Source organism: Mustela putorius, unplaced genomic scaffold, assembly GCF_011764305.1.
Source record: "Mustela putorius furo isolate JIRA1106 unplaced genomic scaffold, ASM1176430v1.1 tig00000585_pilon_pilon_pilon, whole genome shotgun sequence".
Lineage (NCBI taxonomy): Eukaryota > Metazoa > Chordata > Mammalia > Carnivora > Mustelidae > Mustela > Mustela putorius.
In genome coordinates, this window is record NW_025421424.1 from 3,741,592 (window position 1) to 4,318,307 (window position 576,716).

The 576,716-nt window shown below is 40.2% G+C and overlaps 3 protein-coding genes and 1 non-coding gene across 11 annotated transcripts; 3 read left to right on the forward strand and 1 right to left on the reverse strand.

The window, feature by feature from the left end:
- The first annotated feature begins 81,316 nt into the window (after positions 1-81,316).
- On the forward strand, positions 81,317-304,180 carry SPAG17 (sperm associated antigen 17). Of its 4 annotated transcripts, none has more exons than XM_045081852.1 (49): positions 81,324-81,510; positions 119,629-119,769; positions 120,387-120,470; positions 151,640-151,771; positions 163,033-163,219; positions 164,769-164,963; positions 168,150-168,331; positions 171,936-172,097; positions 173,264-173,336; positions 173,540-173,652; positions 178,200-178,337; positions 178,426-178,539; positions 179,122-179,272; positions 185,180-185,407; positions 185,503-185,721; positions 192,076-192,137; positions 192,721-192,834; positions 199,979-200,133; positions 204,018-204,196; positions 204,862-204,953; positions 207,902-208,141; positions 209,135-209,246; positions 212,332-212,490; positions 213,643-213,756; positions 220,246-220,421; positions 222,492-222,609; positions 224,465-224,643; positions 226,630-226,789; positions 232,926-233,143; positions 236,885-237,029; positions 238,596-238,750; positions 251,448-251,636; positions 253,837-253,982; positions 254,290-254,420; positions 256,496-256,623; positions 258,626-258,808; positions 260,037-260,150; positions 260,895-260,940; positions 262,786-262,885; positions 263,104-263,151; positions 265,719-265,818; positions 266,572-266,674; positions 268,744-268,872; positions 275,935-276,071; positions 277,357-277,541; positions 279,483-279,543; positions 282,168-282,312; positions 285,067-285,211; positions 303,927-304,180. In XM_045081852.1, exons 1-48 carry the CDS (start codon positions 81,424-81,426, stop codon positions 285,204-285,206), a joined length of 6,669 nt encoding a protein of 2,222 aa, XP_044937787.1. In that variant the 5' UTR covers positions 81,324-81,423; the 3' UTR covers positions 285,207-285,211; positions 303,927-304,180. The 4 variants fall into 4 exon arrangements, 3 of the variants coding, with proteins under 3 accessions (XP_044937787.1, XP_044937786.1, XP_044937788.1); XM_045081851.1 differs by lacking the exon at positions 303,927-304,180 and adding an exon at positions 303,694-303,886; XM_045081853.1 differs by lacking the exon at positions 303,927-304,180 and adding an exon at positions 303,694-303,886 and having other exon boundaries at positions 258,626-258,694.
- On the forward strand, positions 287,751-287,936 carry LOC123392557. Its single transcript, XR_006607308.1, has one exon. It is a non-coding gene; the product is annotated as a U2 spliceosomal RNA (small nuclear RNA).
- WDR3 (WD repeat domain 3) lies at positions 297,315-327,370 on the reverse strand. Of its 2 annotated transcripts, none has more exons than XM_004771053.3 (27): positions 327,267-327,370; positions 324,219-324,420; positions 322,977-323,186; positions 320,910-321,028; positions 319,026-319,104; positions 317,873-317,968; positions 316,841-316,951; positions 316,545-316,646; positions 315,994-316,091; positions 315,025-315,132; positions 314,298-314,528; positions 312,024-312,117; positions 309,989-310,090; positions 308,244-308,329; positions 307,934-308,069; positions 307,267-307,323; positions 305,713-305,813; positions 305,400-305,511; positions 305,122-305,256; positions 304,808-304,858; positions 304,245-304,310; positions 303,644-303,736; positions 303,163-303,210; positions 302,234-302,277; positions 300,494-300,622; positions 298,672-298,765; positions 297,315-298,063 (listed from the first exon to the last, which is right to left on the reverse strand). In XM_004771053.3, exons 2-27 carry the CDS (start codon positions 324,387-324,389, stop codon positions 297,908-297,910), a joined length of 2,829 nt encoding a protein of 942 aa, XP_004771110.1. In that variant the 5' UTR covers positions 324,390-324,420; positions 327,267-327,370; the 3' UTR covers positions 297,315-297,907. The 2 variants fall into 2 exon arrangements, with proteins under 2 accessions (XP_004771110.1, XP_004771111.1); XM_004771054.3 differs by having other exon boundaries at positions 327,186-327,325.
- Positions 327,371-327,458: 88 nt separating this feature from the next.
- GDAP2 (ganglioside induced differentiation associated protein 2) lies at positions 327,459-395,462 on the forward strand. Of its 4 annotated transcripts, none has more exons than XM_013045047.2 (15): positions 327,459-327,597; positions 327,760-327,890; positions 334,015-334,242; positions 335,546-335,685; positions 353,851-354,004; positions 354,409-354,497; positions 359,954-360,030; positions 361,393-361,552; positions 362,584-362,740; positions 375,720-375,796; positions 376,582-376,658; positions 379,289-379,428; positions 380,101-380,155; positions 390,414-390,557; positions 394,991-395,462. In XM_013045047.2, exons 3-15 carry the CDS (start codon positions 334,067-334,069, stop codon positions 395,036-395,038), a joined length of 1,494 nt encoding a protein of 497 aa, XP_012900501.1. In that variant the 5' UTR covers positions 327,459-327,597; positions 327,760-327,890; positions 334,015-334,066; the 3' UTR covers positions 395,039-395,462. The 4 variants fall into 4 exon arrangements, with proteins under 4 accessions (XP_012900501.1, XP_004771113.1, XP_004771114.1 ...); XM_004771057.3 differs by lacking the exon at positions 327,760-327,890 and adding an exon at positions 332,457-332,524 and having other exon boundaries at positions 327,462-327,597; XM_004771056.3 differs by lacking the exon at positions 327,760-327,890.
- The last annotated feature ends 181,254 nt before the right edge of the window (positions 395,463-576,716 follow it).

Below are 576,716 nucleotides of genomic sequence, written 5' to 3' on the forward strand. Positions count from 1 at the left end.
TTCTTTGCAGAAATGTCTGTTCATGTCTTCTGCCCATTTCTTGATTGGATTATTTGTTCTTTGGGTGTTGAGTTTGCTAAGTTCTTTATAGATTCTGGACACTAGTCCTTTATCTGATATGTCGTTTGCAAATATCTTCTCCCATTCTGTCAGTTGTCTTTTGATTTTGTTAACTGTTTCCTTTGCTGTGCAAAAGCTTTTGATCTTGATGAAATCCCAGTAGTTCATTTTTTCCCTTGCTTCCCTTGCCTTTTGCGTTGTTCCTAGGAAGATGTTGCTGCGGCAGAGGTCGAAGAGGTTGCTGCCCGTGTTCTCAAGGATTTTGATGGATTCCTTTCGTACATTGAGGTCCTTCATCCATTTTGAGTCTATTTTTGTGTGTGGTGTAAGGAAATGGTCCAATTTCATTTTTCTGCATGTGGCTGTCCAATTTTCCCAGCACCATTTATTGAAAAGGCTGTCTTTTTTTCCATTGGACATTCTTTCCTGCTTTGTCGAAGATTAGTTGACCATAGATTTGAGGGTCTATTTCTGGGCTCTCTATTCTGTTCCATTGATCTATGTGTCTGTTTTTGTGCCAGTACCATGCTGTCTTGATGATGACAGCTTTGTAATAGAGCTTGAAGTCCGGAATTTTGATGCCACCAACGTTGGCTTTCTTTTTCAATATCCCTTTGGCTATTCGAGGTCTTTTCTGGTTCCATATAAATTTTAGAATTATTTGTTCCATTTCTTTGAAAAAGATGGATGGTACTTTGATAGGAATTGCATTAAATGTGTAGATTGCTTTAGGTAGCATAGACATTTTCACAATATTTATTCTTCCAATCCAGGAGCATGGAACATTTTTCCATTTCTTTGTGTCTTCCTCAATTTCTTTCATGAGTACTTTATAGTTTTCTGAGTATAGATTCTGTGTCTCTTTGGTTAGGTTTATTCCTAGGTATCTTATGGTTTTGGATGCAATTGTAAATGGGATTGACTCCTTAATATCTCTTTCTTCTGTCTTGCTGTTGGTGTAGAGAAATGCAACTGATTTCTGTGCATTGATTTTATATCCTGACACTTTACTGAATTCCTGTATAAGTTCTAGCAGTTTTGGAGTGCATTCTTTTGGGTTTTCCACATATAGTATCATATCATCTGCGAAGAGTGATAATTTGACTTCTTCTTTGCCGATTTGGATGCCTTTAATTTCCTTTTGTTGTCTGATTGCTGAGGCTAGGACCTCTAGTACGATGTTGAATAGCAGTGGTGATAATGGACATCCCTGCCGTGTTCCTGACCTTAGCGGAAAAGCTTTCAGTTTTTCTCCATTGAGAATGATATTTGCGGTGGGTTTTTCATAGATGGCTTTGATGATATTGAGGTATGTGCCCTCTATCCCTACACTTTGAAGAGTTTTGATCAGGAAGGGATGTTGTACTTTGTCAAATGCTTTTTCAGCATCTATTGAGAGTATCATATGGTTCTTGTTCTTACTTTTATTGATGTGTTGTATCACATTGACTGATTTGCGGATGTTGAACCAACCTTGCAGCCCTGGAATAAATCCCACTTGGTCGTGGTGAATAATCTTTTTAATGTACTGTTGAATCCTATTGGCTAGTATTTTGTTGAGTATTTTCGCATCTGTGTTCATCAAGGATATCGGTCTATAGCTCTCTTTTTTGGTGGGATCCTTGTCTGGTTTTGGGATCAAGGTGATGCTGGCCTCATAAAATGAGTTTGGAAGTTTTCCTTCCATTTCTATTTTTTGGAACAGTTTCAGGAGAATAGGAATTAGTTCTTCTTTAAATGTTTGGTAGAATTCCCCCGGGAAGCCGTCTGGCCCTGGGCTTTTGTTTGTTTGGAGATTTTTAATGACTGTTTCAATCTCCTTACTGGTTATGGGTCTGTTCAGGCTTTCTATTTCTTCCTGGTTCAGTTGTGGTAGTTTATATGTTTCTAGGAATGCATCCATTTCTTCCAGATTGTCAAATTTATTGCCGTAGAGTTGCTCATAGTATGTTCTTATAATAGTTTGTATTTCTTTGGTGTTAGTTGTGATCTCTCCTCTTTCATTCATGATTTTATTTATTTGGGTCCTTTCTCTTTTCTTTTTGATAAGTCGGGCCAGGGGTTTATCAATTTTATTAATTCTTTCAAAGAACCAGCTCCTAGTTTCGTTGATTTGTTCTATTGTTTTTTTGGTTTCTATTTCATTGATTTCTGCTCTGATCTTTATGATTTCTCTTCTCCTGCTGGGCTTAGGGTTTTTTTCTTTCTTGTTCTTTCTCCAGCTCCTTTAGGTGTAGGGTTAGGTTGTGTACCTGAGACCTTTCTTTGTTTCTTGAGAAAGGCTTGTACCGCTATATATTTTCCTCTCAGGACTGCCTTTGTTGTGTCCCACAGATTTTGAACCGTTGTATTTTCATTATCATTTGTTTCCATGATTTTTTTTCAATTCTTCTTTAATTTCCCGGTTGACCCATTCATTCTTTAGAAGGATACTGTTTAGTCTCCATGTATTTGGGTTCTTTCCAAACTTCCTTTTGTGGTTGAGTTCTAGCTTTAGAGCATTGTGGTCTGAAAATATGCAGGGAATGATCCCAATCTTTTGATACCGGTTGAGTCCTGATTTAGGACCGAGGATGTGATCTATTCTGGAGAATGTTCCATGTGCACTAGAGAAGAATGTGTATTCTGTTGCTTTGGGATGAAATATTCTGAATATATCTGTGATGTCCATCTGGTCCAGTGTGTCATTTAAGGCCTTTATATCCTTGCTGATCTTTTGCTTGGATGACCTGTCCATTTCAGTGAGGGGAGTGTTAAAGTACCCTACTATCATTGTATTATTGTTGATGTGTTTCTTTGATTTTGTTATTAATTGGTTTATATAGTTGGCTGCTCCCACATTGGGGGCATAGATATTTAAAATTGTTAAATATTCTTGTTGGACAGACCCTTTGAGTATGATATAGTGTCCTTCCTCATCTCTTATTATAGTCTTTGGCTTAAAATCTAATTGATCTGATATAAGGATTGCCACTCCTGCTTTCTTCTGATGTCCATTAGCATGGTAAATTCTTTTCCACCCCCTCACTTTAAATCTGGAGGTGTCTTCGGGCTTAAAATGTGTTTCTTGGAGGCAACATATAGATGGGTTTTGTTTTTTTTTATCCATTCTGATACCCTGTGTCTTTTGACAGGGGCATTTAGCCCATTCACATTCAGGGTAACTATTGAGAGATATGAATTTAGTGCCATTGTATTGCCTGTAAGGTGACTGTTACTGTATATGGTCTCTGTTCCTTTCTGATCTACCACTTGTAGGCTCTCTCTTTGCTTAGAGGACCCCTTTCAAGATTTCCTGTAGAGCTGGTTTGGTATTTGCAAATTCTTTCAGTTGTTGTTTGTCCTGGAAGCTTTTAATCTCTCCTTCTATTTTCAATGATAGCCTAGCTGGATATAGTATTCTTGGCTGCATGTTTTTCTCGTTTAGTGCTCTGAAAATATCATGCCAGCTCTTTCTGGCCTGCCAGGTCTCTGTGGATAAGTCAGCTGCCAATCTAATATTTTTACCATTGTATGTTACAGACTTCTTTTCCCGGGCTGCTTTCAGGATTTTCTCTTTGTCATTGAGACTTGTAAATTTTACTATTAGGTGACGGGGGTGTGGGCCTATTCTTATTGATTTTGAGGGGCATTCTCTGAACCTCCTGAATTTTGATGCTCGTTCCCTTTGCCATATTGGGGAAATTCTCCCCAATAATTCTCTCCAGTATACCTTCTGCTCCCCTCTCACTTTCTTCTTCTTCTGGAAGCCCAATTATTCTAATGTTGTTTCGTCTTATGGTGTCACTTATCTCTCGAATTCTCCCCTCGTGGTCCAGTAGCTGTTTGTCCCTCTTTTGATCAGCTTCTTTATTCTCTGTCATTTGGTCTTCTATATCACTAATTCTTTCTTCTGCCTCATTTATCCTAGCAGCGAGAGCCTCCATTTTTGATTGCACCTCATTAATAGCTTTTTTGATTTCAACTTGGTTAGATTTTAGTTCTTTTATTTCTCCAGAGAGGGCTTTTATATCTCTCGAGAGGGTTTCTCTAATATCTTCCATGCCTTTTTCGAGCCCGGCTAGAACCTTGAGAATTGTCATTCTGAACTCTAGATCTGACATATTACCGATGTCTGTATTGATTAGGTCCCTAGCCTTCGGTACTGCCTCTTGTTCTTTTTTTTGTGTTGAATTTTTACGTCTTGTCATTTTGTCCAGATAAGAGTAAATGAAGGGGCAAGTAAAATACTAAAAGGGTGGCAACAACCCCAGGAAAATATGCTTTAACCAAATTAGAAGAGATCCAAAATCGTGAGTGGGGAGAAAGGGGATAAAAAGAGGTTCAAAAAGGAAGAGAGAAAAAAAAAAAAAAAAAAAAAAAAAAAAAAAAGAAAAGAAAAGAAAAGAATTTTTAAAAAAGAAAACACCTAAGAAAAATGTAAAAAATATATATATATATATTAGATAAACTAGTAAAAAATCGTTAAAAAAGAAAAAGGTAACAGTTAAAAAAAAAAAAATTTTACCCGAAGGCGAGAAAAAAAAAAAATGAAAAAGAAAAAATTAAATTAACTGCAAGACTAAAAAAAATCACAGGAAAAAAGCCATGAGTTCCGTGCTTGGCTTTCTCCTCCTCTGGAATTCTGCTGCTCTCCTTGGTATTGAAACCGCACTCCTTGGTAGGTGAACTTGGTCTCGGCTGGATTTCTTGTTGATCTTCTGGGGGAGGGGCCTGTTGTAGTGATTCCCAAATGTCTTTGCTCCAGGCGGAATTACACCGCCCTTACCCGGGGCCGGGGTGAGTAATCCGCTCGGGTTTGCTTTCAGGAGCTTTTGTTCCCTGAGCGCTTTTCGTAGAGTTCCGGAGGACGGGAATACAAATGGCGGCCTCCTGGTCTCCGGCCCGGAGGAGCCGAGAGCCCGGGGCCCCACTCCTCAGTGCGCCCTCAGAGAACAGCGCCCAGTTACTCCCGTCTGCCTGACCTCCGGCCGCGCTCCGAGCTCACCGAGCCTGCGACCGGTTCAAGGTAACACGGAGCTGCGAGCTCACTGTCAGCTCTGTCTCTGTAGCCGGCTTTCCCGTTCCAATACCCGCAAGCTCTGCGACACTCAGACACCCCCGATCCTTCTGTGACCCTGCGGGACCTGAGGCCACGCTGACCCCGCGTGGGCTTCGCCCCGGTTTAGCCTCTGGAGCGATGTCCCTCAGCGGAACAGACTTTTAAAAGTCCTGATTTTGTGCGCGGTTGCTCCGCCGCTTGCCGGGAGCCGGCCCCTCCCCCCGGGGTCTATCTTCCCGTCGCTTTGGATTCACTTCTCCGCCGGTCCTACCTTTCAGAAAGTGGTTGTTTTTCTGTTTCCAGAATTGCTATTCTTCTTCTCTTCGATCTGCCGATGGATTTTCAGGTGTTTGCAATCTTTAGATAAGCTATCTAGCTGATCTCCGGCTAGCTGAAGCAGTCTCAGCTTGCTACTTCTCCGCCATCTTGACTCCTCCCCATATCCAACCATTTAATCCAAGGTAGTAAGGCATCTTCAGCATGGAGATTGAATTTATAGGAATAATGACAGAAGATAAGGTGGAGAAGAAAATGCAATCTCTCCATTAATAAGCTTCCAGATTTATATGCAGATATAAATTATGACTCTGACAGTGAAGGCTTGTTAAAATTGGTAAAGACTGGAGTTCTGTAGAAATTCCATCAGTCTGTGTGGAGAAGTAGCCCATGTGTACAGAAAGTATAGTTAGTTGACCATTATTTAATATTTTCTTTAGTGCCTCCTGTTTGGTGTGGAGGCAAGGAGAGCTTTGGAGTTACTATCGAAGGCTGTGATAGAAGCAGAGGCCTGTAAGTTTCAGTTGCTCTTGAATGCCTGGAAAACTAATAGATTGATGTTTAAAAGAAATCAAACCATGCCCTGGCTGACCCATGAAATTTGAACATCAGGTGAATGAGATAACCAGACTTCAAACTGTGTATTAGCCATCTTACCTGTAAACTTGGATCATCCATCCAACCATTTATTGCTCTGTGATTGCCCATCACAGAGGGTTTGTAAAATAATGTTATGTACTCATCTGGGGTCAATTAAATCATGGTGTACCATAGGTATGGTAAGTTATATTTCCGGTTAAGTAATATCAATGATACATACTAAAACTTCAGCTTATCTGCTGTACTTCTAAAATTTTAAAAGGCACAGAGGAGCCAAGATGATCAGTTTGATGTGCATATTGCCTGATAAAAGAGGAATTTTATACTCTGAATAATGTCACATTGTATTTGTCATCAGAATTGGTCCCAGAGAAAAGCATACCAGAATGTGTCAGCACCCCATGCAAGAGGACTGCCAGCTGCCCAGAATGAAGAGAGAGGATGAAAATTTCTTTAAGAATAGTGCTTTACACCTTCTTTGGCATTTCCATCTGGAAAATCTCAAAACATTTAACTAATTTAATTATATATCTATAATTATGTTTTGCAGTATATTTCTTAGAGAGAAGGAAATGAACATTTATTGAGCACTTACCTCATGCCAAACATTGTGGTAGCTGTTTGACAAGTGTAACAGGATGCTAAAATAGAACTTGACACCCTTGAGTTGATGGTGTCCCAAGCCAGACTAGTCTGACCTCTCATGATAACTATATTTGCCAGGCTATTTCCCTGATTCAGGCTTTCTGAAAAGAATCATTTAGAAGTTAGGTCATCATCTGGACCTCCTTCTTTTGGCTTCTTTCTTTTTATTTTTTCAAGATTGTATTTATTTATTTCAGAGAGAGAGAGAGACAGAGACCACAAGCCTGAATGCGGGATTGGGGGAGAAGGAGAAGCTGAGGAGATGCAGGGCTGGATCCTGGGACCCTGGGATCATGACCTGAGTCGGAGGCAGATGCTTAAAATGACTGAGCCAGCCAGGTGCTCCAACTTCTAATTTCTTTTAACACTACCACCATTTTCTCATTCTTCCAGACTGAAAAGTTTGGAATTATCTTGGGCTCATCTATGTATCTCATTATTTAACCCTGTGATTGCCACAGCTGGTATATTCTACTCATTCTATCCAGAATGAAATGCAGAGAGAAAAAAAGGTTTAACAAATGAATAGAATATCAGTGATCTGTAGGATAAAATTCTTCTTCAAATGGATTCACACAGAAAGAGAAAGAGGTAACATTGGAAACTGTGAGACTGATGGCTGTGTTCATGCTCTAGATTGCAGTGGTTTTCAGGGGTTTTATACATATACCAAAGTTTTTAAAAATGAACATTTTAAATATGTGCATCTTATTATGTTAGCTGTACCTCAATAAAGCTGAAAAATTGGGAAAAAAAGAATATATTTAAAGGTACATTCAACACTAACTCCTCTGTCATCTTCTTTCCCTACCCTATAATCTCTCCCTCAGGTATCTTTTTCTCTAGGATTGCCAGTCCAGTCTGAGCTGTGTGCAAGCTCTCTTCCCAGCCATTTTCATGGCAAAGAACCCCTTAATATACCCTAGCTCCCTCTGGCTACAGCATTAGGGACAGGGACGGGAACTAATTGAAGAGTCCCTGAAAGCTGCTTTAAATGCAAAATAAAAATCAGTAAAAACATTTTCACAGAAATCTTCAAAAGCTGTTATTAATTATGATACACATTATAAATAGTTTTTTTTGTAAAGACAAGTAAATCTAGTTAATTAGCAATTCTGTGAATTAGTCATTTGGCAAATTGGTTTTCAGAGAATCGTCTTTTGGCAGATTGACAAAGAGCAGCCTGCCTGACATCAATGTTCTTCCTTTATAGAGGGAAAAAGATTACTAAAAAAGAGTATTGTTTTTACATAATGTACCATAAGAATCTTGTGTCCCTTGGCCGGAGGAGAAGAGAATATATCATTTTTTGGCAACATTCTCTTGCTTCTGAAATTATGCTTTCTTGATTTTTAAGGTTTCTGTCTTTAAAGTTACGACTGGAGGGCTGAAGTACAAGACCTCATGATTCAGTGGAATGATACTAGAGTTTTGGTCATATCTAAATGTAAAGACATTAAAATGTCTTAGGAATTATGAACAAAACTGGTTGAAAAAATGAAAAGAATGCAGAATTCAAGTGTACTTTAAAGAAGTAAATTAATTAGAAACAGTCTGGGTAGGGTTTTTGGAATTCTAGTTACCTAAATTGGGTAATAAACTTTGAGTATGGTTGCAAAGGAATTACAGAGAAGAATAAATTGAACCTAGAGATACAAGATGTGAAATCTGTCTCATCTAAAGATGAGTCTCTCTTGACTTGGGGTCCATAAAAAAGGCCCAACAGCCTATCAGAGCCTGTGGTACTATCATTTTGCATGAAGTAGTATAGAGATTCTATGTCCCAGTCTCATTTCTGCCTAAAATGTAAATATCACTTGGTCTTATATATTTTCATGCAATCACTTTCAGTCTCCCAAGGTGGTAAAACTGTCTTGTAATCTGTTCTTGATCATGTGTGGCAGTAGTAGAATCATAGACATTTACTGCTCCAGATCCTGTATTTTGTCTTGGATCTTTCCCAGATATGAAGGCTCAGCTTGCTTAAGACAGAACGACTATTCCTCATCATAATAAAAGTACTCTCTCAATCCTGGGAATGGTTACAATTTAGCGCAGAAATGGTGAAGCAAACCAACACATAATATAGTATTTTAAATGATGTTTAGGGATAAGATGATATATGTTTGTTATTTAATATGTCACTAATGTTCAGGAAAATCTGACATATTAGTCAAACAAAAATCTAACTACATGATAAAGTAGTAGCACTTTTAATAGTAACTGTCCACACTGCTATAGACAGTTTGTAAAAGCAAATGCAGGTCTTATTTAACTTTTGATGGAATGGTAGATTAAAGATGAACTAAGCTATGCTATTGCTTTATTCTTCTGCCAAGAATCTCAGGGTCTCATACAGCTAACAATATAGTGAATCTAATTGAGGAAATAGTTGTAGATTGGGAAAATATCATGCAATTTTCATTGACAATGGAGTGAAGCAATTTAGTAGTCACAAGCATGTTTTATTCTTACCCTTCAACAAGGTGTTCAGAAAGAAATTTCAACATAGAATAGCCTAACAGAACCACAGACTGACCCAGAAGGACAGTGGGCCACTGTTACCAGCCATTTGATTTGATAAGTACTTTTCTATATTAAAAAAAAAAATGTTGAAATAAAATGGGCCAGCTAGTGTAAGTTAAAAGTTTTTTTCCAAGAACAACAACAACAAAAGCCTGAGCTTTGTAATTTTTAAATGATAATATTTATATAGCATAACTTAGTAAGTACAACAGCTGCTTAAAGTAGTTTGCTGGAGCCTATTGCAAAGTGGTCAATGTTGAAGGTTCAGTATTTCGTGAGTCACGTGGTACAGAGCCTCCTATTACTCAACTATTGCTATGATTTTTTTTCTCTTTTTTAAAATTTTTTAATTTCTTTTCAGTGTTCCAGAATTCATTGTTTATGCACCACACCCAGTGCTCCATTGCTATGGTTTTGACACTTGTATGCAGGCAAAGAATGCAGGTATAGATGAAAAAGGCAGAATCAATTTAGTTATGTTGAAATCCAATTACACAGCTCCACTGCTCTATTAATAGACCAAAAGAAAAATATCTCAAACAATCAGAAAAAATAGTGATTACAAAAGAAGTAGAAATAAAATTATAAATGAAAAGAAAAAAAAGTCTACTTCTGAAAATATTCAGAATGCATCTTCAAACAGTACACAAAACTTCAGCTGGGGATTGCTTCAAAAGAATATCTAAAAAACTTACAAACAAGGAAGGAAACCATTAATAAAACAAAAGGTATCCTACTGAGTGGAAGAAGATATTTGCAAATCATATATCCAGTAAGGGGTTAATATCCAAAATATATAAAGAATTCATAAAATTCAACAGCAAATAATAATAATAATAACCATAATCCTATTAGAAATGGGTAAAGGACCTCTAGATATTTTCTTAAAGAAGACATGCAGATGGCCAGCAGACACATGATAAGATGCTCAACATCACTAATCATCAGGGAAATGCAAATCAAAACCACAATGAGATATCATCTCACCCCAGTCAGAATAGATAATATCAACAAGACAAGAAATAATAAGTGTTGGCAAGGCTATGAAGGAAAGGAAACCCTCATGCACTGTTAGAATGTAAATTAGTGCAGGCACTATGGAAAACAGTATGGAGCGTTCCCAAAAAATTAAAAGTAGAAATACCATATGACCCAGTAAATCCATTGCTGGGTTTTAACCCAAAGAAAACAAAAATGTTAATTTGAAAAGATATGCCTCTCTGTAGTCACTGCAGCATTATTTATAATAGCCAAGATATGGAAGCAATCTTAGTGTCCATTGATAGATGAATGGATAAAGAAGATGTGGTATATAGAGAGAGAATGGAATATTACCCACCCATAAAAAAGAATGAAATATTATCTTTTGTGACAACATGGATGGCCTTAGAGGGTATCACGCTAGTGAAATGAGTCCAACAGAGAAAGACAAATAACACTTGTGATTTCACTTATATGTGAAATCTAAAAAACAAAACATGCACACAAATAAAAAAAATAAGTAAACAAAAATAGAAATAGACTCATAAATACAGAGAACAAACCATTTGTTGTCCTAGGGGAGAGGGGCAGGAGATTAGCAAAATAGGTGAGGAAGATTAAGAGTCACAAACTTCTAGTCATAAAATAAATAAGTCTCTGGGATGAAAAGTAAAGCATGGGGAATGTAACCAATAATATTGCAATAATGTATGGTGACAGATGGGAACTATATTTGTTGACAAACTATTTTGTACACCTGGGACTAATATAACATTGTATGTTAACTATCCATTAATGCAAAAAAAAAAAAAAAAACAACTATGTCATAATCATTGGCCAAATCTCCCAAGTCCAGAAGATAATGAAAAAAATAAATTTTTATATTAGTTACTATTAAAAAGATAGAAAATCTTTCTAACAACAGCTTGCCAAAAATTGTTTTGTTTTTCCACTGACCTTAGTTAATAGCAGGTATCTATATAGTATCACAAATGGGAGTGATCTAATAGCTAACACATCCAAGAATGGATTGTTCTTATATTATAATGTCAGACTTTTAAATTTAACTACTAACACTTTTATTGCCATTTCAAATGTTTATTTATACTTATTAAAATCAATTTTAGAGAAATTTACACATTGTTTTATCACAATCACACTTATGTATGTGAAAAGGAAAATATAAGCAAAACAAATTATCACCCATGACGTTGAGCCAAATTCTTCTGAATCACTTTTTTGTCTGCATTTTTCCAGACAGTGTCATCTTCTGTGCTATCAAAAGTGTATATAAAAGAATGGTCAATGGTGCTCTTCAGTTTAATCAGTATGAAGTACCTGACAATTTGGTGTTTGATAGCTTAGTGAAGCCCTGATCTGTGCATGAGATGGTTATACCATCCATTACCTTGTTGCTTTGATTTTCTCTCATCTACTCCAAGGATTTGGAGACTACTTCTGCTTCCATTCCACTACCTGAGGAGTGAGAGGTAATCCTTCTGCACTTACCTTTCTAACAAATGTAATATTCCCTTCATCTTGTGGGTATGAACCAACAATGTTATGAATAATAATTTTTAAAACGAATTTTTTTGCCTTCTTTCTTTAAATTTCACAATAAGTTTTTAAAAATTTTTTCAATTAATTTATCCTTATCCCAAAAGTCAGTTTCATAATGGCAACAATTGACTCAAGCCTCGATTTTAGCTGGATATTTGTTTTAACTCCTGACCATTTGGCATTCTGTCAGAATGTGTATTGGGTACAGCTCTGCCTTTTATGCCTCTTGTTTGCCATTTCAGCATTCATTTTCCCTACTCTCTTTTCTTTATTCCTAAAAAACATATCCCTAGGTTGAGGTCTTTCCCTCTCCCATGGTGCTCATAAGACTAAGAAGAGGCAGTTCCTACCCTCAGCTTCAAAGATGTACCTTATAGGTCTTAGGGAAATCCCACCCTTCTTGCTAATGATGGAGTCAGGAATTAACATATTACCAAATTCTAACCAAAAAGATGTGAGGGGGGATTTATCTGAAGGTATGGTGAAATTTTTATTTCTTCTGTTTTAAGAGAAAGCCAGTGGAGGGGCACCTGGGTGACTCAGTGGGTTAAGCCTCTGCCTTCGGCTCAGGTCATGATCTCAGGGTCTTGAGATCAAGCCCCACATCAGGCTCTCTGCTCAGCTGGGAGCCTGCTTCCCCCTCTCTCTCTGCCTGTCTCTCAGCCTACTTGTGATCTCTCTGTCAAATAAATAAGTAAAAACTTAAAAAAAAAAAAAGAGAGAGAGAGAGAGAGAAAGCCGGTAAAGGTCTTTCTTCCATTAGATGCAAAAAGGAAAAGAGACCCAGCTATTACCAGGCAGCATCCCATTGGCATGGAAGAAACTTGACGTAAGGTGAAATTGACAGGGCTGATAAATAGTTCAGCAGAAGAGAAAGCCCAGAATTCTGAAGGTCACCATTGAGCCACTGGGTGAACCAACTCAGACCTGCTCTATCATTGGTCTTCCATGCATGTGAGCTAATGTTCTTCCTTAAACAATACACAGACATTAAGATACTTATGGCTGAACACATTCTGTTTGATAGAAACCCATATTTTTGGCTGGTCAAAATGAAATTTTGGACTGAGTCCCATCATTCATTCCTATACATCCAAACATAGGAAATTATCAGCAAGAAAAATAAAAAATGTATCTGATGCTTTCTCTGGTTTTAGCAAGATGGGATCTAGCAGACATCTGGATTGCTGGAATCTGCCAGCAGAATTTAATCTTGGTCTCGACAATTAGATGATCTGATTCAACAGAGCAAATTAGTCACTCAGTCAGGGTGATAGGCTTGGCCTAAAGGTGATTTGAGTTTCAGAAGTTTACTTTATCTTCACCTTGGTGAAACCATTGTTTGCACTATGGTGCAAGTTATTGTGGCTCTGATTCCAGTGATGTCTTTGTGTAACTTAAATAGTTGTATGAGGGGATGCTGACTTATCTACTTTCAGATCCAATAACATTATGTCTTTTCTTACAATACATGCAAAATCAGCCTTTACTTTCTGATTAAGTTGGAGTAAACATTTTTATGATTGAAAGAAATTTGGGTTCTTCTGTTTCTTTTCCTATTTTTCCCCCTCTCTGTAGTTTATTTCATAAAGCAAACAGTTACTGATTTTCTGCTGTGTCAGGCATTCAGTGGGTGAAGGAATTTCACTATGAATATGACCCATAACCAGAGGAAAGTCAGGCATGAATGTGAAAGCACAGTGAAGGGGTATAAGCCACATGCTGCAGAGGAGAGAGCAGCATCCCTGACCTCATGGGATGCACTTTCCATAAGTCCCTTCATTCCTGATTTAAGATCTTTTTTTATTTTGACTGCGGTTTTACTTAAACACTGTCCATCTTCCCAATCCATAGCCATTAAACTGAGCTTGGTTTCTTTTAGACAATATCAAAAGTAAGGACACCTGGGTAGCTAGGTCAGTTTAGCGTCCAACTCTTGATTTCAAGTCAGGTCACAATCAGGGTTGTTGAAACCTAGCCCACATAGATAGCAACTGGGCATGGAATCTCCTTAAGATTCTGTCTCTCTCCCCCTCTGACCCTCCCCCATCCTAGTTCTCTCTCACTCTCTCTCTCTCCAAAAAAAAAAAAATAGACTCCTACAAAAATGGCACGAACAAGACTGAGGGTTGCTGGGGGGAGGGTGGGTAAGGAGAGGGTGGTTGGGTTATGGACATTAGGGAGGGTATGTGATATGGTGAGTGCTGTGAAATGTGTAAGACTGACGATTCACAGACCTTACCCCTGGGGCAAATAATACATTATATTTTAATAAAAATAGTTAATAAAAAATGGCATGAACACTTAATAAAGATTGCGATTGTATCTTGAAAAAGAAGACCTTCCTTGCTCCCTCTGGCCTTCTTCCAGAAGTTGGGGATTGTGGGGGTTTGTAGGAGAGTAGAAAGTGGTCTGAGAACTGTGAAACCATGAATCCTTTGTGTTTCCTGGACCAGACTCAGAAATGTCCCTCTCTGCTTTATGCACATGTTCACGTTCCATCCCTTTTCTCCTTCTTGAAGATGAAAACTGTGAGAGGCCAGTCTATTCTCCTCTAAATACAGGTAAAACCAGTGTCTGATTTTCTTCTGTCCTGTCTTCAAAGATTCTGCCACTGAAATAATAAAGATAGAGCATCTCACTTTCTGCTTTATGTGAAAGAACATGAAAATAAATTACTTTTCCTGGTAAAATCCTATCCTGATAATCTTAATGGAGTGATGAGTTTAATTTTAAAAAGGACCATATATCTTGTCCTAGTAAATGGCCTGGCCTTCAGAGTCCTTTGAAATTTAACCTTAACTCATTCTTACTAGCTCTTATTTAAAATGAGTTCTGTGCTGTAGGATGTTGCTTCACTTTCTGTTATGTGTACCTGTCCTTAATTGCAGTATCATTTTTCTAGCCACCTTACCCAGGAATGACCAGTCTCCCCAGTACATGAGCTTTGCTAGTCAGTAGTGTTGGTACCCACCTCACAAGATGGGATCCTTTCCCTTGTCTGGAAAGGTGTGATGGTCTGGTGATCAGGCATAAGCAAGCATATACCAGGCAGGAAGGAGTGACCATGGGTTGCAAATTGCTCTGGTGGATCCAGAAGACCAGATCAGGGGATCTGGATGCTGGAGAGGGTATCATACTTTCTGACCTCCCAGGACTAAGATGACCTTCTGAACGATAAACAAATCATGAACTCCCCTAACTGCATAGAGGAAGAGAAGGAAAAAAAGAACACAATAATATTAATGAATCGTGCGCTTTGTAACAAGCACAATGGTAGCCATTTTCATGTATTTATTAATCTTCAAGAGCTGCAAGGGCATTAAAATGCCTCCTACCTACTGACTGGCAGAGCTGCGAATTGGACCCAGAACCCTCTGACACCAAATTTAACTATAAATTGGCCTTCGTAAAGCACTTCTCTCTGTGTTTATCCTCTTCTTGAACCTCAGGCAGCAATGTTTATCCAGACCCTGCAAGTGTAAAATTGATGACATAATCATGTGATGGTGTCTATGGGACTATTACAGGAGGATTAGGCTATTATCAACAAATCGAGGACTAGGATGGTTTTATCAGAATGAGAGTGTTTTCAATTAATTTGTAATTAAATAAAGGAAGCAATTGACTGGGTCTTGGAGAAGTCAGGGCTGGGGAAGTCTTATCTCATCAGTCTCAGCTGTGCATTCCTCCTGCGCCGCCTCATTGTTTAGATCACAGCAGTGATACATGATCTGACCTATAGGAGTAATTCAATAAAACATCAATATTTTCCTTCCTCCTTAACCCATGGTGCTACAGCAACTGGAGAAATCTGCCTAGAATGGCCTCCACCATGAGCCCATCAAGAGATATACCTTTGTCCTACTATTCTCTCAGCTATTCCTGCCAACAGCCTGACCTTGTCAGAAATGACCACACTCATTTTGTCTAGGTGGGAGACAAGTGGACTTCATGGGTTCAAAAGTATTTTAAATGTCTTTGCATCTACATTTTCTGGGCACTCTGTTGACCTTTTTACAACTATGGTCTGATATAATCCCCTCGTAATCCTCTTGCGGAGTGGGTACTATTATCTCCATTTTATTGGATGAGTAGATTTAGGTTAATATGTGGCTGAGCCAGGAAAAGTATCTAGTTCTGCAGCATTTGCAGGGCCCAGAGCTTTTCCATCCACACCGCTCAGCCCAGGTTTATGTAAACCGTGAAAGGTGAAAATGTGGCTGGTCCTTCCACATAGCCAGAGGATACTGTCGTCATTTCTTTATAAGTTTTCCTTTTATTCATGGTATCCTTTTTTTTTTTTAAGTTTCTTTTTTTAAAAAAAATTCCAGTTTGTTAACTTACACTGTAATATTAGTTTCAGGTGTACAATATAGTGATTCAACACTTCATACAATATCCCATGCTCATCACAGGTGCATTACTGAATCCTCATCACGTATTTGACCCATCCTCCTACTCACCTCCCCTCTGGTAACCATCAGTTTGTTCTCTATAGTTAAAAGTCTGTTTCTTGGTTTGCCTTTCTCTCTCTCTTTTCTTTCCCTTTGTTCATTTGTTTTGTTTCTTAAATTCTACATGTCTTTTTCAGAATGACTTACTTCACTTAGCATAATACTGTCCAGTTCCATCCATTTGTTGCAAATGGCAAGATTTCATTCTTTTTTATGGCTGGGTAATATTCCATTGTGTGTGTATAAATACACATGTACACATTCATATATATTTGCAACCACATCTTCCTTATCCATTCATGGACAGTTGGGCTATTTTCATAATTTGGCTATTATAGATAATATGCTAAAATATCAGGGTGCATGTTTTCCTTTGAATTAACATTTTTGTATTCTTTGGGCAAATACCTAGTACTGCAATAGCTGAATTATAAAATAGTTCTATTTTTTAGTTTCTTGAGGAGCCTCCCTACTCTTTTCCAGAGTGGCTGCACCAGTTTGCATTCCCACCAGTAGTGCAAGGGTGTTCTCCTTTCTCTACATCCTTGCCAACACTTATTTCTTGTGTTGATTTAAGACATTCTGACAGGTGTGAGGAGATATCTCATTGTAGTTTTGGTTTGCATTTCCTGATGATAGGTGATGTTGACCATTTTTGCATGTGCCAGTTATCCATCTGCATGTCTTCTTTGGAAGAATGTCTATTTATGTTTTCTGCCCATTTTTTAATTGGATTATTCATTTTCTCAGTGAGTTTTAGAAGTTCTTTATGTATTTTGGATACTCTCCCTTTATCAGATATGTCATTTGCAAATATCTTCTCCCATTCCAAAGGTTGCCTTTTAGTTTTGTTCATTGTTTCCTTCATTGTGCAGAACCTTTCTTAAAAAAATTTTTTTATTGTTTTATCTTAGTCACCATATAACACATCATTAGTTTTTGATGTATTGTTCCAAGATTCATTGTTTACTTAAAACACCCAATGCCCCATGCAATACATGCCCTCCTTAATACCCACTTTTTTATTTTGATGTAGTCCCAATAGTTTATTTTTGCTTATTTCCCTTCCCTCCAGAGACATATCTAGAAAGGTATTGCTACAGTTGATGTCAAAGAAGCCACTACCTGTGTTCTCTTCTAGGATTTTTATAGTTTCAGGACTCACATTTAGGTCTTTAACCAATTTTGAATTTATTTTTGTGTATGGTGTAAGAAAGTGGCTGAGTTTCATTCTTCTGCATGTTACTGTCTAGTTTTCCAACACCATTTGTTGGAGACACTTGTCTTTTTCCCATTGGATATTTTTTCTGGCAGATGAAATGATACTCTATATATAAAACCCAAAAGACTCTACCAAAAAACTGCTAGAACTGATAAAGGAATTCAGTAAAGTCCCAGGATACAAAATCAACATACAGAAATCTGTTGCATCTCTATACACCTATAATGAAGCAGCAGAAAGAGAAAGTAAGGCAACAGTCCCATTTACAGTTACACCAAAAACAGTAAGATTCCTAGGAATAAACCTAACCAAAAAGGTGAAAGACCTGTACTCTGAAAACCATGAAAACCACAAAACACTGGTGAAAGAAATTGAAAATGACACAAAGAAATAGAAAGACATGGATTGGAAGAACAAATATTGTTAAAAGGTATATACTATCCAAAGCAATCTACATTTAATGCAATCCCTATGAAAATACCATCAGCATTTTTTCACAGAGGTAGAACAAACAATCCTAAAATTTGTATGGAACCACAAATGACTCTAAATAACCAAAGCAACCTTAAAAATGTAAAACAAAGCTGGAGGCATCACAATTCCATACTTCAAGTTACATTACAAAGCTGTAGTAAACAAAACAGCATGGTACTGGCACAAAAATAGACACATAGATGAATGGAATGGAATAGAAAATCTAGAAATGAACCCACAACTCTGTGGTCAACTAATCTTCAACAAAGCAGTAAAGAATATCCAATGGGAAAGACTGTCTCTTCATGGTATCTTAATCATCAGCCAAAAATCTGTTGGCACAAAAACCTTAGGACTTGGCACAGATATTTCAGTAAGCATATGCTAAATAACAATAATGATTATTGTAACAGCAACCAGATGAACAAATACAAACCCGACTGCTTACCAGGTTTTAGGGACCCTTCTCAATGCTTAACTCATTAAAGCCGCATAAAAATGCTAATGGGATAGATGCCTATTATTATTCCTGTGTTACAAGTGAAGAAACATAGTGAATTACTTATTATTTATCACTAAATATTTATCCTTTTATTATTAAATAACTGTTATTTATCTTTTAAATTCTCACTAATAGTTAAGATATTTTTTTATATTGGCACTTATAGTTCCAGTACTGCTTTTGATGTGTGAAAGTTTTACCCTAACCAGCCAATCCTCCAACACCAGCAGGGTATCCTACAATTGAAGTAATTGTCACACTGTCTGCCTGGAGGTAGAAACAGAATCCACAGGTTAAGGGCTCAGTTCTACAAGACTATCCCGCCAGACTTATCATTTTTGCTTCTGACCCACCAGTTGCAAAGTGGAGGCTCCAAAGACCCCCTCCTTATGTTTGATTAATTTACTAAAGTGAGTCACAGAACTCAGAGACTCTTTGTACTCACAAGATTCTTGGGTTTCTTATAAAAAGGGTATAACTCATGAAGATGGAAAATATACATAGAACAAGATATGAGGGAAGGGGCATGGGCTTCTGTGTTCTCTCTGGGCCCCACTCTCCCAGTTCCTCCACATATTCACCAGTCCTGAAGCTCTTCCAAACCCTGGCCTTTGCAGTTTTCATGGAGGCCCATGTTTGCAGTAAGGTAAACATGTAAGGAGGTTACATGCAGTTTTCATGTTTACAGAAACATGATTGATTAAATCTACTGGCTCTTGGTGATTGAACTCTGTCTCTATCTAGCTCCCTTCCCCTCCCCAGGAAGTCAGAGTGTAGGACTAAAATTTCCACCCCTATAATCACAAGAGTTGGCTCGAGGGGCAACCAGCGCCCATTCTTAGGTGCTTTCCAAAGGTTACCATTAACATAGCAAAAGACACTTTATTGCTCTCATCACAGGGAATTCCAAGGATTTAAGAGTTCTTGGTCTGGAGAAGGGACAAAGATCAAATACATATTTCTTAATATAAACCACAATGTCACAGCACCCTTGCTTGACCTAAATATCTGGTAGACACATTTACTATGCAAGAAAAGCTAAGGATGAGAGTCTCTTAACTATAGGAAACAAACTGAGGGTTGATGGAGGGATGGTGGGTGGGTAGATGGGGTACTTGGGTGACTGGCATTAAGGAGGGCACATGATGTGATGGGCACTGGGTGTTACAAGCAACTGATGAATTTCTGAACTCTACATCTGAAATATGTTGGCTAATTGAATTTAAATAAAATTTTTTAAAAAAGAAATGCTAAGGAAAAAGTGGAAATCCCACATATACAACTGGGGTGGGGGTGACTATTATTCTCACTGCGTACTTTGCTTGGGTCTGATTTAGTTCCATGTACAGATTATAATGTCTATATTGATCTCACTTAGCTCTCTACCACAGTGCTATAAATTTCACTTGTAAATCGATGTTAAATTGTCATCTTTGGGTACAGTCTTAAAATAACAACAGACTTTGAAGGTAGATGCTGGTGCTTCTTAAGCAGATTTGTGTTTTATGGTTCTCATGGGTTGCCATCCCCCATGGTGGAGAGTAAATATTTATAAACTGTTTTGCAAGTTCTATTTTATCATCATTTGTCTTGAAAAACAAATTCAGTTTTAATATTTCATTAAACTCGCACTTCCATTTTTAAATGTAAGTGCTATTGATGGGTTTAGTACAAAATAAGAAAGTATTGCCAAACAATAAAATAGTTGTAGACTTCTGCAAACTGTAGATTATTGTAAATAATCAATAGTTGTAGACTACTGTAAATAACAAAACCACTATAACAAGAGAACTCAGACAGCTCTCTCTACTGTATGACAAGACTCTCAGGCCTGTATTTCTTGCACATATTTCAGGTTCATGTACTCATTATTTCCCATGTTTCTACTGACCTCATTCAAGATGACTTTCTGTCATTTTCTAATAGTCTTGAGCATCTCTTAAGTCATGGCAAAGGGCGGTAGGGTCTATCAGCCAACACCTTGTATGCTGTCCTAAGAAAAGGGAGTGTTAGTTACATTGTACAAAGGAGAATTGGGGAAAGAAAGATAGGTCATCACTAGTGTCTTTTAGATTGTAATATGTAGTAAGGTGAGACCTCTGTTTTTTAACTATGTTTCTCACGTATCACTAAATGAGACCAGATGTAGGAAGAAAAGACATGGAAAAATCTAGGAATAAGAAGTGGAGGTCTACCAAACTCATCCTAGCTTACTTTTATAAAATAACTAAATGTCATTGAAAAAAAAAAAAAACAATCTGGAATAAATACTAACCCATACAGGATGCCGGAACAATAGGTGTCAATTGGGACTGTTCTGTGCAACCCAGGTGAATAGTCAGATTCCCTTTAAAGCCCCTTATGATCTCGGGTGCTCCAGTATGATGCTAAATGAGTCAGACAACTGCTCACCTCACTGTAATTTTAAGACCTGATGTCTAGAGTGGTTGAGTCCTGAAATGACTAGAGTCTTCCTCATTAATAGTCAACTTCCATTTGTTCTTTCAGTATTTATTAAGCCCCTGATAAATAAGAGATTATTGAACTAATTCCTTGCCTTCAAGGAACTCATAGCATTGCAGGAGAATCAGGAAAAAAAAAATCCAATGATTAGAGTGCTGCTCACTGTTGAGACCTGTCACCATTTATTAGCAGGTTGTTCTCTCTCTCTCTCTCTCTCTCTATATATATATATATATATCACTGGCAGAGTCTTTGTCCCATTACTTTTGATGAATGTAGGACCCAGCCAAGTACCTGGTGTCAATTTAAGAATTGAATGAAGTGCTGCATTAAAGATAAACCTGGGTGACTTGGGATCACAGCGGATAGGCATAAATGGGATAGGAGATCAAGATGGTTCCTCAAGTAGGAACAAATGAGCTGAACTCGAAGGGCAAGGAGGATTCAGCAAGTTGGGAAGGGCAGGAAGGTGCCTTCCACACAGACAGAATGACATGCACGAATGCACAGATACAGGAGATAGCAGATACTTGGGGAAGTTAATTCTGGATGATGAGGCAACAGGGTGGAGGCATGGCAGGAAATGAGGCTGTGGGTGGGGCTGGCTAAAGCTTGGGAATCTGGATCAACCCTAGTCAGGAGGAAATACAGTTGTTGTGGAATCCCACTCAGATTTAAATTGCTTTTCTGAGGATCTGAAGCTCCAGTTACACCCAAGTGTCCCCGGTCCTAAAGAACAGTGATGTAGTCAAGAGAGGAGTCCAGATTCAACTTGGCTATTAACTCTCGGAAAGAGAAGGATCAGCCCCTTCAATGGTAGCAGACCTTTTATAGGAGTCCAAAGGCTCATTCATCTCAGGGCTGCTGTTACATTTGGGTCAGTGATGGTGGAGAGCCTGCTTTCACGCACTCAGCCTCTCCCTATAAAGAAGTAAATAATTGAAGTAATTAACTACTTAAATCAAAAAGTAATAAAAATGGGTCTAAACTCTTTAGATTTTCTTTTCCAACATATTCCCTGCAAATTGCCTTGACTTTCCAGTATACTTTGGATATGTCCGTCCCTCCCAAGGAAGAAAGTTTGGCAGGCTGGAAACAGCTAGCTTCACTGGTGATTACAAGCAGTGGGGATTTCTTATGACTTTGTGTGAAAGAGTATATTGGTGTGGAAGAGATAGGGAGGAGATAGCATAAAGCAAAGACTGAGAACATCTGTCTTTCTGACAGTGGCTTATTTTGTCCACACTACTTCTGAAATACCTAACATTTTTCTCCTGGTGTTATCTCTTGCTGAGACTATTATGGCAGTTCCCCTGTTAGAATTTCCATCTCTGGTGTCTAACCATTGTTAGGGGGTCAATTCCCATAAACTACAATCTCACTACTTTTTTTAAAGATTTTATTTATTTATTTGAGAGAGAGTGAGATCCAGGGAGATTACAGAGGCAGAAGGAGAAACAGACTCACTGTTGAACAGGGAGCTCCATGTGGGGCTCAATCCTAGGACCCTGGGATCATGACCTGAGCCGAAGGCAGATGCTTAACCGACTGAGCCACCCAGGTGCCCCTACAATCTCGCTATTAATGACACTTCAGCCTCATCTCCCACTCCTTCTTACCTTCACTCAACTTCCCCCAAGCCAGACTGAGCCAATTATTATTTTCCCAACATATCCTGTACTTAACCACTTCTATATCTTTGCTCTTACAGTTCTCTCTGTCTGCAGTGCAGACTTCAGGTTACAGTTTAAACTCTTTGAAAGTCTTCCTGATCTTTTAGCTAAAAGGAACTCTTCCTTCTTCTCAACTCTCATAGTAGTTGACCTGTGCTTCCTTTTGGTGCTTAACACTTTCACCTTATATTAGGGCTATTTATATACCAAGCTTATTTTGTTGACCTTTCCTTGAAGTCTGTGCCTCACCCATGTTTGTATTCCTTAGACTTCTATCACAATGCCTGATTCATGGTGGGAAGCCAATGAATGAATGAATGAACACACAGTGTGTGGGGACCTCACTCTACCAAAGAGGTGTGTAAAACTGATGGCATTTCTGAGCAGAGACAGTCACACTACAGGGCCTCTCCCTCCCCAGCTGCTGGCTTATGGGGTACTAAAGTCCCCAGCTGCAGACAGCTGTACCAGTTGGGACCAGCTGAACTTCTAGCTGCATCCCCAGAACGAAAACACTCATACAAGGGTGAGACTTGTCTTACTGATGACGAAGTTTGTCTTAAGTAGTTGTGTCCCTGGGAAGTCTATCCACATTTCTCAGGCTTCTTTCAGGGTGGGCTTCAGGACATTAGTACCACTTGTTAGCTACAGTCTGCTTAAGTGCTTTGGTCTTATTTCTTTGTTCCCTCAGTAAGGGAAGTCCTGCATTTCTAGTCCCTTGGATTTTTCGGATTCTCTGGAGACAGTGGCTGGTGTTGTGATGAGCCTAGTAGGAACACCTGTTACAGCAAAGGATTATTATTTACTTTAACTCTGCCTTTTACAAAAAGAACTTTAGGAAGATTACAAAAAAAAAAAAAACATAGCAAAAGATGTTTTTTAAAGTGAAAAAAGTTAATGCAAAGGAAGAAGAGACATAGAACAATTAAGATAATTAATGATTAATATAGAAAATGATTGATATAGAACATGAAGGCCATAAGGCCCTGTATGTGTATTATAGGTTTATTGCAAATCAGACTCTAAGCTTCCTAGAAACTAGAAAAAAAAAAAAAAAGGAAAAAGAAAAAAAGAGAGGGAAAGATATTCAATGACAGGAATCACAGTGTCTATAAGATAAGAATAAACCAAATCTTCAAGTGGGGCTTCTCTCTCCCTCTGCCCTAAGAAATGTTATTCTGCACATTCTGTGGAAAAGTGTCTTTCACGATGCACTGATACAGATACAGTTGTTAAATGTCTTTAAGAACATTGAAACAGAGAGGCAGAGTCTGAGCCTGACATAAATCTGATGATGGGCAGAACTTCTGTAGAGACCTGTGATCTCCTTCTGCTCCTTACAACAAATATATCCAACAAATATATTTTTTAAATTTTATTTATTTATCAGAGAGAGAGGGGGGAGAGAGCGAGCACAGGCAGACAGAATGGCAGGCAGAGGCAGAGGGAGAAGCAGGCTCCCCGCCAAGCAAGGAGCCCGATGTGGGACTCGATCCCAGGACGCTGGGATCATGACCTGAGCCGAAGGCAGCTGCTTAACCAACTGAGCCACCCAGGCGTCCCCAACAAATATTTCTATTTGAAATTGAATAGCTGCTACTCAGGGTCATCCAGGGAAAGTGTTTCAAGGAACCAGACTATAGCAGAACATACTAAAACCCAGCAAGGCCACAGAGGCCATTGTCCCTCTGATACCAAAAGAGGAGGGAAGCTTAGTCGAAAGCTTGGTTAATATCACTGGAACGAGGAAGGCAGTGAAATCCAAATGCACAACTTGAACAGATGAGGGGGCAAGTCTTAATAATAGCTAATTCTTAATCTCCTACAGTCAAGGCAGCCATCACTCTTGTTAGTGCTGAATCTCTTACAGTTATCCTGGGAACCCAAAACTACTACCTCAACAAAGTACTCTGGCCTTTTTTCCAGACAGAGGTATATTCTTGTCACATAGAGAGAAAGAGTTACCATGTTAGTGTAGTAGAAATAAACTGGCAATGGCTGTTATTCTTTGAGCCACATTCAGTAGTCTCCAAACGATAGGATCCAGAATTAGGAAAGGCTCTTATTAAAAGGAAATTATTTTATGAATTATCTTCCCACAGAGAAATGATAGTTTTCCTTAATGATTATGAGAATGGAGACCACCATGTGGGAAAAAAATATCATTATTTGTGTATTTAGTATGTACTAGCACCTATGCAAAGGGTAGGTTGCATAAGCTAAGAAATGAATTATTCTAAACAGTAGGACTAGAACCATGAGTGGCAGGAAGTAGGTCTAGGTTAGTATAAGGGGTACTTTTAAACATAACTCAAGCCGTCAGGGAGCTGCTTTAGAAAGAGGGGATGTCTGAGTACAGGCTGACCAGGAAATTATGATTTGCCAGGAAATTATGCATCAGTTAAAAAAATAAAGAACACACACCTGTTTTGTGTGTGTTGAGTTTGAGGAGTTCTTTATAGGTCTTGGATATCAATCCTTTGTCTGTAGTGTCATTTGTGTGTATCTTCTCCCATTCCATTGCCTCTTTGTTTTGTTGACTGTTCCTTTGCTGTGCATTAGCTTTTGGTCTTGATGAAGTCCCAAAAGTTCATTTTAGTTTTTGTTTCCTTTGCCTTTGGAGACATGTCTTGAAAGAAGTTGTTGTGGCCAGTGTCAAAGAGGTTACTGCGTATGTTTTCCTCTAGGATTCAAGTTGAGGTCTTTTATCCATTTCAAGTTATATTTGTATGCGGTGTAAGAGCATGGTCAAGTTTCATTCTTCTATACATAACTGTCTAATTTTCCCAGCACCTTTATTGAAGAGACTGTCTTTTTTTCCACTGGATATTTTTTCCTGCTTTGTTGAAGATTGTTTAACCATAGAGTTGTGGGTCCATATCTGGGCTCCCTACTCTTACCAAAGCAGCTCCTTGACAGCTTGAATTATGTTTAAAAGTACCACTTATCCTAACCTAGACCTACTTCCTGCCACTCATGGTTCTAGTCCTACTGTTTAGAATAATTCATTTCTTAGCTTATGCAACCTACCCTGGTCTTTGTGTCTGTTTTTGTGCCAGTACCATGCCTGGGGGACTCAGTTCGTTAAACGTCTGACTCTTGGTTTCTGCTCAGGTCATGATCTCAGGGTCACAAGATAGAGCCAGAATGGAGCCCTGAGTCAAGCGTCAGGTTGAGCTCATGCTCAGCATGGAGTCGCTTGAGATTCTCTCCCTCCCCTTCTGCTCCTCCCCGCCTCAAACAAATAATAAAGTCTTAAAAAAGAAAAAAAAAAAAAAAAAGGTGGAGAGGAGCCCTGGGCTAGTGGGGGTGGGTGGTCAATATCCAGAGGAAAGGAAGATGGAAAGCCTGGCCTTGAGCAGGAGAACCAGAGAGACAAGAAAGATGATGTGGTAAAGGCCCATAACAGAACTCTTGGGGATAGGCAGACAAAATAGGATTTTATGAAGCTTTGTCAGGTAGTCTGTGATGTTTACCTTCTTCCCTGCCACCACGCCTGTCAAATCTTTACCTGTACAACCTTTACAATTGTACAACAATCCTTACCTGTACAATGGGGTCTGTTCTGGAGATGCAGTGACTTACCAAACTGTGCAGTGAGGGGGCACAGAGACAGACCCATCACCTCTGGTTTGCACCATCATCATCTCATTCAAGCTAACAGCAACTTAACGGGGCTTGCCAACTTCGCCACCCAAGGCCATCCTGCTCTCCTCCGCTCTCTCTCCTGTGTGAACCCCTTGTGGCTTTTACGGAATCTGTGTGGTAATTTTATTTATTGCCTCGGCATTTTCTAGGCAGAGAATCTGGAATTAGAGTGACCTTTCGCCCACAGCAGCTGCTGATTTATCACAGAATCTGTTCGAGGCTTGTCCAGATGTTCCTGACATGAAGTTATTTAATTTGAAATTGGCTCAGCTGGAAAATTAGGTTAAGGGTTTTTATAGTCACAATACAAGGCAGAAATTTTACCCTTCTTTTATAAACCCAAGGTGCTGGTGGTACAAACCACATTTCAAAGAAGTTAAAATTCCGGACCAGGCAATATTACATCGTACCTGGAGAAAGACAAAAAGTGGGAGGAAAATTCAGTTGTTCTTGCCAGGGGACTCCCCTCTGGGGCCTCAAGAATGGCTGCCAGAAGCCGTAAAGAGACGACAGATGTGTGGGAGCTTCAGCAGAGCCCACGTGAGAAAAGGGGCAATCCCCTGACACAAAGAGGGAGCATGTTCTTTTGCTCCTCACCTCCGCCCTTAGCAGCAGAATCGCTGCTATTGATTCTGCCTGCTAGGTCAGACTTTCCATCATTAGGTGGTCCAGGGTACCTGTTAGAGTCCTTGACCCATTTAGCGGTGTGTAAAAGTTTCAGAGCCCTCACCTTGTCCTGGAACCCTGCCAGGAGAAGGTGGGTGGTAGTTGCCGCCGCTGGGAGAAGCAGTTTGCTGTGTTAGGAGGAGGCATGAGTCGAGTCTCTACTCATTGTCAGAAAATCGGGCCTCTGAAGTGAAGATGACGCAGAGGTAAAGCAGAGCCTAGGGTAGAAGCCATCTCAATCTGGCCTCGCCCAGGCAGAAGCTGAAGCTGGGGAGGGGCGGGGAGCATCAAGGAAGCATGGCCTTCCTTGAATCTAGTGCTTTAAGAGAAACAAACTGGGACACATCTGGGGAAGAACCTCAGACCTTATGACAGGAAGGAAGAAGTGGCTAGAGAAGAGAAGTCTTGGCTGAAATATCGGGACAAGTGGGATAGGACAAATTATTTCAAATACAAGAAGACAGCCTGACTTGTTCTGTGGGGGCAAGGAGGAAGTCAGGGTTTGGCAAACGGAAATCACAGAGAGGTAGATTCTAAGGTTAATGTAAAAAAAAAAAAAAAAGAATAAGGTCATTCCCTCTCTCCAGAGCTACTTGGATAACCACTCAACAAATGTGTTAAATGGGGATCAGGATGAGGATTTTCCTTAAAAGACCTTTCAAGTCCCTCAAATCTATAATTCTAGACTCTTAAAATATTTTCTACCTTTTATGTGAAACTGCCCACCTCACTCTAGTTATTTGATGAGTTAAAATAACAAAAACTCTTCACTGGAACATTGAGAGAGTATACAAGGCGCCATGTGTTTAGTATTTCAAAACTTTCAGAATGACAATTAGTGCAAAATATGTGTTTTTCATTTAATTATATTGAGGGGCGAGTTAGGCAAATTATGCAAACTGAATGAATTGGACAGTGTGGATATTTTGAAATATTTACCACAATTCTGTAGCCAAGGAAGATTCCAGTTCCTGATTCTTATTCCCTTGAACTTTTTGCATCTGGATTTATTTATGCCGAGAATGATACCCACTTCCTAACCCACAATTCTTCATGGTAACAAACCCATCACATTCACCTAGGACAAATGACTGCACCCCAACCTTGGTCAAGCTAGTGAGTCAGAGGTTCTTTTCACACAGGGGTTGAATCTACCAGAAACTACCATTCTTTACAGAGTGCATACAACTAAGCTGTGTCTTTATTAATTAAAGCAGTAAGATGAAAATGTGGACTGTAGGGGGAATCATTCATTATCCAGAGTATTGTCTGTACTTGCCAAACATCTGGATTTGGTGGAGAAACATATGAGTGGTTCAACTGAATTTTTCTTTCTCATTTGGATGTTTGGTATCATGTAGGCCCAACCTCGGTCAAGACTTGGAGGAAAAACTTGGCAGAAAAAAAGCCAGAATGACTTACTGATAGCATAACAGTCTAAAAAGAATAGAGATTTTTTTGTTGATGATCCCTATGATGCGAGAAGACACTGGGAAAAAAACTCTTCTAAATAACTCAGTGAATAATGACCAGGCAACAGAAAATAATGAACTAAGCTTTTAGACCTCTTACAGAACTCGGGTGAATGATTGGTCAATTAGGAAGCCATGAAAATGGTACAATGTACAACGAACTGTGAATTATTTTAGCAGATATTCTTGGAAATCCTGAATCACCAAGATTAACAGAAAATAATAAACCCATGTTATGGAGCATGAAAAACTGTATGGAATCAACCACTTATCTTTCTGAAGGCTGATGAAGACCAGAGAAGACTCCCAGGAATCTAGCTAATAATAAATACCATAAGACCAAGAAAGGGATTTCAAATAGTATTTTTTATTAGAACATGGCTCCTTAGTTATTGAGGATAGGAGAGCCCTGCCTCCTCGCAGGCCTCTTAGGGGCTCGTGGAAAGGGAAAGGGTATAGGTTGTGTGTGGTAAATGCATCTCAGGGCAAATGAGACTCTTAAGGCATGACAATTTAATTGACACCAGAGTTGTGCAGCTCTGCTCAGAGCAAGGAAGTCTATAACATTATTATCCCCTTTTCATTTCTCCCCTCTCCTGGTCTTTCCTACACCACCCCCAGGTTAGTGAGGTTCTTAGGTACCCTCTCCACTCCTGGTCTGGAAGTTGGGAACCTTAAGTGTTGGTTTCTGCCATACCCCACCCTGAGAAACTGTACACTTAACATCTCTGGGCCTGTTTTCTTCTTCTGTAAAATGGGAGTATTCGATAATATTACCTTCATGACTGCATCCAACTGTAGGATGTTAAATTCCACAAGAACTAAGCAATTATTAGATAAGCAGCATTTGGAATGTTTAAATGCATTCACAAAGTGATGTTTCTTACTAAGCACTAGGATCTGTGCCATCCTTAAGATCAGACATTGGGCTGTGAGGTAATAGGAAAAGAGACACAGGGAGAAGTACTAGATGCACTATTCTTTAGAAAAGATTAATAGAGCATGCAAATGGTACCAGGCTAGAAGAAGCAGATCCCAGTGTGGGCAAGCATTAAACACATGAATGATATTAAGAGATTATAGAAGTATGGGTGGAAAAGAATGAAACAGGATTCAACTTGGAAAAATGCAAAGTAATGCATTTGGGAGCAAGTAACCAAAAACATATGAGCTTACAATGTTTTGTGGCAACAGAACTAGCTGGAGACATAATCATCATACCAGTGAATAGAAGATGGATGATTTCTGCACCCCTAGGGAAGGCCACACTTGGAATTCTGAGTTCAAATCTCTCCCTTGGAAAGTAAGGGATGAGAAAGAAAAATGAGGTCAGGAAAGTGCAAAAGCAATAATAGGTAGTTAAAGGTGGTTGATTTGAGGTGAGGTTTTTACAATCTCACAGAATGTGCTGGCTGCTCTCAGGTTCTGGTAGAAACATAGAGCATTGAGAATCGCAGTTTATCTGTCATGGGATCAGAGACTATTAGATAAGAAGGTGGTCTTAGAAACCTACTCCATCCCTCCTCCATTTTGCAAATGAAAAGGCTCAAATAGGGTGCCTGGGTGGCTCAGTGGGTTGAGCCTCTGCCTTCGGCTCAGGTCATGATCTCAGGGTCTTGGGATCGAGCACCTCATCGGGCTCTCTGCTCAGTGAGGAGTCTGCTTCCTCCTCCCCCTCTGCCTGCCTCTCTGCCTACTTGTGATACATCTCTCTGTCAAATAAATAAATAAAATCTTAAAAAAAAAAAGACTCACATAGTTCAAGAAAGAGAATAGTTGATTAAAGTGTTGTCTCAAGCAATCGAAGCAAATATGAAACCTCTGGGCCTCTTGGTTATTAAGCCCCTAACTGGATCATCTCTAACTGTGGCATCACTTTTGTGTCTTCTTGTTCGTGAGCACATAATGCATTCTTTCTTCTGGCACCTTTCCCTCAGGTCCTTCTCCTTGGTCTGCCCTTCTCTAATGAATACCTCCTCCCCATTTATGTTTCCCTGTAAATAAGTATCCCTTCTTCATCCTACAGGGGAATCTGAGAGGAAACCACCTTTTCCTTCAGAAACCTCTCTACTTCGGTCAGAATTATTCATTTTCCCTCCTGCCTGTTCTCTTGGGTCTTGGATTTTTAAACTTCCATGAGGACAGTGATCACAATGCATTGTAACCCTGTGTGCAAGCAGCCTTCTCAGGACGTAATCAAGCTGAATCTCCCCCCACCCCCAGTAATTGTCATCCCACGTGAACTCTGGGTTCTACAAAATGAGTCCAGCCTCTTATAGTATATGAACTCTTTATTTGAAAACAGCTCAAATTCTTCCCAAAGCCTCTTTTCTCTGAATCCTCCAATTATTCCACTGCTCTTCAAATGACAAAGTTGAAAATTCTTTTACCCTCTTGATGGTTGGCCTCTGAAACACCTTGGGGTTTCTATGTTCTCATTAAGTTTGGGTCTTGGGAGTAATCCGGCCGCCTGATATGATTCAGCCCACACTAAAAACAGCAAACTATCACCTCTCTAGAGACACATTGGATTTGAGGAGCTTTATTTGTGTGCTTGTTTGGGGGTATCCATACAGTGCCATTGGCCCATGTTTGGCTAAATAATAACTAAATCTCTACAAAGCACGGGTTTGCAGAATATTTCATGAGACCCTTTTATAAGTGACAGAAACAATAAGCAAAGACTGCCCTCAACTACAAATGTCCCCACTTGGGCAAATCTGCAGGTGTTGCATGGGCCGGCCATTTCCTCCCTCCTGTGAACCATCTTCACTGTTGTGATGCTTCATCAGCCAGCTAGCTTGCAGCTATTCTCGGCCTTCTCAGAAGGTAATCACAGGTAATCACAGGAAGGTACCAGGGACAGCCCATGAAGTATGCTTCAGCAAGAGGAACTTCTTTAGTTGATGATCCCATTGAATTAATATTAGCAGCAGGGTGGGAGAGAAGATGAGAGAAAGGAAGGAGCGATTTTTTCAATTATGAATTAGCTTATACAGATACAGAGGGACATGTGTACAGCCAAACAGACACTTGAAAACAAAACTCTCACATTCCATTAGAACCACTTAGCACAGAAGAGCAGACCACAAGTGCTCTATCACCTGGATCGAGCGGTCAGGCCTTGTCTTGAATGGGAATTTCCTCACTTGACAGATGTGGATTGAGTGTCTGTTAGCTAACATTTTTCCTCTAATTACTAATTACACCAGAGAAAGGGGCTTTATGGCCAGAGTCCTGGAAATGTGAAATGTGATCAGTAGAGCTTTGCAGTAAAGATGGAAGATTGATGTGTGACGTCAGACAGCTGGCTAGGAGGCCCATGGGCCAGGAGGCCAGCAGCTGCTCATAGCGGATTTGAGAGGGTGGGGGAAGGATCCGGGGAAGGGAGGGGTCAGAAAAGGATCTGGGAGAGGAGAGATAAGGAGAACGATGTTAACAATTTCGTTTCCCCCTCCTCCTCTTCCTGTCATTTCAGATAAGGACATATTAACCCTCCAAATTTGAGGCTAGAGCCAACAGGTGGCAAGGCCCATCCCTACAGAGAAAGCAGCTGCTGGAAGTGAGAATGGGTGCCAGGAAGAGGGAACTTCAGGTGGGAATCTGCCCAGAGCAGTTAACCTTCACCCTAAAACACACCCCACCCTTCTCCCACCACTCACAAAGGAGACCATGACCCTGGGGGGTTACACACTTAGAACATTTCCGAGAGCCGTGGGGCTAGATGAATCCTCCAGAGGCCAGCTGTAGTGGAATCTGCTGAGCTTTTGGTTAACAACAGAGATCCCTGGACCCCAACCCAGGCCTCCAGAGTCTGAAGGTAGGGTAGTTCAGCTCCCTAGTCTCTCTCTCAACCAAAATCCCATTGATTTTCTCCTTTGCACGTAAATCTTTATCTGAAAATATAACATCCATTTTATTTATTTCCTGTCTTCCCCATATTCCCATACGTTCCAAAGGAATAGGGACTCCTTGCTCAAAACGGTACCTAGCATTTGGGAGGTGCTCAATAAATATCTCTTGGATGAAAAGGTGAGTTGAAGGGAGACAGGGAAGGAAAAGGAGGTTCAGAATGCCTGTCCTGGTGAATAACTTAGCCAAGCTGAGACCAGTTCCTATGTTTTAGGATCCTCAGGCAGCATGAGTTGGGGTAGCAGACAGGAAAGAAGGAGGTCGTTCTGCATTTGGGTTAAAAACACAATGGAGGGGCGCCTGGGTGGCTCAGTGGTTTGGGCTGCTGCCTTCGGCTCGGGTCATGATCTCGGGGTCCTGGGATCGAGCCCCGCATCGGGCTCTCTGCTCCACAGGAAGCCTGCTTCCCTCTTAAATTAAAAAAAAAAAAAAAAAAAAAAAAAAAAAACACCACAATGGAAGACTGAGGGTCTTACATAAGCACTAAGCCCTGAATGCACTCACACGGGTCTCACACAGGGAAACATGTCACCACGGCCAAACACGTAGACCCCACCAGCACTTTGGCTGCGAGCAGGGGCCACCTTGAGGTAAGAGGGACCTCTTACCTCAAGAAAGACTTTAACACACACCTGTCATTATTCTTAAATTGACTCTGTGACTAGCATTGCTAGCCCTAATTTGAGAGACACAGAAATTAAGGCCCTAAAAACAATGACAATGTGGTATAGGTCGCAAAACAAAAAGAGGGAGAGAAAGGCTAACACCTGGCCATCCAGCCTCAGAAACCAACTCTATGTCCCTACCCAGCTGCTTCCTGTGTTTTCTTTGATGTTTATTCTTGAAGTCACTGTGGTTTTTGTAATGGGCGAGAAGGAGGATCACACCATTTTGAATAATACACATTGTACTTAACCTACTTAGGACTCTTTTTTCTATTTTTATACAATGAAGTTGTTAGTATTGATGCTACTATCTCTGAAGATGACAAGAGTATTCACAAATACAGCATAGTAAATGTAACACCTATCTTATTATATAATACTTTCTTAGAAACACGTATTATTAAATCACTTTTTAAATTCCCCACTCCCATAAAATAAGCACAGTCTCCTGGTCTGAGAGTGAGAGTCTTACATACATTTGATCAGAGGATCACAGGCTATCAGATCTAGCTGCAAAGAGCCATAGAATCTAAATTCTGCCCTCTTAATAACTTTGAACACTAAGGCAGGGCTGAGCTGGCATTAGCTGATATTTGTCCTTTTCCCTAGACACAAAATCCCTATAACTCTGGGGCTTTGGGCATGTCTGCCTGTTCTTTTGCCCTTCAGGGCAGCTCTGCTATACAGAGGCAATGAGTCTGTTGGTGGCTATAAGCTCACAGGGATATAAGGAGACTCTTACTTGTAAGACTTCTGAGAGCTAACTGAGCAGCTGAGCTCATGTCTCCGAGTAGGAAAGGCCTACCACAGAAATGGTGACACAAGGAAGACCCCAGCCTTGCTCCAGGGTGAGGACACTCACTCCCTGGACATTGTACTGGTCTCTCCCACAGCAGCTCTGAGAGCCATCATTGCTACACGCTGTGCAGTCCTGGCATCAGTGTAAGCCAGGATGGGATAAAGAAACCAGCTGTGAGCGGGTCTTCTCCTTTCCTTTGCCAAGGGAAAAAAGATTAACAAGCATTCCCTGGCATGGGGTGGAGAAGTCATCAGAAGTTCTAAGACTAATGTGGCATCATTTTCTGGTGGGGCTTCTATGCTCCAGCATTCACAGAGGAGATGGACTCGCAAGTCTACCATGTTTTATGTATCTGTTCTCAATATATTTCTGAGAGCTAAGTAGGATGAAAGATTATACTTTTTAAAGGATTGAACAACTAGGTGTGTCTTTTCTCCTTCTCTACCCATGGAATTCTTCATCCCCCCAAAGTCGACTCATTGCTAACTACCTTTAGAATGCCTTGTCAAACCCCTACATAATCTCCCGGGAGCAGTGAGTCTCTTTCCTGTGTGCTCTCACAGCACCCTACACACCCCTCCATAACAGTCCTGTTTGGTGGTGCTCTAATCATTGGCTTTAAAAGTCTGTTTCCTCAGTAGACTGTGCTCTTCTCACAGCAGGGGTAGGTTTTCTTTATCTCTGTTGACCCTTCCCCTTCGTATCTATCTTCTCTCTACCCTATTCTAGATCCAGTTTCAAAGACTGGCCCATCAAAGATACTGGAAGAACACAAAAGGAAAAAAAGGAAAGGAGGAAACTTAGTGGCTTGCCCAAAGTCACACAATTCAGCATCATAGTTCCATATTCAGTGCACACTCAATTTGAAACTAGGCTGTCATCATGCCTGTTTGTCTACAAAGAGTGACTTATTTTTAAGAATAATTTTACTACTAAGGAAAGGAAGAACACATAGCCCAGGCCAGATAATTCTTAAGTATGATTAGACAATGGCTTAGGGACCCCATCTATGTTTTAAATCAGGATCATTTTCAGGTCTAATGGAAATTACATGGTGGCTTTGGCTTCACAGGGAAGGAACTTCAAGCTAATCAGCTTTGGGAATGCCACCATCTGAGATGCCAAGGCAAAAACAAAGGAATGCAATCGATTAAGTCTCCCTTCAAGAACGTTCCAAAACTGCAAGGCTGCTGAGATGAGATGGGACTGGAATCCTACCCACAGGCTTAATCACTTTGCAAGAGGCCACAGCTGTTGTTGCAGGAAAGAGCAGGGTAAAATTCTGTGTTCTTACTTTCAACTTTCTGCTGACCTTGTCTGAGATTATTTCTGACCTGCCCGATGCCCATGCATATCTCAAGAGGCTCTTTATGTAGTGTCCTGTGTCTTATCTTTGCTATTCATTATATCCCTAGCAGTTAACATAGTGCCTGCTACTAGCTCAGTAACTATCTGTTTGATAATAACTAAGCCTCCAAAAGTAGAACTTTAAGAGAAAATGGCCATTCTCTGGTACACAAGAGAGCAATCCCTTCACTCTTCCAACCAACATTTTCCTTGGCCCTTTTGCCAAGAAGACAGGAACATGAAGAAAGAAGTAGTGTGATAATCATTTTTTTGTCCAGCTTGTAACTATGTCTATCCCAATTCTCCTATGCACATTCCATGACCAAATCAACTTTTGAGGGGCCTGTTTTGTTTTGGGCTTTTTGCTTCCATAATGACAACCAATTCCTGAAAAAGTAATGACTTGTCACACATTTACAACCTCTTCTGCCTTTGAAATAGCTAAAGTGACCTGTGGACTAGCAGAAGAGAAGCCTGGTTGGTCTTTGCCAGAAGTGGGGCCCATGGGGTAAGATCTAGAGAGTTATTGGCTTAAGTGGTGTTAAGCAGTGCCTGTGATTGGAAAATAGAAGGAAATAGAATCCCCTCAGAGAATCAAGAATATCCAGGCCTCATCCTAAAATAAATAGGCCAAATAAACATGGGTGGCAACAGCTTAACCCTCAAACCTGTTCTCCCCCTTTTATTTCACGTAAGTTTCCAAATATTTGTGTCTGTCTTCTTTCTGTAGCCTCAGACCCAAGCATGTTTTAAGACTTTATGCAACGTAGGCTTGTCACTTTCCTTGATCTTTCACGAAGAAATGTATATTCTGTCTGTACTTTATGAGTATTAGTGATGAAAAAGCCCAGGGAGTTAATCCCATGACTAACCACCTTCAGCCCTTCTTGTTACCATCCACCAAATTAAAATCCCTTCCAGTGACCACTTATTCTCCCAAGTCGAAACCCTAGGGTTACATGTGCTTTTTTTTGTTAACATTCTACTTTACTACAGCCAAGGGGTTGTTTTATTTTAGGAATATTCTAGGTCCTTTCCATGTTCTATGTATTGTTTTCCTTTCCATTTGTGAACCTTGGATCATTTGAAAGGATCAGTGTCTCTGACTCATTTATACTTAACTCATAAGTCACTCAATAAGTACAAGTTGATGTCCACTGAGCCATTTTATATATCTCATTAAGAGGGATTGGCTCTTTTGCCAAGGATATGCAAATCAGAATACCAGAAGGTTTGATATTCAAAACGTGTAACATCTGAATGGGTTCCAAACTCTGCAAAACTTCTCTCCTGATCCTCTTTCTTTTCCCCTCCCCCACACTTGCAGTAATACCTTAGAATTATGAGGCTGCTTATTTTGTGCCACCTACCCCTGAGTCACAAAATGGGAGTGATATTTGAGCCCTAAAACCACCATTCAGAACCCAGAGCTAAGCCACCACTGTCAGTGGGTATCTACCAGGTGTTCTGGAAAATGCATCTGCTCCTTGCCTCAGGCAAGTTCTTTCACAGTGAGGAGAAAAGAGTTGGTTCCACAAAACAGCCCAGGGAAGTAAAGATGAAATTGATTGAAGGAAATTACTCTGAAAGCCTTGCTTCTCCACTCCTTTGAAGATAGGAGTCAGTTTGCTTTCCTGCATCCATGTGGTCCTCAGATGTCCTAAGTGAGAATGGGATTTTCCCAAGTCTCCCCTGGCCAGTCGTTCAGGGTCTCCCATCTCCACACTGTGTGTATGTGTGTGTGTGTGTGTGTGTGTGTGTGTGTGTGTGTGTGCCGCCATCCACCCAATGGCAACGACAGGGGCACACAGGCAGTATGGAAGCTCAGTTCCTTTCCCCTGGTTGGAAATAGGCCAAGACTGTGAATGTTAATCACCCAATTCCTGTAAAAGGTACCATGGGGCCTTTAATAAGCACAAATGGCTGGAGTCTCAGTTTTACACTTCATCTGTGAGACTTTGTCAGGGGAGGTGGCAGTTCTCAACGAATATTTATACAATCGCTCAAACTAGAAGTAGAAAGAGCCTTGCAGTTGTTGATTTCAGAGACTAGAAACTCGGTGAAAGACGGGCTTTGAGGAATGGTTTTCCACTGCTTCTGAGGTCAGGTCTAAAAATCTGACATTTCAGGGAGCAAATACCTGTCTTTAAATGTCTTCTCTGCCCAACTTCATATACTCTCACATATGTTGCTGCCACCCCAGGATTTGGAGTTCCCATCTAGGATGCTGGTGTCAGGAATACAGGCTTTCTCCTCCCTCCACTTCCTGCCTACCCTGAAAACAGTGATGGCAGCTCATGTTTACGTCTTCTATCTCCTTAAATTACTTTATTATTGATGGGGAAGTTAAAGGGGTACCGACTCTACTGATAAACAGAATAAGGATGGACTTCAACTTTGTCCTGCTTAGTTGCACCTTGTTCAACTTAAATATTGTGATCTATAAAGTGTATCTAAGCCACACATTACATAATTATTAATAGGATTAATTGATAAAAAGTTAATGATGAGCTTTATAAATTATGAACTTATATATGGATGTAAGCCATTTGTTATTATATTATTATAGCTATTTATGATTATTCTTTGCTCTGCAGAAGATTTCTAAGAGAGTATATTTTTAAGGAATATATTTCTTTTCTCCAAGTTTCTCGTGTTATTACTACAACCAAGGAGGAGTTTGGGACTACTACAGTTCCTGCAGTGCTCAGAGGAACCAGGTAAAACTAGTCATTTTCTTTGATCCAGTAGAGCATTTAGAGGAAGAGATAGAAAATATCTTCGTATTGTTGGTGAAGTGATGGAGAAAACATTATTTATGCATTATAATAAAAATATTAAAAGCTTGTTATTCACAAGGAAAAGATGCCTTCAAATTTCAAATTTTCAAAGTGGCATAAATCTTTTAACAACAAAGAACATGCAACCCTAGATTTTTTTCATGTTAAATACAGCCTTATTGAAGTATAATTGATATACAAAAAATCATACATATTTAATATACAATTTGATGTGCTTGGACATGTGTGTACAACTTTAAGAAATAAATGCTCACTAGAAGAGAGTTCAATTTGGTTTTGCAGTAAAAGGACAGTAACAATGACTGATGGTGGTTGACTCCCTGGGCTTTTTTTATTTATTTGAGAGGAGGGGGGAGACTGTAAGGGGGTGGTGGAGAAGAGGGGAAGGGAAAGGGAGAATCCTCGAGCTGTCTCCCCACTGAGCAGAGCCCCACCAGGACCCTGAAACCATGACTTGAGTTGAAACTAAGAGTTGGTAGCTTTACCAACTGAGCTACCCAGACACCCCTCCCTGGGTTTTTCATCACCAATATTTATGAAATACATACGGAATGCACATTTCTTTTTTAAAGCTGATAAATCTATATTGATTATTTTCATTAACAGTAGTTTTTGAGAGTTGCCTCTTAGAAAATTATGTCTAATTTCTTCAACAAGTATTTTCCTCCTTTACTTAATAATTTCTTCATCTTATTATCAACTCCCTGATTTAAAATGTTCTTGGGCCTCCCTGGGTGACCCAATTGGTTAAGCAACCGACTCTTGCTTTCATCTCAGGTCACGATCTTATGGGTCATGGGATTGAGGCACCAGGTCATGGGATCGAGCCGCACTCATCAGGGAGTCTGCTCGAAGATTCTCTCCCCCTCAAATAAATATTTTTAAAAATAAAATAAAATATTCTTGGAAGTCTGCTTTGCAGAGAGATTTCACCATGCCTGCAAAAAATGATGTTCACACCACTGATTTTGTTTTGGCTATGCTTACATTCAGCTCTGTCACTTCCTCTTATTACTACTACCAATTTCTACTGCTGTTTCCACTTTTTAAAAAATTGAGAATCTAATAAAAGCAAGCATCCATCCATCAAACATTCCCTATAATCATAGATTATAGATTCATAGTAAAATAAATCCACAAATAACTAGGAAGTAGCATAGAAAACTTTGAGCAGCAGGTTAATGTCTAGAAGACATTAACTGATATATTCCCTTTTCACTATAGAATAAATAGAAGTCTAAATATTTTCAGTTGTTTCCTGAACGTCATTAGGTTTAGCCTGATTTCTCTAAGAACATATGCCTTTTTAGGGTGCCTGGGTGTCTCAGTTGGTTAAGCCTCTGCCTTCAGCTCAGGTCATGATCTCAGGGTCCTGGGATTGAATCCTGCATCGGGCTCTCTGATCGGCAGGGAGCTTGCTTCCCCCTCTCTCTTTGCCTGCCTCTCTGCCTTCTTGTGATCTCTCTCTCTCTCTCTGTCAATTAAATAAATAAAATCTTTTAAAAAAAAGATTCTATCTCTCCCTTTAAAACAAAACAAAACAAAACATAACCCTTTTTTATTTGTATTCTTTGCCCTGAAGGTGGTGTTAAGTATTTAGGAGTTTCCTCATAAAGAAGGGGCTGTGTCCCCTTTATATTTCAAAATAATGTTTTTACCAAAGTTGAGGACTATATCAAAGGCCATTTTTCTAAGCAACAAAATTCTTTTTTTTTTTTAAAGAATTTATTTATTTATTTGACAGACAGAGATCACAAGTAGGCAGAGAGGCAGGCAAAGAGAGAGAGGAGGAAGCAGGCTCCCCACCGAGCAGAGAGCCCAATGCAGGGCTCGATCCCAGGACTCTGAGATCATGACCTGAGCTGAAGGCAGAGGCTTTAACCCACTGAGCCACCCAGGTGCCCCAGAAACAATTTTTTTTTTTTTAAGATTTTTATTTATTTATTTGACAGACAGAGATCACAAGTAGGCAGAGAGGCAGGCAGAGGGAAAGCTGGGGAAAACAGGCTCCCTGCTGAGCAGAGAGCCCGATGCGGGACTCCATCCCAGGACCCTGGGATCATGACCTGAGCTGAAGGCAGAGGCTTTAACCCACTGAGCCACCCAGGCGCCCCTCCAGCAACAAAATTTTTGACCATCATTCAGGGAAATGAAATTGCAAGAAAATATTCTTTTTTTTTTTTAAATAAAACCATCTGAAACATACCAAAGTTCTTTGTGCACATATCTATAGTTTTCATATCATCCATTGAACAAATACAAATATAAAAAGAGGATGATGGGCCCTGTGAAGACAAAGCAGAGTTGGGGGGGTGCGAAGGCAGGGGAGAAGGTAGAGAGGAGGGAGGAACAACTGGAGACACAGAGCACAGGGAAGATCTTTTCTAAGAAGACAGCTGAGGAACAAAGACCTGAAAAACAGGAGAGAAAGAACAATGAAGATAATTCCTGAAGGAGCATGAGTGAGAGAGGGAGTGGCACCTGCCAAAGGCCTGAGGCAAGAGGGCATATGGCATGTTGTAGGAACTGAGAGAGGCCTGGGCAAGAGGGCAGATTCAGCAGGGGAAGCATGGGAGACAGAGAGGTCAGAGAGGTGTCAGGGGGCTAGATCACATCACCCCTTTAGGTTACGGTAAAGATTGGAGATTTTCTCTGAGTGAGATGGGATGCTAGTTAAGGTTATGTGGGCATCAGAGAAGACATGGATTGACAAGTTTGAAAATTATCATTTTGGCCACAGTATTGATATTCAGGGCAAGGATAAAAGAAGCAAGCTGCTAGATGGCTATTGCACTAGTCCAAGGGTGAGAGGATGATGGCTTGGACCCGAGGGGATGCCATGAAGGTGCTGAGGTGTGACCGAATTCTAGCTGTATTGAAGGAAGAACTGTCAGGGGACTGCTTTGAATTGGGCATGAGCTGTGCTTGAAAGAGAAGGGATAACCTTGACTCCAAAGGTTTACCCTGAGAAACTGGAACAAGATTTATGAAATGAGAAAGAATATAGGAGGAGCAAGTTTGGAAGGTCAGTTCAAAAATTAAGAGCTGGGTTTTGAGCAAGTCAAGCTCAAAACTTTATTGACATGCAAATAAAGAAGTCTATAGTTAAGGGGAGAATCAAAATTAAAGCTACGAATTTGGGAGTTGTCAGTATAGAGATTGTTTTCAAGGCCAGGACACAAGAATGAGATTACCTAAGTGAGTGTAGTCAGAGAAGAAGTCTAAGGACTGAGCCCTGGAAACCCCGCCATCAAAAGAGGTAGCAAAAATTAGGAGAAATAAGCAAAAAATAGAAAAGGAGTGGCCAGACAGAGATCAGAGTAACCAAACCAAAAAGAGGAAGCCCAGAAACCAAGAGGTCTTTCGGCAGAAACCAAATCAGATATACGGAGTAAGATGAGCACTGAGAAAAGCCCACTTTTGTGAGGTCACTGCTGAATTTAGAAAAGACTGTTTGGGGGGCACCTGGGTGGCTCAGTTTGGTTAAGCATCTGCCTTCAGCTCAGATCATGAGCTGAAGCTGAGGAGTAGGGGGAGGGGTAGGAGGGAGAGGGGGAGGGGAAGGGGGAGGAGGGTAAAGCAGGGGGGAGGGGAGACGGGAGAGGCGATGGAGGAGGAAGAGGAGAAAAAGAGGAAAAAGAAAAAGAGAAGGTTGTTTTGATGGAGTGGTGATGCTGAAGGCCTCACTAGGGTTGACTGAGAGGCTCTGAAAGGAGAATAAATAGAGACAGGGACTAGAGACCACTGCATTGAGGGGGAGTTTTCTTGTAAAGGGAGTAGAGCTAGAAGGCATTCTGAGGCCAAGGCAGAGTTTTATTTTATTTTAACAGTGGAATACAGTCGGTAAATAGCATGTTTGTATGGCTACCTCAGTAGTTCAGCTGAAAGGAAAAATTGGGTGAAAAGGTTTGAGGAACGAAGCTGTATTAGTTTGCCGGGGTTGCCATAACAAAGTGCCACAGCCTCGGTGGCTAAAACAACAGAACTGTGTTATGTGTTCTGGAGGCTAGAAGGCGGCCTCCATTCAGTTGTATCCTTGTGTCAGCAGGGTTACTCCTGCTGAGGACCTCTCTTCTTGGCTTGTAGATGGCTGTCTTCTGTCTTCCTGTGACCTCCTTTGTGTGCCTCCCTGTGTCCTGACCTTCTCCTCTTATAAGGACACCAGTCATACAGCATTAGAGCCCATCCGTACTACATTATTTAATCCCAATTGCATCTTTAAAGACCTTATTTCCAGTGTGTAGGACCACAACGGAAGGTTTGGGAAAACTGAATGGGAAGAAATCAGAGAGGGAGACAAACCATGAGAGACTCTGGACTCTGAGAATCAAACTGAGGGTTACAGAAGGGGGAGGGGTGGGAGAATGGGGTGACCAGATGAAGGGAATTAAGGAGGGCATATGTGGTGATGAGCACTGGGTCTTATATGCAACTAATGAAGCATTGAACACTATGTCAAAAACTAATGAGGTACTATATGCTGGCTAATTGAGCATAGTAAAGAATAGACCTTATTTCCAAAAACAGTTGCATTCTGAGGTACTGGGGGTTAGCAGTTCAACATATGAACTTTGGAGGGACACTGTTCATCCCATAAGAGATGCCCTGGGATAGAAGCAGGGGACAAGCTCAAGTGCATAGGTTTTAGCCTATCTATAATAATGGGACCAAAAAAGCAAAACGTGGAAACAAATGTACATATTTTCCTAGGTTTTGTGTTTTCTTCATGAAGTAAACATCCAGGCAATGGCTAAAAGGGAAATTGGAGGAGATCCCGGAGGTTTCAGAAGAATGGAGAAGAGGCGGCACGGTCATGGGGGAGGGGGTGGAGTGCATGTTAAAGGAAAATGGACTATAGACTTGTTGGGCAGCACTGGGGCCCACCTGCAGCCTGTGCCCATGCCTTAAATGTGACAACAGCTCATATGGCTGCATGGTTTTCTCCCAGCTATGTTCAGCTTTTGGGGATTGATATGGAGTAGAGAGTTTTAGTTTAATTAGGGTTGTAGTTCTGCTGGATGAGTACTATAGAGGGAGAGAGTAACCAGTGAGTTCAGTGTGTATATAGATGAGGTTTATAATGATGAACCACAGAATCCAAGGCAGTAGGCAAAGTGGAGATAAGAAAAGATGACTGACAGTGAAAATGGAGTATAACCAATAGCTTGTAGCTTCCTGTGGAGTTGGGGACTGTTGGGAGACAGGAGACCAGCTGCAATAAGTTAAATAGATGGGAAGTGTCAGTTACCAGGAGAATTGAGATCTGGAGGAGCTGCAGTTACTGGTAGTGACTAAGCTGGGGTAGAACTATAAGAATGAGTGTTAGGGGCACCTGGGTGGCTCAGTTGGTTAAATGTCTGCCTTCAGCTCTGGTCATGATCACTGGCCCTGCAATGGGCTCCCTGTTAGCAGGAAGTCTGCTTCTTGTTCTGCCCCTCACCCCACTCATGATCTCTCTCTCTCTCTCTCTCTCTCAAATAAATAAATAAATAAAATCTTAAAAAAAATGAATGAGTGGTTTGGTAGGAGTAGGAGGAATCAAAGAATAGATTGTTGAGGACATTAATTGCCCCGAAGGATTTGAAAATGTCATGAATTATTATAGGAGTGGGGCATCAGCAAGATGCTAAAATATTCAAGGGATAAAGGGAGTGACCTAGAGGTCTGTAGCTGACTACAACAGGAAACAGTAGTAGATGTCAGAGCCAAGAGCATGAACTTCCAATGAGCTGGACGGGGGATGGGGAGAAGGGGGAAAAGGAGAATGGTCCAGAAGAGCCCATGAAGGGTTATGAATGAAGAGTGAGGAGACCATCTCAGGCACCCTGACTTTAGGAAAGGAAACACACACTTCTGAGAGAGCTATGGAAAAGTGTCCTCCAAGAAGAGCCAAGTTTGGGTTAAAATAAGAGGATGGAGGGGAGAGGATCAGAGGACAGGTGAACATGCCAGGGATTGAAGGGACCTGTGCCTCCAGGTCAGTTTGGGGGAGGAGAGTCAGGTGGCAAGGAATGAGCTGGGAGACTTCCTGACTGCCTGAGATACAGTGGTGTGGGGAGAGAAGGGTAAATCCTGATACTTTCTAATGCCCCAGGTTGGGGTGGCTATGTTTGAGGTGGGAGATAGTAGCCTTCTATGGGGACAGGCTGTTCAGGAGGCTAAAGGTGATGTGGCAATTGGCACCCAGCTGCTTTCCTAATGACAGTGCCAACTTGGGAGAAGGGGTGAGGGTGGCTGAGTCAGGTGCTGGAGATTCAAAGAAAGTCTGCCATTAAGGGCCAGAGAACCTATGGCAGAGGAGGGGGAGGGGGGGAATGTTCTATCCTAATCCTCATGGAACCACTGTATTCGGTGCATAAACAGGGAACTGCAATCCTCCTGAACATAGACAGCTTCTCCGAAGTGTCAGCTGAGTGTGTGTAGAAGGTGACAATATTGTGGTGAGGATAATTTTAATGTGCCTTGTTTGATCAATCATATTTTACGGGCATCCTTTGTCTGATGTTTAAGTTTAGCTTACCAGGAAATCATACCCAAGAAAGTTTACCAGGCAACCATACCCAAGACAAACCTATGGGCATTTAGGACGATGTGGGAGAAGAAACATGAGATTTATTGTAAAAAGTACCTGTGCTCAAGGTCAGGATTTGTCCCTATCCCCCGTCAGGCATACAGCAAGCTATCTAAATACTCTGAGCTCCAGTTTACTATTCTGGAAAATAGAGCTAGTGGTATCATCACAACAGGGTAAATTGTGAGGATTAATTCATATCATGGGTATCAAAATACTAAGTATTAAGTACTGTTACTAAAGTGACGTTTTAAAGAAAGATAATAGATGAATGAGCTTTCAGCTTGGAAATTGACACGATAGGGGACCCTGGGTGGCTCCGTCAGTTAAGCAGCCGACTCCTGATTTCAGCTCAGGTGATGATCTAAGGATCCTAAGATAGAGCCCTGTGTTAGGCTCCACACTCAGCATGGAGTTTGCTTAAGTATTTTCACTCTCCTTCTCTTGTCCCTCCGCTACTTTCATGCTCTCTCTCTCAAATAAATAAATAATTTTTTTAATGAAATGGACATAATAATGGGAACTTTAAACCTCACTTTGCTGGGCCTGGAAACCCATTTCTGAGTCCCCCAGTGGGGGACCCTTCCAAGACTAGTTGGATCTGCCTCCATCTAGGAAGGGGCCGTCATGAGGTGTACACATGAAGTACCTTGGAATTTATTAAGATGAGAATTTAAGCTTTTCTATCACATCTTCCAAGAGAGGTCTCTGCTAAGAACTAACCCATCTCTGGACTTCTTGCTGTGTGTGCTAACGAACGCCTTTTTTTTTTTTTTTTAAAGGTAACATCAACCAGGTGCTTTCCTATAATTGAATCCCTCAAATAGGACCACCTTAGGAATTTGTTGTGCATGTGTGTGCACATGCGTGTGTTTGCATGTAACATACATACATACGACTCTGGCTCAAGCAGCCCCACTAGGACTGGGAACTCATAAATGACAGCATGTCTCTAAGAAGCACATCTCAGGGAAATGATGGTAAATGATGATAATTTAGCCTTTGCCTCACCTTAAATCATCAGCACAGCGCAGTGTTATTTCCAGAAAGAGCTGGTTTTGTAATGATTACTATCCACCTTTTTGATATTCTACTTGGTATTTTTCTCCTATATCTGGGAACTGGGGAAAACTTCGATTTTCTTGTAACATTAAAACAAGCCTCTTTGAATGTAGCTCTCTCATGCAAGTCTCCTAGGCATCCAATCCTTCTTCCCCAAAAGGGGGAGTGATTCATTGATTTAGATGATTATTTTGTGTTCTTGGATATCCTGCTAAAATATAAATTCATTGAAAGCAAAAGAGACTCAGTGTTGCTCAGACTCCCACAGGGAATGCTTAACAAATATTTCTGTCATTTAATTCACTTTAAAATGTGATCTATTAATAGAGAATCATTTCTGATCTCTCCCTAAAGAAGGGAGTGCAAATCTTTTGAGCTAAAAATGGACCAAACCAAGGGTTAATTCCTCACCAACCTCTGGCTCCGATAGATACTCTAGAATCTGCTCTTGAAAAAACTATGACTATGAGGCATGAATATACAATGAATATGCGTGCTTTTTATGCCCTCAAACCCTGGGAAACAGAGTCCTAGGACAAGCTCACTCACTAGGGGTCCCTGTGCGTCCCTAGAACTCACTGAAAATCTCTAATTGCGTCAGAATTGAGACAGCTATGGGCCGTGGTTATTTAGCCACCAATAAGGCTGGCTCCTCTGTGCCTCACCTCATGCCTGTCCTGACAGGTGCTGTGCAGGTGTCTTTGTCAGCAACTCTTTTTGGGGTGCTGCTGTCTGCCTGAGCAAGGGGCAGAAATCCTACCCTCTTCCTCCTAGCAAGCCGACCCTGTCCCTCCTAACAGTTGGTATGGGGCTGCCCCCTGGAGGTCTAAGAAAGCCTGTTTCCGTAAAGGCAGGCCAGAGGTTCTAACCAGAGGCATTGATTGAATCTGAGGGATAGTGAGGCCTCAACATTGCAACAGAATCAACCCGCACAGACGCAGTTCTTTTCAGAGAGTTGGAATAGCAATGCCAGACAGGAAATTCCTCACCGGGGAACTTCCTGCAGCTTGAACCTGGGAAAAAATGGCTTTATGTTTATCAGTATCAATATTCAGGTAGATCATGTCTTGAAGGCACTAATTGCACACTTACTGTGGATAAGACAATGAGCTTAGCATTAGCCACTAGTCATTTGCTAACCTGTTAATCTCAACATGACTGCATTCTGGAAATAAATGATCTGAAGTAGCTTCTCAACTTTCTGATGCTAAGACAATGATTGTGTTTAAAAGCAGTAATGCTCTGACCTCTCTTCAAGCAGGCAAATGCTGGTGTCCCCAAGTGACAGACTGTGCTTTTCTGTGCCTCGACATAATTAGTTTCAATCCATTATCCCTGGCTTCCCTCTGATTCTACACTCTGGAGTCAAACCAGGTGTGTTCCTGGCTGGACTGGGTATTTGCTGAATATGTAGGAATGAGTGTGTGAAGCTGAGTGAGTAAATGTTGATTGCGTGGACCACCCTGGATCATCTCATTGTATTTGGAAGTCTGTGCAGTTTGGGGGCATTGCCTTACAGCTTCCTTCTCTTGATACAGTAAGTCAACTAAATGTGATATAAAGAGGTGGTCATGATATGTCATTAATTAGGGGGAAAGCAGATCACAAAGCCATCTGATAATAGTTGAGAAGATAAAACTATGTGTTTATGCCTAGAAAAGCAGGCATGTTGGGAGACTAGTGATATCTCTGGTAGGATAATGATTGATTTGTAATTCCTCTGAGAAAATCAATTAAGAATAACAAAAGAAAAAGAAAGTACAGTACTTATTGGAGTCCAAGGACTCTCAATTCATGGTCTGCAATCAAAACAAGCATAAAAGCTAGGGGGAAAAGAGGTGTGGGCCTATAATTGGTGCATGTGAGATTCCTGCTTCCCTACAGAGAAAAAAAAAAAAAGATTAAAGATTTGTTATCATTTCTTTTCTAAGCAACAAGCATACTCTTGAAGCAGTTTTGAAATAGCTAGAATTTTGTGTTTTTTAAGATGTAAGTTGTTGGCTTCTATTTCATATTGACTAAGCTGAAAGTTGTCCAGACGCCTTTGAATAAGAGATTTAAAGATGAGGGCCATCCCACTTTCAGAGGGAGATTTCCCTGCTCAGTGGAGCTAAGTGGTATTTTTAAAATATCTGGCTGGATCTTAAAAGTCATTCATGACAGGTGATAATTGATTACACATTGAATTTTGCCAGAAACTCTAATGTCATTGGCATATAGAGACACAGCATTACCACAGCGTGTATGTGCAGAGGACTGGAACATAAATAGAGGGGTTCATAAATTAAATTTAATGTTTCGTGGCTCTTCTTTAAACAAAGTAGGTGTGGAAATTATTTTAAGTTAAAATTTATTTCTGTGCAAAATAAAATCCAGTCTCTGGGTGTCAATGTGGGGTAAGGAAGCAGAATTTAAGATTGTGTATAGAGCTAATTGAACATTAAAAGAAAGGAGAGAGATTTTCATATCAAGGAAAAAGTCAAATATTATAATTTCAAATACTTTCAAATATGGGCTATGAACAAAATAAGGACAACAGTGACAACAATTACCACACACACACATACCACTGAATGGGAAAGGTGTCAGTAGGTAGCTTTTAATTGGATAAACGGATCTGTGTATCTCATTTTAAATCTCATATAGCCATTTCAATTTTATTAAGAGGTCCAGTTCTTTCAATTACTGCTAATATGCTTGAAGAGAGAAGACATTGAAGCTAAATGAGGAAACTCAGTGACTTCAAGTGAAATTCAACCCTCATATTTAAGACATTTGCAACTTGTTTAAAACTTTTTGATTTAGTGTCCGACGCTCTAGAGTAGAAGTGACAGACCAACAGTTTTTCCTTCTCTCACCTTCCAAGGAGAATCCTGTGCTTCATGGCCCGATGGTTGAGCCCTTATAGGCCCAAGCATAGTCACGGGCCTAGATGCAGAACTTAAGAAGCAGAGAGAATGCTGTAGGTCATGCTGCATGAGAAAAAGCATTATTATAGCCACAGAATGCAAGAAAAGATTCAGAAAGTGGGGAAAAGAGAGTGAGAAAGGGGCCAGCAATGAATTAAATGGTTCTAGAGTTTTGTAGAGGGAAATTTCAGGAAGTTTTCTTATTTAAAAAAAGAAAAAAAATCCTCTTTTGCAAATGGTTCAGGAGAATGTCATAAAAGCTTTTCATGATATTTCAGTGCTTTAGGGAGTCATATTTGTGACATTTAGGGATACTGCACAGTGCCTTTAGGCATCCAGACTTACTTGGATTACAATATTATTTAATATGTTTTAGGACTACACTTAGTCTTCCCAGAATGTGACATTTGAAAAGGTGTTTTGGACTATTTTTGTTAAATTCATGATCCTCAGCTGGTTTTCTGTTGTTGTTGTTGTTTATTTATTTATTTGAGAGAGAGAGAGAGCTTGAGAGTGGATAGCAGCAGGGGTGGGGGGGTGGAGAAATTGAGGGAGTGAGGGGCAGGGAGAGGGACACGTAGACTCCACCAAGTGCAGAGCCCAATGTGGCTCAATCTCAGGACCCTGAGATCTTGACCTGAGCCCAATCAGATGCTTAAAAGAACTGAGCCACCAAGTGCCCCTGTTTTTTTGGTTTTACACTAGTGAAGATTCACTGCATTTGAAGGTAATTTTCAACCTACCCAAAGTTCAGGGTTTGGTCCTTTAAAATCATCAGAAGAAAGATATCATACCTACATACCTGTTGCAGAACTGGCCTGTGAGGATTTCAGACAAAAACTATAAGTCATCCAAAATACAGCATCCATTCCTGATTTAAACTCTTCCAAGTATAGGGATAAAGGGAGCATTCCTCAACTTCATAAAATCCATCTATGAAAAACCCATGGCAAATATCATTCTCAATGGGGAAAAGCTGACAGCCTTCCCTTTGAGATCAAGAACATGACAGGGATGCCCACTCTCACCACTGCTGTTCAACACAGTACTAGAAGTCCTAACAACAGCAATCAAACAACAAAAAGAAATAAAAGGTATTCAAATTGGCAAAGAAGAAGTCAAACTCTCTCCCTTCCCAGATGACATGAATAAAATGACATGAATAAAATGTCTATTGCCCAGAGCAATCTACACCTTCGGTGCCACACCAATCAAAATTCCACTGGTGTTATTCAAAGTGCTGGAACAAATAATCCTAAAATTTGTATGGAACCAGAAAAGACCCCAAATTGCTAAGGAAATGTTGAAAAAGAAAAACAAAACTGGAGGCATCACGTTGCCAGATTTCAAACTTTATTACAAAGCTGTGATCACCAAGACAGAATGGTAATGGCACAAAAACAGACACATAGACCAGTGGAACAGAGTAGAGAACCCAGATATGAACCCACAACTCTATGGTCAAATAATCTTCAACAAAACAGGAAAAAATATACATTGGAAAAAAGACAGTGTCTTCAATAAATGGTGCTGGGAAAATTGGACAGCTATGTATAGAAGAATGAAACTCAACCATTCTCTTACACCATACACAAAGATAAACTCAACATGGATAAAAGACCTGAATGTGAGGCAGGAATCTATCAAAATTTCTTATACACTAGAGAACACAGGCAGTAACCTCTTTGACATCGGCCACAGCAATTTCTTTCAAAATATGTCTCCAAAGGCAAAGGAAACAAAAGCAAAAATGAACTTTTGGGACTTCATCAAGATCAAAAGCTTCTGACAGCAAAGGAAACAGTCAACAAAACAAAGAGGCAACCCATGGGATGGGAGAAGATATTTGCAAATGACACTATAGACAAAGGACTGATATCTAAAATCTATAAAAAACTCCTCAAACTCAACACACACAAAACAGATAATCATGTCAAAAAGTAGGCAGAAGACATGAATAGACTCTTTTCCAAAGAAGACATGCAAATGGCTAATAGACACATGAAAAAGTGTTCACCATCATTAGCCATCAGGGAAATTCAAATGAAAACCACATTGAGGCGGGGGGGAAAAACACACTGAACCCTTACACCAGTTAGAATGGCCAAAATAAACAAGACAAGAAACAAGTGTTGGAGAGGATGTGGAGAAAGGGGAACCCTCTTACACTGTTATGGGAATGCAAGTTGGTGCAAACACTTTGGAAAACAGTATGGAGATTCCTTAAGAAATTAAAAATAGAGTTACCCTATGACCCTGCAATTGCACTACTGGGATTTTACTCCAAGGATACAAGTGCAGTGAAAAGAAGGGCCACTTGTACCTCAGTGTTCATAGAAGCAATGGCTACAATCTCCAAACTGTGGAAAGAGCCAAGATGCCCTTCAACAGATGAATGAGTAAAGAAGATATGGTTCATATACACAATGGAATATTACACCTCCTTCAGAAAGGATGAATAACCAACTTTTCTATCAACATAGATGGGTCTAGAGATTATGCTGAGTGAAGTAAGTCAAGCAGAGTAAGTTAATTATCTTATGGTTTCACTTGTGGAGTGTGAGGAATAACATGGAGGACATTAGGAGAAGGAAAAGAAAAGTGAATTGGGGGAAATCAGAGGGGGAGACGAAGCATGAGGGACTGTGAACTTTGAGAAACAAACTGAGGGTTTTGGAAGGGAGGGGGATGGGAGGTTGGGTGAGCCTGGTGGTGGGTATTAAGGAGGGCATATATTGCATGGAGCACTGGGTGTGGTGTGTAAACAATGAATCTCGGAACACTGAAAAAATAAAACTACATTTTAAAAAAAGTAATATGAAATCTTTAACAAATAATAATTTTACACTGTATAGTTCGTCGATAAAATCAGTTATGGAGAATTATGTAATAAATTTATAAAAGAATCTAAAAGTCATCAATAAGATATTAGAGAAATTACTTGCAGCAGCAGGCACACTACCCTTTTCTGTCTTGTGCTATGTCAAAGGAAACTAATATATTTGGATTTATTACCAATAAATCTAAAGTCCTGCTATTTTTCTGCCCAATTCTTGACCTCGAACTTGAAGGTCTGTAACTATAACTTACATGACATCAGACAGAATCATTCTGGGAATAAGGCCTTTTCACTGTTCCCTGCATTAAAAATGTCATATCACATGATCATTCCAACTCTGCAGTCCCATGAGCACAGAGTTGTGAGTACACATTAGTGTCAATTCATCACCACATCTAACCTATCGGTTCAGGAACAATGATCTCTCCACTGTGTATAATGCTGTGTAAGAAAATTGCAGAGACATGTTCTTATCTCCACATTTAAGGAAACAATTCTCCAGTAAACAGAGCCAAACACTTGGTATTCTGTGTCTTAAGTCCCTCATCTATTGGTTCCTTTTATCCACATGAGCATTAACTATATACATTGCAAGGATCTATTGTTTAATATCTCTTATTTTCAGGATACTTTTTTTATGTGCACTGACACCTCTGGCAATTAATTTTCATTTTTATAAGTTGTTTATATTATGCAGCACTAGGCAGTCACCAGGATAATAATGCACATTTCTTTGATGTACCTCAGTCTGCACATCTGCTTCAGCTCCTCTACCAGATGTTCACATTTATTTATATTCTTTGCTTAAGTTTTCAAGATACTTCTTCTCTGGGGAAAGACATATTAGTATAATAAACTGTATTATACAGAATGTCAAGACAGTGTGGTCACCAGAATTAAACATAATTACCTCAGTCAACCAGAAGTGATGTGATTCTAGAATTTTCTTGAATGCACACTTATAATGAACTCTAAAATCTTTCTTAATTCATATTTTAGATCTTAGGATTACTGAAGTTTCTACTGGCACAATGCAAAGTAATCTTAATTGTTTCTTTTCTGAAAAATGCCTAATATAACCAACTCAATCATGTCTATTTGTGATCATTTGGTACCTGTAATTATAATCACCTCTAAAATTATTTCCATAGCAAATAATCCCAATAGTTTATAGGTATTGAGCATTTAACTATGCGTCAGGCACATGCTACCTACTTTGCAAACATCTTATTGAATCCTCACAACAACCCCATGAGACAATTGCCATTATAATCCCCCATCTTTCAGATGAGGAAACTGAGGCTCCGTGAGATTTTATTTTTAGTTTGGGAGAGCAAGAAATACAACCTAGAACTGCTTTGTCTTCTCCTAACATCTGTGCTATCACATCAAATAGAATTATTTTATCTACAAATCGTATATATATTAATAGCAACACAATCAGAAAATAAATACCTTGCCACACCTCCATGTAGGAACTTGCTTTGGGTTAATTTGTAGAATTTGAGGTGGAGGGAGGCCCGCTGATGGTGACTTGGATAGCATCGTGGACTTGTTCTCCAGTGCCCAGTTCTAAGCTTATGAAACATACTTTTGGGATAAAGCAGTGCATCTTTCTGGAACATTCATCTTTCCCTCAATGATAGTGTTTTAAAAGAATAATTTTTATTAAAACGATGGGTATATTATGGAACAAATCAAGAAAAATGTGCTTGAATTTTCCAATTAAAAGTGAGATTTTCAGAAGCTTCCTTTCCTGGAAGAAGTGCTCCAGGTCTCCTGGGAGTCAGCTAGTTCCTCCCTCTGCATTCAGGGTGTATAGACTCACTGCTGTAAGAGCAGGGATGCCCTTAAAAAGTCTGAATCAGGTTCTGGGATGCATTTCATTCTAGTGATAGTTTGGAAGATAGATAGGAAGGAAGCAAGACCAGAAGCAGAGGAAAAGTGAGAGAGCCTGAATATAAGGGCAAAACACAAATAAAGGATAAAAGGCAACATACTTGGCCATCTCTCGCTCTCTCTCTCTCACACTCACACACACACAGCTTGCAAAATGAAGATGTAAAAGATTTAAAGGGCACATGTCCAAATATCTCATTCAATAGCCCCCCTACCCCTCTCTCATCCCCTTCACACCAAACCTCGGCCACATCTGTGTGTGCTTGGCCTGGTTTGCTCATTTAACCTGCCTTACACAGCAGAGCCCCTCCAGCAATGACCCTAACTAAACATTTTCACACTCTGGGCAGTTTGCCATGGTCATTTGGTCACAGCCAATTATGTTTCTGGGCAAGGCCTGAAGAAGCCCGAGTTGTCTGCATAATGGGGCTCTCTATAGTCCGATAGGGACACATGTTAGGAGAAAGAGCATTTCATGGAGGGAAAGAATGTTTTATTTTTTCTTTGTCTTATTTTTTTCTCCTTTTTAGCTGATGATTGTTGTTTCAGGATGTAGTGACTTCCATTGGTGAGAGATTTATTACTTACTTCCTGGAAAAAGCAATTTTCTCTCAAGTGTGAACACTGGGACAGGGGCATCCAAAAAAGTCACTGATTTTTTTACTTTTGTAGCTTAGAGGGAAAGAGAAATTTAAATCTGCCCAATTTTCCCCTCTCCTCAGGAATGAGCACTGATACACGCTCCAAAACCACAAGGAAGAGAGGGCCCCTGTGCTCCTTCTCTGCAGAGTCCAGAGTCACCAGCTGCAGCAAACAGACTCTGTAACCACAGACTAACACAAGTTCTTTAGTGACCTGGAAATCCACTGCCGCAAAGGCAGGGCAACACAACTGTTCACTATCCTAGCGCCTATCGCATCCCAGTGTTGGCTCCAAAGATGTGCTTTTTTTCTTATCATGACTTTACTGAAGAGTGACAGGGGCTCCCAGGGTCCCCTGGGCCTTCTTTTGTCATTGTCCCTCCCCCCCAGTCAATTTCATCAATTCCCATTCTATCACTTACAGGGAAGATGGCCTGACTGGCCCCATCCATAACCACACCATGTCTCTCTGCAGAGCACCAATCCATGCAGCAGCAGCCATCTAACAGACCTCTCCCCTCAGAGTTTACTAGCTGCAAGTCAGAGCCTGAGCTCATTGCCTCCCCTCTCAACCATGTTCAGTCTGGAGGGTTCCATATTTCAGGGACTAGCACCATTTTCCACTCACTTTCTCAAATCAGTCCTGAGCATCCTCGTTCTCTCTTAACACCCAACTTATTCAAGGAGTCACCTGTGCTAGGTTGTTCTGACTCTTCAACATTTCTAGAGGCTGTTGGGTTCACTTCTCCCCATCACTATTTCCACCACCACCCCACTGATCTGTCGGCCCCCAGCCTCTTTCTCTATCTAATTCCCTATTTCTACCTCCACATGGCTGCCAGAGGTAATATTCTAAAAATCATGTCTAGTCATACCGCTCCCTTTTCAAGAAAAAATAATCCCTAATGGAAACCTGTTAGCCTAAGGAGCAAGTTCAAAGACTTTATTTTATAAGATATTTCATGAACTGGCCCTATTCACCTCTCGTCTTTCATATCTGTGACCTTAACTCCGCTCCCAAATTTAGACACACTAAGGCACTTGAAGGTTCCTAAAGTTCTGGATCTTGCCCTTAGGCCTTTGCACCTGCTCTTCTCTTTGCCTAGAATGGTTTCAATTGTCTTCCTTATGGCTAACTTCAAACCTATTCCCAGATTACACACTCATGGTCCAGGAAAAGGGTGAGTCTCTGGGCACAGCCCAGCACACCCCTGCTTTTATTCAGCCCCTCTCGCTCCACCTCATTTCAGCCCTACAGATGCTTCATATCTTTCTTCTTGAGCCCTGTTATCTTTATTCCTCAAAAATGGGTTAGGTGCTTATCCCCTGTCCTTCATTTGTACCCACAGTCCACCCCCCCCCCACTCCACTGTAGCATTTATTTTGGTGTATTGTAGTTGCCTTTTTAATTGTTTATCTTTCCTGTGAAACAATAAGTTCTTTGAGGGCAGGGACCTTATATTTACTGTCCTTGTCATAGTGCTTGATATGTAGTAGGCAATTAATGGGTATTGCATAAATGAGTATATGGTGATATATCCATAGGAAATTGACTTGGGAGGGACCCCATAAATCAATGGGCCAAAACCTTCATTTTACAAATGAAGAAATTGAGGTCAAGAAGGCCAGAGTAAGACCATTTCTCAGAATGACATAAGCTGGAAAAGCATCCTAGTATCTTATTTTTAGCAGATATCAGTTGCCAGTGCAATGAAACATAAGCTTTTCACCAATGATATTTAATATTCAAGCCAAATAATGTAATATGTCAACCAAAACGACTTTATAACTCCTTATAAAATAAAGTAAGTCAAGTTTTTATGAGATATTTTTCTTAAGTCAGTATGTAAGCACCTCCCCTCCCATACCACCCATATTTCACAGTGGAAACACCTGGGGAAATGCCAGAATGAACAAGTAGAAATGCAACTAGGAAGAAGAGCGGCTACTAATTTGTGATACGATGTAGCTAAGCAAGGCCTCTCTTTCAACTTGTGGAGAAGCGGGGACAGATGGCATTTCTAGTCTCTTGGAAATTTATCCTCTGTGACGTTTCTAGAGCTTGTGACTATTGGGAGAAGTGGGGATCGTCATGAGTGTGCAGTCAATGCGAAGAGTTTCTTATAGATGGTACTTATTTCTGTATGTGGAAATATAAGTAATATATTAAGGAATTAAATCCTTCAAATTGGGGGCCCTCAGACAATGGTACTAAATATCATTCAATAAAATGGTAATTCATTAGGCTTTTAAATTTAATATCCTACTCCTAGCAAATCAACTTTGAATCTCTTGGCTTTGTATTCATGAAGAAGAGTGGTGAGAAAGGGGAAAGAAATACGTGGAAAATATTCTTTAAAAAATAAAACGGGCTCTTGGATGCCCCGTTGGTTAGGCACCTGGGTTTGCGCCGGTCCAGCCCCAAGTCTGGCTCTCTGCTCAGCTGGGAGCCTGCTTCTCCCTCTCCCTCTGCTTCTCCCTCTGCCTGCCACTCTGCCTTCTTGTGCTCTCTCTCGCTCTCTCTCAATATCAAATAAATAAATAAAATCTTTAAAAACAATCAAAATTAAAGAAATAGTAAAAGAATTTGGGGGAAGGGGAGAAAAGAATGCTGAATTGAGTACCTTCCCTCGGTTACAAGCCAGCAAGTAGCAAAGTCAGAATAAAAGCTTCCTTATCAGCAGCTCCCTTAAAAATCTGAAAGGCAAAGAGGCCTGTGAGGTGTGGTGGATTAATGGTTGAAGATGCCTCTGGCATTCCTATCCTGTGCAAAGGTAACAGCTAAGATAAAATGAGCTCTGAATTCTTGTTTAGGGGATACTGTCAAAACATTATTTTACCGCTTTATTATATGATTTAGAGAAAACCTTATCTAGCAGAGTGTCTCTCTACCCAATTTTCTCCTCAAGGAAAATGGGAAAGAATTAGGGCTCTAAGGAGTTCTTATTTACTAAAGGTCCTCCTTTCCCATGTCCTACTCCCCACCTTCAATCTCTCTGCAGAGACTTGAAACCAGGGGCATGCTGGTAAACAGTTAGCCGGTTTGCCAGGGCTGAGGGGAAATGACACAATGATCAGACTTAGCCAGTTTCTGCAGAGTGAATACCCCCACCAGATAGAACCACAAGTTGCCAAGGCAATGTCACTGAACGCAAAGTGGGGGAAAGGTGCGTACAATCACTGGTCCAAAGTTGCCCTGAGCCCACTCCAGCACACCGCTGCTTGAAGGCCTGGGACTGACCAGAGTAGCTCCTGCCGGAGCCAGTTTTCCGACTTCCTTGCTTCAAGCCCAAATTCTTTGGTATTAGTCATGATTAGCTAGTTTATGTCACATAACAAATTAGCGGTGAAATCTCAGTGGCTTAAAACAGCCCGGGTTTGCACTTCATACCATGGTATGTGTCCATCATGGGTCCATTGTGGGATGGTACTTTGCTTATCAAAATTATTCAGGTCTTTGATTGCTGGGGGCTTCACCATTTGGAACGTGCTGGCGGCAGTGAGGTCCAGCCTGGAGATTTGTATATGGGCTTCTCAATTTCATTAGTCAGAACTAGTCCCATTCCCCCCCCCCCAATGCAAGGGATTTGGCAAAGGCGTGGGGGCAGATGGAATGCTGGGTGAGTACCACTGTCCCATCAGAGCCGCGATGATTTCAGCGGGCAACCTTGGTTCTGGTGGTTCAGGACACTCCATAGTGAGGGGGATCCAGCCAGCTGAAGAAGAAATGAAGGACCTGACTGAATACCTTGGAAACATCAGAAACTCAGCAAGAATCTTCAAAGGATGATACATATACATTTATTTTTACTGCTAATAAATACATATGTCAAACCAGTTGTTCTTTGGGAAAGAGACTTCCAACTCAACAAGAGCCCCAGGCAGTCTTTACTCTGGACCTCTTTTACACTGGAGAGATGCAGCACATTATTATGAATTTGCTTCTCTAAACAATAAAGTAGCAATTTGAGGTTTTGCTGCCTAAGTCTAAAGCCCAGGGCCCATTTCCAGCAGCACAGAGCATTCCTGGGAGGAGGCGGCTCCTCAGAGTCCCAGTCTCTTCCACACAGAGAGTGTCTAAGACTGGGTGTGGGAGGGTTCTGGGCTCCCAGGGACTCCTGCCTGAAACCACAGCATTTCATTGTAATTCAACAGATGTGTATTTTGCACCCAGTGAGGACCAGGTGTAGAGGCTTCCTCTAAGGCTCCTACAGAAGACAGGGCATCAGGTTCCTCAAATTCTCCCACTGCTTCTTGGAACCCCCAGGCGATTAGACACAACACCACTGCAACGACCTCTCTTCTGAAAGCAAACAGCTATGAGCGGGAGGCTAGGAAAATGCACTGAAGATAGGTACCAGAGGAATGTGACTTCTTTCAGTTTTCACACTTTCTCTGGGAAGCCCCTTCATGCACGGAGCTGCATGAGCAGAGAGAAGCTTGCGGGACAGGCCTCACAACCCCATTCTGACTTCCAACCAGGACCGATTTTTAAAAATTATTATTATTTTAGAGCTGATTTGGGGTCTTGTTTTTCAAAGGGGTTGTCATTGCTCCATGCGGGTTCTTAAGTAGATGTTTCTGATACTATGTTTTAAGTTTAAAAAGCACTGGACTAATTGGGAGTGCAGGAGAGCACTGGGAGAATTAACATGACTGACACTTGTGTCCCAGTTAGCAGGGCTGCCCTGTGGTTCTTGTGGTACTCTGCTGGGAGGCTTCCCTTCCCCTGCAGCCCGCCAGCCAAGCTTCCAGTTCTTCCACACTTGCACTGCCCAGGCCTCTAGGACTGCAGAGGGAATCAAGCCTCTCACTCTGACCCTGGCAGCACGCTACAGAGAGGCTCAGACCAAGTCAGCCACATGCACAGAGAGGAAGGGGCAGTGGGACTTCCCCCAAGTGAAGGTAGACGACCTCAGCCCGCGCAGAGAGCGTGTGGTTTGGACTGTTGCCACGGAATATTAAATCATACAAGAATTTTCACTCATCTTCATCTTGGAGGTCACACCACGACTTGCCTCTAATGAATTCTTTACATTGGCAGCCCCTCTGTTTTGCTGCCTTCCTCCACCGGTTCCTCACTTCCGCCTGTCCCCTCCTCCCTCGCTCTGAGCGGCTTTCGCACCGCTGCTCTCTGTGTGGGAACATGTGGAAATACTTTTCCTTGAATTAGGCCTGGAATTCAGGCTACACCTGTGTAGGTCCTTAAGTAATGGCCCAGCAGGCGATTCGGCAAGGTCGTGTTCCCCAAGTGCTCTGCGCGCGTACTCGCGCTCAATGCCTTGCAGGTCCGCCCGCCCTGCGCCTTCCTCTCGCCAGGTGTGCAGGCACCTCCAGATGTGCCCCCCCAGGCTGGTTTACTTTTCAGGGTTCCAGGGATTACTCCTGGGGTGCTCTTCTTCATAAAGAAGAAGGTTCACTTCCAAGAGCCTGCAGCGTCCGAAGGAAAAGAACAGAGACCTTTTGTTGGGTAAGCACTCTCCTGACCTATGCTTGTGAAGTCCTTGTTTGCTCAGAGGAGTCCAGGAACCTGCTCAAGGTCACAGAGCCAGGAAGTGGCAGAATGGAGATTAAAAGACAGACCTTATTTCAGGTTCAACATTTTCCCTGGCTACCAAGCCATAGTTATTTGTTTTTTGGAGATAATCCACCATACCATCACTAAAAATCCAGGTTCCTTACTAGGTGCCCTCTAGACACCATCTCCTTTATACAATAGCCCAGCAAGGTGGGTTCTAGTTTAGTCAGCGTAAAGATTTTATGGAAATGGGGCTCATAAAGGTCGTGTTGCCCAAAATCACATAACCAAATGCAAAAATGATCTTAATGCTTTCTGCCCCAAATCTCACTTTCTACAATTTTCAAGAATAAAAAGCTGCTCAGAGCTTTCATGCTTTCAGAATAAAAGCAAATCCTCATCTTAACTAACACGAGGCTCATCACAATCTGGTTTTTGCCCACCTTTCATTCTGCTCCCCCACTGACACTGAACTTTCCTATCTTAAGGAGCACTTTTTGGTTCCTCAGACTACTAACAACCCTGTATGCATCATATGTGCTGTCTCTGCTTCTATTTTCATCTACCTTTAACTTGCTGCCACTCAGCTCATCGACCCTTCCCTGAGAAGCACTCCACTCCCACATGCTCACTACCAACAACTTTGTCACCAAATCAGGTGTGGGGAATGTTCCTGTTGCTCTTGCAGGATCTTGGGACTGTCTAAAACAAAACACTGACTACATACACCATGGTGTCATCTATCATGTCATCCCCTCCCCAAGACCCCTGCCCTTGTTGAAGATATGGAACCTGTCCTCTGTAACCCTCACCCAAAACTTACAAAATACCTACTACAAAATAGAGTTAAAGAAGGTTTGTTGAATGAATGAAAAATGGAAAGGAACGGGGAGGAGGTAAGAAGAGGGGAGGGGAGAGGGAGGGTAACCACAGGAGATGTTAAGGACTGAACGCAGGTCTTTCTGATTTTCTGATTCTGAAGCAGACAGCACTTCTACCATCTTATGCTCAACCCAAGATGCTCCCTACTCTATCAGGGATGTGAGTCTCTGCTCATTCTCCCTTCTTCTTCTTAAAAACAAACAAAACAAAACAAAATTCAGTCCCAAGATCCTAATTCTCTGCTCTCATTCGCAATCCATGTGTCTCTGCACCAGAGTTCTCCATAAGACTTCTCTCTGTATATTTGTCTGTTTGAATCTTTGTAAGTTCATGGAGTTTGCCTCATAAAAGAGTCTGGTATTACTTAAGGACAATAGCCTGCAATACCCTCTCCATGTACATATTTAGGGTTGACCAGGATTTTGGATCCGGAAAAATGGCCTAATAGAACTTTTTGCACTTCAGATTAATTTATTTATAGGATATATTTTTATACAGTCTCTAGAGCCCTGCTTATAAAAAGCAAAGCCCAGAGTTCTGTATTTTAATCATCTGCCCACTGAAATCATTTTCACTATGTTTTCAAATTATAAAGGTATTGTGCATTTATTGTAGAAATTTTATAGGTATAAATATACAAAATGAAGAAAGTAAAAGTAACCTGTAATCATACCAGACAAAGACGATCACTCTTGTTTGGATATGTATCTTTCCCTTTTATCTAGGTATATATAATTATGAATGAATAGTTGATATCAACTCCATAAATGCTGTGAGCTGTTGTATGCTCTCTGTGGATTAATTTTAACCCTCAGAACAGTCTCATGAGATTGACAAAATTACTTCATTAATATGAGATTACTCCATTAATATGAGGAAACTGAGGCATGGAGGGACATGGAGACTTGCCCAGGGCCACACACATATTAAGTGGTAGAGCTGGCATTTGAATCAAAGCAGCCCAACTCCTGAGAATGTGCTTTTAGCCCCTAAGACACATTGCTTCTCATGCACGTATACATGGGAGCAGACTATACAAAACCAACCATGTTAGTAACTTGCTTTTTTTATAGTTAAAATACCTTGAAGAGTTTTTCATGTAATTTAATATTCTTCTGAAACATCATTTTTATCAGTGCATAATATTTCATCATATTAATGAAATTGATGAAATAAATCTATTTCCTTTGGATAAAAATGTAGATTATCTTCCAATCTGCTATAAACATACTGTGATAAACTGCATCATAACGAATTTTTTGTTTACAGCTTAAATTGAAATCACTGGGTCAAAAGAGAAGTTATTTGCACTTATCCACCATCCATACCCTCCAGTGTGGCTCCACATGAAGGGAATATACCTCAATAGTTGATCATTAGAAATGCTAAGTAGAACAACTTTCCCTCTGGGGTTTTCTGCCAAGTTCTTCCCTATTCTTAAAGCTGGTCATAACAAATGAAGGAAAAAAAATCCTAATCCAGGCATGTGCTGTTGTCAAAGATTATCCAGATACTTCTCCTTGGATCAGTGCCACCACCTGCCTCTCGGGTGCATGGCTCCCTCAGCCTTTCTCCTCTGTCAACACCACATCAGAATGAGTTATCATTTGCACATCAGCAGTTGGCCTCACCAACATGGGGGCCCTTCCCATTTGGTATTCCTGACAATGACAGCAGGAAAGAGGAGGCGCAGAAAGTTGCTGGAGGAGACGTGTGAGGGGGATCCCTAACAGCTAACCTGCCCCAGTAACAGACATAGCATCTCCATGTAGGATTCTAGAAAGGGGAAAATCAAAGGATCTCCTTAGAAGGTGGTTAACCCCACTAAGGGTAGCCCAAGTAAGAAATGACCATGTAAAATGGCCCAAATGAGAAAAAAATAAACAGTGAAGTATGTGGTACATGTTTATTAAGATGGTAAGGGTAGCTGGAAAACCTTTTATAAGCTAATTAAAATGAAGAAAATTTAGAAAATAACACATCAAGGAAGACCTTTAAAAGAGCACCGTAAATACAGATGAGATGGCTGGTGTCTTGTGAGTTTTCTCACAAACCATTTTGTCAGAAATTTCAGAGCCTCCTCATCTGGACACCACACGTGCAAGATGGATAATTCTCTGACATGTTCATTCAAGTAAGTTTTACTGAGACCCTAAAACTACCCAATATTTACCAAGCACTTTATAGTTTATAAAACTCTTCATACACATTACCACATCTTGTCTTCCTCTGAACCCTATGAGGCAGTTACTATTATTATTTATTATTTGTGAGTTAACTGAGGCTAACATACTTACACAGCTTACTCAAAATTGTACAGTGTGATGATTAATTTTATGTCTACTTGATTAGGTCATAGTTGCCCAGATATTTGGTTAGACATTATTTCTGGAAGTGTCTGTGAGGGTGTTTTTTTTAAAAAGTTAGACTTTGAATTGGTAGACTGAGTAAACCAGATTCTATCCTACTGGTTCTCTTTCTCTGGAGAACGTTAACTAATACACATAGCTATAGCCAGAATTTGAACATGACCCTCTTGCCACTGGCGTCTACTAAGTGCTTCCAAGCAAACAAGGCAGATAGGAGATACCAGAGCCCTTAGACTGGACATGAAAGTCAAGTGGGGAATAAACTGCCTTTTCTGTGCTTGGGACCAAGGCCTCCAGCAATCAATAACCAGACTGCAAGCCCAGAGGTCTACTATGTGACTCCTGTTGACCTAGGCATGGTGGAAACAAAAAGAGACATAAAACATGTCTGAGGAATCCCTTCCCTAAGCTTGTACCCTATTAAGACACATAAAACAATTATGAAAAAAATGAAGTTGTTAGTGTTGACAAGAATAATGAATGAAGCTTTCCTAAAGGATGCAGGGCTTGATCTCAGAAAAACTTACAGAGGAGAAGGGATGATTTAGTGGCTGATCATAATAAGCAAAGGCATGGAAATAGTGGTAGTCATGATGTTTTAGGGGGGAAAAGGGAAAGTGGAAAGAGCTATTCAAAGGCAAGTTTAAATGTAATATAATGTGTGGGTTAAGAAGAAGATGGGGTGGGGCTGGTAGAAAGAGACCAGATTATAGTGGAAGACTTAGAAAACAAACAAAATCCATCTTTTTAACAAAAACTTTTCTAGTGCCAATTCTAGGCACAAATAAATAGGAACAAAGCCTGCTATCTTTTCTTCAGAAGTAAGTCACTCTCAGTCTTAGGAACTTGGATTCCATATTGGAAGTGATAAGGAGTTGTGAAAGGTTCTTTAGTAGAGGATGACAAAAGGAAAATTTCTCTCCGCATTGCTATAATCTCTCAACCAGCAGAGAAGCAAAGAGGCTACAGAAATGTTACAGACCCACCCATTATTAGGATAGTCTATAGGGCAGGTTATAAGTGTTCTTTTCAGGAAGAATCTGTTTGAATCTGAAGGAGTTCTGGTGTGAGTGACAGGAGCTAGTTTTCATGAGAAGAAACCAATGTATACAGAGATAATAGGGAGTAGGAGTAAGGGGATAAAACGGAAAGGGGCAGGAGGAGCTAAACAGGGAAGAAGGATCCCAGTACAAGAGGAAGGCACTGTTTTCTAGAATCTGGACAAGGTAAGACCCCAGGAATGGGGTACCAAGATAGAAACCCAAACACTAAGATCATGGCACAGGGGCAGGCCTCAGACCCAGAAATAAAACAAAAGCTTGGTGATTAAATCAGAATACAAAATCATTCTAGTCCCCAAAACATGACTGTCTTCTCTTGACCTGGGTTAGGGCTGAGCCTATAGATGGAGATTAGGTTGACCTACCGGAAAACCCAATCAGCTTTAAGACCCAGGAGTCAAATTCATCACAATGTGCATCACTGAAATTTTAAGGAAAAAAAAAAAAAGATTTATTTATTTATTTATTTATTTATATTTATTTATTTATTATTTGACAGAGAGCATGTGCACACAAATGGAAAGGGGAGAGAGGGAGACAATCCCAAGCAGAACCCATGCTGAGCAGGGAGCCAGACAGGAGGCTGATCCCAAGACCCATGAGTTCATGACCTGAGCCAAAATCATGAGTCAGTTACTTAACCAACTGAGCCACCCAGGCACCCCAATCTCTGAAATTTTCTGAGGGGAGCCTCTATAATCTGACTTTATACTAGATATAACCTTCTATCCTGCCTATCTTTATTTTAGCACACTCTTGATTCCAGTCATCCTGGTCCCATCATTGTACCCCCCCAACCCACCGCAACTGATCAACACATCATGCACATACACACACACACACACACACACACACACACTTTTGTTGTGGTTGAGGTTTTGCCTATACCAGCTTTCTTACCTGTAATGTTCCCTTTCCTCACCCAAGTCCTTTTCAGCTCTTCTCTGAAATTGCCATGTTTTGGGGGCTCCTTTCTCTGAGTCAGAGAACTCAGTCCTCTCATTGATTAGCTTCTTTATTGTCATGGCATGGGGATATTTTATAGGTCTGAATGTCACTTACTCATTTTGGTTTCTTCCCCTTAGACTTTATTTCTAGGGGAAATTCATTCAGTTATTCAACTTAGGGAGATTTGGAAAATATTCAACCCTTCCCTTTTCCTGGGCTGAAGAAGGGACAGAATTCTGTTTCCTAACATTGAGACAGCATCAGCAGCAGAAATATAAGATAAAGATTCCACTGGGAATTAGAGGTCAGGTGAGGAAATAGATTGTGGGAAGTTCCTATCTAATATGGCAGCTAAACCAGAGGTGTTAGTGGCCAGAATAAAATAAAAGAGAAAAAAAAAATGGGTGTTTTATATATGTGAGCTGGTATCTGTTTATCAGAGACTGTCAGCACAAACAGGTTATGTTACTGGTATATTTATATACCTATAACGTATTTATAAGTTACAAATATTGTGTTTATAATACTTATAAAACCTATTTATAAGGTCAATAATAAAAATTAAATCCATAATAGCTATAATTTATTGATGTTTATGTGTACCAAATGTTGATTTTTTTTTTTTTGGAGGCTTTTTAAATTCTGCTGCTAATGCCATGGAGTACATGATATTTTTCAGAATATTTGTAAGAGTAATTACAGAAGCAAGGATCAATAATTTTATCTCCTTTTCAATGATGGCATTTCTTTGTAAACTTACATAAAAGTCTTCTCATTATAATACCAACCATGATCAGACTTATTATTTTAATTAGGATTATGGTGACAATATACAATGCATGGGAAAGAGATGATTAACTCTTGATTTCAGAGGCACAACATTCTGGATTAGACATTTGAGCTTAGGTTCGGTATACTGAATTTCTGCCAAGCAAAGTTTCAGCACTCATATTTACCTCAGCTTGAATTCCAATCAGCAAGGATTAGGTTATGTAAAATACATGTCCTCTTTTCAGACAAATGGCTATATTAAGCCTTCAATGAGAATGAAAGAAGTAAGTAAAGTAAAAAAACATATTCTACTTCATGTGACACTGGAAACAATCTGAATTTTAGCTTGGAGGTTTGGAAGATACCTGTCTCTTCTCTTTTCCTGGGTTGCTAAATAGAATGTAGTTAAGTATAAAGCTAGTCTTATTATGGTTATGGTTTTAAGATACATTCATTTTAGAGCAGATCCTTTTATACCAGCATTTCAGAGTTGGAAATGCAACTTATTTAGACAAATCAGGCATTTTTTATTTAAGGAAGCTTAACAGGAAGTTGAACATAAAAATCTTCCATTTTTCCATATTGTCACTGGATATAAATGTGTGTGTGTGGCGGGCGGGGGCTGGGGAGGAGCTGTAATTATGAAGAGGTTCTGAATCCAGCCCAAACCAGTCTTCCTTATTGAACCAGAGAATATTGAAACAAGCTCCCCAGACCTCTCTCCATCTGGTTGCCACAGCTAGCCTTTCTGTTCTGCAAACTTAAGCCCCCATACCTTCCTCCTCTTGTTCATGCTTTTCTCTTCTGCTCTCTCCCACTTCAAAATGTTGAAGAAATGCGATTCACAGAGTCTCTATACTGCCAGCAGCCCACTCCATCTGTTTCCACCCACCGAGTTCCTCCTTAATATTTCTTAGTGCATTGTTCATTTCCCAAGGGCAACATAGGGCCCCGTACATCAGGAAAAAGGAGTAAATCCAGGGTGTGGTTTCATTCAAATCTGCATTTTATATCTATGCTGTTCCCCCAGTAAGTGATTTTGTACAGTTTGTTGCCTATTAACGTGTGACCTTTGACTAGAGGATTTCCTATTCACTGCATATGTGCTCAGTATCCCTCTCTTGTGGTAGATAATGTCTTTGATTACAATGACAGTTACTCCATGCTTGGAAGATTTATTTAGTCTCACTCTCGGAAGATCCTTCTGTTGCATTTTTGGCTTACACTCATTTTCAAAGTTTTTAGGGAGCATTAGAATAAAAGACATTACATTTGACTCTTCCGGAGAATATTCCTATGGTCATAATATATATATTTTTAGGGATTTTACCACCTCACATAGGTTCTCTCCCTCACATTCAAGTGTTTCTATCATTGAACATATTTACTTCATTTTCAGTATTATATAAAGCAAAGAACAAATATCAGTTTCAGGGAAATAAATTCATAAACCTTATTCACACACACACACAAAATGATTCTTCCTAAAAGACAGAAATACACGGGAAGCTGTATATATGGAAGAAGAATTACTGGATATCTACCAACTGGTCAGACAGGAATTCTTAAATGTGGGGATCATCTATTTAAAATGTAAACCTTATTAGGTTTACCTATTGTGCCATCATTTTGTTCTTTTAATTTGAAAGCTGCATTGTCTAGGTTGGACATTAGTTGAAAAAAATAACATAATACTTATGTTTCTGACAGTATGATACACGAAATACAATGAACAACTTTCTCCTTACAAAAATCTTTAATATTCTGAATAAACTTATATTTGAAAAAATACTATATTATTGAGAAGACAGGAATATAAGGAGAATCTCAGGGGCCAAAGACCAAGTAAATTCAGAAACCAGAAAAGTAAAGAGACACCAAAGTGACCATGAACTTTCATTCTATCAGTTCTGCCAGGAGTGGAGAGGCTAGAACAAAGGAGGTCTTTGGTAGGGACCCCTACATAAAACTGAAACTACAGAGCAGTACACTTTTGGTGAAAGAGAGAGCCTAAATGTAGACATATGAATCCCACTCCAGAAAAAGTGATGGCAAAGAAACTTGCTTGCCAAAGCCTGAGTAGTGGATAAAAAATGAATCTCTCCTGAGACTGCAAAACTACAGGCCCACTCTCGTAGGTTTGAAGGTTTGTGACCACAAAACTTCAAGTCTAGAATTAGCATACATGGACCTATGAGAGAAAGACACTTTCAATTCAGGCCTTAAGTATTTCATTAATATAAATTCAGTGAAAAGAAAAGAAGAATAATAAAAATGGTCAAAAAAAACAAAACAAAACACTGTTCCATGAGTAAAACCAGAAACAGCAAAGATATATTCAGTCACACTTAAGATTTCAAATGATAGAACTATCAAGTAAGAATATAAAATAAGTATGTTTACTATGTTAATAGAAAAAATGGAAATATCGGGCACCTGGGTGGCTCAGTAGGTTAAGCATCTATCTGCCTTTGGCTCAGATCATGATCCCCAGGTCCTGGAATTGAGGCCCACATCAGGATCCTTGCTCAGTGGGGAGCAGGCTTCTCTCTCTGCCCCTCCCCCTACTCCCATGCTCTCTGTCACTCTCTCTCTCTCAAATAAGTAAATAAATAAAAACCTTTAGAAAAAAACAAGAATATCAAGTAAGTCAAGGAATAAGACACTCAGACAGAAGGAAGAGAAAGGAAAGAGAGAAAGAAAGAAGAAAAGAAAAGAAGAAAGAAAATGACCGACCAGGCAGATATGAAAAAAAATCACATAGACATACTAGGACTGAAATTAAATGGAAAGAAAGAAATGTTAAACAGCAAGTTAGTCATAGAAAAAGAGGGAATTAATGAATTAGAAGATAAATCTGAATGAATTACAGAAAACTCAATACAGAGAAACAAAGATATGGAAAACAGAATGGATAAATGTTAGGACTAGAGTAAGAAGATCAAACATACATGTCGAAGTTTCAAATAAAAACAATAGAAAAAAATGAAAGACCATATATGTGAAGACACAAATGCTGAGAAAATTCTCAGAATTTATTCAAGATATTAATTGGCAGATACAGGAAGCAACAGGAATCGCAAGCTGGTAAACAGAAAGCAATCCATAACTAGGTACATCATAGTGAAACTATTGAAAACCAAATGTGAAGAGAAGATCCTGATAAAAGCAGAGAAAACATAATGGCTACATAAAAAAAAACAACAAATTAATTTATTGCTGTATTGTCAGCAACCGTGGAAGCCAAAAAATTGGAAAATAATTTCTTCAACATTCTGAAAGAAAGCAATTATCAGCTGAGAATTGTATGCAAAATAAAATTACCTTTTAACAGCTTAGTAACATGAACACTTTTTCATACACATGAAATCTACAGTACTTAATCACCAACAGATTATCATTAAAATAAATCAGAAGGGTTGAACTGCACAAGGAAGGGAAATTATACAGGAGGAAAGGTGTGAGATAAAAGAAGAAATGATGGGTAAAGAATAACCCAAATTGTGGCCAAATCTAAGCAAACATGGACTATCTTTTTGGGGAGAGGACAAAACTGAATGAAGTGCTTGCCAATGGTACAAATGGTACAATGTGCAAATGGCAAGGGGTTGGTGGAATTTAAAGTGGTCCAAAGTTCTTTTTCTGTTTGGGCAGAGACTTTGACAATTTAAGGATGTATGTTAAAATTTCTAAGGTAAATAAAAGAATGTGCATGGAGTGTCTAATTTGTATCTACTATAGGATATAAATGAAGTACTAAACAAAGCCTCAGCAAATAAAAAAATAATAATAAAATGACAAGAAAGGAGCCAAAACACAGATAGCTAGAAAAGCAGAACAAAAAGAAAGTACAAAATAATACAGTAGAAATAAATTCAGATCAGTTTCCAGCCATAGTAATTGGTATATAAAAATAATAGACCTTAAGGCAAAAACCATTCTTTAGAAGCAACAGAATCACTACACAATGACAGAAAATTGCATATTACTAATAAGACACGATAATTCTAAACTTGTATGAAGCAAATGACACAGCTTCAGCAGGTACAGAACAATATAGAAATTTGATAAATTTCAAGGATGAATTTAAAAATCTACTTTTAAGGAAAGAGATTTTAACACCTTTCTAAATAACTGATAACTAACCAGACAATAAATCAGTAGGAATATTGGGGAAAGAATGAATAATATGAACTCAGTCTTAGCTCTTTACAGACCCCACTACTTTCATCAATAAGGAAAACTCATTCATTTTAAGGACACATAAAACATTTACAAAAATTGGACATAGATGTGTTCATAAGATATACATCATAAGATGTCAATAAGTTTCAAAGAATAAACATCATTCAGAATAAATTAATATAATTAAGTCAAAAATGAATATTAAAAGGATAACTGGGAAAAAATCCCCACATTCAGAAACATAGACTTGCATTTCTAGTAACTTATGGATCAAAAAGAAATTATAATGAAAATTAGAAAATATAAAGCAATAATACAATAGTACTTACCAAAACTTGTGCTAGAAAGCTAAAATAGTACTTACCAGAAAACACTCGGTCTTAAATGATTATATTAGCAAAAAGAAAAAAATAATAATAACAAAACACTAAAATTAACATAGTAAACAACAACCTTTATAAATTTGAAAATAATAGAATACAATGTAGTAAGTAAAAGGGAATAATAAAGAAGTAAAAAATTATAAAATAAGAAACATACAATAGAGAGAATCAAAAAGCCTAAAGTTGTTTTTATTTTTTGTTTTATTTTTTAGAAACAGAGATTAGGCAGGGAGGTAGAGGGAAAGAGGGAGAACGAATTCCAAGCAGACTCCACACGCATTGCGGAGCCAGACTCATGACCCTGAAATCATGACCTGAGCCAAATCAAGTGTTGGACACTTAACCGACTAAGCCACCCAAGCACCTCCCAAAGTTGTTTTTAGAAAAGTCTAATAAATTAGCAAATCTCTGGAAAGATTACTCAAGAAAAAAGAAAAACCCACATACACAACCTTCCGATTGAAGGAAGAGATACAGTTACGTACCAAAATAATGGAAGAATACTATAACTTCAAACGATTAACTTTAAAACAAAAATGTAAATTTTTTAAGAAAAGTGTAACTGCTTTAAAGTAACTCAAGGGGCACCTGGGTGGCTCAGTGGGTTAAAGCCTCTGCCTTTGCTTCAGGTCATGATCCCAGGTCCTGGGATTGAGCCCCGCATTGGACTCTCTGTTCAGCTGGGAACCTGCTTCCTCCTCTCTCTCTTCCTGCCTCTCTGCCTACTTATGATCTCTGTCAAATAAATAAATAAAATCTTTAAAAAACTCTTTAACTCAAGAATAATGAAGAAACCTAAATAATGTTAAAACTGTTAAGGAACACAAAATTTAATTAATATCAAACTGGATGTTAAATATTTTTTTCAAAGAACAAACAAACAGGAGCATCTGGGTAGCTCAGTCTGTTAAGCATCTGCCTTCAGTTCCCTTTGTTTCATGATCTTGGAGTCCTGGGATCAAGTTGGGCATTGGGCTCTCTCTCTGCTCAGTGGAAAGCCTGCTTCTCCCACTTCCTCTGCTTTTCCTGTACCCCACCTCATGCTGACTCTCTCTTGGGCTGTCTCTAGCTCTCCCCCCCCCCTCAAATAAATGCAAATCTTTAAAACAAACAAACAAGCAAAACCAGAAAACCTCACCATACCCATACAGTTTTGTAGATGACCTTTTCCAAAAAATCTGGGAACTGATAATTCTAATTTTATTCAAACTCTTCAGCAAACAGAAAAAGAAGAAAAACTTCCCAGTCCATTTGATAGACTAATATAATTTTGTTATCAAAACAAAACTAGGACAGTATAAAAAAGAGAATTACAAGTGAATTCCCTTTGTGGACAGAGATAATTTTAATTCTCCTCAAACAATAAGAAGGATTGGGTTGAATTTAACTTAAAAGAATTAAAATATTGACTCAACGTAACAATATATGAAAATGCCAAGAAATTTTCTTTTCAGCCAGCAGAAAACAAGAACACTAAGTTTGGAGACCCTAGAGGTTTGCATCAGTAGACATTATTCTCTGTTTCGTGACAGAATAACTCACGGCCTTCAATTCCTGATAGCAGGAGTCAGGTGAATGAATAGACCACGTGGGACCTCTAATGATGGATCTCATACAAATCCTTTCATGTCTGTAGCAATCATAAGATGCCACCAAGGACAAACACCTTCATAATAACCTCATCACTCTTTTTTTTTTTTTTAATAGTAAAATGGGTTTTTATTTTCTATATATTTACTTTTAAATTTTTTAAGTTCAAATTAGTTAACATAGTATATTATTAGTAGAATAATTAGAATTAGTGTATTATTAGTAGAATCTAGTGATCCATCATTGCATAGAACATCCGGTGCTCCTTACATCAAGTGCCCCCCTTAATGTCCATCACCCAGTTAAGCCATCCTCCCACCAACCTCCCCTCCATCAACCTTCAGTTTGTTTCCTAGAGGTAAGAGTCTCTTACAGCTTGTCTACCTTTCTGATTTCCTCATATTTTATTTTTCCATCCCTTCCCCTATGTTCTTGGTTTTTGTTTCTTAGATTCTACATATGAGTGAAATTGTATGGTGTTTGTCTTTCTCTGACTGATTTATTTCACTTTCCATAATAGGCTCTAGCTCCATCCACTTCACTGCAAATGGCAAGATTTCATTCTTTTATGACTGACTAATATTCTTCTCTCTCTCTCTCTCTCTGTGTGTGTGTGTGTGTATCACATCTTCTTTATCCATTTATCAGTCAATGGACATCTGGGCTCTTTCCATATTTTGGCTATTGTGGACATTGCTGCTGTCAACATTGGGGTGCATGTGCCCCTTCAAATCAGTAGTTTTATATCCTTCAGGTAAATACCTAGTAATGCAATTGCTGGGTCTTAGGGTAGTTCTATTTAACTTTTTGAAAATTAAAAGAAACTCCGTACTGTTTTCCAGAGTAGCTACACCAGTGTGTATTCCCATCAACAGTTTAAAAGGGTTCTCCTTTCTCCAAGCTTTGCCAAAACCTGTTGTTTCCTGAGTTGCTAATTTTAGCCATTCTGACAAGTATGTGGTGATATCTCATGTGGGTTTGATTTGTATTTCCCTAATGCCAAGTAATGTTGAACATTTTTTCATGTGTCTGTTGGCCATTTATATATCTAAATGTCTGTTCATGTCTTCTGCCCATTTCTTGACTGGATGATTTTTGCTTTTGTTTTTTTGGGTGTTTGATAAGCTATACATTTTGGATGCTAGCCCTTTATCTAATATGTCATTTGCGAATATCCTCTATTCAGTAGGTTGTCTTTTAGCTTTGTTGACTATTTCCTTTGCTGTGCAAAAGATTTTATCCTGATAAAGTCCCAATAGTTCATTTTTGCTTTTGTTTCCTTTGCCTCTGGAGACACATAGTAATAACCTGATCATTCTTTAAAGAACTCTGTAGTCAAAATGAGATGTGAAAGAGGTTAAGAATACGCCACACAAACAGGAAGTAGTAAATTGCTTATCAAGTGTCCCAGTCACTTTTATGCTGGAGTGTGTTTTAAAGAGAGATTTAAACAAACAAACAAACAAACAAAAAAAAAAACCCAGAGGACAAAGAGTTGAAGGAAGAGAAATGAGGGTGGAGAGGGAAATGGATCATCAGTAGAGATAATACAGTTTTGAAAGTGGGGGAATGGAGTATGGTGGGAGAAAAACATGTGAAAATAAACTATAGTGAGTGTGAGTGGTATCAGCCCTTGAGAGTACTAAAACACTAAAGTAAAAATTTAAGTTAGTAACTGAGTTCTAAGCCACATGAGAGTAGGGAGAGCATCCATCATGTTCTGAGCATAGGTCCTGGCATATAATATAGACACTCAACGTGAATGAATGACTGAATGGATGCATAGCTAATAAACTATTAGCAGGGTAAAAGGAACCATGTGGTATTGGATTAGAGTGATAAATATTAGTATGAATTTGTGTTACCCAAATTGGTATATAGAGAGATAATTATGTACATATAAGTGTATATTCATAGGTTATTTCTTAATTCTACCTAGTGAAAACACCTAGAAACAAACAACACTCTGGTAGTTACAAGCATTCTTAGCACCTAGATCTGGGTTTTTCATTCCATTCTCTAATAAAAAGAACCAGGGCTCTTTGGAGAAATGGCTGATTCTAGGGTTGGGGCAGAGAATATGCAATATGAGCCTGGGACGTTTGATAGTACCAGAAGGGGTTAAATAAAGAGAGAGAGAGAGAGAGAGAAAACAATGAGGGAAGAATGTGTCAAAGAGACCCAGAAGCCAACTGAAAGAACTCCCTGTGGTCAAAGCTAGAACAATTAAGCTAAGCACCAAATACATAAAGTAGTACTGGATTATAACCTGAAGAATAAATTAAATATTTATGAACCCTTACTGATAGAAATAAACAATTGTATAAATAAATGGTAGTGAGTAAAAGATTTCCGATATAGAATTTCAAATACTTATGTAGACACTGGCTCCCTCAGGGAGGTGGAGCGTAACTCCCCATATCTGAAGAGTGGGCTGTCCATAGGTCCATAGTGGTTTTCTTTCAAACAGTATTATTATTTTTATTAGAGAATGGAATGAAAAACCCAGATCTAGGTGCTAAGAATAATTGGTGGTGGAGAGTGCTACTTTTTAGTGGAGAACCCTACCAACCACTACCTTAGCTAGGTGTTCAAGGTTAACATCCTCAGTGAGCCATGTTGACAGCATGTACCTTGGTATCATGCTGATAATTAGCACTTTGTGTCTTCACTTACTCCCTAATCCTATAACCCCAGTCTACACATAAGAGAAACATCAGACCAAAATCGAGGGACATTCTGTAAAGTATCTTAGCATTTCAAACTGTCGAAGTCCTGGAAAAGCAAGGAAGTTTGAGAAATTATCAGATTAGAGGAACCTAAGGAGATAGAGTATCTAAATTAAATGCAATATCCTGGATCTTGGAACAGAAAAGGGACATTAGGTAAGAACTATTAGTTAATAATAGCATATCAATATTGGTTCATTAGTTGTAACATACTAATTTAAGAGTTAATAATAGGAGAAACTGGAGTAAAATGGGATTCAGGCACTATCTTTACAACTTTTCTGTAAATCTGAAACTACTCTAAGAACTTTCTCAAAAAAATATTAAGTAACTATTATTGAGGACATAGTATATGCCAACTCCTAAGCAGTTACATCTACTAAGTACTGTAATCTTCACAACAACCCTATAATGCAAACATGATTATCCCATTTCATAAGGAAACTGAAGTAAAAAGGGGCAAATTAATTTGCCCAAGGTTGTTACATAGCCAGGAAGGGCTGGAGCAGGGAATGGAGCCTAAGAGAAATAATTTTTCCCTTCTTATAGAAGATGATCTCAAGAAGTGTCTCTTAACATCATGATTTGATTCTCTGATTTTTAATAGATCTGTTGTGTTGAGGATGGAGCTTATGGAAAGTTAAAAAGCTAATATTGAGGCATTTTGGAAACTATGGTAACAAATAGATTAACAGGGTTTCAAACTCCCACTAGAGCGATCGGGGTGGGAGAGAGATTATGGGTATAAATGTGAGTAACTTAAGCTTTATAAAAACAATTTCAATAAAATGAGGAATTTACTTAGTGGGATAAATTGGCAGTGGTTATTACCCAAAAGTATAGTAGGGAAAATGGCCATACTCTAAAGGATTAAGACAGCTGGCTCAGGTAGAGTGCATACCATTATGCGAAAATAATCATAAAAGTTTTAAAACGTGGATAATTGTCAAATTGTGTAACTTGATTGTGAACAAAATTAGAAGCCTAAAGATTACAGTCAGCTGAAGGGGGGAAAAATCTTTAGGAGCATAAAGAAGGCACTGCTATGCATAAGAGAAAAAGTGAAGTGCAACAATCAAAGCATAACAAAGAATGAGGTTTGGTTTTGTTTAATATAGTAGAGAATTGAAATCTAAGAAAGAGTCAATGAAGCCATTATTTTGGTAGGCAAACCTAGAAATGGTTGGCTCCCGTAAAGGAAATGGTGGAAGACCTGAATAGATTCATTCAGAAATAGTGTGAGGCAGAGAAAGCAGCCTCTAATATAACCTTCAGCAATACGATTGACTTGTGCATTGGCTGAAATTATTTTATGTTTGAATGAGTCTTTTCTTATAATCTTCCTTTTCTTCCTAGTGCTGGACTTGGACTTTCTTTTTCTTCATATTGTTTCCTTATTTCCATTTATATCAGCCATAAGGCAGAGCCTTCATTAGATGTTTTCTGAGAATGTGTGTTCAGAAAGGGACAGAAATAGAGTAGGAAATTTTCCTTAATATAAGCAAATCTCTTCTCTTTTTTCAGGCTGACATCTTCACAAAACAGAAAGTAGATTTCAGTAAGGTTTCCTTCCTATTATATTGTTACCAGAAAGACTCTACATTTCAATGAAATCTCCTCTTAAATTTCTTAAAAACATAAAAGATGTCAGTACTATGAATATTACTTTATACTTCACATAGAAGCCAATGATTATCAATATCTGAAAAAAAAAGATGTCAAATAAAATACATATAATAAAAACTATGTGTTGTAATAAAGGTGATTTTTCAAAGAATTCACCACATATTAGACTACAGGAAATGTAATTTTTTAAAAATGCACTCTTGGGGCACCTGGGTGGCTTAGTCAGTTAAGTGCCGACTCTTGATTTCAGCTCAGCTCATGATCTCATGGGTCATGACATGGAGCCCCAAGTCAGGCTCCACACTCAGCGGGGAGTCTGTTTGAGATTCTCTTTCTTCCTCTCCCTCTGCACCCCCTCCCCCTCACGCATGCTCTCTTTCTCTCTCTCTAAAATAAATAAAGTGCAGTCTTGGAAGACCAGTGTATTTAGTAAGTGCTCTCCAGAGAAACATAAGCAAGAGAATATATAGATATAGGTACAAATATGGACACAGATAGACATATAACATCTTTTCTTCCTAAAAGATCGTTCCGTGGTCTGGCACATGATTTAGTGAAGGCTCACCTCAACCACAGGTTTTGAACTTTGTACACAGTAAAAAGAAAGTTATTATTTAACATAGCACAAATTTGTAAGTGACAGACATCTGACAAAACATTAAGAAATCAAACATTTAGCTAAGCATTTAGAGAAATGACTTACCATGAGTTATGGATTTTAAAACCGTCCCCAAAGGATTTACAGCAAATCCCTTCACTGAAGACATTTAAAATTAGATTCAAAGAAAAACTTGAGTGAGAGCATACTGGAGTGAAAACTCCCACACTAACAAATATGAAACAGATGAATTTTAGCTTTTTCTATTTTTAATATCTACAACTGTTATTTTTCTGATTCATTAAAAAAGAGATTTGGTATTCTAAACTCTTGGCCACAAAAAACATGGAATAAAATAAAAATTAAATCAGCATCATTTAATTACGGTTCCAGAGACCTATAGATATATGACAAGACATTCCAGGCCAAAACCGTAAACTTTGAATATTGTTTTTATCATTCACAGAAACAGAGGGTTCTTAGGGAAGTTCTTCTTTAGAAAATGATCTACTCCCAAGCTTCCCACAATCCACTGGGGATTCTGACTTGCGAGCTCTGCAGCTGATTTTAATTGCCACGATGATGCATAGAGAGAGATGTGATATCTGGAATAACTGACTTCTAAACAATGAGGGGCTTTAAAGATTAAAGTCAACACTTTAAATTGCACTCACAACTGAATAGGAAGCAAATGCTGACCATAGAATGCAGGTGTAACATTCTCCATATGTTTTGAAACTTGTAGCTGAAAGAGATCAAGCCCTCTGCATCACACGCAATAAAAACTCAAGGACAGTGCATTACAACATTCTGTTTTGAAGGTCAGAGGCGTGAGGCTCATGATGGTAAATAGAACAAACATATTGTGAGAAGTGTTCTTAGACATAGGATGCCAGTCTGAAAAGTCAGCACACATCTGTGAGAACTTCCCAGCAAAGGCAAGCAGAGTGTTCTAGCTAAATATTCCCTGAGTGCCTGAAATGTTGGCCTGGAAATGAATGGGTCCATGGATCCTGATGTTACCTGACAACAGTTAAGAACACTAGATGCGTGAGGAGCTGGCTAGATCCTTTCAGGTATGAGAAATAATGCTTGACTTCATGCCTAAATAAGAGTTCTCTGAACACTATAAAATTGAAGTATAAAGCCTTTAAAAATAACTTATTCCATAATCATAATATCCTTAAGAAACAGTACATCCCTAAAAGTAGACAGTCTTTGGTGAACAAAACAGTATTAAATGCAAAAATTAAGTGAAACAAGCCAGGAGTAACCCTGCCAAAGAGAAAGAAAATCCTCCAAATAGTCTAGTTTTGTTTTAGCCACTGACATATGGGAAAATTTATGTAGTAAAGTATATGCTTATAAAGTTTCAACTTATATTTAGTTGGGGAAACAATTTATTATACCAAAAAAGCATAAATGTGTGACAGATGGCAATGCTTTTTTTTTTTTTCTTTTCTTTTTCTCTTCTTGGCAGGGTCCCTTTTTTGGGGGAATGGCTTTCACTTCTTAAAACTATGACCATTGTCATTCACACCTATTTTCTGAAATTAAACAGACCAGTTCTATGATGAAACCTCCTATAAATTTGGTTACTGTAAAATGTCTTCCCCTTTTGTATCATAAATTATCTACAGTGCCACTTTCCCTAGAATAATGAAATAGGCCAAAAGTAGGCAAAAGGCATAGAACTTTCGTTTCAAATTCTCTAAATCTGTTTCAAAGAAGTCTACATAAAAGTCTTCTACAAAATCTTTTATTCTTTTAGGACTTTAATGAAGGAGACTATAAAAGATCATATCGGAAGTACATCCTTCCGTCCTGAAATCTCTATTTTTCACATTTAAAACGTTCAATTCCTCTAAATCATTTGCTAGATCATAATTTATGTTCACAGATGTCTTAGTGAAGGGTCACGGTTTGCTTTCTGAAAAATGAGCAAAAATCTCCATAGGTGTATGTGACATAAGCAGACGAATTTATTGTATTGCTCTAATATGCAAACCCTGCTTTAAGGAATCTATTAACGTGATAAAGAAGTGAAGGAATGTACTGTAGAAGCAGGTGGAGGGCAGGGTAAAGGGTGGAAAGAGGGTGGATACCACTGACTATAGTCACCAGAAGGTCAAGGATTGGACATTTTACCCTCCACAGTGGCCAGCCCTGCATGTTTTCTCAGCCCAAGCTTGTTTTCTCAGGCCGATGGGGGAAGGCCAGCTACTGTTAGATTTATTAAAAGCTGACTCTCAAATGAAAATTATCAGAAATGTTAGAGTAGTTAGGGTAACTCTAGCTGCTATAACCAATGCCAATATTTCAGTAGCTTCAGAAAATAAAAGTCTATTTTTCATGCACTTAGTGGTCCCAAGCAATGCCTTTGGTGGAGAAAACAAGGTAGCACTCAGGAGTAAGGGAGACTTTGGTACCTCTGTGTCACAATGATCATTCAGAAATGCAGGGCTTTCTGTGTCACCCCAATATCTGGGCAGATCAAGGAAGGGCATGAATAATGCTTGCAAGATATTTTTAAGGGCCAGACTTGGATGCGCCCATATATCATTCTGCTCATGTACCCTGGCTAGAACTCAGTCACATGTTCCCATCAAAGGATAAGAAAGACTGAAAAATGTCTTCCGACTCTCACAGCAGGAGGAAAAAGAATGAAATGTTTGATGAATAGCTAGTCAGTTTTTACCACAGTATATGTCACAAAATTTTGTTGCTGCAAAAACTGGAGTTAGACAGCTGTCACTTATAAGACGAAGCTAGTGACACTTTCTCTGCAGTTTTAAAAAAACAATCTTACTTTTTTGTCCTCATTCCATTTTTTCCGTTCATTCCTCTTTCTTATCTGCAACCCATCTTATTAATCATCTGCTAGCAATTTGGCTGAACCAATTGTCCATAATGTTTTATATTGAAATATGCATTCACATTCAAGAAGAAAGAAAATTAGTAACATAGTATGACACACATAAACATCTAGTTAAATTTTTTATAAAATCTAACTGGAAGCCCAACAAACTTTTTACTGCTTCTCTAGTAAAAATGAAAGACCTTTTTCCCAGACGGTTTAAACCCATGTGAAGAGTTATGATCAAAATGAAGAATGATGTAATCAATGAATATATATATATATATATATATATATATATATATATCTGAAAGTGATTGGTCTTTATATTCAAACTGCAACCCAAAGAACAGTTTTCACCTAATAAAGAAAAATTTAATGATGAACAAAATTTTGGAGAAATTTCTATGATAATGTATCAGTGGCAGCCTAGGTGGTTGCAGAAACCCTCAGGAAAATCTCTTTCTGCATGATTCCTCTGGGCTCACTACGCATCAGACATTTTATTCTCATAACAAGAGAGGGCCTAGAGGTATGACTTGCTACTAGGCTGCATGGATCTAGTCCCTCCCAGAAGACAAATAACATATTTAGACACAATGCAACATTTAGACACATTGTAATAAGACATATTGCAGCAAGAAAGGAAAAGTGGATGTTTTTTGTAAATTTCCTATGAAAAGACTATTTCTAGAAATTGTGCTTTCTCTTTAATAATCTGTATTAAACAACTGAGGCAGGAGGAGAAATTTTCCCTTCATTGGGCCAAATTATGAATAGGAGTTGGGAAGCAGCAGCATCTTTAAACCCATTCCACCTCCCCAAAACGAAGTGAGATAGTGGCTGGATATCACCATGACCATCACACATAATTTATTCCTCAAAGAAAGCAACAAAAAGCATTAGAACATCTTCCCCTGTAGAAGGTCAGCTGGCAGGTTGTGCTGAATGAAATTAAGCCGCAGGTCACATGGGTCACCTTAGCCATCCCTGGTCCATTGGGATCATTGAAGCATCTCACCTCTGGGCAAGTTCCAGGTTCAGGGGAATAGTTAGACATTGCATTTTACAGGTACTGAAAGCAAAACACCTTCGATTGAGTTTTGCCCTGTCTGACCTTAAATCAGTTTTATTGTAATAAAAAAATAAACAAAAGTAAGCCTAGGCCCCCAAATGGTGGCATCTCTCATTTTGGCAGTCCTAAAACTGTTGTAGAGGTTAATTAAATGCACTGGATTTGTGAACCCGGACAATCCCAGATTCTAACCCTGGTGCCGTCAGTCACACACTGTGAGACTTGCAAGAAGGTGGTTGTAAGAATTAAATGATAGAACTATATACAGGATATAGCAGTGATCGTGAAACAGGAGCTGTTGTTATTATGATTACTATTATTACTGTCATTATTATTTGGGGGAATCTGACCACCATCTTTAGGATCTTTAGGTAGTGGTGAGCGTGAGGGAGGCAGGGGGTGGAGGGGAAGAAACACTGCTTACCGGTGGGGGGACAGCTTGAGAGAACTGGCTCTGATTAGGCAGAGAAGACAACCTAGAAAGACCTTAATCCCCAACTACAGTTTTATAAAGGATCTCTTAGAGAAGTGCTCCCACTTGTTTAGGAAGTCCCTGGGAGGAGGACCCACCCAAGGCTGAAGCTAAGGATGGAGGTCAGGGTGATAAATTTGCATATAAGGAAGCAGTCCGAGCCGATTAGTATGAGTGAGGAAATGGCATGGGATGTCTCTTAAGGAAATCAGCTCTCCATTCTAGGTTGCCCAGGGTCGAAAAAATCTTGGTGTCCAAGTCTTGGGTGGGATTCCAGGGATTTTGAGTTTCTAGACAATGCCTTGGGCCAGAGAGGCTCCAAGAAGCAGCAGAGGGGCCAAGCGAGTAAAAGGAAGTAAGCAGACCAGTTCCAGGCCAGCCTCGGCCTGACCTCTCCCATTTGCACAGTTGTGCCGCTGGAAAATCCTAAAATTTAATCAAGGAGTCTAGGAGTCCGGCCTGAGGGTTGCCGCGCACGCTGGTTGCTATGGAGACGGAAGCGGTTGGCCTGTGGATTAAGAGCAGGTTTGGGGGAGGGGAACCGAAATCGTTCAGAAACTGGGCGTGGCTTCGGTTGCTATGGCAGCAGGGACGCTTATTCCAGGCCTGAGCCCAGTTTAGACCGTCCATGCTCCTCCCGTCTTTTGCATGGCACCCAAGAAAGAGAAAGGCGGGACTGTGAGCAACAGTTCTAAGATATGGGAACCCTCGCTCATCGGTGCACACTTCAATCAGGTGAGCTCCGAGCCCCGGAAATCCTTTCCGACCCCCGCAGTGCCAGAGCTCCGCCAGAGCCTCCAGACGGCGCTGCCAGGCGCGCCCTCTCTTCCCGACGCCCCGTCGCCCCTGCCGAAAACAGTTCTTGATCCCGCTCTCCCCAGAAGGATCGCTCCTCCCACGAAAGACCCGGGGTCCCATCAACGGAGAATGAGCGTTGAGGGCAGAAGGAAGGGGACACCGGGTGAATCAGTGCGATTTCAAAGTGTGGAGAAAGCTGAGTGGTGGGGAACAGACATGACACCTCAGGATCCTTTTCGGCCGAGTCGCCCAGACGGCACTCCAAATTACACTGGAGCCGTCTTTAAGAACTTTTCTCTTCCTCCTGACTTCTCCTGGAGGACAGGAATCCTGCTGATTCACCCGTAGCCTGGCCTATAGTAGGGCTTCACTGAATGCTGTAGGAAAAGAGACATGCAGCAGCTAAGATATCAATGTATTTCATACAAGTGAGCTTTCTGCGGGTAGGAAAAGATGAAATTCTTATGCAATGCCCTGATACCATGATATCAAACTTTTGAAATATTTTGAAGGTACTGTAAGATATCAGAGTACTGATGGATTGGCTGCTAGAAGCATCCGTAGGGTAGCAAAAAAGAACCAGGCAGTCTGTAACCGACCTGCCAGAGGACTTCAAATTGCACAGCACCCCCAACGGACTCGCTCCCTACCCCACTCACACCCACCAACATTTAGTTCACTGGGGAGGCCAATAGCTCCTCTCACCTGTTGCTGGGAATCCACTTCCACACTTAGTTGTTTCTGAGTCCAAGATAACATTTAGATGGAGAAAGGCTGATTCTGGGAATTGCAGTCTGCCATTCCAATGTATTTTAAAAACTGAAAAAAAATCTTTTTTCATCTTCTGTGTGTGTGGATAATGCACTAGAAAATCATCACTTAAGGGAAAAACATATCCAAAGTCTCATTTGTCCTTATTTTCTACTGTACTGCTTTTTTCTCTAAGAAAGGTAATTCTGTCTGATATGGAATTCTACCTGATGAAGAATTTCATGAAAGTGGTTAAGATTCTGCTGATGCTGACATGACGTCATGGAATTTGGGGTTATTTCTTTAACTTTAAGAATGAAGGATGTCAGCTCAGTAATTCTCAGTTACGTCCTCAGATTCTGAAAGATGTTTTTCAAAATAGTCTGTATAAGCACCCTCTCTTTTGCTTTTGTAAGTCAGCCCTAGCCAAAATAGCTTTTTCTCCATTTGCTTTGGGATTGTGAAGGCCAAGTTTGGGCTTGGAGTGAAACTTTCTGCTTGAATTATAAACTGCTGAACAACAGAATTTGATGGAGGTGCTGACACTGCATTAGCTTTAGTGTTGCAAATATGAAGCTATAATTTTCCTAGTTGAATGGAAAACCTAAAGGCACTATTTTTCCTTATGGCTTGAAAACCTGAAATAATACTCAGCTTTCTCAGTTCTGCTCAGAAAGTATAATTTCAATAAATCTTACATATTAAAAGAAAGAATTTGAACTCAAAATAATACATAGTCTTAACTACAAAGGATGAACTTCTTCAGTTTGTTGAATACATGTTTTTTAATAGCAGGAGAAGACAACTGCCCACTGTCTCCTCTCATATATCTTTTTTTCTCAGTTTGATTTCATGTCTGCTCCAAGAGGAAAATTCCTGGATTAACCCAGCAGTCCAATGCCCAGAGGCATGCCTTAACCACCAATGTAACAGACTCTGAATTTGCGTTAAAGCTGACTCTAGAGGTGTGAATTCCTTATTCTCAGGGTTTAGCCAAGTGCACATAGTGGGTACTCAAAAACTGTTTTGCCTTGGCACCCAAAGTTTCCTTCTGTACAGTTGCTATTCATGGAAATATTGCATTCCAGTATGTGCAGTTGTGTGTATGTGTGTGCGTGCATGCGCTGGGGGTTGAGAGAAAAGGAAGACTCTCAGTCTTCCATAAGCCAGTTTTTAGAATTAGCTGATTAAAGAATTCACATCAGTAGTGTATAGAACTCATGTTCACAGGGAGCTGCACTAGACTTAAAAGAGAACCAACAAATTTACAATTTGGTTTCAATGAATCTACCTTGTATCTGTATTTTGGTAACTAACTTCTAGTCTCTATCTAGTCATTTAGTGCTTAGTAACAGACTGTCTTGTATTATTTGCTATCATTTCGTGTTTTAGGACCAACTAACATGTACTAAAAAAGGAGCAATTCTGGGGTCTGGATGGCTCGGTCTGTTGAGTGTCTGATTCTTGTTTTCTGCCAACATCATGACCAGGTTGGGCTCTACACTCAGCATAGAGTCTGCTTGAGATTCTTTTCTCTCTCTCTGCTTCTCCCCACCAATAAACAAAAAAAGAAACAAACAAATAAATACTGTCTTTAAAAAAATTAGCAAATAACCCAACATGACCTTGCGGAAAACAAGAATCAGACACTCAACAGACGGAGCCATCCAGACCCCAGAATTCCTCCTTTTTTAGTACATGTTAGTTGGTCCTAAAACACGAAATGATAGCAAATAATACAAGACAGTCTGTTACTAAGCACTAAATGACTAGATAGAGACTAGAAGTTAGATGAATGTGGGCTGGGATTGTCAGGGAATGTTTTGTAAAATAACTTGCCTTTAGCTAGGCCCTAAAGAATGGGGAGAATTCGAGTAGGTAAAATGAAGGAGAGTGATTATTTTGGGTAAGGAGGCCATGCTTTAAATAAATCTGGAACATTTAAATTGAGAAAGAGAGATATGGATTAGACTGCTTCTGGTAAATATTGCTCCTGCATTAAGCCCACCAAATAGTCATTTACTAACTTGCTATCTGTATATATAAAACATTTGTCTTATTAATATACATGAAATATCACACCTCAAATTAGATAAAAAAAATATTTAGGCATAGTGGCAATAAGATTTTAAAAACACATCTTAATGTGGACTTGTACATGACAAAGACATTATATTTAAGATCTCCAGCAGCATTAAGGAGTTAAAGATTTTTTTTCAAAGATAAATAAAATATTTTCATTTATATTTTCATATATATTTCAATTATTTCAAATATTTCAATAGAGGCTGTCTTGTAGAGGCTGTCAAGGCAGCCTCTATCGGTCACATGAGAGGAAAATGTGTTTAACGTAAGCACTTGGTGACTGAAGGTGCTATCTGGAGACAGCCTGGTCTAAGATATTTTTATTTGTATTTTGGGGAAGTGTAAAATATAATAACATGAAATTTGCCATTTCAACCATTTTTTTAAATTTATTTTTTAAAAGATTTTATATATTTATTTGACAGAGAGAGGCGGGTAGCATAAATAGGCAGAGTGGTAGGCAGAGAGAGAGGGAGAAGCAGGCTCTCTTCTGGCCAGAGACCCTAATTCAAGGCTGAATCCCAGGACCCTGGGATCATGATCTAAACCAAAGGCAGGTGCTTTACCAACTGAGCCACCTAAGCACCCCATTTCAACCATTTTTAAATGTACTATTTGGCGAAATTGAGTACATTCCTATTGTTCAACCATCATCATCAATTATCTCCAGAACTGCTTCATCTTCCCTGATTGAAAATGTACCCTTTAGTAACGCCTGGGTGGCTCAGTTGGTTAAGCGTCTGCCTTCAGCTCAGGTCATGATCCCAAGGTCCTGGAATTGAGTCTTGCATGGGGCTCCTTGCTCAGCAGGGAGCCTGCTTCTCCCTCTGCCTTCCACTCCCCCAGCTTGTGCTCTCTCTCTTTTTCTCTGACAAATAAATAAATAAAATCTTAGAAGAAACTACACGCTTTAATGAATTCCCTATGCCCCTCTTCCCCCAGCTCCAGTCAACCACCATTCTATCTTATGTCTCCATGAATTTAACTAGTTTAGGTATTTCATGTAAATATAATCATCCAGTACTTGTCTTTTTGTGACTGGCTTATTTCACTTAGACATATATATATGTCCTCAAGGTTCATTCATGTTGTAGCATGAATTAAGATTGGCTTGTCTTTTTTTTTTTTTAAGATTTTATTTATTTATTTGACAGACAGAGATCACAAGCAGGCAGAGAGGCAGGCAGAGAGAGAGGAGGAAGCAGGCTCCCTGCTAAGCAGAGAGCCCGATGTGGGACTCGATCCCAGGACCCTGAGATCATGACCTGAGCCGAAGGCAGCGGCTTAACCCACTGAGCCACCCAGGCGCCCCAAGATTGGCTTGTTTTTAAGGCTGAATAATACTCCATTGTATGTACAGAGTACATTTTATTTATCTAGTCATCCATTGACGGTCACTTGGTTTGCTTCTAATTCTTGGCTACTATGAATTATGTTGCTATTAATATGACTGTACACATTTTACAAAAAAATTACAAGTGTACAAAATCTATTTGAGTCCCTATTCCTACTTACAGTTTTTTTTTTTTTTTTAGTATATATCTAGAAGTAGGAATTGCTGAATAGTGCGATAATTCTATGTTTAATTTTTTGATGAACTGCCATAATATTTTTCACAGTAGCTGTACCATTTTATATTCCCCCCAGCAAGGCATCAAGTGTTCCAAAGTTTCCACATCCTCACCAATACTTTAAAATTCATATATATATATGCCATCCTAATGAATGCAAAGTGCGATTTCATTATAGTTTTAATTTGCATTTCCCTAATAATTAGTGATATCAAGCATCTTTTTAGGTACTTTTGGCCAATTCTGTATCTTTTTTTTGTTAATATTTTATTTATTTATTTGAGAGAGAGAGAGAGAAAGCAAGTGTGAAGTGGGGGAAGGGATGAAGGAGAGAATCTCAAGCAGACTCCAAGCTGAGTGTGGAGCCCCACGTGGGGCTCAGTCCCAGAGCACTGAGATCATGCATGACCTGAACCAAAACCAAAAGTCAGGCACTCAACTAGCTGAGCCACCCAGGCACCCCAAATTGTATATCTTCTTTTGCCCATATATTCTTTTAAGATTTTACTTATTTATTTATTTGAGAGAGAGCATGCACACACGAGTGCTGGGGAGGAGCAGAAGGAGAGGGAGAAGCAGACTCCTCAGTAAGTGGGGAACCCAACATGGGGCTCAATCCCAGGACCCCAAGATCATGATCTGAACCAAAGTCAGAGCTGCCAAACTGACTGAGCTGCCCAGGTGCCCCCTGTTGCCCATGTTTTTAGTGGAGATTTTCTGTTTTTTGTTTTTTACTGTGGAATTATAGGACTAATTTATATATTCTGGATATTAAACCTTTATGAGATGTTATGATTTGCAAATATTTTCTTCTCTTCCTTGGTTTCCTCTTCAGTCTGTTGATGGTGTCTTTGACGCACAAAGTTTTTAATTCTGATGATCAATTTATCTGATTTTGCTTTTGTTGCAATTGGTGTCAGATCCAAGAAATCTCTACCAAATCCAGTGTCATGAAGGTTTTCCCCCATGTTTTCCTCTCAGATTTTTATAGTTATAATCTTGAATTTAGATATGTGATCCATTTTGAGTTAATTTTTGTAGATGGTGTAAGATAAGCATCCAACCTAGTAATATTTTTGCATGGGATATTCAGTTTTCCCAGCACCAATTGTTGAAAAGGCTATTCCTTCTCCTGGAGAAAGGATGGGGCAAGGAAGAGCACAAGTGCCATGAAATTTCCTACCATTTTGAATGGGACTTTTTCTTGGTTGCGCGTTCACTTGGTTACTTTAGATCGTTGACTGGTTTCAGAGCTCCTATAAAATGATTTTAGTCAGTCCGTAGTTGTTCTTCTAATGTTTCCCGTGAGTACAGAGGACCTGTAACTGCCTAGTCTGCCATTTTGTTGATATCACTGTGGTCTAAGAGAATTTGTAGTCAGTTCCAATCTTTCCATTTCTTCCAAGCTTATTATATGACAGGTGATGCTGAGAAAGTGGATATTAATAGGGGCTTTGTTCATGACAATTTAGGAAAATTTTCTACAATTATTCAAACAATGGAGCCATTCCCTTTAGGAGCTTACTGATTACACAAGGCCTGTTTCTGGGTAATGTCACATAGCTTCAAAATGACTGAGCTACATGTTTCAATTGGAATTTTGTATTATGGTCAGAACTTTTGTGTCAACACGGTGTAAAAGAACATCGCAGTGTTTTCTATGATAAGTGACAGCATGATAACACTATGGAAAATATTCAGAAGACGGATGCAAATCCTTTTTTTTTTTTTTCTTTAAGATATTATGGACTTTTGCCTCAAATATGTTCTTCACAATTCCAGGTTCCCCAAAAGTTTGTGTTGATTTAGATATCTCACAGGTAGAGTTCTGGGTATTTTCCTAATTTTATTAAATCCTTTCATATTTTCAGAATACCTGAGGGTTTTTTTTTTTTTCATTTGTTCCTGGTTTTAGGCCTCATTTTTATGTGTAGCAAAAAAGCAGCCATAACTCATGAGACCATCTTTAGGCATAACAACTATTCCATTTGCTTGCTGTGATCCACCACAAAGAAACATTAAAAACAACAACAACAACAAAAAAGTTTAATCCACATACCCCTTAACCCAACCAGCTTCACTATTCTAATTCACTGATTTCATTTTATAATTATGATTTTTGTTCCCTAATACCCAGCATAAGGGACTGAACACTTAATGTCATTTGCTTTATAATTTATCACTAAGATTTTACTTCTTGATTAAGACTTCAGTTCTTCTTAAATATAAATATCTATATAATTAAAAATATTTGAGAACATCTACCATAACATATTGAGATTCTTAATGACAGTCAGGAGGTCTTGCTTCCAATTTTTATATTTTCATTTTAAATGTATGTTTTTATACATTGAAATGTATGATACTTTTCAAGTAACTAATAATATTTGCATCAAAGACACAAATTGCTGCTATACATGGTAATGCCCTCTTTTTCTATGCTTACGATTTAACTTCCCTCACTTTGGCCCTAGGCTTTCTCTTATAACTCAGTACTTAGTTACAGAATGCCTTGAATTATGTGCTGTCAATTTATGTTTTATAGAGCACAAGTATAATGTGAGCTGCTTCCTAGAAAATAACATATTTATACCCCTTGTACCTACCCCACAATGACTAGCATGGTTGTGGGCACAAGGTATCACACTCAAACTATATTAATGGAATGAATTCCCTGATTTACTTTGAAACATGAAGAAATATATATTGTGGAAACCAGGATAGTTAGTACATGTTGGAGGTGTGTTCTGAGAGAAAAGGAAGGGACAGAAAACAGCTACATAAAAAGCATCACCACAGATACATAACACAATTATGACAATGCCTAGAAAACAACTTTGCAATCATACTGTTTCACTTCTCAGATATGTCTTCTGCCAGCCAGGAGGCATTCAAGGGGAAGTTCTTCAGAAAATTTAGTTAGTAGTCTTTCCTTACTCTACTTCAGTTGAGGAACAATATTTTTCTCTTATTAAATGTAGCTTAGTGACAATAGCTGAGTTGTGCATATCTGAAAAATAGTAATAGAGTTCCTTAAAATCTTGGACAAAGTTGTAATTCTTGAAAAGATTTATTAAGGTGGATATGGATCAAGATATGTATTGCTGAAATGTTAATATCCCAGACCTGTCAAACAAACAAAACTATTAAACATGTAGATATTATGATGATAATAAACTGAGTTTAAGTCAGTTTTTTCGGGGAGAAAATGTTCAATTAAAATGAGCTATTTGATCATTACAAATATATTTTATCAAAAAGGGAAATACATTTTATTGGACAGAATCCTTAAACCATATTTGAGAGGCAGTGAAGGCTTTTTCAACTTTTTTGATCTTAAACAGTGAGCTATTTCTCATGTTAATGTGTACTTAAGACTTACTGGAAATACTCATAATATGAGCTGAAGACTGATGTCTGGCAGCAAGCATATTTCTGAAATTGGGTTGGTTTTTATTACTGCATTTTCTGAAATATGCTTTCATTGATATTTACAAAACAAATTGCCAGTTCACACAAAGGTTGTTTTAATAAAAGCCAATGAAAACAACTGAGTTGCTAGGAAGAATGTTAAGAGGGAAATGGACTTTTCATAACCTCACATTATAATTTCTCCTTTTTGGACAAAAATGTATTATTTGAATGAGTTGGGAACCAAAAGGAATAAGCATGTCAAAATATCTATCTAGATGTTATATGTGATCACTTTTATTGCAAATGAAAAATATCAAATATAAGTAAAATATAAGTGTTGCCAATCTGAGTTTGGCAACCCTCCAGGAAAATGTTAGTTAAGAAATGCTGAATGTTGACCATGTTTCAGCTCTAGCCTTAGAAACCATCATTGGCTCCTAGTTACCTATGGGATAAAATCCAAGATGCTCTGCCTGGCTTTCACAGCCCTGCCTAATTTGGCCCTCCTCTGCCCATCCATCTCTTTCTTTCTCTACTCCAGCTGAATGGTCTCCGTGGTATCCCCAGGTACATACTGACTATACCATGCAGGTTTCTGGCCTGAAAACCATCCAACACCTTCTCATTAAAATCTTCCTTCATATCTTCCAGAAAGGAGCTCAAGTCACACACAGTTCTATCCCTCACTGACTTTTTTCCTTATACTAAATTACTCCAGTGATTGTTATCTTTACTGCTATCTTATTTTGAGCTGTTGTCCAACAATTTCAGTGTCATCTACTATATCTACATTTCCTTTTAACAGTGCAAATTCCTGGAAGGTAGCAAAAAGTTAACATATTTAAATATTTCCTTCCTGGTCACAGCACCTGAGTGATAAGTAAGTACATAGTGACCTTCAAGAAATACTTTTGATATGGACATTGGGGAGGGTATGTGCTTTGGTGAGTGCTGTGAAGTGTGTAAACCTGGTAATTCACAGACCTGTACCCCTGGGGATAAAAATATATGTTTATAAAAAATAAAAAATTAAAAAAAAAAAGAAATACTTTTGAATTAAATACATTGAGTATATTATACTGTCTCAGCCTGCTGGCTGAGCTCTAGGATTAGTCCCAATCCATTGGTTATAAGAACTTAAATTGAAGAAAATCTCAAAGCCTTAGTTTTTGCAACTATAAAACAGGGACAATGGTCATACCTCCCTTGAAGATATTAGACTGACTGTTGAAATGATTTAAAGACATCTAGCACATAGTATCTCAGACTTCACAGGTCCAGACCCAAACCCTAAGATTGTCCCCCCTCAAACCTGCTCTTCACCTTCTCTTTGAGGCGTCTCACCATTCACCCAGTGAGTCAATAGTGCCAAAAATCTTGCATAAGTTTTCTTTCCCTCTTATGTACCCCATAATTAACTTTTAGTAAATTCTATTGGTTCTACCCTGGAACTTCAGAACTTGGTCTCTTTCTCCCATTCTTGCTGACCTAGAGTCTTGTAACCATACAGAGCTAAAGTGGTTCTTTTAAGATGTAAGACTTAGAGTAAAATCCAAATATTCTACCATGGCCTTAAAAGACCCTGTGTGTGTGTGTCCTCTGCCAACTACTTTGACTTGATCTCAAATCTTCTGTGACTCACCCCTTCACTTAGTCTGTGGTAACCACACTGGTCTTTTTGGTGATCTTCAGATCTATCAAAAAGCATATTGCCATCTTTACCCTTGCTGTGCCCTCTGCTGAGAATGACCCCTCCCAAGAAAATCATGTGAATCACTCTTTCCCTTCCTTCAGGATTCTCTTCAAGTACCTCCTTCTCTGACCATCCTATTTCAACTACACCATCACGTTCCATCCTCTTAACCCTGACTCTGTCCTGACTTTCTACTTTACATATATTTCATTATCGTCAGTCTTCCTCCATAAGAAGGTCAGCTCCATGAAGGCAGGGATTTATCCTGCTGACAGACAGAAGGGCTCAGATAACTCTGCTAAATGGAGGAATAGTAGGGGCTCAGTAAGGAGCTTCTAGTAATAATCTTGTATTACTATATTTACTAGAGTGGTATGAAAATCAAATAAAGAATCTGAAAGAATATGGAACACTAGCCCAATATAAATATTTATAAAGATTATATAAGATAATAATTATTATTGTTATTACTTTTTATATATTTTCATATGGATGTTACACATGTTCTTCAAACTCAGTATGTTCAAAACTGATATTACCCTGTTCGTTGAAGTCAGAAACACCCTAGCACCTCCTCTTCTAATATCAAATTGGTCAACAAGTCCTATTACTCTTACTTCTTTATTTCATGTCTTTCTTTTTTACCCTTGTAACTTCCAACATTATTACAATAACCTTCTAAACTTCCTTCTTGCCTGCCTTCATTCAGGGGTGCAAATTTAAAAATACGTTAATTTTCACAAGTATATGTGAATCAACATATAAATTTTAAAAATTAAAAATCACTTTTTATTCTCTATGAAAACTAAGCTATGTGTACCTTATGAAACTCCTTGCCAGATGGTATCATTTTTAGTACTTATCAGTCATCACATTTTTCTAATGATTTAAAAATCATTTGTTGGTTTTCAGAAGTATTGGTACAGCCTTTGGTTGATGGGGCTCACATCCTTAAAGTTGTCTTCATCTGAGTCATGAGGTGACATGAAGAATGTACATAGGCTTTTCCTATAACTTTCCTTTTACATTGCTAGTCATTATGTAATTTGTAGTTCTCTGTATGTAGAGAATGTCTCTCAATATCAACAATATCATTCATCATACTAAAAGTAATCAATTATACTTTTGAACTTTTTATAATTCCAACTTTTGAACTTTTAATTATTATGTTGAAATTTTTTTCTAGCCTTCATAATACTGTCTGGGTTTTTACATATTTCATTTATTTATTACCAATTAAGTCACAAAAACCATTTCTTGGACTGTCATATTTAATCAGGTGGCTTAATTTTATAAGGTTTTTTTTTAATTTTTTTAAAAATTTATTTGATAGAGATCACACGTAGGCAGAGAGGTAGGCAGAGAGAGAGAGAAAGAGGAGAAGCAGGCTCCCTGCTGAGCAGAGAGCCCAATGTGGGGCTTGATCCCAGGACCCTGAGATCACCACCTGAGTTGAAGGCAGAGGCTTAACCCACTGAACCACCCAAGCACCCCAATTTTGTAAGTTTTTGATCACCCTAAACCTACTTGGTTAGCATACATAATGTGACTAAAGTTTAGGATTAAATAAATTGAAAGAGGTTATTAATTCATCATACTTTTCATTTTTGTCATAAAATAATAAGCCCATTTCTGTGTCATTTGTTAGACAATATGATAGTTTTTCTCTTATAATTATTTTGTTTTGTTTCAAATTATACCCTTTGTTCATTTGTTTCTCTATAGTTTGCTTTATTAATTTTATATGGACAACATATTTTCATTTCTGTCTTATTAAAGCTAAAGAATGTATTAAAATTTCCAGTAGAATATTTCATTAAAACCAAATCCCTAGAAGTTAATTGCACTTTTCAAATGTTCAACTACTCCCTCTTCATGATTTGCATTAAACCAACACACAAGCTTGGCATGATTTCATCTCAGTGGTTGCAGGTCTAGCTCTATTGGGGTCCTAGTATTTCTCTAACATCCAGTCCTGAGCTCTCTTCAGATATATTATGTAATTATCTCTGGTATTTGTGTAATGTATGGCAGTAAATAGAAAATTCACAAAGAATATACTAATACTGATTTATTTGATATACATCTTTCACTGCATCAGCTGAATATATTGAATATATTGAGTTGAGATTAAAACAAAACATATGGAACTTTCTTTTAAATTTCTTTTAAATTTAAATTTAAGTCCAGACATTTCCCATATTCCCATTCTGGCACATTTGTCATGTGAATACTTCTCAGTGAAACCATTCTTCTTGGTACCCATTGAAATAGTTTGAGATATCACAGATGCTTTCCCATCTTGTTCCACCAGATTGACAAAAAATACCTAACCACCTTCAGCACCTTGAATTTTGTTTACTAGGTACTATCAAAACCCTTTTACATGAAACTCTTTAATTTATTTATTTTCAGCATAACAGTATTCATTATTTTTGCACCACACCCAGTGCTCCATGCAATCCGTGCCCTCTATAATACCCACCACCTGGTACCCCAACCTCCCACCCCCCTGCCCCTTCAACCCCTCAGATTGTTTTTCAGAGTCCATAGTCTCTCTACATGAAACTCTTAAAGCTCTACTGACATTGATCAAAATTTTACTGGTTTGATTTCTGTGTTTCCCAAAAGGTTCCTTTATCTTTTCAGTAGATAAGTGCTTTGGCACAGTCTAGATCATCAGTCTTCATTGCTGTTATATACCCATAGAAATTGTTTTTCAAATTTCGACCAAGTATTTCATGTCTCAAAACATTCACTTATGTTTAACTACATAATAGAGTGTGTTCAAAGTTCTGATGATATGTTTAAAAATGTTTTGACACATTTTGATTAAAAAAATTTTTTATTGTAAGTGCATTAGTGCATGAAACTGACTTAATGTGTTCTTTAAAATTTCCTCCATTAATCATTGCAAATTTTCTTTATTGGAATCATGACATTTAACAAAATGTGATAGGTAGTTTGATTTTTTTTTTTTTTTGGTAGTTTGATTTTTAAAAAGTGCTTCGCCTGTTCAACTTTTAACAGCAGAATCTTTGAGCTCTATTTCCATCCAACATTTATATCACTTGCAATAATAAGTTAATCAGATTTTTATGTTGAAAGAATCAAGTTGTTTTCATTTGTGACATACAAACATTTTTAATGTTGTAATGATTTTTGCACAATATCAGAACATGGCTCAGGTTGTGGTTGATTACTGGTTTCTTCTTTGATCTTATGAAAACCCAGAATATTTACCTGTTTGTGATATTTAAAACAAATTTTAGAAACATATCCAGCCTTTGAAGTTTCTTCATTGTGGATTTCAACTTAAAATATTTATCATAAATGTATACGTTATATCAAAAACTCCACACACAGAATTGCATTGCACTATAATCAAAATAAAGGTAAAAACTGGGGTGCCTGGGTGGCTCAGTCAGTTGAGTGTCTGAGTCTTGACCGCAGAGTTGTAAGTTCAAGCCCCATGTTGGGTGTGGAGCCTGCTTAAAAAAAATAATAATAAAAATTTTAAAAATTAAAAAATAAAATAAAAGTAAAAACTAAACAAGTCAGAAACAATAGTTTGAAGTTGAGGGTGATGATTAACTGGGATCCTCTGGAAGCCCAGAATGCTTACTAAAAGTTGCACAACTTTGCCTTGCTGCCTACCATGACACATCTCAGATCCACAGACCCTGCTGCAGAAGTTCCGTTGATGTCACAATGCCAGCAAGCCCAGTTATCAATGATCATAGCAACATCTTATAATGATCAATTTATACTAACAGGTTATTAGATTTTTGCATTTTACCACTTAGCACAATTAATTTTATTCTGTCTACCAGCAGACATGCATTTCAGTTCAACCACTAAGTTAGCTTATCTGTGCGTGTTCAGTGACTATTGGCACCGCCTCCTCCTCTCCCCGCTATGCACCCTCTGCAGCTCTGTGGTTCTTTCCTAACACTAATATCACCATGTCACTTCCTGCTTCAGTCCTAATTGCTTACAGGCCCACAATCTTCCTAGCTCTATTCCAGCCTCATCTTCCTTCCCCTATCCAGATGCCCCGTCATGCCTGGCAACTAGACAACTCACACCTGCTGGGTGATTTTGTGCTTTCATATATGTAGGATCTTTAAAATTACCCTTCCTTCCCGTATACCACTTGTTGAGCTTCTTCCCTTTCTTAAAGTCATAACTCAAATGTCTGACTGACTTAGTTCATTTAGCATAATATCCTCTAGTTGCATCCATGTCATTTCAAATGGCAAAGTTTCATTATTTTTTGATGGCTGAGTAATACAATATTCCATTGTATGTATATTCCACATCTTCTTTATCCATTCATCAGTCAATGGACATGTGGGCTCGTTGCATATTTTGGCTATTGTGAACATTGCTGCTATAAACATTGGGGTGTAGGTGCCCCTTCGAATCACTATGTTAGTATTGTTTGGATAAATACCCAGTAATGCATTTGCTGGGTCATAGGGTAACTCTATTTTTAACTTTCTTTTTTATTAACATATAATGTATTATCTGTTTCAGGGATAAATGTCTGTGATTCATCAGTCTTATGCAATTCATAGCACTCACCATAGCACATACCCTCCCCGATGTCCATCACCCAGCCACCTTATCCTTCCCACCCTCCTCCACTCCAGCAAACCTCAGCTTGTTTCCGGAGATTAGGAGTCTCTTATGGTTTGTCTCCCTCTCTGGTTTCATCTTGTTTCATTTTTCCCTCCCTTCCTCTATGATTCTCTGTCTTGTTTCTCAAATTCCTCATATCAGTGAGGTCATATGATAATTTTTTCTCTGATTGACATTTCATTTAACATAATACACTCTAGTTCCATCCATGCCACTGCAAATGGCAGGATTTCAGGGCTTTTTGATGGCTGGAATAGATATAGATATAGATATAGATCTCACACATCTTCTTTATCCATTCATCTGTTGATGGACATCTAGGTTCTTTCCATCATTTGGCTACTGTAGACATTGCTGATATAAACATTTGGGTGCAGGTGCCCCTTCAGATCACTAGATTTGTATCTTTAGGGTAAATATTCAGTAGTGCAGTTGCTAGGTCATAGGGTTGCTCTATTTTCAACTTTTTGAGGAACCTCCATACTGTTTTCCAGAGGGACTGCATCAGTTTGCATCTCACCAAGAGTGGAAGAGGGTTCCCTTTTCTCCACATCCTTGCCAACATCTGTTGTTTCCTGAGTTGTTTATTTTATCCATGCATCTGTTCTCTCACATGACTGAATTTTTCAAGGACAAGAAGTGAGTCATATTTTCTTTCCTCTCTGAACATAGTACATGGATCATACTCAGTCAATCTGAATTGGAGAAATGACAAAACAAACACAGTAGTCTTTCCTGTTATTTGTACTAAAACTACCCTCCTTTAAATCACATTCTTCCCAAGCTCCCATCATTTTTTTTTTATTGCCAGAAAACAAGCTAACAGTAATATTAAGTGTGCAGCCCAGTACGTACTGACATATGTATACACCCCTGTAATCCACCAGCGAGGTGAAGATATAGAACATGACCAGCCCTACAGCTGGTTTCCTCAAGCCTTCTCTTGTCAGTACTTACACCCCAGGGTGATAACATTACTCTGACTTCTGTCATCATTAGTTGTTTTGCTTTTATATAATTTTGTATAAATGAACTAGTTTTATATAAGTGAACTTTATATAAATTTTATAGAAATGAACTAATACACAATATACCCTTTTTTTCAATATAATGTCTGTGAAATTCAAACATACAGTTGCAATATAAATAGTGCATTCTTTTTTGTGGCATTGTAGTATTCCACTGTGTAACTATGCCATGATTTATTTATGTACTCTCCTGCTGATTGACATTTGGGTCATCCCTAATTTGAAAAATACAAACAATGCAGCTATAAATGTCTTGACCAATTTTTTCTTTGGACATATGTATTCATTTCTCTTGGGCATATATATACTTAGGAATGGAAATGCTGGATCATAGGATCAACGTGGGTTTAGCTTTAGTAGCCACTACCATAGAGTTTTCTAAAGGGTTTACAACAGTTTACACCCCCATCAGTAATATATGAGAGTACAAGCCACATATAAGTCTTTTTCATTCCATTATTTCTTTAACCATGCCTTGTTTTCCCCACCCCCAAAGTCATGTGCTTAAACCCAATCCCTAATGTGATGGTATTTGGAGGTAAGGCCTTAGGTGGTAATTAGGTCATGATTAGGGATCAGTTCCCTAATTAGAGAGATCCCTTATCCCTCTGCCATATGAGGTCTTAGTAAGAAGACAAACACCTATAAACCAAAAGTGAGTTCTCATCGGACACTGAATCTTCAGCTTCCTTAATCTTGGACTTCTCAGACTCTGGAACTATAAGAAATAAATGTCTATTAATTATAAGCCATCAAGTCTGTGATAGCCATTATAGCAGCCTGAAAAGACTAAGACTTACTCTATATTTTCCTCCCTAAGTTTGTTTTAGTCAGTCCTCCCACTGAAAGTCCCTCCCTTCTCATGACTAGTTTATTTGCCATTCTGTGGATCTTTCCAGATGTTCAATCCTTTTTTAGGTTTTATGCCAAAACTCAACGCAGCTTTCCATGAATAAAGACACTGGTTTTGTGCAATGGTAGGATAATGTTTTCTAATTAATTCCTACCATTTTTCCCAGATATGATAAGCAAAGAAGGGCCTTTCAGTAGACCTGTAGCACATTTTATGGGAAGCATTACATATCGACACACTTCCTATAATTGATCATCAAAACCTCTACACTTGTGGCTAATCTATATTTTCATCAAAGCATTCACTTGGACTTCTCACACTGAATCTCATTGGACATAGGTGCTTGCTCAGCTCAGAGAGCTTTGTGAAATCTACCAGCAGTGCTTAATGGCACCATGTCATTGTCCCATCTAATAATGAAGGCAAGACAGGGTGGCAGAGGAGGGCCCATTGTCTGGAAATCAGAACATGCTTCTTGCTTCTGTGTCACCTTGACCAAGATGTCACAGATTTTCCTTTCTCTCTGCAAAATAATGGAATTAGACTAAATGGCAAGGAAGGAACTCTCCCAGCATTGCACTGCACAATTTTAGATTTCATTGTAATCTATTTTCATATCTTGTATAAAAGCAGTTAAATAAGACCTTTCCAAGAATGATCCCTAGGGCTCCCCACTGTTAATATTGCTTCATCCAGAGAAGGGTCTGCTTAACCTTACCTTTGTTTTTAAGCCAGTTCCCTAACCATGACAAAAGATTTCCTCTACTTCATAGTAACCCAATATTTGGGGTATGAAAACTTGTGAAGTGCATTCTAAAATTAAATAAGTTCTGTTTCCTGGCCTCTCCTTATCCTCACTCCTCACAATCATTATTCTTTGTGTTGTTCTTATTGTGTCTTCTGGTAAATATGGTTCTCATGTGTGGCCCTGGGTGGCACAAGCAAATATAACAGTTTCTCAGACAGCATAGATTGAATAGAAATGGGGAAGGAACCTCCAAAATTATATAAACACCAATGAAAAAAACACATGATCTCTGAAAATGCACAGGACTCCATATATGCATATAAAATTTGAGTTTGGTTTAAACTAGTTTAGGGTTAGGAATATTGAGTTCAACCACTTCTATCTTCACATCAGATATTTAGACGGAAGAGCAAGAATAAAAATGGTTTCTTTATTTACACTTTTTATTGTAATTTAAAGCAAAACATTAAAGAATGTCTGTTGTTTATCTTGTCTTGTATATCTTATACATTTAGCACCAACCTAGGAAAATGTTTGTGGGAAAATGGTTTTTATGACCATATTTTCAACCTCTGCTATGGAAATCTATAGATTTATTACACTGTATTACTTTTTGTGATGAAGATGACACTTCAGGTCAGAATGGTATAAGCTTTAAATTATATTTAAAGTTATGATGACCTGTTTTGCTTCAGAAGGCTTTTGCTTAGTCCCTCTTGTGTTCAATAATGAGCAATCTTGGGGCACCTGGGTAGCTCAGTGGTTAAGCATCTGCCTTCAGCTCAGGTCATGGTTCCAGGGTCCTGGGATCGAGCCCTGCATGGGGCTCTCTGCTTGGTGGGAAGCCTGCTTTTCCTTCTCCCACTTCCCCTGCTTGTCTTCCCTCTCTCGCCTTGTCTCTCTCTGTCAAATAAATAAACAAAAATTTTAAATAATAATAATAATAAACAATCTTGTCTGGAGACCAAAGGTTTGGCCATGTGGAGCATAATTTCTGGTCATGTGAAGTCCATATAGGAAGTAGAACTGGACCTCTGATTATAGCCTCTTTAGCACCACCACCATAACAGCTGAAGAAACCAGCTCATCCTCCATGGCATAAACCACAAAGAGTCATTTTACCAATTGCAGTTTCATGGAAAGTTTGCTTTCAGCTTCTTGAGGATTCTTCCTATTACCTTATCTGTTGGCCTCATCACCATCTCTTAATTATTCTTGTATCATAGAAGCCAGTGTTCAGCAAAAGTGAGACTAAAAGTTTCCTCTCTACTACTGTAACTACTAAAACAGTCTTTAAAATCATCCAACTTAATTTGGTCAATGAATGTTTTTAGCCAAACAAATTAAATGTATAGAAACAGAGTGGTTGTGTCTGACGTTTTGTTTTAAATTAATTCAGCAAGAAATACTGTATACCTTAGCTTGGGCTGGAAAAGGTGGGATTGAAACAAAGCCAAGTTAGGCAAAGTGGACGCTTTTCCAAATCTTTCTATGTCAGTCTTTTAGACCTTGCTCACCAGTCTGTTCTAAACATTGAAAATGTCAGCTATGGAGCAGGAGCCTCTTAACATAATATGCTTTCAGCCCGGAAGTAGCTGAGATGCAGTGGGGAGAGTAAGCCATTATTAAGTGGTCCAAATTTGGGGCCAGAATTACCCTTTCATTATCTTCTGAAAGTTTCCCCCATTTTCATTTCTTATCCTATTTTGCTATTGACACCTTCTACTTAACCCTCCTTCCTCCATCCATCCTCTGTTTTAGAGAAGGTGGGGAGTGGTCCTTGACACAGAAGCATCTCTTCATGGGGACACTTACTCAGAGCATTATGAATTTCCAGAATGTAAGATAGGCCCATCCCAAAATATAATTTTTAAAATGCATTCCAGAGGAAGATATAAATATTTTCTCTCTCTCTCTCTCTCTCTCTCTCTCTTTTCTTTTTTTAGAGAGAGGAAGAGAGAGAGATAGAGCAGAGGGAGGAGAGAGTGAATCTTAAGCAGGCTTCACACCCAGCATGCAGCCTGTCTTGGGGCTCAGTCTCACAACCCTGAGATCATGACCTGGGCCAAAATCAAGAGTCAGATGCTTAACTGACAAAGCCATCCAGGCATCCTTAATTTTCCTTTTTTTAATTTCTGGAGTTGTTTTTTTTTTTTAATTAACATACTATGTATTATTTGTTTCAGGGGTACAGGTCTGTGAATCATCAGTCTTACACAATTCACAGCATTCACCATAACACATACCCTCCCCAATGTCCCATCACCCAGCCACCCTGCCTCCACCCTGCCGCCAGCAACCTTCACTTTATTTCCTGAGATTAGGAGTTTCTTATGGTTTGTCTCCCTCCCTGGTCCCATCTTGTTTCATTTGGTCCCTCACTATCCTCCACGACCCACCACCCTGCTTCTCAAATTCCTCATATGTGAGGTATCATATGGGAATTGTCTTTCTCTGATTATTTCACTTAGCATAATACCCTCTAGTTCCATCCACGTCATTGCAAATGGCAAGACTTCAGGTTTTTTGATGGCTGCATAGTAGTCATTGTATATATATGCCACATCTTCTTTATCCATTCATCTGTTGATGGACATCTAGGTTCTTTCCATTGTTTGGCTATTGTGGACATTGCTGCTATAAACATTTGGGTGCACATGCCCCTTCAGATCACTACATTTGTATCTTTAGGGTAAATACCCAGTAGTGCAGTTGCTAGGTTGTAGGGTAGTTCTCTATTTTCAACTTTTTGAGGAACTTCCATACTGTTTTCCAGTGTGGCTACACCAGCCTACATTCCCACCAACAGTGTAGGAGGGTTCCCCTCTCCACATCCTCGCCCATATCTTTCGTTTCCTGACCAGTTAATTTTAGCCATTCTGACTGGTATGAAGTGATATCTCACTGTGGTTTTGATTTGTATCTCCCTGATGCTGAGTGATATTAAGCACTTTCTCATGTGTCTGTTGGCCACTTGGTTGTCTTCTTTGCAGAAATGTCTGTCCATGCCTTCTCCCCTTTTCTTGATTGGATTATTTGTTCTTTGGATGTTGAGTATGATAAGTTCTTTATAGATTTTTGGATACTAGCCCTTTATCTTATATCTCATTTGCAATTATCTTCTCCCATTCTGTTGGTTGTCTTTTGGTTTTGTTGACTGTTTCCTTTGCTGCGCAAAAGCTTTTGATCTTGATGAAGTCCCAATAGTTAATTTTTGCCCTTGCTTCCCTTGCTTTTCGAGAAGTTTCTATGAAGAATTTGCTGCAGCTGAGGTCGAAGAGGTTGCTGCCTGTGTTCTCCTCAAGGATTTTGATGGATTCCTGTCTCACATTGAGGCCTTTCATCCATTTCATCTATTCTCATGTGTGGTATAAGGAAATCGTACAGTTTCATTCTTCTGCATGTGGCTGTCCAATTTTCCCAACACCATTTGTTAAAGAGACTGTCTTTTTTCCATTTGACATTCTTTCTTGCTTTGTCAAAGATTAGTTGACCATAGAGTTGAGGGTCTATTTCTGGGCTCTCTATTCTGTTCCACTGATCAACCTCTCTGTTTTTATGCCAGTACCATACCGTCTTGATGATGACAGCTTTGGAATAGAGCTTGAAGTCTGGAATTGTGATACCACCAACTTTGGTTTTCTTTTTCAACATTCTTCTGGCTATTCAGGGTCTTTTCTGGTTCCATATAAATTTAAGGATAATTTGTTCCATTTCTTTGAAAAAAATTGATGGTATTTTGATAGGGATTGCATTACATGCATAGATTGCTTTAGGTAGCATAGATGTTTTCACAATATTTTTTCTTCCAATCCATGAGTATGGAATGTTTTTCCATTCTGAGTACTTTAATTCCTTTCTGAGTACTTTATTGTTTACCTGAGTAAAGATTCTTTGCCTCTTTTGTTAGGTTTACTCCTAGGTATCTTATGGTTTTGGGTGCAATTGTAAATGGGATTAACTCCTTCTTAATTTCTCTTTTTTCTGTCTTACTCTTAGTGTATAGAAATGCAACTGATTTCTGTGCATTCATTTTATATCCTGACAATTTACTGAATTCCTGTATGAGTTCTAGCAGTTCTAGAGTGGAATCTTTTGGGCTTTCCCACATAAAGTATCATATCATCTGCAAAGAGTGAGAGTTTGACTTCTTTGTGATGCATTTTATTTCTTTTTGTTGTCTGATTGTTGAGGCTTGGACTTCCAGTACTGTGTTGAATAGCAGTGGTGATAGTGGACAGCCCTGCCATGTTCCTGACCTTAGGGGAAAAGTTTTCAGTTTTTCCCTATTGAGAATGATATTTAATATGAGTTTTCCATTGATGGCTTTGATGATATTAAGGTTTGTACCCTCTATCCCTACACAGTGAAGAGTTTTGATCAAGAAAGGATGCTGTACTTTGTCAGATGCCTTTTCAGCATCTATTGAGAGTATTAGCTAGTTCTTGTTCTTTCTTTTATTACTGTATTGTATCACATTGATTGATTTGCAAATGTTGAACCAACCTTGCAGCACCAGAATAAATCCCACTTGGTTGTGGTTAATAATCCTTTTAATATACTGTTGGATCCTATTAGCTAATATTTTGGTGAGAATTTTTGCATCTGTGTTCATCAAAGATATTGATCTGTAATTCTCCTTTTTAATGGGGTCTTTATCTGGTTTTGGGTTCAAGGTAATGCTGGCCTCATAAAATGGGTTTGGAAGTTTTCCTTTCCTTTCCTTCCATTTCTATTTTTTTGAACAGTTTCAAGAGAATAGGTATTAATTCTTCTTTAAATGTTTGATGGAATTCCCTTGGGAAGCCGTCTGGCCCTGGGCTCTTGTTTGTAGGGAGATTTTTTACTACCTCAATCTCCTTACTGGTTATGGGTTATGGGTCTGTTATGGGTCCTTACTGGTTATGGGTTTTCTATTTCTTCCTGGTTCAGTTTTGGTAGTTTCTATATCTCTAGGAATGCATCCATTTCTTCCAGATTGCCTAATTTGCCGGTGTATAGTTGCTCATAATCTGTTCTTATAATTGTTTGTATTTCTTTGGTGTTGGTTGTGATCTCTCCTCTTTCATTCATGATTTTATTAATTTAGGTACTTCCTCTTATCTTTTTGATAAGTCTGGCCAGGGGTGTATCAATCTTATCAATTCTTTAATAGAAGCAACTCCTAGTTTCATTGATTTGTTCTATTCTTTTGGTTTCTATTTCATTGATTTCTGTTCTGATCTTTATGATTTCTCTTCTCCTGGGTTTAGGCTTTCTTTGCTGTTCATTCTCCAGCTCTTTTAGGTGTAGGGTTAGGTTGTGTACTTGAGAGCTTTCTTGTTTCTTGAGAAAGGCTTGTATTGCTATATACTTTCCTCTTGGGACTACCTTTGCTGTGTGCCAAAGATTTTGAACAGTAATGTTTTCATTTTCAGTTGTTTCCATGGATTTTTTCAATTCTTCTTTAATTTCCTGGTTGACCCATTAATTCTTTAGTAGGATTCTCTGTAGGCTCCATGCATTTGAGTTCTTTCCTACTTTCCTCTTGTGATTGAGTTTAAGCTTCAGAGCATTGTGGTCTGAAGCAGGGAATGATCCCAGTCTTTTGGTATAGGTTGAGACCTGATTTGTGACCCAGGATGTGATCTATTCTGGAGAATGTTCCATGTACACTTGAGAAGAATGTGTTATCCTGTTGCTTTGGGATAGAATGTTCTGAATATATGTGTGAGGTCCATCTGGTCCAGTGTATCATTTACAGCCTTTATTTCCTTGCTGATCTTTTGCTTGGATGATTTGTCCATTTCAGTGAGGGAGTGTTAAAGTCCCCTACTATTATTGTATTATTGTCGATGTGTTTCTTTGATTTTGTTATTAATTGGTTTATATAATTGGCTGTTCCCATGTTAGGGGATATTTAAAATTATTAGATCTTCCTGTTGGACAGATCCTTTAAGTATGATATAGTGTCCTTCCTCATCTATTATTATAGTCTTTGGCTTAAAATCCAATTTATCTGCTATAAGGATTGCCACCCCAGCTTTCTTTTGATGTCCATTAGCATGGTAAATTGTTTTCCAGCCCCTCACTTTATTATTTTTTAATTATTTTTTTCAGCGTTCCAAAATTCATTGTATATACACCACACCCAGTGCTCCATGCAATATGTGCCCTCCTTATTACCCATTACCAGGATCTCTCAACCCCCCAACCTCCTCCTCTCCAAAATCCTCAGTTTCTTTCTCAGAATCCACAGTCTCTCATGGTTTGGCGTAATCTCCAGTTTTGTCCACATTGATACAAAAGTTGTCCACACCCTCACTTTAAATCTGGAGGTATCTTTGGGTTTAAAATGAGTTTTTTGCAAACAGCATATCGATGGGTCTTGTTTTTTTATCCATTCTGATACCCTGTGTCTTTTGATTGGGGCATTTAGCTCATTTACATTCAGGGTAACTATTGAAAGAAATGAATATAGTGCCATTGTATTAGACAAGCTGACTGTTACTGTATATTGTCTCTGTTCCTTTCTGGTCTGTTACTTTTAGGCTCTCTCTTTGCTTGGAGGACCCCTTTCAATATTTCCTGTAAGCCTGGTTTGGTGTTTGCAAATTCTTTTCGTTTTTGCTTTTCTTGGAAGCTTTTTATTTCTCCTTCTATTTTCAATGACAGCCTTGGCTGCATTTTTTTCTTGTTTAGTGCTCTGAATATATCATGCCAGTCCTTTCTGGTCTTCCAGGTCTCTGTGGATAGGTCTGCTGCCAATCTAATATTTCTACCATTGTGTGTTAAAGAGCTCTTGTCCCGAGCTGCTTTAAGGATTTTCTCTTTGTCACTGTGACTTGTAAGTTTTACCATTAGATGATGGGGTGTTGACATATTTTTTAAATTCCTGGAGTTCTTATACCTCTTCACTAACATGAAGAATTGAGGCTTGTCTCCTTGTATTTATATCAATGGGTTTTTTCAAGTAAATAGTGTGTTGTTCACCTGCCATTCACTAAGTCATTCCCTTTCAGTAGATTTTTAAATATTGGAAATGGTTTAAGACTGATTACACCAGCTAGTGAATATGGAGTTTGCGTTAAATTCAGTTGAAAAACATTTGTTTCTTCCATTTTAAACTACTGTCTTATGTACTAACTGGAAAATATAGAAAGGGGAGGGTGAGTCAGTGGAAAAAAGAATAATATGGGTTCCTGTTACACAGGATCTTACAATCTGAAAATATGCAGACACCAGTTATTCTAAAAGTGTGATCACATTGGGATACCTAGATTGCTCAGTTGGTTAAGTGACCAAATCTTGCTTTTGGCTCAGGTCATGATCTCAGGCTTGTGAGACCAAACCCCACAATGGACTCTGTGCTGATCATAGAGCTTGCTTAAGATTCTCTCTCTTTTCCTTTGCCTCTCCCCACCCACCAAAATATTAAGTAAAAATATGATCCCTAACCCTAACTTTAAGAAATACAGATTCTCGGGTCCCACCTTAGACTTACGGAATCAGAAATTTGGGGTGGAGTCCAGTAATCTGTGCTTTATCAAGCATGTGTCTGATGCACATTAATGTTTAAGACATACACTAATACAGTGATCACAATGTCTGTAACTATATTACTAGCATAGTACTAAATAGTACTGACAGTGATTTTTCAAAGGCAGACAGAGCACATAATGATCATTGTTAGGCTGGGACAAATGAAGCATTCCCTGGAAGGAAGGCATTCTGTATAAAAGGACCAGGTGAGCAGAGAATTGAGACAACAAATGGCATATTTGTGATATATAGTTAATCGCCAATGAGACACTGTATTAGGTTCTTTACACATATCATCCTGGTTAATCCTCACAAAACCCCTGAAAACATTCTTCCTAATTACATAAGAAAATTGAAGCTCATGAATTTCTTCAGAACAATTTGCCTGAACTGTGAGAGTTTAGAAAAGTAATTGTTGGTATGGTATTAAAAATATCTGAGGAAGGCAATGTAAAGAGCTTTGAGTTCCAGTCCCTGGAGTCTAAGGCTATATCATATCCCATTAGAGTCCAAGATTTAGACAATTAAAACACATTCTGTGAAGGAAGAATGAAATGATGAATTTGATGTCTTAGGAAAATAAATAGGTTGGAGTTAGAAGAAGTTAAGGGGCTTGAATAGACCCTGTAGAAGGTGTATTCAATAGTCCAGATTCAGTTATAGATTGAACTGGGGGAATAGCCATGAGGAAGGGGCAGATTCAAGAAACTCTGGGAAGAAAATAACAGTGGTAGCCTATCCAAGAGGATAATGGGAGAGGATTTGAAGTTATGATGACTAGGAGAAGTGAAAAGTCTCAGAAACAGACAAATATAGCAAAATGATCTTAGATGATTTTTACTGGTTGTGATAGGGGAGATTTTGTTTGTTTTGTTTTTAGGATATAAAGAGGCAAAGAGCTCAGCTTTTAGACATGCTGAGTTTGATATAATAGTATAACATCAAAGTAGAAATGTTTATCAGGAAGTTAAAAATAGGCTCACAGCCCATGTTAGAAACATAAACTTAAGGGGTGTCAGTAGAGAAGTGCTGGTGGATGCCATGGAAGCAGCTAAAATATTCAACAGAGAGTATGTGCCAGGAGAAGAACAGGATAAGAACAGAATTCTCTGGAATATCTAAAAGATCTTCATGTATGAAACAGAAAGAATGGGGCACCTGGGTGGCTCAGTGGGTTAAGCCGCTGCCTTCGGCTCAGGTCATGATCCCAGGGTCCTGGGATCGAGTCCCACATCGGGCTCTCTGCTCAGCAGAGAGCCTGCTTTCTACCCTCCCCCTGACCCGTCTGCCTCTCTGCCTACTTGTGATCTCTGTCTGTCAGATAAATAAATAAAAGTCTTAAAAAAAAAAAAAAAACAGAAAGAAAAGAGTGAGCCTGATGGTTGGAGTTGGAACATCCAAAGGAGGAAAGAGAATGAGGACAGGATGGAGTCCTGAAAGTTAGATCAGGGAGAAGGGTAAATTCTCCCACCTATGGAGACATTGGGAGAATAGGGTAAGACAACCATATTTAGTGATGAGGACATCATTGGTGATCTTCAAAGACCCAATTTCAATAGGGTGGGTGGTGTTGGTAATGGTAGTCAGGGAGGAGTTGGAATCAGGACTACAGGATTTAAGAACATGAGGGCTTATCAGGATATGGGAGCCTCAAGTATAGGTCACATGTTCTAGGGAGTTCAGTTATGAAGAAAAGAAGATCAGATGGGAAATGGTTAGTAGGAATACTGGAATTAGGTAAAATAATTATCTATGTGTGAAATACCATAAAAAGGAAAGGGGAGGAAGGGCTGGAAAACTGGAGAGGGAGAAATGGGAGAATTGAAGGAACAAAGTTATAGACAAGGTCAAAGGAAAATGAGTCACTGGCTCTAGAACAGTAGAGAAGGGATCAGTCTTCCTCAGCCCAAGCAAAAGGAGCAAATTCTTGAGACTCAAGAAGGATGTATTGAGATGAAATGTGAACAAGGGAGGAAAACAAAGCAAGAAAGTCTTGCTTCTCTGAGGCAGTGAAGTGAGACCACTGTGTAGACACAAAGTAGATAAGCAGGAGACGTAGTCAATTCCTTCCACTGTTTCTTCAAGTAGCATCTGCCCATGAAACTAATTCTAAGACACAGGGAGAGATGTGGTCTAGTGAAATGCATATCACCTTATAATGTGACTTTCATACATCTGTCTCCCCTACTAGACTGTGGGTCATTTGAGAGCAGACTTCTTTCCAGACTTTATAAAAGGAAGACCTCTCGAAGTATAATATAACAAGAATATTTGTACTGTGAAAAACTGTATCTTGAAAAACTGACAACAGCTAGTTTGCTAGTTCCTTTTTTTTTTAAGTAAACACTGAAAAAAAACCCTAGATACCTTGTCCTTATGGCCAACCCCTATCCCATCCCTTTCTCTCTCTTCCCAGAAACAAACAGTATCACGAATTTGATGTATATCCTCTCAGCCTACCTGTGTACCTATTTATCTGTATCCATGAATAATACATATTATTTCTTACTGTATATTACTGCTTACTGTATATTACTGTATGAGGACTATTTTTTTAATTTCCATTTTTTGTTTACCAATCCTACCATTTTTTACCGCACATGGTGTATTGAAGTCTACCATGTGGAGATATACAGATTTCATTCATTTATTTTGATTGCTCTTACTCATTTTTGTATCCTCCATTTCCAGGGCAGCACATGCAACATAGTTACCCACAGAGTAAATGTTAATTATTAGGGAATAAATTGGGGTGAATAATATAGTAATTAAAATGAATATATAGTAGAGTGCTTTATAGCTATGAAACACTTTGATAAATACTTTGGCATTTGTGTATTGCCTTTCCTAGGCTGATGTGGTTTAAGGATGGTGATTTTGCCCTATGCCCATGCATTCTCTTCCTGATGCCCATTTCAATGTTTGGCACTTAGTAACTCCTCAGTGAATATTGGTTGAATGAATGAATGACTCTGTACTATAAACATTATATTACAACAGTCCAGATTCTGAGTACCTGAGTGTTTTTCCAAGCCCATGTGGTTGGAATCAGGACTAATAACGAGGTTTTCTGATACTAAAACCAGTGCTCTTTTTATTACACCATTGAAAGAGCTATTGTAAGGACTATATTAGGGAATCAATAAGAGAGGAATAATTATAATGAATTACTGCCCTGATGTAACCAATAAATAGACTCCATGTACCTGTGTAATTGGAGAAAATTAATAACCATATCCAGATCGAGGGCTTGAAATTTATCATAATCATTAACTTGGAATATTTAGTCACATGGTCCTTACACGAGGTTCATATGGTAAAGGAGATATGTGAATTATGAGGGTGTATGGTGTTTCAGGAATGAAGGAATGAGCAGGAAGCAGTTTCACTTAAATAAAACTGCTCTTGCTAAGGTCACTGGTAACCTTCTAATTGCCTTTGACGACATATACCACTCCTCCCCTGACTTCAGTGATGCCTTCCCTCCTGACTTTCCTCCACCCCACTTTCTTGTCAACCTCCCAAGAAACTCTTCCCTAAAACAGTGGCAGCTGTGTGAGGATCTGAAGAAAATCATAAGCGTTCTAGGAAAAAGATCCAAAGAACTGCCTCAGGCAGCTACCCATTCTCTAATCTGCCCTCCCACCAGAACTGATTGATACTGCTAAATTCTTTTTACCCTTTGTCAGTTTGGTGGTCTTACCCCAGTTTTCTCAGCAGAGACAGATCTCTACCACCTCTTACCTTCCTTGAGAAAATCCTGATTCCTGGTAGGCTGGGAAGGTCAGGATTATTACATAATGCCAGCTCTGTAAATCTGCAAATCTTAACTCCCTTGATGGACTCATCAGAGCAACTGGTGTCATTAAGTAGCCTGAACAAAGAAAAATCTCTGAAGAAACTTATTGTGGTGGTGCCTGGGTGGCTCAGTTAGTTAAACCACTGCCTTCAGTTCAGGTCATGATCCCAGAGTCCCAGAATCGGTCTGCATTGGGCTCCTTGCTCTGCAGGCAGTCTGCTTCTCCCCCTGACCCTCTCCCTTCTCCTGCTCTCTCACTCTCTCTCTCTCTCTCTCTCTCTCTCTAATAAATAAATAAAATCCTTAAAAAAATAGAAACTTATTGTGAAACATCAACATTGTTTGCTTACTTTTTAATCTCCTATTTTAGTCATTTTTGTGTAACTTACATTTTGTATAGCTTAAGTCATTTTGTATAATCAACATTGTTTGCTTACTTTTCAAAGTCCTATCTTAGTCATTTTTGTGTAACTGCATTTCTTACATCAGAGACATGTAATCACACTAATTCAATAAATGTGTGTTGAGTGGAATTGCTGCTCATGTCTTGCTGAATTAAGGCAGAGCCCAGATTCCCAAGCAGGCTATTGCTCAAGGTGCCCCCTCATAGCTTTTCTGAGACAACTTCTGGGAGTTTTCAGATTGACCCATCATCACCTAGGAGCATGACTGACTGTGGGTAGCTAGAAAATCTGGCATTGCCCCAGGACCACCTTGGAGCCCTTTCTTCCCCACATCATAATTTGGTGGCCAAAATATTGGTATTTCTCAGATATTTCATTGAATTGGAGGGAGAATAAGGTAGAGTGTTTATAATCAAGACAGTCTTGTTTGTATCTTTGCAGTTGTCAGAAGTGTCCTTGGGGTTCTTTACTCACTCTAGATGGATGTAGAAATTAAACTCCATCAGTGGCTTAAAATAAATAAATAAATAAATAAATAAAGACCAAAACCAAACAAAACCAAAAGAAAACAAACAAAAAAACTCCATTCATGGCTATGTAGTCAACAAATGGTAAATGAGGACACTTGAATTAACTGCAAGGAAATGAGTTGTCCATGACACGTAATTAACTGAAAAGCAGCCATGGGGCAGAGATGATTCATTAGAAAGAGTATTGGCTGGTTATTTGTTTCCTCTAAGTAGTTCTAGTGCCAAGGTTATACAAATTTATAGAACATACCACAATGGTCAGTGGATAAATGACATTTAAAATAGAGAAATGAAGGTGGGAAAAAAACAAAAACCAAAGAGAAGGACTACAATAGGGTAATAATGAGCTAATGTTGAGCCTTGAAAATGTCTTCATTTTTAATGTGGGAGATAGTGACTCAACACTGAAGAGACTTCAGGGAGGGGCAAGAGGGTCTCATGTCTGAGGATAGAGTTGATGAAAGGTTGTAGCCTTTAATATCTGATGATGAAAAGAGATATCCTTTCTTTGGGGTGAGTCCCTGATTTCAATTTTACATTCGTGGAGCAATTAGCAGGACTCCTCTTAGCTTTGCTTGGTCTCCTCTGTTATAAGAATGCCTCTGATATGTAATATTTGTTTGAAAACCCAAAGAAGTTTGTTTCCTTTTGAGGTTTGCCTTACTTTTTATGCTCTGAAGTTCATTTCGGACCTCAGATTTTGCTCCAAGCAATAAAACTGGTTGGATTGTACGAACATAATGGAGCCGTAATTTTAGCCAACTGTTGGGGGTGGGGAGATGGTTAAGGTGTGTAGTGGTTTCTGTGGTTTCTCTGTGGAGTAGAATTCCCTGCAAAGCTTTTCCATGTGGTGTTTTAATAGCTGTCTTAAAACTCTCTGATGTATGGAGCAAAACCGAATTAGGCTCATGTGCTAGATTGGTGGGATGGGCCAAGGGCTCTGAGAAATGAAAGAAAAACAATCCAACAGCCAAGCTCTGAGGCTAAACCATCCAAAGAAGATCCGCAGGATCTATCCAAATTCAAAATCGAAGAAGGGATTACTGCTTTTAACCCATTTTTGCAGAACTTTCTGAGGGAAATAAGATTTCCCTTGCATACATCAACATTTTACCTTTGTGCAGTACTTTACAGTGTACAAAATGATCCTAGGCGTATTTGTTTATTAGAGCCCTGCAAAAACCTTTGGAAGATCATATTATTAAATCCATTTTTACAAGTGAGAAACTGAGTCACAAAGGTAGGCCCAAGGTCATTTGTCTAAGAAGCCACAGAGGCAGAATTTGATTCTATTTCAGAGCATTGTGTCTTCTGCACCAAAATGTCAATAATTTTAATTAGTGATCACATTTAATATTTATGAAGACAAGGAAAACCAGCCAGATAGCATGTGCATGCACAGGAAAGATGTTTCTGAACTGCTGGGTTCTTTTCAGCGAATAGAAGACATTACAGTGTTGTCTGTGTCTCAAAGGAATATGCCCATCCTTTAACTTAAATGCTCAGTCGCTCAGAGGCATAGTTCCTTCCAAAGTGCTGAGTGTACTTGATAAAATGTCACATACTTAGTTGTCATTCCCATACTAAATGTGTGTAAAAATTCTCTTTAAGGTGTGGCTTTGGCTGCTAACTTCAAGACACATTTATTGAATGCTATACTATATGCCACGCCCATGGGCAAAGCAGGAAATTGTCTAGGTGGTATGATCCTAGGGGAGCCTTTTCCACTGGACACTGCTAACATGACCCTGTTAGCAAGGCATCTCTTTGACTTAGTCCAGTAGTTCCTATGTAGATAGCATGGAGGAAAAAAAAAAAATACATCAAGATAGCCCCAGTCACTTATGCTGTAGGTATGTTAATTTATCTAGTTAATAAATCAAGTATTAAGGCCCTGAGCTGAATAGGAGGTGATGTGAATAAATTGTATTCTATCCAGGAGAAAGGGATGCTGAATTCTAGAGTGTCCTATAAGGGGCCCAGGGAAGCCAGAATACAGCAACAGGCCAGGGAGCCTGTCTGATCTGGAGAAAGAGGTGACCAAACACTCTGGACCAAAAATAAACTTTACTCGCTTTGCTTTTGTTTTTAAGAATAAGCCCTGCCTGATATCTGTGTTTAACTTCTGCATCCATAAAATTAATCAGGTTGATATTTGTAAGTTGGATACCAAGCATGTGATCCATTGTTCTTATTTTTTTAAGCCAGTGAGCTGGGTTTTGGTCTCTAATAAGAATTAGTGCAGTGCAGCTGTCCTCCCCCAGCCCTCTGTGTGGCTGCCTTGGAACTCACTGTCTCCTTAGTCAGCTCCACACTTTTTTCCCAAGCCATGCCTCTTTCACTGTTGGAGATGGGTCGGTGTCTCTGGCCTCTACCGAGCACAAAATCACTTTTGGCTCCCTTTTGCCACGCTCTCACATTTTTTTTTTCCCCATAGCTCTGAAGATTATATACCTTTGGAATTTTAAACATAGTATGTTCATGACTTTTGCCCTCTCTTTCAAGCACCTATATATTTTAGAAATGTAATGTGTCAGTTAATAAGTTTATCACTATCAAACAGCAAATTATTCTACAAATTGTCATTCAAATGAAGACTTTCTTTTTCGTGATACAAATGTTGGTATTCTGTTTGATTTTTCCTTCCTGATTCACTCGTAAGTTCTCCACACTTGGAACAAAATGTATCGAGTAACCATTTTTGTTTTAACAAGTACCAAGAGCCAAAGATCCCCCACATGCACACAACAACAACAAAAAAATAATATCCATGATGGCTGTGATCACTCTTAGGTGCTATGCTCAGAAGGGCTTTCTATAGGTTTTCTCATTCCATCTTCACAACAGTGAGGCAGGTACTGTCATTATCCCCATGTATACGTGAGGCACAGAGAAGTTAAATGACTTGCCCAAGGACACACAGATGGTACACTGAAATTTGAATCCAGGAAGTCAGCCTCCTGGGCCCACGCTCTTAATCTTCATGCCACAATGACCTTCTCCAAGGGGTCATGGAAGTATGAAGTAGTCCCACCATCTGTGGGTGAGAGGTGCTTGGGGAACGCCCATCCTACCCGGGGCAGTGGTTCCCTGCCCTGATGTGACTCATGCCTGATATGTTCAGGAGGAAAGGAGAGCCTTGGAGTGGGTTGGCCCTGCTCCTCCCATAGTGGCCTCTCTGTCCTTGTCACCTGCTTTGCTTGGAGTCCATTTTGAAGGAGAGTGAGGCTGGGTCCCACCTGAAGCAGTGTCTGTCGGCAGACAGTGTCACTCCACACAGCGTACACTGCAGAACGTGCACTGGGTGGGAAATGTGGCAGGTGGAGAGAATCCACTTTGCCCTCAGTGTTTTCCCAGAGATAGTCTTCAACCATTTCAATCAAAATCATTTCTAAGTCAGGCTTAGATACACAGGCCTTCCCAGGAAGGGAGCATGACGTGCTGCTAAATGTTTTAACAACCCGTTCTCCAGGGCAAAGCTCAGATTCATGGCACTTGGCATTGCTGTAGTTTCCACACTTCTGCCATGGTGATTTCACGGTCTCAATGCAAGCTCACTGGACAGAGTCAGGAAGAGTGAGGGCGACCAGATCCAGCACACTCCTGATGGAGGGGATGATTAGGGTGGATGAGGCAATGACGTTACTGCAGGAGGCAAGTGTCAGGTTCAAATTCTGCACATCTGGCGGATTCTGGATCCAGACCCCTGATAGCATGTGTAGCGTCGGTCTTTCCTCTCTCCCCACCCCACCCTGATATGCTCTCACCATAAAGTTTGACTCATAAGAATTTCAGAGGCACCTAGAAGGAGAAAGGAATAATAGAACTTGCAGTCTGTAGGTGGTTAGGTGGAGGGGAAGAAGGCCACCGAGGTGCCTGTCTTTGGGTGACGGGATACAGTAGGAAAGAAAGAGAAGGAGGCATGGTTTTATAGCCAACGCATGTTTGTGTGTGAGTCTTGGGCTTTCCCCTCTTATCTGAAAGAGCTGCCTCCTTTTCCTACCACCCGGCTGCTTCTCTGAGCCACTCCCAGGAAACCTGTCTTGGCAGAGGAACGGCTGCTTCTCTGAGCCACTCCCAGGAAACCTGTCTTGGCAGAGGAACGGCTGTAGGGCTAACTCCTTACACCTTGTCACTGACGCTTGGCAGAAAACATGTTGGATCAAGGACAGCCCATTTTCCTCCCAAAAGATTTCAGGGCTCTGGACCCTGTATATGCTGCATGACCTTCTAGACATTTATGATTCTCAGGGTCAAAATCCTCAGTGTCCAAGCACATCCTCTGTTCCTTTAAAGTACCAATCAACAGTTATTTATAAAGAGAGCCCCATTTGATTCCCCATTGCTCTGCTGGGCACCATGAGGTACAAAAGCGACAAAATGGAATTTCTAACGTAAAGAGCTTCTAATCTAGTTGAGAAAATGTGACAGCCACGTGAACCGATTCCTAAATAAGGAGCAGTTCTAATAGTATGATGACAGTGCGTCAAGCTGTAGTATTTATAATAAATTGTGAGGAATCTATCATTAGAGAAGAATCTGTAATAAGAATTTGTTTAGTAGAGGCATTCAAAGGAGTTAGATGACTGTACATCCTGGGTGGTTGTGTTGTTCCTGTTTATTAAATGAATCATTTGTAATCTCTATTCCCAACTTATTTTATAGTTATAACCCCTTTTTAACAAATATGATTATAGCAGCCAGTTCTGTGTAATAAAAATATTTCTTCTGCTGGCCAATAGCCCACACTAACACTCTTTGCCTGATGGAGATCCAAGACCCCTTTTGAAGGGAAAACCTGGTATGAGAGAGACAGTCACAAATCCCTCTCCATTTTTCAGTAAATCTACTTGACAAGAAGATCATCCTTGCAGCAGAATATCAACGTAAAGTATAGGTTTGCATATTGGAACAGTTGTTAAATAACTCTGCACAGAATTTTACTTTGGGGGCTTGTATACATCTTCTTCGACTAAAAGTGGTGACCCCTGTTGGTTCATCGAGTTCCTTGGGAGCTGATCAGCTCTGGGAAGTGGACTGTGGGAATCTCATTTCAGGTCTTCGAGGGCAGCAGCTCCTCCCCCACCCCACCACATGCCAGCAAAGGCAGCAGAAGATAGCACGGGTGTCCTGCCCTTCCCCTCCCCGCTGATGCCTTGTGCTAATGGAAGGAAGCAATCACCTTCCCATTGTCCAAAAGCTGCATTTCACTTGTCTTAAAGCGCTTTTGTAATTATCTTAGAATACAGAAGTGCCTAAGTGAAATCTGGAGAGTTTGCAGTCTGTGAAGGAATGGAATCCTAAGTCTACCCCGTGTCTCTGTGACCATAGGCATGTGGGAGACAGCCCGGGTCTCTGCATTTACATGAATACTTTCTTGATTTGGAAGACTAGTATGTCTGTGTTTGGATTAAGACGCCCTCCTGCCAAGCTTCAATTAGGTGAGGCTGGTAAAGTAAATAAAAGGTAATGGATTGTGTCCATACATGACTTCATTCCACCCTTTGAATGACTTTATCAATAACTGCTAGAAAGTGAGACTCAGAAAAACTGTGTCCAGCATGTGCCTCCAGCCAGCGGAGAGCCAACTTCATTTCCTAAGGCTTTTGAGGTGTGCCTCTACCATTGGATGTATCCAGTGTAGTTTTTCTAAAATGATTAATGTTTTCTTCGTCTAGGCTTATGTTAAGAGTCAGCCCAAGGTTCTTGAGCTATGTGAAACTCACCCACAGGTAGCAAGCACCTCGGGGCTCACAAGCGGGATGACTCAAATACACACATTGTAGGTTCATTTCTCACCGATTGTCTACATTTATTTTCTCTATACTCATTTTCCCCGGCTGCCCTGTGAACCCAAATTTAAGGACTGTGTTTAACTGCATGTCGGGGCAGGATATATGGCGGAGGGATGTTCTGAATCGTTTTGTATCAAATCTAATTTTTGTCCCAGTTTTTCCGAAACAATTTCCTATTTTTAAAACTGCTGCCAGTAGTGGTAATTCAGAATCTACAGTTATCCTGGAGTAGTAAGAGAAAGATTCAGATATTATATTTGCAGAGCCTTGTTCCTTTAACGATTCTCCCTAATTAGACCCCAGGGCAATGACTTACTCTTCATTAGTTGAATAGTCTGCATTTCCTGACATCTCGCTGCCCCCTAGTGCAGCACTCTAGTGAGTGCATCTTTCTCTGCAGACATTCTTGATTTGCATTATTTCTGCCTGATAGTCCGTCTTATGCTTACCTGGCTTCTGGCAGCATGACTTGACCCTAATCCATGACTCTGACAAAGTCCATCGTGGGTCCTGTTTTGCCAGGTAGATCCTCTTCTGGGAAGCAGGAGTTTGGGGAGCTAGCGAGTACAGGTGGGAAATGGAGTCTCGGCTGGACTATACTCTCCAGACCCCTTCCAGTAGAGAAATGGGGCCCAGAATTTTCAGCATAGGACCAGTAATCAGAGGAACAGAGCTTGCACTAAGGTGCATCTGACCAAAGTAACAAGAACACCGGCTTGGAGAGAGACAAGCTTGGGAAATTTCCTTAATGTCTTTGAGCCTTTGTCAAACAATCATTGATTAAAAAATAAACTAAAATAAACTTAAGATGTCCTAAGCATTTACTACAATATCTATTTTTGAAGGTTTTTTACACTTTGACATGTGATACAGATCTTCATCTATTGTGTTTCTTATGAATGAAGTAGCCATTAGCTGCAATTTAGGCCTTTTGGAAAGGCGTTGTGACCCAAAGACTTGCTCGCAAAACTGTTCTAAAATGATCTCAAAATTGTAAGCCACGTATGTGGTCTGCATGATGTTCTGCCAAGATGACCTCGAACAAGTTGTTTGACTTCATTGGACCTCTGTCTTTCCATCTATAAAGTATTAGTGCACCTATTTAAAGGGATTACTCAGGGATTCAGTGAGATAACATATGCCTGGCACATGGCAGATTTCAAGAATTGTTAGTTCCTGCCTCCTCCTCCCTTATTTTTGTCCGGTCTGAAATAGTCAACACCTGCCTTTGACACCCGATACAACTGGGTAGGTGGTGGACTACTACAATGCCCTTGTTCTGATTTATCCCCCAAGGAGTGGAGAGGCAGCCCTTCCTTTTCACTGTTAGCTTTCAAATACTGGCAAGGACAGTGCAGCGGGGAGGGGGTGAGGTAGAGGTGCTCATTAAAATCTTCAGTGTGGGAAAGTGTAACTGATGGGAAGCTTGGGGTATTGCCTGTTTAGGATCCATGTGTACTGTATTGTGAGAATATAAGAGATTTTCGTCTTTCAATGATTATAGTTGAGGTTTTGACTGTGGGAGTAGACAAGAGAAAACCAAAGGCATCCCATGTGGGAAAGGTCGTTTTGTGATAGTGGAATTTTTTCCCAAAAGCATAAATTATAAATGTCATACTAACTTTTCAGAGTCAGAATATTAAAACAAAACAAAGCAAAAAGAAAGAACAGATGCTCAGTCTTCCTATGGTGTATTAGCAAACAAACAAAAAAGGTCTTAAACTCAGTGTAACAGAGGGAAACACATTGAACCACACTAACATGTCCATACACACACGCACACACACGCACACACACACACACACACACACACACATATTTTGTAGGTAAGATTCACATTTTTATGCTTTCATGTGTGGTTTTTGTTTTGGATTGACAGTTGGGCAGGTTTTGTTAGGTAGCTAGTAAGTTTCCATGGAAAGAAATAAGAGACTTTTAAGGATACTAATTATTTGATGGTAAGGAGGAATTTGCACTAAGGTCTTTTCTCCCACCTATGCCCTAGTTCTGTCATCACCCTGACCATGGACTGGACAGAAACCAGAGAGAACCACAGAAAATTATGCATTTCATTACGTTTGTGTAAAATCTCTTCACGTCATCTTAGACGTTGTTTCAGAATCCACTGACAGGAGGGGTTACTCTATTTGAATCAGATCTCTAGAGGGATGTTAGGTTTTGCCCTGTCCAACCCCTTTATGCTATAAATGGGGTTGGTAAGGCCTGGAGAGGTCACATGGCCGGGGTGCTCTCCTTTATTATTTATTTCTCTTTCCAAATGTCTTTATCACATTTGCTTATTTCATTTCCCCATAAGATTGTTAATGTAAGGAAGCCATAGACGTGGTAGGCATGATGAGTTTGACTCTCAGCACCACACAGTGGATAATTCAATAAATTCCATTCTTAATCTTCAGGGAACTGCTTCTTCCCAAGAGAAATTACAATAGAGAAAGGGATTACTGAATAAGAATATTGTCTTTAGTAACATTTTTAAAAAATTATTTGATGCAGCATTTCATGTCCAAGTGTTATTTTTTAGCCTAAGTCCTGGGAAGGGAAAGGACTCGTTTGTGAATTAGCAATGAGATTCTTGTGTTACACGAAGAGGAAAAGATGTGTTCTAGTTCTGTGCTTTACAACAACTTCAGGGATTACATTTTGAACCCATATAAAGGCCCATTTGGCAACTCATTCACTATTACCCAACATTCAACAAGTATTGATCAAGCTCCTCCTATGCCTCTAGCACTATTTAGAGTCTTAGAATGTATTGGGGGAAAAAAACAAAGATTTCTGCTTTCAAGATTATATCTTAATATATATTTGTAACATATGAATGAACCATTTCTTCCAAATACCAAATTTTTCTTGGACAGCATTCTAGTGAAAGCATGTCATTTTTAAACACTGTCTTCCTTAAAATGAAAGGTCTAATTTCACAAGAAAATGGTTGTTTGTTTTTTTGGTGGGTTGGTTTTTGTTTTTTTTTTTTTTTTTTGGTCTAGTTGCATGAAATTTGGCACAACACTGCCGCCTTGTGGCTACTTGAGTCAGGAACTTACGCTATGTGGTCAGCTCTTGTCTTTTTAAGGTGACATTTAAACGGAAAACTATCTTGTTTTAGTGGAACTCTTCGACACAAAATTACCTATCTACCCAGGATTTAGAATTTAATTCCTTCTGGTTTTTTGGTTTGTTTGTTTGTTTGTTTTAACAGAATGATTGGAAGGCCTCTGTCGCTTTTATAGTTGGAAACCGGAGTGAGGACGATCTTCTCATCAGAGCTCTTACCCTTGCTGTCCAGGTGCCTCAGCGGAAATTGTTCAGTATTGTGTCCTGGCAAGACATTCTCCAGCAGGTATCTGTCTCTTCCCACCGCTAGGCCCCGTGAGGACTTTTGTGCTTAAAATAATAGAATAAGATAATAAAATAAGTACAACTATCAGATTCTTGGGCTTTTCAGTAAATCGGGGTGGATTATTTTAAACAAAGCTTAGCTAGAATAAACTTGCATTGTTTAACTGGGAAGAATTATTTTGACCCATTATTTAGGCCCATTTAGTCCCTTTCGGCACTCATTCATTTGACAAAGCTCCTCTGGCCATACCAGGCTCCATGCTAGGCTCTCTGAAGAATTGTTTATTCAATAAAAGACTTAATAATAACAAAAGACTAAAATATTTACTATTCCAGGGAAGTCAATAGCAAGAGAAATTAAGACTACAGAGAAACCTAGCTGTCAGAGGACAGAGAGGAATGACCACACAGAAAAGTCCTGTCAGGTGGCCCATACTTACGTGATTACTAACAGCTTACCAAAGTGACTATAAATATTTTGCCTAGTTAGTGAATATCTCTTCCTTACTAGGTTTTTCAACCCTAAAAGCCACCTAGGTAATTGAAAGTTACATATACCTAAGTATGCTTTAAGTATGTCTTTCTTTTTCACTGTGGATGAATTTAATTTTCTTACAGATCAATGAATCAAATGCATTTCTTGGAACTCCATCTAAAAAGGCAAAGAAACCTCTAGGCGGTAGTGCTCCCTTATATCATGAGGTAGGTGGATGTCTTTACTGAAGATATGTTTGTAATTTTTAGAAAATGAGAATTGAAGTAATAATCTTAAACTCACATTACAAAATTTTTTTTAAATTCATTCTTTGAAAGCAAATTCTTGCTCCTCATTGGAACTATCCGATGGTAGGCACTTAAGAAAATCTGCCTCTCTTCTGAAAAAAATCCCTTTCTAGGAATAAAATTGTCCTAGATTGTCTACACCACCACTGTATCCAAGTAAGGACTATAAATCAGAAATTTTTATATACAAAAGAGTTGGGTCAGACTTTTTCCTGGTAATTATTAAGTGTGTGATGGTATTAAAGGGAGCTGTATGATTAGTGTATTACAAAGTGTTATTTTCACCAAAGGAACAATGTAAAAATGGCTCAGAAAGTGTTTCCTGTACGAGACTAAGACACAGCTGTTATAATTTTCCACGAGTCAGCGAGATTTGGGCACATTTTCTATCCTATTTTAACCGACATGAAATTAATGACAATTTTTAGGTTAATGGTCTATTCTGCATTTCTAGCAGATGCTTAACACAAAAGTCTGGCCTGGCTGACCATTGGGTTTATGGAAGGACTTAGAACTCATGCTCAGTGCAGGGCGATTGCCTCTCATGCTGCCTTGTTAATATCTAACTTACAGCTCACAAGAAGCTATAAAAATTCAGTGATTAATTAGAATATCACTTAAAATTTGTCAGGCACTGTTTTATGGCTCTTCAGACTGAAAGCGTAAGGATTTTGGATCTTTCTAAGACAAACTTGTTTGCACTTTATTTCAGTGATCTAATAAAGTTTTTTATGTGTCTCAGGTCTTGGATGATTTCCTAATGGGCTCTTTAGTATTGCCTGAGTACTATCGGAACAAGTTTCATTGGATTTATTTACACTTGACAATAGTGTGGATTTTATAGCATTAACTCTTGCTACACTACTCTCACCACCAGGAAAAATTGATTCTGTGCTCTTTGAGTCAAATAAAATACCTTCTACCTTTTGTTACGATGTTCTCAGTGTGCGTGCTCCAGTTGAAACATTATGTGATACTTAAAATATTGGAAATTTTCTTCTGAAGTAGCCATAGAAATCCCTGTCCAATTCTCAGGCCTGGGACCAATTAGCCCCCCAAAGGACTCTTTCTTCTTCAAAGATTCTCAGTAAAAATCAGAGATGATAACAGGCCAGTTTTGATGTCTAATCTGGACAGACATTTTGACTTGGATGTGGGATAGCACAATGTTACAAATCCAGAGTTCAGTTAGAAAGCCGTTCCTCTCCAATATGTGCTGTGACTCTGGATTGTGAATCCTTCACTCAGGGGAGGTCCATTTCACATCTGGCTCTACCACATTCTTCCAGTGGAGCATTTGGGCCGTGAGCCTCCCACACCTACTCACATACCCTTTCCTGAATGGTTCCAGAAGAAAAGGGAAGGCGCGATGAGCACCACAGAGATTGGATCTTGGGTATACCACACATGCATCAACATCAATTTGCTTTGGTAAAGAGAGATATAGAACATAAAACCAACTCGGTCTCCTGATCAGCATCAGTCAACGACAGAAAGCACATCTGCAGAAGAGGGCACATTTCCAGTCTTAGACCCTTCACACTTAGGACCTGTTTGGGAACTCTGTCACTTGGGACCTCATCCCAAGTGAGTTGAAAGCTGCTGGCAGTGCCTACTGAGAACCCCCAAGGTGGTTGTGATAGTGAATGGTGACCTTGAGAGAGGCCCAGACCCAAACCCTTCTGGGACTTGTGAACTTTTAAGACTCACGAGTCTGTTTCTGCCTGAAGCCTGGCACAGTCTGTAGCAGCTAGGACACTGGCCACAGTTAAACTCCTCAAGAGCCTCTTTGCAAGGTCTTATATTTTCTTTCTCCTCCTTGGAGAAGAAAAGGTCATCTAAGAAATTTGTTTAGCCTGCATGCAACATTGGTAGAGTTCTGTGTCTTCCAGTTTGGAGGGGAAAGCTCAAGAGCCAGGAACTCTGAAGGCCATACCCTCACATTTACGTCCATTTGTAGGCCACTCTCACTGGCCTTAACTCGGAGCCTCGTCGTTCTCACTTTAAACATAGTTCTAACCAGTTCGGCTTTCTGGATTCCTTGCCTGCAGTCAATTAGGAGCAGCAAATTAAAGTGAAATGTCACCATAGTGCAGTTCATCCATGAGTAGTAAAATAGCGTCAGAACCACATTACGTATTTGCAATAACGACTTGAAATGTCTGGGCTAGCAAAGACCACATTCCTAAGTGATTTGCTCAGGCTTTCACTTGGATGGCTTGGTGTTGTGTACACACAGCCTCATTCTGAAATTGTGTAATTTCCCGCTGAAACTTTAGAGTTCATGTAGCCATAGGATTGTATATATGAGAGAGAGTCTTTATTTATAAACCACAGTTCTTTGAAAATGTGCTTAGATTTGTGCTAATGTGATTCCACAGAGACTCGGCTACAGCTCATTTGTTCATTCACCTTCTCTTTTTGGAAACCCTGGTCTACTCTAGCAGGAACTACTCTAAGGACCCATACGGAATGGGAAGAGAATGTTCTCCTTTGTGCATGGTCTCAGGGATGTTAGCTATTCCTTTATTATATTATTAGTAGTAGTTGTAGTATTTAATAACAAGGGTGAAAATTATGATGATCCCATTCACTGGCCTTACATATGAACATAATTTCCAGCTTGTAATCCTATTTGAGGCTGTGGACTTATATGAAAATGGATATACAGATATTGTCTGCATTATACAGTCACCAGCTTTTACCAGATAGTGGTACTTTATCAAATACCAAACAATTAACAAGTACATTCTTGTTCAACACTAGGGGGATTACACACTATATAGACAATGGAGGAGAGATGAATATTATAAAGACTCTAACCTCAAGAAGCTTAAGGATTAGTTGGGGGGGGAGGAAAAAATGTATCCTAACACATAGTAAATGGTCAAAAAATGTTTGTTAAAGAAATGAAGGGGTTCTTGGGTGGCTCAGTTGGTTAAGTGTCTGCCTTCAACTCAGGTCATGATCCCAGGGTCCTAGGATAGGGCCCTGCATTGAGCTCCCTGCTCAGTGGGGAGAAGAGCTCCCTTTCCCTCTGCCCTTACCTCTGCTTGTGCTCTCTCTTTCTCAAATAAATTAAGTCCTAAAAGAAGAAGAAGTAGAAGAAAAAGAAGAAGAGTAATAATAATAATAATAATAATAATAACATAACTGCATTGAAGCCCACGAGGGACAGATGAAGTGTTATGGGCATTCAAAGGAAGATGAAATTGCCGTGAGAGTGGGGTTATGAGTGGGATCTAGAGAAGCCTTGTGGAGTAGATGGCATAGGGAGAAAAAGGAAGGGTAGCTAATTTTGATCTTTTATATATTATTGCAGGAATGCCTCGGTGGCTCAGTTGGTTGAACACCCGACTCTTGATTTTGGCTCAGGTCATGATCTCAGAGTCGTAGGATTTGGCCCCATGTTGGGCTCCATGGTGCTCAGTAGGGAGACTGCTTAGGATTCTTTCTCTCTTTCTCTGCCCCTCCCCAACTCACACTTTCTCTCTCTCTCTCTCTCTAGTAAATAAATGAATAAATAATTCCGAATAACCCACATCACAATTCTTAAAGGAGATATAAATATTGCCATTTTACATGTAGGGAGATGGAGACATGGAGGAGGTAGGAAGTTTATTAACTAGAATATTGAAGAACTTGGGTTTAGCCATCGTCAAATCCATAGACTCAAGATGTTCTTCTTTACCACAAACCCAGGATTTTTCCACTGGGCTCTAAGCTGTCCACCCTTGGATGAGTAGGTCTTGGCAGTCTTGACATTCAAATGTGGGAGAGGGCCTTCCAAGAAAAAGGAAAGCTCAAGCAAAGGCATAGTTGTGGGAGAAGAGTGAATAGTACTAAATTTATTATTGCCTGATATAAGATATATGCTCAGTGGGAAGCGTAAATTCTATACATGCTTTAATTGAATCTTTAAAATCCTGAAGATGAATATCTATGAGAAAATATTTCAAGTACACAATAAAATCCATGCTTTAAGATCAACTCCCAAACTTAAATTTATTTGCTAAATATGCACAAATATTTGGCAAGTGTCACTCACTTCGATGGCCCACAGAGAGAACCTGATTTGTTCATTTGCAGGTTTCTTCAGTCATGTCCAAAATCAAAAAGGAAAATAGTAGGAATCATTCAAAGCTGATTGAAATGTTCCCTATGTGACAGGTCTACATGTTCCATACATGCAAAGATTCTGCCACCTGTGTTTAATCTGATACACAGTATGTGTGCATTATTAAGAGATATACAAATTTTAGAGTTTGTGACTTTGAAGAATTAGAAAGAAAAAACTACCCATTGGACAGGGGTTTGTTAATTCAGCTTCTCTGAAGTCAGGGTCAACAGTTTTAAAGTTTTAGACTCCACTCTATGTTTGGCTTTGTTTCACGATGGTGATCATCCTACCTTCCAACCCAGAAATCAGCAACCTGGATGGTCATCCAGACATGGGCCGTAGTTTGCCCGCCTATGATTTATTCAGAAAAGACGAGTTAGATCACCGCAAAAAAAAACTTTGAAAAACACAAAAGCTTGCTGAAACAAAAAACATCTATAAAGAATAAAAGTTTGTATGCCCTAGTTGGTGACTCACTTATCTTAAAAATTAATCAATTCTATGCAACAACCAACCAAGACAGTCTGAAAGATGATGTGATACAGTGTAGTTTTATGAATACGAATAATTGTGAATTTTCCTCTTTACTCCTACCAGTTAAAAAAAAAAAAAAAGATGTTATTTTTTAACTGACATATTTTAACTAAAATATTTCTGTGGGCTTTTTTATTGGGAGATGATTAAATATGGAAAGATTCTTCTGATGTTGGATTTGAAAGTAATGAATCAAATGCAGCTTAAAAAGAGACAGGTTGCAAATTTTATATATAAAGATCTAATTAGTTTCATCACGTTCTTAAGATACTTGGCAGGTACATTGGATTAGTATCCCCAGATGTAATCATTTCATTTTGTTGGTTCCTATTCCTATGCATGTAGATACATTCTTTAGCTCCTTCCCCAACATGTATTCATAATAACTCACAAGTAAAACCACAGACTTAATTGCGATCTAGTTGCTTCCCTAGTCCACATTTCTAATATGAAACTCGTTTTTTTAACAGTGCCTCACATTAACAGTCTATTCCATGGAATTGTGAGCCCTTGTTTGGGGTGAGGAGCGGGGAGGCTTGTCAAAATGAAAAATGGAAAACTCATGCTTCAGAGATAGAAACAAATAATATGTGAAAACTTTTAAGAGGTTTGAAGTTATTAAAATGGCAGATCTACTGGGACCAGAAAGCAGTATGTCATGAGAGGAACGAAGGAAAGGGGAGACAGGAAGCATTCTCTGGCCTTTTCAATCCTGCGTTTTAAAACAAAACAAAAAAATTTCAGGAAGAATTGGAAGGTAGCCAACATAATGCCGTTATTTCATAGAGCTTAGGGACACACCAGGAAATTACAGGCCAGTTCGTTTAACTTCACTTGTAGGGAAAGTATTGAAAACTGCTGCAGGAGATCAAGTAAAAGGATGCTTAGAAAAGCACAGCTTGATTAAGGCAAGCCTGGCCAGCGTGGTTTTCGGAAAGGGAAGGTCATGTCTTAGGAACTTGTTGAAATTCTTTGAAGCTATTATGGCCAGTACAGTCTTCAAAGAACACAGCAAGGCCCAAGATCTGCGTATCTTTTCCGTTCCCCACCAGTCCTTGAGGGATGCTTGCAGAACATGGCCCACATCAGGCCTTGGTGTTCCGGGTTTCGAAACCACTATCAAAATAGCAGAAAATAACCTCGGATGGAACATTTTTAAAGCTGGAACCAATTAATACAACCTGATATTTATAAACGTTAAATAAAGACTTGGAACAAAATTTAGGAATATGGAGCTGTAACAAAGAAGTACTACACGGGGACTATAAAAACAATCTGGGAGTTATTGTGCCAAAATCTGGGCTTTTGGAGGCATTTCTCACCCAAGGAAGGGAAAATGAGGAGAAATTACAGTGCCAGAAATGGTCGTAGACTAAAGAGTTATGAAGAGTTGCAACCGAATGAATTTTGTCAAGATGGGAAACGGAGCAGTCAGATGTGTTAACAAGCCTGGGCCTCTCTGGTCCTGGAGAAGGACAGAGAAGCCCGGCAGAGAAAGTTGAGTCCAGGCGTGTCCATGAGAGAGGTGGAAGGTCAGAGCTCCATTGCTTTAGGAATGGGCTCCTAGGGAGCAAATATGTTTGCCTCTCAGATCAGAAATCTGGAGTTCTGTTTTCAAAGAAAAGCATAACTCAAGCAAAGACATTGAAAAACATCCAAATCATGCCCCCCAGCTCTTTCCCACCCTGGGGCACAGACAGCTGGCCAAGCCCATGCGTTTCAGGAGGAGGCAAGGGATCACTGGCGAGGAGTGGAATCAGAAGCCGAGGCCCCTGGAATTCAGTCCCAGGAAACCATACCACCCAAGCGCTGGTGATGGGGTTGCTGATGGGAGAACTGCTAGACAGGACAAGAACCTAGTCAAGAATCCCAGGACAAAGCTATAAGCGGAGGAGAAGCCACAAGAATGAAGCAAGGTTCAGCTGGTGAAGAGCAGCCATCACAGTCTTGGCAGGGTGGGTCCTGGAGCTTCTCCAACATTGTACACTCCACACCCACTATGACTGGAAGAATGTCAGAGAAGGAATCAGGAAGACTGTATCGTTCTATTTTTCTATCTAGGACTCTGAATAAGCTGCCTTTATTACCCTATTACCAGGGTAATAATAAGAGTTATGATTTATTGACTACTTCATTTATTGCAAGTCTTGTGTGCGTGGTGCTTCATATATATTAGCTAATATAATCTTCTCAACAGTCTGCCAAGAGATACTTACAAACAATGAAAACTGGAGCCTCAGACATGTTAAGTAACTCCATGACTCAGAAGCCTCTCTTCCTTCTGCTTGCATCACATAAAAACTGAGGGTCAATAGTTGGAATTCTGCAAGTAGTTGTTGTGGTTTAACATTTCTTGAATACAAGCTACTGCTAGTAATCAGAATTAAGTCTTAAACCTATCAGTAGTTCTGTGATACGTTTATTGCTTTTCCTACTGCTCTGGCAAAGCCAATGGTGTATCTGTACATGAGGGAGGTGCCAAACAGTCTTGGTCCTATTCTTGAGCCACCTTGATGAGGGGCTTCTGCCCCAATGTTCGGATCACCTGGAACTTTTAATTCTAACGGTTTAGGTTTACATGGTTAAGGTAATTAAGTCTTTGGGAGAGGGAAGAGGGAAGGATGGGAAATGAGAGAGAAGTTAATACATATGCATTAGAGATGACGGTGTGGAAAGAAAGAGACCTAAGCGAATTAGTGAGAGTGAATTTCTAGAGCCTTCTGCTAGTTTGGTGAGACATACCCTTAGCAATTAGATGCACAGATCCAAATGAGTCTGGCTGGACTCCTGCTGTGATTCTACTGCCTACTAGCCGTGTGACCTCAGGCACGTTCGGTAACTCTGTTGTATCTGCCTCATCAAGCTGTTGTGATGATTAAATGAGATAGTAAATACAAGACAGTTAGCATAGTCCCTGTCGTACAGTGAGTGTCCATTAAAGTTTGGCTATTATAGTTGACCATTATGTTGTAAGTTTCTCTTCTCAGTCATAATGAATGTTAGCATTTTGTACTTTAGGATGTGTGAAAGAACTAGAAACATCTATAAGCAGGATATTTTATTTTTAATTTTTTATTATAGTAAAAAACCCATAACATCGTATTTACCATTTTCATTATTTCCAAGTATATCATCTAGTAGGCTAAATATATTTGCATTGTTGCACAACCAGTCTCTACAACTTTTGATCTTATAAAACTGAAACTTTATATCCAGTAAACAACTGCCCATTTCCCCCTCCTCTAGGCCCTGAGGACCATCATTCTACTCTTTTATTTTCCTTACGAATTGGAAAGGAAATTCCAATTTCCTAGATACATCATAGAAGTGGAATCATACAGTATTTGTCTTTTTGTGACTGGCTTATTTCATGTAACATAATGTCTTCAGAGCCCATCCATACTGTAGTATATGTCAGAATTGCCTTCCTTTTCAAGCTGAATAACATTCCATGGTACATACGTGTAACCTTTTACTTATCTGTTCAACCACTGATGAAGCTTTTGGGTTGCTTCCATCTCTTGGCTATTGTGAATTATGCTGTTATGAACATTGGTATGCAGATTATGAGTAGGTTTTCCACCAAGTGGAATACAACTAATGAAAGATAAGTTAATTGCTAGTTAAGAGGAAAAAAGGCAATCTGATGGTATTTGGGATATTTTATACTAGTCCTCATTGCCATGATGGAAACTAATATACATTCTTCTTCTTTGTTATGTCATGGAAGGGATAAATATGACTGAACACCCTAAGGAATAAACAAAAGTAGTACCATTTCTCAAATAATAATAATAATAAAATCTTACATTTAGGTAAAAAAGAAGGATTTTGCAACCATTATCTCATTATGTCTTCACAACTACATATGAGCCGAGCTGAAATCTGGTAGTGTCTCTGTAGCATAAACAGGAAAATGGAAACCTAGGAACCTCAAATGATTTGTTCCCTGTCACCAGCCAGAGTTAAAATGAATGTCAGTCTTCCTAACTCATAGCCCAGGGGTTCTACTCTTCACCTAACAGAAAGCATGCCTCACTCATTAAGAATTTCTTATTTATTCTTGCATTTCCCACAAGATAATTTTAGACAGTTTATAGATACAAAATTTATATTTTGTTAAACACATATTTTAATGTGCATTTTAAAAATAAAAACGTAATACGAACTGGCAGTGTCCCAACTTCATGGCTTAGGATCGAGCTAGAGAAAAATATTAGCTGCATAGTACAGGAGGTACACAGTTTTGGCTAAATCATCAAGGGGTGTTCAATGACTAAGGGTTAAGAAATGCTTCATTTTCATGCATCCTACAAATATTTGAGCGTCTACTATATACCAAACCTATGATTGAGTTTATTTTGGTGAATAAAACAGATATAATTCCCTGCCCTTGCAGAGTTTACATCTGAATAGGGAAGGCAGGCATTACGCAAAGATCAAACAAACCAACACATGTATACATAATTATGAATTGGGATAACTGTCTTAGATCAGACAGAATGCTTTAGACTGAGTGGAGATGAGCTGAATGACAAATAGGAGACAACTGAAAAGAGCAGGGGAGAATATTCAGGCAGAGGGAACAGCGGGTGCAAAGAACATGAGGCGGGAAGGGAAAGATGTGGGCCTGTTAGAGGAATCAGAGGCCACCGAGCCTGGAACGCAGAAATCGAGGTAGAGAGGGGTGAGGCCAGACCTACCAACTGGGTCCTTGTTAGGAAAGGGTTTGCGTTTTTGCTTCATAGGAAATGGGAAGCCATAAAACCCTTTAAAGGGGAGAGTAACACAATCTGAGTTCTTGTTTTAAATGTTCTCGCTGCTAAGTGAAGCCCAAATCAGGATAGAGTAGGAGGCACACGTGGGAGTGAGTGCACCAGTTAGGAGGCTCCAGGAGAATCCCCGGGCAAAAAGAGTGCTGACAGATACGAGTGTATTTAAAGGGAAGACTCAGCAGAACGGTGCCAATGTGAGATGTGAGGGGTAGGGGAGATGTAGGCATAAGGAGAGACTCCCAAGTGGCGTGAGAAACTGAGCAAAAGTATCTTCTGATATAGAGAAAATCAGAGTTTAAATTTGGGGGAAGTTTGAAAGTACACTTTGGGATAGGGTAACTCTGATATGCCTGACTCAGTGCTGGTGCATAGTAAGCACGGAAGAGGTGCTTGTTGTCTAAAAGACCTCACTTATTAATGCAGGGCTAGTGAGGGTCCCTGGTGGAGGCAGCAGGGAGTAAAGCGCATGGCTTCCTTCCTTCAGCCATAGTGGCTCGGCGGCACTTCCCAGGTTCTAGCAGCTCCAGGCCCTCCCATCTCCCCTTGGTGGGCTGCATGTCCTCCACAGCGGGTTCCTGACTGCAGCTGATCACCCTGTGGTCCACAAAGACATTTAGTTAGCTGCAGCCGTGTTTGTATGTGTATGATTTGTGATTTAAGTATTTGTTTGCTATAAATACAGGTCCAAGAAAGTTTTCAAAACCACAGCCCAGAATCCTCTCAATCCATCCCTCTTCCTCTTGAATATTCCTCTCTCAGTCTCTCACGTAGCCCTGTGCTAATGGATATAGCAGATCCTCAGCCCAGGCCTCTCCTTACTCAGCAGACGTTGACTGAATTTCTGTTGTACGCCAGGTAATGGGCACAAGACTGAATTGAACCCCGTCTCTGACCTCACAAGCTCATAGTGGATAATTTTGTAAACAGCGGACTTGTTTCCTGCGATTTCATTTTAATACCGTGCAGCAAGTCTGATGGGAGAGTTACAGATTTAATCCCCAGTTACAATGGCGTCTGCTCTTCATTGAGCCTGCAGCCGACCTCACTTATTGTTCACAACTTCTAGCAAGACGGGTAATGGTCCCCAGACAGGGTGTGTTGGAAAGAGGAGAGCAAGAGGGCAGGACACACCGAAACAGCCAAAGATGCAACAAACATACAGAAAACCTGCTTCCTTAGAGGGAGAAGAAGTATTGCTGGAATTGAAGTATGGTAACAATTTTCATGCTTCTACATGTTTTTAATACAACGTCTATTTCTGAAATTCTAATTCTTTCTTCGATCTTTGGTAGCAAGGAAAGGAAGAAGAAATGCCAAAATCGAGGTGAAAGAATGGACTATTAGAAATTCATTTGTATTTATTGAAAAGCTACTGTGCGCATTAAACACTCCATGAATATTAATTTGAATGAATGAGTTTCAGATAGATATTTTTATACAAAAAATGCATCCATTCTTCTGTTTCACAAACATGATGGGCCAAAAACAACCTGCAAACACTGTTAAGGAGAAAGATAATGTAAGCTAGTTAAAATACGGTCTCTACGTTGCATCAGGAAATGTATAAAATGCATGTAATTATGGATTTAGTATGTTCACACATAGGAAACCAATCCTACAAAAACTCCTACTGAGAAAAAGTGAAATTGTTTAACAAAGCCCTGCCTTTAAATTTTCATATTTCAGCTCAGACTTATTTGCATTATAATGTACATAACCATTTGAAATCTACAGGACTCTGATGGTGAGTGAGGCCAACAGAATGCCCCACATAGTGTCCTGTACTACCCCAGACACTCCCAAACTAGTCAGTTTATCGTTATCTTAATTAGCCTTTATCAAGAATTTATGTGGAAAAGACAGACTCAATCTGGCCTCACTCATTCACCAAGAAATCTTCAGTTAGATTATCCTATTAGTCAGGAGGAATAGCTAATTATTTAGTTATTCAAAGTCTTATGATATTATCCTTTTATTTATCTCTGGAGCTACAGGGAAGCAAAGCAGAGTCTAATAACATGTGACATGTGACCACCACTGGGTCTTACATCCTTTATGAGGAGCTAGTCTTACACTGCATTCTCAAAGATTCATTTTAGGACTATCACTGAGAAAAAGAAAAGGGCAGATCCTATCTTGACTTAATACAATGGGCTAATATATTACTTTTCGTAACTAATAAAATTTCAAGACTGACAGCAAATTTCTGACTTGCTTTTCCCCCAGTAAAATATCTGCTTTGAATTATACAGAAAGAATTCTTCCTCCTGCCAACTTGTTTCAATTCCCTGTACAAAACCATGCATAGAACATTGTCAGGGGTCTCCTATAGAAGTTCATTTCAGGATTCCTCAATCATTGGAGAAACACACACACACACACACCACTTCTTTTCCCCCTTTCTTGGAGCAAGAAAAGGAAAATGTATTGCACTGGTAAGCTCTGTGTAGGGTGCTTTCCCTTTCTGAAAGCAGAGACAAGGATTAGTCATCAGATGAGGGAAAGAGTTTTTGGGTCTCACCCACGGCCAGCGTCCTGTTTCATGTATGCAGACCCGCCCTGTGTGTAGGTGGAGTACGCAATTGCTGTGTGATGTGATTTAAGAGGTGCTGGAAGTCCTGCTTGTCCAAAAATAGCCCCCACAGCCGCCTGTGGAGTTCACACAGTGTCCATAAAACCCTGGTTTAAATGAAATGAAACTGCATTTTCAGAATGTTAACCCATCGTATCCATTACCCTGTTAGCATGACTTTACTTATCAGAGATAAAAGCTGGACCCCAGGAGAATGTCCTTTGTATGGGGGGGGGGAGGGGTCAGCAAGGTCCAACCCTGTGGGCCATGGCACAAGTCACCATCACCAGAAACAATTTCTACCTGACCATGAGCAAACTTGCTGGAACTAAATCTGTTACACCTTCATCAGCCAGACAGCCAGTCCTTCTGGAACCACTGAGAAGATGGCATTTTCTCTTGCAGCCAATGCTCTTAACTGGGACCCTAAGGAAGATAGGAGTAATACCCACAGCTCACATTTGGAAATTGCCCCTTTGAGGACAAAATACTTGCCTACCTAATGTCAGATTTGATCCCAACCACAGCCTCATACATCTTACTATTCTCAGGTGACAGATGGGGAGAGTCTCGAAGATGATAAGTGATTTGCCCTGCCCCAACCAGCGGCTAATCATGGCAGAGCCCCATGTTGGAACCCAAACCTTCTGACTCCAAACTTCATGCTGGTACTTCCAGGAGACACAGTCCCTACAGTCAAGAAGCTGATGGTTCCGTTTAACCCACTTAGTGATTCACCTAAGCAAAAGAGCAAGCGCCAGGAGGTTTTTCTAGTGCTATCACTGAGGAAATGTTTCCCCTTGTCTTCAACTTTCTAAAAGAATGGGGCCAAACACAGGCAGGCCTTGGCAGGCACAAATTCACAGCATTCCCCAGGCAAGAAACATCCCCCACTTAGAGAGGACTGACCACTTTGCACAAATTAGATAGGCAAAATAAAAACACGAATTGGTGGAAATGAACTTAGGACTTCTCTAGAAGCCCCTGGGATCCAGGGGTATTTTGAGACTAGATACAAAGTGGGGTATCATTATGACGTGACTGTGAAACCTAGGATTTCTACCTGGCCCCGTAACGGAACTCACATGGCTCCATTTCTTTACAGTTTTGAACGAACTCTGGCTCATCCCTTTTCCATCATTTACAACACACAATTCATTTCATACTCCTTCACTGCTAAGTGCAAAGTGCACTGAGTTGAAGAGAATTATGTACAGATTAGACTTAGATGTTTCTATTTACCAGCCAAATAACCCTGTTCGGATGTCATCTCTTGTACGAAACCTTCTTGGGATTCTCCCAGGCAAAATTCATTTTACCCTGTTATATTGTGATGGTTTGTTTGTCAGTGAATCCCCTACTCCGTAGTGAATGCCGTGAGCATTAGAAAGCATGTGTTACTCATCACGAAAACCCCAGTGCTCTAGGCTAGCAATCCTAAACCATTGTGATCAAGTATCCCATCAGTTAAAAAATAATTGAGCATTTATTCATGTACATTGTGTGTGTGTGTACAGAGAGAGCGAGACAAAAAATGTATAAGAATACAAACATATTAAAAAAAAAAAAAGAATACAAACATATGACACGGGCTCCTGGGTGGCAGAGTCAGTTAAGCATCTGACTCTTCGTTTAGGCACAGTTCATGACCTCGGGGTGCTGAGATCGAGCCCCCAGTTGGGATCCACTGAGTGTGAAGTTTTTTTGATTTTTTTTTTTAAGATTTTATTTATTTATTTGACAGACAGAGATTACAAGGTAGGCAGAGAGGCAGACAGAGAGAGAGGTAGAAGCAGACTTCCCGCTGGGCAGAGAGCCCGATGTGGGGCTCGATCCCAGGACCCCAGTATAAGGTCCTGAGCCGAAGGCAGAGGCTTTAACACACTGAGCCACCCAGGCACCCCTCCACTGTGTGTGAAGTTTGCTTGAGATTCTCTCTCCCTCTCCCTCTGCCCCTCCCATTTGTGCTCTCTCTCTCTCTCTCTCTCTCTCTCTCTCTTTCTCTAAAATAAATAAATAATCTTAAAAAAAATAAAACAATTAGCAACCTAGCACCATTTGCTTTCCCAGGCTTTGAGCACACTGGCTTGGTGAGAGAAGGTCTGGCTTGGTGTTCATCTACACTCACTCATTGCAGGGGGCCCTTTCACAAGGTACAACCTGCACAATGTTTGCGAAGGTCTGTGTGATTTGCATGCCCGTTCTCTCAGCACGTGCTGCTTTGGTTGATAACCACATGCCAATCACAAAGCTACTTCCAGTCTTCAACCTGGAAAACAGAAACAGAAATGAGCAATTCTATTCCCTTATGATGATGAAGAAGTTTTAAAAGGTGCAAGGAGTGCACAGAACAATGCCTAAATCTTCCTAAAGTTCTGAGGGAAAGGCTTTAGGGGAAAAAAGCTTAAGAGCTGAATGGAGCTTTTACAAAGTAACGAAGGGGTGGAAATTCTAGGCAAAAGAATCAGCTCATTAAAAATCATGCCGGCCTGGGACGCCTGGGTGGCTCAGTTGGTTGGACGACTGCCTTCGGCTCAGGTCATGAAGTTCCGGAATCGATTGCTGCATCGGGCTCCCAGCTCCACGGGGAGTCTGCTTCTCTCTCTGACCTTCTCCTCGCTCATACTCTCTCTCACTGTCTCTCTCTCAAATAAATAAATAAAATCATATATATATATATATATATATATATATATATATATATATATATATATAATGCAGGCCTAAGATGGCGTGGCATGCCCAAGGAACTAGAAATGACATGGAAGGAGGAGCCAGGAGTGAGACTGGACACATGGGTCAAGACCAGGTCATAAAGGGCTTGGCCTGCCCTGAAGAGAAGTGTACAGTTTATCTCAGAGGTGTGAGGGCCACTGAGGGATTTGAAGCTGAGAAGCAATATGAGAGGTAGAGATGCTGGGATCAGTGTGCAGGAAGGAGCCTTCTGTGGGAGGTGGGTGTATAGCATTTACATCGTATATGTAATTTATTAGCTGTTTTATTATGAAAGCAATGCACTTTAATTGTAGAAAATGTGGAGAATGTAGGAAAAGCATAGTTCATATAGCAATAGCAAGAAAGTACTGGAAGTCAGAAGTATGTGTAGACTATTCCATCGTTCAGAGATGTGTGCTTCTTTTTAAAAATGGAAATGATATTATGTGTGCCTTATCTATGTGTGTGTGTGTGTGTGTGTGTGTGTGCCACAAACGATGACATTAGCCTTTCTAGATCCGTATTCAGTGTCTATATAATAGAAAGCATATCTCTAGTTAGTAATTCACTTAACCACGCCCCCTTTTGCTAAATTTAGACTGTTTACTGATAGTTATGACCCTGATTGTTTCCTTACGAAAAATTTCAAGAAGAGGAATAACTGAGACAAAATATGTAAGTCTTTTTAAAGCTCTTGACACATATTGTCAAAATGCATTCGAGACAATCTGTGCCAATTTACATTCCTTCTAACAGTTCCAATTTAACCACACCCTCTTCGACATTAATTTTTTTTTTTAATCTCAGTCAATTCGATAAGAAAAGTTGTAAGGTTGAACATTTCATCGCATTTTTATTGACTGTATTTTATGAGTATGGAATTCATTAAAGTGAAATGATTATGGAATTCCATTTTCGGATTTCTTCTGATAATGGGAGGGGATCCTGGTGTTGTAAATTCAAACGGGGAATGTTTGCTTTAAGTGATTTCCAAACAGATTTTCGGTGCCGTGAGGCATGAAACGGAGAAGCCGTCACCCACACAAGCTGAACAGTGCCCCATAGGAGAAGGACACATAATGCAAGAATGCTGAGAGAGGCACAGGAGGGGCCTCCACAGAAACTAGACTGAGGGCAGGGGCAGGGGGACCCAGGGAGAGTGATCTCCGATAAGGAGTCTGGGAAGAGTTGATGGAGGAGGCTCTTTGGTGTGAGCTAATCCAGTTTCCACCTTCTTCTTGTCTCCTTGCGTCAGTGGTGCTCAAAGTGGCATGCCTCAAAATCACCCAGAGAATTCATTAAAAATGTCACTTCCAGATCCCGGCTGTGGTCATGGAGATACGGGGGTATCTTCAGGCAAGTCCAGGAACACATTTTCTGTGCTAGAACCTAGGCACTTCTGAGCCTACAGTTGGAGAAATCAGCCTCCCTGTGTCCATATGCCACCCAGAGGGCTGAGAAAGGGCCATTCTTCTCCACGAGGGGCTCTCCATCTTACTCCGGAAGCCCCTTGCCAACCACCCAGAACCTGACTATGGCTCCACTTCTTCTCAATCCTCCTCACATTCTCCACTGCTCCGAGCCGCCTTCATCCTATCCATTCTTTCTTTCATTCTGAGCACTTGTGCCAGTGCTGTTCTGGAAGCTGGAGGAACAAAGGAACGTGCCATCAGAGGCTCTCGCCTTTGTAAGCATCCAAAGGTCAAGATATCCAAAGGGAAACCTTTTGGGTTTGGTGAAAGGAGCTGACCTGAGAAGGGCCGGAAAGTGTTCAGGCTTCACCCATTGCTCTTTAAGGTCAGTGGTGCCACCACTTGCCCACAGCTTTGTCTATAGTTTCTGGGCAAATTAGAATACCTCTAGTAAACATATATGCTTCTAGCACTAGGAGCAGAGAACAGTCAAAGCTGGAAGGGAAAAGTATAGAATATAAACTCTGAGATACACCCTCAAGCATTTTGAAGTGTGCCGTGTGTTACCAAGACCTCCCATAAGCCTCGGTTTTTTGACCATATAAGCAGGCACTGAAGATAAAATCCTGAGACCCAAAAAGAGACATTTATACATCTGATCACGTCTCTCAGCTGCTTAAAAATCTCTGGGTCTCCTTACTTTGAGGATAAAATCTAAATTCCATTAATGTGTCATTCAAGACCCTGGTGTCCTCACCCCTGGGGGGCCTCTCGAATGTCCATGTTCCTTCAGTCCTTCCCCCATTCCCCCCCCCGCCATCTTTGTCCTCCAGTCACCTGTACCACACCCCCCAACCACTTTCCGGTTTCCTGAATACGCCTCTGTCTCTGGCTTCAGTCCTTCTGCCTGAGATCCTGTCCCTCCTCCCATCACCCACCACCCAACCTCAGTCACAATCATCCCACGGATCCTTCAAGACTCCCTCGGGGATGACACCCGCAGGAAACCTTTGCTGCCCCTCTGAGTTTGGAGGAGGTGGCCTCCCGTGGCCATCACAACCCGTTCCCCTCCCTCACTGGGCAGGGCACGAGATACCATAAGGCATGCGCATAGGCCGTGCACACTGTGGTCAGCCTCCCCATCTCGACTGAGAGCTTATCATGGGCAGAGGCTGCAGCCTTTATCTCTAGATCTCCAGTATGTGGAAGGTATTGGGTGCTCTGTAAAATATCAGATGAACGACAAGATGGATCCTTACAGTGCAAGCCAAGCTAGTTAACTCATAACCAAGAATGGCGCCATCTCAACAGTTGGATGGTGAAAAAAGGAACATCACCAGGATTGCACCACAAGAACAATCTGTCTCTAGAAAAAGTCTCTGAGGAAGAGTAAACAGCATTGACGGTACACCCACCAGAAGGCCCCAGTTAACTCAGATATATCCAGGCCAACAGGGAAATCCAAGCATGGGTGAATCATGAGAGTAGGCCTCCAGATAGTGGTGAAATTTGCAATTAAGCATTTTCAAACATGGTTCACAGTGACCATTTGATTCAATTGGTCCAGTAATTATTTAGTAAGCATTTTTTATGTCCTGGGCTTTGAATTCAAATCAGTGGGGAAGGAATAAATAAAAACCAATGCCTTTACAGCAAAGAGAAATAATAGAGAAGATAAAGTGTGTATTATATTAAATGGTAATAAATGCTATGGAGGAAAAGAAGCACAGAGTGTTGGGATTGTGAGCAGTAGGGGGTGGGATTCTCATTTAAATATGGTGATCAGAGAGGGTAAACTTGAGAAGGAAACATCTTCATAAAAACCTGAGGGAGGTGATGGAGTTATGAGGCTATCTGAGGAAAATCCTCCCAGGTAGGAGAAGGCTGTGTGTAAGAAGGCTCTGGAGTATATTTGCTGGATACCCAAGAAGATAGTGTGTGCGAAAGAAGTCCCAGGAAAGGAAAGCAACATGGCATGGGTTCAGATCATGGAAAACTGATCTGGAGCTACTGAGAGGATCCACCAGGCAGTAGGAGTATGGGGTTCACAGTCTGAGCCTAAGGAATGAAAATCTTAAGGGAGTGTCTAAACTGGTGGTCTGGCTCATAACTTCTTGGTGTTGCATTTCAGACTCTTCTGGAGTTCACAGAAGAAAATCCTAGCCAATTCTAGAAGTTAGCAGCAGATATCACACTGCTTAGAAGGTGTTATATTTAACCATCAGTACCACCGTTTAACCCCAGTGCCCATGGGCAAGTTACTACATCCCAGGGGCCCATGAATATTTATTGGTAGGTTACTGGATCCTGACTCTGAGATGAATAACCATGTTAAATGATACTGCCAGAGAGGAGAATCAATACCCTTGCTGCCTCAAATAGACTGACTCAGGATTTGGGGCGAACAGGAGGCTCTGAGAAGGCCATTGGTTGATGAGCTGAGACGGGGAAAGCAGATCGAAGGAGAAAGAGAGACTCTGACCCTCTAACGCTACAGCAGATAGTCTCAGGATGGCACACCTTGAACTTGCTTTCTCAGGCTGACCTACCATCCTGCCTGCCAGGGGCTTTTTGTTTTAGCTCTGAAAATACCACACCCTAGTGAACTCCTCTGTTGGCCATTCTAGTATTAATATATAAATTACCTTTGTCCTAGTTCTTAAACTCCAGGGTCTTTAGGAATCCCTAGAAGGCTTGTTACAAGTTCATACTCTCAGGCCCTCACCTCCAGGGGTTGATTTGGTAGTCTGGGGGTTAGATCCTGGGTCATCTGTATCTTTAATGATGGCCCCAGCGATTCTGGGCCGGGTGGTCCACAGGGCACAGCAGAGGAACACTAATGGGAACTGATGTGGCATCCATCTGCTCATAAAGGTCATTGTTGGTGGACAGCCAGGAGACACCCATATTTTATATGCCTCCTTTCTAAGTAATGAGTCAAGGAGTTGAAGAAGGGACAGGAGAACTGGAAAATGAGCCTGAGCCCTGTCTATGGGACAAGTTCGGGATCAGTTTAAAGCTGGGGGCAACTCCACCATTCATGATCAAGTTAGAGAAACACTACAACTTTCCCATAATGGTGGAAGAACAAAGTACACTGGGGAAAAAGCAGAGAGTGCTGACACATTGAAAACATTCTTCACCCAGCAGGACATTAGCAGAAATCCCACGGCAGGCTGTCTTCTGACATGGGCAATGTGGTGACTCTATATATATATTTTTTTTTTTTTTTTAATTTTTTGAGGCAATAACTTAGAGTTAGCAAGGAATTCTGGATGAAACAGGCAGCATGTGGGTTCAGTGCACTAGCATGAAAGGCCACAAAGGAAACCAGGTACGAGGCAGTGGCTCCCAAAACTGAGGTATGTCCAAATCACCAGAGAGCTTGTTTTGCAGAGCTTGAGACAGAGTGGGAGCCCCAGAGTGGCAACTTCGGTAGGTCTGGGGTAGATCCCACGTATCTGTATGTCCCAGTGGGTTCCCAGGTGATGCTGGCGCTGCTGATCTGGGAAACACACCTGGATTATTTCTGTCTGTGGTGGGGTTTTTTGTTTTGGTTTGGTTTTTGGTTTTTTTTTAAGGTCTCCATTAATTTGAAAGTATGAATCTCACCATATCGATATCAACTTGGTCACCTTACTTCTACCTTCTAACATGAGCAAGTAAAACTAACACTGCCTTAAGCCAAAGAGAACATACTGGCTTGTATAAGAAGAAGCCCAGGCAAGGCTCGGGATAAGCATAGACCATGGTTCCAGCCCCGCTTCCTCTAGGCTTCGACCCTCCTTTATCTGTGAGGTGGCTGAGGGAGATGACATGGCGACAGCAACATTTCCTGATGCCTTTTCCCAGAGCTTTGTCATGACAAATCTAGAAACCCCAGAATACCTCTCCTCCCATCCCACTGGCTTGAACTAGATTGTGGGCTTATCCTGAACCAATCCTGGATGGGGTGGCAGAGGGCCTAGGATCATTTCCAGTACAAACAGGTCTGCCCGTGGAGCCATGGTTGCGCACATGGGGCCAAATAGGAGAGGGGGCAAATGCCTGAAAAAAAGTCAGATTCTCCTAGAGAGAAAGAAAGGACGATGGGTATGCACCCATCACCTCTGGTCTGGGAGGTGGAAAGTGGTATCCAAGCCAAATGGCAAAGGATGCTTCTAATGCTCTGGTGTCAGGGGCCAGATATGCAGGGAGCAGCCATGTTTAGACAGCTAGATCTCCGATGACTAGCAGGGTCTCGGGTATAGGACTCAGACTGAGGCAGGATTTCAGGAGAATGACTTGGGATCTGAGGAGGAGGAGGCTAGAAAATGGAGGCAGCTGCCAGCCTGAGTTTCTCCATTTCTAAGTTAGTACCCGGCCCTGGGACAAGACACAAAGGGAGCCTTAGGGAAGGTAACTGTCAAGGTTTACCCTCTTGGAGTTTTTTCTAGCTGAGCCTGACAATTAGATTGGCATTGGTCAGACGAGCAGGAGAAAAAACACACACACTGCCGTAAGTTTTATGTGATGAGGGGACCCTCCTAAGGAAATGAAGATCCTCAAAAAAACAAAACAAACAAACAAAACACAACAACCCTGCAGGTCTTTATATTAAGTTGAACAGAGAGACAATGTGGAAAAGTCGGTAAACTCTATGGGGAGGCCATAAGAATTATTTTAACAAGGCCTGTTTTTATAGAATTCTGTCTCAACTGCTCATCCTTGATAATGATAATATTTAATTTCTTCTGGTGTAGGGAGGGCATCTTTCACATGGAAGCTTTTATCTACTGTTTTCGTTAAGAAAAAGGGGGAGACCAGAAGGCCCGTCGTGTGCCTGCTGTGTAAGTGTTTTAGTTCAAAATAATCCTCATGCCAAAGTGGCATATTTGGGGATGGTATATTCTGCCCTCCTCCATAGCCATTAGAATCAAGAGTTCTGAGTCTCAGGTTCCCACTAGGTGTCAGTGGAAAAAAACAAAAAACAAAACAAAACAAAAACCCAGCTTAGCTGCTCAGATTGGAGGAGCCAGGTTAGGGCCAAATGAGTAAGAGTATCAAAAGTATTTAAACATTAAATATTGGTCCAAGAAGCCCTTCAGGGTCACATGAGTGGCTCAGTTGGTTAAGTATCTGACTCCTAGTTTTAGCTCAGGTCATGATCTCAGGGCTGTGAGATCGAGCCCCATATCGGACTCCGTGCTTGGTGTACAGTCTGCTTGAGATTCTCTGTCTTCTTCTCCCTCTGCCCCCTGCTCGCTCGCTCGCTCTCACTCTCTCTCTTTCTCTCTCTCACTGTCAAATAAATCTTAAAAACAAAAATGAGAAGCCCTTCATCCCTCCTGCCAAGATGAGGAGTGGGTGTGGAGACTGGGGAGGGGCTGAGGCCTGAGATGGGAGCCCAGCAGCCCCAGCTAAGGGATGAGAAGCCCCCTGTAAAGCCACAGATATGGGGACAGGGAGCAGGACTGGAGCAAGATCATCTGGCTTCTAATCCCAGCTCTACTACTTGCTGTGTGATCACCAGGCCTCACTTTCTTTATCCATAAAATGGGATGACAAGCATATCCACTCGAAAGGAAAGGCGAGAGAGAATTCAATGAGTTAGAATACCTGAAGTCCAGTCCTCAGATTAAAATAAAAACAGCGTGGTTGTTAGAACAGCCCTTGCCCTTTATGTAGTGAATGCTATGTGACCATCTGTGATTGAGAACAGACTTACAATCTATTCCTACAGCTTTATAATCATAGCTAAAAACATTTGAAAATAATAATTCGGAAGACAGCATCCTCACTCTGATTGAGTGAACATACTACACGCCTACACCCCTACATATTCTGTGAGGGATTTGGAAAAGATGAGTTAGGTAAGGTTAAGGATCTGACCTGGGAGCTCCTAGAGGAGACAAACCCTGGATGCCAATAATTCCAGTACAAAAGAGCTAACTCCCTTAGGAAAGATTCAAAAACGTGGTAGGATTATTCAGTTGTAGCTTCCAGGACAAGCTGAAAGAAATAAGAATGACTTCAGGGGGAGTGGCGGTACTGGGGACTAAAGAAAAGATCTTGATCTACCAAAAAAAAAAGGGGAAAAAAAAAGGTTGCCATGATTATGGAACCATGTGTTACTCTTACACACCTAGAGCTAATGTGCATATGAACTTTCTCTATCATTCTCCCATATATTATCATACGCAGCTTCATGTGCCTTTCCATGTCTTGTAGAAATACAGAAACTGAAACACTCCTTAATAAAAAGAGGGAAGCTTTGCATTATCCTTCTTGGGAAGAGTAATCCCAGCAAACTTTTCTGAAACAGAGTTGTGCGCTTTTTTGACATGTGCATATTAGATGTTGGACATGCACATCTCCTTTGGGAAATCTGTCACATTTCAAATTCTACATGGCCGTGAAAGCAAAGATCGGTTCTACCTTCCATGTATTTGTTATTGCTGCTTCTGAAACTTCCTTAGAGCCCCAGAGAAGTCTTAATCCCTGTCAAATGTTATTATGTTACTGACTTTTATGTAGTCTTGAAAGGGGTTGTTTATTTAGTTTCAGTGACTTCTTGTTACTGCCAAATATTATTTCATTTCAGCACAGATGTAAGGGGTCCAGTGACTGGAATTACTTTACAGCCCTGACGCTGTCGGGAGATGGATACCAGTTTAATTACGGACAGCTGAAACTGATCTGGGAGTCACCTGCTATGGGTATTTATCATCATTATGAACTTCTCACCAAGCTGCGGTCTGAGCACCTTCCCAACGTTCCATTTGCATTAGACAGGCAGTGCGATCCCTGCGGAGCCTACCTCTTCTGTCACCTTTAAACCTATGTATGGATAGTTTAGTATTGCTTGATTATTTTCTTTTCCTCGGCTCAAAGCGAGAAAATAAGTTTCAGTCATTCCCATTCTTTCCCTTTCCTCTTTTTCTGTCTCTCTCCGCCACCTCCTCTCGCCGCAACCCTTACCCTTCCAGCTGTTTTTCCAATTATGTTTCATTGGAAATTATTCATTACTTAAGGAATGCGAATTGGGTAGACAAGATGTGTAGAGGATCAAGTAATGCAGCTGACTGCAGTATAGCTGGGCACTCAGTAAGCACAGGAGGGATGGAGGAGGGACAGGAGCCAGGGGAGGAGGAGAGAGGCACCGCTAGACAGCGGCAGAACACTCTTCACTGTAGGACTCCTCCAGCTCACATTTTAAGAGAAATTAAGAACAGCAAACCTTCTTCTTCCTTCCTTCCCCCCGCCATTGTATACTGCGCCACAACAAGATACGTTTTCACACCTTCTCTATCTCTGCTTTCCCTAGATGGATCTTGGTGTGTTTTTATGACTAGAGAAAGGGTTAAATGAAAGTTGAAACCAGTTTACCACCACCTAACGATAAATTTAAGGTCACTGTCTATCCACCAGCCTAAATGTGCTTCACCCCATTCCTTTCCTCTTTTTCCCAGATGGGCTGTAAAGCCTTCAAGAATTCCAATTTTTCCCCCCCTTGGAGATAAGAATAATTACAGCAAGAGCTGAGTTTAGTGAGGGTTTACCATGTGTCTGTCGCTCACCATACCATGTCTTTTTAGGCGTCATTTCATTCAATTCTAGTTATGTTTTATTTCTGTAAATCAGTGGTTCTCAACCAGGGATGGTTTAGTCCCCGAGGGAACATTTAGCAATGTCTGGAGAGACCTCTGATTGTTGCAGCTGGGTAGAAGCCAGGATTGTACCAAAACCTCCTGCAAGGCACAGGAAAACCTCTGACAACAAAGAATTACCTGGTGCCAAATGTCAACGTGCCACTGTTGGGAAACCCTGCTGCAGATTAAAAAGCTGAGATTTAAGGGGAATTCGGTTGCTTGCCCAGGGCCACCCAGTGGTGTCCAAGAAGACCGGAATGCAGGTGCAACCTGGGCTTTCTCTTTACGTTGCACAGAAGTCACGATAACTTCTGGCACCTGGTTTCTCAGCCTTTGTACCACAGGAGCTGAAATTCCCAATAGGATTGTTCCATGTGAGGGCATCTCCAAATAAGTGGACCTTGTCATTCATTTGCAAATCTCTTGTTTGTCCATCCTTTTCATCAAATGTGCAGAATCAGGCCCATTTAATCATGGGAAGTTTTGTAAAACACACACACATGCACATGCACACACATGCCCACATTTGTGTGCATACACACACTAGGGGAGTAATTCCTCTGACTGTTTAGTGTTATAAGCAGATACAACATACAAGAGTAAAGCAGAATACATAAGCAAATAATGATGCTACCAAGCAGCAAATTTTGAAGATGGCACATACAGTTACACAGTCCGCTTTGATGAGCAAGTTATACTTCTTTAATCTGACATATAGAGCATCTTAATCATCTTGATCATCCCCAAGGCAGCTGTGCACATAAACATACATAGTCTTGTGCACACTTGCACACAGATACGTGTGTGCACAGACACACACGTGCAGACACACGCACACACAGACCAGTCCCTGGTCTTATTCCGGGAGCTGTTTCCTTTGTCTTTATTCTTCACCGTGGTACCCAGCTGCCCCCTGACTCTTTTTCTGCCCCACCCACCCACTCATTCGCCCTCTCAGATGCTCCTCTGACCCTGATCCGAAGGAGATTTCCATTTTCCCTTCAGATCCTTTCCTCTGTAGGACCTAGTCCTGGAATCTATCAGCAACACCAAGCAATGAACCCCAGGGGCTGGTGCTTGGGAAACCTGTCAAAGCTTCAAGGCTGCTGTCACTCCAGGCCTCCCCCGCACACCCCCCCTTCCAGGACCAGGAGCACAGAACCCGGATTTTCCTTCGAGCCAGGCTTAGGCACTGCAAGCTTTCAGGTTGGCGAAAACAGCTGCCTGCCACTCTAAATTCTAAACAGCCACACCTATTACATATTGTTTGAAATTATTTCACAGTTTCTAATCCTTTTCTTCCTGTAACTGTGGGATAAAATCTTAAAATACACCTAACCCGCTGGTATGAATGAAGTTCATTCAAAGTTACCAAGTGAAAACTTTTCTATTTTAGTAGCAAGAGAGATTTGGAAGGCAGAAAGGCATCGGGTTCTTGGAGGAGGAATGCAGCAGAGGAGAAAAGGGTAATAAAAGAAGCCAGAAGCAAACTGTATCTTTCCCATTTTTGCCCCATGCCAACCCTGTTCATCTTCACTTTCCTGGGGCAAATTTCCCTGGTGGCCAGAAACAAACACCTTAGCCTGGGAGTCATGGGTTTCCATTGCCTTTCATCCTGAGCCCTCTGTAAATCTGAATATACCATTATTATTTAATAAGTGTATTTAAGCATTGCCTACATTAATAAAATTTGGAAAGATGGTGCCAGATAGGATATTTTTGCTCTCAGTTTTGGGGTAAAAGGACAGAGTGATGGGATAATTAAACATAATTTAAATGAAATACTATTTCTTCCACCTTTTGCTTTCACACAGATCTGCTCTGACCAAAACAGCAACCACTAGCTACCTGTGGCTATTTAAAATTCAATTTTAATCAACTAAAAAATAAAATGAAAAATTCAGTTCCTCGGACAAGCAATATTCAAGTGCTTGATAACCACATGTGGCTGGTGGCTACTATTTTGTACAGCCCACAGAACATTCCAGCATCACAGAAAGATCTGTCGGCAAGAATCTAGACAAGAGAGAGAGAGGCTGGAGAATACTCAGTGTTAAGGAGTTGGGGGGTGGGGGGGATACATCCCTTCACAGAGTGGTGGGGGGAAGAAAAATGCTTTTCTTTTTCAAATGCCGATTTGGAAGAAGCTATAAATATTTAAAAGACATATGCACTTCATAGAAGGAAAAACCTGAAATTGCCAACATGTCCATCATTAGGAAACTGGTAAAATAAATGTCCAAATGTCCATACAATAGGAGACTGTGAAAATAATTTGAAAATATAAGCATAAGCGATACATGTCGGCACAGAAAGCTGTCGTATAACTTTGTGTAAAAACACAAGTCATTTGACCATGGGAAAGCATAATCCCAATGGTATTAAAACATACAGGATAGACACATGTATGTTTATTAATGTACAGGAAATTACATAAGGATACACAAGGATTTTCTTCTGTATAGAGGGGATGGTGAAGCGGGTTGAGGACGCATTTTTTCATTGGACACCCTTCTGGTACTGTTTCAACTTCTGACAGTGATGGTGAACTATCACACTTAATCAGTCATATATATTAAGGAAATGAGCTACTCAAAGTAATGTGATACCGAATGAACAAAAGAATACATACATACCTATAAGCGTTAGATCTTCTGTGTGTCAAAATCGTTTGTGCAACCCTGTGTTAGTTGGATAGAGCCAAGGTACTGGACTGTGTTCTGTTTGCCAGGGTCTTTGCTTATCCAAACCAACCCTAAGTCATTGACTGAAGGATAATGGGTTCGATGTGAAATCATACCCCTGTGCATTATTTCAACTGCTGTAACAAACATCATGGACCCCTAAGGAGGGCCCTGAAGTGAAAAGGGTTTTTGTGTTTGTTTGTTTGTTTGTTTGTTTGTTTGTTTTTAGGAACACTGGTGGCTGCTTGGAGTTCCTAGAGGGCTGTCTTACCTCTGTTCATCCCTCTCCCATCACCCCGCCCTCCTCTGCCCCTCACAACCACACTTTTCCCTCCCCTCCACCACCTTCTTCTGTGGGCGGCTCCAAGCAGGAGAAATGTAGATCCAAAATCTTTACCTTTGCTCAGAACTCTCCTGCATTGAGTATGACCATGTTGGCAAAGATTCAAGCTGCTCCGTATGTCTCCTTGTAAGCTCACCAGGGAAACCAGGCAGCAGGCCTCATGATGTCCTATCTATCTGTTTATCATCTGTCATATATATGTACACATGCATGTATGCATATGTGTTTGTATGTGCACACACTTGCACACACGCCTACATTTGGTTTCCATGGGAATCTGCGAAGCAGTTCTAACTGTTGTCCCAGCAGATGCTGTGCTTACTGCCCACAGAGAGGAGGGCTGGGAGAGGGAAAGGGAGGGCACTAGTGTCTGTGGGTGAGCCTGATCCCCAGGCAAGGAAAGAATTTGGCTTATCTGATATATCTTTGTTGGACCAGCTCATTAGATAGTAAATATGACATAAATCTTTGAGCCAGGCCAGCGATAAAGAAGGAAATGCTTTTGTTTCTTAGTATGCACAGAATCACAAATTTCCTAACAAAGGGCATGTACCCTCAAAATAAGATCTTCACAGATGTGAGAAACCCCACGTGTCTTCTTCCCTCAAGCTGCACTCCCAAGCTAAGTTTCCCCTTACACCAGGCTTTCCCAGAACCAGACACCTTTGGTAGATTGGCCCAGGCTTCCCCCTCCAGCCCTGGCAGCCCCAAAGTCCTGGCCTGAATAGATCCAGGAGACGCAGACAGGCCTTGCCTGGCAATAGTTCTACCCCATTTTAATGAGTCTCATTTGCCCATGAGACTTTAAGTTTCTGGTTCATGCCAGGCTCATTTATTTGGTATTTCGGCTTGACGAGTACCCAGGTTTTAAACCACTTCAGGACTGTTTTTCTGCCTCATTCTGGAAGCTCTGGTTTTTGCCTGATTATTCCCCAACCCTGACCAGCTCATTGCTCCCATTTTCTCTTGACTTGTGTCCCTTATCATCCCTATACCTACCACAGGTCAGTCTGTCTTCCCAGCATGCATGCACACACCAACTCACGTTGAGTAGATAACGGACGGTTGGTTGAAGGTCCAGTGATGGAAGGTTGAAGGCTTGATTGTTATGTCAATTACTTCAGGTAAGGTGAGGAAGGAAAGTCTGTCTGGAATGTTCCATGAAGAGTTGCATTTCCCTCTAAATGTAGTTATTTCTTCTTTTTTCAAAGACTCATCCTTCAAACAAAGACCCTCTAAGGATTTGTTTTTCATCTGAGACCAAACCACTGACTCCTAATGGGGTAGAATTGTGAATCGTGGAGTGTGAGAAGAAAGCCTTTTCAGTAGAAATGAATCTGTAAACATTTTTCTTTCTCTGCCTCTTTTGGGAGTGACCCACAAACCATAAAAAATTTCAGTCTCAGATTTTGAGTTCAGCAGAGACTTCCATTTTCATGAATTATCCCAAGGATTGGGGCACCTGGACGGCTCAGTCAGTTAAGCATCTGCCTTCGGCTCAGGTCATGATCCCAGCATCCTGGGATTGAGACCCACATCGGGCTCCCCGCTGGGCAGAGAGACTGCTTCTCCCTCTCCTCTGCACTTGTGCTCTCACTACCTCTGTCTCACTCTCAAATAGATAAATAAAGCCCTTTAAAAAAAAATTATTCCAAGGATTCATACCATCATTCCCTTTGGGGGAAAGCACACAGGGAAAATGGAGTTGAATATCCTCTGAGCAGCCCTGGGGAAGGACAGGTATGCCCGGTTTCTGCCCCTGCTCCTGGTGCCACCCACATGTACTTCTGTGCCTTGTTGGCATGGAGCCTGCCTCCGTGGGCTGCCCCAAGGGAGGACGGAAAGTCCATCGAGCCCTCCTCGGTGCTGCCTTGCCCTGCCACTTCTCTGACTCCCTGTGTGTTCATGCATCAGAAGAACATGGGTACCCAGTGATTCCAGTGACACCTCCTGTCTCTAATTTCCCCATTTCACAGTAGGATATCACAGTTATTTTGATGCCATGCCAGATTTTGGTGGTTTTCTTTTTGTTTTGTTTTGTTTTGTTTTAAAGATTTTATTTATTTATTTGACACAGAGAGAGATCACAAGTAGGCAGAGAGGCAGGAAGAGAGAGAAAGGGAAGCAGGCTCCCTGCTGAGCAGAGAGCCCCATTTGGGGCTTGATCCCAGGACTCTGGGATCATGACCTGAGCTGAAGGCAGAGGCTTAACCCACTGAGCCACCCAGGCACCCCCATTTTTGTTTTAAAACAAGCTCTGTATAGATAGTTTCAGATGGACTGCAAAATACCTTTCTCTCGGGACATTTTGTTGTGCTTTGATTACATTTTAACACAGTGAGGTAACATTCGTAGACTCACAGAGACACAGGATTAGAAAGCAATCCCAGAGACATCTCATCCATCGCCATGACACCAGGCAGGCTTCACCCAAACCCTCCCAGACAGAGGTAAATATCCTGTGTTCACAGGTCATCAGGAAAAGAGCCTCCCCACCACTCTTGGGGAACCCATTCCAGTGCTGACTTCCCTTCAACACTGTCATTATATTTGTATTACGGGGCAACGCCCCATACGAGACTGCTGTGAGTTTCTTCAAAGCCAAATTTGTGTATTTTGAACCAGATGTCCCAAAACAGCCGGACTGTCAGCACACTGTTGAACTGGTATTGAAAAATGTCATTTCCCTTGGGGTTGGACCCGATTGGACAGCTTTCATTTAACGTGTGACCATCTGTCCCCTTAGGACTCCCTTCACTCTTGAATCTGCTCTTCATTAAATGGAGAGGCTCTGCAGGTGTACCCTCATGCTTTCCTGCTCCCAGAAATCACAGCCGTCAGGTCCCTTTCCCTAAATTGTGGTAGCAGGAGCAGAGCTGCCATAAAAAGCAAAGCACTCTGTTCCATGATGGGTGTTTGCTTAGACACACGCTAAGCTTTCTGACACTTAGTTTGTTCCTTTGGTTTTTCAGCTTTAAAGGAGTCCTTTTCCCTGGCCCTTCCCCTTCTGCGAAGCAATAGGTCTCTAAGAGGTCCAATTACATTTTGGCTTGGAATAATCCGCAGGGCCTTCTGCAGTTAGAAGCAAAATAGTCATCTCCCCTTCTTTCTGCTATTTCCTTTGGCAAAGGGGAAAGTCATCAGGAACCAGATCGGTCAGGAAAGCCCTGACCAAGAGCTGGTATGAACTTCAGACAAGACGCAGCCTGATGAGATGCCGTGTGCACAGTCATTGTCTGAGACAGAGGGTCTGAAATTGACACCATATGCGCCTGGAGGAGTAATTGCTCTGAAGGCAGGAGAAAAGCAACATGTCAGAACATTTTAGTAACACCTAATTCATCTCGAGGTTATAAATAAATCTTAATGCTTGCCTAAAAACAAAAGTCAAAAAATACTTTGACCAGATTACTTTTGTGACAGTGCTTCCGGCAGAGGTGAACTTTATTAGGGAGGCAACACGAATAAAGAGAAATGCCTAACAACATTTTATGGTATATTTTACATGATTTTATTTTTTTGCAGTAAATAAAGTGGTTATAGGGCTCCAAGGAAAAGGGCCCAGATGTTAGAGAGTTGTGTGAAATTTAGGGGAAACAAGCTGTAAAAAGTGCAGTCATAAAACAGGCTGTCAGTGCCACACATCTGGACAATACAGCTGTATGTTCCTAGTGGCTGTCGTCACCCAAAGAAAACTCAATAACCTCATTTCACCCCAATTAGGCAGCATACCAACAGGATCAACATTAAATTGCAAGGGGGTAGGGAAGAAACATTCCTATGGCACCTCTGTGTCAAGCAGTTTTTATCTTTCATTTGAATTCGGTCACCAAGAAGTAAAAGATTGCTAATATAGCTATTTCCATTATTATAAAACCCTATTTAATTTATACTGTTGTAATAAGTCAAAGTTTGACAGCTTAGATGACTGGCTATGCCAAACAATAGACTTTCTGTAGCACGAAACTGACCTATCAGTCCTCCTGAAGGGAGCCCCTGCGTATCTTTCCTCTACCCCTTTTCTGGGAGTCTGAGTCTAGCACCACTGTGGGAAGCACTTTCTGCCTCTTTGGAAAAATAAGTTCATTTTCAGATGACCCAATTTCTGTAAAGTAGAAGATAAATGCCCCTCTCTATGGCAATGGGGAATTTTTCTCTAATGCTTTGGGCCAGCAGTGAGACACCTTTGCAATCGGATGAATATTATAAAACTGAAATACCATTTCATCTTTTCCTCACCACCAAACTGAGCCAAAGGTTACAAAATGCCAATTTTCCTATTAATTGTGTGCTTCTTCATAGGTGTTAATAGCAGCAAAAGCAATTATGGACAGCGGAGAGAAATTAACTCTACCACTGATAGGGAAACTCTTGAAATTTCAGCTTCTCCAAGTTAAAATGAAGGACCAGCAGCGACGGGAAAATGAAAAGAAGGTACTGTGTGATGGTGGGTCTTCTAAAGAGGGCAAAGGGGGGAAAATGGAGCCAGGTTTCTCCAGGTCACTTCCTCTCTTCGTAAGCCTTCCATTAAGTGTTACCTGGCACATTCAGCTGTCGCCGCCTCCACAACAGGGAAAAGGCCATCCAAAGAACCATCGGAGGAACTCTTATTTTCTCAAAAGCAGACCCATTAAAAATAAATTCCCTGGGCGCCTGGGTGGCTCCCCCTCAGTGGGTTAAAGCCTCTGCCTTCGGCTCAGGTCATGATCCCAGTGTCCTGGGATCGAGCCCCCGCATCAGGCTCTCTGCTCAGTGGGGAGCCTGCTTCCTCCTCTCTCACTCTGCCTGCCTCTCTGCCTACTTGTGATCTCTGTCTGTCAAATAAATAAGAAATCTTTAAAAAAATAAAAAATTTCCCCTGGGCAGAAATAGGACAACAGTCAGAGCAAGCGCCTGAGGTTGTTTTCCTAGTAGTCTATTTCCATGCTGGTAGCAAAGAAGAGAATCAAGAAGAGACGGAGTCAGGAGAAGTAAATGTCATGTGAAAAAACCCGCAAACCCGAACTATTTAAAATATTTTATCTGATATTCAGTAGGAGTTCCTATTGAACTAATGGGCTACATCTGTACCTTCCTCAGAATCTGAGTATTTCAGCAGCCATCCATCACTTCTACTCCCATATCACACACCTGATTATTTCTTCACATGTAGATTTTTCATTTGCTCGTGGAAATCAATCTGTGTGCTTTCCGAAGATTCATATTTTCATCTGAAAAAACAAAAATAGTTCAAAATACCTTTAGCAAAACGATGTCAGGTTCAAACTCATTTGTTATTATCATTACTCAAAATAAGAGAGGTTTTTCTTATTTTCCCAGTCATGCTGAAATATTTTTGGAAAGCCAAATGTTTCTGTGTGTACATGTGTGATATGTATGTGCACATGTGTATATGAAATGGATTTCCATGTAAGCTGTTTCTTTGTGCCCCTTGGTGGAAGAGGCAAAATCAGTTCGTGGAAGAAAAAAAGGGAAAAGGGAGTATGTTCCAATAATACCTTCCTCACCTTTGCAAGACCCCCAAATCTAGGTTTCCTACTTGAATTGGACTCTTGACAGGATAATTATAGGACAAAATAATAATGCCACCTTAGATTTGTGATAGAGGGCTTTATGTTTTTCAAAGAGATTCCCCATATGGCATTTTATTAGGGGTGGTGCATATTATTTCCTGGGGAAAATTATATTCATGCGAACACAAATGATGGACTAGTTTTCCATCCATCTTTACATCATGTGTGGGAGCTTGGTACCTTAAGAAATACTCGGGGACATTAAGGCTTGGCAGAAGAAAAATGGGAAAACTTGAAACTAGTATAGAAACATCTTTCCTTGCCTTTTTAAATTCCAATGTTACATGGAAATCTGGATTATAAAAAATAGACCGTGAGTCCTGTGAAAACCTCTGTGCCTTCTGTTTGCTCTGTGCAAGGAAACCTAACATGCTACAGAGTATCAGTTTACTTGTTTGCCAACTACTTTAAATCAGCAATTGTTTGTAATAGAAAAAAGTTTTAGATTTCAGTGCACGAATTTTAAGTAACAGTACTTGGAATATCCTGGCAGCTCCCAAAAAGTTTTTAAAGCTCATGACAATGTAAAAATATTTCTGCAGTGATTTTTCTCAACATATCTTTGAAAAGTGAACTATAATAATACAGTTCTGGGATTCTGAAGATACAGAAACAATCTTACTTTATTTTTTGAAAATTCCAAGTCCAAAGGAATTGGGGCTTGAATTTTAGATTGACATGTATGTGCGTATATATGTAATCAGTGCCTAAAAGAACTCTGAGCAATCAAGAGCCAACAATTACATAGGTTAATTTGATGTCTTCCTTAGATTGGGCTCCCCCAACACCAGCCCTAAATCTCTCAGTTGCAACCACAAGAGTAAGTGCTAAGTAAATGGATGAAAACTGATTGGAATGGAGTCCTGTCCAGAAAATACTCCTGGTAAAGGCAAGAGGAAGAGAGTTGTTTGAGGGATGATCTAATCTCTGTTCATTTCAACACCACCACCCAACCAGTCAGTTAGAACAATTGAGGTTAATGCTCGTCAGCCAGGGAGTTTGGAAGAAAATAAAGTAAGTATGAAGTACGGAAAACTGACCCATGCTGTGGATTAGAAAACACAAAAAAGAAAAGAGGACTTGACCCAGATTCTTCATCTTTCCTGAACCCCAGGATGGAATTCTGAGATTCCTACAAGGGGAGTGACTATCCCTTCAGCTTTTTAACAGCAAGCCTAAATGTATGTAGATGTTTTCTTTCCAATGCTAATTTTGTTGCTGACCACTGTGCGACCCAAATCGTGCTTTGCATCTCCTTTCCTGAAGTTTCAGAATTGTATTTTTTTTTTTAATGAATGCTTAAAAAGTATCCGTAACAGGTAATTACCGAAAAGACTTAGGGAGAAGATTTGGACAAAAATAACTAATATAATTAGGTCCAGGTTCTTTGTCCCCAGTGAAACAAATAGACCATTCTATGTTCGGTCTTGTTTTAATCGGCCAAAGTTTTTCTTAAAAATGTGGCGAAAAAGAAAGATAAGTAGTGAATAATATAGCTCCAGTTGCCAAATACAGTAAAAATGTCATTATTTTAGATTCCACTGATTTTAAAAATCTGTAGCACTTCCCTGTGGGCCCTGCTTACCGTTACATTTGCTTTGTCCTTGAAGAAAGTTTGCTGGCTAATTAATATTATAAAAAATAATGCAAGCAAAGATTTTTTTAAAGAACAGTTTTGAAGACTTTAGCACATGAATTTCTGAAAGGCCAATGCCTGCCTCTAATTGCAATTAAGTCGAAAATATTTGAAAACTCTGATCTATTTGGAAACACCTTATTGGTTCTTTCCAAATATACATGAAGAAAACATTCTATTGCTATAAATATGTTTTAGAATTTCAGAAAATCTGATTCTTTCATACCATTACTCTCAAAATGGATTTTGTTATATCTTAAAATCTGAATGAGAGTGCTTTGTTTAGAAATGACTTTTCCTTGCACACATCATTATCTCAACACTTATTTATGTTTAGTTCTAGCAGTATTAGTCTGTTGTTAATTATTAACTTAACAAACATTTATTGAAATAAGTATTTAGAGGAACAACATACTAAGCACACCCTATGTTCATAATGTCCATTATAATTTTAAAATAAATTACATGGTTTCTATTCTGATCCATGTTTTAATGTAGTCATTATCTGAATATTACAACATTGTTCACATTTTTACTTCTGTTTCTCTCCAACATCCACATTAGATATTAATCTAAACATATATTTAAAGCTAAAGCACTTTATTGGGAATATATTTAAAATATATTGAGAATTCAACGAAAAGGAGACACTTAATCATTGAAAAAAGAGATGCAAAATGACTATAATACAAAAAAAAAAAAACATTTAAATAATCGGCTAAACTAAATCTAGTCTTCCTGTGCCTCTGTGTCCAGTTCAGAAAATTTGCATATTTTAGGTTTTAGGAAAACATCCAAATGTGCTTATATTTTTTTTAAAGATTTTATTTATTTATTTGACAGAGAGAGAGATCACAAGTAGGCAGAGAGAGAGGGGGAAGCAGGCTCCCCACTAAGAGCAGTGCCCGATGCAGGGCTCCATCCCAGGACCCCAAGATCATGACCTGAGCTGAAGGCAGAGGCTTTAACCCACTGAGCCACCCTGGTGCCCCAAACCATGCTTTTAATTTGTGAATTCAAATAACCAGTCCATAGCTTCTTGGATATTTTTATATCTTTCATGTAAAAGCAGAACAGTGCTGTCTCTTTCTGGCTCGTATACTTAGTACACGTTGCCTTATTTTCCAAAGTACTAGAAATGGAAAAGAGGGAGGTCCGCAGTCAAGAACTATGCAGAGATGGTTTGGGTAAATTTTCTTAAAACAGCCCCAAATTAAAAGTACGTGAATGTGGTAAGACGTCATGATGAAGCCACAAACAACCCAGAGCTTGCTCCGAAGGAAGGACAAAGAAAAATTAGGGTCACTTTCACAGACGTTTTTAGACCTTACTCCAGTTGAAACCCCAAAATACTGGAAACCTGCCAACGTAATGCCATTTTTTGTGTGTGTTTTGTTTTAAAGAAAGGCCATAGGGACATACCAGGAAATTACAGGCTGGTTAGTTTTGATTCAGTTGTGGTTAAAATCTTCAAAAACTGTTTTAAGAAATCAAACAGAGGAAGAGCAGGAACTCAGTTTAGAGGGACCCGTGTGGTTTCAGGAAAGGAATAACTTGCCTCACTAACTGGATGGAATTCTTTGAAGCTGGATTATCAAAATGAGGATACTACCAACAAAACCGTTGGAGCTAAAGAGCTATAAAATTCAGCAATTCAGGGTAAATAATCGGTGACTCCCTCCCAAATTGATCTGTAGAAGAGAAGAAGTGTTTTCCTAATTGGGATGCTTTTCATTAATGAAAATTTCTTCACGGACTTCAGGGGAAAAAATAAACACCCCCAAAATACTCTTAAAATAGAGTAGTATTTTAAAAAACAAACAGCTATAATTCCAACAGCGAAGGATAATATTCAGCTACCCGTTATTGGCTCTTTGGCATTAGACTAAGCTCTTTACACATATTATATCATTTAATCTTCCAAATGATTTTATGAGGTACAGAGTATTATTTTTGATTTGCAGATGGGGAAACTAAAGGTGTGAATAGCTACTCAGAGGTGTAGCTGGGAATCACATCCAAAACCGCCAGACACTTAAGATCATGTCCTCAGCCCCAACACAGACACCTTCCGAATGTGTCCCAATCATGCACAAAGGCACTCTCGGCTCACCGTCTATAGAGTGCCTGCCCAGAGATGTTTCCCTGCAAGAGGTATGGCTTTGCTCAGTGATCTGCCATCAGCCATCTGGTCCCACTAATTACACTGCCTATAATATCCTGATGGAAAGTGTGGAGACAAGTCAAGGAAAGGAACAGAGCTCTCCAAAGACAAAGTCGACAGAACTAAGCAACCACTGGTTCCCAGGGGAGTTCTGACTTTATTTCTGGTTCTGTCCCCCTGCCCAGAAATCACATGGTCTTTGGGGACATCTCCTAGAACTAGACTCTCTGAGATTACTCCGAACAGCCTTACCCCCTCTCTGCCCTTCTGAATGTGGAGGTAGGGCTACAACTGGCTGATTCACTGCCAAAGCCTCTGAGTCACATAGAATCCTGCAAGAGAGAGACAGCAGGTAGACATCAGACCCTCACTATCACCAACCACAGTCATGGCCATGTTTTGATTCAGTGGATTAGGAACAGCACCTGAAGATCGCAATATGGCACCCTAGGATGTTCTGCAGGAGGTACCCAAAGAAATGACCCAAAGATTCCATCACTGGGTCAAGAGAGCCCACAACATGCCTAGACTTACATTTTCTACACCACAGCATCTATCTAGAAGAGCAGGCTCCTAACTCAACCACATGCATTATATTTTCTGTTTGGCAGGGCAACAGAGAGGAGAGCAGAGGGGAAAGAATAAATAGGAAACGGGTGCCTGGGTGGCTCAGTTGGTTAAGCAACTGCCTTTGGCTCAGGTCACAGTCCCGGATGTCCCGGGGTCGAGTCCCACATCAGGCTCCCAGCTCCATGGGGAGTCTGCTTCTCCCTCTGACCTTCTTATGTCTCATGCTCTCTCTCACTGTCTCTCTCTCAAATAAAGAAATAATATCTTTAAAAAAAAAAAGTTGTTTTAAAAATAGAATAAATAGAAAATACAGAAAAGGAGAAACAACATGTTCATAATGCCATAATGCCATTGCAATTAATGTTAACACTCTGATGTGTTTCCTTTTTTTGTTCTGTGAATTTTTTTCTTTATATAATTACTGTAATTAAAATACATAATTTTACTCATTACCTCAGCATCCACATCTATCATTATTGTTGGCTGTAGGATATTCTATGACTACCATAATTATCTGAACCACTTCTCTATTGTTAAATGTTTCAGTTATTTCCGTAATTTTTTATAATAGACAATGTTGTTATCAACACCTCTATAGTATAGAATTCTTCATACTTTGGATAATTTCCCTAGCATTGGTTATAGAAATGGATTCATTGGGCCTCAGAATGTTCCCATAACTTGTGTTTCCAGAGTAGGTTCTGGAAGTCTTTAGACCCAGTTCTTTTTTTTTTTTCTTTTTTCTTTTTTTTTCTTTTCATCATAACAGAATTCCTTGTTTATGCACCACACCCAGTGCTCCATGCAATACGTGCCCTCCATAATAGATCCAGTTCTTAATTTAAAAAAGAAAGAAAGAAAGAAAGAAAGAAAGAAAGTCCCCTCCCCCAGTCAGATGAACTTGGAAACCACTCTGTATTATGCACAACTCTTGGGAGATTTAACAACACATTAGCTTATTAAAGATGGAGGGATTTCATGAAAATACATGTGTTTAATCCTGTTTAAGCTACTGTTTCTCAACCATATTTGACACATACACGTCTTTCAGCCTAACTATTGTCTTCTTATCTTCTGTGACCATAAGAATGGCTTGTTTGTGAATCACAGTAATCTCTTGAAAGACAACTAAAGTAACATTCAGAAAACAGACCTAGTTTTTCATAAGCCACATAATAAAGGAGTTACTTAGTTACTTAACCACCATGAACATGTTTTCTTATCTATATCCTTAATAATATTGTTGTGGGAATCTTATGATAGAACACATGTGAAATCACAGAGTACTACACAAATATGTAGATGCACTGTTATCTATAAGAAAAAGATGTAGGAGAGTTATTTACCCACAGTTCCACTGACTTTTACTATTCGTCTCCCTTTTATTGGATAACGTAGCAAACACCTGTCAAGGTTTTTGAAGGTATTTGAAGGCATTTGAATGTTGGCATCGAGAGCCATTTACAAAATAAAATACAATCTAGAATCTTTGAGAGTGTCAAATAACTAGGTTGCCTGTTAGAAGGAGAATTTTTTATATTTCCCTTTTTAAAAAAAGTGAGAATAACAAGACTGAGGATTCTAGGTAAGTGTTGCTTGATTCTCAGCTAAGTATGTGACATGCTAATACTTCTTTAGTTTGTAGCTAAAACAAGAGCCCCACATCTGCTATGTAGCTTAACTGGGTAAGAAATCTCTGTTCCTAGCCACAGCCTTCTCACAGTAGGGGGCATCCAGATGTTTTTTGTATGCAGTGCATTTTAAAGAAAATGTACTCTATAAGGAACTTGCCTCCACCTTCATATGCTGGGGAACATGTGTTCCCTAAACATGGTGGAAAGAGGGGCCTTTTGGATATACCCTTCCTAAATTTTTGTCTTGAATTGGCAAGGTCCCCCTGAGTTAAGTTTTGTGCAGATGACCATAGAATGGGAACATTCGTGCTATGCTCCCCAGAAGCAGGGAAAGCCAGAAGAAAAGTTAGTGTGAACTAATTTTAGTTTATGACTTAGGAAGGGGCCAAATTTGGTGAATGCTCAGCTAATCTGGTTCACTCCCTAGAATCCCCCATCTCCAAATCTCAAGACATAAACTCATAGGGGGAGGGGCTGATTCTGGATATGAGAGAACAGACAGGAGGGAAGACCAGGGTCATTTTGCTATGATTGGGGTTTGGTAAAAAAGGAGGTGTCACTTTTTGACCAAAATAGAATTCTAGGGTCCAGTCATCATCAAGAACCTCAGGGACAAAGGGACTGTCCTGGTTCAGTTCAAGTGTGGAGGCTTGGAGGCATGGGGAGCAGGTGAATATGTGAGGGAGAAGTGGGGAACCACAACTAGAGTCAGACATGGGAGACCAAAAGGGACTGGGTAGGACAGCGTGTTCAGAAATCCACCAAGAACTTCTCTGCCTGGATCCGGCACCCCAAATAACCTAGGTACTTCCATTGGCTTCTGTTCTCTACTGTATGATATGTCTGCACCAGGAAAATACATACATAGTCACTCTACCTAGGAAATTCTTTACATAGATTACTGTGTAATCTTCTTGAAATTCCATCCACTGAAGAAAACATTATTGTTAAACAGAAGATGCAAAACACTAAATTGTGTAGTGAGAACAGTAACGATGTTAAAATGGTGGGTAAACATAATTTGAAAGAACTCACTAAATATCTTCTTCATTCATCTTCTCTGGTGGTTTTTTGTCAGCTCTCTGTATTTCAGATTTCCCAATCATGACTATTATTTTTATAATTAAAAAAAAAAGTTACTTAAATGAATCAGGATTTATGGACATCTTTAAGATACTTTCATGAAAGGAGGGAGGTAGATATTGATCATTTCAGTGCCAATGGAAATGTGTTTCTCCAGGCAACCAAGCTTTGCCTTGTTAAGGGAATGCAAAAGCAAAAAGAAAGAAAAAGAATAGACCACGCAACAGAAGGAGTAGGTGAGGAAGGTAAAGCTATGGAGAAACAAAAGCGCATCCAACAAATAGTGTTATTTAGCCCCTGGAAAGACAGAGTAGAAGGAGGGCGGAAGGCCTGGCAAAGAAGGTGGGAAGATATCAAAGACTGAGACTTACAGGACCAGAGAAATAAAATGACTTTAGGCGTTGAGGTCAAACCCGCCTGTGTCTCTATCGTAGTGGTATGTCTGGGGACAAACTGTGTGTCGCCATTTATACAGCGTGAACAAAACTACCCATCTCACAGGTTGCATTTGGAGAACAAATGGAAGATGATGGTGTCTAGAAAGCACCTGTCACACTCCAGAGCTGAGTCTCTGTAATTTATTGCTAATTTTACATTTTGGTTGTGATCTACCCTGCTCTCTCTGGGCTCCCAAGAAAACTTACAGAATAAAGGACTCAGGGAGTTCCTTACCTTAGAGAACCCCAACCTTGCCAAAGAAGCTCCAAAGCGATGGGAGCTGTGTGGCCGCCATGTGCTCATAACCCCACCTAGGAGAGCCAGCGGGGTGAAAGGGACCTTATACCATCATATCAGGAAAAGGATAAAGAAACTAGTTTTAAACTTCCTCTGTACTCAGCAGTATTTTTTGGAAAGATAGACTAAGTAAATGGGTGTATGAAATACCCATGTTTATTCTTCTGGGTATACTTGAGAATAATTTAATCTGTAATGGTTTCTCCCTTTCAATTCTAAAGGTCACTTTGAGATTTTATTTAAAATCACAGTTGTGGAAGTTTCTTGAAGCTTTTGATGGCAGAGTTAGGACTTCTCTGTGGCAAGGCTAGCTGTCCACCAAGGAGCTACATGGGAGTGTTCCACTTCAGTGGATTTACCATGATCCAAGTGCGGCTGCCTGAGCGCCTGTATGAGTCTTGCCAATGCCTCCGAGCTAACTGGACTCAGGGGCATTGATTTGTACTCTGGTTTCATTTTAAATTAACAATCTCAAAATTTCCAGTAAGCTCTCGACACTGGCAGAGAGTTCTACCACATTTTTTCACTGAGCTTGCACTCCCACACTCTGACATGACTCCCATTACCATCCCTGTTCAAAACCTCTTACCTCGTACCTGCCTGTCCTTGGCCAATAACTGTGCCTCAGTCCTTCACTTGAAAAAAATTGAAACATTCCCTTACCACCAGGAAGACCTCTCTCTTTTTTAAACCCACACCCAGACACCCCCCTCCTCTTGCTCCTCTTACTAAACTGAGAAATGGCCTTTCCTCCTAGCAAAGGAAATGGACACATTCTCTAGATCTGTGCCCAACTTACCTCCTTAAGGGCTTTAGTCCCCTTGAAGCCATCTCCCAAGATGTGGGTCATGTCTTGCCTCCCCCACCTAAGCTTGGTCTACTCTTTCTTTGCCCACTCTTCTGCTATCCTCACTCTTGAACATACCTCTCTCTCCTTTATGACTCAGGGCCTTTGTGCCACACTTTGTCTTTTCCTTGCTTCTCCCATGGATGATTCTTCATCTTCCAGGTCTTCACTCAAATGTCACCTCCTCAGAGAAGCCCTCTATCACTAAATTATTAGAGAGGTTTCCTCAGTTGTGTGCCTCTCATTGGGTTTTAGCCTTCATAAAAGTCATGTATTTTTGCTTGTTTGGGATGTGCTTTTTGCCTCTTTCTTCCCCAGTAGGCTAGGAGCTCAAGGGGATAAGCCCAGCTGTAGTTTATGCATGAGTTCATGTCTGGTGCAGAAAGAAATGCTGGGGCTTATCCAACCTTTGCACCTTACTTTGTGCACTCCTTGCTGCCTCCACCCGAGGCTAGTAATGACATCGGCAGCCTTCCCCTGATGCTTTCTGCTGGGGCAGTGGAGACAGAGTTTCCCCACCCCAGGCGCTAGGCCCTCGTGGATAATCCATAGTTACCTCTGACACTTGTAGGTGGCAAAGCCAAAGCCAAACTCTTTCTGGAGCCCTCAACATCCAGAAGATACATGGAGTAGAGGATTGTCTCTCTCCTCTTCTGTGCTTCATTCTGTTAGCTTGGTGTCAAAGCAACATATCTTCTACTCTTGTCTTTAATGTATTATAATGTAATTTTTCAAATTTGATTTCTTGATCTCTGGAAAACACAGAGCCCAGATGTTACTACAATATATTTTTAATTTTGTTGTTCCAATTGTGGGATTTTTCTATCTTTGCATAGTTTGGCTATTGTGGACACTGCTGCTATAAATGCTGGGGTGCTTGTGCCCCTTTGAATCACTATGTTTGTATCCTTTGGGTAAATACTTCCTAGTGTAATTGCTGGGTTGTGGGGTAGCTCTATTTTTAACTTTTTGAAGAACCTCCATACTGTTTTCAAGAGTGTCTGCACCATTTTTTTTTTTTTAACCTTTGTTTTGTTTTTAATGGAAAAGCCAACCTCTCTCTTAGACTCATACGAGACTCCTCAGGGTTAGGCTGCAAGCTAAACCCAAGTTCCTGCCATCACGAGGTACTCAGAATCTCCCACTCACCCTGCTCCCCCCAGTTGAGGTAATTTATAGGCCTAGGCTTGACTCTCCCTTTGGATGAATTTTCTTCTAGAAAGCCGCTTGTGTAAAAAGTCTCCTATCATGTACCCCACAGTCCTCATGTGTAGATGTGCCATATGACAAGTCAGGCCCAACCTGGGATCTCCACTATCCTGGCTTGAAGAATGACTACCCTCAAAATAAATGAGTAAACAAGCAATTGAATGAAATAATTAATTTGCCGACAGTAGAAAAGCTATTGTTTGCTCACCATATGATTTGGAGAAAAAGTATTCTTTCTTTCCAGGTAATAGAAGATAGAGTCAAGATAGAAAAGGATAAAGGGAAAGCAAAACCTCCCAAGGAGAAGAAGACCTCAGGTGTGAAGGTTGCCAAAGGAAAGGGAAAAGATCAGCCTGAGGCAAACACAACAGTGAAAAAGACCACGCAGTTAAAACGGAGGGGAGAAGACGATGACACTAAACACTACATCGGTCAGTGACATGCTCCTCCTGTCGGTCACCTTTCACTTCCTGCTTTCCAATCTACGAAGTAACTTGAGAAAACATTCCAATAATGATGCTTACTCTTTCCCAGGCTTTTCCCTTTCGCTCTTTCTAAAACCAGAAATCACGTATCACTCATGATATCCTGATAGGAAAATATTACTTTTTGCAGTTCCTTTATGTTTTCAGTAAATACACATTTAGCTTGTGTCTTGCTGTGGGGATGTTTAAATAATGCAAATGAAGTAAAAAATCAAGAGCTGACTGTGCCACCAGGCATCTTACCACCTTGTTCAGGACATTTTAAAAAGTCAGGCATAATTAGGAGGCCAACTAGAAAATGGTTATTGTAATGAGTGAAATACAGTGGTGATAAAATGAGACCAGTTAATGTGGGACTCACACAGGGCACACCGCTTCCTGACCTGACCTCAACTTCTCCCACTATTAGCTTCTCTTAGAGCAACTGGAGTTTCCTTTCATTTTTGATTAGTGATATAAAACTGGTTTGACCTGTACCACCTGTGAGTAATTCATTGCCACCTACCCTTGAACCCAAATGGAGCTTCCTATTATTATTTGGATCCCACTTAAATGAGATGGCAGGCCTTCACACCCCTCATCGCTTGAACTCCCCTGCCGTAGCTCCACTCTAAAGCCACAAGACTTAGAAGCCATGATATTATGGTTTCCAATATCAACATTCCCAATATCAACACAGATTTGTTTAGGGATAGAAGAAAAATTATCACTTAAAAATGAAAAGTTTGTGCATATTGCCTTATTTGTCAATTCATCTTAATGGGCTATTATGGAATTTAATGTTTTCACGTATTACCCAGCATGACTATGAAAGTACAATTATTTTTACCTCTCGGAATCTCAGAGTCTAGGAGAAAGTCCTGTTTTAACATTAGTAAAAACTGTAGCCAGGGCTAAGCAGAGGGGGAAAAAATGTTAGGAAAGTACACAATATATATCTTAAAAATTTTAATGCAAGAACTGTATCTCTGCTCTGTAACCCACACTCAGCATTCACACCTCTTGACGTAAATACAAAGAATACTCTGGTAGGGGGCACGCCCATACTTGATACTTCCCTCTCCTGTAAACACCTCTACTTATAAAATACCGCAAAAAGCTGCAGCTACTCGTAATTCGGGAGTAAAGCCATATGTGACTCAAAAGAGACTGAACCAAAAAAAATATATATATATATCTCCAAAGCCTTTTTCTTTTTACAAAAACCCAAGTACACATTTTCCATGAGTGCGGGCCCCATGTATGTTTGTCCTTCTATCATGACTATCTCATTTACAAAAGTGATTTAATATTTTGTAAAATGGGCACAGCCTTCTTACTGGAAGGCTAGTAATGGAAAACAGCCCACAGACCTGCACTGCAGCCAACTGGACTGTGTCTGGTGAGCCAGAGGCATTATAAACGCATGCATAATGTATGTAGCCATCGAACTGGTTGAGTGCAACCTGTTCTCTTTTAAAATGACGACCGCTCTCCTTTATGGCATTTTGAACAGACGATGAGCCAGATGATGGTGCCCAGCATTACATTATAGTTGTGGGCTTCAACAATCCTCAGCTATTCGCGATTATGACTGAGCTTGGCGTTCCCATAAGCAGCGTGATTAAAATATCTTCAGAGAATTATGAACCTCTGCAGACACACCTGGCAGCACTTAGCCAGCAGCAGGAAGTTCTTCTTCAGCCAGAAGGTATGCAGTCTGCTACACAACTCACTGAATCCTTCAGTATTCTCCACTGTCTGTAAAGTACAAATAGAATTTTCTGTCCAAAAAAGAGTCCTACAATACCTTCGTTATTAAATCCTTTTAAGACTTTGATTTGCTCTTTATTCTGCTTGTGCTAGCCAGGTGCTGTAAATTCTGCAAATTAAAATCATACTCTGTTTATATCCCTGTGTAGCCCCAGAGAACACGGACTGTGAGTCACAAGACTTGGTTATCTGACTACCTTTCTCAGGAACATTTAACCAATAGCTTTTACCTAATGTGTAGGCTGGATAGATCAACGGTAGATAATGTGTTCTTCCAGAAGTCACCACATGGACCAAGGGAGGTCATAGCCTTGGATTCTTGCTCTGCTCGGCTTCTGGCTTCTTGTGATAAATCAGAGAGGGCATTCTATCTTCTGAGCTTTACACTAGGACGTTGTGGGGTGAAGCCCCATCCACGCTACGATTCAACCATTCAGGGCTTCATCTAAGGGAGTTATGCTAGAATGCCACTGTGGGAGGGGAACTAAAAGTTATTGTATACTTTAGGTGACACAACAAGGATTTGGTGTAAGCCTGTGTGACCTGCAAGTCCAAGATTTTCTGCTGTATGCTGTTCCTTTCATTGTTACTTATTAATGTCATTTGCACAGTGTTTTGTAATCTACACAACCACATGCCAATGTCTAAAACACTGCCTTTTAAGAACTTGCTGTTCCTGGGGGTACCTGGGTAACTCAGTCGGTTAAGCACCAGCCTTTGGCTCAGGTCATGATCCCAGGGTCCTGGGATCGAGCCCACTCGGGTTCTCGGCTCAGCCAGGAGTCTGCTTCTCCTTCTGCTCCTTCCCCTACTCATGCTCTATCTCTTGCCCCCTCTCTCTCAAAGAAAATCTTTTTTAAAAAATTTGCTCTTCCAAGTTAGAAATTACTCCCACTCATGACAGTAAAAACTACCATTTACTGGGCAGATGCCTTGGACTAGGCTTAGTGCTAAGGGCTCTAAGTGCATCAGTTTATGTAGTCTCCACTACTACCCCCGGAAGTGTGTTTTATTACAGACGGTCCCCAACTCATGATGGTTGGACTTCGCTCTCCGACTTTGGTGTGAAACAAATACGCGTTCAGTAAAAACAATACTTCGAAGTTTGAATTTTGCTTTTTTCCTCAGACTAATAACCTGCTCACCTGCAGTACTGGCTGGTGGCAGCTCCCAGCCATCCACGTGATCCCGAGGGAAAACTACCAATACACCAGCACATTCTGTACCCCTACAGCCACTGTGTTGTTCACTTTTAGTACAGTGTTTGAAAACTACAGGAGATAGGCAACCCTTTATTATAAAACGGGCTTTGTGTTAGATGATTCTGCCCAACTGCAGGCTAAGTTAAGTCTTCTGAGCATGTTTAAGGTAGGCTAGGTTAGGTGTATTATGTCACTTTCAAAAGTCCCATTCACAATGCATTTATTGGGATAACTCTATCCCCACTCTTAAGTCAAGGAAGATCTGTTTCTTCCATTTTACCAAAAGGACTCTCAGCCTAGAGGCAGTTAGTAAGTAAAAACAGTCGAGATCCAGACCCAGCTGCTCCCGACTATCTCAAAGGATAGCTGTAACATTAAATATCTTACTGTTGAAGCCAGTGAGAAAATGTTCCGTAAGTGCATAGCCTCTCTGTAAAAAAGTGCATACCCTCTCTGTAGAAACCTTGCCATTTGGGACAACGACTGGATGGAACTAGAGGGTATTATGCTAAGCGAAATAAGTCAATCAGAGAAAGATAATTGTCATACGATCTCCCTGATATGAGGAAGTTGAGAGGCACCATGGGGGTTTTGGGGGGTAGCAAAAGGATAAATGAAAAGATGGGATTGGGAGGGAGACAAACCCTAAGAGACTCTTAGTCTCACAAAACAAACTGAGGGTTGCTGGGGGAGAGGGGGAGGGAGACAGTGGTGGGGTTATGGACATTGGGGAAACTGTGTGCTATGGTGAGTGCTGTGAAGTGTGTAAACCTGGCCATTCACAAACCTGTACCGCTGGGGCTAATAATACATTATATGTTAATTAAAAATTTTCAAAAACAAAAAAACGCCAAACTCAGAGGAAAAAAGCTCAGACATGTGGTTATCAGAGGTAGAGGGTGAGGGAAGAGAAAATTGGAGGGAGGTAGTCAAAAAATACAAATTTCTAGTTATATTATAAATAATTACTAGGGATGTAATGTATAACATGATGACTATGGTTAACACTGCTGTATGATATATAAGGAAGTTGTTAAGAAGGTAATTCCTAAGAGTTTTTATCACAAAGAGAAATTTCTTTTTTTTTCTTTCTTTTCATTCTATCTATATGAAATGTGGGTTTTTGCTGAACCTATTATGATAATCGTTTCACAATATATGTGAATCAAACCATCATGCTATATGCCTTAAACTTATACAGTAATGTTTGTTGGTTAATTCTCAATAAAACTGGAATAGAACATCAAAAGAAATATTTAATATATAGAAATAAAAGCACAGAAAAATAGACTTTGTAATAGAATCCTGAGGTGTTAGTAGTAGAACCAACCCATTTTGTTATAGACATAATAAACACTAATATCTTAGGCAAAATTTCATGTGTACATTTATGGGGAACTGTCATGATTTTATTCAGAGCACAAATGTCCAGAGAAGTCTGTAGCTATCCAAATGTGACCCAAGGTTGACTAAAGCATCAGTCATTGATCCGGTCTATTTCTCGCCATGGGGGAAGGAGAACTGGATCAACAGCATTTCTAACCAGTTATGAAGCAAACACACTGAGATGGCCAAAAAGCTGTCTGGCAGAAGAACTGCTCCCACATAGATGCCATCGAAAGATGATGGAAATATCAGACACGTTAAGCTCTGCAAGTGTGTGACCATATCATAACGTTTCTGGTCTTCAAGTGTAAAAGGAAGGCGTGAAATAAGCTCATGTTTGATAATCAATTCTGGAAGAAAAATCCTCCAGTCTCATAATTGTATAACCCAAGTTCAAACCTTCTCAAAATTATGTTTCTTTACTTGCCTTTTCTGGTACTGCGCAGGTATCTTACAATGCCTATACCTCACCATGTCCACTTACAGTGGGAAGAATTCAACATTCTCATTATGTTTTATTAACATGTTATAATTAGACATAGAGGCTGAGAAACTGAAGAAAGAGAAGGCCATAAAAGAACTTGAAATTTTCTGGAAGTACCTGGAACCAATCCTGAATAATGAGAAACCTGAAACAAATCTCTGTGATGTTGCTCGTCTTGAATACATGGTCAAGGCAGATAACTTTCCTTCTGACTGGGCAGACAACGAGATGATGGTTAGTACATGGTCTTGTGAGAGTGGTTGGGACTTGTGGTAGTGTGGTCCATTTATCATTTATCATCTTCATTCTTCCCACAGACATTCATTAAGCACTGACTATATACATAGCTTTGTGCTAGACTCCTTTTCTTCAAGACAGTGATAACACTGAATGCCCAGTGATGGTTATAGCCTGGTTCTTTAGCTTTTAATGTAAGAACTAACGGCAAAAAATGAGGTGGAGATGGAAACAAAGGATGGTAATTCTTTTATTTGGTGCATGTGGCTTTGATTCATACTTCATATTCTTGGCAGTAGTCTTAATATATTGTTAATTATGAAAACATAAATTTTACAGTTTTTCCAATTACATTGTCTTTCTCTGTTTAATATATCAGTTCAAAATATTGTTTTTCTGGGTCCTTAATTTTATTGCTAAAATTGCATTGTTAATGTATTTGGTCGACAAGGTCTATCTAATAGGATGACTTGGCCCCACCCCAACAATTAACAGGCATTTTCTGAGAACATTTACTGATCTCTGCTACTGTGGATCTTACAGAGAGACATGACTAAAGCCATGAAACAGAGAAGCGATGTGGAAGGTGCCATACACCTATGTGCTCAGTTATGTGAAACACACTCTAAATTTCCTACTAATTCAGAAAAAGAAGAAATGGGATGCATCACAAAGTAATAGCAAATGTTTGATACATGAGGGTGTTTTTAAAAAGAAGGTTGAGTGGCAGTTCCTCATGGGTGTTATGGTAGATATCCAGGCATTCCCTGTTACACAGAACTTCTCAGGTCTCTTTCTGCTTGACGCCCCCTGTTCCAACAACCAGAGGCCCCGGAGTGAGAGCATGAACATTTCTCATGATCAGAGCCCCTGACTGGATGACCTTGAGGTGGATGTGCACATGGCGAAGTAAGGAAAACTCTGAGGAGAGGGAGACCCAGATTTGAACTTTGAAGGATGGGCCGGATTTGAATAAGTAACAATATACAGATCACTTCGAGTTATTAAGACTGTCAACATAAAGCATTAGATGTCACTATGTAGAAACAGAACACTGAAGCCTGATGCCTTGCCAATAGTAAGAATAAATACTGGCCTTGACCTATACGTGGAAAAGAAACCAAACATGAAGCCGTGGTCCAAGGCAGAGCTTGTTCTAAGCAAAACTGGTTACTCCAAACTCCCTTGGCTTGGCCTCTTTCCACCCTTTCATCTGGATATCTTCATCTTCCCTGCTTTGTCTTTCACTCTTCTGCCTCCTAAGCCTGAGTTCAGTAAAGAAGGCACTACCTTTTGTCCTTTTTTGGTTCAATAGAGCATAAGAGATCGCAGCCATATAATTCCTGAGCCATCATTTAGAGGAAGAAATAAAGAGTCTTTGAAGGCACTGTCAGGCCATGTATCTTTTTCTCTTGCACTAGCTAGGGCTCTCTTCTTTGTATTTTATTTACTGCTCTCCCAACCACCTCCCTGCAAGGCATGGACTGACAAGAGCTGAAATGTGGTGGGCCCAAGGTACAGTACATTCCATTGCACCTTCAGTACATAGATGTCATAACATCAAGGCACAGATCACAGCTTCAAAAGACCCAGCACCATTCCCAGCATCCTGCTTCCTCCTCCAGAACCCACAATTTTGTGTTCTTTGAAAGATTTTAATCACTCCTTTTTAAAAGAAAGTGTATTGACTATTTTACTTTTTTAAAATATAGAGTAGAAGAATTTAAATGGCAATTAAAGTTCAGAAAATTTTATGTTGAAAAAATTTTGTCATCTCAGTTGAAATACTAGGTATGGTATAGAACATTCCTGACCTCCAAACTAAAAAGTTACCATCAAGGGCATCTAGTTGGGCCATAAAAGTAACAGGCAGGAATGAAAACATTCAGTCATCTGGGGAGCCATTTATAGCTGTGCTGCCCAGCTGGACACACTGATCTTCTATCAATCAATTTGCAAGTATTTATCGAATATCTTCTTCATGCTAGAGCTGTGGTCTGGGTCCAATTGCAGTAATTTTTTTTTAGAGCCTAAGCATGCCTCTCTAAGGTATGCATTGTGGATGAACCACCCAGAATTGAGAACGACAGGGAAAGAGAGCCTTGCAAACAGTTCAGTCATGGAGTTGGGTTTGCAAAGAAAGGCCATTGGATTTCATATTGAGGAACAAAGTTCACCTTGAAGTTTAGATCACCTGAGAAACATAAAAGTAATAAATCTACTTTTCATAGAAATAGACTAAATATGTGGTGTGGATACATGATGTCACACACTCAGCTGTACTTCGAAGTTGGTAATGGCCTCATATCCAAAGCAGAAGCCAGCCAAGGAGTCCTCTTACTCTCTGGAAGAAGGAAAGCATTAGTACCTTTGTCTGCAGACAAGCAGGCTATATTTCTGCTGAACCAAGGTAACGAAAGCTTTACATCAAATAAATGCCCATCAAGAAGTGCTAACTGCTCATGTAAGACATCTGCAACATCTCAAGTTAAGATCTTGGTTGCTGAAATAATTTTCTGGCTTTTAGCATGTGATTTGCTCTTTGATTTAAAAATGAATAAACTAGTTAAGCTAAGGGATCAAAAGGAGCAGAAGTCCTACCATATTTCTTATAAATACAAACAAAAACTTGTTTCTGTGCCGGAAATTAGGCAGACGACTAGCAGGTTGAAGATTAACTGAAGAATACTCAGTCCTAGGGTAGGCACGTGAAGCCCAGACTGGCAGCTGTGCCTTGAAGGTGGGCAGAGCTCAGCACCTCCCTGGACTCCTGCCAGACTGTGATTCACTGGCCCCCCAAGAAGCTATCTAATCCTACCTTACCTCGGTAGCACAGATCTAAGATAAGCCTACTTAACCCTTCCTTGCTTTCAGGCAGAGAAACCTAGTGATAGCAGTACTTTTCCAGTTCTGGAAATGAAAGCCCAGGTAATAAGGATATCTGATCTACAACTTGCTTGCTAGACAGTAAAACTTGTGGATATTAGATACAAAAGCAGTAGACTTATTTCTTAGTTTTTTTTTCCTCTGATGGCACAGAAGAGGTATTGAAGTTACCTAATATGTTGTTTTAGAAACTGAGACATCAGGGGCACCTGGGTGGCTCAGTGGGTTAAGCCGCTGCCTTCGGCTCGGGTCATGATCTCAGGGTCCTGGGATCGAGCCCCGCATCGGGCTCCCTGCTCCGCAGGAAGCCTGCTTCCCTCTCTCTCTCTCTCTGCCTGCCTCTCTGCCTACTTGTGATCTCTGTCTGTCAAATAAATAAATAAAATCTTAAAAAAAAAAAAAAAAGAAACAGACATCAGAATATAGGCCATGTTGCTGAAATTTGTGGACAGGGTGTTCTTCACTTAGTTGAAGCATTCATTAGACTCTAAGAGTATAATGCAGCCCTAGGACCCTCCAAAGGGAGCAGTCTGCATTGTGGTGAACAAGATGGTCAAGAAGGGTTCGATAAATGAAGATTCACTCCCCATGGCTGGGATTCCGTGATTTGGTGAAGCGCTTGGTTGGTTCATCTGTTAAGAGAGAAATGAACCATACATCTGATTCCAGCAACAAAACACTAATAACTAACTGTTATTAATTCTCTCCCCTATAGCTGGAATTGGGTACTGATATTTTTGAAAATATTGCCTGTTTGATGTATGACACCCTGGACTGGAAAAGGCAGCACCAACACTATTTGGAAAGCATGCAGCTTATCAATATCCCACAAGTGGTTAATGAGAAACCTATCTTGGAGGCCACATCAATTACTGAGGTAGGCACACTCTGCAATGTCTCCAGTGGGCTGCATGACCAACTGAACAAAGTGATTTTCACATTTGTAAAACACACGAAGGAAAAAACTACATAAATACTTGTAGAAAGGAAATACTTCCTGCTGGAATTTAAGTGGTGAGGGTGGGAACAGGGAGAGGCCACCAGTCACAGCATTAAAAGACACCCAAGTGGTCCTTTAGGGGGCTTTATGAAGCCCCCTAACTATTTGCCATATGGAGAGCTGATGCTGGAAGCCACTTTCAGCCCATGACACAATAAATAACACCTGGAACAAGGGGCGGGCTATTGATAAATTAACCATGGTGTTTATTTAGCACCTACCATGTGCTAGCCTTGCACAAGGTGCTGCCAATGATGAACAAGTCTCCCCCTCCCCGTGCCCTTCATTGAGGTTAACTTTTAAAGAGGATGGCAGTCAGGTCAACAGTGGTTTCAGCATAGCATGGTGAGAAGAGTCAGCTCAGGCTGCAGTAGAAACACTAAAACATGGCATCTAACCTGGCCTGGAGAGGAGCAGCGGGAGAGAGGGAGGAGTCAGGAGAGCCTCACCCAGCAGGGTAAATGATGTGGTGAAGGCTGGGTGTGAACTGCCTACCGGAATGCCTAGTGGACAAAGGGTCAGAAGGACATCCTCAAGAAACGGGCAAAGATGACATACACAGACATGGGGTCAAAGGAGAGAAGTGTTAGGGCACAAGCCAGGACTACAGGATAAGTCTGTGCTCCAGGCGGTAGTACAAAATGAAGAAAAACAACACTGGAGAACGGAAGCAGATGTGCTTTGGTGCTGCGTTAAAGAGTTTGGGTGGTACCTGGAAAGTGATGGGGAACCACTGAAGGACTCGAAGAGGGGGAATGGTGGGATTCTGAGTCACCCAGGGACCAGTGCTCCATTTCCCCATCCCTTTCCTGGCAATTGCTCAATGGACTCTGTTAGGGAAAACTAAAAACTGTCTATACCCATTAATTTCTTCCCTTTGTCAGACAAAACCCTTTTGTTTGTTCCTAATATTAGCCAATGATTTTGTGGTGTGAACATCATACAATCTCAGAATCCTGTCAGACCCCGTCATACCAGCATCTGACGAAAGCATCTCTCAGCTGAATATCTCAGTCGTCTCTTTTGAATTCTTCTACTTTTAGGCACCACAACCTGTTGCTCCAACCCCAGGCAAGAAGAAAGCACAGAATGAGGAACCACAAGCGCCCCCATCAGGCAAGTATGAAACCCGAAAACCAACACCGAGAGCTGGTGCGTCAAGGACTACTGACTGTCTTCCAACTTGCCTTCAGACATGCCTCTACCTACACATCCCACTTTTTAGTGCACAGTGACATTTTGAATTTGTGGATAAAGTTTTGGTGGAAGAAATGGAGAACACATCTTAACTGAGCAGTGATATATTGTATATTTTACAGTGACTTTTGTCTTAACAACTGAAGTAGACATGAGATATTACAATGACTTGCTGAATCAGATTCCAGAAGAATTCATCTCTGTGCCCCTGATACTGCATTGTATGCTGGAACAGGTAGGTGGGTACATGCCGTGGTGCCTTTCCCAGCTGGGTAACCTTGAATTCGTCATTTCATCTCTCTTTGCTTTTGGTGTTACCTATTTTAAACTACACACAAAATCCCTGAGTGTATTTTCCTTTACAAAGATTATAGAATACTTCAAGTAAAACCAAAGTTTACTTTGATCATTTACTTTAATTGTCTTTCTTTTGCTATGCTCTTTCTTTTGCTACTGCTCTCATATTCCCTGAAGTTTCGGGAGATGTATCCTTTAAACTATCCGTGTCTAGTGTCATTTTTTTTTTTACTTTTAATTTTTTTATTTTTTATAAACATATATTTTGATCCCCAGGGGTACAGGTCTGTGAATCATCAGGTTTACACATTTCACAGCACTCATCAAAGCACATACCCTCCCCAATGTCCATAATCCCACCCCCTTCTCCCAACCCCTCTCCCCCCAGCAACCCTCAGTTTGTTTTGTGAGATTAAGAGTCACTTATGGTTTGTCTCCCTCCCAATCCCATCTTGTTTCATTTATTCTTCTCCTACCCACTTAAGCCCCCATGTTGCATCACCACTTCCTCATATCAGGGAGATCATATGATAGTTGTCTTTCTCTGCTTGACTTATTTCGCTAAGCATGATACGCTCTAGTTCCATCCATGTTGTCGCAAATGGCAAGATTTCATTTCTTTTGATGGCTGCATAGTATTCCATTGTGTATATATACCACATCTTCCTTATCCATTCATCTGTTGATGGACATCTAGGTTCTTTCCATAGTTTGTCTAGTGTCATTTTAATGGACAAGAAAGAGGAGGTAGACAAGCGGATGGGTGGTTAATAGTCTTTTTCTTTAAAATTTCCTTGTCTATGGCCATACCACTCTGAACGTGCCCGATCTCATCTGATAAAATTTCCTTTATGGTTGTAGGTTTAATCAGATTTTTCTCTTTCTGAGGTCAATTTTAGTCATTAGTATTTTTTAATAAATATGGCCATTTTATTTGTGTTTTCAATATCATATAAAGTTCTTTATTCACTTACTTGCCTTTTTAAATTTGTTTGGCATCTAATTACGCTCCTTCTCTATGACTGATGTTACTTATTTGTTCCCTCTCTCTCCTTGATCATGGCTGTCAATGGTACATCTACCGTATCAGTCTTTTCAAAGAACTAGCATTATGCTTCATTGATCAACACTTTCTACTTTATGCTTAACTAATTTTCTCATTTATCTTTATTATTTCCTTCTTTCTGATTTCTCTGAGTTCATTTTGCATTTTATTTGAATTCAGAAGCTTACCTCATTTACTTTCAGGCTTTTTGCTTAAGGCTATACATTTCCTTTTGAGTATTTCTTTGGCTGCATCCTGATGCTTTCAGTTCTAAATCTTTTATTTTTATTTCTATTGTTTATTGTCAGTTCCTAGTTTTATTGTATTATGGTCAGTAAACATGGTCTTCATAAATTTATTGAACTTTCCATGGGACCTGAGGTATGTGGTCAATTCTCATGAGTTTTCTGGATGTGTTTGAGAAGAGTTGTTATAAACTAATTCATTTAATCCTTAGGACAACACTATGATGCAGAAACTATTTTTGTCCCCTCTTTTACAAATAAGGAAAATGAGGCATAAAAAGATTAAGTAACTTGTCTGAGTAGTGAGTGTCAGAAACTGCCTTAGAACCTAGTCAGTCTTAAGTGAAAAAGTATTTCGAAGGCATTGCTTTTTTGTCTTCTTTCTTCTAATGTTGCTGAGAAATCTCATGTCAATCTGACACTTTTATCTTTGCAGATAATCTGTTTTTTTCTTTCTGGAAGCTATTAGAATTTTCTCTTTATAATTCATAACACAAGGCTATGTCCAGGTAGGGCTTTGTTTTATCATTGTCACTAGCAATCTAAAGGATTATAATCTGGTTTCCAATTACATTCTGAATAAAATCAAAATTCCTTACATTGGAGGACCCTAAAAATATGGGTCTGGGCTGATCTGTCAATCTATCATCTCATCTCCTGCCCCCCTCAATACACACACACACACACAAAATACACACTTACTACTCTTAATCTACACAGGCTTTCTGGGTTTTCCTCAACTACACTACTTAATTCCACTGTAGCTTTTTACTCCAACTTCTTTTCCTAGAAAAATTTTCACCCCCATGTCTGCCTGGAGGATACTCCTTTTCATTCAGTGCCCAATGGAAATGGTATTCCTTAGCCTTTCTCCCACCTGATCCAAAGGAAACCCTTGACAACCCAGAGTTTTCTTTACCATATCACTTGGTTTTATTTTCTTATCAACAACCACTCCTCTTTTTTTTTTTTAAGATTTTATTTATTTATTTGACAGAGAGAAATCACAAGTAGTCAGAGAGGCAGGCAGAGAGAGAGAGGGAAGCAGGCTCCCTGCTGAGCAGAGAGCCCGATGCGGGACTCGATCCCAGGACCCTGAGATCATGACCTGAGCCGAAGGCAGCGGCTTAACCCACTGAGCCACCCAGGCGCCCAACAACCACTCCTCTTAAAATAATTTATTTGCTTTGTGTCTTACCTTCCCCTTCTCATTAGAACAGAAGCTCCATGCAAGTAGGGACTTAATCCTAAACTTTTCACTGCAGTATGCCCAGCACACCATAACCACATGTAACCCACCGCGGACACTGAAGCTGTATTTGCTGAATTAAACATAGCCTCAAACATTATTTTTTTTCTGTTGATTTATCCTTTTATTAGATGGATGGTGGAACTTCTGGTTTTTCCTCCTTGTCTTTTACATTTTCTATCAATTTTATCTTTGGGGGAATTCCAGCTTAACTCCCAATTAATCCATTCTTCTCTGGAGTCCAGTCTGCTAGTGAAGTTTTTTCTCAAAAATAGATTGTATTTATTTTATGAATTCTCCAATTTCTTTTTACAACTGCCTGTCATTGTCCTCATTGCATGAATATAACATATTCCTTATGTCTCTGAATTTTCAAATGTTTGTTTTAAAGTCCTGTTCAGACTCTATCATCACTTTTACCTTCACTATACATTTTTATGTCTGCTTTAGTTTTCTAACTGATTAGATAAGCACACTCACAGTTACCTTTCATTATCACATAAGGTTTTGAGGAGGCCAGTAGTTTTATTATATCAATAAATTCATAAAAGCTGAAAAGTCCTGTAGAGCTTGCGGTATCATTTTATCTTGGTCTTTACTATTTTATTCAACTCAATTCAAAGCAACAAATGCTTATTAATCACCTGCTGTATTACAACCATCAGCTGGTAACCTTATTGCCTGACCCATAGAAGGCAAATCTATAGTAGATCATGTTGATTGAAAAAATGCTTAATAATGGGAAGGAAAAAAATTAAAATATAAGGGGAATGAGATAGGTTTTTTTTCAAGACAGGCTATTAGATTTTGACATTTCAGAGGTAGAACAGTTTTGAGCGGTCTTTTGTGATTGGAGTGGGTCCAAGAGATGATCGGAGATAGTGGAGATATGAGTGGCTCTTTTGAAAGTAAGGAGTTGACAAAGGGTAAAGTATGGGAGACTCTTTTGTTAGCCATCTATAGAAGTAGTTTTCAATAGCAGCTGATTTTTCCTCCCAGGAAACATCTGGCAATGTCTGGGTATATTTTAGCTTGACACAATTGGAGGGGAGATGCTGGTATGAAATGGTTTGAGGTCAGGGATACTGCTAAAGATTCTCCATTGCACAGAAAAGAACCCACAACATATAACTGTCTAATTCAAAATGTCTTAAGTTCTAAGGTTGAGAAACCCTGTAAAAGGATATGAAATCACAGAGAATGATTGCAGGACTTGAAGTGAAGGGAAAAGCTATAAATTAGGTGTCTACCTTGATTACATTTCAACTTCTTTTGTTTGCCAGGTAAAATTGAACAAGCCATGTAATCTTTCTAGACCTCTGTTTCCCCATATAAAGGAGACTTATTGCCCCTTACTGATCTCACCATCTATCACTCCCTTGAAGAAAGAATGAGGACTTGACCTGAACCCCACTCAGTAGCCTTGGACTTGCACCAGTCACTAACTTCAGTCACCCTAACTCTTCCCCTGTAAAATTAAGATAATATCTACACCATAATGTTGCTCTACTGCTTAAATGAGGTAATGTATTAAAAGATGCCTCATACAGTGCTTGGCATATGATAGGCACTTAATAAATACTTACTGAATCCAAAGGTATAAGTGGTTTCCAGTGCTTTAAGAGAAAGAGCAAATCAGTAAGAAAAAAAAAATTATCATATTGGTATTTTGATTTCTGTTATAATGAATTTTCCTGTTGACCATTTGTGTTTTGTGTTATCTATTCTAATGTACACATTAAAATTATATCTACTTTAATGGATGCATTGTAAACATATCCTTTTTTATTTTGATAATCACTGCCACTTTATGTAATCATTGGATGTTATTGGTAGAAACCGCCTTGTTTTTAGTAAGAGCAATGGAAATCCATGAGTATCAGTAAGTATTTATTTAGTATTTAGCTGACCACTAAACTGACTCTCTCACCTGCTTATTTGAACAGGTTGTGGCAACTGAAGAAGACCTTGTCCCGCCCAGTCTGGCGCAGCCTCCTCCAAGAGCAGATGGGCTGGACCACAGAATTGCAGCTCACATTGTGTCCATCCTGCCCTCTCTCTGTCTCACAGAGAGGGAGAAAAAGGTCAGATGGCATGAGATATCCAAAGAGCTTGCATGCTTTGAAAAAGTATGGATTCTCTTTTTAAGTCACTATATTTCAATTTGAATAGAATCTCCATGAAATATTCTTATCTGAAGAAGAAAATGAAAGCAAAGCAGTGCCCAAAGGTCCTCTCCTATTGGACTATCATGATGCACATGCCCACAAGAAGTATGCTCTAAAGGTAATAATAATTGGGCCACCCCAAGGAGAAGTGATCCAAGAAAGCCCATTTGTAATTATCCATTGAAGAAATTATGGTTAGATAGTTTTACCTTTGGCATTAAAAATAATATTCAAAATGGATCCCTGCTTTCAAAGTGAGACCTCAGGAAATAGAGGTGTATGCGGGAGCAAAGAAAACTTGTCTAATTATAGAGGTCCAGTTAACTGTTTGATTGTCAGTGCACCAAATTTGCATTAACATCTTATAGTTATTTGCTTTCTATATCCACCAATGTGAAAAACTAGTGGAGGCCAAAGAGGAATCTCAGAAGGGAGAGATGAATATATATGAAACTTTGGCAGTTTGTCATAGCTAATGAAGAATCTATCATTTCTGTGCACAGGGGACACCCCTGGCAAAGTGAGAACGAGCTTTTTTGACCTTCAGCAAAATACCAACAGTTTGTCTTCCCCAATTACCATTGATTTCCCCTGTTTCCAAATAATGAGAGTGAAGGTATCAGGTTTTGCCTTCTCCATATGCATTAGGCACTTGACAGCTTACTCTAATGTCTTCTGTCATGTTGCTCTTTTTCATCAGGGCCAAAAGAATTTTGACCCAGTTCAAATTGAGCAGGAGATGCAGTCCAAGTTGCCACTGTGGGAATTCCTTAAATTCCCTCTGCCCCCACCATGGAACAGCACTAAACGTCTAGCTACAATTCATGAGCTCATGCACTTCTGTACAAATGGTGAGTACATTTTTTGCCTTGGCTTAAACTCATTCATTTATGGTCACATGTGCTTCTTAAGATGACACCCCTATTTGTAAAAAGTATTTTGATTATTGAAAGAGCTTTCAGAAGCTGAGGTGGGTATTTTGATTCTCTCATCTTGAGTAACATCATTAGCAATATTATGACAACTATTATGCATAACAGCCTTCAATTTAATGCACTGAGTTTTCTTTTCCACTGTGTTTCCATGATGAGCATAATCTGCTTCTTCCTTTCTTCTCCCTGCTCCCCACCCCCACATCCCTTCCTTGACATCATTGCAGAAACCATGGTGATCCCTATCCCAGGTAAGAGCACAGAGTAAAGAGCCCCTGGCCATGTGGTGCCAAGGGTGTGTTGATTCAAGTTCACCTCTTCTCACAGAAGGGGTCATTTTCTGCTGTTTCTTTTTTTTTTAAGCAATTTTTTTTTAATTATGTTATGTTAGTCACCAAATAGTATGTCATTAGTTTTTGTTTGTCCTGGAAGCTTTTAATTTCTCCTATTTTCAATGACAGCCTAGCTGGATGTAGTATTCTTGGCTGTATACTTTTCTTGTTTAGTGCTCTGAATATATCATGCCAGTCCTTTCTATCCTGCCAGGTCTCTGTGGATAGGTCTGCTGCCAATCTAATATTTCTACCACTGTAGGCTCCAGACCTCTTATCCCAAGCTGCTTTCAGGATTTTCTCTTTGTCTCTGATACTTGTAAGTTTTACTATTAGATGATGGGGTATGGACCTATTTTATTGATTTTGAAGGGGGGTTCTCTGTGCCTCCTGGATTTTGATGCTTGTTCCCTTCACCAAATTAGGGAAATCCTCTGCTGTAATTTGGTCCAATATACCTTCTTCCCTTCCCTTTCTTCTTCTTCTGAGATCCCAATGATTCTAATATTGTTTCATCTTATGGTATCACTTATCTCTCAGATTCTCCCCTCATGGTCCAGTAACTGTCTGTCTCTCTTTTTCTCAACTTCTTTATTCTTCATCACTTGGTCTTCTGTATCACTGATTCTCTCCTCTGCCTCATTTATTCTAGCAGGAACAACCTCCATTTTTTATTGCACCTCATTAATAGCTTTTTAAATTTCAACTTGGTTAGATTTTAATTCTTTTAGTTCTCCAGAAAGGGATTCTCTAGTATCTTCTATGCTTTTATCAAGCTAGGATCTTGATAATCATCCTTCTGAGCTCTAGTTCTGACATCTTACTAATGTCCATATTGATTAGGTCCCTAGCCATTGGTATTGCCTCTTGTTCTTTTTTTTTTTTTTTTTTTTAAGGTGAGTTTTTCTGCCTTGTAGTTTGTCCAGAGAAGAATAGATGAATGAGAGAACAAAATGCTAAAAGGGTTAACAACAACCCTGGGAAAATATACACTCACCAAATCAGAAGAGACCCGAAATGGGGGAGAGAAGAAAGGGGGGGGATATATATATATACACACACATGTACACACATATATAAAAATAAGGGTAAACATGATCAAGGGATGGAACATGACTGTAAAGATGAAAACTTAAGAAGATTCTTAAAAAGGAATTGATAAGATAAGCAGTTGGTTGAAAAAAGAAAAAAGAGACAATGTGATCAGGCTGGAGACTAGAACAAAGCCATATGCTAGATTTAGGGTATATTTTGGTCTGTTAGTAGAAACTATATCCCAAAATTTTAAAGAAAGGAAAACTTACATGTATACAGAAAATTAGTTTAAATACAATGAAGGGATAGACTATCACTATAACAATGAATATTTTAAAAGATTTTTTTAAAGGTATTGATAAGATAAAATAGTTAAATGACATTAAAATAGGAAAGGGGAAAAATTTAAAAAGAATAGAGTAAGAAAAAAATGAAATTAAAAAAAAATTAACTTTGAAAAACTAAAGAATCATGGGGGGAAAGCCACGAATTCTATATGCTGTGTTCCTGTAGCTCTGGAATTCCACTGTTCTCATTAATCGGTGAACTTGGTCTTGGCTGGTGGTTCTTGCTGATCTTCTGGGGAAGGGACCTGTTGCAGTGATTCTCAAATGTCTTTGCCTGAGGCAGAATTGCACCACTCTTGCCAGGGGCCAGGCTAAGTAATCTGCTTGGGTTCACTCTCGGGGCTGTTGTTCCCTGAACGATTTCCGTAGAGCTTTGGAGAATGGGAATGAAGATGGCGGCCTCCCAATCTCCAACCCAGAGGAGCCGAGAGCTCGGGGCTCCAATCCTCAGTGCACCCTCAGAGAAAAGCATTCAATCCCTCCTGGCTCCCTGGTCTCTGGCTGCGCTCTGAGCTCACCCAGCTTGTGACAGAGCATTTCTATCTCTGGCGCATGGGCCGGTTTGGAGTCTCCAAACTCAGCTGATTCCTTCAGCATGCTCCCATGCTACTCCTCCCCACGGAGGAAAGTGAGTCTTCCTGAATCTGCCGCTTGTGGGGTCCCTACTGAAAGAGCAGTAGCCCAGCTGTGCCTTGGATCACGGTTTAAGGTAACCGTGAGCTGAGAGCCCCCTCCTCAGCTCTGTCTCTGTAGCTGGCTTCCCTGCTCAGATACCTGGGAGCTCTGACACACTTAGGCACCCCCAGTGTTTCTGCAGGTCCTGAGACCACACTGTCCCTGCGAGGGCTCCATCTGCCACTTTGCCTCTGGAACAATGTCCCTCAGTGGGGCAGACTTCTAAAAGTTTCGATTTTGTGCTCTGCTGCTCTACCGCTTGCCAGAAGCCAGTCCCTCCCCCACGGCCTCTCTTTCCATATATAGCCTCGGATTCACTTTTCTGCATGTCCTACCTTCCAGAAAGTGGTCGCTTGTCTGTTCCTAGAATTGGTGTTCTTTTTCTCTTCAATCTCCAGTTGAGTTTATAGGTGTTCAGAATGGTTTGATTACTATCTAACTGAATTCCTGGGACCAGATGAAATTCAGGTCTCCTACTCCTCCACCATCTTGCTCCTACCGTCGTCATTAGCTTTTGACGTAGCGTTCCATGGGCCATTGTTTCCATATAACACCCAATGCTCCATGTAATACATGCCCTCCTTGATACCCATCACCTGGCTCACACACACCCCCGACCTCCTCCCCTCTAAAACCCAGTTTAATCCTGGAGGACTGAGGAAAGAGAGGTAATTTTGAGAATCTAAAATCAGCTTCTCATTGCAGAGTTCACTGGGATTTTAGAAACAGTCATTTCCTTCAAAAACTGTATTTTCAGAGGTACCTGGGTGGCTTAGTCAGGTAAGTGTCTGACTTAGGCTGAGATCATGATCTGGGGGTCCTGGGATTGAACCCTGCATAGGTCTCTCTGCTCAGTGGGGAGTCTGCCCCTCCCCCTGCTTATGCTCTCTCTTTCTCCTTCTCTCTCAAATATATAAAATCTTAAAAAAAAAAAAAACAACTTTATTTCCACTTGAGGCAATCAGCAGATACATTCCTACTTTTAAGAGGGAATATGAAATTATAGATATCTTTATTTGACAAGAAAGCATTTGCCCTAAGAAAGAGAAAAGCACCTCGTTTCATTTCTCACTTTAAGCAAATCATGAAATACTTTATTCATGATTTCCTCTTTGATATTTAAGTAGGCAAAATGGTAAAGAAACAACAAAATCTTTTGAATACATACCATTACCTCATGGAAAAGCAGGGTGGAGCCTACCTACCTGGGTGTGTGGAGAACTTTGTTTACATAACCACCCGGTTCTGGTGTTCCTGAGAATGTCTGTTCCTTGCCTATATCCTGCCGCACTCCGCCTCTCCTTCTGTCTGTGGTATGACTCCACGCTCTCTCCAACTTGTCCTAAACACAGCAACAGGATTCTTGTCTCTGTTGCTACTGCTGCCACATCACACATATCCTGCTTATGTGTTCCCTCCAAAACCCTTGCTCCTCCTCTTCTCTCCTCTTCTCACCTATCAACACTTCAAACCTAACAGATCCAAAACCAAGCTCTTGACTTCCCAAAATTTGTCCCTTCACAGTCAGTCCTTCTTATTTCAGTAAATGGCAGCCATTCTCTTCCCAAACCTTGGAGTCATCCCTGATTCATTTTTGTTTCTTTTGCTCCATAACCAGTCCCCCCACATCCCTCACTGCCATGGCATCCCAGGCCACCATCACCTCTCACTTGGACCATTTCAGTAGCTTTCCAGTTGGTTAACAGGCTTTCACCTTTTCACCCAGTCTTTTCTTCATGCAATTACTGGAATCATCCTTTCAAAATGTTAGTATACAATATACCCTCTTAATATAGAATTCTCTAATGGACACCCATGTCACTCAAAGAATAATCTAAACTGTTCTACCACCCACTTTTTGAGCTCATCGCCTGTCAAGCACTCATCATTCCACTCCACTGGATCTACATTGGCCGTGCTGTGATTCCTTGAACCTGTTGGTCAGTCCCTTGCCTCAGGACCTTTGCACTTGCTATTTCACCTACCTCCATCCCTTTTCTTCCAGATATTCACAGGACTTGCCCTCCAACTTCCTTCACATTTTTGCTTAATTGTTCAGAGGGTTTTTTCTCTGACTACCTTATATAAAAAAGAAGCCCCTCCCTAACCACTACCACTTTTTACCCCTTCATCTGGCTTTATCCTTCTTATCATCTCTGATATGGCATACACTTATCTGTTTTCCCTCTTTCCAGCCACCAGAATGGATACTCTAGAAGATCCAGGGTTCACTGCTAACTCCACTGCTGTGGTCCCAGCTTTTACTATAATCCTTAACAATTAATACGTGCTCAAAAGATGTTTGCAAAATGAATGACTGAGCAAACTTTCCTTAACTCTTAATTCTTAATTCTGTAACCTTTACCTTTTCCCTATCTCCCTTCTGTATTTCCTCATGTATTTTTTCCTCAAAAGAACCCTCCCTATGCCCTCATTTCTATTGGAGAAAAAGTGGACGTTACCCCAGAATCATTGATCTGCCACAATCATTTTACTTTTCCTCATGGAATCCTGTGATTATTTTTAATACCTACCTCCCACCCCTCTACCTTGAACTTCTAAAACACAAGGAGCAAATCCTTTCTTTGAATTTCAGAGACCTATGACAAAGCCTGATATATAGAAAACAAAAACAAGTGAGCAAGCCGGGGCGGGGGGGAGTATGGGTGAAAGGACAAAAAATGCTGTAAGAGAATAAATGCACAAATGAATAGGACCAGTTGAAAGCTGATAACCTTTGAAGAGCAATTATGGAAAGTACTACACCAGTTCAAGTGGGAGAAAAGAGGCCTTTTCTGAACCCTAAGGAACAATAGAACCTACTGAATATAACAGTGCATATCAGACACAAGTAATTTATTTTTTTACTTCAAATTAAACAGCAGTAAAGGTGCTTTTGCTTAGAAATGATCAGTTTTTTTAATTTTATTTATTTATCTTACAGACAGAGATCACAAGTAGGCAGAGAGGCAGAGAGAGAGGAGGAAGCAGGCTCCCTGCTGAGCAGAGAGCCCGATGTGGGGCTCGATCCCAGGACCCTGAGATCATGACCTGAGCTGAAGGCAGAGGCTTTAACCCACCGAGCCACCCAGGCGCCCCAGAAATGATCAGTTTTAAACATATTCAACAAATATGGTACCCTGAAGAGTCCATGTGAATTAATATTAACACACCTAATATTGATTAAGCTGTGAAGCAATTTGTGAGCATTTTCTTGATAGATTATATCTTGATTGATTGTGCAGCTTTCTTATTATTAGGTACTATCCATATTTGTTGCAAAATTGCAGAGCCTATGTTTAAAGTCAGGTCAACACCCAGCATGACATGACTCCCTTGTGATTGCAGTGGACAGACCCCCTGAGGGCCCCTCTGTCAGCCCTGTACCATGTGGTAATAAGAGCATTCCTAGCAGCATAGTTCCTGCTTTCTTACAGAAGCCTTGAGCTGGACTGAAGTAGAACGAGCCTTCAAAGTGTTTACTTTTGAGAGCCTGAAACTCTCTGAGGTTAATGAAGAAGGAAAGCTAATGCCTTCTGAGATGATGTATGGGACAGCTTCTGAGATGTTCAATATACCATGGGACAACCCTGCGAGATTTGCTAAACAGATCAGGCAGCAATACATCATGAAAATGAATGCGCAAGAGGCCGAACACCAAACAGGTACACTACATGGAGGGAATCAAAGGAATTCTTATGTTTTATGACTGTCAGTTTTTCTAGCATTGTATCTAACAGATTCTCTTTAAACTGGCTAGATACTGAAACTAAAGACAGAATTTTATTTGTGGATCAGAATTGGTCAACATCTGTGCAAGAGGATGAGATCACTAAAGAACCTTCAGATGCTCCTCAGTCTGATTCTAATAACATGAAGCATTCTGACCCAAACAGTAAGGAACCCATAGACCCTGATAATATACAGCTGTCAGAGAAGGAGATCAGCCTGAAGGCTCAGGTCCAGTCTGGGCCTTCAGGTGAGTAAACGTGTATGTGTGTTGTGTGAGTGTGTGTGCACAATGATAAGATGCATTAACCCCCCAAATGATTCAGGAAACATTATCTAAATTTAAATGCCTCCCTATTTCAACTGAAATACTGTTTAATATCTAAGTTAAAATTAAACTTTGCTACTGAGTGTTATTTAGTTCTTCTTATTTTAACCCTTGTTTTTAAAACTATCCTAAGGCCTGTTAGTCTGCTTTAACCCTAGTAAATATAGTAAGGTGAACATAAATAAAACTTTTTCATCAATATTTCATAGGGTTATTATGCTTATATGAAAAAAAATTAGAAATGAATACACTTTTTAAAAGAAAGCAAAAAATAAATTAGCTAAACATAGACCTCAAGTTGTTAGATAAAGATGAGCAAAATAAATCCAAATAAAGTAAAGGGGAAAAAAAATAAGAGTAAATTATTGACAGAAAAAAATATAGATGTGTGGGTGCCTACGTGGCTCAGTTGGTTAAGCATTTGCAATTAGTGAACTGACCACACAGAGCTTGATACAAAATAAATGCTCAATGAAGAACAAGGATTCTCTTTCTCTCTTCTTTATAGCTCAGGTAATCACTCTTACTCTAGAATATATCATCATAAATATTGTTATATTAGGAGGTATATAAGTATAGGAGACTTTTAGGCTAAATTTATTGAGCTATCTTATGCACAACTGTCAGATTAATCACCTAAAATCCAGCGTTCCTTTCCTGCTTACAACCTTCAGTGGCTCCTACTAACAGAACCGTCTCTTTGGCCTGCTATGCATGCTTCTCCAGTAGGACCAAAATACTTTTCCAAAATCCTTCCGCTTTCCCTTTTGCTCACTCATCCCATGCTCTAGCCAAACAGAATTAGGCTCTATTTCCTCTACACGGTCTGCTATTTTCATTCTCTGTGGCTTTTCTCCACAATACCCTCCACCTAGAATTCTCTCTCTTTCTCTCTCTCTCTTTTTTTTTTTTTTTGGTAGAGTTCTCTTTTTTATTACAATTAGATTTCAGTAGTACTTCCATGAAGCTTTGTTAGATGTGTCCATCTCAAAATGGATCCCTTAGCATTCCCATGGTTATAATTAATCTGTGCTTCCTTTAGGGCATTAGTTAGGATTTCCTACTACTTATTATAATTATTCATATGCCTATATTAAGTTTCCATAATATTATAGCTTCTTAGAGGTCACAGGTATGCATATCTTAAAACTATTAATGGTATGCTAGACCACAAAAGTCTCAGCAAATTTTTACAGGATCAAAGTACAAAGTACATCCTCTATACAAAGATCAGAATACATTCTCATACACAGTGAAATTATGGTAGACATTATTTATGAAAAATAATGAGAAAATACTCAAATATTCAGAGAGAAAAGTCACAATAGAAATTAAGAAATATTTCAAGCTGAATGGTAATGAAAATACTGAATATCAAAATTTCTTTTTTTTTTTAAAGATTTTATTTATTTGTCAGAGAGAGAGAGGGAGAGAACGAGCACAGGCAGATGGAATGGCAGCAGAGGCAGAGGGAGAAGCAGGCTCCCTGCTGAGCAAGGAGCCCGATGTGGGACTCGATCCCAGGACGCCGGGATCATGACCTGAGCCGAAGGCAGCTGCTTAACCAACTGAGCCACCCAGGCGTCCCTGAATATCAAAATTTCTATAATGTAACTAAAGCAAAGAATACTCAGAAAGAAGCTCACAGCTTTAAATGAATACACTTTTTAAAAGAAAGCAAAAAATAAATTAGCTAAACATAGACCTCAAGTTGTTAGATAAAGATGAGCAGAATAAATCCAAATAAAGTAAAAGGGAAAAAAATAATAGTAAATTATTGACAGAAAAAATATAGATGTGTGGGTGCCTAGGTGGCTCAGTTGGTTAAGCATCAGCCTTTGACTCAGGTCATGATCCCAGGGTCCTGGGATCCAGTCCCACATCAGACTCCTTGCTCAGTGGGAAGCCTGCTTCTCTGCCCCTCTGCTGGCTCCTTCTCTCTTTCTCACTCTCTCAAATAAATAAATAAATAAAATCTAAAGACAAAAAAGAAAGTAAATGTAGATGTAATAAGGAAGAGCAAATACTACAAAATTTTGGTTCTTTGAAAAGACTTTGAAAATTTGATAATTTTTTTTTTTAAATAAAAGGCAGACCACAAAAAATGGAAGCATAAATAACCATATTAGGAATAATACCGTATCAGGAATAAAAATCATTAGGAATAAAGAAATAGACTTCCCTCTGATCCTACAGAAATGTAAAAAATAGTAGGAGGATATAAGCAACTTTATTTCACTAAATCTTAAAATAAAATGACCAAATTAGTAGAAAAGTATATCTTACCAATAGTGACTCAAGAAGAAATAGAAACATGGATAGTGTAATCATTTAATTAAATTAAATCAATAATTAAAGAGCCTCCTGAATAGGACATACCAAACCCAAATGATCTTATTTACTAGGGATTTCAAACACTCAAAAAAAGAGAAATAATTCTAATCTTAAAAATTATTTCCAGAAGTTAAAAAATGGATATCCTCCCCTACTCATTTTACAAAGCTGGCAAAAACCTTATAATAACACTGTCAGGGATAGTACAACAAAAGAAAATTATAAATCAAACTCACTCATGAACATAGATGCAAAAATCCTGAAAAAAACACAAATAAACTGATGTAGCAATGTACAGAATGGTAATAATATATCACAAGCTGTTTTTATAACAGGAATAGAGGAAAAACATACAGTATAAAAATCAATATAATCTATCAATTGACACAGAGAAAAATAATATCATCATCTTAATCGATACAGAAAAAGCACTTGAAACTCTTTAGTAATTTATGAAGGAAATCTTAAAGCTAGCAAGAGAAGGAAAATTTCTCTACCTTATAAAGTTTATTCTTAAATTACTACAACTAACATTTTGTATCACGGTGAAAAGTTGGAAGATTTCCCTTGACACCAGGAAGATATCTACTATAAACACTTGTGTTCAATACTACGTTGGAGATGCTAGCCAACTCAGTAAGGCAAGAAAAAGAGATAAAAGTGTAAGTTTTGAAAAGGAAGAAACAAAATGTTACTATTTGTAAATATCATATATGTAGAAAAACCAAAATAATCCACATAAAGATGGATTAATATGAGAGTTTAACAAGGAAGTCATGGTTAAGAAAGGACACACATAAGATGTCTGCGGTGCTGGGTCCTTTCTCATATTCCATTATACTAAGCATTTGTAGTCTATGTACTTCTCTGTATATGTTAAAATTTATAATTTTTAAAAGCATTAAATAAGAGTAAGTGGTCTGTGGCACAAGAGAAGGGGTATTCAGTCAGTATTGCCTGAATGGTCATCTTGCCATTTCATTAGTTCAAATGATGGTGAAAGAGAAAGTCATCGATGGAGCGGAATTAGGGAAAATCTGCTTACTTATTAATAGAGCAGATAGGTGAGGGTGAGGGAGTCAGAGGAGAGGAGGAGGAAATATTTATTTAATATTGCCCTGCTATATTCCAAGTACTCTGCTAAGAAATTTTACATATATTAACTAGTGTTTAATATAAACCTCAAGTCTGTAAGATGCTATTATCCTAATTCTAAAGATGAAGAGTCAAAGACTCAGAGGGGTTAAGCAATTTGTTCAACTACATAGGAATGGGAAGTCAGGATTCCAACAGAAAGCTAACTCCAAACCAATGCTTCCCCCACTGTGTCTTGTGGCTTCCTCAGTTCCAGAAATTCCTTGTCTAGTGGTTTAGCCACACTCATAGTCTCTTCTTCATACTGATACTTAACCTGGTTTTGTTACCAAAAGGGTCGATTCCCTATTTCTCTAAGTCCCTTATCTATTAGCCAAGCTCACAAAAATAATTAAGCCAAATAAGTCAGCCTGGGATATCATGCCTTTGGGCATCCTGTGGGAATGTAAATACATGACAAAGAAATCACCTTGTATTCATGTGGATCCAGAATAAGCCAGGAGGGAAAGAAAGCCTGTGGTTTTTTTCCCTGTATTTTGTTTTTTCTTTAGAGCAACTGATGTGCAGATTTCCTCAGGCAACTTTTGCCACCTGGTGGTGAAACCATGTAAACTGGCCTTCCAGATCCTGGTGGAAAACAGATGATTAGAGCAACTCTGAATTGTCAGGGCTAAAAATGGAGAGTGTATCCTAGAGGCTGAGCAATCCTGAGAGCTGAGCCCCCATGACCTATAAGGGATCCTATATGGTGTATGTTGATCCACATCAAGTAACTCTTGCAGCCGAGAGGAGGGGGGCAGGAGAGGCTGTTAGGTCTCAGGGAATTTGTTGCTATTGATCTTGCATTTCCCCCTAACTCTGAGTCATATTTCTAAAGCAGCCACTTGAAATCCTTTTAAACAAAGCAGAAATTGTTCATGTATTTCCTGCACAACCATCTTAGCATCAAATACATATAAAAACCTGTTCCTGGATGTGAAGGACTGAATATTTGTGCTTTTCTTAACCAAACACGGGATTTCCATCTGAGACTGTTTTTGAACTTGACAGGGCCTATTGGATATTTATGAAAAACCTGAGAGTTGATAACCATGAGGCTCAAGGTTTAGATGTGCCCTTTATGCTTGTTGGGTGTTTTTTTAATAAAGTAACTGCTTTGCAGAGGGATCTTGTTATCTCTAAAGTAAAACAGATTAGGAAAGCTGTTTTTCAAAGGGATGAGAAAGCATCCATTTCCAGATGTGTCAAAAACTACTGAATCACACTGTCAAAGGATTATGCAGTTGAAGGCAGAATCAGAAAGAAAGAAAAAATGATTTTTATTCTACTATTAAATGAAGAGTTCACATTAGTTTTAGAATGTACTTTCCTGTGACAAAATAACCGATGCACAATTTTTAGAACATATTTTCTGAACTGGAGACTTTTCCTGCTGGATCCTTAGACGCTGGAGGGAATATCAAATCTCCCAGAAATCTGGCAGACCACAGAATAGAATAATTTTTATTCCACAGATTTCATATCAGTTGCTTCAAGGACACATGGGACATCATGGTCTATTTAGAGTTATAGTTGGCCTGAGTTTTCTCTTGAGTAGAGGTATTTATATAAATACAAAACTGAATTGACTTTATAGTTTTCCTCTAAATCAAAATGGAACATTCATGCCGTCACCTTCACCAGCCCAAGGCAAGATACAACTAGTAGCAAAAATATAAGTAGCTATGCTCCAAAAAGAAAGAAAAACCTTGGCCTATCCTTGGTAGACACAATTAACTACACTCTCCAGAAGTGCAGATATGGTTCTCTTTGCCACAAAATGAAGTTGAATCTTATGCCTCCCCTAAAACAAGCTTTTGTTGTGAGTTTCTTCCACAGTTCTGCTCGCTCGCTCTCTCTCTGGCTTTACATAGATTTCCAGGTTTATTATGTGATGTAGAATTTCCTCATTCAATCAAAACAAAATGCACTGAATCCCTCCCACGTGCTGGGTGCTCAGGGTAGAGTTAGGGAAAATAAGGTCAAGCTCTTATTCTCCAGGAATTCACATTGAGATGGAGAGATAGACATAAGCAAATAAACATCATAAGACACTAGTAAATGCTATGATCAAAAATAAAACAGGGCAAAAGGCGGAAAGACCCTTAAGGAGGTGACATTTGAGCAATGATATGATGAAGTGTTTGAAGCAGGTGATTATCTAAGAGCAAAGCATGTCAGAAAGAAAGGCAAATGTAAAAACTTTCAGACACGGCAAGCAAGCTGGTGAGTCTAGAGGACATGAACAAAGGAGAGTGGAAGGGATGTCACTGGAGAGTGAAGGTGGAACCGTTTTTTATGTCTGGCTCTGTAGGGATCAATTTGCTATAGTTCTAAGGATGATAAAAGACCAGGTTGGTTCAGTTATTCAGTAGTATCACAAATATGTTGCCACAAGATACATCGCCCATGCCATTTTTTTGGTCAAACTTGGTATATGCTATACAGTGTATCCATTTTTATATGAAAGTTTCAGAATCACAAGAGCTATAGCTTAATCCGTGAGTATTTGCAACTCATAAAGGTAAGGGTATATTTTTAGAAGTGAGGGAGATACTATGATATGATTTAGGAATGCTTCATATAGGAAGCTGGGTTCTTTTCAAAGGGTTTAGTACAACTTTTCTAGGTAGACACTGATTTAGAATTATTAACATAAACACCTTTTGGGAGGCATGAAACATGCCTTTCAGGAATTACCTTTTCAGCACAGAAACATAGATCATAAGGGCAGCAAAAAGGCACAGCACTGACAAAGGCAAGAACAAAGCCCAAACACAACTGGATGTTGGTGTCTTTGATTTACAGAACAGACCACGAACAATGAGATCAAAGATGAAGGAGTCACAAAGGCTGAGCCTCTTGAAAAGGTAAGGAATTGTTTTCCTAGAAGTGTAGATACAAGTAAGATGATCTGAAAAAACAGTGACCCAGAGTGAGAGAGACGGGCGCGCACGCACACACACACACACACACGCAAAGGAGAGGCTCAGCAGGGAATGGGGGATTGCTCTGACATCCCCAGACCAGCTCCAACCGGAGATAAAGGAGTTAATTTCACTAGCGGCTTAAGCAAAACTTCCAAGCTCCATGCTCCTCTCTAGACAGTGTGGCTTGGCAACTTCACAAACACCTGCTGACCATACAGCCATGTAGAACTAATGCTGTCTTGAAGTGAGTTCAGAAAACCTGCCTATAATTGCTAACAGGACTCAGAAGAGTATAACCTAACAATAAAAATATTTAGATTATGTTGCCCATAAAAAAAAAAAAAAAACTCAAAGGCATACTCTTTCTGGCAGCAGTTCTCCTAAAATGTTGCCATATGGATTTATACATATGCAGATTTCCCCAATTAGATGGAGTGCATGCTGGTTAGTTGATGGAGTCCAAAAGGGCTTCATTTGGACTTGCACAAATTAAAGCTGAAATTGCACTCCTATGATTTTTTAGAAACCCAAGAAGATGACTGTGGAAGCCGAGTTAGAGGACATAAAGAAAACGCAACAACGCAGTCTAATGGACTGGAGTTTCACTGAACATTTTAAACCGAAAGTTCTGCTTCAGGTATTAATGGACCGTGAGTCTCTAGGAGACACTTGGACAGGTCTGGGGAGTCATGGTATGATTTAGAACAGTTCACTTCTAGGTCACTCTCTCAGATCTCCTTCAGATCAATATTCCCATTTACTTCAGCTATAAAAGGAATTTATTCCCAAATTGAGCTATGCATGCCCAGGGAATCTCCAAAATCGTTTAAAATATATTTTCCAAAGGGATGTTTTTATAAACAAAAAAGTGTACATGACTGCTGCACATATTTTCCAAGAACAAAAGTCAGATATTATGGGACAACCTTATATTTTTCCTATATCAGCTATCCATTCTATTAAGTTTTCACCATGTTTCAAAGTATTTTTTTTTAAAGATTTATTTATTCCTTTGAGAGAGAGAGCATGGGGAAGGGTATAGGTAAAGGGAGAAAAAGAATCTCAACCAGACTCCCCTCTGAGTATAGAGCCTGAGGACCCTGAGATCAGGACCTGAGCCAAAACCAAGAGTTGGTTGCCTAACTGACTGAGCCACCCAGGTGCGCCTCCAAGTATTGACTTGATACAGTTGACAGGTCAATGAGACCAGCAATAGCTAGCATTTATTGAGCACTTACCATATACTAGCAATGGCTTGTATATATTATTTGCTCATGTAATCCTTGCAATAATCCTATAAAATAGAAACTATGTAAATAGTAAGAAATTGAGACAACTTGACCAATAGTAACTTTTGTCCAAGGTCACATGTCTGGTGAGTGAGTGAAGCAGGATATGAACCCAAGAAATCTGGCCCCAGAACTTGTGCTCTTAACCACTCTGCAAAATAACAAGGAATCCTACATTTTCTGTTTACATGTTTCATGCAGAAACCTGTACTAATTTTTGTTTCATCTTTTAAATTTTAATCTTATCAATATCAAAGTTTTATATCCACATATTTTTAAAACCAAAAAGTTCTATATAGAGTTTTAGGAAAAGTAGCAGCTCTCTCCCACCCCTTTGCCTAAATTGCCAGAGGTAAAAACTTTAAAATATTTATTTACCTATTTCTGGTGTTACTTAACTCAATTATCTCTAAAAACAAGTGTATTTTGTTTAGTTTTTGTTTCCATTGGGCATCATCACCAATTGATTCCCTCCTGAGAAAACAGCTCTGCAAACCATGCAGCGTGTGCATGCATACATGCATGCAAATATACACACACACAAGTACACAATCACTCATACACTCCTACGTGCACACTAACATTTTTTGCCATCTGCTAACATTGTTAACCATATCATCATTTTTTGTTATATCAATATTCAGTATTTACTTTCATTTGTATAAATGTTATTTGTAGCTGAACTATGTAAATACTCTGATTACATTTCCTTTCTTGATACTTTTTGTTTTCCCTGGAGTTTGTTTCCTAACATTTTCTTCATTTGTGTAGTTTACTATGCATTTATCATTACTCAAGCTCTCCACCAGAGAGTAAGATCTCCTCTCAATACATTCAAACCTAACATTCTCTCAGTTTTACGCTAAGCCACCTCTCTCTCATATGCTGTGAACTCCGGTTAACCCTCCAGTCCTGCTTCGCAGCTGTGGGCCTGGGAGCCTCCTTCATTGTCATCCTGGTCACAGCTTTGGCCTCTCTTTCCAGCCAGATACTCCAGTGTCTGAACCCCATGTCATCTTCTTTCTTGGTTTACTCTCTTTTTGTAGGGGACTATCTCGTCTAGCTGCTTCCTGAATTAAAATAGATGACAGGTAAATTTGGGGAGCACTGGATGTTTGAAAACATCTTAATTCCACTCTTATATCTGAGTGACAGTTTGGCTTTATATAAAATAGCTCAATTTAGAAAACATTTTCCCTGAAAATTTTGAAGCCATTCCTCAGTAGTGTTCTAGCTTCTTGGATTGTCCTTGAGAAGGAAAAACAAAACAAAACATGAAATTCTGATTCCTGATCAGTTGTTTGAGTCTGGTTTCTGTTTTTTGAGATTTTTTGTGTTTTGTTTGTTTGTTTGTTTGTTTGTTTTTCTCTCTCTGGAAGATTTTAACATCTCCTATTGTTCCAGTGTTCTTTGTTTCTTGTTTGTATGCCTTGGTGTGGTTCTGTTTCCAAGTATCATTCTGATAAGCCCAGTACAATGCAGAGACTCAAGTCTTTATATTCAGTAAAATGTTCTACAATCGTTTCTCTGGTAATTGTCTTCTTTATACTTTTTCTCATTTTTCTTCCCAGAGCTCCTATTATTCAGCGCTGGACCTCCTGGACTGAACTCCCAGTTTCCTTACCTTTCCTCTCCTAAGTCTCCAATACTTGTCTTCTTGTTCTGGAGACAGACTCAGTTTCACCCAGTTCTTCTACTGAGCCTTCTATTTCTGTTATCATCACGGTTAATTTCCTGAAGTTCTATTTATAATTGCAAATCACCTTTTTATAGCATCTTGTTCACATTCTCTGATACCATATCTTCTCTTATGTCTGTGAAGATATTAAGGTCCTTTGAAGTCTCAGTGTTTTCTCCCTGCATTGTCTAGTTTTCCTCAAGTTCTTTTTATTTTTTTTCTCAAATTTCTTTTTGGTTTTGTTTTTGGGTCTCCATTTTTTGTATTAGAGAGAAATATCTAATGACATTTGCCCTTTTGTTCATGTTAATAATGAGACACTAAAGGCATCATAGGAAGTGTTGCGTGAGCTCAGGGCAGGGAGTATTTGTCAATAAATGGACTTCATTTCGGGATATTTGGCTGGCTGGTTTCCCTGGGAGACCCAGCAGTGTTGGCATATTAGTCTATACTCTTAAGCCATTTAGATTCTCCAGGGGAAAAGAAATCCTAATCTGCTAACCAAAAGACATAATTTACTTGTCAGTGTTTTAGGAGCTGTGTGGTGGAGAGAAGGCAGTTAGATTCCTTGCCATTCAGCCTCATTCAAGGTGGTAACCACAAGTCACATGAAGCTTCCGAGTACTTGAAATGTAGCTGGTCCAAATTGAGATGTTCTGTAAATTTGCTATACTATATATTAAATATATTACTTATAAAATATATATATTACTTATTATTATACATATTACAACATATATACTATATATTTGTATGAGTATATATACCAAACTTCAAAGACTTAATATGAAAGAAGTGGTATGTCTCATTAACAATTTTTATACTGATTACATGTTGAAATGATAATATTTTTGACAGATTGGGTTAAATAAAATATACTTTAAAATTTAACTTTACCTGTTTCTTTTTACTTTTCAAGTGTGACTACTATAAAATTTAGAATTATACATGTGGGTCACCTTGTATTTCTTGGACATCAATTTAAACTTTTATAAAACTCCTTATTTTTTTATTTATTTATTTTTTTGCTGTAGTACATCTCTCCCTTGGCAGTGCCTAGGGTCCATTTTCTTAGAATGCACTGCATCATTCTATAGGTAATAATCTTCCCTTTATCTGCTAAGGGGGTAGGAGGGCAGCCTCCTCATTGCTCAGAATTCTCAAGGCCTTCTGGGGACCCTAACAGCTTCCTAAAAAGTATTCTAATCTTCCTATTTTCGGTGCCACTTTCACCCCACTCTCAGAGGTACCTAACTGCCATGTCTTGAGCATTTCTGCACTTCTGCACACAAGTAAGGTTACTTTTGATCTCTCATAAAATCAATCTTAGAATTTGGTCTTCTATGTCTGCTGTCAGTAATCCCTTATCCTTCTGCTTTCCAGCTTCCAAACTCTTGTTGCCTTTATTTCCTCTCCTGTGACCTTCAATTTCATGGTATTAAACCCCAATAATTTTACTGTTCTTTTAATGAAGTGCCAAGAAGTACATGTGTTTAATCGTTTATCTTTAACTGGACATTCACCCAGACTTTTTTTTTTTTTTTTCAATTTGGTTCTGTCCCCACCATTCCATGAAGCTGCATGATTGCTGTCCTGCCATATCTATGGATATTTATCTTTCTTCATCTTCCTTGACCTTTTAACAGCATCACAGAGCTGAGTACTTCACTGTGAAATACTCCTCACTCTCCATTACCAAGATGCCCTAATATACCTCTCCTCAGTGCTGTGTTTGGAATTTTGTTGACCTAATGTCTAAATATCAAAATGTCTGGAGTCTTAGTCCTGAACCATCTTCTCTCTACTGTAAACATTCTTGTGATGATTCATCTATGTATTTGACCTAATACTAATGACACCTAAAATCTTACCTTCCAAACGATTTCTCTCTTGAGTCCACCCTAAAAGACCTAACTCCAAATTCCACTTGAATTTCTGACAAGCATCTCAGCTTCAGTGTCTTAGATGAAACTAATAATTTCCCTACCTAATCATGTTCCTCTCCTCATCGATCTCAGAAAATACCACCTTCAAGCCAAAATGTCTAAGTCGTCCTTTGTCTCAGCTTTTCCTGTGTCCTGCCTGTCTGATCCATCATCCAATTTTGATACCATCAAAGCTCCTCACCATCTCCAATGTGGCTACGTCAGTCCAGCCACCATCCAGCTGTTCTACCACAGTATCCCCCTCATCGCCAACCCACTTCTGCTCCTGCGCCATCCATGCTATCTATCAGACAGATACTCCATCAATTTCATCTTCTTAGGATATGTCTCTGAATCCAGGATGATCTATAAAAATCTTAATCAGATCTTAAAGGAAAATCTTACCTTGTTCACTTTTGTTTTCCTAGAACCTACACAGTATCTGGGACATAGTAGGTGTTTATTTTTTTAACTGAAGTATAGTTAATATACAGAGTTATATTAGTTTCAAGTATAAAATATAATGATTCAACTCTTCTATACATTTCTCAGTGCTCGTCATGATAAGTGTGCTTCTAATCCCCTTCACCTGTTTCACCTGCCTCTGGGCAACCGGCCTCTGGGCAACCACCAGTTTGTTTTCTGTATTTAAGAATCTGTTTTTTGTTTATCTCTTTTTTCTTTGTTTGTTCATTTGTTTTGCTTCATAAATTCCACATATGAGTGAAATCATGTGGTATTTGTCTTTCTCTGACTGACTTATTTCAATTAGCATTATACCCTCCAGATCCATCCATGTTTTTACAAATGACAAGAGTTCATTCTTTTGCATGTTGGGGTAATATTTAATTATATATATATGCAATAAATTTATATTGTATATATAGTATACATTCTATATTTACATATCTATATATTTAATTGTATATATATACATATATATTGTACCTATATCTGTATACATATATGTATATATGTAATTGTGTATATATGTGTGTGTGTGTATATATAAATATATCTCACATCTCCTTTATCCATTCACCTATGATAGAACATTTGGTTTACTGCCATATCTTTTTTTTTTTTAAGATTTTTATTTATTCATTTTGAGAGACAGAGAGCAAGCATAAGCAGAGGGGAGGGGCAGAGGGAGAGTGAGAAGCAGACTCCCTACTGAGCAGAGAACCCTATGCAGGACTTCATCCCAGGACTCCAGGATCATGACCTGAGCTGAAGGCAGATGCTTAGCCAACTGAGCCACCCAGGTGCACGGTTGCCTCCATATCTTGGCTACTGTGAATAATGCTGCAATAAGTACATGTTTATTTTTAATAATAGATTTATGGCACCAGCAATATTATTATAGAGTAATAGGTAAAAGCCAAATAGTAAAAAAAAGGTGAAGAAAGATATATGAAAACTTGTTAAGCATTGATTGAGAGCAACTATAGCTCTGAGAAACTTAGTGTAAATATGTAAATTCTAGCAGCCAAAGTAAATATGAAAACACATTTTGCAGAGCTCTCTAATGGAAAGAAGGATACATATTCATCAGAAATTAACATATTTGGTTTAGGGATTTAAAGTAAAAGGAATTTGCAGGGCATCTGGGTGGCTCAGTGAGTTAAAGCCTCTGCCTTCAGCTCAGGTCATGATCTCAGGGTCCTGGGATCAAGCGCTGCATCGGGCTCTCTGCTCAGCAGAGAGGCTGCTTCCCCCTCCCTCTCTCTCTGCCTGCCTCTCTGCCTACTTGTGATCTCTGTCTGTCAAATAAATAAATAAAATCTTTATAAATAAATAAATAAATAAATAAAAACAGATTTGCTTTTCCAAAAAGTAAAGTAATGGGTAGTACTGTATGTAACAAAAACAAACAAAAACAATTAATGCAAAAATATTCACCATATGTGTATTTCTGGTATTACTTCTTAGGGAACAGATGTAATAGCTTAAATGCCACACCATAAAGACTCTCATACAAGGGACTGGATTGGGGAAGTAAATGTATTATTTTGGTAATGCTACCAGTGTAAAATAGAAACAGTCCTTTCCTAATATAATAAGCAATTCCATGCCTTCAGATCACCCAAACAGCAGAAAACTGAAAGTTCCTACACGAGTTTGATGTTGAAAATGAAAACAACAACCCACAGCTACCTAATTTATCTTCCTGTGGACATGTTTCCTTATATTGATCAGCAGTGAAATGGAAGCAGGACACAAATGTGCCTACCCTCTCTGTCTCTCTATTGGTAGCTGCAATTGCAGGGCATGCTGAGGGTGGAATGTTCTGGAAAAGGCCACGAGTAGAAGTCGTTTGAAAACAGTATGTATGAAAAAGACTACTCACCTCATTTCTCTGTACTATAGCCCGGTACACATGGAGAGCAGTCTTTGGAGTGCAAAACAGTGACGCTTGGACTGGTGTGAGACTTGTCCTGGAAGTTACAAACTCTGTGTTGTTGGACGAATCTCTTTTCCTCTCTCAGCCCCAATTTCCACTGAAAAAATGAGGATTTTATTATTTTTAAATGGGAAAAATAACTGTACCTATTTATCTGGGGTTTTTAATAACGACAAAATGAGAGAATCTGTATGAAGGCATAGGAAAAGTTAAATAACTGCTTGACTTAATTATTATCACCCAGCCTTAATAAAAAAAAAAAAAAACACCTGAAACCTGGTATCTGTTTTTCTATAAGAGTTGCTGAATTCAGTTCCAAAAAAAAAAAAAAAAAATCCACTGCTTATGTTCTCATTAACAGTGAGACTAATAGGAAGAGAAAGGAGCTGAGATATGCCCTAGCAGGAAACCCTTCTTGGGGGAGGTGGAGGGCGGGGTGGAGACACACACACATATACACAACAATGCAAATATGTTGATTTCAGGTTCTTCAAGAAGCCAACCAGCAGTACAGGTGGATTGATTCTTATTACCATACCCAGGACAACTCTCTACTTTTAGTCTTTCATAATCCAATGAATGTACAACGTCTGCATTGTGAACATTGGAGTATTGCTCTTCACTCCAATGTTGGATTCAGGTAACCAACTTAGTTTTGTTAATAGCTATCTTAGTTTAGTTACCTTGTTAGTTACTTAGTCACCTGGTTATCTTCTTAGTCTAAGCAAGGTGGCTCAAGTCAAAGAAAATTTCAATTTAGTTCAAGCTGAAGGTCCGAGCTGTATCAGCCACTGTGATAAGCATCAGAGCTATACCACTAAAGAAGACAGATATCACATCAGGACCAGTTAAGTCTAATGAGGATGCTCTTACTTCATACCTGATTTATTTAGATTCTAATAAAACTGCCTCTGAAAGATTTCAAGTAGAAAGTCTGAAACATGACATTCTACATGCTGATGTTGGACAACTCCACTTGATCTGGGGAAGACTCAAAAATAGGCAACTGAGTGACATATCAACACAACAGCCAGTTGCTCAGCAAACTGAGACCCCTAGAAATCAGTGATTTTCTTCCAAGCTCCTTGATTATTTCTTCAGGATCTTAAAGCTTTGTTCTCTTCTCAGTAATGATGAGAATATTTCATTTTTTCATTGCGGGTTAATGTATATCCAGTATTTATTATTTGTACAGCATTGTTTTAGCTTAAAAGGATACAGAATGGTAGAAAATGGACTTGCAGAATAACTGGGGAAACAGGTTGTATACTAATCCTTCGCTCACATAATATAGTACATTATTTTGGGAAGAATAGGAACACTTCACATGGAAAACCATTTAGAGATAGTGGCTCTTTGGGGGATGGATGGCAGGGCCCATTGGGAGAGAGGATAGTGTGAAAGGATGAGGAACAGATTATCTACAACATTTGCAATTCTTCTAAAATTAATCTTCTATTCCGGGTTTCTATTCTTTCAATTACTTTTGTAATTTACATTGCAATTGCAATGGGATTTACATTGTTCTACAACTTCATGCGTGACATTTGGATTTTGGGTGTCTATCACAATAAAATCAAATAGTATTCTCATGATAAATGTCCATTCTTGAGAGAGATGTATTAATGTCTGTCTTTTTTATTATAATTTTATCTGTTTCTCCTGTCAGTTTTCATGTGTACTGTATGTTTAAATTTTCTTTTGAATCTATATTTTTAAAACCATCCTTCTAATGCATTTTAACTTTTACCAACATAACATATCCTTCTTGTTCCCTTTAATGTTTTTGACCTTGAATTTCACCACATTTAATATAAGCATCATTGGACAGTATCTTTTATATAAAAATTTACTAATATAACTTTCTCAATCATTTTACATGTCAACTAGGAATTGTGTCTCACAATATTAATAGAAAATGGACTATAGTGGTTAAACTAATAAGGGGATCAGTTTTCTTCTGTAGTGAGAAATCTGGAATTGGGCAGTGTCTCAGGGATAGTGCAGCTACTCACCAAAGTTGTCAAGGATCTGGACCTTTTCTGGCTTTCTAAGTAGCTATCTGTCACCCTTTCATTTTCTTGCATAATTTTGATTTATAGCTACATGTCTCTTAAATACCAGCTTGGATTTTTCAGCTACTCTGAGATCCTCTGTCCTTGAAAAGATTTTAATAATAATTAGTAACAATATTTTATTTTTTTATATTTTATTTTATTTTTTCAGTGTTCCAAGATTCATTGCTTATAACAATATTTTAAAAGTTTATATTTTATTTTTTAAAAAATTTTACTTATTTGAGAGAGAGACAGATAGACAGAGAGAGATTATGAGCAGTAGGGAAGGGCAGAGGGAAAAGAAGTCACCCTGCTGAGCAGGGAGTCCAATAAAACTTAACTGACTGAGCCACCAGGGTGCACCTTTTTTTTTTTTTTTTTTTTTTTTTGAGACAGAGACAGAGATCACACACGAGTAGTGGGGGAGGAGCAGAGGGAGAGATAATCTTAAGCAGGCTCCATGTCCACTTCAGAGCCCAACAAAGAGCTCAGCCTTATTTCCCTGAGATCATGACCTGAGCCAAAATCAAGAGTGAGAAATTCAACTGACTGAGCCACCCAGGTGCCCCTAAGACTTTGTATTTTAAAGAATTTATTTATTTACTTCTATTTTTATCAATAATGTCTTTGGCTTCATACTTACCATTTAATAAGAATATTTCTACTTAAGGATTAATCTCTTTTCTTCTTTTTGTTAGATTGAATTTTTAGTTCATTCTTAATGTGTGATATTTTTAAAGTTATACATTCTATTTATATCCTTCTAGAGGTATCCTTTTAAACCACATATTTAAATATTTTATAACATAATTGGAATTAATGAGTATTAATATCATTTCACAAAAAATGTTAAATTTTTAACATATTTTCACTTACTCCCAACCAATCGCCTACCTCCCGTTTTGAAATTTTATTTCCAAATTTTATTTCCAATCATTAAGTAGCATTTTTAATAACAGACAAGTAACACAAATATTTATTTACATTTAATTACAAATTGTACCTTTATTTTCTCAGCTCGTATTTATATCCCATGTTGCCTTCTTTCTTAGATTTATTTTTTCAGTGCAGCTGGAATACATTTGTGAGCAATTCTTTCAGAAAGTATCTATGGCTGGTGAATTCCTGAATCATTGCATGCTGACATATTCTCTATTTTGTCACCTCATTTGAATACTGATTTGGCTGTGTTCCTTCATTACAGAAAAATAGCAAGAACTCTAGATTTTGTGTGAAAGGCAGACTCATTGAAAGGTTCTGGACTGGAGAGAGACATGATCTGACTTAAGAATAAAAAGGATCTCTCTAATGATTCTGTTGAGCGTAGACTACAGGGGATCAAGATTGGGACACAGAGACAGGTTGAGAGGCGACTGCAACCATCCTAGCAAGAGGTGATGGTGGCTTAAACCGGGAAGATAGCAGTAAAGTTTAAGTGAGAAGTGATTAGATTTTGTATATTAAAAAAAAATCATTTGGGTCTCCCAATAGATTGGAAGGGAGGGTGAGAAAATAAGAGTGGTCCAAGGATGCCTTCAGGGCATTTGGGCTGATCAACTTGAAGTATAGGCTTGCTGTCAATTAAGATGCCAAAAAGGCTTGATGGGGCAGTTTGGAAAGGAAGATCAGTCCATTTAAGAACAGGTTGAGTTTAAGATATCTTTTCCATTCGCAATGAAGATGTTGGGTATCCATAATTCATAGTCTACAGTTTTCAGTTTATTTCTTTAAAAGGAGTCAAGAATGGAAGAAATTTGTGAAATGACCTGAGTGTAGAATCCCTCTAGCTTTATTTTTCAAGCTTTAGAAGCCCCACTTTCACATGATTTGAAATAACTAATCTTGATGGTCAAACCTAAATATTTCAACTTATTATCTCAGAAGCAACTCTTTCAGGACATTCGTATGTTAAAGTATACATAACATTTCATTACAAATAAGTACAATCATCAGTATAAATAGAATGAATGGGTTTGTTGACCGAATCCTGGTGAGCAACAACTCACTGGTGTGAGCATAATTGCCCAAACAGTGTAGCGCACAGTATTTGGGGTGTGGGTATTTGAAGGCCAGGAAGTTTCACAGCAAGACTGCAGCATTTCGATTAATCCAGCAAGTCATTTAAAAGAGTTTCTCTTATGCTATAAAATTTCCCTAAAAAGAGATCGCACCATATTATTCTCCAGCTAATAGTGCTGGAAGAATCAAACTTTTTTAATCCTCTACTGGGATGGAAATGTCTCATTTTTAAATATGTATGTCTTTAATTGTGGATGAAGGTAGCATTTTTCACATGTTCACTGGTTATTTATATTTGACAGTTTTGTACAAATTATACCTAGGATATATCTGAGTCTATTGCATTTGTTACATGGGCAATTTTCATTTGCACAGTTGGTATCTTAAGTATTGGTTGATTATAACTGATAGTAACAATTATCATTTGCTCTGTTTTGCCTTTTTTAAGGAATTATTTGGAACTTGTGGCAAAATCCATTCAAGATTGGGTCATAAAAGAAGAAGCCATATATCAAGAATCTAAAATGGCTGAGGAAATCAATAGGACAAAGGCTGAGCTGGAACTGAAATCTGCTGCTGCCAAAATCACTTCTCCTGGCAAAATCAATGCTATTAAAAAATCTAAAAGTAAGTAACTGGTTGAACTTACATGTAAAGTCCAAAGACATTTTCCTATTTGTTAATGTAATCAGAACTGAATACTTAAGTATTAAAAAGAGTTGCCTATAAATTTCTGTGACTCTTTACTTTTTCTAAAAAATCAAATAGTTGCATTCCAAATATGATGAGATCGATGATGGGATAATGGAATATTTGACATTATATTGATGCCGCTTCCTGCCAGACCTGGCAGATTCGATCTGTCCAGCAGATTAAATGTGATGTTAGGGAAATGCCAGATGTCTTTATTTCGGCAGGCTTGATAGGTTCATCTATCTAGGATTTATTGACAATATAGGAGACAAATTCAGAGTCAGTATCTCTCCATAAGAATGCTTACAGATTCCAAAAGCCGTAGGAAGAGAGAGTCTACTTCAATAAAAGCTTCAGGGTCACAACATAGTGAGAATGGAATTCCTTGCTTCCACCAAGAACAATGACTTCCTCATCTCTAGAGGAGCTCACTTCCACTTCAGAAATCTGCTCTAGAGGCAGTGAGAAAAAGTGAGAGATGAATGAACAGAGAGTTGGACTTGCTTGCCTATAAGATCCCCTACAATCCAGACATTTGGTCCTTCTATGAAACTTTGTTGTTGAGAGTTACTAAGAAATTTAATTTTCTCTGGTTATAGGTAGCAAAGGAATGAGCAAAACAGAGATAGCAGATCAAGAAAAAGAAAAAGAGAAGGAAAAGATTCCTTTCATTTTAGAAGGCTCTCTCAAGGTAATTCAAGAAAAGACAAATGACACTGAATCATTACAAATTCAAATTTACTGTGTGATAGAGAGTTTGTGTGGTGAAATAGAAGTGATCTTTTTTTACTAAACTCTCAGAAATAATTGAATCTGCAATGAAAAAGCAGTCTCTCCGCTGAGCTGTCTTCTTCTCCAGGCTATAAACCTTTAAAGGACTCTGTGTCATTCACATTTATATAACCAAAATCCAGGGCGGTGTCTTGTTCATACTTAGTATACTCTCTCTTTCTGCTGCAGGTATTTGTTTTTTGTTTCCAATTTTTAATTGGAATTTTATTACAAAATTGATATATGGTTTACAATAAATCAAAATTACTTTGGCTCCCCTAAGCCCCTGAAAATAAGAAATAGTAATGATTTGGTATGGTCTATACTCGTACCTGCACACATGCACGAATAAGGAAGTGGGTCTGCATTTGTGTGGTTTTGATTTAGATCGATATATTTTTTTTTGACTCGGCCACATAACTTTGTTTCATAGTGACCTATCATTACTGTCACTTCCAGATAATATCTAGAGATTTAACTTATTTTCAGAGCAAGATTGTTAGTCTATAATCTGGATATTTATAAAATATAAAACAATTTCCTTATTAATAAGTGTCATTTATGTTTTTATTTATACAGAAGTATTTTACTTTTATGTAGTCAAATCCATCATTTTTGGCCAAAATTTAAAAGACAAAAAACACATTTTGTCAAGGATGGGAAGCAAAGTGAATTCTAATATACTGCTGGTTGAAATATAAGTGGGCACTTCTACTTTGGAAAGCTGGACATACGTATTAAAATCAAGCATACTCTCTCTCTCTCTCTCTTGTTCTGTCTCTCTTTCAAATAAAAAAATAAAATCTTTAAAAAAAGAGAGAGAGAGAAATATTAAAGGGGATCTTGTAAGTGGCGAGAGCACCCAAAAGTAACAGAGGCCAGAAAGGAACAGAAGCAATATACAGAAAGAATGACTTTATAGGTAATACAATGGCACGAAATTCATTTCTTCCAATAGTTGCTCTGAATGTAAATGGGATAAATGCTCCAATCAGAAGACAGAGTATCAGATTAGATAAAAAAGGAAGACCTATCTGGTGTCTGTAAGAAATTCATTTTAGACCTAAAGGACACCTCCAGATTGAAAGTGAGGAAATGGAGAACCACTTATCATGCTATGGGACATCAAAAGAAAGCTGGGGTAGCAATCCTTATAACAGACAAATTAGATTTTAAACCAAAGACTGTAGTAAGGGATGAAGAGGGACACTATATCATAGTTAAAAGGGCCTATTCAACAAGAAGATCTAATAATTATAAATATTTATGCTCCTAACTTGGGAGAATCCAGTTACATAAGCCAGTTAATAACAAAGTTAAAGAAGCACATTGATAATAATACAATAATAGTAGGAGACTTTAACACCCCATTCACAGCAATGGACAGATCTTCTAAGCAGAAGATCAAAGAAGAAACAAGGGCTTTGAATAACACACTGGACCAGATGGACTTCGTAGATACATTCAGAACATTCCATCCTAAAACAACAGAATACACATTGTTCTGGGGTGTCCATGGAGTATTCTCCAGAATAGATCACACTATGAAATATCATATGAAATCATATATTTGTCTTTCTCTGACTGACTTATTTTTGAAGTCCACACACCCCTGTTACTTCCTGCTTTTCACTCATTGGCCTTCCTGAATGTTAGGGTGCATGTCTTTCATCAATTCTGGAAACGACTCAGCCATAATCTATTCAAATGCTACCTTTTCTAAAGTTCTATTTCATTTCTAACAGAGATTTCAAACTCACCTTCCTATTTTTGATACTTTTTTTGTTTCCTATTTATCTTTGGACACTTCTTTCTCTTTAAACAAATTAAAGAGTAAGCAGATTCAAATACTTATGTTATCTCCTCTATTTGATAATTCCAATATCTTCTTCGACTTCACAGATATGTCTTCACAGTATGCTTCTCCTTCAGAATCTTGCTTCTGGCTTACTTACTCATTCTCATTTGTGAGCGCATATCCACCCACAACCTTTTTAGAATACATTTTTAAGGTAATATATTTTGGCCTCAAATCTGTGTGAGGACAACTTGTCATTAGTTCTCAGGGGAGATTCCCCCCATCTCTTCTCAATCTTTAACTCAGGGACAAAGAATCAAGCTAGAATTCATGCTCTTCCTCTATAGGGAAAGGTTTTGTGTTTTTTTTTTTTTTTTTTTTTTTTTTTTTTAGTTCACCCAACGAAGGTGTCATTTTTTAAAAATATCTGCTCTATTCAGAGGTCTCTGATTTGATCTCCCAGGTTAATGCTTTAGTCCCTGTAACTCATTGAAACTCCTGTTCTAAGCTGCCAGGGATGGACATAAAGCCCTCAGAAACTTCTGTCCTGAATACTCCTGTTCCTCATTAGATTAGTGCTTTTTCATACCTTTTATTTTGTTGCCAGCCCTGCTATGCATTGCAATGATGATTTTTACATTTTATCTATCATTTTTGAAATGTTTTATGCCAGGAGTGTTTCTCTGAACATCTGGTCCACCATATTGCTGGATTAAGAAGACTTAAACTAGGGACTGGATTCATGTGGAAAAATATAGAAGGGAGGGAGACCAGCTAAGAGGCTGATGTAATAGTTCAGGATAAAATGAGAAGACCTGAATTAAAGGAAAATTCAAAGAAGGTGAGAGAGGAAGCTCAGTAAAGAGAATTCTCTAAAGAGCTTGGCAGGACGTGGTACATGGAAGTTGGGTATAAGAAGAGAGTCAAGGGTAACTCCAAGGTTTCTAGCTCAGGATCTTAATTTATCAGAGGTGCCTTATAAAAAGCGTATAAAGTATTCTCCAAAATGAACCTGAATGGGATCTAATTTGTTTCAAAATCCTGTTAATTTTTTTTAAATGCGTTTATAGGCATGGAAAGAAGAACAAGATCGATTAGCAGAAGAAGAGCGCTTAAAGGAAGAAAAAAAAGCAGAAAAGAAGAGTAAGGAAGCTGGTAAAAAGAAAGGCAAGGAAAAGGTAGAGAAAGAAGACAGTAAAGCTTCAAAGAAAAAATTTCTTTTCAAGGAGAAATCTAAAGAAGAACAAATGAAGATTCCAGAAGTAGCAGAGGAACCCCTCCAGCAACCAGAACCTGAGATCATTTATCCGGTAAAATCAGCATTCCAAGAAGCCTCTTTGGGTCCTTTCAAATTGTTCTGGGAGAAACACAGCTTCTGTGGAATCACAAGGTTCCCAGTCTTCACTGACACCACAGAAGGCCTTGAAGTTTCTTCTAGCATAGATGACCTCAGACCCATACTCAACCCTCAGATACCTAGGACTTTCACTGTAGCCAGTCTCCAAGATGGGAATACCATCAGGCCAGTTTTTCTTGAGTACTGTGAAACTAGGTTACTAAGGGCAAGAAAAATGGGGATTTGTCACAAAAGCATTCATTTAGGTTAATGTAAATAAAGCAACTGTGAACGATCAAAGTGCATACAAAAGCTAGCTGTATTGTCTCAGGTGACAGGCCTTGCTGAGCATGCACCCATGTATTTTGCTTGTAGGCTTTGGTAAAATCATCCCTTTTAAGTCTGTCCCCCAGGCAGTCTTATAAGGAAAACCTAATGGGCAAGAGATGGACAAAAATGTAACAGCTCTTGTTCTTTCTAGCAGCTACTCTAAGCCAGTTCTCAGGCATTAGCATGCATCACAATCATTTGGAGTTCTATTAGCAACACTTAGCAAAAAATGTCATTACCATATTCCTTCCTAAAGTATAAAGTGTCAAGAAAAATGCATAAAGTGTCACTATTCCTCAATATATCAGTTTACTTTAAACAGAAAATTAATAGCCAATGAAAGAGAAATTGATTTCTTCTCCCACTGCTTTTCAGTAGTATAATTATTTGATCTGTACTACCTGGAAGGATGCTCCGGTGAACAGATTTTAAAATCATGGACCTCCTTTAATTCTGCCTGTCCTTGTAATATCACAGGAGGTGCTAAAGATAATATGGACACTGTCCTGTGAATCTATAAAGTGACAGACATTCATTTAGCAGAATTAAGCTTACAGCATCTTTAACTGGCTCACACTGATGAGTTGATTTTTGTAGTTGCCATTTCACACTCAAAGCCTGATGTTTTCCCTTCTAGTTTCATGGATATAATATGGGAGACATACCCGTCCAAATCTCAGGAACAAATTCTTATCTGTATCCTTCAGATGGAGGGCAGATTGAAGTAGAGAAGACAACATTTGAAAAAGGTACCTTTTGAACACAGCCGGTTAATAGTTTGGAAGATACTAACGCATTTCAAATCATCTTGGGGCCTTGTACCCTTGGATGTGATAGGTGAGAGTGGTAATGTACCCAATTTTCTTTATTATACACCACATTCAGCACTTCCAGCCTTCACATTCTTCTGTTACAATTGACTGCAAGGCACAAGCCAGCTGAGAGGTTAGCTGGGACATACTGTTACAAACTTTCTGGTTGTTAAAATCTTGAAATGTTTCTGTATGATTCAAAGATACTATAATAGTAACCACAATAAACATAATTAATTAGTAATATTAATTACTGCACGTAGCGTTATCTCAGAAACCAAGCACACACTGTGATTTGAGAGCAAATTTCTAATCTGGGCTCTGGAGCACCAAGCTTGGGGTTCTGCTGCCAAGGTCCAGGTATTTTTGCTACAGAGAAGTTTCTTCTGGATTCAGAAGTCTTTGAATGGGAGATGAGGAGATGAGCCTTGTGGATGCAGTGAGGACCTAGTCTAGAAAACCCCTAAAGGAAATGTGTAATTCTTCCCAAGAAGCAGATACGAGCTCTAGGGAACCTGTCAGGGACATCTTGCAGGGTCTATCTTTTCACTGGGCTTTAAAGATCTCTTAGGTAGGGGTGCCTGGGCGGCTTAGTGGATTAAAGCCTCTGCCTTCAGCTCAGGTCATGATCTCAGGGTCCTAGGAGAGAGCCCTGCATTGGGCTCTCTTCTCAGCAGGGAGCCTGCTTCCCCTTCTCTCTCTCTTCCTGTTTCTCTGCCTACTTGTGATCTCTGTCTGTCAAGTAAATTTAAAAAAAAAAAAAAAAAAAAAAAGATCTCTCAGGTGGATTTGAGAACCTGGGCTTTATTTGGTAGCTTATTGTCTCAGAACTGTGAGGAGGTCAGTGTGGAAGAAATTTGAAATTTGAGCAGGGCCCTGTTTAATGTCCACAAGGTTATGCCCCCCAGCAAGGGGTAACACAGGCTCCTCCTACCCCCACCCTCTGTCTGGACCAGCTTACCCCTCCTCGTTTCCTGTTCTCCCCTCCCTACCTTTCTCTCTCTTAACCCCTCTCTCTTCCCTTCCTTCTTTCTTGTCATCTAATATCTACCAATGTAAGAAGGAAGTCATTGCAAAAGTTACATGCTGTTCCCTATGTGAAGTCATGGCTCAAGTGGAAGCATCATTAGATGATAATCACCCCATCAAACAAAAGATCACATCAATAATTTTTTAAAATAAAAAGGCCTGAAAGTCATTCAAATTATTTAAACAATGGTTGGCGATACAACTTATATCAAATGTCAGACCATTTTATTATATAAAGCTTGTTTATTTAAACCATGATAGGGATTGTTATTAATATGATCATATGTTTTCATAGTTGATATTTGATATTTTAAATATTTTGAATATCATCCTGGGGTATAGTGTACAATTAATAGTAATTAAAAATGGAGCTCAAAATCACATAACTGAGAAAACTACTGGACTCAAGTTTTGTGATGCTGTGTTCTATTTTCCATAACTATTCCTCACGCTTATGGAAATTTGTATATGCTCATGTTTATTAGTTTCATACGAGTCACAGCAAATACTAATCCTATCAAATAGGCAGAAGATAGCTCAATCAAAGTTGAAAAGAACAAGCTTGATTAAAAAAAAAAAAAGAAGAAGAAGAGAAGAGAAAAGCTGAAAAAGAAGGCAAAAAATGAGAACACCAGAAGAGGGAAACTGCCATTTGGAAAACTCTGATTTGCTGCTACTAATGATAACAATACTCTAATTACCATTGATGTAATTCTTTATAAGCTGTAACATACAACTAGCTCATGTGATTAATCACCAAGTTGAGTATAGGTGTACAATAGTCTCAACCAATGTATTTTCTCTTTTGTAATTTGATTAGAAAGTCTGCAAACATCTCCCTGAACCACTTGCCATTTATTTCTGGCTCCCAGGTCACATCTACAGGGGCTGGGCTAGAGTGACATCATGGTATTCCTCTTACTAAAAAAGTGTGTATTAGGAGGAGAGAGAGAAAAAAAAAAAGAGGAAAGAAAGGGGAAAAAAGAATTAAAAAAAAAAAACAAAAAGAAAAATAGAAAATGATCTTGATGGAAAAAAAAAATTTTTTTTAAAGATATACTGTGGAAGCGGGTAGAATCCCATAACTAACTGCTGAGGAGGGACCTGCTTTGCAGAGGAGCGGAAGGCCCAGGGAGTGGGGCAGGGGGCTGCTCATTCACTCTGGGGTCTCACCATGGACACGTCTCAACTGCGCAAGCTGCTCCCCTTGTTTCCCTGTCCGACTTCACTCCCTTGGGGGCTGCTCAAGGGTCGATGGGCATGGGTGGTAGGGGGCTGTTTTTACCTAGGGCCCTGGAAGCACACCAAACTGTTCTGCTTGTTACCTTCCCTCCTCTTCTCCCTAACTTTCCACAGTCCCCTCCACCTGCTCTTGTCTTGCCAATTTGCCACCCACCCCACCCCTCTTGTCAGGCTCTCTGCCCTTCCAGATTGCCTGGTGATCTCTCTTGTTTCCTTTTGTTTCTTTTTGTTTTGAGGGTCTTTCTTTGCAGGTTTCTGTAGCCAGAAGATCTCCCTCCTGCTCCCAGAGGCTCCAGTGTAAAATCCCCTACCCCCTGGGGAAATGCACTACCTTGTTTTGGGGTGGGTTTTTCTTTGTTTTCCGGTTTTTTGTTTTGTTTTGTTTTCCTTTGCCTTTTTTTCCCTTTTATTTTATTTTTCCCTTTTATTTTATTCCCTTTATTTCCCCTTTTATTTTATTGAACAGGGAGGTGGGAGGTGGATTTTATTTATTTATTTATTTATTTACTCATTTCCAGGGGGGTGGGAGTTTTGTTTTGTTTCGTTTTTAATATGTGTCATGAATAAAGTTGTCTTTGAAAATTTTTTTAAAAATCACATCACATTATTCCTGAGGCACCTTTCTATAAAATAGTGATGTCCATAGATGTTTCCATGCCCTTAGTTACATTCTATGCTGCATTATTTAGGTGTCTTGTCAAGGACCTTAATGGGGCATCAGTAGCAGTCTTCTATCCCTTATTTTCCCCAGGGCCAACTTTTATCAAGGTGACAGTGAAAAAGGACAAGCATACTTTTATAATTCATTTAAAAGACCCTAAGGAAATTGTGAAAAAGGGAAAAAAAGAAGAGGATTATTCTTCAGAAGATGTGAAAGAAAACAGAGAGGAAGAGCAAAATCTTGAAACAGGTAAGCAGTAGCATCTTTGTGTCTAACCCACACATCTCTTTCACTTAGCAACTAGGCTCATTTTTCCAGATGGTAAGGAAAGTGTTTTGCGATTCTGCTTATATACATTTTCCCTGAGGTAATGTGTACCTGCATTATATACATAGCACATCGACAGTGGACTGCTAACTTGGTTTTGCCCCCTCTGGATGACCAGCTATTGATTCCAGTTGTCATACAAAGTCTATATAGCTGGCTACCTTTATGTAGCAACATTGCATTTGCAGTGTCCATTCTGGCCTGAATTTTGTTTTACACAACTTGTATCAAGTGCAGTCTCTAGGACTCAGGTCTGCATTAGTTGATTTCTGCTGAAGTTTCAGCTTTTCTCCAATATTCACTACAAATGCTGGGCTTTCCTTCTATGCTCTATCACTTAGTTCTCTCCATGGTATCAAATGTCTTAGGTTGCAAGGACAAGAGAAAAATCCTACATTTGGTCTTGATAGTCTCTACCTGCAAATAGATGAGAGCTCCAGGTGTTTGTCCATTGAAGATACAACATGAAACTTCCTGATAACACTATTTAACATCTCTAGGCAACACCACCCAGAGAAGCAATGTTATCTGCCCAGTGTTACATAGGTTATACCTGCAAAAGGAGAAGAGTTAATTAATAGGATGTTTTCAACTCAAACTCGTAATAAGACAAATAACCAAATCTTACTAATAAATTCATGGTCCCAGTATTTTCCAAACTCAAGAACATGATGTTTGAAAGTTTGAATGTAGTCCAGACCTTAAAACAGAAATTTTTAAATTACTTTTCTTTGTTTTGCTTGATAAAAGAGTATGTGGTTTATTTTAAAAATTAGGAAATATAAGAATATTTAAAGAAAACGCGAGTTGCACCTAATTCTACCACCCCAGCAGTGGCCACTATTGCAGTGTATTTCTTACTTTATCATCATGAACATTTTCCCATTCATTAAATACTCTTTGAAAACAAAGTTTTCTAATAATTTCATAATAATCCATTGGTACATACATATATATCAATAACTGAATTAATTATGTCCACATTTTTATCTATGTGATTTCCACTTTGCACTGTTTTGCTTCCATTTCTTTTTAATAAAATGGAAATGTCCTTGATTTGAATTTGCCTTTTAGGAAAATCAGATGCAGAGAATAAAGTTATCAGCAAGTTTGGATCTTTTTCTGCCACCTTAGAAAATGGGATCTGCCTCTCAATAAGTTACTATGGACCAAGTGGAATGGCCCCAGGTAAAATAAGCACAATAGCAAGGATAAGTGTCCCATGACCAAGGGCATCTGCCCATCCTCAATCTGCTTACGTGTTGATAAACTTGTTTTGATTTAACGCCCCTCTTTTCTTAGAAAGGTGGGAATATATGTTTGAGTGCGTACATACGTGTGTGTTTACATGTATGCACATATATAGTTGCTCATACATAGAAAATAACAGTGCTTTGACATTTGAAACAATTTATCATATATACAATTTTACATAGAATCACATATACATATAAAATTATATGTATTTCAGTTATCTTTGTTAACTAGCCTGGGAAAATAAGTCTGTTCATGCCCCCCAAAAAGCATGATTTCTCCAAGTATCCTCTTGGTTTTCCACATAATGATATTTTTATGAGTCCTGTGATTGTGGAAATGCTCAGTGTGCTTCAGGACTTAACAGTCTTAAAGGAACCATTCATTGGACATCTTAAAGGATTACTTTACCCCACATTTAATGAACAAATTCTCCAACTGGAAGCTATTTCCTTACAAACCACAAAATAATATGTCATTTAACCAAGAACCAATTGAGAAATTTTGTGGGCTCCCAGGCATTTTACAGGGATATAGGCACACATTTAAAAAAAAAAAAAAAAAGCTTTACGAAATTGGAAGATAATCCCTATGCTATATAGACTTCAAACTACATATAGATCATAGTGATCCAACTGTCTGCCTAACTATGTAACTCCTTTTCTGCAGAAACATCATTCCATAGGTTCGTTATAATCTTTTTCTTACCTTGTGCAAATATTGTAGTACTCTAGTGAGTTAGAGAGCCCATTAAATTTGTTAGTATTTTTTATTTATTTGGGATTTTGTCTTTTAATCTTATATTTGATTTGTTTCTAAGCCAGCATTTGAAGTCATTCTCTGCCTAACAAATTATGTAACAAATTATTAACTCCATTACCATGCACATTCACTAAAAAATCCTATCCCTTCTGAACATAGCTTATCACGATTTCAGATTAAGATATTTATACTCTACTCTCTATAAACTATATTGCTGCTGTTTCCCAGTGATTTCCTTATTCTTGATCTCATCCTTAACTTATTATGCAATTATTCCATTTAAAACAAATGTTCCTAATTTCACATTTATAAGTACTGCATTTGAAAATGTTTATAATATGAAAGAAATAGAAAGGTTTCCAGTGTTTGTGGTTGGAAGAATGACTGTTGTTAAAATGTCTATACTATCTAAAGCAATCTACATACTTAATGCAATCCTTATCAAAATACCAAAAGCATTTTTCACACAGCTAGCACAAACAATCCTAAAATTTGTATGGAACCACAAAAGACCCCAAATAACCAAAGCAATCTTGAAAAGGAAAGCAAAGCTGAGGGTGTCACAATTCCGGACTTCAAGTTATATTACAAAGCTGTAATCATCAAGACAGTATTGTGCTGGCACAAAAATAGACACATATATCAGTAGAACAGAATAGAAAATCCAGAAATAGATTCACAATTATTTTTAGACAAAGCAGGAAAGACTATCCAATGGGAAAAAGTCTCTTCAATAAATGGTGCTGGGAAAACTGGACAGCAACATGCAAAAGAAGGAAATTCAACCTCCTTCTTATACCTTACACAAAAATAAATTCAAAATGAGTGAAATACCTAAATGTGAGACAGAATACTATCAAAATCCTAGAGAAGAACATAGGAAGAAACATCTTCCACATCAGCCATAGCAACTTCTTACTAAACATGTCTCCAGAAGCAATGGAAACAAAAATAAAAATGAACTATTGGGACTTCAAGATAAAAAGCTTTTGCACCACAAAGGAAACAATCAACAAAACTAAAAGGCAACCAACAGAATGGGAGAGGATATTTGCAAATGATGTATCAGATAAAGGGCTAGTATCCAAAATCCATAAAGAATTTATCAAACTGAACACCCAAAAAACAAATAATCCAGTTAAGAAATGGGCAGAAGACACGAATAGACATTTTTCGAAAGAAAACATTCAGATAGCTAAAAAATACACTCAAACATCACTCAACATAACTCATAATCAGAGAAAAACAAGTCAAAACTACAAAGAGATGGCACCTCACACCTGTTAGAATGGCTGAAATTAACAACAGAGGAAACAACAGATGTTGGCGAGGATGCAGAGATAGGGGAACCCTCTTACTGTGTTGGTGGGAATTCAAACTGGTGTAGCCACTCTGGAAAACAATATGGAAGTTCCCCAAAAAGTTAAAAATAGATGTGATTAATCTTTTTAATGTACTGTTGGATCCTATTGGCTAGTGTCTTGGTGAGAATTTTGGCATCCATGTTCATCAGGGATATTGGTTGGTAATTCTCCTTTTTTGGTGGGGTCTCTGTCTGGTTTGAGGATCAAGGTAATGCTGGCCTCAGAGAAAAAGTTTGAAAGTGTTCCATTTCCAGTTTTTGAAAGTGCTTCAGAAGAATAGGAATTAATTCTTCTTTTAAATGTTTGGTAGAATTCCCCATGGAAGCTGTCCAGCCTGGCATTCTTGTTTGCTGGGAGATTTTTGATTACTGCTATTGGGGTCTGTTATCAAAGGAACAAGACTGAGACAAAGTGGAAGTTATCAAAGCCTTATTCTATGCCAAGCATTAGAAGTTAGACTGACCGGCCAGGGAACGAGACTGAGACAAAGTAAAAGTTGTGTGAAACTTTATTCTATGCCAAGCATTAGAAATCAGACTGACCAGCCAGGGCCACCTCAGAAGAGAGCAACCCCCTCCTGATCTCACAGGCTGATTTTGTAGGGCATAACCGCAGACCCAAGGTATGTGGCTTTTATTGTTAAGGCGTTTACTCCTGGAATCAATACCCGGAACCATACTAGGAACTACTGGGGCGTTTATTCCTGGAATGAAGTCCATGGATGTAAACAACAATATGGCTACCCAGGCAATATGGAGTTGCTCCAGCTAAACAGGCCCTAATAGTTAAACAGGTTTTAACATTAAATTGGCCCTAACAACTGCTTCAATTTCCTTGCTGGTTGTGGGTCTGTTTAGATTTTCTGTTTGTTCCTGTTTCAGTTTTGGTAGTTTCTATGTCCCTAGGAGTGCATCCATTTCTTTCAGACTGCCTAATTTGTTAGCATATAATGGCTCATACTATGTTGTCATAATTATTTGTATTTCTGTGGTGTTGGTTGTGATCTCTACTCTTTCATAAAATCATATAATTTTATTAATTTTGGTCCTTTCTCTTTTCTTTTTGGTAAGTCTGACCAGGGTTTTATCTATCTTATCCATTCTTTCAAAGAACTATCTCCTAGTTTCATTGATCCATTCTTCTGTTCCTTTGATTTCTATTTCATTGATCTCTGCTCTGATCTTTATTATTTCTTTTCTCCTACTTTTTTGCTGTTCTTTCTCCAGCTCCTTTAGATGTTTGGTTAGGTTATGTTGTGTATTTGAAATCTTTTTTTTTTTTTAAGATTTTATTTATTTATTTGACAGAGATAGAGATCACAAGTAGGCAGAGAGGCAGGTGGGGGAGGGGCAGACTCCCTGCTGAGCAGAGTACTTGATGTGGGGCTTGATCCCAGGACCCTTAGATCATGACCTGAGCTGAAGGCAGAGGCTTAACCCACTGAGCCACCCAGGTGCCTCTTGAGATCTTTTTTGTTTCTTGAGGAAGACTTGTAGTGCTATATACTTCCCTTTTAGGACTGCCTTTGCTGCATATCAAAGATTTTAAGCAGTTGTGTTTTCATTTTTATTTGTTTTCATGAATCTTTTAAATTCTTCTTTAATTTCCTGGTTGACCCATTCATTCTTTAGTAGGATGCTCTTTAACCTCCAAGTATTTGAGTAAGTTTTGTGTTAGATGTCTTTCTCCTAGGTTCCCATGGAGCACTGATAAATTCCTTTATCACAGATTTAACACAGGACATTGTACCTGAGGGTTTTTTCATTTGATCCACCCATTGCAAGTTCCTTGTAGTCTTCATCATTGGCTATCCAATTCATAGTACATGTGGTAGGTACTCCATAAATTTTTACTGAATGAGTAGATGGATGGGGATGAGAGGGAGGAGTTTCCAGCTCCCTATAACTGGATGCCATTCACTTATTTATATACTGTACTTCCTATAGGTGAGGAATCTTCCTGGCATTGAGCCACAATGATGAATAAAACCATGGCACATCTATTCAAAAAACTCATTGTCTAAGGGCACCTGGATGGCTCAGTCATTTGAGCACCTGACCCTTGATTTCACCTCAGGTCACGATCTCAGGGTTGTGAAATCAAGCTCCACATTGGGCTACACACTCAGTGGGGAGTCTGCTTGAGATTCTTTCTCTCCCTCTTCCTCTGCCTCTTCTCCCCTCTTTTTTCCTCTCTCTCTCTCTCAAATAAATAAATAATTTTTTTTAAAAAAACTCATTGTCTGATGGGAAAAGAATAAATAAATAACTGCTGGATTGCTAGAGATTATATATAAACATAGTACTGGGAACAGCTAGAAAATACTTCAGAGAGAAAGTATAGTATCTGAGGTGGGATTTTAAAGATGAATGGTAACTATCCAGACAAAGCAACAAGGAAAGGGAATTCTTGACATTAAGAACCATTGTGTATAAACATACAACTGTGTAAAAACATAGCATCTTCACAGAAAGGGGGAAAAGTTGAGAGTGGTTGGAGTGGTGGAATGTCAGTACTCAATGGCCCATAAGATCAATGAGTATCAAAGGTGTTTAAATAAAGGATGAGAAGTGATACAATTGGATTTTATATTAGAAATATAATTTTATGATAGTTTCAAAAGTACACTGAAATGATAGTATTAGAGGTCCCATACCAGTTTGGGAACTTTTTGCAGAAAATCAAGTAAAAGATTACTGAGAATATGAGGTAAGTTAGGAACAGGTAGGAGAGGCACCATTCAAGAGAAATTTCTGATGGCTTGTTGACTGGTTGGATGTATGAGGTCAGTCAAAAAGAGAAAATGCAAATACCTCACTGTCTAACTTGAGAAATGAGATGCTTGATTGCTCATTAAATGAGATTAAGTATATAGGAGGCTTTCCTTTCCTAGCAGAAGAGAGACTTACTGAGTTTGAAATGTCTCCAGTACCACAACCAGGGAGAGATATAGAAAGGTAGTTGGACATATTAATCTGATGCTGAGAAGAAAGGTCATGCCTTGTGATAGAAATTTTGGAGTCATCAGCATACAGATGAGAGTTAGAGCCCCAGTAGTGAGTGAGATACTCAGATCTACTATACGTAATAAAGCTCAGCTTTGGCTGTATCACAGTCATGTGTGACTTTTCATAAATATAATGCCTGTTGCCTCATCCCTAGAGAGTGTGATTCAGTGGGTCAAGATGGGGGCCTGAGCTTTTTATAAAAAATTCAATGAGCAATCATTATGAGCAGCCAGAGTTGAGAACATCCATTGTAAGCATAAAGGGAAAAACCCCTAGAATCTAATGACATTTAAGGATTCACAAAAGAGGAAGAACTAGTAAAGGAGACAAGAAAAAATATGTTCAGAGAGGGAAGAAGAAATACAGGGAGAGTATTATCCTGGAACCCAGAGGAGAATAGAATTCCTTTAACACACCAGTGATGCTGGGGCGCCTGGGTGGCTCAGTGGTTTGGGCTGCTGCCTTCGGCTCGGGTCATGATCTCAGGGTCCTGGGATCGAGCCCCGCATCGGGCTCTCTGCTCTGCAGGAAGCCTGCTTCCCTCTTTCTCTCTCTCTCTCTCTCTCTGCCTGCCTCTCTGCCTACTTGTGATCTCTGTCTGTCAAATAAATAAATAAAATCTTTAAAAAAACAAAAACAAAAACACCAGTGATGCTCAGAAGATTGTGACAAAATTCCTTCAGAGATCAACTTGCTTTTGAAAATTCTGGCAATACTATTAGACCCAGAATAAAATTAATCTTTTACAACTTCTAAAATTTCTTTTTATCAACTCAACTAGAAAACTCTCTTTTCTGAATTTCTTTTTTTGTATCCCTTATTATTTTCCTATTTAATATGTCCTTGTATTAAAGCTATTTGAGTATAATTATTATTAGAATATTTTGGTTTCATAGGGTCTTTTATATATATTTTGTCATTATTGCCCACTGCTCCAAAGATGTTGCATATAGAAACATTTCAAAAAATATTTCTCAAACAGATGGTTGTTGCACTATCTTTAGGAGTTCATAATCTAGATGGGAAGGCAAAAACATGTGAAATAATGATTCAATCAAATATATCAAAATATTAAGTACCTCAGATTTATTAACTATAATTCTCATTTTTAAATTAACTGTATTACCCCTGAAATCTATCTGACTGAAAAATCATTTTCAGCAAGGTAAAAATTGTTGCCAGCTGGTAAAAATGCAAAACATATTTGCCATGCAAACATTTATATATTGATTTAACAAACATAAAATATGAATTCCAATTTACTAGTTTCTCCTTTTTTCCTGTTATAGAGAATAAGGATCCTAATTTGGAAACAATGTTGAGTATCCCATCAGCACTTACTACAACAGTAGTACCTCTTATAGTGACTGTTCCTCAAAGCAAAGTGAAAGGAAAAACAAAAGGCAAAGAAAAACCTAAAGAATTTCTTAAAGAAGAGGAACACCCAAAAGAAGAAGAGAAAAAGGTGCATAGACTTGCCATTGATTCCTAAACCCTACTTCTACCTCAGTTTTAACTTTTTTAAAATCACAAGTTACACCAACAGTATCATTTTAGTACATGTATATTGTTGTGCAGATGTATTAACATTCCTTGAAGTTTCAATTTTGAATGAAAACAAGAGATGTGTACACAGGAGTTGGATCCCTACACCAGGAGACATATTGTCATGTACAAACTGACTCAGGTCTTCCATTCAAAACTCAGAATGAAGAGCTCACCCTTTTTTCAACTCTGGTTGTTTGCTTTTGGTTGGTTATGTTCCTACCATTCTCTAAATATTTAGTTTTGTTAGATAAGCAACAATTGAAAGAAGAATATTTCTAATTAAATAGGAAGTACTTCCATTAGACTTGGCCTTAGATATTGATGGGCTCCAGGGCTTCTGGCTAAAGAGCAGTTCACCCTCTACTTCCAATACCACCAAATGCAGACACACACAGAGGCTTTGATTCCAAATATGTTCCTAATACCAGAATACAGATAAAAAGAAAACAGACAAGAAGGAAATCACTAATGAAATCTTGAAAATTTGCTAGGTGAGCTGTACAGTTTGTACAGTGTACAAATTCTTGACTTATTAGAAGAAAAAAATATTAAAAAGTGACCAGAACTATTGATTTCAGAACTTGGTCCTTTAAAAGTTCTGGTGTTTGTACGTTACTTAACCTCGGCACCATATTTATTTAGCTATACTAGATGACTTTTCTCAATCCAGGGTACTTGACCCTCATTAAGTAAAAATTTTACAGTGTTGAGCAGAATAGCCCTAGATGATTCATTAATTTACTGAAAGCAATCTGATAACAAACCAATCAGTTATCCCATAATTTTAGTAAGTGGCAATAATAGAAGGGTGGGAGATAATTACTGTTTTTTTGTGTAATCATAAATTTGTCATGGCAGGTTCAGGTTCATGTCTTTGAACATTATTGTTCATTTTACAGAACTTCATAATTTTTTCCTCCTAATTTTGCTTTCTGTTTAGTTCTTTTAAAGATTTTATTTATTTATTAATTTGAGATAGAACAAGAGTGAGAGAAAAATAGGGAGAGAGCACAAGCAGGGGGAGTAAAAGGCAGAGGGAGAAGCAGGTGCTCCACTGAGCAGGAAGCCCAAAATGGGGCTCAGTCCCAGGACTCCAGAATCATGACCTGAGCTGCATGCAGACGCTTTACTGACTGAGCCACTCAGGTGCCCCTTACTTTGTGTTTTTAATTGACTTTTGGCTAACTATTCCAAATTTATTATTTGTTAGTAACAAAGGCAGAACAACCTAAGTGATCCACAGCACAAGACTAGTTAAAATAAACTACAGGTGCAGCAACAGGGTATCAGTTGGAATGATTTTAGAGGCTAACAAAAGAGAGCCAACTGGAAAACTGAAATGATTATCATGAGGGGTTGGTTGGAAGTAACTAAACAACTTTCATTCTGGGGTCCAAGTAACCAACAAGGAACTCAGCATAGTTAGCATAAAATGAACTAGGATTTTTGAAGTAGACACACCCAAACTTCATTAGTTTATAAATAATCTTTTTATGTCTTTTTAAATTGTTTCTACTCACTACAAAAGTAATGCTTATTAGAGAAAAATAATGACACATTTCCTAATAGCATAACATCTTTAACACTCAAACTTTAAAAGATATACCAAGTCAGTAGAGGGCACATAGGTCAGCCCTTAACCCCACATTTACATACAGAGACATCTTTCAAGGCCTACTTTAAGCCCCAACTCCTCCATGATCCTTTCCTAATTATTCTAATTAATTTTGATGTCTTCGTTTGTGGGAGTAGAGATGTGCTAACAGTTGGGTACTGTAATTTAATTGTTTCACATATCTGTGTGTCATTCTATGAACAGAATAATTTACACAAAAATACAGACTCATGCATATTTACAGGCTCAATTGCAGGGTCCACCAGTCCTGGGCAAGTCATATCTTAAGCACTCAGCAAATGCTTGCTTAGTCCAAATAAATCAGTAGCTCATTTAGAAAATGACAAACAATTATTGTTAAATTATTTACAGGAAGAAGTAGAACCAGAACATGTTTTGCAAGAGACTCCTTATGTTCCTACCTTCCAAAACCTAAATGTGTCTTGCCCCAATGGACTCCTGGTGACCTTTATTGGGCAAGAGTCTACAGGTGAGTGTTAGCCAGCATGGGGGGGGGGGCAAATGTCATACAGAAAACAGTTGAATCACCATTGAAAACGTGTGTATTTTCATACCAGTTAAACATGTTGATCATGAACAATAGGCTAATAATAATAATGACTAGCATTTTTTGAGCCCCCAGCCCTAAGTACTTAACATATAAAAAAATACACAAATATGGTAAACTAAGTTCTAATAATTCCATTTTACAAAATAAATCAAGGCTTCAGGAGGTTCATTAACTTTCCCAGGTCACTCAGTTCCTAAGTGGCAGAAATTAAAGGTCATTCTTGGTCAGTGATGGCAAGGCTGGTGGACTCTTAACAACTTTGATGGGGTGGGACCCTGTCTTTCTGGCGCTACAGAGGGCCACAGGTATAGTGATTTGCTGTCTGACCAAATCAAAAGACACTGAGTATAAAGTAAGTGGAGGCAAGTACAGGTTAAGTGGTTGAAGGATATCAGTCTTGTTCCCAGATATTAGAATGTAATTTTATAAAGTCTGTTATTTTTGTACATGGCCTCTAACTCGTTAAGATGACTAAGTAAGTATAGGTAGGACCTCTTTAATTAATATGATGGGGCATCCACATTAGTGACTGAATTTGAATATCACTGATATGGAGGCCCACTCTTGCAGTAGAATTAGCAGATGCAACCAAGTAAGCACTGGCCTGGGACTTGAGTTATATATATGTCCCTTTCGGTTGCTTACTATCTCTGGACCATGTTTCTTTATCTGATAAAAGTTTTGTTGTACCAGTGGATCCTGACTTTAATTCACAACCAAATGTCCTCTTTATTATAGTTCCCTTATGTACACCATATTTGAAAAAAGAGTATCTATCAAAGAAAAAGAGTATACCTATTGAAAACTAATTCAATGCCATGTTTGCTTGCCACCTAAATGAAAAGAAGCTAAGTGCTGCAGTTGGTCTGGTTTGTCTTAATTTTGTTTTTCTTCATCTGAAATTCTGGAAAGTGAAATTATCTCTCTTAAAGGGTTGTTGAGGCGGGCTGAATAAAATACATATATAAAGCAATTAACATATGTAAACATCTCAGTAAATGCTTATAATGTTATTGTTACTAATACTTCTGTGACTTAGAGGGTATCATGAAGGGCTCCCATTCCAAAATATTTTTCTAACAGCCCAATCTAGTCCCTGAAATGCCATCATTACATGTTGATAAACCACTTTGTAAATTGAGGAGAGGAAAGTATTCAGTTAGCAAAAACTGAATAGTTACTGTATGCCAGAAATTCTCAATGATAGTATTTTCTTTTGAAGGAAACTATGAGGTGTTTTTCTCCTTGATTGCTAACTAAGAATAGAACCTTGAGAGAAGTCTGGATTTGGTTAGAGATGAGGGGATTATGTTAACTTTGAAAGGTGATGAATGATTTAGGAAGGACAAGCCTGAGTAACTTCCCCTGGGGCTCCTGACAACCAGGGAACCCCAGAACAGCATTGTGCATGCAGGGGCAAGAGCTTACTTAAAGATGAGAGAAAAGTACCCACGGGAAGAAAAGAGAACATCTACGACAGGAAAACTCTGCTTCCTTCCTAATTTTGCCAGGGATATCCTGGAATTCCTTAGAAGAATGGACTATACATGGAGAAGGTACCTATTAAGAACTTGTAGATGACCTTATTCACTACACTTGACTATAACAAGGCAGCAAAACACTAGAGCTCTGGGCCATCTGTCAGGTTATGAAAACTGTCCTATTATTCACATTTAGACAGAAGAATAAAAAAAAATTAAGGAAAAAGATAAAACACCAGCTGCACAGCATTGCTCAGTTCACAGAAAGGCTTTCTTTCTTTTCTTTTTTTAAGATCAGAATGTTGTGGATGAGGAACCCACTTGGGACATCATGGTCCGGCAGAGCTACCCCCAGAAGGTGAAGCACTATGAATTCCACAAAACGGTGATGCCACCTGTGGATCAGGAGGCCTCAAGAGTTATCACCAAGCAAGGCACTGTTGTCAAATACATGTTGGATGGATCTACACAGGTAACGGAATGTTAGATAAATAACACTCCTTCTTGCTGCAAAGAACAATACAAACAAGCTGGGGGAAAAGAACAGTGTTATCGTAGGCAAGAATGACAACTCATTTGAAAATGGAGTCACACTTAAAATGGCAAATGGAGACTAGTATTGTTTTCTGTGCAATACAGGATACAAACAAACTTATTCTGTATATGATCCAGGACTAAATACAGTGTTTACCTCCTCCCCCTCTCAAGGCACCTGAGAATAATTTTAAAAATACTTTTAAATAATAAATTTATAAATAATAAAAATACTTTTAAATAAATACTTTTAAATAATAAACGGTACTGGGAAACAACAAAATGGGCCATCAGTGGATCAGAAGATTAGGAGAATTTCTAGAAAATGCAAGTCAGATGAGATCAGACCAATGGAGAAATAAAAGCAAAGTTTAAAGCAAGTACAAGAGAAAACCTGCAGCAAAACTAAAAATCAGTTCTAACACAGACATTTCACAGATGGAGCTCTGCACCCAGACAATGAAGTTAGTGTCCCCAATTAACTCACTACCACCTGGAGGGTGAGAACCAGAAGTCATAATATCCAAAAGCCATATGGCCTGCTCTATACCTCCCCAGTAATCACAGGGAAATTCTTTCTGTAATCAGAGGATATACCACCAAGAAGTGAAAAGTGACTCTCAAGGGGACTGATGACCATGCACGCAAGAATCATCAACCTTAGAGAAAAACCAACTGCATGAAAGTAAATTACAGAATAATCAAAAATTAAAGAAATAGCATCTAAAAATAAGGATAAATAGTTAAGCAAAAAACTTGAAGGTGAGTAAAAGTAACATAGGCAGAGACTTGAAAGGTTAACAGTCTACAAAATAACAATAAAAAAAGTTACTGTGGATAAAATAAAGAGTTCTTAGATATTTAACACAATATATTCGACACAATTGTGTGTCAAATCACCGTGTTGCAGTGATTGATATATATATACATATATATATGAAACTAATACAATATTGTATATCAATATACTTCAATTATAAATTTTAAAGGAGAAAAAAAAGAAAAACAACTGTGAAAAATTAAGGCAGGGAAGTGGATTATGGGGAAGAGAAGAGTTATGAGACGTGGAAAAGGGATCTGAAAAATACAATCTCCAGAAGAAGAAAATAGTGGGAGTGAAGAGGGAAAATAATGAAAGAAATAATCTAGGGAATTTTCCCAGAGTTAAAAAAAAAAAGAAAGAAAGAAAAAGAAAAAAACAACAACAAAAACCCTTCAGATTAAACAGGGCAGTCAAGGGCCAAGCAGAATTGATACTAATTAACTTTAAAAGATCATCAGGTCATAGTGCAATTTGGGGACTGCACAGGTAGACAATCCCAAAAGCTTCCTTAAAGAAACCAGTTACCTCCTATAGAATGAGAACTGAATGGACATTAGATTTCTCATTAGCAGCCCTGGTGGAGGTTTTTGTCATGTTCGTATGTTCATTGGTAGGCTATAGATACTGATCCGGGTAGATGTATTAATGATAACTATAGACGAGACACATACTAGTGATAGACGTTGATAGAGACTAAACATTTAAACATGTGATAAAATTTTAAATGTAGTTATTATATAAGCTGAAATAGGGCGGATAATTTTCTAGTTGCACAGAATGGAGAAAATAAAAATAAAACAAATAAATACAAAAAAATAAAACTTAAGTCAGTCCAATAAAGACAAGATATAAAAAGAAAAGAAACAACATAGAAGGTACACGGAAAACCATGAATGATATTATCATGCTGGTTATTAAGCTATAGTCTCTTAGCTCCACAGTTACCATCCTAAAATATGCTTTGTGCTTAGTCTGGAGGTCTGCGAACAGCACTTTTCCTTCGGATTGACTTTAACCTATGCCAATGTTAACACAGTGTTAAATGTTAACCAGCCTCTTCCTTGCTGCTGAGAACGTAGGAACTTCTGCTTTTCCTTCCAGGTTCTCTTTGCAGATGGCGTTGTGAGCAGTAGTCCTGACTCAGGTCCTGTTTCTCCTCCTGTTGAAATGCCACCAAGTCCTCATAGTGGAGACTTGATGGACACAGTTTCTCAGCAAAAGTCAGAAACAGCACCGTCTGAGATTGTCATTCCAAAGAAAGGTAATAATTGAAGGATCTCAACTGATGATGGGTTTAATAAATCTTACACTTCTCATCTTTTCCATGTATATATTCAAGTATACTCACATGTATACATGTGTGTACATCTTAATTGAATCACAGCATTACACACTGTTTCATGAACAGCTTTTTTCTCTTAGTAATAAATAATGAACATCTTCCTGTGTTGTTATATACCCTTACATAGCATTAGCTCTAATGCGTGGGCTACTGTTGTAGGGTTAGTTGAGCAGATCAATGATATCAAGGTACTAACTAGGATTCTCTGGTTCTCTGGACCTTTTCCTCTGAGCCGTGAGCTGGGAAAAGGCCACACCAGCTCTAGGTGTAAGGTTCTCTTGTGGTAACTCTCAAAGCGAAACACAAAGAGAAAGAATATAAGAACTTTCAAGTGTCTCTTTTTGTCAGGGAGGAAGACATTTCCAGATTCCACCCCCTGTCCCCACCAGCAGACCTCCCCTTATATCCCATTGACTAGACCTGGCCAAGCACCTAGGGTAGGAAAACGCACATCTGACATTTCTCCCCTTATATCCCATTGACTAGACCTGGCCTTATATCCAGCAAGGGAGGTCTTGCAGACCTCCCCTTATATCCCATTGACTAGACCTGGCCAAGCACCTAGGGTAGGAAAACGCACATCTGACATTTCTGAATTTTTTTCTCAGGAAAGGAGCAGTACTATTTGGGGAAAAGAAAATTGGATAACAATTGAGTAAGCAATCAACCGTGCCTGCCATAATCTAATATATGAAATTGTTCTCCTCAGAGATATTTTCAATTGACACCCCCACCTCCAATGCAGTATGAAAATATTTGTTTCCTCATACCCTTGCCAGTGCTGGATTTCCTTATTAATTTGATGTCATAGATAATTAACAATCTTTTTATTACATTAATTTACATTTCTTTATTACTGGTGGGGTTAAACATCATTTTTTTCTTTTTGTGAATTTTCTATTCACAGATTTTCTCAGTTTACTATTGAGATGTTTATTATTTCCATATTAATTTGTAGGAGATGTGTGTTTGTGTACCAGGCACAATTCTGAATACTTTAAAATATTAAATCAGTTAATTCTCATAGCAACTCTGGTTTCTATGTATATATTTTAATAATTCCACTTTACCGATGAAGAAATTGAGACACAGAGAGGTTAAGTCACTTTCTCGAGGTCTCTCAGCTAGTAAGTGGTACAGCTGTGACTGGAGTCTGGGCATCTGCATCACAAACTTTTCTCAATTTCTCATGGGACTTAAATGATCTGAGACCAAGATTTAATCTTCTTTGCTAATTTCACACATCTTCCCACAGTAACCAGTAACCTTGTATAAAGGCAAACTGAATTTCCTTTTCGGTGACTCAAAATGTAAAGAAATAGACTTTCCTTTAGTAGTAGCTGAGGGCTCCTGGTGGAAGTGAATGAAGGCATCCTCATTGCTTCCAAACTTCCCAGCTCAAAGGTTCCCCTCCTTTTCTGATGGGAGAGGACTTGATGTAAGGGTAGCCACTTCTCTTAGAGCCCAGTGGGGTTCCAAAGGGCTTCTGCCTCCAGCATAGTGTGCTCCAGGTTTCTTTAAAGCCCATCCATCTAAGATGATGTATTCACTTAAACACACACACACACACACATGCACACACACACACACACACACACACAGGAACTAAAAGACTTTTTTTTTTTAAGAACGATTTTAGGTTTACAAAAAAAAAAATGAGCAGAATGTACAGAATTCCCCTATACTTCCTCCCTACCTGGCTTAAAGTTTTCTCTATTTTAAACACATGTTATAATTGATAAAACCAATATCAATACATTGTTATTAACTGAAGTCCATAGTTTGCATTAGGGTTCATTCTTCACATTGCATAGTTCTGAGAGTTTTGACAAATGCATAATGTAGTGAATCTACCACTACAATAACATACAGAATAATTTCACCCCCCGTGAGAAGAAAAACAAACCTGTGCTCTTTTGATTCCTTTCTCCCTTCATCTTCTCCCCAAAACCAGTACCAAGGAGCTGACAGTCTCTTTTCCCCTCTACCCAGAACCTTGGAACCACCAATCTACTTTCTGTTACCATAGATTTATATATTCTGGACATTTCCATTAAAGAGAAGCATACAACACAAGGCCTTTTGTGACTGGCATCTTTTAGTTAGCATAATATTTCCAAGGGTCAGCTATGTTGTAACTTGTATCAGCACTTCATTTTTATGGTTGAGTAATATTCTGCTGTGTGGATACACCACAGTTTGTTTATCCACTCATCCATTGACGGACATACAAGTTGTTTCACTTTTGCGAAACTGTAAATAAAGTTGATATGAACATTTCTTTACAAGTTTTTGGTGTGGACATATATTTTCATTTCTCTGGAGTGGATACCCAGGAATTGCTAGAATTGCTAGAATTGGAATTGCTAGAATAGTAACTGTGTTTCTCACTTTGAGCACCTGACAAACTTTTCCAAAGCAGCTGCATTGTTTTCCATTCTCACCAGCATCGTTGAAGGGGGGTTCCTATTTCTTCACTTTCTCGCCAACACTGTTATTTTCTGTCTGGAGCCATTCCTCTTTTTTTCTTTTTAAAATTTTATTTATTTTTGATTATTATTTCGAGGGTATTGGGTTTCTGCTTAAGCATTAGGATTTTATTTTATTATTAATTTTTTATTGTGTTCTATTAGTCACCACACATCATTAGTTTTTTTTTTTTTTTTAAGATTTTATCTATTTATTTGACATAGAGAGATCACAAGTAGGCAGAGAAGCAGGCAGAAAGAGGGGGAAAGAGGCTCCCTGCTGAGCAGAGAGCCCAATGCGGGGCTCAATCCCAGGACTCGCAGATCATGACCTGAGCCAAAGGCAGAAGTTTAACCCACTGAGCCACCCAGGTGCCTCTACATCATTAGTTTTTGATGTAGTGTTCCATGATTCATTGTTTGTGTATAACACCCAGTGCTCCATGCTATACGTTGTTCTTATTGAGATTCAGCTGATTGTTGTAATTCTTTTGGTTTATTTCCAGATTTCTAAAAGAGTTGATTTCAATAATTTTTTTTCCAGTGTTGTCACTGTTTTTTTTTTTGAAGAATGGCTTTTGGAAGATCCTTTCTTGCTGTACCAGAAGTGCGTCTCCCATCTCACAAGAAATACCATTTAGTATTTTCATAATTTTTTTAGCTCTATTTTCTAATTTCCAGATGACTACAATTTTTTAAAAATTTTATTTAGATGACTTCCTTTTTGACCCACAAGCTATTTAAACATGCTTCTAAATTTCTAAAACTATAAAGTAGTTTTAGGATTTTTTTTTAATTTTTTTATTTTTTATAAACATATATTTTTATCCCCAGGGGTACAGGTCTGTGAATCACCAGGTTTACACACTTCACAGCACTCACCAAAGCACATACCCTCCCCAATGTCCATAATCCCACCCCCTTCTCCCAAGCCCCTCCCCCCAGCAACCCTCAGTTTGTTTTGTGAGATTAAGAGTCACTTATGGTTTGTCTCCCTCCCAATCCCATCTCGTTTCATTTATTCTTCTCCTACCCACTTAAGCCCCCATGTTGCATCACCACTTGCTCATATCAGGGAGATCATATGATAGTAGTTTTAGGATTTTTAAATAATTGATTTTTAACTAATCTTGAAAATTGTTGAAACGTGATGTATAGCCTCAAATATGGGCAATTGTTTTAAAAAGTCTGTGTATGATTGAAAAGGGCATGTATCCTGTAGTTATTGAGTATAGCGTTCTCTTTATAACTGTTAGTTCAAAACTGTTAGCTGTGTTATTCAATCTATTTCCAAGTTCAGCAAACTTCTCTACAAAGGGAAAGATAGTAAATATTTTTTTATTATGTTCAATTAGCCAACATATAGTACATCATGAGTTTTTGATGTAGTGTTCAAGAATTCATTAGTTGTATATAACACCCAGAGTTTATTTAGACTTTGTGAGCCATATTGTCTCTGTCACAACTACTCACCTCTGCCATTGTAGCATGAAAATAGCCATAGACAATACATAATTAAATGAGCATGGTGTATTGTGTTTAAGGAAAACTTATTTATGGACACTAGAATTTGAATTTCATATAATTTTCAGGTGTTGCAAAATATTTTTCTTTTAATTATAATTGTATTATAATTAATTTTCTTTTAATTATATAAAAATGTTAAAAGAAGTATTACTTCACAGACTACAACAACAGACAGCAAGCCACATTTGCTTGACAGGTCAAAATTTGCCAACCATTATTGTATAAACTCACAAATATTTTTAATCTACTGTATCAATTTATTCAGCAGAAGTATGTTTAAATAAGGGTAGAATAATCTATCCAAGGCCATCCTTCTTATAATTTAATATTTATCTCTGAAATTATTATATCTTTTTAATATTTCTGTAAGATTTTTCTTCATATACTTTGAGGATGTGATTTTATTAACTTATAAATTTAGATATATTCATGGTAAATTTAACTTTTTATCAGTATGCAATGGCTTTTTGTTCTAGGATTCTTTTTTGTCCTAATATCTATTTTGCTTATATTATTATAGCCATAGCAGCTATCATTTAATTCCTTTGCAGTATAACTTTTTCATACTTTGTTTTACTTTCAGTGGTTTTTGTTTAAATGTATCTGTTGTACGCAACTTATAGGTGAATATTTTAAAAATTCGATTTGATAATTTTTGTCTTTTAATCAGAGCTTCTAATCCATTTATTGTGTAACAGGTATTTTCTGAAAAATGTCTTTATGTTGTCCCCATCCTTGGATGATAATTTCACTGGTTACAGAATTCTGGGTTGATAGGTGTTTTCTCTCCAGTATTTTGACAAAAATTCTTTAGACTCTTCTTGCTTCCAGTGTTGCTGTTGAAAAGTTGGTTCTCAGTCTAATTGTTGTTGCTGCGAAGATAATCTAACTGCCTTGAAAATATTTTCTTTTTCTTATTATAATTTCAATACAATGTAGCTAGGTGTGAGTTTCTTTTTATTTATCCAAGTGAGAATAAATTGGGATTCTTGAGTCCATGGATTAATATCTTTTATTTATACCAGAAAATTCTCAATAATTACCTTTTCAAATCTTGTTTCTGTTCCACTTTTTGCATATATTAGAGACTTTTACCTCTCTTTTATTATTTCTATTATTTTGACTCTCCGAGAGTCAGTCTAAATAATTTCTTTAGATTCTATCAGTTCTTTTTTAATACTCTGGAAATAGAAATAAGTCTAAATTAAATTTTAGGACAAAAGTAAAGTTTAGCTTTATTCATATGTATTATTGGGCTCTTCCTATTAGTTAAATCTGCATCTTAGGCCAAGATCCATCCTCTGATGCACATTTCATACTCTAAATCTGAGGAATCCTCCTAGAGTTAACAGTCCTTCACTATCTTTGTTTGTAATTTGCTTCTGGGTCTGAGTTTACCTTATCATTGAGATTTGATAACACTGGCCAATCTCACCTACAGATCACTCATCATTATTTATACAAATGGAGCAAATCTATCCATGATAGAGGGCTTGAGATAGTATTCACAGAGTTCCATAAGGCTTTTTCAGTTCTGTATTTCTTTCCAAATAGTTGGTGGTGGATTGGAAGGAGGGATGCATCAGATGATTATCGAGGCAGTAGTTGAATTGTACAGATCCTTTCCCCTAGTGAGAGGCCAAGGATATATGCCTGATTGGTAAATTTCTTTGGAACCACAGCTGAATAAAGCAGTTTCCTATCTATGAGTAACAAAATGACACAGTCAGGGGAATAAAGAGTTAAATAATCTGATAAAATGCTAGAGTTCAGTAAGACAAAAGAAGGAATTTAAGATATGGAGCAAAGGTAGGCTTTAAAAACTGGGCTACAAAACTCTAAATCTGGAATCCAGGGAGCTATAAGCAACATTCAAAATTATACAGAAATTGACCAGAATAGGTATTTTCCCACTTGATAAATAATATAATTGATGAATACCACTTAGAATTTCTATGCCACAGTGTCTGAGGTAGCTTACAGTGTGTTAAACTTAATGTATAATCTATGTAATTGATATTATAATTATATTGTGTTTGATTTTACTTGAACTTCTGCAGGAAAAAGTCACAAAAATCAGTCGTCAGTGGCACATAAGAATGAAAGCCAGGAACCTCACCCAGAGACAGTTCAAAGAGTAACTCCTGTGGAGGTTCATGTAGGCACCTGGTTTACAACCACACCAGAAGGAAATCGAATCGGCACCAAAGGATTAGAAAGAATAACAGACATGACCCCGTTACTATCCTTCAAGGCCACAGATCCTGTCAATGGAACGGTATGGCAAACTATTGCTTATTGAAAAATTTTATTAATCATTAGAGTTCTGAAACAACATATTAGAAGAGTACCTAGCAAATACTTAATTTACCCTAACTACTTGGTAAATAGTAGGTGGATAGATGAACAGATGGATCCTTCTTTGCAAGTGCAAAACACTTCTGTGGTTTATTTTACTTGAAAAATGTACCATGAAATACTAATTTTTGAAATGAGAAACAAATCATGAATACTTATATCACATTTAAGGCATATAAGATTAATTGTGTCATCTATTTCTTTATGTTGAATGTATTTGTGTAATGTCTTATCTTCTAGAAGTTGAGGGGCTATGCTTTGTTCCTTTTTCTTTGTGTGAAACTGAAATAAGTGGTAGAAATTTGTTCATGATCCATGACTCCAAAGAATGTATGGTATATTTAGGGAGATGCTCACATTAAATAATGCAAGAATTTGGCAACGTTACAGAGTAACTGGACAAAAGATTTTATTTGTAGCCTAAGAATAAGTAACAAATGAATGGTGTAGAAACTAATGGTTTGGAGGCACCGTTAAGCCTCCAACTCTTGGTTTTGGCTCAGGTCACAATCTCAGGGTAGTGAGATTGAGCCCTATGTTATGCTCTGTATGTATGCAGAGTCTATTTGAGAGTCTCCCTCTCTCTCTTTCTCTCTCTCTCTACCCCTCCCCCTACTTGTGTGCCCTCTCTCTCTCTCTCTCTCTCATAAATAAATAAATAAAATCTTAAAAAAGAAAAGAATGGTTTGGCTTATGATGTGAAATCAAAACTTCTGGGATGAACAATAGTACCTTCTATGTGGCAGGCTTTCTGTTAGGGGACTGGGGTTCTGTGTACATTATCTCATTCAGTCTCCACACCAGTGAATATCATGTTATACCTATGAGGAAATCGGGCCTCAGCAAGTTGAATAATGTGGTCAAGAGTACACATTCAGCCAGTGCTAGATCCTAGTTAGGAGCAGTTGTTGGTGACTGAAAACTGAGCTCTTTCCATCCCTCAGCTAGTCCTCTAAAGTCTTAGGTGGAGCTTTGCAGTACCCTCTGAATATAAATGACATGATGGATAGGTACCTTATATCTGGGTTCTATCTTATAGGAGCCTTATATCTACCTTTGCTTATAACCATGTGCTGCTGGTCAAAAGCAAAATGACTGCTCGCTATTAAGGTGAATTACATTACCTAACCAAACATGTTTTCCTTCCTTCTTTAGTCAGCTTCTGAAATAATTTTGTAATCTCTTACCTTGCCTGCTAGTTGTATTTTTTGTGAGACTCAAACTACATATCATTACAGGAAGGTTTTTCTGGTCACTTCAAATAACTCCCTTTTATTCAGCCTCTGATATAGATTACTTGGCATAATATGAAAATGTGATTAATATTTCTTAATAACTCTCAGTTTCCCTAATTATTACCTGTCACCATTACAGAAGCATGAACCAATGCCCAAGAGCCTGGATCCAAGCATTTGTTGAACATCAAACATATAACAGAGTAATAAAAACAACAGTAATAATAATACTTAACTGAACGCTCACTGTTTGCCAAGCCCTGTTCTCCTTTTATTCTCACAAAAGATTAGTGTTTACATTTTACAGATGAGGCAAAAATATAAGGTTACATAATTTCCCCAAAAGCACACAGCAAGTAGTAGAGTCAGAACGTGGATCCCAAGGTTGCAATGCAGATCCCGTGTGCCTAGCCACCAGGGACCTAAGGGCCAAGAAATCACATGGTTGTATGAAACAAAATTGAAAATGGATTTTTTTTTACATGACATGAAGTATCACTAAATTAGAGGCATAAGCACTGCCCTTGTGGTGACACAGATCTGGGTTTGAACCCCAGCCACACTCCCTACTGGCTGTGTGACTTTGGACAAGCTTCTAATCCAATTTTCCTTACTTACAAATGGAGATAATAGTGATTACCTGAAATAGTTGCTAAGATTAATGCCATATCCAACATTATCAGGTGTTCAGTAAATATTCTTGCTACTCCATTCTTATCACCACTGAGAATAATGATTTTCCCACCATACGGTGATCAGAAAGTGTCAGTGTTGTGTGGTGTTATGAAATATTTGAATAATTCTAAATCACAGTGTGTGAAGATTTTTACTGGATAAAAAGGTAGTATTAACTCTTGCTGACTTGATGACTGACTAAATGTCAATTACTTTACCAACATTATTTCATTTAATCCACATAATATGCCTGAAGCAGATGCTAGTGTTGCCTTCATTTTGCAGATGAGGAAACTAGAGCACAGAGACGTTAAGCCACTTGCCTAGGTCATCCAGCCATTGGCAAAGTTAGGATTTGAATTCAGGCAGCTTTACTCCAGAGCTCATACTCTCAACCACTATATTCTTCAGTGGTATTTCTCATTAAATGCATTAGCTGAGAGTGCCAATGTTAAGAACATAAAATAATGACAGCATGCATTTCTCTCAAATATAGTGATTTCTGCCTACTGAAAAGAGATAAAGCAATTATCACCTGCGTCCCATGGCCTCAGAAATATGAGTCAAAACGCAGCTAACAAACCTGCTCTCGTATCCATCTGAACTCTTCATTGAAATACTGTGTCCCTCACAGTTAAGACAGTACAAGTTAGAAAATACTTGATGATTGAAACATGTGCTACATAGTTTGCAATATACTGTTATTGCCAGCTGGACAGCACCTATGCAAGGAAGGGGATGGAAACATAAATCGGCAGAGGGAGAAGCTGAGCTGTGGCACAGACCGACAAAGCCTCAGCCAACTGGCAGGGGCTCAGGAGCTGGTATGCTCTGCCCCACTGTCCCAAGTCTGGTAGCGCTCCACGTTGGAACAGACCTGGGACATACGGTGTTGACCAGGTAACCATCCTTCAGCTTCCTGCCTTGGATGATAACAGCTATTTTCCTTCTCAGACCTTCTATCCATCCTCCACAATAATCCTTTCCACTGGAATAGAAAAGATTACAGGTTACCGTGGACAATCAAGCTAACAGAACAACCAGGCTTTAATCTGCATCTGCATTTGCTCCGCTTTAGGGAAGGACAAAAGGCAGCAAATGCAGCAAGATCAATGTGGCACCCTCATTCAGCTGGGGGGCCCAGCAATGACCACAGGTGCAGCTTCTTTTACCCTTCGAGCCCACCTGGGGCACGACCAACAGCAGCAGACAAGAGCCCGTTGGTGTGTGGATCAGCTTGACACAGAGAAACCACAGCCTCTGTTCCCCACCAATCTTCACATTCTGTTCTGATGGCATTAGACTGAGATTGGCATAGCAGGCCAGGGAGCTCCCATGCGCCATGCTCACTTTAAACCTGCAATTTTCAAGGAGGCAGGACCTAGGGTCATTTTCCCAGACAGACCGGGGCTAGGCCAGTCCTGATGTTAACTTTTTTCAATATACAACAGTGGAAGGAGCATCAGTTTTCAAGGCCAACGGCCTCAGTGCAACACCAGCCCTGGTGTTTGCTGAGTGACAGTGAGCAAATTCCTTAACTTCTCTAAGCATACATTCCCTCATCTACAACATGGGGATAGCATTACCTGCCTTCCAGGATTGTTGCAAAGCTTTGACCAAATAGAGGAGATCAAACTTAAGCTTACAAATGGATAACCAGGATTTTGATGGTATTCAATGAGGTATAAAAATAAAGGGACTTGGGATTAACCATCTGACCAAATGATCATGCTCTGCCTTTGTATGTTCAGGTCATGACAACTCGAGAAGACAGAGTGGTCATTGTGGAAAGAAAAGATGGTACTCGGATAGTGGATCATGCTGATGGTACCCGAATTACAACCTTTTATCAAGTTTATGAAGATCATATTACTCCTCCAGAAGATAATAAAATAAGTAAGTTTTCCAAGCATGGGACAATATCTGTCTTTAGAATAAGATGAGTACAAAGCTCACTACTCTTTTTTAACCCACACATAAGAAAAATAATTTTTTGAAGAACTCTGCCAACCAAAGAACACACGTGCAGTCTAGAGCAGGGGCTCTATGGCTCTTTTGCTACTTTTTTTTTTTTTTTAATCCTCAACGGTTGTGGGAGTGATAACTCTGGTTGGCTGATGGATAGTAATAGTAACTTTTCCCATTTTCACTGCTAAAATATAGTCTGGATTGGTGGCAACTAAAAGTTAATAATCACGACTCTTGCCTGGGGCATTAACTTGGGCAGACCTTTTTCTGTTGATCCTTATGGAATCTGATTTGCATAAAGGTCATCTCCATAAGGCCCTCCTTCCATTCTGAACATGCCTCTCATTATCACAGACAGCGTGAGAGAAGAACAAAGCTGCAGGTGCTAATTAACAGGAACCTGGGCAGAGACTCTAAAAGCATAACGCCTTTCCTAACCTAAATTTAAACAAGATTTTTAATGGAAAATTATTCCCTGACTCCCTTTCCTTTAATCCCAGGGCTTATTTGCTTAATGCATTAAATGCTTCCTTGCCAAATTAAGTGCAACAAAACTGGCAAGCCAGTGGAAAAGAACAACCTTCGTATCCCACTTGTTAGAGTGAGGATTAAAAGAACCACTGGAGAGGGCAATTTTAAAATATCTGTAACTTTGAAATGGGCATATGATACGATGCACTAACTCCACTTCTGGGTAAATGTAGAAAAACAATCTTAACAACACTCTTACTCATTTGTACAAGGAAACAAGTTCAGGGTGCCCCTTGCAGTACCGAATATGATATCAAAATGCTGGGAAATAAATGTCCACCAACAGCAGAATAGAAAAATAAAATGCAGTATATTCTTACAAAAGAATACTATATAGTACTTAAAAGGAATGAAGTACACACACACACATATGCCTACACAACTACATATCACAATGGCTGAAGGTCTCAAAGCAATGTCAAGTAGAAAATGTAGGTGTAGAATGATACATACAGTGTTACACAATGTATGCATATTTAAAACCACATAAGATTATATATGATTTTGATACATATATTTATAGAAAAGATAAAAGTAGACTTCAAGAGAAGGAGATAAACCCAGGGATAAGGAGAAAAGTGAACCTCAGCTTACCTGAAATTTTTCTCTTATATACATATTAAGAATGTTGAAACAGATATGGCAAAATATTAAGAAGTGTAAATTTTGATTGACGAGTATATAATAGTTAAATTGTTTTTTATGCTTTTCTGGGTGTTTTCAATTACACAAAATAAAAATAATAAGAACAAAACAGCACATTAAAGAAGCAAGAGTTATCCTGGAAGAATTCCTCTGCATTGACAGTGAGGAGGCCATATACCAGCCCTGTGAAGTAAGTTTTCAGCACATGGTCTCAGCTTCTAGCCCAGGTGGCCAGGAGACAGGAGCAAACTCAGCAGGCAGGCGTGTTTCCCAATGTGTGCATCCTGTGAGATCTGCTTACCTTGCATTTGCTTGCAGCTGAGAGTCCTCAAACTGTCACCAGGCAGGTGAAGTGCATGCGGATAGAAAACTCACACTATGCCACTATCATCACCAACTGCGAGGACAGTAGCTGCTCTGCCACCTTTGGGGATGGGACGTCTATTATTGCAAAGCCACAGGGAACATACCAGGTGGGTCTAGGGAGAAATGAAGAGTGCCAAAGAGAAGTGTCCATTTGAATAAGAAAACTCACTCCTCTGGTGAATATTCCTGCCACACACAGCTGTTGTTCCCTTTGTCTCATGTGCTTAGAACACACTTCTCAGTCTCCTTTTATTTTTCATCTTCTTTTTACAACCCATTGCAGAAAACCACTGTCCTGCTTGTCTTACAATGCTTTGGTATTTTCAGATCAAGGTTTTATATTTGTTGGGGATCTTTTATGTGGTAGGTGGCAGGCGCTGTTAGAAGCACTCATGTGATCTGTCCTGTGCCTACCTGAACAGCTTCACCTCCTACCACCTCTATCCTTACTCACACTCTCCCATTCTTCCCATCTCCAGTCCATTGCCACTTTACCTAGAGTCCCCATAGGATGGGAGGGCACATATGATCTGTGGGTCCTAGGAGAATAGCTTGCAAAGCTATGTTCTTGAAGACTCAGTGAGGAGAGCTCTTAGCAACTCTTGTACCTTCCTACCTTTTCCTATTAATCACAACCACCTAGTGTCAGCCTGCAGTCTCTTGGAAGCCTTAGAAGGATTTGCCCTCATCTTTCCACTTGCCGGAGAAGAGACACAAGTGCCAGGATGTCACATACAATGTCAGAGAATACTGAGAGCACAAAACCAGAAGATGACTGACTAAGGCCTCAGTGTCAAACGTTACTGTGAAAGCTGCTAAAATTGGTTTATGCCTCCCATCTCTCCAAATGATGATACCCTACTCCCTCTTCTTCCAGTGTAGATTGTCATGGGGCAAGGCAGGTGCTGAAGGTGAGACATCATTGTGGTATGTGGCAGTTGGCTAAGGGGTGCAATCCTTCTTCAATACTCAGAAGGTCCATTTTCTTCAGCAGATTGGCAGCATCCATATTCTGGTACCATGTGTGCTGCCAGATGTCATGAGAATCCCTTAAGATTCTGTGATGAGGCCAGTTTTTGCCTTGTTTTTATCATAGTACCAAACTCAAATGGTTACAGCTATGAGGGCAATGGGATTTTAGAACCAATGACAGTTGCCACTGGAGAAAGAGACATAAACAGAAAAGAGATCCAACTTACCGACATTCAGTATCCACCATTATTGTGTAGCCACTTGTTCTTTCCAGGTTTGCCGACTCTCCCAAAACACAGCCCAAGAATGGATTGGAAGGTTGACCATTCTTGGCTGAGAAACACACAGACCTAAGTTCCCAAATGGAAAAAAAAAAAAAAAAAAAAAAAACTCCAAATAAATTTACCAATACCTATTATAGTTCTGCAGTTGTATAGCACTGAAAGATGGCATTCAAAAAAATCCTCTGCCCACCCCCTGTTAGTTGCTCATCACTCATCGCTCACCAGCATGAGAACAATGGGCAATATAATGAAGGAGGCAGGATTTTAGACAATAATATTATAATATTATAATATTATAATTATTATAATAATAATAATAATAATAATAAAGGAAGCTAAGCTTGGTATAGTCCACCATTGTACCTTAGCAGCACTAAAATGATTAACCAAGACATCAAATAGGAGGCATGTATAACAGTTGTTATCCTCTATGACTATAATATGCACAAATAGGGGTGGGACCATCCACCCAGCTAGAGGGTTTCAGGAAGACAAGTTGACAAATAATGGGTCTGTTATCCCCCAGGGGAAACCTTCCTCTGTCCCTCATTCTAGGAATGAAACCAATTTCCCTAGACCAGAAGACCTATTGTCTTTCTGGTGACAGTATATGTATGTGTGTGTGTATATATGCTTGAACAAGCTTCTGAAAGAGAGTAGTCAGACTGTTCTTTTATACCACTATGATCCAGCCCTAGTCGTTCCTTTGGGGAAGATACAGAAATGTAATAACCATTATAAGAATGCTTTGAAGAAGGACTTCAAGAGTCCTCGTCTTAGTTAGCAATACCATACACAAACACCTTATAATAATGGAATGTGGTTATATCCTCTACTCAGTATATGAAATCAGTTGGAAGAGGCAAATTTTATTGGAAACTTTGAACTGTGAATGTAAAATATGAGAATGTAAAATCATGAGAATTCTATCATCTAACTGCTATCGGGTTAATCAAAAACAACCACTAGCAGAAAATGTAGATCTGTATTTGCCACGTTGAGTCTCTAGGCTTCAGCATAGATGTTTCTCCCGGTTAACATCCTAGAAAGAAAGGCACATCCTGTTTATCAGGTTTACTTTTGTCATTTCAGTATTTCTGCTTCACCTGGTCTATGGTATATGTGTTAACAGTGGATGTTATAGGACATCTTTTTCTGTCCAGAGCAACTTTCAATAAGTTATAGAGTCAAATCTGACAGTTTGGGTCCATTATGATGATGACTTTTTGAGCCCAGGAAAGTTGCAAATTTAACCAAACACATTACCTACTGTAAAATGTACCTGGAACCACAGAGAAGTCTCAGAATTAGCCAAGATCCAAGACCCTAGGCCCAGGGTTTTCTGGGCCTAGGCAATGGTGGATAGTCAGTATGAGACACTTCCAAAGTGATGGAGTAAGGACTCCCGAAAATACACTACTACATAAAGACAACTAGAAAACTGAAAATATTGTTCAAATCAACTTTTTGGCAAACTAAAATCGAAGCAAATATAAAGAAGTAAATAATAGATTATAATAGAAATAAATAAAAGACAGAATAGAAAACCATAGAGAGAGTCAACAAAACCAGAAGTTGTTTCTTTGAAAAGATCAACAAAATTAACAAACTTTGAGGGACAGAGAGCGAGAAAAAAGGGGGGAGACCCAAATTATTAGAATTAAGAGTGAAAGATAAAACATTTTTACAAATCTTACAGAAATGAAGAGAATTATAAGGAAATACAATGAATGTCAACAGATTAGATACCGTAGGTGAAATAGATAAATTTCTGGAAAGGTACAAACTTCCAAATCTGAGTCAAGAAGAACTAAAAGCTCAGAATAGATCTATAAGAAGTAAAAGATTGAATTGGTCATTTTAAAGCTTAGCACACAGAAAAGCCCAGGGCCAGATAGCCTCACTGGTAAATTCTACCAAACATTTATGGAGGAATTAATACTGAAGAATTTTCACAAACTTTTCCAATATATAGAAGAGGGAACACTTCCCAACTAATTCTGTCAGGTCAGTATTACCCTGATAACAAAACCAGACAAAGTCATCACAAGAACACTCCAGACCAGTATCTTTAATGAAGATAGATTAAAAATCCTCAAGAAGGTGCTAGCCAACAGAATTCAGAAACATGTAAAAAGAATTATACATTGTCACCAAGTGGGATTTATCCCAAGAATTCAAGGTTGGTTCAAGATGCAAAAATCAATCAATATAATATATCATATGAAAAAATAAAAGACTAAAACCACATGATCATCTACCTAAGACTCAGAAAAAGCATTTGACAGAATTCAGCACCCTTTCACGATTAAAAACAAACAAACAAACAAACAAACTCAGTGCACTAGGAACAGAAGGAAACTTCTTCAATCTCATATAGGGCATCTACAAAACAAACAAACAACAACAACAAAAAAAAAAAAAAACCACAGCTAACAAATAGCATTCTTATTGCTATTTGTTAAAAAGCTAAAAGCTTTCTGTCTAAAATCAGGCACAGCACATGAAAGTTAGCTCTCATCCTTCCAACTCAGCATTGTACTGAAGGTTCTAACCAGGGATATCAGACAATAAGAATAAATAATGTGCAAGCAGATTGGAAAGGAAAAATGTAAAACTATCTCTCTTTTTACAGATGATATAAAAGCATATCTAGAAAATCCTAAGAAATGCAATCTACCAAAACACAATGTACACACACACACACACACACACACACACAATTAGAACTAATAAAAAAGTTCAGCAAGTTTGCAAGATATAAGATCAATATATAAAACTCAATTATATTTTTCTACATTAACAAAAATCAATCCAAAATTGAGATTAAGAAAACAATTCTGTTTAAAGTAGCATCAAAAGGAATAAAACACTTCTCTTCAACAAATGGTGTTGGGAAAACTATACAACTACATGCAAAAGAATGAAACTCAACCACTTTCTTATATTATACACAAAAATAAACTTAAAATGGCTTAAAGACCTAAATATGAGACCTGAAACCATAAAAATTCTAGAAGAGGGCATAGGTAGTAATTTCTCTGGCACTGGTTGTAGCTATATTTTTTTAGATATGTTTTATGGAGCAAGGGAAACAAAAGCAAAAATAAACTGTTAGGACAACATCAAAATTCCTTCTGCACAGTGAAGAAAACAATAGACAAAAAAAACTAAAGGAAAACCTATTGAATGAGAGAAGATATTTGGAAATGATATATCTGATAAAGAGTTAGTATCCAAAATATATAAAGAATTTACACAACACACACACAAAATAAATGATCCAGTTTAAAAATGGGCAGAAGACATGAACAGACATTTTTCCAAAGAAGATATACAGACAAGAAAAAGTGTTCAACATTACTAGTAATCAGAGAAATACAAATCAAAACTACAATGATATACCACCTCACACTTGTCAGAATGGCTAAAATCAGCAATACAAGAAGCAAAAAGTGTTGGCAAGGATGCAAAGAAAAAGGAACCCTTTGCACTGTTGGTGGAAATTCTAACTGGTGAAGCCACTGTGGAAAACAGTATGGAGCTTTCTCAAAAAGTTAAAAATAGAACTATCTTATGATCTATTAATGACACTACTGGGTATTTACCCAAAGAATAGAAAACCACTAATTTGGAAGGATATATGCACCCCTATGTTTATTGAGCATTATTTATAGTAGTCAAATTACGGAAACAGCTCAAGTGTCCATTGATAGATGAATATATATATATATATATATATATATATATTCCATCTTCTTTATCCATATCCATATATATATTCCATTACATATATAATGGAACATTACTCAGCCACAAAAAAGAAGGAAATCTTGCCATCTGCAGCAACATGGATGGATCTGGAGAGTATAATTATAATGCTAAGTGAAATAAATCAGAAAAAGACAAATACCATAGGATTTCATTCATATGTGGAATATTTTTTTAAGATTTTTATTTATTTGGCATATAGAGATCACAAGTAGACAGAGAGGCAGGCAGAGAGAGAGGAGAAAGCAGGCCCCCTGTCAAGCAGAGAGCCCAAAGCGGGGCTCAATCCCAGGACCCTTGGATCATGACCCGAGTCGAAGGCAGAGGCTTTAACCCACTGAGCCCACCCAGGCGCCCCTCATATGTGGAATTTAAGAGACAAAACCAATGCAGAAAGGAAAAAAAGAGAGTGATAAGACAAGAAACAGATTCCTAACCATAGAGAACGAACTGATGATTACTAGAAGAGAGATGAGTGGGGTATGGGTGAAATAGGTGATGTGGATTAAAAAAGGAATAAAATAATTAGAAATAAGTTTAGTAAGACTTATACACTGAAAATTACAAAATATCACTGAAAGAAATTAAAGACCTAATAAACAGAAAACATCACATATTAAGTTTATGGAAAAGTTAACATTATTAAGATGGCAGTACTCCTTACATTCTTTATTAACATCCCAGCCACCTGTTTTGCAAAAATTGACAGGCTGATACCAAAATTCTTATGTAAATTGGAAAAACTCCAAATAGCCAAAACAATCTCAAAGAACAAAGTTAGATGACTCACACTTCCTGATTTCAAAACTTTACTACAAAGCTACAGTAATTAAGACAGTGTGCTACTAGAATAAAGACAGGCATATAGACCATTAGAATAGAGCTAAGTAGTCATTTATTATCAATTTGTGGTCAATAAATTCTTTATAAGCATGCCATGCTAATTCAATGGGGGAAAAGAATAGTCTTTCAACAACTGGTTAATAAAGTTGACCTGTACCTCACACTATACACAGAAATGAACTCAAAAAGCACCAAGGACTTAGTTTTAAAAGCTCAAACAACAAACTTCTTAGAAGAAAACTTAGAAGATAGTGCAAATCTTCATGTCCTTGAATCTGGCAGCAGTTTCTTAGATGACAGAAAAAGCACAAACAAAATGAGAAGTTTGTACTCTAAAGGATACCACACAGAAAGTGAAAAGACAACCAACAGAATGGAAGATATTATTTGTAAATCATACAAATAATAATAGTCTAGTATCCAGAATATATAAAGAAGGACTACAACTCAACAATGAAGACTAATAATGCAATTTTTAAATGGCAAGGATTTGAACAAACATTTCCCCAAAGAAGTTATATAAGTGACAAATAAGCACATAACAAGATGTTCAGCATCATTAATTATTAGGGAATTGCAAATTAAACTATGAGATACTACTTCCCACCCACTAAAATGACTAGAATGAAAAAGACAGAGAGTAATAAGTGTTAGTAAGGATGTGGAGAAATTGGAACCCTCATACATTACTGATAGGAATGTATAATGCAGCAATTGCTTTGGAAGACAGTTTGGCAGTTCCTCAAAAAGTTAAAAATAGTTATCATATGACCCAGCAATTCCACAGCTAAGTAGATGTCCAAGGGAAATTAATTTATACATCCACCCCAAAATTTGTATACAGATGTTGATAACATTGGTAATAATAACAAGATTGTGAAAACAGAATCAGGGAAATAAATGATGCCATGAAACGTTCCAACGTCAGAATTATTGGAATCCCTGAAGGGGAGGAGAAAGAAAGAAGTCTAAAAGATATAGTGGAACAAGTTCTTCATGAAAATTTTCCCAATCTTGCAAATGGAACCAGCATTCATGTACTAGATATTGAACTAGATATCAACTAGATATCGAACGGTCTCCACCCAAGATTATAGATTCCAAAAAAAATCAAGGCACCTGATAGTCAAATTGAGGAATCATACTTGTAGGCATAATCTCTTGAAAGCCGCTAGGACAAAGAGGCTCCTTACTTACAGAGGAAAGCCCATCAGAATGACGTCAGACCTGTCCACAGAGAACTGGCAAGCCAGAAAGGGCTGGCAAGACATATTCAGGGAATTAAATGAAAAGAACATGCAGTCAAGAATACTTGGCGAGACTGACATTCAAAATGGATGGAGAGAGAAAGAGTTTCCAAGACCAGCAAGGCTTAAAAGACTATGCAACCACCAAGCCAACACTGCAGGAAATATTAAAGGGGGGTTCTATAAAAGAGGAAAAATCCTAAGAATAGCATTGAACAGAAATATAGAGACAATCTACAGAAAGAAAGACTTCAAAGGTAACACGATGTCAATAAAAATGTATCTATCAATAATCACTCTCAATGTGAATGGCCTAAATGCGCCCATAAAATGGCACAGGGTTGCAGATTGGATAAAACGACAGGACCCATCCATATGTTGTCTACAAGAGACCCATTTTGAACCTAAAGATACACCCAGACTGAAAGTAAAGGGATGGAGAAGCATCTTTCATGCCAATGGGCCTCAAAAGAAGGCTAGGGTAGCGATTCTCATATCAGATAAATTAAATTTTAAACTAAAGACTGTAGTCAGAGATACAGAAGGACACTACATCATTCTTAAAGAGACTATCCACCAAGATGATCTAACAATTGTAAATATCTATGCCCCCAATATGGGAGCAGCCAATTATATAAGAAAACTGTTCATCAAGATAAAGAGTCATATTGATATGAATACATTAATAGTAGGAGATCTTAACACGCCTCTCAGAAATAAACAGAACATCGAAGCAGAAAATCAATAAAGAAACAAGAGCATTGAATGACACACTGGACCAGATAGACCTCATAGATATATACAGAACATTCCACCCTGAAACAACAGAATACTCATTCTTCTCAAGTGCACACGGAACCTTCTCCAGAATAGACCACATACTGGGTCACAAATTAGGACTCAACCAATACCAAAAGACTGAGATTATTCCTTGCATATTCTCAGATCACAACGCTTTGAAACTGGAGCTCAATCACAAGGAAAAGTTCCGAAGGAACTCAAACACCTGGAAACTAAAGACCACCTTGCTTAAGAATGCTTGGATCAACCAGGAGATCAAAGAAGAACTGAAACAATTCATGGAAACCAATGAGAATGAAGACACTCGGTCCAAAACCTATGGGATACAGCAAAGGTGGTCCTAAGGGGGAAATACAGAGCCATCCAAGCCTCTCTCAAAAAAATTGAAAAATCCAGAACACAGCAGCTGTCTCTACACCTTAAAGAACTGGAGACTCAACAACAAATCAAACCAACTCCACACATAAGAAGGGAGATAATCAAGATTAGAGCTGAGATCAATGAGGTAGAAACCAGAGATACCGTAGAACGTATCAATGAAACTAGAAGCTGTTTTTTTTTTTTTTTAAAGAAAAAATAAGATCGATAAACCACTGGCCACACTAATCCAAAAGAAAAGAGAGAAAGCCCAAATTCATAAAATTATGAATGAAAAGGGAGAGATCACAACTAACACCAAGGAAGTAGAAACAATCATCAGAAGTTATTATCAACAGTTATATGCCAATAATCTAAGCAACCTAGATGAAATGGATGCATTCCTGGAAAACTATAAACTCCCAAAATTGAACCAGGAAGAAATTGACAACCTGAATAGACCGATATCTAGTAACGAGATTGAAACAGTGATCAAAAACCTCCCAAAAAACAAGAGCCCAGGACCTGACAGATTCCCTGGGGAATCCTACCAAAATTTCAAAGAAGAAATAACACCTATACTCCTGAAGCTGTTTCAGAAAATTGAAGCAGAAGGAAAACTTCCAGACTCTTTCTATGAAGCCAGCATTACCCTGATCCCCAAACCAGGCAAAGACCCTACCAAAAAGGAGAATTTCAGACCAATATCACTGATGAATATGGATGCTAAGATTCTCAACAAGATCCTAGCCAACAGGATCCAACAGCACATTCAAAAGATTATCCACCATGACCAGGTGGGATTCATTCCTGGGCTACAAGGATGGTTCCACATTCGCAAATCAATCAGTGTGATAGAACAAATTAATATGAAAAGAGAGAAGAACCACATGGTCCTCTCAATCGATGCAGAAAAAGCATTTGACAAAATCGAGCATCCATTCCTGATTAAAACGCTTCAAAGTATAGGGATAAAGGGAACATTCCTGAACTTCAAATCTATCTATGAAAGACCCACAGCAAATATCATCCTCAATGGGAAAAAGCTTGCAGCCTTCCCTTTGAGATCAGGAACGTGACAAGGATGCCCACTCTCACAACTCTTCTTCAACATAGTATTAGAAGTCCTAGCAACAGCAATCAGACAACAAAGAGAAATAAAAGGGATCCAAATTGGCAATGAAGAAGTCAAACTCTCTCTCTTGCAGATGACATGATTCTTTTTTTTTTTTAAGATTTTTTTATTTATTTGTAAGAGAGAGGGAGAGAGAAGGAGCACAGGCAGACAGAATGGCAGGCAGAGGAAGAGGGAGAAGCAGGCTCCCTGCCGAGCAAGGAGCCCGATGTGGGACTCGATCCCAGGATGCGGGGATCATGACCTGAGCCGAAGGCAGCTGCTTAACCAACTGAGCCACCCAGGCGTCCCGACATGATTCTTTATATGGAAAACCCAAAAGACTCCACCCCCAAACTGCTAGAACTCATACAGCAATTCAGCAATGTGGCAGGATACAAAGTCAATGTATAAAAATCAGTGGCTTTCTTGTACACTAACAATGAAAATACAGAAAGGGAAATTAGAGAATCGATTCCATTTACTATAGCACCAAGAACCCTAAGATACCTGGGAATAAACCTAACCAAATAGGTAAAGGATCTGTCTCGAGGAACTACAGAACACTCATGAAAGAAATTGAAGAAGACACAAAAAGATGGAAGACCATTCCATGCTCTTGGATCGGAAGAATAAACATTGTTAAAATGTCTGTACTGCCTAGAGCAATCTATACTTTTAATGCCATTCCGATCAAAATTCCACCAGTATTCTTCAAAGAGCTAGAGCAAATAATCCAAAAATTTGTATGGAATCAGAAAAGACCCCAAATCGATAAGGAAATGTTGAAAAACAAAAATAAAACTGGGGGCCTCACGCTACCTGATTTCAAGCTTTACTACAAAGCTGTGATCACCAAGACAGCATGGTACTGGCATAAAAACAGACACATAGATCAGTGGAACAGAGTAGAGAGCCCAGATATGGACCCTCAACTCTATGGGCAAATAATCTTCGACAAAACAGGAAAAAATATACAGTGGAAAAAAGACAGTCTCTTCAATAAATGGTGCTGGGAAAACTGGGAAGCTATATGTAGACGAATGAATCTCGACCATTCTCTTACACCATACACAAAGATAAACTCAAAATGGATAAAAGACCTCAACGTGAGACAGGAATCCATCAGAATCCTAGAGGAGAACATAGGCAGTAATCTCTTTGATATCGGCCACAGCAACTTCTTTCAAGATATGTCTCCAAAGGCAAAGGAAACAAAAGTGAAAATAAACTTTTGGGACTTCATCAAAATCAAAAGCTTCTGCACAGCAAAGGAAACAGTCAACAAAACAAAGAGGCAACCCACGGAATAGGAGAAGATATTTGCAAATGACAGTACAAACAAAAGGTCGATATCCAGGATCTATAAAGAACTCCTCAAACTCAACACATATAAAACAGACAGTCATATAGAAAAATGGGCAGAAGATATGAACAGACACTTCTCCAATGAAGACATACAAATGGCTATCAGACACATGAAAAAATGTTCATCATCACTAGCCCTCAGGGAGATTCAAATTAAAACCACATTGAGATATCACCTTAAACCAGTTAGAATTGCCAAAATTAGCAAGACAGGAAACAACCTGTGTTGGAGCTGATGTGGAAAAAAGGGAACCCTCTTACACTGTTGGTGGGAATGCAAGTTGGTGCAGCCTCTTTGGAGAACAGTGTAGAGATTCCTCAAGAAATTAAAAATAGAACTTCCTTATGACCCTGCCATTGCACTCCTGGGTATTTACCCCAAAGATACAGATGTCGTGAAAAGAAGGGCCATCTGTACCCCAATGTTTATAGCAGCAATGGCCACGGTCTGCCAAACTGTGGAAAGAACCAAGATGCCCTTCAACGGACAAATGGATAAGGAAGATGTGGTCCATATACACTATGGAGTATTATGCCTCCATCAGAAAGGATGAATACCCAACTTTTGTAGCAACAAGGACAGGACTGGAAGAGATTATGCTGAGTGAAATAAGTCAAGCAGAGAGAGTCAATTTTCATATGGTTTCACTTATTTGTGCAGCATAACAAATAGCATGGAGGACATGGGGAGTTAGAGAGGAGAAGGGAGTTGGGGGAAATTGGAAGGGGAGGTGAACCATGAGAGACTATGGACTGTGAAAAACAATCTGAGGGGTTTGAAGTGGCGGGGAGGTTGGAGGTTGGGGTACCAGGTGGTGGGTATTACAGAGGGCACGGATTGCATGGAGCACTGGGTTTGGTGCAAAAATAATGAGTACTGTTATGCTGAAAATAAATTTAAAAAAAAAGATTGTGAAAATAACATATGTCCATCAACTCACAAAGAAACAATCTGATATAGCTATACAATGGAATATTATGCACCCATGAAAAAGAATGAAGTATTGATACATACTACAACATGGATGAATCTTGAAAATATTATACTAAATGAAAGAATCCAGACACAAAAGGCCTTGTATGGTGTGCTTCCATCTGTATGAAATGTCTAGAATATTCAAATCCATAGAGATATGTGATCACGGATTGCCAGAAGCTAGGGGCAGGAGTGAGGCAGAGTGACAGCTCATGGCATCATGAGCTCGTTTCTTTTGGGGATGATGAAAGTGTTCTGAAATGAGCAATAACATTTGCACATGTTTTTGAACATAGGAAAATCCACTGAATGTGCACTTTATGGTATGTGAATTATGTCTCAAAAAATGAATCTATCTGAACCAGAAGTCATTACATGAAAGTTAATACTTAAGGACTGTGTCAGGCACCAGAGGAATGGGGACAAGTAAGAGTTCTTAAAAGCATTTGTCCCATAGCTTCTCACTGTTTGAGATACTTTTCACCCAAGAACATGAAGGATTCCAAACATTTTTAATTGCGGCTACTGTGTTCACTTCAATTAAAATATATTTTATTATTTTATATTAAATATCTGACATAAAGCACAAGAAAATTACTTGGAAAAGATATTAAAGTGAGTAGATAGGGGCGCCTGGGTGGCTCAGTGGGTTAAGCCGCTGCCTTCGGCTCAGGTCATGATCTCAGGGTCCTGGGATCGAGTCCCACATCGGGCTCTCTGCTCAGCAGGGAGCCTGCTTCCTCCTCTCTCTCTGCCTGTCTCTCTGCCTACTTGTGATCTCTCTCTGTCAAATAAATAAATAAAAATCTTTAAATAATAATAAAAAAATAAAGTGAGTAGATAAATTATGAGTGAGGACATGAAAGGAATTGCACTCTAATTATTAATTTTGCCTCTTTATTAGGGAGCCCTTCCTAAAGCTAATGTCCTCTCTTGGATAATGTTTCCTGGAAAAAAAAATAGTTTATGGCTGGGTTCTTTGTCTAATTTTTTTCCTAAAAACAATTTTCCGAATCCCTTACGTTGAACAAGACATTTTAAACAATTTCTCTCTTTCTGTTACCCTTCCAGGTGTTACCTCCAAACACAGGCTGCCTCCACATTGATAGGGATTGCTCAGCTATATATTGCCATGAATTAAGCAGTGATATATACCATCCTTTCCAAAAACGTGAGCAGTTAAGAGCTAGCAGGTACATCATGAAGCACACATCAGAGGTTATCTGTGAGGTCCTGGATCCTGAGGGAAATACCTTTCAGGTAAAGGGCATCATTAATATGGAGAAAGGGGCTGGATTTCTCTTTTTTTTTTTTTTTTTTTTTGGTAGATATTTCACCCCAGAGAGCTTCCATGAAGCTTTACACCATAGCTGCTTTGGGATTAGTTACCCACTTATCGTCAATACTTTGCATAAGCAATAATGAATGTCAATAATCTTTGCTTCTCAAGTATACTTCCAAGGAGATAGAAAGCCAAACAGTTGGGATGGTAGAAATGTTAAAGCCAAATAAAGAATTCGAATGGAAGGGAAAAAACATTACTAAACATTTAAAAATAATATATATACACAATGGAATACTATGCAGCCATCAAAAGAAATGAAATCTTGCCATTTGCAACAACATGGATGGAACTAGAGCGTATCATGCTTAGCGAAATAAGTCAAGCAGAGAAAGACAACTATCATATGATCTCCCTGATATGAGGAAGTGGTGATGCAACATGGAGGCTTAAGTGGGTAGAAGAATAAATGAAACAAGATGGGATTGGGAGGGAGACAAACCATAAGTGACTCTTAATCTCACAAAACAAACTGAGGGTTGCCGGGGGGAGGGGGTTTGGGAGAAGGGGGTGGGATTATGGACATTGGGGAGGGTATGTGATTTGGTGAGTGCTGTGAAGTGTGTAAACCTGGTGATTCACAGACCTGTACCCCTGGGGATAAAAATATATGTTTATAAAAAATAAAAAATTAAAAAAAAAAAATAAAAATAAAAAAAAAATAAAAAACTAAAAAAAAAAAAAAAAAAAAAATAATATCAAACCAAAAAAAATGATATAAGACTAGTCTGTATCTAGGTTAAAGCGAGAACAGTTTTGCTTGACTAGGCAGAGAATCAATGGTGAGAAATATTAATTGGTGTGGGTTCTAGTAGGGTTGAAGATGAGGAGGCGGGAGCACTGTTTAGCTGCTGGATGGTAGAACTCTATCTTCCATTTCTCTGCCCTTCAACACCACAACTGTTTTCTTACATCCAGGCCAAACGCTGGCAAACCATGGCCACCTCTTTATGTAGGCCCATGAGCTAAAAATGGCTTTTATATTTTTAAATGGTTGGAAAAACTCAAAAGGAGAAGAATATTTCATGACACATAAAAATTACAGGAAATTCAAATCTCGATGTCATGATACAGTTTTATTGGAACACAGCCATGCTCATTTCTCTTTGCCTGCTTTTGCACACAATGGTATGATGAGCAGTTGCAACAGAAACTGTGTGGCCTACAAATCCTAAAATATTTATTCCCAGGCCCTTGACATAAAATGGTTTGCCAACCCCTGCTCTAGGTATTTCTCCTTGTTTTCACTCCTCATCCAACAGTAGAATTTGTGTATCAGGTAATAAGTGGTGAACTTATTTTTCAGGTTTGGAACCATAACACAGAGCCCCTAACTTTGGTTTGGTATGCAAATTAGCCCTGATCCTGCTTGGTTTTTTGGTGTTCAATAAATGTGACTCTTCCCAGCATGAGTTCAGGCTACTAACAAGTTTCCATTTATAGTGAACTGAAATTGAATGCTAAAGCCCTAAACCCTTCAGGTTTAAACACATGGGACATTCAGACCAAGCATTCTTCTAGGCATTAATGCTCTTCTTGGGTGTTCGCGTCAGTGGTCTTTGAGCCTGAACCACACTCCCTCCTGGAGAGACCCATGCCATATCTAAATAGTAGTAATGGCTAGAACATTTCTTCTCATGCTGATACTACATTTCATGCAGCTATTAAATCTGATGCTGTTATTAAAGATTTAGTACCATGAATCCTGATTCTGCACTTGCAATCACAGAACATAAACTTCTCCACACTATTACTTCCCTAATATTTCAAGACAGCTATTACATAAGGAGTCTTCCCTCAATGTTTCAATCCCTAGTTCCTTGACCTAATGCTCAAAAGAGAATATTCTAAGTCCCCTGCCATCCTTGTCACCTTCCTCTGGGTATATTCCAGTCTGTCTTCCAGTTTGCAGTCACAGTCTAGGTATGGTTTGTGAGTAGAGATGTGCCACTGGGTTTTCACTTTCATTAATGCCAACTGTACTTAGTGCATATTACCTTGGAAATAAATATCCCTGATTCTCCGAATCTACCAAAAGATGACATACTTTCTCAAATGGGAAACATAAGCTTCACGCCATTTCTTTTCTTTTAGTTGCCTATATACTTTGGTCCTTAGGTTATGGCTGATGGTAGCATATCAACTATGGCACCCAAAAACAACGTGGAGGAGGATTTAAGTGAAAAAGCAGAAGGCTATGATAATTTATCATCTACTCACCTTCATAAGAATCATCTCCTAATCTATGGTGAACACGTGCCCAGGTAATATGATAAAAATAATACTATGACTTCTATTTTTTTTAAAAGATTTTATTTTCTTATTTGAGAGTGAGATAGAGAGAGCACAAGCAGGGAGGAGGCAGAGGGAGAGGGAGGATCAGACTCCCCATTCAGCAGGGAGCCCTCGGGTCGGGGCTCTATCCCAGGACGCTGAGGTCATGACCTGAACTGAAAGCAGATGCTTAGCCCACTGAGTCACCCAAGCACCCCTGATTTTTATTTTAAATTCCAAGTGTAAGCAGCACTTGAACTAATATTTCACGTGTTTTGATTTTATTGTTTCAAATAGGTTTTTTGTCATTTATGCTGATGGATCAGGAGTGGAACTTCTTCGTGACAGTGACATAGAAGAATATCTATCCTTGGCATATGGAGAATCATCTACTGTCGTTCTCCAGGAGCCAGTCCAGGAACAGCCAGGTAAGAAACCCAGAATGTCTGGAAGTTGTTGTGCCCCCTTACCAGCTCCCAGCCTATTCATCCAGTACACCCCTGTGTCAACTCTACTTTCTTCCTTTTGCTCACTCTTCAACACTACTTGCCACTTGGCAGTGTCAACCTGTATCTACAGTTAATTATGTTCATTCCAAGTTTTATCTGAGCATCAACCTATGTAAACAGTGTATGAGTCCCTCTTCTACCTGTAAGCAAATTTGAATCTGTCTTTAGATATATTAGGTATATAGCTATGATTCTATTTATATGTTCCTTTTGTATTCAGTAGGGAAAGAAAGAAAAGTGAGATATTACTTGTAAGTTCACTTTTTTTGTGTCATTTTGAAGGTATTGCTTTGATGAATTTAATATAATAAAAATATATATATTTGATGTGTGACTTAGAAAGCCAACCTAAAATATAGGATAAGTTATATTCATTGTGTATTTATATTATTCTCATCAATTTTAAAGAAATCAGTGTGTGGTTAAAGATTAGAGACACATAATACATTAAGAAAGAGTCACCAGAGGGGCACCTGGCTGGCTCAGTTGGTGGAGCACACAACTCTTGGTCTTTGGATTGTGAATTTAAGCCCAACACTGGGTGTAGATATTACTTCTAAAAATCTTAAAAAAAAAAAAAAAGAAAGAATTATCAGTGTATATCATATGTATATTCAAACATAAACTTGGATGTCATTTGTGTATGAAACCAATGTTTTATGTCTAGGTTTATGTATGGTCCATTTTAATCTCTTCTCTGGTTGGTGGGATATAGTTATACACTTATTTATGAATATACCTGCATCTCTGCACACTTAGTATATCTTTCAGTGTGTCAGTGTACATTTACATCTGTGAATGTGGAGAGTGAAGAGTTCTGACTGGTGCAGTGCATGTGTAGAACTATATGAGCATTTATTGCAAATGGCTTTGTTATTTATTTAACTAGCATCTGCTGGATAATCTACAATGTGCCAAACACACTGGCAAATAGAGTTGAAAAGTGAGCAAAAGGAATCGAGTAGTGAGCTAAAGCAGCGTGGATACTGCCTTCATAGAGCTTAGAGTTTAACAAGAGACATAGGCATTGATTATATAACATATGATAACTGTGATTATATGATTGTCATTAGGATAAAGTCTTTGAAGGAAAGGAATATGTTTCTGTGAGAGCAGGAACCTAATGTAATCTAGAAATCTTCCCTGAAGACACTGGAGTTAAGAACTGGTGGATAAGTAGCTATTGATTAAAACAGGAGGGAGAGCTTTCTTGGAAGAGACAATACAAAGCAGAAAGCAAAAAGCCACGGAAAACAAGGAGGAAAAAGCCAAAGTAGCTAAAGCATAGAAGGAGGAATGGAGTTCCTCAATAGAGTTGAGGCAGGATGAGAAAATACTGAGGACTTGGTTTTATTCCACATGCAGTGGGAAGTCAAAGAAATGTTTAAATCATGGCCTAACATGATCAGTCTCTCTGACTGCCAGAGGGATTCATTCACAGAGTAGATCTGGGTAGAAACGCTGGTTGTTTCTATAGCCCAGAACAGGATTTCTCAGAGACAAATTATCCAAGGTAGGTCAGTGGATGAGCTCAAGTGAACCAACCAGACTTGGATGTGGTTTTTGAAGGATAATAAGGTATCAGTTAATAATTCCAGGTGATCTATACCCAATCTCTAAGTGTTACAGTAGCTAAAAGCCTCAATTTTCTTGTTTAGATCATAAGGTTCTTAAGTACAATCACTGTGTCTTGCTTATCAAAAAGTGTTTATCAAGGGTGCCTGGTTAGCTCAGTCAACTGTTAAGTGTCAGACTCTTGGTTTCTTCTCATGTCATGATCTCATGGGTCATGAGCTAGAGCCCTGTATGGGGCTTCACACTCAGTGGGGAGTCTGCTGGAGATCCTCTCTGCCCCTCCTCCCACTTGCACACTCTCTCTCTCTCTCAAATAAATCTTTTTAAAAAAGTATTTGTTGAAGTTTGTGAAAACCTACTGAATTTCTCAGAATCTATTTGACAGAGACATGATCCTCTGATAACTCTCTTTGACCCAGGTACCCTGAGCATCACTGTCCTTCGCCCTTTTCATGAAGCATCACCATGGCTAATGAAGAAAGAATTAGATACAATTGTTCCTCCTAATCTCCAGTCAAGGTCATGGGAGACATTCCCTTCCGTTGAGGTATAATTTTTTTCTTCTGGAAAGTCACTACACTTGTATATCCATCCATCAATTTTTGGAGTCTTGGGTCTTCTCTCATACAGTGACATATTTTCATTCTTTTGAAAATTGTTATTGGGCTCAGGAGATTTGTATTTGAAGATTCTAACATTTGTAGATTTTAGAGAAATATACCCGTCTAGCTAAATCTCAGTTTTATTTCTTTTAGTCTGCATTGCAGGCTCATCCATCTTCCTATAGTATGAAAATATCCACTCTGAGTAATGCATGTTCTACCTCTCCTATCATGGACTTATTGATATTGGGCAATACAGAAATATTTCCTTCTCTCATTCCTTATCTGTTAGTTTTAACACACAATTTAGATCTTTCACACTCACTTTATCCCCTAATTTACTAATGCACAGACTGAAGCATGTAAGAATAACGTGAAGGATTTTACAAAGGATTTGCAACTACAGTGTTAGAAAGTAAATGCTGTAATTATGTCAGATTAGAGAAGCCCCACCTAAAGTCTTTTTAAAGACTGGAAGAAAACATCTTGAGCAAGAAACATGAGGTCCTGCATCGTGCAAGATTTGACATTTCATTTTGCAGGCAATTTGTGTAACATACTCAGCATATTGTCAGATGTTAAATTATTAAATCAAGGAGCACATTGATAAAATGATCAGAGAGACATACTAGTGATAGGTGGGGAGGATAATGTTTCTGATGTATAATGAATTTTCCTTCCCCAAACAATCTGATAAGAGCAAGGGCGCAGATAATGAGCACTTAAGATAACCAAGACCTTGGGGCACCTGGGTGACTCAGTCAGTTAAGAGTCTGGTTTTGGCTCAGGTAATGATCCCAGGGTCCTGCTCAGTGCAAAGCCTGCTTCTTCTCCCTCTCCCTCTGCCCCTCCCCCATCTCATGCTTGCTCTCTCTCTCTCTCTCTCTCCCCCTCTCTCAAATAAATAAATAAATAAATTTTTAAAAAAGATGACGAAAACCTCTTAGTCCTATATTTTAATTGACTGTAACCAATATGGTGAATGAAGATGATCTGATTGGAGTTCTGAGTCTTCCAATTATTAATGTGGAATTTGGGACAAGTCACATTGGCTCTCTATTTCCTGAAAAATAAAAAGGCCACACCAAATGGCTCACTAAGGCTATATCCAAGCTGAAAGTAGTGCTTCATGACCAGTAACACGCCACATCTAAGATTAATGAAGGACACTCATATATATTCCTATATTCCTATAGCTATATTCCTATAGCTCTAACCTTCTCTGCCCAGTAGCAGTGGCTCTGCCCAGGTGAACCTATAAATGGTTATCACTGACCTGACCAGGCATCAGACACTGAATAGCAGCATACAAAGAAACACATCAGAGACTCTACCAGACATAGGGCATCCAAGCACACTACCCCTGAAAATAATTATAAGAATAACATAAAGATGTGAATTTGCTCTGAGGTAGACATTCGTGCCCAGTAGACATTATGCCCAGGAGACTCTGGGGGCATGCTTAATCTAGAGTGAGCTCAAAAACTACCCAAATCTATGGGATGATTGCTCTCTCAATCTCCCTAGGTCAAAATGAACATGAAAACAGGAAGTTATTCCAAATGTCTTGGGCTGCTTGTGGGTAGTAAGCAATACCCACATACATTAAGTATAAGCTAAGCTATATTTCCATGATACCACATTGCTTACTACTCCCCTAAACGCTATCCAGTGGGACATAGTGCTGCAGGATTTTAAAATATCCAGATTCCTGATAACATATATAAAAAGGAAAGCTTGCCCAGTTCTGCTACCAATTTTCCTTATATTTGAGAAACTTTGGGGGAGCAGGGATTTTTTGCTTTTTTACTATTGTGTTCCCTAACAAGTGGTTCTTAGCATAGTATCTACATAAATAAGGGCTCAGTAAAAACAAATAAATTAAAAAATTAATATTAAGACTTTTTTTTTTTTTTGGTTGGTTGTTTTGCTTTGTTTTGTTAACAGAAAAAAACTCCTGGACCTCCATTTGGCACTCACATTTGGAAGGGCCTTGACGTTGGGTCCAAACAACTAGTAAGTGCCCCAGCCCCTATACTCAAGAGTCCCAAGGTGCTACAGATGCGCCAGTTCATCCAGCACGAGGTCATAAAGGATGAGGTGAAATTGAAGTTGCAGATTTCCCTTAAGGTAATGGAAGTCAGGTAACTTGACCAAGAAGTATCAGTAACAGGGCAATTATTCCTCTTGGTTTCCTGAGGAACCTGAAATTATGTAATTCTCCCAGTATTTATCTAATGCAACACATGAATGTCCATTTTCCAGAGGGTAGGAGGTTAAGAGGTAGAAAATAATGGTTCCCATAAGGTATAGGAAGTATTGAGGCCCTGAGACATTGAAAAGATAAGTAAGTTCTACATGTGATTGCCATATAGGGTCCGTCTGCTTTCTTATTGTATGGGAAACTGGTTTAATGACCTCTGGAAAAAGGTAGAGCTGTTTATTAATCTGATACTTGTCTGTGGAAGAAAAGTACTGTTGGTTTTTGGAAATGGTCTAAGAATTTGTAAATATATAGTCAGTTGTATAAACTACATCTGTAACATCTCACTGTCTACTTTGTTAACCGTCTCAGAGTGAGATCATATGTGTTTTGCTCATGGTTATATACCTAGCACCTTGCATAGAGCAAGGGACCATTTATTTATGAACACAAGTACTTATGGGCTCCTGGGTCGCTCAGTCATTAAGCATCTGCCTTTGGCTCAGGTCATGATCCCAGGATCCTGGGATTGAGCCCCACATCGAGCCCTGCATCAGGATCCCTGCTCAGCGGGAAGCCTGCTTTTCCCTCTCCCACTCCCCCTGCTTGTGTTCCCTCTCTCATTGTGTCTCTCTCTGTCAAATAAATAAATAAAATCTTTAAAAAGAAAGAAAGAAAGAGAAAAAATAGGTACTTATGGAAAAAATAAAACATATTTCTCTTGGAAGCAAATGCATGGACAAAGATTCAACTGTAATAAAGCAAAGCCATGGGCAAAGACTAAACTCTAATTCATAGAATTATAAAGACTATCCCTGGAGAGGACTCTAGAAACCATCTAACCCAAATCTGTACATTTTATTGATGAGTACACTGGAGCATAGAGTTAGAAGCCGGGCCTCTCTGAAGTCTTCATGGAGTTCTAATATCTTGTGGCCCTCAAAGTTTTGTCTTTGGACTTTGCAGGTCTTTGCTAATTAATACAATTAAGGAAAAGGTTTTCCAGATAGCTCAACCAGTAACTGGTTTGTTGAGCACTGCAAACTTACATATTCTTACTCTTTTTGTAGTATTTCAAGTTGATGTTGACTATTTTGGTGTCTCTTTCTACCTTATTTCTATTTTTTATTGATTTATTTTATTCTGCTGATTTAGGATTATATAAACCATATTCTAAAGAAAGAAGACAAGCTGCAGGAAATGACTGTTAAAGATTCCAGAACCGAGGAGGAGAGAGGCAATGCTGCAGATCTCCTCAAGCTAGTTATGGTGAGAAAGAAAGATTTTTGTACCAATATTTCTAGTGTTCTTTCAGTATTCGGTGCGTCAAGACAAATATTACAACTAAAGCTGTTTCTGCCACTTCCGTGGACCATTTGCTCTGTCCTTATAATTTCTTATTTCTGGGGAAATCTGATTCCTCATGTACTGAATTTTCCAAATGCTATTTAGGCTCTTTCTTAATTCATAATTCTGAAGGCTCTTAAATAAAAGTTTATATTGTCTTTCAAGAAACTGATGTTCATCAAAATGTTGAACGAATTGGTTAATGAATGACATAGGAAGAAGGAAGAAAAAGGAATTTTGACAACTTAAAATGATTTGCACTTTGAAAAAATTGTTAAGTGAAAGGGATGGCTAAAAAAAATCTAATAAATGTTGTATTGGCATTAAAAATCTAATTCATGGGGTGCCTGGGTGGCTCAGAGGGTTAAAGCCTCTGCCTTCGGCTCAGGTCATGACCCCAGGGTTCTGGGATCGAGCCCTACATCAGGTTCTCTGCTCAGCAGGGAGCCTGCTTCCCCATCTCTCTCTGCCTGTCTCTCTGCCTACTTGTGATCTCTCTCTCTCTCTGTCAAATAAATAAATAAAATCTTAAAAAAAAAAAAAACTAATTCATTTTATAGTAGTTTCCGTACAAGATCAATTTGAACACATGAAGAATGCTTTTAAGCAAAGTGAATTTGTATGTAATATAACCATCATTATTAAGGAATTCTATCTTCTTTTCAGTCATTCCCTAAAATGGAACAAACAACGAAAAGTCATGTAACTGAAGGTAACTACTTTAATATTTTAACTTTAAAATTTTTCTGCAAAATATTTAAAAATCTTAAATACACTTCCCAGTCATTCCTTCATCTGATAGCATATTGACCATGTTGTATTGTAATGATTTATTTATTTTTCCCGCCTAAATTGTGAGATCCTTGAAAACCATGACTGCCTCGAATTTATTTTTAATTTTGATTTGTTGAATGAAAATAGTTGACATCTGACATTTATGTTAACCTCAGCTTGTATTTCCAACATAGCTAAGATACAAGAGAGACACAGTCAACCAGCCAACACTCTCCTAATGGCGTGTGTGCGCACACACACATTTGCAGAACTTTTGAGCAACTATAGTTATCACCAAAACTTTGCACTTGTATATATATATATCAAGCAATCTAAGAAAATATCCTCACTCAAAGTATATTCATTTGGTGGAATATACCGCTCCAGCAAACTTAGTTATGTGATTTCGTAGTTCGCAGCAGACAAGCCCACCAAAATTTAGTGGTTTGGGATTTTCTTTTCCTTTTCTATTTGGCCATATGACAAAGGTCAGAAACTGGCAGGCATAGGCTTCATTTAGCCCACCGGTGTGTTTTATGTGTCCCCCACAGTGTTGGCTTGTACAGTTATTTTTATTTATGTGAATTTTCCATCTCTTGAAATGTGACATTACCACACAGTGACATTTGGCTGAATGTAATAAACAGCTGTGCCTTTAGAGTGACCATGAACAAAAGAATCAACCCTCACAACCTTCAGTTGCCACTCCGTTGTCACTGTTTCACATGGGAAGCCCATTACACTAGGACTGTCAGTTTAACAAATAAAAACACAGAAGGTCCAGTTAAATTTCAGTTTCAGATAAACAACAAGTAACCTTTCCATATAAGTGTATTTCATGTTAGATTTGGGACATAGTTTTTCAAAAATATTATTTGTTGCTCATCTGAAGTTCAAATTTAACTAGATGCCTTATACTTTATCTGGGATGTATACCTTGCAGCATTTGAATCTGTGACCTGTGTTGTGAGGGGACAGTCACCATAGAGGTAAATGGGCAGGTTGCCTAATAATGAAGGATGAACAAAATATATTTTTCAAACATCCTAACAAACAAACAGACAGAAGAGACAAACAGGGTCTTGCATACTTACAGCTGCTCTTGAAATATTCATAGTGGTCATTTTAAGTCAGTGCTTTCCAAAGTATTTCCCAAAATTTCCCAAAGTATTTCACTAGTTTGTGAAATGGCTGCCGCCAAATTGAATTTTATGATAAAATAAGTTTGGATAATCCTGTATATTGCCTTATTTTTTAGAGAACCAGAGTGTAAATTAACTAAATCCTACAATAACAAAACATATTTAATCTTGTATAAACCAGTGTTTCCCAAGTTCATATAACCATAAAACATGGAACCTTTTTAATTTTGTAAATCTTTGTTAACATCCTACTGAGAGACCATGTTCTGGGGAATAGACTCAGAATAACCACCCAAATTATCAAACAACTATTGTATTATATTTATATCCTTAGATTTTTTTTGAAGATAAACAATTTCAACAAAATGGTTTTTTTTTTTTTTAATTTTTGCTGTTCCAGGTATGATGAGAGGTCAATACATTTTACATTTTGACAATAAGATGTGTATTTTCTCATAGGATATTTCCTACAACTGGTCTGATTTACTGTTATATTATAGCTTGATCATGGAAATTCCAGGAAACACTTAATACATTAAATATAGGCTCTTAGAAACCCTCTCAAGTGAGTCATTGGGGACTGACTATGCATTGTGCTATCGAGAAGGGAGGATAAAAGTTAAATGTGTCTCTTTTTAAAGTTGCAGCCCATCTATCCGATTTATTCAAGGAGTCTTTGCCTGCTGCTCCAGAACGTTTGCCAGAAACATTGGATTCAGATTTCTTTGAAAAGAAATGGAGGTAAGTTGATCCCGTACTGTGTTCCAATTAGCGTGAAGCATACCAGTGATTGAAGAAAGTGGAGAGGGACAGAGTCCTAACTCTGGGTGATGACATCAGTGAGTTCTCAGCCTCTCATCTCCTACACTATCAACAATTTATCAGACAGTAGAGGTGTTTCTTGTATTGTTGGGAGCTGAGAATATTGCCCTTTCCCATTGTACTTTCCTTTCCCCCAGGTACACAATAAAAGCGAGGCACTGGAAGAAAAAGTTGGAACAAAAGAGGTAATTCTATCTTGAAGTGTATATAAACATGTGAAAAGGCCCAGTTTTGTGGAGTCATGGAAATGGGAGAAGTTGAAAGGTCCTACCATCTAGGCTCTCCGCTGTTCTTTGAATCTCTTCTACATTTTTGCTAAGTGGTTACTCAGCTTATGAGTGAGGATGTCACCATCTCTAGAGGAAACCCGTTTGACCATTACATAGATCCACTCCTTTTCATAAGCAAGAAAGTTCTTAGGTACTTTCTGTGCTCTAGTAATTGTAATATACTAATAAATATCCTAGAACTTAATGCAGAGCCTAGTTATCAACTTTCAAGGTTCTTATAATTTGATGAGGAATGTGCTCTCAGTGTTATGTGCTTTGTTTTCCTTTCATTCCTAGCTGAAGATACCACCCCACCAGGAAAGGAAGCCAGATAATATTTACTGAGTATATTGTAGTACATATGGTACTGCTGCACACATTTGCAAGGTTCCTCTCCAAAATGACTAGAGGAAGGATGAAGATTCTTCTTCATAAAAATGTCTGGGTTACCTTGTAGAATGTGTGGGAGAAGTAGTGAGATAGGACCCTCCATCTTATGGACCACCCCTATATTCAAGGTCAAACTAGAAGGTATGGTATTATCTCGTAGAATACCCCTACAAGGAGTTCTGAGAGAATGGTAACAATGTTGCCTACAGGGAAGGAGATGGAGAGGTTAGGGGACAGTGTGGGGTGCAGACTGCCTTTTTATTACATACTCTTTAATACTTTCTGAATTATGTGCCTGTGTTATCTAGTCACATTTTTAAAATCTTTGAAACCTATAATAATTTCAGGTTTTAACCTACAGGAAGATAATGGCAAGCCAATGGAAGTTTTTGAAGAAGAAAGTAAAACACATAATTAGATTTGAGTCATAGAGAAGGGTTGGCAGCATGTAAACAGATCTGGGGAGGAGGGTTAAGAAATGAGAGTTTGCAGGAAATGGAGGGTGATCAACAAGTATCAGATTCTATGGAGGAATCAGAAAGGAGAATGAAAAGAGGAATTTGGGTTTATCACCTGAGAGATTTATTTTGTGAGAACAGCTCTAAGAGAGTGTAAACAACAGGCCATACTGCCATAAACTGAGGAATGAATTGATGAGGCAGTAGAGAGAAGATATTTTAACAGGAAATTAAAGTTGTTTAAGTAAGATGATATTTTGATGAGGCCAGTATTTTCTGACAGAAAAGCTAGTATAAGAGAGAGGGCACTAATCTCATGTCAGCAGACCTAGAGTCAGTTCCAGTTTGATTACTTATAGCTAAATGATGCCAGCTGGTTGTTTCAGTTCAGTAAAATTTACCTCAGGAATTCAGTTTGCCTATCTATAAAATGAGGATAATTGGGCCATTTAATACCTGAAGTGTCTTTCAGCTCACACATTGGGTGACTAAGAGCTAACTAGCATATACACGCATCCAGATCATGGGCTTGGGAGCAGGCAACCTGGGTTTTAATTCAGACTTCACCTCTTACTAGTTACGTGATTTAAAGAATGTTACTTACTTTTTCGACACCTTGATGTTTTGACCAGAAGAACGGGGATAATAATAGTAACTCATAGAGTTAGTATAAGATTAGATGTGTAAAGCAGTTGGTAAAATTTCTGGTATATAATAAGAACCTAAAAATGAGAACTATCTCAAATAAGATTAGGTTCATCTACTTTTAACAGACAACCGCTCAAGTCAGGGCTTTTACAAGAAAGTTTACCTTTCCTGATGTAAAAGAAGTCAGAAATGAGTAGTCCATGGTAAACAGCACCACAACATTGCCAGAGTTCTTCTTTTTGTCTGTTCCATCATTCCTAGCGCATGATTTCCATCCTCAGGTTTGTGTCGTGGTTGCAGAATCACTGTGTCCGCTGAGGCCATTTCATCCATATTTCAGGAAGTAGGAAAAGAGATGAGACGAGGACAAAGGGAAAGCCTCTCTGCTGGGTCAGCCTTCTTGAAAGGCTATCTGGAATCTTACCCGGTGGCTTCAGTTTCTTGTCATTGGCCTTCCCTCTATACAGGAAAAGCTGGGAAGTAAAGTTTTTAGCTGGTATATTGCCTCCCCAGTCTAGGGTTCTCATATTGGAAAGACAACTAGGAGGGTTATCGTGATTGCTTTTATTTTATTTCCTAATCACTGATCACACTAGTCATAAACCATTCCTTAGGTTTGGGTTTTAGCTTTTGTTAACCATGCTACTGAATTTATAGAAATCAGTAGAATCAAATGGGCAGTAAAACCTCAGAGAATTGAAAGACATGCAAAAGAGGTCAAGCATGTGGATTTTAGTCTTTTGAGATCAACTGTAGAAAACACTACCATGGGGCATAATTATTTCTTATCTTAAAGGAAAGTCTGATTTCTGAAGTAGGAAATGTGACTGATTCTAGAAGGAGCAGAAAATGAACCAAAGCAAACTGACAAAAAAAATTTCCGATGAGTTCATTCTTACCAGTTTTATTGTTGGTGATTCCATTTTCTGTGGGATTTAAAGCTAAAATTCTGTGTCTTCTTTTTATCATTATGGAAATATCAACCAGGAAGGAAATTGAAAACACAAAAAAATACCTAATGGAAATTAGAAACAAAGTAATATCACCCTACTTCAAATCTGAATTGAGCAAGTGCTATCAGTCTCAGGTAATTGAATGTAATTAACAACAATCGACTAAGAGTCTTTACAAAAGTTAATGCAGTGCATGTGTCATTATGTAATTAACCTTTCCTGATGTTTCTTTCCTGCCTCAACCCAACTGACTTTACCTTTCATCGAATCCATGTCCTCACAAACATACGAGAGGGAAAACTAATTTCAGGTCTTGCACCTAAGGAGAAGTTTGCTGCCAATGTATTATTACTACTCCACCTCTCTGCCTTGCCTTGTCACTATTAATTACCCTCTATCATCCGTTTTAAGCCCTTTTTGGGGTCAAATTCTCCCTATTTTTATCCTCTTATAGATTCTATTTTGAAGTTTTTATTCCATTAAAATTTCTGTCCCCATCTGCTCTTGAAACAGCACTGAATTACTATGAGTTCTTGGAAGTCCATGGAGATAGAGCACTCCACTTCTATGAACCTTGAAACTCCCAAACAAAGTGAATATTTTCATGTGTTTTGAGCTCCCTGTATTGCTACAAATGTTCCAGTTGCTATTATTAGCCAAAAGCTGCCTGAGAGGAAGTTATAGGAAGTTATGTCTATTTTCATATAGACAAAATCTAGAACTGAGTTAAACCGTCTCTTGAAAAACATGTAGTTTGCCAACTTTCTTTTCGGAGCCTAAAAAAAAAAAAATGCTTTCATCATTGCTCATCAATTTAATGTACTTGTGACTTTTGCCTTCCAAGCTTGCGTAAGTCTTAAAGGAATTCTTTTGGTTTTTCCTTGCAGTTTAATTATCTGGACACCCTTTCTAAAAACCTGCCTCCTTTTACAAAGAGGGAGGAAGACACAAACAAAACAACTCCTAAGAAGACATCTGATCTTCTTCCAGGTGACGCGTTCATGGAGCTCTTAGTCCTGTTAATGGGCTTCAATGAAGGCCTAACAAAGGCCTCTTACGACAGAACTTGTTCCTACCACCTTTGTCTCAGTACTAGTTAATGGCATGACCTTTTGTGACTTGTATATTATAAATTTGGCTGAGTTATTTGAGGAAATAAAATAAAAAGATAAAAATAAAATTTAGTTTTCGTTCCACATGCTTAGAATTTACCTAAAAACATTTAGAAGAGCTGACTAATTTATAAATCAAGGGAGTAATGAAAGGTTGGTGGAAAACAGGGCAAAAATGCAGGCTTGAGTTGTCACTTCACATAATACCTAATTATAAAGAGGAAAATGTGTCTTTACAATGGAGAGCTATGGCATTTTCCAGGTTAACCAAGCGATCAGATTTCTACCAATTGTGACAGCCTAGCATTAGGTGTTTTTTCATATAGTACAATACGAAGTGCTTAAGACCTATGTAGAATTCTTGTCCAAAGTCCTTAACTTGAATTTAACCAAGAGGAAACAGTCAGACAAATCCAGAATGTAGACATTCTATGAAACAACTGTCCTGAACTCTTCAAAAAAGTCAATGACATTAAAAGAAAAAAAATGGAATAATTGTTCTATATTAAAAGAGACTATGGGCACCTGGGGGCTCAGTTGGTTAAGTGGCTGACTCTTGATTTCTGCTCAGGTCATGATCTCAGCGTTCAGCCACTACATTGGGCTCCCCACTCAGCAGGGAGTCTGCTTGAGGATTTCTCTCCCTCTGCCCCTCCTCCTGCTTGCTCTCTCCCTCTGTGTCTCAAATGGATGGATAAATCTTGAAAAAAGAGACAGAGAGATAGAGACTTATGAGGCATATAAACTACATGCAACACATAAATTTGGGTGCTATACTGAGAAAATAAGCAGATTTTGGAGCAACTACACAGGTTTGAGGAGAGGACTATATAGTTGAGGGAATTGTGGAATATCTGTGAGTTTTCTTGGATGTAATGACAATGCTACAGATGTATAGAACAATGTCTCCATTTCAAGAGATGCATGTTGGAGACTTTAGGGATAAGATGGAATTTAATACTTCTCTTTAATAAACCGGGTAGTAAAACCACCCTGATAGAAGGGTTTTCTACTACACAATACAATACCAGAGGCTCAGCTTCCTGGAATGAGCATAGCCAAAGGAAACCTCTATTACTACAGAGATTGCAAAGAGTAAGCCTGGAACAACAACTTAGACATGAGATAGGAGAAATGAGAGATGAAGGTGGATGGTGTTGTGCCCGTCTTCTCCCAGGCAGACAACTCTCATCAGTGAAGCCTACTGTCCCCTTGAAAGGGGTTGATGCCACAGGTTTCTCAACAATCCTCCAGCAGCCCGCACTATTCAGCCAGGGTTGCCTACATACAAGTTGAAATCCCCAGTCCTTGATAGATATATATTTTTTTAAACATTTTTTTATTTGAGAGAAAGAGAGAGAGGGCAGGGGAGGGGCAGAGGGAGAGAGAGAATCCTGAAGTAGCCTCCCCTCCAAGCCTGGACTCTGGACTTGATCTCAGGACCCTGAGATCATGACCTGAGCCAAAATCAAGAGTGCTACACTCAGCCAACCGGGCCACTCAGGCGCCCCTTGAAAGATTTATTTTAAATTTGTTTCATGTTGTACTTCTTAGATATATATTAATAAAGAGTCACATCATCATAATAATGAATGGATTTAAGATTGGAAACTTAAAAAAAAAAAATCACATCTCAGTTACTCTGGCCAGGGTAAAAGGTTACCAGGTCCCCGTTCATAACCCAACCAAGATAACTACTGTGTTATCTTGTAGAACCAGCTAACTCCCAGGGAGTGTGTTCTTTGTAGATACTGTCCTTTCATTAATGGCAAACATTACTTCGTATTATGAAGACTCTCTCCCTCTGACTGGACTTCTTCCATGTGATCTTTCTAAAGGCAAGGGTAGTGGGAGTACCCTGTTCATGGTAAAAAAGAATAAAAACAACAGTAGTCCTTGCATCATTGTCCAGGTATCACTTTATAAGATTTGTTTGGGGTTTTCTAGATGGCCAGCCAGATTCAGAGGAGGAATCCCCACAATCCCCACAGCGTCTTCTAAAACCAAAGAATTTTGTGGACATCGAGGAGTCTGCTGGCCAAAACCAAACTGAACCTTTAGAAAAACCTACTGAAGGTATGGTGGACATTTGCTTTATTCTATTCATTCCCCAAACTGAACATTAAGTCTTTTTGGACTAAGGAATATGGCACTGGGAGCTGAGTGTATGGTTGGTCGTTACAGAAAAAATTCTAAAGGGTCACAGATCCTGAAGCTAAGGAACTTTGTAAGGCTTCTTAGCACATCAAAGTATCTCAAAAAATGTTTTGAGAATTATTGAAAGCCCCATAGTAAAAGGAAAAGATGGCAAATATGTTTTTGTATATTATTATTGTATTCTATTGTTTTATTTTATATTATTATTTTATTTATTGCCTTATTTGATTTTATCCCCCAGGGATATGAGAGTTTGCCTTATGTACTAAAGATCAGGAACCTGGTAGCTTTGTTGAAGCAGCTAGTAATTTGGTAGTTAGACTCAGATTGACCTGCCATTTCAGTACTTTCTTGGTCTGCAGGTGCTAGAAGAGAAACATAGGGTATTTATGCAGCACATCATCTCATCGAGGTAACAGAAATTAAAGTATGGAATAATACAAAGTAATTGTTGTACAGGGGAATCACATTACACCAATCTCACTGAAGTTAATTCAACTTTATGGTTGATCAGCAAAAAGAAAAACATCAATTTAAATCACGTAGGTGAATTTGCACTTCTTCATGCCTGTGGACATGGCCCATAGTGAAAGTGAACTGGAAGTTTGCCAATAGGTCTTAATTACCTCTTATAGAGGAAGCATCTTGCCATATTTTGGTAACTTAAGGGATTTGCCTTTTGCCTTCCTGACTTTAACGTTATCTCTTGTATAAAGTTTATTCATTTAGTGGATAATTTGCTCAATGCCTACTGTCTGCCAGGCATGTTCTAGGTGCAGAAATGCAACAGTTAAGAAGCTAAAGTCTTATAGGGCTGTGCCTACTATGGACAGACCTAGATAGTAAGTAAACAAATGAATTAGATAAATTCAGATTGCTTGCACAGAGTAAAACCACATATAATGTATAGAGAGTGTCTTGGGGAGAGGGATAGCATTTTATTAGGGGGTGAGAAGGCTCCTCTGGGAAAGGACATCTGAGCTCAAACAGAATGACAGGAAGGAGCCAACCATGCAAACCCTGGGGGAGGGGAATGGTGCAAGTAGTGGGAACAGCAAGTATGAAGACCCTTAGGGGAGAAGAAGCAGAAAAACTGGCATTTAGCTAGAAGAAAATGGACAAAGGAAGAGGCAAAAGGTGAGGTCAGAGACAGGAGTAGAGATAAGACTGTGTGATGCCACATAAGGACTTTTGGGCTTTAGTCTATGTGTAGTTTTTAGCCAAACACCACTGGAAGGTTTTAAACAGAGTAGAAACATGACTCATCTGTATTTTTAAAAGATTACTCTGGTAGCTGTGTGGATAATAGCTTATGGTGGGGAAGGGGGAGTAGACAAGTGGAAACTGTGGTGGGGGAGGAAGCCACTGAGGCAGGACATGTGAGCCCCAGCAGAGACCTGGCTGGAGCAGTGGAGGCAGAGAAGGTGGGAAACAAATGAACTGGAACCATATATTCTGGAGGCAGAGCCAACAGGACTCACTGGTTCACTGGATGTGGGGCTGAAGGGTAAGAGAAACTAAGGGTGGTTCCCAGGGTAAGTACCATGGGACCAGTCTTGAGGCTGAGAATGTGTAGCTGTAACAGGTTTCAGGCGGCGCTGATGTTGCTGATATAGGATCACCCTTCAAAAACCATAGCCCTAAAGCAAACTTTAGAATGTAACATTCAGCCAGAGGAGGGGCCACAAAAGGCTACTAAGAAGAAGAAGCCAGTGAGGTCGGAGAAAAACAGAAGCATGAAAATCAGTGTTTCCAGTGGATCAAAGTGCCCCAGAAGGCCCAGTGAGATGTGGAATAACCACGGGACTGGGTAAGATGGAGATCGCTAGTGATTTGGGCAAAAGCACCTTAAGGGCATGGTGGGGCCTGAAGCCAACGCAAGTGGGCTGTGGGCTATTTATGGAATGGCTGAAAGGAACCAGAAGCAGGAATGTGTAGCTTCCCCCAAGAGTTTTGCTGAAAAGACGAGAGAAATGGCATTGCAGCTGGAGGCAGATAGGTGACCAAGGGAGAGATGTAAGAAAAAAAAAAATTAGACATATGGGGGATGTTGAGTTGCAAACAATAATTCAGTAGCGAGAGAGAACTTAGAGTGTAGGAGGAGGGAGCTGACTGCAGGAAAGCAAAGTTCTATAGAAGGTGAGAGGATGTGACATTTGGGGCAAACCCTGAGTGACAGAGTTGATCTTGGATATGAAAAGGCCACCTCATCCACAGTGACAGGAGAGAGAAGGAATATGGATACCCTGGCAGGTGGGTTTTCATGTTGAATATGAGGCAGATGAGCAAGTCTGATGGCAGAGGAGTGGGTATAAAGATAGAAAATCCACTCCAGAGGAACAGGAAAGCAAAACAGGAAAGGGGTGACTGGTTATTTCAGGTGACAGTTTCATTTCATTAGAGGTCTCAGCAAGGTCAAATGTTGTGGACTAGATACTATGGGGTAATGAACTAGATTAGGAGGTCATGACTTAGAGAAGAAAGTGGGAACAAATTCTGAAAGTGGTGACATTTTTGGTTTTGGTGAGGTTGAGATTCGACCATGGGAGTTTCTGGGTGGAGAAGCACAGGGTTTTTTTTGTTTTGTTTTGTTTTGTTTTAAAGATTTAATTTATTTATTTGACAGACAGAGATCACAAGTAGGCAGGGACGGAGGCAGAGAGAGAGGAGGAAGCAGGCTCCCCGCTGAGCAGAGAGCCTGATGCAGGGCTCAATGCCAGGACCCTGGGATCATGACCTGAGCTGAAGGCAGAGGCTTAACCCACTGAGCCACCCAGGTGCCCCAAGCACAGCGTTTTGATTGGGATGTCTAGCTGATGTCTCCAAGAGGTGAACTGGAAGTCCGTCTGGGGTGTCAAGATCTCCAGGGAATCCAGGGAATGATTGAGAGGTCAGTAGATAGCAAGTATGTGGGGACGGTGTAGGAATACAGTCTGATGGCTTGAGCTTCTAAGAAACGGGGATTTTGATACTTTTTTAAATTAACTTATAATGTATTATTGGTCCCAAGGGTACAGGTCTGTGAATCATCAGGCTTACACATTTCACAGCACTCACCATAGCACATACCCTCCCCAATGTCCATAACCCAGACACCCTATCCCTACACCTCCCCACCAGCAACCCTTAGTTTGTTTTGTGAGTTTGTCTCCCTCCTGATCCCATCTTGAAATGGGAATTTTTAAAGAAAGGAAAAAAGTCTTTGAAATGAGGGCACCTATCACATCCCTAGGCACAGAGATTCCAAGATGAGAGACAATAATCGACTCGATAAAAGTAGTAGATCACATTTTGATTTAAACAATACCATTTAAGAATTTCAGGATAGGAAGAGAGTAGGGGAAAGCTCTATCGGAGAGCTGGCCTAGAAGAAAAAATTGGATTTCCTAGGTTTTAAGATTTAAGATTGGATCACTGAGATAACCCTCATTTTACTTGAGGAAACTGAAGCCTAGAGGAAGGCAAGCAATCTCTAAAATCATACAGCAAATCTGGGAGGGCAAGAAAGTGAGTTTTTTGACTCCTCATTCTCTGTATTTTATTATGTTGTCCTTCAGATGCAGGAAGGAGAAAAAAATATTTTATACAAAAAAAAAGTATGGGGATGTATGTGTTCCAAAGCCTGATAGTAGAAATGAACTGCAAACTAGCATAAATAGTTTAGTGGTTCTTGTTTGGTCATTGATAGAGTCAGTCAGAGGAGGTCTGGATTTTGTAAAATAAAAAGGAACCTGTTGGCGTTTGCTACAATAAAACTGTATAAATCTCATAGCAATTTAAAACAAGCATTTTTAGCGTTTGGGGTTTGGAGGTGGGCTGCAGTTGCCTTTGTTCCAGGCTGCAGGTGGACACACTGGGGGCCCCACGAGGCCCTGAGATCTGAGTGTGCACATCTCCTCCCAAATCCACACTCAGTGACACCACACTGAGAGCTTGAGTCTGCCAGGCGAGCAATCAGCAAATATTGCAAATATGCAAAGTATCCAAGCCAGGGCAGTGTTTCTCCAGACAGACAGTTGTTAAACTTTTACCAGCACTCCCAAGGGCTGCAGGAGAAAAGTGGGGGTGTCACAGCTCCCACAGGGAAGGAGGTGCCCACCCCCTGAGACTAGCTGCTCTCAGGGTGGAGGGGAGCAACTCAAGAGAGGTGAGTGGAAATGCACGCTGTGGCTCACAGCCTGTGCTCAGGACTAGCCGCCTGCCCCTTACCCCTACCTTCTCTCACTGGTCAGTTCAAGTCCTATAAGAGACCTCAATATCAGTGGGGCAGAGAAATATGCTTCACTTGCAGGGAAGACATGTTCAGTGAGGAAGCACAAAAAGCCATGCCCTGAGGGAAAGGAAAAAAATATTATTATGAATAGATACCACAGTCTGGCTCAGCGTAGAAATGGGGAACCGTGACAGCTTCTTTAGGGAGCCACACTCCAAGGTTGTAGTCAGATGACCTAGAGGACCATCCCAATTCCACTTTTAAAGTACCTCTGTATCAGCTACTTCAAGCCCCTCCACTACTCCTCTCCACTCCCCCAATCCCTGCTGAAGCCTGGGGTTGGCTCAGTAGGGTGATCATGCTTCTGTATTGTGGCCGGCAGCCTGGTGTGGAGTCTAAGAATCCAAGCTCTCTCTGGCTCTTTAGAGAAGAGCTGTGTAACCTTGGGCACACTGTCTAACCCCTCTATCCCTTCCCATTTCCTCTCCTATAAAGAGGGAATGATGGTATACACATCACGGGGTTGTCAGGATTAAATGGCTATCTGTAAAGTGATTTTTGGAGTAGTGCCTGGGACGTGATTAATGCGGGATCTGTATTTACTATTAATAATAACAGTATGAGCAATTAATTAGAACCCATCAGACTGGTAAAATGCAGTCACAGAAGTCGTATGCTCATGGTAAGAATACAAACAAAAAGACACGTTGAGCCATTAGAATGGTTGCCAATGTCAGGAATGGTGACCAAAGAGAATAAAATACATTAAAATGTACATTGTTATACAAGGGATATGATAAAGGGCACAGATGAACAGTCAGGTGAAGAGGTACATAGGGCAAGGTTTAGAAGGGTCCAGCACAGGAGTGTCTCTCCCTGTGGAGTTGGGGAGCAAACCCTCCAGGCATGGATGTGTTCACCAACCCAGAAGCTCTCTGAACACTGTGCTGTGGGGATTTTTATGGAGCAATTTTATGGATGAATGAACCACACAGGCATGACCAATCACTAACTCAATCTCCATTTCCTCTCCCTTTCTTAGAGGATGGAGGTGAGGGTGGAAGTCCCAAGCTTCTAATCACGGTTTGGTCTTTCTAGTGAATGGCCCCCATCTCTACACCATCCAGGAGCCCACCAAGAGTAGCCTCATCACATCAAAGACACTCGCCCAGGAAAATCCAACACATTTACAAGCTCTGTGTCAGGAACCTGGGTCAAAGACCGAATATTAGGAAGAAAGGTGTTCCTAGCACTCTTATCATCTAGGAAATTCCTAAGGTTTTAGGAGTTCTGTGCAAGGAACCAGGGGCAGAGACCAGTAAATAGGTTTTCTGTTATCTCATGCTAGTAGGAAGAGCATGTTTCTGATGGAGGCTGACTCACTTAGTGTGCATTCCAGTCCTGCCACTTCTTTTCGTTTCCAGGACAAGCTATTTAACTTCAGTTTCCTTGTTTGTAGAAAGAAAGAAAGAAAGAAAGAGGAGAAAGAGATACTGCTATTGTACTAGTTAGGATGCTTTGATTTGTAACTGAGTGAAATCAAACTCAAACTCACTCAACAGAGCTGGGGAACATTTCTTGGTGCTTAAAAGCAAACCACAGAGTTGCGGATATGGTGCCAGACCAGGGATGACTGGATCCAGGCGCTCTGGCTTTTCAGGAATGCCTTTATGTCTGCTTGCCCCTCTCTTTGGGCATTCCCCTGGCGTTCATCTTGCCCCATCCCTACTTGTCCCTGTTCGCTTTTATCTTCTCCTGCAAAGAATAGAGTATGTCCATGTGGCAAGAACCTTGACAAAAGGGAGCCAAGATTTTGATTCTTCCAGATCCATAATTCAGTAGGCACACTGGGATTATCCCTGCTGCCTTCTGTAGGAATATCCTGGTGAAGGGCCTGCATTGGCCTTGCCTGTGTCATATGCTATCTTGATGGCTGGGGCCAGAGATGTGGTGGCCCCAGAAGTATGTGTGGTAGGTGGAGGTGGTAATGGGGAGAGTGCTGAACGTACAGAAATCATAACTGCCTTCACCCTCAGCTCATAGGGTTTGATTAGGATTAAGTAAGATGCTCTGGGTAAAAACATACCTGCTGTGCTTATCTATAGATGGTAGACACTCAAATATTGGCTTCCTTGCTTTGCCTCTCTTGATGATTTGAAGGTGTGAAAAGATATTTGAATATGAGAATTTTTTGTTTCAACCTCCTGCATATTTGGAGAAATGCATACAACCGAAGCTCTGTAAATTACCTACTTTTGCTCACTCCGTCAAGTTCAATGATCTGAGGATTTAAGTCCCTGGCTTAATTTATCTGTAATTAACAAGCCACTTTTTACAAACATAAATGCAGTTGTTGAACCAAAGAAATTCTTACGATTTCTCTCCCATTGGTTGTAAGAGATCTTTTAGAATCAGCGTTTATTGTGTTGTACCTTGTTGATTTAATGGAAAGAACCCTGAGGAGTTCTGGTCACCCAACTTCTCAGAATTTGTTTTTTCTCATTTATTTAAAAATGGTGATACTATATAAGCCTCTCTGGTGCCCTTCTCAGAAGGGTGTTGTGAAAATCGATGTTAAGTTAAAATCTCTTTGTAAAATGTAAAAACATAACACAAGAACTGATAAAAAGCCTCTATCCCTTTAAATAAGTTCTTTATAAAGGAAAGGAGAGACATTTTCCAAGTTGGTTTATGTTGTCATAAACTGGTAAGATCTCAGATGCCTTTGAATAAAATGTCCATGTGGCACAATTTAAACTTCCTAACAGACCCAGAATCCTGTGTGCCTGTGAAAATTCCAACCCAGTCACTGCTGCAGGATGTCGCAGGACAAGCAAGGAAAGAGAAAGTGAGGTTGCCGCACTACTTGCTGAGTTCCAAGCCCAAGTCTCAACCTCTCACAAAGGTAACACAGACGTGGGAACCAAGTTCCCAGAGCCAGTCGGCATCTGATGTAATCCTGACTCCTTGAAGTTGCTGATTTCTAGCAGCAACTGCTATTCACTGTACGTGCAAGATCACCTTTCCATGAAGGCATTCAGGTCACACAGAGATGAGCTAAGGCTGCGCTTTCCGAGAGCCAGCTCACTTGGCTTGGGAGAGGAAATTTATGAGCCAACTCTAAAATCATTGGTAGCTTGAAATCAGCCTGCAGGAGTTCTCACACCATGGAAATCAGCAAATGCGACTGATCAACATTCTTTGCAGAGAGCTGGGTTAACACACACTACTGGATAAGGGGATCATGGGCCACCCTTCTCATGACTCAGGATAAAATCCAAATGACAGCATCACAACAAACCCTGTTTGCTTCTCTACCTCATTAATCTCTACCCTCATTAATTAATCTCTACCCTCATTACTCACTTCAGCCATTAAGAGTTTCTCTTAGTTTTCCAAAACCACCAACCTCCTTCCTTCCTCAGCCTCTAAGATAAAGGTTCCCTTGCATCTCTGCTGGGAATCCTGCCTTCAGCCTACCAATCCAGTTTTGAGAATCTGCCTTCAATTCTTGCATGGCCACACCATGTTCATGGCCACCACAGAATGTATTGCAATGTCCGTAATCGACAACGTGATAGAGTCCCTGGGGACCTTGTTAGCATGCAGATTCTGAGTGACTGGGGCCCCAAAGCCTGCCATTTCCAGCAAGCTCCCAGGTGAGCCCCATGCTGCCAATCTGGGGAATAACAAGGGCATAGACAGTGATTCTCAAAGTGTGATTTCCAGACAAGCAGCATTGGAAGTGCCTGGAAATTTATTACAAAGTCAAATTCATGGACCCCATCCCAGACTTACTGACTGAAAAAGTCCGGGGGGTGGAGTCAGCAATTTGGGTCTTAAGCAGCCTCCTGGCTGATTCTGATGGAAGCTGAAGTTTGGTAATTACTGGCACCAAAAGCATAAAGTTTAGGATCAGGCAAACTCAAGTTTGAAACTTTACTCTGCCTCTTACCACCTGAGCAAATGATGTCTTTCTAGTCCTCTGAACTTGGGCTTCTTTATCCATAAAACAAAGCCTTAAATACCTCCTTACGTGCTCTTGTAAGGTTTACACAAGATTGTTAAAGTCCATTTCCTCCCATGGCCAAACAGTCCTTTTCCTCTAGCATTTGAACCTTTATCTTATCTTGGGAACACAACATAGAAACCCTTTTCTTTGATTTGATTACTGTTTCCTTAACGCAAAGGTGCAAGATTCAGTTGGAGGAAGAGTGAAAACATCCTCTGTTGCATGCGCTGCCATTAATAACATGACTTCATCCCCTTTTGGATTCCATCTTCTCCCGCCATCAGTGAATTTTGGAGTGCTGGAAGAGGGACACACCTATGCCACCACCGTGAAGCTCAAGAACGTGGGAGTAGACTTCTGCAGGTGAGGCCAAGGCACTGAAGGTCTGCTCAAGTCCCCTTCTCCTATGCTTGTCTTCAGATGCCTGCATCAGTGAAGGTTTATTTGAACTGAACTCTAATTACATACACCTTGACTATTGAATCTTCACGTCATTCATTCCATCATTTACTCTTTCATTTATTCATTCATTCTTCATCAGCTCAGTGTTTATCAAGCCTCAACGATGCCGTGGGCCCTTCTCGGCCCTCCCATTTATCATTATTTACACTTTGGCAGAAGCAACTCAGGACTGATCTGCAGTAGCGAAGAGTGAAGGGGAAGTTGTACCAGTGTTACGGGAACTAATGCACAAACCCTGAAAGTCTGTTTCTCAGATCCACCACCAACTGTAATATCAACTGGCATCTGTTTGCCCTCTCTGATCTAAAAGTGGTTTTCATTACCTTATTTCTGCATAACTGAGGCCAAAAGGCGGAAAAAATCACCTGAGTCTTTAGGGTTCCTTTGCCTCTGAAGATCTGACTTGATCATAACCCACAACCTGCCCTTCTAGTTGAAAATACCCTAGATCTGACATTCAGTGACAAGAAAAAGAGTCCTTCCTTTCCAGATCAATAGAATTGTGGAACTTGTAGAGATAGACCTTAGAGACTATTATGAAGGATCAGGGTAATATGTTTTAAGGTCTTGTAGGCTAGAGCAAGGCTGGACCTCAGATCTCCTGTGGACCTGTTCGCCTGGGACATGTTGCTTTATCAGCAAATCTGTGCTCACTGCTTCCTATGGGAATTCAGTCCTTCCCATTGGGGCAATATATTCTGTATATATATATAGGAAAACTCCCAATTACAAAAGCTCCCCTATTCTATTTGTAATTAAACTTGAGCATAAGGTGGGGGGTTTTCCCCCATAAAAAGTGGAATAAATGTTTATTTCAATTGCAGTGTTATGCTCAGAGTTATGCTGTAAGTGGCAAGTCCTTCCAATTTATGATTGGAAAGGACTCAAGATTGGAAATCAGATGAAACACAACTGCAGAGGCATCTAGTTGAAAAGATCCATATCCCATTTTAGTTGAGGCAAATATCCAGCTTCAGGAAATATATTTGTTTCCTCAGAAACAACCAGGCCACCAGATCAGACATTATTGGTTTTTTCGGTTGCTGCCAACAGAGTGGGTGGGGAAAAATAAGAGAATCAACTTGAAACTAATAAAACTCATCCGCGTAGATCCTGTCTACTCAGTGTAGAATTTTAGCTTTTGGATTTCCCTCCTTGGCTTGTTAAATTCAGCCGTTATAGCACAGGCAGCAAAGTCGATGGTAGGAGCGGCAGGATTGAGGTCAACGTGGAGGTAGGCTTTCCCTGGCATTTTAATTTACTCCAGGTCTTTAACCTTCAGGCAGAACCCGCAAACCACAGGAAGGGAAAGAGATCAATAAGCACCACGTGTGAGCATGGGGCTTTTCAAGTTCTCCAAAATTCTCTGAGCCTTTTCTGTTTCTCCTCTGCCCAAACATGCAAGCCCCATACCACGACAGAGCAAGACTGGCTCCCATGCTCCAGTGCTTTCCAAAAGAGCCTTTATTCTTCAGCTTAATGATCTGGCAGTCAGCCTCGGTGTTCACGCCGGTGGCCACGCTGCAGTGCACACAGCAGCCAAACATTCACGACAGTCTGCCCTGAGCGGCTCGACAGCATCCAATAACCAAGGGTGGGAACTGGGGTTGGAGTCTGTTTGACGCTGATGAAAACTGTTGTTGGAAAGGCAGTTGTGAAATGGGCCCCAGATTCTTCTCCCAAGTGGCGATTAGGTTGTTCTCCTAATGGTATGGACCTCCCCCACTCCCAGTCCCACTCCTTTGTAGCAAATATTAACACCTTCCTGATTTTATAACATCCTGGTTGGTTCATTGCTTTTTTCTTATGGCCTAAATTTATTTCCATCTTTTTGCCTGGTAGGTTTAGGGTGAAGCAGCCCCCACCCAGCACAGGACTCAAAGTGACTTACAAACACGGACCTGTAAGTCCTATGAGCTGTCTGTTGTGTGTGTCCGTGTTTGCATGTGTGAATGTGTGCATGTTTCTGGGAAAGTGGGTTTTTTAAATCATTCTATGCATTCGGTTTAAATCATATATAAGTCTAATTTTTCTAGTATCATAAGTAAAAGATTCCTGGTATGGGTATACCGCATGGCTAATGTTGCATACTGCACATAATCGCTGTGAGACAGATCCTATGTGTAAACAGTTAAACTTCCAGCTGTGGAAACTTTTCTGAAGTTCACTTATTTGTCCCAATACTACAGTTATGCACAATTGTATGAAAAATACCTTTTTATAAATTAAATATGATTTGACATGCATTTGGAAAGCTGATTACCTAAAGGTGTCCTATAATAAATTCTTCTGCAAAATGAAAAATCTCTTGGAAAAATACCCTATTTTTTGTATTTTCTATACATTTGGTTTGTTCTTTTACTGCTTGCCAGAGAATTTATTTAATGATATTCTAAGAAATAGTAATATATTAGTCATCAGCTGCCTCATTTCTCCAGAGTTCTGAAAATATCAATTTTAAAATGTCAACCTATTCTAATTTTATTTGCTACATTCCCCAAAATGGGGTGCTTCAAAAAAAAAAATTCTGTATATTGCTACTTGCTTTAAGTTATGATTTCAGAAATGTAGTATCAAGTAAACAAAAGTTTATTAATATATAAATAGACAAAATATAATATATAAAATAATATATAAAACATAATAAAATCACACTTGTAAATCTTAACATTTATTTCTTGGCACATTCCTTCCATTTCATTCAACAAACTTTGAACGCCACTGATAGGGACCGGGGACAGGGGATGTTAAAAATGAGTAGACATATCTAAGTTGCTCCCAGAGCTGGGCACATAGTGGGGATTCAAAATGTATGACTAAGTGACAGAATGAAGTAAGGACATCTGATAGACACATGCTTGTTCATCACAGACAGGGACACGCTTAGTCTCATGGGAATACAGAGCAACAGCATCCACTTCCATAATAAGCATATAGTGTTCACTGAGTCCCAAGACCTTAGAACAGCCACAATTGTATGTTGACCCAGAAGGGTCCATTTGATAGGGTGCAGAATCAGTTGGCCTCTTGTTATGATTGTGCCACCAGCAGCTCAGTCATACTTTTGGTTAATTAACCCTCTGTACCTTGCCTTCCTCATGTGCAAAAGAAGTTGCTTGGACCTGATAATTTCTTAGTCCGTTTCCAGCCCTAATATCTTATGGTCTACAGCACAGTAGTCTGCAGGCTGCAGTTCCAAACAGAAATATCCTTCGGGATTAGCTCCACCAATTCATGAGTACCTCTCTGTCACATTTCATCACTGAACTGTGTCAAGATTCCAGAAACTCTGGAACATAAAGTAAAGGCAAAAATCAAAGCAAGCTCTTCTTCCACTGTTCTGAGAAGTTAGAAAACTTTTTTCATTTAAAGTAGGGGTGATGCCAAAAGTCAAAATGACTGTTGGATCAACCTTTGTAGGTACTAAAAACTCAGCGTGTATTCAAGCTCACTCTCTACTGTTAGGGTTTTTTTAAATTATTATTATTGTTATTTTCTTTTTGACAGTTTTGGCTCTGCAAAAATATAATCTATAGACTCCTCCATATGTAAATCTAACCACTGTTCAGCCTGCTTAGTTGCCAACGCTGAATGAATATGCCCAGGGTCCGGGTAGACCTGAGCGGGGGCAGGATGCCAGCTGCCTTGTGCAGAGTGGTGTCATCCTAGCCCTGCCCTCATTGTTGGGCTGAAGGGCAAAGGGCCTGGTCCTCAGACATGGTGAGTTGGATGCCCTCCAGTTAGCAGACCTTCATAAGTACATTGTTGAAGAAGTTGAAACATTTTTCAGTTCTATTATTTATAAACTATGAAGAAAAAAGTACTTGTATCTAATTGCTTTCCATGTGGTGGTTTCTGATGTATTTTTTCCAGACAGTTGTTCTCAAGTCTGCTTTTTAGCCTACCTCCTGGAGAGGCAGCTTAGAAACACAAACAGCTCTTTCTTTCCTGGCCAGTGTTCTCTTCAAGGAACAAGGCAAGAAGCCCATTCCTTGCTGTGTTTCTTCTTCATTATATATCAGGTTTCTTTGTTGGTCCAGACCTCTTCCACGTAGCTTTCAGACCTAAGCAGTTTGGCATTTAAACTCATTCTGTCTCCCTCTGCTGGCTTTGTCACATCACACGTCCTCCATTAGGCACACTATAAACCAAGAAGCAGGGCAGGGAAGTTGTGGGGTTTAAATTTACCTTTATCTGCAGGGATGCCCATAGGAACTCACTGCTAACATTCAAGAAATAGCACAAGTATGTGCATTGTAAAAGTTTTCCTGCAGTTCACCACAGTACACCGACATTCTCTTCCTAAATAGCATCTGGTTTTCTCCTTCAATTTATCCTGGGTCCCATTTGCTCAATGGAACTCTACCTAACGAACCCACAAAATAACTTTATAAATGCCATCATCCAAAAGCACCAGACATATAGATGAGAAAAAAAGATTAGAGAGTGTAACTAGCCCCAATTCAAGTTAAAACCAAGATGTGAACTCAGATATGTCTGACTCTAAAGCTACCTTGTGTCCTATAGGTGGCAGCTGGTTTGCAGACCGAACTCAAGGTGGAGTTATTTGCCATGGCCGTCGGAGAGGATGGGGCCAAGGGATCAACACACATCTCGCACAATATTGAGATAATGACCGAGCATGATATTCTGTTCTTACCTGTGGAAGCAAATATCCTTTAAAGCTCAATTTTAGTTATAAATAGAGCAAAAATTACATATGAACAATGGGAAAACAGAAGTCAAAATGCTATTCCCTAACCCCCTCATATCCATACTCCATAGCTTCATTAACTCTTTAAGACCACAGAGTTAAATTTCTTAGGATGAAGACTGTGTCTTCACTCATCTTGTAAGTAAGCATCCAGCAAAATGCCAGTTACATAGTACATGCGCAGTAGTAACTGTGAGTTGAGCAAATGCCACTGTCAGTGGCTCTCTGTGCTATCAGACAAGCAGAGTGGTTTTGAAAAGCAAGTCTGTCATCAAAACAAACTTGTAATCTTGTTAGGGAGTAGGAGATACTTTATTATAAAGGTTAAATGAATATTCACAGAATTATATATATACACCTTCATATTGTTATCTCTTTCATGTGGATACCACACAGAGATCAAGTAAACTATTATATGCAAGGTACTTATGGAAGATTTTTTCATATACAAAAATGGCAATTGGACTCCTTCTTAAAAGACTTACATAATCTAGAATCAGAAATAAAGTGCTCCCATTTGATTCCTATATTATTTTGTACTCCAGTGACATGAAACATATAGTACTTTGTGTTGTAGTTATGCATCTATTTGGTATTTGAGCTGGGTCTTATAAAAATGCAAAAACTTTTTATGAAAAGAGACTTAAAATGAACAAATCCACAGCAATAAGAGAGCACCAGGTGTCAGGAAAGGTAGGAAGCTCCATTTGTTGAGAACTTAGGGAGTATTAGGAAACATAGTGGGATGTTGGTTGGAATCAAATTGTGGAAGAGTCTGAATCCCTGCTTAAACTTTATCATATAAGCAAGAGTGAATCACTGAAGATTTCTGATCCAGCATATTTTTATACAAAGAATCCAGGGCACCTGGGTGGCTCAGTGGGTTAAAGCCTCTGCCTTTGGCTCAGGTCATGATCCCAGGGTTCTGAGATGGAGCCCCGCATCAGGCTCTCTGCTCAGCAGGGAGCCTGCTTCCTTTCCTCTCTCTCTGCCTGCCTCTCTGCCTACTTGTGATCTGTCCGTCAAATAAATAAATAAAAATCTTTTTTTAAAAAAATGAATCCAGTGTTACTATGCTGGATATGTTGAAGAAGAGCAACTGGTTGCAAATTTCTATTTGCAAAGGGCCATTGGAAGGCCACTTCAGTAAGCCAAGTATAAGGACAGAAACTATCATGTGGCAAAAGTGGAAGAGAGACATGGGTGAAAAGACATTTGGCAGGGGAGTGGCGGGGGGTAATGCTGTAAAATCTGAGGTGGAAGCCATTGATAGAAGGAAGTAAGTGGACATAAGAGTTCCACTCTAAGATTTTGGGCTCAAGTAAAGAATCATGGATATGCAGGTGTGGATCTTGATTGAGGAGTTAGAGCTGGAAATGTAATCATTTTAAGCATCACACACAGAGGTGATAACTGAAGATAAGGGAAAGGAGCAGAGATTGCGGTCTGTTTAGTATGTAGGAGGAAGAAGAGGAAGCAGTGGAGACAGAGTAAGCAAATTAGAAAGCCAAGAAATATCTCAGAAGCCATAGAATTTCAAGAAAAATATGGACATAGTTGACAGATGCTATAGAGATGTCAAGTAGATCTCTAGATTTGGCTGAAAGAAATGAATCAGGAGAGAAATGTTAAATAATATGAATGAGACGTAATTGAAGCAGCAATATCCAAAGAAGAGCAAAAGAATGATCAGGAACAGAGATGAAGGGTTGGTCTTGGTGAGGGAGTCGGCAAAGATGGCTAAGATTCCAGACATTCTGAGGTGAAGGGGAAATTTAGGGGAACTTGTGTCAAAGGACCTTGATTTCACAGTAGAAATGGAGCTGAATTCATTTGTCCACTTGTTTCAAAGGTAAGTGTCTCTAATTTGCTAGGAACTGTTCTAGGCAGTGAACAAGAGACAAAAATCCCTGCCCTCTTGTAGCTTACATTTCGTTGTGGGGGGGGGGGAGTCTGTATACAAAATAAGTAAAATATGGGCCATACTGGTGCTAAGTACAATAGAGAAAAATGAAAAGTAGGAAAGAGGGTACAGGGAGTGTTAAGGAGGATTCCTATTTAATAAAAGTGAGAAGACCTCACTGGGGATGTGAGGTTCCCCCCCCATATTGGTGGCAGGGTTCTTCTGTAGTGATAGAAGGAAAATAACCAAAGAATAAGAAGTTTTTTCCTCCAGGAATTAAATCAAGTCTTCATATCCTCATCACAGATTATTGGATGCTTATTTAGACTACCTGATCCCTGCTGCCAGTCACAGCAATTAAGTCATTTTGCATTTATGCTAATAAAACATCTATTTCCTGCTCATAGATTAAAGGTACCTATCAGTTAGGCGCAGATAAAGGAGGAAGAGAGTTTTATTAGATCTTTTATCTACTTCTAAAGTCAAAGTGAGAATTCATAGCCCATTTCCCGAAATCTGTCCCTATCCCTGGATGTTGATGTGATTTGGGACCTGGTTATGGTGACTGGTGGCTCCCATAGAAGGACTAGCCACAGTCAGCAGAGAAGCGTACACTGGGTCAACAGGAGAAATCTAGGAAATCAATATCCATCCTACATCCCCTAAGCCTAGGATTCACATTGCATAGAAAAGTACCCAAAATTGAGCTAATGATGCTAGAGAGGAGGTTCTGATTCTAAAATGTAATCTGAGTTTGTATATACAAATCATTTGGTCATGAAAGTCATATTCCTTAATGAGTATTTTACCAGTTTTAGCAGGTAGCAATTATGATAACAGACCCAAAGATTTTCCTCAGGGAAAAGAAAATCCCATGGTCCACAGGACTTCTACGATTTCTTCCTCTACACTTGGAGTCTTCATGTCCCGTAAAATTTCTCAACGTTAAATCCAGTAAGTACAAACGGGAACTTGATCTTCAGCCATTCAAATGTGAGGCCTTAGACCTCATGTTTGGTCTTCTCTTATAGCCAGAAACCAATAAGCCACTTAATCTGGTGGGATGGAAATACTGGTTTTCAATAATTAGAATAGCTACTCCCATGTATACATGATCATATCTAATCTTCAGACTAGCAGTAAGATAGCTGTTATCTTTCCCGCTTTATAAATAAGGAGTGAAGCTCAGAGAATCTTAAGTAGATCATGTAAAAATCTAATCTGCTTCAGTGTGATTCTAAAGTTTGCTCGTTTAAGCACTGTTTTCAGTGTTAAGCTGACCTTCCAAAAAGCACGAGCAGCAACACAGGGATGTCCTTCTGGACTGGAAAATTTACAATTAAGCCTATGGTTGTCAAACATTTTGGACACGAGATTCTTTAAATATTCTTAAAAATTAAGTATCCCGAAAAGCTTTCATTCACATGGGTCTTATCTATCACAATTACCAAATTGGAATTAAAACAGAAAAAAATTTCTATGTAAAAACCATAATAAAGCCAATATATTAACAGATTTTTTAAATGAAAAATAACTATTTTCTGTAACAAAGATTTATTACTCATGAGACATTGTTTTACATTTTTATAAATTTCTTCATTGCCTGGCTTAATAGAGCACGGCTGGGTTCTCCCTCCTGCTCTATATTTGGTCTGTCACGATATCAGACATCACACAGCCCCTGGAAAACTCCACTGGATGCTCATGGAGAAAAAGCCAGAAAGCCTCTTGTATTAATTTCCTAGAGCTGCTGTAACAAATTTGTACTAGTTTCTAGGGGCGGCCATGACAAAGCAGCATAAACCAGGTGGTTTAAAACAAGATATTCTCTTGTAGTTCAGGAGGGCAGAGGGCCAAAATCAAGGTGTCGGGGGTGGGAGGTGGAGGTTCCTTCTGGAGACTGAGGGAGAATTTGTTCCATGCCCCTCTCCTAATGTCTGGTGGTTGCCAGGAATTCTTTGGTGTTCCTTGGTTTATTACTACATCACTTTAATCTCTTCCTCTGTCTCAAATTCTTCCTGGTGTATATGTTTCTGCCTGTCTCCTTATAAGAATATCACTCATTAGATTTAGGGGCTACCCTAATCCTGAGTGTCATCTTAAGGTCATCTTCACAGTTTCTGGCAGACATACCCAGTGTAATTGGCTTCTGATCCCCCAATATTCCTATCTATCTCATGTGCAAGATATGTCCATCCCATCCCAACATTCCCCAAATTCTTCACCCGTTCCAGCATTAACCCCACACCTAAATTCTCATCAAAATAAGCATTAACTCAGTTTCACATCTCATCCCTCTAAATCAAGTATGGGTAAGATGCTGGTATGACCAGCCTCAGTCTCCCTTCCATTGGTGGATGTGTGGAGCTAGAAAATAAGCTGTCAGCTTGCAACATCTGCTGGTGGAGAAAGTATAGGATAGATATTCCCAAAAGGAAGAAAGTGGAAGGAATAGAGTCACTAGGCTAATTTCATGAAGTTTCAAGGCCTTAGAATAATCATTTGTGGCATGATCTGCCTTCTGGGCCCGCAGAGGCTTCACCAACCCCAACCTCCAGGCCTTCAGAAGCCCCCACCCTCTCCATCCTCAGCCTGGGACAAAGTCTTACCCTTTGGGCAGCTCATTTCCTGCTTACAGAATCCCAGAAGTCTGGCAGCCTTCCTTCATCTTGTCCTATCTCCCTGTCAAGGCCAAACCAGCAGCATTTCTGCTCATGTAGCATTCTCAAAAACCTGTCAGTCTTCATGGAAGTCAAGGAGATCCACGTCATTAGACACGAGGCTTCTCCACAGATCCTTCCTGGATAACTGCACTTCTATTCCTGGCTTCTGCTGAGATGCCGGATTGGGTCTGTGGTCATAAACCTAATCTCTCCAGCACACACATCCTTGGTGACCACTCCAGGGTATGCCTTTGCAATGTGTTGGCAGTATGGACAGAACGTTAATTTTCGAACTCATCATGTTTTAGTTCCTTTTTCTAACCAGTTCCTTCCTCAAATTCTTTCTTTCCCCTTGCATTTTACTATAAGCAGCAAGAAACCAGGCCACATCTTTCATTTTTGCTTGGAAACCTCATTGTTTACAAGTTCTTCTTTAAACCAAGAAGCAGAACACAATTCAGCCAAGGTTTTTGCCACCTTTTAGCTTTTCCTCCAGTGTCCGACAACATGTTCATTTCTGAGGTTGCACCAGAAGCACCTTTAATGTTTATACTTCTATCAGTATTTTTGTTCATGGTGATGTAGAAATTCTCCGAGACGACAGAAACTTTCTCTGCTGCCGCCATGGCCTCCTTCTGAACCGTCACCAAAATTGTTTTTAAGTCCTTATGTCTACTAATGATCATTTAAAGATACTTAGACTTTTTAATCACACTTCTCAAAATTCTCCCTTTACTCACTGCCCAATTCCAAAGCCACTTCCACAAATTTAGGCCTTTGTTCCAGCAGCATCCCACTTCCTGGTATCACTGTTAGTTTCCTGAGGCTTCATCGCTTCTCGGCCTTTTGGCTAAGATCAAGTGTAGTTTCCTGAGGCTTCATTACCACAACCTGATTTAAGACAAGTTAGTATTTCCTTGCAGTTCAGGAAACCAAAGCGTTCAGGGCTGGTTCCAGCTAGAGGCTGAAGAATTTGTTCCTGCTGCTCTCCTAGCTTCTGGCAGTAGTCGGTTCTTGGTGTGCCTTGGCTAAAAGCTACATCACGCCAATTCCAGTCTCAGCCTCTGTGGTCACATGGCCTCCTTCCCTGTGTCTCCTCACACTACATTCTTACATGGCAACAGTCACTGAATTTAGGGCCCACTTCAATCTAGTATGACCTCATCTTAACTAACTACCTTTATAAAGACCCTATTTCTAAATAAGGTTACATTCACAGGTTCTAGGTAGATGTAAATTTTTGGAGACCACTCTTCAAACTACTACAGATTTTAATATTGTTTTGAGAATATTTCTGACCTTGCAAACTCCTTGAAAAAGGGTCTTATAGACCCCGAGAGGTCTTAAAATATACTTTGGGAACCAGTGAAATCACAGTTTATGTCAGTTCTACTCTATGACTTTTGGAAGTTACTCTAAACTGAGAAATGGTGAAATCTACATCGATAGCTAGACAACTCTGAACTACAGAACAGCGTTTGAATAGATACATAATTCCTGTTGGCACCAATATATCCTAAGTAATTTCGTGAATCTATCTAATAGAAGAAATGTCTTAAGTGATGTTGCCTTTACGCCTCTGTTCATAGTATCAGAGTTAATGTGATTGAAAGATGCCCATTATACTTATTCTTTTATTATAAAGACAAATATCTAGTGTAAAGATTCTAATATCACCAAGAGCTAACAGAAAATATTTTAGTCTTTTTCTTTCCCATCCCTTCTAATGTGTGTGTGTGTACTGGAATCATTCTGTAGTTTTAGATCTCGTGTAGTTCACGCAGTAACAAGAGTACCGTTCTTGTGTTTGAGCCAGTAACCACTTCACAGTAACTTTATGAAGGTAGATACTTATGTGCCTAATTTATAGATGAGGAATCCAAAACATCACATTACGTAATTCGCTGTATAGAAGCTCTATTAGTTATCTGTTCCTACATAACAAATTACCCCAAAACTTACTGGCTTAAAGCAACAGACACTTAAGATCTCATAGCTTCTGTGGTTCCAGAATCCAGACAGAGCTCAGTTGGATCCTCTGGCTTACCTAGGAATGAATGTGCTTTCAGCCCACTGAGATAGTCGTCAGCAGGATGTGGTTCCTTGCCACGTGAGGCTCTCCTAAAGGAATCTCACGGCAGGGCAGCTGGGTTTATCAGAACAAGAAGAGCCTGAGAGTGTGAGCAAGGCAGAATTCAGTGTTTTATAACCCAGTCCTGGAACAGACATCCTATTGTTTGCTGTATTCTGTTCTTCAGAAGCCAGTCTCTAGGTCCTGCCCACACTCACAGGAAGGAATTACACAAGGGCAACTTCCATGTGACCTAACAAGGGCTGGGGCCAGTGACTGTTGGACCATGTGTGCTCAGTGTTTGCTCAGTCCTAAAATCACATGAGAGCTGCTTGCAGCCCACATTTCAGAAATAATGACAGAACTTAGAACATAAGGTGATGTTATTCCTAAGAACCTCAGTCTCATCTCAAAACTTGGGATCTTTAATTGTGAGGAAAGGGGGCAGGTTGTGGATAGTGTATGTAGGCCAGGTGGCTTCTTCCTGAGTTTGTGGTTGGCCTGGAAAGGTTACACTGAGCAGGCTCATCAGTTGTACTGATAAGGAGGTGGAACCCTACATACAGTTTTGAGCCCAACGACAGAGACACCACTGCCTCCTTGGTCACTGTCCTACACCCTCTCCCAGGTTTAGAGATTTCTTTGGGAGATCTATGACTTAGGACACTTGAACTGAGAAACCATTTAATAACCAAGTACACCAAGCACCTAACTTCCAGCCAGGGAATCTCAAAATGGTTAAGCGTTACCTTCTTTACATAGAGACATATATAAAGATATAAAAGCTTAGATGTTCTATGCCCAATAAACCATTCATGAGGCTTTTCTCTATGGCATCAGCAGCTTCTACAGCTAGCTACACTGCATAGTTTGCAAGGTGTGTTACTCGTTACATGGTTCTGGTACTAAGGACTGAATCTAGCCAATGACCAGCTAAGTCAGTAAATGCTGACTTAATGACTAGAAACTGGCTTGGCTTAAAAATTTTAAGAAGTTTTTTTTTAAAGATTTTATGTACTATTTTAGAGTATGAGTGGGGAGAGGCCAAGGCAGGAGAAATTAGCTGAAGCAAACTCTGTGGATCACAGAGCCCGACAAGGGGCTTTTGATCCCACAACTGCAAGATCATGACCTGTGCCAAAACCGAAAGTCAGATGCTGAGCCACACAGGGGCCTCTAAAATCTACTTTATAACTGACTAGTTAACCTCAAACCTTTAGGGTTAAGGAGATTCAAGTATTTTGACCAAAAGTTAGAGCTCAGTTACTTCCTGTACACATCATTTCATCTGTCCTAAGCTCTCCTTCTCTTTGGTTTGTGTAATACCTACCAGACAGACACACCTTTAAATCCCCTACTGTTCATCTTACCTAAGCTATGGGAAAGCAACACTTTTATTAAATACAAGTAGAGTACCCTCCTGACCTTGTTTTGGTTTGGAAAACATCAAAAACATTAATGGGAAATGCTAGTTTCCTATTTTCTGATGAACACTTCCAAGCGCAAACGTGATACGGATCCAGCCTTTGCTCATTGAAGAATTAGGATATCTTTCAATAAGTAACTAACTCTCCTCCCTAGTGACAGGAACAGATGCTTAAAGAAAAGGCTGCTTCTTCAGACGAGAAGCACCTAGAATCCACTATCTCTTCTCTTACCTTTTTGTAGTTAAGCATCAGGAACTCTATGTTACAATAATCTTTACTTATATTCTGTGCAACGAATAATACCACCATGTTCCTTACCTTACTTCAGTGACTGTGTTGTTATGGTCAGGAACTGTACCAGACTTGTGGCTAGGGACCATCAGATAACCACACCACAAGAACTGCAGTTCTGAAACTGGCAAGAAAATGGTGGCACCACAATATAGCATCTTAAATGAAATGGACAAATTCACAGGACACCTGATTGGAGAAGATACACAGAGAGAAAAGATGGCAGTGGAGCAGGAGTACCCTATGCTCATTTTGTCTAATGATAAAATCACTATAAATACCCCAGAAATCAACCTTACGACTGACAGACAAGCTCCACAACTAAAGGGAGAGAAGAGGCCACATCAAAGAAGCAGGAAGTGTGGAAATGTGTTTTAGGGGAGAAATGGATCATGGCTGCTGTGGAGGGGAGGGAACTGTGGTCGTGGAGAAGGGCAGGAGAGAGCAGCAGCCAGGGGGGCAAATCCAGGAGAATATTTCCTAGAAGCCATTGGCTTGGAAAATGAGAAGGCTTAATTTCTTTGGGTTCTTACAAAGAGTGAGACTTAAAGCCTGGAGTTTTAAAGGTCAACAGGTTTGGCTGGGATAGAGCCCAGAGGGTACTGTGGTGCCCCAGAAGAGAAGGCAGGCAAACGACCTGGGGGCAAACAGCATGGAAACAGCCATCTGGAAAAAATGCATAGGATATGGGTGTGTGTGTGTGTGTGTGTGTAGGGGGCGGATTATCAATATTCAGATACCTCTCTGAAAACAAAGGAGCTGGCTGGTGACATTTCCCTTGAGCCAACACCCCTCACCCCCCCAAAACACACCCATCAGAAGGAAGCAGCTCAGCACTGACACTGGCTGTCTAACTTGCTTACAACAGACCCCACACCCCTGTGCTCTTAGGACTGCCTTCTTAGTCAAGCTTGCCTCAGCTGTAATGTGGTGGGCCACTACCCCCGAATATCAGCACAAACCCCTACCCACACACATCTCTCCACCAGAGTTCTGCAGGGCCTCAGTTTTGGTGGAGTGGTGTCAAAACTCATTTCATAGGTAGACCAGAGTATACCTAGTTAAAACTCACCACATTCAGGCCAGGGACCAAACACTGTCCACAGCAAATAAGGAGAGCCTCTACAGAGGACTGGCCTAAAAGACAGAACGGCCAAAACACAACAGCAGAGTGTAGGCAGCACACACTGGAGACACTCCCTGAAGCACCAGCTCTGAGCACTACATGACCTCTTTTTCAAAAAGACCATTACTTTCAGGAGCAGAAATCCTAATGGGCTTTTCTAACACATAGAAAAAAGTAGAGATTAGACACAATGCCAAGACAGAGTAATTTATTCCAAATGCAAGAACAAGATAAGGCCACAGACAGAGATAAAAGCATAACAAATATAAGTAACATAACTGATGGAGAATTTAAAGCAACAATCATAAGGATACTCACTGGGCTTGAGAAAAGAACAGAAGATATCAGTGATATCTGATATCAGAATCAGAAATGAAGAATGAAGAATGCAATAAATGAGACTGGAAACAGGTTTGATGCAATGAAGAGTAGGCTGGAAGAAACAGAGGAATGAATTAACAAGAAAACAAAGGAAAATAATGAAGCTGAAAAAAACAAGAAAAAGAATTATGTAACATGAAAATAGACTTAAGGAACTTAGTGACTCCATCAAATGTAGTAACATTCCTATCATAGGTGTCTCAGAAGAGAAAGAGAGAGAAAGGGGGGCAGAAAACTTATTTTAAGAAATAACAGCAGGGGCGCCTGGGTGGCTCAGTGGGTTAAAGTCTCTGCCTTCGGCTCAGGTCATGATCCCAGGGTCCTGGGATGGAGCCCCGCATCGGGCTCTCTGCTCAGCAGGGAGCCTGCTTCCCCCTCTCTCTCTGACTCCCTCTCTGCCTACTTGTAATCTCTGTCTGTCAAATAAATAAATAAAATTTAAAAAAAAAAAAAAGAAAAGTAACAGCAGAGGGGCACCTGGGTGGCTCAGTGGGTTAAGCCTCTGCTTTCTGCTCAGGCCATGATCTCAGGGTCCTGGGATTGAGCCCCGCATGGGGGGGGTGGTTCTCTGCTCAGCAGGGAGCCTGCTTTCCCTTCTCTCCCTTCTCTCTGTGCCTGCTGCTCTGCCTACTTGTGATCGCTCTCTGTCCAAAAAATAAAAAATAAAATAATAATACTAGAAAACTTCCGAATCTGGGGAAGGAAACAGATATTCAGATCCAGGAGGCACAGGGAACTCCCATGAAATCAACAAAAACAGGTCAACAACAAGACATGCTATAATTGAATTTGCAAAATATATTGATAAAAAAATCTTAAAACCAACAAGACAAAAGAAATCCCTAACTTATAAGGGAAACCCATAAGGCTAGCTGGAAGTTTCTCAAGAGAAATTTGGCAAGCCAGAAGGGAGTGGCCTGATATATTCAAAGTGCTGAATGGGAAAAATCTGCAGCCAAAAATACTCCATCCAGCAAAACTATTGTTCAGAATAGAAGGAGAGAAAGAGCTTCCCTGACAAAAATGAAAGGAATCCATGACCACTAAACCAGCACTGCGAGAAATATTAAAGGGGACTCTGAGTGCAAAAGAGAGACCAAAAGTGGCAAAGGTGAGAAAGGGTCTGAGAAAATCTCCAGAAATGAGAAAATAAGTAATAAAGTGGCAATAAATACATGTCTATCAATAATTACTTTTAATGTAAATAGACTAAACAACCAAAAGACACACAAAATGGATAAAAAAAGACTCCTCTATATGCTGCCTACAAGAGGGTCATTTTAAAGACACCTACAGATTGAATGTGAGGGGGTAGAGAACTTTTTATCAAGCAAATGGATGTCAAAAGAAAGCCAGAGGAGCAATCCATCTATTGGAAAAACAAGACTATAAAAATGGATAGAGGCTATAAAAACAAAGGGGACACTCCAATAAGAAGATGTAACAATTGTAAATATTTATGTCCCCAAATTGGGAGAACCCCCACATATAAGACAATAACAAAAATAACAAACATAAAGGAACTATATGGATTATAACAATAATAGTAGGGGACTTTAACACTCCATTCACAACAGTGGACAGATCACCTAAACAGAAAATCAACAAGGAAACAATGGCTTTGAATGATGCAGATGGACTTAAAAGACATATTCAGAACATTCCATTCTAAAGCAGAATACAAATTCTTTTCAAGTACATTCTCCAGAAAAGATCACATATTAGGTCACAAAACAGGCTTCAACAAATACAAAAAGACTAAGATCATACCTACCTTTTCTGACCACCATACTATGAAACTAGAAGTAAAGTGCAAGAAAAAAATCTGGAAAGACTACAAATACATGGAGGTTAAACAACACGCTTCTAAAACCATGAATGGGTTAACCGGGAAATCAAAAATACAAGGAAACAAATGAAAACAAAAATGTAACAGTCCAAAATCTTTTGGATGCAGCAAAAGTGGTCCTAGAGGGAGGCACATAGCAATACAGCCCTTCCTCAAGAAGAAAATTTTCAAATAAACAACCCAAGGAGCTGGAAAAAGAAGCCTAAATCCAGCATAAGGGAAGTAATAAAAATTACAGCAGAAATATGTGATATAGAAACTAAAAAAACAACAGATCAGATAGATGACATTAAGAGCTGGTTCTTTGAGAAAAATCAGTAAAACTGATAAATCTCTAGCCAGATATATCAAGAAAAAAAGAGAAAGGACTCAAAATCACAAATGAGAGATGATAAATTAACAATTATAAGATAATATTATGAAAAATTATATGCCAACAAACTGGACAACCTGGAAAAAATGGATAAATTTCTGGAAACATATAAACTACCAAAATTGAAACAAGAATAGAAAACGTGAGCAGGTTGATAATCAACCAACAAAAGTCCAGGCCCAGAGGGCTTCACAGGGGAATTCTACCAAACATTTAAAGATTAATACCTATTCTTCTCAAGCTGTTCCAAAAAATGGAAGAGGAAAGAAAACTTCCAAATTCATCCTATAACACCAGCATTAGCCTGATACCAAAACTAGATAAAGATTCCACTAAAAAAGAGAACTAAAGGCCAACATCCCTGATGAACATGGATGCAAAATTTCTCAATAAAATAATAGCAAACTGAATCCAACAGTACATTAAAAGAATCATTCACCACAATCAAGTGGGATTTATTCCTGGGCTACAAGGGTGGTTCAACATATTCACAAATCAATCAACGTGATACACCACATTAATAAAAGAAAGGATAAGAACCATATGAGCCTTTCAATAGACGCAGAAAAAGCATTTGACAAAGTACAACATCAATTCATAATAAAAACCCTCAACAAAGTAAGTTTAGAGGGAACATATTTCAACATAATAAAGACCATATATGAAAAACCCACAGTTAATATCATCCTCAATGTGAAAAACTGAGAACTTTTCCTCTATGGTCAGGAACGCGACAGGGATGTCTACTCTCACCACTTTTATTCAACACAGCCACAACAATCAGACAACAAAAAGAAAGAGAAGTCATCCAAATTGCAACAAAGAAGTAAAACTTTCACTATTTGCAGAAGACCTGACACTATGAAAAAACGTGAAAAACTCCACTAACAAAACTGCTAGAACTGATAAACAAGTTCAGTAAAGTTGGAGGATACAAAATCAATATACAGAAATCTGTTGCATTTCTATACACTAGTAATGAAGCAGGAGAAAGAGAAATCAAGGAACCAATCCCATTTACAATTGCACCAAAACCAAGATACGTAGGTATGGTACTGGCACAAAAATAGACACATAGAACAAGAGAAAAGAAAACCCAGAAACAGACCCACAACTATATGGTCAATTAATCTTTGACAAAGCAGGAAAGAATATCTGATGTCAAAAAGATAGTCTCTTTAAAAAGTGGTGTTGGGAAAACCAAACAGAAACATGCAAAAGAAAGAAACTAGACCACTTCCTTAAATCAAACATAAAAATCTATTCAAAATGGATTAAAGACCTAAATGTGAGACAGGAAACCATCAAAATCCTGGAGGACACAGGCAGTAACCTCTTTGGACACTGGCCATAGCAACTTCTAGATATTGCTCCTGAGGCAAGGAAAATTAAAGCAAAAATAAACTATTGGGACTTCATCAAAATAAAAAGGTTCTGCACTGTAAAGAAAACAGTTGACAAAACTAAAGGGCAATAAAATGGGAGAAGATATTTGCAAGTGACATATCTTTTTTTTTTTTAAAGATTTTATTTATTTATTTATTTGACAGACAGAGATCACAGTAGACAGAGAGGCAGGCAGAGAGAGAGGAAGGGAAGCAAGCTTCCTGCTGAGCAGAGAGCCTGACGCGGGACTTGATCCCAGGACCCTGAGATCATGACCTGAGCCGAAGGCAGTGGCTCAACCCACTGAGCCACCCAGGCGCCCCGCAAGTGACATATCTGATAAAGGGTTAATATCCAAATACATAAAGAACTTATCAAATTCAACACCCCAAAACAACTAATCCAATTTAAAAACGTACAGAAGACATGAATAGTTTTCCAAAGAAGACATAGTTGGCCAACAGATAGATGAAAAGATGCTCAACATCACTTACCAAAGAAATGCAAATCAAAACCACAATGAGGTATTACCTCACACCTGTCAGAATTGATAAAATCAACAACACAAGAAACAAGTGTTGGCGAGGATGTGGAGGAAGGAGAACTCTGCCCTGCTGGTGGGAATGCCAGCTGGTGCAGCCACTCTGGAAAACAGCATGGAGCTTCTTCAAAAAATTAAAAACAGAACTACTCTATGATCCAGCAACAGAACTACTCTATGATCCAGCAATTGCACTACTGGGCATGTACCCAAAGGATACAAAAATACTAATTCAAAAGGATATATGCACCTTCAGCTGTTTATAGCAGCATTATCTACAACAATCAAATAGGGAAACAGACCACATGTCCATCCACTGATGAATAAGATGTAGTATACACACACACAATGGAATATTACTCAGCCATAAAAAAGAATGAAATCTTGCCATTTGCTATGATGTGGATGGAGCCAGCCAGTATAATTCTAAGTGAAATTAAGTCAGAGAAAGACACCATATAATTTCACTCATATGTGAAATTTAAGAAAAAAACAAAAGAGCAAAGGGTGGGGGGGGGGACAAACCAAGAAAAACAGATTCTTAACTATAGAGAATAAACTGATGGTTACTGGAGAGGAGGTGGGTGGGGGGATGGGCTAAACAGGTAATGAGGATTAAGGAAGGCACTTGTGATGAGCACCAGATGTTCTACGGAAGTGTTAAATCGATGTGCTGGGCGTGTGCCTCTAATATTACAGTATATATTAACTAACTGGAATTTAGATAAATCTTTTAAAAAAACATCAAAAAAAGGTCACAGAAGTCTGCACAGAACTGCAACAAGGTTGGGGCAGTAACTTAAAAACTTCCAACGAATAGAAGTCAGGCCCAAAGGAATGTGTCCATTTCTTCTAGAATATTCCCACCTCCCCAAATTCTTACCATGCATGTACATATGTATGTATGTATTTATATCGCATCAATCACCCAGAAGCCTGGCAAGGCATCTCAGCTTGACTACAGTTTAATTAGAAACAACTATTTGGAGAATTATAAAAAACTAGCAATTAGATATTTTTATAAACCAATGTAACCCCTTGTAAGAGGTAAAGTTGAAAGAGGGTGTTTTAGTGAATTTTTATGGTCTTTTTCAGCTCTGTAAGTCCAAGACTGCATTTAATGGATGAGGGCAATCAATTGTGCACCTGACACTCTCTGAAGAGGCAAAACGTACTACAAAGAGTAACACATCATTAAATCTTCTGTTATCACAGAAATAAGCAAAACTCTTGAAATGTTCATTTCAGCTCTAGTAAAAAACTAGTTAAAAAAAATAAAAAGAGTTCATTGTTCCCTGCTGGAATACAATGGAACAACTCCTGAAGGGCTCAACCTTCAGGGGCATGGGAAGATTTTACATTATCATCCCCAGCAGTCCGCACTGGGCTTTTCTTCAGGCAAAGCTGGGAACCACATCCTGACACCTTCTGTAACCAAACAAACTCTTGCTACTTGGTTATTTTCAAGTTGACACCAATTCTACTGTTTAGAAGTCCTTTTAAATAAAAAGAAAAGGGCACCACATTTGCCACATTTGAGTTCTAAGTGTATGTTAAAATTAGCTTCTCCCTCTTTTTCCTCTTCCTCTTCTTTTCTTCCAACTGGCTGGTCGCATCAGCAAAAAACATAACTTCACTTTTTGCCTCACATTCCCTCTTGAGATATTCAAGACCTGCCATGTTGAATCCAATAACATCCTGGGGGGTGGGGGGAGCAGATAAGAAAAATTAAATGACCCTTCTCTGACTTCATTCAATACAGCAGTATATGTGAGTCAGGAGAACCAATGCTTCAGGTGTTCTTACTCATCCCTCGTCTAAGGTCTTTCTGGTCTGGTTTTATTTTCTTTTTTCTATTGCTACCAGCTCCAACAAAAATCTTCCCTCAAATACTGACAGATGTCTGGTCAGTACCACCAGAGACAAGGCACAGCTCACTGTGCTACTTCTAAGTCACACACACTCACTCACACACACACACACACCCCTCCCTAGTTACACACACACACACACACACACACACACACACACACACACACCCCTCCCTAGTTACACACACACACACACACACACACACACCACCCCCCCCCACCCCCCCTCCCTAGTTACTATACTTCTACAAGGATACCTACCCGGACTTGGCTGACTTTTGAAATAGTTGTTTCCTTTAACTTTTCAATCAGATGTCTGGTCAGTACCACCAGAGACAAGGCACAGATCACTGTGCTACTTCTAAGTCACACACACTCACTCACACACACACACACACCCCTCCCTAGTTACTATACTTCTACAAGGATACCTACCCGGACTTGGCTGACTTTTGAAATAGTTGTTTCCTTTAACTTTTCAATCACTGGCACAAGCATTTGGTTACTAGTAATCTGCCCAAAGTGAATCCTAATATGAAAACAAAACAGTCACGTTACAAAGAGAGGTAGTGGTTCTGGCTCTGCTTACCCCCTTCTAGAAAAGCAAATTGACAATATCAAAGTAAAACAACAACAAAAAACCCAAAAGGATTCATTTTACCCTATCATCATGGCAATACCGAAATGCTGGCAAAAAACAGCTAAAGATATTTCTCCCGTTACTCAGTTTTATCTGATGTTAATTTTAACACTACTATCCTAAGTTATGACATATTTGACTCATTTGCAAAGCTGGCTCTTTGCACAGCCATCTACCATGTGGCCACAGACTCTGATAATAGTATTTTATGGAGCACTCAGAGAGAAATGAGGACTCTAAGAAATGCTAACTCAACTAAGGTTTATTAATATTTCTAGTGAAGCCTCAGCAAAAAGGAGTTCCTGATCAGTGTCAGACTCCGACCTAGAATCCAAGATGACATCCATGAACTCATGCCCCCCAGTGCACATCCTCAAGCTCAGGGCCCACTGCAGGTCCTGTATGGCACTCCCCATCCACGACCCCCCCCCGACATGCTCAAAGCCCTCACAGTGTCTCACTTAGAATCAGTAACCCTGATTTCAAAAGTACAGAGGCCAGAGTGAAAAGAGATTATCAGTAGCATTGTTGAGTACCACCGTAAGGCTCAGGATTAAAATAGGGCAACAGAATACTAGAAACATACCATTATCTTTCTTTTGCTACTATCTTGATGGAATAAAAGGAACAAAGAACTAAGAAGCATGAAAATAGATCAATTCAAATACCAATTCATTAAATATACCTGTTTGGATTTTTTTTTTTTTTTAACTATTTGGAATTGGCTGATCAGTTTGTATTTTGTCTTCATAAGAGCGTTTTAAAGAGTGTTCTCTCTGTTTCTGTTCTCTGCTCTAACAGTTGGAGTCTGGGGTGCAGAGAGAAGGATACAAGAAGGGTATATTTTAAACTCCTATAAAATACATTCTGGGGTATCTGGGTGGCTCAGTGGGATAAAGCCTCTGCCTTCGGCTCAGGTCATGATCCCAGAGTCCTGGGATTGAGCCCCACATCGGGTTCTCTGCTCAGCATGGAGCCTGCTTCCTCCCTTTCTCTCTCTGCCTGCCTCTCTGCCTACCTGTGATCTGTCTGTCAAATAAATGAATAAAATTTAAAAAAATCATTCTTCTCAATTACACACTAAGAGGAACTGTTCATATTTAAGAATAATCGAAAAAACATATTTTGTTTCTTCCTTCTCTCCCTGTATGCCCTTACTTTTCCATTTGTTTCTACACAGACCTGAAACATAAAGTCACTGTTCCTTACAATGCTGTTATGAGGACAAAACTCAATTGTTTTGCTTAGAGTAAAAAACAAACAAACAGACAAGCAAATAAAAAAAAACACATATGAGACAAACTGGCCATTCAGTAATAGGTTCTCAGCAAACAGATAAGGACAAGAGCTACTGCAACCTGGAGACCCATGCTTACGCAAGCATCCCTGAGCCATGTTCCATCTTGTGACTTAAAGAGGTGGGCCATCGCTCTCCTTGTTTAAGGACATGACTGATTCCACGGGATAACAATTTTGTCATATAACAATGAAGTCCTATAACCGTCTCTCAGTCTGAAACATCAGACTTCTGAATCCCAGAGTGTTGACACCATCAGTTCAAGTAGCACTAGAGGAGTTAGGCCGAGCACACACAGTATTCTTAGGAAAGGCTGTTACCTGAGCAGAAAGAAGAGGCACCTACACAGGAGTTCAATATCAGAGCCCAGCTGGATGAATTCATTGAAGAGCTTAAGGATGTCTGGGACGTAAGAAAAAGGTAGCACAAGCAGAGACTCTTCCAGCTCACTGAAGAAGAGAATAAACATTAAAAATGCCACATTACTTAACACATTCAGTGTTTAAATCTTTTATTATTTTTCCCTCCCACTTTTATATTTGAACAGACCTCACCCATTTAGGGTTGAAACAACTATTCATCTATATTCTGGATGGTTCCCTCTTTTTAATATTCTATTTTTATATTTAATATTTTAATCTATTTGATGCATTCTGGTCCATGGAATGCTAGGACACTTTTTTTTTTTTTTTGAGAAATAACTAATTTGTTGAATATTCCACCTTTATATGATACTTCTTTCTGCCATACATTGAGACATACGAGATTCTGTTTGAGGGCTTTTAAGTCTGTTTAATGACTGAGTCTGACAATAACCCTATAATCTTTTAGTTTTGCTAATTTCACAGCTTTTTAATCTTCTGGCTTGTTTTGTTTTACTTTTCTTGAACTAGTTCTAGGATCATTTCATCAACTCCAATTCCAAATCTCAAGGGGATTTCAACTGTACTCACAAACCTGTAACTAGTTTAAAAAAACAAAACAAAAAAACCTTCTAAATCTTTAGAACACAGAATCTTCCCTTCTACGAATGCACAACACTTCCATTAATTTAAATTTTGTTTTACATTTCTCCAGGGAAGTTTCAGATTCTCAGACAGGTCTGTTTATTTCTTGTTGTAAGGGACAGATTTAGATATTAATTGTTTTGATGAAAATAACTTTCAGAAGATCAAACTCATAAATAAAATCCAAAGGTAAATCACAAATAAGAAACATTATCTTAAAAATATATGACAAAAGACACAAAGAATTCTTAAAATCCACTAAGAAACTACTGAAGAGTGTAAGAAAGGGCAAATAACTAAAAATTCACAGAAAAAAACCACAAATGGCCAACAAATAAAAAATCTGTTAATAATCGAAAGAAATTAAAATAATACAATACCACCTTTTGCCTCCAAAACTGGCAAAGAATTTTTGAAAGCCTGGTCAAAATCACTATAAGCTTTCTGGAAAGTAATTCAGCAACACAGACCTTTCAAAAGCTCATGCTGACTGATCAGTTATTGTTAGGCTACAACAAAGATTCCTATGGTGTTCACTGAAGCAATACTGATCAAAAGCAAAAAAATTAAAGCAAATCCAATAATAATTATCCATACGATGGAATGTTTGAGATAATTCAACTAATATTTTTGAAGAATATTAGTAACTTCAGCAAATGCTCAGGAAGTATTTCATGAAAAAGAAAAGGACATAAAATTAAATACATAGGATTCCAACTGTGTTTATACACAAGAAATAAGCCAAAGCAAATACACAACCAAAAAAGGTTACCAGGTGGTACTTGTGACTGATAATAGATGATTTCATTACCTACAATATAAAATAGGACTTCCTTTCATTTGTCTCTAAAAGTATCTCCTTTCATACTTTAGGAGGAGCCTCCTAGTTCTGCTTCAGAAAGGACAGTATAATATACTATTTTCCACCAAAATGTGGACATAATTAAACCTAGAAGAAAATAACCATGAATTATAATTTATTTCATGGTCAGACAGGCATTCAATAAATGCTGTTAGTTGTTATAATTATAGTCACTGTACATTGGAACTCACCTCGACTTGATTCCTTTAAAGATCTCCAACACATAAGCTGAAGGCTATGAAGGAAGCACAACAGCCTTAGCAATACTCTAGGTTGGTTTCTACTGAAGATCCCTTATTCCCCTCTAAAAAACCATGGATCCCACTCAAAGGAGAAACAATGCACTAAGATGGCAATACATGCCCAGGCTTAGAGTTTGTCCCATGTGGGTTCACCATCCAGCTCCGCCATTTCCCAACTCTGTTCCCTTCTATGCATAAATCCATTTGCCCATTTGTAAAATGAGGCCACACTGACTCACATGATGACCATGATGAATGAGACGTGCAAGTTAAGTACTAAGTAACTGGAGACTGCTATGTAAGCATACATTTCTCTCTCTCCTCCTTTATCTGATTTATGTCAACTTTTCCTCCAAAAATCTCAATTTCAAAGTTCATTTAGATGAAGAGAATCTTCAGATGGCTCTGGATACTGAATGTAACTAAGCACTAGAAAATATGAAAATGCGGGATGCCTGAGTGGCTCAGTCAGTTAAGTGCCTGCCTTTTACTCAGGTCATGATCCCAGGGTCCTGGGACTGAGTCCCACGTCAGGCTCCCTGCTCAACAGGGAGCCTGCTTCTCCCTCTATCTGCTGTTCCCTCTGTTTGTGCTCTCATGCTCTCCTGACAAATAAATATAAATCTTAAAAAAAAAAAAAAGAAAGAAAGAAAGAAAATAGGAGAATGCCAGTCCAATGCAACCAAAATGGGTGACTTAGAAGTTACAGTAAAATACTCCTTTTAAAACACTCAATACCAAGGAGAGAATGTTAATGGTGAAGTATTTCCCAATACATCCATCCTCAAATCATGCCTCTGTACTTCCTACTGTCCCTCCTTTGTCCCTGAAAGTAACTTCTGAGTAACCAAGGGGAAACTGGTAGACACTTTACTCACAGAGATATTGCCATAAGCCATCAGGATGGGGTTAATGGGAAGAGGAACCTATGAAGAAATGATTAGATCAAGTCATTATAAAAACAAGAATTTGATAGTGCTTGTCACAGGCAGGGTGATAACAGTACAGTTTTTAAAGAATATACAAGATCAGGCCTTTCAGTTTCCAGAGTGCTAATGAGTTTAGGAAATAGAATTTATTTGGAAATCTGTGACGGTTGTGGTGTGTCCGAAACCACGGCAGGAGCAGTTTCTGCTCCACGAGTTGAGCACCTCAGTCTGTGATTTCTGCCCCCTCGCTTTTTATTAAGACCCAGCTCCTCTCCTCCCAGTACCTCAACTCCTTTCTACTATTTGAATTAGAGAAGACTATTACATTTATGTCATTTCCTGATCTGAGTCAGTAACTCCCACAGCGATGGTGTTCATCTCAGGAATTCCACAGACATGTTTCTCAGGGTGTAACTCAAGACTATCTCACCTCTTTCCCTGCAGCTTTACAAATGGCTTTGTGTTCCTTCCTTTTTGCAGTCTCCTCTCGGTATAGCTCGATAGCCTCCATGATCCTCTCAGCCTACAGAGATGGCGACAAAGGAGAGAAGTTATCACCATGCCCCTCCACCCCGCCAGCATCCTGGAACACTGCAACTGAAAGGCCTGACTAGAAAAGTACCAACTAGCTTGAATCGGCTTAATAAATTAGTGCTAAGAGTGCAGAACAACATGTGACAACATCTCTGGTGTTTCTTCTGTTTAATTTACAGAGAGAAGATGAGGCATTTTGGGTTCAGGTAAAGCCGTACGGATATGCACATGTGGAGTACGGCAGCCCCCAGAACTCCTGAGAGGTGCTGCTTCCAGGAGATTGAGCTTTTCTTTCCAGAAACCATGTGCTGATTCAGCATGACTCCTGCCCTTGTTAAAAGGGAGGACAACGATGTTCTGAGCTCCATCTATGAATTTCATCAACCTTTTGCCTCAAAAGGGCTACCTGGTTGTTAAAAACTTTCACTCAAAAGTTGGGATCCTCCTTAAAAATGCATACATCCATAGATATAGAGATAGAATGTATATCAACTTACTGCTTTGACAGTTTCAATAGTTTTCTTTCCAGTAAAGTAATTGTCACCTTGAGTCTCTCCTGGAACCTGCCAGAAACAAAGAGATCCTTGAAAAATATTGACAGGCACTAAAGAACTAGTAAATGAATCCTATATCCAGAAAAGAACAGGTATCACTGTGTTATGATAATGGAGTATTTACTCCATTAATGGAGTACTTAGTAAGTGCCAGATACTATTAACCAGATAATATGAACTATATCCTACCTCTCTAAAAGTATAAAGAAAATGTCCAATTTCTAAAATTTTTGATTTTTATTTTTGTTCTATGATTCTCTGAAGCCTCCTTAATAACAAAAAAAAAGCCAAAATGACAAACACCCAATACCAAATCTGATCAGTCATTTGTCCCACAAAATCAGGATAAACAGCTGAATCAAACACGACTACACAGACTGCTTTCCACACCAGCTGGTGATGACTTGGGCATCTGGTTCCAATCCTAATTCTATCAGAAATTCTTGAAATTAAAGTAAATTCTAACAAGATAATTACAATCTCAGGGTCCCCCCAAATTTACTTACTACTGGTTGGTCTTCTTTGGCCACACTCTCCTCATATTCTGCTTCCCTTTGCTGCAAAAGACATATATAAATTAATCTAGAACAATAACCATGGTCTCCACATGAAGTGAAAGGAGACAGTGAAAACTTGCTTCTTTCAAAACACAATCCCCTAGAGGCTCTTCTGTGTCTGTGTGCCTGCTGAGATGGCTGACGGTGGTGTTGGAAACCTCTTCTGGGGATGCCTGGATGTGCACTGGCTGAGGGGTGGCCACACTAAACAGAACTAGACATCCAATCACCAGCACATTCTGTAACCAAGCCCGAGTCCTTACCATTTCCCTTTCCTCTTCAAGAATAAGAGGCTCCCTGGTTCTTTCCCAAAGTCTCAGAGATTTGTCATGTGATGATGACACAACATAGTCTCCACTGGGGCTTACGGCCAAGCACCAAATTTCCTGGTGGTGCCCCTGGAGAGAGAAGACACAAAAACAGAAACCCTGAGAGGGAACACTTTATTCCTTGACCGAAACCTACTCTACCTGAATGGCAGAACATCACTCGATCTTAAAAGCTCTGAAGTACTGAGCAAGCAAAGAAGGCCAGAGGTTACCTCCAGAGTCTGTATGTGTTCAAATTTGTCCGCATCCCACTGCTTAATCTTATGGTCCTTTCCAGCGGTGAAGAAGAGGTGGGACTTGGGCACAAACTGTAGGTACATCACACTGAAAGGTGAGAAAAGTGATCAAATGCCATCAAATTCCATGTTAGTGAAGAGCCTCGCACACAGTTTTAAAAAGGTAGTTCTAGCATGCCTGGTTATTTGTATTTTAGAATTTTAAATTTCTGACTGAATAGACACAGATGCTCAGGGGAAATGATACATACAGGACTCAAAAGGATGTCTTGGAAAAGACTGCCCCTACCTATCATCATGTGCAAAGAGAGACTTGTGGCAGTCCCCAAAATCCAAACCCCAGATTTTCACATTCCTGTCAGCAGAGCCCGTTGCTATTAGTGCTCCATCCTACAAGGAAGAAAAGGGAACCATTAGCTGACCTGATTATCAGAAACTCTACAGTTAGATTAAAAAAGACTAACCCTTTTCTTTCAGAAACATTAAAATCAATATAAATTTCATCTTTATTTTTTTTTTTTAAAGATTTTATTTATTTATTTGACAGAGAGAAATCACAAGTAGGTAGAGAGGCAGGCAGAGAGAGAGAGGAGGAAGCAGGCTCCCTGCTGAGCAGAGAGCCCGATGCGGGACTCGATCCCAGGACCCTGAGATCATGACCTGAGCCGAAGGCAGCGGCTTAACCACTGAGCCACCCAGGCGCCCCAAATTTCATCTTTATGAAGAGCACCTATTTCTTTGCTTTTATCTAAGATTTCCTTAAAAAAAGTTTGTTGAGCAAAAGCAAGAACTCTTGTGGCTCCCAATTTTTCGTATTGCTATAGGGCAGTACTGTGCCTTGGTGTCTGTTACCTATTTACTTCCTTAAGTAGGGAGAAGAACAACTCATCTCTGTCACAGGATTTGGGGGAAAAGGTAAAGGGGAGAAAAGGAGAGTCTGGGAAAGAATCTACTAGAATATTTGCTACCCAGCCTTTTATCCCATGTTCTATTTTCTATTATCTTTCTTATGTCAATGCCTCATTCAAATAGTTGTCAGCCTAACAAGACCACTGGAACTATCTCATGCTGCCTACTTACTATTAACGTACTGGTCAAAGATGGCAGTCCTTTCACACAGGCCAGACCCTGTCTCTAAATACATTACTCCCACCCAGGGGTGCCTGGGTGGCTCAGTCATTAAGCGTCTGCCTTTGGCTCAGGTCATGATCCCAGGGTTGTGGGATCGAGCCCCGCATAGGGCTCTCTGCTCCGCAGGAAGCTTGCTTCTCCCTCTCCCACTCCCCTGGCTTGTGTTCCCTCTCTCGCTATGTCTCTGTCAAATAAACAAAATCTTAAAAAAAAAAAAAAAAATACATTATTCCCACTCTTACCCGGAACTCAACACTGCAAAAAATATGATTTTGGTCAAGAGATTAACAGTACAGATGTAGTGCAAAATACTGTAAATGTCCAAATACAAAGCCAAGCCAAGTTCCATCTTCTTCACTGAAATTATCTTTCAGAAGAAAGAGGGATGCCTTTTTTAAAGTCTTTTGTATTTTAGGGTGCTCTACCAATTATGGTGTTTTAGACAACAAAATACCATCTGGGGAATCCACAACAGCAAGTTAGTTGTAAGGATTAACTCAGTTATTTGTGAACATATCCTGGTAGCACTAAAGTAATACACACACACACAACACATAAGATACATTTACAATATACATTATTTAATGGATTTTTGGGAGAAAGATATACAACAGGATGAAAAAATACTCTAAAATGAAGATAGCTAGCCAAGAACGAAGAAGGTGCTTTGGAAAAGACAGCTTGTTACTAAGACACTTTAAATTTTACTTACATAAGAAATGTCCATGCATATAACAGGCAGTTTGTGTCCATACAGTGAAAGAAAGAACTATTAAAAAAAAAAAAAAGAATGTAAACAATTCATGTTTGTGTATAAGATACAGGCATTGTTTGTTATATGTGGATCTAAAATAGAACTTTTAAGATACAATCCTAAACACTGCCATGGATTGCTTTCTATTTATATTTTCAAAGAAGACAAGCCACCAAAGGCAGCTCATAGCCGTGACACTTTGCAACAGCGAAGACTTCAGGCACTTGCTTCCCAACAATGTTCCCAGGCCTACTGCAGTCCTCCGGACTCTGGGCCTAGGGCCCAGTAATCTACAATTTTTAAAAGCAACCCAAATGATTCTGGTGTCCAGCCAAGTGTGGAGTCACTGTTCAGGAGACGCAGTAATGTTCTTCCACTCCTGGCTGCCACAGGATGTTCTGTCTACAGATTTTCTGAGCTTATGAAATACAACTTGCTTTAAGCAAAATTTATGAGCCAAAGGGTTCTTTAAAAAGTCTTGCTTTCCTAGTACACCTACAATGTTTTGATTCACACATACATCTTTAGAAACATAGCACAGCTAGGCACAGTCAAGGCCACTTTCCAATCTCAACCCATGATCAGTGAGAAAGACAGAAACTATTTCCAGGCATAATCACTGTACCTTTAAAGTGTCAATGTAGAAAATTTTTACAGTACAGTCCAGCAAAGACACAGCCAACAGCTTTTGGTTGGGAGAGTAACGGACACACAGAACGTCTTCATCTAGTTGCAAGGTTCGGGTTTGCTTCACAGAAAGTCTAGCACGATGGAAAGCATGAAGAAAAAAAGAAATAAATGAGTGCTCTACAAAGGCTGACAGAAATTCCAAAAACTCCCTGGAGCGTAAGAGAAATACATATGTCGAAAGCCCCTTCAGTGGTTCCCCATTCTCATTCCAAAAAAAGGACAGAAATTTAAAAATGTCTACTCACCTCTTCTGGGTACTATTTTCATCTTTTACCAACTCAAAATCCCAGAACTTGACAGATTTATCTGCACCACCTGTCACAAAGCCACGCTGAAAAGCCAATGACATTGCAATTAAAAAATATTTTATTACAGAAACTTGGGTAAGAAGTTATATATCAAAATTGTTTTCAAAAGGCCACTTTTATTTAATAGCATGGAAGAATAATTTAGAAAAATGTGGTTCCTTCCTAACCCCTTTCATTGCTTTTTTGGGGCTGCTGCCACAGACCTTATTTGAAAATTCCTAGCAGGGGCTAATGTAGACAGATGGTAACTAGTATAAAGTTCTAGTTATACTTTTGTTCAGCATCAGAAAGACTCTGAACATTGTAGGGTTTCTTGCTCCACCCAAGAAAGCACCACTCAAAAGGATTTGCTATTAATTAATAAATTATATAATTACATATATATTTATATAAATATGCCTATTTATATAAATATATATTTATATAAAAATATATAAATAGATTAATTAATAAAATGGTTTGGCAAATATACACAGACTGGAATATCAAAATAGGTTTATTCAAGTATTTACCTCAGAAAAGTATAAATTTATCCTGCAATGTCCATGCTTAAAATATGTTTGAAACTGTTTCCAACATTAAGAAAATTAGTCAATACAATACAACATAGTATTAAAGCATAGAGAACTAGGGTCTGAAAACTAGATCTCAGGTGTTTATTCTGCCATTTGAGATTAGTAACATAGGAAACAACCTTCCAATGATCCTTAGTGTCACTGTGATGACAAAAACTATCTAGTTTACAAAACCATTATACAAATAACAATGACATGATGAACATAAAAATACTTTTCAGGAAGAGAATTCCCTATAAATGTATGTTACTACTATTTAAAAATTGTTTTTTAAGACTTTATTTATTTGACAGAGAGAGAGAGCACAAGTAGGCAGAGAGGGAGGCAGAGAGAGAAGGGGAAGAAGGCTCCCTGCTGAGAACCCGATGTGGGGCTCCTTCCCAGGACCCTGAGATCATGACCTGAGCCAGAGACAGAGGCTTAACCCACTGAGCCACCCACGCACCCTATTATTTAAATTTTAAATGCTGTTTCGTTCTGACGGCAAATGGCATAACCACTCTAAAATTCCAGATCCCATTTTTTCCAAAAATGGTATCTACATTCAATGGACAAAGGTTCAACACTATTGAGAAGATACAAATGAACAGGCCACAATCTCTTATTATGGTCCAAAAAATACCTCCAAATGTTTTGAGGAACAGCACCATGACTTGAGTAAGTATACAGTTCTCTAAGGTGACTCCTCCGAAGGAAGACTTGAAAGGTCTGGTGTATTTGCTATCAATACTAGACTTATATGATCATAGACATATAGACTAAAAGGGGAATAGGAAAGTCTACTCCATCCTCCACACTATGCTGCCCAAGGAACTATTTCCTCTTAGGAAGTACCACAAACCATTGGTGAAAACTCTCGAGGGTAAGCAATTGGATGCCATGCAGCTGGCGGTCAAGAGCAGCTGAACGAGAATGCATTTGATAATGACAGCTATTCGTATTATCAGGCATGTGATATGCCATCAATATAGGAAATTTAAAGATCAGATAAGAAGCAGGCCTTCTTCTTTAAGAAACCCCAAAGAAATATTTGTTAGGCAGCAGTAAAATCTGATTTAAGAAACGGGAAAGTACTCCAGTCCAGATCCTAACATCTGGTTTCGTTACCTGATCTGGAGAGAGAGACAAGGACCATAAAGCTCCATCATGTGCGTCTATTGTCTCCAGCAGATTTCCTGAGGCCAAGTCATAAAGCTGCAGCTTTCCTGTCTGAGGAAGACACAAAATGAACACAGCTCCAAGAGCACACCCACAACCTCCAAGAGTCCTGCCTACACAGCTTACAAAAGATTTCAGAGCTGACCAGTGACCATGTGGCTGACGGCTTAGCAAATGGATCCCACATGCCCCTCTCTGTGCCTCCTGTCCGAACAGATGCCGTGGATGTGCTGGGTTAATTCTGGCAGGGCTACTCGGCAGCAGGATGACAGAAACGTGCAACCTGGCAGTCCTGGCCTCTTGTCACATTTGCTGGTTCTCAAACTTCACAAGGGAAATAGCATGGCCAGAGGCAAATCAGGAGACACACAACAGCAGATACACCTAAAAACCTTTCAAGTTTAATAAACTTTAACTGTAACTGGCTTAACCAACCATCTAGTTTTAGTTTCCTTCTCTAGAATATGCTGACAATGAGAAATAAGTAACTACCTATGATGCTAGGGAGAGCAAAAAACAAAACAAAAAACACAAAAATGCAAAAGCTTAGAAAACAATGAGCCACATTTCCTGTTTAGAACTTGGCTAATCAAGAACAAAAAACAAAAAAACAAAAAACTTTTTTTAACTAAATAATGTGATCATAGTGCCAGCAAGGCATACACGATGGCAAAGCCTCCTCTATGATGGTATTCTGCACGTGGGGTGGCAAGAGTGTAAGGAAGACCTGATTCCCAGGGCTGCCTTCTTCTGGCTCTGTTGATGAATTCACCTTCAACAGCCTGTTTTCTCATCTATAAAATGGGGTTTACAGCACCAGCTTCTCAACATGTTTGTGGGCATTAAATGATATCATGTACATTGACTGCCTTGCATAGAGACTGGGCAGGGATCTGCATACTGCACTTTAGTCATATGGGTAGACTTCGAAGATATTCACGAAATGTTCTAACAAAAACAACAGAGGAGCCATTCGCCAAAAGAATGAAAGACAAACGAGAGAAACTTGTAATTGGAATTTAATGTTCATTCCCTGACAGTGACTCTAAAATCTCTCTGGTTTATTTTAACCTTTTAGCTGGGCAAAAAATACCCATTGTGACACACGGGTTTTCTCATAAAACAATTGTATATAATGACAAATCTTTGCAAAGCGCTTTTCAAAGCATCCCGAAGACCTTATTTCATTTATTCTCACTGCTATTCCTATTATCAGTCCTTCATGCTCCCAGCTCTTATTTACTCATCATTCACTGTGAGCTAGTTTCTGTGGTAAGTGCTTTCTGTAGGGTGAGGTGGGTTGTTTAACCCATTTTACAGGAGAAAACCAAGGCCTACGGGGGCAAGTACCTTGCCCAAAGTTCTCACACCCAGTGAGTGGGAAATCTAGAATTCAAACCTAGGCCCACCTAGTGCAAAAGCCACTGTCAAAAAGCACGTGTTGTCATCCTGTTATAGAGATGAAGAAACACACTAAAACAAGTTCTGGGACTTGCAGCAATTTACCCATTCTAAAAGGGGGAGAATCTGAATCCAAATCCAAGTCTGCTTATGCCTGCACGTTTATCCCCTGATCTTACTGGCAAGTGGCAATGAGGACTAGTCAGTGTGTCTTTACTGAATGCTTCTACCTACCAAGCTGGACACTAGGTACTCTGTATATTTTATTAGTCTTCTCAAATCGCAATTACACATGTGCTTGTGAAGAGATGCCGCAAAGGCCAGCAAAACATGAATGACAGTTCTCTCAAGGTCATGATCGTCGTTTCCTTCCTCACAGTCTGATATAAGGTTTGATTTTTTAAAAAACACAAAGAAAACAAAACTAAAAAGAAAACCCCTCAAAAAATGGCAATGAACTACCAACTTCTTATTATCCAGCTCCCATTCATTTCCAATATGCAAAAACAGGAACCAGAATTTTCAAACGACTTTAAGAATATGGAGTAGAAAAGTCTCCAAAATCCAAAAAGTCTGAGTTTACCTTTGTTCCTATGACCACCTGCCTATCACCAGGCACGAAGAACGAGCACAGCGCGTATTCACAGGTCATTGTGCGGATACACTGTAGTGTGGCCCTGTGAAGACCAAGTAATAAAGAACCGCATGTTAGGAAAACCTGCTTCCCCATCCTAGAGGTCAGCGCACTCATTCAATACACACCTAGCCACACAGAGCTCGGCTCATACCCAGTTAGAGTCAAGAGAGAAAAATTTAAGTGGCATCTTTTTGGGGGGGCAGGGAGGGCTCCTAATCCTAAGGAATAGAGATTATATAAAATCGGGACTCTCCCCCCCGCCCAAAAAAAAGCATCTGCAGGCCAATGTGCCACCACAAAGAAGTAAATGAGTCCACAGGATTACAAATCAAATTAGCCTATTATGAAATAACTCTACAAGTTCATTTTATTGGACGATAAACATTCATCCCTTCAACAGATGTACATCAAATGCCCACTTCATTCATCACTTGCTGAATGCCAGATGTTAATCTAGGCGCTGAAGGTTTAACAGTGAGTTAAACAGTTAAACAGCCCTGAAGCTTGTAAGCCCTCACATTCTTTAGCAATGAGACAAGCAGGCACCACACCGGTCTACCAGGTGACAGCAGGAGCTGTGGAGAAACAACACTGGGGGCAAGAGAGGAGGGTGAGGGTGGGCGACCGTTCCAGGCACCAAGAACGGGAGTTCAATTCCTACAACAGGGGCATGTTCTTGCTGTGTTTTAAGGGCAGAGAAAAGCCCAGTGGGCAAAAGGTGAGGTCTGTGAGCACTTTTGCTTCTAGGCAGAATGAGGTGGGGCTACTAGGAGTGGTGCCACTTCCATTATGACGATCACACCGGTGGCTGTGTGGACAAGAGACTCCAGTGGGGCATGCAGCAGGGAGACCCGCCAGGAAGCTATCAACACCACTCTGGGGAGAGGCAATGGCGGACGACTGGGGGTGGCAGCAGAGGGGACGACACATGCTTGGACACTCAGTTCTTAAAGCTGGAGCTGCAGGATCTGCTGGTGACCTGGACCTAGGAGAGGAGAGAATGGCCACAGCATCTGGGGGAGAACAACTGGAAGGAAGTAATTACTTTCGAAGATGGGGAAAGTCTGTAGGAGCAACAGGTGGGGAGACCATGGTAGAGATAAGATCACAAGCATGGTTTGGGCCACAAAAAAAATGGAACTACCCAATCAGACAGCCAGACGGTGACGCAAATGGAAGACTTGGATGTAAGGGTCTGGTGTTCAGGGAGAGGCTTAAGGCTAGAGGAAGAAATTCATGCGTCGTCAGCTCAGAGAAAGCTCATAAAGTAAGTAGACAGAGAAGTGGTCCGAGGACTCTGCCCTGAAGTATTCCAACACTCAGAGGTCAGAAAGGTTAGCAGGACCCAGCACAGAGAGAGGGAATGACCAGCAGAGGAAGAGGAAGTAATGAGAGTCCAAGTGCTTCAAAGAGGAGAAAGTTATCAATTCAAGGAGAAGAGTGCCACATGAAGCTTACGGGTCACCGGATTCAGAAATATGAAGATCACTGATGAGGTGACCAGAGCTGCTGTGGTGAAAAGGTGGGGAAAGGCCTGATGGGAGACAGATGAAGACAGAACAGAGAACAGAAATTAGAGGACGGGTTGTGACTGGAGAGACGGAGGAGGAGACAGGGCTATTAACTTCTTTTCAGATGGGACGAATTAGAGCATACTTGTATGCTGCTGGAAATGATCCCAGAGAGCAGGAATGTCAAGATGCAGGAGGACAACAGCCAGCAGGCGAGCAGAGACAGGACCACAGGTGCGAGCTGTGGCTAGCGTTGGTTAGGAGCACCAACATAGGAACAGGAGGGAAGATGGACTGCATGGGTATAGATGCAGGTGAACTGCCAGATATGCTGGGAGCACATGAATATTTTCTAGACGATTCCTTTTTTCAGTGAATTAGGAAGGAAGGTCACCAGCTTAAAGGTGCTAGAGGGGTTTGTGGCTTGAGGAGAGAAGAGGTGTACAACAGTCACCTAGGAAAGGAATGAAAAATTATAGTAAAAATACTGGACAGCACTAAGAGCCTACTAGAATTTAAATAGTAGGCGGCTTATTTGTGTGTTTTCCTCTAGCCAACTACAGTGACAAAGTTTTTTTGCACCAAATTTAAAAAAGCAATTACACTCCACAGGCCCACAATCAAGAGACACCCTCAAGAGTACTGGAACCTCACTCACACGGGAGCCAACAGGACTGGATAAAGCCGGGGAGAGCACCATTTCACAAACCTGTTCCATATCTTCACGGACTCTGCAGCAGCTGAAAGGACAGCAATGTTGTCAGAGCTGAACGAAAGGGTCCGCACGTCGCTGCGGTGACCCCCGATGGTGATTCTGCTTGTCCTGACGGGCTGAGGAGCAGGCGCAGATGGCTGCAGCGAATACGACTCCACCAAGTTGTTCTGCAGCAGGAAGACTGCCTTCAACTCTCCTTGAGGTGAATGAATGAAGTCAAAGGATCTGCATGAGAAAGTAATTCATTTATGAAAGTAATTCATAAATGTTCTTGCCATCTTCACTCACAAGGTTAACTGCTTCCAATAAAGCTTCACAGTGTCCTCAACCTATGTGATGTTTGAGCAAGTATAAAGGTTTCACAAAAAGTGCTCTGCATGTTGGACAGTAGGCCAAAAACACCTGGGCTCAGGTACTGGATCTGATGGGTACCTTGCTTTTATGTATGTAATTTTTCTAAGTGCCCTTAAATGTTTTAGAGCATGGCATATACATTTTTCTTTTTAATTGGCAGCACGAAAGAAAACTAAACAAATAGAAACCGTTATTATAATAAAACCAACGAGATGATGCATAAGATCCAGGCATGCCACGATCACTGTCTCCAAATACGTAATTTCTCCAGACTGCCCAAAATTAGTATGAAAAAGCCAATACAACTTTGCAGCTTACTATTTCTACAATATTGCTCAGGCACTTCAGATATTATACTTCTACTCACTTGATTTTGGCAGAAGTTTTGATATTAGTCACCCGTTGGATTTCATCTTGCAGAGTCATTTCAACACTGACTTCAATGTCTTCCTCTTCCCCTTTGGAAGAATTTAATCTATAGGGGGATAAAAAAAAAAGATGATGACTTTTCTAGAAGATGCTTTGTTATTACGTGAGCCAAACTGTGGCTCTGCGACCAATAACCTGTGTGATCCTGGGAGAGCCCCCTAACCACACAGGACTACCATGAGAATTAGATAATGAAGTGTATGTAGTTTGTGAACTACAGTGACATAAAATGTTATTCCATTTAATTGGTATTCTCGATAAGTGGATTTTGAAGGGAACAGCCCATAAAATTTCCTGGGGCAAATAAGTTTTGTAATTCAAACTATTCCAACGAAATGTACCTGGTGAACTTTTCTAACTTCAGGACTTTTTAGAAGATAATTAACCTGCACTTATGAGTCCAACTATGTCAAATAAACCAAAGGTCATACAAGGTTTGCCAAGGTGACTTTTTCTTGAGCCCTGATAAATTTTAACCACCGAGGAAGTGATTTCTTTGGTTACCATAGTAACCTGTTCCAAGCTGATGTTGTCCCAAATGTCTATTCTATAGTCCTTCTCTTCATAGCCCCCAAGGTTAGCATTATGGAACCCAACTTCCTTCTGTCTGGGCTGCTGGCACTGAAGACATCTGCTGGCTTGAGAACTAGAAATCACTCAGATGCTATTTTTAAAAAATCTGTATAGCCTTTCTATGTGGTTCTGAGCTCATGACTCAGCAACATGCTAATTATGAAGCTGTGGAAATGTAAACAGCACTGCAAACATCTTCTCTAGCTTTTAAAAGTAACAGCTAACAGAGTAATTACTTCTTTAAAGAAGCCATAGTTTTTCTATCAGTACCAAGTGGCCCATTCAAGATACTTTATTAATAGTAAATATTAAAAAAACAAACAAAAAAACACACTTTGCTTTCTTTCTAGCTTTCTTCATCTTCTTATCCATTTTCTTTTGAACTTCTGCTTTGGAAAGGATGCAGAACACTTCTAGCACAGAATCAGTTCCCTAGAAAGGGAAAAGTTGATGTGAGTCCAGGAAAGGCAATTTGTAATGTAGCTTTTTCTTAGAAAGACCAAAACAATGTTCCTTTTTCTTCCCTTATGGGTTGTATTACCTTGGACAGCTGCCTCCCTCTGGGATGGCCATCTCATGTATAAAGTGGCAATACCACTTCCTACTCACAGCTTTGCTCTGAAGACCAAATAAGAAGCTAGCTAATCCTTTTAAATTGCTCAGAAAAGCATGCATGTAATGCTTGCTAACAATAAAAACAATAATATTAACTATTACTGTATTATGCTAATAGAAGCTAGGGATTATAAATCTACCCAGCAGCACATAATGAATTGTTAAGACAACTGGGGGAAAATTAATCTCTACCTACATGGAATATAAAACAAGCACAAGTCACTGAAAGGAATAGCCTCATCTCTGTTTTCTCTGACAATTGGTACTCACATGGCAAGCTAGAATCCTGCCTGTCCTGTCGACTGCAAGGTTCACAACTCTGTCCCTTCCCTCCCGCATGATGGAACCAGCTTTTCTGCATGTGAGGATGCGCTATGGAAAAAGCAAGGGAGAAGACCAAAGTAAAATGCAAGTTGTCAAACCTATGAAAAAGTACGATTCTAAAGAGATGCAGGTGACAAAGATATTCCCTATAATGACAATAATTGTGAGTTTTTAAATAAAAAATCTCCAATTCTCGCTTTTCCCATTGACTCAACACAAATGAGGGTAAAACAAAGAATTACATCCTCAGGAGTTTCGTCTGTCTCCAGGGCGCCATCCTCAGGCTGTGTGTCCTGTATTTCAGGGGAAGTCCCTTTGCTTTTCTTGGGCTCTGGTTCTTCTAAGTCTGCCACCTGTTTTATAAAAATGGGAAAATAGAAGCTGAAACAATGTGTTCCAGGAGATGTCTCTTAACCCTAATGACTTAGAAATCCATTCTTATGGCCACAAATAAGTGCTCTCTTTGACCCAACCTCTTCAGCTGTAGGACACTTAACCAGAGTATGTTAAAAGCTGACTACGAGAATGCAAACAAAACAGTATTCACTATGCTATCTCCAGTAACTTTCCGAAATACACAGACTAAGGTTTAGTAAACCTAGACTATGGTTTAGTAATTTAAACTGAGGTGAAAAAATGATGACTGATTCTTCATCAACTTTAAAACTTTCTTTTGTGAAAGAACTGCCATATTCTGAAAGAAAGCTGCCAGTCTGGCACAGAGAACTACAAAGGCAATCCAGACATAAACAAAAGATAAAGCCTAGCCTACTACAAAAGAACCCGCCAGAATAGCTACGGAACACATCATTACACACCTAACTCCAGCTAAACCTGCAGTCCATAAACTTTTCCACACAAAATCTTTGAGGATCTGAGAAAGTTACACATCTTCTCAGAACATATGTTTATACACAGACACAAATGTTACACAGATTTTTTTGTCTGAGGGGAAGTCCCAGATATCCTGAAGTCCATCCATGGACACCCAAAGGTCCAAGAACTCTGGGCTAAGAACCCCACAAATTAACATTAGCATCACCAGAAGGTGTAAGCCTAAAAGTAGCCTTCTTTGAGCTCAAATAAAGGAGGGTAACTAAACTAATAATGAAGAAAAAGTTCTGATTAGAAGTTTTAAAATGCTTTCTAGTGCTTTGGGAAGTACTCCGTAGTTACAACTGATTCAAAATTCAATGAGCCTGTAACACTGCTAAAACACGGCATTGCCTATGATAAAAAAAAAAAAACCCCAAACAAACAAAAAAACCAATTACCTCCTGAAGATAGGCTATGTCCCAAGCCCTCAGCTCACTGTCGGAAGTCCCAGTAATGAGTCGCTTGTCTTCTGATACCAGCACCAACCCCCACACCTACAGAGTATAAAAAGATTCAAATAATACTATTTTTAGGAGACTCTAGGATATATGATGTGACATCCAAAAATCTAAGTATACTATCTGTAGTAAAATCTGACATTTGCAAAGCCTAATATTAAGGTAACCCTTTCAAAATACACTAAGAGAAACCTTGGAGCGCCTGGGTGGCTCAGTCTATTAACTGTCTGCCTTCAGCTCAGATTATGATCCTGGGGTCCTGGGATCGAGCTCCATGCTGGGCTCCCCGCTTCTCTCTGTCTGCCACTCTACTTGTGCACTCTATCAAAAAAATAAATAAAATCTTTAAAAAAGAGAGAGAGAGATCTCACTTTTGGAAAGAAAACATGACCTGTGGTAGAACTGTTGATTATGAAGTGAACTATTAGTTTCTCTGTAATTTCCTACCCTTAAATTTAGATAGTAGCTGTTCAGCACAATTCCTAACTAGAATCCACTCAAATGAGGATTTGAAGTCCGGTACTTCTTTGCTTCAGCTATACCTTGCAAATAGAAGGCACCCCATTGATGTCTATGGGATAATTTTTAAGCCTCAAATATTTAAGAACAATGAAAAGTATTGTTGCGAATCAACAGTCCAAGAATCTAATTTGCTTTGGTCATCAGTTAATTCCAGGTATGGTTTTGAAAGCCTTCTATGAGCAAAGCATGGAAGAGGATGCAAAGACATAAAATATTCCCTGATCTCTACTGAAAATGTCTATGTTCGGGCAACTATTATAATGACTAAGATTTGCGGTTTACACATCATGGGGCCATGCACTGTATATACACTGGCATTAAACCTATCATCAAAAAGGTGGATACATTACTTAAAATCAATGAAACTCATATTCACGGATTAGAAACTTAGCCAAGGCCGATTTCTACTAAACACCAGAGTAGCATTATCTGCTCTACACCTCTCCATCTCTCAAGACAACACATGATGATTACTATGAGCAGTAAAAACAAAGGGCCATGAAAGGCCCAGGGAAAAAAACCATCTTTTTGCCTTGCCATTCTTTCCCTGGGCCCGTGACCTTACATGTACCTCAGTTCGATGGCCAACCATTGTTTTAAAGCAGTGCTGGGTATCAAGGTCCCACCATTTCACCATGGTATCTTTTCCACTGGAAAAAAGAAACAGGAAAAGTCTTATTAGGAAAAATCAGTAAATGGGAGGTCAAGGACTCATGTGGTGTCTTCAGGAAAATATGTATTTTTTTTTTTAATAAAGAATCCTAATTTTCCATTATTAGGTAGGAAATACAATATTTCACCCGTAAGTACAGAAATAACTTTGAATTCAGAATGTCAAGGAACACAGACACTGACCTGTGGCCTACTGTCAGAGCACCCACATTCCCCCACTGACTGACACAAATCTCTCACCTCTCTTCTGCTCCAATCTCCCATGTCCAGCTGGTCCCCACATCCTGAAAATGCCTCCTCTGTGAGGTCTTGACTCTTTCCAATTCACTTCTGTCCATGAACCTGAATTTAAGTTCTACTGCCTGAACTATTTTCATAGCTTCTTTTCCAGTCTCTTTGTCCATTCCCTGTGTCTTCATTACATCTAATAAACTATCAGATAATCTAAGTTTTTTAAACTTCCACTAGCTCAAGGTTCTCTACAGAAACAAAATCAGGCCCTTTAGCACCATTTTAAAAACTTCTCATTCATTGGCTCTGAGTCTCCCTGCCAGTGAGCTCTACTCTGGCCTCAAATGCCTCTCCCCTGCTTCCCCATTAATATAAATCTAACATAATCCTCCTTCATGACCAAACTGGAAAACAAAACAAAACAAAACCCCAAAAACATGATTTATAAAGCCTTTCCTATACAATCCCATCTCATTGTGTCATTTCCTTTCTTTGACACAGCTGACCCCTGCACGACGAGGGGGCCAGGGGCACCAACTCCCTCACCCCCAGTATAGTAAAAAATCTCCAAATACCTCTGATTCCCCCAAAACTTAACTACTCACAGCCTACTATTAATCAGAAGCCTTACCAGTAACATGAACAGTTCATTAACACATATTTTGTATGTAATATTCTCACAACAAAGTAAAGAAAAGAAAATCATAATAGAAAACACATTTACAGTTCTGTCCTGGATTTATTGAAAAAAATAAATGCATACAAGCGGACCTGACTGATTCAACCTTGTTGTTCAAGGATCAACTGTGCCCTAAGCTAAACGTGTATGTTCTTTTAGAACCTTAGTCATTCTTTCACAGAATCTGTGTTATCTGACAACACACCAATGTGCCTTCCATCCCATAAGAACTAACAAACCAATCATATGGCATTCAGTGCTCCTTCACAACTGCTTCGGAGTCATTACTAGGGTTCTAGTTACTGCTGGCAAACCTTAGGATCCCAAACTTTCCTGGGTGGCTATTCCTTAGGACAGATAATTAGTTTGAACCCTATGAAACTGCTGGTACTGGACCTATTATGTTTGACCTACACAAATGGAAATTCCAAAAGGTTCAACCTAATAGATGTTCAGAAGGCCTACATACAGAGTATGTCTATTCTCAAAAGGTAGGCAAATTGAACACTTGTTATTCACCTCTGCTCACTGCTCCACATTCTGTTTTCCTGACTTTCTAAGGATTCAGAAAATGGGATAGCTCATTCTATAAAAGGCATGTCAAAGTTTAAGGAACATAAAAAAGCTAATACCAGAGGATAAAAATGACAAATCAGAAAAGGGAATTAAAAATGCCAGACGTAACTCTATGGATATCTTCTTTGATACTACTGGGGAGAAGAGGGAAGGAGAGAGGAAAGCAGAGGGCAGAGGCTAACACATGAGCCTGAGGGTAATGCGGAAAAATGAGGAAGGAATGACCCAAATTCTGTCTTTGAAACCTTTGCTGATGCATTTCCATAGAAAAGAACTAGAAATAAAACTGTTATTTACCTAGTAACCAGCAGATTCTTTTCTCGTAGAAACAGTGCTTGTGTGATGGCGTCCTTGTGCCCCTTAAGACGGTAGAGGCCGCTTTCATTGATCACATCCCACACAATAGCATCTGTGTCCTAAAGGGATCAGGAAATAGAGCAGAATTTTCTTTACCTCATCAGGCTTCGACAAATAATACGATGTAACATTGTTATTACAGAGATGATCCTTGTAGAAAATTTGGAAAACACACAGAAAAGTTTAGAGGGAATAAACAGCCTTTAATTCCACCATCTATACTGCTCCAATCCAATACTGAGGTATTTTCAGAAAACTGGGATCATGCTATTGATATCATTTTATAACCCTTTTTTATCCATTTTAAAGCATTTCAATTTTTCCATGTCCTTCCAGACTGTTCTCATTTTCAATGAACACAAAATAATCCTAAGGCTATACCATAATCCATTTAAACATCTTTCTACTTTAGCCATTTAAGTAGTTCTCAATTTTCCATTATAAATATGTGGAAGTGAACATTCTTATACATAAATCTTTGTATATACCTTGGGTCAGAATAAATACTAAAGAAGAAAATTCTTGGGTTAAAAGGTATTTCTATTTTTAAAGTTTGCAATTCATCACGACAAGGTGATCTCTTTAAATTGCATCAATCTACAGGTCTACAGGTCCACTAGGGATATGAATGACAAGGCCAGTCTTGCCCTCTCCTCAGCTCTGGATATTACTAGTTTCTCAAAAACCACTGCCGATGTCAGAAGTTACAAATGCTGTCTCAGTAGTTATTGAATTTACATTTCTGAATACCAACGAGAAACTGTGTCCATGCTCTGTGGGGATTACTGGCCACTTATACCTCTCTTGAACTGCTGAGTCCTGTCTTTCTTCTTCCTTTGGGCCTTACTTTTTGTTTGACTGTAAGCTATTAAGAGATAAAGGATATTAATCCTTTTTATATTGAAAATATTAAATACTTCTTTTTTAATGTCCTTTCACTTTTTTTCCCAGAAATAACAGACATATATCGCCATGTTAAGTCTAAGGAGTATATATAGCATGATGACCACAACAGGTTTAGCTAAAATCCATCTTTTCATATAAATAGAATAAAAAGAAAAGAAGATAAAAGGAAAAATAAAATTCCTCCTTGTGAGAACTCTTAGGACTTATTCTTAACAACTTTCCTATTTCTTTTAAATGTACAAATGTTTTAAATCTAAATATTCAAATCACCCTTTTCCTTTATAATTTCTTTCTTTGCTGATAGGTTTCAAGTCCTTTTGATATAAAGACCTATTTTGAAAGCAGATTAGCTTAATACATTTTAAATGACTTCATAATGCATTTTAACACCTGAGACCTCCTAAAAAAAATCTGCTTCTGGGGGGCAAAAAAAAATCTGCAGCCCTCTTTTATTATTGCTCTTTCTCAAATTTCTGGTGTTTTTGATTTACTTGTTTTCCATATACCCTTATAAATAATTTGGTCATGTTCTTAAAGCAACAACAGAACCTTTTTGGGATGCTTACTTATGTTGCTGTAATTCTATAAATTAACTAGAAAACTACAATCGTTGTCTTCCCATTCAAGTACCTGATTTGTATCTCTATTCAGGTCTTCTGCTACATTCTTCAGTATAGTTTCACAGTATTTTTCTGTCACTTAAGATACTATTGTAAATGTGATCTTTTACATTGTATTTTCTAACTGATGACTCTGAGACATAGGAAAGCTACCAATTTTTATGGCAAAGAACGACTGTTTTGTCCTCCTCGTCCCATCTGTTTTTTTCCCGTTTTGAGTAGCACTTCTACAATGATGTTACATAATACTTATCAGAGGCATCCTCATCTTGTTCCTATACTTAACAGGCTTAATAGGCAAGCAAGAAAATGAACCTCCTAATTCATACTCCCCCTCCTCCCTTCACTTCCACCATCTATATGGTTTTGTACACCAAAGACCCACTGATTCACCCAACAGTTTTTGTGAACAACCTGCTTCAGCATAAGTCTTATACTCCTCCACTAGATTAAAATCTGGGCACCTGATTCAAGGTCTCACCTTGGACCCAGAAGCCAGCCTGCCCCCTAGCTGATCGTACTTCAAGGAAGTGATGGCTGCTTTGTGTCCACTGAAGGTCACATTTCCTTCCCCACTCAGGAGACTGAAGATTCGGATAGACCCATCCTCATAACCAACAGCTAAGTGCAGCCCATCTGGGGAGGGACACAAGCAAGTGACTTCTTGTTTAAGTCCCTGAAGGATAAGGATCTGAAATCACAAGAATCATAAACAACGCACAGGTGGAGTTAAGTGCATGATTAAAGGAAAAATGTGGGAATAATCAGGGACAGTAAAAATAAGAGCATTAATAATTCCAAATCATTCTTTAAATAATAATGAAATTCTGCAATTCATCTCAAGTTCTTTCATGTAGGAACTATTTGTACAGGGCAATGCAACATTCAAGAAAGGGTAAAATTTTCTCCAAAGCTCTATCTACATCAGTGTGGTATGTACAAAAATTTCCCAAGTGATAAATTACTAAGTCCTTATCCTAAGTTAATACCAAATGATATTCCATCAAGGGTTATAAGCACATCTATGCTTTAGCTGAGCCCCATCTTGAAAGAAACCAACCTGTATGGCACTAGGGTGCTACATGGTTTACCCCAAGAAACTGGCTGGCAACAAGTATCAAAGTATTAATCTCTTGGGAGTCACACAGTGACTGGGCAAGACTAAAATGCCTATAATTTGGTGTGGTGGAAATGGCAAGCTTAGGGAACTTAGCAACACAAAGTGTCAAAGCCTAGTTTAACAAACTTGGGCCTCCTCCGTTCATTAAAAAAAGGTTCCACCTTTTTTTATACTCACCACAGCTGAGTATTATTCCTTTTAAATGACGAAAATTTTATAACTAGCAGTGAGGGCAGGTAAAAGAACTTGAAAAATAAAGAACTGGTAGAGAACACCAAACATGTCTGGAATTGTGATTACAAAAATTACCTGTAGATACTACAAATGGATACCTAAGACTTAAGCTCCTATTTGGTCATGGCTTTCAGAATTTAGATTTCAGAATTTTTCAGAATCTAGCGCAGAAAAAAAAACAACAGAACCTGATACTTGGCTACCTAGAAGTAGCCCAAAGAAGAAAGATTTCTCGTTTAGAGGCACATACATTAAAAAAATCAATCAATCAATCAATCTGTGCATGTTACATCAGAGCTCTCCCACTTCGACCTTTCCATCCTCAAATACCTATAAATCAGTTATCAACCTAGTTGATCTCTGGCTTACCTTCTCTCCTTTCCTTAAGTCCCAGATGAAAACATGTTCGCAGGCTGGTACTGCCACATAGCGTCCTTTTTCACCACGAAGTGTCACAAAGACAATATTACCTTTTTGGCTGCCAATAAGGCCAAAGACTGCACTGGCAACATAGCGTAGGTACTGCTTCGTGAGCCCCATGTTATAACGCCTGATACCGCAAGCGAGACAGCTGTGCACACACATATAAGAGTCAGTTCATTGGGTACCTCGGTTTTGCTAGGCTGGCAAACACCACCATTTATCATGTGATTAAAGCATGTAACTTGTGCCTTCTTAACCTTTATTTACTCTGAATAAAGCACTGACATAGATACCTAGACATCATTTTGTATTTGCTGCTGACTCAGCATTTAAACCCTCATTCCTCTAGCTTCAAATTGGTCACCTTGTTATGCCCACCTCGCAAATAACTAACACGTGGCCTTAATGGAGCTAAACAATTTACTTCTGTTCATTCAACCACCGTCAAAGTTTTTACACCGAGATTGACAAGATTGAGTTGGAAAACGTCTACAATGAATTACTGTAATCCTACTACCTAGATAAAGTGCTGTTTTAGACACTAGAGTGTTGAATAAAATAAAATCCCTAACCTCATGGCACACATCCAGCACAGTGAGTCTCAAACTCTAGTATGTATCCGAATCACCTGTGAGCTTATGAAAACAGACTGCTGGGAATCACATCCACCAAACCTCCCTAGTGCTTCTGATTCAGTAGGTCTGAGGTGGGTCCCAAGATTTTTTTTTTTTTCTAAGAAGTTCCTAAGTGATGCTGTGGTTGTGTGGTTTCTCACCTGAACTACTGTTCTAGTACATGTAGGTCCTTCTCTGATTCCCAATCAGGTCAGCTACCTACCCTTGGCACAGAAAAAGATACAGCAACTTGGCATATAATTTTTGAAAGATGCCTTACTTACTTAGTTCTCACCCTAAATCAAATTCACTGAAAACATTGTTTATGGATAAAAGAGACAAAAAATTAAAGAGATACTAAGTCAAGCCTGTCTGGTCTTGATATGGAAGAGTGAAAAGTACCCCAAACACCCATGCAACTTAAAACAAACAAACAAACAATACTAGACAGCGGTTACACCCTTTTTTGGGAAGCTGATTTTTGTTGTTGGTTTTTACACGTGGTTTAACTCGACAGGGTCCATTTCTGATTACACTTGGTTTTAGCCTACCTTAACAAAAAATATTTAATGCCAACTCTCTTTATTATTTTCTTTTAGTAACCACTGACTTTTCCTCACCTATGAACCAACAAAACCCAGATAAAAATCAAGGTAAGAATATTAACATGGTGATAATGCTGTTAGCCTAAGCCATTTGATCAACTCTTCCCCAATTCCTTATTCCTCCAGCCCCTCAACTGTAGTTCTTCCTCTTGGCAGTCTTTGGCCATCTATCAGTTCTTTCCACAGTATTTTCCTTGGAGACTTCACAAAGCATACGTAAGCATAGGGATACCTACACCTCTATTTCCAGTCCTGTCCATGTACGTGAATACAAGTGATAGAATTCCAAAAACTTTCATGAGATATCCATCCAAATACCTTGCAGCATCACACGGAACATGGGTAAAACCAAACCTATCTTGCTTCCTCACCCCTTCACCTTTTCCTTATTCTAAGACACACAATCTCCCTTGTCATTCAGGCTCATAAACCTTGTATGTAACCTTGTATGAGCAAACTTTGGCTCATTAATAAAAAGATTATAGCAGCCAAGCCTTAAAGAGTATTTACTATATTGATAAATTAAATGTATACACCTGAGTAAACATAGCGTAGTCATTTAATTACAAATAGTAATTGAGTTAATCAAAAGAGTTAACATATACAAAACACTTAAAGAAGCATCGAGGGGCACCTGGGTGGCTCAATCCATTGAGCCCCGGCCTCTATTGTTTCCACTGGGGTGATGATCTCAGGGTTATCAGATTGAGCCCAAAGCTCAGTGGGAAGTCTGATTGACATTTTCTCCCTCTGCCCCACCCTTGCTCACACTCTCTCTAAAATATTTTTTTTTAAATCATGCATAATATTGTAAATATAAGGATAAAAATTCTTCACCATAACCTTACAAAGTGGGTATTATTCTTACCTCTATTTTACAGACAAGAAAACTAAGCAAAGAGATGTGAAATAACAAGCCCAAAGTCATTTACGCAGTTCTAAGTGCCAAAGCCAGGTTCCAATCCTCAAATTCCAAAATTTGTTCTTTTAACCTCCAAGCCAAACTGCTTCTCTCTGCCTCTGTCCTCTTTTTTGTCAGAAGCTTCCACCTAATTCATTGATTTTCTGAAGTAGGATTCTTTTCTCTTTCCACTTTCTGTTCCAGCTCTGTATCACGGGGTTCTTGTCAGGTTAGTTGGTTTCCTTCCCTGTCCTGACACCTTGCTTCCTTTATACTGTTCCTCTCACCTAGAATAACATGCACTATCATGTCATCCTATTTTACCAAATCGGTGTTAACCTGCGGTCTACTTCTTCCGAGGCCAGACCATTCTCGTCGCCTTTTCGTTTAATGTTTAAAGTTTTCTTCAATGTTTCCTCAATGTTTAAACGTATCTTCCATACAACTTGGAACTAGTCACACGCACATATCTTACCGCCTTTTGGAGCGCGGTCACGACCTAACCTCCTTCCGCGACCTACCTACCATCCCAGCTTCCCACCTATGGAGCCTGAAAATATGTTTCTACGATGCACCGGGGGGCTCGGGTGTAGTAACAGACCTGTCAGACGTCCCTAACCCGAGTCTTCAGTCAGGACAGGCTGAGGGGCTGCTCCGCGCACGGATCGTGCTGTCCGGGCATCCTAGGGAGATCTGGTCCACGCACCAGCCCCGGGAGTTAGCGGGAGGCCGCCGGGGACGGTAGGTTCCCAGTCGCCTCCCTAGCAACAGCCACCAAGTCCCCCCGCCTCACCTGATGCTGGAGCCACGGAGGACCACGCAACTGTGAGCGACGAGCAAATGCGACCGAACGCCATGCCCTTAAAATACTTACCTTGGCCTCCACGAGGCTACGAGCCACCTGGACCAGCCTACGGGACCTACCCCTTCCGGGTCCGCTTCCGTACCCACTTCCGCCCGGCATTCCTTTTGCCTTCGCGGAGGAAATGACGTAGGAGGTCTCTGGTTGGTGAGGGCCGGCCGGTAGCGGAAGTCGTTGTTTCGCCACTCAAAGCTCTTGCAGCTGGTCACTCCAGCCTCCTGGGACTTTGACTCGCCTGACCGCGGAGCTCCTGACCAGGGGTGTCCGGGGATGCCGCTTGGACGCTTTCTACGTGGAGCTTAAACCCGCCCCGCTGCCGCCCGGATGGGACCGCCGGAGTGCTGTGAGAAGCGGGACTAGCACCGGGGCCGGGAGGGAAGGCGGGGCGGAGCGGGCTGGGGGCGCGGCGGGAGACTCTGAGGACTCGGCCGCGGCTGAGGGTGCGGGCAGAGAGGATTAGTGCTGACCACTCTCTGGAGGAATGAGCCTTCCGCTTCTTCACCAGAGGTTGTCTGGCTCCTCTGGCCCGCGGCGCTGTCGGGAACTACCTATCGAAGAGAAGAGAGAGGGTAGGCGGACCTGGGCACCTGGGATATTGGTGCTGGAGTCACCAGGGAGGCACGCGCCCTGATGCAGGTGAGATAGGGCGGCTGGGACCCTTGCGGGTTACAGTCCCAGGGTCGAGTGTGATTTGCCGCGCGTGTGGACCTGGCGAGGGCAGCTCGAGTCAGGGCTGGGTTAAGGCGCTACGCCCAAGATGCTGAGTCGTCTGGATCCTCGCAGTCCCTGGAGTGACATTGGTCTGGCTGTGTGTTTCCGCTCCCTGGCCACTTGAAGGGGAAGTGACCAGGGCTGACTCCTCCTTGCTTGGTAATTGAGGATTAGGTGCTCTGTCACCAGGTAGAAATTAGCTTTTCTCTATTGCAGCTCTGTCCGCTTCTGTTCTTGGGCTGTACAAAAATGTTCAAAATGAGTGCCGATGTCTGTAGTGGTGGAAAATTAAAGCTAACCTATTGCTGTACAAAAGAAATAAGCCTCTGCCTTCGCTTATTGGACAATATATCCGCAGCCAACCTAGAAATTAGACTTTTATCTGAATTATCTGGTTATTTTCAGATGTTTCTTGAGTTCTTTTTTTCTCCGTTTCTTGAATTCTTAAGACCTGCAGCCAGTCTTCCACAGTCAAGAAAATTGCAGTAGCGAGTGGGTATGATGAGACTGTAGATGTAGGTGTTTTGAAACAAGATTACTGTGGGTTGGATGAATGAGAAGGGAGAAATTGTGGTAACAGACTATTTTTACAATAAGTTTCATGGGGGGAAGGAAACATTTAGGTGGGTGTGTATAGTAAGTATCTCCCGTAGGACATGCGCATTGTATTATTATTGGGAAAAAAATGTGTGCTTCAGTAGAAAACTGCATAGTCTAGATTCTATCTAGAAAGCTATTCCAAGGAAGCTATTTTACAACTCTGTGAACTATAGAAAACTAATGATCAGTTCTGTACTTTGAACAGGTTCATAAGCAAACACTCAACCTAATAAATCAATACTAAATAACTTCTGTCTGTAGACATGCAGATTCTGAACTCTTAGAGATTCAGTGGAACTTATGTTCTTATACATTAATTTCAATATTCCTGATCAGTTAATGTGTTCAGTTTGGGATTTCTTTTATCTATCACCTGACAGGTTCTCTTTTGAGTTAAATAAAATGTTGAACACATTTTCATCTTTATATTTGAATGAGTCATGATTCTGCTTAAAAAATTTTAATATTACAAAATATTACGAGAAGAGACAATCACAAATGGAAAAAAAATTTTAATAAGAGTTGGTGTAAGAGCAACTGTGTGCTAAGATAATGCATCTTATAAGTTCCCAAATCATACAGGTTTTAAAGAGTATAATCTTAATTTTTAAGGAATTGTTCAATGTATTAATACTTATAATTAAGACATGGTAAACTTTTAGTATGAAGGTGGTACTACAGACTCACATTGGAGCCTGTACTTTGGATATTTTTGAATGACCATATTAAATTTGATCTGGGCTATTGATACTGCTTAGAAATATTTTTGCTATACTGGATTTATTGTTGACATATCTAACTGCTTCACCTAAGTAACTTTAAAAAAGTTTATTTCCATTTGCATAGAATGAATTTTAATATTATAATAGATTTGGTGTTGGGATGGAGGTATTATACACAAAAATCTAATGTGCCCTGAAGTTTTAAATATTGAAATAGAAGGCATAAAGAATGGTAAACCTGTAATTTATCTCTTTATACTTTTATACAGGCCTATCTAATCACTATACCCATTTTGTAGAACAAGCAAACAGATTTAAAGTTCTTGTTTTTCTCTTTTAAATGATACCATTTTCTATTTATCCAGACAAAAACTGGGCTATGCCGAGACAGTAGAGTATTCTGATTCTTCCTAGTCTTAAACAATAAAAAGCTAACCTCTCTAGTCAATCCAGTTATTCATATAAAGCATTATTTAGAGGACTTCTTAAACTAAAAGATTGAAAGACTTTTTAAAAAATGAACATTTATTCTAAATGTTTACAATATTTGAGAAAAAAAAAGCCACAGAGTAATGAGAATGGTTTATACTCATTATTCATTTGAATTATAAAGGATACATGGAGAGCTCTCGTTGTTTTTAGGTCTTCATTTGTGAAGATACTGAAGATAACCCTTAACATAGTATGGCTAAGGAAATCGATATGATCCATTCTGGAATCTTCTGTTTGCCTCATGTAGGCTTTTTGAACCTGGACATGGATGTCTTGCCTCGGGAGCCTTTAATACTAAGGCTTAGTGTTTGCTTATGAACCTGTTCAAAGTACAGAACTGATAACTGATATTAAGTGGAAAGTCTTGCTTTAGCTATAGTAGCCTTCTCCCCACCTCACCTGATTACTCTGTATTATCACTGGGATTCTTTCTTTTTTTTTTTTTTAAGATTTTATTTATTTATTTGACAGAGAGAAACACACAGAGAGAGGGAACAGAAGCAGGGGAAGTGAGAAAGGGAGAAGCAGGCTTCCCACTGAGCAGATAGCCCTATGCGGGGCTTGATCCCAGGACCCTGGGATCATGACCTGAGCCGAAGGCAGAAGCTTAAATGACTGAGCCACCCAAGCGCCCCTATCACTGGGATTCTTAGTCTGAGTCTGGGAACGCTCTCAAATTTATTTGCAACTCTTTGCCTCTATGAGCTCCTCAGATGCTCACATTTTGTGTAGTAAAAAAGGTCTTGACTTCTTACATGATTCTCAAAGGGATCCGTGACCCCCAAGAATGTTAAGAACCACTGTACCTTAAGTATCAGGAATCAAATTTTCCTGCCTAGCTTGGATTTGCTGTGTTGAAGGAGAAGGGACATTTAAATCTCTTTTTGGTGAGAGGATCAATTGCAGCTTAGAGATGGAGCTAAAAAGGAATTTACCCTTTATTAAATGTCATGACACTTTCTATATAATGCCATTAAACTTTGAGAGCTCTCAACTGTATTTATTACTCATTAAGTACACAATATCTTATGGGTGACAATGACTTTTAAGATCTGGGAAGAAGGGGCATCTGGGGGCTCAGTCATTAAGCGTCTGCCTTCAGCTCAGGTCATGATCGCAGGTCCTGGGATCGAGCCCCACATCAGGCTCCCCGTTTGGTGGGAAGCCTCCTTCTCCCTCTCTCACTCCCGCTTGTGTTCCCTCTCTCACTGTGTCTTTCTCTGTCAAATAAATAAATAAAATCTTTTAAAATAAAAAAAAGATCTGGGAAGAAGTTCCCATAAATTATATGGACAAGAGGTGATTAGAGATATAAGTGAACCACCAGAAGTATACTGTCAAAGTAGGTAATAGAATTTCAGAGAAAGAATGATCAATAGTTAATGCAACTAAAATGTGGTTAGTTCCTGGATTTGACATTTGGTCAATCATTTTAGACCTTGAAAGAGCAGTTTTAGCATTGTTAAGTGATGGAGGTGAAACTGCAGTAAGTTGAATAAATGGGAGAAAAGAAAATAGAGCTGCAAAACAGATTATGCTTATAAAGTTAAATCGTAAAATGAGGAGTTTCATTGGTGCCTGAAGAAGAAATGCAGTAGGAAATTTTTTTGAGAGCAGGAGGACCTAGGGGATAGAGAGATCAGATATTGTGAAGGGGGAGTTAAGACATTCTCTTACAGGAGAGCTGATGAAGTGGAGTAAAATGTATAAATAAAAGCAGTTTGGCAGGTTTAAAGTGTGGCTCCCAGATGATGCCCTTACCTCTGTAAAACTCTTCTACTTTTGGTCTCAACTGTCATTTTGTGGAAGAGACATTCTCTGCTTCTCAAAATTCTAAATTAGCTTTCCACCTTTTCTTCTTTACATAACATTTCTCACAGATTTTTATTTCTGTGATTATGTATATTTGTGTGATTTTTGGGAGCCACACTTTTTGTGAGTCTGTCTCTTCCATTAGAGTCTCCATACCTAACAATACTTGAATAAATGAGTGCCTGGAACAAATAAGCATTTATTACCTTGCATTTTCTGTGGGTCAGGAATTCAGTAGCAGCTTGCAGTGGGGTCAAGCTGGGCTGAAGTCATTTGAAGCCCAACTAAGGCTGGAAGATCCAAGGTGATTCCTTCACCTGCATAGGTGTTGATGCTGGTTGTTGGCAGGAACCCTCAGGTTCTTCCCATGGGGGCCTTTCATAGGCTGCTTGAGAGTCCCGCATCATGCAAGCACTCCAAGAATGAGCATGATAGCTTTTATGACTCGTCCTTGGAAGTCATATGCAGTCATTTCTGCAGTGTCCTGTTGGTTACAAGGGTCAGCCCTATTCATTATAGGAGGCAGCTATACAGGGGCATAGATATCAGGAAGCAGGTTATCATTGAAGGACATCTAACCACAGATGCGATATAGTATAGCATAGAGAGTCACCCAAGAATTATTAAAACAGTTTCATAATAGTGTTGGAGGGTCCAGCTGACATTGGAAAACATGCATTTGTTTTGGCAGCAGACAGGATAATTACTGATTTTTTTTTCTAGTAACATAAGAGCAGGATTAGAGAAGACAGATGTTGGATTGATCTAGGTGTTGGGGATTAACAAATCATTTCAAGAGCAGACATTGAGATAAATAAGTGTATCTTAATTCAGCAGTGTGTGTTTTGTTTTTGGTGCTCATTAGAGTCTTTGACAGCAAGTGTTTTAATCTCTGCCACACATGGAGACATCTTCATTTCAACAGTGGAACAGGTAACTTTCACATGGGCTCTGAGAAAGTTGTAACAACTTTTATTGTGCCTTGCTTTGAATCCTCACAGTAACCCTAGGAGTGTATTACTCTCATTTTTGAAATAAGGGAACCCTGGCTTACGTCAAGGATAGCAGAGCTGTTAGGTCCTAGACCCAAACTCAGGCCTGCTAACAGAACCCCAGCTCTCACATTGCGCCACCCTGCCTCTCCCTCGCAATATAATTGCATGTGGAAATATTTATCTCAAAATACTGAAGAAGACAAGCTCAAAACTGTACATAATCATTTCACCTATCATAGAAAAAGTTAAGTCTATTACTAAGTTTGGGAGTTTTTCCTTTCTTAACTTTTTTCCTAAAACGTTCTATAAGTGAGTATTACTTAGAAAGAAAAGTTATTTTAAAAAATTGTGTCCTGAAAGTACTTGAGTTTACAAAATGAAAGCTAAGTTTAATGTTTAATGGAATTTTTATATTATAGTTAAGAAGTTTTAACATGGGGTGCCTGGGTGGCTCAGTTGGTTAAGCAGACACCTTCAGCTCAGGTCATGATCTCAGAGTCAGGGTCCCAGGATCAAGTCCTTCATTAGACTCCCTGCTCAGCAGGAGTCTGTTTCTCCCTCTCCCTTTACCCCTTCCCCCATTTGTGCTCTCTCTCCCTTTCTCTCATGCTCTCTCTCTCTCTCTCTCTCAAATAAATAAATAAAATAAAATAAAAATTTTAGCATGAATCATTGTCCTCAACAATCTGTGAATAATTTTTTAAAGTACTAATTTCTGCAAAGTGTCATTCCATTGGGCTTCAGGCGGTTCAACCATGGAAAATAAATGGTCTCTATTTGTCTGCTATTCAGCGTGTCCAGCTCAGGTTTGAACACTTTTTAACAGATCAACAGATTTCGTGGTTGCCTCCAGTTTCAAAGGCCAATGGATGGACTAAACACCAACTTCTAGATAAAATTAGTTTCTTTATTTCAATAATCTCAAAGGAGTATTTTGTATCAAACAAGAATAATTTTCTTACACAGTTTTATCGTGGTATAATCTCTAAAGCCTTTTAGAAATTGTTAAATGATCATGTGTTCTACTCCATGTGCTGGTACAGGAATTAACATATTGTGCCTGATCCATGGTTCATTCCACTTAGTATGTCACACTTCTCACCAAGAAACTCCTGTCAATTGCAGACATTCAGTAAATGTTGAAGGAGTTGTCCTGGGTTTCTGGAAAGTAGAACTGGTGGGCCATGTGATTATTTTAATGGCTGTGATTCTTTGAAAAGAAATTGTGCTGAAATAATCCCCCTTTATTCCTGTTTTAGAGAAGCTATAGCAATTCTTGTTATATATTGGTTTTTATGGAGTATTTTAAGCAGCTAGTCACACAGTGTCCTTTAGAGTGTTTCACAGTAGAGATTTGCTTTTTGATCTAATAGAAATAAAGTAATATATGTACTTCTCTATTAAAACAGTTCTTTCTTTTCTTTTAAGCTAAAGTCTGCAGTGAATATTGAATCCTGAGGAATTTGGGGAAAGACATTCCATGGATCCCTTGGGTGCACCTTCCCAGTTTGTGGACGTGGACACACTACCAAGCTGGGGCAACTCATGGGAAGATGAATTAAATACTTCTGATACTGCAGCTGAAACATTTCAGGAAGACACTATTAGATCACCTTTTCTTTACAATAAGGATATCAATGGGAAAGTGATTCTTTGGTAATTCTTTGATTAAATCATATCATGATAGAACAATACCCATAAGTTCTTCTAAATTATTTTTTTCTCATTGTTTCTTCTAAACTTTTTTTCTCATGATTTCTTCTAAACTCTTTTTTGTAAGACCTAGCATTGTTAAAATACTGTTTTGCTTATACTTAGAGTTTTATTGAGGAATAATTGACATACAGTTAACTGCACATGTTTAAAATGTACAGCTTGGTGGATTTTAACATGTATGTATCCATGAACCTTCTGTGTTACTTTAATCACCACAGTCAAGATAGTTAATATATTTATCACCCCCAAAAGTATTTCTTTGTGTCCCTTCATAATCCCTCCTGTCTCCTTCTCCTCCCTGACTCCACATCCCCCAGCAACCATTGATCTTTCTGTCACTATAGATTAGTTTGCATTTGCCAGAGTTATATATAAATGGAAATCACATGACCTTTATTTTTTTATTCTGGCCTCTTTCATTCAGCATAATTATTTGAAAGTTCATCTATGTTCTTGCATCTGTTAGTAGTAATACCTTTTTTAAAATGCTTTATTGTGGTATAATCCGTGTATCATACAATTCACCAGTTTAAGTTGTATGTCTGTGGTTTTTTGTATATGCAAAAAGCTGTATAAGCATCAGCCATAGTCCGTTTTAGAACATTTTCATCACCTCAAAGTCCTGAATGCATTAGCAGTCTTTTCCCATTTCCCCCATCTCTCAGCTGCAGCCAACCACTAATCTGCCTTCTCTGTTTATAGATTTATATATTCTGGACATTTCATGTAAATGGAATCAAGTGTGACTTAGTATAACGTTTTGAAAGTTCATCCATATTGAAGTATGAATCAGTACCTCATTCCTTTCTGCGGCCAAATAATATCCATTGTATGGCTATACCTATCACATTTATCAGTTTATCAGTTCATTAGCTGATAGACATTTGGGTTGTTTCCACTTTTTGGCTATCATAAATAATGCTGCTCTGGTGTACTCTTGAAACCAACCACTGTCCACTGTCTAAGCATTCTGTTACAGTGAAAGAGAAATACGAAAGAAGCAAAGGAGTAACTTGAGGGTTCTGTGGGTTTCAGGGTTAGAGCATTTGCATTGAAGATTCTAAGATGTCAGATTAGTCTTCCTGAGTCCAGAACTACTTTTTCACCCTTGCTTAAGCTTGTGAGCTACCAAAACCAATGTTGTGAGGGGAGTGAGGATAAAATGTTTTGAAAGAATTAGCAGTTAATTTTCTTATCTCCCTACTTTTCCCCCACACTTGTACTTTGTTTCTCATTTCCTCAGGAAAGGAGATGTGGCATTACTGAACTGTACAGCCATTGTGAATACCAGCAATGAAAATCTTACAGATAAGAACCCTGTGTCAGACAGTATTTTTATGCTCGCAGGACCTGATTTGAAGGAGGACCTCCAGAAACTGAAGGGTGAGTGAGGTTTGCTAGGTATATTATTGCTTAGGAAACATTTATTTTTGATATGTGAAGAAGCATGTTTTGCGTTTAGTGAGAATACTAAGTAGATGTAGCTATTTTGTTGTTGTTTAAATTCATAAACACAGCTTTTGAAAACCCCACACTGTGTTAAAAGCGGAACACTGAGACTTTACTCTCATGTTCTCAAATTTTAAAGATTTTATTTATTTATTTGACAGAGAGAGATCACAAGTAGATGGAGAGGCAGGTAGAGAAAGAGGAAGGGAAGCAGGCTCCCTGCTGAGTAGAGAGCCCGATGCGGGACTCGATCCCAGGACCCTAAGATCATGACCTGAGCCGAAGGCAGCGGCTTAACCCACTGAGCCACCCAGGCGCTCATGTTCTCAAATTTTAAAATGACAGTCACTGTGGCCAGTTAAATCTTTGGTAGTGTTTTCTTGGCTGTGTACTAATAAGCTTTGGGAAACAACTATCCTTTCTCTAAACTGAAAAATTTTATGATTTGATATTGATAGAGAATTTTTCGTATACCTCATGGGAAGTGATTGTTGCACTTTGGAAATGTAATTGACTTACCGATAAAACCAAAATGCATTTTAAGAGCAAAATATATTCTTGACTAATTTTGCACTTGCTCCTTTTTTCTTAACCAGAACATTCTTAGAATATTTCATTGGAAATGGGTACAGGAAGAGTTCTATTAGTTCAGAATCTTGTTTACTTTATTTGCATTCATTTTCTTAAATTACCAACCTAGCAAACCAGGTTACCGTTATTTGAGCCCAAATAGAATATTATGAAATTCAATCATCCCATTTTATAAAAAGTAATTATGAAATACAGCAGTGTTTCTTAAAATGTAAACAACAAATCTCATCTCCATAAAATTCTGATTTCTTTGACCTCTAGCATTTAATAGTGAAAATTGTTTTCTAACCTAATAAAGATATTAGCATTTGAGCAGGAATACATAATGCTGACTCCATGAACAAAGGAATAGGGAAGAAGTACATCATCTAATTAAGAAACTGAACTCTATGAAAGCAGAAAGAGGGGGAAAAAGGCCTCAATTAAACTAAAAACATGATACCATGAAGAACATGTAGAAATTAGAAAATGTACAGATAATACTGAGAAGTTTCTTGATAACGGTAATAGAGAAGTTGGTCTGGAAGAATTCCTTATGGTCCATGTGCATATGTGTGTGTGTGTTCTCAACCTTAGAGCTGGACCTAGGGATAAGAAAAAGGAAGTAATAAAATCTAATACAAGGATACAAGTAAAGCTTCAGTATTTAACAGCATATGTTTGAGAGCCTCCAAGCAAGAGTTTACATTATAACTCTGCCCTTCACTAACTGTGTAATGTAAAACCAATTACTTCACCTCTGGGCCTGAGTTTCCTTTTCTCTAAAGTGGGCATGGTGGTAATAGTCTCTACCTCAGTTTCTGACACATAGCAAGAGTTCAGTGAGTATTTGGGGATGGAAACAGTATCATGAAAACCAAATTAAATAATGACCATTAAGTGTCAGGCACATTCTAAGTGTTTCGTGTTATTGCTGATGTTAGCTACAGGCCTCAGTTGTTTGATGAGTCAGTGCCAACCTGCAGGCATCTTCAACAACCTCATGAGTGATTACAGTGTGACTTCCCAAATCTGTGTATGATAGAAAGCTGAAAGGAGTTAATAAGGAGATTTTGGATATTAGACCAAGGAATTTTAAATATTCTGAACTGACTGGTAGTATGAGCCAAAAAATGAAAACATTGACAGGGATGAATATAAAAGTTTTGCAATAAGTTTAAAACCTTAATTATCCAAATTCTGGTTGGGGAACCCCAGTTTGACAACCCTTATTATATAAGAAAGTATTTGCTATTGGAAACATGGCATTATCATTCATTCCATTTTTAATGCAAAAAACTCAAGGTTAACGCTTTACTCCTTATCCCCCACATAAAGTCTGTCATCAAGCCATAAATATATCTTGTATCTCTTTATCACCACTGCCTCCAACTTAGCCTATCCTGCCATCATCCCCTCTGTGAACTACAGCCATAGCTTCCCTTTCATCTGGTCTCCCTACCTTCATTCTTTTTTAACTAAATCTCTTTAACACATGCAGTAAGCATTGCTTTTTAAATTGTAAAGCCCTTAGTATTGGTTCTCTGCTTTAAACCATGTAGTGCCTGCCGTTACACTTAAAATGTAAACTCCTTAAACTGGTTTCCTCAGGACCTTCAGAATATCAGTTACTAGCCTCCAGGCTCCTTTCACATCCCCTTTTCCATTCTCTAACATATTGAACCAGTCTGATCTCTAATTTCTTCCTTTAGCTCCTTTTCAGTTTTGCATGTACTTTGCTCCTTCTCTCAGTTCTTCACTCTTATTCTTAAGTCTTTGCTTGTATCTCTTTCGCAAAGCACTGTTCATTTACTTCAGAATTGGCCATGATATATACTCCTAGCATGTAGTACTTCTCTTTGGGGCTCTTATTACAGTTGTAATTTCATAAATTGTTTACCTGATGAAAGTGTTCCCATTAAACTTTGGCTTCTATGAAAGTCTTATTGGTCTCCATGTGTTCTGTAGCAAGAACAGTGGCGTCATCCTGTAAGGAATAGATATACGACTAGAAATTCTCTGGGATTTTAACTAGCTAGACTCAGCAATGATAAGGTCTCATTTCTGCTGTCAGATTATATCAAAGAAATTCAGCATCATAGAGGAAGGTAATTTCTTATCAGCTTAAAATTGACTATTATGTCCATAAATGTTTTATGTAAGCCTGATGGTAATCCAAAGGGAACAAACCTTTAATAGATACACAAAAGATAAAGGAATTAAAGAATACCAGTAAGAAAAAGAAGTCACAAAGGGAGACTGCAAGAAAGGAACAAAGGACCTTAAAAAAAAACCCAGGAAGCAATTAACAAAAGGGCCATAGTAATTCCTTACCTAGCAATAATTATTTTAAGCATAAAAGGACTAAGTTCTCCAATCAAAACACACAGAGTCGTTGTTGGATTTAAAAATACAGGTCCAACAGTATAGCGTCTACAAGAGATTCACTTTAGGTTTAATGATACACATAGGCTGAAAGTGAAGGGATGCTAAAAGATACTCTGTGCAAATGGAAACCAAAAGAGAGCAGGAGTGGCTCTACACATGCCAGATAAAATAAACTTTCAGTCAAAATTGATCACTAGAGATAGAGTTCACTATATGGTGGTACAGGGGTCAGTTCATCAAGAGGATGTAACAGCTGTAAATATGTATGTACCCAACATTGAAGCACCTAAATAAATATTTAAGGCAAATGTTAATATACTTAAATGGAGAAACAGCAATACAGTAATAGTTGGGGACCACAGCATACCACTTTCAACACTGGATAAATCATCCAGGCAAAATTAATAAGGGAACAGAAGGCCTAAATTATACTATAGACCAAATGGGCCTAATAGACATATACAGGACATTCCATCCAACAACACCAAATACACATTTTTCTGAAGTGCATACAGAACATTCTCCAGGATTGATCATATGTTGGGCCACAAATCAAGCCCTGTCAAATTTAAGAAGATTGAAATCATATCAAGTATCTTTTCTGACCACAGTGGTGTGAAACTAGAAATCAGTAATAGGAAAATTTAAAAATTCACAAGTACATGGAAATTAATACATTTCTGAACAATCAGTGGGTCAAGAAGAAATCAAAAGGGAAATCAGAAAGGATATAAAGGATCATGGAAGACTGCTATGAATAATTACAGGCCAACATATTGGATAACCTAGAAGAATTGAGTAAATTCCTAGAAAGATACGGTCTGCCAAGACTAAATTGTGAAGAAACAGAAAATCTAAACAGACCAGAAGAAGTAAGGAGATTGAATCAGTAATCAAACACCTCCCAACAAAGATAAGCCTGGGACTTGAGAGCTTCACTGGTGAATTCTATCATACATTTTAAAAAGGATAGTAATTTTCCTCAAATTTTTCCCAAGAATCAAAGAAGAAAGAACATTTCTAAATTCATTTTACAACACTAGAATTACCCTAATACCAAAGCCAGGTAAGACACTGCAAGAAAGCTATAGTCCTGTATCCCTGATGAATATAGGTGCAAAAATTTTCAACAAAATTGTAACAAACCAAATTTAAAAGTACATTAGAAGGATCATACACTACATTTTCTTTATTCATTTATTTACACATTTGTGTGTGTACATATATATATATATATATACACATACACACATATAAACAAGTGTGTATATATTGTGTGTTATAAAATACACATACACACAATGGGATATTATTTAGCCATAAGAAAGAAGGAAATCCTGCCATTTGTGACAACATGCATAGTACTTGATGGTATTATCTATGGTAAGTGTAGTAAGACAGACAAATAATTACATGACTTCACTTATATGTGGAGCCTAAAAAAAAGCTGAAGTCAAAGAAATAGGAGAATGGTGGTTGCCGGAGAGTAAGGGAGATGACATGTTGCTCAAAGGAAACAAATTTCCAGCTATAACATGATTAACGTCTGAGGATGTCATGTACAACATGGTGATTATAATTAACAGTTCTGTGTTACATTTTTGAAAATTGCTAAGAAAGTAGATCTTAAATGTTCTCATAAAAGAAAAAGGTAGTTATTTGAGGTGGTAGATGTGTTAACTAACCTTATTGTGGTTAACTATTTCTCAATGTATACTTGTATCAAATCTTCATTTTATACACTTTAAACTTATACAGTGTTATGTGTTGATTATGCCTTAGTAGAGCTCGTGGGGGTGGAGAGAAGAAGTACAGTATCAGAGTCAAGAATGGCTGTCCTTTATTTGTCTTGGTAGGACCTGTAGTATACAGTCAGTATTCATCTTATTTTTATTACAAATTTTTAAGAGTCATGATAAACTGGGGTACACCTAAAAGAAAATGATTAGCATGATATATACACTGTGGAAACCATACAATTTGAAGATATAGTTTAAAGGGCTGGGGTTGAGACAGCTGGGTAGCTCAGTCGGTTAAGCATCTGCCTTTCGGCTCAGGTCATGATCTCAGTCCTAGGATCCAGTTCTGGGTTAGGCTCCTCCTCAGCGGGGAGTCTCCTTCTCCCACCCTCCCCTGCCTACTGCTCCCCTGGTTGTGTGCTCCCTCACTTTCCCTCTCTCTTCCTCCGACAAATAAATATATAAAATCTTTTTAAAAAAGAAAAAAAAATTAAGGGCTAGGGTTGGCATAGAGAAAATCTGAGGGAAACTGATTGTCTTCCTCAAACAATTCAAAAAGCTTCACACTGAAGAGAGTGAGAGATAGTTTTATTGTGTTCCTAGAATCCTTGGTGGGAAGATACATAAAACTTCATCTATCAGTTCAGTCAGAGAAAATTTTCTAAGAAATAGAGCTTCCTAAAAATGGAGTGGGCATACTTGGCCTATTATACCCAAATTAAAAAAAAAAAAAAAAAAAGAGTGTGTGTGTGTGTGTGTGTGTGTGTCTGTGTGTCTGTGTGTCTGTGTGTCTGTGTGTGTGTGTGTGTGTGTGTCTGTGCTTCCCAGTCTTACATCCAGTCTTTGAATTTAGGAATTTTATGAACCTAAAGATATGTGGGTTATTGTTTTGGTAAAGAACGTGTGGTAAGAGAGATTGATAAATGATTTTCAGCTTTAGAGTCAGAATAGAATCTGATAATTGTCCTACTTGTTTCTGGGCAAGAATCCATGTAATTTATAGATACTTAAGTAGCTAAAGGATCTCCATGTACAAAATGAAAAAAATACTTTCTTTTCCCAGGATCACTATATAGTTTTGCTGCTTAGATGTTCCATCACTTGGTTCTTAAATGTGCAGTTTTGCTAGGATGGGAGTACATATACTTTTTGGTGGCTCTGTTCTTGTATGAATAGGACTCTTTGCTATAAGCATTAAGACAACTTTTGTATTTCTTACTGTGGATGTTGAGATTTAGAAGTAAGTAAAGTTGAAAAGCCCTAACTAATCTTTAATACTCGGATATATTCAGGTTAGCATTGCAGCAATGCTCCTCAGCAGAAGATGTAGTCACGGATAAAAGATGCACTGGACAGAGTTATGACTGGAGTGAATTTGAACTGATTCAGGAAATTTGTATTTGTTTTACAGGAATTAAAAATACTTTGAGGAATGTGTTTTAACTGTTGATAATGATGTCAGGATTTGGGCTTTAGGTTAGAAGAAATCTGGGCTTAGAAAGAACAAATGGAAGATTGGGAAGCAATGCAACAGTACTTAGCCTAAGTCTAGTCTCCAGAGTTCTGAGTTTTGGTTAACAATTATTAAAGGAAAGGTGAGATTCCCAGAACCAAAGTTTCCTGAATACTTAACAGTTCTTTACTGTTTCTGTAGTCTATCCTCAGAGATCTTCGGGATTGATTCTGCAAACTGACTTCCAAAATATGTGTTTGCTTGCTTGCTTTATTTTTTTTATATATATTATTTCTTCTGAATAATTGTTGTCTACTTACAGAAGCAATAAATGCAAATTGTAGAGATTATATGCACAGAAGCTGCAAAATAAATGAAAACTTAACATTTCCACCCCACAAAGATCACCAATACTAGTTCTATGGTACATATTCTTCTGGATCTTTCTGTACGTATATGTAGGTATATGCATACATTCTTACACATTTTGTTATTAGCATAAAATAAAATTTGTATATACTGTCCTTATCTTTGATCAGATAATTGTATACATACTTTAAAAAAAAAAGATTTTATTTATTTATTTGACAGAGAGAGAGTGAGCACAAGTAGGGGGAGCAGCAGGCAGAGGGAGGGGGAGAAGCAGCCTCCCTGCTGGGGGGCTCAATCAGAGGACCCTGGGATCATGACCTGAGCTGAAGGCAGATGCTTAATGACTGAGCCACCTGGGTGTTCCAGCTGCACATATACTGTTCTGAGGCATACTTTCTTCAGTAAATGAATTCCACCTTTTGGCTTCAGAAATTACTTTATCTAATACCCAAACCATATTATAAATTTACAGTTGACCCTGAAATGCCCTCTGCAACTACTTTGTCCAAACTGATACTCAATCCAGGGTCACACATCTAACTGTTGTATCTTTAAAAAAATTTTTTTTCCATCCAACTCAGTTCCCTTTTTATGATACCAACTTGTTGAGTGGACTAGGCTGAGATGTTTTCCAAGATGGCCCACCATTGGATTTATCTCATTACCCTGAGGAGCCATTTGGTTTCCTGCTTTATCCCTTGCATGTTAACCTGGAAGTTATATCTAATGGAATCAGGTTTAACTTAAGCATTCCATAGGTGATATTATATTGTGTACTTAATGTATCATATTGGAAGATGTGTGAAATCTGATTGACCCATTAGTGGGTTATTACTGACACTAAGATGGTTCCCTGGTATAAAGTCATGACAGCTTGATTCTTCTATTTATATAGTTGTTTTACTCTTTGTGACTGAAAAGTAATCAATATGGGGTTATTTAAGCTCTGTCACACGTTCACATAATGGTTTTAGCGACTATTTATAGGCTTTGTCTGAGTCAGTAATTCCATTAAGATTATGAAGTTCTATTTTTCTAAAACCTATCATTATATCCATAGTTACTAGCTAACATTCCTGTAGAGTCTTTCCTCAATAACTGATATGTGGTTACTCTGAATTACAGTTTCTGTGAGAGGGTAGGGTAAATGCTTGTTTTATTTACCATTTTTCACTGGCTCAAATGGTGCCAAAGAGGTTTTCCACCTTTCTCTTTTTCTTTTCTTTTTTTTTTTTTTTATAAACATATAATGTATTTTTATCCCCAGGAGTACAGGTCTGTGAATCGCCAGGTTTACACACTTCACAGCATGCACCATAGCACATACCCTCCCCAGTGTCCAAACCCCACCCCACTCTCCTGAACCCCCTCCCCCCAGCAACCCTCAGTCTGTTTTGTGAGATTAAGAGTCACTTATGATTTGTCTCCCTCCCGATCCCATCTTGTTTCATTTATTCTGTTCCTACCCCCCCAAACCACCCACATTGCATCTCCACTTCCTTGTATCAGGGAGATCATATGATAGTTGTCTTTCTCCAATTGACTTATTTTGCTAAGCATAATACCCTCTAGTTCCATCCACGTTGTCGCAAATGGCAAGATTTCATTTCTTTTGATGGCTGCATAGTATTCCATTGTGTATATATACCACATCTTCTTTATCCATTCATCTGTTGATGGACATCTAGGTTCTTTCCATAGTTTGGCTATTGTGGACAATGCTGCTATTAACATTCAGGTGCATGTGCCCCTTCGGATCACTATGTTTGTATCTTTAGGGTAGATACCCAGTAGTGCAATTTCTGGGTCATTGGGTAGCTATATTTTTCAACTTTTTGAGGAACCTCCATGCTGTTTTCCAGAGTGGTTGCACCAGCTTGCATTCCCACCAACAATGTAGGAGGGTTCCCCTTTCTCCGCATCCTCCCCAGCATCTGTCATTTCCTGCCTTGTTAATTTTAGCCATTCTGACTGGTGTGAGGTGGTATCTCATTGTGGTTTTGATTTGTATTTCTCCAATGCTGAGTGATGTTGAGCACTTTTTCATGTGTTTGTTGCCATCTGGATGTTTTCTTTGCAGAAATGTCTGTTCATGTCCTCTTCCCATTTCTTGATTGGATTATTTGTTCTTTGGGTGTTGAGTTTGCTAAGCTCTTTATAAATTTTTGATACTAGCCCGTTATCTGATACGTCGTTTGCAAATATCTTCTCCCATTCTGTCATTTATCTTTTGGTTTTGTTCACTGTTTCCTTTGCTGTGCAAAAGCTTTTGATCTTGATGAAATCCCAATAGTTCATTTTTGCCCTTGTTTCCCTTGCCTTTGGTGATGTTCCCAGGAAGAAGTTGCTGCGGCTGAGGTCAAAGAGGTTGCTGCCTGTGTTCTCCTCAAGGATTTTGATGGATTCCTTTCTCACCTTGAGGTCCTTCATCTATTTAGTGTCTGTTTTCATGTGTGGTATAAGGAAATGATCCAATTTCATTTTTCTGCATGTGGCTGTCCAATTTTCCCAACACCATTTGTTAAACAGACTGTCTCTTTTCCATTGGGAATTCTTTCCTGCTTTGTCGAAGATTAGTTGACCATAGAGTTGAGGGTCTATTTCTGGGCTCTCTAAGCTGTTCCATTGATCTATGTGTCTGGTTTTTTGTTTTGTTTTGTTTTGTTTTATTTTTTATTTATTTTCAGCATAACAATATTCATTATTTTTGCACCACACGCAGTGCTCCATGCAATCTGTGCCCTCTATAATACCCACCACCTGGTACCCCAACCTCCCACCCCCCCGCCCTTCAATCTGTGTGTCTGTTTTTGTGCCAATACCATACTGTCTTGATGATGACAGCTTTGTAATAGAGCTTGAAATCCGGAATTGTGATGCCACCAACTTTGGCTTTCTTTTTCAGTATTCCTTTGGCTATTTGAGGTCTTTTCTGGTTCCATAAATTTTAGGATTATTTGTTCCATTTCTTTGAAAAAAATGGATGGGATTTTGATAGGGATTGCATTAAATGTGTAGATTGCTTTAGGTAGCATAGACATTTTCACAATATTTACTCTTCCACTCCAGGAGCATAGAACATTTTTCCATTTCCTTGTGTCTTCCTCAGTTTCTTTCATGAGTACTTTATAGTTTTCTGAGTATAGATTCTTTGCCTCTTTGGTTAGGTTTATTCCTAGGTATCTTATGGTTTGGGGTGCAACTGTAAATGGGATTGACTCCTTAATTTCTCTTCTTCTGTCTTGTTGGTGTAGAGAAATGCAACTGACTTCTGTGCATTGATTTTATATCCTGACACTTTACTGAATTCCTGTAAAAGTTCTAGCAGTTTTGGAGTGGAGCCTTTTGGGTTTTCCACATATAGTATCCTATCATCTGCAAAAAATGATAGTTTGACTTCTTCTTTGCCGATTTGGATGCCTTTAATTTCTTTTTGTTGTCTGATTGCTGAGGCTAGGACTTCTAGTACTATGTTGAATAGCAGTGGTGATAATGGACATCCCTGCCGTGTTCCTGACCTTAGCGGAAAAGCTTTCAGTTTTTCACCATTGAGAATGATATTTGCGGTGGGTTTTTCTTAGGGGGCTTTGATGATATTGAAGTATGTTCTCTCTATCCCTACACTTTGAAGAGTTTTGATCAGGAAAGGATGCTTTACTTTGTTAAATGCTTTTTTCAGCATCTATTGAGAGTATCATATGGTTCTTGTTCTTTCTTTTATTAATGTATTGTATCACATTGATAGATTTGTGGATGTTGAACCAACCTTGCAGCCCTGGAATAAATCCCACTTAGTCGTGGTGAATAATCTTTTTAATGTACTGTTGGATCCTATTGGCTAGTATTTTGGTGAGAATTTTCGCATCTGTGTTCATCAAGGATATTGGTCTGTAATTTTCTTTTTTGATGAGATCCTTGTCTGGTTTTGGGATCCAGGTGATGCTGGCTTCATAAAATGAGTTTGTAAGTTTTTCTTCCATTTCTATTTTTGAAACCATTTCAGAAGAATAGGTATTAATTCTTCTTTAAATGTTTGGTAGAATTCCCCTGGGAAGCCATCTGGCCCTGGGCTTTTGTTCATTTGGAGATTTTTTGATGACTGTTTCAATCTCCTTACTGGTTATAGGTCTGTTCAGGTTTTCTATTTCTTCCTGGTTCAGTTGTGGTAGTTTATATGTCTCCAGGAATGCATCCATTTCTTCCAGATTGCCAAATTTGTTGCCATAGAGTTGTTCCTAATATGTTCTTATAATTTTTTGAATTTCTTTAGTGTTGGTTGTGATCTCTCCTCTTTCATTCATGATTTTATTGATTTGGGTCCTTTCTCTTTTCTTTTTGATAAGTCTGGCCAGGGGTTTGTCAATCTTATTAATTCTTTGAAAGAACCAGCTCCTGGTTTTGTTGATTTGTTCTTTTGGTTTTTTGGCTTCTATTTCATTGATTTCTGCTCTGATCTTGATGATTTCTCTTCTCCTGTTGGGTTTAGGCTTTCTTTGTTGTTCTTTATCCTGCTCCTTTAGGTGTAGGATTAGGTTGTGTATTTGAGACCTTTCTTGTTTCTTGAGAAAGACTTGTACCACTATATATTTTCCTCATAGGACAGGCCTGCCTTTGCTGTGTCCCACAGATTTTGAACAGTTGTGTTTTCATTATCATTTGTTTCCATGAATTTTTTCAATTCTTCCTTAATTTCTTGGTTGACCCATTCATTCTTTAGAACGATGCTGTTTAGTCTCCATCTCCAAATTTCCTCTTGTGATTGAGTTCTAGCTTGAGAGCATTGTGGTCTGAAACTATGCAGGGAATGATCCCAATCTTTTGATACCGGTTGAGACCTGATTTGTGATCCAGGATGTGATCTATTCTGGAGAATGTTCCATGTGCACTAGAGAAGAATGTGTATTCTGTTATTTTGGGATGAAATGTTCTGAATATGTCTGTGATGTCCATCTGGTCCAGTGTGTCATTTAAGGCCTTTATTTCCTTGTTGATCTTTTGCTTGAATGATCTGTCCATTTCAGTGAGGGGAGTGTTAACGTCCCCTAGTATTACTGTATTATTGTTGATGTGTTTCTTTGATTTTGTTATTAATTGGTTTATATAGTTGGCTGCTCCCACCTTAGGGGCATAGATATTTAAAATTGTTAGATCTTCTTGTTGTACAGACCCTTTGAGTATGATATAGTGTCATTCCTCATCTCTTATTATAGTCTTTGGCTTAAAGTCTAATTGATCTGATATAAGGATTGCCACCCCAGCTTTCTTCTGATGTCCATTAGCATGGTAAATTGTTTTCCGCCCCCTCACTTTAAATCTGGAGGTGTCTTCGGGTCTAAAATGAGTTTTTTGTAGGCAACATATAGATGTGTTTTGTTTTTTTATTCATTCTGATACCCTGTGTCTTTTGATTGGGGCATTTTGCCCATTAATATTCAGGGTAACTATTGAGAGATATGAGTTTAATGCCATTGTATTGCCTGTGGTGACTGTTACTGTTTCTTTCTGATCTACTACTTTTAGGGTTTTTCTTTGCTTAGAGGACCCCTTTCAATATTTACTGTAGAGCTGGTTTGGGTTTTGCAAATTCTTTCAGTTTTTGTTTGTCCTAGAAGCTTTTTTATCTCTCCTTCTATTTTCAATGATAGCCTAGCTGGATATAGTATTTTTGGCTGCTTGATTTTCTCGTTTTGTGCTCTGAACATATCATGCCAGTTCTTTCTGGCCTGCCAGGTCTCTGTGGATAAGTCCACTGCCAGTCTAATGTATGTTACAGACTTCTTTTCCTGGGCTGCTTTCAGGATTTTCTCTTTGTCACTAAGACTTGTAAATTTTACTATTAGGTGATGTGGTGTGGACCTATTCTTACTGATTTTGAGGGGGGTTCTCTGCACCTCCTGGATTTTGATGTTTGTTCCCTTTGCCATATTAGGGAAATTCTCTATAATAATTCTCTCCAATATACCTTCTGTTCCCATCTCTCTTTCTTCTTCTTCTGGAATCCCAATTATTCTAATGTTGTTTTGTCTTATGGTGTCACTTATCTCTCGAATTCTCCCCTCGTGGTCCAGTATTTGTCTCTCTTTTGCTCAGCTTCTTTATTCTCTGTCATTTGGTCTTCTATATCGCTAATTCTTTCTTCTGCCTCATTTATCCTAGCAGTAAGAGCCTCCATTTTTGATGCACCTCATTAATAGTTTTTTTTTTTTATTTCAACTTGGTTAGATTTTAGTTCTTTTATTTCTCCAGAAAGGGCTTTTATCTCTCCAGAGAGGGTTTTTCTAATACCTGCCATGCCTTTTTTGAGCCTGGCTAGACTAACCTTGAGAATCGTCATTCTGAGCTCTAGATCTGACTTACTATCAGTGTCCATATTGATTAGGTCCCTAGCCTTTGGTATTACCTCTTGTTCTTCTTTTTGTGGTGAGTTTTTCCACCTTTGTCCAGATAAGAATATATGAAGGAGCAAATAAAGTACTAAAAGGGTGGCAAAGACCCCAGGAAAATGTGCTTTAGCCAAATCAGAAGAGACCCAAAAAATGGGGGTTGGGGAGAAGGGGATAAAAAGAAGTTCAGAAAAAAAAAAAACAAAATCTAAAAGAAAAAAGAAAAAAAATAAAACAAATTTTAAAGAATATAAAAAAGAAAAAAATATATATATTAGTCTGGTGACCAGAACAGGGTTACTTAATTTTGGGAGTATTTTGGTCTCTTAAAAAAAAAAAACCTCCAGGCACCTGGGTGGCTCAGTGGGTTGGGGCTTCTGCATTCAACTCGGGTCATGATCCCAGGGTCCTGGGATCGAGTCCCGCATTGGGTTCCCTGCTCAGTGGGGAGCCTGCTTCCTCCCCTCTCTCTGCCTGCCTCTCTGCCTACTTGTGATCTCTTTCTGTCAAATAAATTAAATAAAAATCTTAAAAAAAAATTAGCTTATGATCTTGTTAAAAAAGGGGGGGGGTGTTGCCTGGTTGGCTCAGTCAGTTGGAGCCTCTGCCTTCGGCTCAGGTTGTGATCCCGGGGTCCTGGGATCGAGCCCCACATTGGGCTTTCTGCTCAGCGGGGAGCCTGTTTCCCTTCCTCTCTCTCTGGCTGCCTCTCTACCTGTGATCTCTGTCTTTCAAATAAATAAATAAAATCTTAAAAAAAAAAAAAAAAAAGAAGAAGAAACTACCTCCCAAAATTTTAAAGAATGAAAAACTTATATAAGCTAAACACAATGAAGGGATGGAATATGCCTATAAAGATGAAAAAATATATATATTTTTTTAATTTCTAAAAAAAGTAGTTGATAAAGTAAGTTGGTTGGGAAAATAAAGAAGAAGAAAGTGGAGAGAGTTTGCTCCGGCTGGAGACTAGAACAAGCCCCAAGCTAGATTTAGGGCATATTTTGATCTATTAGAAGAAGTTGTACCCCAAATTTTTTAGAAGAAAAAACCCTATGTGTATACAAAAAATAAAGTTAGATACAATGAAGGATAAAATATGACTATAATAATGAAGTTTCAAAAAGATTATTTATTTTATGAAAGGTATTGTTAAGATAAACTAGTTTAAAAATGTTAAAAGAGGAAAGGGTAAAAGTTAAAAAAAATTTAGAAGAAGAAAAAAAATAAAATTAAAAAAAAATTAAATTAGCTCCAAGACTAAGGAATCATGGGGAGAAAGCCATAAATAACATGCTTTGCTTTCTCCTTCTCTGGGATTCTGCTGTTCTCCTTGGTATGTGAACTTGGTCTTGGCTGGATTTCTTGTTGGTCTTCTGGGGGAGGGGCCTGTTGTAGTGATTCTCAAGTTTCTGCCCCAGACAGAATTGCATCGCCCTTACCAGGGACCGGGCTGAGTAATCCAATCAGGTTCGCTTTTCTGGAGGTTTTGTTCCCTGAACGCTTCCCGCTTCCCGTGGAGTTCTGGAGGACGGGAATGAAAATGGCGGCCTCCCAATCTTTGTCCCGGAGGAGCCGAGCGCTTGGGGCCCCACTCCTCAGTGCGCCCTCAGAGAATAGCGCTGAATCACTCTTGTGTCCCTGGCCTCTGGCCGTGCTCCCAGCTCACCCAGTCTGCGACCAGTTCAAGGTAACTCCGAGCTGAGAGCTCACTCCTCATCTCTGTCTCTGTAGCCAGCTTCCCCACTCTAATACCTGCGAGCTCTGCGACACTCAGACACCCCCATCCTTCTGTGACCCCAAGGGACCTGGGGCGACGCTGACCCCATGTGGGCTTCACTCCAGTTTAGCCTCTGGAGCGATGTCCCTCAGTGGAACAGACTTTTAAAAGCCCTGATTTTGTGCTCCGTTGCTCCACCGCTTGCCGGGAGCCGGCCCCTTCCCCCACTGTCTGTCTTCCCATCACTTTGGATTCACTTCTCCCGTGGTCCTACCTTTCAGAAAGTGGTCGATTTTCTGTTTCTAGAATTGTTGCTGTTCTTCTCTTCGGTCTCCTGTTGGATTTGTAGATGTTTGCAATGGATTGGTAAGCTATCTAGCTGATCTCTGCTACCTGATGTAGTCTCAGCCTCTACCTTTCTCTTTTTCGACTGTCAGTTTGTGCTTATGGCTTTTCATGAGTCAACGTATATGTGATCATAAAAGTCAAAGAATTTTATGTCACAATGTACATAGGAAAACATCAGTTCTGTGCCTTTCCCTTTCCTGCCTTGATACCTGTTCACCAGAGGCATATATACTTCCAAAACCTTAAGCTCCTTATTTACCTTCTGTTTCCAAATAATATGCTGCAACTACTATATTGATTTTTTTCCAGGTTTTTGACTTCTTATTATGGAAATTAAAGATTAAATTCTTGTTCACCCACGCTCCTCTTTTTGTTTTTTTTTTTTAAGATTATTTATTTATTTATTTATTTATTTGACAGAGATCACAAGTAGGCAGAGAGGCAGGCAGAGAGAGAGAGGAAGGGAAGCAGGCTCCCTGCAGAGCAGAGAGCCCCATGTGGGGCTCCATCCCAGGACCCTGGGATCATGACCCCAGCTGAAGGTAGAGGCTTTAACCCACTGGGCCACCCAGACGCCCCCATACTCCTCTTTTACATATACATAAAATACTCACATTTTCTTCCCTCTTCACTACCTTTCCAAGTAGACCTACCAGATTTTTATTAAATCCCCATTCAATATTAACATTGTGACTGAATAAGTATTACTCGCCACTGATTACAAAACTGATCAGTGTTCTTTTTGTACAACTGTTTTCCTCTAAGTTAATTTTCTTAAGTTCCTCTAAGTTAATTTGCTTAATTTTCTAATTAACTTACTGATTCGATCCCAGACCTTAAATAATAACTGTAAACCTCTCAATAAAGTCAAAAACTTTGTTTAATCTTTCAGCTCCATCTTTTTCTTGGTAACGTCCCTCCTGGAATCCCCTGTCCTCTTTCCTCTCCAGACTGTTCTCTTTGCCTCTTGTACAGCTAACATCCTAGGAAATCCTTTTTTCTTTTAAGTGGTTTGATCCACTCATTTTCTAGATCTCATGCCTTTCTCTTCTGTGATGTACTCTTTGTGAGTATATCTACCAGGAGATTTCTGAGGATGAATGGGGCCAAAATTGCTGAGATATTCTACCTTCATACTTGTTTAAAAGTTTGGTTGGAAATGAAATTCTAAGTTGGTAATCATTTTCCAAGTTTTTGGAGGTATTGCTCCAATTTTTATTACTGCTTCTGAAAAATCAGATACTGTTCTTATTCCTGAGTCTTTGTGTGTCACTGATCTCCACCCTCCCCCACTGGAAACTTTATGATCTCATCTTATTTCGGGTGTTCTCAATTTCACAGTGAGGTACCTTGATGTGATTTGGGTATTCCGTGAGCTCCTTGGTCTAGAAACTTATCTTTCAGTTCTAGAAAATTTCTCGTTTTATTTCTTACCTAATTTCCTTCCCTTTGTATTCTCTGTTCTCTCTTTAAAGAAATCTGTTGGATATTGTACCTCCTTGCTTAATCCTCCAATTTTCTTGTCTTATTATAATTTCTTTTTAGAGATTTTATTTATTTATTTGACAGAGAGAGATCACAAGTAGGGAGGGAGGCAGGCAGAGAGAGAGGGGGAAGCAGGCTCCCTGCTGAGCAGAGAGCCCGATGCAGGGCTAGATCCCAGGACCCTGAGATCATGATCTGAGCTGAAGGCAGAGGCTTAAGCCACTGAGCCACCTAAGCACCCCATTCTTGTCTTACTTTTTATTGTCCAGCTTTTTATTTTCTGGAAGATTTCTTCAACTTTAGCTTTAACCCATCTATTGAACTTATTGTTCCTGCTATCATGTTTTTCACTTGGCTATAAATTATATAAGCACTTTTTCCTGTCTCTGAATATTTCTTTCTTACAACATTCTGATTTTGTTTCAGAGGTACTATATCTTCTCTTATCTCTCAGACAGTAGTAATTATGGTTTTGGGAGTTGCTTTCTCTCTTTTTTGAGCATTGCCTTGACACCCTGTGGTCAGAGGCTTTGCTCACTTCCTGGTGATCCTCGAGTGTCAGTGCATCAATTGTATTTATGAGGGAGGAACTGAGAAAGTGAAGGGAACCTTTGTGTGCATGGGCAAGAGTTACTGCTTGATGGATCTAGAAGCAGAGGATGAGCAGGAGCCCTGTTGTTTTGTTGGGGAACCTCCCTTAGTTGTCAGAATCTGTGAGTCCTTTAGTTTGGGTCCCCTTAGTTTCCTGGAAAGGAATCCTTCAGGGGTCTAAGTGTGGGCATCTACGTTTTAGAAGCCAGTTAGGAGCAGAGGGCAGGAGCTGTCACTGTTGAGTGTAATACTTTAACTAAATTCCCTCTTTTCAGCCATGCCTGGGGTTCTGGAGTCCAGAAACTGTAGTTCAGCATGTCCAAAGAGTAAACCTTCCAGCTGCTATGGTGAAAAATCATTACCTTGCTGTGCTGGCTGGGGAAAGGTTGTTGCAGATTTGATTGTTTCTATGCAGACTTAACTCAGCCTCTTTTTAGTCCCACTTCACATCATAGCTTTTAGAAGTACATAGGCCTACAATTTTTAAGCCTTTCTAGTGTTCTGCAATAATAACAATAAGAATAATAGATAATGCATTTTGTACTTTGCTTGTATTGACTTATTTAGGCCTGTGAAGTAAGTACTAGTAATATTCCCATTAAATAGGCAAATGAGGCATGGAGAGGTGAAGCATCTGCCCAGGTAGCCCAGCAGGAAGGTAGTAGACAGAAGAGTTGAATCAGAGCAGTCTGTCCTGAATCCAGCACTGCCTTTCAGTGCAACGAGCTTGCTTTGTATTGGTGACACTGTTGCTATGAGCAGTTAGGTTTCTCTGCTTGCGAAATCAGTTATTTCTAGGCCACTTTCTGCCTTCCACAATTTTGATGATACCTATCAACTTCATGTCCTCTCCCATTCTTTTTGTCTCTGTTTTTTATACTTAACTGTATTGCTTCACTGTCATTTTGGGAGCAGAGATAAATGTTTGTGTTCAGTCCATATTTTTAATTGAAATTTCTCAAAATTCTTATTACTTTTCTGTTTTATGCCTACTGTTGTTGACTTTCTTTTTTCTAACACCTCCATGACTTATGTATGCTCCATTCTTCCCAGGTTGCCGGACAGGTGAAGCAAAATTGACAAAAGGATTTAATCTAGCTGCCCGGTTCATCATTCATACAGTGGGACCTAAATACAAGAGCCGCTATCGCACAGCTGCTGAGAGTTCCCTGTACAGCTGCTACAGAAACGTGCTTCAGTTGGCCAAGTACGGCTAATTCACTTCCTGGAAGCAGCATACCGTACATTGTTAAAGGCTCCAGTTTCAGAATGAAACCTAGCCATGGAAGTCAATTTTGAGGGGTTTAAATCATGTAAAAGGACTCAGATGATAAAATTAATTATCTTCACACACTAATGGGATAAAAGGAGTGGATTGAGTGACTAAAGAATTTAACCTATTCCCATTTTACTCAGTCATTACTTCGAATATATTTCCCCCAGATGATACAGTTATAATATTGATATAATTATTTAAAAGCGTAGCTGGCTTAACTGTTATACTAGATTTGTTAAGAGGGTAGGGAAAGAGAGGTTGAGCTGCATTTTTAAGTTAATTACTTATGTATGTATTATGACTGTTGGTGGTTTGTGTTTTCTGTTTGACTGCAGAGAGCAATCAATGTCTTCTGTGGGATTCTGTGTCATCAATTCTGCAAAACGAGGTTACCCTTTAGAGGATGCAACACACATAGCGCTTCGTAAGTAACACTGGAGAATCTGTGCACACACTGACTGAGCATTTTGTAAGTAGAATAGGGATGCTGTGCATACATTGAGTCTTGTGGATTTTTTTTTAATAGCTATTACATAGTGATAGCTAAAGGAGATCTCTCGATGAGTGGATCATGGTACCCTTGAGGGAACTTTGTATTAATAAGGTGCTGAGCTCAATTTACTTTCTCTGGTTGATGTTTTCTCCACCTTTTCTCTGAAAAGGCTTACAGACTTGCCTATTAAATTGGTAAATGAAACCAAGTCAAGAGCTTTGCCAAATGCATTGAGTATTTGAATCAGTATTCAGAATAATCATAGCAGGCTATAACAGTGAAGTCAAAACAGATATCATAATATCTTTATATAGCACTTTGCAGTTGAAACAACAGCTATCACAGGTGCTCTTTGAGTATAAATCCTCGCATTGAGGTAAAGTAAAGACTGGGCTCAAACATAATGAGACACAATGTCATATGTGTTACAAAAACAGGATATTCAGGTCGAGAGAAAATGATCTCACTGTATTATTTGCAGGTTCAGACCACAGCTAGATGTTTGTATCTAGTTCTGGGTGTCCTATCTAATGAGACCCAAGCTGGAGAGCAAACAATTTGAAACCTTAGTGGTATTTGTCCTAAAGAGACCATGCATTGTTTTTGCATATATGGTTCTCATCTTGAGTATCAAAAGGAGTCTCATTGTAAATTTATTCTGTGCTGCATTTTTAGAGCAGTGGTTCTGAACCATTTTGGGAGCCATCGTAGATTACGTTGAGCATTTGATGGAAGAAAGTAGAACCTTTTCCCAGAGGAATGTACATATAGAGGGAATTTGTGTGCAATTTCAGGAAGCTCATAGATTCTTCTAAGAATGGTAGATAAGGCAGGTCTAAGACTATGTCACAAGGAAGGAGACTTGGTCCCACTTAAGATGGGACTGTGTAATGGAAAGGCATTTTAAGTGAACTTCTTGTCACTGGGAATGTTCGTGCAGAAGCTAAATGACCTATCTGTTACAGATACTCCTCACTGAGGAGCAAAACTACCCCAGATGATCTTTAAGACCCATTTCTATCTCTAGAATTTAAAGAGGAGGAGCTGAAAGTTTTGTATCCACCAAAAAATTACAAACGTATTCCAATATATAAAATTATTATTAGCCTGTAATTCTATAGCATAGAATTTAGGGTGAGGACATAAGCAGTCTTATTTAATAATAAGCTACTTTTAAGACTTATCCTACATCTCAAGGATTTTGTAGTAAACTTACATATTTTGTAATTATGGTTTTTATATATTAGACTGAGCTTCTTGAGGAGCAGAAATTTTTTTTTTTTTTTTTTGCATCTCCAGTGCTTCCATATGTCAAGAATGCTTTACATGTGATACTTGCTTAAGAAATATTTATTTTAAGAAGACATAAAGAAGTTCCATTTTGTTGCCTCAACAGCCCTGTGTTTTAGGTGTCCTTTTTATAAGTAAAGAGGCTCAGAAATTTATCATATTCTCTAGGTTATGCTGACTCCTGACTCCCCAAGTCTCATAACTTGTCTGTTATGCTAGATAATTCAGTTGTGCTTGAGGTTAGAACTACTTCAGTAGGAAACCAGGTTATCACTACTCTGCATGTATTCTGAATGGTGCCTTACCAAACCAAAGTTCCTGCTTTTTTTTTTTTTTTTTTTTAAGATTTTATTTATTTATTTGACAGAGATCACAAGTAGGCAGAGAGGCAGGCAGAGAGTGAGGGGGGAGCAGGCTTCCCTGCTGAGCAGGGAGCCCGATGCGGGACTCAATCCCAGAACCCTGGGATCATGACCCGAGCTGAAGGCAGAGGCTTAACCACTGAGCCACCCAGGCGCCCCAAGTTCCTGCTTTTTTATAATTCTTTCTGACAAAGCTCTTGGCAGTCTTGATGTTCTCTGATTCCTTAGTCCTTGCCCCATCATCCCATACATTGAGCTAATGTCTCTCTTTCTTATTAAAGTAATCATATAGGTCCCAGTTTAAAGAGGCAACGACATTTTATAGAAAAGGCTCTGAAAAGGGAGTCCAGAAGACTGGTTTTTGATCCCAGTTCTACCAGTCTCACCAGCTGTGTGGCCCCAGCTAAATCACTTGATAAATCACTCGATTTACCCTAGAGGTGTCAACTTTGAGCAGTACTTATAGTAAGAGCAGGTGAAAATCATCAGTGGCCATAAGGGACTTTGATGAAGCAATATCTAAGAACTGGATTAGCACAAATGAAATGGAAAATGTAAAGATGGACAAGTCAATTTCTATTTTATAAGGCCTATTTGACTTATTGTACCTTAAATCTAATAGCAAAACTGTAGCATCTCATTAAAAAAAATACACACATACAAACAGTTGTGGCCTTTGCTCACATACTTTCTGAGCACTTAGGAAATCAATTGCAGCATATGTGGGCCAATAACAAATCTAATAAATGTAAGTCTAAGTACTGAGTACCTAACTCTTTCTTACTTATTAAACTATTACCAAAATTTATTTCATTTGAAACCTAAGTAATATCCTCCTGATTATCTATCAAGACTGTCTTTTTTTTTTTTTCTTGGTTCATGTACAGTTCAATTCTTCATTAGAAGCCTAAGGAAACCTCTTCATTGAAATAAATTTATCAGGTTATTTATTAATGTAGCAAAATTTTGAGTGATTGTGTGGGAGGCCCCCTACTATATAGATGAGGATACAGTGGTGAGAAAAAAGATGACGCTCTCATTCTTATTGTGGTTCCATGTTGGGAATTTTAATGCCCCAGATGTCATTCTCCCCAGTTAAAGGGCTTTCACTAAAAGTTAGGTACATGACATCCTGGTTGGTTGCAAAGAATAGGGCACAGATCAAACTCTGAGAGAAACCATTTGAATTGGCAGTTGGTACTAAAATCTTACAGCTGTGACATCACTCTTTCTTTTCTCCTTTGTGCAGAATTACTTTTCTTAATGAATTCTGCTGAGGGTTACTGTCTGGTATTGTATTTTGTCTTCTAGTAGAAATCCTACTATTATATGCTGGGAAACCAATATATGTGAACATTAATTAAAACTTGGTGTCTGGGTGCCTAGATGGCTCAGTCGCTTAAGCATCTGACTTAGTGGTCATGGGATTAGGTCCCACATCCTGCTCAGAGTCATGGGATTGGGCCCCACATCCTGCTCTGTACCCAGTGCAGAGTCTGCTTGTCCAACTCTTTCTCTGCTCCTCCCCCTACTCGCACATGCGTGCACTCTTTATCTCTAAATAAAATCTTTTTTTTTTTTTTAAGATTTTTTATTTATTTATTTGACAGACAGAGATCACAAGTAGGCAGAGAGGCAGGCAGAGAGAGGGGGAAGCAGGCTCCTTGCTGAGCAGAGAGCCTGATGCGGGACTAGATCCCAGGACCCTAAGATTGGGACCCTGAGCCGAAGGCAGAGGCTTAACCCACCTAGGCACCCCATCTAAATAAAATCTTAAAAATCAAAACAACTTGGTGTCAAAATAAAAGAAGGTCCCTTTTTGAAAATATATTTTTAGAAAATTGTTAAAGCAGAATAGTGAGAGAAATGAAAAATAAATTTGTCACCTAGCAGAGGGAGAATTCTAAATAGTTTAATCTTTCAATAAATCTGTCTAAGATTCTCAAGATACAGTAGTGAACAAGGTAGGCAATATGTAGACCCATAACCAGACCCATAGAATGTTACTTCAGCTACTAGTTATTTTTGAATGATTGTTTGCCATATCTTAAGATGTGCTAGGTTCTGGTAATATTAATGTAAGATATACTTGGCCTTCAGCAAGCTCGCAGTCTAGCTATAATATGGAATGAGAAGTTCACAAATGGAGGGCCTTTCAGGTTATAGGAGGAACACAAGGAAGGTTGGAGTTCCGTACAAACCGGATGGCCTTGGACTGGGTCTTGAAAATGAGGAGGAGTTCACTAATAGGTCATGGTGAATGAATGGTATTCTAGTCAAAGGTAACCATGCAAGCAGAGGCAGGGTAGCATGAAAGTTAAGTGGAATGTTGTGAGTACAACAAAGAAGCCAACTGGCTGAAAGTAAGGTCTGTGGGAGGATGATGGGAAATAAGACTAAAGGGCAGGGTTGGAGGGGTGGCCAGTTGAAGTCTAAGTGTGGCAAACAATGCTGGGGACTTAGATCCTAACCTAGAAGCAGTGCAGAGCCTCAGAATTATTTAGTAAGGAGGGTGACAAGGGAAGAAAGATAACTCAGGCAACAGTGAATATATAGACCTGGAAAAGAGAAACAAGAAAACAAGAGCTTATTGCTGAAGTCTTCTTGAGCATTAAGATCCTAAGAACAGCTGGAAGACGGCAGGAATGGATGTCAGAAATAGCAGCAGAATTTAAAGGACATGATAACCCATTGAAAATGCATAATGAAAGGAGAGGTGAAAAAAGTGTTAAAAAAAAATCAGGATTTGAGCTTGGATGAGTGATTTGATGTTGCTATGTTATAAAATATATAGGTAGAGGAACAGATTTTTTGGGGAAAGATGGAGATCAATTTTGGATCTCTGAAGTTCAAGGTTTCTGGTTATCTGGGCAAATATGCCCAGAAGGCAGTAGGGAATTTAGCTGTTTTATTCAGAAAACAATATAAAGCTTTGAGAATGTCAGTGTTTACATTGGTGCTAAGCCAGCAAAGTGGTGAGCTAAAGAGAATTTATTTATTTATTTATTATATATTCATAATATATATTTATCATATATTTGTAATATATATATTTCTTGATATATATATATATCAAGAAAATAAATGTGGAGGACAACATTTTTAAAAGGTAGGGCATGGACACGTACAACTAAAGCTAGAGAAATCTCTAGTGAGATAAGGACTGAGGAAAGGCCATTAGGTTTCATTAATAGGAAATTGATAGGGAAGAATCAGGATAACGTAGAAATTAAGAAAAAAAGAATTCCCCTTTGGTCAGTGGGATTTTGACAGGGTTGCAATGCTGAGTAGTTCCCTGAATTCTATAACTAAATGAATGGTCAGATAGAGAGGCCCCAAGGAATAAAAATACACTGGATAAGGAAGACTTGTTTGGAATCAGCATCTTCTATAGCCAGGCACTGTTCTAAAAGTTGGCAATAAAGCAGTAAATAAAATAAAGCTCTTGCTGGCGGGGTACTTTTATTCTAGCAGATGGGGCAGGGAGGGCGGAGAAGATCTAAAATAAGCAAGAGACTCCAGAAAATGTCTATAATATTTGCTCTGGAGGAAAGCAAATCAGAGGAGTGTTAGATACAGTACTCTGGGAAGGCTTCACTGATGTGTCATTGAGCAGAGAGCTGACTGAAATGAGGAGTGATCCATTATAAAAATAAAACTTTGAAGAGTTTAAGTTTTCTTCACACAGGTTATTTCTTATTTATTGAATAATTTTTTTTCTATTCCTTTCCTTAGGCACTGTAAGGAGATTCCTAGAAATTCATGGAGAGACCATTGAAAAAGTAGTATTTGCTGTCTCTGAACTAGAAGAGGTATTTTGCTAATTATGTTGCATTGTTTTAATCTCATTTTTGTTTGCCTTTGCCTCATCATTATTTACTGAGTTGCCAGCAGGCAAATTCTAGGTATCTGTGAATGTATTTGGCAGTGGGCCTTACCATCCTTTGTTAAAAAGAACACGTATTAGAGACTAAAAACAAGTTAAGAAAGAGCATGTAGTCATGTTTTTACTGCTAAACTGTTTTCATTTCGTGAAATCTTACAAGGTGTTATTTTGCTTTGCTCCCTGTATTAGCTCTTGAAATCTCTCAAGGCATCACCTTATAATCCAAGTACTGGGTACCTGGGCAGTATAACTGGAAAATTGATGTGCTGGGAAAGCCTTGGGTCTACCTTACCTAGAATCATGACATCCCAGCCTAGTGACTAGCATTGAATAAGTTGTGAGGTTTATGTTTTGTTTTGTTGTGTGTAGTAAGGTTTAGTATGTTTCAATTAAATTTAGAGCCGTTTTAGAAAAGAGTTCTTTTTCTTTTAACCCTTTTTAAATTTTACTTAGTTTTAGTGTGCTCTATCCAGTTCAGTTTGTATTATTTTTGCTGTTTTGTGTCCTTGGCAAGTTACTTAATCTCTCTATGCTTTGATAAAATAGGAGTATTAGTAGTACTTATATCGCAGGAGTACAGTGATGAATGAGTTGACACATGTGAAATATCCATTCATGGTATTAATAGTGATATACATGATTATAAATACTTTTGAAATTGCTGAAATGAGGCACATTTCTTGTTTGCTATCTCTTCTTGTTTCATCTGGTTTACCTATTCATTCAGTGATCTTTTGCTGAGTATCTGTATCTTCCAAGTTTATTACACTAGATTCTGTTAATACACCAGTTGAACAAGTGAGGGTCATTGTCCTCAAGGAATCCGTTGTCTGTTGGTGGGGACAGACCATTCAGATAAGTTATGGCAATTACGATAAGTGCATTACTGAAGGTATGGAATGGATAGGAGCGCATAACTGCAGCCTGCACAAGGTTAAAAGCTTCCCATGGGAGGTGATACACTTGAAATCATTGTAAAAAATAAATAAGATACTCCAAGGGAGGGGCAAATGACAATAGGACAGGAGTGGGGGGACTTAACTTACGCATACATTGGTTCAGTGACTTGATGTTGGATGGGAGTCACGTTTAACTTGACCTTCTGACAATACCCTGACCTTTAACGTATTAACTCTTTGAGGGTCCCAGATAGCATCTAGTTGAGCTTAGAAGCAGTAAGGTTTTTATTCTTGATGGAGGCTGTCTTCCCAGTGTCTGAAACAGCACCAAGCTCGTGTGCTTCGTTACTTCATTATTTTTCACAGAATGTCTTGCTTTTCTGACACAGGCTACTTACCAAAAGCTGCTACCTCTGTACTTCCCAAGGTCACTAAAGGAGGAATACCGATCATTGCCATATCTACCTGCAGATATTGGAAATGCAGAAGGGGAGCCTGTGGTACCTGAACGACAGATTAGAATATGTGAAAAACCTGGTGCCCCGGAAGGTGAGTTCTGCTGTTCTTAATTTCCCTCTTTTATCAGGAACTGATAAAACACACCATCAGTAATTATGGCGAAAGTTCAGTCTACCTTTGGGGAGCTCTCTGTGGTGTGACATTAAGTTCAGGCCCTACTTGGATATTTTTAGAGTCTTAATCTTGTTAAAATTTAGTCTTTTAAGTTAAAATACATATATTTATACACCTACCCCCACCCACACACAAAGTATCAAGTCTCTTAGGAGTAGAGATTCAGAGGTGGATATAACAACATTTGCACCCTCATGAAGTTCATAGTTGTATGCAGGACCCTGTTGAGATAGCAATCAAGTAAAGTGGGGAACCCAGTAAGAGACAGATGACCCATTCCCAAAATACTGACTTCTAGCCAAACATAAAATGATCATCTGAATACATTAGAAAGTTGATCTATTAATTTGTAGTGAGAACTAGAACTCATATGAGCCAGATGATTATGCAGGCATGACAGGTATAGAAAATGAGGATGCTAAATTAGAGTGAAGATATATCTTAGTGAATGTGGATCGTACCCTACAGCCCTGGTCCAGTCATCTCCCTTTGAGAATTATCTGACAAAAGGACTCCAGTTTTTGAATCAATTTATCATGTGCTCCCTCCTTTAGTAGAGATAAATGACCCCAAACATTTGTTCTTTATATTTCTCTTCTGTTAGATGCAGTGCTGTAACCCTTCTTTAAACCTACATACAGTGTAACTAATTCTATCTTTTTGCATATCATTACATTCTGCTCTTTCCTTCTTAAGGCTATACCCAGGTCATCTTGATTTGATTTCATGTATTCCTAAAACTTCTGTCACACAAGGACAGGTGGTTTCTTGCATTACTTCAATTGTTCAAATGCCTAAATCTGATTTCAGTTTGATTCTTAAAAAAATAACCTCAACCCCAGTTTTTTTTATTATGCCACAGTCTTCCCTGTTGCATCATTCATAATCTGTAGCGTTTACTGTCAGGTTTTGTCATAAGCTCTCTGTTGATGGTATTTTTGTTATAGACACCCAAGAAGAGGAAGCTGAAGGCTTGGGAGTTGACCTCTCTTTCATCGGCTCTCATGCTTTTGCTCGAATGGAAGGAGATATTGACAAGCAAAGACGACTGATCCTTCAGGGACAGTTATCAGAGGCAGCCCTGCAGAAGCAGCATCAAAGAAAGTAAGGCAAACCCCTTTGTACTGATAGACATGGAAGGACAGGAGAAATAAGCAAGGAGCCTACATCTGCTAAATGTTCTACATATAATGTGTTCTCATCTGTTCTTCATGACAATCTGCTGAGGAAGATAGCAACCCCTTTTTGTAGATGCAGAAATTCAAAGTTAATTTTATCAGTTGTCACAGTTAATTTGTGGTGAAGCCAGTGTTCAGATGCACATCTGATTTCAGAGCTCCTGATCTTCCTGCAGTAATTTTTGTGCCTCTGGGTGAAGTTAGGTTCTTAAAGTAGAACAGGAAAAGGGAAAGCAGAGTTGTGAAGTTTTTACTTTTCTATATTTGTAATTAAAACATAATCTACAGTTTTGTTCAATTTAAAAGCCCTTTACTTCTCCCCAATTTATCCCAAGGACCTTATAAAGCCATTCCATTTCTTTCATGTTTTCTGTTTTTCTTTTTTAGTTTCAATTCAGTTAATTAACATGTAGTATAATATTAGCTTCAGAGATAGAGGTTAGTAATTCATCAGTTTTATATAACATCCAGTGCTCATTACATCCTGTGCTCCCTTAATGTCCATCAAGCTCTTATCCCATCCCATGACCTCCCTCCCCTCTCGCAACCCCTCAGTTTGTTTCCTATGATTAAGGGTCTCTTATGGTTTGCCTCCCTCTCTGATTTCGTCTTGTTTTATTTTTCCGTCTCTTTCCCTATGCTCCTCTGTTTTGTTTCTTAAATTCCCCATTTGAGTGAAATCATGTGATAATTCTCTTTCTCTGATTGACTTATTTCACTTAGCATAATACGTTCTAGTTCCCATCCATGTTGTTGCACGTGGCAAGATTTTTTTTTTTAAGATTTTATTTATTTAGTTAGTTATTTGACAGAGAGCACAAACAGGGGAAGCAGGAGAGGGAAAAGCAGGCTCCCCACTGAGCAGGGAGCCCAGTGTGGGGCTTGATCCCAGGACCCTAGGATCATGACCTGAGCTGAAGGCAGATGCTTAACTGACTGAGCCAGGTGCCCCAAGACTTTTTTTTTTTCTTTTTTTGGCTAGCTGAGTAATATTCCATTGTATATATATTCTGCATCTTTATCCATTCATCTGTCGATGGACATCTGGGTTCCTTCCATAGTTTGGCTATTGTGGACAATGCTGCTATAAACATTGGGGTGCAGGTGCCTCTTTGGATCACTACATTCGTATCTCTGGGATAAATACCTAGTAGTGCAGTTGCTGGGTCATAGGGTAACTCTATTTTCAACCTTTTCAGGAACCTCCATGCTGTTTTCTAGAGTGGCTGTACCAGCTTGCCTTCCCATAAACTATAGGAGGGTTCCCCTTTCTCTGCATTCTCACCAACGTCTGTGCTTTCCTGGCTTGTTAATTTTAGCCATTCTGACTGGTGTGAGGTGGTATCTCATTGTGGTTTTGATTTGTATTTCCCTAATGCTGAGTGAAGTTGACCATTTTTTCATGTGCCTGGTGGCCATTTGCATATGTTCTTTGGAGAAGTGTCTGTTCATGTTTTCTGCCCATTTCTTGATTGGATTATTTGTTCTTTTGGTGTTGAGTTTGATAAGTTCTTTATAGATCTTGGATACTAGCCCTTTATCTGATAACACATTTGCAAATATCTTCTCCATTTTGTAGATTGTCTTTTAGTTTTGTTGACTGTTTCCTCTGCTGTGTAAAGCCTTTGTTTTTGTTTTTGTTTTTAAACATTTTATTTAATTTGAGAGAGAGGGAGAGACAGTGGTAGTAAGATAGTAAGAGAGAGCACAAGCAGGGAGGAGAGGGAGAAGCAGGCTCCTGCTGAGCAAGGAGCCCAGTGTGGGGTTCAATCCCAGGACCAGGATGGTGACTTGAGCCAAAGGCAGGAGCTTAATGATTGAGCCACCCATGCGCCCCTGCAGAACCGTTTTATCTTGATGAAATCCCAATAATTCATTTTTGCTTTTGTTTCCCTTGCCTTTGGAGATGTGTCTAGCAAGAAGTTGGTGCGGCAGGGTTCAGAGAGATTTCTGCCTGTGTTCTCCTCTAGGATTTTGATGGATTTCTGTCTCACATTTAGACCTTTCATCCATTTTGAGCGTATTTTTATGTGTGGTGTAAGAAAATGGTCCAGTTTCATTGTTCTGCATGTAGCTGTCCAATTTTCCCAACACCATTTGTTGAAGAGACTCTTTTTCCATTGGATATTCTTTCCTACTTTGTTGAAGATTAGTTGACCACAGAGTTGAAGGTCAATTTCTGGGCTCTCTATTCTGTTCCATTGATCTATGTTTCTGTTTTTGTGCCAGTACCATACTGTCTTGATGGTTACAGCTTTGAAATAGAGCTTGAAGTCTGTAATTGTGATGCTGCCAACTTTGGTTTCCTTTTTCAACATTCCTCTGGCTATTCAGGGTCTTTTCTGGTTCCATACAAATTTTAGGATTGTTTGTTCCAGCTCTGTTGAAAAGTGTTGACGGTATTTTCATAGTGATTCCATTGAATGTATAGATTGCTTTGCATAGCATAGACTTTGTTTTTTTTTTCTTTTTAAAGATTTTATTTATGGGAAGCCTGGGTAGCTCAGTTGGTTAAGCGGCTGCCTTCAGCTGAGGTCATGATCCCGAAGTCCTGGGATCGAGTCCCACATTGGGCTCCTTGCTCAGCGGAGAGCCTGCTTCTCCCTCTGCCTCTGCCTGCCACTCTGTCTGCCTGTGCTCACTCTCTCTGACAAAAAAAAAAAAAAGGATTTTATTTATTTGAGAGAGAGAGATCACAAGTAGGCAAGGAGGGCCGGGGAAGCAGGCTCCCCGCTGAGCAGAGAGCCCAATGCAGGGCACCATCCCAGGACCCTGAGATCATGACCTACGCCGAAGGCAGAAGCTTAACCCACTGAGCCACCCAGTTGCCCCTAGCATAGACATTGTAACAGTATTTGTTCTTCCAGTCCTTGAGCATGGAATGTTTTTCCATTTCTTTGTGTCTTCCTCAATTTCTTTCGTAAGTGTTCTATAGTTTTCAAAGTACAGATCCTTTCCCTCTTTGGTTAGGTATATTCCTAGGTATCTTATGGTGCTTTCTAAAGCAATTCTGAATAAGTCCTTTTTAAAGCATAAAGGAAAGCAGGTTATGTACTTCTGGGTAAGCTTTTCCAAGGATTAACAGTCCTTGGAAAGCTAGCTGCTTTTCAGAAACTTTTAAAGGAAAGAAAAATGATAAACTCTGAACAGTTCATATCAGCATTATCTTATGGGGTTAGTTGAAAGGTTAACATAGGGTTGTTGTGAGCACCTGGTACTTAGCAAATTCTTGAGGTTGGTCACTGCTGTTCTGGGAACTGAGTAAATCATTGTCTCTTTTACCTTTTAGCTTTGGTACTTGCCATTCCTTTTGATTGGAATACCCTCATCCTTTAATTCCTGCCCATTCTCCAGGTTTCACCTTAAAAGTACTTTCTTCTGAAAATTTAACTCCCTGGAGATAAGCCAGGATAGACGAGAAATCTGGAACAGGTGCCTCCTCCTCTATTTCTTTTTCATACCCTATACTTAACCAAAGCATAGCATTAGCATTTATCACAGTATATTGCAGTGATGTGTGGTTGTTTTAAGTCTCTATCCATAAACTGGGAGTGGACTAGATGGCCTCTGGAATTCCTCACAGAATTAGATAGAATGCTGTGTCTCTGAGTTTCTGGTCTTCATGTTATTTTGATTTTATATTTAGAATTGACAGCAAATTTGCCACTAGGTGGCAGCAATGACTAGCTTTTGCAAAGGCAGTCACCATCAAGTAATAGTTTTAATGGTTTTTTAACTTGGCATGTGTAAGAATCATCTGACAAACATTTTCCCCTAAATACAGTGAGGGGGCTCTCCCTCACATGACTGGGACTTTGGCATCTGTATATATTTTGAAACTTTTTCACATTGTGATTCTTGTACTGTTAGGTCAGGATACCTTTTTCTAGTCAAAGGCAGTGGTTCTCACACAATTTAGTCTTTGTTGTTGAGGATGCCAGAGAGCTTTTGTTTACATGGTTTGTACCTACCAATATTTATCATATGAGAAATTGTTTATTAATTCATTTAAAAATAACCCATCATGTTTTTTTAAAAATAACTCTTTTAAAAAATGAGTGAGAAGATACGGCACTCACTGTCTTACATTTTTGCCAGTGTTTAAATGTTTGGCTTAATAGAAGACAGCTGGATTCTCATATCAGTGTTCAAACTGTTGGAATAAGTTATCTTGGGTGAAGTATATAAAGAAAATCTAACCTCACTTAGATATATAATTTGAAAGGGGAGGAATATGTTAATAGCCTTTCAATTAACTTATGATCTTCTTTGATATTATAACATAAATCGGTAAGTGGTAGTTTCTTAAAGCTTAGTTATAATATGGAATCTTAAAGCATATCTGTGAATTTTTATGTTCTGTTATATTAAAATGTTTGTTCTATCCTGCTCTTGGAATGGGTTTTGTAATAGGAATTTACAGCATGAATTATAACATGATGGATTGTCTTTTGGAAAATACTGATTCACTGAATTTTTCAGATCTCCTAGATACTGATACATTTCATTATATGATATCAAAAAATTACATTTTGTTAATATTGCCACTGATCTCATCAGAAAAGTCTTTAAGTATTAGGAACTGTAAACTTCTGGGGATGCATACAAATTTTCCAAAAATATATGTATATTTTAAAGCTCAAGTTTTATCACTGGCAAGAAATACCGTTGGCTGTTTTTCTTGAAATGATAGGGTCACTTTATTCATTTTGAGAAAACGTCTGCCAAATACTCATGTTGAATAACCACAGTTTGTCTGCCAGTCATTATTTGAAGAAAAACAGTGTTCCATGAAAAAAAGCAATAGAGTTTAGCTTACAAGTCATACAGTGCCTTTCTTCAAGACAACCTCATACTTCAGTATGCAGAATTACTTTATGTGCTCTTCCCATTTTATGATACATTAATCTTAAAAAGACGTGTTCCAAGGGTTGATCTAATAAAATTAATTTTATACCTCCTCATCAAAGACATTTTTAAACTGGATTTTTTCTTTATCTTTCTTTCTTTCTTTCTTCTTTTCTTTTCTTTTTTTTTTTTTTTTCCTGTGAGAATTTTGGCAGTGAAGTACAGTGACTGCTAGTATTGAATCTGGTTCCTCTGCCCTGATTCATTCTAGAGCACTAGTAGTCTACTTAACAATGCTTTTGCACCACTGGTGCAAATGTCAACGCAGTGAAAATGGCACATGATGTTTCAGTGTCATTGTGAAACTGTCAAAACAGTTTTGACCTTGCAAACCCCCTAAAAAAGTGGACCACACTTTGAGAACCACTGGTCACCAGTACCTTATAGTTGAAAGGAGTTTTGGTGATCATCTGGTAACAGTTTTTCCAAAGTGGAGTATGCAGTCTGTGAGCATTAGAATCACCAGGGCTGCTTACTAAAAATGTGTATGCCCCACACCAAACTTCATGAATCAGAATCTCTGTGGAAGAGGCTCAGAAATCTTCTAAAAAGTTTCTTAAGTGATTCTTTTGTGTTTAAATACTGATCTAGTGTGTCTCCTTTACATGGGGTAAGTAATCTCCTAGACTGGCTTGCCCAGAGTTCCAATTCACTGAGAAAGAGCCTTCAAAATGGCTGTTGTGGCACATCTCCCTTCTCTTCCACCTTCTTCAGCCCACTTAAACAAACCGGCTTCAGACAAGTTGGCAAAGGACTAGAGATTTTTTGTGTTCATATTACAAAGAACTGCACTGTTACCACTTTTCTCCAATCAGCCAACCTCTTCTTCTCTCTTTTTCTCTCTTACACATTCACACACCCCTCATATCTTTCCCATTTCTCCATGAGAGTTACAGATAATCTGGAAATTTTGAAGTTTGTTAGACTGGAGGCTTGTCATTGTCTCTTTCTCTCTTTAATGAGGACATTTGTTTTACTTAATAATGACTAGTTCAAGGCAGTATTTAAATAAATCTATTCACACCTTTTTGAAAAGGAGTCCAGAGCAAAGGAATAGGTTCTAGGAAGGAATATGAACACAGCATGGAAAGTACTGTCCTAGTAGAAGGCCTTGATCTTGAGATTCATATTTGTTATGCAGTCAGTAGTTTCCATTCAGTTCAGGAAACATTGGATATTTACTCTGTACAAGATAATATTCTAGGTACTGAAATATACTGAGATAAATAAGGTAGTCCTTCTGTTTTAAAGTTAATGAGTGAGCCACACCACCTTCAGATGTCAGGGGTGTGTTCTGAAGGGTGGTCAGGCTGTGTGCCCATGTAGTCAGTACATAGTTGCCAACTGACAGAAGAGCACAGCCTGTAGCTCCCAGAGCCTGAACTAAGAAATGGGCTAGGTGCCTCTCTCACACAGTTCTCTTGAGTAATAAGCTACGTCTGAATCAAAAGGTTTTCACATTTCCCATGTAAGTGTCCAGTGCCTGTGATGATTAAAGATGAGGTGTCTCATAGCTATACTGCAGAATACTTCAGAATAGTAGCAGCTCAAAAGTGTGGTCAAGGAACCAGGGACCCTTTTATAGGGAGCCTGTGAGACCACAACTAGTTTTATAATGCTACTCGGACACATTTGCCCTTTTCCTTCTCATTCCCACAGTGTTTGGTGGAGTTTTCCGAGGCTACTTACGATGTCACATTGCAGCAGATTAAATGCAGAAGCAGATGTGAGAATCCAGCAGAACTTAGAGATTTGCAAAGACATTAAAGAAGGTTAACTCTTTTCCCTAAACACAATTTTTGTCATAGAAGTTATTTTTGTTCACATAAAAAAGCTTTTTATTGTTTTGAGATTTACAAATAATTACGTTTAAAATTTCTGTTTTTATTTCTAATATGGTGAATATTGGTAGGTATAACTGACATAAACATAAAAGGGCCCTGAGACCAGAAAGTTTGAGAACTGATGACTACTTGTTTCGAAGTTTATGGTATAACTGAGCTACGAGTCATCTGTTTGCATACTCTGTCATGTGCTGACTGTTTAAGATTGCAGGCTGTGGGTTGTTTTTTTTTAATTTATTAATTTTATTTTTTCTAAATAAGGCTTTTTACATGTAATGAGTCTGGTTTCTGTTAACTGTGTTAATTGATCAAATTAAGCAAGTGAGAGAGAGATATATATACATATATATGTATGTATATATATACACACACACATTTTCTAAATCTGAGGAAGTAGATCTTCCGTTAGCAGCATTTTTTTGAAAGCTTTCAATTCTTCCATCATTAATAGAACTAAAGTTCCCATGGATTGGCTACATAGGGTTAGATCATTGCTTTCGTGGCACTGCCTTACCACATCATTCTCTCTGTGTGGTAATCCTCCCCCCCCAAAAAATTAGCATGTTTTCTGGTTCTTTATTAATATTTCTAGGTTTTCTATCCAACTGTGACACTAATTTGGGTATATCATAAGGAAGAAGTTGGCTTACTACAAAAATTAGGAAGCAATATTCTTTTTCAAAGACAGAGATTTAAAACTTAAAAAATTCTTTTACAGTAACTTTTTCATTAGTTTTCCTCAGTCAGCTTAAGACCAGTTGCCTACGACTCTTGAGTCATTTCCCACAATAAAAACTTTATCTCCTTCATTATTAGGTATTTATTGAGCCCTTATCAATGTGCCAGGTGTCATGCTGAAAGCATACTAAAGTGACATGCAAAACAGAACAGCCTCAGCCCTCATGGAGCTTAGAATCTTGCAGAGGAGAAGAATGTTAAACTAATTACTATATGAATAACTTATTTAAGTTATAAGCTGCAGTAAGTATACCACAAGGGTCCTAAGTCAGGGTGGGGCAGTTGCCTAAGGCCAGGAAAAACTCGTGTTGACTCCAAAACCCAGGCTGTTGGTTGTACACAAATAGGTTAGTCATTAGTCTTTTAAGAGTTTTTAGGGTAAATTTTCTTCATCATTCAACCTGTGACTATGCATGTGGACAGTAATTGATTAACTGGAAGAGATTGCCTTTAACTAGCTTTATGAGGACAGCAACCAACCTTAGTTGATTGCAGCCTGTTGAGAAACTATGTAGTATTTCTGCCTTCAGAGCTCTGTAGTGGCCACCTTTGCTGCCAATTTGCCATAATTTGTGTGACTGTTTACCTATCATTATTAGTTTACCCAACAAGTAATAGAAATCTGTTTATTTGGAATAAGCTCTAAGAAAACAAGAAACTGGGCGCCTGGGTGGCTCAGTGGGTTAAGCCGCTGCCTTCGGCTCAGGTCACGATCTCAAGGTCCTGGAATCGAGTCCCACGTCGGGCTCTCTGCTCAGCGGGGAGCCTGCTTCCTCCTCTCTCTCTCTCTTTCTCTCTCTCTGCCTGCCTGCCTCTCTGCCTACTTGTGATCTCTCTGTCAAATAAATAAATAAAATCTTAAAAAAAAAAAAAAGAAAACAAGAAACTATTTTGAGTTGATGTTTTCCTTTTTTTAGCTTTTGATTGTTGGATTGGGATAAAAGCTTACATATCTTTATTGAAATAAAATGCAGAAACAACAGCAAAAAAATGAGGTGCAGTTTATAAGAGATATAATGGAAATTTTAAAATATTTTCTGACTAGATGAGGGAAATGAAGCATTTTTTCTCTACTGGCTAAGGAATTTTTTGCTTTTATTCCCTCCTCCCAAATACTTATTTAAAAGAAAATAAAATTGACTAGATAATCAAATCAAGCTTACATGATCCTAGAGGGAATGGAGGAGACTTAATAAAGAAAATACCAGATGAAGCTGTCAGTGTTGAGTTGCTGCCCTGGACTTCATTTCAGTCCTTAGAATCTGGAGCAGCACCAGTGTCTCAGCAATGATACTAAACCTTTATTGAATCATAAAGCCTTTAAAATTCTCATGTAAGCTATAAGCCTTTTCCCCATGAACATGCTTGTATAGATGTTGCTTTTGCCAACCAAAATCTATTCTAGGATCTCAAGTTGTTTATCACAGATCAAGGTTCAAAACATTTTAGAGTTGATGGTATTTCATAGTTCACACCGTGGACTACAGTCAATTTTAAATAGATTAAGAACTTAATTTTTTTTTTAATTAAAACTCATGGAAGAAGCTGTAGGCTAGTATCTTTATACCTTGGAGAAAGGACAGGTTTCTTAAACAAGATATAAAAAGCATTGACTATAAAAGAAAAAATAGCTTTGATTATATTAAAATTAAGAACACTGGCAAGTGGGGCAATGAATCTTAAGGAAAGTGAAAAGCAAAGTATAGAATGGGAGTACTCAAAGTAAATATAACTAGCAAATGATTACTATCAAGAATATACCAAGAATTCCTACAAGTAAGAAAAGAACAAATAGGCCTATAGAAAATAAACAGTATGAATAGGCATCTCACAAAAGAGGGAACATGTCCATTGAACATGAATGGGATCCCAACATCACTAGTGACCAAAGAAATGAGATACCATTACAGACCTGACTGGCAGAAGTTAAAATCTCTGCTGATATCAAGTGTTGAGAAGGACATGGATTCATAGGATCTCATATTCACTGCTTGTAGAAGTATAAATGGGTACACCACTTTGGATAAGAGATCTGGTCTTATTTCCTAAAACCGAATATACCTATAACCTGGCACTTCAACTCATGTGTATCTACCCAAGAGAAATCATGCACACATATACCAGGAAATATGTATCATGTTCAGTGATCAATAAGTTGATCAATAACAATAAGTTGTTTGTAGCAGTATGCACAGGAGCAAAAACCTGGGAACAGTTCCAAGTACTGGTAAGTAAGAGAGTGGATTAAAAAAACTCTAGTTTCCATATGGTACAGATACATCATGTAGTTGGCAAAGTGAATGAACAGCATTGCCACCCAGTGCTAGCAGTCTAGTAAATCTAACAAGTCAGACCCAAAAGATTGCATACAGTATAATAAGCTTTTTTCAAAAAGTTTTTTAGGAGTACATCAGATGAACCAAAAGGATATGAAAAGGAAGCAAGAAAATGATGGATGGGCGATTCTAGAGACTGGTTATGGGGGCAGGGGCTAGAATCAAAGGGGAATGATCATGGGATTAGAGGTAGATTATTGCTGGGTGCTACCTTTTGTTTGGGGTTTCAGGATGCTTATTTCATTAAAAATAACTAATTAGATAACCGGTTTTTAAAACATTTTGAAGATTGATTGATTGATTGATTGATTTTAGAGAGAGAGGGAGTAGGCCCAAGAGTGGGGGGAGGGGCAGAGGGAGAGAAGGTCTCTCAAGCCAACTCCCCACTGAGGGCAGAGCCAGACTGGGACTCAATCTCATGACCTGAGTAGAAATCAAGAGTCAGGTGCTTAACTGACTAAGCCACCCAGGCGCCCCTAGATGATCAGTTTTTTAAAGAAAACCATGTGTGTACCCATGATGAGAGTGTTTTGAACCAAAGTTAATTCTGTTTTGTGCACCTGAATTCCAGTTTGAAAAAAGAATTTTTCAGAGTTCTTTGAACACATTGTTATTCAGCATCAGGAGTAACCCTGGAGATTGTCTGAACATATAGAGACAAATAAGATGCATTCCCTCTTTCTTGTCTAAGAGCAGAAGCAAACACTGGCTGTAAGTGGGTGAAGCCTGTGCTAATCTTTATGGTGCAAAGAAGGGGGAGCAGTTAATTCCACATGTCTGGACCTTGCCTCCACTCCACTCCTCCTCATTCTGCCCTCCTCTCCTCCCCTTGGCATAGTGATAGAATATTTAGACTTCTGCTGGATTGCTTGTTTCATTGTGTCTTATCACAGAGTTAATTCTTTATGTGTCTATCTGATATGTTCAACTTTAAACTCTTTGAAGCCAAGGACCTTTTGCTATCATTCTCAGATGCCCCCCAAAATATCTTGAATAATATTCATGTTTACTATTTCATTAAACAAAGATCTGAGTCCCTACTATGTTGCAGGCCCTGGCATGAACACAGTACATTGTTGAGAAATGAGCTAATGAATCCAAGAATGAAGTATAGAAATTAACCAACATTTACTGAATTCCTGTTGCATGATTTGTGCTAGACCAATGATGCTTATAAGCCACTTAAGATGCATTCTGTTCAGTCTTGTTGTGAAGATGACTTAATCATAAGACAATGAGAAAACAGTACGATTGGGAATTTAGTGTGAATAACCAAGGAAGTGACTCCATGTAAAAATAGGAACAGAACATATGGATAAGGAGAACTACCATAAACATAGGTCTTCTCTTGACTTGCAAATTGTGTCTTAAACCAAAATTTAAAGCTATTTTCTCTTTGGTTTTTCAATTTACATAGGTGGGCAAGTTTCCTTTTATTTATTATTATTATTTTTTTTTTTTAAAGGAAGGGGATAAGGGGCAGAGGACAAAGGGCAAAGGGGAGAGAGAAAATCTTTAGTAGGTTCCATGCCCAGCATGGAGCCCAACTTGGGTCTTGATCTCATGACCCTGAGATCATGGTCTTAGCTGAAATCAAGAGTCAGACTCTTAACAGACTGAGCCACCCAGGTTCCCCAAGTTTCCAAATTTAATTTAAAAAGGAAAACTGTGGAACTATGTGATACCAAGTATTTTTTTTTTATAGGCAGTTGCAATTTCTGTGACACTAGCAGGCATTGTTGATTACAATCCAAATGTAATAGGCTTCCTATTAAATATCCTTAGCTGTGTAATTGTGCTTTATAGGTGAAAAGTGTTCTGCATAAGCACCACTTGGCAGATGAGGAAGCAAGTCCATAGAGGTGAAACAGCTTTACCTACTGAGGTTGCACAGAAAGTGATAGGATTAGAAACCAAGTCATCCCCTCCTGGTTTAGTTTTCCTTATGTTACGGGATGTTGCCCTATGTGACCTAGATGCTTTAAAAGTTGCTTTTCAGGGTGCCTTGGTGGCTCAGTGTGTTAAGCCTCTGCCTTTGGCTCAGGTTGTGATCTCAGGGCCCTGGGATTGAGCCCTGCATCTCATTGGGCTCTCTGCTCAGCAGAGAGCCTGCTTCCCCCCCACCCCCTGCCTGCCTCTCTGCCTACTTGTGATCTCTCTCTGTCAAATAAATAAAATCTTTGGGGAAAAAAGTTGCTTTTCATGCATTTCAGTGCCTTGAAAGCTTTTTTCACAAATGAATTTTTGAATTTTAAGAAAGTGGTATGAAATAGTAGAAAAAATACTAACCTTTTCAGAAATCTGGAGATCTGAGTACAGTTTCAAATTCAGCTCCACCAATAATTGGCTCGTAACTAAGATAAGCTCAACCTTTTACAGGTCATTTGCCCTCTTTGAGATCTTTAATGTCTTCTAGTTTTAATGCCCTCTTGGCTAAAGCCAGGCTGCGGTCCCTAGGATCTGCTATATGCATTATCGGGGCAACTGGTTTGATTAACCAATCATTAAATAGGCCTGGACTTCCTGCATAAAATTACCTAGTTCCTTTGTGGTTCCACATAATATGTTGAACATTTTCTTATGAAAACATTTATGAACTATGAAACATTATGAAAACATTTTCTTATGAAAAGTAAGCTCCTTGAGGGCACTGACCGTATCTGTTCACTGTAGGATTCTCAATACCAAGTTGTTGTTGGATGAGTGAACAACTATTTTAGATAACTGCTTTTGTTTTAAGATTCTCTATTTGCATGTTTTTTAGTAAAGGAAAATAACAGTATTTGAAAACTTAAATTGAGTACTTGGTATCTTTGCCATTTATATGAATAGTCTTCACTTTATCATAAAGGATTTTTTTAAATTGTTTAGTATGAACACCATCCTTTCTCAGTTACTCGGTAACTCATTTGTATTATCAATAACACATTAGTAGAGTTTCTGCATAGTATAATGACCTCCTTAATTCCTTGCACTTTATAATAAAATCCCATTCTTTAGGGAAAGATAAAAACAGATTCCATTTGTAAATTTAATTTACAAGGGGTTATTTTAATAATTATGTCCTTTATTTCTCTAGTTACAATCGCTGGTTATGTCAAGCAAGATCTGAGGATCTATCTGATATTGCTTCTCTAAAAGCCTTATACCAAACAGGTGAGCTTAAGGACAAAGTAACTTTTACTAATTAAGGACCTTCTCTCGCATGCTGTTAGAAACTTCATTTTTCTCTGATTTTTTTTTTTATCTGTGAGAAAAGTAATTTTTATACTAATGGGGATAGTTTTTGCTCATTGTCAAGATTGTAAAAACAACACATCAACTTACAGATTTTCATCTTACAGTTCTACATTGGTCAACTTTGTTTCTTCTTAATATCCTTTTTCTTACCTCTTCTTAATACCCTTTTTCTTACCTTTGAACATTTTTTCTGCTTTTAAAAATGTCTTCCACTTGCTGTACAAAATTCAAACCTTACATAAACATATGATGGAGATGGTGAAATTTCTCAGATTTCCACTCCTTACCGCATTAAATTTCTTTTTCAGACAGTACTTGTTAATTTTCAGAGTTGAGTTCCAAGTAGTTTTTCCTGGATCACTAATGTTATTAAAAATCATAGTGAACTTAAGCAAAAAGCTATGTATAAAAGGTCTGTGCCCTCCAGCCGTACCTTTGGCTGTCCCTGATTTAAAACCTGTAAGAAAACTTATCTTAGTAGTAAGGGTAGTCATCAAAATTTAGTGAAGCTAAAAAAAAAAAAAAAAAAAAAAAAAAAAAAAGGATTATTTTCCACATAGTGAAAGACATCTGAAGATAAAATGTAAAAAATGTAAGTTCTTGATTTTCAATCTTTTATATTTGTGTAGAATATTTTTATAACATCAGAGTCCAGTCTTAGAATAAAGTCTCTGGGCGCTGATCACATTTCCTGTTCACAGGTGTTGATAACTGTGGTCGCACAGTGATGGTGGTAGTTGGAAGAAACATTCCTGTCACATTAATAGATATGGACAAGGTAAGCCACAGAAAGGCTCTGTTTTACATATAATGTTGATTTTCATGATTAGTAAGGTATGAATTTGGAATCAGAACTTAGAATATGAGATGGGGCAGAATTGTGTGTATCTGGGCAGAGGAGCGACCCTGGCTCTGCATGTTGGCACAGACCATTTCAGTAAGTTAGGGGTTTGGTTCGGTTCTGTAGGAGAAACAAAAAATAGTAGAATCCAATAATGTGATAAAAAGTGCAACTGCTCTCTTTCAGATATGACACAACTGGCAAGTTTTGGGTTGGAATCACTCTAGGTTATAATTGTGCTAACAATCAAATACTGCTTTTCTTGAAAAAAGAAAAATTAACTTTTGAATATCTATCTGAAGAGAAGAAGTCAGAGATGTAGTTAACCCAAAATGTCATAATGCCACAATCCCTTCATTTGGAGGCAAAGGACAGAAATAGCTGATTCATAAAAGAAAAAATGGTATTTCTGGCAAAGTAAATAAGAAAATGATGCTGCTTTTAAAAATGATTAGTAGTCCGGGGGGGCGAAAAAAAAAGTGAATCAGAATGACAGACCTTTTGTTGCCTTCAAAACTAGCCAGAAATCTCAAATAATAATCATTGTCATCAAAGATGAATCGAAATGATAAAAATGGTCACATCCATTGACCCAAGAATTCTGTTCTTCAGAATTTGTACTAAGGAAATAATCTAGCTGTTGACCCTGAAACTGCCCAAATTGGAATACTTGGGCAAGGGACCATTGAATCTAAAAGATAAATATGTAAATTGTCCTAGAATATCAGTATTATTAGAAACTGACTGAAAGAGAGGAGAATCACTTTAATAAATCATTCTTAACTACAGTAACAAATTATGCCCTTAAAAAATGTAAAAATCGCACCTATTTTTAACATAAAACGCAGTTATACAAAAGCAGATAATTGCTTCTGGCCAAGCCCTTAGTTTCCTGGTCACTGGTGTTTACATTTAAAAAATCGTGGAAGCGCTGGACCTGGCATATTACCACAGGCTCATTTGTAGCATAGAATTGGAATTTAAATTCCTAACAGGTAATTAGGGTGTATCCATAAATGGAATGGTTTGTGACCCTTAAAAATTATGATTCTAAAGACAAGTACTGTAGAGAAATACTTATAATATTGGCAAGGGAGAAAGTGATACATTAAGCTGCCTACAAACTGACCTTAACTTGCTATGTTTTAAGCATAAAGGTAAAAACTCAAAATGTAAATATTTCAAAATGGATTTAATGGTTTTAGGGAGAATGTGTTTTCTCCATTTTTCTGTCATGTGGCTTATACTTCCTTATAATGAAAAAAGGTTAAGTTAAAGATGGAGAATTTAAAGCTGGAAATGAGCATTTTAATTGCCCTGGGGAGGGGGTAGAGAGTAGATAGAGGACCAGAAGCAGTCTGGCAAAAGCAGAAATAATAACAAAAATACACACACACAGAGGAAAAACTCAGCTGTTGCAAATGATACCATAAGTATCATAAGTCTCTACTCATTTTGTGTAATAACAATCATTATGACATTGATTCATTCTCATTATAATATGATTGATAACCAATAAAAACATGAATCTCTGCATTTGATTTTGTTGTGTCCTTTCTTGGTGTTCTGAATATCCACTATGTACCATTTCATATAATATAATGAGATATATTGTGAGGCCCAAACCAACAAACTGGAAGATACTATGTTTTCTTAGTGCCTTCTGTCAGCTCTGCCAGTAGTTGGATGCTAATTCGTCTCAGTCCACTCCTCTCAGTGCCAAGGACTCTCCTGAGGAGAACTGGGAAATCGCCTGTTTGATAATAATCTTTCACTTGTAAACTGTTAGCTTCCTCTATGTCATTGTTTATAGGCACACCACTGGGTCATCCTGGCCCTGCCCATATTGTATCTCTGCTTTGTGTTTAATGTTTCTCTTACATTTCATCCTTCTGGTAATGGACCATTTCTCTAATATTTATTTCTCTGATGTGATCTGGATCATGTTAAATTTGAGCCTTAGAAAGCTGCCCAGTCCATTGCCATCTACTGACTAAAACTGTTCTCATTTTTCTCATTCAGGTCAACGTTAAAGATGCCAAAAAATTAGTCCTCAAAGTGAGCTGTGGGAGGGAGGCATCACTCATAATGTCCTTGTATAGCAATTCTTGGTTACGTGAGAGATCTAAGTCTGTATCCCAGTAGAGACTGCAGAGATTTTCATTGAGTTCATGTGGAAACATCAGGAAAGATCAGAAGTCTACAAATTGTACTTCTGATGATATTAATATCATTATCCTACAGAGGGAAAACCTAGCAGCTGACTGAAGAACTCTTTTAAGTATAGGAAGAGTTATTTGAGACGATAGAGATTGATCTCCACCATTTAGAAAAAACAAGGCAAAAATGGATCCTACTGTACCATTTCTGAGAATTACATAACACTGGTATAGTTCACTTTCCTGAAGATCTTTTAAAAGAGAATTGATACTCCTTGTCCGAGATGTCCATCTGCAGTGCCAGGGCCATTGATGATACTAGTCTTCTGGGTTTTGTCTCATTCTTGGCTTCTGTGAAATAGACCACTGTGCAAGATGATCTTACTTTTACTTCTCTTTTTCTTCTAGGCTCTTTTATATTTTATCCATGTAATGGATCACATTGCTGTGAAAGAGTATGTATTAGTATATTTTCACACACTGACCAGCGAATACAATCACCTGGACTCTGACTTCCTGAAGAAGCTCTACGATGTTGTTGATGTCAAGTTAGTTATTTTTGCAAATTATGAAGAGGGGAGATAGCTTCTTTCTTTCCTAATACTAATCAATAAACAAATATTGCTTAGTATTATGCAAAAAAATGTGTTTCATGTAACAGAATTTTATCATATATAGAGAAGATACTTTAATATGAGGAGGCCCTCCTTAACTCCAGCATGTTTTGCATCTAAGGAAATTCATATGTAAACTTTTTCCTGCTTTTAAAAAACATCTTGAAAAAGGGTTGGGATCATTACCAATCTTTATAAAAAATAACAAAAATACTACCTTTTTTATTAATAAGATGTTACTTTTATCAAAATACATATATAAATATTATTTTATTTGACCCAGTGATCCATGAGTATGTTAGTTCATAGTCTGATCCCAGAGATTCTAGTGCAATAGAAAAAAATGGCAGTGTTTGTTAAATATGAAATTATTTTGTTCTACCTGTAGGTGGCTCTGTCGCAGCCAAGAGAAACAACATCTTTTATAAAACAAAAGCTTTAAATAATGAAAAGTTCTCTGAATCATTTTTTGACATTTCACCTAAAATTCAATAAGTGAACTAGAGCTACTTTTAACTTGTTTTCTTTGTGAATATATTTCTATACTCTAGCAGAGTTAATTGTCCATAGCATGACATACTAACCCTTGTTTTTATTTCAAATCAGATACAAGAGGAATTTGAAGGCTGTTTATTTTGTTCATCCAACATTTCGTTCAAAGGTACAGTGTGTTTCTTTTTAGCTTAATCTTGAATTTTAGTGCACTGCATGCTAGCATATTAAGCTATATTTCAAGATCTTAATTCTTACTACTACCACTGTGACTGCTGATTTCTTTGCTTACTGTTCCTTTTAAGTGATAGTGAGTTGTGGTCCTAATGTTTTGGTCCCATGTAAACTCCAGTGTCTTTATAGGCAAGTCATACAAGCCTTTCAGTCCTTGCTTCTTCATACTCTGTGTTTGAGCTTTGCTCATGCCCTTGTTACAGAGTATACTTTCCTTTCTCTGCTCATGGCTAACTTCTCTTTGTCCTTCAGATCTCGGCTTAGCAATTACTTCCATAGAAAACCTTTCCCAACCAATTCTGCAACTAGTAGGTACTTCTACATTGTACCCCCTTAAGATTTTAGTCTCTATCATTGTGATGTTTTTAATTCTAATTATTTGTTTAATTTTCTACCTTACGCTAGACTGCAAGATTTGTGAAAGCTAGAATATAGCTATCTTGTTTTTTTTAATATCCCTAATACCTAATCCAGCATCTTGACTTCATCAATATGCACTCCTTTGGTCCTTTTACTTTTTCTGAAATTATCATCTCTCTCTCTCCCTCTTTTTTTTTTTTTTTTTTTGGTCTTTATTTCCTTCCCTATCCAGCCTAAAACCCAAATTCTATCACTTTAGTCACACTGCTGTTAATGCCAAAAATAACCTATGTCTCTTAATCTTTTATCACACTTACCCATCAAACCCTGCGTCATGAGATAATTTCATCACTCTGCTTTCTTCACTCCTGTATCTGGGTTGCTGAGCACAGATGGACAAGTCTTAGAGCCATGTCATTTTGGCCTTCTAAGCAGACTCATGCATGGAGCTTTCTCTGCTGAGGGCCCCTGGTATTTCACTGGATAGTGTCCCAGCAAGGCTCTCTGCTCTCCCCAAGCCCGGTCCTACTAGCAGCCCCTTACTCCAATAGTTGGCCTGGCCTTGTTCTCAACCAAGAACATCAAGAAACATCAGTAAAAAGCTGCCTCTCTCTTCCCTCCCAACCAGACTTACCTGCCATCTGTTCCTATCATTTCGTTCTTTTCTGTCATAAAAAATGTCTCCCTTCTTAATGAAGAGTAGCCCCTCTACCTGTGGTCCAGATACAATTATAATAATAGCTAATGTTTTCTAAGCACCTAACTATATCCTTGCTTTTCCCTGTGTTATCTTGTTTAAGCCTTATATCTAAGAAGGAGATAGTAGTATTATGCCCATTTTGGAAGTAAAGAAATTGATGCTTTGAGAGATTAAATAACATTTGCTTACTGTTACTTAATCTAAACATTTTAATTATAGAGCCTCCGCTGATAACTACACAATATATTTCCATTTCCTTAGGACTTTGTCCTCAGCAATTTTCACCTTTTCCTTGCTCTATCTCATCAACTTTTAAACATGCTAAAGCCTACATTTCTCTCTCTTCCCCTTAACAACCACAATTTTTTAGTGTGATCTACATTCTATTTTCATTGTCTCCATTTTTTATACACCTTAAATTACTCCTGTCTTGTTCAAACCCCACTCTGACAGCTAAAGCTACTCGCACCAAACCACTGGTCATCTTTATCCTTTTTCCCTGCATCCTTAATCACGGATGGTCCCTCTCTCCTTGAAATGTTAATGTTCCCAAGCCCTCATCCTTTTCTTTCACTCTGTACCTTCTTTCATTCCTGTGCCTTCACCAACCCTCCAAATTATATGCAATTCCCAAATACATGTCAGGAGAGGCAATGAAGCCTAATGTTTAAAGCATGGGCCCAAGACTCAGGGAATATTACTAATCCCAGCTGTACCAACTACCAGTTTATCTTCTCAGGCAAGTTATGGAACTGCTCTGTGTGTTAATTTCATCTTCTATAAAATGGGAATAATAGTAGTGTCCACCTTCTAGGGTTATTGGAAGAATGAAATTAGTTAATATGTATAAAATGCTTAAAATATTACCTGACCTAAAATAAAATCTCAGTAAGTGATACCATCGTTGTCATGACCATCATCCTTTCTGGGTTCCATGTTGAGCTGTTGAGTATATACTTCACGTAGATGTCTTACAGACACCTGAAGTTCAACATTTTAAAAACAGAACTACTCATGTCCTCCTCCCCGACTCACTCCCAAACTTCTGTTTATGTTTCCTTTCTTAGTAAATGGAACCACTGCCTATTAGGTGCCTAAGCCGGGACCAGGGAAGCATCACATTGTATCAGTCTATGTGCTTGCTTTTGTCCCAGTGTATGCCTGTGCCATGAGTCCCATTGCTTCTACCTGAGTTGATGCTGGCACCATCTTTCATCTGAGAGGACACAGCTACCTCCTAGTTAGTGTCCATAGTGTCCTGCCTCCAGCGTAGCACTGTTCCTTCAGGACTGCCTAATGACATTTTCTTATCATGTTAATATAAGAAGCCTGAAATATTTACTATATGGTCTTTTGCAGAAGTTGGCTGACCAGGTTTAAGCAAAAAGAAAAAAAGCAACAAAACCTGATTATATCAGTGGGGTTTGGAGAAAAAAGGACTTATTTCAGCATAAAGCCTAGGATTGTGTTATTTATTAGATGAATAGGGTTGAGAGAAAGGACTGTGTGATCCATGACTCCCAGGTGTCATCAGTTAAAGGGGATCATGGATTGGGATATAAATTTGGGAGTCCCCTTTAAGTAAATAGAGCTTTAACTCTTTAAATATGTTAATGAATTAAGTCCCAAAGAGGATAGCTAAAGACAGACCCTGGGATCAAGGAAAGAGATCAAGGAGACATAATCTAAAAATCAGTGGGAGAGCCAAGACTGAGTAATGCTCTGGGAGCCAGTGGACAGGAAAAGCATCAAACATGGTAGAAGTAGTCATTATTTTAAAGTACTGTGGAGAAATTAGGTAAGATAAGTAGCAAAAAGTCCTCATTACACTTCATAATTAATAGATGAGTGAATACTTCATTGAGAGAATGGTTTTCAACATTATTTCTCATTGTTTACAGAATTGTTGAATTTCTCATCCAAATACCACCTATAAAATTTGCATAAAATATTTTAAATAATTCTTTTAAAAGTTGCAGATTTCCTTTTGGTCCCTCAGTGTTAGAATAGCTTATTAAGTGCTAATTAAATGCTTATGAGAATAGTGGCAGGCTTTAAAAAAAAAAAAAAAGTACAGTGTTCGAACAGTCTCTTAAATGAAGGACTTTTCCTGCTCTGTTCAGTTAAGTTCTGATTACATGGTCCTATCAGATAATGTCTGTTATCAACTTTTCCACTGTTTTGTTATGCTCAGTGGGTGGCTGATGTTTTCTTTCTATAACAGTTGAAGATACTGCTTGACTGTTTCCCCATATCTCATCATCCATTTATATTTGTTCATCCAGTGGCTACTGACATTTTTTCTTTAGTGGAGATAAACAGAAGGGTGAGCTTGGTTTTTAGCATATCCTTGCAAGAATGTCTGCTCTCCCCGCTTCTATTCAATATTGTACCAGAGGCTCTAACCAGTTTGTAATATGGCAAGAAAAGGAAATAAAATGGCTCTAGATGTAGAGGGGAGTAAATAATACTGTCTTTATTCACAGATGACTTGAACATCGTGTAGAAAACTCGGTGGTATCCTCAGCAAAACTAGTAGAATTAATAAGTAAGTTTTATCAAGGTTTCAGTGTCTAAGATTAGTATTTAAAAATTAGTTGTATGTATTAGCAACAAACATTCCAATTGAAATGTAAAAAACCAATATTATTTACACTATCATCAAAATATACTATATTTAAGGATAAATATGACAAAAGATGTGAAAGACCTATGCCTTATACAAGTTATGTACACTGCAGAATATTCATAAGAGAAGTTAAAGGAGACCTAAGTAAAGAAAGATATACACTGTATTTGTGGACTAGAAGACCTAATATTGTAAAATTCTCAATGCCTGCTAAATATGGTGATTCATTGCCAACCAAAAATTCAGCAAGCTTTTTTGTAGAAATTGACCAATAAAATGCAAAGAATTTAAATAGCCAAAACTATCTTAAAAGAAAACCAGAGTTGAAGGACTTGACAATCCCTGCTTTCGAAGCTTATTCTAAAGCTGCAGTACTCAAGGATATGTGAGGTGTTGTCATAAAGACAGACCTATAGATCGGTGGAACAGAGTAAAGAATCCAAAAATAGACTCATGTGTATATAGATAACTGGTGTTTGAGAAGAGTGCAAAAGCAGGTCAGTGGAAAAAGGAGTGTCTTCGATAAGTGATACTGAAACAATTAGATATCCATATGCAAAAAAAATGAACTGTGATCTGTGTTTTGCATCACATACAGAAATTAACTGGAAATGGGTCAAAGACCTAAATTATAAAATGTGTAACTATTAAGCTTCTAAAAATATATATATAAGAGAGAAAGCTTTGTGACCTTGAGTAAAGCAAAGATTTCTTAGATACAACACCAAAGTACAATCCATAAAAGAAATTGGACTTCATAAAATTAAGAACTTCTGCCTTTTTAAAAATAGTTAGAGTAAAAAGGCAAGCCACGGCCTAGGATAAAATCTCTGTAAATAGAACATTTATCTGATAAAGGACTTCTCTTTAGAATAAATAAAGAAATCTCAAAAATCATTAGTAAAGAAATCACTCAATTTAGAAATGGGCAGAAGATTTGTGCAAGCATTTCCCCAAAGAAAATATATAACTGTCAGATAAGCACATGAAAAGATGTTTAGCCTAATTAGTCACTAGGAAAGTGCAAATTAAATCAAAATGAGTTAACACTGCACTTCTGTTCGAGTGGCTTAAAGACTGACCATACCAAATGTTGGTGAGAATGTGGAAGAACTGGCATTCCCCTTCGGTGCTTATCTGAATGTAAAATATTACAGAAACTTCGGCAGTTTCTTTGAAGAATTTCAGTTTATTTAAAGAATTAAATGTATACCTACCATGTGATCCAGCCATTCCACTCCTAGTATTTACATGAGACAAATGAAAACGTACCCATACAAAGACTTGTACACAAATGCTCATAGCCCTTTTATTTGTTATAGTCAAAAACTGGAAATAACCTGCATGCCCATCACTGAGAGAATTGACAGCCAAACTGTGGTATGTCCATGCAATAGGATACTGCTCAGTAATAAAGAAGAATGAACTCTTGATACATAGCAGCAACATAAATGAACCTCAAAATAAATAAGCCGAGTAAAAGAAGCTAGACAAGTATAACACGCTGTATGATTTCATTCATATAAAATTCTAGGGCATACAAACTAATATGTAATTACAGAAGGCAGAGCAGTGATTACCTGTGGACAGGGAGAAGGAGTGGGAGGGAGGAATTACAAAGGACCCTAAGAACCTTTAGGAGTGATGGCTATGTTCTTTTTCTTGATTAGTTGTTTCATGGGTGTATACATATATCAAAACTTAACAAATTGTATACTTCAGTTATGTGCAGCTTATTGTGTATCAATTATATCTTACTTAAACATTAAAAAAAAAACCTGCAGTGAGAGACCACTACACTGCCACCAGAATAGCCAAAACTTAAAAGACTGGCAATGCCAAATACTGCCAATGATGTGAAGTGACTGGAATTCTCCTACATCATAAGTAGGAATTGGAAATTGTGCAACTACTTTGAAAAGAGTTATGAAAATCTCTTATAAACTAAATATATATCTCATCTGTGACACATCAGTGCCACTGCTAAGTATTTACCTAAATAAGCTGAAAACATGTGCCAAAAAAGACTTCTATAAGAATGTTCGGAGCAGCTTTCGTCATAGCAACCCAAAAACTGGACACAGCCAAGGTGCTGCTTGTTAGTAGGATTACAAATAATTAAGCTCTTGCACGTTCTCGTAATGAAGTGTTTCTTGGCAGTGAAAGAGAACACACTACTGATACACAGAACCACACACAAAAATCTTAAAAACATTAAGCTGAGTGAAAGAGTCCTTACATAAAAATTGATTATATGCTGTATGATTCCATTTATATGAAATTCTAGAGCAGACAAAACTAATCCATGGTAGAAAAAAAACAAAACATCATTTGCCTCCATGGAGAGGGCCATAAGGGAAGAGGAGCATGAAAGACCTTTCTGGGGTGATGAAATGTTTTGTATCTGAGCAGGATTTTTATGTATATAATGTATTTGCCTAAATAGCAAAGTACAATTAAAATCTGTGCTTTTCATCAAATACAAATTTTATAGCAAAGAAACTGAACAAACTTTGAACTCTCATTAGAGATAATGAATGCTGTAGTTGGGGACAGCTTTCTGATGTCTGCAGTTTACTTGGAAATGCAGCAAAAAAAGTAAGATGGATCAACAGATGAATAGAGGGATGGGTAGATATGTGTTAAAACATAAGGAAAATGTGAATGATTGGTGGCTAATACTGGTGTTCTTTTAACTTCAGTGAATACTTGAACATTTTCATAATTTTCTTTACTTCTGTTATAAATTCAGATTTACCAGTATAGTGTTCATTTGTACCAAACTTATAAAACTGTGTGGCCACTCTTTGCTAAGATATGACTTTAATCCCTCCTCCTCCACAGTAGAGAGTCTATAATAGCTATCCAGCCTGTGGCATTGATGGAAGCACATTACCAGAAATTTCAGTGTTAGAGCCACCAGCCTTGGCTGCCACACATTGGAATTGCTTCAAATAGGAGTCAGTGGCAGGCTGGGCAGAGGCTGAAGACCAGATATATAAAGTGAAAAGCATTATGTTACCTCTTGATAACATTTTGCAATGGGGAAAATGAGGGAGGATTGAGAGAATAAGACCCATGTGTAATGAAATCCATCCATTATTTTATACTAAGTCAAAAACTCTAAATGGGGTGTTTATAATTATAAAATAATGAGATGAAATCAAGGGATAATAAAACAATCGAATCACACTGTTCTGATTTCAGTACTCCTCAGATCTTTTCCAGGACACTCCACCCAAAGTGGTAATAAATGGACTGCTCATATAAATCACTACTCTTTTTTTCTTCTTTGAAGTTTACTAATACAAGGCAAACTAACTATTTAAACCCACTCCTGATTCTGGCTCCAGTAGATTATTTTAGTACACACATGTACTAAAGTCTTTTACAGTCTTTTCCTAGTTTATATTATTTTGTGATCCTGTGCTCTTGGCTTTCCGTTTGTGAATAATTGGGTGAAAGAATTTCCAGCATTTACAAAACATCACAACAGTCCTTTTTCAAATTTTAAATTTTCATCGGTTCATTAAAATAGGAGGTAATAAGTAACATAAGTTTATGTAAATGCGTATTTATGACATAAATTATTGAAAATTAAAAGCTAAGTTATAGAAAACTGAAATTTTAAGAAGCAAAGACAGTGCTCTTGAGTGTCCCTGAACAGAAAACTGGGTTTTTCCTTCTGTCTACTTTGAGTAATTTTCTCTTGCCAATACCTGGAGGATGTGAAGGAGGTAATGACAGAAAATGGGACAGAGAAATGTTTTTCTCTTTCGCAGATTGTATGCCTGAGGTCACTGACTAGACTCCCCAACCCAACCTTCTCTTTGAGTTTACCACCGCCACCCCACTATGTCATTTGGTGTGGCATATACAGGATTCTTTGCCTAGAACTATACAATTAAGAGGGACCTTAAAGATCATGTAAGTCTAACTTGCTCGTTTTATAGAGGAAGAACTTGAGGTGCAGATTGAAGTACAATGTATTTTTATTGTAGAATGAAGAACTGTTAAACCACCCCTAAAGAGTATTAAAATAGTACACCCAGAAACTCTCACCCCTCCCCTGAGTTGTTAATTCTTCCAACACCTTAAATTCCCTCCTTTTTTTGGTTGTTAATTACACACTGCATATGGTATTGTATAAGACATTCCCTGCATTGGGGAATTTACAGTCTATTTAGAGAATCAGATAATACAATACAGAATACTAATTATGCCATAGCATGAATAAACAAAATGTTTGTTGGAACATTTAGAAGCTCCTTTCCAGTTTTGTGTGGAAGTGTGGTCAAAGAAGTCCTCCTAACTGGGGTGAATTTTGATCTAAGCTCTGAAGAACAATTGCCAGGCATATAAAAGCAGCATGTAAAAAGCTTCAGAGGCAAGAGAACAAAGGCACAAGAGTTTTCTTCTTAGGCCCTTACAGTTCTGTATTGTTCCCATGCAGCAGTGGCTCCTTGCATATATAGGTATTCACCTGTTTCTGTGGGCCGTTCATTGCATTTAGTACATTTTGCCTTAGGTAGTTGTTATGCTTCTGCTTATAATCTAGCTCCTCTACTAAAACCCAAGCCCCCTTTAGAGGAATAGCTCTGTCACTGTTACCCTGTATCACCGACAGCTCAGTGCTTAATACACAGATGACCAATAGATGTTTAATTCCTTGCACACATGTTTAATCTCTTAACATAGCCATCAGGTGCTTTTCTGTTTGGATTTTACAGTCTTCCTAGTTCCTTAAGCTCTTTCTGGAATCTGTAAAATGTCTGTGATCTCTCCATTCTTACTGTTTTATTAGCTACTTCTGTGGCTAATTGTAGTTAGAGCTCCTAATCTGGAAGTGTCACTACTCTAGTTTGCAGAAAATGAGGTATATAACACTGTGTGCTTTAAAGAAACTGATGTCAAAAACTGATTTGGGGTATGTAAATAAGTGACTGTTTAATTTGATTTAAATTAACCCACCTGGTTCTAGCAAGGCCAGGTGCCTCCCCTCTTCTCCATCACCCCCCTCCAAATAAACTTGATAAGATGGGAGGGGAGAGGGTTCAGAGGATAATGTTAATATTTGAGACCTTATGCCAGTCATTGGTAGTATAGCCAAAATAGAATAGTGACTCAGACTGTAAAAATCATTGTAGAATAAGTTCTATCTTTATTTACTCATTCTTTATCAAATACTTTGAGAATGATGGTTCCATCTGTATCTTATAAAACTTTAGACTATTATTCTATGATTGTCTGCCAAGTCCTAGGGAAATTACAGAAATAGACATAAGAAACTAAAATACTAGGAATTTATAAAATACTAGGAAGGAATAAGTGCTCTAAATGCAATGGACATTTCAGGTATTACGAATTCAATAGAAGAGAGAATCTGGAGCTGTAAGGGAGAAATAATGAAAGAAGTGAGTCTCTACCAAGGGCAGACTTGGACAAGATCCTGACAAGTTAGTGCAGTGTTGTCTGTTCTTTCATACCTATTCTCATAAGGAGGTACAAAGGAAGTATGTCATATTAGGGGCATGAAATATGTGAAAGGTTTGAATAGCACCTGGAAAATGTGGTAAGATTGACATCAGGGCAGATGCCCAGAGTGTTGTGTGTGTATAACATACCCAGCTGTACATTCGTAGTGCACTGTCCCAGTGCCCGTGTTCATATGCACATGTTTCCTTCTGTAAATAAAATGGGGGTAGCAACAATATTGTATCTACCTCATAGAATCATTGTGTAAGCCATTGGTAAACATGACTAGTTAAGACTGGCATTTAGATAGATGGACAATAATTTGTGAGTTCTAGTTGTTGCCTAGTTTATGTAGTATTGTTTGTTATTAAGAATATTTTTTTTCTTTTTTTGGAGCCAACAAATTTTGCAAACTAGCTTTTATAGGGGGATTGCTTGTTGCAAAGTGAAATGAGCAAAGGTGGCTCCACAGAAGATTTGCTTTGATTGATTAAGGAAAAAGACCACATGCCAAATGTTAGCTGAAAAATGTATCAAATATTGGCAAACTTTTCAGTCTCATTTGAAAAAATGAAAAGAGCTTGTGAATTTGGAGATGTTAACCATTTTCAGAGTAGCAATGAATCAATTATTCTACCAAATAATGCCAGGGATTTTGCCCACAATCCACAGTAAGAAGCATTTGTTGCATGACAACATACTACACACAAAGGAGTATAGAGACACCTAAACAGAAGCAAAAGCTTCCTGAAACACTTTGCTCACCCTTACTGCCTTCCCCAATAATTGTTACTCTAATGTTGTTCCTTTTTATTGTTGTTTTTACTGCTGTTCATAATCCATTAAACTGATTGCATAATTCACTGGTGAACTACAACCCATACTTTGAAAAACATTACTTATTACAAGCTTTTTCTGACATGCTTTCAATTTTGAAACATAGTTTCTCCCTAGTATAAATCTTCAAAACCATGTTTGTATTTCTAACTTTGGCCACTGGCTTAAATTGTTTTCTCTTCTCTTAATCAGGTATCAACATGGTTTTTTACCACCTTTTCTGTCTCGGGACTGAAGGACAAAATCCACCATGTGGACAGCCTCCACCAGCTATTCTCTGCCATATCACCGGAACAGATTGACTTTCCTCCTTTTGTCCTTGAATATGATGCCAGGGTAAGAAGTACCGGGAGTTCTCCCTCACCTGGTGCAGTATCTTAGCTTTTCTATAGGGCACTGCTGATGGGCACACCATCCTTTGATTAGAAGAGGATATGAATGCCTAATGGGTATTTAAGGAAATGTTCTAGTAAACTTGCTAGTATCATTTAATGTTCTTTTCCTACAGTAAATAGGAAAACTCTTTGTCCTAAGAGAGGACTTTTTCCCCAGTAAGTTTTTCAATAGGAGATTTTCCTACTGTTGGTTTGAAGCCAATCCTTGCTTATATTGTCCATTTTCTACCACCTCTGCCTAATTTTCTTAAGATTGATTAACTTTTTATCTATGCAAGTAGAGTCAGAAGAATCTGTTGGTGTGTGACATTTTTCAGTATTAATTCAAAACAGTAGGCTATCTTAGTAGCCTTTACCCTACTAAAGGTTTCATTTTGCCAAAAGTTTATATAATGTTTTTAAGAGTATCAACCAGTAGTATTAGTATAATTACTTATAGATGCATTTATGAATATATTACTTAAACACTGATAAAGGGCTACTCTTGAATTTTATCAAAGCTCCATCCCATTGTGTTTATTCGTGCTTTAGTAGTTCAAAAAAAAACCAAAAACAAAAGTAAGTAACATACTTGGCCAAAAGATCATCAGTCTCCTTATTTAACTGTTGCTGATTACATATTTTTATGCATGGGTCAGGGAATATATTTGAAGCTTATATTCAGTTTGAAATGAATTATTTTTCCCTAATTATTGTACAGCATGTATACACTAAAATAACTATTCTGCAAGACATTTTCTCTCTACCATTTCTTTAACTTCAGCTATAATTTCTGTCTCCCTTTATGTGAAGAGCAGAGTATTTAATGTGTTCTAATGGCTAATAAAATTTCATGCTTGGCTTTTGAACAAAGAGGATTTGTAATTGAAGCAGCTGGGTCATAGATACAAAGATTATTGAATGGGGGGGAAGAACATCAGTTTGTGTTTATTGTAGATTGCTGGAATAGAAAATGGCCTTATTGTTACTCTTTTGAAGTATACATCTCTCATTAATAATTTAAAAAATGGGTAGCAGGAAATGAAAGACACTAAAAGATATTTTGTGACCAAAAATTCAGAATGACAATTCAAAGCTAGTGTCTGGATTTATAATTTATTTTCTAGGGTATAGTATACAGGTTGGATTGTATTGATTAGAAAACCCCAATGCCTGTTTTTTAAGCCAACACATTTTCTATATACTTAAGGGCCTATAAAGCCAACTTCCATTAAGTTTCAACACCACACTCAAACTTAGTTTTGTTTGCTTCTTTTAGGTTTTTCTTATATTTTTCTTGTATTTTATATATCAAATGATGTGCTAAATCAAAATTTAATAAAATAACCTATAATCTCAGAGCGCCTGGGTAATTCAGTCAGTTAAGCCTCTGAGTGGGGCTTAGTTCATGATCTCGGGGTCTTGGGATCCAGCCATGCGTTGGGCTTTCTGCTCAACAGGGAGCCTGCTTCTCCCTCTCCCTCTTCCCCTCCCTTCACTTGTGCACACATGCTCTGTCTCTTTCTAATAAATAAATAAAATCTTTATTTAAAAAAATAACGTGTAATCTAACTCTTGGGTGATTGGATCATCTCTCTGTGCCTGTACTAGAGCTCTCTAAAATTGAGATATTAGGCCATCTGTATATAAAGGCCAAAGAGAGATATAAAAACAGGGAAGAAACAAAAGAAGGTGTTAGGAGATGATGTGGGAAGGCCCAGTAGAGGGCCTGGATACTAGAGCTTTACATGTTACTTGTAGCACTTTGGCTTTGTGGTCTGTGGGGAGTATTCTGCTGTTATATTTCTGTTTAGAATGATGGCAATAGAAACAGCATAACTTAGGGAGGTTAACACTTTGAGCAGGTAGACAAGTAAGAGGCTATCAGTAGGCCAGAGGAGAAATGAAATCAGAGCTAGGGCAGCAATAGTGATAATGGCAATGACTGGAAGATCTTAGATTTAGAAGTAAACATTTTAGGAAATAAAATCCACAGCATCTGGTGACTGAGTAAACCATTAGGGGAGATGAAAGAGGAAGGATGCCTAAGGTGACTACAGTTTCTGCTGTAGGAGACTTGGTGGACGGTATTGCTGCCATGCCAGAGAGGCAGTTTGAAGGAAGAGCAATGGGGTGAGGGTATTGAGGGAATGAGAGAGAAGAGACAGGTGGAATGTTCGGTTTGTGACACACTAGGATTGAGGTGGAGATCCAGTAAGTGGTTAGATACTATCCTGTAAAGAAATATTTGCCTTTGCTAGGAAAATGAAATATATAATCAGAGAAAAGGAAATGAGTATAGAATTGGTTAATTTATTGTCCTATTCAGTTGTGCCTTGCCCATAGTAGGTGTGACAGGGCACAATGTGTCATGGTTGACTGGTTTCCATGGCCTTCTATCTTCTGGGTCTTTTGTGACTTTGAACAGTGACGTAAGTTTTATAGGCATGAAAGGAGTCTTTGAAGGTAATTAGAAGGTAATTTTTATCTCTCTCTCTATATCAAAATGTTACGGAGACCATTTCAGAAAGGCTGCTAGTCAGCATTCTTACAAATATAAAATACAGTCAAAGAGAGGGTACACAAATTTACCTGGCAACCATTCTTCAAATTTCTAAGATTGTTTCCAGAAATAGAGAAAATGGATTGCTCAGCGGTCTTTTTGCACAGTATGAGACTAATATAAAAAGCTGTGTTACATAGCATTAAGAATTAGATTTGCCCTTCTTACTTATCACAAGTTAATGTAGAAAGGAAAACCTAAAAATATCTGGTAGTTACAGAATGGAATGGAGAAATCTTAAAGATGGAGAGTAAACTTCAAAACAGAGTTCTCTCTTCAGGCATGTTTCTTAAGCATAGCTTCCATATATGTTGAGGCTATAGGAGTGGTAAATATAACAGATCTTGATAAGAAATTCTAAACTACAAAAAAAAAAGTTTTCATTAATTTTTTCTCAAGTATCCTGAAATGCAGCCAATCTTAGGGTTTGTTTCTACCTAATTTTTAAAAAATCTTGTTAATACCTGGTCAGATTTATAATCAAAAAGTAAATTTTCCTAGCTCTTCTCTTATTTTTCTAGCTATGGTACTGTATCAATTCTTGCTCCAGAGCATGTGCCCTGAAAAATGTCAGGGCTTTTAGGGGTACCGGCAGGAGGGGCACTCAGTCGGTTAAGCATAGGACTCTGTTTCAGCTCAAGTCATAATCTGAGGGTCGTGAGATCGGCCCTGAGTTGGGCTCCACACTGGGTGTGGAGCCTACTTAAGAATCTCCCTCCCTCCTTATCCACCCCCACCCCACTCACGCTCTTGCTCACCCTTTCCCAAAAACAAACAAAAAAAAGTTTCTGATACCCTTAGTTACTCAAATAACATTTAACCACCTACTCTTTTCAAAACCGGTTAGATTTAATGCTCCATCATAACCAATAGTGTAAATATACCATAAAGCAATGCTACTTTCAGCTGTGTCTCATTCTCCATTCCTATTATCTACATTAATGCTAAACATTTCTGTTTATAGTTTACTGAAAAACTATTTGTGAAATACTTTCCTTAAAAATGAGAAATGAGGGGTGCCTGGGTGGCTCAGTGGATTAAGCCTCTGCCTTCAGCTCAGGTCATGATCTCAGGGTCCTGGGATCGAGCCCCACATTGGGTTTTCTGCTCAAGCAGGGAGCCTGCTTCCTCCTCTCTGTCACTGCCTACCTCTCTGCATACTTGTGATCTCTGTCAAATGAATAAATGAAGTCTTTTTAAAAAAAGAGAGAGAAATGAATTCCAAATCCCATAAATATAATCAAAGGTCCATTTATCGTCAAATTAACTGTCTTCACTTTTATTAAGATAAAGTTAGACAAAATGAAGTCAGAAAATACAAACGTACTCTTCTGTTCCATCATTCTATATTAAGGTTCAGTATGCAGTAAGACAACCCACTCTAACAAAATAATCTGGGCGCTAGATTTGAATACACGAGGATTTCAATTCAGACTCCTTGTTACTGCTAGGTGAATTTAGGTGAGTTATGCAAGCTGTGTGATCCTCAGTTTCTTCTTCTGCAAAAAGTGGTTACCTGCCTCATGGCATTACGTAAGGATATAAAGGGATAATGAAAGAAAGTGCTGTTATAAAGTATCTGGCATTTAGCATATTCAGTAAGGAATAATGTTATTGAAGAATATTATCATCCTAATGACCTCTGCCCACTTTATACCAGCTCTGGCTGACTGAAATGGAATCGTTTTGATGGCACACCTTGCTCAGGGTCAGGCATGAGCTAGATAGACATTTTACAAATGCGGTATCATTGACTATAAATCCTTTTCTTTCACATTCCCATTTAAATTGGTTTTATTACTTAATGTTCTTGTCTTTTTTTTCTTCCACAGGAAAATGGGCCTTACTATACGTCTTATCCCCCATCACCAGATTTGTGACCTGCCATCTTTTAGTGCTACTGGTTTCCAAGGACATCACTTTCTCCACGAATCGCTACCTATTGAAGTGAAATTCATTTTTGCTGTTCAGATCCAGAGAGCCTTTTGTCCCCCACCTCTCTGGTATTTTTTTATTGACTGTATATTTTCTGGCACATAAGCAATCTGACAATGGTAGGCCGTTCTGAACTGCACACTTATTTTAAATTTGTATATTTGTATCAAAAGAAAATGTTCATTTTTAGAGGGTTGTTAATAGAAATTGGGGAGCAACTTTTGAGTATCTTCAGTTTCCTGAAAGGACACTGGATTTCCCATTAGACAAGCCACCAGTTTTGTTCACACCATTTCTTTAACGTTGCACGCTTCCTTTGTGTACTTAAGTGTTTCTCAAAATATATAGAACCAGTGTATGCTTACCGTATGCATTGTTTCCTTCAGATCCTGGCATTGCATTTCATACAGATAATTTGGTTATGGTAGAAGAGAACTGTCTGGGATCAAGGATGTGGAAATGTCTCTGATCAAAACATTGAAATCATTAGCAAAATATGGGTCTTGGAATCTTACTGCACCAGTGAAGATTAAGATTTTGGATTATATGTTTTGTTAAAATTGTCGCTGTTCCAGTCTCAACAGTGGGGGAAAATAAGAAAACGGTATCTTCTGCCTTTTTCCTGTATTCATGGGTGATTTGGTGTCCTTTTTAAAGGACTGCACTCATTAGTACTCTTACGTGAAAGGCATCTATCTCCTGGACTCCATCACTGAGCCTTTAGAGAGGGTGCTGTCTCCCCAGAGTTGTGATTTTGTTGGGCTTTACAGCTGCTGCCTCTAAGGACATTTCCTCACAGTGTCTCTAGAGTTGCCTACGTTAAAATGGAGGAAGTGTGTTACAGTGAACAAAATTGCAGACTGCTGTTGCCACTCAGGCTCTATTTGTGCCTTAGCTTGCTTATGAATAAAAATTAGAATTATGATACGGACCTTACAGAGGTATCATAAGGCCAGCATGTAGAAAGGGCTTGTGATGTCTTCAGATGCAAAAATGCTAGGGGAGTTTGTGTAGGTGTCACTTCAGTTAGTTTTTAAGTGGCACTAAATGTACTTGAGCGTACTACGAGGCATTCCTCTTGGCCTTGGCACATTTTGAGTGTCTAACAGCTCTTGTCCTAAGACAAGAAATGTCTTAGGACAAGAGCTGTTACTAAAAAATCCCAACTCTGAGGAACTCCTTCCTACTTTGTCCAGAATTTCTTCTTGCCTCCTCCTCCCCCAGTGCTACACTTTAACAAGAGGCATCTGTTAGCCATTTTAAACATTTCTTCTTGAATTGAGGTCAAACCAGTATCATTTCCATCTGGGTGTCTTCATATTCTTTTTGATTCCTACACCCACCCACCCCCATCTCCCTCACTCCATCATGTACATTGGCAGTTCAGAGAAGAAAAAGTAGAACTGTTCTGTTCTAATGTGTTCAGGATCAGTGCTTCCAAAGGTCCCATTCCTCTGTGCCCAAATTAATTCTTAAGTGGATAAAAGAAACACTTCTTTTATGACAGAGAAATCCCCCTATAATTGTATTAGCCCCATTCCCTGTTTTCCCCTACAAACAAGAAGGGGCTTTACATTCCTTCAATAGGCCCTCATATCTTTTGCATGGAACAGACACATTTGCTTTGTGTCAGAAATCAAAGCCACTTGCTCCTTATATATGCTTATTGGGTGAAGGTTTCCTGTTACCTTCCCTAAGTCATCAGATCCAGACAGCCAGTCAGATGTCTACTAATAAGCTTCCTCTCAGACAAGACTACTTTCAGTCCCTTAAGCCTTGAGCTTTAAAAATCTGAAAAGTTACCTTCATCTTCTCCAGTCTATTGTTAGATCATATTTGAGGTATCTTTGCACTAGGAGCAATTATAAAAATATGCCAACTTTTCCTTTTTGAAAGTGGACTTGGCTATCTCAAATTGGCATTTGGCCTGAATCATTTCCTGTATAGATAATAGAGGCTGCAAGCTACTTTGCCATTTGAAAGGAAGAAAATTGATGTGTAGAATTTCTTATAAGCAATAATTTTGAAAGAATGTCCCTTTGCTATATTCATATGAGTATGTTAATGTCTAGTAACACAAGCAGGATTCTATATATAGTGAGATTCTCATTCAATTGCTGTCTTAGGATATAAAGTTAGTGTGGAACTATAAAGGTACTAACTGCATTTTATAATTTAATGGTGACTCTAGATAAGGGTTGTACTTCTCAGTGAAACTAAATTTGGTATGGGACCAAATTCATGCTTTCATAGCTATCTAAAGTGTTATATAATGAAGTTGTTTCAATGTATTAAGTCCTACCAAAGGAAGATAGTGACCTTGATAACGAAATGACTATGTAACGTTCCGTATAATCAAAAGGTTGGGTTGCCTGGAGAACACATGCCATTTTCAGAGACACAGTAGAGGATAAAAGGATGACTGGGTGGAGATGAGTACTAGCATCTGATGTTAATTCAAAGCACCACCAACTCCTTAATTTAATTAAACTTTGGTCATGCCAAATGCTAGTTGAACTGAGTAAGAAACAACATACAAAATATTAAGTAAATTCATTAATTCATGCAAGGCATAATAGGATTTTCTTAAGCAAGTACCTTTCTTCAGCATATATTTGGATTCTTCTTAACTTACCTATATCCAAGTTTCTTGACAGTGAAAAAAAATTCGAAAAAAACTGTCTTTATTAGACTCTCTTAAGGCTTAGAGACCAAGTGGTTTAAGATTTTCTTTTCTTTAATACACATCTTATTTCGTTGGCCAGTACCCTATTGTGTTTATTTTCTCAAGGGATTCAGTTAGTTTGAGACTAAAGAACAGAGGATTTTTAGAGTATTTTTGATAGGGAAAATGGGTATAGATTTTTTATCATATATCTGAAATCTTGAAGGATTAAAATATCTTGGGTTTCTAGAGAGAGAAGCATGTAACCACTCTAGTAGAAAAACATGGCTTGCCTTTTTTTTTTTTTTTTACCTGTTTTCTGTTTGCTGAGATATCATTCAGTGAATTCAAACTGTAGATAATGGTTTCTTTTCTTTGCAATAGCTAATAGGAAAATGATAATATAGTTTCAGTATAAGCTAAAAATATCTCTTTGTGTTTCCCTGGATTGCCCATGTATGTATATATAGAGTTTATATTGATTACTATATGAAATTATTAAAATTTGAAGTACTAGAAAGAGAAAGATTTTATGGTTCTAAGAACTGTGGATTGATTGTATTAAGGGCCCAAAGGACTGCAAAATAGCATATACACTTCTAAAATTGGAGTTAACCAGTAGTGTCAGATTGCCATTCTCTTTTTTTTTTCTTTTAAAGATTTTAATTTATTTTTTTGTCAGACAGAGATCACAAGTAGGCAGAAAAGCAGGCAGAGAGAGAGGAGGAAGCAGGCTCCCTGCAGAGCAGAGAGCCCAATGTGGGGCTCGATCCCATGACCCTGAGATCATGACCTGAGCCGAAGGCAGAGGCTTTAACCCACTGAGCCACCCAGGTGCCCCAGATTGTCATTCTCTTATTAAGTTACAGTCATCATAGTCACCATGAGGACTAGAGTGTTTTACCTATACTGGCACTAATATACCTCGCAGTTTATGATTGACTCTTGGTTCAGGATTGCCTGAAACCATGAAAGATTAAAGGAGGACTCTACCTTTGACCTAGGTCATATCAGAAACACAGAGATTATAAGAATTGCCTAGTAGACCAAACTAGGGGCGCCTGGGTGTCTCAGTGGGTTAAAGCCTCTGCCTTCGGCTCAGGTCATGATCTCAGGGTCCTGGGATCGAGCCCCGTATCGGGCTCTCTGCTCAGCAGGGAGCCTGCTTCCTCCTCTCTCTCTCTGCCTGCTTCTCTGACTACTTCTGATCTCTGTCAAATAAATAAATAAAATCTTTAAAAAAAAAAAAAAGAATTGCCTAGTAGACCAAGCCATATCTACATATGCATATAAACACACATGTACATATATACCTTCATACATACATGAATACATACATGCACATACACATGATAATCTACTTTGCATTACAGTCTTCAAATGTGGTTCCTGTGGCCCATATGTAGAGAACATAGAGCAATAAATAACGTAGTTCAAGCTTGGATTCTATCAAAATAGCCCTTAAGTGGATGATATCAAGGTCATTTTATATATTAGTAGCTCTCCTGGATATTAGTTGTTAATTTTGTTTTCTTTGCTTCCAGGAACAGTACCTAATCTTTTTAAGTGAAGTAAGCATTAAATGTATAGGGCCACTGATTTCAAGGAGAAAAACATAGATATTTTCTAGGTGAATTACACTAACAAAATCCTAACTACTGGATGTGACCTAATATTTTTGTTGAACAGTTAAAATTAGTACATTTTATATACACACTCATACATTTTTTTTTTGCAATGTGTTTTGCTAGTGTAAGCACACAGTCATTATAAACAGAGCCAGTACTTTGTCAGACTAGTTCTTGTGGGCCAAAATACTTAATTATTAGGTTAACATACATAAATGATTTTAATTGCTATTGGGCACAGGAGACGTAAAAACGTATTATTGACATGATCTTAAAATTTGTTTATTCAGAATGCTTTTATGAATATTTTGCATTTAAAAATTTATTTTAATCTTTCTGAATTAGAAGTTTGATCCCATTTGAAGAGGATCCCACTCTGTGGGATATATAGCCTATGAAGAACCAGTAGTAAAATAATGTATGTATTGAACCCCAGGGTAGGATAGTCTGTTTTGGTCATTTATACCTGGCTTTTCTCTAATCGCTGAGATTAACCTACATAGTAGTACAAAATGCAGTAAATGCCAGCCTTCTCTATGGGAATCTAGACTAGTGCTTCTCAAACTTTAATGTGCATATATTAAATCAGCTGGCACTATATTAAAATGCAGATTCTGATATAGTAGCTCTGGGGTGGAGCCTGGGATTCTTAGTTTCTAACAAGCTCAGGTGATTATCAATACTCCTAGTCCCAAGACCACAAGTAAAAGAGCTGGACTGTATCAGCTTCTGTATCTTACCTGTTTTGAAGAACAAGACAACTGTCCTAATTCCTTCTGTGGCCAGGCACTCACTTTCATTATCTCACTTAATCCTACAAATCCTATGAGGTAAGATGGTGATAGAGAGGTTAAATGACCTGCTGACGCCCGTGCACACAAGCAGTACAGTATTGAGCCGTGTTTTTCAAACTTAAATAATGCACATCCCCTTTTAATAAAGAAAGGCTCTCTTAGTTCCTCACTTTTTACTCCATTATTTATGTTACCTAAGTATATATGAATATAAAGCTACATACAATGTTTTATGTTTATAGCTCTTGCACAAGTATAAAACCCAAAGAAGTTTATAGATAGACATGAGCAAAACTATAAAACCAATAAAATTTAAAATAACATTAGTGAAATAATGATGGATGATGACATTTCACCGAAACGACACTGTCAGTTGTAACATGATTGTGTGTGGAGTGCTGTCTCACAGGTTCTTTTGAGTTCTGCATACATCTGCCAGGTGCTGTGTGTGCCACAAGGTGACTCAGTTCTCCCACTGCATTTCTCAGTTCAGACTCTTTTACTGTCATTGAAGTATACAGCGATGTTATCTGGTCTTCATCTATTTTCACTGCATCATTTCCCTATTTAGTCAGTCTCTCTTCTCCATAAGCCTCCCACAACTAAACCAGAACCTGGGTCTGCTGTGCAAGCAAACACAAATGCAAACCTAGGCACTGAAATGTCCTGGTGAAATTTGATATTAAGGCAGTTATATTAAAAAATCAATAATCCGAACATGAATATTAACTGTTTATATACATTTTTCATCAGTGTGAAAAATGTCTAATTCTCATAGAAAATTCTTGGATCCCCCACCAAACACCCACTTGCTTACACACTCAAATTCCCTCCGCCCTTCCCACACACACAAGAATTTTTAATGATGGTTAGCATTGATGCTTTGGCTCCTGACACACCTCGGTTCAGGCCTTGGGCATGTTTCTCAGCCGTTTCTGAACCTAACGGTTTTTGTGTGTTAAACAGGGATAATCTTGTTGAATGTAAGAGAAATAAATGCATTGAGATTCATAAAGCATGTGTGGTAAGTGTTTATAAAAGGCAACTACCATTGCTTTGATTAGAGGACTTACCATGTGCCTTCAGCTTTACTAAGCACTTTACATATCTTATATATTGAGTGATAGAATCAGGATTCAAATCCAAGTCTGACTTCAAAACTTATACTCTTATAAAAAATAATATAAAACATCAGTGTAAGTTGCTTATTTAAAAAGTTATTTAACATTAAATTGTATTTTCTCAAAAATTCTTAATATAAAATTGATGTTTCTCTGGAGGGAAAATGGCTAAGGTCTTTTTAAACAGTTGTGTAATATGATAAGAAATTGACAAAGATAAATGCAATTTTTTTAAAGGTTGTCTTGCTAGGTTGTCCAGTAAAGGGGTATTAGGATCATTAGGCTCAACCTGTGCATTACTATTCTCGTACATTTATCATCTGTAACTAATGATAACATGAGATTCTTCCTGAATTCATAGCTTTTTTGCAGGAAAAAATATTCTCCCCCCAGACCATTATATTCGTTGATAGTTCTGAGAAATAGTCTGCAAACATCTTAATTTTCACCTGTGAAACCTATTTAAAAATTGTTCTTTTAAAATAGCTTTGAATAAGTCTTCTCTCTTTTCTCAGTTTTCTAAAATAAGTTTTGGAGTTCTGAAAAATGAACAAGCATACTTCTAGGCTGGGTTTTTTACTCTTCTGTGCTTTTTTCTAATTGGATGCTGGGGAAAAAAGTACCAGGAGAGAATTATAAGAGGAACTCATTTATTAACAGAGGTAGTATGTGTATCAAATTCAAATTATTTCCCTACTTACTAAAACATATACTTACACAAATTATTACGGTAGTAGAGATACTACCGTACATGAAATGTGAGGCTGTCAATGAATTTTGGAAGGTCTGTTTTTGAAAATATTTTTCCTTCATATATCCTATATAGAAGCCTTATAATAATCTGTGTTATGGAAATTATTGTGTTTCTGATCCAGCATCTTTAACCCATCTGTAAGATCTTTAAGTTAAGTGAATGAATGGCTCTCCATATATGTAGGTTATCAAGAAAGAAGATATGTCCTGTATGATACCTCACTGCCTCATCCTGTAGCACAGCATAAGAAAATTGTTCTGACTTCACATTACAGATAAGGCCTAGTTCTGCCTGATTTTCTCCACTTTAGCAGTCTGTTACTTGATTTGGGTTGTGAGCCCTGCTTCTCTTATTAAATACAAATAAGACCATTTTATTATAACTTTGGATGGAATGGCCTCCCATCTTTTGCTTCTTTAAAATCCAAATTTATTTTTTATAAGGAAGAATACTAAGCATTTGACTATTTCATCATGTCTTCTAGTTTAGATACGTCTGACATACTCATTTTGAAATGGTTATTTTAAATTCTAACACTGATTTTTTTAAAAATGTAGGTGGGTTGTTATCTAGAATTTTATTTCTAATAGTAAAGTAGGTATTAAAGTAGGTATTTATCACAAAGGATGGCTTTGGTTTTCAAATAGATGAGGAAGTAGAGGCTCAGGAAGGTTAAGACCAGTTGGACTCCTTAGCCAGTAGATTGTAGGCAGTTTAAGGATGACCTTTTGCCATCTATAGCTAGAGCTCTGTGGTTTAACTGTGTTTGCACAGCTGCTTGACTTTGACATTCCCTCTTGTGTCCTTTGAAGAAGTTTTCTTTTTTTTAATTTATTATTTATCATTTATTTATTTTTTTTATCTAAGTTGCACTTGCTCAGCCAAGTTCCAGCGAGGACCAGAGTTCAAGAGTTAGCAGCAGAGGTTATCAATCAACTTAAAGTGTGGTAAGTGAAGCCCAGACATGCTGCACAGTTGTTTTCTTTGTAGAGCACTTAGTGCAAGACTAGAACTACGAGATGCTAACATTTCCTTGTTGAATCCATCCTGTTGCTATGGAAAATGCTGCCCTAGAAAATTCAGTTTGGAGCCTCACATAACCCTCATGGAAATTACACAGGAAGAGAGGAAAAGGCAAGAGCACCATTTTTTTTAGTTCACAGTAGGGGAATGCATTGCACAGGGTGAGACTACTCTGCATCTAGGATTTTTCATTTGTTCTGTTTTTATGTTTATAATTTATTGTGACATGTACCTAAATCAAATTGTAATATAATACCATCCTATATTATATTTTTTGGATATAAAAGCTCTCATGACTATGCCTATTTCTATCCTACTTTTGTGGAGTTTATCCTTTTTTGGTATGTTCATCTTTTAGTTTTCTCTTTATTTTTTTAGCAGCTTTGTTTGAAAAGTAACTCACATATCATAAAATTCACCCACTTAAAGTGTATAGGTCAGTGGTTTTTAGTATGCTTAGCATTGTACAACCATCACCACTATTTACTTTTACAACATTTTTAACACCCTAAATGGAAGCCCCATACCCATTACCAGTCGTTCCCCATTCCCACTGTCCTCCAACCTCCCTCCTGTGTTGTTTGGGCTTTGCTGCAGTATGTCCTCCTTCTAAGGCACATCTCCAAGTTGTACTTGTTAGGAGAACAGTGTCTCAATAAATATTTGTTGAATGAATTGATACCCACATAAGTCACTGGCCATGGGTAGCAACTAAGGAGTAATTGAAAGGGCCGTGGAATAGATGTCCAAAGACTAGATTCAAATCCTGACTGATGCTTACTTACTAGCAGTGTTGTTCTGGGAATGGAGTCACTTAGCCCTTCTAAGCTTCAGTTTTCATATCTATAAAGTGTTGCTAGCAATATCTGCTTCACTAGATGGTTGTGAGAATCACCTGAGAAAATATAGTCACAACACTTGGCACAGTCCCTGGCCCACACTAAGAAAGGAATTGCTATTTGTTCCTGGGCGACAGAGAAACCCCTAGGTTAGTGACCAGGTGAGATACCTGTGGCCACATTTCTCTAATGTCTAATCTGGCCACAAGGGTTTCCCCTGGTCACCAGTGTTGGGATTCAGAGTAGTGATGTAGCCCTTTCCTACGGCTCAGTCCTCCCAATTTCCTTCCTCACAGAAGAGAATTCTGGAGTGTAGCTTACAACTGCTTATTTTCCTTTAACCTCCTAGCCGCTGTCTCCTGTCTTTCCTCTCCAGCATGAGAGCTGGTTCCTCCCCACATGCCAATGTTGATTCTCACATCGGGCCCAGACTTTGGACAGAAGCGAGCACTGTCCATTGGCTGTCAAGTACTGACCCCTCATCCCAACTTCAGCAGCCTTTATTGCTCCTTTCCTTCACCACAGGTGCAAAAACTCTCTCCAGGAGAAAAAGCTGCCTAGTTTAGGCAACTGGCAGCCTGGGACTGCTTATTGGGCCTTTCAGGGACAAGGGAACATATTTAACAATCTTCTGTCATAGCTACCACCTCCCCCTTCTTCCGGAGTTGCCTTAAAAGATTTGCTACCCCCGCATCTTACAAAAACGTTTCCTGCACAATAGTAATGAAATAGTAGCAGCTATCATTGATAGGACACCAGGCATTGTAAATATATTATCTCTAATTCTTACAGTAAACTTACAAGCTAGGCATTTTCCCCATTTTTCAGAAGAGAAAGAAATTAACCACAAAGGGGACACTGGGTGGCTCAGTGGGTTAAAGCCTCTGCCTTTGGCTCAGGTCATGATCCCAGGGTCCTGAGATTGAGCCCTGCATCGGGCTCTCTGCTAGGCAGGGATCCTGCTTCTCTCTCTTTGCCTAGCTCTCTGCCTACTTGTGATCTATGTCAAATAAATAAGTAAAATCTTAAAAAAAAAAAAAAGGAAAGAAAAGAAAAACTAACCACAAGGTAATTTTAGAGTGTAGATTTTGGAAAAGCAGAGAAGATTGGGTAAATCTACCTATACGGAGTTTCTTACTTCTGCTCTTGGGCTATCCTTTATATGGCTTTCCTCTGACATATAGAAGCATAGGCTTCAATTCAAATCCCAGCTCCAGCCATTTACTAGCTATGTGGCCTGGACATGGTTCCCAACCTTTTTGAATTTCAGCTCTCATATATAAAGAGCACTTACCTCTTGGAATTACTGTGAGGATTAAATGCCTTCATACTTCTGAAAGTCTCATAAATACTAGCTATTGTCTTCTTTAAATATTCTAATTGCGGTGATCAAAGTGTCTCACTTTCCAGACTTCTCAGTTACACTTGGCTCTTTAATTTTAAATTATGTCACATCCCCAATCCAGAAGTTGTATGATGTATTTGGTATGTCTTCAAGAGAAAATGACATTTTAAAGCAGGGCTGGCAAACTTTTTTGGTAAAGGGCCAGATCATAAATATTTTAGGCTTTTCAGGCCATATGGTTTCTGTCACAACCATTCAGCTCTGCTGCTGTAGCATGAAAGCAGCTATAGACAACACTTGAGCAAATGGGCGTGCCTGTGTTCCAATAAGACTTTATTTATGGAGACTGGAATTTAAAGTTGAAATGATTTTTCAAGTATAACAAAACACTATTTCTCTTTGTTTTCAACCGTTTAAAACTATAAAAAGCTACACTTAGCTTGAGGGCCATATAAAAACAGGCAGTTGGCCATAGTTTGCCAAACTGTGTTTTAAATAAATAATTCAATGGTTCTTTAAAGCTGATGAATCTGGCAGAGGCCTAATTAAGGGAAAGAATGTGGAGAAGGAAAATCAAGAGCCAGTCAGCCTATCAGCTAGCAGCCCAGATCATAGCTATGTTAATCACTCTCTTGGCTAACGTGATACATGTAACCCCTTTACACTTACACATCTTATCTATAAAAATGAAGTAGTGATAGCTCTCTGACCTCTACCTACTTCCTCCTGGTGACAGGAGTTTAATAATAGTTACTATTTATTGAATTTATGCCTTTGTGCTAGAGTTGAATCATTTTTGTTCTTACCCCCTTATTCCTACTTTATAGATGAAGAAATGAAGGCTCAGAGAGGCAAATAACCTGCTTATATAATACCAGTATCTAAACCCTGGTGTCTGATTACCATAAACCTTCCCAAACCTCTCAAAAGAATACAGATTCCTTGAGAATAGGGACCTCACTGGACTCGCTCTATGCTATATCTCCAGTGCCTAGACTAGTACCTGGTATATAATAGGCAATGCATAAATGTTTGTGGAATGAATGAATGAATTTTTCCATTATGCCAGTGGTTCTTAATTTTTGTCATAGGTCAGAGACACCTCTGAGAAATAATTTTAAAGATCTGCATCATCTCTCCAGAAAAATCTAAAACTAAGAAACCCTATGTTAAGTTTTTTGCAAACTACTGAAAGAAGATGCTATGCACATGCTCTGAACAATATAACTCTTCTCATAAGCTTGAAAACAGGATCTGGAGATATCTTCTTTCCTTTTCCTGAAATCATGATATTAAGGACACTAAACAAGACCTAAAAGTTTTCTTCTCTCTGGACTCTCATAGCTCCCAGACATACTTCTCAAAATCTTCATTCCCTTACAAGTCACTTTCTTAAAAATTATTACTTAAAAATGACTTTTATTGGACCCAGGGGCTTCAACATGAAAAGTGAAAAACCATAGCCTATTAAAACTAACATGCAATTTTTTTGTCTTCAGAAATACAGTTTCGAGGGAAATACCCACTCTTTACTGCCTAGAAGCTGACCAGATCTGCAGCTACTATGATACTTGGGATGGGCCTTCTGCTGCTTCTACTTCTTGTCATTTACTTAGGACATTACATTCCATACCATGGTCTCCCATTAAGACAATGAGAGAGAGGGTTATTAATACTTAGACATTAAATTCAAATGTTACTAATTTTTATTTTCACCTCTAAAACATCTGTTGTTTACATACCCTCATCCTTTACATCAGAACCTTGAGATCATAACTCACTTCAGGTAAATAGTAAGATTAAGGGTATTTTGTGTTCACAGAATGCTATAAAAAAGTTCGTTGCTTATGGAGACTTAAACAACCATTCAGGTACTACATTCACTTGCTATTCTCTTTGCACTCTCTTCACTACATTTCCCCACAAAGGAGTTCCATTCTAAAACATGAATATTCTCTCATGCTTCTGAGACAAGACGCTCTATTCTCACTTTGGCCATGTTGTGCCATTTGGGTTTTCCCATGGTACGTATTACCAGGGCTCATATGCAACCACATCAGTTGTAAAAGGTACTGAAATACTTCCATACAAGAGGGGAAACAGCTGCTATCCTGAACCCTCCAAATGCCCTTTACTATCCCCACACTTCTTCCAGTTTCCCTGGTTCTCCACACAATACAAAGGGTTAGTATCACTGCCCTTCCAGAATCCTGCTCCGGGACTACATACAGCCAGCACCTCTTCTGATTGGTCCAGGCAGGACCATACCAGTTTAAATACCACATTGTTGCTCTATTCATATATGCATGTATGAGTAACTAGGGGCGTGGACCTTTCTGTTTCATTCTTTACAGTATTCATTCATTCATTACATTCATCACTGTCTCCTTGAACAGGCTCCTGACATGCACTAGACTTTTAAATAATTGTTAGGGGGAAAAAAATAGAGTGTGTTTATGCTTATGGTATCAAAGAAGTAAGATCTGAAGCAGGGGAACCACTTGATCAGTCAGGATTGGAGAACTACTTGCTGAGTCATATGGGCAGAAAAGACATAGGAGTGGAGAGGCTCCCTATATAAACTTTTTAGCATCCTTTGGTTAGCATCCCTGCTTCACAACATTAACTCTTAATAATTTGCTTTTTTTTTTATTTATTTTCAGCATAACAGTATTCATTATTTTTGCACCACACCCAGTGCTCCATGCAATCTGTGCCCTCTATAATACCCACCACCTGGTACCCCGACCTCCCACCCCCGCCCCTTCAAACCCCTCAGATTGTTTTTCAGAGTCCATAGTCTCTCATGGTTCACCTCCCCTTCCAATTTCCCCCAACTTCCTTCTCCTCTCCATCTCCCCATGTTCTCCATGCTATTTTTTATGCTCCACAAATAAGTGAAACCATATGATAATTGACTCTCTCTGCTTGACTTATTTCACTCAGCATCATCTCTTCCAGTCCCGTCCATGTTGCTACAAAAGTTGGGTATTCATCCTTTCTGATGGAGGCATAATACTCCATAGTGTATATGGACCACATCTTCCTTATCCATTCATCCGTTGAAGGGTATCTTGGTTCTTTCCACAGTTTGGAGACCGTGGCCATTGCTGCTATAAACATTGAGGTACAGATGGCCCTTCTTTTCACTACATCTGTTTCTTTGGGATAAATACCCAGTAGTGCAATGGCAGGGTCATAGGGAAGTTCTATTTTTAATATCTTGAGGAATCTCCACACTGTTCTCTAAAGAGGCTGCACCAACTTGCATTCCCAGGAAGGTCGCATATAAGTGAGGATTGGGTGTTGGGTCTCAAATTGCCTCATTAAGGACCAAATATGACATCTGGAGGTAGAAAACTAATCTTACACTAAGCCAACAAGGTATGGGAGCCTATGGGAAGGCTCTGAGGTGATGAGGTAATCTTGCTGAGGAGTTGTGTGCAATCTTCTGGGATGGAAGAGACAGAGTCACCCATAGAACAAGCCCAAAAGCCTAAATGGCCAGAGCTGTTCCTGTTTCCTGACAGCTACCCCTCCCCCTAAACATACACATACACACTGAGTGGGCACTGGTGGATTCTTATTCCCTACCCACAGAACTACTCTCAGGTCATTTCCACTACACAAACCTGGGCACCATTGTCAGCATGCCTTTCTTGTCAGACTAGGAGACAGACACACACATTTCACAGCACCTTAGCAGAGTCCAAAAAATTCAGCGTGGTGCATTGTTAAGAATTGCCTAACAGTTCCTGCCTTTCCTTAATATCTACCTGTGAATGTCCTTGAACTTCTGAAGCTGTTCCAAGTGTATGCCATCTATTATTTTTTATTTTTACTCTGTGAGATAATAATCTTCCATTTGTTCCAAATTTGTCTTTTTCAAAGTTCGAGGGGTACCTCCTAAACCTACCATTTTATAATTTAGTGATAATTTAGTACGACACTCTTCTCCCTAATATCTCCTATCTTTATGTAAATATCCCCACATGAAAGTAGATCTTAAATAGGCCCTGTATGCTCGGGGGAACTGCCAGGAACCCGGATGCCAACTGTAGACTGCCTCTTGGGTCCATTACTCTTCTCCATCACACCAAAGAGTTCTGTATTTTCTTCCTCATGACAACAAAATAATTGAGGTGGAACAAGGTGGCACTCTGCCTTCTCTTATCAGCTCTCATGCTGTAAACAGGTTTCCTTTTTCTGGTTCATTTGGTGCTGTTTGTTTTGCCCTTTTGTTCTTTGTTGATTCTGCTGTTTAAAATGGCCCCCAGAGTGCCTGGGTGGCTCAGTGGGTTAAGTCGCTGCCTTCGGCTCAGGTCATGATCTCAGGGTCCTGGGATGGAGTCCCACATGGGGCTCTCTGCTCAGCAGGGAGCCTGCTTCTCTCTCTCTCTCTATCTATCTATCTTTGCCTGCCTCTCCATCTACTTGTGATCTCTCTTTGTCAAATAAATAAATACATAAAATAAATACATAAATTAAAAAAATTAAATGGCCCCCCGTGTAGCGCTAAAGTGCTATCTAGTATTCCTAAATGCAAGAAGGCTGTGACATGCCTTCTGGAAGAAATAAATGGGCTAGATAAGCTTCATTCAGGCCTGAGTTCTACAGTGCTGTTGGCCACGAGTGCTGTGTTAGAGTCAACCATATAAGGGACCTTTAAACAGGATCATTCAGAAAACAAAGTTATGGATTGATTGATTGATGAAAATGTATTGACCAGAGGTTCAAAGGAACTAATATTGTATTTCTCCTTGGAATAGTGTTTCAGGATTCACTTAGTGTTCTGAGCAACTGAAACTGCACTACTGCATTTGTCCTTACTAAAGAATTAAGACACAAGTTTACTGCTTCCTCAGAAAATAAAGCAGCTACCATGCACTGGGCTGTGGGAATACAGTCTTGCCCAAGAGGGTCATAGTCCTTAACTTCATGTATCTTATACATTACCTTCTAAAATGTTCCTGCAAATATGCAGGTCAAGTGTGAATCTGGTGTTAATGACCTATTCTTTCACAACAGAGGATGGACAAAACCCTTAGCCGGGATGGACTAGGCAAATTTCTATCAGTTCTTGCCCACCTATTCTGTCAGTTCTCCTATCTGCGCTAAAATGGAATCAGCTACCTGGAAGTTCCTCTTCACTCAGTCCAGGATCTCGGGAGAATCTTGATAGGGAACAAATTAATAGATCTTTCTCTGCTCATAAAAAAGGTCTGGAAAGCCTAGTCCAAGTGCTGCAAAAAGGTTATGTTTGGAATACTAACCAAACACAGTTGCAGCTGCTTGCATCACCATAATGAGAATGACCATGGTGCCCTCCATTGATCCACTTACTGCATGGTGATAAATATATAGACTTTCTACTTAATCAGGGCTAGGCTGAGATTCTAAACTCTCTTGGTGTGCACTTCACTATTTTCCATATGAGTCTCAGAATCTTCTTTGTCCAAAACATCCCATGTGTCACTCTACAATTTTTCTTTAAATACTAGCATCTGCCCTTTGAGCTTGTTTTGGGACCACATGCCCCTCCTCAGAAAGGGAAGTCCCTGCTAACCCTTTCCTCTTCCAGCAGAATGTCATCAAGAAGCTAATGCATGATTTATGAGAGCCCCATTCTCATCTGGATCCTTTCTCATCATGCCTGTCTACCATCCATCCTCTTGTGTGATCCAGGATGCTGTGGAACCCCTCCCGTCTACTAGAGACCGAGGACCTTCTTGTTACACAGCAACTAATTTCAGAGGTTATTTCTCAACTGTGAGCAGTTGCTCTAAGTTTAAGCTTTAAAATATAAATTCTTTAAAAAAAAAAATGTAGACTCTTCAGCAGCTGTGTTTCTATTGTTGCAGCCATTTCTCTACCTGTTTGCTGCCTGGGAAATCCTTGCAGTAATCAGACTGACCAAAGTTAACCAGTTCTGCAAATAGGGCTTTGGATGCCACCTGCTACATAATAAAAATATTATTGTTATATAACAAGAGGAGTTTTATTAACCCTGCAGGTGGGTTTTGTTGACAGAAACTTCCCATCTAGACTGTATATTGGAGGTGGGCACACCATGCAGTGTCTGTTTTTGAGCACCACAGTATTCATAGTCCGGAGCACAATACCTGCACCAAATGTGTATTTTTTTTTTTTTCCCACTGACTAACTGGGCTAAGTGCCGTCTTGGATTCTCACATTAACTGGAAGCCTGCCTTTTATAGTTACTTCTGGACATGACATTATAAATAAGTACTCCTTAACTACACTACATTTTAAAAATAGCCTACTTACTGCTGGGGTATGGGCACTATTTAACTGTTTCACACTAATTTTTATATTTATTTGCTTTTTATTTTTTATTTTATACTGTAATATCATGAAAAGCAGCTAGGCATGTATCTACAAAGTCCTACATTACAACGAGAAGTTGGAGAAGGTAGGAAGAAGAGGAGTCAGGAAAATCAGTCTTGCCTTGTTTACATGTATAACTAACTAAATGACTTTTGGTATCAAGTTATTTGCACAAAAGATATAAAAGATGGGTGTATTTTCATCAAAAATACCTTCTTTGGCAAATGAAAGAGGGCCTGTCCCAGTTTAGAAAGGCCTAAGAGTGTGCTGTGTTTTAAGGATTGAAGATTCTTTTTCTTGTTGGTTTTGTTTTCCTTGTTTATATCACTCAACTTGGTAGAGTGCTGCAGAAAGAACATAGGCTCTAGGATTAGAAAGCCTGGGTTTGAACCTCACCTTCTCCGTTTTCTAACCTATCTGGCCTTTATCTCTGGCCCTTATGCTTGTCTTTTTTTTTTTTTTTAAGATTTTATGTATTTATTTATTAGAAAGAAAAGAGCACATGATAGCAGGAGCAGGGGCAAAGGGAGAGAGAAAGAATCTTAAGCCAGCTCTGCACTGAGCACAAGCCCAATGCAGGGCTCCTTCTCAGGACCCTGAGCTCATGACCTTGGAGGCTTGACCACCTGAGCCACTGAGACGCCCCTGGACCTTATGCTTGTCTTTATTTATTTATTTATTTATTTATTTATTTATTTGACAGACACAGTGAGAAAGGGAACACAAGCAGGGGGAGTAGGAGAGGGAGAAGCAGGCTTCCCGACACAGGGCTCGATGCCAGGACCCTGGGATCATGACCTGAGCTGAAGGCAGATGCTTAACAACTGAGCCACTCAGGCGCCCCCCTTATGCTTGTCTTAAGGTTATACCGTATCACCTCAAAATGTAGCTAAGGTAAATTATGAATTAGAAAGCACAATACCCAACTAGAAATAATATCATCATCATATCCTTTATATATCAAGATTAACCCCCTGACTCTGGATGTTAAAGAATTTGCCAGAAGTACATCTTTTAAGGAAGGCTTCTGCTCACCCAAATGTAATATAATAAATGCAAGGACTTTGCCAAGGCAAATTCCTGAAAAGAACACAGTGCAACAGAAGCAGTTCACAGAGTCCTGTGAGTTTTGGTCAGTGATTACATCCTGTTGCAGTGTTAGCAAGGGTTGGCAACCAACCTGGAGATAGAGAAAAGAAGTGACGAAAATGTCAAGATTCCTCAAGCAGATATGTCACGGAATGAATTAGAGTAGACTAGGACATTGTGTTCGGTGATAAAGGCCAGGAGTTTTGGCCATCTCCCTACCAAATTATTATGGTCTTATTTGAAGAATCCCACTTTGCCAAGTAGTGTTGAAAACAGACACATTCCAGCAGACAGTTGTTAGTCCTGACCTTCATTCTGGACAATCTATGGACGGAAGCAGCATACTGTACTTTCTTGTCTTATAGTTGTAACATTTTGCATTTTTTCAAATAAACATTAGGACATGTGGTATGACAGTTGCAAGTGAGCATTTGAGGAGACAAACTTTATTTGAATTTGCAGCTATTCCAGAGAGATTACTTGGTAGTCATGTCCTTGTTTGGTCATGGTTCTTGTGAGGTGTGACCTTGCAGAGATTTTCCAGCAAGCATCACATTTGAGAGTATGTTGAGGTCAACTGAATTTTGCAACATGTGCTAAGAACACTCCTGTGGGCACTCCTGAGTTGGATTTTTAACTGCCTTCGAATCAGGGGTGAGGAGGGCACACAGAAATAGGAAATGCATATTCTCTGTGTTTTGCACAAGAAATTTGGTTAATAAATCTCCTGAGTCCAGCCCACTACATGATTCCCAAAGCACTTTCTCCCACTGGTGAGCCCAGAGGCTCTGCACTCTTTCTTAAATCTCTTACCAGAGAAACTGATGCTCTGACCCAATTATCAGGCTTTGACCTTTGGCGCATTTGCCCTGTTGTCCTTATACACATAAGCACACTTGAAAAACGGGCTAGGTAAGAAAGGAGAGAAAAATTGGTACCAGTGAACCAGCCAACGGAAAAAGGAGGCAAATGGAAATGGGTAATGTGGTGGGTGGGGGGCAGAGTTTTCCTGGAGAACATGCTCTATCAGAGGATGACTGTGAGCATCTCAAAGAAAGAATTCTGACAGAACTTCTCTCTTTCTTCCCAGGGGTCTCTGATAATAGGACACAAACCAGTGAGTCTGGGAGAAGAAGTAGAGGTATCAGGTCACATTTCTGAGCATGCTAAATTCTGCTTCCCGGTCCTTTGAGTTTACTAAAACAATGTTCCTGCCTTTTGTATTTAAAATCATCAGTAAGCAGTGATAACCTCAGAGAGAGGCTGAAATAGTATGGTGAGGTAAATAAAAGTAGCCAGCATTCATAAGCCCTTACCCCATGCCAGGCGTCATTCTAAATAGGTGAACACTTTTGGTTCTCCCAACAATCCTGTGAGGCTAGAACTCTTATTATCCCCATTCTGCAGATGAGGAAGTAGAGGCACAAAGAGCATTAAGGCCCAGAGTCACACTAGTGGCAGGGCCAAGGTTTGAACCTCGTATTAAAGTATCTAGGCCTCTAATTTGCCAATAGTGATAGGCAGTTACTTTCCTAAGGATACTGTGTGAATTAGTGGTGAGATCGATGGGAATTCAAACTCTTAGGCTCCCCACACAGCTTTATGGACCCTACAACTGGTACCAGTGTTGAAAGCTGTTGAACACTGTTAAGTGTTTAATGTTGAGCTTTATAGGAAGTAACCAAGACTGTGCTCACAATTAAATAAGAATGTATATTTGATCTTAGAACTGTCCTGTCATTTAACATTTGCCCTTTGTCTAACAAGACTTGCTTTGGCAACCACCCAAATTACTGCATGTCCCAATATGAAATAAGAAATAGGCACTCTGCTGTGGTAACTTGGAACAGAATGTTCTTGATATGGAGAGACTAGGTTCTAGTTAAATGTATAGTAACAGTTATAAATATATAAATATATATATATATATTTGGTTCAACAGTACTTCGGGATTACTTATTTATTCTCTTTGGACAATTTCTAGATGTGCTCTGACCAAATTAATCAGATGATTTTCTGATTATCTCAGCCCCATTCACTCTATTAGAAACTGGAACCTTAGTTTCACAGTTTCATGTTGGATGTGGGACTCAAGTGAGCTGCAGAATGTATTTGTTTTCATCATCTTTAGTTTTTTCAGCATTAGTTTCCACATTGCATGTAAAGAAACAAATTTTTCATTCAGACCTCAAGATTCCAACAGTAAGGCCCCATTTTTACAGCCTTGTGTTTTCCCACTATTTCCCTTTACCTCCAAAGAAATCAGGCTAACCCTTGCCAGAGTTTCTCCATTTCTGCATGTCTACTGTTCGTCTGAGTATATCCTTTAAGGCCTATCGTAAACCCTATCCTCTAGGAAACCTCCCCCAATTTTCCAAACCTCGTTGATTTCCCCCACACTGAACTTGATCCCTGTTTCAAAGCCCTTACTGTTAACTTCCCATGTGGAGGAGTCACTAGTGTTCTTGACCCATGTTCTTCAGGCGGAGGAGTGTGTGTTATCTTCCAGCCTGTCGCTTGCCTGTATTTTTTTTTTAGGACCTTATTGCTTTAACAATCATACACTGGCCTACATGTTTAAAAAAAATTTTTATTTTTGGTATACTATGAAATAGAGTGTGAAATAGAGGCTCAAAACCCTTTTATTTCAACGGATTTCAGTTGAAATACTGAAAAGACCATCCTTTCCTGCGCTGAATTGCAGTGGTATCTTTGTTACAAATCAGGTAGCTATATTTCATATAGCCATATGAAAACCATTTCTTATGCCTTGTTTATAGTTTTATTCTGCTGCATTTACAGGCTTTGTATCAAGACGATACTAATCTTATAAAATAAGACCAACAAGTCCCTTTGCTATGCTCCGAAAAATATGTGCCTTGGAAATATTTGTTAAATCTGTAAAGCCATCTGTATCATTCAGTGTCCAATCAAGAAAACAGAAACCACCCATAGTATTTAAAAAGAGGGAAATCAAGAAAGAATGAACGCAAAAGCCAACCAAATGAAATTAGCAATAGTAGAAGCAACTGTCACCCCTAACCTGAAGGACAAAGGTAGTAAGAGGTATTACTAGAGTCCAAAGGCTAAAATCAGGAGTTGAAAGCTGGAATCCTGTTGGCATAACTAGCAGGAGCAGGAGCAGGAGCTCCAGAAAAGTGGTATGCAGTGGAGGAGACTCCATGAGGGGCAGAGTAGGATAGAACAGACCCTGACTTCTCTCCTCCCCCTGCCTCCACCCTCCTATGTGCCTTCCAGGAATCTCTCACTACCTGAATCTACCAGAACCAGATGACCAGAAGTCTGGGAAGCTGAGCTTGCAGGGGACAGCCTCCTGGTGGGAGGGCATGTAGTGGGTCAGAGGGCAGATGACCCAGGTCTGGCACTCCACCTGAGCCCAGAAACCTTTTTTAGACTTAGTCAATTTTTCTTCTAATTTTTCTAATTCTGGTCATCTAATATTTTCCAAGAAAATCATCTATTTCAAAAAGGTTTTCATATTAGCATACAATATTACATTTTACCATTTAAAATCTCTTCCATGTTTATAGTTAATTTCCCTTTCTTATTCCTAATCTTGCATATTCTTTTTTTTTTTTAAGATTTTATTTATTTGACACAGAGAGAGATCACAAGTAGGCAGAGAGTCAGGCAGAGGAGAGGAAGAAGCAGCCTCCCTGCTGAGCAGAAAGCCCGATGCGGGGCTCTATCCCAGGACCTGAGATCATGACCTGAGCGGAAGGCAGAGGCTTAACCCACTGAGCCACCCAGGTGCCCCTAATTTTGCATATTCTTGAGGTTAAATATCTTTCTGCATTTTTGACTATTGCCTAGGGAGAGGCAATGTCATCTGTTTCTCCGATCCCAGTATGTCCTTTAAGTGATGAATAGATCTAGAAGGAAATCCAGTGCAGGATCACGTTGGCATGAATCCTTCCGGCCAATGCCATCAGGGAGCACACAAACAGAAATGTCCTTTTTAGTGTAAACAGCTGTTGACCTACTGACACACTAAGTCTTGCAAATGCTTATAAACTGATTTTATCATTCTTTCTTTGTTTACCAGCTAGAAGATCTGTATTAAGAGAAACTACCCCTCATCACGATTTGGTCTCTCTTGGAGATCTTTTTTACTTTCACTTTTACCCTTTCAGCCTTTCAGATTTCTGACTTCTTTTTTGTTTTTTTTTTTTTTTTTAAGATTTATTTATTTTATTTCGAGGGAGAGAGAATCTCAGGCAGACTCCACTGAGTGTGGAGCCTGACACAGGGCTCAGTCTCACAACTCTGAGATCATGGTCTGAGCCAAAACCAAGACTAAGACACAACTGTCTAAGCCACCCACAGGCCCCCCAGATTTCCAACTTCTTCACCTAGTGATTTTACCTTTACCTAGTGATTTTAAATACCTCAGAATTTTCACAGAGGTGCCCCTATAATTTTCATTGTCCTTTTTGTATATTAACACAAAATTCAAAAGTTCAAGAGGGCATAGAATAAAAAGCCTTCCTCCCCTGCTCATTCCTCCCTCCAGCTCATTCAGGTCCCTCCCCAGAGGCAGCCATTGTTACAAGTTTCTTATGACAGCTTCTAGAGACATTAAAACAATACATATATTCAGGTGATCAAACAAATGCAGTAAAACGTTCACAATAAGTGATCTGTATGTACATAGGTGTTCTTTATATCATTTTTTTACAACTTTTGTTGTCAGTTTTAAAGTATTTGTAAGTAAAAAGGAATATGTATAACATATTCTTTTTGCCTTCCCCTCTCTTTTTTCATTAAACAATATATCTTGAAGTTCTGTCCATGTCAGTATATATAGAGATGCCTCATTCTTTTTAAAAACTGCTATTGTTTTATTGTATGGAAATACAGTGTACCATAATTTATTTAAATAACAGTATATAGATGGACATTTAGGTTGTTTTAAGTCCACTGATACTACCAAGTTGCCGCAGCAAATGCCCTTTAAGTTGTTGTTCATGTGTATAAGCGTACCCTTTGCTGTGGAACTGCCACAGCAAAGAGTATGCGAGCTTCTCATTTTAATAGTAATCACCAAACCAGCCACCCTACGAGATATTCCAGCATACCCTCCCACTACTTTTTTGAGAGTACTGGCTTTCTAATACTCAACAACACAGTGTAATATGGAACTCGGTTTCTTTTCCCTTTTTTTTTTTTTTTTAAGCTTGTATTTATTTGAGAGAGTACACGCAAGTGGAGGGCAAGGGCAGAGGGAGAGGGAGAAGCAGACTTCCCACGGAGCAGGGAGCCCCACATGGGGCTGGATCCAAGGACCCTGAGAGCATGACCCTAGCCAAAAGCAGGTGCTTGACTGACTGAGGCATCCAGGTGCCACTGGAACTCTATTTCTAATCTAAAAGTTGAAACATTGAATTTCTTTGCAGGTTTAACTTGCATAGCTCTTTTTGTCTAAAAGTCACCTATATTTTCTTCTCTGTGAACTATCTGCTTCTATCCTTCACCCTCTTTGTTGGGTTCCTGGCTTTTTTTTTTTTTTTTTTAGTTGACTTGCGGGAGGTCTTTATATGTTAAGAAAGCCACTTGTCTGTGATATAACACTTCTGAGCTGGAAATAATAACCTTACAATAATCGAGTTCGGCACTATCATGTTACAAATTTAAAAGCTGACTTAAGGGTGTTAAATGACTTGTGAATCTGGAGCCCAGATTTTTGCCTCCTGGTTTAGTGATTTTTACGCTGTGTTATGCCAACCCTAAGGCAGAAGAACCAGTACCCACCCTTTCAAAATGTAAAAGCATTGTGATTTCAGGACTTTGCCCTACGCGTTGGCCCCGTTATTCCTCGCTACCCCATTTAGGGAAATATCTCTCCCCAATTTAGGATACGTAGCAAATTTGCACTTTGGGATTCCCTAGACTTGCCTTATCAAAGGTCTTGCTTGCCCTAGGCAAGATGACTTCTTGACTTTTCCTACCAATTCTCATTCTTGAGCCAGTTAGTTCCACTTGGATTTATCCAGCTTCTGTTAAATGAAGATCCCTGCATCAGGCAAGACAGAGGAATAAAAAGGAAATAGAGATTTCAGCCCCTGCCTTGGTGAACCATCCATTTGAGGATACATAGCAAATACTGAATTTATTTAAAAATGAGGTCATAATTGCTCACTAATGCTCAGGGCATACAGATCAAGTGGTGATTAAATGGGTTTGTATTAATCAGAAAAGGACCCTTGCAAGTTAAGTTTTTAATTCAGATCAATAAAGAAGTCATGTATATAGATTATAATAATATCGACTAACACAGGTATCACTCTCTAGTCCTCAGAGACCATCGCAGGCATCGTCTCTTCTCATCTAAATGGTGGCACATATGTGAATAAACTGCAGAATACTAGAGAGAACAAAAGGCTGGTTCAGACAGCCCGGAAGGGCCCAGGGCTTCTCTCTCCAGGACCTAGGATCTGTGCACTGTACCACACTGCTCCAGGTTTGGCAGAGGAAGGGAAAGAAGTGGGGAGGGGACTGAGGTGGTGGAATGAGTCACAGATTTGACTTCTTTTAAGAGGCTCTGTGGTGTCATGAGAAAACTGTAATTTTGGAGTCAGGCTAAATTTGAATCTGTCTTGCTATACAAGTGTGACCTTGGCAAGTTACTCATCGTCCAAACCTCCATTTTATCAGCTGCAGAATAGAGTTAATATCTACTCTTTAAGGTTGCCTGACATAAAGCAGGCATCTGATAAATGGTGGCCACTTTAGCTCGGAGTGGGCTAGAGCAAAACCGTGGGTTCGTTTCCTCCTGCATGTGTTATTGATTGACTTGGTTGCAGCAAAGAGGGTGGGAAGCGAAAGACACAAAAAACAAAAGGGCGTTGAGTCCTAGGGGAAAGCACTGCATTCCTCCCTCAGACTCTTCTCAGGCTCTTGACCCAGCAGGGAGACGTTTGTAAACTTAAGCATGAGCTAACTGATAAGAGTTAATACTGCACTCTCTGGACATGGTCCTGTTGGACATCAGGCAGGAGACCACCTGCGTACAAGTGCAGTGCAGGGTGTTAAAGTGGGCTCTGGACCTGAGGGTGGAAGAGGGGCTTACCTCGGCCTTTGCCCCTTTCCAGCTCATGTTCTTAAATGAATCCATTAACTTCCTTGCTCTGGGGATACTTGTGAAGTGGGCCTAGTCATCCTTCTGTCACAGGATTTCCAAGGATCAAACTAGAAATTCAGTTCAAACCTACACAATACTGTGTATTGCTACTGTGATGGTTAATGTTATATGTCAGCTTGGAGGGAGTCTTAGACTATAGTAAATTTAAATTGGTAAATTTTGAGTAAACAGATTACCCTCCATAATGTGGGTGGCTCTCATTCAGTCACTTGAAGGCCTGCATAGAACAAGAAGTTTGGCCTCCCCCAGCTAGAGGGAATCATCCTGCTGACTGCCTTCAGACCTTATCCCTTCATTGGTTCTCCTGGGTCACCAGCCTGCTGGGCCACACTGCAGATTTGGAGGCCCCACCTCCATAATCATGTGAGCCAATCTCAGAATAGGTCCCTGTCTTTCTCTCTCCCATTGGTCCATTTCTCTGGAGAACCTTGACTAACACAACTACTATGGGTCAGGCATTGTTCTGCAGGATACATTTTTGAAGGAGACAGGGAACAAACGTTCTTGAGGGGCAAGAGTCAGACAGTAAGGCAAACAAAGACAGTATCAAGTGGTGATAAGAATAAAATGCAAAACAGGGTGCTGAAAACTGGCTGGGGCTCCTTTAGCCTGAGTGGATCTGCGTGGAACGTTATTATAGAAAGGAGAGTGCAGAGGTTCTTAGGAGTGAGCTCAATGTGCTGCGCAGAAGGCAAGTCTGTGTGCCTGGGAATAGGGCAGTGAATAAAGAGCAGTAGGAGAGGAGGTAGGTAAGTTTGTGAGGTCACATCAGGTAAGCCTAGTACTCTGATGATAGAGAATTTAGGTCTTGACTAAGTGCAGTGGGAAACCATTGAAGAGCACATGACATACTGTGACACACACACACACACACACACACACACATCTTAACTGAAGCGAAACTTACACAACATCCATAAAATCCACCATTTTAGTGGCGTTTAGTATATTCACAATGTCATGCGATCACCACCGATGGGTATTTTTTAGAACTCATTCTCGTAGTGGAAGAAGAGTGATCGGGGAGCAAGAGTACAGGACAGACCTGTTTGGAGGCTGATACTGACCCAGGGTGGCTCGGGCGGCAGCAAGAAAGATGGGGAGAGCAGACAGAGCGAGTGTGGGTCAGGCTTTACAGGAAGTCAGCAGGCCTTCCACAGATTCACCGCAGTGTGTCGGGGGAAATGTAATATATGCAACTTTGCAAACTGTCATATGTTATCTTCCTTATAATGCCTCAGATTTTATGGTTATTAAAGAGAAAGAGCCAGACTGGATGGTTTCTCAAGGTCCCTTGAACTCCTGAGGTCCTCTGATGCTTTAAAGCTGGGTATACTGCCTTCGAGAAAAAAGGGAAGATTTATTTGAAGATGTTCCTGATCTATGCAGTGCCCAAGTGCTTCCAGAGGACAGTTCCAGGGCATTGTCCAACCAAATACTTGGTGAGAAGAGGCAAAGCCTGCCTTCCTCCAGCCAGCAAAGCTATGTCACAGCCTGGAGGCATGCATGGGAACTGGCAGGCCTGGGTTCAGCATCCCAGACAGGATACTCTTAAGTAGGAAGTGCCCTGACGCCTGGGCTCTCAGACCTCCAAGATGTCCAGTAAAAACAGACTGGGTGGCGAGGCCCCAGGCCAGAGAAGGGAGAATGCTTCCAGCAGTGCAGCCCTCCCTATGCCGATGATTCTTGCTGGCACTGAGTACGCCTCAGAAGGTTATAGCACTTTCCCCAGAATCCCAGGATGCTGGCATCTGTGATTTTGTGTATCTAGCCCCATTAGCATCCCAAACCCCATTCAGGTGGCAAGAGTCTTCAAGAAAGACCCTCTGCAAAAGACAGTTTCTTTCCTCCTTCCCCTCTCCTGCTTTGAGGAGCTTACCAGAAATCCAAATTTATTTGGTTTATGATCTTTGTGGTCTTCTCTGGAAAGAGTGACTTCTTTTTCACATAAGATTTAGCTTTAGATAGTTAGGCCACAACGAGGCTGGGAATGCTCTTCCCCAGAGTTTCTCACTAAGAAATAAAGAAACTGAATTAACTCTTTAAAGTCACCTGAGTAGAACTTAGGAGAAATGCAGATTCTCAGACCCCACCCCTTACCTACTAAATGAGAAACTTGGGGAGCTGGGCCCCAGCAATGTGTGTTCTCACAAGTCTTTCAAGGGGTTTTGAGGCATACTCAAGTTTGAGAACCACTACCTTAGAGAGACAGACACAAAGAAGCTAGAAAGCCTGAGAAGAGTAATCGGGTGGTGATCCCATGATGGATGAAGGAAATGCGGCTCAGAGAGAGAAAGGAACTTGTCCTAGCAGATAGCCTTTGGTTTCTCTGCTTTATCCCTCCTATCCCATAGGGAAACTCAGATTTTCCTTTTGAATTGTTGTCTTTTCTTAGTTCTCGTTGCTCACCAGTCCTCATATTACTGAGTAACTTTTAATGTTTACTCTGTTTTATATATTTGTCTTATATTAATCTGGCCAATTTATATAGTTAAAAGGTATACGACACTAAGTACATAAAATGCTAAAGCAATCTTAGCGAATGGCCTAGGTAGGGTTTCCTGCAAACAGATCTGGTGCAGAGAATTGCATGCAGAAGTTTTTTGGGTATACTTCCAGAGACACACCAAAAGGATGGGTCAGAAGAAGAAACTGATCCTTACTATGGTTGTAACTGAGGCCTCAGACAATCCTTAGACAATCTCTAATTCTGGAGCTGAGGTATGCTTTCAGAATTACTACCAATGGGAGCAAGGGGGCCCAAACTTTAGAGCACTGCATTAGCCAGTCCTGGCTGTGAGATGCCCCTGGGAGGGGCCTCAGTCTCTCTCTCTCAGAGAGCTTCTTCAAGGGCGCTGACTAGTAAGCTGTGAGCTATCAGGAGTTGGGAGCTGGGTGCACCAGCCCTAAAGAGGAGATCTGGGGAGAATAGAAGGTATTCAAGATTTGGGGAGTGGATGACAGGATCAGAAGAATACACCTGCTGAAAATAAAACCAGAACACCCCGAGACTCAATGTTAAAAGAATCAGATCCTAAAAGAAGGTGTGTGGCTGATGAGACTAGAGAACTTACCATCTCTACTGAATATTCCCAAGTCTAGTGAAGATGATCCTGGTCTGTGCCAACGCGTCTGTTAGGCAACGATGACTTGCAAATATGTAGGGGCTTTTACTTTCTTGTAAGCTTATGGTGGCAGAACAGAACTTAGGATGACAAGCCCCTCTATAATTTACCCAGTATGACATACAAACATTGTTTTGCACGGGTTCATAGTTGTACAAAAAGTTGCAACGCACTAGTTTATCCATTTATTTGTTCAGTTGTACTGTATTATGAATGGGGCAAGGCAGGCATCACAGATGGAAGTGGTCTCTGAATTTACATGAGACTGGTTGGTGCTCAAGCTCCATGCCAGAGCGGGGTCCTTCTGATGATGAAAACCAGCACTGTCCATCCAGAAACATCTCCAGAATGCAGTAGGATAGTTCGTCCAGGTACTCTAGAATGATTAAATATCCCTTAGGAGCAAAGGATATCCCTTGAAGCTTCACTCTCCTTGTGTGCACATTAAGAATGCCTGCGTTGTTTTAGCATCCGGAGTGATGGTATCCTCGGGAGCTCCCTTGAGAAAAGACTGGCTTTTCTCAGATCTACCTGATCCCTCATTGATAAGCCTGGATCTAATTTGTCATTCAGGCCCTCAGTGAGGCACTCGGGTCTCCATAGCTTGCTTACCTGTGAGGAAATGACAGAATTCAGTTCTCAAGCCAGCAAACCTGAGGGCCAACCTCTGGGTCATGGTGACTCAGTATGAAAACCTGGGCAAGTCTCTCTTAGCAGCATCATTCAATGAAACATCATTCAAGGAAACATCTCACACAGAAGGGATTGGCCACTGGAGAAGGAGTATGTTGTCACAGGACACATAATATAATTCTGGGACTGTCCTCTCTGTCTAAAACTAGGCAGGATGGGAAGGAGTTTGAGCTGCCTTGATGACAGACATCTGCTCAGTCACCCTTAGGCTGGCTCCCTGTGGGGAGATCCTGTAGCACAAATAGTTAAGTGTCATGCTCTGAAACCTCTGGTCATAGGAACAGACTAAGGGAGACACTTGAACCATGCTCATCATTCCATTCTGTCTTTCACCTTTTTGTAGGGAAGAAACACTAAGTGTTTCCCCTGTGTGGTTGTGAGCTTTGACCCAAATCCTTGGTCATCTTGGTCCCAGAGCTGCCCCAGGAATCGATCTCAGGTGGATTTCAAACTGATTTTGCCTACCCACTGGGCTATAAGAAATATTGTCCTCTTGATTTTCTTTCCAGGGGAGAGAAGAAAGAGATAGTAGTGGTCTGAAAACCTAGCACCTATGTCAAAGGACTCCTATTCATTGGCAGTGGAACCCCCCATGGCCCCTAACACTCACATACACACACACACACACACACACAACACACACACACACAGCAGGTCCATTCTCTAACACTATAAAAAGCTGCACCAACCTCTCCCTGAGTGACACCATGGAGGTTTCTCTGGCAGAGCAAGTCTGGGCAGGTAATGGATGCTTCACTTGGATTGCTGACTTAGAGACCAGAGAAACAGAAAAGGGAGAGAGCCAAACTTGACAACCAAAATTCAGCCTGTGTGCCTGTCTCCAAGGAAGGTTTTCTGCTGTTCTCTGGGACTGTTCCAGCCAGCTTCAGGGCGAGAGGTGTCATCTCTAGAGTTAGCCAGAGCCGACTCCCTAGTGCTTTGGAGCAGCCAACTGAACTCTGGCGTCCCCTTCTTGTTGTGCTTTAACACAATGCCAATAGGCTCCACCCTAGCTGGGAGATGGCGCAGCCCCTGCCAAAGACCTTGTCTTTTTTGACCACAGGCCCCAGAGCATCCAGGGGCTTCCAGCTCTCTAGGTCCCACCAAAACCCCAAGCTTTCCTGGCATACTGTCAGAGTGTGGCTGCCACTGCTTTGACACAGACTTAGTCACAAGCTGTTGCTCTTATTTCCACCTCTGTGGTCTTTTTAAGGACAGGGATAATGACCTCTTTATTTCCTCATGCTCCATGGTACCTACAACGGTGCTGGTTACAAGGTATGGTCTCAGGGAATGTCTTTTTTATGAACAAGTATATGCATAAATTAATAAATGTATTTAAGATTTATGAAAACCCTGTGACTGCTGACCACTTGAGTGAACTAAGCATCTAATCCTAGAGCAGAGGGTGGGAGATGGGGTTGGGGACCCTCACCAGCTGCCCCAGAAGCTATCCCCCAGTCTGGGGGAGCAACTCAGTATCTTTCTTTGTCAAAAGAGACATCTTAATATCACCCTTGCAAGTCCCAGTCTTGGGTGGAATTGGGTATGTAATAGTCATAGTAATATGACAAAAATCTATACAAAGGATAGTATGTATAACCATTTTTCCTCTGGGGGCTTCTGAGATTAAAAAAGGTTTTATTTTCTTTGAGTTGACCAGCTATACTAATCAAGAAAAACTAATGTCTATAATAAGCAAACCCTCCAGTTCTCCATAGTATAACTAGGATTGTTTTATCTCTTGCTCCCATCAGTCCCATCAGGGATTCCATAGGTAGCCTCCCATGTGATGGTTCATGAACCATGTTCCTTCCTTGAGGCTTAGCTGTATAGGGCCTTGAGTCCTTCTTGCCTCCAGCTGCCAGATAAGGAAAGAGAAGGTGGAGGAGAAATACTCAGTACTTAATCACTTTGACCTGGAAGTGACACACATAATTTCTGCCCACCTCCCAGGGATGAGGACCAGTCCACCTAGTCCACATAGCTCTTCCCAGATGTCAGGGAGTTGGGAAATAGAACTCCAGTTGGAGAGCCCTCTTCGAGACCCCTCATCCTAAGAGGGGATGCAGATCTCAGAAAATCAGCTAGCTGTCCCTGACATGGTGAGGAAATGATTGGCAGTAGTGAAGTGAAGAAGCTGAGGAAATGGAGAAAGGACAGAGAACTAGCGGGGCAGGACTCTGAGGCTCAGAGAAGAGAGAGGGTGAGGAGGGGAGAGAACAGATTGGAGTGGCAGCTGTGGGGCTTGAGACTTTGGAAAGAGACTATTAAGAAATCTTTCTGAGTGTTGTTGGTGCAACTGCTCCCTTGTCAGGCTTCACCAAGCCTTCAGGAGCTTCAGGAGCTGGTGGGAAGGCTGAGGCTGGCCTCAGGAGCTACTTACAGTAGCAAACACACTTCTCTCTAACTATTGAGTCGCATGGGTTAAGAGACCAGAGCTATTCTGAAATTAAATGGTGATGATGGTTGCACAGCATTGTCAATATACTAGAAATTACTGAATTGCACACTCAAAAGGGTGAATTGTATGTTCATGTGAATGTAGCTCAATGAAGAAATTATACAAGGAAAAAACAGGACCTACCACCTTCTAAACTCTACTTTTGTGCCTTCATTTTATATATCTTGATCATCTATAGTTCTTAGTTAACCTGAAGGGTAGGTAGGGATTGACGTCCCTATTTTACAGCTAACTGAGATTCCCTGAGGTTAAATGGCCCAATGCCACACAAGTGGTAGAGTTGGAATTCGGACTCCGAGATCTGCCTGGCTGCAGAACTGGCTATCTCCCCATGGCCCTGTCTGCTTTCAGGAACAGTCGCTGTCCTTTACAGAGTGCCAGCTACTGAGGTAGGAGACTTATATGTGATTTGAACTTTTTCAAAAGTCCTGGGAAGTTGGCGATACTCTTCGTTCATAGATAAGGTCAGCAAGGCTCCCAGTAGTCAATGATCGCCCCAACTTGACTAAAAGGGGGCAATGCCAGGTTTTCATTTCCTGTCTGATTTCATAGCCCCTCAAAGTGCTTTTACTTGGGAGTCCATCAGCACTGCTCTACTTACAGTAGCAAACACACTTCTCTCTAACTTTTCAGCAAATAAAGCTTGCTTTTCTCTGCCTGAGTCAAATCCAGCTCACTTACTTTATGGAGTGTTTACGACGTGACAAGTATTATGTTAAGATGCCTTCTCCTTCCGTCTTCACTAGTTGAGGTCCACCATCTTTTTCAAAGTTGGATTCAGAGGTCCTTTCTCTACGACGTTTCCATCAATTCTGTCCAATTCTGTTTACCTTTGCCCCTTAAACAGGAAGATTATGGTGATTTTAGCAGTGTGACTCAGAGTGTAATCTTTGGATGGATCTAATCTGAGATGTGTTTTGCCATTCCATGCAAGATAGGTAAAGAAACTGAGTGTAACTATTTAGAAGATTTGACAGTAATTTGACACTGCTCTGATATCTAATTGCCTAGTCAGTGGGCTTATATTTTATCTCTTTTAATTCATTTTTATAGTAATTCACTTTTATTGTATTTTATTTAGAAAAAATCAATCTACCACAGACTGGAAAATTTTTTAAAAATTATCCTGTACCACAGATAGCTTGAGAGGCATTGATTGGAACCAGCAAATTGTGCCCCAGGGGCCAAATCCAGCCCAACACCTAATCTTATAAATAAAAATGTATTGAAACACAAGCACACTTATTCATTTACATATTGACTATGGCTACTTTTGTGCTGTGATGGCAGTACTGAGTATAGCTCTTCCTTGATTTATGATCAGGTTAGGTTCCCATAAACCCATTGTGAGTTGTAAATATCATACGTCAAAAATATGTTTAATACACTTAACCTACTGAGCTAACCCAGGTAGCTAGCCTACCTTAAATGTACTCAGAATGTTTTCACTAGTCTATAGTTGGGCAAAATCATCTAACACACAGCCTGTTTTATAATAAAATGTTGAATACGTCATGTAGTTTATTGAATACTGAACATGAGAAGCAGAATGGCCATGTGGGACAGAATGGTTGTCAGTGTATCTGTTATTTACCCTCATGATCACAGGGCTGACTGGGAGCTGTGACTGCCCAGCATCATAACAGATTATTGTACCGTATGTCACTAGCCTGGAAACAGATCAAAATTAAAATTTTGAAGTATGGTCTCTGCTGAATGCATATCACTTTCTCACCATTATAAATTTAAAAATATAAGTTGAACCATGGAAAGTCAATGACTGTCTGTAGCTGTGACAGAGACCATATGTCCCACAAAGTCAAAAATTTATTACCTGGACCTTTACAGAAAAAGTTGCTGACCCCTGGTCTAGACCACTGGTTCTCAGCTGTGACTGCACATTAGGAACATCAGGGAGAGAGTTTTGAAATACAAATGGTTCTACTTCCAGAGATTCTGACCTAATGACTTGGGGTGAAGTGTGTGCAAGTCATTTTAATTGCAGCAAACTTTGAACTGTAGCTGAGAATAAGAATCACTGTGGATGCCAGAGATCTACCCCAAACCTACTGAGTCAGAGTTCTGGAGAAGAGGACTCATACTTGAGTAGGTATGGCCTAAGTAGATCTTGGTAAGCAAATCCCCCACAGGTAATCTAGATGTTTCGCTGGGGTTGAGAACCACTGGTGTACACTCAGGAGCAATGATTTCAAAGCTCTAACATGTATCAGAATTACATGAGGAAGATGCTAAGAACACAGATTCCCAGGCCTGCCTCTCGTGAGTCTGAATAACCCATGTGGATGTGGCCTAGGAAGGTGCTTTTTCAGCCCCACAGTGCTTCTCGAGCAGGGGTGTCCTTGGACACACTCTGAGAAATACTGCTCTAGCAAAAAGCCCTTGGTTTCCATCCAGGCTTCCTCAGAATGACTTAGATTCTGTGACTCATTTTTTCCCTTTCTGAAATGAAGAGAACAATCCCTCCCTAGCCTTATTTTCCAGGACTGTATGAGTTCTGAACATATAATGTATGTATGTGAAAGTGTTCTGTTAAAGAAAAATGCTTGTAAAGAAGCATATTAACGCTCCCTGGGATGTAAGTGACTGACAATGTATAATATGCTATAATATAATATATTTTTAAAAACACTGTTTTTATCTCCAACCAGATGTGCATTTCTTCTGAAGGAATCTCCAGAAGAGAATTTCGGCAGCTAGAATAGGCTCAGAACAGGAGATCTGAGGTTTTTATGGGGCTTTCTCTACATCATTTGACTCCTGTCCCTGTAACAATAGAAAGGAGAAGAAGAAAAAGAAGCTCTCAGTAGCCTATGCCTTTTAGACTGCTTCTTTCAATTAATCCTCACGTCAGCTAAGTAAGACGCAGCATGCTCATTTTAAAGATGAGGGAACTACAGCTCAGAGTGGTGAAATAATTTGCCTCAAGTCACTGACAGCTAGAATGTGTCAGGGCGGGGATTCAGGGTTTGGGTCATGAGACTCCAGAGCCCACCTTCTTAAGCACTCTGTCACTCTCCCCTTTGTGTAAAAACCTTGACTATGAGAGGGAAGAGAATCCTCCTGGAAGGCCACTCAGCCACCAGTCTGCTTCCTTCTAGTGCACTATTTGCTCAGAATTCCTAACTGTGGAGCCCCATGCCCCCTGCCTCCCTCCAGCCCATGTTCACATGTGGGCACAATATAGACTCCACATGATGCGAGCCTCCTTGGAAGGACCTGCTCTCTGTTACTGAGAGAGCAGTAAATGACTGTCATTTCTGAAGTCATCCCATGATCTGACCATTATTTGAGAGCTGTCAACAGCAAGCACTGCAGAATCCTTAGTATTCTGAGAGGCAGAAGCACAAGAAAGAAGAAATCACTGAAGTATTTCCTCCCCCTACAGGAAAAACACAGAAATCCTAGGGACTCCATACTTTTTTTTTTTTTTTTTTTTTTTTTTTTTAATTTTTTATTTTTTATAAACATATATTTTTATCCCCAGGGGTACAGGTCTGTGAATCACCAGGTTTACACACTTCACAGCACTCACCAAATCACATACCCTCCCCAATGTCCATAATCCCACCCCCTTCTCCAAAACCCCCTCCCCCCAGCAACCCTCAGTTTGTTGTGAGATTAAGAGTCACTTATGGTTTGTCTCCCTCCCAATCCCATCTTGTTTCATTTATTCTTCTACCCACTTAAGCCTCCATGTTGCATCACCACTTCCTCATATCAGGGAGATCATATGATAGTTGTCTTTCTCTGCTTGACTTATTTCGCTAAGCATGATACGCTCTAGTTCCATCCATGTTGTTGCAAATGGCAAGATTTCATTTCTTTTGATGGCTGCATAGTATTCCATTGTGTATATATACCACATCTTCTTGATCCATTCATCTGTTGATGGACATCTAGGTTCTTTCCATAGTTTGGCTATTGTGGACATTGCTGCTATAAACATTCGGGTGCAAGTGTCCCTTTGGATCACTACATTTGTATCTTTAGGGTAAATACCCAATAGTGCAATTGCTGGGTCATAGGGCAGTTCTATTTTCAACATTTTGAGGAACCTCCATGCTGTTTTCCAGAGTGGCTGCACCAGCTTGCATTCCCACCAACAGTGTAGGAGGGTTCCCCTTTCTCCGCATCCTCGCCAGCATCTGTCATTTCCTGACTTGTTGATTTTAGCCATTCTGACTGGTGTGAGGTGATATCTCATTGTGGTTTTGATTTGTATTTCCCTGATGCCGAGTGATATGGAGCACTTTTTCATGTGTCTGTTGGCCATCTGGATGTCTTCTTTGCAGAAATGTCTGTTCATGTCTTCTGCCCATTTCTTGATTGGATTATTTGTTCTTTGGGTGTTGAGTTTGCTAAGTTCTTTATAGATTCTGGACACTAGTCCTTTATCTGATATGTCGTTTGCAAATATCTTCTCCCATTCTGTCAGTTGTCTTTTGATTTTGTTAACTGTTTCCTTTGCTGTGCAAAAGCTTTTGATCTTGATGAAATCCCAATAGTTCATTTTTGCCCTTGCTTCCCTTGCCTTTTGCGTTGTTCCTAGGAAGATGTTGCTGCGGCAGAGGTCGAAGAGGTTGCTGCCCGTGTTCTCCTCAAGGATTTTGATGGATTCCTTTCGTACATTGAGGTCCTTCATCCATTTTGAGTCTATTTTTGTGTGTGGTGTAAGGAAATGGTCCAATTTCATTTTTCTGCATGTGGCTGTCCAATTTTCCCAGCACCATTTATTGAAAAGGCTGTCTTTTTTCCATTGGACATTCTTTCCTGCTTTGTCGAAGATTAGTTGACCATAGAGTTGAGGGTCTATTTCTGGGCTCTCTATTCTGTTCCATTGATCTATGTGTCTGTTTTTTGTGCCAGTACCATGCTGTCTTGATGATGACAGCTTTGTAATAGAGCCTGAAGTCCGGAATTGTGATGCCACCAACGTTGGCTTTCTTTTTCAATATCCCTTTGGCTATTCGAGGTCTTTTCTGGTTCCATATAAATTTTAGAATTATTTGTTCCAATTCTTTGAAAAAGATGGATGGTACTTTGATAGGAATTGCATTAAATGTGTAGATTGCTTTAGGTAGCATAGACATTTTCACAATATTTATTCTTCCAATCCAGGAGCATGGAACATTTTTCCATTTCTTTGTGTCTTCCTCAATTTCTTTCATGAGTACTTTATAGTTTTCTGAGTATAGATTCTGTGTCTCTTTGGTTAGGTTTATTCCTAGGTATCTTATGGTTTTTGATGCAATTGTAAATGGGATTGACTCCTTAATATCTCTTTCTTCTGTCTTGCTGTTGGTGTAGAGAAATGCAACTGATTTCTGTGCATTGATTTTATATCCTGACACTTTACTGAATTCCTGTATAAGTTCTAGCAGTTTTGGAGTGCAGTCTTTTGGGTTTTCCACATATAGTATCATATCATCTGCGAAGAGTGATAATTTGACTTCTTCTTTGCCGATTTGGATGCCTTTAATTTCCTTTTGTTGTCTGATTGCTGAGGCTAGGACCTCTAGTACGATGTTGAATAGCAGTGGTGATAATGGACATCCCTGCCGTGTTCCTGACCTTAGCGGAAAAGCTTTCAGTTTTTCTCCATTGAGAATGATATTTGCGGTGGGTTTTTCATAGATGGCTTTGATGATATTGAGGTATGTGCCCTCTATCCCTACACTTTGAAGAGTTTTGATCAGGAAGGGATGTTGTACTTTGTCAAATGCTTTTTCAGCATCTATTGAGAGTATCATATGGTTCTTGTTCTTACTTTTATTGATGTGTTGTATCACATTGACTGATTTGCGGATGTTGAACCAACCTTGCAGCCCTGGAATAAATCCCACTTGGTCGTGGTGAATAATCTTTTTAATGTACTGTTGAATCCTATTGGCTAGTATTTTGTTGAGTATTTTCGCATCTGTGTTCATCAAGGATATCGGTCTATAGCTCTCTTTTTTGGTGGGATCCTTGTCTGGTTTTGGGATCAAGGTGATGCTGGCCTCATAAAATGAGTTTGGAAGTTTTCCTTCCATTTCTATTTTTTGGAACAGTTTCAGGAGAATAGGAATTAGTTCTTCTTTAAATGTTTGGTAGAATTCCCCCGGGAAGCCGTCTGGCCCTGGGCTTTTGTTTGTTTGGAGATTTTTAATGACTGTTTCAATCTCCTTACTGGTTATGGGTCTGTTCAGGCTTTCTATTTCTTCCTGGTTCAGTTGTGGTAGTTTATATGTTTCTAGGAATGCATCCATTTCTTCCAGATTGTCAAATTTATTGCCGTAGAGTTGCTCATAGTATGTTCTTATAATAGTTTGTATTTCTTTGGTGTTAGTTGTGATCTCTCCTCTTTCATTCATGATTTTATTTATTTGGGTCCTTTCTCTTTTATTTTTGATAAGTCGGGTCAGGGGTTTATCAATTTTATTAATTCTTTCAAAGAACCAGCTCCTAGTTTCGTTGATTTGTTCTATTGTTTTTTTTTTGGTTTCTATTTCATTGATTTCTGCCCTGATCTTTATGATTTCTCTTCTCCTGCTGGGCTTAGGGTTTCTTTCTTGTTCTTTCTCCAGCTCCTTTAGGTGTAGGGTTAGGTTGTGTACCTGAGACCTTTCTTGTTTCTTGAGAAAGGCTTGTACCGCTATATATTTTCCTCTCAGGACTGCCTTTGTTGTGTCCCACAGATTTTGAACCGTTTGTGTTTTCATTATCATTTGTTTCCATGATTTTTTTTTCAATTCTTCTTTAATTTCCCGGTTGACCCATTCATTCTTTAGAAGGATACTGTTTAGTCTCCATGTATTTGGGTTCTTTCCAAACTTCCTTTTGTGGTTGAGTTCTAGCTTTAGAGCATTGTGGTCTGAAAATATGCAGGGAATGATCCCAATCTTTTGATACCGGTTGAGTCCTGATTTAGGACCGAGGATGTGATCTATTCTGGAGAATGTTCCATGTGCACTAGAGAAGAATGTGTATTCTGTTGCTTTGGGATGAAATATTCTGAATATATCTGTGATGTCCATCTGGTCCAGTGTGTCATTTAAGGCCTTTATATCCTTGCTGATCTTTTGCTTGGATGACCTGTCCATTTCAGTGAGGGGAGTGTTAAAGTCCCCTACTATCATTGTATTATTGTTGATGTGTTTCTTTGATTTTGTTATTAATTGGTTTATATAGTTGGCTGCTCCCACATTGGGGGCATAGATATTTAAAATTGTTAAATCTTCTTGTTGGACAGACCCTTTGAGTAAATGACAGAGAATAAAGAAGCTGATCAAAAGAGGGACAAACAGCTACTGGACCACGAGGGGAGAATTCGAGAGATAAGTGACACCATAAGACGAAACAACATTAGAATAATTGGGATTCCAGAAGAAGAAGAAAGTGAGAGGGGAGCAGAAGGTATACTGGAGAGAATTATTGGGGAGAATTTCCCCAATATGGCAAAGGGAACGAGCATCAAAATTCAGGAGGTCCAGAGAATGCCCCTCAAAATCAATAAGAATAGGCCCACACCCCGTCACCTAATAGTAAAATTTACAAGTCTCAATGACAAAGAGAAAATCCTGAAAGCAGCCCGGGAAAAGAAGTCTGTAACATACAATGGTAAAAATATTAGATTGGCAGCTGACTTATCCACAGAGACCTGGCAGGCCAGAAAGAGCTGGCATGATATTTTCAGAGCACTAAACGAGAAAAACATGCAGCCAAGAATACTATATCCAGCTAGGCTATCATTGAAAATAGAAGGAGAGATTAAAAGCTTCCAGGACAAACAACAACTGAAAGAATTTGCAAATACCAAACCAGCTCTACAGGAAATCTTGAAAGGGGTCCTCTAAGCAAAGAGAGAGCCTACAAGTGGTAGATCAGAAAGGAACAGAGACCATATACAGTAACAGTCACCTTACAGGCAATACAATGGCACTAAATTCATATCTCTCAATAGTTACCCTGAATGTGAATGGGCTAAATGCCCCTGTCAAAAGACACAGGGTATCAGAATGGATAAAAAAACAAAACCCATCTATATGTTGCCTCCAAGAAACACATTTTAAGCCCGAAGACACCTCCAGATTTAAAGTGAGGGGGTGGAAAAGAATTTACCATGCTAATGGACATCAGAAGAAAGCAGGAGTGGCAATCCTTATATCAGATCAATTAGATTTTAAGCCAAAGACTATAATAAGAGATGAGGAAGGACACTATATCATACTCAAAGGGACTCCATACTTTTAAAGATTAGCTCTAAGACAGTGGAAAGCAGGAGCAGACATAGGAAAAAGGGATCTGCCTTGTGGCATGTCTAAGCACATCATCTATTTGAGTTCAGTTGAAATCTGGTTAGTAAGTTTTGGGAGGTGGGAAGTGTCCAAGTTCTGAGATGGCCGGACGAATGGACCAGGTCTTAACCCACTAAGACCATAGACCACCTGAGGGTCCAGCCAGAGGTGCTGAAGGCTTTGTCCAGGAGAAGCTGAAAGAAGTCATCTGTGACCCAGAGCAAGTTTTTCCTAGCCCCAGCCCCAGAGAAAGGGGGTTGGCTAAAATAGGGGTTCCCATCCTTCTACCTATTTTACTGTTCCCATCTCCAGCTTCTCCCTGATCACCCTTTTTGTCCCACCCAGAGTCCCCTTTCTTACTGTATGTTCAAACTTTTCCTCCCCCCCCCCCGCCCCTCATGCTCCTGATCAGTCCTTCTTCTGCTCTCTTCAGCAGAGTGGCCTTGAGAACAGCAGCCAGGGCAGGGCTGTGGACCTGATTTTGACCTTCTACCCTACAGGTCACACCCATCCAGAAGTTTCATTCCCTACCGGAACCCAGAACACAGCAGTAAGCTACTGTAATGTGAAAGAACCGTTTCAGTAATGATAGCTTTTTGTTGATTTTAGGGGTGAGCACACCATGGCTCATAGGTCAAATCCAGTCATTTCATAAGTGAATTTTATTGAGATACAGCCACACTCATATATTCACATGGTGTCTATGGCTACTTTCATGCTCCAAGGGCAGAGGTGAGTAGTTAGGAAATAAAGGTCATGGTCTACAAAAAGCCTAACATATTCACTCTCTGGCTATTCACAGGAAAAATTGTCAGCCCCTGGTCTAGAATATCCTCTCCTGAGTCTGAAGGCTTGTTTGAATAAGTCCCTTGATTGTTTCTGCTAGGTAGAAATGGTTTGTGAGTGTTTTCTTCAGAAGGTGCTGAGCCTTTGAAAGACATTAGTGAGTCCTTACAACAGTAAATTGGTAACAAAAAGAGGCACAATCCCTTTGCCCCCACCGAGCAACACAGTTACCCCCATAATGACCAGGGTACTCCTGCTTCTTGAGAGGGAGTGGGGGTGAGGCCCCTCTCTGCTGACAAGCAGGACAACAACTGCACATGACAAAGCCCTTCACTTACCTCACCACTCCTCTCTGTGACAACCTCTTGGTGCCACAGGGACAGAAACACAAGAACTAATAATGGAAGCTGAACAGTTCTCCATTAACACAAGTCTGTGCTTCTTTTGTCTCAAGTGAGAATGCTGATTGGCAAATTTCAAGAGTCCCACAGTTCTTTGATGACCAAGCCTAGTTGATTCTTGTCTTCCACTTGCTTTCTATTCCTTTCATCTCAGAATGAAACTACTTGAACCATGAAGTCACCCCCTCCACAGATAATTGGCTATTTAGTGTTGGGGTCATTTTAATTTTTGGCTTCATAATATTAATAATGATATTATTACTACTAGTAGTCTTACATATTTGAGGCTTACTCTGGCAGGAATTATGTGCATTACATCATGTATGTCAACCTGACCCCCTCAAAATAGTGCCAGGTCCCACCCACTGCTTCTTCACATCCAGGCCCCTCACCATCATGACTGTCCCTAGGGCTGCTGTGACATTGCTCTTCATCTCGCAACAAAACGCAGTGCAACTAGGGCTCCTATTGGGCCTGCTCTGGAAGAATCTCTGAGACATTGTAGTATTCACATGTCTCAGGGGACCTCTCCCAATTGCTGTGTTGAGGCCACATTATAACTTAAAACAAGCCTTCATCATCACTGCTCTGGAAGTTGCCTTAGAACTGCTACACACTCTGCATATTCAGTTCTAAGAGAAAAATGATCACCAAGCCAATCCTGGGGCCACACTCACTTCCCCATCCTTGACCTTGATGGGAACTAATGGTCTTGGGATCCCTGGGAGAAGCCTCATTCCTCCGTTCTGCTGACAATCCATCTTTAGGACATCTCTGCTACTCTGCTGGAGCTCCTCAGAATCCCAGGATGGTATTCCTTTATTTGTTTATTCAGAGAACAGTGCCAAGCAGTCCTGCGTGGACAGAATGGATTAGACACCACCCTCGCTTCAAAGAAGACTGGGGGCTAAATGGGGAAAAGACAAAATAGTGTAACACAGTCATAGGGCACCAGGTGCTGGAGGTGAGGCCAACCAGGTGTTGGAAGAGAGGGTTCAAGAAGACTTTCCAGAGGAGTAATACCAAGGTTTTAAAGGACATGTAGGAGCCAGGCAAAGGGATCTAGGATAGAGATGGAGTTCTAGGCAAGAGGAAAAACATACTTGGACCTATAGGCATAGGAGAAGTTAAAGGTTTGAAAAAAAAAGAATATTTCTGTCTTCCTTGACTTTTGGGGTCAGCAGATATACCCTATGTACTTATGAGGCCCGAACTGCAGATGTAATATCCAAGGATCCAGGTCCTACCAGAAGCCTGGCATTCCAGGTGGCAGCTTCCCTGCTGTGGGAACTCAGACCAGACCCTGCATGGGAAAGCAGGTTCTTCATGTTGTAATCACCGTGGCACTATTCCTTCCTCCTTCTAATGCCCTTGACATAGGCCATGGGTCCACCTTACCCTGGCAGGGCTTGGCCCTTCCATCAGCTGCGGAATAGTTTTCTGTATTTTTCCAGTGAGTTTTATTACCTTGAGGTAAGGAAACAAGTCTCAAAATGCATTTTTGTCACCTTTCTAGACTCTCCATGGCCTCTAGCCAAATTAGACCACCACCCCCGTGGTATGGAACTAGAAACCAGATCCCCCTGCACCATATTTGTAACCTTTGGTAATGTTCACTAGGCTCTACTGGGCCATATGCTATTCTTACACAGTAATGATTAACAACAGGTTGAAAACTGTGGTTTTTATTTGTCTCCATATAGCTTTAACTTGAGAGAGGCATGAAGAGGATTGAGACCCCTGTCCCAGTTCTCAGAAAAAGAAAACATCTAAAGCAGTTGATCTGGGGTTTGTACTTGGCTTTATGGTTTTCATGAGGTTTGTTCAACTGATGCCAGCAACATCTGGAACTGGGAGTGTGTCTGGTCACATTGCAATAAAAAGAGCCTCACTTGGCTGGGCTTCCCTGCAGGAAGAGGCCCAGGAAGCAGAGCAGCAGAAAGGGTGCAGGGGTATTAGAGGCAGTGGGAGTAGGCAGGGGCATATGGGTTTTGCCTAAAGAAGAACCAGCCATTCTAGCTGGTCAAGGCAGGGCATAGCAAGTAGCAAATCACCACCCAAAAGCAGGCACTTTGTACCATTCCAGCCAGTTCCTTAACCAGCCAGTTCCTTTCCTCCTTCAGCCTTCCTACTCCTTTGTTCACATCTAGGCTTTTAGAGCTCTTCTGCTCTGAACCAGGCTGCTAACTCTTGACTTTATAAATCTATTTCCCCAACCTTCTCCCATCAAAATATTTCTGACTACCCCATGTTAAAAAGTAATAATTTTTAAAAAACAGCATGTAGAAGGACAAATGCAGGAAATGTCAAAGTGAAATCAGTTTTAAGACAACAGAGCAAGGGTGATTTCTTTTCCTGCCATAAAAATTCCTTTACAGTTACGATGATCATGTTTTGTTAATAAAAGTAATATTTTTTTTATTTCTTTCTCTTTCCCTCCAGATTTTTGAGTCCAATCTATTGCCAATATTTGATAAATTAGGTTAAGGTTATATGCTAATTGCTTAAAGCTTCCTGTACCCATAAGCAACTATACTTTTAAGATGGATTCCTGGAGTCAACTGACAGCCAAATAGTGTTTTCCTAATACCATTTCAGTATTAGGAAGTTGAGTTTTTGTTAAAGGATAGGTACAGAATCCCTGAACCTTAACCACTGGTAAAGATCTTGATGGTTGTCTAAGGAAATCTTCTACCCAGTGACGGAATTCTCCCTAAAATGCTCAGAACTTGTTGATCACTTCTAGTATGGGAACTTACTTCTGTAAGAGATAGATGTTCGGCCTCTGGATGGTTTTGTTAGAAAATCCTCTCTCTCTCTTATTTTCTGAAAGAAAAATCTGCCTTCTTCAAGATTCCTTTTACCAAACCAAGTTAGGTCATCTGGAGACTAAATACGTCTAATCCCTTCCTCACATCATAGTAGGTTAAAAGTAGCCATCACAAATCAAGGCTTTTCCTCTCTCTAAAAAAAAAAAAAAAAATTCTACAATCCTTCAACCTCTCGGTGTGACTCGTACAAAGCCAACCCGCCCTCCACAGGATTCTCTTTAGTTGGTCAATGTCCCTCTTAAAATATGTGCCTGCCATTTGGCTCACACTCCAGGTGTGTTTTAACCAACTGCAAAATAGAGTGTGGATTTTACACTCTAAAAGGTTCTTTTAGCAACCTTTACAGGCCGTTTCCCTTGAGCTAGCTAGGAGGATATATTTCTTCTTCTGGTCTCTGCCTCTCACCATCCCTTGTCTGAACAAGTGGCTGTTGGTTCAGCTCTTCCTCACAACCATGTTATTCCAAGTACATTTTCAAACTAAATTGAGGGCTTTGTTTTCAACCTATGTCCTATCCAGGTCTCTCTTAGTCTTAGTTCTGATACTCTGTGTGAGCTCCATCACCCCCCCCCCCCCGCCAACCACATTTAGAGTCTGCACAAGAAAGGCAAGGTGGCCAGAGACAGAGCTCACTCGTGTCTCCATTCCGGCTGATACTGGCCAATATCCTTTGGATTGCTCAATCAGCAACAAATCCACACACTCCTACTATTTTATTATATAGCTCTCTCTCCTGTTAGGAAGAACAGAGGAGTTATTTTATCAAAAGTCTTGCAAACATATTGTTACACTATGTTTATGCTTGCCTAATTACGGTCAGTACAAGTCCGATCACCCAATAACAAAAGGAAATTACATTTGCCAATAACCCATGAAGTTCTTGGTGGGCACATGATTCTTTTCTAAATGCCAACATACCATCTATTAGAAATTTGTGACAGGAATCAATATTAAGTTGATTGCCATTATTTTAAAAAAAATCTACCTTTCCCTGCTTCTAAAAAATCAGGGTAGTTATTTAACTATCTCTGCTTTACTATCATGTCTCCCATTCATGATTTCCTAAAGACTTTTAACAGCCACATCTGCAAATTCTTTTAACATTCTGGGACAGAATTCATCTGACCTGGAAATTGAACTCATTTAAGTTGGCTACATACTTGCTCCACTAGCCCTTCTCAGCCTTTTGTTTCTTTTTTTATTTTTCAAATGCTTCTCCTCTGTTGTGTTTAATGTAATACCTGCCACATTCAAGAGAATATTCATCATGAATATGTAAACTACAAACATATAAGAAATGATTATATAAGCTATAAATATACAATACATACAATAATATGTAATAATATGATGAGCACCTGGAAATCCACAAACCAGTATAAAATCCAGAACTTTTCAATAACTTATGACTTCCTAATCACTCTTCCCATTTCATCCTCCTGTCTCCTGCCTTCTTCTCCCCACTTAGACAAAGGACTAGTCTGAATTTTTTTTAAAAAATAGTTTTGTCATTAATATTATGTTTAAACAATATATTATTTATTTTATTTGACTTTGAGCTTTCTGAAAATAATCTCACACAAATAATGTAATCTTCTGGGTCTGCTTTGTCCCCCCCTCCCCACCGAATTATATTTAAAGAATTCATCCCTTCTGGAAATGAGCCAGAAGATCTTAAGCTCAGAGAGAGAAATCATAAAATAGCAGCAAGAGTACATTCAGTTATTAGGAAGGAAGCAGAAGCAATGGAGAACGGCAGTCTAGGGAGAGCAGAAGGGAAATGGGCAGAAATAGAAATGGCACATCGAGAGGACTGATGATAGTCCCCGAACTTGTGCAAACTCCTGGAACAAGAAGGACCTTGGAATTACACTCTAACTTTTCAGGTCACATGATAATGGCCTGAAGTAACACACTCAAATGAATAAGATGTTGCCCTCAGAAGAAGCCCACTTTCTTGGTTGTAGGAGTACTGTACCTCTTTCTTGTATTGTACCTCTTTCTTGGTTGTAGGAGAGACCAGCTGTAACAACTTTTCCTTCACATGAGAAGGGATAATTTCAACATGTCCCATATCACTGAAACCCCTAGAAATTGCACTGAGGTGGAAGGCCCCTAAATTTTAGTCAGATTTATTTTCCACACTATGATACACTGTATCCTACCAATAAATCTACAAGTTACAACTTCTCACTCATTAGGTCCAATCAGCACAATGTCACGTGATGAACACAGGAGAGCAGCTATTTCTTTGAGATACTAGTTTTATTTGATATATACCCAGAAGTGGGATTGCTAGATCTTATGATAGTCTATTTTTAATTTTTTAAGGAATCTTCATATTATTTTCCATAATGGCTGCTTGAAGTCACAGTCCCACCAATAATGTACAAGGTTTCCCTTTTCTCTATATCCTTGCCAGGATTTGTTATCTCTTGACACTTTTTTCTCTGTGAACTGTAGTCTTTATGAAAATGTGTATTTAATTTATAGAAATACTATATTATTTATAACATTAATAATAATAAATATTCTTATTCAGGGCACTGAGCTTGGTTGATTTATACACATTACTCTTGTACAATAATCTCTCTTTTTTTAAAAAATGATAGCCATCCTAACAAATATGAGCTGATATTTCACTGGAGTTTTGACTTGCATTTCCCTGATGATTAATGATGTTGAGCATCTTTTCATGCAGCTGTTGGCCATTTATATGTCTTCTTTGGAAAAATGTCTACTCGGGTCCTTTGCCCATTTTTTAATTGGGTTATTTGAATTTTTGCTTATTATTATTATTATTTGAATTTTGATTTGTAAGTGTTCCTTATATATTTTGGATATTAACCCCCTGTTGGATAACTGGTATGCTTATATTTTCTATCATTCTGGCTGTTATGGTGCCAGTATGGTGGCAATACCTTGCAGGGCTGGGGCAAGGTTCTCCAGTTGGCTATACAAACTATGAATCAGCAGCCAATATCTGGGGCTATTTCTCAGATAGCCACGATGCTTGGGTCCAGGAATCAAGGGGTGGAAATGGGAGTGGTACCACTCACTCTTTTTCCTAATAATAGCAAAATTTTTGTTTTGTGTTTCTACAGCTTTCTGCTGTGTGGGCCTAGAGCTCTTAGTTCCAGAGGGAAGAATGCTTTTACCAGTAGACAAAATAATGATTCCATCGAACTGATAATTAAAACTGCCACCTTACCACTTTGGGCTTCTCAACAGTGTTGGTTGGGATGATTGATCCCAAATACCAAGGGAAAATTGGATGAATATTCCACAGTGGAGGTAAGAAACAGTATGTTTAACATACAGGATATCCCTTATGATATCTATTAATATTACCATATATTTATTAGAATATTGGTATTAAATACTTCACAGAGTTAACTTCCTTCTTCCACTTGTACCCATCTGGGAACTGCAGTCTTCTCCGACCATGCAAGCAAAATGGGCCCCTCCCTGCTGACCTCATCTGGAGTTATTATTTTTTCTTTGTTTCTTTAAAGATAGTTTAATTGAGGTATGTCTGATATACAATAAACTGCACCTACATAAAATATGAACTTTGATACATGTCTTAAAATGTTTTAATTGTGGTAAAATATACGTAATGTAAATTTACCCATTTTAACCATTTTCAACTATATATTTTGGTAGTATTATGTATATTCACACTGCTATGCAACCAATCTCCCTAACCCTTTTTGTCTTCCAAAACTGAAACTCTGTATCCATCAGACAACAGCTCCCACATCTTAGTCCATTCAGGCTGCTATACAAAAGTACCATAGACTGGGTAGATTGGATTAAACAAAAAACTGATTTGTCACAGTCCTGAAGTCTGGGAAGTCCAAGCCAGCAGATTCAGTGCTTGATGAGAGCCTGCTTTCTGGTTTATAGATGACTGTCTTGTCACTGTATTTTCACATAGCAGGAGGGGAGAGAGCTCTCTGAGGTCTCTTCTTGAAGGACACCAATCCCATTAATGGGGGCTCCACCCTCATGACGTAATCACCTTCCAAAGCCCCCACTTCTTAATCCCATCACATTGCGAATTAGGATTTCAACAGATAAATTTTGATGGGACATAAACATTCAGTCCATAATATTCTATTACCTCCTCTCTGTAACCCCTGGCAACCACCATTTTACTTTTGGTTTCTATGAATTTGACTATTCCAGATACCTCATATAAGTGGAATCATATAGTATTTGTCTTTTTTTTTTACTTTTTTTTCCCACTCAGATACTGTCCTCATGTTTCATCTATGTTGTAGTGTGTGTCAGAATCTCCTTCCTTTTTAAGGCTGAATATCATTCCATTGTATGTATAGACCACAATTTGATTATCCACTCATCCTTCAATGTATACTTAAGTTGCTTCCAACTTTTGGAGAGGGTCTGATGTGTTTGCCTCGGTCCTTAGTCTAACCTATGTTTGTCAACACAACATAGCACATATCATCCAACAGATCCTTGATAAGGATTGATGAAAATATTGTGTCCGTCTCTTAGTACTTACTTACTGTGCCCATTTGCTAAGTCTCATGGGTGTGTCAAACCTCCACATTCTTGAATTCTCTTGTTGGGATGTGTCTCACTGTCTTCCTGATGGAGCTGGTCTCAGAGAACCTCTCCAAGAGGTTCATTATCATCTTAACTCTTGCTCTTCTACACCAGTTTCTCTGAAGTCTGACAAAGCTCAGGACTGCTAGATACTTCTCTGATAGGGCCTTTCTGGCTCAAATTAGTCCCCCCTTCCAATGAGAGTTGGCAGATTCTGTTATATTTCAGACGTGGAATGCTCCTTCTAGCCAAAGTGATATATGTCTTAGTACATTTCCTTTTAATTAATAGTGACTGGGGATATTTTCATTTCCTTGGATGAATCCTCCCATCAAAAATTGTTATGATTCACTTGGGAAAGCAAACTGAAAATTTATGTCCTCATAAATATTTGAAAAGGAGCCATTTCATACTCCAGGATCGGAAATCGCAGGCTTGCCATGTGGATAGCCTATTTGAGGGCTCTCGGTTTTGAAATAAATATATACCCAGTTCAGCGTTAGTGTGAACAGCATCTGCATGCATGTTACTAGGTGAGACCATATGTGAGCTCATCCCTGCAGAACCCTGCTGGACACTCCTTGCTGGACTGGTAGGCTTTACTAGGGTCACAGGATTACCTCAGACAGGGCAAGTTGGTCTTGGATTTTAGTTCTCCCCTTCTTTGTGGCTTATGGCATCCTATAAGAATCTAAATTCTATGATAATAGAAGTTTATATAATGCCAAACACAAGAGCACATTTTGTATTTCACTGGTCTAAGTTTAATTTGAGTACCTAGTAATTTCAAATTGCATGACTAAACCAGTTGTCCTGCTGTGAACCTACCCCTTACAGCCCTGAGTGTGGGTGGAGGGCAAGAGTTTCCTCCTCATGTAGGGAGGAGACACAGATGTCCTGGAGGAAACAAGAACTTTTTACAGATAGAGGGAAACAAAAGGAAGAATTGTACGAGTCTCCTCTGGAGGGCTCAGCTGAACAGGAAGGTCTGGAAATGCCTGAAGCTACCATCACTTTGAGGCAAAAGGGAGAAGAGCAAAACTTGACTGCAAGTTTCCGAAGGACTTGATTTAGAAACCTTTGAAAAGCTCAGAACTGACTTCATTGGGGCCAAGACCTCAACCCGAGAGGGGCTGGCATACAAAGAATGTAGTGAGGTTGCTCTGCCCACTGCCGCAGCAGCTGGCTTGGATGTCACTGGCAAAGCAGTCTCCTTCTTAAGACCTGAAAAGTTTGCTATGTGTATGCCATCTTTATAACATTTTTCAGTATCGGTAGTGTATACCGTGGTCTTCCCCACTGCTTAGTGGGTTTTGGTTTTTTGGGGGTTCTTTTTTGGGGGGGGAGCTCAAGTTCATATTTAAATTCCAGCTAGTCAACATATAGTGTAATACTAGTTTCAGGAGTAGAATCCAGTGATTCATCACCTACACACAAACACCCAGTACTCATCACAAGTGCCCTCCTCCAAACCCATCACCCACCCAACACATCCCTGCCCCCTATCCCCTAGTCTGCTCTCTGTACCTGCTGCTTAGTCATTCAATTTTCACTCTCTCTCCTCAGGAGAGAGTCATCTTTTACCTCTTAAAGAAGATCTGTTGATAAACTGGGTCCAGTGTTGCCTGCTTCATTCTTAAGCGAATGTGTATTAATCTCCCAAGTACTGATTTGACAGGAACATTAGGAACCTGAAAGAAAAGCAAACCAAAAGTCTACCTGGATGAGCCAATTTGTAGAGAACAAGGAAGTGAGCACTCTTCCTCTGGGACCTGAGAACTGGTCAAATATAATTCTTATTAGCAACTCATTGTCTCCAGAATACCTGGGTGTGACAAACACTTGTGAGAGGTTTTGTAACCAGTAGTGAGACTGTATTTAGAGTCATGGTCTGAAACATGATTCTGGTTGAAAGAAGTCACAGAAATGTAGAAATAAGTCTCTGCCCAAGCGGTCTGTTTTTCTTAGCTGCACAGTTCTTGGAGCCTTGCTTTGACCCACTAACATTTCTTTATATAGGTTACTAGCTTAAAATATTAAATAACCAGAACATATTTTTCCACTAACGCTACTCAAAGTACGTAATAACTGATGAACTCTGATTCTTGCCAACCAGTGTAATTAACTCCCCGGGTTTGAATCTGATTCTGTGAAACAAAGGCAAACTCTATCGTACTTTTTAAAAATGGACAATCCTCTACCATAGATCATTAGCTTGTCTGACTTCTAAATAAGCTTCATGCGGGTTTAACAAATTAACAAATGTTAATTCTGGGTTTATCAGATTGATAACAGAATCTGTTAAAAGTGATGTGACTGTTTTCAACATGACTATCAACTGTTGCCTTGAGCACTACAATTCTAGTCTCCACACAGCAACCAGAGTTGATTGTTCTCAACCTCATACCTGATTATGTCAATCATCTTAAAATCATTCAGGGTTCCCCACTGCCCTGAGGATAAATTCCAAACTCCTTAATATAGGGTTTCAGGAGAATAACTGGACTGGCTTAATTGAATATCCCTTGGCCTACTCACAAGTTTCAAGTGAATTAAACATTCCTTAGGCCACATGTGCTGAAAAGGGAGATGATTTACTCACTTATTTATTGGGTGGTATTGATCTAAGAGAAGGAAGTGGCACACTCCTTGTCACCCTCACTTCTTCTCCCACAGTGCCAGGGCAGAATGCTTTCAAGGTTTGGGTGATCTTTCCCTCCAGATGCAGTAGACTGACAGCAGATGAGGTTCTAAGGATTCCTCTTAGTGGATGAGTTGAGGGTCCCCAAATATCCATCCTAGGAGAACTAGGGAAGTGGGGTTGAGTCAGGGTATAACCCAAATAGGATGTATATTACACTAACCAACAAAGAGCCTGATCTATGTACAGGCCTCAGACTTGTATCATGCCCCACCCCACCCACCACCCCCTTTTCCAGTATCCTCCAGCAGGGCTGGGACTTTTCTGGACTTTCTCCTCTGAGGCCATACTGTCACAAGTGGGCTTATTTCCTCCTCAGATCCAGTCAAGCGAGCAGGGGTCTAATTAGGACGGGCTCAAAAAAGAGGAAATCAGATTTAATAATTATAAACATTCTTCTGACTAGGTCTCATTGAGCCATATAAAATTATTTCTGGTTCATTGCGTATACCAAACTTATACCAAAACTTATTCATTCTTTTGGAACTGGAACTCAGTGTGGTCAGAATCACGTTTATAACATTTCTCCTACTTTGCTTAAGCTAGTTTGAGTTGGGTTTCTGTCAGTTACAACCAGAGTCCTGATAGATTATGATTCTATAAAGCAAGTTTTAGATGGCCTTGACTCAGACTTACTGCCACAAGGAATATGTGGATATACGTTCTCTTTTATACTGGCCTCTGTGGGTGCTTGGACCTTTTATCTAACTATTGCCAGAAAATAACAACTATTTTAAAATTAAGATCACTGTTTGAACAGATGGTCTCCAAATGTTAATTGGTTCATCCTGTAGAAAGCATGTCATTTATATGACAACAAATAAAAGTGTAATTTAATTAATTACCTAAGCATACAATTTGCTACTATTTCATCCTGATAGCTTCATTGGAAAGCTGTGTTGTTCCCAACTAGTCCTTTTACTGGAGTGTTTTTAAAATTTTTCCACATCCTTCTCTGGGCCAATTCTGTAGGAGCAGATAGAGCTGTTGCACCGGATTGCTTCTTAGCTTTTTTATCTTGCAGAAAAGAACATGACCTTCTAGTGCTGTGATTCTCAAGTTTTAGCTTGCATCAGCATCACTAGGAGGCTTAGCAAACCACAGTTTTCTGGGCTCTCTACACCTAAGATTTGGATTCAGTAGGTCGGGAGTAGGGTCCAAGTATTTCTATTTCTAGCAAGTTCCACATTATTTATGTCGCTTATTTGGGAGAACACTTCACCGTCACAGAGTACCTGCACCAAAGTAGACCCTTAGAGTAGAAATAGACACAATTTGTTCTTTGCTCGGCTCTTCATAAAGACCTTGTTGGCAGAGGTGTTCTATGTGGGGAAGTGCCATTCAGCTATGTAGTACAGGCACTCTGCTAGATTAGGAGTCCCAACTTTTTGTTTATTTATTTTAAAGATTTTTTTGCACATTTTGCATGGAGCACTGGGTATGGTGCATAAACAATGAATCCTGGAATAGTGAAAAATAAAATTGAAAAAAAAAAAACAAAGATTTTATGCATTTATTTGTCAGAGAGAGAGAGCGCACACAAGCAGGGGAAGTGGCAGGCAGAAGGAGAAGCAGGATCCCCACTGCAAGAAGCCAGATGTGGGACTTGATCCCGGGACCCTGGGGTCATGACCTGAGCCTAAGGCAGATGCCTAACCCACTGAGCCACCCAGGCATCCCTAGAGGTCCCAAAATTAAGTGTGTGCAGGGGCCAATGAGAGAACCTAAAGGAGAGGAGGGAGGGGTAGATGGAAGAAAAGGATATGAACACACTGGCGCGCAAAGGGCAAGTGCTCTGGCAAACTGGAGAGTGCCTGCCCCACCAGAAGGAACATCATTCTGTGTATTATGTATTACAGTATACTGTAATACTATGTATTACAGACCCTGGAGCACTTACCAGTCATGTGACAAGTTTAGGCAGTTACCTAGTCTCTCCTTGTCTCAGTTTCCTCAGCCACAAAAGATGGATAATAACAGACCCTATCTTATAGGGTCCTTAGGAGGAGTAGATAAATTAACATATATAGATAATTTAGAAGAAAAGATGAGAAGTACCATTATTGCTGGGTTACAAGAATGAGAACTACTTATATAATGTTGGCTTTTGCCTGGCACGAGTGAAAGCACAGTCACTTTGATTAACTTTCACAAGAACCTATGAGATCAGCACGATTACTAGTCTCATCTCACTGATAAGTAAACTGAGCCAGAGAAGAAGCTGGCCCGAGTTCCCACAGCTAGTGAGTGGAGGCGTTGGACTGCGAACCCCAGCCGGCTGCTGAGTCTCGGGGACCACCTCACACGCACGCACAAATCACCACTCTTGGGTCTGGAATGAGCAGACACTGAACTTGGGCCAGCCCCTGTCAGGTGGAATCAGGATTCAGCTTCACCTGCCCATTCTTTCTATTCCTTTTTTCTTTGAAGAGAAACTAGAAATCTGAATTTCCATGTGTTGTTTAGCAGGCTCAATTTTTAAAAACCACTGGGTCAAAGAGAACACTTGCCGGGCCACTTGGGGCCTGCCAGCCACACACTTAGGAAGTCTGCGTGGACCCTGGAGGTGAGGGGAGGGTCATGGGGTGGCTGGTTATCCTGCGGGCCGCGCAGCAGAGTCAGCACCCTATGTACTGGGTACTGGACCCAGTTCCTAGAAGGGTGGTTTATTCCTGGTGTTTTACAGTGCACCCCTTCCTCAGCAGCTTTCTCTTTGTCCCAGAGCCCTCCAGCCTCTTATATTCTTTCCTCTGATGTTTTCTCAGACCCAGACCACAAATCCTTCCCATGCCTCAGCTATAGGCTTCAGAAACTGAAACTTGATTCCTCCCTCCTTCCCAATGGAGAATTATTTCTAAAGGTGAAAGACAGCAATTTGTCAGTACCTACTGTCACCACTAAACCCATCATTTATTTACCCCGTCTTAAAAATTCCTTTGATTCTGATTTCTTGCCATGCAAAATAAGCAGCCTCCCAACATTTCCAGTTCTTGAAATTTTTGAAGTCCTTGACGATGTGGCCACTTAAGACAAGGCACACCTGAAGAGCAGGACAACGAAGCCAGATAAATTCATCTTCCCTCGGAAAAGCCGTGGCTGCGGCTTGAATTACAGCTCACTGTATCTGGCCTGTCCCATTGAACACACAAGATTCAGATATGTGTCATGATGACATAACGTTATTTTCCCAAAATAAACAGAGGCTCTTTGTTCCAGCTGGATCTGATTAGTGGTTTTCCTATTTTGCTTTTGGTCAGCCCCCAGGCCAACCTCCCAGGCTGAGCTTCTTGTAAGGCCAAGAAAGGCTTCTCCTTGTCCTGACCCTGCCGTGACAATTGATCCTGACCATGAAAGGCCCAGTCAGCCACGTGGTGGAAGGTGAAGAGGTCCTCTCGTAGAAGAGGTGTGAACAAGAGCGCTTAGCTGAAATCAGATCCTGAAGCAAAGTTCTCAGCAGAGGCTGCATTTGAAACTTTTTTTTTTTTTTTAAAGTCTCTGTGGTTAGAAATGGACAGCTGTCCTTTATAAATGTCAGCGTTCTTCGGACATACAGAATTATAGTGATATTCAGCAGTTGCATTTTGGTCTAGGAAATATTGGCCTCGCTTCTCTGAGTGCTTAGGGACAGCCGTGTGAGTCCTCCCTGTGGAAGAATGCTTTCTCAAGTTCATGATAGGAAATTGATGACTTTCACTCCTCTCAACTCCTCAGAGCCAAATCAAGTCATGTGTGTTGAAGACTATAAAAGCATCTAATGAAAGGTTCACGGGAGCTGAGAGAGGCAGACTGAAAGGGAAGCGGGGGGCTGAAGGAAAGGTAGAGGGAGACTGTTTTTGTGGTCTTAGAAAGGCATAGAAATGTATGTCATGGCTTTGAAAATTCTGACTATTGCTGGCTTTTATTTGTATGCCATAACTCCTTGGTTCTAGGGACCCTATCATAGAAATTATAACGATGGGCCATTCATTTTTGCAATGTACTATAATGTAATCAAATTTAACACAAAGACATGGGCACAAATCCATCAATTACTTAATGCCTTCCTGGTCTGGAGTATCAGCGGGGGTTCAAGTTGAAGACCCGATGTATCCCTGAGGACACCTGCCGTGTCTTACTGTGGTAGACTCGGTCTGGGTCTATTCTTCAGCTTTGCAGGGTCCACAACTCAAGCCTTTTAGTTCACACAAAGTTGATTGGCTTAGGGGGGAGGGGGTTGGTGCTAATGATATCAGACAACCCACAGGAAACCAGATGCCAAATATCCATATTCTCAGTGAGAAATAAAATATTTGAATGTCTATGTTAGCACAATCTCTTTGCTGTTGGAAAGTCTACATGGAAAGCCAAATTATAATCAGAAAGTGACCTGATGAGCATGGAATCCAAGCCAGAGAGTTAGCCTGAGAATCCCACTGCATCCTTCTTCCCAGGGGACAAAGCTCCGGAAATACAATGCAAAAGAGGCAGCTTTTGTCTCCTCTCTCTCCGGACTTTACTTTCTCTAGAGTCCTTTCTTACCTCTGCTTGCTAATACCGCTAATAGGGCAACAATTCTCTTCCATACTGTTGCTTGTATCTTCATTAGATTCCCAGACTCTGCTCTGTTCAGATTAGGAAATCACTAGCCCCAAAGGACATCTGAAGTTATTATTCCATTATAATGCATTAATTTTTACTAGCTTACTCTTGTTCGAGGGATACCCTACTTCCCCACTCCTTAAGTTTTCATGCAGAAGGATTTCCATTTTGGTAATTCTCCCAACCTCCCTTCTAGGAAGGAGAAGGGATTTATTTTGCCAATGAGCTTGAGAAATGGTCCTGGGTGATTCTGCCTTTTCTAGGATCCTTCTTCAGATCTATACGCTGACAAAAAGGATACAGTCTAATGCTGTCTCCTGCTGTGCAGCAAGCATCCTATCCCCGAGAGATAGGCCCTTTGTGTCAGTGGCCAGATGCATGAATCTGTCTAAATCAGAGGACAAAAGGGGTATAATTATTGGATCCACCTCTAGATACTCTACTATAGACTGCTCTATCATCTCCAAGGAATGTGCCAGCAAGCACACAGTGTCAGCTGGATAGATAGACATTTGAGCTCTATTTGCCTTCTCAATTCCTGAAGCAGCAGAGTCACTTATTAGCACATTCAAGTTGCATAGAGAATTCTATTGTTGTTTTCTTAATTTTTAAATTTTTGTTGACCAGTGACAGTGTACCTTGGCCTGAGTAGCGATCCATTTAAGTTTGATGAATAATTAATTTCATTATTATTACTTGAATTTTTCCTATACCCGTCTTGTCTCCTTTATGACATGAAGACCTTAAGAAACACCAAAGTGCCTTTCAGAATCCTAAAGATGTTTAATTCCCTCTTGATACATTGATGTTTTTCTACTCTTTCATCCTCATTCCAGTTGCTGCCTAAGTGCATCTCCCTTGGGCCATCTACTCCTATTCTCATTCAGCTCAGCTCTTCTTCCCATTCCGTCTTCCCGGGCCTTGTCCCACCAGAGACATCCATTTCAGTCCTTTCCATTGCACTCCTTTAACATTTCCTTTCACATTAGCCTCTTTTGGATACTCCTCTAACATTCCTCTGCCATATCCTGTTTCTCAGCCACCTTCATGGAGAGACTCCAGGGCTCCCAGAGCCGGGAATCAGAACCGGCATTCTCCTTCCTCCGTGTTACCCTTTCTAAATCAGTGTTCTTCCAAACTTGATTCAAAATCCACTCGAAGCTCATACCAGCTTGTCTTTCTGTTCAGACACTGTACTTTGAAGCCAAGCAGACCACCTGTCACTTATTGTCATCTTTGATAATGTTCATTTATTGTTTTTGTTTTGAGTATTTTTTCATGGTTATATATTTTTTCTCTTTCTTTTTTTCTTTCTTTCAGAGAGAGAGAGCAAGGTGAGGGGAGGGAGAAAATCTTAAGCAGACTCCGCACTGAGCACAGAGCCTAAGTGGGCCTTGATCTCAGGATTCTGAGATCACCACCTAAGCCAAAACCAGAGTCAGTCGCGCCACCCACAGTACCACCCAGGTGCCCCATCTTCATCACTGTATTTCAACAGAAAATTGGCAAGAGACAGCTTGCCATTATCAGGCCACAAACCCCATCACTATGTTCACCTCATATTATAGCCAGCATTTTGAAAGCATTCTTCTTTTCCTGACATCCCACCCAATTTCAACAGACTCCCTGTATCCAACATTACAGTAAACAAAGAGGGATGAACAAAAGCTGAATTGTTACCTGGCGTACTCAGTAACTAAGAAAACACATGTGTTTTCACATGTGTTTCACTGAACAGTGAATTCACTGAACAGTGAATTCTAGAAAGTCTTTCCACCTGTGAGCTGTATCTGACAGTCTCTAACCAGCCCAAAACTAAGAAAATGGTAGCTGGAGATCTTTTCTCAGTCCAACAGACCTCACTAGATGAATTACTATCAGGCAGAGCAAATTGAACTGGGCACAATAAACATCAACTTCACTTTCAGATTTAAGTTTGAAAGACAGAAGCTGCTAACTACCAAGTAGGCAGAGAAAACAAAAATATTTACACCTTATGAAAAGTTACTTTATCATAAGGAAAAATAGAACAGAGTTCTGAAGGCTCAGAGAAGGATAATTTTTCTCAGGGAAAAAAAATCCTAATAGTCCTCCAAAAGACACAAGAAGATATAGCTTCTATGAAATAGAAATAAGATTATGCTGAGTGAAATAAGTCAAGCAGAGAAAGTCAATTATTATATGGTTTCACTTATTTGTGGAGTATAACAAATAGCATGGAGGACAGGGGGAGATAGAGAGGAGAAGGGAGTTGGGGTAAATTGGAAGGGGAGGTGAATCACGAGAGACTATGGACTCTGAAAAACAATCTGAGGGGATTGAAGTGGCGGGGGTGTGGGAGGTTGGGGTACCAGGTGGTGGGTATTATAGAGGGCACGGATTGCATGGAGCACTGGGTGTGGTGAAAAACTAATGAATACTGTTTTCTGAAAATAAATAAATTGAAAAAATTTAAAAAAAAAACGAAATAAAAAATAGAGCTTCCCTATGACCCTGCAATTGCACTACTGGGTATTTACCCCAAAGATACAGATGTAGTGAAAAGAAGGGTCATCTGTACCCCAATGTTTATAGCGGCAATGGCCACAGTCGCCAAACTATGGAAAGAACCAAGATGCCCTTCCACGGACAAATGGATAAGGAAGATGTGGTCCATATACACTATGGAGTATTATGCCTCCATCAGAAAGGACGAATACACAACTTTTGTATCAACATGGATGGGACTGGAAGAGATTATGCTGAGTGAAATAAGTCAAGCAGAGAGAGTCAATTATCATATGGTTTCATTTATTTGTGGAGCATAACAAATAACACGGAGGACATAGGGAGATGGAGAGGAGAGGGGAGTTGAGGGAAATTGGAGGGGGAGAGGACCATGAGAGACTATGGACTCTGAAAAACAACCTGAGGGTTTTGAAGGGGCGGGTGGGAGGTTGGGGAAGCCAGGTGGTGGCTATTATGGAGGGCACGCATTGCATGGAGCACTGGGTGTGGTGCAAAAAACAATGGATTGTGTGACGCTGAAAATAAATAAATAAATAAATAAATGTATATATATATATATATATACATATATATTTTTTTTTTAAGAAAAAAAAGAAAGAAGAAAACCAAAGGAAAAATTTATTAAAATGAAGGAGGAGAGAGGAGTGCCTGGGTGGCTCAGTCAGTTAAGTGTCCGCCTTCAGCTCAGGTCATGATCCCAGAGTCCTAGGACCAAGCCCCATATTGGGCTCCCTGCTCTGCAGGGAGTTGCTTCTCCCTCTGCCTGCCACTACCTTTGCTTGCGCTCCCGCACTCCCTCTCTCTCTGTCAAATAAATAAATAAAATCTTTCAAAAAATTGAAGCGAAGATTTAAAGAGAATTGGTTAAAATAAAGAACTGATGTAAGAAAAGAAAAAAATGCAAGAACAGAGTTCCACTTGTTGGAATAAAGATTTATTATCACTCCCACACAACTAGAGAAAATATGACATAAATGGGGAAAAAAAGAAATCTATACACTTATTTAAAGCCATCTGTGGGTACTTTTTTTTTTAAAGGTTTTATTTATTTATTTGAGAGAGAGAGAGAGAGAGACAGCATGAGAAGGGAGAGATCAGAGGGAGAAGTAGACTCCCTGTTGAGCAGGGGGCCCAATGTGGGACTTGATCCTGGGACATGATCCTTAGGATCATGACCTAAGCTGAAAGCAGTTGCCCAACCAACTGAGCCACCCAGGTGCCTGTGGGTACTTTTTAATTAAAGGCATCAGATATTGTTGGAGATGCAAAGAAGTTCAAATGAATTAAATTCTAGGAATTAGGCTTTCTTAGGTGAGCAAAGACTGGTGTAGCCGCTTTCATCCCTGAGGGCATTGACTACCTGGGATCATAGGCAGGCCAACTAGTGAGCTGCCATAAGCAAAGGACTTGCCTGAGTTAAAGGTAAACTCCCTGAGCTTCCGAGACAATACATGGACTGGCATAGTAGATTGAAATCTGGAGGAGCCCAAACACAGCCAAGCCTCAGTACTCAGCAGTATCCCCCTCCAACCTTCTTGAGTGCACACTGATAAAGACAGGCTGAGACTGAAAGGACAAGAAAGATACGATGATTTTGTGGTACTGACAAGAAAAACAACTCAGAGAGTCCATATGGCTCCATCGCTCTGAGGGAACAGCCAGCCCATGGCACACTCAGAACACGGGACATGTGTGAGAATGTGTAGGTTTGGGGTGGGGGGACGGAGGAGGCTGGGTGCATTTTTTTATTCCTAGGGTAATAAATTACCCCAAACTTAATGCTTTAAAAAAAATGACAGAAATTTATTCTCTCAGTTTTGGACACCAGAAGTCCAAAAGCAGTATTGCTGGGCAGAAATCAGTGTGTTGTAGGGCTGCACTCCTTCTGGAGGCTCTTGGGGAGAGAATCTGTTTTTGCTCTCCCAGCACTCCTTAGCTTGTAGCTGTGTTACCCACATTAGTCTTCAAGGCCAGCAGCTTCAAATGGACTTCTCCGAGTCAGATTCCCCTGCCTCTCATTTATCAATGTGTACATGATCGCCTTTAGAACCTACCTGGATAATCCAGGATAATCGCCTCATCTTAAAAGCCTTAATTTAATCATACCTGCAAAGCCTTTCCCCTTCCTCTCCCCCCAAATAAGGTAACTCTACAGGTTCCTGGCTTGAACTAAAATCATCATAAATAAGAACATCAGCAAGATGGAGGAATAGGAGCTTTCTACTATCATCCCTCCACAGAAGCATGAATTTTACAACTACCCACAGATGCAAGTACATTTGTTGGAGTCTAGGGGTCCAGCCAAGAAGTTCCAACACAATGTTGGAGCAAAAATTCCAGGAATAGACATATCAAGGAGGGTAAGAACAGATTCATTTTATCTGCATCACCTCTCCCCAAAAGTGGCACAGCTCAGTACCAGTAGAGATCCTCAGCCGGTAATTTCTCACAGGGAAAGTTAGAGCACAGTGAGTGAGTACCTGGGTCCAGCAACCATGTGGAATGTTGCCCAAGAGGCCCATTTCTTGGTCTCCTTAACCAGATTACTAAGGAGATCAGAACAGTTGAGTGGTGTGAAGTGACTGGGAGTATGGAAGAAAGGTCACAAATGCTACAAACTATGCCACATACTCCATCAGGATGCTACCCACAATAATTTTCCAGTAACGGATCCCAAAGAAATGGAAATCTACAAAATTGCCTAATAAAGAATTCAAAATAATTATTTTAAGGACTCTCTGCAAACTACAAGAGAACATGGATAGAACAACTCAAAAACATCAGAAAAATAATACTTGAACAAAGGGAAAAATTCAATAAAACATAAAAATAATAGTTTTAAAAGACCAAATTCTGGATTTGAAGAACAGAATGAATAGAAATGAAAAATGCAATACATAGCATCATCAACAGATATAAACGTGCAGAAGAAAATATATTTGAACTTGAAGACAGGGGACTTGAAATTATCCAGCCAGAGGAGAAAAAAGAAAAAAGGATGAAGAAAGTCTAAAGGATTTATGGGACACCATCAAGAGGGTTAACATTATCATTGAGAGTCCCAGAGGAGAAAAGAGAGAGAAATAGATAGTGCATTAAAGAAATAATGGCAGGGTGCCTGGGTGGCTTAATCAGTAAAATGTCTGCCTTCACCTCAGGTCATGATCCCAGGGTCCTAGGATCAAGTCCTAGGATCAAACAGGGAGCCTGTTGTCAGGCATCTCCCTCTCCCTCTGCCTGCCACTCTCCCTGCTTGTGCACTCACTCACTCTCTCTCTCTCAAATAAATACATAAGTGAAATCTTTAAAAAATGGCTAAAAATTTCCAAATATGGGGAGAGATATGAATATCTATGTACTTATCCTAGAAGCAACAAAAGCCCCTAACAGATGCAAACTAAAAAAGACATAGCCTAAACATATTATAGTAAAGAATTGCTAGGAGGGATGCCTGGGTGGCTCAGTCAGTTAAGCATCCAACTCTTGGTTTTGGCTCAGGTCATAATCTCATGCATGGTGAGATCTAGTCCCATGTTGGGCTCCATGCTCAGTGGGGAGTCTGCTTGAAGATTCCCTTCCTCTGCCCCTCCCTCAACTCATGCCCTCTCTTTCTCTCAAATAAATAAATACTTATTTATTTTTTAAAAATATTTTATTTATTTATTTGAGAGAGAGAGAGAGAGAGAGCACAAACAGGGGAAACAGCAGAGGGAGAGAGAGAAGCAGACCCCCCACTGAGCAGGTAGCCAGATGCCAGGTTCAATCCCAGGACCCTGGGATCATGACCTGAGCTGAAGGCAGATGCTTAACTGACTGAGCCACCCAGGTGCTCCAAATAAATATTTTTTTAAAAAGAGCTGCTAGGAAACAAAAGCAAAAATGAACTATTGGTATTTCATCGAGATACAAATTTTCTGCACAGCAGAAACAATCAACAAAACTAAAAGGCAGCCTATGAAATAAGGGAAGATATTTGCAAATGACTTATCAGATAAAGGGCTTGTATCCAAAATCTATAAAGAATTTATCAAACTCAACACCTCAAAAAATTAAAAAATATAAGAAATGGACACAAGACATGAACAGATATTTCTCCAAAGAAGACATACAAATGGTCAACAGTCACATGAAAAAATGCTCAACATCACTCATTATCAGGGAAACGCAAATCAAAACCATGATGAGATACCACCACACACCTGTCAGAATGGCTAAAATTAACAACTCAGGAAAAAACAAATCTTGGAGAGGAAGCAGAGAAAGGGGAACCCACTCATACTGTTGATGGGAATGCAAACTGGTGCAGCTTCTCTGGAAAATAGTATGGAGGTTCCTCAGAAAATTAAAAATAGCACTATCCTATAGCCCAGCAATTGTACAGTTGTACTGCTAGGTATTTATCTGAAGGATACAGAAGCAGTGATTTGAAGAGGTACGTGCATCCCAATGTTTATAGCAGTGCTATCCATAATAGCCAAAACATGGAAAGAATCCAAATGCCCATCAACTGATGAATGGATAAAGAAGATGTGAAAAAATGTAGATATATATTACTCAGCCATCAAAAGGAATGAAATCTTGCCATTTGCAAGGACATGGATAGAACTAGAGTAACTAGAGTGTATTACACTAAGTGAAAAAAGCCAGTCAGAGAAAGACAAATACCATATTATTTCACTTATATGTGGAATTTAAAAAGCAAAATAGATGACCTTAAGGGAAAGTAAGGAAAAATAAAATAAGACAGAGGTAGGCAAACCATAAGAGACTTTTAAATATAGGGAACAAACTGAGGGTTGCTGGAGGGGAGGTGGATGAGAAGATGAGGTAATTGGGAATTGGGTGATGGACATTAAGGATGGCACTGGATATAATAAGCACTGGGAATTATATGCAACTGATGAATCGCTAAATTCTGCCCCTGAAACCAAAACTACACTATATGTGAACAACTTGAATTTAAAGAAAATCTTGAAAGAAAAAAAAAAAAAGAAATTGCTGAAGGGGGTTCTTCAAATAGAAACAAAAGGACACTATAGTTATACGAAAGTATAAAGTTCACTGGTAAAGATGAGTCAAATTCAGAATACTCTATTTGTAATGGTGGTATATAAATCATTTATAATTAGTATAAGGGTTACAAGACAAAAGTATAGAAAATAACTATGATAATTTGTTAATCAAAGAACAATATAAAAAGATATAAATTGTAGCATCAAAAGCAAAATGTGGGGAGTAATAACACTAGAGGTTTTATTTGCAATTGGAGTTTAGTTACTATCAGCTTAAAAAGCTGTTAAAAGATTTTAGATGTAAGCCTCATCTTAACCACAAAGCAAAAACCTGTAGCTAATACACAAGAGATAAAAAATAAGGAATCAAAGCATACTGCTACAGAAAATTATCAAATCACAAAAGAAGACAGCATGAGAGTAAGAAAGAAACACAAAAGCTGCAAATGCCCAGGATATAATTAATAAAATGGTAATAGTGTTGCTTATGTATCACTAATTACCTTAAATATTCTTTAAATATGAGTGGATTAAATCCCCCAGTCAAAAGACACAGAGCAGCTTACTGGAGTAAAGAAAACCCAGAAGGCTAAAATGTGTGCTGCCCATCGGAGAGTCACTTCAACTTAAAAAAAATTTTTTTTTCAATTTCCGGTATAGTGAACATATAATGTTACTTTTATTTCAGGTGTACAATGTAGTGATTCAACAATTCTATACACATCTCAGTGTTCATCATAAGTATACTCTTAATCCCCTTCACCTATTTCACCCATCCCCCACATTTCAAGATATGCTACAAGGTATAGTAATCAAAATGGCATTGTACTGGCACAAAAATGACACATAGGTCAATGGAATAAAATAGAGAAATAATCCCAGGATTGTATGGTCAATTAATCTTCAACAGAGAAGGCAAGGGTATGCAACACGGAAAAGGTAGTCTCTTCAACAAATGCTGTTGGGAAAACTGTACACATACATGCAAAAGAATGAAAGTGGAGGGCACCTGTGGATGACTCAATCAGTTAAATGACCAACTCCTGGTTTTGGCTCAGGTCATGATCTCAGAGTTGTGAGATCAGGCCCGGCATACAGCTCTGCTCTGGGCACTGAAGCTGCTTGAGATTCTCTTTATTTCTCTCTCCCTCCCCTCCTTTTCCTCTCCCCTCACCCTACTCAAGTGTGTGCTTTCTCTCTCTCTCTCTAAAATAAATAAATAAGTCTTGACGAAAATAAAAAAGAATGAAACTGGACCACTTTCTTACACAAAAATAAACTCAAAATGGATTAAGGATTAAATGTGAGACCATAAAAGTCCTGGAAGAGAGCACAGGCAGTGATTTCTTTGACATTTGTCATAGCAACATTTTTCTAGATATGTCTCCTGAGGCAAAGAAAAAACAAAAACAAATTATTGGGACTATATCACTAAAAATCTTCTGCACAGCAAAGGAAACGATTAAAAAAAACCCTAAAAGACAAGCTACTGAATGGGAGAAGATATTTGCAAATGACATCTGATAAATGTATATAAATATATAAGGAATATATATTATTTATACATAAAGAACTTATACGACCCAACACCGAAAACCCAAATAATCCAATTTAAAAATGGGCAGAAGAAACGAACAAATATTTCTCCTAGGAAGACATACAGATGCCAACAGACACATGAAAAGATGCTCAGTATCACTTACCATCAAGGAAATGCAAATCAAAACTATAATGAGATTTAACCTCACACTTGTCAGAATGGCTAGAATCAAAATTGCGAGAGTCACTTTAGCTTTAAGGACACATAAAGACTGAAAGTGAAGTGATGGAAAAAGGTACTCATGCAAATGGAAACCAAAACAGAAAAAGTTAGTTATACTCATATCAGACTAACTAGGTTTAAACTCAAAAGCTATAATAAGAGGCAAAGGTTATTATATAATTACAGAAGAGCAAATTCATTAAAAGGATATAACAATTATAAATATATAGGTACACAACATCGGAGCACCTAAATACATAAAGAAAATAATAGATCTGAAGGGACAGAGGAGCAGCAATATGATAATATTAGGGGATTTCAATACTCCACTCTCAGCAATGGATGGCTCATTCAGACCATATCAATAAGGTAACATTTGAGTAGAACTATACAGTAGCCCAAATGGACCTAACAGATATATACAAAACATTCCATCCAACAGCAGAAGAATACACATTTTTCTCAAGCACATCTAAAATATTTTCCAGGATAGATCATATATTGGACCACAAAATAAATCTTATTAAAATTTTAAGAAGTTTGGGGCACCTGGGTGGCTCAGTGGATTAAAGCCTCTGCCTTCAGCTCAGGTCATGATCCCAGGGTCCTGGGATCGAGCCCCACATCAAGCTCTCTGCTCAGCAGGGAGCCTGCTTCCTCCTCTCTCTCTCTGCCTGCCTCTCTGCCTACTTGTGATCTCTGTCTGTCAAATAAATAAATAAAATCTTTTTTAAAAAAAAATTAAGAAGATTGAGACTATATCAAGCATCTTCTCTTTTTTGTTTTATTCTTTAGTGCTTTATTTTTTTGGCGTTTTTTTTTCTATTTTAACTTTTTATTATTATTGATGTTTATTTTTACCTATAAGATATGTACATGTGTATTTTTTCTAGTCATTTTCATTAAGTTGTTTTATTTTGTAAGATTTTCTTTTTTTTTCTCTTTTCTCCTTATTTTGGCATCTATATTCTTTATTTTATTTTATTTTTATTTAATTTAATTTCTTTTCAGTGTAACAGAATTCATTTTTTATGCACCACACCCAGTGCTCCATGCAATACATGACTTCCGTAATACCCACCACCAGGCTCCCCCAACCTCCCACCCCCCACACCTTCAAAACCCTCAGATTATTTTTCAGAGTCCATAGTCTCTCATGGTTCATCTTTCCCTCCAATTTCCCTCAACTCCCTTCTCCTCTCCATCTCCCCATGTCCTCCGTATTATTTGTTTGCTCCACAAATAAGTGAAACCATACGATAATTGACTCTCTCTGCTTGATTTATTTCACTCAGCATAATCTCTTCCAGTCCCATCCATGTTGATACCAAAGTTGGGTATTCATCCTTTCTGATGGAGGCATAATCCTCCATAGTGTATATGGACCACATCTTCCTTAACCATTCATCCGTTGAAGGGCATCTTGGTTCTTTCCACAGTTTGGCGACTGTGGCCATTGCTGCTATGAACATTGGGATATAGATGGCCCTTCTTTTCACTACATATGTATCTTTGGGATAAATAACCAGTAGTTCAATTGCAGGGTCATAGGGAAACTCTATTTTTAATTTCTTAAAGAATTTCCACACTGTTCTCCACTTTGGAGAACAACTTGCATTCCCACCAACAGTGTAAGAGGGTTCCCTTTCTCCACATCCTCTCCAACACACGTTGTTTCCCGTCTTGCTAATTTTGGCCATTCTAACTGGTGTAAGGTGGTATCTCAATGTGGTTTTAATTTGAATCTCCCTGATGGCTAGTGATGATGAACATTTTTTTCACATGTCTGATAGCCATTTTTATGTCTTCATTGGAGAAGTGTCTGTTCATGTCTTCTGCCCATTTTTTGATATGATTATCTGTTTTGTGTGTGTTGAGTTCAAGCATCTTTTCTGACCACAACGGTATGAAACTAGAAACCAATTATAGAAGGAAATAAGATAAATTTACAAATATGTGGAAAGTAAATAACACATTCCTAAACAATTAATAGGTCAAGGAAGAAATCAAAAGGGAAATTTTTAAAAATCCATGAGACAAACAAAAATGGAAACACAATATACCAAAACATAAGGGATACAGCAAAAATAGTTCTAAGAAGAAAATTTATAAATGCCTACATTAAGAAAAAAGAAAAATCTCAAATAAACAACACAACTTTACATAGCGTATAACTAGAAAAAGAAGAATTAAGCCAAAAATTAGTAAAACAAAACAAATGTCAGAGCAGAAATAAATGAAATCAAGACTAGAAAAACTTTGGAAGAGATCAATGAAACTGAGAGGGTTTTTTCTTTTCTTCTTCTTCTTTTTTTTTAGAGATAAACAGAATTGACTACTCCTTAGCCAGCCTAGGAAAAAAAAAAAAAGAAGACTCAAATAAATAATTCAGAAATGAAAGTGGAGCCATTACAACTGGTATTACAACAGGACAGAAATTTTAAAAGTCCTAAAATACTACTATGAAAAACTACATATCAACAAATTGAATAGCCTAGAAGTAATGGGTAAATTCATAGAAACAGGGATCTATGAATACTGAGTCATAAGGAAAAAATCTTAATAGACTAAAAGGAGTAGAGATATTGAATCAACAATTGAAAACCTCCCAACAAAGATAAGCCCAAAGCCTGATGGCTTAACTGGTAAATTCTATCATATAAAGAAGAATCAATACCAATTCTTCTCAAACTCTTTCCAACAATTGAAGAAAGAATGCTTCCAAAATCATTTTACAAGGCCAGCATTACCCTAATACCAAAGCTACAAGAGTAGATAATTAAAAGCTAATTCCCTGATGAACATAGATGCAAAAATCCTCAACAAAATACTATAAAATTGAATTCAACAACACATTAAAAATTGCATACACCATGATCAAGTGAGATTTAATCCCTGGAATGCAAGGATAATTCAACATATACGTATCAATCATTGTAATTTTCTGCAGTAATAGAATGAGGGATAAAAATCAAATAATCACCTCAATAGATGCATAGAAAGCATTTGACAAAATTCAAAATGCATGATAAAAACTCTCAACAAGTTAGGTATAGAAGGAATGGACCTCACTTAATAAAGGCCTTATGTGACAAGCCCACAGCTACCATCATACACTGAGGAAGGGGGCCCTGAGCTCTCAGGTCCTCTGCCTCGGAGATTGGGAGGCCATCATCTTCATTCTCCTCCTCCAAAGGTCTATGGAAAGCATTCAGGTAACAAAAGCTGCAGAGAGGGAACCCAAGCAGATTGCTTCGTATGGCCCCTGGCAAGGGCGGATGCAATTCTGCCTCAGCAAAGGCATTTGAGAATCACAGCAACAGACCCCTTCCCCAGAAGATCAGCAAGAACATCCAGCCAAGACCAAGTTCACTAATCAATGAGATCTAGAACTAGAGGGGGAAACAACACATAGAACTCATGGCTTTCTTCCTATGGTACTTCAGTCTTTCTAAGTTAAGTTTTTAAATTTTATTTTTTTTATTCTATTTTTAAAATTTTTCCTTTTTCCAATTTAAACTTTTGTAACTATTTTATCTTATCAATATCTTTTAAAAAATGTTTTAAAATTTTCATTGTTACAGTCATAGTCTATCCTTCATTGTATTTAACCTTATTTTTTGTATATGTATAGGTTTTTCTTTCTTTAAAATTTTGGGATACAGCTTCTTCTAATAGATCAGAATGTACCCTCAATTTAGTGAATGGCTTTGTTCTAGTCTCCAACCTGATCACATTCTTTCCTCTTTTTTTCCCTTCTTTTTCAACCAACTTCTTAACTTATCAATTCCTTTTTAAGAAGCTCTTAATTTTCCTCTTTACAGTCATATTCCTTCTCTTCATCATGTTTACCCTTATTTTTTGTACATATATAAGTTTTTATTTCTTTAAAATTTTGGGAGGTAGTTTCTTCTAACAGACCAAAGTACACCCAAAATCAAGTGTGTGGCTCTGTTCTGTTCACCAGTCATATAAACACACACACACACACACACACACACACACACATTAAAAATAGTGTGGAAGAAAAAAATGTATTTTTTTCTTCTCCCCCCAGTTTCAGGTCTCTTCAGATTTGGTCAGTGTATATCTTTCTAGGGTCGTTGCTCCCTTTTAGTATTTTGTTCTCTCCTTCATCTATTCTTATCTGGATAAAATGAAAAGGTGGAAAAACTTACCTCAAAAAAAAAAAAAAAAGAAAAAAGAACAAGAGGCAGTACCAATAGCTAGGGACATAATCAATATGGACCTTTGTAATATGTCAGAACTAGAGTTTAGACTGGTGATTATCAAGATGATAGCTGGGCTTGAAAAAGCATGGAAGATACTAGAGAATCCCTTTCTGGAGAAACAAAAGAACTAAAATCTAACCAAGTTGAAATCTTAAAAAGCTATTAATGAGGTGCCGTCAAAAAATGGAGGTTCTTACTTCTAGGATAAATGAAGCAGAAGAGAGATTTAGTGATATAGAAGACCAAATGATGGAGAATAAAAAAAGCTGAGAAAAAGAGAGACAAACAACTAGGACCATGAGGGAGAATTCAAGAGATAAGTGATACCATAAGAAGAAACAATATTAGAATAATTGGGATCCCAGAAGAAGAAGAAAGAAAGAGAGGAGCAGAAGACATATTAGAGCAAATTTTATCAGAGAATTTCCCTAATTTGGCGAAAGGAACAAGCATCAAAATCCAGGAGGCACAGAAAAACCCCCTCAAAATCAATAAAAATAGGCCCATACCCCAACATCCAATAATAAAACTTACAAGTCTCAGTGACAAAGAGAAAATCCTAAAAGCAGCTCTGGACAAGAGGGCTATAACATACAATGGTAGAAATATTATATTGGCAAAATACCTATCCACAGAGTCCTGGCAGGCCAGAAAGGACTGGCATGATATATTCAGAGCACTAAATGAGAAAAATATGCAGCCAAGAATACTATATCCAGCAAGGCTGTCATTGGAAATAGGAGAAATAAAAGACTTCCAGGACAAACAAAACTAAAAGAATTTGCAAATGCCAAATAAACCCTATAGGATATATTGAAAGGGGTCCTCTAAGCAAAGAGAGAGCCTAAAAGTAACAGACCAGAAAGGAACAGAGAAAATATACAGTAACAGTCACCTTATAGGTAATACAATGGCAGTAAATTCATATCTTTCAATAGTTACTCTGAATGTAAATGGGCTAAATGCCCCAATCAAAAGACACAGGGTATCAGAATGGATTAAAAAAACAAGACCCACTGATATGCTGTCTGCAAGAAACTCATTTTAGACCCAAAACCACCTCCAGGTTGAAAGTGAGAGAGTGGAAAACAATTTACCATGCTAATGGACATCAAAAGAAAGCTGGGGTGGCAATCCTTATTTCAGACAAATTAGATTTTAAGCCAAAGACTATAATAGGAGATGAGGAAGAACACTGTATCATACTTAAAGGGTCTGTTCAACAAGAAGATCTAACAATTTTAAATATCTATACCCCTAACATAGGAGCAGCCAATTATATAAGCCAATTAATAACAAAATCAAAGAAACACATTGGCAATAATACAATAATAGTAGGGAACTTTAACACCGTCTCACTGAAATGGACAGATCACCTAAGCAAAAGATAAACAAGGAAATAAAGAATTTAAATAACACACTGGGCCAGATAGACATCACAGATGTACTCAAAACATTCCATTTCAAAGCAGCAGAATACACATTCTTCTCTAGTGTACATGGAACATTCTCCAGAATAGATCACATCCTGAGTCACAAGTCAGTTCTCAACCAGTACCAAAAGATTGGGATCATTCCCTGCATATTTTCAGACCACAGTACTTTGAAACTAGAACTCAACCACAAGAGCAAAGTTGGAAAGAGCTCAAATACATGGAGGCTAGAAAGCATCCTACTAAAGAATGAATTGGTCAACCAGTAAATTAAAGAAGAACTTCAAAAATTCCTGGAAACAAATGAAAATGAAAACACAGATGTTCAAAATCTTTGGACACAACAAAGGCAGTCATGAGAGGAAAGTAGATAGCAACACAAACGCTTGTCAAGAAACAAGAAAGGTCTCAAGAACAAACCCTAATCCTACACCTAAAGGAGCTGGAGAAAGAACAGCAAAGAAAACCTAAATGCAGCAAGAGAAGAGAAATCATAAAGATCAGAGCAGAAATCAATGAAATAGAAACCAAAAGAACAGTAGAACAAATCAACAAAACTAGGAGCTGGTTCTTTGAAAGAATTAATAAGATTGATAGGGACGCCTGGGTGGCTCAGTTGGTTAAGCAGCTGCCTTCGGCTCAGGTCATGATCCTAGCATCCTGGGATCGAGTCCCACATCGGGCTCCTTGCTCAGCGGGGAGCCTGCTTCTCCCTCTGCCTCTGCCTGCCACTCTGTCTGACTGTGCTCGCTCTCCCCCCCTCTCTGATAAAAAAAAAAAAATCTTTAAAAAAAAAAATAAGATTGATAAAGCCCTAGTCAGATATATCAAAAAGACAAGAAAAAGGACCCAAATTAATAAAGTCATGAATGAAATAGGAGAGATTACAATGAACACCAAAGGAGTACAAACAATTATAAAAATGTATTATGAGCGAATATACACCAGCAAATTTGACAATTCGGAAGAAATGGATGCATTTGTAGAGACTTATAAACTACAAAAACTGAACCAGGAAGAAATAGAAAACCTGAACAGACCCAGAACCAGTAAGGAGACTGAAGCAATCATCAAAAATCTCCCAACAAACAAGAACCCTGGGCCAGACAGCATCCCAGGGGAATTCTACCAAACATTTAAAGAATTAATACCTATTCTCTTGAAACTGTTCCAAAAAATAGAAATGAAAGGAAAACTTCCAAACTCATTTTATGAGGCCAGCATTACCTTGATCCCAAAATTTTTGATGCAAAAATTTTCACCAAAATACTAACCAATAAGATCCAATAGTACATTAAAAGGATTATTCACCACGACCATGTGGGATTTATTCCTGGGCTGCAAGGTTGGTTCAACATCTGCGAATCAATCAATGTGATACAATACAGTAATAAAAGAAAGAACAAGAATCATATGATACTCTCAATAGATGCTGAAAAAGCATCTGACAAAGTACATCATCCTTTCTTGACAAAACTCTTCACAGTATAGGGATAGAAGGTACATACCTCAATACCATCAAAGCCATCTATGAAAAACCCACAGCGAATATCATTCTCAATGGGGAAACACTGAGAGCTTTTCTGCTAAGGTCAGGAGCACGCCAGGGATGTCCACTATCTCCACTGCTATCCAACACAGTACTAGAAGTCCTCAGCAATCAGACATCACAGAGAGATAAAATGCATCCAAATTGGCAAAGAAAGAAGTCAAACTGTACCTCTTTGCAGATGATATGATACTTTATGTGGAAAACCTAAAAGACACCACTCTAAAACTGCTAGAACCCATAGAGGAATTCAGTAAAGTGTCAGGATATAAAATCAATGCACAGAAATCAGTTGCATTTTTATACACCAACAGCAAGATAGAAAAAAGATAAATTAAGGAGTCTATCCCTTTTATAGTTGCACCCCAAACCATAAGATACCTAGGGATAAATCTAACCAAAGAAGTAAAGAATCTGTACTCAGAAAAATATAAAGTACTCATGTAAGAAATTGAGGGAGACACAAAAAAAATGGAAAAATGCTCCATGTGCATGGATTAGAAGAATAACTATTGTGAAAATGTCTATGCTACCTAGAGCAATCTACACATTTAATGAAATCCCTATCAAAATACCATCAACTTTTTTCAAAGGAATGGAACATATAATCCTAAAATTTATATGGAACCAGAAAAGAACCCGAATAGCCACAGGAATGTTGAAAAAGAAAACCAATTCCAGACTTCAAGCTCTATTACAAAGTTGTCATCATCAAGACAGACACAAAAACAGACACATAGATCAATGGAAGAAAATAGCCCAGAAATGGACCCTCAGCTCTATGGTCAACTAATCTTTGACAAAGCAGGAAAGAATGTCCAATGGAAAAAAAGACAGTCTCTTCAACAAATGGTGTTGGGAAAATTGGATAGTCACATGTAGAACAATGAAACTGGACCATTTCTTTACACCACACACAAAAGTAGACTCAAAATAGATGAAAGACCTCAAAAGAGAAAGAAATCCATCAAAATGCTAGAGGAGAGAGAACACAGGCAGCAGCCTCTTCAACCTCAGCTACAGCAACTTCTTTCTAGAAACATCACCAAAGGTAAGGGAAATAAGGGCAGAAATGAATTATTGGGACTTCATTAAGATCAAAAGCTTTTGCACTGCAAAGGAAACAGTCAACAAAACCAAAAGACAACTGACAGAATGGGAGAGGATATTTGCCTATGACATATCAGATCAATATTCAAAATCCATAAAGAACTTACAAACTCAACACCCAAAGAACAAATAATCCAATCAAGAAATGAGCAGAAGACATGAACAGACATTTCTGCAAAGAAGACATCCAATGGCCAACAGACACATCAAAAAGTTTTCAACCTCACTCTGCATCAGGGAAATACAAATCAAAACCACAGTAAGATACCACCTCACACCAGTCAGAATGGCTAAAATTAACTAGTCAGGAAATGACAGGTGTTGGTGAGTATGCGGAGAGAGGGGAACCCTCCTACACTATTGGTGGGAATGCAAGCTGGTGCAGCCACTCTGGAAAACAGCATGGAGGTTCCTCAAAAAGTTGAAACTAGAGTCACTCTATTACCCAGCCATTGTACTCCTGGGTATTTACCCCGAAGACACAAATGTAGTGATCCGAAGAGGCACCTGCACCACAGTGTTTATAGCAGCAATGTCCACAATAGCCAAACTATGGAAAGAGCCCAGATGTCCATCAACAGATGAATGGATAAATAAAATGTGATACACACACACACACACACACACACAGAGAGAGAGAGAGAGAGAGAGAGATACTATGCAGCCATCAAAAAACCCCAAATCTTGACATTTGCAACGATGTGGATGGAACCAGAAGGTATTATGCTAATAGAAATAAGTCCATCAAAGAAAGACAATTAGCATATGATCTCTCTGATATGAGGAATTTGAGAGGCAGGGTGGGGAGCTGTGTGGGGAAGGAAGGGAAAAATGAAACAGGACGGGACCAGGGAGGGAGACAAACCATAAGAGACTCTTAACCTCAGGAATCAAATTGAGAGCTGCTAGAGGGGAGGTGGGTGGGAAAGACAGGGTGGCTGGGTGATGGACAATGGGGAGGGTATGTGCTATGGTGAGTTCTGTGAGTTGTGTAAGACTTTTGATTCAGAGACCTGTACCCCTGAAACAATTAGTACATTATATGTTAATAAAAAATAATATAGTAATCAAGACAGTATGATATTGGTGTCAAAATAGACAAATAAATCAATAGAAAGAACAGGAAGTCCAGAAACTGACCCACATATATATGGTCAATTGGCCAACAAAGAAAAGAACTTAGCAGAGAGAGGATAGTGTTGTTGTTTTTTAAAGATTTTATTTATTTGACAGAGAGAGATCACATGCAGGCAGAGAGAGAGCAGGAAGCAGGCTCCCTGCCGAGCAGAGAACCCGATGTGGGGCTCGATCCCAGGACCCTGAGATCATGACCTGAGTCGAAGGCAAAGGCTTAACTCACTGAGCCACCCAGGCGTCCCAAGGATAGTGTTTTTAATAGCTGATGTTGGAATACCTATATACAAAAGAAGAAAAAGAAGGAGAAGAAGATTGATTCATACCTAATACCATAAACAAAACTTAACTCAGATATTGATTTCCTTATTTTAAAAAAAGTTATTTGTTTATTTTTTTATCTGTTTTAAAGAGAAAGCATCCACAAGCAGGGGCAGAAGCAGAGGGAGATGGACAGGCTGACTCCACACTGATCATGCAGCCCGACCCAGGGCTCGATCCCATGACCTAAGCCAAAATCAAGAGCCAGATGCTCAATTGATTGATCCACCCAGGAAACCCTCAAATAGGTATTGACTTAAATCAGTAAACTTTTAGAAGTTGTATAAAAGGAAATGGTAGAAAAATCTTTGTTATCTTGGGTTGGACAAAAATTCCTTAGCTACAACATTAAAATCAAAAAATTTTTTTTGAAGAATCAAAATTTTTTCTTCAAAAGACACTTTTAAGGCAATGAAAAGTTAAGGCACACACTGGGAGAAAATATCTGCAAATTTCATATCTGAGAAAATGCTTGATCCATAACATATGAAATACTCTCAAAATTCAGTAGTAAGAGAACAACCAAAGAAGAAGGTGGAGGAGTAGGAGGAGGAGGGTGAGGAGGAGGAGAAGGAGAAGAAGTGAGGAGGAAGAAGGGGGAGGATGAAGAGGAGGGGGAGGAGGAGAAGAAAGGAAAAAAAGAAAAGAGAAACGTAAGAAAAAAGAAAAATGGGTGAAAAAATGGAATAGACACTTCACCAAAGAAGATATGCAGATGGCAAATAAGTACATGAAAACATACTTAAGATCACTAATCATTAGAGAATGCAAATTAAAACCACAATGAAATATCATTGCTCCCATATGAAAATGCTAAAAATTAAAAGTGTGACCAAACTATGTGTTAGTGAGAATATGGAGAAAGTGGAATTCTCATATACTACTGGTTGGAACATAAAATGGCAAATACGACAAACAGTGCTGCCATGAACATTGGTATACACATCTTTGCATGGACATGTGCTTTCATTTCTCTTGGGTAAATACTTAGGAGTGTAATGACTGGATGTGCACCCCTAGGGCTTGCATGTTCTGGGTAAATGTCTGAAGTCCAATCTGTACACTCCCACCTCTGCTTCTCTTCCCTTTAACCCTGAATAAATGGGTCACTTATCCTTTCATATTTGTTGATCCACAGCTATATATGTACAAACCTCAAAACTGGACCTTTGTTGGACTTCATTCCCATGTAGTGTTGTTACACATGATTTGTCCCCTCAGACTGATTTTGGCCATCCTTATTTCCTACTCTATCTCTCTGACTCCCCTTCTCCCTTCCATTACCCTTCCCTACCCAACCTCAAAGAGTGACTGGTTTTGGTTTCAGATCATTTTTCTAGGCTGCTCTGACCTGTGTTATTTCCAGCTCCCTTTGATAATTGCTCTCAGTCTTGTCAGGTAAACTCCTCACCGATTGGTGTGTGGACCTTGTCTCTAGTTGATGTGCTTTGCACATTTTCTTGACATTTGTTTGTTCCTGCTTTCAAATCATTAGCAAAGATGTTAAATAAAACCAGACTTGACCCTGCTCTCTGGGGAAGTGCCCTCAGCCCCCCGCTCCCCTCACTGGAGCTATTCCTGGGTATTTATATCATTATCCTTCATTTCTGATCTCTCAGCCAGTTACTGAGTCCATGTGACCACATTGTCATCCAAAACAATCTGAACTGGCCTTAGAGTAGAAATGGCGTGGCAGACTGAGAAAAACCCTTTACCCAAGTTCCAGATCCTTTACTAAAGACCTGGCCTCACTCTGTTTTTCTCCTCTGCAGAGTTTCTTGCACTCACTTCTTTCCATAAATCCTTTGTGACTTTATCCTTTCCAGATGTTGATGGATTTTCACTGTTAACATCTGTTTTATTACTATAACTATCCAATTTACTGGCTAGTAATTTCCACAATTAGCTTTCTTTTGCTTTCTTTATTGAACGTTTACTCCATATTTAAGGCTTCTTCTCATTCTCTGCTCTGTATTTTCAGCTTTCTTGGTAGTTTTCCAATGATTTTTCAAACTATTTTTACTTCCACCCAGTATGGTGGCTCTCAGGGCTTCACTTTCTTGGTGACCGATCTGAGTTCAGTGAAGGTGCAGTTTAACTTGAGTTTAGAGCGATTGTTGCTTACACCTATGTTGCCAGTTAATTCTTTAGGTTTTTTTTTTCTTTTTTTAATTTTAACCTCACTCAGATAAAGAGAGAGAAAAGTTTTAATGAAGATATTAATAATAATTCTACTTATCTAGAAGCTACTTATCTAGTCTCTTAGGTATCTAGCACACAGCAAAAAAATGAAGCAAAAACCACATAAAAATCGAAAAACCCAGAAATAATCAGAAATACCACAGACGGGCCAAAAATGATGTTATGAAGTCCACATATGGAATGACAACAATCTTCATCACTTTCTGTGTTCGCAGGTATTATCGTAGTAGTTTTCCTGTGTCCTCCATGGACAGTAAGATATGGGTTATCTGTAGCTTTCAGAAGCATTGCCTCTAACATTCTGGTACCAGGTGTCCATCAGGCCTGCCTAGCACTAGGATCTGCTATCTGAAAGCTCAAGACTGTGTCATATTGAGTGAGAGAGGAGTAAATCTGGTATTAGATTAGAACGCCACCCAGCCCAATCCATTTTAGTAAAACCATAACCCACATAGCTGATAGTATTAAAAAAAAAAAACAAAACCTCCTAGAATTCTTTTCTTCCCATCTCCGCTTGAATCCTATTTATCATCTGAGATCATTTGACTTCCAAGTCACATCAGAACAAATAAGCAAATAAAAGGGGGGGGTGCAGTGGTGCAGTGGTTGCTATAAGCAGTCACTAAAATAACAACAAAAAGTGATAGCTGCCAGGGAAGAGATAGAGAATCTAAAAAGTAAACGAAACTCAAAACCTCTGGAGGCTTAGAAGTTTTGGAGTCATTTAGTATAGGGGACAATAACTCTGGGTAACTTTAATACTTCTGTTGGAATAATTCTATTTATGAACAAGACAATAAATAAAATTGATAATGATGATCCTGGATCCTGACTCAGAAAGAAAAGTTCACTTACACTCGGCAGCTATATTCAAGGAAGTAAGGAAGCATGCCATTAGTTTTAGAATAATAGGTAATAGATGTACATCATTCAAAATTCAAAAAGGACAAAAGGGTACATACTGAAAAGAAGGTCTCCTTCCGCCTTTATTCTTAATCTCCAAGTTATTCTTTATTGATAAAACCACTATAACTCATCTCTTTTAGACTTTTCCAGAGATATTCAAAATGCCTTTTGAAAAGCATGCTTTGTAAATCACTTCTAAAATTTGGATTCAAATAAATAAGCTCCAGTGATCTGGAAAATTCACTTAGGTGGAACTGCTTGTTTTTGAATTCAGGGTGAATTAGACAGAACTGAGTGTGAATTTAGTTTTCTAGATTATTGGGACAGAGAGAGCCATTGTTGACCCCAGTGAGACTGTAGGGGAGACCTTGCTGTGCCCTTTGCAGAAATGGGAGGATTCTGACCTTTACCACTGATTGCTATAAAGACCATTTATTCAGCTCCTTTCCCCCCAGTTTTTCTTAATCCCATCATGGGCAAATGCACAATGGTTGGGGGGGAAATGTATCCTACTTTAGGGGTAGGATGAAATGTAAAGAATGAGCTATAAATGAGATAGAAAGAATGGCCTCTGTCCATAAGATACCTGGAATTTAATTTTTAAAAAGGCAAGCCATGCACAAAATGCTGTAATAGAAAATGTAATATTTGCTTAAGATAACTTAGAATACTAAGAGAAGAGATATCATTTAGAGCTAAAAGAATCCAGAAAGGCTTCATGAAAGAAGTAGCACTTGAGATAACCCTAGGGTGGAAAAACAGTAGGACTTCAACGGCACAGAAGGCAGAGAATATCACAGGAGGAAAAAGCATGAACAAAGATACGAAGGCTACAGAAAAAAAGCACTTTGGACAAAACCGTTAATGGGATGATGATTTGATGTCCATTCACTTCCTTTTCTGAAACATTTCAAGCCTGCTTCTAAATCTTAGAGCTGCAACTAGACATCAGCCTTCAGACCCACAGGGTGTCTTTGGGAGGGAACAGTGATCAGGTCCAATAAGGCGGGGATAATCAAATTGATTTGTGTGCAGGAGAAGCCAACTGTCTCCTCCACCCTGACTCCAGCAAGTCTGCTCTTGGGACTTCTTTGCTGGCCGAATGTGCCCAAGCCATGAGTCTAGTTACAACTCCATGTTTTCCTGGAATTGTCCCTTGTATCTGTGGTGGTTCTTTAAGGAATATGCCTAGAATGTTCCCAGAATGCCAGGCCATCTGCTCACTCTGGCTTAGGTTGGCTCACGGCTGCCTCACTTTCCTGACGCAGATCCCTAAAGCAGGATCCCGAGCCAGGAGAAGGGGACAATGCCAGAAGGTGAACTTTCCTGGAAATGGGTTTGTATTTTCTGACACAGTTCCTTCCAAACTTTCCCAGGGGCAAGAATGGCCTGAGACCATGTGTTTGACATTTCCCTCTGGCAGAAGCCCACAAGAGCTTTCATGTACAAGATGAATTTGATTAATGATGGGGCCAGGCAAATTCTTTTGTTTTAGGCTTGGAGGGGTGCTTTCATAGGTGTTGGGGTTCTTTACTCCTTTGCACTCAGTCTACCCTTGTCAAATCCTGAGAGGGCACAAGAGAAGCATTTGTCTTGTTAGAAGACAAAACTTTATTTATTTACTTATTTTTGTTGTTGTTGTTTTGAATCCCAGAAACATAGATTTACAGATCTCCAGAAGAGAACTCTCAGGTCACCTAGTTCAAATCTCTATGCAGAAATCTTCGGTATTCTGGACATGTTACTAGGTTTTAAAACCCATGAAAACAGACTATTTTTACCTTGTTTACTACAATATCTCCAGTGTCTGATTCATAGTAGGTGTTCTATAAATGATTGTTGAATTAAGATAGTTCAGTCTCTCTTGAATGCTTCCAGGGACAGAGAGATCAACGCATTGCAAGGCAGCCCGTCCTCTGTTTTGTTTTTTTCTTAAAGATTTATTTATTTATTTGACAGAGAAAGGGAGATCATAAGTAAGCAGAGAGGCAGGCAAAGAGAGAGGGGGAAGCAGGCCCCCTGCCGAACAGAGATCCCAATGCGGGGCTCGATCCCAGGACTCTCAGATCTTGACCTGGGCCAAAGGCAGAGGCTTAACCCACTGAACTACCTAGGCACCCACCTGCTATGTTTTTAAACATTGTTTTTCATGGGTAAAATATTCTGAAACTGATAAATTGACATATTTTTCATTTCTAATCACATATAATCATGTTTCTTTGCAGCCACCATTACAGTTCTAGAGAGAGGAACAAGGCCACCTTAGGAAGAAGGATAATAAGATACAGTAGGACTCCCTATTAGAAGTGAGAACAAAAATAAAAGGAAAAAAATAAAACCAATAAAATTTATGGTCCAAATTAGGGATGGGAATGTGGAAGGAAAATTTTTGCTTATTAATTTTTAATTATTTTTTAAATTGCAGTGTAATTAGTATGTAACTTTGTGTAAGTTTAAGATGTACAATGTATTAGTTTAATAAATTTATATCAATTTTTAAATCTCTTCATCAATTTGTACAACAAATCCTGTCGGGATTTTATTTGAGATGGTATTGACTCTTACAGAACTCTTACAGATGAATTTGGAAGAACTAACATCTTCATAATATTGAGTCTTCTAATCCATGAATATGGTATATTTATTCATTTATTTAAGACTTTAATTTTGCTCTATAATTATTTATAGTTTTCAGTACACAGATCTGCACATCTTCTGTCAGATTTATTCCTAAGTATTTTATATTTTTGATGTTATTATAAATTGCATTTTAATTTTTATTTTTGTTTTAATATATGGAAATACAGCTGATTTTTATAAATTAACTTTGTATCCTGTAAACTTGCTAAACTTAGTTATTTGCTCTAGTAGCTATTTTGTAGATTCCTTAGGATTTTGTAATTGATGATCATGTAATAAAGACAATTTTAGATCTGTCTTTCCAAATCTATGTCTTTAAATCCCTTTTCTTCTCTTACTGCACTGGCTTGGATCTCCACTACAATGTTGAAGAGAACAGGTGAGTAGACGTTCTTACCTTTTTTCCAATTTCAAGAGAGAAGGATTCAACCCTTCACCAATAAGTATAATATTTTGCTGTAGGTTTTTGCAGATGACCCTTATCAGGACAAGGACATTCCCTTTTATTTCTAGCTTGCTAAGAGTTTTAATTCTAGGCCAATGCTAATTTATTCAAACGTATCCTCTGCAGGGGGAGGGGGGTTGGGAGAAGGGGGTGGGGTTATGGACATTGGGGAGGGTATGTGCTTTGGTGAGTGCTGTGAAGTGTGTAAACCTGGCGATTCACAGATCTGTACCCCTGGGGATAAAAATATATGTTTATAAAAAATAAAAAATTATTTAAAATAATGTATCCTCTGCATCTATTGAGATAAAAACATGGATTTGTTTTAGTGTGCTAATATGGTAAACTATACTGATCTTCTTTTCTTTTTTAATTAACATATAATATATTATTTATTTCAGGAGTACAGATCTGTGAATCATCAGTCTTACACAATTTACAGCACTCACCACAGCACATACCCTCCACAATGTCCATCACCCAGCCACCCTATCTCCCACCCCCCCAACTCCCCAGCATCCCTCAGTTTGTTTCCTGAAATTAAGAGTCTCTTATGGTTTGTCTTCCTCCTGATCCCATCTTGTTTCATTTTTTCCCTCCCTACCCCCCATGACCCCCCACCCTGCCTCTCAAATTACTTAAATCAGAGAGATCATATGATAATTCTTTCTCCAATTGACTTTTTTGCTTAACATAATACCCTCTAGTTCCATCCACATAATTGCAAATGTCAAGATTTTGGTTTTTTGATGGCTGCATAGTATTCCAGTGTATATATATAAACCACATCTTCTCTATCCATTCATCTGTTGATGGACATCTAGGTTATTTCCATTGTTTTGCTATTGTGGACATGGCTACTATGAACATTTAGGTGCACATGCCCCTTCAGATCACTACATTTGTATCTTTAGGGTAAATACCCAGTAACACAATTGTTGGGTCATAGGGTAGCTCTATTTTCAACGATTATGACTATAAAGATGAAAATTTTAAAAATATTTTTAAAAAGGAATTGATAAGCTGTTGGTTAAAAAAAGAAAAAAAGGAGAGAATCTGATCAGGCTGGAGACTAGAACAAAGCCATATGCTAGATTTAGGTTATATTTTGATCTGTTAGAAGGAACTGTATCCAAAAATTTTAAAGAAAGAAAAACTTATATGTATACAAAAAATAAGGTTAAATACAATGAAGGGGTAGAACATGACTATAAAAATGAATATTTTAAAAGATTTTTTAAAAGCTATTGATAAGACAAAGTAGTTTAAAAGGTTAAAATAGGAAATGGGAAAATTAAAAAATAATAGAATAAGAAAAAATAAATTTTTAAAAAAGATTTTATTTATTTATTCGACAGAGAGAGAGAAAGAGATCTCAAATAGGCAGAGATGCAGGCAGAGAGAGGGGGAGAAGCAGGCTCCCTGATGAGCAGAGAGCCCCATGTGGGGCTCGATCCCAGAACCCTGAGACTCTGACCTGAGCTGAAGGCAGAGGCTTAGCCCACTGGACTATCCAGGCGTCCCCAAAAAATAAAATTTAAGAACTTAACTTGGAAAGACTGAAGAATCATGGAAAAGAAAACCATGAATTCTATGTGCTGCTTTCCCCGTAGCTCTGGACTTCTGCTGTTCTCATTGATCAGTGATCTTGGTCTTGGCTGGATATTCTTGCTGATCTTCTGGGGAAAGGGCCTGTTGCAGTGATTCTCAAACTTCTTTGCCCAATGCAGAATTGCACTGCCCTTGCCAGGGGCTGGGCTAAGAAATCTGCTCAGGTTCCCTCTTGGCTGCTTTTGTTCCCTGAACACTTTCCATAGAGCTCTGGAGGAGGGGGATGAAGATGGTGGCCTCCCAGTCTCTGGCCCCGGAGGAGCAAAGAGCTCAGGCCCCACTCCTCTGTGCATCCTCAGAGAAAAGTAGTCAATCCCTCCCATCTCCCTGGTCTCTGGCTGCGCTCTGAGCTCACCCAGCCTGTGACTGAGCATTTCTGTCTCTGATGCACAGCCCTGTTTGGTGTCTCCAAACCCAGTAGATTCCTGCAGCTCATTCCTGTGCTGCTCCTCCCAGAGGAGGAAGTGAGTCTCTCCCGATCTGCTGCTTGTGGGTTCCCACCTCGAAGAGCAGTGGCCCAAATGTGCCTCAGATCATAGTTTAAGGTAACTGTGAGCTGAGAGCTCACTCCTCGGCTCCGTCTCTGTAGTTGGCTTCTCCACTCTGATACCTGGGAGCTCTGCCACACTCAGACACCCCTGCTCTTTTTGTGAACTTGAGGGACCTAAGACCACACTGTCCCCATGAAGGCTCCACCCCCCCCCCCCCACTCCTTAACCACTGGAGGGACTTCCCTTAGTGGAGCAGACTTCTAAAAGTTCTGATTTTGTGCTCTGCTGATCTATCACTTTCCAGGAGCTGGCCCCTCCCCCTGCAGTCTCTCTTCCCATATATCACCTCAGATTCACTTCTCTGCATGTCCTACCTTCCAGAAAGTGGTCGCTTTTTTTGTTCCTAGAGTTGCTGCTATTCTTTTCTTCAATCTCGTGTTGAGTTGTAGATGTTCAGAATGGTTTGGTAACTAGCTAGCTCAGTTCCTGGAACCTGATTAAATTTAGGTCTCCTACTCTTCCACCATCTTACTCCTTCTCCCTTGATTACTATACATTTTATAATAAATCTGGAAATCGGGTAATGTTAGTTATCTAACTCTGTTCTTTTTTTTTCCAATTTGTTTTAGCTATTCCAGATAGCTTTGTGTTTTCAAGTGAATTTTAGAACCATCTTGTCAGTTTCTACAAAAAAGCTACTGGGATTTTGATTAGGCTTGTTTGAATCTATAGAATAATTGGAGAAGATTGGTATCTTAACAATATTGAATTTTCTAATTCACAAACACAGTATCTATCTGCATTTATTTAGATCTTCTTTAATTTCTCTCAGCAATGATTTTTAGTTTTTCAGTTTATAGATCTTATCAGATTTATCCCTAAATATTTCATATCTTTTTTGTTGTAAGTGGTGTTCTTTAAATTTCACTTTTGGTTGTTCATTACTGATATACAGAAATACACAATTGGTTTTTTATATTGACATTGTATGTTGCATCCTTGAGAAACTGCATTCTTGGGATAAACTCGACTTGGTCATACTATATTATTCATTTTATATATTGTGGATTCACCTTGCCAAAAAATTGTTAAGAATTTCTGCCTTTATGTTTATTAAAGATGTTTGTCTATAGTTTCCTTGCAATGTCTTCAGTTTAGGTATCAAGGTAATGCTGGCCTGGTAGAATAAACTGGGAATTACTCCCTTCACTTCAACTTTCTGGAAGAGTTTGGATAGAATTGATCTTATTTCTTCCTTAAGTGTTTGATAGAATTCCCTTAATGAAGTCTTCTTAGTCTTTAATTTTGTGGGAAGGTTTTCAACTATGAATTCAATTTCTTCAATAGATATAGGAATATTTGAGTTACACAGTTTCTTATAGAGTAAGCTTTAGTAGTTTTACCTTTCAAGAAATTTGTCCATTTCATCTAAGTTGTCAAATTTCTTGGCCTGAAGTTGTCCAAAAGATTTCTGTTATTTGTAAAATATCTGTATAATCAACAGGATAAATCCTTTTTCATTCTGTAACTGGTAATTGTGTCTTCTCAATTTTCTGATCAGTCTGGCTAGAGTTTTATCACTTTTGTTGAGTTGTTTTCTTCCTTAGACTTGGTTCTAGGAGCAATGTCAACATGTTTGTTAAACAAACAGAACAGTTTTTATCTGTTTCAACCACAACAACTGGCTAGTCTTTATACTCATGCTTGACCCTCCTTCTTACTAATCCTAGCTCAGTCTCCCACTCCTTCCCCAAAGTCAGGTTCAGGAATTCACACAGGGTTTACACCCTTGCCAGCAGGACCATCACAGAATTTTTTCAGTGATAATCCTCTATCAAACCAATTAAATGGCATTGCTCTTGGGCAGAGAGGTGGTCAAAAGGAACACGTCATAGTTCAGCCTTCAAAGGTCAACATCAGCTCTCACTCCTACTTGACATAAGCCACTGGGAGTAAATGAGGTGTAAGGTACAACAAAAACACTTCCCCAGGGCTGTAGCCACAGAAAAGCAAGAGTTTCAGGCTCAGGAGTGGATAAATTGAAGAGGAGTCAACATTGTCCATTAGTTATTCCTTTCATTACCTATTACTTTGTAAGACTATAGGTTAAGTGGAAAATATCAAGTAATTCTTAATTCAGGAGATCAAGAAGAGATGGAAAAGGATTAGAAATAGGTGGAACATGATAAAATTTACCCTATGGGCAATGAACAGTTCTCATCAAGGTTTTTTAATCTGAGGGGTGATGGTCTCCTGTCTTTGTTTTGTTTCATTTCAGAAAGGCAGTGTGGAGGATGGGCTGGAAGGGACCAGGACTAGAAGAGGAGAAGGTGTTAGGAGGATATAGGTCCAGGTCAGGCCTGGACCACAGGGGTAACAGTGGGAGACCCATTAAGTGTAGTGTGATGGTAGAGATACCTGGGTGACTCAGTTGATTAAGTGTCTGCCTTTGGTTCAGGTCATGGTCCTGGGATCAAGTCCTGCATCAGGCTCCTTTCTCAATGGAGAGCCTGCTTTTCCCTCTGTCTGCCACTACCCCTGCTTGTGCTCTCTCTCTCTTTCCCTGACAAATAAATAAATAAAATCTAAAAAAAAAAAAAAAAAGAAAGAAAGAAAGGAAGGAAGGAAGGAAGGAAGAAAGAAAGAAAAGAAAAGTATAGTGTTATGGTGAAGAGAGAAAAAAAATGAAGATATGGAGGCTACCCTATTGCTTAGGTCCTTACTGGAAGAACATTATAGAACCCCACAAATATATGCCATCAAACCCACACTAAGTTTTTCTGCAATTCAACCTCCACTTATCTGGACACCCTGAATTTTCAGGGTCACGCTAAGTTCATCTGTCATGAGGGCAAGTGTGATGGAGGGTGTGTTAGAGTAGAATAGATGATAGTTCATCTGGTTCTATTAACCTCTCACTCTTACAAATTGTGTGAAAACATTTGAGCATGAGAGTTCATTCCAAGGCTCTCTCAAGAGCACCTTGTAAGAGATTTGTGCTAGCAAGGAGCCTTGAAGGATAAGCTTCATGAGCATCATGATAAATCTCTTTTGCCTGGATCATTACAATTGCTCCTAACTGGCTTTCCCATTTCCACTCTTTTCTCATTCTTCCGAACCCATCTCCACATAGCAGCTGGCATTATATTAAAAGATAAAACTTGATTATGTCCTTCCTTTACTTGAAATTCCTCAATGGCTTCCCACTGCACTTAGAAGAAAAAAAAAATTCCCAATTTCTTACTATGGTTTAGAATGCCCTGGCTTGAGGAAACTTTTTTCCAACCTCTTCTCATGCACAGATCCAGACACATAGATTTTATTTAATTTCTCTAACCTGCTAATAACTTCTTTTCTTATGGGTTTTGTCCATGGCACTTTTCTTCCTATAATATTCTAACCCCATATAGTGGACCATGTAGTTACCTCTTCAATATCCTTTGTCCTCTTTTCCAGGGGATTGAGTCTCCTATGTCACAGTGGACTCTGCTTAGTATAAACCAATCAGGGTCAACCCATCCCTCTTGCTCTAAAAGGCCTAAACCAAACATGGCTATAGAGGTTGGTTCAAGGTTCAAGGATAAGTCCAATTAATGAGCAAAACTCGGGATTTTCCTTCTGTTTGTCTGTTTGTCTCTTCCCCCTGCATGTGAATAAAGAAGCAAATGGCCCAGTTGCTGCTAGTGAATAACTATTAGCCTGTGGTCAAAACAGACACATGGAAGAGAGCAGAGCCAAGAGTAATACAGAGAAGTGGAGTTGGAGCCTTGATCAAATTGATCCTGAAGGCATAATGCCTTGAGAATTTTCAGCTACGTGAACCAAAAAAAATTTCCCTTTATTGTTTAAACCAGTTTGGGTTAATTTAATGTGACTAATAATGTTGTTTAAAGTGTCACTGGCAACATAAATATATTAGTTACTTCTATGGAATCAGTTTTGTTTGTTTCTTGTTTGTTTTTTGTTTTGCATTAGGTATGCCTTTGTTACTAAGCCTTTATTACTTTGTTACTATATATTTCTACTCTTTTTTTTTTTTTCCTTTTAGGCTCTTGTGGGAACTTGGTTGTTAGGGTATGCACTCAGCTTTCAGTGGTGACAAGGCTTCATTTATACATTAAATCTACTCTTTTTTAGATAGCGATTTGAGGTGGCTCTCTGATGCCTCCAATCTGTGTGTAAACATAGACAAAGATGTGGGCACCAAAACCCTGTGTGTACTTCTACATGAGGGGCCATCACGATGACCCAGGATATGCCTATATTAATTTGTTAAATAATCAACAAAACAAACACACTTGAAAATCCTCATAGAGAACTCATGTACCCTCAGGAAGACTCCCACAGTCTGTGGAGTTCGTACTGAAAACCACTGAAACACTCAGGATTTGGAGTCAGAGACGTAGGTTTGAGCCCTGGCTCCCTGCTTTCCTGCTCTGTGACCTTGACAAAGATTGCCTTCTCTGGACCCTTGGTTTCCTTGTCTCCCACTGGAAAAACTTTTATGAGGTATCTGCTGTGAGCCAGGACTATAGCACCTTCCTTCTCAACCTAAAAGTGTTGTTTTAGGGATCAAGTGAGGTCATTTAGGAGGAAGGATTGTACAAAACAAAAGCATAGTACAGTTGCTAATTATTTTGTTTTCTGATACTTTCTTTCCTTCTGAGCTGGACAGGCTCCTTTACACTCTTCAAAATTTGACTCCAAGGTGCATCTCACACTTCCCCTCTGCAATTTTATCAAACCTTCTATAAATCTAACAGGTCTCTCACTTGCCTGTTTACCTGGCTCTCTCTTCTCCCCTGCCATGATATGGGTTAGGTCAGGGCTAGGGCCCAGCACAGTGCCTGGAACACAGGAAGTAGACAAAGTGCATGCTTGTTAGCAGATGGATCTGAAGGCTGTGGGTAGGGAAGATGAGGCCTGAGAAGTCAGGACATAAAAATCAGACCTCTCTTCCCCACTCAGTGATTTTGTCTGAGCTTGGCTCAATTGGCACCTCCCATTGCTGGCCTCTACCACAACTCACATGTCAGTCCACCTCAAAACAAACCAACAATAACAGCAACAGCAAGCCATGATTTTGCTCTGAAAATTGTGACTGAATCAGGGCTTTGCTTCTCCAAGAACCTTTCTGGGACTGGTTTGGCAAATTTGATGCTGCTTCCATCTTTGGGGCCACTAGTCCCTTTCCCAAGGTCCAGCACAGTGACAAGGGTGGCTCCCTGACTCTATTCAGGGCCATCAAGAGGGCGTGCTCCTGGACTGGCTTCCTCAACTGAGAGAGAAGGGCTGGAGGACTGGGTTAGCAGCAGCTATGCCAGGAAAGGAGGGAAGGGTAGGGAAGAAGAGAAAGGGGCTAGATTTCCTGAATCTCCCTGGCCTGTTCCCCAATCCAGGGTGGAGTAGGGTGGAGAGAGAGAAAGAAAAAGAGAGAGAGAGAGAGAAGCCATTCCACACTCTGCTGAGCCCAGATGGCAGGTCCGTGAGAACCATTTAATTGTCCACAGGGAGAGGACATCTCACTTTGGCAGAAGACATAAACTAATCAGAAGCAGCACCCACTTCTCCTCCCTCTTTCCCTCCCTCTGTGAATTCAGTTTGATGGGTACAAGATGAGGTGCCAGGGCTTTGATCCCTGGACCTGCTGCCCAGCCTCAAGTATAGGACATTCAGAAACAACTCAAGGAATTTTCTGTTTGGGAGTGGGAAGGGGAGTTCTGTGAGGCCACCTTGGCCAGGGCTCTCCCTTGAACTATCAGCAAGCCTAGCTCTTCCTACTCCCAGCCAGAAAGCTTTCATTGTGCTGGCAGACTTCATGCTGGGGACACTTGCAGAAAAAGTTAAGAGGGTGTAGAGACAGCTCAGGGTTTTGGAGATAGCATGCCAATGAGAAAAATCCACCATTTATTTCATAGAGTGACACCATCACATGATAGCTGAATGGCCTCAGGAAGGTCAGATAACCTCTGTGAACCTTACTTTCCTCCTCTACGAAATGATCAAGATACATCCCTAATAGTAGTGTAGTAATGTAGGAAAGGTCTCATTCAGGACTCAACTGTAACAATTTTTTTTTCTCAGTCTGACAGGATATGGAGACCAAAGCTTGGGCTCCACTTTGTAATCCTCTGCCCAAAGTTGTTGTTGTTTAATATGCAGATTTTCTTCTCCCGCCTCCTTTTACCATCCAGTTCTTGTTATTTTTTTGCCCATGTCAATCATATTAGTCTTATTATTCCTATAATTTTTATTGTAAAAATCCATTATGCATTAGCTACTACGTATAAACAATCAAAGCAAATTCACATCTGTTCTTGTTAACCTAGAAAATGTCTGTCTTAGGCAAAAATACTCCTTATGATTTTTGTAAGAAAAGGGTTTTGACTCTAAATACAGTTTTAAGAATTATGTTTTTTAATTTAAATTTTATTTAAACTTCAAACATTAAATATATATATTTGGAAAGATATATTTGCAAAACATATAGTATATTGCAAGCACCACAGAGTATGCCCAGCCCTACACACAGTGGCATATGAATTTCAATCAGGATAGTTGAGTATATGGCTTTGCATTGGAACAGATTGAAACCACAGTGAATTCTGTAACCCCAGATGGGTTTCTGAAACATGTTGCATGTAAATGGTTGACTTGAACAGAGAATTCTATTTGAATCCCCCCCCCCTTTTTCTTTTTTGGACATTCAGCAGCTGTCAGGTGTTTTCAGAGGCCTTGAGCCCTGTCCCTGGCTATTCTTTGCCTGTGGCCATGGGGTTCCCCTGCCCCCATCCATTCTTCAGAAAGGATATGACTGAAGAATCCCCTCTCCTTCTCTCTTTGACATAGTGACTCCCAATGCCTGATGAGTAGTCTCTGTCCATCCCTATGACATCACTAACCACTTTTTCTCATTGCTAAGAAACAGGTTTGAAAGCTACACTGGTGGTGGTGGGGTGTGCAGTGGGGAGAATACATCCCCTTCCTTTCTCTCCTGCTCTACCATTTATTCCCACATTCCTTCTCTCTTAAACTGTCCCCACCACACCAAAGCCTGGATGAGGATTTTAAGCACAGTCCAGAGGCAGCTAGCAAGTTGAGTCTCACTCAACTTTCAGTACAAGCCAGCCAGAGCCAGAGGGTGACCGGGGGTGAACTAGATCCCACCTAACCTTCCTGAAGTCACAGAGCTAGATTCCATTCCAGTCCCAGCTCTCACAAACTTCCCAGAGAAGTCACTTGTCCCTCTTACCAGCCCACTGTTTCTTCCACTCTAAAATCAGTGGGAAGACTGAGATGATTCCCTGTCTGCATCAATCAAGACTCTCCAGGGAATGCTCGGCTTTGAGTAGGGCCACTAGGTGGCAGTACTTGGAAGGACACAGAAGGGAACCCATGACTGACAGGAAGTGCTCTGAAACATTTAGGGCCTCTGAGAGGCCCAGGTGCAGCCTGAGGGAATAGCTGCCAAGATCACTCATTCAGCTTGTCCCCCCGACATGTACTGATGACCAACATTTGGCCATCTTCTCCCGCCCTTCTCCTGCCTCTTCTTGGAGCTTCCCACAGAGATAGGTGTACATCCCTTCTCCTTTTCCGAGCAAACTCTCATACATTTGACTCAGCTTAAACAGGTCTCTTACGAAGCTTTCCCTGGAAAATCCTCTCTCCCTTACTTCTCAGATGGCATTTATTGTTGTTACTTTTGTCTCCTCACTGCCCTTAATCTGCACCTTGACCAAGCCATGTTCCACCCCAGAATGACCATTCCCCTGCCTGTCTCCTTACTGGATTATGAAGTCCTTGAGGGTATAGAGACCAGGTTTTCTTCATCTCTGTCTCCCCAGAGCCCAGCATGGGACTGTTATAAAGCCTGCTGCTATGTATCTTCTTTTCTGATGAATTACTCCATGAACAGGCTTGGGAAGACCAGATTAACCTCTTTACTGATGCCTTTGATCTGCTTTTTTTTTTTTTTTTTTGTAATTCTTAGTATTAAGCAATACACCTTTCTTAATTGTGATGATCAAGCATTACTTTGATGTGGCTTAAGCTTGGAACTCTTGGTTCAAACAAATACCTATAACTACCGAGATATATTAAAACAAATGAAAGTAAAACTACTTGACTTGAAGCTGGGATAGGAAGGCTTGGAGCCTCACCTACCTTCTCCTACTTCTGGTCAGAGAGCACCTCCTTAGACTCTGAGGGTCCTGTAGACATGGTTTGAAAACCATTACTCTGGTTGTTATATTCATTTCTCTTCTGTTTATTTCCAGTTCACAGAAAAGATGAATGACTGAGGAAAGACTGCATTTCCTGCAGGCAGAAAGTGTGTTACTCTCATCATACAACCTTTGCAAACAACTTTTGCACACACTCAATGGATCTATGATTAATTGAATTGTGTGGAGTTGAATTAAAATGGCAGGTAGACTTTGAAACCAAATATTCCCAAGCTAGACATGGGATGTGGCCGAGGAAATGGTTAGCCTGACAGTCACCTCTACCCTGAATTCACTGTGATCTCTGAATCAGAGAGAGCTGGGATGGCCAAGTGGTCAACGGTCCCTACTGCAGACCTGGGTAATTTGATCTGTGATGTAGCTTTAGTCGATGTGAATATCCTACCTCAGTCAGTGTATAGCTATACAAATATGAAAAGATTGATAAATTACCATCATGTTGAAGAATCTAAGAGTCAGAAGGTGTCATTGGGTTCAGCTAGGCTGATGAAAGGAAGAACCCTTCCTCTAGCAGTCCTGACAGTGAGTGTGCTCTAATAGTGACAGGGAGCTCACTCCTTTGAGGGGCAGCATGACCATTGCCAGAGAGGGCTCCTTTCCATCCACCTCTATCTTCAGTCTCTCCATGTAGAGGGTTCCTCCCTTCCCTAGATAAATTTTCTCAGTCTCTCAGTGTTTTTTTTTTTTTAATTTCTCCCTTAAATTGGCATCTCTTTAAATCTGTCCTTTCCTTTACAGTCAAGCCTCCTGATAGAATATGGTATATTCTCTCTCTATTTCCTCTGTTTCTATTGTTTCTACTTCCTCACCTCAGTCCATTGCTATCTGGCTTATGTTTCCACCACTCCATTGACACTACTCTTGACTGTCTTTCTCTTGCTAAGTCCGATACTTAGACACTGTTAACTTCCCACCTGAAACCCTTGCCTTTCTTGATATTTCTCTTTTTTTTTTTCAAATTAAATTTATTTATTTTCAGCATAACAGTATTCATTATTTTTTCATCACACCCAGTGCTCCATGCAATCCATGCCCTCTATAATACCCACCACCTGGTACCCCAACCTCCCACCCCCCCACCACTTCAAACCCCTCAGATTGTTTTTCAGAGTCCATAGTCTCTCATGGTTCACCTCCCCTTCCAATTTCCCCCAACTCCCTTCTCCTAACTCCCCATGTCCTCCATGCTATTTGTTATGCTCCACAAATAAGTGAAACCATATGATAATTGACTCTCTGCTTGACTTATTTCACTCAGCACAATCTCTTCCAGTCCTGTCCATGTTGCTACAAAAGTTGGGTATTCATCCTTTCTGATGGAGGCATAATACTCCATAGTGTATATGGACCACATCTTCCTTATCCATTCATCTGTTGAAGGGCATCTTGGTTCTTTCCATAGTTTGGTGACCGTGGCCATTGCCGCTATAAACATTGGGGGTACAGACGGCCCTTCTTTTCACGACATCTGTATCTTTGGGGTAAATACCCAGGAGTGCAATGGCAGGGTCATATGGAAGTTCTATTTTTAATTTCTTGAGGAATCTCCACACTGTTCTCCAAAGAGGCTGCACCAACTTGCATTCCCACCAACAGTGTAAGAGGGTTCCCCTTTCTCCACATCCCTTCCAACACATGTTGTTTCCTGTCTTGTTAATTTTGGCCATTCTAACTGGTGTAAGGTGATATCTCAATGTGGTTTTAATTTGAATTTAATTTGAGGAGTTCATTATAGATCCTGGATATCAACCTTTTGTCTGTACTGTCATTTGCAAATATCTTCTCCCATTCCGTGAGTTGCCTCTTTGTTTTGTTAACTGTTTCCTTTGCTGTGCAGAAGCTTTTGATTTTGATGAAGTCCCAAAAGTTTATTTTCGCTTTTGTTTCCTTTGCCTTTGGAGACATATCTTGAAAGAAGTTGCTGTGTCTGATATCGAAGAGATTATTGCCTATGTTCTCCTCTAGGATTCTGATGGATTCCTGTCTCACGTTGAGTCTTTTATCCATTTTAAGTTTATCTTTGTGTACGGTGTAAGAGAATGGTCGAGTTTCATTCTTCTACATATAGCTGCCCAGTTTTCCCAGCACCATTTATTGAAGAGTCTGTCTTTTTTCCACTGTATATTTTTTCCTGTTTTGTTGAAGATTAATTGACCATAGAGTTGAGGATCCATATCTGGGCTCTCTGCTCTGTTCCACTGGTCTATGTGTCTGTTTTTATTCCAGTACCATGCTGTCTTGGTGACTACAGCTTTGTAATAAAGCTTGAAATCAGGTAATGTGATGCCCCAGTTTTATTTTTGTTTTTCAACATTTCCTTATCGATTCGGGGTCTCTTCTGATTCCATACAAATTTCTGGATTATTTGCTCCAGCTCTTTGAAGAATACTGGTGGAATTTTGATCGGAATGGCATTAAAAGTATAGATTGCTCTAGGCAGTATAGACATTTTAACAATGTTTATTCCTCTGATCCAAGAGCATGGAATGGTTTTCCATCTTTTTGTGTCTTCTTCAATTTTCCTTCATGAGTGTTCTGTAGTTCCTCAAGTACAGATCCTTTACCTCTTTTGTTAGGTTTATTCCCAGGTATCTTATTGTTCTTGGTGCTATAGTAAATGGAATCGATTCTCTAATTTCCCTTTCTGTATTTTGATTGTTAGTGTATAAGAAAGCCACTGATTTCTGCATATTGACTTTGTATCCTGCCATGTTGCTGAATTGCTGTATGAGTTCTAGTAGTTTGGGGGTGGAGTCTTTTGGGTTTTCCATATAAAGAATCATGTCATCTGCGAAGAGAGAGAGTTTGACTTCTTCATTCCCAATCAGAAGTCATTATCAATGGTTGTATGCCAATAAGCTTAGCAACCTTGATGAAATGGATGCATTCCTGGAAAACTATAAACTCCCAAAATGGAACCAGGAAGAAATCGACAACCTGAATAGACCGATATCTAGTAACAAGATTGAAGCAGTGATCAAAAACCTCCCAAAAAACAAGAGCCCAGGACCTGATGGATTCCCTGGGGAATTCTACCAAACTTTCAAAGAAGAAATAACACCTATACTCCTGAAGCTGTTTCAAAAAATTGAAGCAGAAGGAAAACTTCCAGACTCTTTTTATGAAGCCAGCATTACTCGGATCCCCAAACCAGGCAAAGACCCTACAAAAAAGGAGAATTTCAGACCAATATCACTGATGAATATGGATACTAAGATTCTCAACAAGATCCTAGCAAACAGGATCCAACAGCACATTCAAAAGATTATCCACCATGACCAGGTGGGATTCATCCCTGAGCTACAAGGATGGTTTCAACATTTGCAAATTAATCAATGTGATAGAACAAATTAATATGAGAAGAGAGAAGAACCACATGGTCCTCTCAATTGATGCAGAAAAAGCATTTGACAAAATCCAGCATCCATTTCTGATTAAAATGCTTCAAAGTATAGAGATAGAGAGGGAACATTCCTGAACTTCATAAAATCTATCTATGAAAGACCCACAGCAAATATCATCCTCAATGGGAAAAAGCTTGCAGCCTTCCCATTGAGATCAGGAACACGACAAGGATGCCCACTTTCACCACTCTTGTTCAACATAGTATTCGAAGTCCTAGCAATAGCAATCAGACAACAAAGAGAAATAAAAGGTATCCAAATTGGCAATGAAGAAGTCAAACTTTCTTGATATTTCAAGACAACTTTCTCTCCTGGTTTGTTTCTTGCTTCTTTGGCTTCTTCTTCACTCCCTTCTTGGTTTGCAATTCAGTCAGTCCTCTATCTTTTCATCTTACCCCACCTACTCTCCCTGGACCACTTCATCTACTCTTTTGTCTTCAATTACCAACATTATCCTTTATGTTATCATAAACATTAGCATCAAGTCCTTTTGTTGATCTTCTTAGCAAAATCATGTCATTTCTACCTCCCAGGATCACTCAAATCCACTCCCTCTTCTCCATTCTCTTGCCACTCCCTAATTTCTTTCTCATCACTTTTAGATTTCTGCTACTGTTCTGTTTTCAGCTTTGCTTCTATAAAAACCATTCTGCACAGTGCTATAGACCTAAAATATAATTTAGACCACGTTGCTCCTTCAATTCAAACTTTCTATAATGTCCATTACTTGAATGATAACACACAAAATAATTTACAAAACCTTATGCAAGGCTTTCCTTATACAAGTCCCCTTACGCCCTGGTCCTCTCTCTACCTCTCTAGCTCCCATCTCCCTTTATGACATAATTCAAATTCCATTTCATAGAAAAGCTAAATTTTTCCAAGTTTCCACTTTGATCTCTTTCAGACATATATTTTTTCAGAGTAGAACCTCCTTCTTACCTGTCCTTCCTACCTGTGCTTCTCTATATTCTTTAAAACTCAGGTCAACTAGAAAACTTCCTAGTCAGAGTTTTCTCTGACCCTTCCGAGTCTAGCTAAGTGCCTCTCACAAGTTTCCTGTGTAGCCTGTTCACACTTCTGTCTTAACATTATTCAAACTATATTGGAAATGTGCACTTGATGTCATCTCCATAAACTATACCCTCTGACCTTGTGGGTGCCTATAGAAAAAATAGTTTAAAAGAAAATTCTGTCTTCCCAGTACATAACTTGAACCTGGAAGGTACTAAGTACTCCGTAATGCCTAGAATAACTTAATACCTCCAACAACATTCCTACTAGTTTCTTCTTTATGGGTACAATTTATGGCTATACAATTCCATTTGAAGGTCACCACTTTTTGGAATACTGTATGGTAGTCACAGCATTCCTATTGTTTATGACTATAACTTGGGAGAAGACATGGCCATTTTCTCCCAAAATCCCTCCCATTTTTACAGCACCAATCCATTCCTCTTTGATGGTAAAGATGTCTAGTCTCTTTCTATCTTTCCTAATACATTCACCCTCTATATAACACAAATGCCAGTGAAGCAGATTACAAACTTACCAGATGCTCTCCTTTAGAAGAATAAGATATCTAGCAGAGTTTAGAGCACATACCCCCAATAATAGTTTAATATCTTAGATTCTGAACTGGTTTTTGAATGTAGATTAGGAAAATATCATTGATGTCCATCTTCTGGCTCAGCAAATATGTAGTAGTATAGCCCAACAAGATCTCTCCTGTTTCTCCATTTATTACCAAACAAAGTCTCTGTCCCTCTGTATATATCCTCCTAATACATTGCTACTTTTCAGAAGACTGTCTTGGAGAGTGACATTTTTGTACCCACTTAGTCCTGCCCTCCCTTTTTCCTCTTCTTTCTCTTTTTTCTACTCCATTGCTGCTGCTTCTTTTCTTTCCTTCTTTTTCTTCTTCTCCTTCTCTTCCTCCTCTTCTTCCTTCCCCTCCTTCTTCTTCCTCATCCATCTACCCATCCATGTATTTATTTTATTGAGGTATAATTGACATTCAGTTCTATGTGATTTGACATGTATACACTATAACTGATCACCACAATAAGTCTAGTTACCATCTGTCATCTTACAGAGTTAATACAACATTATTGACTATATTCCCCATGCTGTATGTTGCATACACATGACATTTATTTTATAACTGAAAGTTTGTAGTTATTAATCCTCTTCACCCATTTTGTGCCCACTCCCACCATCTCCACTCCCCTGCCCAGCAACCACCAATCTGTTCTTTGTATTTATGAATCTGGATTTTGTTTTATTTTTTAGATTACACATGTAAGTGAAATGTTGTGGTATTTGTCTTTCCTTATCTGACTTAGTATAATACCCTCAAGGTCCATCCATGTCTTCACAAATGCAAGATTTCATTCTTTTTATGACTAAATAATATTCCATCATAATATATTCTGAATAATAAAATATTACATATATACTATTAAATAAATAAATAAATATATATATACATATATATATATATATTCATCCATTCATTCATTGATAAACACTTAGGTTGTTTCCACATCTTGGCTATTATAAATTATGCTGCAATGAACATAGGGGTGCATATATTTTTTAAAATTAATGTTTTTGTTTTTTCAGACAGATACCAAGTAGTGGAACTCCTAGATCATACGGTAACTCTAGCTTTAATTTTTTTTTTTTTGAGGAAAAAAATTTTTCTGTTTTCTGTTACAATTACATTAATTTACATTTCCACCAGGGTTCTCTTTTCTCCACATCCTTGCCAACAGTTGTTGTTTCTTGTTTTTCTGATTTTAGTTGGTCCCAATAATTTATTTTTGTTTTTGTTGCCCTTGTCTTTGGAATCAGATCCAAAAAGCATCACTAAGACCAACGTTAATAAAATTACCACTGTTGTTTTCTCCTAAAAATGTTATGGTTTCAGGTCTTAGATTCAAGTCTTTAATCCATTTTGAGTTATTTATTTATTTATTTTAGAGAGAAAGAGAGAGAGAGAGTGCACAAGTGGGGAGAGGGTCAGAGGGGAGAGAATCTTCAAACAGACTGCAACTGAGCACAGAGCCTGACATGGGGCTAAATTTCATGACCCATAAGATCATGACCTGAGCCAAAACCAAGAGTTGAATGCTCAACTGACTGAGCCACCAAGGCACCCCAAGTTAATTTTGGGTATGGTGTGAGATAGTGATCTAGTTTTATTCCTATGCATATGGCTTTCCAGTTTTCCCAACACCATTTATGGAGGAGATAAATGTTCTTTCCCCATTGTATATTCTTTCCTCCTTTCACATAAAGTAATTGACCCTATATATGTCTGTTTAATTCTAGACAGTTCTCCATTGCTTTGTGTGTCTTTATGCCAATACCATACTGTTCTGGCACTATATACTATAGCTTTGTAGAATAGTTTGAATCCAGGGAACCTTTTACCTCCAACTTTGTTCTTCTTCCTCAAGAGTGTTTTGGCTATTTAGAGTCTTTTGTGAAGAATTTGGAATTATTTGCTCTAGTTCTGTGAAAAATGCCATTGGCATTTTTGCATTGGATATGTATATTGCTTTGAGTACTATGAACATTTTAACAGTCCATGAACATGGAATATCTTTCCATTTATTTGTGTCTTCTTTAATTTTTTTCACCAATATCTTATGGTTTTCAGTTTATAGGTCTTTCAACTCCTTGGTTAAATTTATTCCTGAGTATTTTATTCTCTTATACATAATTGTAAATATGATTGTTTTCTTGTTTTTTCCTTCTAAATTTTTATTATTAGTGTATAGACACACAACATATTTTTGTATATTAACTTTATATCCTGAAAATTTACTGAATTTATTTATTCTAATTTTTTGGTATTTAGGATTTTCTATATATAGAGTCATATAGTGATGCATTATTTTCTCTCTATATATAGTCATATAGTGACAGCATTATTTCTTCCTTTCAAATGTTCATGTCTTTTATTTCTTTCTCTTTCCTGATTGCTTTGGCTAGGACTTCTAATACCATGTTGAATAAAAGTGGGGGTAATAGGCATTCTTATTTTGTTCTTGATCTTAGAGGAAAGCTTTCAACTTTTAATCATTGAGTATGATAGCACCTATGGGTTTTTCATATATGGCCCTTATTATGTTGAAGTATATTCCTTCTATAAACACTTGGTTGAGAGTTTTTAATCATAAGTTGATGTTAAATTTTTTCAAATGCTATTTCTGCATCTATTGAGATGATTTTATTATTTTAATCCTTTACTTCATCAATGTGTTATCTTACATTGATTGATTTGCAAATGTTGAACCATTCTTGTATCCCTGATATAAATCATACCTGACCATGGTGTATGAATCTTTTAATATACTGTTGAATTCAGTTTGCTAATATTTTGTTGAGAAGTTTTGCATCTATCTTCATCAGGGTATTGATTTGTAATTTTCTTTCTTGTGGTGTCCTTGTCTGGTGTTGGTATTAGGGTGATGCTTGCTATGTAAAATGAGTTTGGAAGTTTTCCCTCCTCTTCAGTTTTTTGGAAGAGTTTGAAAAGAATAGGTATTAAAGCTTTGAATGTTTGATAGAATTCGCCAGTGAAGCCATCTGTTCCTGGACTTTTTTTGTGAGGGAGGTTTTGATTACTGAGTCAATCTCTGTAGATCCAGTTGTATTTTCTATTTCTTTACAGTTCAGTATTAGAAGACTGTAAATTTCTAGGAATTTATCCATTTTTTCCAGGTCGTCAAATTTGTCGTCATATAATTGTTCATAGTAGTCTCTTATGATCCTCCTATGTCTGTGGTATCAGTTGTAACCTTTCTTTAATTTCTGATTTTACTTACTTGAGCCCCCCTCTTTGTTAGATCTGTTAATTTTATGTTTTCAGAGAACCAGTTCTTAGTTCCACTGATCTTTTCTATTGTCATTTTAGTCTCTATTTCATTTATTTCCACTCTGATCTTTACTATTTCCTTCCTTCTAAATTTGGACTTTGTTCTTTTTTTGTTTTGTTTTCTAGTCCCATTAAGTATAAAGTTAAGTTTTTTATTTGATACTTCTCTTGTTTCTTAAGGTAACCCTGTATTGCTATGAGCTTCCCTCTTAGAACTGCTTTGGCAGCATACCATAGGGTTTGATATATTGTTTTCCTATTTTCATTGGCCTGCAGGTATTTTTAAGTTTCATCTTATATTTCTTCTCTGACCCAGTAGTTGTTCAGTAACATGTTGTTTAATTTCATATTTGTAATTTTTCTACTTTTCTTCTTGTACTTGATTTCTAGTTGTATACCCTTGTCATCAGAAAAGATGCTTGATATGATGTCAACCTTCTTGAATTTATTGAGACTTGTCTAATGACCTAACATATAATTTATCCTGGAGAATGTTACATATGCCCTTGAGAAGTGCATTCTGCTGATGCTGGATGGAATGTTCTATATATACATATTAAGTCCATCTGTTCTAATGTGTCATGTAAGACCAATGTTCCTAATTGATTTTCTGTTTGGATGATCTATCCATATGTAAATGGAATCTTGAGAGTCCCTATTTATTATTTTATTGCTGTCATTTTGTCTCATTAGGTCTGTTAATTTCTGCTTTATATATTTTGGTACAACTATGTTGGTATGTATACGTACTTACAAGTGTTATATCTTGCTGGATCGACTCCTTTATCATTATGTAATGTCCCTCTATGTCTTTCATTCAGTTTTTATTTTAAAGCTTATTTTGTCTGATAAAGCCAGCTTTTTCTTCCATTTCCATTTGCATATAATATCTTTTTCCATCTCTTTACTTTTAGTCTGTGTGTGTCCTTACTTCTGAAGTGAGCCTCTTGTAGACAGTATATAGAAGTGTCGTGTTTTGTTTTGTTTTTATACATTCAGCCACTCCATGTTTTTGATTGGAGAATTTAGTCCATTTATTTTTAAAAGTAATTATTGATAGGTACATACTCATTGCCATTTTGCCAGTTGTTTTTGACTGTTTTTGTAGTTCTTTGTTCATTTCTTTTTCTCTTTCTCTCTTTCCTTATGGTGTGATGACTTTCTTTAGTGTTGTGTTTAGATATCTTTCTGATTTTCTTTTGTGTATTTCCTATAAGTTTTTGCTTTTTGGTTACTGTGACATTCACATATATCATTCTATGTATATAATAGTCTATTTTAAGTTGATAGCAACTTAAGCCTGGACACTATCCAAAACTCTACATTTTATCCCTCCCCATTTTATATATTTGATGTCACTTTACATCTTTTTATTTTATGTGTCCCCTATCTAATTTACTGCCCCTTCTTTTTCTCTTCTCCCCTTGGGACCTCTATATTACAAATGTTATTCTGCTCGATGTAATATAGAAGTCTCTCAAGTTATCTTAATATTTTTATTTTTTTAAAAAGATTTTGTTTATTTATTTGAGAGAGAGAGAGCATGAGCAGGGGAAGAGGGAGAAGCAGACTCCCTGCTGTCAGGGAGCCCAATTCAGGGTTCGATCCCAAGACCCTAGGACCATGACCCGAGCCAAAGACAGACACTTAACCATCTGAGCCACACAGGTGCCCCTCAAGTTTTCTTAATTTTTTAAAGTTCCCTTTTCTTTTTGCTGCTCTGTCTGAGTGAGCCCCATTGCTTTATCTTCAAGCTTGCTAGTACACTCTTCTACTTAATCCAATCTACTATTGAACCCCCTGGAGTATTTTTCAGTTTGGTTATTGTATTTTTTAGCACTGTGACTTCTATTTGGTACTTGCTTATGTTTTCTATCTTTTTGTTGAGATTCTCACTTTGTTTACCTGTTCTTTTTCTGAGTTTGGTGAGTATCTTTATGACCATTACTTTGAATTCTTTATTCAAATTCTTTACCAGGTAGATTACTTATATTCATATTATATAGGTCTTTTTCTAGGATTTTATCTTGTTCTTTTCTTTGGAACATATTTCTCTGTTTCCTCATTTTGTAAACCCTCTGTGTTTGTTTTTATGTACTAGGTGAAACAGCTACCTCTCTCAGTCTTGAAGAAGTGACCTTGTTCAGGTGATGATCTTTCTCACTCAATCTTGTCCAAGTTATTTGTTGTCTGTCAAAGCTTTGTGATTGTCTAACTGGCTGATTTATTCTTGATATTCCCTCATTGTTGTGCCAAGTCTTGTCAGTGATTCAAGGAAAAAAAATCTCATTTGGAATCTAGTTTCTGGCTGATCAGAAGCAAGACCCTTGGGCAGCAGCTCTTAAAGTATGCAAATATATAGTGTCCCATGGTGTCACAATTATGACCTTTGCTGGTCTCCAGACCAAAAGATCTGGTGTCCCCTGGGGCTCAGCATGATGAGCAGATAAGCTCCTTTCTGGGAAGTTTTGTCAAGCTGTAGAAAGGCCAAAGGTGTGCACACTGCTTACACTCTCTGAGTGCACCTTTTAACCTCCATATGTGTGGGAAACCTAGAGGCTATCTCTCAGGCTGAAGCCACAGGATAAGTAAATAGGAATTTTTCACAGGAAGACCAGGTTGTGTTTTAGTCTGCATCTGTGCAGTGCCCGGGAGTGGTGGACTGCCAAGAACTGTCTTTCCAATTGCTACAGTTCTGTGGAGCTCTGGAGCACCAGTTTTCTTGTCCACCAAGGCCAAGTAATCAAGGTTGTCTCCTGTGTAAATTTCTCATGCCGGTTAGCTTTGTAAGGCAACTAGAAAGTGTTGGGAGTGGGCTCACTCACCATCTTCAGAAAGGCAGCAGGAAAATGTCCTCACTGTCTAAGCCTGTGGGCTTCAGCAGTGCAGCTGGAGAGTCGCTTGTCTGTGTGCACTCTTGCGCTTTAGGCTGGGAGTGGGAAAATGCCACAAACACTTGTGCTTGCTAGCTCTTTTTAGAGGGCATAGAGAGTGTTGCAACTGGCCATGTTTCCTGCCCTCAGCAAGTGCCATGACCATTCACCCCCCACATATCGCAGTAATGCAGTGGGGGGGTGTCATATCCAAGCTTGCTTGTCTGTGCTAGCAGCTATGTGGAGAGAACACAACAGCATCTGCTGGTGCCTCCATGTCTAGGGAGCATCTTGACCATCCCCTGCCCCTCCAGCTGATGTTCCCAGGCCAGCAAATGAAGTCCCTTCAAGTATAGTCTAGGTGACTTTCAAAGTGCTATTTTTCACTTGGTCTCAAGAATAAGACCATATAAGAGGCCTCCAAGAAGGGAATGTCACTTTCCTATAGTACATTGCAACCCCTGGACATCTCTCCCATTGGTTTTCCAAACCACACATTCTGGGGGCATGTCGCTTTGATGCATTTCTCAGGGACCAGTGTGTTTAATATGGGCACCAACCCTTTGCTCCTCTGGGAGAAGGATCTCTCTGGTGAAGGGTTTTTTTGTTTGTTTGTTTGTTTTTTGTTTTTTTTGCAAGAATGTGTCTCTGCCTTTCCTCCCATCTTGATGTGGTTCTTTTACCCTTTGTTATGGAGAGAAGTTCATCTAGTTTTCAAATCTTTTTCAGAGGGAAACTATCCATATGTAGCTGCAGATTTGGTGTATCTCTGAAAGAAGTGAGTTCATGATCTGCACAGGCTGCTATCTTGAACCATTCTTTCCCTTCCCTTTCCTGCCTTCTCTCTCTCTCTTTTTAATTTTCTACATGAGCTGGAGAATTGGTAACTAAAAGAAAGACTTTAGAAGTCAACTTTCTCATTTCATTAATGAGAAATATAGGCCCTTAAGGATAAAACGACTTGCCTACTAGAAGTAATATTACAGCTAATGTTTATTATGTATTTACTCTGCTAAGCTCATTCTCTCTCTCTCTCTCTCTCTCTCTGTGAGTCTATACACATATATATATACACACAATACCTTATTTTACCTTCACAACAATCCTATGGGAGAACTATAATTAGTATTCCTGGTATTCATAGATGAGGAAACTGAGGCCTGGGAAGATGAATTACCATGCCCAAAGTCACACAGCTTACAGCTTGTAAGAAGCAAAGCAGGGTTTCCAACAGAGGTTGCTTGACTCAAGAGCCATTTCTTTTGACTACCAAGCCCTGCTGCCTAATACTACAAGGCTACTTATTTCTGCATTGGTTTTAAATATATTTTATTTTCATTTCTGATTGCTCTTAACTTGGCAATAGCTAAAAAATGCTGGCTAAGCAGTTAATGGGCTTAAGGGTTTATAAACAAACTATGCACTGTACAAAGGACCACCTATTTTAAATGTTAAGAATTTTTATGTAGTTCAAATTATCTGTACTGTGAGCATGGGTTTTCATATATTGACCTTCCTAGAACAAGACCCACCTGTTTTAGAAATAAGCAGTCCAGAAGATAGGAAGCGTTATTTGTAACTAAGTGGAAAATTCCCCCATGGCTATGAAGTTAAATTACAAAAGGACTGATTAAGGAAAGTAAAGAGAGTGCTATTAGTCCTTTTTGTGCAAGCTCTGTTTGCCCAAGCCAAACAGTTGCCATTTCTGAACAGAAGTCAAACACCTGTTGCTTCAGAAAGGAAAATTTCAGACCTGGCTTTTCAGAGCTATGGCTGATAAGACCATGAAAAGCTTCCAAAAATTGACATCTGGGCCCAAACATTTATCTCCCCTTCTGCTTATTTTCTTTATCTGTATGTGTGCTTTAGCTGGAAACATAGATTATGACTCTAGCTCAGAACTCACTCCCTTCTTCATTTCTGGAAGAAGCACTGGTTTGGGTGTGGCTATTACAGACAGTGAGGCCCCTGTTGATCTGGTGAGTCTTGGTTCCTAGGAGGAAATGGGACAAGGGCCACTCTTCTGGTTTCTCTGTTCAAGGCTCCCAATCACTTGGATTCTGTGGATCCTCTTCCAACCCCTATTAGGCAGTGATTACCTAGAGAAAAACCATTTGCATAAGTCAGTTAATGTCTAGCCTCAGTCAGTTGCTGCTGCTGGGCTGGATCTGTCCTCTCAAAGGGCCATGTTGACCATGTTTTCATGCCATCTAGAGTAAGAACCTTTATTCCTGTCTTGAGAGCAAACCATCTGATGTATAAATCTAACCACTTTCTTGCCTACAGATGGCATCTCATCACCTGTAGCACCACCAACCCCTGTAGATTTTTATTTGAAGCAGGAGTGGCATCAGGATTCTGTATATTTGAATAAACTTCAAAGTAGTGTAGCTAACAATCCTGTTTTTCTGGAAATATATAGTAGGTATTAACCAGGAGACATGGCTTTTGTGAGTATAATTTTCTGTATCATAGTCCAAGTTGGGTCATAATAAAATCTGAGGGGAATTTTTTTGTTCTGGGAATGGCTTTTGTTTTCTTAGAAACTCAAGGAGAAATATGAACACCCCATTTTCTCTCCTGTAATTTTTTCATTTTTCATCAGGTCTGCTTGTCACTAAATATACCAGATGTGATAATTTTGGGAGCAAACTGTGTTATAATACATTTTGTGATTCTAAATTAATAAGATGGCTTTAGATCAGCCATGATATCTAAAAGGCATGAGGTCATGGTCATTTTTCCTAAAAATGTGTTTTTTTCTTTTAAGAGGATGTGATGGGGTGTATTTTCTCCTCCTCTTCCTCCTCCTCCTCCTTCTTCTTCTGTTTGTCTGTTCCTTTTATATTTCCAGAAGCTTTACTTTTCCAAATGAATGATTCTACTTTCAGAATTAAGAAAAAAAATCCCAAGTGCAGGTGAACTCAGAGTGCTGGGTCTCCATTTACCATGACCTTCCAGGGGAAACCAAAGAGACTCTTTGAGCTGCTGCTCTGTCAGTGAGCAGAGAAAAGCCTGGAAAGCTATAGGACCAGCCCTGAAGCAGGAGCCACTGGGAATTACCACATAGATCAACTGGTAGCACCAAAGGAAGAGAGTCTAGCATGAAATGGGTTTGTAGACCTTGACCTCACTCTCCTCTGAGAAGTGGGTTTGGCAAGAGTTGGAAATTGGTTAATGTTCAGGCTGCTGACTTTGCCCTCTGGACCTTTTGTTCTCACAACTTTTGTGTGACAGATCTGCTCTCCCTCCTCCTATGACAAAAATCTGTGATGAAGAGGAAGCCGGAATGTAGGAAGATCATGGCACTAGAGTTCTGGCCTGAGCATGTCCCAAGTGTCAGATCCAGGGCAAGTTATTTTTACCTTCTTAACCCCTGAGCCTTCTTCTGTAAAACAGATGTACTAATTTATACCTCAGAAAGTTAAAGTTTAAATGAGATCACATTTAAAAGCTTTAACAGTTCCTGGCACATGTCAGATGTCTTAAGAGTCTCGGGTGGAGGATGCACAATTCTGAGCAGAGAGAAACCACGTGGAGGATCACCAAAGAGGTCAAGGATGCTGTACTCAGCCTGACACCTCCTTTTTCCCAGAGACTCTCCAAAACCTAGGACTCAACTTCTTATTCAGTGGCTCCTGTGGTCCAGCTAAAAGTCAGGAGTTAAGGAGACTCTGAGGACTACTGGGCAGCTCTGGTTCTAGATTGAAGGGTTGTTCTTTAGGGCCCTTTCTTCAGTCCTCAGATCTCTCCCATATTTCGTGCTTACCTAGAGAATCTCATCTTTCCCCCAAACTTCCAGTGCATTCTATTATCTAAGCCTTTCCAAATCCAATCTCCAACTTGTCCTCTCTTCTAAGCCAGAGACAGATAGATCCCATATTTGCTGGAAAGCTCCACTATACCATAAGAATATGAGTACCCCAAACTCATGTCCAAAACTTAAATCATATTCTTCCTCTCTTACATTGACTCCTCCTCATTTTTTCCCAATACAAGTCAATGATATCATCCTCTGCTCTTTCAGTGAAGCCAGAAAATGAGGAATTATCCCAAACCTCCTCCCTGTTTTGTGCTCCTTCATATCCAGTCAAACACAGAATCATTTATTTAATCACTAATTCAACCAATATTTATTGAATGCTTGCTATGTGTAAGGCACCACACTGAGTGCAGGATAAAAAGCAGTGAACAAAATAAACATGGCTTCCATCATCTATGGGGAGATAGATATTAAATAAATATAAAATGAATTCATACTTATAAATTCTTATAAGTGTTATGAAAGAAAAGCATGGTGTGTTTTAAAGAGTACAACAAAGGGACCAAATTTAGATTTAGCATTGGGCACTCAGCAGAAATCTTTCAATAACAAATAACAGAAACCCAATTTGAATTAGATCAAGCAAAAAGGAAGAACTGATTGAAAAGATATTGGGGTAGCTCATAGAAGAAAGGAAGAATTGACCATCCAGATTTGGAAAAGGCATCAAGGGTGGATAATGAGATCCAGATCTGAGCTCTCTCTGTCTTTGTTCCTCTTCTCCACATCTCTCTGAGTTTGGCCTCATTTTCTTCTACTCAAGAAGAGCCTTCTCCACATATCAGAGAGTGTAATTCACAGCCAAGTAGTTCTTTGACCCAAAAGCAAGACAGCCTTCCTTACCACTTCCAGACAGGAAAATCTGAGGAGAAGACTTATATTGACTCAGGGAATGGGATACTATGAAGTTGGTCCAGCCTGGGTCAGTATCTATCCCTGTTGACAGTGAGGGTTAGTGCCTAAGAAGGAAAGGTAAGGTGAAGGGTGGTCTCAGAAGGCTGCTCTGAGAAAGTGATGTTTAAAGTGACATGAGACCTAAATGATAAGTAATATTTAACCAGGTAATAAGTGAGGGAAGAACATTCTAAACAAAGGAAACATCATTCCTTAATACAGCAAATATTTATACATTCTTGGACTATCTACACATTCCTGGACCTGGGTATAAAACTGAGAACAAGAAAGATACAATCCCCACCTTCCTGGAGTTTGTAAGTACAAAGATCTTAGGCAGGAAAAACTGGGTCTCTCAGAGGACTATAAGAGTTCAAGAGGCTAGAGGACAGTGAATAAGGAGAGGTCAATGAAGGGACACAAAGGAGTAACATGATCTGGTTTATATTTCTAAAATATCAGTTTAACAGCTTTGTCAAAGGGATTGTAAAAGAACAAAAGTTTAAGGACACCAGTTAGAAGACTACTGCTGTAAGTGGGGCAAGAAAGTATGTTAGCTTAGACTGAAAAGTCATGGAGAACAAAAGGAATTTGAGATATCTCTATGAGTTAGAATAAAGAATACCTGCTAATGGATTGGATGTGGGAAGAGGAATGAAAGAAAGGGAGGAAATAAAATGATCCCCACATTTCTGTGTTTCTTTTTTGAGTAACTGAGTGGCTAAAGGCACCATTTACTGAGATGGGAGACTGCAGGAGGGTTACGTTAGAGTAGGGGAAATAACAAGTTTACTTTTGAACAAGCTAAGTTTGAGATGCCTATGTGACATCTAAGCATAATGTCAAGTTGTCGTGTGTGAATGTATGTGTGTGTGTGTGCATCAAAAAGATGGCATATGAAATGGATGACCTCAATTAAGAAGAGTGTAGAACGAAGGAGGAGACTCAGGATGAGTCCTGAGGAGCTTCAACATTTAGAGGAAATACAGATGTGAAGAGAAGAATACCTGAGAAGAGGTGGTCAGAGACTCTAGAAGGAGAAAGTGGTATAGGGGAGCTCAAAGAAGAGAATGTTCTAAGAATAGAGGGAGAAAAGCTGAGCCTGGGTGGCTCAGCTGGTTAAGCATCTGCCTTTAGCTCAGATCATAATCCCCGTGTCCTAGGATTGAGCCCCAAGTTGGGCTCTCTGCTTAGTGGGGAGTCTGCTTCTCCCCCCAACCCACCCCAACTCATGCTCGCTCTCTCTCTCTCATAAATCAATAAAATCTAAAAAAAAAAAGAGAGAGAATAGAGGTGATCAGTGATATCATTGGAACTGAGGTCAAACAAACCACCATTTAAATTGCACTACTGTGTACTTACCCCAAAGATACAGATGAGTGAAAAGAAGGGCCATCTGTACCCCAATGTTTATAGCAGCAATGGCCAAACTGTGCAATGGTCGCCAAACTGTGGAAAGAACCAAGATGCCCCTCAACGGACGAATGGATAAGGAAGATGTGGTCCATATACACTATGGAGTATTATGCCTCCATCAGAAAGGATGAATACCCAACTTTTGTATCAACATGGACGGGACTGGAAGAGATGATGCTGAGTGAAATAAGTCAAGCAGAAAGAGTCAATTATCATATGGTTTCACTTATTTGTGGAGCATAACAAATAACACGGAGGACATGGGGAGATGGAGAAGAGAAGGGAGTTGAGGGAAATTGGAAGGGGAGGTGAACCATGAGAGACTATGGACTCTGAAAAAAAACCTGAGGGTTTTGAAAGGGCGGGGGTGGGAGGTTGGGGTAACTAGGTGGTGGGTATTAGGGAGGGCACGTATTGCATGGAGCACCGGGTGTGGTGCAAAAACAATGAATACTGTTACACTGAAAAGAAATTTTAAAAAAATAGTAAAGTACACACATGTAAAAAAAAAATGTCTTTTAGGGGCGCCTGGGTGGCTCAGTGGGTTGGAGCCTCTGCCTTCCACTCAGGTCATGATCTCAGGGTCCTGGGATCGAGCCCCGCATGGGACTCTCTGCTCAGCAGGGAGCCTGCTTCCCCTTCTCTCTGCCTGCCTCTCTGTCTACTTGTGATCTCTGTCTGTCAAACAAATAAATAAAATCTTTAAAAAAAAAAAAGTCTTTTAAATGCAGCAATGTAGAGGTTACTGTTGGCTGCAGCAAGAGCCATTCCAGGGAAGTGAGGTGTTGAGGTCAGAGAGAATGAATGTGACACTTTAAAACTAGGAATAAGACAAAGATGTCAGCTTGTACTATATCAGTTCACTACTGTATTGGAGTTCATAATCAGTGAAGTAATACAAGAAAAATAAATAGAAGGTATAAGAATTTTAAAGGAAGAAACAAATTAGTCATTTTTTGCAGGAGACATGATTATCTATATGGACAATTGAAAATAATTTACTAATTACTAGAATGAAGAAAATTTAACAGGGTTGCTGAATATAAAATCAATATATGAAAGTATATAGTGGGTTTTTTTGTCCCACTCAGATAGAAATAATAACTTTTTGAAGTTAATATCTATAATAGCAACAACAACCCCAAACAGAAGGTATCCAAACTTGTGGAAGATCTTTGTGGGGAAAAAAAACCTAAAAGGCAATAAAGAAGATCATGTTAATGATGAAAAACTCAATGTCAGAAAGATGTCAGCTTCCCTAAGGGATACTTGCTCTACCTTAAAAGGAAATTAAAAATATAAAATAAAATAAAATAAAATAAAATGGACATAGGCGCAGGTATATATGTAGATCTGGTGATAGACATCAGAGATTTCATGTGATCACAGTCACCTTTATTTTTACGGGCTATTCCCACTATTTAGAATCTCCTACCTTATATATTTGACAAACATCTACTCGTCCTTCAAAACCCTAGACAACTCTGATCACCCCTATTTTTTTCAGCCTACACAAACAGAATCATTCATTCATTATCTTTTATGGGCTGCTTCTGAATCTTCCAGTTGCTTCAATTATTGCTTGGGACATAGTACATGCTAATTATGTGTTTAAATGTCCACCTGGAGCTAGACTTTCAGCAGCAGAGCTTGTGTCTTAGGGAATGATCAGTAGGAAGTTCAACCAAGGAGCTTCTGAAAGGCCTGAGTAAGTTCTCAGTACTTTTGGATAATAGAGTGCTCAGACTCAACCCAAGACCACAGAGAAGATCCTGAGCAGATCATTTACCCTCTGGCTGTTCTTTCCTCACCATCCTGATCTGGTCCCTGGGAGACTTGAAATAGCCTGAGAACCTAAGGGTCTGGATGTCAGGAACCCAGATATAATAGCATTCCGAGGGTTAGAAGTCACAGATATCCTGCTCCAAAGTACTTCACTGCCTCTTTTGTACCAAAGAGACCATGCAGAGAATGACCGCCTTCTTCCCCAAAGGCCCTCTGGCCCTCACAGTGGATTCCTTGAAATGACTGACCAATCCATTGTTCACAGATTGAGAACTCTGTAAAGGAGAGGTTGGGGCTGGCAGGGAACTTAGAGCCAGAAACCCAGACGAACATGAATCAGAAATGGTGGAGAGGAATCTCCAAGGTAGCAGCAATTAAACAATGATGGAATGTGGTTTACTTGAGAAAACAACTTAATTTCTAGCTAAGTTTTCAGCAAAAGTATGTATGTTATCCAGTCGGAAGCACCTGTTTACCTTCTAAAGTTTTTGTAGTATAAATTCTGAATATATAATGGCCTTGACTTCCACATTCGAGGGCAGAGCTCATAATCTACATGAGGACAGGATGTGATTTATAAAATTGTGCATTTAAACAGAGCTTTGCACATAATAGGACCCGCTAAGGACAAATTAATGGATGAATGAGTGAAGCAGAAGATACATGTAAGGTTTAAAAAGTTTATGCTTAAGTAAACGGGGGGGCAGGTTTCTCCTAGGCATTTTTAATAGCATTTTCTGATATCTCTTTCTTAAATGTATACTGAAACTATAAATGTATTGTAGGCAATTTGCCTTCAAATGAGCCTAATGAGGATCTCTCTGCACTGGTTTCCAAGGGCTGGGACACAATTGATGATGAGATGCTGAGCAGAATGGCTCTCCAGAGGGATAACAAGATCTGTGTTTATAAAGCAAATATTCCCTGAGCATCTCCATGTGCCAGGTTATTGTTCAAAGCTTTGGAAGTGAGCCACAGATAAGTCTTGAAGGGAACTACAATCTGATGTGGAAATAAACACACATAAAGATAAAACCACAACAGGATTAAAGAGGAAACTGGAAATGCTGAGTGAGAGCTGAGCTTGTAATTGCCAGGCTTGGATTTCCAAAATGGACTCTATATTTGGAAATATTGAAGAAGGATCTCACCAGAGGGAGAGGAAAAGAGCAGAGGGAGAGATCACAGTTTTGTTTTTAACTTGGTTGGTAGTTTTTGCTAATTTTTTAAATCAGATACATGGAAAAGGCTCCAAATCGTAAGGAGAGGTTCACTCTGAAAGAGAAAGCAGAGGACACCTCCCACTTCTGTTGACTCTTCCTGGGAATAACCCCTTTTAACTCTTCCAACTTTTTGTTCTGGTTCTATACTCTGCTTCTACCACTATTTCTTAATTTATGAATTCAGAATGGTGTCCATTGACTTTCTGCTCTCCTAGGTGAGGATTAAAGTCTCTAGTTCTACCTTGGCCTACCTAGATGTTCCAGTACAGTTGTCAGTATTTTGGGTTCCTCAAATCTTAAGTTCTTTCCATAGATAAGCATGTTTTCGTTTCTTTTCCATTGACCGTAGACAGTATTTTTCAATTCCCTACTGTTACGGACCACACTGATTTGCCCCCAAATTCATATATTGGAGCCCTAACTTCCAGTGTGGTTGTCTGTAGAGACAGGGCCTTTAAGGAGACAGTCAAGTTCAAATGAGGTTATACCAGTGGCCCTGATCCAGGATGCCTGCTGTCCTTATAAGAAGAGTAAGACACACCATGAGTTCATATGCCCAGCAAAAGATGGCCATTTGCTCAGCTGGATGAGGATTCACTGGAAACCAAACCTTCCAACACCTTGATTTTGGACTTCTGGCCTCCAGAACTGTGCGAGATAAATTTCTGTTGTGTAAGCCATCCATGTTGTGGTATTTTGTTATGACAGGCCACATAGACAAACAGACCTGCTTTGCAAGATTAGGATCATTTCTTTGCCTTGCAGTAGTCATCCTTTTTATTTTCTATGACCTCTTTCTTGAGTCCTGATGGTTCTTTTCTCACTTGGTCTTGATCTTGCCTGCAGTATGTTCCTAAGTGAGGATAATTATTATTCTAATATCAATTAGGACTTCTTAAATGTTGGTTCTTCTCTCCAGCTAGTTTCTCTGAAAAGCCTGTTTTCTATTTGTTTGATTTTTTACATCTCTCTATGCTCTTAGAAGACTGAGAAGACTCCAGACAAATGTCTGGAGACCCTTAATCCTATGCAGGAGAAATTGCTGCATTCTGTCTAAAACACAACATAAGACCTTAATTGAAAAGTACCTTAATGCTAAAAAAGAAAATTCTAACCACCACCTGCACTTTCCGCAAGTCACAATCACTGGTCACATATCAGGGTAACAGATATAATAATAATAATAATGAGAAAGCTTGAAATAGTGCAAGAATTACCAGAATGTGACACAGACACAGAGTGAGCAAACGCTACTTGGAAAATGGCTCCGGGAGAGTCCATCAACATAGTTGCCACAGACCTTCATTTGGTAAAAACAACGTCCGCAGAGCACAGTAAAGCAAAACACAGTAACAGGAGGTAAACCTGTATATAAGGAGCTCCAAAACTCTAATGACAAACCAACAATTGAATTTTTTCTAGAGGGCCGAAGACTTGAACAGATACTTCATCAAGGAAAGATATATCGATGGCAAATGAGCACATGAAAAGATACTCAACATCTCTAGTCATGAGAGAAAAGCAAATTAAAACCACAGTGAGATACTGAGAATGTCTACAATGAAACGTCTGACCATAAGCACGTGCTGGCAAGGACACAGGGGGCTGGGACCCTCACACATTGCTGATGGGAATGGGAAGTGCTACAACCAATTGACAGTTTATTAAAGAGGTAAATATAACTTACTGTGTGATCTGGCCATTCCACTCCTAAGTGTTTGCTCTAGAGAAAGTCCATACAAACACTGTACCTGAATGTCCATAGTAGCTTTCTTTCGAATAACCTGAAATAGCCCCAAAGTGGAAAGAAATTTAGTATATTCCTCAAATAGCATACTCTTCAACAATAAAAGAAAATAAACTATTGATATATTCAACAACATGGAATAATTTAAATAAATTTAAATAATTATGGTGAGTGAAAGAAGCCAGACAGAAAAGGATACATACTATGTGATTATATTCATAGAAAATTCTGGAAATGCAGAATAATCTCTAAGGACATAAAGTAGATTAGTATTTGTGGGATGTGTAGGGTGAGCATGGGAGGGAGAGATTGCCAAGGGCCTGAGGACATTTGTTAGGAGGAAAGATCTGTTCATTATCTTGATTGTGGTGATAGTTTCATGGATGTGTACGTGTGTATCTTATTATTATACCTTAACGAACTATTAAAATAGTGTATGTAAGATATATGCCATATATAATTGTACATATTATAAATATTGTAATATATAAATTACATAGCATTTATGTTTTTAAATATAGGAAACAAAGAAGTGAACAACTCCCCCCCACAACAAACCCCCGCCTCTGTTGACAGTGACTTTCATAAAGAAGAATGACATAAATGTGAAGTCAGATCACCTCAACGGCACAAAACGAAAACAGAAAGTGGAATGTTGGTGCTTACACCTTCCCTCCCTCCCTCAATCTCTGCACAAAGGCATTCACCATGAACCAACTCTCTTGATGGGCTTTGGGATGATTTTTAATGCCTCTACTTACTGCTAGAAATTTTATCAAATGAAAACAAGTCAAACACCCCTGGAGAGCTTTTTCGAGAGATCCAAGCTATCCAAACCTTGTCCAAACACAAATGTTCTAAATGAGCCAATAGAATTATTGCTTATTAGACATTGAAGGAAAGATCATGATAGCTGTTATATTAATTTTAAGTCAAGTTTGTACAGACTAGACTGCATCTTTAAATGTCACATATAAATCAGTGATAGAGGATGGTACGCCTTTTACCCTCTGCCCTAAGTTAATACAGAATTTTGCACCCATCTTATAGACATCAAAGAAGGATTTCATTATCTTCTATAAATAAAGGAAGATGGAGTTTTGGAGCCCAAAGAAATCATAAGCAGACGGGTTTAGGCTGAAATCAAGATGGGTCGTGGGAGAAGGTGGCTGGAACCCGGATGAAGTAGGTACAGTGTAGCCCTGGCACAGTGGTCATCCTCAGAGAGGGAAGCAGGGAAGTCCAGAGAATGTCCAGTGAGAACCCACGCCTCATGCTCACTCTAGCAGAAGTTTCCTGGGTGAGGGGGGCGTCCTGGGACTCAGGTGTCCCAGCAGCAACAAAACCCCAGGGTGAAGGAAAGGAGGCACTCTCCATTACTGATTATCTTCTCTGTGCTAGACCTCCTGCCAGGCACTTCAGAGCCAGCCTGGGGACAGCCAAGATGGCTCCTGCTTTTATTGACGAGGAGACCAAGGCTCTGAGGGAGGCAATTAAATCTGAATAACTCCGACTCATATGATTCCAGTCCATGGGACTTGCTCGGGAGGTACAAGATGGGGTGTGGCTGGCTGCAGCTGGGGAGAGGCACAGAGATAAAGGGGTTCATGTCAGGTGCTACTATGTCCATTGGCCCACTGGATGTAGATGCGATGAATATAAACCACGACAATGAACCTGAATGCTGTTGGGCCTGGCCCAGTGGGTTTATCTGGGGGAAGCTGGATAAGGAACTAGGGCAAGCAGGGTGAGGCAAGAAAAAATGACGAGGACTTGTCCATCACATGACGGAGCTGGGACCTTGGGCCCCACTTCCCTCTCCCGCTTTTGGCACACACCTCCTAAAAGAACACACTGAATGAACAGAGGAGAGCAACATATAGAGAATCTTGTCAATGGAGACCTATTCACATAATGAATGACTGGTCTCAGCAATAACTTTTTATTGCCCTCCTCAATGATTTGTTCGTTGATCTGTGCTGTTTTTGGAAAGCTCATGTGTTCCTTGTGGGAAACCTGAGCAGCTTTGCGTAGGTCAGTGGCTTCCAAGAACACTTTGGTCCCAAGGACAAGGCCTGCCTTTCCCTGCCCCTGGACCCTCCTTCAGGTTGGACCATGGAAGTTTGGTTTCTGCAACACCCTTCTACCTCAGCATTAAGTGGAGCTTTTTCTGCTCCCAGAACTTTCTTCCCACTTCAAGGCCATGGGGAAGCAAGCAGAATCCTTTTCCTCGGGTCAGACCATGCAAGATTTTATAGATGGTCCCTTAAACCTTTACGCTAGTCCTCTTCTTCTGCACTCTCTCTCTCTCCCTGCCCCCACTTACCTCACCTTTGTTCAGCACCGGGATGGCCTTTCTGTCCTTGGCCTGACAGGAATGGATGGCACCCTCCAAAGAGACTGATTTAAGAGTTGAACGAAGAGATTTTTGACAGAGGTCTGGCCAGGGTCACAGGCAATATCCAGGCACTGGAAGTTACTACTCTTGGGCCTGAAGGTGCAGGCTGAACACTGAGGGAAGGGTGTTGTCTGAGCCCGAGAGAGCTGGAGCCATGGACGTGGGGCTACCTCACAGGACCTGCAGCTGTAGAGAGGAACGGGGCGTTGCCAGAATGGCAGCAAAGCCTGTAGGGAATGGCAGCATTTAGAGCTCTATCCTCTCCTTCTGCTCTCCCATCTGCTGCTGCTGCCTTCAACTGGCTGAGCCCAAAAGGAAGTCAGAGGGCTACGGACCCAGGAACTGCAGTCCAACAAGGTCAGCCTCCAGGGGCCCAGAGCTAAACAAGAGAGTGAGGAAGGATCTGGAGGGGGTGACCGGTGAAGTCACCCACACAATTTTCACACTAGCTCTGTAAGGTAAAGGCAGCAGGCCCCATTATTCCCATTTTCCAGATGAGAAAAACCAAAGCCCAGAAACAAGTTCACCAGAACACCTGGAGGGGCCGAGGAGGAACTAGGTCTGTAGACCAGATGGCCAGATCTAGTGCTCTCTGATTTTTTTGTCACCCAGACCCAGGATGCCTACCTGAACGCTCTGCCCAGCCCCCGCGTCCACACGGCAGGCTGCTTGGCCCCCGCTCTGTCAGTCATTCCTCACACCCTAACCGAGGACATGCCAGGACCACGCTCTGGGGTTACAAAGCCAGTCTGAGTCTTGTATCGTGTGGTTCACAACTATTTTATGCCTTAACTTCTCTGTCACCTTCTCCCAATTCTTCCTCATCCCCACTCTCAGCTACTGACCTGTCTATGTTTTACTGAACAAATGGAAGTCTCTAGAATAAACCCTCTTCTCTCTTTACCACCAAGTTTCCAATATTCTTGTGTCAGCACCTTCCCCCTCCTCCTCCTCCTCCTCTTAGAACCAAACATGTGTCCCTTCTGTTGAGACCTGTCTCACCATTTGGGCCAAGCTATGATATTTGGTACGTTAGCTGTATTATTACCATTGTAAAGATTTTATTTATTTATTTGAGAAAGAGAGTGAGAGAGAGAAAGCATGAACAAAGGAGGTCAGGGAGGAGCAGAGGCAGAGGGACAAGCAGACTCCCCCCTGAGGAAGGAGTCTGATGAGGGACTCGATTCCCAGCACCCTAGGATCATGACCTGAGCTGAAGGCAGATGCTTAACTGACTGAGCCACCCAGGGGCCCCAGGTTGGGTGTATTAAATGCACTTTCAACTCAAGATATTTTCAAACTCAGGTGGGTTTTAATTTCATCTAGATTTTCAAATGTTTTAGCATAGAGTCTTTATAACATACTTGTGTTAGTGAGCTCAGGCAGCTATAACAAAATAGCATGTTGAAGCTTGGGTGGCTTAAACAACAGACATTTATTTTCATATATTTGGAGGCTAGAAAATCCAGGATCAAGCTGCCCACAGATTTAGTTCCTGGTCCTTGGTGAGGGTCCTCTTCCTGTCTTGTAGACAGCTGCCTTCTCCCTGTGCACTCACATGGCTTTTCCTCAGCATGTGCGTGAAGAGAAAACCAGGTTTCTTCTCAGTAAGGACCCTAACCCCATCGTGGGGGCTCCACCTGGGTGAGCTCATCCAAAGCCAATTACCTCCCAAACACCTCACCTCCAAACGCCCTCAGGCTGGGGATTAGGATTCCCACATATGGTTTTGGGGGCACTCAAACCTTCGGTCTGTAGCAGGACTTGAAAATTTCTCTCACGTCTCTATTTTTCTGTATTTTGTTTATTCGTCCATTATCCTTTTTTGTCTCAATCTGCCTTGAAAGAGACCTATTTTATGACTCTTTGGAAAGAGCCAGGTTTCAGTCTTATTAATCTTTTTTGCTCTGGTTTTCCTACTTCCTACAAGTTGAGCTCTTGGTATGCTCTCTTGCTTCTTTTCCGATCTTTTGAGTAGGTGGCTTAGCTCACCGGTTTCCAACCTTTCTTACACCCTGATAAATGTCTTCATGAAGTTCAGATTCCGCTGTGCCTTCATTGTCACTCAGCTCTATAGTCATACTGCGATTTCTCTTACATTCTAGATTTTAACCCAAGTGATGCTGTTTAGTTTCAGACCAACACATTATTTTAGAGCTGAAATCCTTTTGTTACTAATTCCTAATTGTCTTTCATATATTAGAGAATGTCGAGTGGTGCCAACTCTTTGGGCTTATTGAGGTTTCTTTAATGCTTTAGTGCAAACTCCAAACTAATGTACATACTAAAAAAAGAATATACGTGTGTGTATTTATTATATTTCAGATCTTCTTTATCCCTGTGCATTTCACCATTTTTATCTGCTCTATCAGTTTCTGATCATCTCCAACTACAGTTTTCGGTTCATCCATTTCTCCCTATAGTGCTGATGGCTGCTGTCTTTGTATTTTCAGGATATATTTTAGGTAAGTCTCACACACATGGACCACATACTTGATACCCCTCCGGCTGGCCCACTCCTGCCCGGTATGTCCATATGGTCTCTCCACACATCCCTCCCTTCTTCAGGCTGCAGGAACTCCTTCCCATGGCCTTCCAGGGCTGTGCCATCTTCTTTTGTCTCCAGCCCCTTCTCCTGACAATCATATCCTCACCTCCTCCACTCCAGCCACACAGACATTTCGACAGCTCCTGGAAATGCCAAGGTCGCTCTCACCCCAGTCCTCGCCCTTGAACTGTCTATGCCTGGCAAGCTCCTGGCAAGGCTCATGGCTTAGCTGGCTCCTCTTGTCCTCCAGAATTCAGCTCAAATGCCACCTCTTCTGAGAAGCCTTCCAGGATCAACCATCCTCTCTTACCTCAGTTTTCTTCATTATATTGATCCTACATAGCAATTCTTGGTTTTATCTGTTTTATTTTTGATTATCTATTTCTACCCCAGAATGTAAGCTCCTCAGGGGCACAGATTTTCATCAATTCTGTCCCATGCTGCATCCCCAGTGCTGAGAAAAATGTTGGGCACAGGGCAGGCAGAGAACAGAAATTGCCAAGTAAATGGCAGGAATGGCCAAATACATGAACGGAAGGTTAAAGCTCACTAAATCTTGTCATGCTGGGCATATTGCTAGGTGCCATCTATACATTTCACCCTTTTTGACTTCCAGAGAAACCCCAGGAAAATTAAGGAAACTTCTAGAGCACACAGTTCACAAGAAGCTGAACCTGTTGAGCGCAGAGTTGCCTCTGACAGGAGCTCTGTGTCCTAGACCCCATATCTGCAGGATGGAGTGAGGCCTTCCTATGCATCAATGATGTAAAAGAACACTTGGTCATGACAACAGGAGGAGGCAAGAGCTGATAAACACGGCCCAGGCAGCCGCAGAAGAGAGTGCTGGGCCCATGCTCCACATGGTAGATTGCAAAGGCCTCCAGCAGGGAAAGCCAGTTTACTGGAATATGCAGAGCTGTGCTTTGTGGACCCTGGGCACCCCTTTGGCCTTCATAGTTCTCCAGCCTTCCAATGGGTGGGGGCGGGGGCTCACATCTTCGGTGGAGGTTAGAGGTCAGAGAGCAGGAGACCCAGGTTTGAATTCTGGCTTCCTTTTTGCCCTCAGGATGGTCCCTACTCACTCATAGCTTCTGGCAGGTTCCTCTACCTTGCTAAGCCTGTGTTCTTAACTAAAACAGGGATAATTATGTTGGCCCAACCCAAATCCCAGGGTTGTTGTGGGTCTCAGAGAAGGGAAGATGTGTGAATGAACCAAAAGGACTGTAGTAGATTCTCAATATGCATTAGCTTCAGGCATTCTGTTTAAGAGGTGCTACACAGATTTTAGACACAGTTTGGAGAACATAAGCTCGCTATGGAGCTTTGGGGATCTTTATGGGATAGGGGCCATCTGCTTCCTTCTCGCTGGCTGAGGACTTGGTTCTGCTTCACTATGCTGACTGAGGACCTCTTTGAATGATTATCATGTTTGAAGGATTTTTTATTTAATGAAGTATAAGCTGAACTGGGATTTAGCTGTTAATGTTTCCAATTTTTTTCCAATTGCTGTAAGAATTTTATAAGCAGTTTTATACTTACAGTAATATTCCCTCTCTACTTCTATAAGAACAGCCCAGTATCTGACTCAAGTCTTGTGTTCATCTAAGTCCTAGGAAAGAGAAAGGGAGGGAGAGGGGGAGAGAGAGAGAGAATATGATGGAGTTTCTGTAGAACTGCCGTGAGTAAGTAAAATTCCATTCATATCAGGTTGATTCCAAGCAAATTCTTAGGTTCTGCCGAAGTCAAGGGAGACACGCAATAGCCATTTGTGCTCTTTGTCTGAATGAATGCATTTAAAAGTTAGTTTGCTTTTGCATTCAGGAACACATTAAGGTTATTACTAATAGGTCCCTGAAGCGTAAGAACTTGGTTTATAAACATCTCTTACATGAGAACGGAGGCGGCGACATCCAGCTGCACTCCTGAACCACCTGTTCTGGTTCTTCTGCTCCGGTCACTTAGCCATTCAACAAACATTCATTAAGAGCACCATGTCCAGCTCCAGGGGCAGTGTGGGGCCCCATGTGAGAATGTGGGTTGTGGGGCCAGGTGGCTGGGGTTTAAATATGGCTGAGCAGCTGTGAGACCTTGGATAAGTGGCTCTTCAAGAACCAACCGAGATAATTCCCTTTTATTTTACTTCCACAGATGGTTGCGCTTCTCCCCTGACACTTGACCCCTCTACCTTCTGGAGACTCGGAATCTTGAAAATGACCCTGATTTCTCTCTTCCTGTGGGTTACAGAAAAGCTCGGAGCTGACCATGCATATATGGCGTCTCTGACACACACAACTTCAAGCGTTTGTTACCAGTTTTGCTCTCTCTCTCTCATTTTTTCCCTGCCTTGCCTGACTTTTCTTGCAGATCTTTCATTTGTGGCCTCTATCTGATCTGTGCACTCTGCCTTGTTGCCGTGGGTCTTTCCATGTTGAGCAGGACAGCAGGCGGTTAAGAGAGCAAAGGCGGCTCCAGCATGACTGGGTCACCTTGGCAAGTTGCTCTGTTTCTTCATCTGACAGATCTGCTACAAGGACCCAAAGGTTCCAAACAAACACAAAAAGTGTTCAGATTAGTACCTACTGTATGGTAAATGTCCACTAATTCTGTCAGTGTAACAATGTCATGATAGGGTAATGGGACTTATGTTCTAGAATATTCTTTCTTTAAATGCAAGGTTGTGCGGGGGCATGCGTCCGAAGACAGAACAGGGGCTGAAATCCAGTCTGTACTCCACTCTCCAAAACTAGGCTACAGCTGCACCCGCTCAGAAAAAGGGATGCTTTTTAAAAATAGTTCCCTTCTCCTACTTCCTTATGAATTGAACATTCAGGAAAGATAAGAACTGACAAAATTGAGCAATATCTTCCATTTGGAAGAAGTTGAATCTGGAGTCAAAAGAAGTTTCATCAAAAGAAATTCAGTCTGGTGTCGACCGGAATCCAAATGGACAGCATCTTCCCAATGTGCATTCCCCAGCGGACCTGATCTCACTAAGCCTTGACTACACAGTGATGTTCCATTTCCTTTAACAACCAAGACAGAAGACCGCGGAGCCCCCACCTGCCAAACCAGAGAAGTTTGGTTACTTTCCCAGATTGCATGTGAAAACACACACACACACACACACACACACACACACACACACACACACACACCTGTGCCCCTAAACCCAATCTCAGTTCTTCTCTTTGCTCACCTGCTGCCACCTACTGGAAGAGAAGGCTCTCTGACGCCATGGAAAGGTCTGACCTCAGGACCACGGAGCTCTGAACCACCCTGACTCGCCGGTGTGTGTGACAGTGTGCCAAGGCCTTGGCCAGTCTCCAGAGCTCTGGGCTGATAGACTTCCCACTCCAGCTGTTTTCAGAGCTCCTCGTGTTGTCCCTGCAGCTGCCCGCATAGACTCTGCCCCTTTGTCCAGTCCTGCTGTTCCTCAGGGAATGAGAGTCAATAGCTGTGATGAGGAAGAGAATGCACAGCAGAAAAACTGCTCCGCTCCTCACAGGGCAGCTCTTCGTGGCACGGCTCCTTCAGTTCACCTACTTTTTCCCCACCCTCCAAGACCCCCTCCTGGGGCCAGGGTCAAAATGGTCTCCCCTATCCATGACACATTGTATCTAGAATTAGACTCTCCTTCCTCAGCCCGGTTTCTTCCCACCTCCTTTCTTTGTAGTGTTTCCTTGTGGGGGTGTCCCTGCCCTGCTCGTTGCTTTTCCTGCAATCTGGTCTCAGCTGCTCGCTACCTAAGTTCGTGAGACATATCTTAATTATTTATCAAAGTCCAGGGAAACAGTCTGCAAACCCGAGACCTCTTCTCTCAGGGCCCTGGCAAATTCCTGTATACAAATGGATACATGAGTCTGCAGTCACGTCACGGCAGCAGCCAAAACCCCTTGTGCCCCCAAGGTAGAGACACCTCCCACCTGCCCGTCTCCTATTCCATGCGAATTCACCCGCTCACCCAACCTGACCACAGGCATCCTCTCCGTGTCTACAAATGCTTTCTGTAGGATCATGGAAGTTTCCCCAGGGGGATCACCTTCCGGTTCCACAGTCAGCCATCCTGCCTGCTCATCAGGGACAGAACTGCGAGCAGGGTACTGCTGGGGCCCCACCCCCACCCCTGGATGGATAATGCCTGGGAATCTGGGTGGGGGAGAACAGGAACAAGACTGGACTCAAAAAACCCGGCAGGAAATTCAGGCCCTGGGCCGGGTCTCACTCTGGAAATTTAAAAAATGGATGCAGAAATGGTCTCCCAAGGTGGACTTGTCAGATTTGAGTGACTGAAAATACAGATGCCCAGTTCCATTGGAACGGCAGATAAACAACAAATACTTTTCAGCACACGCCTGAGCTGCGCGGCGCTTGAGCATCCCATGTTTTTTTTCCCGCAGCCTCTCCCGAGGCCCTGCTAGCCACATGTCAGATCCGCTTAGCAGAGAAGCCACAGAATCATAGCCCTGCTCCGGTCTGCTGGGGACTTCTTGCACGGCCCGGGTGTCTGAGAGGTGGTCACCCGTCACACGTGGCCTCCGCGGTGGGCCTGTGGGTGTCAACCACCCAGCTGGGAGGTAAAACAGAGTCAACGGCCCTGGGCCACAGGGGCTGAGGATGGTTTCCGGGCAGAGATGAGAGAAGAGGAGGAAGGTTCCTGCTTTTACGAGGAGGGCCCGCCCAGTGTGCCTGCCTCCTTGGCTTTCGGGCCTCCCCCGTGTTATACTTGGAGGAAAGGGTTGGAAAGCTCTGCCGCAAGGGACACATACTCTCTCTCTAAAGAAATGGGAAACTTTTCTCCCTCAGATCAGCACTTTATAGGGTGGTTTCATTTCTTTAGACTCCGAATGAGGCTGTTCCCTCAGTGAGAGGAAAAGGAGGCGCGAGCTCGAGAGGAGGCGGCCGGACCGGAGTCCAGGAGGCGGCCGTCCAGACAGGCCTTGGCCGCGGCTGCCTGGCGGGCAGCTCACTCACAGCAGAGAGTGACCCAGAGCCGCCTCCCTGAGTCCTCTGCTGGCCTCTGTGGGATCTCAGGGCTTCCAGACCTGAATGATCTGGAAAGGAATGGTAATAAAAATGCCTTATGCTCCAAAGCTTACAAAGCATTTTTCTAGACATGCTCTCATTAGGCCCTTGCAGTGGCCGCGTGCGGCAGGGGGTCTGAGAAAGAAAGGGAGGCTGGAGACACAAGTTCCCAGGAATGACCCGTCTGGTGAGGAATGAAGCCGGGACTCAGGCCCAGGTGTCAAGAGGGCATCCCAAGATGGGCAGATGTCCTGTTGCTCACTCCAGGGGGGCTGGTATGGCCACGAATGAACCCAGAGTGCCATGAGCCACTATCTGGTTCCTTCAGGGACCAGCAGTTTCCTAGGATTGGGGACCTGCTATCCTAAGGCCTGGCCTTAGGGAGGCAGGCCTGGGCCAACGGGGATGGATGGTGCCCTCCTGGGGAGACTGCAGGGCTCATCCTTTCCTCCCCTCACACCGCTTCCAGGAGGGAGGCCGCCTAAGGAAGCTTCATAGATCCGGATGAAAAAGAAGATGACAGAAGAGTTGGAGAAGGAGGGACTTGAGGGCCATGCAGTCTTACTTCTCTATCTTTGCCCCAGCTGATCTTTCCCCCGGGAGCCCAAGACTCTCCCAGTTTCTCTTCTCTCCCTCATTCACTTAACTCTGAAACACCTTTCCGATCTCCTGGCAGGGTCCAGGATGCCGCCTCCTCCAGGAGCCCTGCTGACCTTCCTAAGACTGTGTTAGGTGCTCTGTGTGCTCCCACTGTGTGATTACTTCACCACAAAATGGCGTGGGAATTTGCTTGTTTACTTGCCTTTCTCCAACCTAGAAAGCAGCTCTGTGAAGTCAGGCGCCATATCTTAGGGTTATGGTGAGGATGAAAACAAGCCCAGAACCCGCCCACATGGGCCCTGTAGTCTGTTGGGTCAGACAGTTGTCAATCAAACCATCATCATACAAGGAAAAGCATAAATACAACTCTGTTGGTAACCACTTGTTTTGAGCTTAGGTAAGTACCACGCAGGAGTAGTGCCCAATGTTAGGAGAACTTATAATAGGGAGACCCTGAAAGCAGGAGTCACAGAAAAGCTTCCTCTAAGAAGATGATGGTGGAACAGATATTCTGAGACCCAGAAGGGATAGACAGAGTAGGCAGAAGGAGCAGCCTGATCCTTCATTCCAGGAAGGAAGACAGTGCTTTACAGCAAAGGTTCTCTGGGGGGGGGGGGATTTTTGTCCCCCAGGGAACAACATCTGGCCCTGTCCAGAAATATGTTTTTGTCACGACTTGAGGTGAGAGTTGCCACAGGCATCTAGTGGGTAGAAACCGGAGATGTCCTTAGCATTGTACAATGCACAGTACAGTCCCCCGGGACCAAGAGTGATCTGGCTGAAATTGCCAGTGGCGCCCATTGGTAGAGCAGAGGGCGAAGGCAGGTGTGGAACGTGTGGAGTCTGGAGACCCTGAAGATCTTGTGGGCACGGCGACATGATCAGACCAACATTTTGGAAAGATTAATTTAGCTTCATAGTGTAGAGAACAGAATAGAGCAGAGGAAGTAGAAAGACCAACTGTGGACAATTGTAGTGGTCCACTGAGAGAGGACAGTGGCTTGGACCAGGACTTCGATGATAAAGAGAGAGAGAGAGAGAGAGAGCAGAGAATGGATTCTTCAACCACTAAGCAGGTCATAGAACCAGGACTGGGGTGCAAACTGGAGGAGAAGCAGGTATCAAACCTGATTCCTGGTTTTCTGTCTTGAAGACCTGCATGGGTAGTAATAATAATATTCTACGTGCATCAGCTCATTCAATCCCCACAACTCTGAGGAAACTGAGGCACAGAGTAATGCACTCACCTGAGGGTCTCGGCCAGCACCCACATGCGGGCAGTTTGTCTCCCGTGTTCTCGGTCCCTGCTCTGTGACGCCTCTCTGAACAATGGTGCCGTCCACGCATTGGGGAACTCGGGTTGGGAGCTAGACTTGGCCAAGGGGCATGAACTCACATTTGGGCATGTTGAGTTTGAGGTGGCAAAAGGTCACAGTCCGGAGCCCGGAGGCGGAGGAATCCTCCTCCAGGTTGTGCCTCCAAAGCCTGCCTGCCACATGGCAAGAGACCAGGAGCCGCTGTTGGATAGGCCCGTGGCTTCATTAATTGGTTTAGCAATAACCTTGATTGAGTCATGCTATTTTCAAGGCACTGTGCCTGGTGCAAGGTATATGGAGACACCTGGAACACAGACCTTGCTCCCAGGGGCTGCACAGTCCCCACAAAAACACAAGAAGTCGAAACAACTGGAATTTGGCCCAGCCAGCCCCAGCCTTAAGCTCAGTCTTCTCTCTCCTACCTCACTTGAGGGCCCGTGGGGGCAAAATCAAGTGTCTGAACAAACGTTTTGGGCTTCCAGAGCCTGGGAAGCCAGAATTCAGTTGTCAGGATGACTCTGGCTAATTAGCAACAAATCAAAAAACCAGTATGTGAAAGCAAGAAGCCAATCCGGGGTGCCTGTGTGTGCACGTGCACGCGCCACTCCCCATATGCATGCTATCTTCCTAGACCTCCGGGACAGCCTGTTCCACCAGAGAATCATCAATCCTGTCACTGGTCCTTTCTGCTCAGGGAGAAATGAAATGAAGAGTTCAGCCTGAATTATCAAAAGCAGCTCTTTAAAACTTACCTGCCTAATTTTCTGTGACCACCTGAAGGCATAAAGCTGGGTAATGGGTCCCCTTTTGCTACACAGGCCAGCCCCGGGCTAAGCCATTGCCTGCCATGAAGAGAAATGTTTGTCTGTCTGTGGGTGGAGTTCAACTCAAGCAGGCTGGTTTCTTGTTTTATGGAAGTAGGACCCTTGGTTCCAACTGCATGATTAGCAGGGCCCCATGTGAAATGAAAATGCAGGGCCCCTCATTTCAAAGTAATGAAGAATTTCAGAATGCAACAACAGAGCATAAAACCAAGAGAATAGTTTCTTCCAAACAGGCACAGGACCCTGTGGACACTCTGAAATGCCTCCAGAGCCTTGGATGGGGATGTGAGGAAGACAGGCAGAGCAGGCCGAGGGGTGCTGTCCCCCACATCTTCCTTCTGCTACCACCCGCGTGGAGGGCACAGCCAGCTATGGAGCTGAACCAGATTCCAGGGGGAGCAGGTCAATCCAAGGGCAAAGTCAGCAGCAGGCATGGCAGACCAGGGGAGCAACTTCGGTGGAGGACACAAGAGCAGAACCCTTTTCTCTGCAGTAGACAAAAAGAGGAAGCTCCCAGAGAGGAGGACGCCGGTCCCTCTCCAGTCCCCCCAGCTTCTAATGTCATATCCCAACCTGGAGCCCCTCTCTACCGTCCTCCCCCATGCTACAAGCTAACTGTTTTCACTTTCTTACCCCAAAGTGTTGCCCTGTCCATTCTTCTTTCTTTACTTAATGAAGCAATTATTTCTCAAGGGCTTACTCTCTGCCTGACCCAGCACTATGCCCCAGTGGTACCGTGTGGTATGGACTGATGTCGCCACACTGATTAAAATACTGAAAGACATCTCTACCAATCGGCAAATAGCTGCTACCCTAAGTGGTCTTCCAGCTGCTGCCCCTCGCCCTGTCACACCAAGACTTACCCTAGGACCCCAGGATCTTCCACAGGTCCAGCCACAACAAAACCTGCTCTTGAGCTATTGGGCAATACTGGCTCTGACTGGCTGATAAGGAAAGGCTGGTAAAGGGTAAGACAGCCCCTTGGGGGTTCAGGAAAGGTGTCTTGCAGAATGTGGCATCAGAGCAGAGGCCTCCTGGGTGAAATGAGGGAATGACCTGGAAAGATCCAGGGAAAGCAGAAGGATGAGATGAGATGAAGTGCTGAGGTCAAGGACTGGAGGAGGCCACTTTGACAAGAGCCAGGGGAAGAGGTAAGGTGGACAGGAAGCCAGGCAACGTGTCCTGAGAGCCCAGCACATCATATTCTGGAAGCTGGGTTTCATTCTGAGTGTGATAGGAAATGACTGGAGGGTTTGGAGCCAAAGAGTGACAGGAGCTGATTTACATTTTTACAAAGACTTTATTTTTTTAGAGCAGGTTTACTTTGACAACAAAATTGAAAGGAAGAGACCAGGATTTCCCGTCTTCCCTTACCCCCACATCCGCAGCCTGCCGTGTTACCTCCACTTCTCAGAGGGCACAGGCATCACCACGGATGAACCTACATTGACACTTAATCACCGGAAAACCTATGGTTTACTTTAGGGTTCACTCATGCTTTTGTATATTCTATGGATTTGAGCAAATGTATAATGACACATGCCCATCAACACGGGGTCATACAGAGTGTTTTCCCTGCCCTTAAAATTCTCTGTGCTCTGCCTCTTCATCACGCTACCCCCCACCACTGATCTTTCTATTGTTTCTATTTCCATAGTTTGGCCTTTTCCAGAATGTCATATGGTTGGAATCAGACCGTATGCAGCCTTTTCCAATTGGCTTCTTTCACTTAATAATATGCATCTAAGATTTCTCCCCAACCATTCATGGCTTGATAATTCATTTCTTTTTAGAGCTACATGTTTCGTTGTCTGGATGTGTCCCAGTTTATTTATCCATTCACCTACTGAGGGACATTGCTGTTGCCTCCAGGTTTGGGCAATCATGAGTGAAGCTGCTATAAACATGTATGTGTAGGCTTTTGTCTGGATATAATCTCTCAGCTCCTTTGGGTGAAAGCTGAAGACTGCTACTGGAAGATCATATGGTGAGGGCGTGTTTAGTTTTAGAAGAAACCCCCCCACTGCTTTCCGAAGTAGCTGTACCAATTCACATTCCTATCAGCCATGACTGAATTCCCACAGCAACCAGCGTTCCTGTTGCTCCAAATCCTTGCCAGCATTTGGCGTTGTCCATGTTCGGGATTTTGGTCATTCTAATATATATGTCGTAGTATATCAATGTTGCCTTAATTTGCATCTGCCTCCAGACCTTTGATATGAAACATATTTTCCTGTGCTTCTTTCATGTGCCATTTCCTTTTCTTTGGTGAACGTCTATTTAGGTCTTTGGCCCAGTTTTAATCGGGTTATTTTCTTGTTGTTGAGTTTGAAGAGTTTTTGTATATTTTGGAGAGCAGTCTTTTATCTGATATAGCTTTGCAATATTTTATCCCAGTCTGAGGCTTGTCTTCTAATTCTTTGGACATTATCCATGGAGCAGAAGTTCTTAATTTTACTCCAGTGGATTAATTATTAAAGATGATGTCCATTGTGTTATATCTAAAAGACATCATCATACCCGAGTTCTGCTAGGCCTCCTCCTCGCTTATGTTCTGGGAGTTTTATAGTTTCACATTTTACATTCAGGTCTATGATCTATTTTCAGTACATTAAAAATTTTTTTTTATTTAAAATATTTTATTTATTCTTTAGAAAGAGAGAGAGCACACAAGCAGGGGAAGAGGCAGAAGGAGAAGCAGACTCCCTGCTGAGCCTGGAGCCTGACATGGGGACTCGATCCCACAACCCTGAGATCATGACCTGAGCCGAAGGCAGATGCTTAACCATCTGAGCCACCCAGGCGCCCCCATTTTGAGTTTCTTTTTGTGAAGGGTCTGAGACCTGTGTCTAGATTCATTTTCTGCATATGGATATCCTTTTGTTGCAGAGACTACCTTTGCTCCATTGAATTGCCTTTGCTCCCTTGTCCTGACTTACATTTTAACAGATCGCTCTGGCTGCTAGGAGTGCAAGGAGAAAAGCCAGTTAGGAAGGCTGTACCTTGTCTAGTGACAAATTCCTGATCCCACTGGATATATTCTCTGGAGCTCCAGAAGGAAGGACGGTGAACAAGATTTGGCTCTTGCCTCCAGGTCTCCCTCTCTGAGGGAGTTGTGCTGAGGAGGCAGTTACTGTACCGATCCTAGGCTCTCTATAAGGAGGAGGTGGCATAGTGGAAAGTGTGTGGGCTTAGAAGCTTGTGATATCAGATATGCCTAACTTCCAATGCATGCCTCAGCAAGGTGGCATGAAATTCAATTGGATGACTTGGGAAATGTTACTAAGCTTCTCTGAGTCTCGGTTTCCCCTCCTTTGACACCTGCCCAAGGGTAACACCTGCATGGCAATCTTTTTGTGCCAGGCACCATTCTGAGGGTTTTACATAACTCGGTCCTCCCGAGAATCCTACAAGAGGGGCAATGGTCACTTCTATTTTATACAGAAGGAAACTGAGGTACCAGGAGCCTGAAACTCTTCATTCACCAGCTCGCGTTTATATGTGACTGGATAGATTTGGCTTTCCTGTCAGAGTTGAACACTCCCCAACTACTTCTAGGTGTCCTGTGACACAAGGCAACTGAAGATACCAGAGGGAAAGTGAAGGATGAGGAAGCCAGACAGAGGAGGACGGCTCACTTCTGGCGGCCCTGAATCTGAGAAGCATGCCAAGTGAGTGTGTAGGGAGCCCGTCCTTGCTGTGGGTGTACAGACAGCCTGCTCCCTGATTCCTGAGATACCCAAGATTCCGCAGGTCTTGGCAAACTTTGGGTGAGATGACAGATTACAAAGCTATCTGATAGTTAAAAAAAACATAATCCATAATCCTAAGTCCCCACCATGGCACTCGTCCCCAGAGAAACGCAGGATGCCGCCACCAGTCCTCTGGTGCCTTCTCATGGTAAAGGGATATTGCTCAGAAAAGGGAGGTCTTTTCAGTTCTTTGTAGAACACACCCACTGTACTAATCAAGAAAAAAAAAAAAAAAAGGTCAGAATATCTTTAAGAAATGCTCTTCCCTTCAAGCTTCCAGACGAAAACAAACCTCCAAGTTATCTTGGGTTCCTCTCTGTCCCTCACCTCCCACACCCAGCGGGCTGCCAAGCACCGTCTGTGCTGCCTTCCCCACGCAGCTTCCCCCCATCCCACCGCTTCGCTCCTGCTGCCGCTCCCCGACTTAGCCTCCTCGGCGGCCTCCCGGTTTCCTGTCTGTCCTCCACGGAGTGTCCAGGTTACTGACACACGCGTCTGGAGCCGGCGCCTGGGGCCCCGGAGTGGCTCAGGAAATAGTCAGCCTCTGAGTCTCTGATGTTTCCATCATTTTATTCTGAATTCGACACTGGATGTCTGGACTTTTTTTTTTTTTTTCTTTTTTCAGTGTTTGAAATTTGAATATAGCTGACACACCGCGTTAGGTGAGTTTCCTCTAGCGAGTTTCCCTTCACTAGAACTGATGCCACTTCTCTAGTGAAGTCTGAACTCCGCTCCTCAAAGCCCTGCCTGAGCGGAGCCAGGCTTCCCATGGTTACCAACGCCTCACGGACCTTCTGTTCCTGCCGTTGCTGCTGCTGCTCCCCTGGTCCTTGTCCCCTGCTCCTGCCACGCTCCCTACTTGCCACATCCTTTCCGCAGACACAGCCTATTCTGCGAGATCCAACGCCCAGGGCCAACTCTTCCTGGAAGTTCTGCCTGACCCAGTGTGGTCCGACGCCCCCCTCTCCCTCCTCAGCACCCACCAGGCTTCTGCTCTCTCATGTGGAACTTACTGTCAGTTCAGGACAAGTCGTCTCAGACTGTGCATATTTGGGGAGCGACATCTGCATCCCTGAGGCAACATCATATGTGAAGTGCACATTGGGGTGCATATAGCACTATTCAGTAAATGTTCAAGTCTCCCCCTTTTCTGACAAGCTTTTTGCCAGATAAACCCCTAAAAATCCCTACAGTACAACTCCTTTTCTTGAGAAGCCCAAGGGACTTCACAGCGTCTACTCTCTGCTGATTTTAGGGAAGACAGCATGAGGAAGCCCAATGCATCACACCGGAGTCCGAGTCTGGGTGAAAAGGACCATATAGTACTTCAGCGATTTTAGAAAGTTTGTTTAACCTCTTCATTTTTTTCATCCTTGGCACAGATTTCTTATTCACTATATTAAAACTGTAAAAACAGCTTATGTAGCAGAGAGACATTCAGACAGAAGAATTCAAGTAAGATAGAAGTTTTCGTCCTCTCATAAAATGACCCATCAGGGGGCAGGTGGTGGAGGTAGGAGACGGTTCTCCGCAGCCAGCTAGGGACTCGGGTTCCTTTGGTCTCACCGCTTTAACATTGCCCAGATGAACAAAGGTGTATTTGCTAGTCTCACAACCACATCTATTTCCAGTTCCCAGGAAGGCAGAGCAGAGAGGAAACAGCTCCCCTAGTATGGACTTCACCCCAAAGTCGCACATACCACTTTCATTCAAATCCTATCGACTAGTCCAGAGTCTCCGCCTTACCTACCTGCAAGGGAAGCTGGGAAATGTTTGCCAACCCTTAGCGTCTGATTCTTCCACCATCCTGTGCAGGAACAGCTAGGAAGTCATATACCCAGCTAAGATTCCGGGTTGCGAAGATTACTTGCAAAGATCAACACGGTGCACGGTAAAATCGACACCTGTCCTTTCCAACTGACCTCAGCATTCCCACCTGCCCCACCGTCTCCCACTTAGCAAGCTCTCACTACATTTTTGACCAATGAATGCTTAAATGGAGTTCATTCCGAAGGCTCACTGTTTCTATCTAGATAACCTCATTCGCAATTGGCTCATTAATTGTTGCTGTATGGAAGCTTGCTGCTGAAATAGTCTATTGTGGATAAACAGATAAAGAAGTCTCTTTCTACATCTTTGATTTGCCAAACTAGTGAAATTACGCCCCCGAACCTTGAAAATTTCCAAATGAGGAGGGCTAATCTTTTGCAGGACCCATGGCTTTAGGACGTGATTCCTGAGTGTCACTCTTGTGGGTCCCTGAGCTTCTCCAGAGAGCAGATAACCCAAGACATGATCCACACCGGCCCCTCACATCCTTTGATTTGAACACTCATGTTTGGACTGTTTCCAGGGACATTGGGATGGAAAAGTGGAAGAGGAGAGTGGGATCTGTTCTTCTGAAAGTCCCAGGAGAAGTTGAGCAGGACGGGGGAGTCCCCCAGCAGGAGGTCACGGGAGCCTGTGAGTCCCAGGAGAAAAGCACATGGAGAGAGGTCTGCACCCAATGGGCAGTGGGCAGCTTCCCCTGCCAGGAATACCTGGGTTCTTTCCCAGACCCTAAACACAGAACATCCTCGAGATCATCTGCCTTGTCACTGCCGTTGTGGAACTGCGGCCTGCTGCCTCAGTCAGTGGAGTCTCAGACTTCTTTGCAGGAAAGTTCTTACGTGGTGACTCAGCAAAGCCCTTAAAATGCCCAGGAACTGTCCTTTAAAGAAATCCCCAGAGCTCTGGGAAACTGAGCAAACTGACCTAAATAGAAGAACAATTTAGGATGGCTGGAGGGAACCCACCACTGCTTCTCTAGGCCCGTGGTCCAGAGGAAGCCCTGGAAAGGAAGCAGACCCACCTTGGCAAAGCCCTGAGAACCCAGGGCAGCCTCTTCCGGAGGCAGGAGGCAGGGACACCTGGCCGCTCCCTCTCTCTCTTCCTCTGCAGTATCTCCTTGCTTGGGACTACTTCCCACTTCCTTGTGTTTGATTCCTGCAATGTTGGTGTGTTAACCTCTTCTCTTAAAACCCCAGTTTGTATACTAGAATAGTTTCTGAAATCAGACTGTGTTAACCCAACCTTAGTCACGATCTCCTTTGCTAGCTTGTCCTCCTCTGGTCTAATAGCAAGATTTCTGGAAAGAAAATGCTTTCTATTCCAATGTGTGTATTCCAGTGTATTCCAGTGTGTATTTGTGTGTGTGTGTGTGTGTGTGTGTGTGTAAGATTGTGTATATAGATGTGTGTGCACACATATCTGTGTTTACGGATTTCCTTCAACATTTACTCAAATAACGTTTTGGGGTACCTACGAGACCCAGCATTGTTTCAGGTACAACGACCCAGTACTGAATAAAACAGAGTAAATACCCACCTTGAAGACTGGGGCAGACCCACAACAAAAACATTACATAGTGTGTGGGAATCTATATGTGTGCTATGACACTCACACTCACTCAGGCTGGCTAATGATGATTCCCCAAATCAGGAGCCCAGTAAAAATAATGAGAACTAATATCTATTAAGTACTTTATTATGTGTCAAGTGCTCATTTAATTCTTAACAACCTGTAAGATATAAACAATTATTGCCTGCATTTACAGACAGAGAACTGAGGTGGAGAAGGGATACAGCTAGTAAGTCGTAGCATGACATCGAGCCGAGACACCAGCCCTGGAGCCCAAGCTTCTTGAGTCTTCCTCTTGAAAATGTGCTGCCTTTGTCAAAACACATGCTGTGGCCTCCTCTAAATCTGCCAGGACTCTTCTAAGCAGAGCAAGCTTCAAGGAGAAGTCTGGGAGCAACAGAAACTACGAGCTGGGCTCTTAACACGGCCAGGAGACTGTTTTGATGGCCTGCGATGTGATTTTCCTCTTCCAGTTTTGCTTTTGTCTGACAGCAAAGAAGAGGCCAAAGAAGTCCTTTGCCAGATCAATCCCAAGCATATAGCTTTTCTTGTCTAGAAAAAGAAAAGAAAAAAAGCCAAGGCTAAGTGATCTCAACACATTTTTCCACAGAGAAGCCCTGAGAGATAATGTAGATCTGAGAGAGTCTCCAAATGGGGAAGGCAAGAGGTGACGGGAGGAGAAAGATCAGGAAGAAAACCTCTCTGGGGAGATCTGACTACCGGGTCCCCCAGCCTCAGCCCTCTGACACCCTCTGGGATAAATACAAGTTTCCTGTAAGGGTTTTGAGAATCATGATGTCAAAAAACTCTGAAGGGCCTTACTTGGAAGGTTTGGCCTAAAAGTTATTCAAGGTGAATGATTTTTATCACCAGTGTATTTTAGTTTATATTTATTGAGTGCCTACAGCAAAGGAAACAGTTAACAAAATCAAAAGACAACTGACAGAATGGGAGAAGATATTTGCAAACGACATATCAGATAAAGGACTAGTGTCCAGAATCTATAAAGAACTTAGCAAACTCAACACCCAAAGAACAAATAATCCAATCAAGAAATGGGCAGAAGACATGAACAGACATTTCTGCAAAGAAGACATCCAGATGGCCAACAGACACATGAAAAAGTGCTCCATATCACTCGGCATCAGGGAAATACAAATCAAAACCACAATGAGATATCACCTCACACCAGTCAGAATGGCTAAAATCAACAAGTCAGGAAATGACAGATGCTGGCGAGGATGCGGAGAAAGGGGAACCCTCCTACACTGTTGGTGGGAATGCAAGCTGGTGCAGCCACTCTGGAAAACAGCATGGAGGTTCCTCAAAATGTTGAAAATAGAACTGCCCTATGACCCAGCAATTGCACTATTGGGTATTTACCCTAAAGATACAAATGTAGTGATCCAAAGGGACACATGCACCCGAATGTTTATAGCAGCAATGTCCACAATAGCCAAACTATGGAAAGAACCTAGATGTCCATCAACAGATGAATGGATCAAGAAGATGTGGTATATATACACAATGGAATACTATGCAGCCATCAAAAGAAATGAAATCTTGCCATTTGCAACAACATGGATGGAACTAGAGCGTATCATGCTTAGCGAAATAAGTCAAGCAGAGAAAGACAACTATCATATGATCTCCCTGATATGAGGAAGTGGTGATGCAACGTGGAGGCTTAAGTGGGTAGAAGAATAAATGAAACAAGATGGGATTGGGAGGGGGACAAACCATAAGTGACTCTTAATCTCACAAAACAAACTGAGGGTTGCCGGGGGGAGGGGGTTTGGGAGAAGGGGGTGGGATTATGGACATTGGGGAGGGTATGTGATTTGGTGAGTGCTGTGAAGTGTGTAAACCTGGTGATTCACAGACCTGTACCCCTGGGGATAAAAATATATGTTTATAAAAAATACAAAATTAAAAAAAAAAAAAAAGTGTTTATTGAGTGCCTACTATGTGTGAGACAGCTTGTTAGATTTCTTATAGACACTGTCTCATGTAGAATTAGAAATACGTAGGGGTGCCTGGATGGCTCAGTCTGTTAAGCATCCAACTCTTGATTTCGGCTCTAGTCATGATCTCAGGGTCATGAGAACAAAGCTTGCATCACATTCCACACTGGGCATGGAGCCTGCTTGAGATTCTCCCTCTCCCTGTGCCCTTCCCCCACTCTAATCTCTCTTAAAAAAAAAAAAAAAAGCTAGCAATATGTAAGCTGCTTGAGCTTGAAAGAAAATCAGCAACTAATTAAGCATTGATTATGACTACGGTGAGTGAAAAATGAACCAAACCCTGCTTATTTCATTACTTAAATCTGGTCCTAAGTGGAATATCAATTTCAGGCCTAGTCATTGCCATAGTATTAATTTAATGTTAGAAAAAAAACCAGCAAAAGATATGCTTAGACAGAAAAATTTGCAGTATTATTTGTCCTGGTCATGCTTATGGCAATTGTGATCATGAAGAGATAGTCACTGCATATTGTGTGTGTGAGGGGGCAACAGGCTTGATAACCAGAAATGCAAAAAACCTGTAGGACATGCGTTCTGTCCTTGGGGCTTCTGATTTGTGTGGTTTGGGATACGGAGCTTACATGCAGAAATGTACCGAGCAAGGCAGAGTATCCATGCTTGGAATCAAATGAACAACAGAGACAGTAGGAGCTAACATTCAGGGAGGGGAGGGCTTTTTGGAAGCTACGGATACCAGCGAAAGGCTCAGAGTCACACAGAGTCGTGCTTTTCTTCTGAATTCTCTTGTCTGGACTAGAATCATCGCCTCGTTTTCTTCTCTCTCTTTCCAAATCCCCACTGTCTTCCTAGCCAGAGATCCATTGGTCTTGAAACTCTTCTATAGCCTGTGTTTAGCTAATAGCACCTTTTCATCAGTTGGTCAACACTGTTGAATCGACCCCAGTGTGTATAGAGAGTGGGACCCACGGCAGGATGAGGGTTAATGAAGGAAATGGAAGATACGCACTCCCCCATCCCTAAAACCCAAGTGGTGGCTGCCTCTCTCACAAGAACCACCCTCCTCTGGGTACAGCACCTGCATATCGCCCAATCTCCACCCTCCACTGGTCTTGTCTGGACCACACAATTCTGCCCCTGACATAGTCAGACACCAGTTTTGAGCTCGGCCAATTTTTGATTCTCCCTGAGACATGCTGAGCTTCAGTTTGCTGCTGCTCATGAATAGAAGGATTCCAGAGAAGCCACAGATCCTTGCTGCGGAGACCTTCTGTGTACCCTGGTTTTCTCCCCTCCCCACAGCTGAACTGTTTATTCAATAGTCACCTTCTATGGCTGACATTTATTGGAAGAATATCCCAGTATTCTTCTCATAAATGTCTTCTTCCCTTTAGTTTTGCTAAAAATCCACTAGAGGTGGTATCTGAGGTTATTCAAATAATGAGATTAAATAATTCATTAGTTGGTTCTAGAGAGCATATTGCAAATTCCAGATCTTCAAGGAAAATGTAACAAGTCTTTGGGTTGGGGTGATAGTGAAGGCAATAATAATTTTTATTCCAAGACTGGAGATCAGTAACCTTGGTAAAAAGTGAAATCAATGTGTTTCTTGTGGTCACCTGGGACTTGACCAGCACTAGGGTTAAAGGGGACCCAATAGGCCACCATAAAGCAGTTTAACAGAGGGGCGCCTGGGTGGCTCAGTGGGTTGGAGCCTCTGCCTTCGGCTCAGGTCATGGTCCCAGGGTCCTGGGATCGAGCCCCGCATCGGGCTCTCTGCTCAGCAGGAAGCCTGCTACCTCCTCTCTCTCTCTCTACCTGCCTCTCTTCCTACTTGTAATCTCTGTCAAATAAAATAAATAAAATCTTTTAAAAAAAAAAAAAAAAAGGCAGTTTAACAGAGATGAGAAAGGCTGAGACCTCAGAGTCAGGTGGTTGGCTCTGAGTGTTTTGGGGTAACCCATGTAAGAGAACAGCTAACTCCATCCCAGAAATCTTTCCTAGAGGCATATATTCAAGGTTAAGGGCCTAATATGATCCCACGAGCTACTGGCACAAGATCACTAAAACATCAAGAACTAAATATCAAGAACTTGATATTTCAGGAATTAGACCTGCCCTTGTGCTTACAAACTCACTAGGTTTTATGTGTGTACAGCATGGTCAGGAAAGAGGGGAATCCTGGTAGGGGGAATTATGATCTATGGGAGGAGCTGAGGGAGGAGGCGGGAACCCTAAACCTTCAAGCCCCTCTGAAAACATTTCTCACTCCACCCTGACCCCCACCAACCAGAGAAAACTAGCCATCCACCATACTGGGCTGCACCACTCAATAATGCCCACTCTGTGGCCAGCATCTGAACTCAGCACAGCCTGGAGGGAATTGTGCAGGATCATTAGAGAGAAGAAAGCAGTCATACACAGGGATTGGCTAAAGAATATCATTAAGATGGGAGAAATTGTGTTAGCATTGACTTTGAGGATAGGGTGTGTTATTAGTGGTTTTGTTTAGTAAGTAATCCAAAGCCTGATGGATATCAGATGGCATCTCAGTATAACTACAGGAGGAATGGAGATCACTCGGCCATCTAGACTCAGAGAACAATGGCTTCACGCTACCATCTTGGATGCGGTAGCTGATATGACTTGGAATTAGAGCCCATTGCATTTGTGGTTGTATGGGGGCACACATCAGTCATGCTGGGCGGGAGCATCTTGGTTACATTGGATGAAGTGTATGGGGTGTGTGTGTGTGTGTGTGTGTGTATGCTAAGCAACCGAAAAGGAGAATATAATGGACACCACGTGGAGCAGCCGCTTGAGCCACAGCAGTGCCCCCTGCTCTGAGTACAGCCCTTGAAACCCAGGGCGGGCCTGTGAAGTCTTTGTCTATTTCATTACATGAGCTTCTTCCCACCACCCCCACGACCACCACCACCACAATAACTGGGTGCAGCGGTGAACCAACTGCGGGGCAAGGGGGACCATCTACCCTGGGTTCAGGCAATAAGGAAGCTTGTAGAGAATTTAAAAACAATAATAAAACCAAATAGAAGTCAATCTGCTTTTTATTATCACCGTGTGTCAGCAATGCGAAGCCATGGCAGTGATAAAGTACTCCTTCCTGAAAAAATCTTCTGTTGGTCTCAGTCCTAAACAATTGCTTACGTTTGAATTCTCATCAAATGTATGCAAGCTTCAAATTAACACCTTTTCATTTGCTATCCTTTATAACTTGCCTTCTACATGGGAGTTAACTTGGAGAGCGCCCAGCTGCACAGTCCCGGCCCAGCACACACGGACTCAAGCCACACGCGTTCAAGTAAATTCCTAATGATCCGAAGTCCTTCAAGCTCAGTTCAGAAGCCTAACGTCTGTGGTCTTACATATTCCTGCATCCCAACAGTCGATTCGATAGAAGCAGTAATCGGATAGTGCTAACAAAAATGGAGAAACAGAAGTCACATTACTTTCATTGTGTCATTTTGTGAATGCCAGGAGAAATGACAGAAGATGCTGGCTTATACTAACCAGTGGAATCAAAAGGGCAGTGCGGGACACCTTGACCATTACCACCAAAACCCGGACATTTGATCTAAAGCGATGGGTTGAGTAACGTCAATGTTGACTATTGTTCAGACATTAATATTTTATAGAACAGAAACTTTGGAAGTTGTAACTAAACATAATTAAGGTGTACAATGACTCTTCTGTTTTACTAGAAGATTTCCAACCATGTCAACTTTCGAGAGCTACTAGTATCAATAACTAAGACACAAAGATGTGGATGGTATTGCAATTTCTAGAATTTATTGGGGAATAGGATTCTAGTGAATCTCTGCTAAATTTATCCTTACATTTATAACTTTCCCTATTTACTTATATGTTACTTCACATGGAAGAAAATACTTTAAATTGATGTTAAGGAAAAATATTATTCAGTCAACCATGAGCAAAGATGGATGAAGAAATCTTATATCACCTATAGAACATGAATATGCAAAGGTTAATTTTAACCAAGTTATAAGTTCACCAAAGTTACAACTTAAAAACTAACACTGAAATGATACTATTCATTACTGTGACAGCCCAATATGCAAGTGTAAATTTATTTCCCTTTTTTTTTTGCAAAGAATACATTAATGTAAAAAAAGAGTAATTTCATGACTTTTTTCCTTCATTATACTGCAATAGTTATTTTATTTTATACCTTACTTTTTCATTCACTTTCATTGGTATGACTGGATATACAAAGTTCAATAGTAAACTCTTTCACTGTACTTCTTTTCTCGCACTGTCATCATTATTATTATCCATATTTCATGATTGTTACTTACAATAACTTTGTTGAGGGAGGTGTTAAAAAATGAATGTCTCTTGTTGGTTCATTCAGGGCACATATAACTGAACCAAACTGAGACCAGTTTGTACCGGCACTGGGAACTGCAAGCCTGAGGGGTCTGGGGGTCTGCAGCCATTAATGCTGAGTTGGGTTTTGGGGAGCACCATGATGTCCAAGTGTGTGAGCTCCTGCTGTGGAGCCCTCCCGCTGCCCTGCTTCTCCCCTTCCCACAGCCTCCTTGGATCATGAGAGACCCTAGAATCATTCCAGAAACTCCTCCCGCCCCCCCGCCCCGCACCTGTAGAGCCAGGATCGGTGTCTTCTTCTCAAGCAAGGCCCTGACGGTAGGGGAGAAAAGGAAGGATGGGAAAGATGCTCAGCCAGAATGTCTGAGATGGGAGCCCCCACCCAGGTCCCCTGCTCACTCTGCAGGAATAACCCTCACAGACACCTCTGTGACATTATAGGGGGTGGATGGGTGAGGACAGCAGGGACTTGATGTGGTGTCCGTTTGTGGGAAAGCCCCACACCCCCCTTCGCTCTCGGGAAGCCCCCACCCCCGTCCTACCTCCAGTCACCCAAGCATGTGGCTTGAACCCCACTAAAAGATGACAGCAGCGTCAACACCCTGGGGTGGCCACTGAGACTAAACGTTTAAAGTGTCCAGGATTACACAGTAGGTACGAATCATGGATGTCCAGCTCTCAGCCCCCCAGGCAAGCCCCCAGACAGTGTCCTGCTTCTGGCATGACCCCACCCTCTGGCCACAGCCCACTGACCTGGGGAAGGGCCCTGACTCCAGCCAAGCCAATGAACTTCTCTCCTGGGAATTTTTAACTCCGAATCAAGAAAGTGGAGATCAAATTCCCTCCCATGGGGAAAGCTATTGCCAGTTATGTTCCCAGACAGCCAGAGATGAGCAGGTGCAGTGAGATTGGCAGAGATAAACAGGCAAAGGAAGAATAGAGAGTCAGGTGGCCTCTGAGTCTCTTCTCCTAGCCACATCCAAGTTTGTGTCCTGATTTGATTATTCCACACTTGTTAGGGTTCTGGTAGGAATGAATGCCTCTTTTGGCTGAGATGAGGTTCTGATTATTTGCAACCAAAATTGCCCAGGAAATGTGAACCCCGAATGTGCCCAATTCTTGTTTTGCAAACAAGCGGAACATTGAGAGGTCAGAAAGTGTGAGCAGCCCTCACGCACATCTGCCTGCCAGCTGTGACTCGGGCTTCCCGTCTCTGGTAGGTGCACACTTGACGCCTGGGGACTGTGCTCTGTGTCTTGTTTCACTGTATCCCTGAGCTTGCGGAGCAAGCTGGAGGTGAGTGGAGCACCATGACGGTGCCCTGGGAATGGCGGTGGCCAACTGTGGCTCCCGTACCGGGTCTCATCTGTAGACTGGTGTTCGGGTGACTAGCCCTGCGGATCTGAGAGTCCCAGGTACCCACTGCGGCTTTTTGCTGGATTTCTTCTTTCTGTCCTTATGCATCCGGGGGCTTCCATCTCACAGAGAGGAAACCTTTCTCCAGCCTGACCTAGTAAATGAAGAAGATGAGTCTCCAAGAAAGACAGAAGGGACGACGGGCAGGCCCCTTTTCACAGGCCTTCTTGTGGGATCCTGCCCTTAACAGGGCGAGGCAGGTAGTATTACCCTAGTTGGCATGAGAGCCCAACCAGAGTGTTCTCCTGCAAACAGCGCCCACCTGGGCAGCTGTTGACCCCTCCCTGTTCCACCCCCGGTTTATGGCCTTGTTTCCTATACAAGAAGCGGCTCAAATGGAAAGCCAGCTACTGCCGGCTCCTGAACACAAGATGCCGGGGGAAGTCTCTATTTTCATAGCAAACCTGGTTTCCTGGTGGGCACACAAATTGTTGCCTGCTAAAATAGCAACTCTGGCAAAAATGTCTCCAATCTGCTTAGATGAGCATCACATTAAGAGCTAGGCTTGCAGTTAAACCAACTGACTGTTTCTAATGAGCTGGAAACAAAACTCCCTTTAAAGCCACCAGCCGTTTGCCCAGAATCATCAGCGCAGCTCGAATCGCGGGGCCCTTAGGCAGAGCTTCCTCCTGCGTGGGGCTCATTTCAAGCCTACCCCTCTCCACCATCATTCCTTCCTATCTCCCAGCCTCTACAGTCCAGGACCGCTGCCTTAATGTGTACAAACATGCATTTGTGAACAGTGAGAGAGGGCATCCATCAGGCCCGGGCCTGGGGACTTGGCCCCTGCCCTCAGGGAGCCCACCCTCAAGAAGAGCAAGTCAACACAGCTCTCTATATACTTTGCACTAACCATGCTCTCCCTCTATTAACTGTGCTTTTCCCCAATCAACGCCAGAGTCACAGGAGCAGTTCCCACGGCCAGTAGCAACACAAGTTGATAGCAATGCCACAAATTCAAATGCCTCTGAGGACCAGAGAGATAATCATAAAAATCTCCAATATTTTATCAAACATGACAGGCTGCTTCTAGGACTTCATGCTTGCTGTTCCATCAGCCTGCACACTTTTCCCTGCAGAGCTCCACATGGCTTATTCTTGGCCTCCCTAGAGTGTTTCCTGGAAGGTCATCTTCTTAAGGAGGCCTTCCTGGCTCTCCTGTTTAGATTGCCCCTCAGGACTCTCCACCCGTCTTCCCTGCTTCACCTTCCACTATGGCATTTATCACTACATTTACTATGTTATCGGCTTTTGCGTTTATGATGTGTCTCACTGTGCCTCCCCACATAGGGCAGAGATCAGTCTGTTTTGTTCTCTGGTGTATCTCAGGTCCCTAATACACCTTGGCCCACGGTAGTTGCTGGGCGGGACGATTTCCTTAAAAAAAAAAAGTCCTGTTCTGGGCCAAAAAAAGAATCTGTTGGATGATTTTAGCCCCCAGGTCACCAGTTAGATGAGGCCTAGGCTTAAACTAAGAATTGTAGATGAAAATAGACTTTTATTGGGTTAAGAGGGAAGAGAGATGTAAAGACCAACTGCCCGAGCACACCTGGGCATGGAGGAATCCACAGGTGCATTGGGCTTGGCTGCAGGCCCTCCAGTGAGAAGATCCGTGCTAAGGGAGGGCTCGGGGAGAGCCATGTGGGCAGTCCTCTTCTTGTGGCCTGGTCAGACCCTTCCTGGGACGTGATCTCAAGAACCACCCAAATGACAGGCTATGGATTGTCACAGGGTTGGTGTCCTGGGACAAGAGCAGCTTCACAGAGGAAGAGCCAAGCCACAAAGCCATGGACATGTGTATCGTCTTGGCCTTGTTGTGGCATTAGGTAGCTCCCTCCATGTCCTCCTGGACATTTCCAGATAATTTCTTTAACAGCTGGGCATTCTCTGGTTAAGATACCAACACACCCTGGCTTGCTTCCCACCCCAATCTCACGCCAGGCTGTCAGTTTCGGGGGATCCAGGGATCCAGGACCAGAATCCAGTTCCCTCCACTGGGGCTGAGGGAGACGGAATCCTGCCTAGGGTGAACTCAAAATTCCCTCAACCTTTGATGTCACATCGTTCCATGCAAGAGAGCTTGCCTTTGGCCACCTGTGCATCTCCCTGAGTCTCTGTGAGCAGATGCCAGCAGCTTCTCTGTGCACAATGGTTAAGATCTTGCTTGGTCCCTAAAGCCAGACTGACCTCGGTTCAGATCCCAGCTCCACCCCTTACCGGCTGTGCAGACCTCACACAATTTATGGACCCTTCCCGGGTCTTCGCCTCCTTGTCGGTAAGACGGAGTGGTGTCTAACTCAGAGAAGTACTGGCAGAATGACACGGAGACAGGAAAGTACAAAACCACCTGTTGTGTTAACAGAGTATTCAAGAGGATCTGCCAGTAAGAAAAGATACGGAAAAGTGCTTTGCAGACTAACAAAGTCCATGCCAGTTTGTGATGACAGCTTTTGTGACAGCTATGCTAGCTCCCCGAGAAAGAGGTTTCTGTGTGTTTTGTCCACGGCTGCACCTACGACAGGTGTTCAGGAGTATCTGTGGCCCAGATGAATGAATGAACGCCTCCCGTCCACAAGCAAGCATCCGGTTGAAAACTCAGGAGGCAGAAGTGAGCCATGGGATTGGAAGCTGCTGTGCCAGCAGACCAGCCCCACCCCCAAAGCCTGCCAGCTTGCAGGACGGAGGCGTAGCCCTGGCCACCTCTCTGGAGTGTGGTCTCAAGCCCTGCAGCCCTCTTCAGCCCAGCTGCAGGATGGGTAACTCGGGCACATCCCGGCTCCGTCTAAGCTGGCTGCCGTCGCCAGCCCCACACAGGGGCTATTTTGGATCCAAGGGTGTCAGGAGCATAATAGGACCAATCTTGGAAGTTGTGGCTGAGACACAGGCAGAGAGTGCTGGCTTCTCTCCCCACGTCGCAACTGGAGCCCGAAATAGCTGTGAGGCTAAAGACAACCTCAGAATAACTTTTGGCTTTACCGCAATTTCAGACTAGAGCACAACACATGCCCGAGAAGGACCAAATCGGCAGCTTGTGGCGTGGGAAAGTCCTTTGGGGGGTGGGGGTGGAGGGGACAAAAATCTTGGTACAAAATCTAGGCTTGTCCTTGTTTGGTGAAGAGTGATGGCATGTTCAGCCACTCAGTGTGGTGCAGCCGGTGGTGGGTGACACAGACCCCCCAGCAGGGCCATAGCAGGGGGCGCCTTGCACTGGGGAGCCTGGAGCAGGAGTTTCTGAACATGCAGGGAAGTCATTGCAGAAGAATTCAACTCACCATGAGTGTCCTGCCTCATGCTTCTTAGATACTTGATCCTATTTTCTCCTCACAGGTCTGAGCAAAGGGCACAATCCTTCCCGCCTTTACGAATGAGCTGAGGCTCCCAGGCATTAGGAAAATTGGGCCCAAGTCATACGTGGTAGAACTAGGATTTGAATGTTGGTCTGTGTGATTCCAAAGTACATTCTAGCTGGAGCTGCTCAAGTGGGTAGGATTCTGGCATCTTGAAAGGGGACAGAGTGGTGAAGAGCACAGAGTTCCAGCTCTCACATCTTTGAGGACCCCTTTCCTGAAGCCCTCCTGGAAAGCTCCAGACACCCCCAGGACCTCAGCCCATGCTTTAATATAGACAGAGACAGGGCTGGAGAATCCAAAGCCTACTGGTACAGGCTTGCCCCCTCTTGCATCTCTGGGAGGTGGGAAGGTTCAGGGTACTGGGGTCCAGGATAGCTGAGGAAGCCAGGAGGCCACGCCCCCGTCCCCCTCATCCCCCGCAGGGTGCACACCACTTGCTACTACTGTAACCATGGTAACCTCCAGAGTGACTGGGTCACGTTAGGAGGAAAGGTCACGCGAGAAAAAGAGCTCAGACTGAACCATGACCTCAGTTATCCTGGGCGCCATTCCTATCCTTTTGCTCAAGTCCAGCTAACACTGCACTGGTGCTGTCCTCTGTCCCCTGACCCGTTGAAGCAGAGATCTTTCCTCTCCTGAACCACACAGGAAGGTGCAGACATTAGAGAAGGTGTGGTGGAGAACACCACAAGGGGGCAGTGTGGAGCAAAACCCCCATCTGCTGTCTCACCAAGGCCTTGTTCCTGCCTCAAAGTCCAGAATCAAAGGGCCACCAGGGGCCATACTCCAGAGAGGTCCTTGAAATTGGCCTGGAGAATCGTCACCTTCACTGTATTCACTGCTATGGGGAATTAACGTTCTGAATTATCTAATGTTGCCTTATAACCGAGGACCGTGGCGTTCAAGGTCGTCCTTGACATTGGGCAGCAAGTGGCAACACTTTAATTGGCATAAACAAACAAGTGAAGGACAGAGGCCAATGCAACGAGGAAATAATGTGCTTGTTCATCGAGTCCTTGCAGTTATTCCAACGGAGCCTACAGGGGTGCCGTACAGGGCAGGCCAGATGCAGACGAGCCTGAGCTGTGGCCCTCATTGCACGGGCGGCAAATAACTTCCAGCAAGAACACCTCCTCCATCATGTGGGACTTTTCCGACTTTGCCTGTTGCATCCTTTCTATGATGTTTAATCTGTATATTTACTTTAGTTTTAGGCCTGTATGATTTAGCCATTTATACATAGTTTTATGTGGGCACACATTTAAGTAACATAAAAAAAATAATATAAGTCAACACCGGTAGACTATGAACATTTTTTGCTTGTGACTTCCGTTACGAACACAAACTTCAGCCTGCCTGAGGGTTCGTGGCACTCGGGGAGGGCGGAATAGGAGGCTGGGGTGAAAAAGACAAGGGTGTATCCTCCTCGGAAACAGAAGGAATAGCTTCCAGAGTCTGGGTTTGGGCCACTTTTTAGCTGCTGCCTCACTTCTCTGGGCTGTGGCTTCCTGGGAATGCTGGCTTGTCCTTCTAAACTTCTGGCTACTTGGTGAACTTCTTGTCAACCCCTCGGCTATTCCCCCAAGCTGGAGGGTCAGGGGCTGCTGGTGGCAGTGGAGTGGGCGTTGAGTAAATGGGAAATTGCCTCGGGCTGCTCAGATAAGCCTGACATGTGGGCCTGCCAGCCCCCAGCACCCTCTCCCGAGTAAGCGTTGGTCACTTTGAGGTGAGTCCATTAGTAGGGGTTGGAACAATTGAGCACCAGCCTACAGCAGGACTTTCCTGGAAGGAGCCCATTCTAGCTTGGACTGTCCTTCCCCATCAGCACACCGGCGTACCCGCGTACAGAGGACCATCACACATTCCAGATTCCATAGATCTTTCAGGGGTGGGAACATTGCCAATGGCATCAGTCAGAGAAAATTTCTGAAATCCCAGGGCCTCTTCTCTCTAGGACTAAGTTCCCTCTGCTGCCGGTAAGATCACTCAGGTTTATCATCAACATCAATAAAATCACCATTTAAAAATAGGTCTTCATAGCTTATAAAAGCTACTCACGTGTATTGTCTCCTTTGGTCATCAGAATAAATGACTCTGGGAGAAAGAACCCAAGACACCGAAGCTAATAACTATGTCTGAAAACACAGTTATCCAATAGACACTGGTGACCAAAGTGCAGAGGTCCAACCCAGGGCCCCATGCTTTCTACCATCAGAGCTGTTTTCACTTGCACAGTGTACAGGGAAACTGTGAAGTTGTCCCTCCCTTCAGGACACTCACGATCCCAGATATTCCAGTATCAGCTTCCCAAGATAACCGTTTAGTACAAGGACACATCTCGGAGTTATCCAGAATGCTCTGCATAGACGCCTGATGTGGTTTTGATCCAAGAGAATAAAGTTGGCGTGTTTGGGGCACAACGATTCCCTGTTCCACCTAAATATCCTTCTCTTGTTCCTCACTGACCACATTCCTTGAACAGAGGATAAACCTTTTCCTTCTACCGCAGGGACTCAGTCCTTTTCAGAGAGAGCAATGTGGGGGTTTGGCGTTAAGCATACGACAGCAGGAGGAGAGAAGGCAGAAGGCAGTGCTCTTACTAAAGAGGAGGGGGACAGAGTCACATCCACAGTCCCCCAGACGACCTCCTCCTTTCCGGGGGTCCTGGGGGCATGGTTTGGCCACTGTTTGAGAATCATGTGACAGGATCATTCTCCTGCCAGGCTCCAGAGGAGACTAAGATGATTAGCACCCAGGCCCTCCCTGCCAGCGCCAAGCTCTCAGATCCTTTCAACTCCGGGTGACACAGGCCATGACAGAAGGTGCCTGGGTGCTGCCGGAGCAGAGGGGACCACTCTGTCCCCACTGAGGACAGGGGTCCTGGGGCAGAGGAAGTGTCTCAAGAAGGGACGGTGCGGGGGCAACTTTCAGAACACTTTGGTAAAACAAAAATGAAGAACGTTTAAATAAAAGGAATCTATTGATGTTTCAAGGTAAAAGCCCATTCCTGAGGTCACTGCCAAATCAGTCTGCCCCTCTGGAGGACAAGCAGTATGCTCAGGGTCGAGAAGCGACGTCATGCGCAGAGAGGTCAGGCAGTGCCCGTGCTCGCCGCCTCCCAGCAACCCCCACGTGTGCTGCTCCTGGGGCATCCCGTCACCCCTGAGCTCCCCCAGACCGAGCAGCTGCCAGCAGGGCCCTCAGGACGCCCACCCATGTGCTAAGTGTCCATGTGTAGAAGGGGCAGCAGAATTCCCCTGAGCCACCCAGAGCCCACTCCCACCCTGATCCTTGGCCCTTCTGCCATGAAATGCCGCCTCTCTCAGACTTCAGACTCTCCCCTCCTTCTCCCTCAGTCCTCTTCCCTCGGCCTGATTTCCTGCGTCTCTATGTTTCGCTTTCCCTCCCCCTCTAGCTCCAGAATCCCTCCAAAATCTACAGTGAATTTTTAACGACATGGAGAAGAATTGCAATATATTGTGAAGCAAAAAACAAAACCACAAACACACACACACACACAGAACCAAAAAAAACCAACAACAAAAATGGCAGCTTAGGAAAGCCTATGTGCCGTATAGTTCCGTAGTTATGTGTAAAATGAGGTCACTGGGAGGGATCATCTCTTTCTTACCTCAGTTCAGAAAAAAAGAAGGCTAGAAAGGAAGGAAGGAGGGAAGAAGGAAGGGAAAAGGAAAAGGAAAGGGAAAGAAAACCAAAGAGCAGCTAACAGAGGCCGAACTAGGAGCATCCTGGGGAGGAAGCTTATTCAGGCGGAACATGAATGGGAGGAGGAGGGAAGGTCATCTCAGCGCATTCTGGGATTCAGCGTGCATCCAAGTTCCGCGTCTCCCCTGGCTCAGGTGGAGGTGGAGAGGGCCAGGGCGGTGCCTTCATCCCTGGCCCTCCTTGGGAAGAAACTCCGAGACAGCTGGCTAACCCTTTTTTCCCTGGTGGATGGCCACGGAGGCCGGATACCTGGTCTGTCCAGACTAGTGCCAACTGGGTGTCCAGACGCTCACAGTCTCCGTCTGGGAGGTCAGGAGAGGGGGGCAGAGCTCCCGTCCATCTCTGGCATCTGGCTTTTGAGCTCCACTGCAAGCTTTCTACCTCCATCCATGGGCTCTCGAGGGATCCACGGACGTGCCCAAGAGGGAACGGCACAGGTGGACGCATTTTCCTGGGACGAAAATCTGCAGATTCTGGGATTAGGGAGTGGGGTCCAAGGCCTCGAAGTATTAAGAACCACCATTCCCCGAGTGGAAGGAGCAAGGTCGTTTTGTATGGAGAATTGCTCTCATACATGTGAAAGGGAGTCACGGGAAGGCAGGCAAAGGCCTCCCGCCTACCCAGGAAAGAACTAGAATCAGCAGTGAAATTTCAGGGAGGCCCATTTCAGCTCACCATAAGGATCATCGATCTGAGTGATATGGAAATCACAGACCGTTGACCCAAACAGGGAGTTCCTCATCACTGAAGTATTCAGTGGGGGCCCTCCTGGGGCCTGGGCGCCCGATAGACTGGTGGCCTCCTGGGTCTGGTCCGGCTCTAAACCAGACGGATCGAAGGAAGGTCTTGGCTTTGGGTCCCCTCTCAGATAGAAAAGTGGGGAAACCGATACTACGCTATAGGTTAACTAGCTGGAATTTAAATAAAAACATTAAAAAAAAGAAAGAAAGAAAGAAAAGGGGGGGACACAGGAAGTTAATCTGGGCCTTTGGGTTGTAGGGAGAGCCCTGGGCGTGGGGCCTGTCTGAACGAATCCCGTATTGGCGTTTTCCATGTCCCTGGGTGGGAGAGGACATCTTCAGCAGAGCTGTAGAAGCTCGGAGCGCCGGCCTTTGAGAGCCTGGTGGGGGCTGGACAGGCTGGACCCGCGCCTTGATCCTCGGGGGCCACGGAATGTATCTGTATTTGTCCTCTTGGAGGCTCTTCTTCTCAGCTGGCATTGGCGACCTCAAGTCATGTTGACAGCTGGCTTATAGTCCATGAATACAGATGCAGCTTAGGTATCTTGACTGCAGATGGGAACACATTTTCTGCTGCGTTAACACTCACTGCAGACGTTTTTATTCCACGGACATTTGGTGCGTATGGATCCGACACTTCAAGTAGGGACTTTTGACACGAAATGCAGTCATGTGGTTCTCAAACAAGGAAACAGACATCATACTTCAAAGGGAAGGGGAAGAGTCATGGCCTTCAACTTCTTTAAAAAAAAAAAAAAAAAAAAATGGAGGAGAGCCGTTGCAGATGAAACAATGGTTTTGGAGCAGCCTAATCAGAATTGTCACAAAGCTATCACCCTGAGGCACAGCCGCAAACACGACCTCTAACCCAGGTTTTCCTTGTTTGTGGAGTTGCCACACCCTCGCAGGCCACCTGGAGGGAGCTGGCAGATTTCCAAGGTGCAGAATCAGCCAGGGGGAGCCCCACTTGCAGAGCACAGCGCACCCCAGCCACTCGGCTTTGCTCCTGGCTCCTCAAGAGCAGCCGGGGCTGGCCTTCCCACGAGGGGACCTCCCAGTGTCTGGCCCTGCCCCTGTTCAAGTCCTCAACCAGGCCCTTTCTTCAGGACTCCCGCTGGGCTGAACCTGAACCTTCATGTTCGAGAGAACCCAAAACTAGGGAACCGGAACCAGGCCAAAAGGAGCCTCATGGCCTGGAAAAGAGGAGGGCCCCTGTGGTTGGGTACCATTGCCAGCCAATAGCCCCTGCTTATCCTCAGAAGGGGAAGCAGGGGGCCTCTCCCCACAAGATGCAGTTACAGGATCTTCTTTTATTTAATTTTTTTAAAAAATGTCTTATTGGGGGGAATATCTGGGTGGCTCAGTCAGTTACCCATCTGCCTTCAGCTCAAGTCATGATCCTGGGGTGTAACTTGCTGCTGACCTCTCTGAGTCTCCTAGTCTGTCCCCACCACCTCCCTATTGTGGTGCTCGATGATAATTTTTTGAATGAACGCACCCATGAATGAATTAACAAATCTAAAAAGCACAATGCAGACTTTGGCATTATTATTATTTTTAACACAGATCTACACACGAATCACAAGGCCAAGAAACTCATTTTTCAAGTTTCTGGTCATACCAGAAACCAATATTATGCAATATTCAAGAGGCGGCCACCAGAAATGACACAAAGTATTTAATACCTTTGACCCTACTGAGGTTTGGTTTCTCGGTAAGCATTTGCCCAGTGCCCATGTCACCAGGTCCTCCAGATGCTCTAGAGGGATCTCAAGAGTGTGGGCCACTGAGATCACTGCCTCTCCATTCTAGCTCACAGCTGGGGAGACTGAGGACCGGGAAGCAGAAGTTCTTTGCTCCAGGCCTCCTGGCCATCTGGTCAGCAAGCCATGGCGAGAGGCCCGGAGCCTGCTGGAGCACCCAGAACTCTGTCCACCCCCAGTCGTGCTCCCAAGAGAGCACAAGGCGGTGAGCACGGGCACTGGAAGCCCGGGATTGCCAGGGAGCCTTCGTCTGGCTCCAGAATCATGGAGATTATGCAGGTGATCCAGTAGCCTGCAGAATTCAGAGTAATTCAGAAAACATTCACCAAACCTCTGTCATGGGCCAGGCACTGGGCTTGTAAGGTAAAATATGAGGAGTTCCTAATTCCTTGCCGGAGCCAGACCATTTGGGATTAGACACCCTGTAATCTACGGTCTATGTCCTCTTTCCTTTTTGGGAGAGGGATCCGAGCAGCGCTTTCCTCCAGCCTGCGCACCAGCTGGCCCGGGCCTCTCTCTGTCCTGAGGACTTCCTGCTCTGGTCTCCAGACCTCACGCATGAGGAGCAACTCTTCCCTCCCTGGGACCGTCCCTACTGTCCCTCCTCCCCTTCTGCTTTGGCAATAGCATTCAGGGCTTCCTCCCCACCTCCCCACTGCCCCGGGATGGGGGAGGAGAACAACTATTGAGAAGAAGGTCATAACCCTGTGACCATGGGGACAGAGCCAGTCCCTGCCCTTCCCTGCTGCCTGTCAGCTGCCCAGGATTGTGACAGGAAGGCTCCCCCTTTACCCCAGCTGCTGTGTGCCTTCAGGAGGCCATGGCCAAGGGTCGAGAGGCAGCCAGGTGCCCTTGCACCAGTGTGCTTCAGGCAAAGACAATTTCCTAGGGAAGGCTGGGAAACAGCCAGACTAGCCCTGTGTCCAGACAGAAGCAAAGAGAAAATGCTCAGAGGGGAACCGGGTGCAGGGGCAGGGCGGAGCAAGAGGAAATGTCTGGAAACTGCTCTCCTCTGCCTGGTTGCTCTGAGTCTGCACATGTATGGCAGCTGGAAAGAAGGCCCCGCTGGGAGGGGACACTGCGACCATCCAGTCCACCCCCTAATGTCCAGGTGGGGAGCCCAGGGCCCAGAGAGGGGAGGGAACCATCCAAAGCTGCACAGTCAGCTAGAAATGGGGCATGGCTGGGACCCCCAGAGCCCGTGCTGGGGAGTGTGTGCTGGGGCCTGCTGCCTAAGTGTCTGGGGGTCATGATCTGCACCTCCCTCCATGGCTCCCTCGGTCTCTGTCCCCGTCAGAAAAACAGCAAACCTGGGGATATTCCGGAAGCTTAATCCCAGTTGGTCCTGATCCAAAAATGTGTCCAAAGCCACTGCTTGGCTGCTGTTAGGAGATGTCTACATGCAATTCTGCGTCCGGAGCAGTTCCTGAATCCTAACCGTGGGCGCAGTCCTGGGAAGCACACGGGCAGAGGTGTGACCAACTTCTGACAGTCCTAGGAGCTCACTCCAGTCGGGAAGCCCCGAGAAGCACACAGAACGTGCGAGGCACTACCTGATCAGGCAGCTTGCAGACAGCAGCAGTGCCATGGTGAGGGCCCGGGTGAAGGCTGTTCATACCAGTGGTTTTCTCAAGTCGGGGACTTAGTCTGGACACTGATTTCAAGCCCCTCTCTGGCCCAGTATTGTAACAACTAGCCACCCTGCTCCCGGGGTTTGATGGCAAGGCAAAGAACCAAGGGAGCAAAATACAAATCTCTGGTTTTTCATTCCAGCTGTGCTGTTTCTGAGCTATGTGACCTTGGGCCAGTCCCTTTCCCTCTCTGGGCTTCCTTTCTCATTTGTTAAAGGAAAGGGTTGTCTGGATGAGCCCTCAGATCCTTCCAGTCCCAAGACTCTGACTCACACAAACTAGAGGAAGACCGGTCCACCCACCCCCCCCCATCTGGCCCAGAACTTTCTCCTTGTGTGATTTCCTCTGTCGTGCAGACCTCAGAGATTGTAATGGAATCCTTGCCCGCATATGGGCTTGAAGGAGGACTCCGCTCTACCCAGCAGGGAAACGCTTCTCTCAGGAGAACCCCCTTGCTTTTTACTTCCTCTCATCACTTTCCCCGGGAACACACAGCCCTCGGTGGCACCACACTAACCAAAATTAAACCAGCTTTCTCTCTGAGGGGAAAAAACATCAGTTTATTATTGCATCTCAATAACCTCAGCAAAGACACGGCTTGGCTTTTTGATGCTGCGGGTATTCTATATTTAATTCTGGTGCTCTTTCCCTCCTCATTCTTATTACTGACACTCTGTGGTGTTTTTGGTACCCAAAGTATAAGCCTGTACTTTGACCTTGCAGATATGTTCTTGAGTTTAAAAGAAGGCCAGGCGGGGAGGGGGGTGTTCCTCTATTTGAATACATGCTTCACTATACTTGTGTGCATTTCACACTGTGCTGAGCAGGACTCCTTGTGCAGGGCACAGCCTATGTAACTGTACATGGCAATCCTGGTCTTCAGAGTGGCCCATCTGTGCTTCCCCAAACAAAAGTCGAACTTCTCTTTCCTTATGACTTCTTAGCTCTGACAGCTGAGATAGAAACCTCTATGAGTTGAATTCCATATATGAAGTCAGCATTCATCTGAGATGCCATCATCCTCTGCCCACCCAGCGTCTGAAGCAGAGGAGAAATGGTCTCGGCAAAGCCCAGCATCCACTCCCATGCAGCTCTTTCTGGAAAGCCTGGCCTTATCTAGAGCTGAGCCCTCTTTCCTTTCCTTCCCTCAGCCTCTATCCTGGGTACGAACTGTTCAGAACAGAAAGCCTCAGTGACATACTCAAGGCCTACTGTGACTTCTGCCCGATTCTACAGCCAAAGTACACCACACCGAGTAGAAAGTACCATGCATTCCAGCAAGCACTCCAAAGTTGCATGGAAAAGGCTTAGATATGGGGGGTGGTGTGGGTAAAGAATTGGGGTCATTGAGGAAATGAACCTACCACACACCAACCTTCTCCCATACTTTGTCCAGTCCTCACACCTTTTTCTGTGTCTTCAACTGCTCCTTCTCTACTTGATCAGATCTTGCCCCAAAATATGTGCATAACTTTCCCCTCTCAAGAAAAAAGTATTCTGTACTCCTACCAAACAGTCTCCCACCCAACTCTTTCCCCCTCTCCAATCACCTTCGGGGAAAGAATATCAAATATAGAAAGGTATATAAAATAATGAAAAGCATATAAAATACATGGAACAGGGTTGTTCCTAACGGTGAAACTGAAACAATGAAAACTTTAACAGAGGAAGAATTTGGCAAAGTACCAACAGGGTTGGGGGCGATGTTCAGTACCCAGTCATTAGAAATGATGGTCACACAGACAGTGCAACACCATAAGATAAAGTAAACTGGAGAATTAGAGACCACACAGGGCACCTGGGTGGCTCAGTCCGTTAAGCATCTGCCTTCAGCTCAGGTCATGATGCCAGGGCCCTGGGATCAAGCCCTCAGTCAGGCTTCCTGCTCAGCGGGGAGGCTGCTTCTCCCTCTGCCTCTCCCCCCGACCCCACGTGTGTCCTCTCTCAAATAAATAAATAAAATCTTAAATTAAAACCCCCATGTTCACAAAATATTCGTAACATGTAAAACTGATGAGATGTGAGCAAAATCAGTGGGTGGTACCAATGTCAGTTTCCTGGTTTTGCTATTAGACAATGTTTATGAAAGACGTCAGCATTGGGGGAAACTGGTCAAGGAGGACCCGGCAGCTCTCCGTTCTATTTTTCAAACTCCTGTGAATTTAGAATGATTTCAAAATTTAAAAAAAAAATTTAAAGCCCCCAACCTTAAACAGAAAGAAAAGCCTGAAAAAATTAAAAGAGCTACATTATGTGATAGAAACATGGGCAACTTTCTTCATCTTTTCTTTTATTTTTAATGAATTTTTCCATTTTTATTTTAAGATCCACATGTTACCATGCAAAGGAAAGACCCACTGTAATTTTAGGAAAGACATCGTAAATTCTCTCAGCTGGGTCTGGGTTCCTGCTCCCCCAAACAGTGTTCCTCGTGGCCTCTCGTGTGGCTCTCCTATGGCCGATAGCCATCTGCCTACCGGACAGCGCCCTCCATGATGGCAGGGACTGTGCCTCGATCACCCCTGGGTACTTCCCCTGCTTTCCCTTTTGGGGCCCAGGCTGGGTTTCATAAGAACCGACTCATATATGTGTTGAAGCAAAATTCTCCTGGGTACTGGGGTAAAGAATCAATTTTTTCAAGGCATATGGAAGAGCACCTGCCTTCAAGGGCTCACAGTCTCCAGGCACGTATGCGTTTAACCCAACACAGTGAAGCTACAGATAGAGATGCACAGAGGATGGTGGGAACACAGAAAGGGAGGACCCAGCTATGTCTAGCATAGTAGGGAGCACTTCACCAAGGACATTAACACTTGGGCTGGGCCAGGGGTCAAGGAAGTGATGGTCAGGTGGCCAACTCAGAAGGGTATTTTCCAGATCAATGATGACCTTGTACAAAGACATGGAGATGTTGAAAAGCACAGTGGTGTACCCATCATTCTCATCTGGAGGATGTTTTTTAAATTTATTGGTTTATATCAAAGTATAATTTGTGTACAATGTTATATTAATTCCATGCATACAATAGTGTGATGTGACAATTCTGTATATTACTCAGTGTTCAGTGCGGTGAGTATAGTCTCCATCTGTCACCACACGACTTTATTACTATAATATTGACTACATTCCCTGTGCTGTTCTTTTATCTCAGTGTTTTCACTAGAGATATTTGTAATCAAAGTTACATAAACACTAATGAATTTTTGTTAATGCAATGAAATTGTTTCAGGGCACCTGGTGGCTAAGTGGGTTGGGTCCAACTCTTGATGTTGGCTTGAGTTGTGATCTTAGGGTCGTGAGATCGAGCCCCAGGTCAGACTCCATGCTGAGCTCGGAGTCTGCTTGAGATTTTCCTTTTTCTCTGTCTCTGCCTCTCCTCCTGCTTACGTGCTCCCTTTCTCCCCTCTCTCTAAAAATAAATAAAATAAGTAAAATCTGTAAATTGTTTCAGATTTTTCCTTACTTCTATGTTACCAGAATGATTTTTGCTATCTCGTCGTTTTTTCTTTTGCTTGGCACAGCAAAGATTTTATCCATTGATCTCTTTATTTTGTTCACATCCTCTTGTGCTTATTAAAGCTTTTACCACTATGAGGGTGCACGTCTTTATCCCTAACAAGGTTGACTTTCCTTGGTCCAGTCTTACATAAATTAATATGGTCTAGGATCTCTCCCTGTTTCTTCAATTTGGGGCTTGCAAAATAACTTTACCAACTGTAATTTTTGCCATGGCCACTCTTTCTACCAGAAATAGTCACAACAAGGTGAATAAACTATGGAGCCTTTGTTTTTGTTTCTTAGATTATCCATGAGAAAACTGAGTGAGATTGTGAGACCTCCAAAAAGACAGATGGAGAGAGAAAGTGCACCAGAGGCAAAGCCTCAGAGAGGCGAGCCGGGCTGCAGAACCCCTGTCAAACATAAATTCAGACAGGGGGTTCAACGTGTCCTTCCACTTGGAGAACAAAACTTACTGCCCTTTAAAGGAAGAGGAGAAAATTCACGCTCCCTACAAAGTATCCCTCACCAAGTCTGACCCACAACCAAAAAAGCATAAGACGTGTAAAAAGACAGAAAAATGCAACCTGTCATCAAGAGAAAAAGTGATGAGTTCTCAATGAAAATTCTTAAATAGAAGAAAAAAAACACGTGTTGTACCTTTTAGAAGGACCACCCAGGGAGCCAGTGACCTAGGCTCCATTGAGAAAGGACTGGCCTAGGAGAAGACGGTGAGTCCCATGAGCAGAATCTCCTCTGGGCTCTAAAGGAAAGGGACAAATGTAAAAACGAAGGTCCTACAGATCTGTGAGTTTTGTGGTTAGGTTAAGATCACAAATGACCGAGCTGAAAAAAAAAAATCTTAGATAACGTTCTGTCTACCCTTCTTATTATGTGGGTGAAGTCAGGACTCAGGGATATCCCACAGCTCTTTCAAAGATGAACCAAAATTAGAACCCAAACCTCATAACTTTCTGTTGGCACATGTGATTGTCCCTGTGACACTCCTGGGCTAAATAAAACAGGGCTCTGAGTGACTAACTACATGCATTCTCACAGGGGGAAATCCTACCCGTACTTTCTGAGACAACATCAAAGTGTCATTTCTTCTTTTTTCTCCCATATAGAGTGACGAGGTTTCCAGTAACCCTGAAAGATAGCAACCCAAAGTCATCACAGATCAGACTGAATGCCCAGTCACATAAGTGGTTGGGATTGGAGGCTGCTGAGATTAGATCTCTAGAAATACGTGTGCTCCTATTCACATGAGTCTGTTTAGCTTTTCCCAGAAGTAACATGATGCGGTTGTGACTGTGGCTTTGATCGTGGTTGTGCCATTAATATCATCCAGGAAAAAAGGAAAATGCATTCCGTGACCTCAGTTGGCACCTTCAAATGATGCTGTGGGCAACACGTAGCAGCCTGGGAAGGAGGTATGTGAATGGGTACTGTCTTCTCCCTCATCCCAGGAACCAACTCCAGACATCGGCAGTGGTTCTGTGGGTCATTTCCACCCCCCTCACCTCCCGCAAAAGACAGTCACCCTGACCCACCCATCCCATCCCTGGCAAGCTTTTTCTCCCCCTGCAGAAAGAGATTTGGGGTGTGAGGACCAGGAGTCCAGTTTTAGAATGTGTTGTCTGAGATGCCTGTTAAATTTTGAAGTGAAGATGTCAAAACTATGGTTGGATATGCAGCTCTGGAGTTGGAGAGAAGGTCTGTGAATAGTTCAAAGGGTTCAGGAACACTCTGATACCATCCAGAACACCCAGTCTGGATGGTATCTTCAGCAGCTGCCCATAAGCAGAATGGGAAGCTTGCACGTCTATCTAGTATACTGACTATATACTGATTAGTATGCTGACTGTACCACATTCTACAGAGCTGCCTTCATCCCTTAAGTGTCTCTTCTTTTCCACTATTTGAGCTGACTCTTGTCTAATCTCTCTGAAGTAATTGCCAAGTACACGACATGCCTGAAAATAATGGGCTCCTTCTTATGGAAGTAAGTCCCTTTTTTGTCCCCACATCTGGTCGAGCCTGGGCCACAAAACCAGGGGTTCAATTCAGTTAGGTCTTACGACCCTTCCCAGAGGGCCTGTGGCTGGCTGGGATTTGGTGTTGGTGCTCAGGGAAGGGTGCTGAAAGGAACAGAGTAGCCCGAGCAGGGGTTGGACCGTGACCGCTAAGGCTTATCCTTCCTCTACACTGGTTGAAATCCTCCCATTGGTTACAGAGGGAAAGAAACTAAGCATCCCCCATGGGCCAGGTAGGTAGCATATTTTATTTTATGCATGTCACCTCATTTTATCCTAACCACAGTCTGGTGAAGCAGGCAGCTTCAAACTCACTTCTTTTACTAATCAGAAAGCCCAGGCTCCAGAAATCAATTCTCTGCCTAAAGTCACAAGGTTCATCACTCATGTCTGGATCCTTGTAACTTCAAAGGCTAGGCTCTTCCTGCCACCCATGGTGCCTTCAGAAATACAGAGTAGGATACACACCTGGGGAAGCTTTTGGGTCCCTAGGAACCTGCAACTAAGTGTGTTCATGACCTACACCTGGTGTGATGGAGGGGCGTTCTGGGCAGACAAAAACATGCCATGAGAAGTAGCCCCTGATGATTGTATATTTCCAAGCCACATGTATGGGATATTCAGATCTCTTCAAACCAACTGTGGCAGAAGATCAGAAACCACAACACAAGGAGAGGGTATGTTCTGTTCCGGCACGGACCTGCCCATCAGTATGCGTGGGGATGGCCTCTCACACACACAAGGATGTATATGTGTATGAACAGATTGGAAAGTGCGTTTCATCAGGGAAACATTTAGCTTATTTCCTTTTTTAAAGCATAGGAAGCAAAACAAAACAAAAAGCTCCTGCTTTTATTTATATGACAGCTTTCAAAGATCTAGGTGACCAGGGTCTTTACTCTGTTCCATTGGTCTATGTGTCTGTTTTTGTGCCAGTGCCATACTGTCTTGCTGATGACGGCTCTGTCATGGAGCTTGAAGTCCGGAATTGTGATGCCACCAGCTCTGGCTATTTGGGGTCTTCTTGGGTTCCATACAGATTTTAGGATTTTTTTTTTCTTTTAGATTATTTATTTATTAATAATAAGGGAGATATAAGGGATATATATAAGAGAGAGAGATCACAAGTAGGCAGAGAGGCAGGCAGAGATAGAGGAAGAAGCAGGCTCCCCACTGAGCAGAGAGCCCAATGTGGGGCTCGATCCCAGGACCCTGAGATCATGACCTGAGCCAAAGGCAGAGGCTTAACCCACTGAGCCACCCAGGTGCCCCCCCAATAGAGAGTTTAGGATTATTTGTGCCAGCTCTGTGAAAAAAGTTGAGATATGTGGAATTTCAGAAACAAAACAGATGAACATAGGGGAAGGGAAGGAGAAAAAAATAAGATGAAAAGAGAGGGGAAGACAAACCGTCAGAGACACTGAACTCTGGAAAACCAACTGAGGGTTGCTGGAGGGGAGATGGTGGGGGAGATGGGGTTACTGGGTGCTGGGCACTAGGGAGGGCACGTGATGTAAGGAGCACTGGGTGTTGCATGCGACTGATGAATCACTAAACTCTCCCCCTGAAACTAACAATGCAGTGTATGTTAACTAAACTGAATTTAAATAATTTTTTAAAAAGATCTATGTGACTGGCAATGTCACCTTTCTCTGTGATTTCAAACCATTTATTTACCCATTTAAAAGTGCACGAAGTGAGCACTTCTGCGTTCTTAAGAACCAATCACAAGGAAGCGTACATCATGACTTACCCAAATAGTAACTAAACTCTTGCTGGTCAGGTTCTCTGGAAATTCTTATCTAGCGATTGCACGTGTTGGGACCCGTGAAACCAGACCTGCCCAATGGGCTCCGGGAGGGGCTGGGAGAGGGGGAAAGTTGGTAGATTTCAAGCCAGAAGACCTTCCACCTTCTTTATCTGCTTTTTCTGGAACTGCCAGAATTTAGCAGGAACCAGGGGCCACCAGCTGATTTTGACAAGTGCTTCAAGTCTTCTACCAGGGTGCAGAGGCACGAAGAGAAGAGTTTACTGACGTTTACCAAAACCAACTGAGGTTGACAGCAACCCCAGCGGGAACTGAGAGGCTTGAAGCTCAGTGGGGAGAAGGGCCACCTGTCAGGGCCAGCAGCCTACGGGAAAGATTTCTGGGAAGGGCTGGACCAGATGGCCTCTTGCTGAGGATTTCTTCACCCAACCCCTCGGCTACCCAGGAAGCCAACTTATGACCTATAGCAGGATTTTTCTGCTCCCCTGAATAGGGAGGCATTTGGGCAACCTTCTACCTCAGCAGAGATGGGAGTGTGTCCGCACAGGACGTAGGGAGGATGTCATTTGTGTCCACAGGTTCAGGACATACCGTGCATCTCCAGCACACAGCACGCTGGCCAGCCCACAGCAGAGACGAAACAAACAGCGGTTGAATGAATGAAAACATCTGCCTCTCCCTGCCCACCTCCTGCTTTCCAGATTTCCCCCGGAGAGCTCAAAAGGCAATTGTCCTTTTATAACTGCTGAGCCATCAGAAGGAGTGTGGATTCTGCCTGCCACTCAAAAGGAAAGAAGTTCTAGGTGGATTAAATTGAATTCAACAGACATTTATTGGTACACAGAACACTGCACGCGTGGGGCCAGGGAGCAGGGAAAAGTCCACTAAGTTGTAGAGTTTCTAAGCCTGTGGCACGCCCATGGTGGTCATCATAATTGATCACAGCCTCTTCCCTGTGGGGCTAGAGGTGGTCTAGGGACCTTCTCAGCAAAGCTGTCTAGGCAGCGACCAAGTGGAACCAGAAATGGTACCTCTTGCTATCCTGACGGTGGGTATGTGCCTGGCTGGGCTTCTGTATGAAGTTCAGTAAATAAAGCATGAACCAAAAGCTCTTGAACCCTAGAAACCTATGACCGGGGAGGAAATAAACACCTGGAGCATGAGGGGCCCCTTCCTTCCTGCCTCTGACATGGGTCAGCGGTTGCATGATTTTGAGAACAAGATGCTTTTCTGCTCAGGAAACCCAAAAAACCCAGGCGTGCCCACAGAACCACAGTCAACACGGCGTTCTGATCAGGGTCCACCCCCACCCAGGCCAGGACTCGGCCCCTTCAAGTTGAGATTTCCTCCGCTTCACGACAGGACTCTGAGTCCCTTCTCTGGAAGGCAGGCCGTTTCCTGGGCCACCTTCACCAGCACGCCACAGGTGCCACCCCACCTCAATGACCACCCTCTTCCATCTTCCCTTGGGAAATGGCCCCGTTGCAATGACTTTCAGGAAAGCTGCTGGACGTGCGATTGTTTAGAAATTCAGCACCGAGATGCCCCAGGATCTTCTGTTCAGCCGTTTTCACCAGTAAAGCTCAGCTTCCCCAGAGACAGTGCTCTGGGCTGGGAGCCCAAAGCCCTCAGCTTCTTCCAATCCCGGAGTGTGTATTTCAAAGCTCAGAGGCAATGGGAACAGCCAGCTGCTCGGGGGACACTTGACCAAGAGCATCCTTCCAGGGAATGGCGCATCGCCAGCAGGGAGCCCGGGACCCAGGTACAAGGGCGTAGGCGGTGTATTAGCTTCATTCGCACTGTGCTGTCACCACGATTTCAGACACTATCATCTTTGTCAGCGTCCCCGAGCCTGCCTGGGGCACTTGGCTTCCGTGTCCAGCCATGAGAGCCCAATGGGGGAAAGAGCTTATCCACATGTGGTCCGTAATCAGTATGACTCAACGGCTCCTGTATGTGCAGCTGAATCAAAGCAATGGCTCAGACACTCCTAAGACTATACCAGTTCTGGGAAGCATACTCAAAAATAAAAATAAAATTAGTATTGGAGTCAAATACCCAGTTAACTTACTGGTATAGTTGCCATTTCTTGTATTTTCCTTAAAAAGCTCAAATGAGTCTTTTGGGCCCCAGGAACAAGGAATGACTAGGTATGATTTTTCATTTTTTTTTTAAAAAAAGAAAGTAAATTGCTTTATATTTTAAACGAAGAGTACATTACAAATGTTAAGTTCTAAGCATTTGTCTCTAAAATAACATTCTCTTCACCGGAGTTTGTGATGTGGATTTTTTGGAAGGATGGGAAAGGCCCTGCTCAGAAGTAAAACTGAAGAAACACCGTCTTGTTTCCCAAAACATGGTTTGGTCCACATCTGTGTCAATTCACCAACGAACACAATGCTTCATGCCCTCCGTCTCCCAGGACAGAGACTGGGCCGTTTGGATCATGAAACAGAACCAGCAAGCAGCCAGGTCCCCACCTCCCTGGGAAAATCAGATGTTTCTATTGTATGAGAGACTCCCATTCTCCTTCCCCCAAAAGAGTCATTTCAGCCGTGCACATATTCCCTACAAACCTTTAAAGACCTGTCCCTGGAGGTCCCTTTCCCTGTGTTGACCACATCCTGCCTTGTCCCTGTGTCACCTGAGTAATTCCTTTGTCCTACTTCAGGTCGCGGCTCAGAGGTCACTTCTTTGGGAAGTCTTCCCTGGCTCCCAACCTCGTCGTGTTATACCCCTAGCCATCTCTCACCACGTAGGGAGCCCCAGGTTCAACTGAGTTCCGAGTCCTGCGAGGGCAAGAGCTCGTCTGCCTGTCTTGCCAAGTCCCGGCACGTGTCAGCCCCCAGCATGGGCTCCAGAGACACTTGGTGAATGAATGAAAGAACACACGCATGCGTGAGCCAACCGTGCTTGAGGACTAGGTACTCTCCTCTCTTCTCAGGTGTGAGGTTGTCAGAGGTCAGACCCACGGAGGCTCTTCTACGGGCCTTCTCACGCAGACACAGGTTCCCTCCCAGACAGAGCAAACAAATGAACACCTGCTCGAACACACAGCCCCAGCTTTCTTTTAGACAGGGATGGGCAAACTCATGAAATCGCTTTACTGAGCCACGCTCATCTGTTCACATGTCTGTGGCTCCTTCCTCATGACATCGGCCGCGTTTAGGGGCTATGACGGCGTTCATCCAGCCTGCAAAGCCCTGAATGGTCGCACGGTCTGGTCCTTTATGGACAGCGTGCACCGAGCCCGGCTGCAGAACACGGGAGCGGGAAGGATCAGAAGAGGGCTGGGCGCAAACACAGGTGGGGGGACGGGCAGTATGAGGGTGGGGCTGGGGCAAAGGCACACCTGGGGCAGTGAGGGTGCGATGGTTCCAGTAGGTGTCTGAGCCTCAGGGCACCCCCACCTCTGGCGCAGAGAAGCAAGAAGTGTGCAGGCTTTGGTGTAAGACAGTCTGGGATTCCCCCACATCGGGGCTGACTGCCCGGATCTTAGGAGGTGAGCTCACTGCCCTGAGCTTTGGCTTCTATATCTCTGAAAGAGAAACTGCCTCTAGCACAAGATTTTCATCTGAGACTCAGATGACATAATAAGGGGTAAAGTGTCTCTCAGAACTAACACGGGGCAGAGTTTCCAAGCAGACTTGTCCCAGATCCAGGTTTAAATTCTAACCCGCCTCTCATGCCTCTGGGGCCCCAGGAAGCACCCAGCTCCTGGGGATCCCTTTCCCAGTCTCTTTAATGAGGGGGGCCACACTTTCCAGCAAGGATGGCTAAGGAGTGAGTGTCGTACCTGGGTAAGACAGCAGCACGGACCCCAGCAGTCTGCAGGCTCCCTGTGCTGTCACGGCCAAGTTGGCGAGCAGGTGCACAATAACCCTGAGGTCCTTGTGTCCGTGGTCAGGACCTCCCCCCGCCCCCCAGGAACTCACAAGCCTATCCTGCTAACAACCTGCAGAGTGACCCTGGGCAGTTCACAGGGCCTCCCTAGATCACTAAAATGTGGCTTATAGAATGATGGCGTTGGTCTGGTCATTTTGAAACCTGGTGATGAAAATCTCTCGGGAACCTCATGGAACATCCAGCCTCCCTACCCCTTCCCTTGGAGATTCTGGTTCCCAAGGCCTGGAATGGGGCCCAGGTTAGAATCTGTCATTTAAACAAGTACCTCAGGTGATCCTTGACTGCAAGGTACTTTGGGAAATACAGGGCTCCATGAGCCCTCAGGTCATTCAGACTAATAACTCCTGCCTCCTGCAACCCCAGCGTCTGTGTGTGCATGTGTGTGTGTGTGTGTGTGTGTGTGAGAGAGAGAGAGAGAGAGAAAGGCGGTAAGATATGTTTCCGGACTGATGAAACCACCAACCAGGCATTACACTTCAGAAAGGTGTTAGGTTGTCCGCTTTCGAGAATTAGTCACCACATCACCGTTTCCATGCCCGGGGACGCCAGTATGCTGATGTGACTGTTGGTCTCTGTCTTCTGACTCACGTTTGCTTTCCTCCAGAGACCTCTGCCCCTTCTGGGAACCAGGGAGGGACCAGGGTCTGTGGCTGGAGCCCCCCCTCCAGCCATGCCCGAAAAATGACCTTTCATGAGTTTCTAGAGACCTCACAGTCCTCCCGTCCCCTCTCAGCCCCGGCCAGGGCCCCAGAGGGCTGAGCTTGAGAGAGGTGAGCCTGAACATGGAGCCCCCGGGGCCAGGGTGGGGTCAAGGCAAGAAATAGAGCTGGGGGGTGGAGGAGAGGGGGAGTGGCCTTGAGGCCAGAAACCTGCTGAGGAGGCCAGGGCCAAGGCGGCACCTGTCACTTAGGTCTGCACGCCTGGGGTCAACTCACTTTACATGTCCAGGTCTCAGTTTCCTACCTAAAAATACTCCCTGCTCAGCTGTTGTGAGGGGTGAGATCACCGGTGAGCCCATTCTGTAAACACTGAAACTGCCCGGGTCCTGTGCCCCTCTGACACCACACGTCACTAGTCCCCGGTTCTCTTGAGAGCTGCACCTGCACACCCTCAAGTTTCTAGTGACCGGACGAGGCTGTTTTTGGCTCCTTAGACTGTGGAGATGCAAATAGCTGTGCACCTGGAGAGTCCTTTAAATTATTCTCCCATTCTGACCTCTGGGGGGCTGTATGACATCCCTGGGGCGCAGGTGCACAGTCTTGGGGGGTGTGCAGGGACAGGGAGGACCCAAGGGCGAGAGGAGAAATGCCCTGGAGACCCAGAGAGCAGCAGAGTGCTCCTGGGCTTAGGGACGAGGGGCCGGACTTCCCGGGGCATGGATGATGTGAGCTCAGAGATCTCAGTGCGTTTGCGTTTGGATTTGTAGTTGCAAATGTGCCTTTGAAGTGTGTGTGTGTGTGTGTGTTTGGGTGTGTGACACACTGAGCCTGTTCACATGGCCATGCAGAGCTCTTATTTATCCTCCAGAAGTAGACTCACTATGTCTAACCATGGTGTCAGGCTCACCGAATTGAAACCCAAGCACTCAAATTGCGAGGCCATGGTTTTGATTGTGACTGTCCCCGGACTCCTGCCCATCACGTCACCACAGGGCCCCGTGGGTGGGTGGGCCTCAGGGTGGATGCCCTACTCCTCCACCATGGCCCCAGCCTCCTCCCACCCCCTTACTGCCCACGTGCATTGTCCAGGCAATCCATGCAGACCCTAGAGTTAGAAGCAAAGATGGCCAGAGCTCAAAGAAGTCTCATCCTCCTTCAGGCTAAAGATAAGGAAGCTCTGAAGCCCAGTGAAGTCAAGTGACCAGGCCAAGGTCATGCGGTCAGTTGCTGATATGCATTCCCCTCCCCCATTTATTCATATAGACAAAGTTTGACTGTGTGCCTGGAACTGTGTTGGGCACTGGAACAGAGAACTCGGGGACCTAACGCAGGTGAGGGGTCAAAGGAGGCTTCAGGAAGTGACATTTAATCTCCCCTTTAGCTGAAGAGTGGATGAGGAGCCAGCCAGGAGATAGGTGGGTGGGAAGAGCCCCCCACGCAGGGGAAACTCTGTGGGGGTGCGTCCTGAGGTCTGAAGGAGGCTCACGTGCTCAAGGTTGTACAAGGTACTCACTGAGGAAGGGAGAAAAAGTAGATGCCAACTCGCACAAGGACTTCTAATGTGATCTTACCTGCCGAGGGAACGTTGCAGCTGGGGAACAGAATATTTCTAGAAGGTAATTTGTGGAGACTAGGTTGGTGGGAGCAGAAGCTGTGAGTTAAGTTTTGAGCTGTTCTCTACCCGTTCTGTTACTTGCACCACCTCACTGAAAGGTCACCACAATCTTATGGGGTGGCCACTCTTCTCCTCCTGCCCCTAGGGCTGTGGCACATGAGGGAACGACGCTCAGAGAGGCTGAAGCTTTCCTGAGTGAGAGGCCACTCAGCTGGTGAGCCATGGAGGCAGCGCACCAAGCCCACGCTCTTGGCATCTCCTCTACTTCTTGCTCATACCAACTTTTCTATTATTCCCTGAACCTGCATTTTCTCTGCTTGGAATGTCTACCCCCTTTGCTTGACCAATGAACTCCCTTTTACCACCCTGGACTGGCTGAAAGAATATCTCCTCTGGGAAACACTCCGAGACTAACCTCTATAGTAGGATTCACAGGGTTCCCTCTCCCCTGCAACCTACAGTGCCCGCTGGCCACCTGCACTCAGGTCACACTCAGTGACCCACATCTCATCTTATGGATCATTTTATACCCAGAGCCTAGTAAGTCATAGGGATACAATAAATTTGTGCTGAATGCATGAGTAGTTCAGCCTAGCACATGTCCTTCACCAGGAATACCACAGCCAGCGAGGAAGCTCTGTAACCATCTTGAGTGGAAGATAAGGCCTTGCTGTCACCATAGTGGTTCCCCTCTAAGGGTGTTATCATGTGATACTTATGGAAGTGGGGAGAGCTACCTTCACAGGGGACCAGGTATGGGTGAGTGAGAGGCCCCTTTGTTGTGGTTAGAACCGGGATGGTTTTGGGTACACAAACTAACCTAGAGTAGGACGAGGAGGGGGCGACAGTGGAGAGAGCAGGGAGCCAGCGAGATGGTGGGAGCCGGCGACCAGAGGTAACCCCAACCACGGAAATCCCCAGAAGGCCTAATGTTCATTTTGAGGTTGTTGGCTGTTGGAGTTGCTAGATTCAGTTAAAAAAAAAAATGGGGGACACGCAATAAAAAATGATTGATCATCTAAAGTTCAAATTTAACTGGGTGTCCTGGCTATTACCTGGGTCTGTATCGTTGTGATTTAAATTCTCACTCTTATACATTTTCAGTCAAGTCTGCAGTTAACACTGTGTCTTGTAGGATTCGGGGGTTTTGTGGAATTATATAACAGGAAGCATTTGGGCTCTGGAGCCATTGGGGCCCAGAACAGGAATAGCCCAGATGTAAAATGAACAAATTCAGTGGAATCAGGAGTTGAGAGTCAGAGACAACCATAAAGGGTAAACTTGCGAAAATCGTAGGAAGGGCTTAGAATTTTTTAAAGGGGGAGTGAGGGCTTGGAACCACCTTAGCCAGGCAATTTTTCGAACTTGAGGAGGGAGCAGCAAGATGACACCTGGATGACTTCTAGAACCTCTGTAGGGCCCGGAAGAGAGTCCGAGGAGCTGGAGTCTCTTCCCATCCATCCCTCCCATCTACTAGGAGAACTGGGGATGTAAGATCCACAACGAAGCAAAGAAGTTCTTCAGCTGAGGGTCAGGGAGCTGCAGAGCCATGGGGGTGGGGGGTGGGGGGAGAGGTGCACCGACAGCCTTAAAGAGGAATTGAGAAAGCCCAAGGTTGGCTTTTGCAACACACACAGTGTGGGGAGAGGCTGGGTTCTGACCACGTACACTGGAACCCCTGATGTGAAGAATGTGTGCAGGGGACCTTACTCAGCACCCTGCTTTCAACTGTAAGATGGTGTTGGTGGGGCAGTGTGACCCCCAGAGCCCCACTTGGGCTGGTCCAGTAGGACCTGGCTGGCTGCCCACTTGAGCAGGGATTACTGACCCACACCCCGGCACTGCACACCCCGGCACTGCAGTTTTGAGGCCTTGGAGCTCTCCTAGGGCCAAATCCCACTGGGAACAGTTACACACAAATCTACTCTACCCTCAATGGACACCCTGGTTTTCCCTAAAAACACTGGCAATATTCATACCGTGTGCCTTTGTGCACGATATTAACACAACGTAGTGTTAAGACAAGACCACATATTCTTTAATACCCCTCCCTTTGAGGGCTGAGCCTGATTCCCCTCCCCCCAAGTGTGGGCTAGACTTGGGGAGCCCCTTCCCACAGGTGAAATAATGTAGAGATAATGATGTGGGATTCCAGGGGCTGGGCTTCGTGCTCATTCTCACATCACTCACTCTGTGCCAAGCCAGCTGACCTGTCACCGAGACACGGAAGAAGCCCAAGGAGGGGCCTGTGTAGTAAGGAAGTGAGGTCTCTTGCCAACAGCCATCAAGAGACAAAGCTCTCTGCCAGCTGCCACGTGGGAGTATGGGGAAGCAGATTCTCCGGGCCAATGGAAACCTCCGGGTGCCTGCAGACCCAGACCTTGGGCCACATTCACCCAGCGAAGTGGGTTCTAAACTGGCCCGCAGAAACACGAGACGGGAGATGTTGTTCCAAGCTGCTAAGTTTCAGAGTAGCGTGGTATGCACAATAGTCCACTATATACACAGGCTCCTTCCTGGCCTGAGATAACCCTCCTTCTCTACCTGGCAAACTTTTTGTCATCCTTCGAAACATCATGCAAATGCCATTGCGGTGGGACTGTGATGATGTGCTTACTCTCTCTCGTTGGAATCCGAGCTCCTGGAGAGATCGTGTCTTACTCATCTTTGCATCATGAACTTGCCAAGTACAGTGGTAATGCTTGCTATCTATTTCTTTAATTACTTAATTTTAACAAGTAATTACTTAATCAAGTAACACAGAGAGAGACTGGATGACATGGTGCCCTCCTCCTCCTTTTTCTTTTAAATTGGTGAAAAAATTTCATCTGAGAAATGGAGTTGGTGTTTGGTACTACCTAGTAATTGATGGTACTGCTGACCTCTTCATTTGGCTTTCCTATTTTTCTATTTCTTCATTAGCTTACCCAACAGGGGTTGAGAGGTTGTCTCTTTGTTCCAGGGGCTGGGAGGAGGTGCCTTTGCAACAGGGAAGTCAATTAGACCCGGCTTTCCAGCACATTCGTCACTAGCCACATATGGCAATCTCAACTTAAAATTTATGGGGCACCTGAGTGGTTCAGTGGTTTAAGTGACCAACTTCTTGATTTCAACTCAGGTCATGATCTCAGGATTGTGAAATCGAGCCCCACATCAGGCTTCAGGCTCAGCAGGCAGTCTGCTGGAAATCCTCTCTCTCCGTTTCCCTCTGCCCCTCCCCCCACTTGCATGCTGTCTCTAATAAATAAATCTTTAAAAAAATACATAAACTTAAAATCAGTTCCTCTGTCACACTAGCCACATTTTAAGTACTCACAGCTACACATATCTAATGGTTACCATATCAGATAGTGCCAATATAGAAAATTTCATTATTGCTCTATGTGATATTGGACAGAGCTGATTTAGAAAACTTTGAAGATATATTAGCAATGGTAGAGGTGAGGGGGTCAGAGCTGAAGCCGTGGGGGTGAGGTTGAGGGGTAGGATCTCTCTGAGAAACCTTAATGTCATACAGAGCAATGAGGTAGGATCCAAGAAGGGTGCCTTGAAGGTCTCTCCCTATGGGAAATGGGTAGATGGTGAATGGAACCATTCACTAACATGGTATGCACAAAAGAGGCAGGATTTGGGAAAGGGGGATAAAATCTGATTTGGCCTTACACTAGTCAGAATGGCTAAAATTTTCCAGTCAGGAAATGAAAGGTGTTGGTGAGGATGCGGAGATAGGGGAACCCTCTTACACTGCTGGTGGGAATGCAAGCTGGTGCAGCCACTCTGGAAAACAGTATGGAGGGTCCTCAAAAAGTTGAAAATAGAGCTACCCTACAACGCAGTGATTGCACTACTGGATATTTATCCTAAAGATACAAATGTAGTGATCTAAAGGGGCACCTGCACCCCAATGTTTACAGCAGCACTGTCCACAATAGCAAAACTCTGGAAAGAGCCCAGATGTCCATCGACAGATAAATGGATAAAGACAATGTGGTATATATATATATATACAATGGAACATTATGCAGCCATCAAAACACCAAATGGCAAATCTTGCCATTTGCAATGACATGGATGGAACTGGAGGGTATTATGTAAAGTGAAACAAATCAATCAGAGAAATACAATTATCATATGCTTTTAGTGATATGAGGAATTTGAGAAACAAGACAGAGGATCATAGGAGAAGGGAGGGAAAAATGAAACAAGATGAAACCAGAGAGGGAGACAAACCATAAGAGACTCTTAATCTCAGAAACAAACTGAGGACTGCTGTTGGGGGGAGGGATGGGGGACTGGGTGGTGGACATTGGGGAGGGTATGTGCTATGGTGAGTGTTGTGAATTGTGTAAGACTAATGGTTCACAGACCTGTACCCCTGAAACAAATAACACATTATATGTTAATTTTTAAAAATCTGATCTGGGCCCCAGAGAGTAAGAAGTTAGGATAGGACAGGCCAGTGATGGGTCTCAGAATGTGATGTGGAAGTCTGTGTAAAGAGAGTTCCAAAGAAGAATCAGTAGGCACTGTGAAGGTGGGTGAGGGTGCGTGGGGAAAGCAGGCGGCATGAGACAGCCAGTGGTAACATCAGAGCCTGAGGAGTGCTGGGATTTAGGGCAGAGTTTTCAAACTGTGGGTGTGTCATGAATAGACACAGATCTCATAGATCTCCTCCAGCATTCAGAAATGGTATTGAAAATATTACCTATAATTTTGCCTATAATTTCAGTAAATGTCTTTCCCTGAAACTTTTGCTATGATTCTGTCTACATATCTATCTGCTTATCTATCATCTATCTATATCTATACATACTTACACACTTGGTTGCAAGCTAGAATATATTTTTCTGGGTTGTGGTCCAACTAGTTCGAATGTCCCAGATTCATAAAATGAACACCCAGACTGTAACACAAGACAGGGGAACTGGAATGGTATCCTTTTCCTCATCACCACCTGAAATCCTGGCATGCAGCAGACAGTAAAGACCAAAGGAATGTAGCTAGAGGGTAAGAGAAGAGAGAAATAACCCAGCATCAGATGTTAGGGATTTAGCAATATTGAGAGCATGTGTGGCCTCGTCTCTGAAATTTCTGTGCATTGGTGAGCAGAAGCCAGACTGCAGAAGTCAAGGGTAGTTGAAGAAACAGAGAGACAGATGACCTTGGAAATTGAGAGGTTTTTGTTGTTGTTGTTGTTTGCTTTGTATTGACACCATGCAGTTCAATATGCATCCAGGAAAAGACGGTATGGGAAAGGAACACTCTAGAACTTGTCTGACAACAAAACCACTAGCCACATGTGGCTACTGAAATGAAAATCAATTAAATTAAAAACATAGCTCCTTAATCACAGTAGCTAAGCGGCTGGTGTGCTAAGTGGTTTATGGAGTACTAAATGCCGACTGTATTGCACAGAGCTGAAGAGAACATATCCATCATAGCAAAAAGGTCTACTGGACAGTGCTGCTCTCGGAAAAAAAGTCTTAATTCAGCACATCTATGCTGGCTTCCATAAGACGAGCCCAGTTAAACTGGGGCACAGCACTCCCAACCTCCTCCGACCCCAAATATTCTCCAAACCCAGCAGGAAAGCCTTTGAGAGAGTCAACTACAATCTGTACATGCCTCGAGCTTATGTTTGGTCTCAGTGCGTGAGAGTTCACCCTGGGTGAGGTCAATGCAGACCTCAGAGAGGCAGCTGGACCTCAGGATGCAGTCAGGAAGCTGTCTGGGCATTCTGTGTATCCATGATGTTTCCCCACCAAATCCAGGAATGGTCCGTGACAAGTAGAAGCAGCTCACGATTGCCCAGGACTGAACGCACAGAAAAAGAAGCTGCGGGCCAGGTTATACAGTGCCAAGGGCCAGGGGTAGTGTCAGATAGGAAAGGTGGAGGCTTCAGGGGTGGGTAGACCATGGATGGTGGGTAAAATAGGGCCATACAGCAAAATCCCAGTTCTATGAAATTCAAGTGACTGGTGAAGAACCAATAAACTATATGTGTAATTTTTATGTGTAAGTTTCATGATTTCTAGAAGCACCTTGATACCAAAAAGCGATGTGGTAGAAGACTGAGGGGTTATTATCCATCAGAGCCGTCCGCTCAGCCTACAGTAGTAGAGATCTCACTGACTTACCAAAATGAGAAAGCCACTTCTGGAATTTTAAAAATATTATGTGGCAGAATCTCTCTCCTTTTGGAACCACTTGCTCCCAAAGATAACGTTCATTTCTCTGTTCAATGAAAAGGTAGCTATTCCTCACAAAAATGTGTTTACTCCTCTTCTCTTCCATCCTCATCAGTGATTTGGGAGTTCTGTGCTCCACTTATCTTATCTCTTTTGCAATAAAAGAGGAATTTGGAGAAGGTTCTAGGACACTTCTGAACCACAGTTTTTGATGAGGCAACTGAGGCTCAAAGAAGTTCATTGACTTGCTGGAGGACCTGAGAATGATATAGTCAACTGTCATTCAAAATCTACTGCAGACAAAACAGCATAGGGGAGCATGTTCTAAATGAACGAAATTATGAGTTCATTTCTAACAAGTTCAAAACGAGGCAAAACTCAACTCCACTTAGAGGTCTGTACACAGGTGATAAAAACACAAGGAAAAGAGGGGAAAAGTATCCCAAAGGTCAGGGCAGCAACACCCTTGGGGAGGAGGGAGGTAACAGAATATGGGGTTCTGGGGGGCCTTCTAAGGGATTAACAAGGTTTTATTGGTTATACCTGGTGGTAGTTACCCAAATTAAAAAAAGGGTTTTCTCATCTCATGGGTTCAAAAAGGACTTTAAAAAAAAAAACAACTCATTCATTTGGAATCCCTAGTGCAGAATCAGTGGAAGTTCATGGGCAGAGCTTGTGAGTTTTCAGAGAATGAACTGCTACACTGTGGGGGGAGAGGGGCTCTGACCGCGAGGTGTCATGAAACGTGCACTACTACGGGGGGCTCTGATGCTTCCACACCGTCCCAGTTCATGGTCCCCCTAGTTTAAAAGGGTTTCAGAGTGTGGCCCTTGGGGCTCTGTGAAGGGGAGCTGCGGGCTTCCTGAGGGAGTGCTAAGCAACCTACAGGACTCTGGGCCCCCCACGTTGGGGGCAGAGACATTGTGCCTCCAGCTGCCATATACATTGGACAGCCACAGGAAAGCTCATTGAAAGAATGGCTTCTGATGCTACGAGAGAAAGGAAGAAAATTCCTGGGGCATCGATTCTCCCTTAAGTGATATAGAAATACTAACATTACTTTTTTTTTTTAAATCTCTCTTCCAGACTACTCACAAAGACAACCTCCCTCAGACTCCCTCTGGGCCCTGGGCCTGAGCTCTTCTCCCTCACTCCGCATCTCACTCCTTCCAACTACACCCTCCCCGACTCGGGGCTAAGGAAAAGCTGCTTGGTTTGGGGTCACGGGAGGGCCAACTCCAGTCACACGGGTCACCTGGTGGTCATCTCTAGTGGAGGCTATGTCTTCTAGAAGGTGGCGTCTCTACCGGACAGGGTGTGTAGCTGGTCCACAGGAGAAAAGAGTCAGGGGTCAGTCACGGCCTTAACAATCTGGACTCCCCGGAGCTAAGCCATGTACTGTTAGGTCTGATGTCCTATTCTAGTTTGTCAGCTGCTGGGCCTTTAGGAGACTCCAGCTCAGGACCTCTGGGCTCCTCTCTGACCTGCTGGCTCCCAGAGCTGCTGACATGGGAGTCCTTCAATGTGCAGGCTGCCTGATCCCTGCTAGAGTGAGCTGGGCACAGTGAGAAGCGGTCATATGACTGCCCGGAGCCCAGCAACAGAAAGCCGAGGCCCAGGGAGCCGGAAGGGAAGGGGCCGCGCTCAGATGGGCTGCCCAGCAGGGTGAGGAGGGGGGAGCTTACCGGACACCAGCACTAGCCCAGCCACTCACTGTTCAGAGAACAATATCCCTCCAGAGAAACGTGCCCATTGTGGCTCTGACACTAGATTTAAAGTCATAGACAGGCTGTATTATATAACCAAAGGCAACTGTTCTTCTTGGCCTCACTCCAGAATTTCATTATTAAAAACAGCTAAGACCATTTACTGAGTTATTACTTCATTCCAGACATTCTGCCAAGCACTTTCTGTACATAGCTGGGTCAATCTAAGTCAATCCTACAGTTTAGGTAGGTTTTGTTTTGCTTTGTTTTTTTGTTTTTTGTTTTTTTACCAATTTTATTGTTGAGGGAAGGAACACCCTGGAGGTTTTGTAGCTGTGAGGGTTATCCGGTCCACGTAGGGGATCAGCTTCATCCAATCCACTGAAGTAGCAACGGACATCACACGGCTTCAGGTGTGGGGCAGGCTCACCATGACCACCATCTGTGTGCCTCAGTATCCTCCAGCACCTTGCCATGCTTCCCCCTCCCCAAAAGGCAAGGTTTCCTGTTTTCCACTCTCCTGTAATCCTTGGTCTCTCCCAACATTCATTTTCTAGGTGATGCCTCCATGGCTCGTCTCTCTAGGCTCCCATGGAAGCAAACGCTTTTCCAAGGTACCCAACTTCAGGGGACCCCAGGTCGGCTCTCAAACTTCTAGGACTTTCCATACATGTATCTACATTGATGGCTATAGTCCAATATGTGATGATCCTAGTAATATCTCCAAGTTACCAAGAACTGATAAAATTACACTCTGCAATCCACGTGGCTTGGCCAAATATTTAATCTCCCTCTGGATGTTTCCTTACCTAGAGAATGGTGATAATGCTTCTACATGCTTCACACTGCTATGAGGATTAAATTAATACATGCCAAGCACTTTAAATTGTGCCAGACTCATTGAGTGTTATTATTATCACTATTGGTATTGCCAGTCCATTACTCTTACTAAGTCAGGAAAGTATGCAATGACTTTTATAAATAATTCTGTCACAAAGCTAAAAATTTGAAAGTGCGGGTGTTCTTGGGCTAATCTTTGGGTATGTAGGAAAGAAGCTGACTCCCAGTGACTCCCATCACCTGAGCTGCCAGATAACCTAGAGACACAGCACCATAAGGCCACCAGAGATAAGAGATAAAGGACCAAGGAGACATTCAGTTAGCTTGATCTCTCTTAAATTGCCAAAAATAGATTCCCTACTTAGCAATACCCACTGAGACCCACTGTCTTAAAGAGATTGAATGAAAACAGATGAAGCTTTTTAATCAGAAAAACTGCACTGATGTTATGATCTCTTTTTCCCATCATTTCATTGCTCCCAACATACGTCCCCCCTTTGCCACAATTTCCAAAGATAGATCTGGCCTCCTGGCCTTTGGGAGAGAACAGGCACAGCCTCTCCTGCTGGTTCACTGGCTCTATTATTGGTGGTCCCATTTTCAGGGACGGGGTGAGTAGAGGACATGGCCTGCTGGGTGGCACCATTGAAGTTGAACCCAACCACACACTGAAGAGTTTTGTATGGTAGGATTTGTACCATGACCCCACTTCTGTGGAATCTACCTATTCTGAACACTGCAGGAATAAAAGTTTTGTCTTTATTGATCATTGGTTCCATTAAAAAAAAATCCTTAGACTTCCATTTCTAGCCAAGATGAAATAAAAGGGACCATCTTTACCCTCTTGCCTGAAAAAAAAAATGTAAAACCAGACAAAAGATCTGAAAGACATTGGACATCAGGCAATGAAAGGCAGTGTGTGATCCCCATGAGATGGGAAACAAAGGCATTGAGCGCCCCTGGTTGCTTCTGCTCACCAGCAGGAGAGAGTCTCCAGGCTGCTAGTCAGGAAGGAGGAAGCCAAAGAGAACTGAGTTTTGAAGATGTGGGTGGGAATCTGGAAGAGTGTGGGGTGGAGCATCAGAACGCAGAGCTACATGGGGAGGGAGCTCCAGAGATCAGCAGAGGGTCCCCTATGGGTCTTCAGCTAAGTACTGAGCAGTGCACACCCGTAAGGAAACTACTCAGAGTGGGGGAAAGAACCGCCCTAAAGGACTCGAGGGAACAGTCTCCAGTGCCCCACCAGCCTGAGCGTAACACCTTATCATGCAGGGGCATCAAATGGAGAATGGATATCAATGACTGAACTGGTAGACAAGAGCATTTAAAAAGTTATGATACTTTTAGAATGACTAACATGCAAAACACTAACAGCATCAAATGCTGGCAAGGGTATAGAGCAACTGGAAAGCTCATTCATTGCTGGTGACGATGCCAAATGGTACAGACACTTGGAAGACAGTTTAGCAGTTTACTACAAAACAAAGCATACTTTTAATGTGATCTAGAAATACATTCTTCAAAATCTACAGAATGTTTTACTATACAAGTGAGCCTTAATATAAACTATGGACTTCAGTTAATAATTAAGAAGAAGAAGAAGAAGAAAGTATCAGTATTGACTCAATTTTAACAAATATTCCACACTTAGGAAGATACTAATTCATAATCAGGAAACTGTGTAGGGTGGGCAAGGAAGGGGGAGGGGATAAATGAGAACTCTATACCTTCTGTTTAGCTTTTCTGTAAACTTTCAGCTCCTGTAAAAAAGAAGAAGAAGAAGAAAAAGAAGAAGACGGAGAAGAAGAAAAAGAAGACGAAGAAGAAAAAGAAGTTTTGTAATACAGAGGTGACTGGGTGGCTCAGTCAGTTAAGTGCCTGCCTTTGGCTCAGGTCATGATGCCAGGGTCCTGGGATTGAGCCCCATGCCAGGCGCCCTGCTCAGCGGGCAGTCGGCTTCTCCCTTTCCCTCTGCTCCTTCCCTCTGTTTGAGTTCTCTCACTTGCTCTCTATCTCTCTCATAAATAAACCAATTTGTAAAAAAAAAAAAAGTCTCGTAATTTAAAAAATTACATTAGCAACAAAACATGTTATTATACTCAACTCTAGTTTTCAAAAAAACAGAGGAAAGATTGACTATATTAAGAAGTAGGAGACATGCAAAAACCCAAGCTGAAGCTCTAGAGATGATAACTATGATGTGTGAAATGAAAAATACCCTGCATGCAGATTGGTGGAAGACGGGATGTTTACTCTCTGCAGAAGGTGGGTTGGAAAGGCTCCAGATTCAGGGATACCAACAATAGCTAAGGGCATGGTTGAGATACTATTCCAAAAGTGGAAATTAAGTGAAAGTCCACACACCTTGCTGTGAGCCAAGCTTATGCCTCCAGACCCAGGTGGGGCTGACAGATTCCTCTTTGGAAGATGGGCCCACCCCAGAGAAATGCCCACAGAGACCCACGTGGACATCTCCTAAACAGAGACAGCTATAAGCCCATAAGGAAGCTTCGTGCCCTGGCCAAAGCTTGTCCTTCATGTCTAAGTGACTTGTTCCAAAGTGATAACAGACAGCCAAGGGTCACCTGCACTCTGAAGAAAGCCTCTACAGTGGAAGATGGGATAAGACCCATAAACACAGAAAAGGAACTTGGAAAAAACAGGTACTAGGACCACAAGAAAACATCAAATTCTTACGAATACTATTCTTAGAGTGATAGAAGACATTGACCCTGTGAAATAGGAATCAGAAGCTCTATCACATTCTGAAACTGGTCATACTTCAGGTGGGGCTGGGGAGTTGCCAAGGGCTTGGGGTTGGCTTAAGTGAGGCAGAGAAGGAAACCGAACCACACGGGTCGGGGGAGAAGGTTCTAGGAGATCAAACGTGGTGAGTGATGGAAATAAACCAATGTGCCACATGCCCAGGAGTCTACAGAACGAACTCTCTGACATTGTTGGATGACACTCACATTTGCAAAGGGCTGTGTCACCACTCCGTGTCCACGTCCAGACCCACGTCCTCCCGGCATGTCTTCCGCAGCCTCAGCTTTGCACTTCCAGGCACCACACAGCAACCATGGCCGTTATTCTCAGACTCCCGTCTGATTGTGTCACTCACCTGCTCCAGAACCGTCAATGGCTTCCCATCGCCTCCCCGCTCCCCAGATGCCTGAAGCCCCATGGATGCCTTCTGTAAAGCCCAGCTCCCTTCGGGGCACCTCCTGTGAGGGGCTTTTCCCAGCATACCCTTCAATGGAGACCTGGGTATGGTACCCCCCCTTTCAGTATGCATGCACAGGGTGACATTTGTGTGGTTTTATACAGTGTTTCTAGGAATCCACGAGCCCGCGTCTAGGAGCTCGAGCCACTCACTGGCCATGGGCAGGGACTAACTGCTTTTCCTCCATCTGAGTCCCCCATGCCTCGCCCCCCCACCTGGCATGCTGTAAGCACCCCTCATGCCCAACCTGAATAGAGTTGACCCATTTCTCCTCACACGAAGGTTGTGCTCAGAGAAAAGTCCCAGGTAGGCTCTTGGTACTGACAGGAACAAGGGTCCTCCCTCCTGTCAGGCCTCCTCTGGGTCCTTCCCAGCTCTTCTGAGCCACAAATGTCCTTGTGGCTGTAGGCTCAGCAGGGAGCTATGTGCTAAGACCCCAGTGATGGGCCAGTTCAACACCTGCATCTTGCAGGCAAGGAAAGTCAGGCCTCGTGGGGGCCAGTGGCTCGCTGGAAGTCCCACAGGCTCACACCCCACGAAGAGGACACGGTCTCCTGGCCTCTGGGCCAGTGACCTGCCAGTGCTCTCCCCATGTGTGAGGGAACCAGGGGGAAACTGGTGACTGTTTTACAGCTGAAGGGAGTATCTCACCTGGTCTTCCCTTCTCAGAACTGTGGAAGTTTCCAGAAGGCCCTTGGGAACAGGGCAATGGGAGGCAGACTTGGGAGGTGATTTGAGTTCCACAGTGCAGATTACCACTGCAGGATTTTGAGAAGAGAAGGTCTTGACTGGAGTAGGGCTTCGGACAGAGGAGAGGTGGGACGCAGATCCCCGGGAACCTGCCACCTCAGGGATGGGTCCGGTCCAGGGTTCGTGAGTGCCACCACTGGTTGTGTCCTGTGAAGATGCAGGTGTGTCTCCCTCAAGAGGGCAGTGTTCGAAGAATTCTCTCAGCAGATGTAAAACCCGAGAAGGGAGATCCTGGATAAAGAACTGTAGGGAATCCGTTCCTGGATTCTGGAATCTGACCCCAGGAAGTGTCACGAGGTCACAGAGGTGGAGTGACAGCACCTGTGGGCCCCTCTAGGGGAGGCTGAGACCCGAGTCCGTGTCTAGGAGCTGGAGACATGCACTGGCCAGCTACCTTGGGGGGCATCAGGAGCTAAGCAGCTCTGCATTGTTCTAGGTTTAGAATTCTGTTCTTTCCATATGTATTTTCCTTTTGTTCTCCTTTAAATTTTAGTAAGATGTCTTTTTGAAACATCCAGCTTCTCTCGACTGGTTTTGGGGAGCCAGGGGTACTTGGTGGCATCTCTGTGGGGAAGAGTGGCTTCCCCAAGTGGAAGTAGCAAGGCCCTTACGACAAAGGCTCCTAAGCAAGTGGCAGGAAGAGCCACTGGGTCCCCTACCCTTCCCGCTGGAGGACTCTCCTTTCAAAGCTAAACCATCAAGCCTGAGGATTTTATCATGGGAAGTGAAAATCTCTGACCACTACCGTCTGAGAGGAATTCTTAGACCCTGTTTTGTTCTAAAAACCACAAATCCTCTTGATTTTATTCCTATTCAGTACCCAGTCCAGTTCCTCCCCACACGAGTTTTCAAAATCTGAAGTAAAAATGCAATATATTAACAATAGTCAGCTAAAACCACAAAAGCACAACTGTCTCTCCATAGATATCACAGATCTTCTCAACTTACTTTTTCACATAACAGCTTTTCAAATAGTGAAAAAGTTCTCATGATCCATTGCTCATCTCCAAGTTAAGAAACCCACAATTGTTCTGACTGTGAGTTTCAGACTTTTAGTTGAGAGTGTACTAAATGCTAACCCATGTGATTTCCATTCTAAGTTATCCTGAGAAAAGTCTGAGAAAATGACAGGCAGATTGGTCTCTCTCATTGAATCTGTGTGGGCAACACTTTAAAAAAGTCAAACTCATTCTAAGTTAGACATCTAACTTGTTGGTCTGATGTTTCTGGTCCTCTTGCTTTCTTGTTGAAAACTGTGACATGGGATCCCATAGGATGTCATCTTCTGAGGCTACGACCCTGCCTTCTAACTCCAAGGGTCCTCTGAATGTCCCTGCTCTGGGGCACATCTCCTCCTTAACCCTTGCTCTGGTGTCCAAACTGAGAACACACGAGAATAATCTGAGGGTGATTCCCTGGCGTCTCCCCAGACCTGCTGAATAGACTTTTGGGGTGGGATCCTCCTAAGTTTTTGACTAGCATCCCAGGTGACTTTAATCAGGCAGTCTGAGGACCCACACTAAGACCACTAACTTACTGAAGAATTGTCCTGGTTAAATTCAGACACACACACACACACACACACGCGTTATCATTTTTTAACCATCTACTGAGGGCTCGGTTCTTTTCACGAACTTTATCTCCTTCCATCCTTATACTAACCATAGCAGGTTACCATCCTTATTTCCGTAGTCGAGGAAACAGAGAGGTTAAGTAAGCTACCAAAGCTCACAGAGTTGGGAAATGACAGTGCAAAGTCTGCCTGGCCCCTCACTCAGATCCCCTTCTCTCTGCTAGCTCTGTTCTGAATGGAAAAGACAGACAATCAGGAGGAACCAAGCTTGTGGTTTCCAGGCATCACGGGCTCCACTCTCTCCCTCCCCAGGGAGCGGGGCTATCCCTCCACATTTTTCTTGGTGAAGCCTAGAATCTTTCAGATATTCTTTTCACAGCTTGAACCTTCTTGACTTATTCTTGGCAGGGCTGAGCCTCTCTCATGTGGTCCCTTCGACTTCCCCTTAAATGACTGAATGGCCTACAGAGTCACACTGATTTCATTAGTGCCCTCTCTATCCCTTCTAAACCCATTAGGGACAACATTGATATTTTTTTTCATTTGGGACCTCCATCCTTCTTAAGGATTTGGTGTATCAGGGCCATCATTTCTCTAAACCTGTGACAGCCTGTTGCCTGCTGCAGGGGCAGACGCTGAGCCTCTGGGGCAGGGAGATCTGAGCGAGGTAGGACAGACCCTGCTGGACGTACCCAGACTTGGGGTATAGCTGGCCACTTCACTTTCAAAGAATCCCAAGGACCCCTGTGAGAAGTGGTGAAGGTCTCGAGAGTCTGGGAATCAGCCCCCAGGATACCAGGACAAAAGGCTTGCCTTGGGCTTAGGCACCTTGGGGTCTTGGGGGAGTAGGGGTAAGAAAGATAAACTGGACTCAACACTGATGAACGTGACTTGAAATTCCCAAGAAAACCGTTCCACATTCTTTGGGATGAGTCGTAAGCAGAACCAGCCTTCTTAGCAGAAGTTGTATCATTTGGGAGCTCTATGAAGAACCGAGGGAGGGAGTCACCCTTCTCTGGGAACACAGAAGAAATTGTGACTCTGCTAAGGAGAGGCGCTTCCCCCGCTGGATGAGAGGTATGGTGGGAGGTGAGCCAAGAGGATGACCTGGGGCCGGAGGGCAGTGATGCACACGTGGCTAGAACCTCCAGGCAGCTTCACAGTCGTGATGACAGCCGGTCATGCTAGCAGGTGCAACAGGCAACCACAGCCAGACCACGACGAGAAAGGGTGGAGGGAGCTGGCAAAGAGGTAACAAGACTGCCCGGCTGCAGTACCACCTGTTTGAAAGACATGTTTGCGTTGGGGTGAGAAAAAGAGGAAGAGTGTTTTGCTGTGAGACAACTTGCACCTAGGACAAGGGTTCACAAACCGGAGCTGGCAGGTCAAATCTCTCCTGTCGCCTGTTTTCCAAAAAGCCAGCAAGTAAGAATGGATTTTACGTTTTAAGTGGTTAAGGGGAAATCAAAATAATGATATTTCAGGATGCATCAAAATTATGTTAAATGCAAATTTCAGTGTTTATAAATAAAGTTTTATTGGAACACAGTATTAACTCTCGCTGGTTTTTTGTTTGGCTTTGTTCTGGGTTTTTTGGGTGGCAACAGCAGAGTTGTGAGAGAGACTAAACTATTATCTATTTGGCCCTTTACAGAAAAAGATCGCTGACCCTTGAGCTATTAAGAGCCTCATAATTCCCCCAAGAAGTTACTTATCCAGTCAGTTTCCACAATGGCTGGATCAGAAACTCGTCCAAGCTGATCTCAAATGGCTGTGTGTGTCTCACTACCTCTCTCCCCACGGGTCCTGGCTGCTGACCTTGCTGGAAGTCACTGAATGCTCTTCCGGTGGGGAGGAGGCACTTGTGGAGCAGAGAGAACTCAGCTGTGCTCCGGAATGTGAGCATGGGAAATCCCAAGCAGGGAGAGCCCCGGTTTCTGCCCTTTTCCTCCAGGGCTGCTTGGTGCTAGGTCTGGGGGAGCAGCCCCCGGTGAGGGATGGGGGTGGGCCAGCCCCGGGGCCCAGGCAGTGGAGGAACATCTGAAACAGCAGCTTTGGAGAGAGGAAACGCCCCTTCCATGCAAAGTCCTCTTTGTTTATCATCACCATTATTGGAAATGTGCACATCCCAGCAAAACCAGCAGGTCACACA

What these genes read in the sequence shown, in the direction of transcription:
- SPAG17 (XM_045081852.1), top strand. Translation starts at nt 81,424, where the DNA reads ATGGCACCCAAGAAAGAGAAAGGCGGGACTGTGAGCAACAGTTCTAAG. An exon ending in AGGCCACATCAATTACTGAG is followed by an intron (nt 172,098 to 173,263) that starts GTAGGCACACTC and finishes TTCTACTTTTAG; the next exon opens with GCACCACAACCTGTTGCTCC. An exon ending in AGTTGCAGATTTCCCTTAAG is followed by an intron (nt 258,809 to 260,036) that starts GTAATGGAAGTC and finishes CTGCTGATTTAG; the next exon opens with GATTATATAAACCATATTCT.
- WDR3 (XM_004771053.3), bottom strand. Translation starts at nt 324,389, where the DNA reads ATGGGGCTCACGAAGCAGTACCTACGCTATGTTGCCAGTGCAGTCTTT. An exon ending in TCCGTGAAGATATGGAACAG is followed by an intron (nt 312,118 to 314,297) that starts GTTTGTGAAATG and finishes TGGTCTTCACAG; the next exon opens with GGCCACACTACAGTGTATCC. An exon ending in CTATTGAAACTGTCAAAGCA is followed by an intron (nt 303,737 to 304,244) that starts GTAAGTTGATAT and finishes CCATCTCTGTAG; the next exon opens with GCTGAGAGGATCATGGAGGC.
- GDAP2 (XM_013045047.2), top strand. Translation starts at nt 334,067, where the DNA reads ATGGATCCCTTGGGTGCACCTTCCCAGTTTGTGGACGTGGACACACTA. An exon ending in GGACCTCCAGAAACTGAAGG is followed by an intron (nt 335,686 to 353,850) that starts GTGAGTGAGGTT and finishes CATTCTTCCCAG; the next exon opens with GTTGCCGGACAGGTGAAGCA. An exon ending in TGCAACACACATAGCGCTTC is followed by an intron (nt 354,498 to 359,953) that starts GTAAGTAACACT and finishes TCCTTTCCTTAG; the next exon opens with GCACTGTAAGGAGATTCCTA.